Source organism: Nyctereutes procyonoides, unplaced genomic scaffold (assembly GCF_905146905.1).
Source record: "Nyctereutes procyonoides isolate TBG_1078 unplaced genomic scaffold, NYPRO_anot_genome, whole genome shotgun sequence".
Classification (NCBI taxonomy): domain Eukaryota; kingdom Metazoa; phylum Chordata; class Mammalia; order Carnivora; family Canidae; genus Nyctereutes; species Nyctereutes procyonoides.
In genome coordinates, this window is record NW_026575140.1 from 7,577,414 (window position 1) to 8,149,051 (window position 571,638).

The 571,638-nt window shown below is 45.4% G+C and overlaps 11 protein-coding genes and 2 pseudogenes across 28 annotated transcripts; 8 read left to right on the forward strand and 5 right to left on the reverse strand.

Annotated features, from left to right (window-relative positions):
* The first annotated feature begins 643 nt into the window (after nucleotides 1-643).
* Nucleotides 644-139,867, forward strand: NFATC3 (nuclear factor of activated T cells 3). 3 transcript variants are annotated; one of them, XM_055307215.1, is made up of 11 exons: nucleotides 644-1,025; nucleotides 50,041-51,175; nucleotides 54,117-54,279; nucleotides 73,127-73,326; nucleotides 81,757-81,929; nucleotides 84,948-85,088; nucleotides 92,587-92,642; nucleotides 93,816-93,942; nucleotides 105,632-106,636; nucleotides 128,836-128,939; nucleotides 138,037-138,149. In XM_055307215.1, the coding sequence occupies exons 1-10, from the start codon at nucleotides 923-925 to the stop codon at nucleotides 128,934-128,936; spliced, it is 3,204 nt and encodes a 1,067-aa protein (XP_055163190.1). In that variant the 5' UTR covers nucleotides 644-922; the 3' UTR covers nucleotides 128,937-128,939; nucleotides 138,037-138,149. The 3 variants fall into 3 exon arrangements, with proteins under 3 accessions (XP_055163190.1, XP_055163191.1, XP_055163189.1); XM_055307216.1 differs by lacking the exons at nucleotides 128,836-128,939; nucleotides 138,037-138,149 and adding an exon at nucleotides 106,943-110,384; XM_055307214.1 differs by lacking the exon at nucleotides 128,836-128,939 and having other exon boundaries at nucleotides 645-1,025; nucleotides 138,037-139,867.
* On the reverse strand, nucleotides 137,405-147,660 carry ESRP2 (epithelial splicing regulatory protein 2). 6 transcript variants are annotated; one of them, XM_055307221.1, is made up of 16 exons: nucleotides 147,291-147,659; nucleotides 147,076-147,204; nucleotides 145,514-145,627; nucleotides 145,291-145,405; nucleotides 144,855-144,953; nucleotides 144,578-144,632; nucleotides 144,393-144,503; nucleotides 144,185-144,317; nucleotides 144,057-144,099; nucleotides 143,593-143,894; nucleotides 143,267-143,479; nucleotides 142,952-143,150; nucleotides 142,620-142,806; nucleotides 142,169-142,334; nucleotides 141,987-142,092; nucleotides 137,405-138,273 (listed from the first exon to the last, which is right to left on the reverse strand). In XM_055307221.1, exons 1-15 carry the CDS (start codon nucleotides 147,486-147,488, stop codon nucleotides 142,003-142,005), a joined length of 2,154 nt encoding a protein of 717 aa, XP_055163196.1. In that variant the 5' UTR covers nucleotides 147,489-147,659; the 3' UTR covers nucleotides 137,405-138,273; nucleotides 141,987-142,002. The 6 variants fall into 6 exon arrangements, with proteins under 6 accessions (XP_055163196.1, XP_055163194.1, XP_055163193.1 ...); XM_055307219.1 differs by having other exon boundaries at nucleotides 137,405-138,310; XM_055307218.1 differs by having other exon boundaries at nucleotides 137,405-139,790.
* A 371-nt stretch (nucleotides 147,661-148,031) lies between these two features.
* LOC129496653 (translation initiation factor IF-2-like) lies at nucleotides 148,032-149,554 on the forward strand. Its single transcript, XM_055304816.1, has 3 exons — nucleotides 148,032-148,085; nucleotides 148,140-148,407; nucleotides 148,507-149,554. The coding sequence occupies exons 1-3, from the start codon at nucleotides 148,032-148,034 to the stop codon at nucleotides 148,896-148,898; spliced, it is 714 nt and encodes a 237-aa protein (XP_055160791.1). The 3' UTR covers nucleotides 148,899-149,554.
* A 4,676-nt stretch (nucleotides 149,555-154,230) lies between these two features.
* On the forward strand, nucleotides 154,231-165,697 carry PLA2G15 (phospholipase A2 group XV). Its single transcript, XM_055307037.1, has 6 exons — nucleotides 154,231-154,411; nucleotides 157,434-157,590; nucleotides 160,099-160,217; nucleotides 160,466-160,564; nucleotides 160,967-161,191; nucleotides 163,285-165,697. The coding sequence occupies exons 1-6, from the start codon at nucleotides 154,297-154,299 to the stop codon at nucleotides 163,794-163,796; spliced, it is 1,227 nt and encodes a 408-aa protein (XP_055163012.1). The 5' UTR covers nucleotides 154,231-154,296; the 3' UTR covers nucleotides 163,797-165,697.
* A 2,486-nt stretch (nucleotides 165,698-168,183) lies between these two features.
* SLC7A6 (solute carrier family 7 member 6) lies at nucleotides 168,184-204,821 on the forward strand. 5 transcript variants are annotated; one of them, XM_055304998.1, is made up of 12 exons: nucleotides 168,459-168,848; nucleotides 170,011-170,138; nucleotides 180,422-180,595; nucleotides 182,367-182,922; nucleotides 191,949-192,074; nucleotides 194,205-194,349; nucleotides 195,207-195,330; nucleotides 195,534-195,637; nucleotides 199,563-199,659; nucleotides 201,604-201,753; nucleotides 201,864-202,047; nucleotides 202,514-204,821. In XM_055304998.1, the coding sequence occupies exons 4-12, from the start codon at nucleotides 182,403-182,405 to the stop codon at nucleotides 202,606-202,608; spliced, it is 1,545 nt and encodes a 514-aa protein (XP_055160973.1). In that variant the 5' UTR covers nucleotides 168,459-168,848; nucleotides 170,011-170,138; nucleotides 180,422-180,595; nucleotides 182,367-182,402; the 3' UTR covers nucleotides 202,609-204,821. The 5 variants fall into 5 exon arrangements, with proteins under 5 accessions (XP_055160970.1, XP_055160973.1, XP_055160971.1 ...); XM_055304996.1 differs by lacking the exon at nucleotides 180,422-180,595 and adding an exon at nucleotides 181,505-181,572; XM_055304995.1 differs by lacking the exons at nucleotides 168,459-168,848; nucleotides 180,422-180,595 and adding an exon at nucleotides 168,184-168,250.
* A 140-nt stretch (nucleotides 204,822-204,961) lies between these two features.
* SLC7A6OS (solute carrier family 7 member 6 opposite strand) lies at nucleotides 204,962-218,168 on the reverse strand. Its single transcript, XM_055305000.1, has 5 exons — nucleotides 217,893-218,168; nucleotides 217,481-217,765; nucleotides 209,923-210,126; nucleotides 208,455-208,575; nucleotides 204,962-207,481 (listed from the first exon to the last, which is right to left on the reverse strand). The coding sequence occupies exons 1-5, from the start codon at nucleotides 218,085-218,087 to the stop codon at nucleotides 207,351-207,353; spliced, it is 936 nt and encodes a 311-aa protein (XP_055160975.1). The 5' UTR covers nucleotides 218,088-218,168; the 3' UTR covers nucleotides 204,962-207,350.
* On the reverse strand, nucleotides 215,321-216,047 carry LOC129496742 (cytochrome c-like; annotated as a pseudogene).
* PRMT7 (protein arginine methyltransferase 7) lies at nucleotides 218,155-259,274 on the forward strand. 3 transcript variants are annotated; one of them, XM_055304991.1, is made up of 18 exons: nucleotides 218,155-218,263; nucleotides 219,867-220,044; nucleotides 222,251-222,287; nucleotides 230,028-230,177; nucleotides 235,754-235,862; nucleotides 237,889-238,001; nucleotides 241,175-241,416; nucleotides 241,642-241,822; nucleotides 246,778-246,905; nucleotides 247,336-247,471; nucleotides 248,397-248,516; nucleotides 248,864-248,911; nucleotides 249,551-249,640; nucleotides 254,636-254,797; nucleotides 255,898-255,972; nucleotides 256,899-257,059; nucleotides 257,761-257,857; nucleotides 258,046-259,274. In XM_055304991.1, exons 2-18 carry the CDS (start codon nucleotides 219,950-219,952, stop codon nucleotides 258,232-258,234), a joined length of 2,133 nt encoding a protein of 710 aa, XP_055160966.1. In that variant the 5' UTR covers nucleotides 218,155-218,263; nucleotides 219,867-219,949; the 3' UTR covers nucleotides 258,235-259,274. The 3 variants fall into 3 exon arrangements, 2 of the variants coding, with proteins under 2 accessions (XP_055160966.1, XP_055160967.1); XM_055304992.1 differs by having other exon boundaries at nucleotides 248,397-248,480; XR_008661831.1 differs by lacking the exon at nucleotides 258,046-259,274 and having other exon boundaries at nucleotides 256,916-257,059; nucleotides 257,761-257,852.
* SMPD3 (sphingomyelin phosphodiesterase 3) lies at nucleotides 259,191-341,855 on the reverse strand. Its single transcript, XM_055304993.1, has 9 exons — nucleotides 341,724-341,855; nucleotides 288,200-288,263; nucleotides 271,995-273,528; nucleotides 266,816-266,891; nucleotides 266,537-266,692; nucleotides 264,861-264,950; nucleotides 264,557-264,620; nucleotides 262,377-262,539; nucleotides 259,191-262,115 (listed from the first exon to the last, which is right to left on the reverse strand). The coding sequence occupies exons 3-9, from the start codon at nucleotides 273,321-273,323 to the stop codon at nucleotides 262,014-262,016; spliced, it is 1,980 nt and encodes a 659-aa protein (XP_055160968.1). The 5' UTR covers nucleotides 273,324-273,528; nucleotides 288,200-288,263; nucleotides 341,724-341,855; the 3' UTR covers nucleotides 259,191-262,013.
* A 32,681-nt stretch (nucleotides 341,856-374,536) lies between these two features.
* LOC129496661 (myelin-associated neurite-outgrowth inhibitor-like) lies at nucleotides 374,537-375,271 on the reverse strand (annotated as a pseudogene).
* Nucleotides 375,272-412,525: 37,254 nt separating this feature from the next.
* On the forward strand, nucleotides 412,526-432,510 carry LOC129496662 (translation initiation factor IF-2-like). Its single transcript, XM_055304823.1, has 4 exons — nucleotides 412,526-412,890; nucleotides 412,944-413,277; nucleotides 428,303-428,429; nucleotides 428,768-432,510. The coding sequence occupies exons 1-4, from the start codon at nucleotides 412,526-412,528 to the stop codon at nucleotides 428,869-428,871; spliced, it is 930 nt and encodes a 309-aa protein (XP_055160798.1). The 3' UTR covers nucleotides 428,872-432,510.
* On the forward strand, nucleotides 432,006-434,422 carry LOC129496667 (zinc finger protein 90 homolog). The gene is made up of 3 exons (XM_055304829.1): nucleotides 432,006-432,033; nucleotides 432,391-433,698; nucleotides 434,394-434,422. Exons 1-3 carry the CDS (start codon nucleotides 432,006-432,008, stop codon nucleotides 434,420-434,422), a joined length of 1,365 nt encoding a protein of 454 aa, XP_055160804.1.
* A 73,556-nt stretch (nucleotides 434,423-507,978) lies between these two features.
* On the forward strand, nucleotides 507,979-555,525 carry CDH3 (cadherin 3). 5 transcript variants are annotated; one of them, XM_055304872.1, is made up of 16 exons: nucleotides 507,980-508,398; nucleotides 508,586-508,727; nucleotides 532,170-532,255; nucleotides 533,588-533,713; nucleotides 533,920-534,075; nucleotides 534,168-534,312; nucleotides 535,899-536,074; nucleotides 536,762-536,890; nucleotides 538,364-538,549; nucleotides 540,579-540,820; nucleotides 541,217-541,362; nucleotides 542,122-542,346; nucleotides 546,534-546,794; nucleotides 549,390-549,520; nucleotides 549,912-550,058; nucleotides 554,248-555,522. In XM_055304872.1, exons 1-16 carry the CDS (start codon nucleotides 508,342-508,344, stop codon nucleotides 554,248-554,250), a joined length of 2,358 nt encoding a protein of 785 aa, XP_055160847.1. In that variant the 5' UTR covers nucleotides 507,980-508,341; the 3' UTR covers nucleotides 554,251-555,522. The 5 variants fall into 5 exon arrangements, with proteins under 5 accessions (XP_055160849.1, XP_055160847.1, XP_055160845.1 ...); XM_055304870.1 differs by lacking the exon at nucleotides 554,248-555,522 and adding an exon at nucleotides 552,439-553,307 and having other exon boundaries at nucleotides 508,088-508,398; XM_055304871.1 differs by lacking the exon at nucleotides 554,248-555,522 and adding an exon at nucleotides 552,439-553,307 and having other exon boundaries at nucleotides 508,096-508,398; nucleotides 546,588-546,794.
* The last annotated feature ends 16,113 nt before the right edge of the window (nucleotides 555,526-571,638 follow it).

The window sequence follows — 571,638 nt, forward strand, 5'->3', positions numbered from 1 at the left end:
GCCAGCTCGGAGGGGCAGACAAAGGCGCAGCCTGCGGGCGCGGGCCCCGCCCCGAGGGGGTGGGTCTGCATTGTTGAGCTGAGACCCGGGACTCAACGCTGCGCAGGTCTCCTCCAGCTCCGCCCCAACCTAGCTGGAGCCTCGGCCCGGCCCTGCCTTCCCTAGACTCCGCCATTAGGGTCGGGGTGGCTGGATGGGCGAGTGAATGGCGTTGACGTAACCCTCTCCGGCCCCGACACATTCCTCCAGCCCAGCCATCAGAGTAACATTTCAGCCGCCCGTCACCGAACCCAGAACCCCACTCGACGTGAGCTCTGCCCAATAAGGAAAGGGATCTTCGATTGGCGGGCGGATTGGATTGCACTCAACCCTATAAGAGGGCCCTGGTTTAGAAGTTGAGGAGAGAATAACGGCCGAACTACAACTCCCAAGAGGTAGTGGGGCTTCTCCGGCTCTCCGTCTGCACGTGACTTCCTTCTCCCCGAGAGGGAATCACGCGGTAGGCGGGTGATGGGGGCGGAGCCATTGGGCTGGCAGGCGCACCAGTGGCCTATAGGCAGCGCGGTCCGATGGGCGCGCGGCCGGGGGCGGGGCTAGGCGTGCTACACGGCGCGGCAACGCGCTGGCGGCGGCGGCGGCTGTTGGGGGGCGGGGATTATCGGCTAAGGCGACCGTGGCGGCTTAGGCACCAGCGACAGGCTGTGGCGGCGGCTCCTGGTGCGGCTCGGCGTGCGTCCAGCTCTCGAGTTTGGAACGGAACGCTCGGTGTCACGGTCTCGCCCGGAAACTTCGCCGCGGAGCCGCGACCTCCTGGCCCGCGCGGCCCGGCATGAAGCGGCGCTGAAGAGCTGCTGCCGCCGCTGCCGCCGCCTCCGTCGCCGCCGCCGCCAGAGGAGGAGCCGCTGCACCCCGGGCCACGCCGATGACTACTGCAAACTGTGGCGCCCACGACGAGCTCGACTTCAAACTCGTCTTTGGCGAGGACGGGGCGCCGGCGCCGCCGCCCTCGGGCTCGCGGCCTGCAGGTGGGTGCCGGGCCGGGCGGGACCGAGGACCGTCCCCTGCTCTCCTGGTTGGCTCGAGCTCGCCCCTTCCCTGGTCCCTGGGTTGTCCCGGGATTGGTAACGCCGTGTGTGTGTGTGTGTGTGTGTGTGTGTGTGTGTGTGTGCGCGCGCGCGCGTGCGCGTGCGGTGAGTGAAAGCGGATTTAAATCGCTGAAGAGGTGTGTGGGTCGCAGCGACGTGGAAGTAGCCGCGGGCTTGGCTGGGAGCGGACTAGGGGAACTCGACTCCGGGACGCCTGTGCCAGTGGACGCCTGCGGTTTGGAGGCCGAGGGTCGGGGCCGTTGCCCAAGTGGCGTCTGGTTGTCGCTGCTTTGCCAGCGTGGTGCGGAGAAAGCTGTCCCTGTGAAGTATAAGCGCACTTGGCTTGTCATCTAACCCAGGTTTTAAACTTTTTTTTTTTTTTTAATTTGAAGGGGGCACATTCTTGAGGTGTAGGAGTTCTCAAAGATTCTTGCACATGTCCGCTTATATCTACTTTGTTAGGACAGTAATGCCATCGCGCTAACACTTGTGCAAGTTTATGGCCCGCATTTAATTCGAAGTGTGACTATAACGGGACTTGACTGAAAACTGGATTTCTTTTCTTGAGCAAAGTGTTTCGGAAGATTAAAAAAAAAAAAAAGGTGAGGTGCCTTGTTCATAATTCTAGAAAGTTCTGGAAGTCAATTATTATTTTAATCAAAAGCTCACCTCAGAAGATGTTTTAAAGGAGATTGTGAATTGCGAAGGTTGGGCACCATAATGCTTGGAGGTCAGACCAATCAGGAAACAGAAAACAGGATGGCTGGGGACTTCGAGCTCTCCTATGACCTGGTTTGGAATACTCTGGTTTAAGTTCAGTTTCCCTATTGCATATGCAGGCGAACTTCAAAAGAGAGATGGATAAGACTAATCCCTATTTATTCTTTCTGGGTATTAGGTGAATTACTTCATGATCACATTGGTGTTCCTCGGACGACTAATTCTGTAGCTTTGCGTTGAAAAACATCTGAAAACATAACTCAAAAATATATCTGAACGTGAAGCTAAAGGATTTCTTTGTGGACTATTTTTAGTCTATGTATGTTGTCTTTTAAACATAGTAATTTGTAATAGTTAATTTGTTGCTTGCATTTATTTCAATTCCACTGACGTTATTTGAGCTCGCATTAGGTTGAAGATACTGTTAGGTACTTTGGAGTGTTGTGTTGCATGCAGAAAAGGACTGAGGCCCCTCAAGGAGCTTGGGAAATGGGGGGGGGGCACATAACCCAAATAATTACGCTCCCAGGCAGACTGAAGGGTGGTGTTTTTGTTATAAGTAGAAATGGGAAAAGTGGCATTTGTGCAGAGAGTAGCGCTGAATTGTGTATTTAGATTATTGAGATTTAATGAGTTTTAGTGAGCATTTTTATTATAAAGAAAACCATTTGATGTCTGTAGGCTTTTATTTAGCACGGACTTGATTATAGCACGTTATATACTAAATTCATGATCAATAAAGGAGTATCCTCACGTAAGTCGGAATTCCAAAATATTGGATAACATTTAAAAGCTATGAGAACAGCATTTTAAGAAGTGATTTTTGCCGTAAAACCCCCAAAACCATTTTGGTATTAAAATGGGTTCCGAAGGAGGTAAGGTTTGAAACTTGACCTGTAACTGAAACTCCCAAATTTAAACTTGAGCAGTTGTATTTGAGAAAAAGTCAATTTTCTTAAAATGAGCAATTCAGTGGCATCTAGTGCATTGACGGTGTTGTGCAACCACTTCTATCTAGTTCCAAAACATTTTCATCACTCCAGAAGGAAACCTCAAACCTATTTAAGTAGTTGTTCCTCATTCTCCCTTGTCCCCTCCCACTCCCTGGCTGCCCAATCCCTAATCTGGGATTTGTGTGGATTTACCAATTCTGGATATTTCATGTAAATAGGATCATACAAATGTGAGCTTTTGTGTTTGGCTTCTTTCACTTAGCATAGTATGTCATGGTTCATCCATGTTGAATACATCATTACTTCATTTGTTTCTATAGCTGAATAATATTCTTGTATATATACCCCAATTTATTCATTCCTCCTCTGATGGACATTTGGCTATTTCTTCTACCTTTGGTTATTGTGAATAGCATAGCAGGTGATTTAAAAGTTCTATTGAGAAGGTTATGTTATATATTCAAAATTATTTGTTCAGAAAATTATTTTCCATAAGCATGATTATGAGTGTAGGTGAAGGAACTAAGTGGATTAACTGACATGGCTTTAGGATGGTAGTAATATGCAGTGAAATGAGCTATGAGAATAAAATAGCTTGATAGAATTAAGATCAGCATGGGATTATATCAGTGTGTTTACTTGTTTTTGGATTCTGTTTTACTGGGTTGAAGGTTCCATGAAGGCAGGGATAGTGTCTATATCTTATTCATAGTTGTATTATCAGTGTCTAGCACGGTACCTTTAACCTAAGAGGAGGACACTGTTGAATTAATGAATATATACCGCTTATGTTTTGAGTCAGTACTTATTTTTTTTTGTAGTAGAGGAAGTTGGTGAGACTTGTTTCATTTCTTTTACTTTTATTGGTCAGTCCCATAAGATAGCAGATCTTGGTAATTTGGGGCTGCAGGTTTTCCATCTCAAGAATTTGAGAGTGCTTGTATCACATGTACATTTCCATACAGAAGATTTTTGAAAGATATTTGGAGAAAGGGATAATGGATGGGAAATGGAGATAAGCTGAGAAGCTGAATTAATGTCCTAAGATCAAGCTTGTTATAGTACAAATTAGATGTTTTGATACTTGATAATGTTGGATACATTTCTGACTGGGGTTATTTATTTATTTTTTTAAGATTTTATTTATTTATTAGAGAGAGAGAGAGAGAGAGCATGAGCAGGAGCGGGGTGGGGTGAGCAGCAGAGGGATAGGGAGAAGCCTACTCATCATTGAGCAGAGAGGCCGATCTGGGGCTCAATCTCAGGATCTGGGATCATGACCTGAGCTGAAGGCAGACATTTAGGTGACTGAGCCACCTAGGTGCCTCATGACTGACTTTTTAAAAGATTATTGCTTAGCAAGGTGTTTTGAAATTTTTCCATTAAAGAAAATTTAAGATCCTGGAGTCCCTAGCTATAAGGACAGTGTTGTTCAGTTAAAACTGAATCAAACTATTTTTAAATTTTCTCTTAATACCTTGCTTCAAAATGAAGGTAAACTTCAATAGTAAATACAGTTTTAAATTGGTGTTTAATGTGTTTCACTAACACTATTTGCCATTATAAAGGGCAGCTTCTGGTGCTTTATTTGAGGGTACTGATTGTGTATCTCTAGTTTAGTTTGATGTTATAATAATCTTTTCAAATTTAAAGTTTCACTCTCAGGGTTGGTCCATTATTAAATATTGACTTTTTAATTCTGAGTGAAGTCACTGGGAGAAGTGTGTGCTATATACTGACTACATAATATCTTTTCTACTGCTGCTTTTTAAGGGGGGAGAAATAGCTTAGATACAATATGTATTTTTTTTTTAAGATTTTATTTATTTATTCATTAGAGACAGAGGGAGAAGCAGGCTCCCCGCAGGGAGCCTGATGTGGGACTTGATCCCTGGACCCCAGGATCACACCCTGAGCCAAAGGCAGATTTAACCACTGAGCCACCCAGGTGCCCCAATATGTATTTTTTTTTTTAATTTTTTAATTTATTTATGATAGTCACAGAGAGAGAGAGAGGCAGAGACACAGGCAGAGGGAGAAGCAGGCTCCATGCACCGGAAGCCCGATGTGGGATTCGATCCCGGGTTTCCAGGATCGCGCCCTGGGCCAAAGGCAGGCGCCAAACCGCTGCGCCACCCAGGGATCCCTCAATATGTATTTTTGTAAGAAATTAGCTTAAGGGTAAGATATGTGTGTTTTTGTTGGATATTACTCAAATTACATAGCATTTTCCTATGTAAAGTTGAGGAACTTTTCCTAGATGATTGTCAAAGTCCTAAATTTGTAGTGTTCTTACTTTGTTTAGTGCTTGAAAATCTGATTCATATGTTCTTTGTATTTACTGTCTCAGATAATTTTCTCACTTTTCTGTTTTATTTTTCACTTTTCTGTTTTTATTGATAATTTTTTACTCAGAGTTCTTGTTTTATCTGTGTTAAAGTGAGATAATGTATTTAAAAATGTATTTAAAGCTCTTAGCACAATTTTTGGTCCAGTAGTATTCATTAAGTGCTGATAGTTAATATTTTTATTTAAGATTTTATTTATTTATTCATGAGAGACACAGAGTGAGAGGCAGAGAAATAGGCAGAGGGAGAAGCAGGCTCCTTTACAGAGGACACAAACTGAGGGAGGGGGAGAAGGAATAACACTCCCCACTGAGCAGGGAGCCAGATGTGGGCCTCAATCCCAGGACCCCAGGATCATGACCTTAGCCAAAGGCAGACGCTCAACCACTGAGCCACCCAGGTGCCCCGATAGTTAATGTTTCTTAACACACACACTCACACTGATGTTAGGTTATTTTTTTATTTCCTCTTCTTTCCTAGACCCTTTTCCCTATGCTAAACTAAAACACAGAGTGTAGGGGTAAATAGGAGATCCAGTTATTTAAATCTTGCTTAGAGAAGTTGGAATATTTGTCTTAGACATCTTTTTTTTTTTTTATCTATTTCTATTTTTTTCAATAGAAAAAATTTCTTGTATTTTACCAAATAAAAGTACTGAAAGTCACTTGCTTTTATGTTTTTCTACTTTCTGGAATTGACCTGTTACTTGGTATGGTGTGAAAGTTGGTTGATTTGCTAACCATACTAAATATAATTGGATATTTAAATCAGTATGAAAAAAGGGAAGTTGCCTCTATGGTTTCCTGTAGAAATTTAATGGTGTATTGTACAGTGCATTAGATAGTGTATAGGCGGAGATGATTACTGCAGAGCCTTACTTTCATACCATAGGTCAGCGTTTTCTTTAGACTTGAATGCAGTGAGAGTATGTGGTGATTGAGTCCCTGATAAACATTTCAGCATTTCACTTGGAAGAATAATTTGATATTCTGTTTCTTTGACACTTCCTGATAGGGGTAGATGGTCCTGAGGGTATTAGCAGAATTTTGTGATGGAGGTTAATGAATAAATGTGTTGGGGAAAAATGGAAGAAAAATAAATTCTCAAAAATAAATAAATAAATAAACAAACAAATAAATTCTCTGTCTTATGTTGTGTTAAAACCTCATCAGTTGAAGAGCATGGCTACACCTGCGCTCTTAGGTTTTCCCATGTACCAATACAAAAGGAATATTTTGGCATATATTCTAAATTTAGTAGAGGTAATACAGTAGCAGTTATCCTACATGATATAAAAATTAAAACTTGAGTATTATATACATGGCCACGAAATTGTGGCTCTTGTAAGGCCTGTATCTGAAGCATTTTTAGGACATTTAAGGTATTAAGGTAAATCGTAGGGGATGGCTACAGTGGCTCAGTGGTTTAGCACCTGCCTTTGGCCCAGGGTGTGATCCTGGAGTCCTGGGATCAGGTCCTATATCGGGCTCCCTGCATGGAGCCTGCTTCTCCCTGCCTGTATCTCTGCCTCTCTCTCTCTGTCTCTTATGAATAAATAAATAAAATCTTTTTTTTTTTTAAGGTAAATTGTAGGATCAACTTATTATGACTTGCCTTTCTGTAAACTATGCCAGTAATTACATGTATTTATATTGAGGGCATATCCCAGGCTCTGCTTTTGAGTTCTGCTCTTTATTTTTTCAGTGAAGTGTGATCATAAGGACATTTTTGGTAAGAAAACGTGAAATTTGTTTTTCTTCAGAGAAAGTAATAAAATACTGATACATAACATGGAAGCCTGCTAAACAAAGATAAATGCAGTTGTGTTACTGAGAGTGAAGTTTATTTTTTTATTTTTAATTTTTAATTAAATTTAATTTTTTTTTAATTAAATTTAATTTTGAGAGTGAAGTTTAATACATCCTTTATTTTCCTTTTAAGTAGTTGATTCTGTAAGGTGATGTTTTATTTTAAATAAGAGGTGGAGTTGAGGAAGCCATAATACAGTGAAGTCAGTTGCATTACTCTTAAGAGATAGGAAACCTGAGTAGGTTAAGCCTCATTTGATAGTAAGCTGCAGTTTGACTGCTCACAGCAGTAACATAAATAAGGGAGGTGTTGTCTAAAGCTGTCCTGGTGGGTCAGGGGAGTAGACACAGCAGACTTGGCAAGAAGCCTGGCTTCTAAAACAAAATCCAAGTCATCAAATTTGCCCAGGCATGCCATATGAGGTTCAAGTAACAGTGGAATTTGAGGAGCGAGTTTGTTCATGGAGACTTAGAAGAGTCACAAGCAGGAGTAAGCTTTTTTAACAGCCAAAATTTTAACTCAAACATAGTATGGATCTGCATATATTTCAGGATTTCTGGTAATGTTTATATAATTATATTGCATGGCTCTCACTTGCTTGCCTGAATTCAGACTTTAGAAGAGAGGAGCAATTGGACCTGTAACATTTAAGTTCTTTTCTTTTTTTTTTAAATTTATTTATGATAGTCACAGAGAGAGAGAGAGAGAGAGAGAGAGAGAGAGAGAGAGGCAGAGACACAGGCAGAGGGAGAAGCAGGCTCCATGCACCGGGAGCCCGACCTGGGATTCGATCCCGGGTCTCCAGGATCGCACCCTGGGCCAAAGGCAGGCGCCAAACCGCTGTGCCACCCAGGGATCCCCACATTTAAGTTATGTTCTATAAATTTTCTTTGAATTGCTACCTGAAATTGAATCATTGGGACAGTTATAGTTTTGTTGATATCCTGTATGTAAGGGAACTATGTATCTCTGAAAGCCTGAAAGCCAGAAAATCCCTGGTACACTGGAGAAGTAACTCTGAAGGCTCCATTGTCCTACAAAATGTAAAGTTTGGCTATGTCTTATGCTAAAGAAGCAGGTGATAGTTTTAAAATTTTTTTTAAAGATTTTATTTATTCATGAGAGAGAGAGAGAGAGAATGGCAGACCGAGAAGCAGGCTCCATGCAGGGAGCCTGACATGGGACTCGATCCTGGGTCTCCAGGATCAGGCCCTGGGCTGCAGGCAGCTCTAAGCCGTTGAGCCACCCAGCTGCCCGATAGTTTTAATTTTTAAAAAAAAGATTTTATTTATTTATTTGAGAGAGCGAGCCAAAGAGAGCACAAGCCGAGGGGAGGGGCAGAGTCAGAAGCACCCCACTAAGCAGAGATCCCAGGACCCTGGGATCACAACCTGAGTTGAAGCCGGATGTTTAATTGGCTGAGCCACCCAGGTACCCCAACAGTTTTAATTTTTTAAAATATATTTTCAGTGTCTTAAGATAATTATGTTTCTAAATTCTGTGGTAAATTTTTATCAGCTTTCCTGTTTATTTTATTTTATTTTATTTATTTTTAAATTTTTATTTATTTATGATAGTCACACACAGAGAGAGAGAGAGAGACACACAGGCAGAGGGAGAAGCAGGCTCCATGCACCGGGAGCCTGACGTGGGATTCGATCCCGGGTCTCCAGGATCACGCCCTGGGCCAAAGGCAGGCGCTAAACCGCTGCACCACCCAGGGATCCCTCCTGTTTATTTTACTTATTTTTTTAAAATATTTTTTATTTATTTATGACAATCACACAGATAGAGAGAGAGAGGCAGAGACACAGGCAGAGGGAGAAGCAGGCTCCATGCACCGGGAGTCCGACGTGGGATTCGATCCCGGGTCTCCAGGATCGCACCCTGGGCCAAAGGCAGGCGCTAAACCGCTGCGCCACCCAGGGATCCCCCTCCTGTTTATTTTAAATAGAAAATAGGATTAAATGAGCTTTGAAATTAATATTGATAACTTTTCAGGGACACCTGGGTGGCTCAGCAGTTGAGCTTCTGCCTTCAGCCTAGGGTGTGATCTTGGGGACCCGGGATCAAGTCTCGCATAGGGCTCCCTGCCTGGAGCCTGCTTCTCTCCCTGCCTGTGTCTCTGCCTCTCTCTCTCTGCATCTCTCATGAATAAATAAATAAAATCTTAAAAAAAAAAAAAAACTTCTCAGTAATGTTAATTTGTATCATATGAAAAAACACATTTTTAAAAGATTTTATTTATTTGACGCAGAGTGAAAGAAGCCCAAGCAGGGGGAATGGGAGAGGGAGATGGAGATGCAGGTTCCCTGTCCAGCCCGGAGGCAATGCAGGGCTGGATCCCAGAAACCTGGTCCAAGCAAAAGGCAGATGCTTAACCAACTGAGCCACCCAGGCATCTCTGAAAAAATATTTCTAAAAGCATTTTTCCATCAAAGTAATCATTGGCCAGAACACTTCAATGGACAGTTTATGAGTTGTACTTACTTGTAACTATTTTTCAGTATTGTTTTAAAAATAAAAAAGGTTGGGGATCCCTGGGTGGCGCAGCAGTTTGGCGCCTGCCTTTGGCCCAGGGCACTATCCTGGAGACCCAGGATCGAGTCCCACGTCAGGCTCCTGGTGCATGGAGCCTGCTTCTCCCTCTGCCTGTGTCTCTGCCTCTCTCTCTCTCTCTCTCTGTATGACTATCGTAAATTAAAAAAAAATAAATAAATAAAAATTAAAAAGGTAGTTAAATAAGAGTGACATTCAGAAGTTGTTGAAGCTGGGCACGTGGTGGTTGCCGGTGTTTGAGCCATCTGCCTTTGGTTCAGGTCGTGATCCTGGGGTCCTAGGATTGAGTCCCACATCAGACTCCTCGCAGGGAGCCTGCTTCTCCCTCTGCCTATGTCTCTGCCTCTCTCTTTGTGTCCCTCATGAATAAATAAATAAAGACTTAAAAAAAAAAGTTGTTGAAGCTAGGGACACCTGACTGGCTCAGTTGAAAGAGCATGTGACTCTTGGGACCCTGCGTGGCTCTGGTTGATCTACTGCCTTTAGCTCAGGGAGTGATCCCAGGTTCTGGGGTAAAGTCCCACATTAGGCTCCCTGCAGGAAGCCTGCTTCTACCTCTGCCTATGTCCCTGTCTCTCTCTCTCTGTTTCTTTCATGAATAAATAAATAAAATCTTTTTAAAAAAACCCAAAAACTTGTGACTATTGATCTTGGGGTTGTGAATTCAAGCCCTACCTTGGATGTAGAGATTACTAAAAAAAATAAGTAAACTTGAAAAAAAAATTGTTGGGGTTCCCTGGGTAGCTCAGTCGGTTAAGTATCTGCTTTTTTGGCTCAGGTCATGATCTTGGGTCCTGGGATCAAGCCTGGACTCTGCCTTCCTGCTCAGTGGGGAATCTGCTTCTCCCTCTACCCCTGCCTGCCCCCTCACCCTGTACACACACTCTCTCTCAAATAAATACATAAAATCTTTGAAATAAAATGTTGAAGCTAGATAATGGGCATATGGGAATTCTTATAATATATATATATATTAAATTTATTTATTCATGAGAGACACACAGAGTGGCAGAGACACAGGCTGAGAGAGAATCAGCCCCCCCCCCCCCCCCCCCGCAGGGAGCCCAATGCAGGATCCAGGATCACGCCCTGAGCCAAAGGAGAACGTCAACTGCTGAGCCACCTAGGCATCCTGGAATTGTTATAATATTTTCTGTATTTTTGTGTATGCTTAATTATTTTATTTTTTAAGATTTTATTTTATTTTATTTTATTTTATTTTATTTTTTTTTAAACTTTCTTAGGTTTTTTTTTTTTTAATTTTTATTTATTTATGATAGTCACAGAGAGAGAGAGGGAGAGAGGCAGAGACATAGGCAGAGGGAGAAGCTGGCTCCATGCACCAGGAGCCCGACGTGGGATTCGATCCTGGGTCTCCAGGATCACGCCCTGGGCCAAAGGCAGGCGACAAACCACTGCGCCACCGAGGGATCCCAAGATTTTATTTTTTTATTCATGAGAGACAGAAAGAGAGAGAGAGAGAGAGAGGCAGAGACACAGAGAGAGAAGCAGGCTCCATGCAGGGAGCCCGATGAAGGACTTGATCCTAGGTCTCCAGGACCACACCCTGGGTTGAAGGTGGCGCTAAACCGCTGATCCACCGGGCTGCCCTTACTTACTTACTTACTTACTTACTTATTTATTTAGAATTTATTTATGAGAGAGAGAGAGGCAGAGACACAGGCAGAGGGTGAAGCAGGCTCCATGCCGGGAGCCCGACGTGGGATTCCATCCCGGGACTCCAGGATTGCGCCCTGGGCCAAAGGCAGGCGCTAAACCGCTGAGCCACCCAGGGATCCCCTATTTTTTAAAAAGCTTTTATTTATTTATTTATTTATTTATTTATTTATTTATTTATTTATTTATTCATTCATTCATTCATTCATTCATTCATTCATTCATGAGAGACACACAGAGAGAGGCAGAGACCTAGGCAGAGGGAAAAGCAGGGTCCTCGAAGGGAGCTTAATGTGGGACTTGATCTAAGATCCCAGGATCACTCCCTGAGCCAAAGGCAGATGCTCAACCACTGAGCCACACTGGTGTCCTGGTGTTTTTGCGTATGTTTTAAAATTTCCCTGATAGAACGTTTACAAAATAACATTCCAAAACTCCTCAAGTTTTTTTTTTTTTTTTTTTAAGATTTTTATTTATTTATTCATAGAGACACAGAGAGAGAATGAGAGGCAGAGACACAGGCAGAGGGAGAAGCAGACTCCATGCAGGGAGCCTGACGTGGGACTCGATCCAGGGTCTCCAGGATCATGCCCCAGGTTGCAGGCAGCACTAAACTGCTGCACCACCAGGGCTGCCCACTCCTCAAGTTTTTTAAGGTGCTACATTAGGATAGGAAAAATGTTTTATTTTTATTTTTTTAAAGATTTTATTTATTCACAAGAGACACACAGAGAGAGAAAGAGGCAGAGACACAGGCAAAGGGAGAAGTAGGCAGGGAGCCTGAAGTGGGACTTGATCCCTGATCCCGGGATCAGGCCCTGAGCCAAAGGCAGATGCTCAACCGCTGAGCCACCCAGGTGTCCCAGGAAAAATACTTTAAAATAGCATTGTGAAGGGTGCCTGGATGGCTCAATCGGTTAAGCATCTAGAACTCAGGTCTGGCTCTGGGGTCCTGAGTTCAAGTTCTGCATTGAACTCCTTGCTGGACATGGAACCTACTTAAAACAACAACAACAAAATAAAGTAGCATTATGCGGTTAATAGTATTTGCAGTTGCATGTAGTTAAGAGAAAAGTGATTTAGCTGGGCTCCTGTTTGGTTCAGGTCTTGATCTCCAATCTCTAGTGATGGGATCAGGCTCTGGGCTCAGTGGGGATTCTGCTTGTCTCCCTCTTTTTTTTCCCCTCCCCCCTTGCATGCTTGGGCTCACTCTCTCTCAAATAAAAATCTTTAAAAAATAAAACCTGGTTTAGCAAATAAACAATATGAAAATTAATTATGGTATATCTGATTTACAAAACTCATTTCTCTATTTAATTAGTATATTAAAGTGGAGGTGCCTGGGTGGCTGAGTTGGTTAAGCATCTGCCTTCAGCTCAGGTCATGATTCCAGAGTCCTGGATTGAGCTCTGCATTGGGCTCCTTGCTCAGGGAAAAGCCTGCTTCTCACTCTCCCTTATGCTCCCCCTGCTTGTGCTTGCATTCTCTCTGTGTCAAATAAATAAATCAAATCTTAAAAAAAATAGTATTAGAGTGGGATGGTGATGTGAGTTAATGTACATAAATAGAAAGTGAACTCATGATATATGCTTTTAAGTAGGTTTTTTTAGAGGTATCCGGATGGTTCAGTCTTTTAAGCATTGGGCTTTTGTTGGTTTCGGCTCAGATCATGATCTCATGGGTTGTGGGATTGAGCCCTGGAGACCTGCTTCAGACTCTGCTCAGCAGGGAGTCCACTCAAAGATTCTTTTCCTCTGCCCCTCCATACTCCCATGTTCTCTCTCAAGTAAATAAAGAAATCTTTTTTTAAAAGTAAGTATTTTAAAGATTTTTAAAAGATTTTATCCATTTATTTAGAAAGAGAGCATATGTGAGAGAGGGGAGGATGGAGGGAAAGGGGGAAGAGAGCCTCCGAGCAGACTCCCTCTCCAGTGAAGGGTGGAGCCTGAGGTGGGGCTCTGTCCCACTAGCCCCAAGATCATGACCCCAACAGAAACCGAGAGTTGTTTGGGATGCCTGAGTGGCTCAGTGGTTGATCCTGTGCCTTCCGCTCCGGGTGTGATCCTGGAGTCCTGGGATCGAGTCACACAGTGGGCTCCCTGCATAGAGCCTGCTTCTCCATCTGCCTGTATCTCTCATGAATAAATAAATAAAATCTTTTAAAAATATTTCTAACTATGGGATCAGAAAAATTCACTTATTGCTTAGTAATTTAAGGGCTTGATGTTATTATTTCTATTATTATTATTATTATTATTTTCTTATTTAGGCTCCCCACCCAATACAGAGCCCACCTTGAACTCATGACTCTGAGATCAAGACCTGAGCTGCAAAAAAAAAAAAAAAAAAAAAAAAAAGAAAGACCTGAGCTGAGATCATGAATAGGTCATAGGTCACTTAACTGACAGCCACCCAGAAGCTCTGGGCTTGAAATTATTTTTGCAAATGTTAATGCTTTATTATATTGGTTGTATCCATCAGTCTAATATTTCTTAAGTATTGTCAATTCACTTGAGCTTTTAGATTTATGATGAAATGAAGCTAGAGAACTTGGTCTTAATTTTAAGACTAGTTTTTTGTTTATTTTTTATTTTTATTTTTTAAAGATTTTATTTATTTATTCATGAGAGACAGAGAGAGAGAGAGAGGCGAAGATGTAGGCAGAGGGAGAAGCAGGCTCCCGGGAGGGAGCCCAATGCAGGACTCTGGGACCACGCCCTGAGCCGAAGGCAGATACCCAACCGCTGAGCCACCCAGGTGTTCCTTGTTTGTTTAGTTTTTGGTTTGTTTGTTTAGTTTTTAAAGTAGGCTCTGCACCCACTGTGGGGTCCAGTATGGGGCTAGAACTTGGGATCCTGAAATCAAGACCTGAGCTAAGATCAAGAGTCAGAGGCTTAACTGAGCCACCCAGGTACTCCAAGACTAAATTTTTAATTCTACTATATAATTTATAGTGATTAACTTACAAAATAATTGACATATTAAATCTTTTGATTTGTAAACATTTCAGAGTAAACAAGGTCTGAAATTTATGTCTTATATCTTTTTTTTTTTTAAGATTTTATTTATTAATGAGAGACACACAGAGAGAGGCAGAGATACAGGCAGATGGAGGAGAAGCAGGCCCCATGCAGGTACTCCAGGATCACGCCCTGGGCCAAAGGCAGGTGCCAAACCGCTCAGCTACCCAGGCGTCCCCTATGTTTTATATCTTGACATTTGTGAGAGCATATTGAGTATTAAAGGAATTTAAGTATTAAACTTGTCCTTTATAAAAGGAAAGCCTTTGGGAAAAATATAGAAAGTTTCATCTAAAAGTTACTTTTTCTTTTTTTTTTAATTGCAGAATAAGAGTTTTAAGGAAATTGGGTATTTCCTCTGCTATTAACACTTATGGTTTTCCTTTCAAGAAAAGTTCAATAAAAATGACATTTAGGAAAAAAATGATATTCAGAAAAAAAAAAGCTAATGGTTTCATAGTTCTGACATATTAAACTGTTAGGTCTTTGAGGTGTTTTTATTATTCAGGCCATATTTCGTTGTCACTAGTTCTTTTTTTTTTTTTTTTAAAGATTTTATTTATTTATTCATGAGAGAGAGAGAGAGAGGCAGAGACACAAGCAGAGGGAGAAGCAGGCTCCATGCAGGGAGTCCAATGTGAGACTCGATCCCGGGACTCTGGGACCATACGCTGAAGCCAAAGGCAGGTGCTCAACCACCGAGCCACCCAGGCATCCCAATCAGTAGTTACTCAATACATTTTTTAAAAATTATTTTTTATTTAATTACTTTATTGTTATATTTTATTGGATTACTTTGTTGCTAAGTTTTGCCACTCTTTGAAAAGGAGTTTTATCACCTCCGTTTTCTCTGCTCTGTGACCAAACTCAAATCTTGGCCATTTCTTGTTTGAATTTATGAAATTTTCTCTTCATATTTTATTCCCCCAAAATAATTTTTGAAAGTCACAGCTAAGGGCATCTTTGATTCCTGCTCCCACATCTATACCTTGCCTTCTCACTGGTCTTTCTCATCATGCCCTACCTAATTTATTCTCTCAGTCTGTATGTTAATAACAAGTTTATCATCTTTAATTTTATTCATCTCTTCAGTCTCCATGTGTGAAACCTTTTGCTCTACCCATTTATTTAAACTGTCTCTGCCAACCACATGTCGTTTCATAGTCTTTATCTTTTGTGAGTCAATTTATAAACACTATTTTGAGGTCGTACTGAGGTAGGTCTAGGTTCTAGATTTCCCATTTGTTGTGGTTGTGTTACATTGCTAAAAATCACAGGATAATTTTAGGCTAATTCAGTCCTTTTATTTTATAAGAGAGGAAATTAAGGTTCAAGTTTATTTGCCCAGAGTCACTTAACCAGTTAGTTGTAAGACGAAGACCCAGGACCTCTGACTCTTACTCTTTTTTTCTTGTCTAGAAAGTTGTTTGATTTCTTTTTGAAAATTATAGAATTGTTTTTGCATAGCTTATAATTTTGATCATTTTTGTAATTGTTTTTCATTTGTGTTTTATTAGGTAAATACTTAATTTGAGTACCTGTTATGTGCAAGATATTTTTATGTATATTATCTCTAAGTTTTATGATAATCGGAAGAGGTAGATGTTATCTCCATTTTTTAAAAAAAGATTTACATATTTTAGAGAGCACTAGCAGGAGTGGGGATGGGGAGCAGAGGCAGAGGGAAAGGGAGAGAGAGAAAATCTCAAGCAGACTCCCTGCTGAACTGGGAACATCTGGAGGCCTGATCCCATAACCTTAAGATCATTACCCCAGCCTAAACCAAGAGCCAGATGCTTACTTAACCAACTGAGCCACCCAGGTGCCCAGGTGTTAGTTCCATTTTCTACCTGAGGAAACAGATGCCAGGTTTGACCATCTATCTAGAAAGTGGAAGATACAGCATTTGAATCCTGTTTTTGTTTGTTTTGTTTTTTTTAACCAGCTTGGGGCTCAAACTTGCCAACATGAGATCAAGAGTCACATGCTCTACCTACTGAGCCAGCCAGATGCCCTGAACCCTGTTTTTTTTTTTTTTTTTTTTTTTAATTTAGGTTCTTTCTTTTATGCCTCTTGCCACTTGGACTTTTTAAGAGCTGAAATTTTCCTTTGGTGAAACCAAGATTCATGATAAGTACAAGGATTCAAATATATGTGGGCTAGGGCTTACAAGTAATGTGTGTTCTTGTGACTAGATTTCTGCTTTTGGCTCAGAATGGCTGTTTTGAGGGATGATCCCTCTACTCCAGCCTGTACTAGAAAATTTTAAATGGTAGCAGTATTACAGCCAGACCAATAGAAGGTACTGCACTGTGCTAGGCCCAAATTTAGGTGTTAGGCCTCTTTTCTTTGCTTCCTTGTGGATCTGGAGGTTAAGAGGTCATTTGTTCTAGGTTTTCAGTAATGAGGACTTGGCCTTTTTCTTTGGCAGCTCCCTCCCGAGGTGCCCTGATTAGGGTCTGATTTGTGACCTTTGCAGGCAGTTTTTCACTTACAATTTACAATTTAAAATTCAAAGCATTTTTCGATTTGTTGTCAAGATTGCTCTAAACCTAAATGAAGGAAAAGTTCAGAATTTTTTTTTTAAGATTTTATTTATTATTTTTTATTTTAATTTTGTTTAAAGATTTAGATTTTATTTATTTATTCATGAGAGACACACAGAGAGAGGCAGAGACACAGGCAGAGGGAGAAGCAGGCTCCATGCAGGGAGCCCAAATGTGGTACTTGATCCTAGCACCTTGGGTTTCATACTCTGAGCTGAAGGCGAAATGCTCAAGCTCAACCGCTGAGCCACCCAGGTGCCCCAAGTTTAGAATTTAAAAAAATGCGAAATTACTAGTTAGAGCAGTTTTTTGTTGTTGTTGTTTGTTTTAACATTTTGCTTTCACTTGTTCCAAAAGATATGTATGCCCTATTTATTTCTTTGGTTGAATTTAGATCCTAAGTAAAACTGATGTTTTGTTTAGTTTTGTTTTAGAGATTTTATTTGGGACGCCTGGGTGGCTCAGCGATTTAGCTCTGCCTTCAGCCCAGGACATGATCCTGGAGTCCCCGGATCAAGTCCCACATGGGGCCCCCTGCAGGGAGCCTGCTTCTCCCTCTGCCTGTGTCTCTGCCTCTTTCTCGGTGTCTCTCATGAATAAATAAATAAAAATTTTAAAAAAGATACTATTTAAAAATAATAAGATTTTATTTAAATATTTATTTGAGAGAGAGAGAGAGATAGACAGAGAGAGTATGAGTAAGAAGAAGAGGGAGAAGCAGACTCCCTGCTAAGCAGGGAGCCCCACATGGTACTGGATTCCATGACTTTGGGATCATGACCTGAGCCGAAGGCAGATGCTTAACCGACTGAGCCACCCAGGCACCCTCCTTGATGTACTTTCTATAGCCAACTAACACTGATTCACAGTTTTTTCCTTGATATTGTGATCAGTTTGCCATCTGTCACCTACTCTGCCTTTTGGGCTTTCCCTTTGTTTCTCTTTGTTTACTACCTATTTGTTTTAACACACACAGTTGTCTTTGAGCTTTACCAGAACTCTCCTTTTCAGTACCTTTATATTTACCTAATAAATGTTAACTGAGCACTCTTATTGAAACTTCATATCATTTGATCACTATTTGAAAGAAATAGTAATACTTTAAATTTTCTAGTTTAAACATGTGCAAAATGGCTATATTTGGGGTTGATATATTTGGTAGGGGGAGGAAAAGAGATACAAACAGGGCTACACATGGCTCTTTTTAAGGGTGCAGGACTGTTCCAGAAGCCTGTAGCAAACTTAACCACTCATTTCATTGACCAAAATTGGGTTACATTCCCTTTCCTAAATTAGTCACTCGTAAAGACTGAGGGAATTATTCTTAGCCAACCAGGCCCATCCCTTGGCCTGAGGAGGTGTTTGACTTCCCCTGAAACATGGCTGCATGAGAGAGGAGTAGATAGATACTTGTGAGAAAATATATCAGGGAGGAAGGAGAAAATTGGGGGGCAGGGAGGAGAAGTTCAACCAAAGAATCCTCTACACTTACTATTCATAGTTTGTTAGCCGTTCAGGAACTTTAAAATGTAAGTGCAACTTTTACTATGCAGTTACTTTTTCTGGCATTTGCTTTTTTCTTGCTTTGTCAAAGTCCTTGGGGTGGATGTGGGAGCTTATATAAATATGGAGAAAGAATCAAGTATGACTAATAGGTGCTTGTGGGTGGCTTGGTGTTTGGTGATTAGAATATTTGGGACAGCGAATTCATGTTCTTGTGTGGTTCAAGTGGAATTGGATGGCCATGTAGGCATACCGAAACATAAAGACAGTCATCTAGTTAAGCCAATTGTGAGTTTTCAAAATAATGTCAAGTGTTTTATTTTACTCTTTAAGGCTAATCTGAAAGGAACCTAGAATTTATTAAATGGTAAAATAGAAGGATATGCACTGGGAAGACAGAAACTAGATGGGAGCATTGTATAAGATCTTAGAATAACTGCAAGGGAGGGGAACTCAAGACCGTTAGCTGAATGTACAAAATCATTCAATCTTGTAATAAAATTTATTATATCAATATTACGTGTGAATGGTTCAGTTTATCGGAGTGGACATGTAAATAAATACAGCAATATCTATGTAATATAGGTACAGAGAAAGCCCTCTGAATGCATAAATGACAACTTTGAGAGGTCAGAAAAGTTACATGGAGCTGAATCCTGAGTGATTTTCCTAGATAGATAAAGGAAGAAGTATATTTTAGTTTCATCGATGACCACATCCAAAGACCCGACTTAGAGAGAGTCCTTTAATTTGGAAAGGTTGAATATCAGGCTATGGTATCCAGATTTGACCATAGGAGAGCCTATTATGCCATAATGAGGAATTTGGGTTTTAGAATGAAGATTGTAGGGAACCACTGAAGGATTTGTTTTGTTTTTTTTAAAGATTTTATTTTTATTTATTTATGATAGTCACACACACACACACACACACACAGAGAGAGAGAGAGAGAGAGGCAGAGACATAGGCAGAGGGAGAAGCAGGCTCCATGCACCGGGAGCCCGACGCGGGATTCGATCCCGGGTCTCCAGGATCGCGCCCTGGGCCAAAGGCAGGCGCCAAACCACTGCGCCACCCAGGGATCCCTGAAGATTTTATTTATTTATTCATGAGAGACACACAGAGAGGGGCAGAGACACAGGCAGAGGGAGGAGCAGGCTCCCTGCAGGGAGCCCTGATGTGGGACTGGATTCCCAGACTGATTCCCAGACCGGATCACGCCCTGAGCCAAAGGCAGATGCCCAACTGCTGAGCCACCCAGGTGTCTCCCATTGAAGGATTTGAATCTGGAGGAATGCCAGATCTATGGCTTAGATCACTGTGCTAGGTTGGATCATGGTTTAAGGCAGGAATTGGTGGAATAGGCCCCAGGAGATGGGGGTGGCAAATGTACCTGAGAAATGATAAGGGCAGAGGAGTAAAGATGTCAAGGTGGGAATACAGCTGAGATAGATTTAGGGAAAAGAAATCAATAGGACCTGGTATCAGTTGAGTAAAAAGAGGAAGGAGGTTAGGGTTATTTCTGCTTTTCTAATTCAGGTCAGTTGTGATAGGAGAAGAAGATTTGGAGATGGTGAGAAGGAAAGGTGATTCAGTGTAATAAAATGTTTCAGGCAGTAGGGAAAATCTGGGAGGCATATATATAATTTTACCAGAGTGATAAAGTGTGGAGAAGAGATTAACCAAGTAAAAAGGGAGTTTGGGCTTCTAGAGGGGGGAGATGACTAGGAAATGTACGATAAATAAGGGTTGTTTAGTAAGATTTGTTATGCAGATAAGAATACTTCCCTTCCTGGTACTGAAGGGAAGAACACTTACAAATGGAAATTTATGTCACTTACAAAGGAAAATTTATGCCCTGCTTTTAGGCAAAAAAGGAGAGGGTAGGGTTCTTCCTGTGTCTGCTGTTTTTTAGTTGCCTTCAGGGTCAAATTTTTATGCCAGAGTGGCATATTTTGGGATGATGTATTCTGATCTCCTTCAACAATAAATAGTACTTATTTAAAGTGTATACTCTGATAAATTGGCTTTTTAATTTAATTTCATTTATTTTTAAGAGAGACACAAACACACATGCTGGGTGTAGGTGTGGGGAGGAGCAGAGGGAGAGGGACAGATTGTGCTGAGCATGGAGGATTCCACACCCAGATATCATGACCCAAGCTGAAACTAAGAGTTAGACACTCAACTAAGCCATCAAGGTGCCCCTAGTCTGATAAGTTCTGACACAAGTGTATCTAATGAACTTTTACCCGTATTCAAGATAGTGAATATATCTATCACCTCCAGAAGTTTCCTTATGTCCCTTTAATGATCATTTCCTCCCACTCATCTCTCTTTTCACTTTCCTAGACAACCATTGAAGTCACTATAAAAATCATATAAATGAAGCCATGGAGTATATACTTAGGGGCAAGGGGTTCTCACTCTTTTATTTTAATTTTTATTTTGAGAGAGAGCGCCGAGTGCCTGGGTGGCTTAGTGGTTGAGCATCTGCCTTTGGCTCAGATCGCAATCCTGGTGTCCTAGGATCGAGTCCTCAATTACACTCCCAATGGGAGCTTTTTGTCTCTGCCTGTGTTTCTGCCTTTCTGTGTCTCTCATGAATAAATAAATAAAATCTAAACAACAACAACAACAACAACAAAACACATGAGTGGAGGTTAGGAGGGCAGAGGGAAAGGGAGAGAGAATCTCAAGCAGACTCCCTGCTGAGCAAGGATCTGGAACTGGGGTGACAGGGGCTTGATGTCAGGATCCTGAGATCATGACCTGAGTCAAAATCAAGAGTCAGATGCTTAACTAACTGAGCCACCCAGGCGCCTCTGGGTCTGACTCTTTTTTTTTTTTTTAATTCATGAGAGACAGACAGAGACCTAGGCAGAAGGAGAAGCAGGCTCCCCGCAGGGAGCCCTTTGGGGGACTTGATCCCAGAACTCTGGGATCATGCCCTGAACCTAAAGCAGATGCTCAACCACTGAGCCACCCAGGCCTCCCGGTCTGACTTCTTTTATTGGGCATTGTTACTTTTGAGATTCTTCCCTGTTTCTTTTTTTTTTTTTTTTTAAGATTTTATTTATTTATTCATGAGAGACACAGAGAGAGAGGGAGAGACACAGGCAGAGGGAGAAGCAGGCTCCATGCAGGGAGCCCAACACAGGACTCGATCCTGGGTCTCCAGGATCACACCCTGGATTGAAGGCGGCGCTAAACCGCTGAGCCACCTGGGCTGCCCAGAGATTCTTCCCTGTTAAAGAGTATATCAGTAGGGGTGCTTGGGTGGCTCAATTGGTTAAGCGTCTGCCTTTGGCTCAGGTTGTGATCCTGAGGTTCAGCACCACATCGGACTCCCTGCTCAGCGGAAAGTCTACTTGTCTCTCTGCCCCTCCCCCTGCTCATACACATTTTCTCTGCCTCTGTGTCTCTCTTTTTTGCACATGCTTTCCCTCTCCTCAAATAAATTTTTTTAAAAAAGTATATCAGTAGGTCATTTTTATTGAAAAATAGTTGCCATTGTATACATATATATGACAATTTGTTTATCCATTCACCTCTTGAAGTACGTTTGGATTGTTTCCAGGTTTGGGCTATTACAAATAAAGCTCCTAGAACATTCATGTATAAATATTTATGTGGACACATATTTCCTTAGTCTTGGATAAATACCTAGGAACAGAATGGTTGGATTATATGATAGGTATAAGTTTAACTTTATGAGAGACTGCCAAACTGTTTTCCAAAGTGGATGTATCATTTTACATTCCTCTTAGTGGAAATGTACATTTGCACATCATCACCAACATTTGATATGGTCAGTCTTTTTAATTTTGAGTATTCTAATAGGTGTATAGTAGTATCTCCTTGTGGTTTTTTTTTTTTTTTTTTTTTTTTTTTCTTTTCTTTTTTTTTTTTTTTAATTTTTATTTATTTATGATAGTCACACACACAGAGAGAGAGGCAGAGACACAGGCAGAGGGAGAAGCAGGCTCCATGCACGGGAAGCCCGACGTGAGATTCGATCCCGGATCTCCAGGATCACGCCCTGGGCCAAAGGCAGGCGCCAAACCACTGCGCTACCCAGGGATCCCTCTCCTTGTGGTTTTACTTTATAAAGAACTTGCTATTGAGCATCTTTCTGTATGTTTTTTTACCATCTGTATATCTTTTTTGGGTGAAATACCTGTTCAGGTTTTTGCCTGTTTAAAAAAACCTCAAATTTTGAAATAATTATAGATTCACAGAAAGTTGCAAAAAATAGAGAGAGAGATTCTGAGAGTCCTTCACTTAAGTTTCCCCTGGTAATAGCTTGCATTTTTATAGTATGATATTAAGACCAGGAAAATGACATTAAGACAATTGATACAATCCACCAAACTTACTCAAATGTCACCAATTTTACATGCACTCCTTTGTGTATGTGTGTGTGGTTCTCTGCAATTTTATCACGTGTAGATTCATGTAACGACCACCATAATCAAGATACAGAACTGTTCCATTACCACAAAGTTCCATCACACTAACCCTTTTATAACCACACCTACTTCCCTCCTTCCTCCCCACCCCATTATCTAATTCCTGGCAACCACTAATCTATTCTCCATCTCCATAATTTTATTTCAAGAAAATGTTATATAAATTTAGTCATATAGTATTTAACCTTTTGAGTTTGGATTTTATCACTCAGTATAATTCTCAGGTGATCATTCCAAGTTGTTGCCTGTATTAAATAGTTTGTTCCTTTTAATTCCTGAGAAGTAGTCCATGTATTTTTTTTAAATTTTTATTTATTTATGATAGTCACACACAGAGAGAGAGGGAGGCAGAGACATAGGCAGAGGGAGAAGCAGGCTCCATGCACCAGGAGCCTGACGGGGGACTCGATCCCGGGTCTCCAGGATCGCGCCCTGGGCCAAAAGCAGGCGCCAAACCGCTGCGTCACCCAGGGATCCCGAAGTAGTCCATGTATTAAAATTTGTTTAACCTTTTATCTATTGAAGAATACTTGGTTATTTCCAGTTATAGGCTATTATGAATAAAGTTGCTATGAACATTTATTACAAGTTTTTGTTTGAATGTAAGTTTTCATTTCTCTCATTTAAATACCTAAGAGTGTATGCCTCCCAATCTCAAATGCATGAGTTCAGTTTTATAAGAAATTGCCAAATTTATACATTCCCACCAGCGCGTGCTGCACAAATTACTGAGTTTCTCAGCATCTTAGACAGCGTTTGGTATCATCACTATTTCTTATTTTTAGCCTTTCAGATTGATATGTAATAGTGTTTCATTATGGTTCTAATTTATATATCCCTAATGACTAATACTATTAAATATTTTTTTTATTCTCTGTATCATGTTTGGTCATGTGTCCATTTAAGTCTTTGCCTCATTTATTTTTTATTTATTTTATTTTATTTTTTTCTTTGCCTCTTTTAAAATAGGATTGTTTTCTTATTGTTCAGTTTTTAGAGTTCGTTACTTTTTTTAGACACAAGTCCTTTATCCACTATATGCTTTCAGTTTCTCCCAATATATGCCTTGTCTTTTCAGTAACAATGGTTTGTAAAAGTTTTTAGTTTTAATAAAGTTTGATTTATCAGTTTATTAAGGATTGTGCTTTTGATGTTACATCTAAGAAATATTTGCCTAACTTAAGTTCACCAGAATTTTCTCCTAGGTTTTCTTTCAGGGGTTTTATAGTTTTGGGTTTTACATTTAGGTCTATCTATTTTGAGTTAATTTCTTGTGTGTATGGTGTGAGGTAAGGGCTCAAGTTCATTGTTTTTTTACATATGGATATCCAATTTTTCCAGCCCCATTTGTTGAAAAGGCTATTCTTTTTACCAGTGTTGCCTTTGCTCCTTTGTCAAAAATAAGTTCACCATATATATGTGAGTTTATTTTTGAACTCTGTGCCTGTCCTTTGTTGATACTACACTATCAAGATAAGTTTCTTTATAATAACTCTTGAAATCAGTATCACTTTGCAGCTTGGTTCTTTTTCAAACTGTTTTGGATATTCTAAATCCTTTTGGCCCTCCCATATAAGTTTTGAAATCAGCTTGTCTATTTCAACTTTCTGGAATTTTTTTAAAAGTTTATTTGAGAGAGTGTGTGCACACAGTGGGGGAAGGGCAGTGGGATGGAGAGAATATTAGGCAGTCTCCCTGCTGAGCATGGAGCTGGATGCAGCTAGATCCCTCAACCTTAAGATCACAGCCTGAACTGAAAATCAGGAGTTGGATGCTTATCCAACTGAGCCACCCAGGTGCCCAAAAACCTACTGGAATTTTGCCTAGGATTGTGTTGAATCTTCTTCTTCTTTTTTTTCTTTTTAAAGATTTTATTTATTTATTCATAGAGACAGAGAGAGAGAGAGGCAGAGACACAGGCAGAGGGAGAAGCAGGCATCATACAGAGAGCCTGACGTGGGACTCGATCCAGGGTCTCCAGAATCACGCCCTGGGTTGTAGGCGGCGCTAAACCGCTGCACCACCAGGGCTGCCTTTTTTTTTTTTTTTTTTTTAAATAATCTCTACATCTGTGTCCAACATGGGGCTCAAATGCATGACCCCAAGATCAAGAGTCATATTCTCCACCAGCAGAGCCAGCCAGGCACTCCAGACTATATTAAATCTATAGACCAGTTGTTTTGTGAGAACTGATACCGGTATTGAATCTTCCAACCTGTAGATAAAATGTCTCTACTTACTTTTTTTTAATTTGTTATATATCATTATTGTTGTTTTATTATATATTGCTATTATGTAATTTCTCTCAGCAATATTTTATGGTTTTCAGTGTGTAGATCTTTCTATTGTAAATGCTTCTGTAAACCTTCAAACGCTAAAAGTTTGTGTGTGGACATGTTTTCCTTCCTTTTGGGTATATACCTGAGTGGAATTGCTGGATCATATGTTAATTCTATGTTTAACTTTTTGAGGAGCTGCCAAACGGTTTTCCACACTACCCACACTATTTTATATTCTTATTAGCAGTGCACAAGAGTTCCAGTTTTTCCACATTCTCACTAATATTTGTTATTTTTTGTTTTTGGCCTCTCACTGTGGGTTTGTTTTTTTCTATAAAGATTTTATTTCTTTAATTCTGAGAGACACAGAGAGAAGGTAGAGACATAGGCAGAGGGAGAAGCAGGCTCCTCACAGGGAGCCCGATGTGGGACTCGATCCTGGAACCCCAGGATCATGCCCTGAGCTAAAGGCAGTTGCTCAACCACTGAGCCACCCAGGCGTCCCTCTCACTCTGGTTTTAATTACCATTTCCCTAATGACTTATGATGTTGAGCATCTCTACATGTGTTCACTGGCTGTTTGTATAGCTTCTTTGGAGAAATAAGTATGTAAGTCCTAAAAATAGTCCTATTTTAAAATTGAATTGTCTTTTTGTTGTTTAGTTGGAAGAATTCTTTATATATTCCAGATGCTTTTTGGAGGTTATGACCTCATAACATGTTATATACAGTACATTCTTTTTACAGTGTGTGCATTCCATCCAGGAACCCCCCTCCAAACTCCTTGATTTTTTTTTCACTGCATACATTAAAGTTTATTCTCTGCGATGAACAGTTCTGTGGGTTTTGACAAATGCATAGTGTTATGTGTTCCTTACCCCATTAACATAGAGAAAAGTTGCTCATCTTAAAAATCCTCCCATGAGTCATTCCTTTTGTGTCTAATTTATTTCACAAATGTGCAAAATGTATTTAAGATTCATCCATATTATTGTATGAATAAATAACTAGTTCCTTTTAATCCTATAAAGTATTCCATTATGAAAGTGCCAGAATTAGTTATTATTATTTTAAATATTTTATTCATTCATTTAACAGAGAGCAAGCACAAGCAGGAGGAGCAACAGGCAGAGTGTGAGGGAGAGGCAGGTGCCCCACAGAGCAGGGAGCCCCATGCAGGGCTCGATCCCAGGACCTGGAGATCATGACCTGAATCAAAGGCAGTAGCTTTTACTAACTAAGCCACCCAGGCACCCCTAGAGTTAGTTTATACATTCATATGTTGAAAGACATCTTGTTTCCTTCTGATTTAGGCAATTATGAATGAATCTGTAGAGTTACACATGGTTTTTAGGTGACCTTAAGTTTTTAGCTCACTTGATTTTCTCAGAGCATCATATTTTGGTTTCATTGATTTTTCTCTATTCTGTTTCATTTATTTTCTGCTTTCATGTCTTCACGGTTGTTTTTTCAAATAGAAGACTTTAAGAAGGAAGGGTGGTTAATATCTACTTATTCAGTGAGATGGATGAAAGTGCAGGACTGTATTAAGAGTTGTTTTGGGAAAAAAAAAAAAAGAGTTGTTTTGGTATATAGATGAGACCTGAAGCCAGATAACATTGAAAAATGAGGAAGTAGAGACAGTACAAGAATATGACTCTTTCTAAAAATTTATTTTTTATTTTCTAATTATTTTATTTTTTTTAATTTATTTTTTAGAGAGGGGGAAGGGCAGAAGGAGTTGGAGGGAATTTTTTTTAGTAATAAATTTATTTTTTATTGGTGTTCAATTTGCCAACATACAGAATAACACCCAGTGCTCATCCCATCAAGTGCCCCCCTCAGTGCCCGTCACCCATTCACCCCCACCCCCTGCCCCTAGTTCATTTCCCAGAGTTAGGAGTCTTTATGTTCTGTCTCCCTTTCTGATATTTCCCACACATTTCTTCTCCCTTCCCTTATAATCCCTTTCACTATTATTTATATTCCCCAAATGAATGAGAACATATAATGTTTGTCCTTCTCCGATTGACTTATTTCACTCAGCATAATACCCTCCAGTTCCATCCACGTTGAAGCAGATGGTGGGTATTTGTCATCTCTAATGGCTGAGTAATATTCCATTGTATACATAAACCACAGCTTCTTTATCCATCATCTGTTGATGGACACCGAGGCTCCTTCCACAGTTTGGCTACTGTGGACATTGCTGCTATAAACATCGGGGTGCAGGTGTCCTGGCGTTTCATTGCATCTGTATCTTTGGGGTAAATCCCCAACAGTGCAGTTGCTGGGTCATAGGGCAGGTCTATTTTTAACTCTTTGAGGAACCTCCACACAGTTTTCCAGAGTGGCTGCACCAGTTCCCATTCCCACCAACAGTGTAATAGGGTTCCCTTTTCTCCGCATCCTCTCCAACATTTGTGGCTTCTTGCCTTGTTAATTTTCCCCATTCTCACTGGTGTGAGGTGGTATCTCATTGTGGTTTTGATTTGTATTTCCCTGATGGCAAGTGATGCAGAGTATTTTCTCATGTGCATGTTGGCCATGTCTATGTCTTCCTCTGTGAGATTTTTCTTCATGTCTTTTGCCCATTTCATGATTGGATTGTCTGTTTCTTTGGTATTGAGTTTAATAAGTTCTTTATAGATTTTGGAAACTAGCTCTCTGATACGTCATAGGCAAATATCTTCTCCCATTCTGTAGGTTGTCTTTTAGTTTTATTGACTGTATCCTTTGCTGTGCAAAAGCTTCTTATCTTGATGAAGTCCCAATAGTTCATTTTTGCTTTTGTTTCTTTTGCCTTCGTGGATGTATCTTGCAAGAAGTTACTGTGGCTGAGTTCAAAAAGGGTGTTGTTTGTGTTCTCCTATAGGATTTTGATAGACTCTTGTCTCACATTTAGATCTTTCATCCATTTTGAGTTTATCTTTGTGTATGGTGAAAGAGAGTGGTCTAGTTTCATTCTTCTGCATGTGGATGTCCAATTTTCCCAGCACCATTTACTGAAGAGACTGTCTTTCTTCCAATGGATAGTCTTTCCTCCTTTATCGAATATTAGTTGACCATAAAGTTCAGGGACCACTTCTGGGTTCTCTATTCTGTTCCATTGATCTATGTGTCTGTTTTTGTGCCAGTACCACACTGTCTTGATGACCACAGCTTTGTAGTACAACCTGAAACTGGCATTGTGATGCCCCCAGCTATGGTTTTCTTTTTTAAAATTCCCCTGGCTACTTGGGGTCTTTTCTGATTCCACACAAATCTTAAAATAATTTGTTCTAACTCTCTGAAGAAAGTCCATGGTATTTTGATAGGGATTGCATTAAACGTGTAAATTGCCCTGGGTAACATTGACATTTTCACAGTATTAATTCTGCCAATCCATGAGCATGGAATATTTTTCCATCTCTTTGTGTCTTCCTCAATTTCTTTCAGAAGTGTTCTATAGTTTTTAGGGTATAGATCCTTTACCTCTTTGGTTAGGTTTATTCCTAGGTATCTTATGCTTTTGGGTGCAATTGTAAATGGGATTGACTCCTTAATTTCTCTTTCTTCAGTCTCATTGTTAGTGTATAGAAATGCCACTGATTTCTGGGCATTGATTTAATTTGGGGGAGAGAGAGAGAGAACAGGGAAGAGGGAGAGAGTCTCAAGCAGACTCCGTGCTGAGCTCAGCCCGATGCATGGCTCAATCCCATGATCCTGAGATCACAGCGTGAGCCAAAACCAAGTTGCTGCTCAATGGACTGTGCCATCCAGGCACCCCAGGAGAGAAAGAATCTTAAGCAGGCTCCATGCCCAGTGTAGAGTCTAAAGCCTTGTGCAGAGCCTGTCACTGGGCTCAATCTCACCACCCTGAGATCATGGTCTAAGCCAGAATCAAGAGTCAGACCCTTATCTGACTGAGCCACTAAAGTCTCCCCTAAAAACAGTTTTTAGAGCAAGGTTTCTCAGCTTTGGTACTCTTGACATTTTAGACTGGATAATTCTTTGGGGGAGCTGAGCTGTACGCAGGATCTCTGGCCCCTACTTGGTGTTTGCCAATAGTTACCCCTTCAGCTATCACAACCAAAAATGCCAGCAGAATTTTGCTGGGGATCCCCATGTATACAATGGAATATTATGGGGATCAGAATTGCCCTGGGGATCAGAATTGCCCCATCTTAAAACAGTACTTTCGATGAAGAAGAGTGAAGACCCTTCTTCATCTAAAATAGAAGATCTCATCTCAGGGAGGCTTTTTAAAGGAAGTGACAGATTGAAGGAAGTAGCGGGTGACGAGAAGGGGAAAGTTGAAGCTATGAAAGAGAAGACCAGTGATGACTCTGGGGAATGGAATTTAGAGCATAGATGGAGAAGAGTAGCTTTCTATGGGAGATGGGTCACTTTTTTTCTGAGAAAGGAAGAAATCAAAAGGGCAGTTATAGATATTTATAGAGATCATATATTTTTGAGGGTGGTATAGTGGGAGATAGTAGTTCTCTGCTGTTATTTGTGTTTATACCAGTGTAGATGGTTGTCCTTTTCCAACTGCCTCTGACTCCTCCCCCCATTCCTCCAGCAATATTTGACTGCTTTTATGTAATAGCAGAAAAACAGATGATTGGATTGATTCTGGGCTGAAATTTGCTAGGTGGAAGGTTGGAGAGTGAATGGAAATGAGCTGCCTGAAAGAAGGCAGTTGAAGTGACGGAATTTGAGATATAGTGTAGATAAGGTACTAAGTAAAGCCAGGAGATGAAAGATAGAGAGAAAGGGGAAGGGTTAAGAAACTGTGAATCTAAACGAGATAACACAGTGGGTCTAATGGAGTAAGAGAAAGAGTGATGAATAGGTAGGGGTAGTAGTCAAAGATGGGAATTTTAAAAATTTAAAATTATAGGAATCAGATGGGCCCAAGCAATATCAAAGTCCAAGTTCCTGGAAATTGGATACTGAAGTGGGAATTGGATGTTGAAGGTGCCTAGGGTCAAGTAGAGTTGAGTTATAGAGGAAGCCTGTTACAGATGCCAGTGACCCAGAGGACGTTAGATAATGGTAATAACAGATAGAAGGTGATGTAGCTGGATGGTATGGGCCTTCCAAAGACATGGTAAGAAATGTTGAAAAAGCTGGGAGAGATGTGTGGGAGTAGATGAGAGTGCTAGCTCTGGGATCAGGTCCTGCTTCGGGCTCCCTGCAGGGACCCTGCTTCTTCCTCTGCCTCTGTCTCTGCCTCTCTCTCTGTGTCTCTCATGAATAAATAAATAAAATCTTAAAAAAAAAAGTTTGAGATATGAGGATGGAGAATCTCTTAAGAAATTGAGAACAGAGAGGAGTCTGGTGGGAGGTGCCATCCTTAGTAGCCTGATAGTAGTAAGGGATTAAGAAGAAATGGTATCTGAAAGAGAATGCTGGTTTGGGAAGAAATCGGAAGTCTATAGTGCAAGACATTGCTTTCTGAAATCATGGATTTCTTGTACACTCATTGGAAGCATAAGCGTTGGCATTCATATCACTGTGGTAAAGGACTTATCCATATCACTGTGGTAAAGGACTTATCCATGTGGTTTATTAGATGACTACTTTGAAAGTTCTTATGCTTTTGTTATTCTCTGATAATAGGCATTTTAAATAATGGATATCTATTGTTGACTTAAAAATTATAGTCAATAGTAACAGATTATTGAGAACCAGATTTGCTTCTGTTCTATTAAATATTATATACATAATATATGTATAAATGTGTATGTATATATACATATATATAATCATTTATTTGGTATATTATCCGATATGATACTAGATATTGATACAGATTATCTAGAATCCTCACAACATTTCAGTGTCGATAATATCCTCAATTTACTTGATGAGGTAATTGAAACTTGATAAGGTAATTAACGTGATGAAGGTAAGACATCTATTAAGTAGTCTATTTGACTCCAAAGTCAGTGTTCTCCATTGTGTTTTTTCCTTTGATCACTGCCCACCTCCACCTTGGCATTATTCTGCACTACTTTCTAAATATAATACACAATCCATTATTTGTCTAGTGTGGTCTTAGTGTAGTCTCTGTTAATGTTGGATCATAATTCAACCACTTTTGTTATTTTCTCTCTGCCTTTTATTTTTTATTTTTATTTATTTTTTATTTTTTATTTTTAATATTTTATTTATTTTTCATGAGAGACACAGAAAGAGAGAGGGAGAGACACATGCAGGGAGCCCGATGCGGGACTCAATCCCAGGACTCCAGGATCATGCCCTGGACAGAAGGCAGGTGCTCAACCGCTGAGCCACCCAGGGAACCCCCCCCTTTTTATTATTATTATTATTATTTTTTCCCATGGCTAGTTCATATTTTATTGGACTGTTGATTTCAGCACTTCTGTGATGTCAGGCTAAGTAGGACTAAAAGTTTAGTTGAGGGGATGAAGCCACCCACAAATTTGAGCAAACTTGAAAGGTAGTTGGAATCAGGGAAAAGTCTGTTGAAGGGAAGTCCTTGGTTCCTAACAGTTCTAAAGATTTAATGATCCTTTAAGGATCAGTTTTATGGAAAAATTCGAAGTGTCCAGATGTCCTTTAGGCAGGAGCAACAGGCAGGACTGGAGGACGTGGGCCGTAGGGACAGACGGTCTGCAGCACAGGAGGCTGGGCTGGAGAAGCAGCTTTCTTCAGACAAGGTATCTCTGCCTTTTTAAAAAAAAGATTTAGGGATCCCTGGGTGGCGCAGCAGTTTAGCACCTGCCTTTGGCCCAGGGCGCGATCCTGGAGACCCAGGTCCCATGTCGGGCTCCCGGTGCATGGAGCCTGCTTCTCCCTCTGCCTGTGTCTCTGCCTCTCTCTCTCTCTCTCTCTCTCTCTCTGTGTGACTGTCATAAATAAATAAAAATTTTAAAAAATTTATTTATTTATTTTAGAGAATGAGGGAGGGGCAGAGGGAGAGGGAGAGAATCCCAGGCCGACTCCATGCTGAAGCTCAGAGCTTGGAGCCTGGTGCCCCATTTCGCCACACTGAGGTCATGACCTGAGCCAAAACCTGAAGTCCGATGGTTAGCCAGTTGAGCCATCCAGGCGCCCCTGTTTTCTCTCTCCTTTAAGTGGTTTTCAACAGCTTCTCATGGTAATTTAGAATTTTGTCCTCCATAGTAGTTGCCATTGCCATTATGTATTTAATACAAGTATTATACAAGGACTAATAATACTAATCCAATATAATATTTGGAAACATGAATATATATTTAATATTGTTATATTGTTTATTCATAAGTAACTTGAAAAGGATAAGCTCTAAATGTTGATATCTATGGGTCACTGTTTACAAAACAATAGTTTGTATACCTAATTGCTACCATGATTTCTTGCCCCATTGGTGAGAATGTCACATGCAGTGGATTCAAACAAAGGCTTCTTATTATAATCTAGGTAGATTTGATTTTCTAATTGTTTTCTCCTTGTAGGCCACTATAATGGCAATTGTAGGAAAAAATTAAATTGTTCTGACTTTTTTTTTTTAACAAAATCATATTAGTATATGTTCTGTGTTCTCTTTGATGACTGTGAATTGACCTTACTTATTTTTTCCTACATTTGGATGTTAAGCTGTGGTGGCAGTACCATTTCTTCACTATTGACTTCGTCCCTATAATCAAGCATAATAGTGCTAAGTCAGTGGTTGCCCAATGATTCTCCTGCTTCTTTTTTTTCGTATGAAAATTCCTTTGAACAATTTTTCATTATTATTAGATAGAACCTAAAGGTAGGGAATCCTTTACTTTTTTAAACTCTTAGGAGGACGCCTGGCTGGCTCAGGGGTTGAGCGTCTGCTTTCGGTTCAGGGCGTTGGTCCTGGAGTTCCAGGATTGAGTCCCACGTCGGGCTCCCTGTGAGGAGTCTGCTTCTCCCTCTGCCTGTGTCTCTGCCTTCTCTCTGTGTGTCTCATGAATAAATAAAATAATAAAATCTTTGTCACTTGTGTTCAGAAATTTCATATGATGTGCATTAGTGTGGATCTGTTTTCATCCATTGTGCTTATTAATAGACCCTCAGTGATCCTTTATTTCTTCCTCTTCATTTTCTGTTCTCTTCTTCCGGAACTGAAAGTTTCAACTCTGAGACTCCTCGACAGATTCTAATATTCTTTCTCATTTCCTGTTTTTCTCTTTGCTTAACTCTTTAGATAATTTTTTCAACTTGATATTTCAGTTTTTCTTTGAGCCTCTCATTCGTTATTTTAATTTCTAGGGGCTCTTATTTTATCTTTTTAACTTTTTTTTTAGAGCATGTTGCACATGGGGTGGGGGGAGGGGCAGAGGGAGAGAAGAGAAGGAATCCATGCAGGAATCAATCTCACCACCTGAGATTGTGACCTGAGCTGAAATCAAGAGTTCAGCACTCAACTGATTGAGCTACCCAGGCACCCCTCATCTTTTTAAATGAGCGCATGTTCTTGTTTTTTCCTCTGAGGTTATTGAGGGCAACTTTTGTTTTTATTTTTGAGGTTTTCATCTTGCTGCATAGCCTTTTCCCTCTACTTCTCTTTTTGCTTCTTTCTATTTATTTTTTTAAAAAGATTTTATTTATTAATGAGAGAGAGAGAGAGAGAGACAGGCAGAGACACATGCAGGGAGCCTGACATGGGACTCAATCCAGGGTCTCCAGGATCACACCCTGGGCTGAAGGTGACACTAAACCGCTGAGCCACCGGGGCTGCCCTTGCTTCTTTCTTTAATGGTGAAGCTTTTCTCAGATGTTTGATGATCTGTGGCTAACTGCTTATTTTTAAAAATGAGGCACCAAAATCTTAATGGTAGTTACGTGATCACAAGTGGCACTTGCTGGATGCCTGGGTGGCTCAGCGGTTGGGCGCCTGCCTTCTGCTCGGGTCGTTATCCCGGGATCCGGGATCGAGTCCCACATCGGGCTCCCTGCGGGGACCCTGCTTTTCCCTTTGCCGGTGTCTCTGCCTCTCTCTCTCTCTCTCTCTCTCTCTCTCTCTCTCTCTGTGTGTGTGTGTGTGTGTGTCATGAACAACAACAACAACAACAAAAAAAAACAAGTGGCACTTGCTAACTTGTAGGCCTTGTTATAGGAGTTTACTGGGTTACCTTATGATGTCATTAACTGTAGGTCTTTTCTCTTTGGCTAATCAGATTCCCAAAAGAAGAATCTCTTCTATTGCCTGCAGAGTATAAGCACATATTACTGTGAACTAAAGGAGAGAAGAGTATTGGGGGTTTTAATAATTTAGAGAGACTTTAATATCGTCCACTCTGTTTTCAGTGTGGTTACCCTGGTTCTCACTTATCCTGTTTTACCTCTTGAGAAAATTTCCAGTGTTCTACCTAGAGAGATGGTCATCCAGTAGTGCAAAGTGAGGCAGTGTGGGAAATTGGGAAGGTTAGTGACTCATTAAATTTTGTGCCGTCTTGTTTTCATTTTTGCCTTCACCAAAAGTACCTGGTGGTTCATTTCTTGAGTGTTTGGAGTTCTTTACTGAAAAATTAGTTTTCAGTTTTCAGATGCTAAATCAGTTGCCATATGTTCTATATTGCACATTCTAAAAGTTTTGTTGCCATAGCTTTACCTTCTGTTCTTTTTGTTCTTGTGAGTTTACACCCTTAAAAAATATCTTTTACTATCATTTAGTGGAGTTTCAGTAGGGAATGGGCAAACATCTGTCTTCAGTCCTCTTTCTGGAAATTCTTTCAATTTGTTTTTGTTTTGATTGGAGTAAGATTTACATAACATGCCATTAATCATTTTAAAGTATACAATTAACTATTTTAAAATATATAATTCAGTGGTATTTAGTGTATTTATAATGTGTGCAACCACCAACTCACTTTAATTTCAAAACTTTTTCATCACCCCTTAAAAACACCTCATACTCAATTAAGAAATCACTCCCTATTTCCTTCTCTCTGCATCCTCTGGTCACCTCTAGTCTGCTTTCTGTCTCTATTATTTGCCTATTCCAGATATATTGTATCAAAGGCATCATATACTTTGTGATTTTTTTTTTCTTTCCCTTACTGTAATGTTTTCTAGGCTAATCCAGATTTCAGCATCTTTGAATACTTCATACTTCGCTTCTTTTTATGGCTTCCATTGTTTCTATGCACCATAATTTCTTCTCCATTCGTCTACTGATGGACATTTGGATTGTTTCTACCTTTTGGCTATTAATGAATAATGTTGCTGTAAACATTTGTGTGCAAGTTTCTATGAAGACAGTATATTTGCATTCTCTTGTGTATGTATATATATACCTAGAGGTGGGTTAGCTGGGTCTTAGCTAATTCTGTTTAACTTTTTGAGACATTGTCAAATTGTTTTTCCACAATGACTACACCATTTTACATTGCCATCACTAATATGTGAGAATTCCCATTTCTCCACATCCTCGTCAGTACTTGATTTTGTTGTTGTTGTTTGTTTGTTTTAAAGCCATCCTGGGATGCCTGGGTGGTTTAGCCAATTATACACCCAACTCATTGATTTTGGCTTATTAGGTCATGATCTCAGGGTTGTGAGATACAGCCGCGTGTCAGGTGATGCACTTATTAGAGATTCTCTCCCTTTGCCTGCCCCCCTCCCCAGTACATAAATAAAATCTTGGGGGGAAAATTAAAGCCATTTTAGTGGGTATGAAGTGGTATTTCACTGTGGTTCTGATTTACATTTCTTTAATGATCAATATTGAACATCTTCTTTTTCTCTTTTTTAGTTTTCTTTATTTTATTTTATTTTTTTTTTAAAGATGTATTTATCTATTCATTCAGAAAGAGGGAAGAGAGAGGCAGAGACACAGGCAGAGGGAGAAGTAGGCTCCATGCAGGAAGCCCGATGTGGGACTTGATCCTGGGTCTCCAGGATCACACCCCGGGCTGCAGGCGGCGCTAAACCGCTGCGCCACCGGGGCTGCCCAGTTTTCTTTATATTTTATTTAAAAATTTATTTTTAGGGGCACGTGGATGGCTCAATCTGTTAAATGTCTGCCTTCAGCTCAAGTCATGATCCCAGGATCAAGCCCTATATTGGGCCTGCCCCGTGGAGAATCTGCTTCTCCCTCTCCCTCTGTTACTCCCCCTGCTTGTGCTCTCTGCCATAAGAGAGAATAAAATCTTTAAAAATAAATGAAATAAATAAAATCTTAAAATTTTTAAATAAAATTTTATATCTATCTATCTATCTATCTATCTATCTATATCTATCTATCTATTTTTAAAGTAGGCTCTATGCCCAGTGTGTGTCCTGACACAGGGCCTGAACCCATGACCCTGAGATCAAGGCCTAAGCCAAGATCAACAGTCAGTTGCTTAACCAACTGAGCTACCTAAGTGCTCCTTAAAAATCTTTTCTTGTGCTTGTTGGCAATTAGGATATCTTCTTTGAAGAAATGTCCATCAGATCTTTTGCCCATTTTAAAAATTGGGTTGTGTTTTTGTTTTTGAACTCTAAGGATTCTTTATATATCTAGATACTCAAACTTTTATCAGATACATTATTTGTAAATATTTTTTTCCATTCTCTGGGTTGTCTTTTTTTCCTCTCTCAATTTTTATTTTTATTTTTATTTTTTTCCTCTCAATTTTTAGATTGCTTTATTTTTTTTTCTTAAGATTTTATTTATTTTAAAAAAGATTTTATTTTTTTATTCATGAGAGACAGAGAGAGAGAGAGGCAGAGGAGAAACAGGCGGAGGGAGAAGCAGGCTCCATGCAGAGAACCTGACGTGGGACTCAATCCTGGGTCTCCAGGATCACGTCCTAGGCTGAAGGCGGTGCTAAACCAATGAGCCACCTGGGCTAGCTACCGAAGATTTTATTTATTTATTCATGAGAGACACAGAAAGAGGGGGTGGGGGCAGAGACACAGGCAGAGGGAGAAGCAGACTCTCTGCCTGGAGTCTGATGCGGGACTAGATCCCAGAACCCCAGGATCATGACCTGAGCCAAAGGCAGATGCTCAAACACTGAGCCACCCAGGTGTCCCTGATTGTTTTCTTTTTTAATATACGGGGGAAATTAACTCTCTGAAGGGAAAATGTCATTATTACAGGCAATCAGAGGGGCTTGTTGAGTGGCATTTTTCAAGAACTATTTTTGAATATTTTAAAATTTTTATTATTGAAGTATAGTTGACATACAATTTTATATTTATTTCAGGTGTACAACATAGTGATTCCACACTTCTTTGCATTACCTAATGTTCACCACTTAAGTGTAGTTACCATCTGTCACTAAACAGCATTATTATAGTATTATTCACTGTTTCCTGTGTTGTACTTTTCATCCCTGTGACCTATTTTTTTTATTACTGGAAGTTTGTGCCTCTTAAACCCCTGCATCTATTTTGCCTATCCTCCCACTCTCTCCCTTCTGGCAATCACCAGTTTGTTTTCTGTATTCATGAGTCTGTTTCTTTTTTGTTGTTGTTGTTTTGCTTTCTAGATTTCACATATGACTGAAATCATAGTATTTGTCTTTCTCTTTTTTTTTTAATTTTTTATTTATTTATGATAGTCACAGAGAGAGAGAGAGAAAGAGAGGCAGAGACACAGGCAGAGGGAGAAGCAGGCTCCATGCACTGGGAGCCCGACGTGGGATTCGATCCTTGGTCTCCAGGATCACGCCCTGGGCCAAAGGCAGGCGCCAAACCGCTGCGCCACCCAGGGATCCCTGTCTTTCTCTTTTTTCACCGAGCATAATGCTCTCTAGGTCCATGCATGTTGATGCAAGTGGCAAGACTTCTTTCTTTCTTTCTTTCTTTCTTTCTTTCTTTCTTTCTTTCTTTCTTTCTTTCTTTCTTTCTTTCTTCTTTTCTTTTCTTTTCTTCTTTCTTTCTTTCTTTCTTTCTTTCTTTCTTTCTTTCTTTCTTTCTTTCTTTCTTTCTCTTTCTTTTCTTTCTTTCTTTCTTTCTTTCTTTCTTTCAGATTTTATTCATATGAGAGAGAGAGAGAGAGGCAGAGACACAGGCAGAGGGAGAAGCAGGCTCCATGCAGGGAGCCCGATACGGAACTTGATTCCAGGACTCCGGGATCACACCCTGGGCCAAAGGCAGGTGCCAAACTGTGGGCCACCCAGGGATCCCCGATACCATTCTTTTTTATGGCTGAGTAAGAATTGTCCTTATTTTCTTTATAGTATCTTTTGATGCACAAAAGTTAATTTTTATGAAGTCTGTTTCATCCGGTTTTTCTTCTTTTGTTCCTGCTTTAAATATCAAATCTAAGAATCTTACTGCCAAATCCAAGGTCATGAAGGTATACACCTATGTGTTCTTCTAATAGTTTTGTGGTGTTAGCTCTTATATTGAAGTCATTGATCTAGTTTGAGTTAATTTGTGTATGTAGTGTGAGGTGGGGTTCAACTTCATTCTTTATCTTTTTTTAAAAGATTTTATTTATTTGATAGAAGGACATCACAAGCATAGGGAGCAGTAGGCAGAGGGAGAGGGAGAAGCAAGCTTCTCACTGAGTGGGGAGCCCAATATGTGGGACTTGATCCCAGGACTTGAGCTGAAGGCAAGATGCTTAACCAGCTGAGCCACCCAGGTGCCCCTCAGCTTCATTCTTTTGTATGTGGTTATCCTATTCTCCCAGCACCATTTGTTGAAGGAACTGCTATTTTCCTACTTAATCATTTTCGCATCTTTTTAAAAAATTGTCTTTTTAAATTATTATAATTTAATAATTATTTTTGGAGTCACTAATGTTGCATTAGTCTGTATGTTTATCCTTACACCAATATCACACTGTTTTGGGAGTCTTCTTGCTTTTTCATTTTTATTGTTGTTCTGGCTGTTCTAGACCCCTTTCAATTCCATATAAATTTGATGATTGGTCTCATTTCTGCAGAAAAAATCATTGAAATTTTGGTACAGATTGCATTGGCTAGATTGTTTTGTGGAATATTTCAGTGTTAACCGTATTAAATCCTCCAATCCATGAACGAGGGAATTCTTATCACTTACTTAGTTCTTTAATTTCTTTCAGCAATATTTTTTAGTTTTTAGGATGTAAGTCTTCTACCTCTTTGGTTAAATTTATTTCTAAGTATTCTTTTGGAGGCTATTGTAAATAGAATTATTTTCTTAATTTTTGTATTTTTCCTTTTGGTGTATAGAAGCACAACTGAATTTTATGTGTTGAAGTTCTACCTTCCACCTTTCCTTAATTTGTTTATTAGTTCTAATTGTGTTTTGTGCATTCTGTGGCATTTTCTATATATAGAATCATGCCATCTGCAAAGAGATAGTTTTACTTCTTCATTTCCAATTTGGATGCCTTTTATTTCTTTTTATTGCCTAATTGCTCTGGCTAGGACTTCCAGTACAATGCTGAATAGCTGTGGTGAAAGTGGCGTCTTTGTCTTGTTTTTGATCTCAGGGAGAAAGCTTTCAATTTTTCATCATTGAAAGTATGATGTTAGTTATACTGATGTTAGTTAAGTATGATGTTAGTTACTGTGTTTTTATAAATCCCTGATCGTTTTAAGGAAGTTCCCTTCTATTCCTGGTTTGCTGATTTTTTTTTTCTATCATGAGAGTATTGAATTCTGTCAAATGTTTTTCTCTGTCACTTCAGATCCTCCATTCTAGTACTATGGTAATTAATTTTCATATGTTGAATCGCCCTTGCATTCCTGCCCTAAATTCCATTTGTTTATTTATTTTTTTAATATGCTGTTAAATTTGGTTTGCTAGTATTTTGTTGAGAATTTTTATGTCTGTAATCCTAAGGGATATAGTCTATAGTATTCTTGTATCTTTGTCTTGCTTTGGCATCAGGGTAATACAGGCCTCTTGGAATGTTCTCTAAATGGTAGAATTTACCAGTGAAGCCATTTCGTTTTAGACTTTTTTAGTTGAGAGACTTTTTGGGTACTGGTTGGATCTCTTTATTTGATATTGATCTGTTGAGATTTTCTCACTTCTTCTGAGTCATTTTTGGTAATTGGTGTGTTTGTAAGAATTTGCTTATTTCTTATAGATTGTCTAATTTGGTGGATGACAGTTGTTCACAGCATTATTATCATTGTATTCTCGTACATATTTTTAGCAACACCAGTTATAATACATCCTAAGAGTCCATTTACATTGTACTCAAGTAGGGACACCTGGGTGGCTCAGCGGTTGAGCGTCTGCCTTTGGCTCAGGATGTGAACCTGGAGTTGCAGGATCGAGACCCACATTGGACTCCTGCATGGAGCCTGCTTCTCCCTCTGCCTGTGTCTCTGCCTCTCTCTTTCTGTCTCTCATGAATAAATAAATAAAATCTTAAAAAAAGAAAAGTTTGTACTCGACTATTGTATTCTCAACTTTTTCAAAAATATTCTTACCTGACATTGTTCCATGCAGACTATTCATAGAGGCTAAATTCTTAGTCACTTTAAATTTCCCATTGAGGGACGCCTGGGTGGCCCAGTGGTTGAGTATTTGCCTTTGGCTCTGGTTGTGATCCTGGGGTCCTGGGATCAAGTTCCGCAATTAGGCTCCCCATGGGGAGCCTGCTCCTCCCTCTGCCTATGTCTCTGCTTCTCTGTGTGTGTGTCTCATAAATAAATAAATAAAATCTTTAAAAATAAATACATTTCACATTGACTCTTCAAATAAATAGTAATTGAACATAATCTGTAACATCTTGTTACACATCAGGAACCAAGGAAAACCACTTGAAACTGTTTGCCTTGTTTTGTAATTGCCTATTGATGTTGTTAACAGTGTCCTCAATTTTTCCTCAATTTTTCAACCATGCTTGCTGAAAAGCTAATACAGTTTATTTTTCTCTGAGCAAGTTTCTTCCCTTGCTGCAATCAAACAATTTAAATAAATCACCATTAGAAGATAGTTTTCTGTGCTTGGCTAACAAATGAACCACTCAAAAACTTTCTTTGGTTGCAGCCTCATTTTTTATTCTTTTTTTTGTGAAGAAATCTTGCTATAAGGTATTGTTTTTTCTAATTTTTCCTTTGTTTTCTTGTGAGTTGGGCTATTGTGATGAATTTACTGTGGAATTGCTGATGTATAGGGTATTCTTATAGCACAGCCATAATGTCATTGCATGGTAAACATGATACTTTGCCATGTAATTTGATAACAAAATTATCAGTGTGCCTTGGAAGTGTGACTTAGATTTGAAATCCACCTTTCTCTGGCCTGTTTTGACAGGTATGTACTTGTAAGCTTAAAACAATGTTGCAATATGTCAATATGCACTGCACTGGGAATGCTGTCCAGTAGTGCAACTTGTTAGGTAGCAGTGGGAAGCACTTACCTCTCAAAGCTGCTCAGCTCTACCCTTGTATGAGAATAATCATAGACCATACATAAAAGAATGAGCATGGATATGTTCCAATAAAACTTTATCTGTGGACACCAGAATTTGAATTTCACATCATTTTGTGTCATGTAACAGTATTATCTGATTCTTTTTTTTCCAACCATTTGAATGGTTGGAATTCTTAGCTTGTAGGCTATACAGAAACAAGTGGAGGCCAGGTTTGGCCCATGAGCTATATTTTGCCAACCCTTGTTCTACAGTTACAGATTACTGTATACCTGTGTGGAACCTCTTAGTGGCTGAATGAACACAGAGCAAATAAGTCTTGATCAAGTTTCTGAAGCACCATGAATTTGAGAATTGTAGAGTTGGAAATACCGATCTAGAATTATTTATCATAGAGAGGTTATAGTAGCCATTCACATCATTTCCAGAGCTTGGACTTTGGTGACACTTGGGAAGAAGATGTAGCAGCATTCTCCCAAATTTTGTATTCAGATCTCTGCAGTGCTTTAAGACATTTGAGACAACCTTAACAAATACATTACTATAGACTTACTAAGCATTAGGGACTTACTAGATACTAGATATGTAGTAGTCAAAGTTACTCTCAAATATAATCGAGATCATGTCACTCTCCTTTTATTTATTTTTAAAGATTTTATTTATTCATGAGACACACAGAGAGAGGCAGAGACATAGGCAGAGGGAGAAGCAGGCTCCATGCAGGAAGCCTATTGCGGGACTTGATCCCAGGACTCTGGGACCATTCCCTGAGCCAAAGGCAGATGCTCAACTGCTGAGCCACCCAGGCGGTCCCTATCACTCTCCCTTTAAAACTCGTATAGTTTCCATTATCCTTAGAATAAAAGTCATGCTTCTTACCATTATCCTTTTAGTTTTTGCTTTTCAGTTCTCCTGTTGTGTTGTTGGCTTTAGCCACACATTAGGCTTTTCACTTCCTCAACGAAGCGAAGGTCTTATCTGACTCAGTGTTTAGTTGTATCATCCCCTTGTGTTGGAGCTGTCATCTTCTCTACCTGTGCCTGCCCATACTCACCCCCTTTTCATTGCTTGCTGGTTCTTATTCATCTTTCAGGTTTTAGCTTATATGCCACCTTCTCAAAAAGGCTATCCCTGTACTCTATAAAGTAGGTTTCTTTTTTAGTCTCTGAAATTTCTACCACTTAGTAGTAGTTACAGTGTCTAATTTGTATTTTTGTCAATCTCCCCTGAGACTGTACATTTCATGAGGGCAGGGCCCATGCATGTATATTTACTTATTTGCTATTTATATACGTAGCATCTGGAACAGTTGTAGAAAATAGCAGTGAAATTATAAATGCTGAATAAATGAGCTCTTGGTTTCTGGGATGCCACGTTCTTTTTTTTTTCCCCTCATTTCAATGACTGACCCTTCTTCCATTTCCTGTCTCCCTGATCCCTAAACTTTGAAATCTCCTATGCCTTGTTTGCCTGCTCTCTTCTCCATCTGCACTCCCTAGTCCTCTGTTCTGGTCTTTTTTTTTTTTTTTTTAAAGATTTTATTTATTTATTTGACAGCACAAGCAGAGTGAACTGGAGAAGGAGAAACAGACTCCCCGCTGACCAGGGAGCCTGATGTGGGGCTTGATCCTAGGACCCTGGGATCACGACCCTCACGACCTGAGCAGAAGGCAGACATCCAACCAACTAAGCCACCCAGGTGCCCCTGTTCTGGTCTTAATACCCTTAAGTATTATCTGTACATTAATGACTCCCAAATCTATGTGGTAAACCTGAGACTTTATAGAGCTATCTACTTGATATCTCCACTTGGAAAGCTTACTGGCATCTCACATTCTATATGGATTTTTGATTTCCTATCTCCCAAATTTCTCTTTCTTCTTCATTTCAGTAATTAGAAATATTGTTCTTACAGTAGTCCAGGCCCCAAACCTTGGTATCATCCTGGACTCACCTCTGTTTCTTAAATCCAGTCCAAGTTCTGTGAGCTTTACCTTATCAAAAAAAAAAACCAAAGCAAAAAAACCCACCTCATTTCTTACTGCTTTTTCTACTTCTGTAACCTATCACGACCCAGGTCCTATACCTAGATTATTACAATAGTCTCTCTCTTTTCTTAAGATTTTATTTATTTGAGAGAGTGAGCAAGAGACAGCAGGAGCAGGCACAGAGGGAGAGGGAGAAGCTGACTGCCAGCTGAGCATAGAGCTCCACACGGGGCCTACCCCAGGACCCTGGGATCATGACCTGAGCTAAAGGCAGATGTTTAACCAACTGAGCCACCCAAGTACCCCTTACAATACTTTTTAAAATATATATCAGGTTATAATGTGTCAGATTATGACACTTCTTTGCTTAGAACCTTCCAGCGATTCTCATCTCATAATAAAAATCAGTTGTTCTAATGGTCTATGAGGCCTTACTTTTACTAGCCAGTGTCCCTCCACCCCTAGTTCTCCACACCCTCACTCAGTTCTTTTCCCATTGGCCTTCTTTCTTTTTCTCATAAAATCTAGAAATTCTCTGTCTTCAGGACTTTGCACTCACTATTTCCTCCACCTGCAGTGTTTTCCCCAAATATTTCTGTATCGCTCAGTTTCTCATATGCTTTTGGGAGCTCCTCATGTATTAGAGAAAATCCTTCCCTGACCCCCTTATCTAATTTAACTTTGCTCCTCCCCTCACATCTCTTCTCCTTACCCTATTTTATTTTTCTTTATGGCAGATATTACTGCCAATTACATATTATTGGTGGTGTTAATCTTAAAAATAAAACTGCCGGGGGATCCCTGGGTGGCGCAGCGGTTTGGCGCCTGCCTTTGGCCCAGGGCGCGATCCTGGAGACCCGGGATCGAGTCCCACGTCGGGCTCCCGGTGCGTGGAGCCTGCTTCTCCCTCTGCCTGTGTCTCTGCCTCTGCCTCTCTCTCTCTCTGTGACTATCATAAATAAAAAAAAAAAAAAATTAAAAAAATAAAACTGCCAGTTATTTTACTAGCAAATGTTTATTTGGAATAGGGAATTGTGATTTGAGACAAGCAAGCTATGGCAAAACAATAGGCAAATCCGAGAACAAAGGAGAGGAAAGCTCTTTTATGTAGGAAAGTGAGGGAGTTGGGTTGTTTTAATCAGAAAGACCATTGGTGAGGCACCTGAGTGGCTCAGTGGTTGAGCGTCTGCCTTTTGCTTAGGGCATGATCCTGGAGTCCTGGGATCTATTCCCACATCGGGTTCCCCATAGGGAGCCTGCTTCTCCCTCTGCCTCTGTCTCTGCCCCTCTCTCTGTGTCTTTCATGAATAAGTAAATAAAATCTTAAAAAAAAAAAAGCCCATTGGCAATAATTGGAACTCAAAGTGTGATGACTTTTCATTGGCTAAGTTGTGACAGTCTCTCATTGGCTGGGCTGTTGCCTGGGGGAGGAGAAAAACTTCTTCCTCCTCCTTGGGGTGGTAAACTGCTGTTCGCCTCCGGTTTCATTTCTTCCTCTTTGTTCAGCAATTGAGGAAGACTTGGAGGATGTGAGAGCTCCCCCTGCTGGCCTCCAGACTCCATTTAAAATGAAATTTCCTTTTATTAATTTTCACAGTAGAATGGAAGCTATATGAGGATGGGGATTTTGTTTTGTCTACTCTTGTGTTTTCAGTGTCTAGAACATGTCTGTTACATAGCAGCTACTCAAAAAATATTTTTAAACAAATGATCACAATGCTTCTGGTTTAGGACAAAATACATATTTGTGGTTGAAAAGTGAACACCATGGGGATCCCTGGGTGGTTCAGCGGTTTAGCACCTGCCTTTGGCCCAGGGCGCGATCCTGGAGTCCCGGGATTGAGTTCTATGTCGGGCTCCCGGCATGGAGCCTGCTTCTCCCTCCTCCTGTATCTCTCCCCCCTCTGTCATAAATAAATAAATCTTTAAAAAAAAGAAAAGAAAAGAAAAGAAAAGTGAACACCACAAAGTGCTAATAACTTTTGCCACCCCAAAAGTGGCAAAATGGGAAAAACAGAAAGAAATGGATTTATCAGTGACTTTGTTGAATTGATGAAATAACCAGTTCTGGAACTGTCCTACCTTTAGACCTCTTGTTATGTTAGAAAATACCCTCCCTTCTTCAGCTACTTTCATTTGGATTTTCTCTTTTTTGCAGCCTAGAAACATTGTATATTTTACAGAACCATTTTACTCCTAAATTATATTAAAATTGAAAATAACATCCTTGTTGGAGAAACTAAAGTAAAACTGATACTCATGCCCTTCCCATGTTGCATATTAAAACAAGTCTTTTGAAACAAATGTCTCTACATAGTAGAAGTGTTAAAAATGGATGCCCTATGATCTAGTAACTCCACCTTTAGGAATTTATTCTTGGAGAGGGATTCAAAAGAAGAGAAAAAGATGTATGTATAGAGATGTTCAGTGCTACATTATTTATAAAAACAACAAGTATGAGATGGTTGGGTGGCTCAGCGGTTGAGCATCGTCTGCCTTTGGCCCAGGGCATGATCCCGGGATCTGGGATTGAGTCCCACATCAGGCTCCTTGCAGGGAGCCTGCTTCTCCCTTGGCCTGTGTCTCTGCCTCTCTCTTTCTCTGTGTCTTTCATGAATAAATAAAATCTTTAAAAAAAAAAAAGTAGGAAATAGCTATGATCACTGATCCTTGATGTTTTATGTGGCCCTAAAATTGCTTAGGAACTTTTTTTAAGCCTCAATAAAATACAAAAAAACATTGAAAGACAGGTTTTATTTTATATACGTAAAACAAACCTAGGCCATTAGAAGTCAGTATAGTGGTTACTCTTGGTGGAGAGGTAATGACTTGAAAGCAAGCCAAAGGCGGGCTTTTGGCATTTGTTTTTCTTAAAGGATGCTTTTACAGGGGTGCCTGGGTAGCTCAGTTGGTTGAGCGTCTGCCTTTGTCTCAGGTTATGCTCTTAGGATCCTGGTATTGAGCCCTGTTTTGGACTCCCTGCTGAGCAGGGAGTTGCTTCTCACTCTCCCTTTGCCCCTCTACCCATTCTCTCTCTCTGTCTCTCAAATAAATAAACAAATAAAATCTTTTTTTTTTTTTTTTAAGGATACCATACAGAATATGTCTATTTGTGACAGTTTATCAAGCTGTATATAATGTCTGCTTTTGGGATCCCTGGGTGGCTCAGCGGTTGAGGGTCTGCCTTCAGCCCAGGGTGTGATCCTGGAGTCCTGGGATTGAGTCCCACATCAGGCTCCCTGCATGGAGCCTGCTTCTCCCTCTGCCTGTCTCTGCCCCTCTCTCTCTGTGTCTCTCATGAATAAATAAAATCTTTAAAAAATTTTTAAAATAATGTCTGCGCTTTTATGATGTATCTTGTACTTCAATAAAAGGTTAGGAAAAAACCTCCAAAATATTATGATCCGTAGCTATTTAAAAAATATACTGGGATCCCTGGGTGGCGCAGAGGTTTGGCGCCTGCCTTTGGCCCAGGGCGCGATCCTGGAGACCCGGGATCGAATCCCACATCGGGCTCCCGGTGCATGGAGCCTGCTTCTCCCTCTGCCTGTGTCTCTGCCTCTCTCTCTCTCTCTCTCTCTGACTATCATAAATAAATAAAAATTTAAAAAAAAAATATACTACTGTAGACCAAGACATATGTGAAAATGTTAAACATTAGTTAAGTGTTAGGTGATAACATTTGTTTATGATTTTCGTAGATAAGAAACAAATGTTTTTAACTTTTAAAAAACATTTGTGATAAACTATAGGTAATATTGTTTTCTTTTTATATTTTCATAACTACTTTATTGGGACATAATTCATATGCCATATAATTCACCCATTTAAAGCATACCATTCATTGGTTTTTAGTATATTTACAGAGTAGAGTAACCATCACTACAGTCAATATTAGAACATTTTCATCACTCCAGAAAGAAACCCAATACCCATTAGAAGTGACTCACCATTTTCCCCAAACCTCTTCTTTTTGCTTTTCAATTAATTTTTATTTGAGTATAGTTGACACACAATGTTAAATTAATTTCAGGTGTATAACATAGTGATTCAGTATCTCTGTACGTTATGCTGTGCTTACCACAAGTTCTTTATTTTTCTTAAGATTTTATTTATTTGAGAGAGAGAGAGAGAATGCGAGAGTATGAGCAAGGGTGATGGGCTGAGCAGAGAGCCTGATGTGGGGGCTTGATCTCAGGACCGTGAGATAGTGACCTGAGCCGAAGGATGAAACTTAACTGACTGAGCCACCCAGGCACCCCCACAAGGTGTTTATTTTTATTTTTTATTTTATTTTATTTTTAATATTTTATTTTATTTTATTTATTTTTTTTTTTTTTACAATTTTTATTTATTTATGATAGTCACAGAGAGAGAGAGAGAGAGAGGCAGAGACACAGGCAGAGGGAGAAGCAGGCTCCATGCACCGGGAGCCCGACGTGGGATTCGATCCCGGGTCTCCAGGATCGCGCCTTGGGCCAAAGGCAGGCGCCAAACTGCTGCGCCACCCAGGGATCCCCAAGGTGTTTATTTTTAAAAGCTTTTTTCTCCAGCTTCTGTCACTGTTAAGTACAGGTATTCTTCTTTGGATCTCTGACCTTCCTACTTGATTCAGTAAGTGATGTGAGGGGTGTACTTTTTATTTTATTTTATTTTTTATTTTTTTTAAGATTTTATTTATTTATTCATGAGAGACACAGATTGAGAGAGAGAGAGACAGAGACATAAGCAGAAGGAGAAGCAGGCTCCACGCAGGGAGCCCAATGCGGGACTCAATCCTGGGACTCCTGGATCACACCCTGGGCCGAAGGCAGACGCTAAAATAAACCACCGACCTACCCAGGCGTCTCAGGGGTGTACTTTTTAAAAAGCTGTTTCAGTTTATAAATACTTAAGAGTAAAAAAAAAAAAATTATAATATAACATATCCACTTTAAAATTTTTAAATGGAAAGACCGGGTAATTAACATGTGATGAGTTCTTGCTGAATACTAGTCATAATATTAGGTTGCTTACTTTAGAATGGTCCTGTGTGTTTCAGTTGATACTTTGGTCACCTTCTGACAGTTTTATAGAAAAAAAAACTGCCTCAGAAAACAGGTTCAAGCCGGTTAAATAACTTGTCTGTTTGCACCGCTACACAGAGCCAGGGTTTAAACATGGGGGGAGGAGGTTGTTTTAATACATGTAAAAACTTTACTGAATGTGTTCACTAACTACAGAGCATCTTTGAAGTTTCAAAATCTAGGACTTAAGGAGATAGTGAAATTATGGATGCTGGTTAATGGCAGCAGCATTAGGAGTCTGAAGATATGTTATTTTCCAAGATTACTAATGTAATGAAATAATGTGATCTCCTTGAGTACTTTTGAGAAGAGGCTAAAGGTTTGTGCTTTTTTCTGTTCTACCTATGAACAGTTTTTGTCTTTGGTTTCCCAATGATGATCTCTTTGAAGAAAGTGAAGGTGTTAACCAGCACCTCGTGCTAATGCTTTGAACTTCTTTTTCTGTGCAAAGGGTAATAATCATTCCATTCTAAAAGTGAAGTTGCAAAGTACCCTTATTGCTGCAGTTGCGCTCAAGTCATTTGGCAGGACAAACAAGTGTTAGATATTCCATCCAGCAAGGGTTGCATTTTAAAAGCTCTGCCCCTAAAAGGTTTACCTTAACAGTCAATCATAGGTTAAAAGCTCTAATGAGTTTTTTTCTGGTTGAGGTAAAGGATCCAGTGGGGTCATGTGGCTCTTGTAACCTGGACTGCTGTGTCCAAAGATATGAATTCTTGATAGTATGATGTTGAGGGAAGAAGCAGCTACTGTTAATCATACAAATTTCTTGGAGTACCTGGGTGGCTCAGTTGGTTGAGCATCTGACTTTGACTTAGGTTTTGATCTTAGGGTCCTGGGATCAAGCCCTGCAGGTTCTGTGCTCGGTGGGGGCTTAAGATTCTCCCTCTCCTTCTCTCCCTCACCCCCTCCCCTGCCCCCATCCCCAGTCATGTGCACACAAGCTCTCTCTCTCCCTAAAAAAAATCCTTTAATGAAAAGATCTGGTACTGCTACACAGAAACTGAGGCCTTGGAGAGGCTAAATAATATGGCTAAGAGCTCACAGTTAATGGCAGAAGTGGACTAGAGTCTAGGTCTCCTGAGTTGAGTCTATAATCGTTTTCATTAATAAATTAGTATGTATGCATATAACTAAAAATGTTTCAGATTCTCTTCTATCCTTTATTCTGTTTTAACTTGCAGACCCCAGATGAGGCTGAATTTATAGGATTATATCATTTTATAATTCAATAAATGTTTTTTAGAATTGGGGATATGATTCTTTTATAGAAGCATTTATTTTCAGATGTTTTCTGATTTTCATTTTAGAAAATGTGGAAATGAGAAAATTACATATATAGTTACAAATATAAATATGTAATAATTATGTATACTTGAAGAAATAATTAGATACACTTTTTAGAAAACACACGTTGAGGTGCCTGGCTGGCTCAGTCAGTAGAGCATGCAACTCAGGGTTGTGAGTTCAAGCCCCATGTTGGGTATAGAGAGTACTTAAAAAAAACTTTTTTTTTTTTTTAAACCCACACTATTGGTGTAGGCAGAGAAGTGATTTGAATATAAACAAAACACACATACCACTCTTTAGTGGAGCTATAATGATATACATTTTATGTCCTTTTTTCTCTCAAGATTATTATTTACTTTCTCATCTAATAATTTATACATCTAAATTTTCTAATTTCTTGTTTTGTTGATTTTTTTTCTTTTCTTTTTTTTTCTTTCCCTCCATAGATCTTGAGCCAGATGATTGTGCATCCATTTACATCTTTAATGTAGATCCACCTCCATCTACCTTAAACTCACCACTTTGCTTACCACATCATGGATTACCGTCTCACTCTTCTGTTTTGTCATCATCGTTTCAGCTGCAGGGTCACAAAAACTATGAAGGAACTTGTGAGATTCCTGAATCTAAATACAGCCCATTAGGTGGTCCCAAACCCTTTGAGTGCCCAAGTATTCAAATTACATCCATCTCTCCTAACTGTCATCAAGAAATAGATGCTCATGAAGATGACCTACACATAAATGACCCAGAAAGGGAGTATTTGGAAAGGCCTTCTAGAGATCATCTCTATCTTCCTCTTGAGCCATCCTACCGGGAGTCTTCCCTTAGTCCTAGTCCTGCCAGCAGCATATCTTCTAGGAGCTGGTTCTCAGATGCATCTTCTTGTGAATCTCTTTCACACATTTATGATGATGTGGATTCAGAGTTGAATGAAGCTGCCGCCCGATTTACTCTCGGATCCCCTCTGACTTCTCCTGGTGGCTCGCCAGGAGGCTGCCCTGGAGAAGAGTCCTGGCATCAACAGTATGGACTTGGACATTCCTTGTCACCCAGACAATCTCCTTGCCACTCTCCTAGATCTAGTGTCACTGATGAGAATTGGCTGAGCCCCAGGCCAGCCTCAGGACCATCATCAAGGCCTACTTCCCCCTGTGGGAAACGAAGGCACTCCAGTGCTGAGGTTTGTTATGCTGGGTCCCTTTCACCCCATCACTCACCTGTTCCTTCTCCTGGTCACTCCCCCAGGGGAAGTGTCACAGAAGATACCTGGCTTAATGCTTCTGTCCAGGGTGGATCAGGCCTTGGCCCTGCGCTTTTTCCATTTCAGTGCTGTGTAGAGACTGATATCCCTCTGAAAACAAGGAAGACTTCTGAAGACCAAGCTGCTGTACTACCAGGAAAATTAGAATTCTGTTCAGATGACCAAGGGAATTTATCACCATCCCGGGAGACTTCAATAGATGATGGCCTTGGATCTCAATATCCTTTAAAGAAAGATTCATCTGGTGACCAATTTCTTTCAGTTCCTTCACCTTTTACCTGGAGCAAACCAAAGCCTGGCCACACTCCAATATTTCGGTGAGTTGATGGAAATGTCTGCTGGTCATTTTTCATGCTTATGGGTTATTGGCGGTGGCATGTGACTACACTATCTATATGGAATGGTTTGACCGTTCCCTTCCCCTCCTTTTTCCCCAGTGTCTTTTGGATAAATCAATTAAAGTAAACATGTATTTTCCTTTGATTCTTAAAAGGGCCTTGGATAGACTGGGCTTAGCATTTTTTTTTAAAGATTTTATTTATTTATTTATTTATTTATTCATTCATTCATTCATTCATTCATTCATTCATGAGAGACACAGAGGGAGAAGCAGGCTCCATGCAGGGTGCCCGATGTGGGACTCGATCCTGGAACTCCAGGATCACACCCTGCAGTTGCTCAACCACTGAGCCACCCAGGCTTCCCTGGATTTAGCATTTTAAAAACATATGGATAATGAGTTGTAGATAATAATAAGTTACATTTAAGAATCCCTAGAAAGAATTTTCCTACCTAAAAAAGCTTCTTGTAAAAGATTGATTATAGTATGGGTTAAATTACTAATAAAATTAATTGCGAACAGGCTTTTTATATTTTTAAGAGTTTATTGTACAAATGAAATTTGTATACTGTGGCAAGTTTTTTTTTCATAATTTGCTTTTTATCTATATTTTGGCTTTATAAATTTGACTTTTTTATTAGTGTAGAGGAATTTTAACATTTTACATATTCAAATTTGTTGTCTGCTCTGTGGCTTTTGGATTTTGTGTTATATTTGAAAGCCTTACCCCAATCTAAACTAATTAAAAATAAACAAAAATCTAACTTGCAAACTTCTAGTAAATTTAATGTACATACTAGTTTTATGATCTATGTATATAATGTTTTATATATATATTTGAATTTTGAGTCTAGCTGAGGACTGGAGTAGAGAACAGTGTAACAACTTTATTTTCCAAATGACGGATCACTTCCCACAATTCTATTTTATAGAATCAATCTAGTCTAATTGATTAGAAAAGACAGCTTTTATTATGTATTAAAGTGACACATGGTAGAGTTGAGTTTATTTCATTTTTTTTTAAGCCTTTTCATTGGTATTTAGGAAGATACAATGTGGAATTATGGTATTGAAGGTGCCTTTGAGCCTATCACACTGCTTCTGAAAATTGTCTTAATCTTTTTGGGGTTTTCTTTAGTCTGGGGAACAAGTGTAGAAACTAGCTGAGAGTTGAAATTGAGTTGTTTCAGACTAATAAAAATTAATACCTGTGAGGTTCACAGTAGTTAGTAAAGCTAGGCTGAGGACATTCAAAGAAGTGATGAGGTAATTTAGAAATTTACACTAAGAATGATAGCATTTCAGAGATGGAGGAGACCTTAAAAGACCAATTTCCCCAGTCACTAAGAAGATTTTTTTTTTAAGTTTTTGTTTATTTTTTTTTCATGAGAGACAGAGAGAGAGAGAGAGAGAGAGGCAGAGACATAGGCAGAGGGAGAAGCAGGCTCCCTGCAGGAAGCCTGAGGTGGCACTTGATCCCGGAACTCTGGGATCATGCCCTAAGTCAAAGGCAGGTACTCAACTGCTGAGCCACCCAGGCATCTCAAGAAGAGATTTTTAATATAAATCATTGTAGCCTTAGGTCTTTTGATATTAGACCTGTAGACATGTTACTTTTTTTTTTTTTAAGATTGTTATTTATTCATGAGAGACACAGAGAGAGAGGCAGAGGGAGAAGCAGGCTCCATGCAGGAAGTCCGACGCTAAATCACTGAGCCACCCAGGCGTCCCAAGTTATTTCTTTTTTAAATTCCATATTTTCAGTATTAATATCTGAATGAATCTGTGTCCCTTTAAGCAGTTTAAATTATCTTACTGATCAACTGATGTTTTCTCTGAAATAGACATTTAGAGTGCTGCATTGATAGGCCTTATAATTTTCAGCTGAGTATGTAGTGGAATTAAATTTGTGCCTTTGACTTAAGCAGTATTTCACAGAGACAGGGAAAAGAGCAATAGGGAGGAAGCAGGGAAGCAACATGTACAATAGATTAACTGCTATAGCTACACACCAGGGAGGGAGACATTTGTACTGGGAAATACAGGGATGTTTGTTCGGTTCCTTAGAGAGACACTGGTATATGTTCATGCAGGTTGATATCTTTGCCTTAAAAATGACATTATTTGGAACATTATAAGTGCCTGCCTTCAGCTCAGGTCATGATCCTGGAATCCCAGAATTGAGTCCCACATCGGGCTCCTGGCATGGAGCCTGCTTCTCCCTCTGCCTGTGTCTCTGCCTCTCTCTCTGTGTCTCTCATGAATAAATAAATAAAATCCTTTTTTTTATAAATTTTTTTTTAAAGATTTTATTTATTTATTTAAAGATTTTATTTTGGGCCGTCCAAATAAATAAAATCTTTAAAAAAATGACATTATTCTTTTGATTCTTTTTATAATTATGTATACATAGTTGAGAATCAGTTATAGTTTTACAGAATGTTAGAATATGTCCTTTTATTTATTTATTTAAAAGATTTTATTTGTTTATTCATGAGAGACACAGAGAAAGAGAGAGAAAGAGGCAGAGACACAGGCAGAGGGAGAAGCAGGCTCCACGCAGGGAGTCCGATGCGGGACTCCATCCCGGGACCCTGGGGTCATGGCCTGAGCCAAAGGCAGATGCTGAACTGCTGAGCCACCCAGGCATCCCAGAATTTGTCCTTTAAAAAAAAAAAAATAAATAAAGGAAACAAAAAAGTAAATGAAATTGATTTTATTCTTCAGATTAAAGAATTATTTCTTATGTACCTGTCAAATCCAATGTTATAACTTACTAACTGAAGTTTTATTTTGCAATATTTAGCTTCAGAGATCACAAGAAGAAAATGTTGGTCGCTGGCAAAGAAGTGATTTGAATCATTGCTTGGCAATAATAGTATGATGAAATGTCTTTTTTGTGTGTGTTTTGTTTATAGCACATCTTCATTACCTCCACTAGACTGGCCTTTACCAACTCATTTTGGACAATGTGAACTGAAAATAGAAGTGCAACCTAAAACTCATCATCGAGCCCATTATGAAACTGAAGGTAGCCGAGGAGCAGTTAAAGCATCTACTGGAGGACATCCTGTTGTAAAGGTATGAGTTGGGATATGAGTTGGCTTTTGGAGACGTCCTACATCTGTTGATGATAAAGTCTATTCTTTTAGGCACTACTATGCCCAAAAAGAGAAAGTTCAAAGCTTGCAAAAACCTCTGTTGAGGTTTTGTGTTCTTGATGGCAGCACTTCTATCTACATTGAAGGTTTTTTGTTGTTTTTGTTGTTGTTATATGCTATGCTGAAAGCCAGTCTTTTTTTTTTTTTAAAGATTTATTTACTTATTCATGAGAGGCACAGGCAGAAGGAGAAGCAGGCTCCATTCAGGGAGCCTGATGTGGGATTTGATCCCGGGTCCCCAGGATCAGGCCCTGGGCTGAAGGCAGCGCTAAACCGCTGAGCTACCCAGGCTGCCCCGAAAACCAGTCTTTTGATTGTGGACTGACTCTCCAGCTATGGAACTCTGAGTCAAGATTATAGTGGTCAAACAGTTCTTTTTCTCATTAAAACAACACAAAACACAACCGTTTTATAATACATGCTCATTTAAAATCTAAATAATGCCAAAAAGTAGAGAGAATAAAGCAATAAATTACCCCAAATCTAAACCCCTCAGAAATAAGCAGCTAATATTTGATTAATATTCCAAATAATTCTCTGTGTATATTTAGTGAAAGACTGAGTGGATGACTAGAAAATAGAATGAAGTTTTTAAGGATAAAATTATATTGAGCATCTTTGTGATTAAAATATTGTTTATCGGACAGCTCGGGTGGCTCAGTGGTTTAGCGCTGCCTTCAGCCCAGGGCCTAATCCTGGGGCCCCAGGATCAAGTCCCGCATCGGGCTCCCTGCATGGAGCCTGCTTCTCCCTCTGCCGTGTCTCTGCCTCTCTCTGTGTTTCTCATGAATAAATAGAAAAAAATATTTAAAAAAATAAAATAAAATAAAATATTGTTTATCTGAGTTTATTAGCAGAAAATAAAACTAATGTGAAATCATAAAAATTGTGATAGTTGAGTGTGTGAAATATATTTAATATGTAAGTTTTGAATCATAATAGTTGAATATTAACTTTAATTTTATTTGAATAAAACATTTTAAAAAATGAAACAAGTAAAACTAAGAACTACTGAATCTTAGATATTGTTCTTCACTTTCACGAGTCCTAAGAAGATCTAAGGTCAGAGATACTAAATAATTGAGAAATTAATCATTGTTTAAAAGATTTAGATGGTTTGAATTGACGCCCTTCTTTAAAATGAGATAATGTTTTTTTAAAAACTCCTTTTGCTCTCCCCTCTGCTGTTTAAATTTTGTTGCTTATTTTTCCCTACTGATGTACCGCCATCTCCCCACCCTTGTACCTTACCACCCCCATTGTTTAGCTTTAGTCCTATATCTAGTTGAATTCAATGATTACTACTAATTTTTACTTACTTTAATTACTTACTACTAATTTTTACTTACTTAAGTGTTTTTGTTTGTGGATGGTGGGATCAAGCCCTATATTGGACTCTGTGCTGAGTATAGAATCTACTTGTCCTTGTCCCTTTGCTCTTCCCCCTACTCATATACTCTCTCTCTTTTTCTCTGTTTTTTTCTCTAAAATAAATATTTTAGGGGTGCCTGGTGGCTCAGTGGTTGAGCATCTGCCTTGGGCCCAGGTCGTGATACCAGGTTCCTGGGATCGAGTCCCCCACATGGCTCCCCACCGGGAGCCTGCCTCTCCCTCTGCCTATGTCTTTGCCTCTCTCTCTGTCTCATGAATAAATAAAATATTTAAAATAAATAAAATTAAAATAAATATTTTTAAAAATAACAAAAAGTAAAAGCTGATTCTTTGTTGGAGCTCTTCCCTAGCTCAGTAGAACACGTGACTCTTAGTCTCGTGGTCATGAGTTCAAGCCCCCATGGGTATAGAGATTACTAAAAATTAAGAAACCCCACAACTCCCCCCAAAATAAACTAGTTCTCTGCTTAAGGGGAGATTAACACTTTGAGTATCATCAGTGCTTTATATTTTCCTTGTTAGTGACTTTTTTTTTTTTTGTAACTTCTTCCTCGAAGAATTATATCCGTATACTTGAAATTACTGACTTAACTAGAGTATGTCTGGATATTGATGGTTCTTTATCAGTCTGTCCCTAGTACCTGTAATGCTTCTTTCAATCTGAGATTCTTTTCTTCCTTCATGCAAGAAAACCTTTTTATATTATGTATCTGTATACATTTCTTCTTCATTTGTTTTGTCCTTTACTTTAGGGACTCCAATTACTATTCAGATGTTTACTTGTTTTTATCTCCCATGTCTTTATGTTCTCTTCTTTGATTCCTTCAATGTCTTTTCTTATCATTTATTGTGATTTTTTTTAAAGCCCTGCCCTGATGTTTGCACTGATGTTTTTGATATATTTGTCACTCACGGTTTCTAATCTAGCTTTTTAAAATAATTAATTAATTAATTAATTAATTAATTTTAAAGATTTTATTTATTTGACAGAGAGTGAGTGAGCACAAACGGGGAGTGGCAGACAGAGGGTGAGGAAGAAACAGGCTCTCTGCTGAGCAGAAAGCCTGACATGGGGCTCGATCCCAGGATCCTGGGATCAGGGCCTGAGCCAAAGGCAGACAGACGCTCAACTGACTGAGCCACCCAGGTGCCCCTTAATTTAGTTTTTAGATCTCCAGTTGTGTTTTGTACTTTAGTTTGCTTCTTTAGCTACATTTTCCACTTATTTCATATTTTATCATTATATTTGATTTCATGGTTTATTGAACTTCTTAAATTTTGTAGTGTGGAACTTTCACTGGCAATTAGTTTCTCGGTTGTGTGTGTGTGTGTGTGTGTGTGTTGAGGGGGAGATTTTGTTTTCACTTTTTTTGTAAGGTGGGAGGGGCAGAAGGAGAGGGGCAGAAGAAGAGAGAATCTTAGGCAGGCTCCATGCCCACCTCAGAGCCCAATGCAGGCCTCGATCTCACAAATAGGATCACCAAAAATAGGAATCTTACAACCCTGAGATCATGACCTGAGTCAAAATCAAGAGTTAGACACTTAACTGACTGAGCCACCCGGGTACCCCTTCACTTTATTAAATTATTCAAATGTCTTGTATAGTTTGTTCCTTTTTTTATTAAATAAAAATAAAAAATGTATACTGTAATTGCCTAATTGCCATGCCTTTTATCCCCCATTTTGTTTGAGAACTTTGGTCTATAGCCTGAGGAAATTGGGTGGAAGAGGTACAGAATTAGCTTAAGATAGGCCTTGTTGAGTTTGGCTCAAGAGAGTAAACAGTATCACGTATGTATTATGGCCCACTCCCATTACTCTAGTATGTATCATATTTTCATGAGCTGTACTTGTTCCCTTAGTACAGCACAGAGTCCTGGAAGATGGTAAGCACTCCTGACCTTTTCTGCTTCTGCCAAAGGCCCTGGAGCAGAATGTGGTATCTTTTATTCTTTTTTTTTTTTTTTTTTGGTATCTTTTATTCTTGAGGGAAAGTTTTTCCTTGACTTTTTTCAGAGCTGACTACTTACACTTATGATTTACTTTGCTGTAAATTAGTTAGCATTATATCAATATTTTATTTTCTCAATTTATTACTTTTATTCCATTAATTTACTTAGTAATGTTATTTGTTATTACTCTTCCTAGTGGATAAAGGTACGAACTAGTTAGCAGTTCTGCCACACAAATCAAAATCTTAATCTTCTGTTTTGCATTTCTCATACTGCCCCTGCTACCACCACACATGCATATATTTAATTTTGTTAGGTATTGGGGGAAGATGATTGTGATACTACTTCATTCCATTGTTTTTATCCAAAAGTTTTCTCTCTTTCTAATAATCAGAGTAAAACAAGCATTGCACGATAAGAAGAGGTCATCTCAAATTGGAAATAAAATGTGACTGATTCTGTGTACTGTACCACACTTGTATGGTACACTCTTCAGTTGTGTATGCCTACTTCTGAGACCTCATTTTTCCCACTAACAAAAGCAGCCCTTTCCCAGCAGCTAAGAAGACTATTTGTAGATTTCTCTGCTGTTCTGAGAATTTTGTAATACTCAGGAAAGGAAGGCATGATTTGCCATTCCAGACTGGTCTGACCCATCACACATTAGAGTGGCATGCTTGGTTCTCAGAAAAAGCCCTGATTCTGCTCTCTTTGTACTGTTTTTGTTTTGTTTTAAACATTTTATTGCTCTGTAAGAATACATCACTAAAGTACACAAGTCTTAACATGTACAGCACAGTGAATTTTTAGCACATGTGGACACACATAAAACTACCACAAAGGTTAAGATACAGAATATTTTTAAAAGATTTATTTAATTATTTATTTTAGTGTGGGAAGGGGCAGATGGAACCATAAAGAGTCTTAAGAGGACTTGTGCTGAACCTGGAGCCTGATACAAGGCTTGATTCTATGACTCTGAGATCATGACCTGAGCCGAAACCAAAAATAGGATACCCCACCAACTGTGCCACCTAGGCACCCCAACTTACAGATTTTAAGCACCTAGAAGACTTCCTTGTACCCTTCCTAATTTGTATCTCCCAACCAAAGGTAATCATGCTTCTGACCGCTTATCATCATAGATTCATCTTTTTATTCTTGAATTTCATATGTATAGAATCATACAGTATGTTTTATTTTCTGTCTGGCTTCTTTTATTCAACATTACGACTGTGAGATTCATCCACTTTGGGGGGATAGTTTTTCTTTTTCTTTGCAGTATAGTATTCCATTGCATGAATTAGCTGTGATTTCTTCATCTGTCTCCCTGTTCATAGACACTTGGTTTGTGATCACTTTCGGACTATTTTGAATAAAGATAGTATGTTCTTCTCTCTCTCTCTCTCTCTCTCTTTTTTTTTTTTACATATCTTTTTACTTTTAATTCCAGTATAGTTAACATACAGTATTACATTAGTTTCAGATGTACTACACTTATATTTTGATAGACAAAAGCATTCACTTTTTTGGTTATATATCCGAGTAGAATCGCTGGTATTTCAAAGTACCTATACCAATTTCTACTCCTAACCAGCCATATATGAAGGTTTCAGTTACTTCACATCCTCATCAACACCAAAACTTTGGTTCCTGGTATTTTTTAAGCATTTCAGTAGTGTTGTAGAGGAATCATACTGGTTTTGATTTGTGGTTTCCTGATGGCTAGTGATGTTGAACATCTTTTCATGTTTGTCAAACATTTGTCGTCTTTTGTCCAGTGCCTGTTCATGTCTCTTGACTAGTTTTTAAATTGTCTCTTTTTCTTACTGATTTGTAGGAGTTTTTAATATTTTGCATGTAAGCTTTTTGTCAGAACAATGTGTTGCAAATAAAATTTCTTCTCGTCTTTTGCTTCCTTTTCCACTTTCTAATTGTGGAAGTTTTTAATTTTAATGAAGTCCAAGTTATTAGTCTTTTTTTATGGATAGTGCTTTTGTTTATTTTTTAACATTTTATTTGACAGTGCGCACACATGCACATGTGAGAGTAAGAACAAATGAACCGGGGGGGGAGGCATGAGGAGGCAGAGCAGGATAAGCAGGCTCCCCCGCTAGCAGGGAGCCCCACATGGGGCTTACTCCCAGGGCCCTGGGATCATGACCGAAGCTGAAGGCAGGTGCTTAACCAACTGAGGTGCCGACATGTGGCTGGGTGGTGCTTTTCTTTTTTTTTTTTTTTTAAGATTTTATTTATTTATTCATGAGAGACACAGAGAGAGAGGCAGAGACATAGGCAGAGGGAGAAGCAGGCTCCATGCAGGGAGCCTGACATGGGACTCGATCCTGGGACTCCAGGATCATGCCCTGGGCCAAAGACAGGCACTCAACCGCTAAGCCACCCAGGGATCCCTGGGTGGTGCTTTTATATCCTGTTCAAAAATCTTTGTTTAGAGATGCCTGAGTGGCTCAGTCATTAAGTGACTTCTCAATAATATTATTGCCTCCAGTCCATGAAAATGGTCTATTCCTCCATTTATTTGGGTATTATTTAATTCCTCTTGGCAGTGTTTTGTAGTTTTCAAAGTAGACATTTTTTATATCTTTTGTTATTTCCAGTGTTCACTGTTTTTTACACTATTATTTTTTATTCCATTTAATGTTTTGTTTATAGAATACAGAAATGCAGTTTATTTTTTTATGTTGACTTTATATTTCTTGACCTAATAGTTTATTTTAGCTTCTTTTGGGTTTTCTAAATAGTCAACTCATCTTTGAATAATGAGTTTTACTTCTTCTAATTTTTATACCTTTTCCCCCAAAATTTTTGTGGTAAAATACACATAACATAAAATTTACCATCTTAATTATTTTTACATATACAGTTTAGTGGTATTAAATACAAGGGGATCCCTGGGTGGTGCAGCGGTTTAGCACCTGCCTTTGGCCCGGGGCGCGGCCCTGGAGACCCGGGATCGAATCCCACGTCGGGCTCCCGGTGCATGGAGCCTGCTTCACCCTCTGCCCCTTTCTCATAATGTACAACTTTGACCACCATCCATCTCTATAGCTCTTTTTATCTTGTACAACTGCAATTTTTATTTTATTTATTCATGAGAGACACACAGAGAGAGAGAGAGAGAGAGGCAGAGACAGAAGCAGAGGGAGAACAGGCTCCATGCAGGGAGCCTGATGTGGAACTCAATCCCAGGACTCCAGGATCACTCCTGAGCCAAAGCAGACCCTCAACTACTGAGCCACCCAGGCATCCCTATTTGTGCTGCTTCTAATCAGAAAAATTCACTTTTTTGTGGTGCTTTTTAGTTTATAAAATGTTTTCTCGTAGTTTATATTTAATATTCACAAAAGTTCTTTGAAAAGGGCAAGGCAAGTACATTGTGCCAGAGATTTGAGATTATACGTGATATAATTGATGGAGATCTTAAACTTAGGCCTTTGGACTCTGCTGTTCTGGTTTCTGTTGTACCATATTGCCTCTTGTATTACAGATAACTTATAATTTCATAGTGCTTTTCATTTTATTAACTATTTTCACATTGTCTCATTTAATTCTCCAGATAAGCCTTTTTAGAAACACTGAATTAAAGTCACGTGCTGTTTCTACTACCATTATAATCCCTAGTAAAAATCTTAGACCTATTATGGCCATAGTACTTTACACAGAGTTAATACTCCGTAAACGTTGATCACTGTTCTGAACCCTCATGAAAAGTAGCAGAATAAGAGCAAGAGAGAGTGCATGAGTTGGGGGAAGAGGGAAAGGGAGACAATCTTAAGCAGACTCTGTGCTGAATGCAGACACTGACACAGGGCTCAATCTCACAACCCTGAGGTCACTACTGAGCTGAAACCAAGATTTGGTTGCTTAACCGACTGTGCACCACCAGGTGCCCCTGAAGTAAATAATCTTATTCGTTAATATGATCTGCAGGTATTTAATAGATTGAAGCCAGTCTGCTGCTATAGCTGGGAATTTGGTGGGGGGGGGAGGGGGGAAAATCAGACATGTTTCCTTCTTCCATGAGGTTTACAGTTTGGTGAAGCTTGCAAATGAGGTAATAACGATAAAGTAGGATGAAGGAAATTCATATCCTTAAGAAAGCAAATAGGTGAATGGGTTGAAATGGCATTACTTATTTGAGGAATGTTGATAGCTCACTAATAAACAATCATTAGCCAGAAAAAAGATAGATATTAAGAAAGGAAAAATATTAAGCAGAGGGAAGAGTTTAGAACTGCACTATCCAATCCAGTAGTCACTAGCCGCATTTAAATTTAAATTAATCAAAATTAGGGACGCCTGGGTTGCTCAGTGGTTGAGCGTCTGCCTTTGGCTCAGGGCGTGATCCCGGGGTTCGGATTCGAGTCCCACATTGGGCTCCCTGCATGGAGCCTGCTTCTCTCTCTCTGTGTCTCTCATGAATAAATAAATAAAATCTTTAAAAAAATTAATCAAAATTAGAAATTCACTTCTTTAGATGCATTAACAGCATTTCAAGACTTGGTAGAAGTGTGGCTAATGACTACATTGTCTTTTTTTTTTTTAAGATAGATTCTCTCCCTCTCCGTCTGCTTCTTATGCTTGTGCTCTCTTTCTCTCCGTCAAATAAATAAAATCTTTTAAAAACAACAAATGAAAAAAAACTACATGTACATCTTATTGTACTGTGATCATTTTATTAAGGCATAGATATTTTGCATTTTAAAAATGAAGAGAGCGAGCGAAAAAAAAAAAAGTGAGCGAGTGTGCATTGGTGGGGGGCAGAGGGGAAAGGAGAAGCAGACTTCCTATACTGAGCAGGGAGCCTGACACAGGCCAATCCCAGGACCTAGAGATCATGACCTGAGCTGAAGGCAGATGCTTAACAGACTGAGTCACCCAGGCGCCCCAAGGCATGGACATTTTGAATGTTACCTCAAAAATTACTGAAATTTTAAAAATGGGGATTGTTGAGGCACCTGGATAGCTCATTCATTTGGCATCTGACTCTTGATTTTGGCTTGGGTCATGATCTCAGGCTTGTGGGATCAAGACCTGAGCCTCCATGCTCAGAGCAGAATCTGGTTGAAGTTCTCACTTTTCCCGTCCTTCTGCCCCTCTCCCTGCTTGCTCTCTCTCTCTCTCTCTCTCTCTCTCTCTCTCTCTCTCTCTGAAATAAATAAATAAATCTTTAAAAAATGGAGATTATAGAAATTTTTCATATTTAGATTCTATTTCCTCATGCACCAAGATCCTTTTCCAGGTGATGATTGTTTATATGTTGTTACATGCACATTTTCAGTTTGAAGCAGTTTACTTACGGAAATTTAATTTTGTGTTTTTAGTATCTCTATAATGTGTTCTCATGTTTCTAATATATTCAGATTCCCTACCCCCAAGTAATTTAGCAGAACTGATAATAGAATTCCTCTTATTGAAGCTACTCTAGTTTGTCCTATAGTGACCTTCGGGCTTTAACACTCCAGCTTTAGTTAAATTAAGCAGGCACAGACCTTTGCTATGGAAACGATACAGAAACATAACAAACAACTTGGCTTACTTTCTTCTCCAAAGCACAGGGTGGCCTGAAGAGAGGTATACTGATCCTAGATGAAAATTTTTTGAGAGTAGTAGTAGCAGCAATAATTTGTTTATGGCCTACAACATAATGCTTATCTGAAAATGAAATGGGAAGACAATCTAATTTATTTGACTCCTTAAAATCCCTAAGATACATAGGAGAAACTGTACTTTTCATATGCTATATAGTATACATATGCTTGGAGCAGATGCTGACTGAAGTACGTGTTATGAAATATATTCCCTTTGAAATCTTATATGCATGATTACCTTCCCCCATCACTGGTTTATTTTACTATCGAAGTATAAAGGACAGGTGGCTTATGCCTTTGCCAAGCGGGTATTAATGTGAGTCATCTAATATGACTAGGATACTTTGGTATATAGTACTTACTGGTACGTTATGTGATATTTGGGTAGCTTATTAGATGGCAATAAAATTTTTTACTTGTATTTTCTATTTTAGACTTAACTACTTTTTGAACAGTCTACTTTAGTGGCTATTCTAATTTAAGTAATTCTGTTGACTAACCTCATGAGTTCTTTTGCTCCACCAAATTGAAATCTTTATTCCAAAATTCATTCATTCAACAATGATCGAACAAGCATCTGTAATGTGCTAAGTACTGTACTATGCTCTGGAGATAACTAGATGGACCCCTGTCCCTATCACAGTACTTAGAGGAGAGTGGCAAAATTGTTGCTATTTCTTCCTCTATGTAGATGAACAGTTGGTTCCATGGAACAATTTGTTCAATTGGATTAAACATGAAAGAGCAACAAGTATAGCAGAAAGGAATAGCTAATCACTTATTAGCCATACGTTTCCAATTTTTTTCTTTAGTTAATTTACTTAGGTTTTTTTTAAAATTCTGATTGTGTTGGCATTTTATTTTTCATGGATTTTTTTTTAAGATTTTATTTATTTATTCATGAGACACACACACAGAGGCAGAGACATAGGCAGAGGGAGGAGAAGGCTCCCAGAAGGAGCCCAATACGGGACTCAATCCTGGATCCCCCAGGATCAGGACCTGAACCGAAGGCAGACACTCAACTGCTGAGCCATCCAGGCGTCCCTCATGGATTATTTTCAATTAAATTAAAGCTATATAAAATTTATCAACTTATTCTATGAAAATATATAAAAGGAAATCACACCTGAAAATATTGAGGGGTGCCTGGCTGGCTTGGTCAACTCTTTGTTCGTTTTAAGATTTATGTATTTTAGGGAGACAGAGTGTGCACAGGAGGGAGGGGCAGAGGGAGATGGAGAGATAGAATCTCAAGGAGAAACCCTGCTGAGCCCAGAGCCTGATGCAGGTCTCAGTCCTACGACCTTGAGATCATGACCTGAGCCAAAATCAAGAGTTGGACACTTAACCAACTGAGCTACACAGGTGCCCTAGAGTGTGCAATGCTTGACCATGGGGTTATAGGTTTGAGCCCCACATTAGGTGTAGAGATTACTTAAAAGTAAAATCTTAAAAAAAAAAGAATATTGATAGATTTCTTGACTATATAAGTATTTGCAGAGAACTGCAACTTCCAGCTTAATATAGTAAATTGAACACATGTGTTTTACTTTCATTAGACTTTAGACAGCTGCAACTTAAGCCTGTTGGATAGAAAGAATCCATAAAAAATCATTTTACAGCAAAAAATCCTGGAAAGTCTCAGAAATTTGAGGCAATGAATATCTCTGAAAGTGGATGTGAGATGGATCTGGAAACAAAAGGATTGGTTGAAAGTCTACAAAAGAAGTAGTTAGACTTCCCAGATTTTTCTCTTATGTGGCATAGCCACATGATAAACACTGTCTTACCCTGTGAGAATATTGCAGATTTACTTTTCAGAGGGAATGAAGTAGAGGTTCTAGGTTCTAGAATTACTGAAGGCAGAGCTTGAGAATCTGTACAGAAAATGGAGCGGGTTAAGAGGGGTGGCATAATGAAAGTCTACATACTGAATAGGGAGACTGCTCACCCCTTTTCTCAGTTCCTCAAATGCTTATAATGAGTTTATTCTTCAGAGACAGGCGATTGAAAGATTTGATTTTAGACAGACTGGTCAAGAGAAAATACCTGTGTGCCTCTTGACTTGGCAAATCTTCCAGACTAATGATCATATTCAACCCCACTCTTTAAAAAAACAAAACAAAACAAACATTTTTAATACTACTTTATTAACCTGAAATGGAAATGCAAAGATTATATAATCAACTTGCATGGATAAATTTAAGAATATCGAAACCATGCTATGATAGTATGAGAAAATAAATTTAAAAACTAAATTATAACAGAATAATTGTGTTTCAAAATGAAAAGGCTTGATATTGCCTGTAGAAGACAATGAAATAGTTAGATATTTGTGCCTGCGGTATCACTGCAGGTGTTGCAGATATGAAGGCAGATACATGTTAATCAGCAACCTAAATTCCATTAGGGAGTAGCATTACTGACAATGACATGATTTTCTGAAATGATGAACTCTTGTTAAAATTTTCTTCAATTTATATGGTCGTCACATTCATTAAATGTATTAAAACTGCATTTTTTATATATACCGAGGAGTTGGATTCTAAATTCATAAACTTTGCTATATATATATAGGATATATATATATATAGAATATATATATATAGGATATATATATATAATATATATAGGACATTCTGAAGTTCTATGCAACATAGGCTAGTTCTGTACTTGGAAGAACTAATTCTCTCATGCATTGGCAGGAATTTCAGTCTCTGGCCCCTTGTCATAAAATGCTTGAAATGTACCTCACTTATGTTGCCAAGCTCATTCATTTATATATTGACTATGGCTGTTTTTGTGCAAAGATGGCAGAGTAGTTAAGATAGAGAACATAGGTGGGGGACGCCTGGGTGGCTCAGTGGTTGAGCATTTGCCTTTGGCTCAGGGCATGATCCTGGAGTCCCGGAATCTAGTTCCACATCGGGCTTCCTGCATGGAGCCTGCTTCTCCCTCTGCCTATGTCTCTGCCTTATTCTCTCTCTCTCTCTCTCTCTCTCTCTCTCTCTCTCTGTGTCTCTCATGAATAAATAAAATCTTTATTTTTTTAAAAACATTTTATTTATTTATTCATAGAGACACACAGAGACAGAGAGAGAGAGAGAGGCAGAGGCACAGGCGGAGGGAGAAGCAGGCTCCATGCAGGGAGCCCGACGTGGGACTCGATCCCGGGTCTCCAGGATCACATCCCAGGCTGAAGGCAGGCGCCAAACCGCCGAGCCACCTGGGCTGCCCTAAATAAAATCTTTAAAAAAGAAAAAGAACATAGGTGATACATCACTTCACACTTTGCTTAGGACACTGCAAATCACAGTGTTGCAGTTAAAACTCGGTGTATTTCAAGTCCTCAGAGTATTGCTATACTGGAACTTTTATAGTGCATACTTAGGTCAAAACAAAAGAAAAATAGATTTCAAACGTCATCCTTTTAAGGCACAATAGATTGTATTATTTTGTTATCAAAATAGATAGCAAAGCATTGTGTTTATTGTTCAGTAACGTGGCTGGCTAAAAGAATAGACATCTTATATAGCCTCACATTTCCAACTAGCTGTATCACTGTTATTTTGAATATACCAAGACTAACAGTGAAAACATTACCCTCCCCAAACTTGTTCTAAATCATTGACTTGTTTACTTTTTTTGCTAGTGATACCACCATTCTGTTGGATACTGAATCTCAGAACTTTTGTTTTTAAGAGGTTATTTATTTGAGAGAGAAAACATTAGTGACTAGGTGGGGGAGGGGCAGAGGGAGAGAGCCAAGGAGAAGCAGACTCCCCACTGAGCAGGGAGGCCAATGGGGGGCTCCATCCTAAGACCCTGGGATCATGACCTGACCTGAAGGCAGACACTTAACTGAGCCGCCCAGGTGCCCCTGAATCTCAGAACTTATAGCTTCTTTTTTCCTTTCTCTTTATTATTCTATATATAGTCAGTTAAAAAAAATCTTTTTATAAAGGGAGAGATTTATTGTATTCATCCCTTTCCATTTCTATTCTCTATTATGTTCTTACTTCCACTCTAAACTTTCAGTACACATGATGTTAGTACTTAGTGCTTCTGCCTCTTAGCTGATTTTCTTGATTCCATCTTTTCCCTCCTTCATAGAGCCTTCTTTGATTTTTTATCATATGCATCCCAACATTCTTTTTTGTAGTGCCCTTTAAAGTCTTTACTAATTTCTTAAAGTTTAATACATGCCACTTTGTTCTTTATTTTTTGTCATCTATATAGTATTGGCTAAAGCAGTATCACTGCTATTCAATATGGATATTTCCCTAATAGATCCTCAGGTAAAAGAAGAAAGGGTAGAGGAGTGAACAAGACAGAGTTTCTGCCTTTTTGGAACTTTACGCTACTGAGGAAACAGATAATAAATGTATAACACAGGGCAGCCCCGGTGGCTCAGCGGTTTAGTGCTGCGTTCAGCCCAGAGTGTGATCCTGGAGACCCAGGATCGAGTCCCACGTCGGGCTCCCTGCATGGAGCCTGCTTCTCCCTCTGCCTGTGTCCCTGCCTCTCTCTATGTCTCTCATGCATAAATAAATAAAATATTTTTTTAAAAAAATAAATAAATGTATAACACAGGGGATCCCTGGGTGGCTCAGCGGTTTAGCGCCTGCCTTTGGCCCAGGGCCAGATCCTGGAGTCCCGGGATTAAGTCCCACGTCGGGCTCCCAGCATGGAGCCTGCTTCTCCCTCCTCCTGTGTCTCTGCCTCTCTCTCTCTCTCTCTCTCTCTCTCTCTCTCTCTCTGTCATAAATCAATCAGTCAATCTTAAAATAAATGTATAATACATTTTTTAAAAAAGATTTTATTTATTCATGAGAGACACACAGAGAGAGGCAGAGACATAGAGGGAGAAGCAGGCTCCTCCCAGGCTCCTCGCAGGAAGCCCGATGTGGGCCTCGATCCCAGGACCCCGGGATCATGACCTGAGTCAAAGGCAGAAACTCAATCACTGAGCCACCAAGTGCCCCTATAACACATTTTTTAAAAATTATTTATTTCTCGAGAGAGATTGTGCATACACGCATGAGTTGGGTGAGGAGCAAAGGGAGAGGGAGGGAAAGAATCTCAAACAGACTCCCTGCTGAGCACAGAGCCTGACATGGGGCTTGATCTCAAAACCCTGAGATCATGTCCTGAGCAGAAATCAATAATAGCACACTTAACCAACTGAGCCACTTAGGTGACCCTGTGACACACTTTTCATGGTGATCCATACTATAAAAAATAATGAAACAGGATAAGGGGATAGTGATAAGGTATTTTAGGTAAGGTGATCTTTTCTGAGGAGCTGACATTTGAGTATGGAACTGGAGTGAGGCAATATGAAAATCAGAGGGAAGAATATTCCAGAGTGCTAAAGTATTAAACATGAACGCCTTGAGGTTAGGAACGAGCTTAGGTGGTTCAGGCAACAAGGCCAGAATAATCAGAGCAGATTGGGGAAGGGAAAGGAGTAAGATATGGTAAGACAACAAGTTAGCTAGAGCTCAAATCACTTAGGCCTTATAAATCATCACAGGGCATTTGGATTTAGTTGAATGTTGCAAGGAAGGCATTAGAGTTCTGAGCAGGAGGTGAAATTATCTAGTTAAAGTTTGTTCTGGCTCCCAGACAGTGAATAGGCTGTAAGGGAGCAGGAGTGAGAAGAGTTATAAGGCCATTGCAGTGGTCCAGGCTTTAACTGCTTTTCTGTAAATGTTACAGTACTGATAACCATCCTAAGTAAATTATATTACCCAATAATAGGCAGAAATCTTCATGTTGTTTGCTGGGGAGAGGATAATCAATGATGATGTTGCTTGGTTATAAATTCCACTATAAATCTGGGAATGGGCAAGCAGGAGTGTAAAGTGTTCACCTGAAAGACCGCATAGTGGACTAAAACTCCTTCTACCACATTTGAACTCAGACTACATTACATACCTAGAATCATGGATGCAGACTAATAGCTAATATTTGTTTATCGCTGCCTACATGATAGCACTGTACTAGACACTTTATATTTGATATCATGTGTTAGGCTAATTTATAAGCCATATAGTACAGAAACAGAATTTTTTTAAAGAGTATTATAAAATCTGAGGCTTGGAAGTTTCGTGGTTTGGAGCATTGTCCAGCCATCCAGCCCAATACTGCCACTGTGACTCATGTCCACAACTTGTTCTGACAGTGCTTAAGAGTGCCAGAAACTCCACTACTGCCTCGAAGAGCTGGATACCTCCACTATGTATACTTAAAAAATAGACTTTATGCAACCTCCAATATTTTGTCGCTCCCTTGCTGGTTTAATGGATTTCAACAGCTGTGGAACAAATCTTTCTCCCACTTGGTGGCTAAAAGTAGGAGTGGAGATTACCGAGAGAGATCTTTCTGAAGCTTGTGAAACAACCAAGTACAAGGATGCCACTATCTCAAAGCAGAGGTATCAGACTAAAGCTGTAACAAAACCCAGACATAGGGACGCCTGGGTGGCTAAATGTTTAAGCGTCTGCCTTCAGCCCAGGGAGTGATCCTGGAGGCCTGGGATCGAGTCCCACGTCAGGCTCTCTGCATGGAGCCTGCTTCTCCCTCTGCCTGTGTCTCTGCCTCTCTGTGTCTCTCATGAATAAAAAAAAAAAAAAAAAAAAAAAAAAACTAACAAAGCATATCCAGCAGCACGTTAAAACAGTTATACAGCATTGCCTAGAGGAATTTATCCCCATAATGCAAAAGGTGCCCCAACATAGGAAAATCAGTTGAGATAATACACCACATTAATAGAAGGGATAAAAAACCATGTGATCGTCTCAGTTGACACAGAAAAGGCATGTGACAAAATTTAACAGCCTTTCATTTAAACACACACACATACACAATCTAGGAAAGGGGGAAAATTCCTTACCATGAAAGGTCATTTAGGGAAAGCCTACAGCTAACATCATACTTAAATAATGGTAAAAGACTAAAAGTTTTCTTCTCAAGATTAGGAACAAGGATGCTCAGTTTCACCACTGCTGTTCAAATTTGTGCTTGAAGTTCTAGTCAGAACTATTAGACAATAAAAAGAAATAAAATAAAAGGCATTTGAATTGGAAAGGAAGAGGAAAAACTGTATTCATAGATGTTCTTGTACATAGAAAATCTCAAATCATCCACAAGAAAGCTACTAGAGCTAATAAACAAATAGAGTATTTCAGGGTGGAAGATCAACACATACAGTCAATATTTGTGTTTCTGTATACCACTGTTGAGCAACCTGAAGAGGAAATTTTAAAAGGCAGTTCCATTTACAGTAGTATCTAAAGGAATTAGGAATAAATTGAGCGAAGGAAGTGTCAAGATTTGTATGCTGAAAACGATAAAATATTGCTGAAAGAAAAATATAGATGGAAACATAAGATAAAAAATAAAATATAAGTATATGGAGAATAAAAATAGATACCCATTTTTATAGATAGGAAAACTTAACATTGTTTAGCCATCAGTAGTATTCCAAAGCAATCTGTAGAGTCAGTGCTATACCTACCAAAATTCCAGCAGCCTTTTTTGCTGAATGGGACAGTGTATTTTCAGATTTTTTTTTTAAGATTTTATTTATTTTTTCATGACAGACAGAGAGAGAGAGAGAGGAGCAGAGACACAGGCAGAGAGAGAAGTAGGCTCCGTGCAGGGAGCCCGACGTGGGACTTGATCCCGGGTCTCCAGGATCACACCCCTATACCGTTGGGCCACCAGGGCTGCCCATATTTTCAGATTTGTATGTAATTGCAGTAGGCCTCAAATAGGCAAAACAGTCCTGAAAAAGAAGAAGAAATTTGGAAGACTTACTCATCCTGACCTGTAACTTACTACAAAGCTACAGTATTTAAAACGCTGTGGTACTGGCATAAAAACAAACCAGTGAAATAGAATTGAAAGCCCCAAAATAAACTCTTATGTATATGGTCAATTCATTTTCTGTAGGGGGCCAAGACTATTCAGTAGGGGAAAAGGACAGTCCTTTTCAACAAATAGTGCTGGGGAATTGGATATCTACATGCAAAATAATGTAGTTGGACTCTTACCTTACATCATAAACAAAAATAAACTAAAAATAGGGAATCCCTGGGTGGCTCGGCAGTTTAGCACCTGCCTTCGGCTCAGGTCGTGATCCTGGAGTCCCGGGATCGAGTCCCACATCGGCCTCCCTGCATGGAGCCTGCTTCTCCCTCTGCCTGTGTCTCTGCCTGTCTCTCTCTCTCTCTCTCTCTATCTATCTCTATCTCTATCTCTATCTCTATCTCTATCTCTCATCAATAAAGAAATAAAATCTTTTTTAAAAAATAAACTAAAAATAGATTAAGGTCCTAAATTTAAGACCTAAGAGTATAAAACTCTTAGAAGAAAGCATCAAGGAAAGTCTTCTTGACTTTGGATTTGGAAATGGGTTTCTCAAGTATGATACCAAAAGTACAGGCAACAAAAGACAAAATAGATAAATTGGATTCCATAAAAATTAAAAGCTTTTGTGCACAATACCAAGAAAGTGAAAAAACCTATAGAATGAGAGAGAATATTTGCAAATCATTTATTTGTAAGAGATTAATAGTTCAGATTATATAAAGAACTCCCAACTCAAAAGCAAAACAGATACACATGTACACCCAAATGTACCCCCAAAAAATGCTGATTTTTTTTTTTTTTTTTTTGCTTACTAAGCAGTCACTTAACTTGGTTGGAGTCAACCTGCAAAACCTTTCTCTTTCTGGTTGGTGGCAGTTTATAATTTCATTTCAGTTATGTTAACCTTACACTTCTTGGGATCTGACCTATTCGTGGATGGTTCCCAGGTCAACCAAAGGATCTGGCAAAGCTTACATGTATATTTTGGAGCTTCCCTTCTCTGGCCGTCCCCTTTCTTAGATTTCCCTCTTGGTTGTCCTATATTTTTCCCTCTTGGTTTGTCCTATATTTTCTCCTTAATTCTTCAGACCCTTCAGACCATAGATTTTCTTTAGGAGTTTAAGCATGGTCTGTGGCCTTCTCTTAGGTAAAAAGCCTTAATGAGAAACACATTTTTCCTTACTCTCTTCATAAATGTGTCAATTTGCTTCCAGTAAATGCTTTCTTTGGTTACTCTCCATGCTTTCAAGTCACTCTTTATGTTTCTTCCAGTTTGTAATTGTTATCTGCATGATAATAGGTCAGACAGGTGCTACTCTGCCATCAGATTGGGCAGGTGGAGTCTCCCTAAGTGCCAAGCTCTGTTTCTTTTATTTTCCTCCTTTTTTGTGGTTGCTGTTTTTACCTCCAACACTTTCTTCAGCAATAATGAAGAATACCAGAGAAAGTCAAATAGCTCAGCCTGTTAAGTCAGTTGAAATTTTAAGTTGGTAACATACATAATAGGGTTTTGAGATTTTTCTTTTCTGCTAAAACAAACTGTCTGATTTTAAGCGCTTTAGAGGAGCTTTCTGTAACCAGTCTTTTAAGTCTGGTCTGGATAGTTAATGTTGCATGGAGTACAGAATCAGCATTCATTTTGGTTTTTCACAGCATTCTACAAAGAAGGCTTTGCAAAATTGTTATTGTTCTAGCTATTTATACAAAAAACAACCAAATCCTCATCCCTTTGTAACATATCCCAACATTTTATAATTCATAAACTAAAATTTGGAAGATTGTTCACTTATTACTTTTTCTTATTATCTTTTTGAAATAACATTTTGTGTATCAATAATATATGTTATAGATATAATAGACTTACCATTGTAAGTTTATTGTAAGTACGTGAATAATAAGTTGTATTTTTCCATTTTTTCTTCCTCCTTAGCTCCTGGGCTATAGTGAAAAGCCGATAAATCTACAGATGTTTATTGGAACAGCAGATGATCGATATTTACGACCTCACGCATTTTACCAGGTCCATCGAATCACTGGGAAGACTGTTGCTACTGCAAGTCAAGAGATAATAATTGCCAGCACAAAGGTTCTGGAAATTCCCCTTCTTCCTGAAAACAATATGTCAGCCAGGTATCTTGAAAAATACCTTCAAATGGATAGTTCTTTTTTTTTTTCCTATAAAGCAACTTTCAGAAAAAATATATTTCTTTTTTTTTATTTCTTTTTTAGTACAGAAATGAAAGATTCATTGTTCTAAATTAACTAATACTATGTAAGTAATCATAGTATATTTGCTAATAAGGTTAGGAGGAAATTTCCAGAAAAGAAATTCAATTTACCAAAAGTTTATGAACCATGTAATACCAGACAAGCATTATGTTAAATGATAGAGAAAAATATATATGGGCTTCTTGAAGTTGCTTGCAGTCTAGTAGAATAGACAATAAAGTAATAATTGCAGTACAATTATTATAATGTTAAATTTCCTTAAAGGACACTTTGACTCTATCTTCAGGTATACTGTTTGACTCGTTTCCAAACAAAATGAGGTAGCTAGCTTCGGAATGAGAATCCTTTAGAGTTTTGTTCAAGTTAGGATTATATGCAGGATATTATATGTTAGATTTTATGTTAGAAAATGCAGTTGCTTAAACATTAGATGCTTCGTTTGTTATTCCATAAAAAATGGTACAGAGATAGGCATTTTAGGGCTAACACAACGGCTTCATAAGTCATTGGGGGGGCCCTCTCTCTGTTTTTTCTTCCCTGCTATTTTAACACGCAACTTCTAGCCCCAAGATACAAAGTGGCTGCAGGAACTCTAGCCATCACAACTGTAGTCCTAAAAGGAATAAGGAAGAAGGGATAAGAGGAAGGGTAAATGAAAACTTCCATCTGAGTTAGCCTCTTTATTGTTTAATTTAATTTTACTTATATATATTTTTAAGTAAGTTTGTGCCCTATGTGGGGCTTAAAATCACAACCCTGAGGTCAAGTGTTGCATGCTCTACCATCTGAGCCAGCCAGGCACCCCCTGAGTTAGCCACTTTATTATTTTTTTTAAAGATTGATTGATTGATTGATTTATGATAGACACACACACACACACACAGAGAGAGAGAGAGAGAGGCCGAGACACAGGCAGAGGGAGAAGCAGGCTCCATGCAGGCCTGACATGAGACTCGATCTCGGGTCTCCAGGATCACACCCCATGCTGAAGGCGGCGCTAAACCGTTGAACCACCAGGGCTGCCCGGAAAAGGAAATTTAATTTTAATTTGTCACAACTAGGTATTTGAAACTTACAGTCAGGTTTGTCATGATTGTTTCAAACTACGTTATGGACCTTTCTTAAAATGGCAGTAACATCTGTCCCAGGCTATTATTGTAATAACAGTTATATAAAATAAGATTTTGGTCTCTAGCTCTCTTCCTTTAAATTCATATTTAAATAACTTTTTGAGTAAACCGAATACACTCTTGAAGGCATAGCAATTTGTGATATAATTCTTTTTTTTTTTTTTTTTTTAATTTTTTTTTTTGTTTTATTTATTTATGATAGGCACACAGTGAGAGAGAGAGAGGCAGAGACACAGGCAGAGGGAGAAGCAGGCTCCATGCACCGGGAGCCCGACGTGGGATTCGATCCCGGGTCTCCAGGATCGCGCCCTGGGCCAAAGGCAGGCACTAAACCGCTGCGCCACCCAGGGATCCCTGTGATATAATTCTATCATTATAAAATAAGAATTGCCTTAAGAAATAACTTATCTTGTGGTGCCTGGGTGGCTCATTCAGTTTAGTGTCCAGTTCTTGATTTCAGCTTTGGTCATGGGATCGAGCCCCACATTGGGCTCCACACACAATGCAGAGTTTGCTTGTCCTTTTTCCTCTGCACCTCCCCATGTACACATGCTTTCTCTAAAATTAATAAAATCTTTTTAAAAAGGGGAAGAGGAAAAGAAAGAATTTATCTGGTTACCTACTTCTTTTTTCTTATTATCTACTTCTTACCAGAAAAGACCAGTTAATATAAATTGAGATAAAACCTTATTTTTATCTGCTTTGTTCACATAGACAGTACGCAAGAACCCAACTCAGTTCTCTGCCTCCAGACATCCTATTTGACACATTTTCAAATAAGGTGTGGTGGTCAATGAGAACTGAATGAGAATGCATGCTTGTAGACTTCTTCCCTTTTATTCTGGAATCTTACTTTTTTTCATTTGGCATCAAAAGCGTATGACTATAACAGTTGCAGTAGCTGCCAGGGTGAATTTAAAACAGTTTTGAATAGAGAATCTAGAAATGACCCCTCAACTCTATGGTCAACTAATACATTCGACAAAGCAGGAAAGACTACCCACTGGAAAAAAAGACAGTCTCTTCAATAAATGGTGCTGGGAAAATTGGACAGCCACATGCGAAAGAACGAAACTAGACCATTCTCTTACACCATACACAAAGATAAACTCAAAATGGATGAAAGATCTAAATGTGAGACAAGAATCCATCAAACTCCTAGAGGAGAACACAGGCAACACTCTTTTTGAACTCAGCCACAGCAACTTCTTGCAAGATACATCTATGAAGGCAAGGGAAACAAAAGCAAAAATGAATTATGGAACTTAATCAGGATAAAAAGCTTCTGCACAGCAAAAGAAACAGTCAACAAAACTAAAAGACAGCCTACAGAATGGGAGAAGATATTTGCAAATGACCTATCAGATGAAGGGCTAGTATCCAAGATCTATAAAGAACTTATTAAACTCAACAGCAAAGAAACAAACAATCCAATCATGAAATGGGCAAAAGACATGAAGAGAAATCTCACAGAGGAAGACATAGACATGGCCAACAAGCACATGGGAAAATGCTCCTCATCACTAGCCATCAGGGAAATACAAATCAAAACCACAATGAGATACCACCTCACACCAGTGAGAATGGGGAAAATTAACAAGGCAGGAAACCACAAATGTTGGAGGGGATGCGGAGAAAAGGGAACCCTCTTACACTGTTGATGGGAATGTGAAGTGGTGCAGCCACTCTGGAAAACTGTGTGGAGGTTCCTCAGAGTTAAAAATAGACCTGCCCTAAGACCCAGCAATTGCATTGCTGGGGATTTACCTCAAAGATACAGATGCAGTGAAACGCCAGGACATCTGCACCCCGATGTTTATAGCAGCAACGTCCCCAATAGCCAAACTGTGGAAGGAGCCTCAGTGTCCACCGACAGATGAATGGATAAAGAAGCTGTGGTCTATGTATACAATGGAATATTACTCAGCCATTAGAGATGACAAATACCCACCATTTGCTTCAACGTGGATGGAACTGGAGGGTATTATGCTGAGTGAAATAAGTCAATCGGAGAAGGACAAACATTATATGGTCTCATTCATTTGGGGAATATAAAAAATAGTGAAAGGGAATAAAGGGGAAAGGAGTGAAAATATCAGTGAGGATGACAGAACATGAGAGACTCCTAACTCTGGGAAATGAACAAGGGGTAGTGGAAAGTGAGGTGGGTGGGGGGGGCGGGGGGACTGGGTGACGGGCACTGAGGGGGGCACTTGACAGGATGAGCACCTGGGTATGCTATATGTTGGGAAATTGAACTCCAATTAAAAAAAAAAAAAACAACAGGTGTCTAATAAAAGTATCTTGAATCTAAAAATAAAAATAAAACAGTTTTGAACCATCTTTTTCTAAGAACTCATAAAACTGATCCCTACAAGATAGTTTACAGGCCATGTTTCCACATTCATTCTTCTGGATATTACACACTAGACTTGAATCTAGTTAAATAGAAAGTTACCAGAAGCTTCTTATGCCTTTTAACTTTGAAGGATTAAGAAATATATGAATAACTTTACACCAAAAAAAAGAAAAAAGAAAAAAAGAAATATATGAATAAAAAAAAAAGAAAAAAAAAGAAATATATGAATAACTTCATAATCTGAAAAAACAGTATTAAAGTACTGTCTCTTAGGTTAGTCACATATACATACCCACAGAAACTTTTCAAGTTAAAGGGGAAAAGCTGGGGCAGCCCAGGTGGCTCAGCAGTTTAGCACCTGCCTTTGGCCCAGGGTGTGATCCTGGAGTCCCGGAATTGAGTCCCTTCTTGGGCTCCCTGCAATGGAGCCTGCTTCTCCCTCTGCCTGTGTCTGCCTCTCTCTCTCTGTGTGTCTCTCATGAATAAATAAATAAAATCTTAAAAATAAATAAATAAATAAAGGGGAAAAACCGGTATTTCCTGATAACATTATAGATTTTGCTTTACCTGACAAGGAGAGACCTATAAAAACTTTATCACATTTATTTTTTTGCCTTGGCTTCCAGAAGTTCACAGTCAAGTTTAGTTATAGTAATTCTAGTAATTTGTATAACCCTAGATTTGGAATATATTTCCTGTTCCTTCTATTTAAAATTTTTTCTATTTTTCCTTGACCTTATTTGTATTTATATTGTAAAATCCCTCATCCTTTCTAAAAATAATGTATAAATTAATAAATTAAAGAAGAAAGTGTGGTCCCCTGGGTGATTGAGTCGGCTGAGCATTTGCCTTGGGCTTGGGTCATGATCCCAAGGCCCTGGGATGGAGTCCCATATCAGCCTCCCTGCTTAGCAGGGTGTCTGCTTCTCCTTCTGCCCTTCCCCCCGCTCATGATCTCTTTCTCAAATAAAATTTTTTTAAAAATTAAAAGAGTATAGAAGTTTCTAAAATTTTCAAGAAATTGGGAAAGCTTCACATATCAAATAAGTAGCTAGGAGGGGTGCCTTGGTGACTCAGATGGTTAAGCATCTAACTCTTGTTTTCGCTCAGTTCATGTTCTTGGTTGTGAGATTGAGGCCTGCGTCAGGCTCCATGCTCAATGGGGTGTCTGCTTGAGATTCTCTTTCCCTCTCCCTCTGCCCCGCTTCTCCTCTTATGTGCTTGCAGGCTCTTTCCCTCTTTCTGTCAAATAAATAAATCTTAAAAACAAAATAAAACAGAAGAACCAACTTGGAAGCTACCCAAACCTAAGGAAACTCTTCCATGTATCTTAGATAATAGAGTAGCTAATGATGAATGAGCCTTTTTTATGTAACAACTAATTATAAGGATAAGCTACAGTTAATGAATGTAGTGTAGTGTCACATAATGGTAGATAAAAAATTTGTGAATGATAGATAAGACCATTGTTCAAAATAATTTAGGCATAAGTGAGTTATAGGTATGTATTCAATGACTCTGTTCTCTAAAAGCAGTAAGATGGGAGAAGGTTGGTAGATAGTCCTCTTTGTTTTGCCTATTGTGTCACAGGCATGGTCTTGTCAATACTATCTTGGATGTATAAGACCCTTTATTTAAGACCATTATACTAACCCATTGCTGTAAGCCATCCTACAAGGTACTTTAAATATAGGATGCCAGTATTCATTGCCTTATCCTATTTGTAACTCCTTGTTTTTAAACTAGATGCATATGGATATGACAGCTTTGTACTCTGATCTAAAATATAGTTATACTTGGGAGGTGCCTCGGTAGCTCAGATAGTTAAGCCTCCAACTTTTGATTTCTGCTCAGGTGATCTCAGGGTGGGGAGATCAGACCCCATGTCGGGCTACACCCTAAGCAGAGTCTTCTTTCATCAGTCTCCCTCTACACCCTCTCCCTGCTTGTGCTGCTCTCTCTCAAAAGAAAAAAAGAAAAAAACTTAATAAAAACCCCGATATAAATAAAATACAGTCATACTTTTAAACAGAATTAATAGTTTTTATTTCTCTGTATATTTCTTACCCAAAGTTTTAAGATTGTCATTTTTCATATTCTTATTCCAAACTTATGAACCTTCTTCTAGATACTTAGGTCTCTGATAAACTACCTTCCCAGGGGTCATGAGTGGCTCAGTCAGTAAGAGCATGTGACTCTTGATCTCTTGATTTCAGGGTTCTGAGTTTGAGCCCTGTGATGAGGATAGAGTTTACAATGAATGAATGAACAAATAAATAAAACCTCCCTCAAAACTCAATACAATGGATGATCTCTGGTATTTCCCCTTAAAGACTCATGTTGGCATATTAACATGAATAATCACTACCTGATATAATTTGATCAGTTCTGCTTTGATCTAAAGTACAAGGTTTGGGTGCCTGGGTGGCTCAGTAGTTGAATCTCTGCCTTTGGCTCAGATAGTGATCCCAGGGTCCTGGGATCGAGTTCCACATCAGGCTACTCACAGGGAGCCTGCTTCTCCCTCTGCCTATTTCTCTGCTTTTCTCTCTGTGTCTCTCATGAATAAATAAATAAAACCTTTAAGAAGAAATAAAATGCAGATGTTTAATATTAAATATAATTCATTATCCATAAATGGCAAATACTTTCAAAAGTGTTTCCTTTTTTGGAAATTTCTTCTCCTTTGTCTTTCTGAAAATGAAAATATTCATCCTTTTGGAATTCTTTCTTGTGCTTTACTGGTTTTTACCTTGATTACCTAGTTCTATAACACATACTGTCCTCATAGCAACTGGTGCAGTCTCCAGGCAGTGAACACTAGAGTTGGGACTGTTGGTAGATAAAGCAAAAGAATGAAAAGGAATACCGTAAGAGAGAGTAAACTTTAACTAGAATGTTGATTATTGGGATGCCTGCGTGGCTCAGCGGTTGAGGGTCTGCCTTTGGCTCAGGGCATGATCCTGGAGTCCAGGGATCAAGTTCCACATTGGGCCTCTGTGTAGAGTCTGCTTCTCCCTGTGCCTGTGTCTCTGCCTCTCTCTCTTTGCGTCTCTCATGAATAAATAAAATCTTAAAAAAAATGTTTATTTATCCTTTTTCATTCTTTCAATATGTAACTACAAACATATATTGTAGATATGTTGTTTCTTACCTTGTGTGTGTCAAGCAGCCAGCCATACAAGTCATAAATTTGGAAGATAATGAAATATTAGATCTTAAATGTCAAAAGTTTAATTTTTTTTTTAAGATTTTATTTATTTATTCATGAGAGACACTCACACACACAGAGGCAGAGACACAGGCAGAGGGAGAAGCAGGCTCCGTGCAGGGAGCCTGATGTGGGACTCGATCCCGGACTCCAGGATCATGCCCTGAGCCAAAGGAAGCCACCAAACTGCTGAGCCACCCAGGGATCCCCTCAAAACTTTAATCTTATATGTGCATACTTTAGAAATGAAAGAATCTTAATCTGATGGATTGTTTTGACTAACTAACGTCTCCAGAAAAGTCTAAATATCCTATTAAGTGACTGATTTGTAGTCCTACAAATGAATCTTTTCTGCCCTGGTTACTTATATAAAATTAAACGGTCTTTAAAAAAAAAACAACACCACAAAAAAAACGGTCTTTTTAGTGGTGCCTGGGTGGCTCCGTCAATTAAGTGTCTGTCTTCTGCTTAGGTCATGATCCCAGGGTCCTGAGATTGAGCCCCATATTGGGCTCCCTGCTCAGTAGGGAGTCTGCTTTTCCCTTTCCCTTTGCCTTTGTACCTGTCCCCCCTACCTGGTGCTCTTGTGCTCCTTTTCTCTCAAATAAGTAAAAATTTAAAAAAACAAACAGCCTTTTTACTTTGTATTTCACTTAACCTAGTTCTGTAAAGCAAGCCAGTCTAATATCTAATGGCCCAACATAATAACTGTTCTGGGCACCAGGGTGGCTGAGTCAGTTAAGTGTCTGCCTTTAGCTTTGGCCATGATCCTGAGGTCCTAGAATTGAGCCCTACATCGGGCTTCTTGTTTGGCGGGGAGCTTGTTTCTCCCTCTGCCTGCTGCTCCCTCTGCTTGTACTCTCTCTCTTTCTGTCAAAGTCTTTTAAAAATAAACAAATGAGGTTTACTTTATTAAAAAAAAAAACCCCACAAAGTAATAACTGTTCAATGTTTTCCTGATTCTTACGGTTGGCTGGACTCAGTTGGTCCATTCATGTGGTGTCGGCTGGGATTACTCCTGCTCCCGAATCCAGCTTGCTAGTTGGGACTTCATGGTGGCTCAGGGCTCCAAGAGAGCAAAAGTGGAAGTTGTGAGGCTTAAGTGTTGGCCTCATAATCTACATTGCATCAGTTAGTTAGTTACATTGTTTGTCAAAGCAAATCATAAGGCCAGCTTTCAAGGAGAAGGTACATAGGTACTCCACCTCTTAATAAGAGAAGCAGTATTCAGGTACAGGAATGAGGAGGAATTATTAACATCCATCTTTTTGGACAGTCTACCACACTTACTATTAAACATTTGTCATTCAAAACACTTATAATCTAAAAAAAAACAAAAACAAAAAAACTTTTAATCTCAAAATAGGAGAAAATGCAATCATGTCTTTTTTTTTTTTTAAATGGTCTCCATGCCCAACACAGGGCTTAAACTCATGACCCAGAGTGTAAGACCTGAGCTAAGATCAAGAGTTGGATGCTTAACCAACTGAGCCACCCAGACCCCATACATCTTTCTTTTTTGACCTGATTTTAGGTAGTGATAGTTCTTCTATGCCAAGTTGACCTGAGTTGTTGAGGACCACTAAATATCAGTAAGCAAGCAAATAAAATTTGTATATTTTTCTCCCTAGTATTGATTGTGCAGGTATTTTGAAACTCCGCAATTCAGATATAGAACTTCGAAAAGGAGAAACTGATATTGGCAGAAAGAATACAAGAGTACGTCTCGTGTTTCGTGTGCACATCCCACAGCCCAATGGAAAAGTCCTTTCTCTGCAGACAGCTTCGATACCTGTTGAGTGCTGTAAGTGAGCTTGTGGTGATGTTTTCAGATTTTGTTTATAATAGGCCATTTTCTGTTTTGTATATAATGTAATATTTGGATCACAAGTATAAACTGAGGCACAGAGACTAGATAGCTGATGTGATTTTCTTATATGAAAATAAGCTATGTGTTTAGGTGGGAGGAGTACTGATCTTGGATTTATAAAATGGGTTCTCATGACAATTTGACCATAGGTAGCTGTGGGACTATAAACAACTTCTCTTGACCACAGTTTTCTTATCTGTAAATATCTGTAAATGAGGTAGTTGGGCTTGATGACAACTAAGGACCAACTGAAACTATAGTTCTTGGGCAGCCAGGGTAGCTCAGTGGTTTAGCCCTGCCTTCAGTCCGGAGTGTGATCCTGGAGACCCGGGATCAAGTCCCACATCGGGCTCCCTGTATGGAGGCTGCTTCTCCCTCTGCCTGTGTCTCTGCCTCTCTCTGTGTGTCTCTCATGAATAAATAAAGTCTTAAAAAAAAGAAACTATAGTTCTCATATTAAGTATCCTTTGGTCACCTTTGTTTCGTTAAAATGTGAGCCTTCCTGTTAGAATATGCCTATCTCTGTAAACTGACTCCTCAGCTAAAGACTTAAAGGATTTTATTTTTTGGTTGGTTGGTTGGTTTTATCATTAATCTACTCAAAACATCAGATTGAGAAAGTGAATGCTTTTCCCCCTGATTTACAAAGGCAGGAAATGAGAACAGGCCCTAGAACCTGGTCCCTGCTCAAGCCCTGGAGAACTATGGACCTCTGGCAGGTTAGCTGTTAGGACTGAAATTTTGAGACTGCTGTTCAGATGTTTAGGGCATAGTCTTAGAAGTGTTCTAATCTCATGTCTTAATTTTGTGTAGGAGGAAACAGGCACAAGTATCTGACGTACTCATTCAATCTTATTTGCTTCTTGGTGACAGAGCTGTGCCTAGAACATAGGTTTTCTTAGTGCTCTTTCAGTTATATCATTTTATTTCTGTCAAACACATGTATTAATATGAGGTCAAACCTACTATATTACCTTTCTGTGCTCCTTTTGCTGTTTGTTGAATTGGACTATTACTTTATTATTTCCCACTTGACCGTGGGTATCACTGAGCAAATCCATGGTAATAGAATTAACTGTAAAAGCAGTTTTGTATTAATTTTTAATAAACAATACAGACACGTGCTACAAAATTCAAAAAGAATATAGAGTGGAAAGCAAATTACCAATTTAACTATTTCCCCTTCTTGGAAGCAGCTGTCATTACCAATGTTTTTATTATCATGCCAGACTATTCTATGCCTACATAAACATATATGTCTCTTTTTTAGCAAAGTTAATTTAAATAATTTAAGTTCATAGAGTAATTTGAATTTTTGAGATGAAGTTATTCTAAAATTATTTTCTTTTTTCTTTTAGTTTATTAAATTAATATGTGACTGTTGAGAATATAAAAATGCAGAGTGGTACAAAGTAGTATGAAAATCTTTTTGTAATATCACTAATCTCACAGAGTCACTATTAACCTTTCTTTGGACTTTCTTTTTTTGTCTTTACATATATATGTGTATATATATATGTGTGTGTGTGTGTGTATATATATGAATATATATATATAATATATAAAATTTAGTTGAGCTTACCTGCTTTTTATGACTGCCATTTGTTGAACACATTTTTGCTGTTACTTTGCTGTCATGGTGGCTAGTTTCCATCATAAATATCTAAAATTTGAATTAGTCTGCTTCTTAGGCCAGTCAGTGCTTGTTTTCATGCCCCTTCTCTGTGAGCCATTTTCTGAGATCTAGATTAGTGCTCAGTACTTTCTAAGTGGTAGTTGATCCTAAGTCCCAGACCTATATCTCCTAAGAAAAGGGTCTGTTTTAACATTCTCTTTGAATGGGGCAGTGATCCCAATTCACATACATTTTGTGGCTTGGTATAAATATTTGGGACAGGGAAGAGCCATAGTGAACTGCGAATGTGTGCTTCCCAAAGGCATTCAAGTTTAAATTTCTTTAAAATATGTTCTAGCCAAACAAAACATAAGCTGACCTTCAAAGCCACCAATTTTCCACCCACGAAGTAGAACTAAAAGTAGACCTGTTTTCCAGCTGTGAAGAAGAGTGCATAATCCACACTTTGTTTTGTTTGTTTTGATCCAGAGAGAAACCTAATTAGGCATTGGGCAAGAAGAAACCCTTAGTGAGAACCTAAGCAATCATAAGAAGTATAATCTGTAGCTTAAAGCTCAGTTAAAAAAAAAAAAAAAGAAAACCCAGAAATAGGATCTCCACAAAATATAACAACTTGAAATCAGTCAATATGAGAGAAAGGTAAAAAAATATGTATATATGAGAGAAAGGTGATCAAGGTCACTTTATAAAAGTTGAAACTTAAAGAATGACCCTAAGGCATTAAGAAAAATTATGTTCTCATACTTTGGGAAGGAAGAGTGTAGTACACTGTAGAAACATTTACTTCCATTTTTAAAAATTCAGGATGTACTTCAGTTACTTAGCAAATTGCCCAAAATGGAATCCTGTTGTCTCACGGTGGTGATGTAGATATTTTCTTGATGAAAGAGCTAATTCGCATTTGTCCTTTAGAAACTTGTCTTCTTTTAATTGTATGAAATATAATTATATGTTTGAATTAATTTGCTTTAGATTTATTGATTTTAACAGTTGTAGGAAAGAAATGTATTGAAGATATAAGCTAAAGGGAGAAAAGTGGATGAAATTAGTGTTTTGGAGTCAATATGAAGTTGCAGGCATTGATTAATTTTTCTCTTTTGGTTTCTTTACAGTTGTGAGAAAATTATTTAGAAATCACACAAGTCTAATCTGTTTTGTTTTCTAAATAATAGTGGATATTGCTACCATTCTCTCAAACATTTAAAGCCCAAAGTTTGCTTCTCTTTATTTTTATTGTATAGTTTGAATTTGTCATTCATGTATGGAAGATTGTAAACTAATATTTTATCTCTTCTCAACTCTTAAAAAAAAAACAGCTCAGCGATCTGCTCAAGAACTTCCTCATATTGAGAAGTACAGTATCAACAGTTGTTCTGTAAATGGAGGTCATGAAATGATTGTGACTGGATCTAATTTTCTTCCAGAATCCAAAATCATTTTTCTTGAAAAAGGACAAGGTAAATAAGATTTGAGTTGATTGACTTCAAAATAAGGGGCAGAGGGGATAAAATGAATTACTCAGTTGTTTCACTAACATTAATCACAAAATAGTTTTCCTAAAGCAACAGACATCATTTACACAGATTTTTTTTTGTAAGCCATACATTTCTTAAATTTTTATCTAAATGTTGAATTCTCATTAAAGATGTCTCAAAACTAGACGAACCCCCCAGTATTTCTACTCCTATATATACATATATTCAAGAGAATTGCCAATATGTTGCATAGAAACTTAAATATAAATACTTAGAATAACGTTAGTCATCATAGCCAAAATAGATGAACAACCCAAATAATCATCAACTGTTACATGGATAAACAAATTGGGATCTATCCATACAGTGGGATTTTTAGCCATAAAAAAACAATAAAGTACTGATACATAACACAACATGAATGAACCTTGAGAACATGGTAAGTGAAAGGGATCAGCATACAGTGTCCAAAATCAGCATTCTATAGAGGCAGAAAGTGTATTAGCGGTTGCCTCAAGTTGGAGGGAGGTGTCAGTGGGGGGTGACTGCTAATTGGCATGGGGTTTCTGGAATTAGTGATGGTGATTGTACAGCTCTGTGAACATACTAAAGAACTTCTCAATTGTTTACTTTAAAAGGGTGAATTTTATGTATTTTATGCATAACTATATAAATTATTATATCTTCAATTTTGGAAATGTAGAAGAATCCTGTGACTATCAGGATGTTTGATTTAGCCCTTTTGAACATATTTAAAACATTTTTCTATCAAGCTCCTGGAGGACAAAAAGTAAAAAATAAAAAAAACAGTGCTTCCCCCATTTCACACAGTGTCCTAGGACCCTGTAGGGTGTTGGAGGTGTACCAACAAAACAAAACATTTTTCCATCAATTATTCCTTCTCAGTTTTTTAAGCATTTTTTATTTTGCATTTTAAAAATTTAAATTCAGTGAATTAACATGTAATGTATTATTTATTTCAAAGGTAGAGCTCAGTGATTCATCAGTCTTATTTAACACCCAGTGCTCATTACATCACGTGTTCTCAATGCCCTTCACCCAGGTACTCCATCTGCCCTCCCGTCTCCCCCCACCATTGAGCCTCAGTTTGTTTCCTATGATTAAAAGTCTCTTATGTTTTGTTTCCCTCTCTCACTTTCTTTGTCTTGTTTTATTTTTTCCTCTCTTCCTCTGTTTTAAAATTGTGAAATACCTTTTTATAAGAAGAAGATAACAGATATTACACCAGTTTAAGAAGTAGGACATTTATCTCTGAAGTTCCTCTTGAAACCCCTTTCCAGATGGATCCTATTCCTAAATCAGTTCATGCATTTCTTTATATAAAGTTTTATGTGTTTTCTCTGGTTTTGGACATGTTATAACATTGCATGTATTCTCCTGAAAATTGCTTTTTTCAGAGGTCAACAGTAATGTCTTAAGTTTGATCCATGTATGGCACCCCTGGGTGGCTCAGCTGTTGAGCGTCTGCCTTTGGCTCATGGTGTGATCCTGGAGTCCTGGGATCGAGTCCCACATCGGGCTCCCTGCATGGAGCCTGCTTCTCCCTCTGCCTATGTCTCTGCCTCTCTATCTCTCATGAATAAGTAAAATCTTTAAAAAAAAAAAAAATCCATGTAACAAAAGATCTTTCATTTTTACTTCTATGTAGTTTCACTGTATAAACGTGCCACAGTTTATTAACTATTTTCTCACTGGATATTTGGGCTGTGTCCAGTTTTTGGCACTACCAAACAATAACAGAGCTGCTATAGTTCTTATCACCTGGTGGACATAGATAAGAATGTTGTAATTCTTAAATTTTGTTAATTTGGTAGATGTAAAATGGTATCTTGGACTTTGGATTTGAATTTGCCTGATATTTATTGAGGATATTACAGGTCATTCACATATCCTTTTTTGTGTAGTATCTTCATGTTTTTGCCCATTTTTTTTTCCATTGAGTCAGTTTTCGTTTTCTTATTGCCTTATAGGATTCTTTCTGTGTTCTGGATATCAAAGTGATTTGGGGAAGTGCCTCATTTTTTCCTATTCCCCAAGTGTGTGTCGTATAATTTCACCTTTCTTTGAACATGTAGCTGAGTTCATTTCTGAGACCTTCTGGGCAGAGGTTTTGTGGGACTCTTAATTTCTGCTATAATCCTATTTATGGGTACAGGGACCATTTAAGTTTATTTCTTCTTGAGGTAATTTTCTTGATTTATGTTTTTCCAGGTAAAAAGAAAAGCCCTCAGTCTGTTTCTCCTTCACTCTCACAATGTTAACCACTGTCAAAACACTTTTTACACCACATGTGTGAGTTTCCCATATATCCACCAACTCGTTGACATGAACTGGGTGTTCTTAATTAAATTCAGTTCTGACAGTAACTGGAGTTAGCGTAGACCCTATATGTTAAAGGCTCAGTCCCATAATACTGCCCCCCACTTCAAATGCTAATTGAAAGTAGGAGGTGCTTAGGAGTCCACAACTTCTGCCTGACTTGGCTACAAATCAGAAGTTCCCATGACCCCTATCTTGGATTTGATCATTTGATAGAGCAGAACTCAGAGAAACACTCAACTTACGTTTACTAGTTGATAATATAACAACGGATATCATAAAGGATACAGATGAACATCCAAGTGGAAGAGATACATGGAGTAAGGTATATATAGTGAGGGATGTGGAGCTTCTGTGTCCTCTGTGGACTTGCCCCTGTCCCAGCTCCTTTGATGTGTTTGGCGACCCAGAAGCTACCCAAACCCTTCAGTATTTGGAATTTTTATGGAGGCTTCACCACACAGGCTTGATTGATTATTCCATTTCCAGCCCCTCACCCCTGTCTGGGGAATGGAAGTGGGACTGAAAATTTCAAGCTTCTAATCATGGCTTGGTCTTTTTGGACCAGCCTCTATCCACGAGCCACCAGGAGTCCCTTCCTTAGAATAAGAGATAGTCCTATCACCCAGGAAATTCCAAGGGTTTTAAGACTTCTGTGTCAGAAACTGGAGTCAGAGATCAAATACAAGAACAAAAAGTACTCCTTGTGAGCTTCTTACCACTTTTTTAGGAGTTTTATGCCAGGAACCAGAGGTAGAGACCAATATATATTTTCCCTATTATTTCACAGTAGGATTTTATTTATTTCACCCAAGTTTTCAAATTTGTTGACATTATAATACCGTGTTTCTGCATCTGGAATTCTATCCCTTTTAAAAAAATGTATTCCCACTTTTATTTATTTGTACATCTCTGGTGTTTTAGTCAGTATTCCCAGAGTAGTTTGGCTTTATTGATCTTTTCAGTTGTGTATTTGTTTCCTGTTTCCCTAGTTTCTGTATTTTTTTTTCCCTTTTTGGGGGCTTAATATGTTTTTCTTTTTTTTTTTTTTAAGATTTTATTCATGAGAGACCCAGAGAGAGAGAGAGAGAGGGAGAGGGAGAGAGAGGCAGAGACACAGGTAAAGGGAGAAGCAGGCTCCACACAGGGAGCCCGATGTGGGACTTGATCCTGGGTCTCCAGGATCAGGCCCTGGGCCGAAGGCGGTACTAAACTGATGAGCCACCTGGGCTGCCCATATTTCTTTTTCTTAATATCAGTAGTAATCTCATTCATTTTTCATCCTTTCATCTTTGTAAAAGTTAAGTACTTAAGGCTATATATTACCTTCATTGCCTATCTTTTGTGATTTCAGTACCTCTTTTTCCACTGAGTATTTTTCTTGGAGTTTAAAATAAGTTTAAATTTTTTCATACTAAACTATTCCCTTTCCCTTGACTGTCATCCTCATAATGTATTTTATTTCTCTTTCATTTATCATCCTCAAAAAAATTATCTTTCCCTACCTTCATTTCCTTACCTCCTACTTATCTTTTGTATTCTACTATATTGAAATCATAACCTAAAATTTGGACAGTCAGCTATCCACTCTCCTTGATACTGTTTTCTTTCTTGGCCTGTGTGATTGTATTTACCTGATTCTCGGCACATTTTTTAACTGTCCTCATTCATCTTTTTTTATTATTATTATTATTAATTTTTCTGGCCCTTAAATATAGATGTTTCCCAAGGTTCTGTGGTTCAGCTTTCTTTTCATTATATTCCTTCATTCTAGGAAATCTCATCAACTATCATATTTCTATCCATAGGCGCATTATTTTAAACTTCTAACATGTGCTTTAAAGTACCCACTAGGGGATCCCTGGGTGGCGCAGCGGTTTGGCGCCTGCCTTTGGCCCAGGGCGCGATCCTGGAGACCTGGGATCGAATCCCACATCGGGCTCCCGGTGCATGGAGCCTGCTTCTCCCTCTGCCTGTGTCTCTGCCTCTCTCTCTCTCTCTCTCTATCATAAATAAATAAAAATTAAAAAAAAATTATTTAAAAAAAAAATAAAAAATAAAGTACCCACTAAATAGTGCATTAATGTCCCACTGATACTTAAAATATAAAAACATGTCAGACTTAACAAACCAGTTTATCTCACTGGGTCCCCCAACTTGATTTAATAATGTCACATCTTCCTCTTCTTAGGCTGGAAACCATGTGTCTTTCTCCTTTAAAATACAGTTCCTTGAGCAGCCCCGGTGGCTCCGCAGTTTAGCGCTGCCTTCAGCCTGGGGCATGATCCTGGAGACCTGGGATCAAGTCCCACATTGGGCTTCCTGCATGGAGCCTGCTTCTCCCTCTATCTGTGTTTCTGCCTCTCTCTATCTGTGTCTCTCATGAATAAATAAATAAAATCTTAAAAAATAAAATAAAATAAAACAAAACAAAATAAAATACAATTCCTTCCAGCTCCTTTGATCCTGACCCATGCCTCCCTGTCTGCAAGGAGTATCAGTTCTGTTTCACAGTTTGTTTTTTCTTAAGATTTTATTTATTTATTCATGAGAGACACAGAAAGAGGCTGAGACATAGGCAGAGGGAGAAGCAGGTTCCTCACAGGGAGCCTGATGTGGCACTCATTCCCGAACTGGGATCTCATCCTGAGCCAAAGAGATGCCCAACTGCTACCCAGGCATCTCAGCACAGTTTATTATTATTTTAAACATTTTATTTATTTATTCATGAGAGACAGAGAGAGAGCTGGAGACATAGGGAGAGGGAGAAGCAGGCTCCCTGCATGCAGGGAGCCTGATGTGGGACTCAATCCCAGGACCCTAGGATCACGCCCTGAGCCAAAGGCAGACGCTCAGCAACTGAGCCACTCAGGCATCCCTGTTTCACAATTTATTAATTCATCAATTATTTGTGAAACAACTGTTAAATGACAGACACTTATCTAGGCATTGGGAATATAATGGTGAATACAATCTTCAAGTTGCTTGCTTTAATGGTCTACATTCTAGTGGAAGCAGACAATAAACATATAAACAAATCAGTGAACAAAATAATTCCATATAAAAGTACTATGAAGTAAGAGTGATATGATAGTAACTGTATATTGAACTATTTATATCAGCTGGTCGAGGAACGTCCTCAGCAATCATATTATAAGCAAAACAAAAAATATGAGGAAGACTTAGTATCTCAAAGCTATCCCTTTCTATTATAAAAATTCATTTGTGCCTGAATATAATAAGTATGTATGTATGTATGGCAGTTTGATTATAGAATTCATTTAACCCAGAGCTTTATTTTTGAGACCTTTGATTTAAATGGAATCATGTTAAATGGTAGCAGTTATTGTTTCAGATGAGACTGCAGCTGCGAATATTTAAAGCCCATTCTGAAAGCACCATCAGTAATCCCAGTTTAGGCCCCTTAACATGGCTTTTAGGTCACAGTCTATTGCCTTTCTTTCCAGCCTCGTTTTTTACTGCTCCCTGCCCACCAACACAGCTGCTTATGGTTCCCTGTATCGTGTAATTTCTTTTCATCTTGGTTTTGCTCGTGCTGTCTCTTCTGCCTAGACCACCCTTCCCTCGTCACATCACTTAAATTCTCCCTTATTTTTAAGCCTCAGTTCAAGAACCCAGGAAAGCTTCTTGTCTCATACCCTCACACTAAGACTAGGGTAAGGACCCTGACTTCTGTTCTCTTGGCACCTCCAGAGTTCACCTTTTTTAGTTATTGTAACCGCCACATTTTATTATAATGAACTGTTTATATTTGCCTTCATCCACAGACTGAAGGTAAGAGTATCCTATCTTCATTATCTCAGTAACCCAAAGTGCCTGGCACGTCAGGAATCAGCAAATGATTGTTGAACTGAGCTGTATTTCTGTGTAGGCATAGCATTTGAGTGTAGTATCTCTTTTGCGCTAGGGTAACCATTATCTAGTTATTTATTGGACTGGAAAATGATAGTCACAAGTCAGAAGATGTTTGATTGAGTCTTTTTTGATATCTTCACAGACCAGATGAAGTCATGCTAGCTGTGAAGATACATGTATGGGTTAGTCAGTGGGTGAATACCTGTGACTTACAAAAAGAATGCCTTAGAATACTCACATCAGACTGGAATGAGAGCTTTAGCAGTTGGGGTTCTCCCCAGATGAACAGTTCACTTAGGATGAAGAGACAGATAATGTGCTGGCCAGATCTTTGACACAAATCTGGAAAGCCTAGCAAATATATTCAAAGACATCAGTGTCTAAAAAGATCTTAGCAAGCCAGGCAATCCAAGGCTACTAGGGCGAAATTAACCTAATAAGGGTTGGGGGGAAAACACGTAAGTGCAGTGTAGAAGTTTGAACTTGGCAGTAGGAAATATAATGGATTGAGGGAAATTTGCCGACTATACACTGAGTGTAGGTCAGTATGGTGCACTCACCATTCAGATGCAGCATCTTGACATAAGATGGCAGGAGCCTTCATCATTGTCTACCATCTCTTCATTTCCCACCTGAGCTGTTCAGTTCTGGGCTTGGTACATTTGGAGAGATATGGTCACACTGGAGGACTGTTCAAAGAGTGGGCCGGAAGGCTAAAATACTGTGTAGTAGTTAGATGCAGAACTGAGGATACTAGCCAGTAGAAGAGGAGACACATGTAAGCATAGCTGTTTATAAACATCTGGACTACTGTCCTGGAGAGAACCACTCAAGATGTTTTGGATTGGGGGGCTGCAAGGAGTAGTTCTTAAACCAGTGATGGGATACTATAAGGAGGCAGATTTTATCTATCATGAAGAGTTTTCCAGCAGCAATCACTGTCCAAAGATAAAATGGGTTACTTGGTGAGGAAATGAGTTTCCTTTTACCTAAGGTAGACAGATGGAAGTTGACTACCACTTGGTGAAGGTGCTCTCAAAAGGTTTTCAGACATCACTTAATAGAATAAACTGTGGGGTCTACTAACTCAGACAGCCCAAGATATTTCTCCCCATTTTTTCTCATGGGTACTTATTTTCATAATGGAGGTCAGTGAGAAAAAGATTCCCTTTGCCAATAAGCTTGTGATACTAAATACATTAGATTTTGTTTATATATTTTCTGACTTAAATTATTTTTAACTGTAAATTGTTTCTTTCAATAGATGGACGACCTCAGTGGGAAGTAGAAGGGAAAATAATCAGGGAAAAATGTCAAGGGGTAAGAAATTTACTTTATTTTTTTAGAAATATTTAAGACGCTTAATGAGAAAATTGGATAATGCTACCTGTTGTTGTAGATGAAGAGTCTTTTATCTATTGAGTGAAAGAAAAGTAAATTCAAACTTTAAGAAGTTTGCATATGAGATAGGTACTTTCCTGGCACTAAAATTAAAGTTTAGGATAGATAAGCAATTGGTGTCTTTCCCTTTTATTAGAAGGTTCTTACTGATGTTATTATTTACATATTTCTCTGAATTCAGTGATGAAATAAAATAAATTCAATAAAGAACATTTAATGGGCAAAAATAAGGGGGAGAACAAACCCTCATGAGTTTGTGTATTTAGCATGATATTTGCATCTTTTCAGCATTAAGCCTTCCAGGATTCAACACTAAATGGTGCGGTCCCTTCATCCTGGTTGGAATGGAGATAGAATCTTCTGTGGGGTAGAGAATAACACTTTGCACAGTGCTCTCTCAAATATCTGGAGACATTAGATTAAGAATTGCAGGGACGCCTAGGTGGCTCAGTGGTTGAGCACCTGCCTTTCCCATATCGGGCTCCCTGCATGGAGCCTGCTTCTCCCTCTGCCTCTGTCTCTGCCTCTCTCTCTGTCTCTCATGAATAAGTAAAATCTTTTTTTAAAAATGATTAAGGATTAGAATTGGTTTAGGACAATTTTTCATTCTGCTTGTGTAAAATTATTTCTTATGTGGGAACAGATTATATATAATGCCAGTTTAGAACACTTTGAATATGAAATTTAAGATAAGAAGTCTAAACTATAATACAACTCAGGAAATATGAAAACTGATAGAAAACCAGAATAGACTTCCACTTAAGATCAATAGTAACATGTATTCAGTAGTGCAGAGTATCTCACCACAAAGTATATATATGACTGTTTTTATTTCTGCTACAACTAGAAACCCAATTGGATGACAAAAAGGCAATTTCTCCTTACTGGTTTACTTTAAAGACTTTATCTCTGTTGAGATTAGAATTCTATAGAGTAAATCTCCAGATGACTTACATGACTAATTGATGTGCATAATGATCTATGATGGTAGATTTTGAATAGTTAAGACTCATGAGTTGTGCTGAGTTTAGCAGGTGCGTGTTTCATTTGTAGTTCTGAGTGTAACACAGTCTTGCTTTCTATGCTCCTTAGGCTCACATTGTCCTTGAAGTTCCTCCATATCATAACCCAGCAGTTACAGCTGCAGTGCAGGTGCACTTTTATCTTTGCAATGGCAAAAGGAAGAAAAGCCAGTCTCAACGTTTTACTTACACGCCAGGTATGGGAAGTTGTGATGATTTACTATAGAGATTGTTTTCATAATGAATAGAAACATAATGAATTCAGTGAAACCTGTATGGAAATATTTAGGGTGGAGTGCTTGTAACCAGTAAAAATCCCAACATATGCCTAATCTCTCAAGTTTGTGTTGACTTTAAATATTAGATGTGATATTAGTTGTTATTTTTTAGTTATTTATTACAAGGAAATTAAAAGATTGAATGTAGATTTTAAGTTTATTTTTCAGTAGCTGCCAGAAATCACCAGTAATACAGTTAAGGGCAGGTGTTTGTGAATATATGTGAACTCTGCTTATGTCCTTAGCACTGCAAGAAGGCAATGTGTTCATCTCAGCCATTTCCAACCATATGAAAAATCTCCCATGAGGTTTTCATTTGGCAAGTAGTGACTGTAGCATACTAAGGGCTGTGGGGGATATAAAATTGTTACTAGAGCTTCTGGTTTTATGGATGTACCCTAACAAAGGAGGCTTCCATACTGCTTTCTGCAGTAGTTCAAATGCTGTAAATTTCCAGGTCTTGGTTGTGACACATAAATATTACATGCAGTAATCATGCTGATGTTTACATACTTGGAGAACAAATCTTTATAGAGGCCTTCTCTTTATTAAGCACTGTATTAATCACCAGAGCATAAGATAATAAAAAAATACACAGTGAACTTTATTCTCCAAAACTTAATTCTTGCAAAAAGTTTTATTTTTAAATTTTTTAGGATTTTTTTTATAGATGTTATTTATTTATTTTACAGAGAGAGAAAGCACAAGCAGGAGGAGAAGAGGGAGAAGCAGGCTCCCCACTGAGCAGGGAGACTGATGTAGGGCTTGATCCCAGAGCTCAGGATCATGACCTGAGCTGAAGGCACAAACTGAGCCACCAAGGTGCCTCAAAACTTTTACTTTTTTTTTTTTTTTTTTAAGATTTATTCATTTATTTCAGGGAGAGAGAGAGAGACACTCTCAAGCAGACTCCCCATTGAGCTCAGAGCTTGATGCGGCGCTTGATCCCACAACCCTGAGATCATGACTTGACCCAAAATCAGGAGTCGAATGCCCAACCGACTAAGGTACCCAGGCACACCCCTTCTTACAAAAACTTTTAAATGGTTTATAATAAATGAAAAAAATAAACACTTAAATGTGAGAAGGTACTGGTTATTAATGGTCATTCGTCATTCATATTCTTTGAAGCCTGACTGGATTTCACTTTTTGCCTCTAAAGGCCATTTATATTCCCGAATCTGAAAATTAATATTATTTGATCATGTTAATACATTACTTGGTAATAAAATATTTCAGACCATTTTCAAATAGGAAGATTTTGGTTAGCCATTTCAATATTAATTCAGTTAAGTATTTGAGGATGCCTACCAAGTGGGCAAAACCTATCTCAGTTCTTTCATCATGGAAGTTTATCTAGTGGGATAAACAGAAGCTAATGAAATCATTAAATAAATTACTAACAAATTTATAATTAGAAACAAGGTGAGAACAACACAGGAACCCTTGCGTAGGCTAATTGGTTGAGAAAAGGCTTTTATGTGAAAGTATATTATTTCTTTTTTTTTAAGATTTATTTATTTATTTATGATAGACATAGAGGCAGAGACACAGGCAGAGGGAGAAGAAGGCTCCATGCCGGGAGCCCGACGTGGGACTCGATCCTGGGACTCCAGGATCGCGCCCTGGGCCAGAGGCAGGCGCTAAACCGCTGAGCCACCCAGGAATCCCCCCTTTTTTTAAAATATTATTTCTTTCTTTTTTTTTTTTTTTTTTAAGATTTTATGTGAAAGTAATACTGGAGTTGATAACTTGAAAATAATAGTTTATGGACATATATATATATATCCATAGTGCCTATATATGTGTGTGTGTACATACATACATACGGTACAATTGTAAGCCCTTTCTGTATATATTCTTTTAATCCTCATAATAGACCTATAAGGTAGGTTATTATCTTGTTTTATAGATGAAGAAACGGAGTAGCTAAGTAATATGCCCAGGGTCTCACAGCATTTAAATCTGAGCCAAACGTCATGCATAGGCAATCTGGTTCCAGAGTCTAGGCTCCTAACTGTTATGCTAGACTACATCTCAGGTTTGTTCATTTATTTAGCAAACATGTAGAACATTTAGTGTGTTCTAGGTGGTATTCTCAGCAATTTATACATAATAACTAATTTATCTTCTCATAGTACTATAAGATAGATAATATTGCCTTCCCTATTTTGCAAACAAGTGAATCCATGTCACACAGCTAATAAGTGACAGAAATAAGAGAACTTATTTCTGGCAGTCTGGCTGTAGAGTCTATATTGTTAATAACTGTCTTAGAGAAAGTGAGGAAGAACATTCCAGATAAAGGCAGCAGCATATGCAAAGGTCTTATGGTTGTTTGGATAATGGAGTATTAAAAGAATCTTGTCAACTAAGTGTCCAACTCTTGATTTTGGCTCAGGTCATGATCTCAGGGTCATAGGATCAAGCCCTTCATTGGGCTCTGTACTCATGGTGGAATCTGCTTATCCCTCTTGCTCTGCTCCTCCTCTGACTCTCTCACTGTCTCTCAAATAAATAAAATCTTGGGGGGAAAAAAGAAGAAGAAGGGCACATTGGTGGCTCGGTCAGTTAAGTGTCTGACTTTTGGATTTTGGCTCAAGTCATGATCTCAGGATTTTGAGATCAAGCCTTGTGTTGGGGTCTGTGCTGGGCATGGACTCTGCTTAAGATCCTCTCTCTCCCCTTCTCCCCCTTGCTCCTCTCTTAAAAAAAAAAAAAGAGTTGTAAGAAATGAGCTTTAACAGAGAAGTAGCGTGATCAAATTTGTATTTTTTTTTTAAGACTTTATTTGAGAGAGAAAGAGCACAAGTGAGGTGGGGGAGAGGGAGGATCAGAGGGAAAAGGAAGCAGACTCCTTGCTGAGCAGGGAGCCTGATGTGGGGCTGGATCCCAAGATCCTAGGATCATGACCTTGCTGAAGGTAGGTGCTTCATCACTGAACCATCCAGGCACCCATCAAATTTGTATCTCAAAAACCATTTTCAGGGGTGCCTAGGTGACTCAGTCAAGCATGTGGCTCTTGATTTGGGGTCGTGAGTTCTGTCCCCACATTGGGCATGGAGCCTGCTTTTAAAAAAATAATTTTCCCTACAATATATGAATGTATCAAATTAACATATTGTACACATTAAATTTTAGAGTTATATGTCAAATATATTCAATTAAAAGAAAGTTTAAAAACCATTTCCCCCCTATTTCTTCTGTCTTATAAGGTTTCAATGACCAGTTCAGTCTTTTCTCAAATTACTAACTGTGGAGAGTAAGATTTATATGGCAGAGACCCAAGAAGGTTAAAAAGGTGATTCACAGCATTAATGATAATAAAATTGAATGGGCTTTAGTTGGGAGAAGGAACAGGAGTGAAGGTATGGATGAACACGATGGATGTATATTAGGCAGGTTTGTACATTTAGTAGTGAAGAGTTTAGGGAGTTTTCCATATGATAGGATCAACTTTTTTTCTTTAAAGAATAGCATGCAGGGACACCTGGGTAGCTCAACGGTTGAGCAACTGCCTTTGGCTTGGGGCATGATCCTGGGATACGGGTTCGAGTCCCACATATGGCTCCCTGCAGGGAGCCTACTTCTCCCTCTGCCTATGCCTCTGTGTCTGTCTCTGTGTTTCTCATGAATAAATAAGTCTTCAAAAGATAAAGAATAGCATGCAGTCTTCTGTCTGAGCAGAGTGGGAGTGTGGGTGCTTTGGCAGTTTGAATAATGTGGATAAGTTTGAAATAGTTGAAAGGCGAGAATAGGGATGCCTGCAGTTGAATGTTTGCCTTCGGCCCAGGGCGTGGTCCCGGAGTTCCCGGATTGAGTCCCACATCAGGTTTCTGGCATGGAGCCTGCTTCTCCCTCTACCTGTGTCTCTGCCTCTCTCTCTCTGTGTCTCTCATGATTAATAAATAAAATCTTTAAAAAAGAAAGAAAGAAGGGGAGAGTAAGTTACCACAGAAACATAATAGGATTCTAAGCATGACCAAAGGGCACCTTTGATGTTGATACTCATGAATTTATCAATATTAATTTGCTGTATAACTTTCTTAAGCAGCACTAAGATTCTTTAGGGTAGATAATAGGATAGTAGGGTTCCTTTAGGGTGATACTTACTAAAAACACACAGTCTAAGAACGTTATCAAATGCTATGAAGATGTGAGAGTGTAGAATCTAACCTTAATAAGAAGGGAGAGGGCTTCTGGGATTGTTTAAAAATAAAAAAGCAGGGATCCCTGGGTGGCGCAGCAGTTTAGCGCCTGCCTTTGGCCCAGGGCGTGATCCTGGAGACTTGGGATCAAATCCCACGTCAGGCTCCCGGTGCATGGAGCCTGCTTCTCCCTCTGCCTATGTCTCTGCCTCTCTCTCTCTCTGTGTGTGACTATCATAAATAAATAAAAATTAAAAAAAAATAAAAAATAAAAAAATAAAAAAGCAATAGAAGAGGATCAGCAGATTAGAGGTTTTCATTGTTACCATCATAGCGGTAGTAATTGAACAGGCAAACAGAAAGGAGAGAATATAATGCCTCTACATTATCAGCTCATGAGTTGGGCAGACAATATAAAGGCAGAACCCCAGAGGGCATTATATAGGAGAATGGAAATCAGTGAGGCCCCAGAGTGCAGAAAAAATACTGCATTCAACTACCGTCATCACTGGCCTTATGATTGACAATACAAATCAGGTGGGATACATAGAATAATAGATTCAAGAAGTATTTGGGGGCACCTGGATGGCTCAGTCAGTTAGGCATCTGCCTTAGGCTCAGATCATGATCCTGGGATCCTGGGTTCCCCATGTTGGGCTCCTTGCTCATTGGGTATCCTGCTTCTTCCTCTTCTTCTGCCCACTGCTCATGCTCTCACTATCTCTAATAAATAAATGAAATCTTAAAAAAAAAAAAAAAAGGAAGTCTTTGGGTAGTCCTTATTTTGGTTGATTACTATCTTTTTTTCTGTAGTATTTGGCTTTTTTTGTTTTGTTCTAAATGAAATTTTAAATAAAATTTTTATAAAAGTGAATACGTTACTATGAATTTATTTTTTTAAAAAGATAAGTTGAGGGCAGCCTGAGTGGCTCAGCGGTTTAGTGCCACCTTCAGCCCAGGGCACGTGATTCTGGAGACCCAGGATCAAGTCCACATTGGCTTCTGTATGGAGCCTGCTCTCCTCTGCTGTGTCTCTGCCCCTCTCTCTTTCTGTGTGTGTCAAATAAATAAACAAACAAACAAGTTGAGGGACGCCTGGGTGTCTGCCTTAGGTTCAGGGCATGGTCCTGTGGTCCCAAGATGGAGTTTCACATGGGGCTCCCTGCAGGGAGCCCGCTTCTCCCTCTACCTGTGTCTCTGCCTCTCTCTGTGTCTCTCATGAATAAATAAATAAAATCTTAAAAAAAAAAAAGTTGAGGGGTGCCTCAGTTGGTTAGGTGTCCAACTCTTGGTTTCTTTTTTTTTTATTTATTTATGATAGTCACACAGAGAGAGAGAGAGAGGCAGAGACACAGGCAGAGGGAGAAGCAGGCTCCATGCACCGGGAGCCCGATGTGGGATTCGATCCCAGGTCTCCAGGATCGCGCCCTGGGCCAAAGGCAGGCACTAAACCGCTGCACCACCCAGGGTTCCCCAACTCTTGGTTTCAACTAAGGTCATGATCTCAAGGTTCTGGGATTAGGACCTGCATTGGTTCTGCGCTCAGTGCAGAGTCTGCTTGTCCCTATCCCTCTGTACCTCCTCAGCTCATGTGCTTGCTCTCTCTCAAATAAAAAAATAAAATCTTTGGAGGAAAAAAAGAGGAAAAGAGACAACTTGAAAAAATATTTTCAAGTACCCTACTTGTCCTCTGCTCTGAAACTCTCATTCTATCCTTCTAGATCCTTTTGTGATCCATTTATAATGTAACATTTTAAAATAAAAATAAGACCACAATATATATAGTATACTAGTTTTGTAACCTTAACATTTTTATTTTTTACTCATGAGCAGATAGAGTTTTACAGAATTTAAGTAGCTTCTTGTATTCTAGTGTGTGATACTTATATTAGAGTTTTGTTTGATTAATTTGTATGAATTATTTATATTAAAGATTTTCGCCTTTTATTTGTTGCGACAATTCTTTTTTAAATTTTAGTTATAAAAATCTTAGATATTCAGGGGTGTCTGGGTGGCTCAGTTGGTTAAGTGTCTACTAAGTTGCTTGTTTTTTATTAAAGGGTTTGATAATTTGTTACCTTTTTGACAACCCTCCAGCAATAGGAATCTGATCAATATCAATATCCAATCAAAGAATAATCAGTTGCAAATGGCTGTTTTGAGGTTTTTTTTGTTTTAATTTTTATTATTGAAGTATAGTTGATATACAATGCTATGTTAGCTTCAGGTGTAATAACTTTTTTTAAATTAGAAATTATATTTAGCCTTCTTTGTCCCATAGTTAGTTTATTTTATAAATTGAAGAACATTCCCAGTATAAGTGTATGATTCACAAATTACCTAATCAGGAGCCCTTCCCAGTGGTGTTGCCTGAATATCTACTCAGCCTCTAGCTTCAAAACTTCTGATGTGGGGGCGCCTGGGTGGCTTGGTGGTTGAGTGTTTGCCTTTGGAAGCTCAGTCCATGATGCCAGAGTCCTGGGATGGAGTCCCACATCAGGCTCCATGGGAAACCTGATGTCTCTGTCTGTCTCTGCCTATGTCTCTACCTCTCTCTGTGTATCTCTCATGAATAAATAAAATATTTACTTAAAAAAAAAAAAAACTTGTGATGTGGGAACCCTTTCTTCCATCCCAGTATACCTGAAGCTTTTGAAGGAATATACCTCCCTTTGAAGCCTAGCAGTAGTTATTTGTACTGGAGGTACCATCTGAGCTCTGGTTTTGGAATAGTGGGGCTTTGGGGGACAACATTAGAATCAAACTTTCATGTATACTATATTATCTATGGGAAAGTATATTCTATGCTCTAAGTAGTTGACTGGACAGGCTTTTGGATTGTGGTTTTCCAGTCTCCCGTTGAGAGAGAGAGCCTGCCTTACAGTCAGGAGATCAGGTCTCAGTTCTGCCACAGAATGTACCCACTTATTAATCTCTATACAAGGAGGATATAAGTCTAAAAAGGCAATGGTTTTCAAGTTATTTAAATTGTTTTACTCTTCAGATAAAGTCTTAGGCAAAAAGCCAATATATAAAAAGGGTGAAATCTAGTTTGGGTATTCTGGTTATACTGGAAGAGGAATCCAGAGAGCTTCTATTCTATGGATGCTACTCTTCCACATCCATTACTTGAAGAAGAGAAGAGAGGTTTCTTACGATTTGAAAACCAGTAGACCAGTAGATTTTTCCCCCCTGGATCCCTTTATCCATAACATTCTAAACTTGAGAATGACCATATTTAACACAAAAGGTAGAGTTAATCTGTTTCTAAATCTAAAATTAGGTAATCTAATATTCAACTCATTCTAGATATTATAAGGTCTCTTTAACTGTATCTCCCTCTAAGTAAAAACAAACAATCATAGACCAGCAAAGAGGGCTTCTTAGTTTTGATCAGGTTGGATTCTTAATCCCTATAGACAAAAAAAATGATAGTTTATTTGGCAAAGTGGAAATATACTCAATTTAACAAAGCAGAACTCTCAATCTGAGTGCACATAAAAAACAGGGATTTGATCATGCAAAAAAGGTGGATATGCTGTAGTTCTCAGTCCCTCTGTCTCCTTTTTAGATAACCAGCCACTTATGTAACCAGGGGCCTCACCTCCTCCATTCAGGACTAATTGAGAGATGAGAGGCTTTCTTAATATTCTCCCTCCTTTACATGAAAATGTCATTCTGGGTATAGCATTTACTGTGCCTTGGGACCAGAATAGAAGCTAAAGTAGAAGAGGGAAATAGAATCCAGTAGTAGTACAGGTAGAAAGTTCTAATTGTGCCAGAGTCAAAAGAAAATTAAGTACATTAAGACATAAGAGAGGTCAGAGTTGTTGGGCACAGTGAACCATATTTGAAATACCTGGGCAATGGGTGACGGGCACTAAGGGCACTTGATGGGATGAGCACTGGGTATTATACTATATGTTGGTAAATTGAATCTAAATTTTAAAAAAGGAAAAAACAAACAAAGGAATACCTGGGCAAGAATGAGAAACTGGAGACAGGCCTGGTTTAGGAATGTTAGCATTGGGGCAGAAGCAGTAAGAAGACTGGTGATATGCTTTCTCTCTGTTTTAAGGGTTGTCTTGTTAATTAAGGGTGTACTCATGTGTCACTTGGCAGATTTAGAGACTAACACAGGTGAATAATGAGCTCATTCTGTTCTTGAGAAAAGTGTTGGGATTCCTGGGTTGCTCAGCGGTTTGGCTCCTGCCTTTGGCCCAGGGTGTGATCCTGGAGTCCCGGGATCCAGTCCTGCATCGGGCTCCTTGGATGGCGCCTGCTTCTCCCTCTGCCTGTGTCTCTGTCTCTCTCTGTATGTGTGCCTCTCATGAATAAATAAATAAAATCTTTAAAAAAAAAAAAAAGTAAGGAGTAAAATTTGACTTGGTCACATAAGTAGGTAGTAGTGTTTAAAAAAAAAGTGTCAAGTTCAGATGCACTCCCACACAAGTGCTCTGTTAATTACCTACTCTATAATAAATATACTATTAGGGGGCTATTTTAATTTTTACATACTTTCATATCCTCTAATTGAGACCATGCTTATGTGAAGAGACTTGTACTTGGCAAGGTTTCAGTAGATGATCTGATGAGAGGGTGCCTTGGTGTCTCAGGTTAAGTGGCTCAGGTCATGATCCTGGAGTCCTGGGATGGAGCTCCACTTCCAGCTCCCTACTTATCAGAGAGTCTGCTTGTCCCTCTGCCCTTCACCCTTGCTTGTGCTCTCTCTTTCTCTCTCAAATAATACCTTTAAAGAAAAATAGAAAATAAATAGTCAGATGAGGTTTCACTATGCTTTGGTTCTCATTGTTATTTTGACCTAGAATGAAGTACTTACATTTTAGTGAAGATCTTGAAATTTTTAATGTTAGTTTAAGGTAGTGTAAACGTGGAAGGAACAAAGAGATACAATTTCAAGAAAATTATTTTTATTTTTAAGATTTGATTTTAGAGAAATCGAGCAAGAGCAGGGGGGAGGGAGAGGGAGAGGGACAAGCAGACTGCACTGAGCGTGGGGCTCGATCCCAGGACCCTGAGATCACAACCTGAACTGAAACCAAATTTTAGGATGGGTCTATTTCTGCAAAAAGAAAACATTGCTGGGGGCACCTGGGTGGCTCAGTGATTAAGCGTCTGCCTTTGGCTCAGGTCATGACCCTGGGGTCCAGGGAACGAGCTCCTCATCGAATTCCCTTTAGGGAACCTGCTTCTCTCTCTGCCTTTGTCTCTGCCTCTATCTCTGTGCCTTTCAAGAATAAATAAATAAAATACTTTAAAAAAAAATGGAATCAAGAGTCAGGATGTTCAGCCCAGGAAAATTATTTTTAGAGGAACTTTACCACTTTAATAGGAGGATAAAGTAGATAATTTTTAGAGAAGTGGACTGAAGTATTTCCCAAGAGAAATGAAATCTGTTGTTTTGACACACAAAAAATTAACTGATGGTTTAGTTTTGATAAACATTAAAATAAGCAAAATACATTCATTTCTACAAATTTGTTCTTTAGTATTATTTTTTGATTCTATTGTAAATGAAATCATTTCCTCAGTTTCCTTTTCAGATTGTTTATTGCTAGTTTATTGGAAGATAACTGATTTCTACATGCTGATTTTGTGTCCTACAGCTTTGTTGAATTAGTTTATTAGCTCAAACAGGTTTTTTGTACATTCCAGTACTTTTATTGATCCTTCATATTCCTCATGCAATTTGTATCTGTTGGTGATTGAAGATCAGATGAGGTACATGTGAAGATCATTGTAAACTAGAAGCTCTATGAAGATTAGATTAGATCTCTGGTATATGGTACAACATGAAAAATAGGTGACTGGTAGGTTACTGCTAGGGTACCACCAGAGGTCTCAAATTCAAGGTTTTTGGTCTTGTTTTTGTTTTTAAGATTTCATTTATTTATTTGAGAGAGAGAGAGCACGCAAGCAAGAGAGCACAAATGGGGAGCAGCAGAGAGAAGCGAAGAACTAGATTCCCACTGAGCAGGGAGTCCAATCTAGGACTGATCTTAGGACTCTGAGATCATGTCCTGATCCAAAGGCAGCCACTTGGGATGTCTGGGTGACTCAGCGATTAAACGTTTGCCTTCCAGCTCAGGGCATGATCCTGGAGTCTCAGGATTGAGTCCCACATTGGGCTCCCTGAATGGAGCCTGCTTCTCCCTCTGCCTATGTCTCTGCCTCTCTCGTGTCTCTCATGAATAAATAAATAATCAAAAAAAAAAGGGGGGGGGGCAGCAACTTAACTGAGCCACCCAGGTGCTCCTTAAAATTCAAGGCTTTTACTAGGCCATAGAGTTTTGGAGGGTTTTATAAAATCATTTATTTTTAAAAAAATCATTTATTTTTGAATATATAATATATATACCAGGTTGAAAACACTAAAAAAAATATAAAAACTTTCATAGAATAGAAAGTAAATCCATGGGGAATCCCTGGGTGTCTCAGCCGTTTGGCGCCTGATTTTAGCGCAGAGTGTGATCCTGGAGTCCCGGGATCAAGTCCCTCATCGGGCTCCCTTCATGAGCCTACTTCTCCCTCTACCTGTGTCTCTGCCTCTCTCTCTGTGTGTCTTTCATGAATGAATGAATGAATGAATGAATGAATAAATAAATAAATAAATAAATAAATAAATAAATAAATAAATAAATAGTAAATCCGGGGCACCTGGGTGACTCAGTTAAGCCTTTGGTTAACCTGAGCCTTTGGTTCAGGTTGTGTTCCTGGGATCCAGGGATCAAGTCCCACATTGCGCTCCCTACAGGAAGCCTGCTTCTCCCTCTGCCTATGTCCCCCTCTCTCGTGTCTCTTATGAATAAATAAATGAAATCTTAAAAAAAAAAAAAAGAAGAAGTAAATCTGGCTCCTGCTGTTATTCCCTAGTCACCTAGTTTCCATTTCCAGCAGTTACCAGTTTCATGACATCTTTCTGGAGATATCAGTACCTATATAAGCAAAAACATGTGTACATGTATTATGCATTAGTATATATACACACATGATACTTTTATTTATTTTAAGATTTTATTTATTCAGGAGAGACACAGAGAGAGAGACAGGCAGAGACACAGGCAGAGGGAGAAGCAGGCTCCATGCAGGGAGCCCGACATGATAACTTTATAAGAATTTTGATATGTGTACATTGTTCTGCAACTCACTTTTTTTGTTATTTAGGAATGTTTTAGAGATCTTTCCACTTCACTTCATAAAGCTCTATGAAGTATTATTGTTTTTTTAACTTGAATACTTCTAGAGCAAGAACTCTACTCCCTGTTGTCTTTTGCTTATTGACTTCACATATTTTATAGTATTTGACTTCTCTGAAGGCATTTGAACTTTTAACCCCTGGCTTGGATGCATCCTTATAGTTATGTAGCCTAGAATGAAGGCCTTTCATAATCATTGTATATATTATGTAATAATATTTGTTTTAATCATTTTCTTTTTAGTTTTGATGAAGCAAGAACACAAAGAAGAGGTTGACTTGTCTTCAGTTCCAGCATTGTCTGTGCCTCATCCTGCCCAAACCCAGAGGCCTTCCTCAGACACAGGACACCCACGTGATAGTGTACTGTCAACACAGAGAAGCTTGGTTTGTCCCGTCCAGCAAACATATGCATCCATGGTAACTTCATGTCATCTGCCACAGTTGCAGTGTAGGGATGAAAGTGCTGGTAAAGAACAGCAAATGATACCTTCTTCAATCATGCACCAGCCTTTTCAAGTCACACCAACACCTCCTGTGGGGTCTTCCTATCAGCCTATGCAAACTAATGTGTACAACGGACCAACTTGTCTTCCAGTTAATGCTGCCTCTAGTCAAGAATTTGATCCGGTTTTGTTTCCACAGGATGCAGCTCTTCCTACTTTAATAAATCTTGGCTGTCAACCGCCATCATCCATACCTTTTCATTCTTCAAATTCAGGCCCAACAGGACATCTTTTAGCTCACACACCTCACTCGGTGCAGACCCTGACTCACCTGCAGTCATTGGGATACCATTGTTCGAACACAGGACAAAGATCTCTTTCTTCTCCAGGGACTGACCAGGTCACAGGCCAGCCTTCCCCTCAGTTACAACCCATTACATATGGTCCTTCACATTCAGGGTCTGCTACAACAGCTTCCCCAGCAGCCTCTCATCCCCTGGCTAGTTCACCACTTTCTGGGCCACCATCTCCTCAGCTACAGCCTATGCCTTACCAATCTCCTAGCTCAGGAACTGCCTCATCACCGTCTCTAACCACCAGAATGCATTCTGGACAGCACTCAACGCAAGCACAAAGTACAGGCCAGGGAGGTCTTTCTGCACCTTCATCCTTAATATGTCACAATTTGTGTGATCCAGCTTCATTTCCACCTGATGAGGCAACTGTGAATATTAAGCCTGAACCTGAAGAGCAGGAACCTAACTTTTCAACAATTGGTCTACAGGACATCACTTTAGATGATGGTAAGTTTATCTTTATATTCTTGAAGCAATGAAGATTCGGAAACTTCCTTCTCTGATAGTCCTAAAAAGGTCACCATGGATTGCTTACTGGTATATGGCATGTGATTGGGCTTTTTTTTTTTTTTTAAATGGTTGTTGTTAACTAGAAATATATTAATATAGTTTCAAGCAGACATGAAAATCTATGCTTTAAAGTCTGTTTTACCACTAATACCTGTTACAAAGGATGAGACCTTGAATGATAACCTATTACCCATTTGTAATGGAACTAAGGACATGAAATTGATTGGGCATCTTTTCTTTCAGAATGTATGATGAAGTCACAGTGCCTGGAGAATGGAATTCAATAAATATTGCTGAATGGCATCTGTTTGGAAGGCACAGAGTTTAGATGCTGGGAATACCAGGAATGTGTTTAGATAGAATTCCTGTCCTTGAGGAGACTCACACAAGTAAAGAAAGAACTTGTTCCTCTGTGGCCCTGCCAGCTTGCTGAGTCAGATAGTGGTAATGGTACAAGACCAGACTGGTTGACTGTAGCTGGCACAGCTGTCGGCACCAAGATAAAAAGCTATTTATATAAATGTAGTAAGTTGGCAGATGGATCGCTGTTTTTAAATTAGAGAACAAACTCTGGAATATTAGTTATTTCAGTAATTGAAAATTCCCCAAGAAAGTATTTTCAGGTAATAATTTTAGAGTTTGTTCTTGGCTTTATCTTTTTATATGGTAGTGAAATTTTGTCTAAATAGAAATTCAGTGAAAACAACCTGTAAGTGTTCAATATGAAAGTTGTAAAGACTCTAAAAACATGGATATAGAATTTTAATTCTCTCTCTGATTCTGTTTTTTCTGTAGAGAATAGTGATTCTAAGTCAGCCATCTCTTTTACACATCTGGAGAAGCTGAATTTACTACTTAGTTGCAAAGCTGGTATTAAATCCCAAATACCAAGCATAAGGGGAAGGAAGTAAATAAAATAAGGCATCCCCACTGCCCAGGGCTTCCACCAGATCAGTACATGACTGACTACACAGTATAGTAGGCCTGAGTCATTTACAGTCAAGTTCTAAAAGAAGCACATTAGGAGATCATCAGAGAGATGGGACAGATTCCATTAGAAAGATTCAGTAGTGGGGCAACTGGCTGGCTTAGCTGGTAGAGCTTAGGACTCCTGACCTCAGGGTCATGAGTTTGAGCTCCACAGTGAACCTAGAACTTACTTTAAAAAAAAAAAAAAAAAAAAGATTCTTCAAAACTTCCTTGAGGAGATGGTATTTGAGCCAGATCTTAGAGTATGAGTATGTGTTTTCAGTAAATGAGTATCAGAGGGCAAATCAGGCAACATAAGTAGAAACAGAGCTGTGTCTGGGAAAGCACGATTCACCTTAATGGCTGGAGGGCAAATGGCATAGTAAAAGATGGCTCTCAAAGCCACGATGGGATGTGCCAAGTCATTTCTATGTAAACAGAAAGTACAGTTAGCCCTTGAACACCTTGGGAGTTAGGTACACCCACCCTCACTCAGTCAAAAAATTGACTTAAAACTGTCAGTTCCCCAAAAACTTAACTATTAATAGTCTACTGTTGGTTAGAAGCCTTACTGATAACAATCAATTAACACATTTTATATGTTATATGTATTTTATACTATATACTTACAGTAAAGTAAGCTAGAGAAAAGAAAATGGTTATTAAGAAAATCATAAGGAAGGGACACCTGAGTGGCTCAGTCCATTAAGCATCTGCTTTCAGCTCAGGTCATGATCTCAGGGTCCTGGAATTGAACCCAGCGTTGGGCTCCCTGCTCAGTGGGGAATCTGCTTGTCCCTCTGTCTCTTCCTCACCCACCCATCGTGTTCCTTCTCTCTCACAAATAAATAAAATTTAAAAAGATTTGAGAGAGAGTGTGTGTGTGTGTATGAGGTAGAAGGAGAGAATCTTTGTGTGGAGCCTGACAGAGGGCTCCATCCCACAGCCCATGAGATCATGACCTGAGCCAAAACCAAGAGTCAGGTGCTCAGCCAACTGACCCATCCTGGTGCCCCAAAACCCATGTTATTCAGGAGTCAATTGTGTATGTGTAAACTGAAGCAACACCTACAATTTGCGTAGTATTTTCCTATTCATTATTTCTTTTAATCCTTATTAATCCGCTGTCTCTGAGATAGTGATCATTTAGAGAATTGGACTTTCTGAAGGTCACACAACTGGTAAGGAGCAGAGTTGAGACTGGAATCAGATCTTTTTAGTCTAAGCTTTTTTCATGCAGTACTATATAGTTGCCTCCAGCAACAGCAGGCCATGGTGGTTAGAACTCTGTGCTAAAGGAGATTCCTTGAACTTTTTATTTTTTTCTTTAATTCATAGAGGAACATGTGTGCAGAACTTCACTGCATGAACACATGTTCACAACTCTATCTGATCTATCAAAATTGTGTTGGGAGTACTTGAGGGCTCTGGTATTGTGTCTTGCTGTTCTCTTTTTGTACAGCTGGCATAAGTGTCACTGCCTACTTAATAATGGTGTACAACAGGTAAAGAGGAGACTTCTATTATACAAAACAAATTTAAAATAAGGCTTTTCCAAATATACATACTTTTAAAATGTTCCTTATTCATTCTTTTAGCAGTTTTAGACTATTCACCATGCTTTTAAGGTTTATAATTAGAATTTTAATCCTGAGACAAAGAGCAAGACCTTGAGTGATAGATAACCTGCCACCCATTTGTGATGGAACTAAAGACACGAGATTTATTGAGCACACCTCAAAGTGTATTCCAGCTCACTTTCTTTCCAAATGAAGATTTCTTTCCTCCTAAAAAGGGACCAAAGGTAGTGGAACTGCTTTTTCCAATTTATCAGAGTTTGATATTTTGGAGGCAACAAATTGGAACTTCTGGAAAGATTTTATGAAAATTTTATTTTACCTTTTGAATATGTGAAAATATGTTGCCAAAACAAAGAATCTGGAAATATGAGGCCTATGAGGGCAGGTATAAAATTTTTTTCATATTTGTTCCATTCATTATAGAGGCCACACAGTCAAGAAAAGTTCCCAGATTGTAGCCCTACAGAAGATCTGTTGAGTCCTCTCATTGCCATTGGTTCTAGCAGTATTTAAAGGGGGAGGAACTAAAATGCACTCCTGGGCATCTTGGATTATTAGATGTATAATATTTGCCAGCTGACTCATTGATGATGTTATTTTGATTTGCCTTTGAAGGTAAAGTTCTAGGTACTTAATCCTACAATTTTGCAAAGTTTTAATACAAATTCACTAAAAAACAACAACATCTGAAACTTCATAGCACTTGAATGTTCCCTTTTGGTTAGCTTTAAAAGGAAGCCATAGGGACACCTGGGTGGCTCAGTCCGTTAACCATCTGCCTCCGGCTCAGGTCATAATTTCAGGGTCCTAGGATCAAGCCCCATATCGGGCTCCCAGCTCAGTGGGGAGTCTGCTTCTCCCTCTTCCTCTGCCCCTCCCCACCCCTCATGCTCTTTCTCTCAGATAAATAAAATCTTTAAAAATAAAAATAAATGAAAGGAAGCCATAAAATACACCATAAATGATTAGAAGCACTTAGGTGAACTTTGCAGTTAGCTTAAGCTCAGGTTTTATATTAACTTTTCTATATTGTGTTAAATATTAAGTACAAAGTAATTTCCACTCTACAACTGGAGGACACAATTATTTTTTTGTGTGTTATACTAGTTAAATATATTTACCATCGGGGATCCCTGGGTGGCTCAGCGGTTTAGCGCCTGCCTTTGGCCCAGGGCGTGATCCTGGAGTCCCGGGATCGAGTCCCACATTGGGCTCCCGGCATGAGCCTGCTTCTCCCTCCTCCTGTGTCTCTGCCTCTCTTTCTCTCTCTATCATAAATAAATAAATAAATAAATAAATAAATAAATAAATAAATAAATAAATAAATCTTTAAAATATATATATATATATATATTTACCATCTAGTCTTAAGAAATTTTGTTAATCATATTTCTGTTTTAGGGCACCTGGGTGGCTCAGTTAAGTGTCCAACTCTTGATTTCAGCTCAGGTCATGATCTCAGGCTCACGATATCAAGGCTGTGTCGTGCATCACGGTGGGTGTAGAGCCTGCTTAAGGATCTCTCTCTCTCTCCCCCCCTTCTCCCCCTCCTGTACTTGTGTTTTCTCTCTCTCTCACCTCCCTCTAGAAAAAATAATAAAATAAAAAAAATAAATTTTAAAATAAAAATAAGATCACATTAAAGATTTTAAAAGATTAAAGATAAAATATTCTTTTTATTTTGCATTTTTAAATAGATGGAGTCAGTAATCATCCAATTATTACTTGACTCTTATTTTTAGAAATGTGGACATTAACACAGTTCAATGACATTTAACAGAGAAGATATTAGTGTACCTCACCTCAGAAATTGAAGACTTGGGACACCTAGGTGGCTCAGTGGTTGAGCATCTGCCTTGGCTCAGGTTGTGATCCCAGGGTCCTGGGACTAAGTCCTACATCAGATTTCCCTCGGGAAGCCTGCTTCTCCCTCTGTCTGCATCTCTGCCTCTCTCTGTGTGTCTCTCATGAATAAATAAATAAAACCTTTTTTTTAATTTTATTTTTATGATAGGCACACAGTGAGAGAGAGAGAGGCAGAGACACAGGCAGAGGGAGAAGCAGGCTCCATGCACCGGGAGCCCAACGTGGGATTCGATCCCGGGTCTCCAGGATCGCGCCCTGGGCCAAAGGCAGGCGCTAAACCGCTGCGCCACCCAGGGATCCCAAATAAAACCTTTAAAAAAAAAAAGAAGTTGAAGACTTAACAGATGTTAGAAATACCTCTAATACAACTCCCTCAGGACACCTAGGTGGCTCAGAGGTTGAGCATCTGCCTTCGGGTCAGGATGTGATCCCAGATTTCCAGGATTGAGTCCCACATCAGGCTCCCTGCGAGGAGCCTGCTTCTCCCTCTGCCTGGGTCTCTGCCTTCTCTCTGTGTGTCTCATGAATAAATAAAATCTTTAAAAAATAATAATAATACAACTCTCATTTTATAGTTGAATAATCTGAGTTTTACAGAGTCTGTGGTGTTCATCCAGTTAATAGCATATAAGGACTAAAACCCGTCTCTTGGCTCCTAATTCAGTATTTCAGGTATTTTTCCTGTATCTGCAGTCATGTTTCTCATTGGTCTATGAAATGAGACTGCAGATGTAGAGCAATCAGAATATGTTGAAAAAAACTGCCATTTTCTCTGTAGAGCCTCTTTTGTCAGAGGGGCCAGGACAACCTTAAGATTATAGATTCCCAGGGATGCCTTGGATGACTGAGTCAGTTATGCCTGACTGTTGATTTCAGCTCAAGTCCTGATCTCAGAATCATGAGATCAAGCCCCACGTTGGGCTTCCCGCTCAGTGGGGAGTCTGCTTCCTCTCTTCCTCTCCTCCTCCACTCTTACTCTGTGTCTCAAAAAAAAAAAAAAAAAAAAAAAGATTCTCAGAAGTGTTTTTTTTTTTTAATTTTGTTGTTATTAACACACGTTTCCAACTTATTTTTTTTTAAGATTTTTTAAATTTATTTATTCATGAGAGACAAGAGAGAGAGAGAGAGAGAGGCAGAGGGAGAAGCAGGCTCTATGCAGGAAGCCTGATGTGGGACTCAATCCCAGGTATCCAGGATCACATGCGAGGCTGAAGGCGACACTAAACAGCTGAGCCACCAGGGCTGCCCAATTCTCAGAAGTTTTAAAGGCTCTCTGGTCCATTCTCTTTCACCCTGGAGTTCATACTCTGGTATCCTTATTCCTCTGTGTGTCTTCCTCTTCACCTTCTTTGCAACATCTCAGGGCCTTTTGAGTTCTCGTTGCCCATATTTTATGTGGGCTCTGATGCCTCTGGAATCATGTAGAACAAACCTAATCCTTCTTGTAATAGACCTTCACATTTATGAATTCTTGATCTCTTTCCCTTTCTTAAAAACACTCTAGCGACTTCATCTGTTCCTCTCCCTCACCCACCTCTGCTCGACCTTGATGTTTTAGTTCCTTTTTGTAGTGCAATATCTAGAAGGGCATACTCTTAGCCAGCTCAGAGTGGATTGGGACTGTTACCTTCCTTGTTCAGAAGGCTTTATTTTATCAATATGGTCTGAGGTCAGTGGATTTTCTTAGCTCCATCTTAATGTTAATTTAGTGAGTCATAAGTACTGCTAAATCACATCCTTTCTCTCCCCACTCCCTACCCCCTTGTTTTTTGTGTATGTTGTTTTTGGAATCCAACACTAAACTTTAAAATTTTTTTAAATTATCCTTGTTCAGTCTCCTTGGGGTGATTTTGGCCCCTCATATCAACCTTCCAAGCTAAGAACAGTCTGTTTCAGTGTAGTGTGGGTCTCTTCCCAAGGTGTATTCTTTGGGGGAATAACAACAGCAGAATACTGATTTTTACCAAGGGATGTTTTCTTTCAAGAAGTCCTCTTGGAAGGCTGTAATATCTCTTATCCAAATAGGGCATTATTCAAAGTTCTTTTGATACTTCTTATTTCTTTGCTATCTAGGTGTACCATTGCCCCCGCTTGAAAATTGTGCTCTCTACATCCATAAAATTATCGATAAGTTTTTACTTGTTACACTTCGTATTCCTGGAATTGTAATTTTCCTAAACATTTCCATTCATTATAGTGTGTATGTCCCAGTCTTTGGACCAAACGATATACATTAAAACAGTACAGAAATATAGAAATTGTCACTGCTGTGTTTTAAGCATTTAATTAAGATTATAATATTGTTAAACTAGACTGCCTTTGACCTTTAAATACAGGCCATTTAATTTGTGACTGAGCTGAATCCATTTACAGCTTTCCATTAGAATCCCTCAATTCCCACTTGTCCTCTTGTTCACAAACTAACAGAGCTGCAGCTGCAGCCTTTCAACAGAGAAGAGGGTACATGTTAAATATAGCCTGACCTGCTGCTATGGTGAAAACTGAAACTGCCACTTGCAGGCTCTGCGCAGTAACATGCCGATCCTGAATGTAGGGCAGTTACAAATTTGACTGTAAACAGGGACTCTAGACATGACCTCAGACGCTGAAGTGTCTACTTTCAAGTAGCATGGGGATGATAAAAGACAAGATTCAGAATGGGGAAAGTAGGAGGCTGGTATGCAGGAGCAGAGGTAAATATTATTGTCAGTGTTCTGTTCTACCTGTTTGAATATTAGTTTTTCACTAGTGATTATTGTATTTAAATAAAACTAAATAAAGCCACATATAGTCAGTACTGAGAGTGGGTCACAAACGAAGTATTTAATGACTTTAGGGAAATGAGGTGGAGGGAGACAGATAGTAGTAAACCTCCTTTAACCAGGACTCTAGGTAGCTCATGAATGCTTTTCTGGAAAGCATCATGTAATATCCAGCATCAAACATTTATGAGAATAACTCCAGAAGCGGGAAATCCCCGTAAATAATGCCCATGTAAGGCTTTGGATAGTGGCTTATGCAGAACAGACCATGATGGGGATTCAGGACCTTAGACATAGTGTCTCTTGGGTATATGATAAGAAAGCTAAATTTTTAGACCCAGTGAAGCAACTGCAAGCATTTGAGAGAATTTTTTATTTCTTACATCAAATGTATCTTTTATCACACAACTTAATTGTACTCCATTCAAACAAAAAAATTTTTTTGAATCAACTTGACAGTGAAATTTGTACATAAACTTGGGACGCCTGGGTGTCTCAGTGGTTGGGCATCTGCCTTTGGCTCAGGTAGGGATCCTGGGGTCCTGGGATCAAGTGCCGCATCAGGCTCCCCGCTCTGCCTATGTCTCTGCCTCTCTCTCTCTCTGTGTGTCTCTTATAAATATTTTTTTTTGTTTTAAAAAATTTGTACATAAACTTAGAAAAGCCTAAGAGAGGCTACGACTAATTAACTGGCATATGTCACAGCATATCAAAAGTCTTCAAAAGAGGGATCCCTGGGTGGCTCAGTGGTTTAGCGCCTGCCTTTGGCCCAGGGCACGATCCTGGAGTCCCGGGATCGAGTCCCACATCAGGCTCCCAGCATGGAGCCTGCTTCTCCCTCTGCCTGTGTCACTCTGCCTCTCTCTCTTTCTCTCTCTCTCTCTCTCTCTCTCTATCATAAATAAATAAATAAATCTTAAAAAAAAAAGTCTTCAAAAGAAATTCACTTCAAAATATATTTAAAAATAATTAATGAGGGATACCTGGGGTGGCTCATCGGTTGAGCATCTCCCGTCAGCTCGGGGTGTGATTCCGGGATTCACAGGCTGTTTGAGTGGAGCCTGCTTCTCCCTCTGCCTCTGCCTCTGCCTTTCTCTCTCTGTGTCTCTCATGAATAAATAAATAGAAATCTTGTCTTAAAAAAGTTTAATTTTGGGCAGCCCCAGTGGCGCAGCGGTTTAGTGCTGTCTGCAGCCCAGGGCGTGATCCTGGAGACCCTGGATCGAGTCCCATGTCAGGCTCTCTGCATGGAGCCTGCTTCTCCCTCTGCCTGTGTCTCTGCCTCTCTCTCTCTCTCTCTCTGCACCTCTATGAATAAATAAATAAAATCTTTAAAAAAAAAAGTTTAATTTTTTAGAGATGTGGCTCAGAAAGCTTAACTGTTTTACCAGTTACTACATGACCACAAACGCTGGGACTGGCTTTTGAATCCAAGCTGCATGAAATTTAGATTATCTTAGGTATTTAGTGGTTTCTGAAATAGCTATAATATTTTATATAATCTTATTTACCTCTATAAATACAACAAACATAGTAACGTTCCCATGTCTCCATGTGTAAGGTACAAAGCCAATGTCTAAAGATGGATTTTATTTTATTTTATTTTTTGATGTATTTGATTTTAAAATTTATATCTTGCTTTTGAGTTCCTTTGGAGATGAATCATTGACAAAGACAAAAATGTTTTAAGTGAGATAGAAATAATTTTAGGCTCACCAGTTCAGCTTTTATGGTTTGGTGGTAATTGGTAATTATCTGGGTTTGTGTGACAAGGTTACTTCTAGCCATGGATCTTAGCTTTTGATAAATGTTGATTGAATATACTCAAACAGTTCTCTGTTTGAAGAGGTCTGTTTTGTTTTGTTTTGTTTTTGGACATTACCTGCCATTAACCTGTCTGAGTAGGAGGAAAAGTATCAAACTCTTCAGTTCTGGTGGAAAATAGGATATAGTTGAGAGTGATGGGTACAGGCATTCTAGTTTTACATCTAAAAGAATTGGAGCGGGATCCCTGGGTGGTGCAGCGGTTTGACGCCTGCCTTCGGCCCAGGGCGCGATCCTGGAGACCCAGGATCGAATCCCACGTCGGGCTCCCGGTGCATGGAGCTTGCTTCTCCCTCTGCCTGTGTCTCTGCCTCTCTCTCTCTCTCTCTCTCTCTCTCTCTCTCTCTGTGACTATCATAAATAAAATAAAATAAAATAAATTAAAAAAAAAACCTTTAAAAAAAATAAAAATAAATAAAAGAATTGGAGCAGGGCAGCCCCGGTGGCTCAGCGGTTTGACACCGCCTGCAGCCTGGGGTGTGATGCTGGAGACTGGAGATCGAGTTCCATGTCGGGCTCCCTGAATGGAGCCTGCTTCTCCCTCTGCCTGTGTCTCTGCCTCTCTCTCTCTGTGTGTGTGTGTCTCTTATGAATAAATAAATAAAATCTTTTTAAAAAATAAATAAAAAATAAAAGAATTGGAGCAAATTAAGTCCCTTATAAACATATTGTGTATTTAAAAGCATCTGTAAATGGTTTTATATAGAATGGGAGTTTTTTTTTTTAAGATTTATTTATTTATTCATTCAGAGAGAGCGAGAGAGAGGCAGAGACACAGGCAGAAGGAGAAGCAGGCTCCATGCAGGAAGCCCAATGTGGGACTCGATCCCGGGTCTCCAGGATCACACCCCGGGCCGCAGGCAGCGCTAAACCGCTGCGCCACCAGGGCTGCCCTAGAATGGGAGTTTTTAAAATTCGATTATATTTGTGTTTTTAAAGGTAAAAATTGGGGATCCCTGGGTGGCGCAGCGGTTTGGCGCCTGCCTTTGGCCCAGGGCGCGATCCTGGAGACCCGGGATCGAATCCCACGTCGGGCTCTCGGTGCATGGAGCCTGCTTCTCCCTCTGCCTATGTCTCTGCCTCTCTCTCTCTCTCTCTCTCTCTCTCTCTCTCTCTCTCTCTCTCACTGTGTGCCTATCATAAATAAATAAAATTTAAAAAAAATAAAGGTAAAAATTGGTTTTTGGAAAAGCCATACATTCATATTTTAAAACTATTAAAGGTACCACACAGTACGTAGTGAAAATTCTCTCTCCTACGGAGTTACTAGGTTCTTGGCTATCACCTCCAGGGTATTTTATGTATTTATAAGCAATTGTGTGCATTATTTCCTTGTTTTTACTAGCATAGTATATGTACTGTTATGCATTTTGCTTTTCCCATATATTGAATCTTAGAAGTTTTTCAATACCGTAACATAACTTAATTGGAAGGTGTTTCTTAATAAGTACAATAAATAACTTTTTACAAATGTTATTTCTATTCTTTTTTTTAAGCACAAGTGAGTTTTATTTTTCTATAAAAATATATATGTATAATATACGTTTTAATTTTCTTTCTTTTTTGGAGAGGCAAGAGTATTTCATAGCTCAGTGAGACAGGTGTTGTAAAAAGATGTTTGCAGTGAATTTTGGTGGGGAGGCCTGACCCTGGAGGAAGCTCTCAGGGGCTCCTGGCATGAAAGCTGAGCTGGAGGAAGCCAGCTGCACCAGAGCCATAAAGTGCAGGGGGTGAATGGGAATTCAATGATGTATTTTAAGAAGTGTCTTTATGGTACTTGGCTAGACGGTGTTCAGAAAGGTGAGGACAGGCTGGCACGGAGGGAGGCTCCTCTTCTGGAGAAGGCCACGTGAACAGGGCTGACAACGGCGGGGCCGTTTTGCCTCCTTCCAGTCGGTGGAGGTGCTCAGGTCCACCTTCGCCGCCATGGCCAGGAGGCCCAGGTGCACCCCCCCAGCTCTCCTCTCCACCCCACCTCCGGGGCCGTCCGCACCCAGGGTCGTGGGGAGGAACCGCACGCACTGCTGTGGGTCCACGTGGCACCCGCTGAGGGGCCGGGCCAGGGGCGCAGGACGCGGAGCACCTGCTCCTCCGCGCACAGCTGTGCCAGGCGGCCGGACACTTGGCTCCGCAGGGACAGGAGCGGGCAGCGTGGGGAGGTTCCCCGCCCACTTGGACTCTGTTTACGGTGCTGGGAGTCTCGCCCCGAACCGCTCGGGACCGAGCAGTGTGTGCTAGCAGCGACTGGCCTATTTCCATTCTTTTTATAGACACCCATGTATGTACGTATATATGATAAATTCTTAGAAGTGAGGTTGCTAGACTAGTATTTTAAGAAAGATTGCCAGATATGTTTCATAAAAGTTGTACCAATTTATATTGCCATTGGCATTGTAAGAGAATATCTATTTCTCTCCTACCTTCACCAGTACATTCTACTATCAAACATCTTATTTGCCAGTGGAACAAGTGGAAAACAGCTTCTCACTATAAGTTTAGTTGACATTTCACCAAGGAGTAGGGTTGTGTACCTTTTATAAAACTGCTTAAGAAAATCTTTGTCACATCTGTCATCTCTATTGGTATTTACTTATTTTTCTATTAGATTATTGATCCTTTTCTTACCGATTTATGGAATATAGAAGCCTAACACATATAGAATATATGTGTTAAAGTTCCTTAACTCAGCAATGAGTTAAAAATTTTCACCAATCTAACATGAATTCATTCCATGAAGAATTTTTTACTTTTATATAACTTTTTTTTAAGATTTATTAATTTATTACAGAGAGCATGTGCATGAATAAAGCAGGGAGTAGGGGCAGAGGAAGAGGGAGAGAATCCCAAGCAGACTCTCTACTGAGCACAGAGCTTGACAGAGGGCTCCATCTCAAGACCCCAAGATCATGACCTGAGCTGAAACAGAGTTGGACACCTAACCAACTGAGCCACCCAGGTGGCCCCTACATTTATAACTTCTGAAACATTTGTTTTGTCTCCCATAGAGAACTTCTATGATTTTTTAAGTCTTTATTTGATCAGGAATGTACTTTGGTGGAATGTATGAAGAACTGATCCAATTTTACTTTTTTCAGATGCCTACCCAGTTGTCCAAACATTATTTATTAGGAAATCATTTTTCTACTTGATTTAAAATGCCAGCTTTATCTTATACTTAACTTCCCTGTATATTTGGATCTCTCTCTCTGGACTTCTCACAAGAGGAAATTTTTAATTTTAAATCTTTAACCCAACTGTACTCATTGGTTTATTCAAACAGCATTTATCAAATGCCTGTTATATGCTAAGTACCATTATTGTAGGCCCTCAGTGGATTAAACAGATTCTTACCATCACAGAGCTTACATTCTAGTTGGGTGGCTCAGCGGTTGAGCATCTGCCTTCAGCTCAGGGCGTGATCCCTTGGTCCAGGGATTGTGTCCCACATCAGCTCACTGCATGGAGCCTGCTTCTCCCTCTGCCTCTGTCTCTGCCTCTCTCTCATGAATAAATAAAATCTTTGGGAAAAAAAGAAGAGACAGTAAACAATAAATACAATAAGTAAGTAAATTATAAAATGTTGGAAGTGCTTTGAAACAGAAAAAGAGCAAGCAAGGTAGAGAATATTTGGAGTGTTGTGAAGGGTAAAGTGGGGAGCAAATTGCAGTTTTGAGTAGAGCAATCTAAGTTTTGTTGATGAGGTAACATTTGATCAAAAACTTGAGGATGAAGGGCACCTGGGTGGCTTAGTCAGTTGAGCGTCTGACTCTTGATTTCAGCTCAAGTCATGATCTTAGGGGTGGTGAGATCAAGCCACATGTCAGGCTCCACACTCCACAGGGAGTCTGATTGTGCTTCACTCTCTCCCTCTGCCCTCTAGGTGCTCTCTCTCCAAAATAAATAAATTAATAAATCTTTAAAAAACAAAAAACATCTTGAAGATGAAACTACCAGCGTGAATACCTGTGGGAAGAGTATTGCAGGCAAAAGTGACAACCAGAGGAAAGACCCTAAGGTGGAAGCATGCCTGGTTTTATGTAAGAGGAACAGCAGTGAGGGTAATGTGCCTGGAACAAAAGGGATCTAGGGGGAAAGTAGTAGGAGATGAGGTCAAGGAAATAACAGGGAACCGTAACATTTAGGGCAACAGTTCTCAAATTTTTTGGTTCCAAGACTCCTTTATAATCTTGAGTTAATTGAAGATCACCAAGAACTTATATTTATGTGGCACATATCCATTTTTTAAAAACAAGACACAGGCACACATTCCATTATAGCACTGAAGTCACCATCATGTAGCTCCACTAGAAAACTCCACCATAGGGCAGTCCAGGTGGCTCAGCGGTTTAGCACCCCCTTCAGTCCAGGGCGTGATCCTAGAGACCAGATATCACATCCCTGTCAGGCTCCCTGCATGGAGCCTCCTTCTCCGTCTGCCTGTGTTTCTGCCTGCCTCTCTCTCTCTCTCTCTCTCTCTCTCATAAATAAAATCTTAAAAAAAAATTCCACTATAGATTAATGAGAGAATGATAGTGACAAAAGAAAAAAAAAAGCATTTTAGGATTATTCTTTTGACAGTCGTAGGCACTCTTAAAGGTTCTCTGGACAAAACCTCGTGTCCCTGATCATACTTTAAGAACTGCTATGTAGAGTTGTATAGCCACTGTAAGGTTTGAACAGATGAGTCATGATCTGATTTAAGTTTTAGCTGGGCTGCACTGGCTCCTGGTTATTAGAAAAAAGACTGTAGGGAAGTAAGGGCAGAAACAAGGAGACCAGGTAAGATGCAATTGTAGTAATCCAGGCCAGAAATGATTTAGACGAGGTAGTAGTGTATAGGAGCTTTGAAATGGTCTGATTTTGGATGTATTTTAGAGGTTGAGCCAATAGCATTTCCCGGCAGATTTCATATAAGGTGTGAGAGAAAGAATTTAAAATTGGCACTAAGGTTTTTTTTGGTTTCTTTCCTGAGAAACTAGAAAGATGAAATTGCCATCAGCTAGGATGGGGAAGGCTGTGGATAGAGTAGGTTTTGGAGAAAGATCAGGTGTTCAGTTTTGGATGTGTTGCATTTAAGATATTTGTTGAACACTGAAGTAGAGATATCAAGTAGTCATTTGGATGAATGAGTCTAGAGTTTGGAAGTGAGTTATAGACTGAAGATACAAATTTGAGAGTTGTTGGCTTGCATATGCTATTTAGTCATGAGACTAGATGAGGGCACTAAGTGATCAATTCATGTCCTGCTTTTATCAACTTAAATAATAATAATTGCATGTCTATAAAATGTTGCAGAGTGCCTGCACATACATTTCAGGAGACTCTACCTTCTTTGAGTAAGTAAGTAAACAGATTCACACAGATTAAGTGACTTCCCTTGGGTTACCAGTACTGTAAGTGATGAAACTAGGGATTCAAAGCTTTATTTTCATCTACCCACCAGGTCATTGCCTTGTTTGTATAAACCAGAAATGTCTATATATATTGACTAGGTGGCTAAAGAAAGCAGCTTGGTCAAGTGGGGAAATTTTGCTTTCCTTTCCACAAACATATTTCAGGATCTGTAAATATTTAATTTGTTAAAACTTTAATATAAAAGGAACAGATTTTGTATTACAGATTTTTTATTTTTATTTTTTTTAAGATTTATTTATCTATTCATGAGAGAGAGAGAGAGAGAGAGAGAGAGAGAGAGAGAGAGAGAGAGAGAGAGACAGGCAGAGGGAGAAGTAGGCTCCATGCCGGGAGCCCGACATGGGACTCAATCCTGGGACTCCAGGATCGTGCCCTTGGCCAAAGGCAGGCGCCAAACCGCTGAGCCACCCAGGGATCCCCTATTACAGATTTTTTAAATTTTAAGATGGATTTACAAGGATCTGTCACGTCTTGCTTTAATGGTTAGCTGTAAAAACCTAATTCAGTCATTTCATACAGGTATGAGAAAACCCAAAGTTTGTTTTTGGAATTTGTTTAATGTGGTAAAATGTACATACATAAAATATAGCATTTTAACCATTTTAAGTGTACAGGTCAGTGGCATTAAGCACATTCACAACATTATGTAACTGTCCCCACTATTTTGAGAACTTTTTCCTCAACCCAAATAATTTTGTATCCATTAAGCAGTAATTCTCCATTCTCTCTCCCTCCAGCCAGTAGTAATCTCTATTCTACTTTATGTATCTATGACTTTCCCTACTCAAGATATCTCATATAAATGGAATGATACAACTTTTGTCCTTTTTTGTCTGACTTTATCTCACTTAACATAATGTTTTATCCAGGGTTCAGCCATTGCAAGCATGTATCAGAATTTCTTTCCTTTTTATGGATGAATAATACTACATTATGTATATAATCACATTTTGCTTACCCATTCATCTGGTGAAAAACACTTATTTGTTTCTGCCTTTTGACTTGTGAATAATGCTGCAGTGACATTGGTGTGCAGGTATCAGAATCTGTTTTTCAGTTCTGTTAGGTATCCTAGGAGTAGAATTGTTGGGTTATATGGAAATTCCTTGTTCAACTTTTTGAGAGACTGCCAGATTGGTATTTTTCCCATAGTGGCTGCACCATTTTACATTTACAATGCATGAGGGTTCTAATTTCTCTGCTTCTTTGCCAACACTTGTTATTAATAATAGCCATCCTGAATGGATATGAAGTAGTATCTCATTGTGATGCTAATTTGCATTTCCCTGAGAACTAACGATGTTGTGCACCTTTTCATGAGGTTATTGGTCATTTCTTTTTCTTCTCTTGAAAAAGTCTAGTTAGATCTTTAGCCATTTTTTCATTATTTTTGTTGTTGAGTTGTAGGAGTTCTTTATATATTTTGAGTATTAATCTTTTATCAGACATTATTCATTATTCATAAATATTTTTTCCAATTCTCTACAGTCTCGTTTCACTATCTTGATAGTGTCCTATAATGTTTTAAATTTTGATGAGACCCTGTTAATCTGTTTTCTTGTATTGCTATTTGTTTGTTTTTTAAAGATTTATTTATTTATGAGAGACACAGAGAGAGGCAGAGATAACAGGCAGAGGGAGAACCAGGCTCCTCACAGAGAGCCCAATGGAGGGCTCTGTCCCGGATCCTGAGATCACACCCTGAGCTAAAGGGAGATGCTGAACCACTGAGCGACCCAGTCATCCCTTAGTGTTATATTTAAATCATCGCCTAATCCAAGGTCATGAAGATTTGCCCTATGTTTTCTTCTAAGAGTTTTGTAATTTTAGCTCTTCTGTTTAAGTCTCTGATCCATTTTGAGTTAACTTTGTATATGGTGTGAAGTAGGAGTCCAGCTTCCATTCTATTGCATATAGATATTCAGTTTTCCCTGTATTGTTGTTTAAGACTGCCTTTCCCCATTTAATGGTCTTAGAACCCTTGTTTGAAAGTGAATTGGCCATATATTTTGAGGGTTTGTTTCTGGGCTCTTTGTTCTGTTCCTTTGGTTTGTGTGTGTCTTTATACCTGTTCACACTGTAGCTTTGTGTAGTGAGTTTTGAAATCAGGAAATGTGACTCTTCTATCTTTGTTCTTGTTTTCAAAACTGTTTTTTTTTTTTAGTATGAAATTAGTTTTTATTTTTACCTCAAAATAAATGCTTAACATTTTTCCAAAACTGAAACTAAACGTGAACACTTAGAAGGGTGGAAGGAATACCTCCCAGAAAGCCAGTGAGTAAGGCAGACGTCGTGCCATGTGGTTCTTCCCACAGGACTAGTCTAGAACCCCCTTCCTCTTCTACTGTCAGTTGTCCTCACCAGGGTGCTGGCTGCAGGGGGATTCCCCCCCAGACCCGCACAAACAAGGGATTTGAAAAGTGGGGGAAATCTCGCTTAACACATGAGATTCCATATGAGTTTCAGAATTGGTTTTAATGTATCAGTAAAAATCCAGTTGGGATTTTGCTAGGAATTACATTGAATCTGTACCTTGCGGGATCCCTGGGTGGCGCAGTGGTTTGGCGCCTGCCTTTGGCCCAGGGCGTGATCCTGGAGACCCGGGAAAGAATCCCACGTCGGGCTCCCGGTACATGGAGCCTGCTTCTCCCTCTGCCTGTGTCTCTGCCTCTCTCTCTCTCTCTCTCTCTCTCTCTCTCTCTCTCTGACTATCATAAATAAATAAATTTTAAAAAAAAGAATCTGTACATTGCTTTGGATAGTATTGTCATCTTAACAATATTAAGTCTCCTGGGCACCTGGGTGGCTCAGGTCATGATCCCAGGGTCCTGGGATCAAGCCCCACGTTGGGCTCCCTGTTCAGTATGGAGCCTCTTCCTCCTGCTTGTGTGCATGCATGTTTGCATGCTTTCTCTCTCTATTCCAAATAAATAAAATCTTTAAAAAAATAATAAGTCTCCCAGTCCATGAACAGGGGATGTTTTCCATTTATTTAGAAACCTTAATTTCTGGGATCCCTGGGTGGCGCAGCGGTTTGGCGCCTGTCTTTGGCCCGGGGCGCGATCCTGGAGACCCAGGATCGAATCCCACATCGGGCTCCCGGTGTATGGAGCCTGCTTCTCCCTCTGCCTGTGTCTCTGCCTCTCTCTCTGTGACTATCATAAGTAAATAAATTAAAAAAAAAAAGAAACCTTAATTTCTTTCAACAATGTTTAGTTTTCAACATTCAAATCTTAAGCTTCCTTGGTAATTCCTAAATATTTTTATTCTTTTTGATGCTATTGTAAATGGTATTGATTTTTAAATTTCCTTCTTGGGGGGATCCCTGGGTGGCTCAGCGGTTTAGCATCTGCCTTCAGCAGAGGGCGTGATCCTAGAGTCCTGGGATTGAGTCCCACATCAGGCTCCCTGCATGGAGCCTGCTTCTCCCTCTGCCTGTGTCTCTGCCTCTTTCTGTGTCTCTCTCTGTGTCTCTCATGAGTAAATAAATAAAATATTTTTTTAAAAAATTTCCTTCTAGGGGATCCCTGGGTGGCTCAGCGGTTTAGCGCCGCCTTCAGCCCAGGGCGTGACCCTGGAGTCCCGGGATGGAGTCCTGCGTTGGGCTCCCTGCGTGGAGCCTGCTTCTCCCTCTGCCTGCGTCTCCTCTCTCTCTCTCTCTCTCTCTCTCTCTCTCTCTCTCTCTCTCTCTTATAAATAAATAAAATCTTTAAAAAAAATCTCCTTCTTGGGTTGTTGATTGAAAGTATGTAGAATACAACTGGGGGCACCTGGGTGGCACAATCACTTGGACATCAGACTCTTGGTTTCAGCTAATGTTCTGATCTCAGGGTTGTGGGATCAATCTCTGATTCAGGCTCTGTGCTTAGCACATAGTCTGCTTGGGACTCTCCCTCTCCTACCCCTTCCCACCATTCTCTCTTTCTCTCTCAAATAAATAAATAAATGCTTTTTAAAAAAAAGAATACAGGGGCAGCCCGAGTGGCTCAGTGGTTTAGCGCCAACTTCGGCCCAGGGCGTGATCCTGGAGACCCGGGATCGGGTCCCACGTCGGGTTCCCTGCATGGAACCTGCTTCTCCTTCTGCCTGTGTCTCAGCCTCTCTCTCTGTGTGTGTCTTTCATGAATAAATGAGTAAAATTAAGAAATAATAATAATATAAAAAATTAAAAAAATAAAGGAATACAACTGAATATTGTGTGTTTATTTTTTTTTAATTTTTATTTATTTACGATAGTCACAGAGAGTCAGAGAGAGAGAGGCAGAGAGAGAAGCAGGCTCCATGCACCGGGAGCCCGACATGGGATTCGATCCTGGGTCTCCAGGATCGCGCCCTGGGCCAAAGGCAGGCGCTAAACCGCTGCGCCACCCAGAGATCCCTGTGTGTTTATTTTTAAAAATTATTTATTTGAGGAAGAGCACAAGTGGGGAGAGGAGGAGAGAGGGACAAACAAGACTCCACACTGAGCACAGAGTTTGATACCACGACCCCAAGATCAAAACCTGAGCACAAAGAGTCCGATGCTCAACCCACCCAGCCACCAAGGTGCCCCTGTGTATTGATATTTTATAACTGCTGACTTAATTTATTACTGCTAACATTTTTTGTTATGTCAGTTTTTTTTAAGGTTTTATTTATTCATGAGAGACAGAGAGAGAGAAAGAGGCAGAGACATAGGCAGAGGGAGAAGCAGACTCCCCACACAAGGAGCCCGATGTGGGACTCAATTCCGGATCCCAGGATCAGGCCCTGAACCAAAAGCAGATGCTCAACCAGGATGCCACCCAGGCATCCCTGTATGTCAGTTCTTTCAAGCTTTCTGTAAAAAAAAAACAAAACAAAAAACAAACAGAAAAGAGATGATTTTTGAACAGAGAAAATTTTACCTCTACCTTTACAATTTGGATGCCTTTTATTTCTTTTTTTTTTAAGATTTATTTATTTATTCATGATAGATACAGAGAGAGAGAGAGAGAGAGAGGCAGAAACACAGGCAGAGGGAGAAGCAGGCTCCATGCCGGGAGCCCGACGCAGGACTCGATCCCAGGACTCCAGGATCATGCCCTGGACCAAAGGCAGGTGCCAAACCGCTGAGCCACCCAGGGATCCCCTGCCTTTTATTTCTTTAGCCTAATTGCTCTGGCTAGAAATTTCAGGACCATGTTGAATTGAAGTGGTAAGAATGGACATCCTTATCATGTTCTTGATCTTAGTAGGAAAGCTTTCAGTCTTTCACCATTGAGTGTAATGTGGGTTTTTCATATATGGCCTTTATCATGTTAAGGAAATTCCCTTCTATTCCTAGTTTATTAGGTGCTTATGAAAGTGAATTGAATTTTGTCATATGCTGCTTCTGCATCATTGATCATGTAGTATTTTAATCTTTCATTCTAATCATTTCAGTTACATTCATTGCTTTTCATATGCTGAACCATCTTGGCATTCTGGGAATAAATCTCACTTGGCCATGATATATAATACTTTTAGTGTACTGCAGAATTTAGTTTTCTAGTATTTTTTGAGGATTTTTGCATCTGTCTTTACAGGGAATATTGTGTAGTTTTCTTGTAATGCCTTTGTCTGGCTTTGGTATCAGTAATGCTGGACCTAGGATGGGTTAAGAAATATTCCCTCCTCTCTAATCTTTTGGATGACTTTAAGAAAAGATTGATATTGGGGCTCCTGGGTGGCTCATTTGGTTAAGCTTCTAACTCTTTATCTCAGCTCAGGTCTTAATTACAGGGTTGTGATATGCCCCACACTGGGGCTCTGAGAGGAGTCAGCTTGGGATTCTCTCCCTCTTCCCTTCCCTCCTGAATATTCTCATTCTCTCTCTCTCTCTCTCTCTCTCTCTCTCAAATAAATAAATCTTAAAGAAAGAATTGGTGTTGATTCTTCAGGTGTTTTGTCAAAGTTTTTGTGACAGAAAGAAATGAATCAGGTATTTTTTGAAGCTGTCAACAATGTTTCAAGGAACTAGAAAGATGTCTTGGGGACTGCACATTTCCATAGCATAATATGAAATTACCATTGCATAAAAGCCACTTGTAAAAGCCACTAGGGTCTGCTGGCCTCTTAGCTTTGTTCCTGGACTTCTTTCTTTTTACTTATGAATCACATGATCTATACTTTCGTGTCTGTTTTGGAGGATTCTGTTATGGAGATTGGGCATCCTCAAAAAGGAGACTTTTGACTGTATATTTAGTCTTTAAAATACTTCATATATACTGTAGTCCTTAAATCCTCTTTGAAAACTTGGTGATCTAGGGGATCCCTGGGTGGCACAGCGGTTTGGCACCTGCCTTTGGCCCAGGGCGCGATCCTGGAGACCCGGGATCGAGTCCCACATCGGGCTCCTGCTGCATGGAGTCTGCTTCTCCCTCTGCCTGTGTCTCTGCCTCTCTCTCTCTCCCTGTGACTATCATAAATAAATAAAAATTAAAAAAAAATTAAAAAAAAAAGAAAACTTGGTGATCTCAAATTTGTTATAAAAAAGCTTAGGGCAGAAAAATTTTTTCTGTAAGCACAAAGGATTTCTGGCTTTTGTGTTTTGTTTTGTTTGTTTTGATCCCTTAATGGAGGTTGCATTTTGCACAGATTGGCTCCTCCTTTGTTTTACCTCCTTTATCAGCCTAAGACAAGGGTATTAATTATTGTTCACAGAGACTATATACAGATTCTTCTGTGCTAAGATAAAATAAGCATTCTTCTAGAATCTAAAAGGTTAAGTCCTTTTGTTTGAGGTTGAACAAGCACAGGCCAAAAATAATTCCTTTTAGGCTAAAGGAGGAGGCTTTGCATCATTGTGTTTGGGCTCTCTAATTAGGCATCTGAATGTGTTAGCCGTTATCACAAAACTGACCAATGATAACTCTTGAATACAGCGACTTTCAAACATTTTTGATAGCTCCCCACAATAAGCAAGTTTTATAGAATAACTTAGTATATAACAAATGAAAATATATATGCAACTAACATGAAGGTCTCAGAGGCCAATTTTTAACCTTTATTAAAGAAAATGCAGCCTGCTATCTTGTATTTTGTTCTATTTCTTTTTAAAAAGATGCTGTTCCCAAGTTCCTAATTGATTTCATAACCTGCTAATAAATGTAGGCTTTAGTTTAAAAAGTATTCCTCCAATGACCCTCAAATTTACCTGTGCATATAGTTTTTTTTTTTGGCTCCTCCCCTTTAGACATTTTGATTCCGTGGTCTGAAGTAGAACCCAGGAGTTCTGTTTTTATTAAGTATCCAGATAATTCTAAGGTAGCCATAGCTAGCATTTGGGAACGACTAATAGATCCAATCTAATAGAAACTATTTTGTTTAAAACTAAATCTGTCATATAAATTGCTGAAATCAGGGCACTTGGCTGGCTTAGTCAGTAGAGCACATGACTCTTGATCTTGGAGTCATGAGTTCCAGCCCCACATTAGGGGTAGAGTTTACTTTACTTAAAAAAGTAAATAAAAATAAAATTGCTGAAGCCATCATTGTGACTTTAAAATTATTGTCCTTTTAATTTTTGGAAATAAATAAACTCTGGACTCCAGTATTTGTATTATTTAATAAAGTGTGGGGAGCCATTTTATGTAGTGATTGACAGATGAAGGATGATTAAATTCCTCTTGATAATAGAAAAAACAGGCTGGGCATGTAGTAGATTAAGTTACTCTCTGGTTTGTTCCATTCAGTAGTGATGTTGTCTTCTTTGACACAGACCAGTTTATGTCTGACTTGGAACACCAGCCATCAGGTTCAGCAGAGAAATGGCCTAACCACAGTGAGCTCTCATGTCCAGCTCCTTTCTGGAGAATCTAGAGGGTGAGTGTTGACTGAAATATGTCATTGTTTTTATACCCAAGTCTGGTATTGCATGCAGTGGCTGGATTTGCATGTGCTACAGAGGATGGGGCATACACGGGCAATCTTCTTGATAGGTCCACTCATTTTTTTTTTGGAGCTACACTCTGACTACAAGACTCTGCTTTTTAAATCTAACCACATTCAGGTTCGTAACCTTATAAAGTGCTTATAAATTTAATCTGGGTTTGAATAGAAGGGAAGTGTCTAACTGAATTTATTAAATCAAAACAGAGAAGCCCATCTATAAGAATTCTGTGACTTAGGGGAAAAAGAATTCTATGCGTTGGTGGCTGAGTAAACCTGGTTGCCAATCAGGTGTATAAAGCCTACTGATTTCTGGTCATGTACTCTATAAAGTTTTGATGTGAGGCAATATGAAATGGAAATAAAGCAGGAGGGGATCCCTGGGTGGCGCAGCGGTTTAGCGCTTGCCTTTGGCCCAGGGCGCAGTCCTGGAGACCCGGGATCGAATCCCACATCAGGCTCCCGGTGCATGGAGCCTGCTTCTCCCTCTGCCTGTGTCTCTGCCTCTCTCTCTCTCTGTGTGTGTGTGTGTGTGTGTGTGACTATCATAAATAAATAAAAATAAAAAAAAAAGGAAATAAAGCAGGAAATTTTATCCATTTGTTAGAGGCAACCTGGATTATTTACCCTTGAGCCTGCCTGCCTTGTAGGCCCATGTTTGCACTCTAGATAGTTCTTCAGAGACTCCATTTGGAAAGAATTCATAGAAATGAAGTCTGTGTGAGGGAGAGCCTGGGCCTCAGGCTTCTATACCTTAGTAACCCGCCAGGAACACTTCTGTCCCTCACGGTCATGCAGCTCCTTTTTTCAGAGACTCTGAAAGCCTTTTATGAACGTATGTGATAGAAATTGTAAATATACAAATTATAATTCTCAAAATGCCATTTGAATTTAGTTTTAATGAATTTAGATTTGGAAAAGGCTACCCAAATCTTTATATTTAGGATCCTAAAGCCTCCTCTTTAGACAAGGCACCAAAACACTGGCTTCTCCCAGAAGCTGAGCCTACCCTGGTCTCACTTAATTGTCTCCAGTCATGAGAGGAATAAAAAGAGAAACTAAATTCCTGCATCTCTTTAAGGAGAATCATAACCTGGAGGGGTTTTTTTTTTTTTTTAGGTTTTTTTTTTTTAATTGAAGTATAATTGACATACAATTTCCTTTCAGATGTGCATCACAGTAATTTGTTGTTTTTATATATTACAAAACGATCCCCATGATAAGGCTAGTTACCATCTAGGACACTTGGTGGCTCAAGCCGTTGAGCGTCTGCCTTTGGCTTAGGGCGTGATCCCCATCCCGGGATTGAGGGATTGAGTCCCACTTCAGGCTCCCTGCAGAGAGTCTGCTTTTCCCTCTGCCTGTGTCTCTGCCTCTTTCTCTCTCTCTCATGAATAAATAAATCTTAAAAAAAAAAAAGTTGGTTACCATCTGTCACCATATAAAGTTATTACAATATTATTGACCATATTTCCTCTGCTTACATTACAACCCCATGACTTATCTATTTTACAGCTGCAAAGTTTTTTCTCTTAGTTCCCTTTTACCTATTTTGACCACTTCCCAACCTTCCTCCCTATAACCAGAAAGATTTAAATGAATTTCCTCATATTACGATGGAGCAGATCAGTTGAAGAAAGATTAATTAAGTAAATCACCCTAATTATGTCACAACTGACCCAAAATGAAAGTTTTATCTCTTCTAGAGTTTACCCCATAGCTCTTCCTATGTATGTAGCAACAAGTAAGTTGGTCACTAGTGATCTTGGTAAGAAGTGTTTTTGTGGAATGAAGGGATCAATATATGACTAAGGAGTGAACAAGAGGTAAGAACAGAAACATGAACATAGAAACATGAAAGAGCAAGCAGTGTAGATAACTCCTTTAAGATGTTAAGCAATGAAAGAAAAAATTAGACATAGGGAGCTATGTGGGGTCTAGGATTTTTATTTGTTCGCTTGCTTGTTTGAGGTAGAAAGCCTTACCATACTTAGTAATGATAAGAAGGACCTCCGGGTAGATTGATTGAAGAGCTGAAAGAATGAAGAAAATTTTTGAAGCATGTCTTGAAGAGGCAAGTATATACAAGGTCCATAGCACAGGTGGTGAAATGAAACATGTGGGTTTATGGTTCTGGAGCTCAGGTTGGGTCCCCGGAGGTCAAATTTGGGAATGAGCATATATAGAAATGGACAAGATAATCCAGAGAATATGTACAGTGTGCAAAAAAACAAAAAGGGAAAAAGAAGGAATCTTATAATCTTAAAATCCTTATGAATCCAACATCTTCACACAAATTAAAAAGAAGTGGGTTCTGGTTTTTATTTTTTCATATTTTAGTTTTTGCTGATTTAAAATAAGGATACGGGATCCCTGGGTGGCGCAGCAGTTTGGCGCCTGCCTTTGGCCCAGGGCGCGATCCTGGAGACCCGGGATCGAATCCCACGTCGGGCTTCCGGTGCATGGAGCCTGCTTCTCCCTCTGCCTGTGTCTCTGCCTCTCTCTCTCTGTGACTATCATAAATAAATAAATAAATAAATAAATAAATAAATAAATAAATAAATAAATAAATAAATAAATAAATAAATAAATAAATAAATAAAATATAAAATAAAATAAGGATACATGCTGATACTCAAATACACTTTTAGGTACCTGTGTACTGTTTACTCAGCTACAGATTTAATGTTTGTCTTTGAAGAATGTTTTGATTTACAACCTTTTTTAGAGGAAATATCTATATGACACTGACTATGGTATCATACATATAAGAGATTTCTTAAGAAGAAAGAACACGTAATAACAAGACTGATTCCCTTGTTTTTACGTGTGTGGTAAAAAAAAAACTATCATAATTTTCCTTTACGAGTAATAAAGCTAGTGTTAAAAAGTGAAGGATATCTTCTAATTTTTGTGCATACATTTTCACTTTGTTCTGTGGTTGAAAGCTGTGTAACATTTAGGGTAAAATTTAAAATGACTTAATTAGGGCAGCCCAGGTGGCTCAGCAGTTTGGCGCCGCCTTTGGCCCAGGTCGTGATCCTGGAGACCTGGGATTGAGTCCCGCGCGGGCTCCCTACATGGGGCCTGCTTCTCCCTCTGCCGGTGTCTCTGCCTCTCTCTGTCTGTCTGTCTCTCATGAATAAATAAATAAAATCTTAAAAAAATAATAAAATGATTTAATTAAAAACTTGGCATGGTAGAGCTCAAGCTATCTTGGTTCTTGCTTAAAATACTTAAATATTCTTTCTGTGTTATCTTTATGGTGATGAGTATTTATTTATTTATTTATTTATTTATTATTTATTTATTATTTATGATAGTCACACAGAGAGAGAGACAGAGAGACAGAGATATAGGCAGAGGGAGAAGCAGGCTCCATGCACCGGGAGCCCGACGTGGGATTCGATCCCGGGTCTCCAGGATCGCGCCCTGGGCCAAAGGCAGGCGCTAAACCGCTGCGCCACCCAGGGATCCCTATGGTGATGAGTTTTATTCTCGTTAATAATATAAGCTAGGTTACTCTAATGGAGATTCTAAAATACAGTGACTTAACCACATTGGAAGTTTCTCTCACACTTCATAGTAATTCAGAGATCAGGATTCCTTTTATTTCACTGTTTTCTCTGTTTCTTTAGTTATTGTCAAAGCAAGAGTCACCACTTTGATTTGAGACTTAGCCCAAAGCAAGAGGTAGGGGGGAAAGAAGGGAAGAGGTTATTGAGCTGGGTATGAGGAAGATGCACACATCACTTTTGTTCACATTTCATTGGAAAAAAACAAATTTATATGGTCATAGCTAACTACAAAAGGGAAGATGGGAAATGTAGTTTATAGCTGAGTGGCCATGTGAATAGCTAAATTCAGTTACTAAGAATGAATTGGAAAATGGGACACCTGAGTGGCTCAGTGGTTGAGCACGCCTGCCTTTGGCTCAGGGCATGATTCCGGATTCCTGGGTTCAAGTCCCACAAAGTCCCACATCGGGCTCCCTGCATGGAGCCTGCTTCTCCCTCTGCCTGTGTCTCTGCCTCTCTCTCTCTGTCTGATTCTCTCATGAATGAATAAATAAAATCTTTGAAAAAAAAAAAGAACTAAAAGTGTATCTTAGCAGATCAGTGTTATAGAATAATAAACCCATAAATATTAGATTTCTCGGGATGCCTAGGTGGCCCAGCAGTTAAGCGTCTGCCTTTGGCTCAGGGCATAATCCTGGAGTCCTGGGATCGAGTCCGAAGTCAGGCTCCCTGCAGGACCTTGCCTCTCCCTCTGCCTGGGTCTCTGCCTCTCTCTGTGTCTCTCATGAATAAATAAATAAAATCTTTTAAAAAATTAGATTTCTCATCCATTTAAAATCATTCCTTCTAAATGTCTTGTGTTTTTTTTTCATTTCAAGTGGAATTCAGAAAATAATTGCACCCTTCGTTTATAAAAAAATAACATTTCCATAAAATTGCTCACCAAAGAATGGATTATACCTTTAAGCTTTAGGTAGAGAGAAGGGAAGGAGAAATGGATTTGCCAAACCTGGATGAATGATCATTGCAGCTTCAAAATGAAATAATATATATAAATAGTCTAATTATACCCAGAAATCATTTACAAAAATTCTCAAGATGCTCAGATGCTAGTTAGAAAGGCCCTTTGGGCTTTTGTGCATATGACTGTGTGCCTACCCCAGAGGCAGTGTCCTGGGTTACTCTGCCCCTCTCCACCTGGTGGTGAGATTTCATAACACACCAGGATTGTCACTTCTAGCTCTGAAACCTTTAAGCATTGGAAATAGCTCTAAATAAGAGACCTGTTGTTACAACGCCTCATTCTTGTGTATAGAAATAGCATTCCAGTAAACTGTTAATTTGGATAGCAATTTCTGGATAAAGAACTTGTTCTTATAGCAAATACTGCTGATGGCTCTGACTACTTCTGTTGTGGTGGCACAGGAGACCCAGGTGTTGGAGTAACTGGCAGCTGTCACAAGTGGGCCAAATGCTGTGACCTACATAACCTATTAACATCGGTTTTGAGGGCTGTTGACTCTTGTTTTAGGCTTTTAATTCACTTTACTCTTTTTAAGGGGGAATGATAAAATTGCATAATAGGGCTGTAAACTCTTTCTGCTCTTAATTAAATTGATGAAAAAACATAAAGCCACCTCAAACACCTTCTGGACTAGGGTTTAAATAAATGAATAAATTCAGTCATATATATTCAAAAGAAAGTAGAAAATGAAATTTGGTTTCCAAATTTACCAAGCTGTTGGTATTTTTAAGAAATAACAATGTCAAATCATTAAGATTTTTTAATCACTAAGTTGTACACCTGAAACTAATGTAAATATGTATCAATTATACTTAAAAAAAGAAATACTGTGTTTATCCATATTGTTAATAATTTACATCATAGATTTGTTTACCAGTAATAATTTTGACTTGCTTAAGTTGACACTCAAATTTTGGCCAATTATAACAGAAAGCTATTCCAGGAATCCAGAGGTAGGAGTCTGAGCCCAAAGCTCCCAGCCTCAGGGAGAAGTGAGAGGCAGAGAAGAACAGCGGATTCTGTGCAATACTGTGCTCAAGTCATTGCTAAAGGGCGACAAAAGGACTACTTTGTTCTAGTTCTGACTCCTTGTCCTAAAATTCATATTCAGCATTCACCTGTAGCAATTATTTGAGCATAATTTTTGTTGTTTTTCCAAGTACCCAAATTAAAATATTCACTTGGCTAATTATTGTATTCAGCATGCAGTAGGTACCAAGCATTAAGGGTTCAGTGGAAAACAAGATAGATAAGGTCCTTGCTCTACTGGAATTTAAATCTACTAATTTTTATGTATTTATGTAAATATGTATGTAAATCTACTAATTTTATGTACTAATATTCTGTATCAAAGTATATTTGAGTACAGTCAGATTAAATGCTTCTTTGTGGAAAATCTTCTTGGCTTTATCATAGTCTGAAAATCCCAGTCAAGAACCTTCCAGCTTGCTGGAGCTAAGTGAGGTAGGTTAAGCCACAGGCAAAAGAACAACAGAACTTTGATAAGGGGGATCCCTGGGTGGCGCAGCGGTTTGGTGCCTGCCTTTGGCCCAGGGCGCAATCCTGGAGACTCGGGATCGAATCCCACGTCGGGCTCCCGGTGCATGGAGCCTGCTTCTCCCTCTGCCTATGTCTCTGCCTCTCTCTCTCTCTCTGTAACTATCATAAACAAATTAAAAAAAAAAAAGAACTTTGATAAGGGGGAACAGAAACAAAATAGCTTTGATCAAGCTTTTCTGTAAACATCACCTGGCTACCTCAGAAAATGATGTGTTTGTCCTTATCATCAAAGTGTACTTGTTAAGTGGGTGGATAGTGCTGGATATATACCCTCATCCTCAAGAAAACGTAAGACACAGGGAAAAAATACTCATGTGACTTTTGATGATGATAAAGCACCATTTCTCATCACTGTGTAGATGTAAAACTTGAAAATTGAGATAATTTAAGAAGGTGTGTTAAATGGCAGCTTGGAACATCTCCGAAGTTAACTGTCCTTGGAAGGGATAAGCACTGGGAAAAGAGGACTGACAGCTGGTACTCCCTTCTATATTTGGCTTGTTGCCACTGCTGGGAGACCTGTCTAAAATAAACACTGGGGATCCCTGGGTAGCGCAGTGGTTTGGCGCCTGCCTTTGGCCCAGGGCGCGATCCTGGAGACCCGGGATCGAATCCCACGTCAGGCTCCCGGTGCATGGAGCCTGCTTCTCCCTCTGCCTGTGTCTCTCTCTCTCTCTCTGTGTGTGTGTGACTATCATAAATAAATAAAAAATAAATAAATAAATAAATAAAAAGAGCTCACAAACTGTTTGAGAGACAGATGATGATGACCTGTACCAGTAATTCAATGTGGTGAGTTATGTGAGAGTTCACACACACAGATCATGGGCCATACTTGTGCTCCATCTTGGCATAAGACTAGCCCATAGACTATACATGGTGTCCACACTGAAAACTCTGTTCCTTGCTTGTTATGGGGCTTGGAATAACAGGTGCCAACGGCTGCCTTTTCTATTTCTGTCCCCTTTATACGTTCTCCCTGTCTCCCTTTCCTCACTCTCAACATACTCCCTCTCCCTCCCCAAGCATCACATTTGTCCAGGTCTTTCATATTTTGTCTGAAAGATTTCTTTGTTTCTCTACTCTTGGCCTCCAAGAAATGATGGGTGTTTGGAAATTAATTCCACCATTTACTAAGCAAATGATGTGAACTGCCAAAGCCTCAGTTAACTGATGTATAAAGTGGGTTAGTAGTTACCTTAACATGTTTTGAAGATGAAATGTTATAAAATTTCAGTTGTAAACTCTCATAGATGCTCAATAAATATTTGTGAATGTTAGTTCCTTCCTCTAGCCATCAGTATATGAATTCGAAGAATTTTTTTTGATTACCTAAACCCTAAAGAGATGTTAATTTAATACTTGAAGATTTTTTTTAAGTGAGTGATAGTGTCTCCTTTGCTCTGTGATCACATCACATTTCTAAGTTGTTGTTGTTTTGTCTTGGCCTATTTTCATTTATAACAGCTATATTGAGATATAATTCATTACTGTAAAATTCATCCTTGAAAATGTATCATTCAGTGGTTTTAGTATATTCACAGAGTTGTGCAACTATGACCATTATCTAATTTTATAAAACTTTGATCCCTCCAAAAAAAGAAAGAAAGAAAGAAAGAAAGAAAGAAAGAAAGAAAGAAAGAAAGAAAGAAACCCATACCTGTTATCAGTCACTCCCACCATACTCCTGGTAATGAGGTGGGTGGTTAACCTGTTTGTGCTGTTTTATACAAATGGAATCAAACCGTATATGATCTTTTGTGTCTGTTTTTTTTTTCCCTTAGCATCATCTTTTCAAGGTTCATCCATGTTGTAGCATGTATTAGAACTTCATTCCTTCTTGTGGCTGAATAGTGTTCCACTGTATGGATAGCCTATATTTTGTTTATCCATTCATCACTTGGTAGACATCTGGGTTGTTTCCACTTTGGGACTGTTATGAATAGTGCTGCTGTGACCTTGTATTCGAGTACAAGTTTACGTGTGTTTTTCAATTCTTTTGAGAATATGCCTAGGAGTATAATCTTTAGTTGATAAAGAATTTTCAGTTCAAAGCAAAGAATTCTCATGATGAGAGAACTTAAGATTCTTACTGGGAGAATTTCTATACTGGTTACTTAAGACTGAAGTTTTTTGCATTGGACTTCACAGAGCATTATATGTTTACTGCTTGGCTTGTCATAGAAACCAACAAAAAAGCAAGAATCTTTTCTGAAAGGATGAGAAACAGTATAAATGCCCCCAACATAATAAAGGATACTTGTATTAGCATAAAGTAACAGAACAATTCCCAAATATTCTTTTATTCTCACCAAAGCATTTATTTTCACTCACTTTACATACAAAGTACTCTCCAGGAATCAGAAGGGGAAGACCCTCCTAAAGGGATGCAAATTAAGGAAAAGTTAGATTAATGTAAACACATTTAAGAAGTATGCTATCTTCAGTTCTAGAGCATGAGCTTTTTATTTTTAATTTTTATTTATTTATGATAGTCACAGAGAGAGAGAGAGAGATTGAGAGGCAGACATAGACAGAGGGAGAAGCAGGCTCCATGCACCGGGAGCCCGACGTGGGATTCGATCCCGGGTCTCCAGGATCACACCCTGGGCCAAAGGCAGGCGCCAAACCGCTGTGCCACCCAGGGATCCCTAGCATGAGCTTTTTAGAGTGAGGGTAAGAATGTTTCCTGTTCCCTGAGCCATCTCCCTTCCCAACCCAAACTGAACTGAAAGGGAAAAGCAGGGGCTGGAATAGCTTCTAGACTTAGGTCTCCATTCAGTTTAGGAGTAGGCTTTAAACACTGCATTTACCTTTATAGAAAACTTCAGAAAGCGAAAAAATGTGTTTGAAATGGAACTTGCCTTTGAGCATCCTATGGTCAGTCACACAGAGGTCACTAATCATTTTCCCTTTTCTTGTTTTTCAGTGAACGAGATAATTGGGAGAGACATGTCCCAGATTTCTGTTTCCCAAGGAACAGGGGCAAGCAGGGAGGCTCCCCTCCCAGGTCCCAATTCCCTGGATAGAGGAAGATCCGATGGGCTCTAACAGTGCTCACTGCAGCCATGTGTCCACCACCATGGACTTCTCAGCATTTTTCTCTCCTTGGACCTTGGGTTTCCAATTCTGTGGCTTTCAGGACTGGCGCCAGGAGTTGGGATCACTGTATGTGGGGAAAGCAGCATTCCTCCACCTCAGGCCTTGGGTAGATTTTTGTAAAAGAACAGGAGCAGCATAGACTGAGCTTTGGGGAAATGAGCTTTGCTTTTTATATTTAAATAGGATACTTTTATATGATGGGTGCTTTGAGTGTGAATGCAGCAGGCTCTCCATTTCAGAGGTGCTGCTTTTGCAAGTGACCTGGTTGCTTAGCTGTGATTGGTGATTTGTACTCCTTTATGGTCATTTGAAGGACTCTTTAGCTTTGATGATATTTTTAAAGTAGTAACTTTTGATAAAACCTTCCAGAGGTAAACATGAAAAAAAAAATTCTCCCAAGCCCACACCTATGCCTCAGAAACTCAGCATGCCCTAAAGCCTTTCATAGATTTATAGGAAATAAAGCCAAATGTAGCTCATACCTCTTATAAAAGTAAACTGTTAACGTGAGGAGACCATTCCAATCATTGAAGTGTTGGAATATAAAACGACATTCCAGAGCATAGCCTTTTTATAACTTTTTAGGTAATCTTCCTGCAGTCTCTCCATAATGACTCCATGTTGAAATTGCTTTTTTCCCTCAGGGCCTTGGATAAGATAGCGACATGTAAGGTAACTTTGAAAGGTGGGTTTTTTAGCTTGGTAGCTTTAATACCCTGCCATCCTGCAAACAAGTACGCTGTGGAGTGCTTTTCTTGTGTCCTCTGGTCCCAGACCTTTTCCGAATGATAGTTTATCTGCATTTGGCTGCTCTATATCCTTTGAAGCCATAGCCTTATGACGGTTTAGGCAAATTTGCTGGTTCTAGCTCATCTCTAGAGGCCAGGCTGTGTCAGAAGCTAAACGCAAATAAGCTATGCTTCAAAAGAGGAGCAGAAAAAAAAAAAAAAAAAAAAAGGAGCAGAGATAAAACAGGACTCCAGATGGGAAGCTTTTAAGATTCACAGTGGCATGGAAGGCTTATCCCTCATTCTGTTTACAACCTAAAATGATTCTGGCCTACCTTGTCCCTCTGCATGGCCTAAAAACCAGCCTTTTCCCCAAAAGGCTTTGAGGCAAACCCAAACATGAGGTAGCATCATAGACCTAACCCTCCACACCAAAGATGCCCTGGTGCTGCTGCTGGTGAGGCTGGTGCCCAACGCAGGGGCCAGTAAGAAACTCCAGCCTGCTGTCTACCAAAGGAGGTGCCCGAGTTGGGTGCTTTTTCCAAACTCTGCCCTTACCCATCCCATTAATGGGATTAGTATCTATTCCAAGGCTGGGGCCATTTCAAAGCACCTGAAGTTTGTAGAATGTTTGCACACAAAATCATGTAATTTCATTTATTCAAGAAGGAAATTCTTTTGAGTGCCTATATGTGCGACAGTGTGCTGAGCTGGTCAAAGGCTTGATGTTGTTACTCCAGGGGATAATGAGTCCTAGATGCCAGGACTCTATTGAGGTCAGCTGAGGCCTGGGCAGAGGGAGCCGGGTCACTGGCCACCACCTCTAGTCAGCCAGGTAGGAACTGTTCACCTCCTACAGGATGAAGTATGGTCTTTTTATTTTTATGCCCCCTTCAAACCATGATGATTTAATTTTCCCCCTAAAACTAGTTAGAGAAAAATGTATATCCTTCAGCAAATCACTCTAGTCCCTCTTGGAGCTGGGTGTTTTCATATTTTCTTTAAGTTTTGTGTCAGAGTGTGGATAGTGAGATTTGCTTCAGGGCCTGTAGTTGGCAGCCTACAGCTTCCTTTGGAGGGGTTGTGAGAGGCGGCCCCTGACAGGAAGCTCCAGACAGCTGGCCGGACTTGCCTCTACCCTCTTGCCCCTGGGGTAGCTGCCTCACATGGGGTTTTTGGAAGACCCTTTGGGGGTTGCTCTGCTGCCTTCAGGAATAAAAGCCTCTATGATCCAGAGTTGCTATGCACCAAATTTCGATGCCTTTTAAATACCTTGATGCCTGTAGCACTAGAAATGCTTTCCTATTTAAAATAAAAGTTAAATTTTAAAATAGAGCTTTGTATACTATATGGGCAGTCTTGTATCATTTTGTAAAATCTTTGGTTTAAGAATCAATATTTTTTGGCTTTGTAGGTAAAGACTTTAAACTTTGTGCAACAGGAGTGGTGTTAAAGCACATATCCATTGGACTGTGTAAACTGACTTCTAGTAGCAACATTGAGCAACTCAGCATGCCCTGGCCCCTACCCCTACCCCAGCCAACCTGTGCTGATTCTGGGTTGAGGAATGAGATAAGCAGCCTTTTGCTTACTAGAGATTCTGAGAGAAACATGGCTGAAAACAGCTTGAAAGGGACCAGATGTCTTGTCTTCAGGTTTATGTTTGGTGCTGCTGCCTGTGCAACCCACCCCTGCCTGAGGCTAACCATTATAAAGCTCTGCTGGATCTGGCAGTGCAGCCCTGGGGTGGTGGTTCTTACTTGTTTGAAGACTTACTTATTTTACAGGGGGAGGGGCAAAGGGAGCCCCACAAGATCACCACCTGAGCTGAAACCAAGTGTAGGATGCTCAACCTACTGTGCCAACCAGGGGCCCTCTGGCCTTGAAGCCCTGTTTTTAATATTCAGTAGATGGTTATCTTTAACACTCAGATGGGCTCAAGTTGAAACCTTATGTTTTTTAAAATGGGTGATGTTCAGTTAAGGAATTGGTTCTGAGTTATGTTTACAGCACTTGGAATTGTGTTTTCTTAGACATTTTGTATTTTAAAACCTTTTCTAGGAGTATAGTGCTCCTTACACAAATAACAAAGGGAAGAGCCAGCAATTCAAGTTCCTCAGTTACAGTGCTGAAATAATAAATGATGACAGGTTAACAGTGAGTGTCCTTGAAATCTGCCTGAGTTTTCCTCTGCCTGGGGCAAGCGTGGAGCCCCACACTCTGGGATCCAAAGCTAAGGGCACTTTGGCTTTTAAAAAGTCCACCTGGTTAGGAACCTTTATTTTACGAAGTAAGCAGAATTCCAAATTCTTTCCAAAGCTTCAATTATGTACCCTCTTAATGGGTGCAAAGGGCATTCCACGAAGTCTGCTGAGTTCAAGACAACTGGCCCGCCCAAGGTGTGCATGAAAAGTAGGCAGAAAGTCCCCTTTAAAATTCAAGTCTGAGTTTTTATGTGAGGGCTTCCTGCCCTCTAGTGTCCTCTGGGGATACTGCAGTACAGTCCATCAAAACCAACTGTGATTTTGCCACCTGATATTCCTTGTGCCAAGCGGAGAGTTAGCATCCTCAGACCCGTGGCACAATGTGGCCACTAAGGTCCAAGTATCCTGGGGGCCGGGGCCAGCATTCTCTGTCTCCCTGCCCCCTACCAGAAGGGACAGGGGAAGGTAGAACATTGGGATCTTTACTCAGAAGCTCCCAGGAGTCATACACTGAAGGCACCAGGGCTTACATTTTAAAAAGAAAACCAAGCCTGCTGTGGACATCAGCCCCACAGCCAAAACCAACCAAAGGCTCTCTTGCTGCTACTCAGGAGGCCTAGATCAGGCCATTGGGAGTAGGGTAACACCATTCCACCCCCAGCCCTGCATGCAGGGGTCCAGCCATCATCTTTGGGGTGAACAGACAGCAACAAGTGGGAGATGGACCTGGGGCTTGAGCTCCTCTAGGTGCTTTCTGAGACCTTTGACAAGCCAGAAGCCACCTGATTGAGGATACTGATTCTCTGGACGCAAGAGAGACATGTTAGACATCAGCCAGCTCTTACCTCCTGGCTCCCTCACCTACAAACACACCCACTCTTTGGGGGCCTGTAGCACAGTGCGAGGCGGGTCACCAACAGGCACCAAACTGGTGTAGTCATCAGGGGCTAACTGCAGGAGGGAAAGAGGTTTAGGGGAGGGAGCCCCTGGCTCAGCCACGTTCCCATGCCCTCCAGCCACACCTCACCTGATAGGCTTGGAAGACACTGAGCAGATCCTTCATACCGGCTGTATATGGGACACCCTGCATACGGACCAGGGCTCCTGGCTGGGACAACACTGAGGTGGAAGCAGAGGCCAGGGCAGCAGGAGGTGTGGTGAGGTAGCCCACCGTGGTGGGGGACACTGGGGGGCTAGGATGGGAGAGGCAGGGATTTTAGGAGTGCAGTCCCACCTGCCTCTCTCCTACCCTGGTCTCTGCCTTGTGCTTAGTTCAACTCCTCCTCCCTAAAACCTCAGTCTCTAGAGTCCTCTCCATTCCAATCTATAGATGGTATCCACCAGGCCATACCTTGACCACCTGAGAATAAGTCTCAGCTCTAACAGACCTTAGACTGTCTGGCCCAGAAAGGGGATCATGAACCTCCCCCAAACCAGAACTGGGGCAAGACTGTGGAGTTTTCTTAAGCAGCTGGTACCTGGGGTAGTAAGCAGTATAGTTCATGTAGAGTTGAGTGGCTGGCCCTGGGTAGTAGGCAACAGGGGTGGGGGCAGCAGGCACCCTGGCAGCCGGGAGCAGTGCTGAAGAGGGATACAGAGCTGCCGTCTCAGCGGGAATGAGTGTTGGGGTGGCCTGGAAGGTGGCGTAGGTGGGTGGTGAGAGGCCTGGAGGCAGAAGTAGAGAGCGCATCTGCAGGGAGCCCAGCACTGCCCTGGGTGAGGCAGCCAATAAAGTGTCTCCCTGTAGAAAGTGAAAGTTGTAACAGCTCGGCCTCCACACACCTCCTTCCCCAGCCCCTGGGACACTCACAGGGCAGCTTGCAGGGTGGAGGGGACATGCCACTGCGGCCCAAGGTGCCCCCCATTAGCACGCGACTCATCTCCTCTGTGGAGCAGGGGACCACTTCCACATAGCGTTCCTTCATCACTTTCTTATGGCAACGCTGAGCAGCAGCTAGGGCCCGCTCTGCTGACGTCATCTGGATGAAAGCATCGCCAGATGGCCGGCCCTGCGCACATGGTGGTCTTGTAAAGGGTCTGTGATCTGTCACTTGCTAGAGCACCTGACCCGCAACCACAAACCCCTCTCTCACTATGGAGGTCTCCCCACTGGCACCAGCCTCACCTGCTGGTTGAGCACCATGTGCACACCGTGGGGCCGGATGTCGGCCGCTGCCTCCCCCAGAAAGCTCAGGATGTCTTCGATGGTGGCGGTGTAGGGCAGGCCCCGAAGGCGTACACAGTCTCTCCCAGTCCCAGCTGCCAGTGGGAAGGGGATGGGGAGCAGTGGAGCCGTGAGTGCGGGAAGGAGTGGGCTGGATGCGTAGCGGTTCAGGACCTGGTAAAGAAGGCAGCGACAGGCCGGTCACGCCACATAGGGCAGGGGTCCAAGGCATGGAAGGGGTACCCTGGAGAAGCACACGGTGGGTAGGGGGAGCCCTGGGTGCTCACCTGCTGCACCTCAGCTGCAGTGCTCCGGAAGAGTTCAATGTATCGCTTACCCAGTATGCCCTTGTGCCTGCGCAGGGCAGCCTGTGCCAGCTCCTCACAGGCAAAGAGGGCAAAGGCATCACCAGTGGGCCGGCCGTCAGGGTGGCGCACAAAGAGCAGCCCATCAGCACCCCCAGTCACCGGGCACTCTGGCCCCAGAAAGCCCAGCACGTCCGCTGGCCCGGCTGAGAAGGGCAGTCCCCGTAGCCGCAGTATCACTTGGTCTTCCCGTGACAGGAAACGAGCCACCTCTAGTGATGTGCCTTGGTGAGAGGCATGGGAGTCACCCACTGACCTCATCCGTGCCCTTCCAAACACCCACCTACACCCGGCACATAGGGGAGCAGAAAGGCAGGGGGCGGTGGGCCAGTGGGACATGGACGGAGAACCAGGGGAGCCACCGCTGCTGCTGGGAGCACACTCACCCCCCGCGATCTTGACAAACTCCTCTCCTGTTGCTTTATATACCTGTGGGGACAGCAGGGACAGCCCGTGTGTCTCCAGCCTGGCCGGCCTCGGCTCTGCCCTGCTGCTCCCCCGGCCCAAAGCCCACCTCAATATAGCGGACACCCATGTGGTGCTTGTGTCTCTGCAGCGCTAGGTCCCGCTGCTCGCTGTCCACAAAGCGGATGAGGGCCTCGCCGTTTCTGCGGCCCTGGGCATTGAGGCAGAGTGCGACGCCGCCCCTGCCGAGCCAGGGCTGCGTTAGTGCCTCCCGGGCAGGCCTGCCCGCCGGAGCCCACCCATCCTGCCGTACCTACCTGGCAATGTTGAGCCCTTTGAAGAATCGAGCCACATCCTGGTCTGATGACTGCCAGGGCAACCCGCGGGCCCGCACCACGGTCTCACTGTCCACCACGTCGGCCTTGCTGCTGTGGGGGTGGGGCACAGAGTCAGAGCTGCGTCCCCCACACACGTCACCGCCCACCCCGGCCCCCACACTCACCAAGGACCTGTCTCATACTTCTGCTTTACCACCTCTGCCTTCGAAAACAATTGACCTGAGAGGATATGGCATGGGGGTCAGCAGGGTCTGGTGGAGGGGGTCTCCCCACCAAGCTCTGCAAAGAGAGGACAGTTGAGGGGGATAAGGCAGTGACAAAGGAGCTCTTACCTATGGTCTCTCACAGAAGGTAACAAGTGGGGATGGGGACTTTGAGGGAGTAAGAGGCAGATGCTCGCCTAGTCCTAGAGCAGGTGACTGGTGCTGAGGCGAACCTTACCACTGGGCCCTTCGAGCAGGTGGAGGATGACCGCTACCATTGTCTTCACTTCCCAGACCCCAAAGTCATCCTCTGTGGCATCTGTCTCTAGCCCCAAGTCTATGAGCAGAGAAAGAACCGTGAGGAAATCCCAGCATGAGCACCAATCTTGGTCCTACCCAGGCCCAAGTCCCTTTGGGGGACACATGCAGAATCCCAGCAAACACGTTGGTTCTGATCCAGCTCCTGTATGTCCTTACAAGTCTCCAGCCCAGACCTATGCGGACACACGTCCGTATTCCAAACACACCCCAGTGCAGACACAGAAGCGTGTGTCCTCAGGACTTGGCAGATAGTGTAAACCCACGTGTGTTTATATAACCCCCCCCCAGGACGCACATACTCAAAAACAGCCTGCAGCCTCCCCTCCACCCTAACCCCGCCAGGTCACAGATACCCTGTGCCATGGTGGCCACGGTGAGCTCCCTGGCAGGGCGGGCGCTTGGGTGCTGCACGTGGAACTCTCTGCGGAGGTCGTAGAAGGAGAAGAAGGTGTCGGGGAGCACCAGGTTCTGGGGGCACATGGGAGTGGGCATGAATAGGGGGAACTGAGCTGCCCTGCCCACCCCCATGACAGGGGGTCCTGGGCACCCTACCCCGTTGTGCCCTCGGTGGCATACCTTCCTGGAGGCCTCAGGGTGCAGGACCTGTCGCAGCAGCTGCTGCCCATCAGTGCATAGCATGTAGGGGCCCCCGCCCAGCAGAGCCACATCCCCGCTCACCAGCTGTGAGAACTGGGGACAGAGAGTGGGGAGAGAGACAGACACAGACTCACAGCTGGGCGGGCAAGAGGAAGGAGGAGGGAGGACACAGGCTACCAAGCTGGTTCAGCTAGATGTTCAGCCCTGCCCTGCCTGGGGAGGAGTTGGCCACAGTCCTTGGGCCTGGTCCTGTGTCCCTTTTCTCCCCCAGTCCACTGTCAGCTTCTCCAGGCCAAATGGGGGCAGTCACATTATCACCCAAGCCCCCATCACACACACTCCCAAGAGTCTGGAGTGGGGCCAGAGCAAACACCTGGTGGAGTGGGACAAGCAGGTGGGAAGGGGCGGGGCAAAGCAGGTTAAACCTGTCCCCGACCAGGCACCACCCTCAGACAGGTGGGGGAGGCCCAATCCTGCCTGAGGCCCAGCTGGCTCATGGTCAATGGCAGCCCCGCCTCTAGGTCTGACCAACCCACGGGCAGAGAAAATCCAAGGACAGAGCTCCACACCTGGACGCCAGGGGCAGTGCGAGCTTTGACCCACACCCTATCGACCGGCTGGCACTGAGTTGTTTGCTCACAGAGGGGGTGGCACTCCCCAAGCTGCCCAGCCCCCGCCCCCCACCCGGCCTTCCCAGCCAGAGGAGAGGGAGAAGCACTAAGCGCAGGCCCAGGGCAAGCCAACGCAGTTCTCCTTCGGCACACTCTCGAGGTACGGTGTAGCCTGGGAGCCCCTGGAACAGGATCAGGTTCAGCACCTCACCAGCGGAGAACCAGCGGCGTTGTTGGAAAAGGAAAGAATTTGTGCACGTAAAGCACTTAAAGCCCCTACACTCGAGACCAGGCACAGGGTGAGTGCAGTTAGTGAAGATCAGAGAAAGAAAACAGCAGTGGGAACCGCCTCCCGCTGGAGCCAGGCCTGGGAGGCACCGGGCCTCTGCGCTCGGGAGGCAGGTAGCCTCCAGGCGGGGTCCGGACAGCGCCCACGCCTGGCCAGCCGGCCGGGGCAGGCCTAGACCAGCCGCTTACACCTGGCGGCGTCTGCCTCCCAGGCAGACCCCGCCCTACGCCCCCGCTCCCGCGTCTCCCAGGCCGGTGGGTGGGCCGAGGTCGCAGGCGGCGGGGACCGTGACCTATGGCCAAGGCTGGGCCCCTCCGGCCCTTTTAGCTTCCGACTGCTGGGCTGGGAGACCCGGCCAGGCGGGTTCCCAAAGGCGTCTCGGCCTCCCAGCCCCGCCGGCCCTGGGAGGGGTCTCGCGGCTTCCGTCCCACCGCGTAAGTAGCAGTGGATCCCCGGAAAGGCTGAGAAGCAGGGCGCCCCCAGGAAGGGCCGGCACACGCGGGAACCTCTGAAACTTTTAAACGGCAGGAACCCGTCCTACCACCCAGGCCGATTGGTCGCAGCACACCAGGCCTCGCCCCCCGCCGCCGGTCCCGGTCCCGCCGGGCAATGTCCCCGCTCGGCCGGGCCCCGACGCTCACCTGCTGCAACACCTTGTCCAGCGGCTCGGCCCGCGCCAAGCTGTCGGCGCTCAGGCCGCTCGCCTCGCGGCACTGCGGACTCAGCGCCGCCGCCTCGGCGCGAACCAGTGACTTGTGCAACGTCCCCACCTACGAGCGGCGGGGGGAGCCGATCAGCCACTGCTCCCCTCGGACCCTGCAGCCCGCGGGAGCCCCACCGCCCCTCCTCGCCGTACCTGCCGGCTCTGCGGCTCCACCACTTGCCAGACCAGGAGGATTAAGTCGGTCTCGTCGGAGCCCAGGTCCGGCCCCAGCGCACCGGCCGTGGCCCCGAACAGCACGACCAGGGGTCCAGGCGCGGGGCGGGGGTCGGCGACCGAGTCCGAGGCGGGGTCCGGGCCGGGGGGCGGTGGCTGGGGAGGCGGCGGAGTCATGGCCGCAGAGGAAGGGGGCGCTCGGCCAGACACGCGCGGACCGACGAGGCGCACGCACGCACCGGCCGACGGCAGACACCAATCAGCTTGGGCGGGACCCGGTGTGTCGGGGGCGGCACCTGCGGCCCGGCCGGCGCAGTGGGCGCCGCTGAGACCCGCCCGCGGCGCCCCGTGGGGCGGGGCGGGGCGGGGCGGCTGCTGGCCCCCGCCCTCTCCCGGCGAGTTACCTGGCGGCCCCGCCGGCCACGTGACCCAGGCGGCCCCGGGAGCGCGGCGAAGGCGGCCGGCGCCCAGCGCCCAGCGCCCAGCCCGGAGCGCGCGCGCTCCCTCGCCGGCCCGGGTGCGCGCTCGCGGCCCAGACTCCCCCTCGGGCCGTGGGCCGTGCCTGCCTCCTGGGGCGATCCGGTGCCCCTCTGCCCCTCCCCACCGCGAGGCCTGCGCCCAGGGGCCTTCTGCAGGGCGTAGGGGTCACATGGCATTTGTGAAAATCACCAGGAGCCATTCCAGGGGCAGCGGGGGCCCTGACGGCCGGTGTGGGGGCTGATGAAAGTCACCAAAGAGGGCGGCGAATTACCCGCTGTCCCCCACGGGCCGAGGGTGAGCAGAGGCTCTTACAGCCTTGGGATCGGGGGACCGAGGGGACGGCCTTAGCCCGGCTCTGGGGTGCGCAGGTGGGAGCGCCGTGCTCCAGCCCCGGGAGCCACTCGAGGCGGGGCGGCGCCGGACGGCCGGGCCCGGGGGCTCACCTCTGCCCCAGGTGGAGACGGCTGCCCGTTTCCGTCGCCCTCCCCGCCCGACGACGGGCCTGCTGCCCGGAGACCGAGCGCCCGGGGGTGGGGGCCAGCGACGAGGCTGTGGCGTGCGCGCACGGGCCGCGGGTCCCCGTCGCTGCTCCCTCCGAGGCCGGCGACCCGATCAGGTCCGTCCCGACACCCTCTTGCCCCGTGGTGCTTGGGGAGCCTCCCTTCCGGCGCGTCTCCAGGCCGCCCCGGACTTCTCTAAGTTCCCGCATTTATAGGATTGAGAAACGGAAGGATCTGGCGGGAGAAGGGACGTGGGGCTGCCAGGCCCGCGCGGACGCCGAGGCGGGAGCCGCACCTCGCGCTTTCGGAGGAGATGGGCGCCCTGGGGTGGAGGGGGCGCTTCCGAGGCCTTGCCCAGGGAGCTCACACTTCAGCGCGTCCCTACTCAACGGATAGAGACCGAGGTGCCCAGGACGGAAGCGGCTCGCTGCGGTCCGCCGGGAGCGAGGAGCAGACCTCCCAGCGGCGCGGGGCCCCGGCGCCTCCTCCGCCCCTCTCGGGGCCGCCCACCCCGGCGCCCGCCCGCTGGTCCCCACCCGCCGGAGCGCTAGGCCAATCGGGCGGGCGGGAGCCGGAACGTCGCTCCTCGGGTCCAGCCCCGCTCTAGATAAGCCTGGAATGTCAAATATTTGTTCGGGGGGCGGGGCCCGCCGGGGAGCGAGGCTGCCCCCTGGCGGCCGGGAGCGCGCGTGCGCCTGGCGGAGTCGGCCTTGGGTCCTCGGCCGCAAGCGCCTTGGCCCCGGCGGCTCTCCCGAGCCCCTCGGCCTGCATCGCTCCCTGTCGGGCTCCCGTCGGGGCTCCAGCTTCCAGGGGACAGTCCTGGCGGCACCGCCTTGCCGGCGGAGCGCTCGATCTCGACCTCAGCCTTCCCGGAGCCCCCGTCCATTAAACCGTTAGGGCTTCACGCCAGGCCCTTCCCTAGGCTTCCTTCAGCGTGGGTCTCGAGGCCAGGGCCTCAGGGAAGCCACCTTCTTGAGGCGACCTCTCCGGTGTGGCACCTCTGGCCGTCCTGGCAGCGTGGGCAACTCCCTTGAACCTCCTGCGCGCCTGTCTGCCTGCCCCCAGCCCGCATCACAATTCCCGATACTTAAAAAAAAAAAAAAAAAAAAAAGATTTTAGGGATCCCTGGGTGGCGCAGCGGTTTGGCGCCTGCCTTTGGCCCGGGGCGCGATCCTGGAGACCCGGGATCGAATCCCACGTCGGGCTCCCGGTGCATGGAGCCTGCTTCTCCCTCTGTCTGTGTCTCTGCCTCTCTCTCTCTCTCTCTCTCTCTGTGTGACTATCATAAATAAATAAAAAAAAATTAAAAAAAAAGATTTTATTTATTTATTCATGAGAGACACGCAGAGAGAGGCAGGGACACAGGCAGAGGGAGAAGCAGGCTCCATGCGGGGAGCCCGACGCAGGACTCGATCCTGGGTCTCCAGGATCACGCTCTGGGCCAAAGGCAGGCGCTAAACCACTGCGCCGCCCAGGGATCCCAGTTTCCCATACTTGGACTCTTCTTGAAAGAATAAATTTTTAAAAATAAGGTTAGAAAAAAAATAATAATAAGGTTAGAGCCCCTGCTTTGCTGACCTCCTTTACTCATCTTTAGATGAATCCTCCCGGATCACACCATGAATGCCAAACAATCCTCATTCCTTTTCCCCAAAAACTAAAGTAACTTCTACCACAGCAAATCATTGTCTCCGTTCACCACTCACACCGGGAACTCAGTTCCTGGAGGACAGGCTCATCCCCAGTGCCCTTCATGGTGCCTGCCATGTAGTGCTTGATCCAGACTTCATGAACAAGTAGTTGTCTAAGCGCCTTGCTTTGCTTTGCGTTGTCAGCCTTCGGATATTTCAGCACTAGTAACCTTCCCTGGGGCTAAGGATCTTTCCTCTACTGAGCTTCCCTCCACCTGTCCCCTGCCCCAGTTAATCCCTGCTCTTCCAGATTTTCTCGCAAGGCACCTTCCTCTGTAGCAGGGATCCTTAATGGAGTTTGAGATTTCTGTATTTCATTGGGAAACAGCCCTCATCCCAACCCAGCTACTAGGGTTCACAAACTGTCAATAAATGAATTGGAAATAATAACATACATGAAAGGGGTGAGCAAGATTCCAAAGGTCCAGCCGGTAGCGTCCCCCAAAATGTAATCCAGGTACTTGAGGGAAAGGAACTTGGTTATGTGAGCCAGGCCACACACTCACAGAATCCCATCCTTACCTCAGCCCTTCGAGGCATTTCCACGAAGGCAACTGGCCCTCCAGCCGCGTACATGAAGGTTGGGGCAGACACAGGGTGGGGATCCTCACGTGGGGCCGGGAGTGTGTGTCTTGACCTACCCGGTGTGATGAGTGGTGTGAAAGCCCCCTCCTGTCTCCCTCCCAGGCCAGAACATATCCCACTGCGGGAGAGGATTCTACTTTGGGTGCCTTGTGGGATCCACTGCGGCGATCTACACTCGCCGGCTCTGGCCCATCCACGCCCTCTGCGGCCCGGTGGCCCGGTGGGTGGCCCGCAAGTGATCTGCTGCTCCCCTTGCTGAACTCCTGGGCCTCGGGGTAGACAGCGCTCTGCTCCCCCCCCCCCCAGGTTCCCAGCTACGCGCCGTTGCCGAATTTCCACTGAGCACCCACCAGAGGGCGCACCGACCCTGTCGCCAGAACCAGGTGATGGGGGCTGGGGAGGAAACTTGCAGGGGAGAGTGCAAAGAGTGCAACCCGGGGCCAAGCTCCGGGACAGAAGTGAAAAGGGAAAGCCCTTGACACGCCTTCCTCTGGTTTGAGCATCCCGGCTTCCTGAACCTAGGCCCAGTTCTTAAGCTTGGTTTTCAAGACCCTCAACCTCTCTTCCACTCCCACCCACAGTGTGTCCCAGACACACTTACTGTGACCAGGTCTGCAGGCTGCTGCACGTACTTAGCACGTACCCTACCTGGAGCACCCACCCACCTACTCATCCTTTTGTTTTCCTGGCAAATTCCTATTTATTCTTCAAGACCCATCTCTAATAATTCTTCCACCACGTAACATTTGTTGATGCCTAAGCCTGTTCTGGGCCCTTTTTCTGTCATGATTTGGTCAGTGTTTGGCCTCTCGTGACCCCAGGGAGGCTCCAACAGCAGAGGAATAGGAGCCTGATGAGCTGTGAGCTTTAGGGAGAATCATTTGGCCTCCAAATGGGTTCAGCTCTGGCTACCAAACCAGCTCAGAAGCCATGGTCTTGATTAGGTTGCCCTAAACCCAGGCACCCACCTGGTCCAGACAGGGTAGCTTGGAACTTGTGTGAGCAAGAGGGAATGAATGCAAAGGGCCCAGAGAAAGGGCAAAGGCTGTTGGCTGGATTCTCACCTGAGGAAGGTAGCACAACTGGCCTGGCTCCCTGGTCTCTGGACTTATTCCTACATCTGGTCTTTGCCCAGCATATTCTCCTCCACATGAATATTATCCCTCTTTGCCCAGTGTTTTCCAGAATTCACAACCAGCCCTGTGAACCTCTCAGTCCTTTATCTCCTCCAGGCCTGACAGGCATCAGGACCATGTCCTAGAAATGGGAAGTGTTGGAGAATGGGGTATATGACTCAATCACTCAATATATGTTAAGCACCTGCTGTGTGCCTAGGACTGTGCTGATGGGAGCCAGTAACCAAGAAGGCAGTTGCAACAGTAACATGCAGGTGAAGGGCTTGCTCTTCCATTGATTATATTCTAATGGGAGCCAGGTAGGGGCTGCTTCAGAGTCAATGGTCATGTCTGGGCTGAGGCCTAAAGGCAGAGCTCAGCTGAGTCCCCAAAAATGGGGGCTGCAAAATGATTCCAGTGCAACAAGTGCTGAAGTCCAGAGTGAGAATGAGGTTGTCCTGTTTTAGGCAGTGAGGAAGCTGCAGAAGCTGGAGACCTGTGAGCTGAGGAAGAGGAGAAGTGAAAGTTGTGGGAAAAGGCCAGAGTCCCCTGCAGGGTCTTCATTCACTATGAGTGAGATGTATATGATGCATGCAATAGAAGGGTTGTGAGTGGGGGTAGGTGGACAGTGATGTGCCCAGTTTAATGTCTAATGGGTCAGCCTGACACATGGAGAGCAACCCATAGGAATAAGGAAATAAATTGAGACATTAGCAAAGAGGCTACTATGGGGATGAAAGTAATTTGGCTTTGGGAAGGTAGAGCTGGCAAGACTTGGTGACCACTTGGTTGTAGGTCTGAGAATCAGGATAGTATCTAGAGTCCAGGATGAGACCAGGCCAGCAGTCAGTAGGGGGTGGGGGTGTGTGTGGGGGAATCATGTGGATGGCAAGGTCATTGTGAGAAGGGGGCATCTTTGCCTTCTGATTCCTCCCCTCTCCACAGTGTCAGCACATATCATTGCTGCTAGGTCTTGACATCCTCTCCCTGAAATCACTATGGTTCCTATCTGCAGGGCCTGGGGGGCTGGGGCACCCTATGAAGGGCCCATGGTCACCTGAGGTTACTTAGTTGATAAGACATTTAGTCTGGCCACAGTCCAAGGTAGCCCAGGCCATCCTGATGCCTACCCTCTTTCCACTTAACCCTTGACTGTGGCCCTGCCTATCCCTAGTACTGGCAAAAGGATCTCTGTGGTTTCCCACTGTGGGCCTGCACTAGATTGGTCTTCAGCACCCCCTCTCTGGGGCCCAGGTTGGAGATGAGGGAGAGGGGTTTTGGGCCCTTGCCAGGGCCAGAGGGAGATAGTTGGACCTTAGGAGAGTAGTGTACACCAACCACCAGTGTGTTTCACTATAAGAACACAGGAGGGGCAGGCCAAGATGGTGAGTTGATTCATCCAGGAGTACTCTGAAAGGCTAGAGAGGGTCAGCCATTGAGGAAGAGGAAGGAAGGGAGGGAAGGAGGGAGGGAGGGAGGGAGGGAGGGAGGGAGGGAGGAAGGAAAGAAGGGGCTGGCTAGTGGTCTTAAGACCAGCCAGAGGATGATCAGGGTGTTGTCTGACCCTCTGGAGGAGGTGTGTGGAGGATCAAGACTTCCAGTCTCCAAACATACTGGTCTCCGTATCCTAGAGCGACCCACGGTGCTGGTCCCATTGCCAGCTGTCAATACTGCCCATTCTGTTTGCTAATGATTCCTCCAGCAGAGAGTCTACGTGTCTTCTCTGGATCCCCAGTTTGAGTGGGGTGGGGATGGGAGGTGGACTCCAAGGTCACGACGCCTGTCCTGCTCTGCTGGGCAATTTGCCTATGGGCCATGGCCGCTGGGTGGAGGTTCAAGCCCACCTCTCCGGGGCACCAGAACTGCTCGGTCTGGCGCGGGGGACTCCAACTACAACTTTGGGCCCGGAAGCCCTCTCACACGTTGACCTGGCCTCCAGGCGTCCCACGCGCATTCCTAATTCCTGAACAAACAGACGCACGGGGCCCCTGGACACGCTGCTTGAGCCCACGTGCCATCAGGGGCAGGGCGTGAAGAATCGGTGTGGGGATTGCACAAAGGTACAAAGGTCCGGGTCAGCTCCCGGTCCCCTAAGGCCAAATGACTCTCCAGGACTCACTTCTCCCCTCCCTCCCCTTGCCGTGGCCACGGTTCTCCAGCAGCGGCCCGCACTGGACTGAATCCGCGCTCGGCCCGACCGGTTCCAGACCCCAGGTCAGGGGCGAGCCAGGATTCGGACGTGAGGGCTGCGCAGCGTGGGGTCCGGGTGCACAGGGCTGGGCTGCGCACCCGGCAGCAGCGACCCGGCTCTGGCCGCTCGGGGACCGCGCCGAGAAGCGCGGCTGAGCCCCGATCAATCGATGCGCTCGGCGCGCGGCGCGGTCCGAGCGGCGGGCCGGGGACCCGCAGGGGCGGGGCGGCGAGCTCCGACGGGGAGGGGCGGACCGGGCGGCGACTCCCTATTGGCCGGCCTGCCGGGGAGGCGGGCCCTGATTGGCTCGGCCGCGTGGCCGAGTGCGGGCGGCGGGGTTAAGCGCGTCGCCGCCGCCCGGGCCTAGGCGCGAGCACGGAGCGCTGAATCCGCACCCGGGACCTGGGGCGGCGGCCTCCCGCCATGGGCCTTCGCCGGCGTCCCTGCCCAGCGGCGCTGCTCCCGGGGGGCTTCCTGTTCCTCCTGCTGCTGGCAGACCCGGCGCTCCTCGCTGGACGCCGCCCTCCGGTGGTGCTAGGTGAGCGCGCCCAGGCGGCGGGTCCGTTTGTTGGTGCGTCGGTCTGGACGGGATGCGGGCGGGGCTGCCTTCCAGGTCTGCATCTGCCCCCAGCGTGGGGTGAGGGAGCGTATGACTGTCAGTCTTGTCACCTGGGTCTGTCCGTCCACCTCCACCTCGGCCATGCTGGGCGCGGGTGTGGCCCGCCGCTGCCCGCTCGCCTTCCCTTGTGGATCGTGGGGTAGGTGCGAGGGCTGGGGGCGACTCTCCCGCTGTCCGCCTGTGCGCGTCGGCCCCAAGCTTTGCCTCGCCTTCTGCCCATTTTTTTAGCTGGAGAACCCGAGGGCCTTTGGCCCCACTCCCGAGGGCCGGTGCCTGGCTGTGGGTGGGGGTGTTCTCGGAGTTGATCCCCAGGGTCCTCATTGTTGATTTGGGCATGGCTAGGAGACTCTCTCTCTCGACCCTTCCAGCCCGTATGTTTCAAGAGACATTACCGAAAGGAAGCTTTTTGGGAAAAGAATGGCTCCCTTATCCCACCCTCAAACTTAGCCAGTGAGTGACCTTAGGCCTGAGGCAGGAGCGTAAGGGAACCTGAGGATGACTAAAGACAGAGGTTAGGGTTGGAACAATCGCTATGAACAGACGTCCAGAAACCTGCCTGTACTCATCCCTGCCACACCAATTTGGACTGGGCTATGTTGAGACTAAGTGACCTCCCCTGCCTATCCTCCCCTTGGTCCTGGCCCCTGCAACTATACAGGAGCCACACTATTTCCTTGTGGCGGTGGACAGGGATGAGACTTCTGTCTTGGGGGGCCTTGGATGCCTCATTCAAGCATTGAGTTGGTGGCCAACCAGGATTCCCAAGGGCAGAGACATTTTAAGGTATATGTTACATACTGAATCTGCTACAGCATGACCCCTATGTTCGTTCGTTCTTTCTTTTTTAAAGATTTTATTTATTTATTCATGAGACAGAGAGAGAGAGAGAGAGAGAGAGAGAGAGAGAGAGGCAGAGACAAAGGCACAGAGAGAAGCCGACTCCATTCAGGGAGCCCGATGTGGGACTTGATCCCGGGACTCCAGGATCACGCCCTGGGCCGAAGGCAGGCTCTTAACTGCTGAGCCACTCAGGCGTGCCCCCTGTGTTCTTTCTAATGGGAGTTTTTAAATGGAGATGATGCAGGTCATAGAAGGATAGGGTTGGTAGGCTGTGGGGTCTTAGGTGGGCCCCCACCAGGAGCTCTAAGCCAGGAAATACTCCAGGTTCAACATGGAATTTGGGCAGACATGGCCATGTGTTCCCTAAGCTTGCAGGGTTCCCCAGAGATGAAGTCTGTGTTGGGCAAGCACAGAGAGTCCACCAACCCAGTCAGGGAAGGCTTCCTGGAGTATGTGGTTAGAGCTGAGGCCAGGAGAGAGTTTCATGCAGAGGAAACTACATATGAGAGGGAAGGAAGTAAGCAGTCCAGGCTGTTTGGAATGGAGTTGGGGGAGGAGTGGATTGTGCAGAGCCCGTGACAGGTTGGGTCATCTAGACTTTATCCTGCAGGCCCACAGGAAGCCATGGGTAGGCCTAAGGAGTCTTTGAGTATGAAGGGTGTGTCATTGGGAAATGTATGGTTCCTGATGCAGGTAGCCAACTGCACTCATTAACTCATTCAGTTCTTGGTTATCCTAGGTCACGGTGGAGGAGCCTCAAGCTCCACCCAGAGTCACAGAATCCTGATCTGCCTAGCTTCTCAGAGAGCGAAGCTGTTGGCATTAATCCTGAGAAACCCCATGGTGGGCGATGGAAGAGTTGTTGTTTCTGGGCCCAAAGCATAGACCTGACCTTGGCCATCAGAGGATCAGCATCCAGGGGTGACCAGCCTCTATGAGTGAGGCCCAAATTGGTGGTAGAGGAAGCAGAGACCAGAGAAGCAGAGACAGAAGAAGACCTTGGGCAGGAGGAGACTGTAGCAAGCCATTTCTACCCCTCTCAGCCTCAGTTTCCTCATCTGTAAAGTGGGCATAGTAAAGATATTCTCTCCTAGTGTTATTTGAGGTGAAAGGTACATAGATGTCCTAATTATAAGCAAAAAAAGGGGCTTAGGAAGTGACCACTGCTATTTTTAGAGGTCACACAGCCTGTCCAGGACTAAGGGCATTTAAGCACAGCAAATCTGGTGACTTCCTCCTTTAGCCATTTCCTCTTTGGTGGAGATAATGACCCAGGTCTCTGCACCATCGTGCTGAGGACTCCTCACTTCTGCATCTGTATTGTTAAGGGAGGTGAAGGTAGGTGCATACCTGCCTCCCATGGTTGCCCTGAGGACTTTGTGAAATGATGTACAGGGAGGGCATGCCCTCTTTAGATCTGGGTTCATAGAGCCCAGGCCGTGACCAGGAGAGCCAAGATCTGGATGTTCACTCAGTGGTCATGGATTCTAAATGGAAATGTGCTTGGAAGGTGTCAAGAGCATGGCATGTGGAAGCAGGTGAGGCCTGGAAGGTCAATGGGAGTAAATACTCTGGGAAGGGACTTAATGTGGGGCTGTGAAACCATGGGGATGGGTTTAGGTGTCACAAGGTTCCCAGTGTTCTGTGCAGACCAGGCTCGGTGTAGCTGGTCTCTTAACCAGCTTGAACAGAGAGAAGGCGTCCTTGGGGCCTGGTCACACCCACCCCTACTGGGCTGTGGCTGGAATGGTGTGATGTTTCAGGGTAGCTGTCTGACACAGGGTCCAGGTGTGCCGAGAGGCGAGGGCCCTCCAGATGACCTGCTCTCTGGAATCTTACTGGGCTCTCATGAGGCTGGCAGGTGCTTCTGTTCATTGCCCCCATCCACAAGCCTGTCCTTGAGTGCCTTCCCTGGATTCAGTTTTGGCTAGTTAAGTGGCCCAGTGCTTTGTCCTGTCTCCCATTCCTTCTTTGAGTGAACAAGGCCCTATCTACTCTGTAACCTGGGATGGCAGTGGGTAGAAGGCCTTTGGGTTCAAGCCTCAGAGGTCCCCAGCCTGTTAGATCCAGTGCCTCATGCATGCTCTGTGTCCGCCTGCAGTGCCTGGTGATTTGGGCAACCAGCTGGAGGCAAAGCTAGACAAGCCAACGGTTGTGCACTACCTCTGCTCCAAGAGGACGGAAAGCTACTTCACACTCTGGCTGAATCTCGAACTGCTGCTGCCTGTCATCATTGATTGCTGGATTGACAATATCAGGTGGGGGCTGGGGCACAGATGGGTGCTGCGCACCGACACAGCCTAAAAAATTCTCTAGAACTCATTTCTGTCTCATTCCTGCTTCACCAGGCCCCGAGGTCACTGACCTTGCCTTTCTCATTTCCTCAGTCTGGCCTGTCCCACCTCTGCACTCTCCCAGATAGAACTTTCTTCCCTTTCCTGCAACTTTTGTCCCACCCTCTACAATGTATGCCTTCTGCTTCACACCCTCTGCATGAATTCCTTTTTTTTTTTTTTTTTTTAATTTTATCTTTAAGTAATCTCTTCACCTAATGTGGGACTCAAACTCACAACCTCGTGATAAGAGTCTTGTGCTCTCTGGACTGAGCCAGCCAGGCACCACCTTCCCTGTAGATTGTATGCTCTGGGCCTTATTCATATCCTCAACATAGCCTCCACCTCTTCCCTGCCTCTGAGTTGGCCACTGGCCCCTGAGCTTCTTGTTCCTCCTGGGACATACCAGGTCTGCATATCTTTGTACATGCAGTTCTTTCAACCTGGAATCTATGTCTACACCCTTTGCCTGGTAAATTCCTTCCATTCACCCTTTAAAACCTGAGCCTGGGGGCACCTGGGTGGCTCATTGGTTGAGTGTCTGCCTTTGGCTCAGGTTGTGATCTGGGGTCCTGGGATCAAATCCCACATTGGGCTCCCCACAAGGAGCCTGCTTCTCCCTCTGCCTGTGTCTCTGCCTCTCATGAATCGATAAATAAAATCTTAAAAAACAAACAAACAGAAAACCCTGAGCCTGATCCTTCTGTCAAGTTTCCCTTTCCACTCCACAGAGCTCTTAACCTTCCCCTCCTCCAGACCTGTTTCCTTTCATCCTTATCAGGTGCCAAACTTTGTTTCCAAGAATATTTCCCTGGTAAGACAATAATGTGTTGGGAATTACTGCTTATTTAATATAGGCACTGTCCATATCACATACTCTTTTTCATTTAGTCTTAGAGCAACCCTATGAAGGTGCTGTTTTCAACCCTGTTTACAGATGGGGACATCTGGAAGCTCAAAAAGGTTACAGAGTTGCCTATGGCCACTCAGCTAGTAAGCAGCAGAACCAAGATTTAAGCCCAGAATTGTGTGACCCTGAGCTAAGACCCAGCTCCCTGAAGGCGGAGGTTGTATCTCTTTTATCTTTAGAGCAGTAGAACCAGGAACACAATTGGTGCACAGTATATGTTTGAGCTGAACGGAGTATCACAAATCTTTTTTTTTCCGGAGACATACTAGCTGCTTCTCCAGGTGCCTTGCCTTTCTATGTTGTTGATGACACCTGCTTTGCTGCCTTTTTCTTCTTCTGTATGTGATCAGAGTTATTTCTGGGCTGTTGATCTGCAATTCTATTTTTATACCAGAGACATGGTCTCAGGTACTGCCAATAGAAGGGTCAGGCGATACTGAGAGGGGCTTGTCTACCTTCACTGGACATCTGACCTGTTTAGAGCTGCTTTGGCTTTCTAGAAAGTTTTCTATAATTTGCTGAGTGGCCATTGAGTTAATCTACAGATTGCCCTAGAGAAAATGGGCCCCCAGACCTAGTATATAGGTCAATGTTGGGTATCTTGCCAGCTTTCTTTCGCTGATATTAGGGGGGTAGGACTCAGGACCACCAGGGATGGCAGGTAGCCTGTGTTTTCTTGGGCACATTTTCCTCCTTGGTATCAGGGAGACCAGAACAGAATTCCTGGTCTACCACAAAGCTTTCCTCCTGTCTCCCACCACCCTGTCCCATTGTTTTTCCAGGCCTCGTCCCCATCCATCCACATAGCAGCCACAGGTGTTTAGGCCCTAAGGTGGGGGTTTCTCTGTTTGATTACGTGGCATGCTGCACGTATCCCCTCCTTTGCCCTGCGATGTGTTGTGGGTAGCAGGAGCTGAATCTATGGAGACAGGGCAACGGGAGCCTGCAAGATTAGGCTGACTGCCTTTTGGGTCAAGTGATATGTTGATGGCAGAGCCAGGCCTGACACTTCCCTTTCACAATCCAAGACCTCAATTCTTTTTTTTTTTTAATTTTTATTTATTTTATGATAGTCACACAGAGAGAGAGAGAGAGAAAGAGGCAGAGACATAGGCAGAGGGAGAAGCAGGCTCCATGCACCGGGAGCCCGATGTGGGACTCGATCCGGGGTCTCCAGAATCGCGCCCTGGGCCAAAGGCAGGCGCCAAACCGCTGCGCCACCCAGGGATCCCCAAGACCTCAATTCTGAGGTGGATGACATGGAAAAGGAAATACTGCCTTGATGGGGGTTATTGGGTTAACTTTGAATGAGTCTTGGTTGGGGTTCTCAGACGGATATGGTTACTCTGATCTGTTCTTTATAAACTTGCTTTGTTACTTTTTAGTCTCCTCTATACTTCTTACCAAATATAAGGGTAGTAAGGGAATATGACTCAGGACACAGTGCAGTATTAGGACACACCAGGTTCAGTGTCACCTCTGGACCACCAGCTCAATATCCCCCCCACACCCACACCTGACAGGCTGGTCTACAACAGAACATCCCGGGCCACCCAGTCCCCAGATGGTGTGGATGTACGCGTGCCTGGCTTTGGAAAGACTTTCTCACTGGAGTTCCTGGACCCCAGCAAAAGTAGCGTGGGTATGTAGCCCTTCCTCATGCCCTCCAAGGGAATGGAGATGCAAGTTCTGCTATATTCCTGGAGTGGGAGGAATGCTGTTAGTTTGGAAGGATAGCCTGTAAACTGTCTCTAAGCAGTGTAGGCGCAGAGCCTTATAGCACTCCTTAGGATTTTTCTACAGTAGATGTCACAGTCTCCTTGTTGGGTGTGGTGTGGGTGGCTGGCACTAGCTGTACTCTCTCTAATTCTCAGACATTTCTGTCTACAGGTTCCTATTTCCATACCATGGTAGAGAGCCTTGTGGACTGGGGCTATATACGGGGTGAGGATGTCCGGGGTGCCCCCTACGACTGGCGCCGAGCCCCAAGTAAGTGGTCACTCCTGCTTCCTCCCTGACGCCTTGGAGGTTGGGATGAGGAAGTCACAGCCACCATGGGCCCTGGGGGCATGTGTCCCCTCCCCCCAGGGCCCTTCTGTCCAGCTCAGCAGTCACAGCTGTCACCCCTGGTCAATCTGTCCGGTCTTTCCCCAGTCTTCACCCTAGGATTCCTGGGCCTCTGAGCCCTGGGGAGAGATAATGAGGCTGAGGAGGGGAAGAGGAGCTTCTAGGTTTCCTCCCTTCTTGGAAAAGGAGGGGAAACCAGACCATTTCCACCTGGGTTTTAGCATTTTCCCCACCCACTTAGTCCTGGAACTGACCTAAAGAACATTTAGTGGTTCAGGCCCTAGGACCCTTCTTTCCTGACTGCTGCCTTGCTCTGGCCTACAGATGAAAACGGGCCCTACTTCCTGGCCCTCCGGGAGATGATCGAGGAGATGTACCAGCTGTATGGGGGACCTGTGGTGCTGGTTGCCCACAGCATGGGCAACATGTATACACTCTACTTTCTGCAGCGGCAGCCACAGGCCTGGAAGAACAAGTATATCCAAGCATTTGTGGCACTGGGTGCGCCCTGGGGGGGCGTGGCCAAGACTTTGCGTGTCCTGGCCTCAGGTAAGACCCTGCCTGAGCCAGTGTGGGGGACTGATGTCAGGGATGGTGCCCTCTTTCCTTCAGCAGTGCCCTCCTGGGCCCCCTTGTATCTCTTCTCTTGGATGAGGATCCTTCTTTCTCCAGAGTGGTACACTTTTCCAAACATCTCTTCTTCCAAAAGAGAATACTACTTAATTTCATCTCTCTAGCTGATGGTCTTGGTTATCTGTGTAAATTGTTTTACAGCGAGTACATGCAGTGGCACAACTGCTGGCCACACAGGTACTTGCATATGTGTGCACACATACACTGTGCTCCGGCCTGGCTGGCCTAACTTGGTTTGATCCAGAGTTCTTTGGGGGAGCCTTCTCCTTTTTTCTTTTCCTTTTTCTTTTTCTTGTTCTTTTTCTTCTTTTCTTTTTTTAAAGATTTTCTTTATTCATGAGAGACAGAGGCAGAGACATAGGCAGAGGGAGAAGCAGGCTCCCTACAGGGAGCCCGATGTGGGACTTGATCCCAGGATCACGCCCTGAGCTGAAGGCAGATGCTCAACTGCTGAGCCACCCACGCGTCCTGCCTTCTCCCTTTCTTCATGCCCACCTTAGCCCCATAGAAGGAAGGTTGGGCTACAGTTTCCTGTTTATGAGTTATACCTCCATCTGTGGCAGTGGGGAGCCTTTGTGGGTAATGCAGGGAGGAAGCAGGTGCAGATTTCTTTGGGCCTGCTTGCTTGGCATTGGGGAAAGCCATCTCCTTCCCCACTCCTCCCCAGTTCACCTGCCTCTTTATGACTGTGAGAGCCTGCCAGCTGTAGCCGTGGGGCTTTCCTTCCTCTGCTAGTCCTGGGGGTGAGCCCATGGCCCCTTACTTTAGGAGCCTGGAGCCACGGCTATGCCAAGCATCTGAAGAGCTTCCTTCCTCCTATCATTAGCATTGCCTCACCTACTTGTTGGTCAACTGATAATCGCAGTCAGGTCAGACCTAGTGCCTCTCCCAGTAGTGACCCTGGATTGGCTGGACAGTGAATCCAGATCTAATGAGGACTCATTACAGCCACCTGGACCTAAAAAGACAGATGTAGGCACAACTGCATTTGGGACAGGAGCTGTGGTGGGGTTCAGAGCCTTCCTATAAGTCCCCTTAGAGCTTTGCCTCAGATTCTGGGAAACTGTTCTGTTAGGCCCTGACAGGGGAGTGGTAGACTAGCAACGGGCTTCCCTTTCCTCAGGGGTCCTACCACCAGACCCCACAAGGCAGAGCTGAAGGTGTGTAAGTCAGTCAGAGCGGGGGCGGGGAGATGGGAGGCTGTGTCCTGAAGAGATCACAGGGCCCCTGTTTCCAAGTTCCAGCTCACTCCCCAGAGGCCTCACTGGCTGTGATGTTGGCATTCCTGTGTGAGAAGGACTGTCGTTCCGCCTGCAGCCTCCCCTCCTGCCTTGTCTCCTGCAGGCCTGGCCGTCTGGGTCAGTGACAGGCAGATGAGTAGAGTATGACCGGGGGTGACTGGCTGCAGGTCTGAGCCTAGGAAAAGAAAAACATTTTCAGGGACGCCTGGGTGGCTCAGTGGTTGAGTGTTTGCCTTGGGCTCAGGGCGTGATCCCGGGGTCCCAGGATCGAGTCCCACATCAGGCTCCCTGTGACGAGCCTGCTTCTCCCTCTGCCTATGTCTCTGCCTCTCTTTCTCTGTGTCTCTAATGAATAAATAAATAAATCTTAAAAAACAAAACAAAACATTTTCATAACTTAGTGTAAGAAAAGAGAAAGAAGAATGTGTCTCTGGGCTGCCAACCTGCTGATTCACCTTCACGAAGGTCTGTGCCCACAAGCCTGGTGACGAGTGCTCAGAGGGTACCGTTTACACATGAATCACCTGTGGGTACGTGCTGCCCAAATCCCTGGTAACAAAATGCAGAAGGAAAGAAACCAGTCATGGTCGTGTGTTTCCCAGTTATAGCAAACGTAAAGGGAACCATGGAAGTTACAGGATGATGAGTGTAGCGGTGCGGGAGTGCTGACTGGGCCCCTGACTGGGGCCCAGCAGAGGGCCTGGCAGGACTGTGCTGCCCAGAGGCTTGCGTTCCTGAGCACAGACTGAGCCAGCCCTCTCCCTGCAGGAGACAACAATCGGATCCCGGTCATTAGGCCCCTGAAGATCCGGGAGCAGCAGCGCTCAGCCGTCTCCACCAGCTGGCTGCTGCCTTATAACTACACCTGGTCACCTGAAAAGATCTTCGTGCATACGCCCACAGCCAACTACACACTGCGGGACTATCACCAGTTCTTCCAGGATATTGGCTTCAAAGATGGATGGCTCATGCGGCAGGACACGGAGGGGCTGGTGGAAGCCATGGTGCCGCCCGGCGTGCCGCTGCACTGCCTCTATGGCACTGGTGTCCCCACGCCAGACTCCTTCTACTATGAGAGCTTCCCAGACCGTGATCCCAAAATCTGCTTTGGCGACGGTGACGGCACCGTGAACTTGCAGAGTGCCCTGCAGTGCCAGGCCTGGCGTGGCCACCAGGAGCACCAAGTGTCTTTGCAGGCACTGCCAGGCAGCGAGCACATAGAGATGCTGGCCAATGCCACTACCTTGGCCTATCTGAAACATGTGCTCCTTGGGCCCTGATTCCTGTGCCAGCGGGACCAGGGGATGGCCTGGCCACCGCTGTTTCTCTTGTCCTCTGGGGCTATCATGGCCCACGAGTTTAGCAGTTTGTGACTGACTGCCTAAGGTCCTCAGTCTTGGGTTGTGAAATGTCTGCCATTGGGAGGTACTGTTTCTTACCCTTCCTTTGTGGGAGTGAGGAAGGAAGAAATAGTCTGGACTCACTTGAGGGATCCCTGCTGGGAAGAATGCTGCTGCTGCTGCTGCTGGAATTGCTGTGACCTCAGGACTGGCTCCACAGGCAAGGATTGGCTAGCATCTGGCCCCAATCCTGAACTCAGGGGCCTCTTTGTTCCTCACACCCCTGTGGCCTTTTCACACTCACCCACCAGGCCCTGGCCCCTCAGCCTTCCTGTGAGGGATATTACTGAGCTGTGTTCCCTGTCCCTAAAGGTCCCAGGGATGGGCTGGTCCCTATGGTGATCTTCCCATAAACTGGCCCTAAACAGGTAGGCTTGCTACTGGCTGTGGGTGGCTGGAGCTGCTGGCTTCCCTAGGGCCTAGTTGCTGTGAGCCTGACTGTGGCTTTCTGGAGGCAGCCTGGTTCCTCCTGCAGGCAGGGGCGAGTTGTGTTCTCCATGGTTCCCAGGTCCTGGGGCATTCACTCCTACCTCCCTCACCTCTAAGAACAGCCTAGCTCAGGATTGAGCAGCAGATGGCCCTCCAGTTCTTAGGGACTCTGTCCCAGGAGCCTCAATTCCCTTGGACTCCTACCCACAGTATTGATGCTGGTTCCCTTTGCCCTGGGACTGTGGTTCAAGGATGAGAGCAGGGCCCAGTCCCATAGCCTTTTAGGGACTCATGAAGAAAACTAAGGATGCAGCTGAGGCCATTCAGAACTACCCTGAATCCCACCACCACATTACCACCCTAGGGCTTTTCTAGCATCCGGGTGGGCTGGCACAGGGCTGAGAGGAGATGGGGCTCTTGTCCATCCTGCACAGCACCTACTCCCTCCAGGCAGCTCAGTGGTGTTTAGTCTGCAGACACTAGCCCAGAACCTTGAGTGGGCCCCTGAGAGAGCAGGGTGGCTTGGGGCTCCCCTGGTAGTTTTCTGTCTGTTCCAGAGGTGCTTCCCTGATCTTCCTATAATAGCAGGGATGGAGAGTCTGGATTTGCCTTGGTGGCAGTCATCTCCAAGTGGGCAACAGCTATAGGCCAAGACTTGAGTCTAGCCTATAGGATGGGACCCCAGAGCCAGAGTCTGGGGTTGTGCTGCTGGACTGGACTGTGCTGCTCTCCCACAGGGTTTCTGTGGAGCTGGATTTTCTCTGTTATGAACACACCCAGCATCTCTCCTTTCATTCCTGGATGGTGGGCTCCTCGTGGAGCCCTAAGCAGGCTGTACCTTGATTCTGGCAATAAAAATGTTCTGGATGCTGTAAAGTGCCCTGGCTGAGGGTCTGTTCTGAGCATAAGAGGAGGGAGGTAGCAGAGGGGCAAAGGGGCTAGAGAGGCAGGCAATCAGGGGCTAGACCGTTCCTAGGGCCATGACAGGTCCTCCCAGCACCAAAGCATGGCTCCTGTGCACGTATTTGGGCTTCATCCTCCTGCCTGTTCTCCTGGAATCTATTTCCCCTCCGGGGACTAAGAACAAGGACCTGAAACATTTCCATTGGAACGTGACTTCTGCGTGGCTGGCAGATTCCACAAGCTGCCGCAGAGCTGGGGCAGAGGACAATGTGCAGGTTACCCTGGCTGGACTCTCCTTCCCAGCTTGTTTGTTTGCTTGCTTGCTTGCTTTATTATTTATATATATATTTTTCCTTCCCATCCTTTTTGTCCTCTCTCAGCTTTCAGGTGTCAGCATCTTTTGATCCTAGAGTTTTTTTTGTTTGTCTTTTTAGATTTTTAAAAATTTATTTATTTGTGAGAGACAGGCAGAGAGGCAGAGACACAGGCAGAAAGAAAGAAAGAAAAGAAAAGAAAGAAGAAAGAAAGAAAAGAAAGAGCCTAAGAAAAAAAAAAAAAAAAAAGAAAGAAAGAAAGAAAGAGCCTAAGAGGGACGCCTGGGTGGCTCAGCGATTGAGCATTTGACCTTTGGCTAATGGCATGATCTCCCGGGCCAGGATCGAGTCCCATATCGGGCTCCTTGCAGGGAGCCCCTGCCTCTCTCTGCCTGTGTCTTTCATGAAGAAATAAATAAAATCTTTAAAAAAAGGGATCCCTGGGTGGCGCAGCGGTTTAGCGCCTGCCTTTGGCCCAGGGCGCGATCCTGGAGACCCGGGATCGAATCCCACGTCGGGCTCCCGGTGCATGGAGCCTGCTTCTCCCTCTGCCTGTGTCTCTGCCTCTCTCTCTCTCTCTCTGTGACTGTCATAAAAAAAAAAAAAAAAAAAAAAAGTTCTGAGACAGGGAAGAGGTATAGGGATGGGGTTCATTCAGTTCAGCCTCCACAGAGCCAGGCCAGCCGGGGCTCTAGGCCTCAGTGCATCCTCGACCACAAGAGGGCGCTCCGATCCCTCTCACGATCCCTCTCACTGCACTAGTTGTTGGCCCAACCTGGAGGAAGGGTGACCCAGAGAGGGTGAGGATGCCTAGCCATACAAAGGTCCAGTTGCAATTGCTGGTCTTGGTAAAAGGATAACAACACAAAAGAGTGCAAATCCTTACCTCCAGGTCCTGCCCAGCCTGAGTCTCAGCACTGCCCTGCCACCCACCGTCCATGCCACTCCTTGTGGTGGCCTTACAGCTACCTACTCCTCCCTAGCCTATTTCAGCCCCACTGCCACCCTCAGTTTCATAGCTGCAGAGAGAGGGCAAGGAGTCACAGCAGGCTTTACCCCCAGCTGACTGGGGTTCAAATCTCAGCTCTACCAGTGGCCTGGGAGTCTCCTGACCTCCCTGAGCCTCAGCTTGCTCATCTAAGGAATGGAGCTGAATAAAGGTGCCCTGCAGAGTGGCCCTGAGGAACACAGATGTTATTGGAGAACATGTGATTCGGTGCTTGGTGCATAGTGGGCTTCCATGGTAGGTTGTTGCAACAGGTAGGAGACCGCAAAGCCAGAGATCTGGATGCTGGCAAGTCGTATATGCATTTGTGGGAAGGGTAGGTGGACCAGGTACCATTGAGTGACACAAGGGACTGCCTGGCCAGGGAGACAGAAGGAACTGATCCGGGGGCAAAGGGTCAGATTCTTTTTTTCTTTTTTTTAATTTTTTAAAGAAAGATTTTATAAAAAAAATAAATAAAAAATAAAAAAAGATTTTACTTCCTCATGAGAGACACACACACACACACACACAGAGGCAGAGACACAGCCCAACGTGGGACTCAGTCCCGGGTCTCCAGGATCAGGCCCTGGGCTGAAGGTGGTGCTAAACCGCTGCGCCCCCCGGGCTGCCCCAAAGGGTCAGATTCTAAGGACTCCTAACATTCACACTTCGGGAAGGTATTCCAAGCAGAGAGCCCAAGGAGGGGAGTGCGGATGAGGGCTCTTCAAGGATCATGGTCTCAGGTCTATAGGTAGGAGAATGGAAGGGTTTGAGGCAGAGGAGATAAAAAGTCGTTCCCCTGTGGGGATGGGTTCGAAGGAAGAGGGTGGGGACTGGGAGTTAGCAGAGCTGGGGAGGAGAAAACCATGAGAAAACCTGCAGGACTGTGGGGGGCAGGAGGAGGAAGCTCCGGGGTGCTGCTGTCTCTGGCTGGTGTACTGGTGATGGGGAGCAGGGGGTGGTATGGTCTGCCTGGAATTAAAGACGCCTGTCTGGGAAATGACTCCAGGTCTCAGGAGAGAGTCATGGTTGAGGTTGTAGACAGGAAGCCGCGAGGTGAGGGGACTAGGAGAGCCCCAGAGCTACCAGAGGAAAAGGCCCCTAGAAGGAAAGGAGGGGGGCAGCGGCAGGTACAGGAAGAGGGCGGACGGGAGGTTTCAGCTCCCCAGAGGATGTCAGTGGGCCAGGCAAGAGGAGGACCGGAAAACGTCCTCAGGCCTGAGCCCCGGGGTGCGGGGGTTGCCTACAGGAGCGCAACAGCGTCCGTGGGCCTGAGGAGGCCTCAGTGGCCGCGAGCTGGGCCGGGGCTGCGGGGCCCAGGTCCCGGGTCTGAGTCTTCCTAAGGCCGCGGCGGAGGGGCACGAGGCTGTGGAGCGCTCCGGGGGCCGCTCTAGGGCCCGGCCCGACCCACGGCGCTGTGCCGGCCACGCAGAGCCAGGGCGGCCGGGCCCGGTCGCCGGCACCAAGCGCACGCAGAGGCGGGGACCGCACTCCCGGGCCGGGCCGGGCCGGGCCGGGCGCTCCCCGAGGCCTCGGCGGCCCCGGGGGTCAGAAGCGCCGCCGCGAGGCGTCCTGTCCCGACGCGGGGCGCGCTGTCGCGATCCGGCGGCGCGTGACGTGGCGGGGGCGGGGCCTGAGCGGCTGCGGCGGCCGCGGCGCTCGCGCGGCGGAGCATCCTGTGGGCGCCCGGCGACTGCGAGGTAACGGGCCGCGGGCGGGCGCGCGGGGGCCGCGGAGCGGGCCGGGCCGGGCCGGGGCCGCGTGCTGGGGGCCGCGCTCTCCGCGCCGCCGCCGCCGCCGCCGCCGCCGCCCCCGAGGGCGGGTTGCGGGCCCGCCAAGCGGGGCGCGGGGCGCGGGGCGGGCGGGCCGGGGGCACGTGAGGGACGCCGCGGCGAGGACGTGCGGAGGGTGACGCTGTGCGTGTAAGACGGAGCGCGAGCGTGAGCGTGGCCCCGGGAGCGTGGGGAGCCCTGAGCGTGGGACTGAGCGTGGGGGAGAGACTACGTGTGTGAGCGTGAGAGACCCCCTGAGCCTGAGGGTGGCCCTGTGAGTGAGTGTGCAAGAATCACCGTGAGGGAGGTGACCCTGACTGTGCGGGAGAGACCTTGGTGTGAGGGAGACTCGGTGTGTGTGAAAGACAGCTGAAGGAGAGCGCCAGCCCCAGTCTGCGGGTGATTCCCCTGAGGGTGTGAGGGTGACTCCAGAAGTGGGGGAGAGGGCAAGTGTGAAGGACACCGCAGTGATAGAGGCCCGGAGCGGAGTGCGAAGCGGACCGTGTGCGAGGCTGAAATACGGACGGTGAGTGTGGTAAGAAAGAGGACCTGGGCCGTGACCACTCGGCAAGTGAGGAAGACCGCGTGCAAGGCTGTGCACCAGGGTCGCAGCTTCCTAGGATGCTGCAGATGGTGGGCCGAGCCGCCGGCCTGCTGTGTTGGCACCAGGCCACCATGTGCTCCCGCCCGGATGGCTCTTTCTCGCGTCTTCGTGTCCTGTCATGTTGTTTGATCATCTCGTGTTATAAATGGAAGGAGAGATTTGTAAAACAGTCTGAGAATTCTTGACTAAGCGCTAAGCAAACAGTCCGGGTACCACATTGTGTAATGGGCAGTATAAATAGAAATCAATATTTAACAGATATTTTCGAGCACCTCTTATGCGCCCTGGGCTGTGTGCTTGGTGACACAGTTCAAAAGAATTCAGTCTCTGCCCTTGATGGGGGGAAAAAAAGCACTGCCAGCAAATCTAGCTTGTGGTAGCAGAGCGCTCAGCCATCTGGTGCCTCTGCGAGAGCTGCTCCCTGATTTGAAGATCGGGGAGGAGCAGACTCTCTGAAAGTCTGAGGGCTTCCTGAGCTCCGTGAAGCCCTTTAGGAGGAAACCGCCCAGGCTGCCTCCCTTACTCAGGTGCCTTGGCGTGCTAATGACTTTTGCCCCCTAACTTCGGTCTCAGCCTGCCACTAAGTTCTTCTATTTGATTTCTCTCTCCTGACAAATATGCAGAAAACCACAAACCTGATTTTTTATCTTCCTTCTTCCCTGTCTGGCTGTGAACATATTTTTATTGCAGCCCAAGAGTAAATACCAGTTATGTGACTGATCTCCATGGCCCTTCTCGGTACAGGAAATTTCCTGACCTCTGTCCTGTGTGCTTCCTGCTGTAACCTCCAGGATGTGGATACATTTCTACAAAAGTGACGCAAATAGGGCTCAGAGGACCCGGGTCTCAGGGAGTAGCAGCTGTCTGGACATGCATGATTTGAGATGACTGGGCCGGGCTAGTTCTCTGACATGTGTGGGCTTTTTGCTTCAGTTACTCTCCACCGTGACAGTGACGGAACTTCTCAGTAACTGAGTGCTGCCCCTGCAAGGCCTGTGCAACTTAAAATTTTCCAAAGGGAAATCTCATCCTGCTGCTTACTAGGTTCATTTTTTGATAAGCTGCCTCTTACTCTTTGTTGCAGAGGTTAAATGGCCAAGACAGACAAGTGGAATTAGGCCTTGCTGTGGAGACTTCCATTTTCTTCTCAGTACCTGACCATTTATGATGAGGCAGCTTATGAAAGTGTGATGTTTGCTTATTTCCTCACAGGTGAATATTATTGCTCTGTTCTCTATTAGATTTTGGATCTTTGCGATTTGTAAAGTTTCAGTTATTTGTGCACAGTATGAACAGGATACTAGTAATCAGACTGGCTCACATATAATGAACAATTACATAACACTATTTTGGTGTATTTATTAAATTATTTCTTTTTCTAAAGAGTAATTGTGGCTTATAATTAAAGATACTTCCAATGAGGTTATTAAAAGGAAATTAACCAAAACAATAGAAAAGACTACGCATCACATACTGTTGAAAGTGTGGGTATTTATTCACTGTGATTGGGTACTGAATTTGATATTGAATTTCCTGGTATCTTAGGTAAAAAGATAAATGTAGAATTACATAAATTTTTCATTTGATAGGAATACTGTGTGTGTGTGTGTATATATATATATAGAGAGAGAGGTGGGGGGGAGAGTTAAGCATTAAAAAAATCGATGCCTATTAATTCTGGAAAATATATAAAACTCAGAGAGATATAGAAAAGAAAGAATCCTCTAGGTTTTCACCATAATAAAGATTTTAGTATTTTTCTCAACAGCATTTTCCCTCATAGTCATCAATTTTAAAAGAGTTTTTAGGGACACCTGGGTGGCTCAGTGGTTGAGCATCTGCCTTCTGCTCAGGGTGTGATCCCAGGTCTGGGGATCGAGTCCCACATTGGGCTGCCAGCATGGAGCCTGCTTGTCCCTCTGCCTATGTCTTTGTCTCTCTCTCTATGTCTCTCATGAAAAAATAAATAAAATATTTTTAAAATAAATGAATAAAATAAAAGATTTTTTAAATCCAGCTTGTAAAATAAATAAATAAATAAATAAATAAATCCAGTTTGTAAAACATTTTTTTGTAATTGAACTTTGAAAGATTCTTCTTTTCCCCTGAAAATTGCATATGATAGTTTTATGGTTGAATTTTCATGAGGCAGGATGCCTGGGTGGCTCAGCACGTGATCCCAGGATCAAGTTCCGCATCGGGCTCCCTGCATAGAGCCTGCTTCTCCCTCTGCCTAGTCTCTGCTTCTCTCTGTGTATTTCTCATGAGTAAATAAATAAAATATTTTAAAAAAATTTTTGTGAGGCAATTTTAGTAGTCTGATGAATTCCTTTACTATCTGTTGCAGGAGCCTGTAAAATAGGTTGAAAACTGCATTGTGTCCTTACAGGCAGAGTTTAACACTAGTCTTTTGTTTTTGGGTTGTTTTTTTTTTTTTCTAATATTTTATTTGTGTGTGTGTGTGTGTGTGTGAGAGAGAGAGAGAGAGAGAGAGAGCGAGCATGCATGCATAAGCAGGGGGAGAGGGAGAAGCTGGCTCTCCACTGAGCAGAGACCCAACTTGATGCTCCCTCCCAGGACCCTGGGATCACAATCTGAGCTGACGGCAGATGCTCAGTGGACTGAGCCGCCCAGGCATCCCTAACACTAGTTTTTCAAGACAGGAACTTATAGGGTACGCTGAATGATTTAATGGAAATTGTCTTCAACATGATTTTAAAGACTATGTGTGAGAAAGAGAGACTGAGAATGTGATACTGTGTGTGATCTTCACATACCAATTTCTCTTATCCAATGGATAAAATTTGAAGGCAGAAGGATAGCGAGTTCGGAGAGGGTGATTTGGTAAGATTTTGTTGCATACTCTTTCACCCAAATACCGGGCTACTGAGCTGGAGTTAGTGGCTTAGTTATGAGTTCCTTGATTTTCATCCCATTGTTGCAGAAGGTTTGCAAATCTACTCTGTGGGGATAGGATAAACAGTGCATCTTATACAGATATGGACTGCCCTTCTGAGAATGTATGTAGATACTGTGGTGATTAATTAAATACAAATTAATTCAAAAGCATTTTTGGAGTCATAGTTGCTTTTTCTCATCCCCCCCCCCCTTATTATCTGTTACCTAAAGAACAAGTGCTTTGACAAAATGATAGGAACCACTATCTCAGACTGAATTTTTTAAATGATCACTTACCTTCACTTAAGCCTTGTTTTGCTTATTGTGCTGGCGAGCAGGTGGCTCAAGGTGTTAGACTTTCAGTAGGGTTTGTTGTATATTTTCTCTCACAGATATTTTCTGCCATTGCTATAATTTTATTCATTGATCACTGACTGAGTACTGAGCCTGTGTTAGGCCTTGTACTGGGTGCTGTTAAAATAGATAAGCAATTCACAAACTAGTTGGGAGACTGAAGGTAAGTAAATGCAACCAAATGAGGTGGCTGCTAAGGCAGAAATACGTATTAGAAATCTTATGGGCACAAGGAGATATATGGAGAAAGATGGCAGCCAAGCTTTTAGGGACAAGGTGATAGCAGAAGAGCTTTAGAAGCAGAGGGCTCAGTATGAACAAAGATGAGTTTGTCTGATGGACTCTGGAAACCCAGAGTTTCCAGCTGGGTTCTGGAAGCTGCAAGTATTCAGTGGCACGGGACCTTGGGTTGGGACTGTGGGGGTGGGAATATGGGGGTGGGGGTGGGACTGTGAGGGTAGGAGTGGGGTGGGAATATGGGGGAGGCGGTGGGGATGGGACTTGGGGGTAGGAGTGGGATGGGGGGTGGGGTGGGAGACCTAGTGATAGAGCCCTGTTAAGAAGATTGGAATTGGTCTTAAAGGCCTTAGGCAGCACTTGAGGGAGGGTTCCTAACAGTGCTTGGATACCAACTGAGGAGATAATAGGGTTGATACTCTGTTGTGAAACTCAAGGAGCCAAAATAGTGTTTTTTTCTGCTAGAAGCCTGTCTCCCACCCGTGCCTGTCCAGCATCTCCTGTATGGAGACAAACCCTATTGCAGATGTCGGGGTTTTTTTTTTTCCACACTTGGAATTTTCACAGTTACTTAGGTAAGAGCTATGTTGGGACATTCCATTTTCAGGTCTTCTAGATCTTGTTTTTTAAATTTTTTTTTCACACCCTACATGGGGCTTGAACTATGACTCTGAGATTGAGAGTCTTATGTTCTACCAACTGAGCCAGTCAAGTCCCCCTAGATCTTGATGACTTTATGTCTACGTAATCTATTGATGACTGAGAGAGGTACTTTGAAGTCTCCAACTATAATTGTGGATTTGTCTATTTCTCTCTTCAGATCTATGGTACTGCTTTATGTATTTTGAACCTATATTGTTGGAGGAAATACACATTTAGAATCATCTTCTTGGTGATTTGACCTCTTTATCATTATATAATGTCCCTCTTTATCTCTAGCAGTCTTTGTTATTCTGGAGTCTATTTTCTCTGATGTTAATATAGCTACTCCAACTTTAGATTAGTTTTGCATGGTTTATTTATTTTTTCCTATCTTTTATCTCTCTTTTATTTCTTTTATCTCTTACCTATAACTTATGTATGTTTATTTACTTATTTGTTTATTGGGTGTGGAGCCTAACATGGGGCTTGATCTCTCTCATGAATAAATAAATAAAATCTTTAAGATAAATAAATACATAAATAAAACCTTTATTTTTAAACATTTTTTATTTTTTTATTTTTAAAGATTTTATTTATTCATGAGACACACACACACACACACACACACACACAGAGGCAGAGACATAGGCAGAGGGAGAAGCAGGCTCCTCACAGGGAGTCCGATGTGGAACTCGATCCTGGGACCCTGGGATCACCCCTGAGCCAAAGGCAGACAGACACTTAACCTCTGAGCCACCCAGGCGTCCCTCTATGCTGTGCTTTTTAAATTTATTTTTTATTTTTAAAATTTTTTATGCTGTACTTTTTTTAAAAAAGATTTTTTAAAAATTTATTTATTTGAGAGAGAGAGAGAGAAGAGAGATAGGGGTGTATGAGAAGCAGAGGAGCAGAGGGAGAAGGACAGGTGACTCCTGCTGAACATGAACCCTACTCCTCTACTCAGGGCTCAGTCCCACGACTCTGAGATCCTGACCTGAGCAGAAATCAAGAGTCAGACATTTATCTGACTGTACCACCCAGTGCCCCATGTTGTGCTTTCTATCTCTATGACTTACTTATTTTATGGTTAGAGTTTGTACATCTGAATCCTCTTTTACTTCTTTTGCTCATCCCTTCACCCCTCCCCCTCTGGCAACCATCCGTTTTATTTATTTATTTATTTATTTATTTATTTATGATTTTATGATTTTATGATTTTATTTATTTTTTCATGAGAATACACAGAGAGGAGAGAGAGAGACAGAGACACAGGCAGAGGGAGAAGCAGGCTCCATGCACCGGGAGCCTGATGTGGGATTCGATCCCAGGTCTCCAGGATCGCGTCCTGGGCCAAAGGCAGGCGCTAAACTGCTGCGCCACCTAGGGTTCCCCAAGATTTTATTTATTCATGTTAAGAGACAGAGAGATGGGAGATGCCTGGGTGGCTCAGCAGTTAAGCGTCTGCCTTTGAAAATGAATGAATGAATGAATGAATGAATGAATGAACACCTGGGTGTCTCAGCAGTTGAGTGCCTGCAGTAGGCCCAGGGTGTGATCCTGGAGTCCTGGGATCTAGTCCCGCATACGGCTCCCTGTGAGGAGCCTGCTTCGCCCTCTCTGTCTCTGCCTCTTTCTGTGTGTCTCTTGTGAATAAATAAATAAAATCTTAAAAAAACAAAAAACAAAAACAGAGATAGTAGCATGGGGTGGGAGGCAGAGGCAGAGGGAGAGGGAGAAGCAGGTTCCCCACTGAGCAGGGTGCCCAATGTGGGGCTTGATCTAAGGACCCTGGGATCATGACCTGAGCCAAAGGCAGATGTTTAACCTACTGAGCCACCCAGGCACCCCAAGTTCATTTCTTTTTTGTTGTTCATTTGTTTCATTTTTTAGATAAGTGAAATTATGTGATACTTGTTTTTCTTTTCTTTCTTTTTTTTTTTTGATACTTGTTTTTTCTTAACCGACTTTTCATTTAATGTAATACCTTCTAAGTCCAGCCATGTTGCTGCCTACTTTTGGTTTGAGCATTTTTTTATGATGTTTTATTTCCACTGTTGGTTTATTATTTATAACCCTTCTTTTTTTTAAGATTTTATTTATTTATTCATGAGAGACACAGAGAGAGATAGAGAGAGGCAGAGAGACACAGGCAGAGGGAGAAGCAGGATCCACGCAGGTAGCCCAACTTGGGACTCGATCCTGGGTCTCTGGGTCCACACACCCTGGGCTGAAGGCAATGCTAAACCGCTGAACCACCCGGGCTCCCCTATAACCCTTCTTTTAATCTTTTTAGTTTAGTGGTTTTTTTAAGTAACACTACATTTTTTCACATATAAGAAACTTACAACTGTATAACTCCCAGTTCTTCCTTGTTTGTGCTGTTGTAATACATTTTACTTTTTTTTTTTTTTAAGATTTTATTTATTTATTTGAGAGGGAGAGAGAAGGAGCATGAGCATGGAGAGGGTGAAGCAGATTCCCCACTGAATAGAGAGCCTGATGCAGGCAATCCCAGCACCCTGGGTTGATGATCCTAGGCAGACACTTTACTGACTGAGCCACCCAGGCACCCCTCATACATTTTACTTTGATATATGCTACAAATCCACAATTCATTGCTACAATATTTACTTGAGGCAGTCAATTATATTCTAAAGCATGTAAAAAAAAGTTTTTTTTTTTTCCCAAAAAGTATTTTTTTAAATATTTACTTCAGACCATTTGATATTATTCTATAACTCTTGGGGGCGCCGTTCTATTTTTTTTTTTTTTCACTTTTTCCCCACTTTGACTCTTAGGGTTTTCATCTCTCTGCTGAAATTTGACGTTTCTACTTGCTGTTCAACTTTTCTACTAGAGCATTTAATTTATTAATAATAGTTATTTTAAATTCCTTATCTGGTAGTTCCAATATCTGGGTCATCTCCATGTCTTATCCTGTTGATTACTTTGCTTCTTTCTTTTTTCTTTAAAGATTTTGTTTATTTGAGAGAGAGCAAGAGAGTACATGGGCAGGAGGAGAGACAGAGGGAGAGGAGAGAGAATCCTGAGCAGACTCCTTAACTGAGAGCAGAGCCTGACTCTGGGCTTGATCTCACAAGTCTGAGATCACAACCCGAGCTGAAATCATGCATTGGTTGCTTAACTGAGCCAAGCAGGTGCCCCTGATTACTTTGTTTCTGGATAATGGGTTTTCTTGCTTTTTTATGTGTTGCTTGTAATTTGTTACTGATTGCAAGATACAGAATTTAAAACAGTAGAGACTTAAGTACATAGTATTTATTCTGGATACATCTCTTCTTTTGTTAGGCTATTAGTGTGGGAGTTCCAGTTGGAAGATGAGTTAGGTTTGGGTTTTATTGTTGCCTTAGGTGCACACAGGGCTTCAAATTCTTCCAGTTTAGGATTGGTTTGCTGGAGGGAGGGTTTTTCTTCAGTGTTTACGCTTCACACTCAGCTCTAGGTCTTTGTTTTATTGCTGGGTGCTGGCTTACCTGGTGGTGGGAGCAGGGATTCTCTGTTATCTTGGTTTACCTCAGGGTTCAGCCCCTGTTTTTCTGGGTCTTGGGGGAGAGGGGTGTAGATCTTTCTGGTGATCTTGCCCTTGCCCCAGAGGTAGGACGCCTCTAATGGCCCAGATCAGAATTTCCTCTTTCCCCCAGGCATAAAGGGTTGTTTTATTTTTCTTTTACTCTGCCCCAGCTGCCTTGGGAGTGAGAGAATTTGCCACCCTAACCCTGGTGGTGTACGATTTTTATTCTTTAGAGAAGGGACCAAGTGGACCTTTGCATTTTTCCCAGAGTAGTGATTGCTTTCCTTCTCCAGATTAGCACTACTGAGAGGCTCTGGCCTCGTGTCTAGTATTTTTTTTCCTTTAAGATTTTATTTATTCATTCATAGAGACAGAGAGAGAGAGAGAGAGGCAGAGACACAGGCAGAGGGAGAAGCAGGCTCCATGCAGGGAGCCCGGCGTGGGCCTCCATCCCAGGTCTCCCAGATCATGCCCTGGGCTGCAGGCGGCGCTAAACCGCTGCGCCACCAGGGCTGCCCTTGTCTAGTATTTTTTATGAACATCCAATCCACTGAAGTCTGTGGAGAAAAATCTCTGAATGTTTAGGCTCTTGCTAACCCACACGAGACATTTAGTAATTCATTAAAAATTGTACCTGAGTTCTTCTTACTTACTTTTTTTTTTTTTTAAGATTTTATTTATTCATTCATGAGACACACAGAGAGAGGCAGAGGCAGAGACACAGGTAGAGGGAGAAGCAGGCTCCATGAAGGGAGCCCGACATGGGACTCGATCCCGGGTCTCCAGGATCAGGCCCTGGGCTGAAGGCAGGGGCTAAACTACTGAGCCACCGGGGCTGCCCCTGTTCTTACTTACTTGCTCATATCTTGGTCCCATCATTCTCCTTTTGCCACAGGTGAGCCAGAGCTTGCATCTCTCCACAGAGGTGCCTGTTTTTCCTTAAATTTCAGTCTAGTAGGTTGCCTCAGCTCTCTGATGGCTTCAAGAAAAGTTGTGGTTTTGTAGATTATTTGTTTTTTTCTTGTTATTGGAGTTGTAGTGATGCTCTTCCCAGCTTTCCACATCCTAAATGGAAGTTAGAAATCAAGGCAATTCCATTTTTTTTTAAATTTTATTTTATTTTATTTATTTATGATAGGCACACAGTGAGAGAGAGAGAGAGTCAGAGACACAGGCAGAGGGAGAAGCAGGCTCCATGCACCGGGAGCCCGATGTGGGATTCGATCCCGGGTCTCCAGGATCACGCCCTGGGCCAAAGGCAGGCGCTAAACCGCTGCGCCACCCAGGGATCCCAAGGCAATTCCATTTTATATGAATTTTATTTTCCAGTGAAATTAATTTACCTTCTCTTTCTTTCCCTGTGATACTGTGATTAAAATACATATATTTGGTCTGCATCCACTGTTTCTAGACACAACTCCTATAATTTTCTGTTTTAAGAGCTATAAGGGCATTTTTTTGTTATAATATTTGCTTTTGTTCTCAATACCTGAGATAGCTCCAGGGCAATGAAAGTGAAATGGATTTCTCTTGTTATTTATATAACAAGCCCCTTTCCACCCACCTCTGAGTTTATGTTACTGAGGTGATTTTGGGGAAGTATCCAGATCTTCTAAGGATGGGGGCTCATTGCTAGAGGAACCAACCCTGTGATTAGGAGATTGGGACTTTCAGTCACAATCAGTTGTGCCTTTGTAATGAGGCCTTCATAAAAACCCCAAAAAGACAGAGTTTGGAGAGCTTTCAGGTTGGTGAACAAGTGGAGGTGCTGGGCAAGTGGCTTGGCAGGAGAAAGCATGGAAACCACACCCCTTCCTGAATACCTTGAACCCAAGGAGGGGGTAGTGGGACCCTCCAATTCCTAGCCAGTCAGTTGGAAGCATTTGGCATCTGAAGAGATGGCAGGTTTTTTTTTTAATTCTTTTTTTTTTTTTTTTTTTCCGAGATGGCAGTTTTGTGGGACTGAGCCCTTACCCTGGAGGATCTCCAGGTAGATAGTGTCAGTGATGACATTTTGGAATATAGGTGAGATTTGGTGGGGTGAGGTCCGGAGACCACAACCAAGAAAGAAGTTTTTTTTTTTAAAGATTTTATTTATTTATTCATGACACACACAGAGAGAGAGAGGCAGAGACACAGACAGAGGGAGAGAAGCAGGCTTCATGCAGGGATCCTGACATGGGACTCGATCCTGGGTCTCCAGGATCACACCCCAGGCCGAAGGCGGCACCAAACCACTGGGCCACCGGGGCTGCCCAAGAAAGAATTTTTGAGACATCTTTGGTACAAAATGCTGGTTTTGTTAAAGCTCAGGGGACAGGACCCATGGACAGAAAGAGCTGCCCTGGAGTTTTGAAGAGCAGTTGATTATATACTTGGAGTTGGGGGAAGTAAGGAAAAGGGAAGTTTTCAAAATAAATTTTTTTTAAAGATTTTATTTGTTTATTCATGAGTGACACAGAGAGAGGCAGAAACAGGCAGAGGGAGAAGCAGGCTTCCCCCCATGGGGAGCCTGATTCAGGACTCCTGATCCCAGGACCCTAGGGCCGGGGATCACGACCTGAGCCAAAGGCAGAAGCTCCTGAGCCAAAGGCAGATGGTCAACCATTGAGCCACCCAGGTGTCCCTCAAAAGAACTTTCATATGCTAAAGAGGACCTGAGATACTGGGGGCCTTGCCATTGTTAAGGTTGTTTTTTCCTCTAGTAAAGCATTAAGGTGAAGACAATTGGGAGCTTCCTTATGCCAGCCTAAAGTATTTGTCAATAGGCTGCAGATTATAAGGACATTTAATTTTATCTACACTTCCTTGTGGAAGTTAGGTTATTGATAAGAATGCTTTTTTTCTGTAAACCACTAAGACATTTATAAATTGAGGGAGACCCAGGTCATGCAGGGCTATAATCTTTATAAGTTAACCATTTGTTTTTTCTTCCCTCAGCTTTAGGGCAGCCAGGAGTGCTGAGCAATGTCACGCATATCCCACTTTGGGGGATGGTTTGGGATGTCAGCTTGTGCTTTGTCCTCAGCTTGCCTTCTGCATCTTCTTTTTTTTTTTTTTTTTTTAAGATTTATTTATTTATTTATGAGAGAGAGAGAGAGAGAGAGAGAGAGAGAGAGAAGGAGAGGCAGAGACACAGGAGGAGGGAGAAGCAGGCTCCATGTCGGGAGCCCGACGCGGGACTCGATCCCCGGGACTCCAGGATCGCGCCCTGGGCCAAAGGCAGGTGCTAAACCGCTGAGCCACCCAGGGATCCTCCTGCCTTCTGCATCTTCATCGTCAGAATTAAGTTAAATTGTCTGGTGTTGCAGAATTGCTTGATGTGTAGAAAACCCATACATCTGGGGATCCCTGGGTGGCGCAGCGGTTTGGCGCCTGCCTTTGGCCCAGGGCGCGATCCTGGAGACCCGGGATCGAATCCCACGTCAGGCTCCTGGTGCATGGAGCCTGCTTCTCCCTCTGCCTGTGTCTCTGCCTCTCTCTCTCTCTCTCTCTGTATGACTATTGTAAATAAATAAAAAAAAATATTGTTATAAAAAAAAAAAGAAAACCCATACATCTGGTGTCAGAAGTCCAAAAAAAATATATGGGACTATATATAGCTAGGGTCTGATAGAATAGAGGGGAGGTTAAAGTGGTCGCTGCGGGGACCAGGTCTCTCTGCTTGCCTCTGTGTTGAGCTGGGTGGAAAAATGTAGTCTAGGTCTCTGCACCTGACTTATGTGAGAATATAGGTTCCTCTGCTATTTCCAAGTGTGTTTTCATAGTTGCTTTGGCTCACCTGACAGACACGTGAAAACAAGTATGTACCCACATGCCTGTGCTTGCCTAGGGAAACCTACCTGGCTTGGTGCCAGGAGGGAAAGGAAGAATGGTGCTGCCTTGAAGCCAGGTCTCATCTAAGCAGAGGTAGGCTGGCTCAACTCTGGGAGTAAGAAGGCCTAGTGCCCCAGAGGAGTTTTCTTAATTGATCTCCAGTTCGGACCCTGGCAGGGCACCGTGACAGGTAAGGCGGGAGTTTTGGATGGAACCATGGAGACTGAAGTTTTCCTTGAGAACTACTTACTCTTGAGTGGCTATGGTTCCCTTGCTCTGAGCTCCATGGGGTAAGGTTCTGGCACCTCTGTCTTTGTTGAGTACATGAGAGGCTTCTGGGAATGTACTGATATCATGCTTATCTCTGGAAGGTATCTCTGTGACCTTAAAAGACTGATTCCTGGGTGGGAATCATATGGCTTACAGGATTCCTTTATCCAGAAGATGAGGTGGGAGTAAGTAAGTGATCTGAATTCCTGATTATTGGGGCACAGGAATTGAGAGAGAGGACAAGCTCATGCTGAATGCAAGATCAGAAAGGTGTTTGTCTTCTTCTGACAGACTCTGGGTTCTTCATGTATGTAGAAGTTGGTGTGGAATCCAACTTCTTTTAGTTCTCTGGACTGGCCTAACTCCAGACCAAAAGTAGTAGTGTGTGCCATCTCCCTACAGAATGCCTTCTAGGGATCCCTGGGTGGCGCAGCGGTTTGGTGCCTGCCTTTGGCCCAGGGCGCGATCCTGGAGACCCGGGATCGAATCCCACGTCAGGCTCCCGGTGCATGGAGCCTGCTTCTCCCTCTGCCTGTGTCTCTGCCTCTCTCTCTCTCTGTATGACTATCATAAAAAAAAAAAAAAAAAAGAATGCCTTCTAATGCCAGGTGTGCGGATAAGAGAAGCTATGTAGCTCTGATGAGGTGTCAAAATTTCTGGGTCCTATTCTGGGAGAATCTCTTTGCAACACTAAATGATAGTGAGGGGCATGCTGAGGAAGTAAACAAACTAATAGCAGTCAAGCCCCAGCTTAGGTTGTCCTCTGGATGTTCTTTCTCCATTAGGTCTTAATTATGTTCTTTCTCTTTTCTGGGTACTTTGGAAAAAGAGATGTGTTGAATGGGCAAGTAGCAATGTGGGAAGTAAGATTGATGTTGTAGATGCAACAATACACAGGTATGTATTTTCATGAAAACCCTTTACTTGTCTAGTCTTAGCATCTTCCTAGCCCTTTCTACCACCTGCTCATTTCTTTGCTGGACTGAGAGTAGCTACAGATTTCTCTGCATGTTGCTGGATACTGCAGAAGTTCCTGTTTAGGTGCTCCTGGGTGGCTTAGCAATTAAGCAACTGCCTTCGGCTCAGGGCGTGATTCTGGAGTCCCAGGATCGAGTCCCATGTCGGGCTCCCTGCATGGAACTTTGTTCACCCTCTGCCTATGTCTCTGCCTCTCTCTCTCTCTCTGTGTCTCTCATGAATAAATAAATAAAATCTTAAAAAAAAAAAAGAAGTTCCTGTTTATGTTTGGGTAGAGGTAAGTGTTTGTGGGCAATGAGAGGCATATCAAGCTAGCTAGGGCTGTGAATCTGCTACTGGGAGTCTGGTCTTTGTAGGGCAGGTTTGTAGATTTTAAAATGGTAAGACCAGACCAAAACCTATACCTCAGGAAGAATCTGTGCTATAATAAATCTAATGACAGCCTACTCTGGGTGTCAAGCCAGGTATCTCTTGTTGGAAGTTGCCATCAGCTAAACACTAACAATTATCTTTCTTGGGAGTACTAGGTGTCTGCCTGCCTCCATTTATTTCTCTATATCCTGTGGTGGAAATGGATATGAGCTCATTTTATTTAGGTCTGTGTGTAAGGCTTGCTGTTCATACATAAGAGGTTGGCTTTGGCTTTGCATTTCAAAACCAGAGACTCACCAGCTCCTGCACTAGACTAACATACTTATTATATTCTTTGCCAGGCCACAGTAAGCACAAGTGTGGAGGAAACATTTGCCATGGAAGCCAGGGAGCTGGAGAATCCCACACCAGCCTACCATCTCATTCCTGAGGCCAGCCAGCCCAGGGAGGAAGATGTCAGTGTGCAACCTCAACGGACTGCAGAAACTATGCAGCTAAAGAAGGAGATCTCTCTGTTGAATGGGGTCAGCCTGGTGGTGGGCAACATGATTGGCTCAGGAATCTTTGTCTCACCTAAGGGTGTGCTGGTATACACTGCCTCCTACGGGTTGTCGTTGGTCATATGGGCCATTGGTGGGCTTTTCTCCGTGTTTGGTGCCCTTTGCTATGCGGAGCTGGGAACCACCATTACCAAGTCTGGGGCCAGCTATGCTTATATTCTAGAGGCCTTCGGAGGCTTCATTGCATTCATCCGTCTATGGGCCTCCTTGCTAATTGTTGAGCCTACCAGTCAGGCCATCATTGCCATCACTTTCGCCAACTACATCATCCAGCCCTCGTTCCCGACCTGTGATCCCCCATACGTGGCCTGCCGTCTCCTCGCTGCTGCTTGCATATGTAAGTCTGGGGTTTAGTGGGGGCATATGTTTGAAGGTGTGGGTTCTTTTAATAATGCTAATGGTACCTGATATTTGAACACCATATTTTGCTGTTTTGGGGGAAAAGGGGCATCTTACCTTTTGAAGAAGTAATTTCACCAAAGTCATTTAACCCTGAGAGATAAGTCAGGAATGAGAGAACTTTGAATCCCTTGTAGGGCTTTTGGTGCATGACATTCCTTTGACTCTTGACTGTTCCCAGAGTTCTGTTCCTGTCTATGTGACAGGTTGGTGCATGTCTTAAATTTGTCTTATCAGATGTTTTTTTTTTTTTATCAGATGTTTTGATTGGAGTCAACAACACTAGTTGTAACTTAACCCAGAAAAAAACGTCAGTGGTAAAGACTTTATTCTACTTCTCAAAAATAAATTATGTTGCCTCCTAGCTTTTTATTTTAAACCAGTTTAGAGGCTGAGGAAAGAGGCGTCTCTAGATTGTTGAGGTCCCAAGGTGTTATCCCTCAGCCCACAGGACTACAGTTTTCTGCCACTGCCACTCTTTGCAGCCTATTCTAAGCAGCAGGCACCACACCAAAATGGCTTTTTCTCATTGGTGTTTCAGATTTCTTTATACTGACTTTGTAAACAAGCTCTGCCTGTGGCCAGTGACAGGAAGGTGGCTTCTACCCCGTATTTGGGTTTCTGAGGACAGAACCAGAGAGATCCCAGTTGATCTTTCTTTATTTTCCTTTTTCTCTCATGAGGTGGTAAGGAGGGATTCTGTGTGAAATCGCTGAAAAGGAGAGAAGATTACTGTGAATTTACCTAGTCTCATAGAGCTAGTGTTTTAGCTGAGAAGTAGCCCAGAATTCCCTGTGTTCCTTACCACTGTGCTGCCAGAGGCACTTAATTATACTCTGTTCTTTCCATATCTCTGCTTGCAAAAGCTTTGGCAGTATATGTAGTTTATCCACAGTGTTAAAAATAGACCGAGAGTACCTTGGAGTTAGCAAAAAAGGATTGTACGGTAAACTGTGCCTCCTGACTTTAAGGAATTTGTTAAAAACAAATGTTAAAGGGGACTCCTCCACATAGAGCCCCAGGAGGAGGAAAGGTGGGTAGTTATTCAGTGGTATGTGTGGCAGGGTCTGGCCAGGGGACCTCTGGCTTGACTGAGTTCTCTAAAAAAAGAATTTTCTGATTATAAAATGTGTCATTAGGGAGAAAATTATCCTCATAACACCCATAATCCACCACCAAAAGATGAGCACTTTTATAATTAAGTCGTGTCTTTATCTCTTTCTTTTATGGAATTGGTATTGTACTTTGCATATAATTTCATATTCTGCTTTTTAAATTTGGTATCTCATTTTTTTCCTTCTTTTTGTGGAATGTTCTTTAAAAGAAACATTTTTTAAAGTAGTATCGTTTTATTATTATTATTATTATTATTATTATTATTATTACTTAAAGATAATACAGACATTACAGGCACTTTGAAAATGAAAAAAAAATAGAAAAAAGAAAAATCACCCATAATTTTACTCCACAGAACTACTGCTGCTGTTTGTGTGAAATACCTTCTAGTATTTTTTTCGGTGCTTATCTCAGTTTTTAAAGGTACTCTTGAGATCATTCTCTCTGTGATTTGTATAATGCTTAAAAATTTTAATATTTAATCCCTTTCATCAGATATTCTTAGAAAACATGGTTTAGGAACATATAAGTAGTTTTCTTTGTATATAAAATTCAGAGTTTTTGCATCTTTTTTTTTAGGGTAGAATTAATTATACAGGAGAAATACCTATGTCTAAAGAAATAAACTGTTTGAAGATTCTTCATCTATTACCCAGTTTCCTTCTAGAAGGTTTTGTGACTTTGTGCTCTTATCAGAGCACCAGGGAGTGCCTATGTGTATGGCCTTAGGGTGAATTCCAAGGGTAACCCAGTGAAAGGACACCTCTATATATAATTTTCCATGTACAGAAGACTTTTATTGGTAAATATTTTTTCCTTTATGATTTTCCTCATTGTTTTTGTGCTTAGGAATCCCATTCCCAGGAACTGTTTGTTTTATTTATTTATTTGTTTATTTATTTGCTAGGAACTGCTCTTTTGATTGGAGGAGAGATCTTGCCTCTTAAAAGTACAGTCATGATATCTGTAGCTTCTTTTATTCAAGTGTACTTTTACCCAGATCACTCACTATCAGAATTCCTTCAGGCCCCTATCCCAGAAGCCCAGGCTTTCCCCTAACGTGTACCTTCAGGTAGGAACTTGTCAGAGATGAGCTTAAGTCATAAAATGATGTCCCGTCCTAATGGACAAGACTTTGGGGTTCAGCTTACCTTCTTCTTGGAACTTAGGGTGTAGAATTGTGTTGATGCATCATCAGACAAAGCTGGGATGTGCCAAAGGGAGTCTCTCTGGGCAGGGGTGGCAGTGAGAGCAGCTTGGTCTTTTTTTTTTTTTTTTTTTGAAGATTTTATTTATTTATTCATGACAGACACATAGAGAGGCAGAGACACAGGCAGAGGGAGAAGCAGGCTCCACACAGGTAGCCTGTCATGAGACTCAATCCCAGGTCTCCAGGATTACGCCCTGGGCTAAAGGCAGCGCTAAACCGCTGAGCCACCCGGGCTGCCCGCAGCTTGGTCTTAAGAGAAAAAAATTGGAAATGACCACATAGATCATAATTAGGGGGAAAAATACAAAAATCTGCGCTGATTCCATGCTGAAATTTAGGTAGGATAGGAGAATTAAGTTAGTCTTGAAATTAAGACATAAGAGGGGTCCAGGTTGTTATTTGGGAAACTGTCTACAGAAATTATAGTCATGCAAGCTAGGCAGTTAAAGTTCCATTCTAGAAGAAAGGGCACGACATTCTCCATATAACAACTCTAGGTCGGAGCTGCAAGCTGGTGGCTCATGGGCCAGACTTGACCCACAGATATATTTGTTTGGCCTAGTGTTGTAAGCAATTTTGAATTATTTGGCAACATTTGAAAATCAGGACCAGCATTTTCTGTTGTAAAATCAAAAGTTTGGCAACCTTGGACCCAAATTCCTTCCTGACACAATCAGCTGCCTTTGCGTAGTGGTTGCTCCCTTTAAAGGAACATGCATTCTTTAGTCAATCACAGCCCTCTACTTCCTCTTGTGGGCTTTTTTTTTTTTTTTTTTAATATGTAAAGCTATAGTCTTTTTGTTTTTTTTTAAGATTTTATTTATTTGAGAGCAAGAGTGAGAGAGAGGGAGCACAAGTAGGGGGAGGCAGAGGGAGAGCAAGAAGCAGACTCCCCACTGAGCAGGAAGCCTGGTGTGGGGCTCCATCCCAGGAACTTGAGATCATGACCTGAGCTGAAGGCAGAAGCTTAACTGACTGAGCCACCCAGGCACTCCTCCCTCTTGTTTTATACCCAGTTGCTCACTCGCATTGCCTTTTTGGCCCTTGAAGGTATTGCTGTTTCAGATCCTGGCTTTTCAGCTGCCCCCCACCCTATTCCCAGGTTACACTGGCAGAGAGAGCCTAGCAACTTTCTTAGATTTCAGACTATCTTAGCTACTCATTTTCTGAGAGCGTGGTTTTCAACTGGAGGTGAGTTTGCCCACCAGGAGACTTTTGGCAAAAGTCTGGAGACATTTTTGGTTGTCACACCTGCTGGGAAGGGGTGCTACTGGCATACAGTGGGTAGAAAGCAGGGGTGCTATTGAGCATCTTATAAAGTACAGGACAGCTTCACACAATGAATGTCAATATTGCTGAAGTTGAGAAGCTCTATCCTAAAGGAGCATTTTATTCATATATGTTCGGGAGCTTGGTTCTATGGCGGGTGGGGCGTCTGGCTGCCTACTGGGCTCAGTGTGCTTAGAGGCTTTGATGGGACTGTCAGGGAAAATGACAGTTCTTGAGGTTCATAGGTCCCTTCTCTGGCCTGGTGACCAACAGTATTCTTGGTAACTCAGGTGAGCAGGAGTAGTAGATTTGATTGTGGAAGGGTGATTTTTCTGTCTTACGTTGTTTATCTTTGTGGAGTCCGGCCTGTTGTGTAGGCTTACACACGTCATTAGAGAATATTTGCTGTGAAGGTGTCCATATAGAAGTCATTCAGCATTGACATGGTATCAAAGCAGAGGCTTGCTGAGTCTCCATTTCCCTCACCCCCCAGGATTTGTTTGGGAAGGCTGACAGTGATGAGGAGCAGGAAGAGGAGGAATAGGAGCAGGAACAGGAAGAGATGGGGGAGGGAGACTTCTGAGCGGGAGACTGAAGTGAAGAAACACTGATAGTGCCTGAATAGTTTTCTGTTGTCTCTTACTGTCTTGGACTCTGGCCTGGGCAGAGTTCTGAGAAGTAAACATATGCTCCCCTATTTTGGTCAGTTGTTATGGATCAACAGCTTTCGTGTTCTGAAAGTGACATGCCTCAGAAGGACTGGGTCTTTACCATAGCCTCAAAGACCCGGGAGTCTACCCATGTATAGAGCTGGAATTGTTTGATAATAAGACTAAATGTATATATTTGTGTAATTAAAAACAAGGAGGATTCTTAAAAAGGCATATACCTGACATATTCATATGCATCCCAAGAGGTAGCTCCAGATTCTAGGATTTCCATTTGGAAGGGTTTGCCTTTCCTGGACAGTTATAGAACAATTTTCTCCTAATAGACTTGTAGATATCTCTCCCGTTTTTTTTTTTTTTTTTCCTCCCACCATGTTGCTGCTGTTGTTAAGGATTGCATTCCTCTGTCCTTGAGTGCCTCTTAGTAACATCCAGCTTGTTTTTGGGAGAAATTGGAAGGGTTCCTTCTTCTCGTTGCTGTGAAAAAGGGAGCTGTGACTGTCAGCATAACTGGGACTGTAGCTGCAGATTGCCAAACGAGCTCCTCCTCATCAGAAAGAGAATATGAGGGGCATAGTTCTGTCTTAGGGTGCATGTATTACCCAGGATTAATTTGGATTTTAAACACCTGAAAACCAAAATCAGCATCACTCAAATATACTGAAGTTTATTTCTTTCCATATTTAAGGTAGGCAGTGTGAGCTGGTAGGATCACTTCAGAATTTTTCAGGGAGACAGGTTCCTTCCTTCTGCCTTACTGCTCTGCCATCCTCAGCGTGTGACTTTTAGCTAGTCGGTCCAAGGTGGCTACTCAAGCCCCAGCTGTCAAGTCTGTACTGTGGCTGACAGGCAAGACAAAGAAAGGCAGGCTCTGTCCTTCAAAGAGACTTCCCGAGGCCTTTTTTATATGAAACTTTGCTTATATGCTGGGGCAAGAACTTACTTGGCCATACCTGCCTGCAAGAAAGCCTGGTAAATGTCAGCTTAATTTTGGGCAATCCTGGGACGCCTGGATGGCTCAGTTGTTGGGCACCTGCCTTTGGCTCAGGTCGTGATCCCAGGATCCAAGATCTAGTCCTGAATCAGGCTTCCTGCGAGGAGACCTCTGCCTATGCCTTTGCCTCTCTCTCTCTCAATCTGTGTTTCTCATGAATAAATAAATACATCTTTAAAAAAAGTTTTGGGCAACCTAGACCCTAGCTAGTTTCTATTAGTAAGGAAAAATGAAAGAACAGATATTAAAAAATAATTAGCAGTTTTTGCCACAAAGGGCATTTGTTTCTGCTTTAGGTGTGGATCTGCTATTTGAGTACTCCTTTCCCAGCAACAAGCCCCCAGAGCTTGAAGACCCTCACACAAACCCCACACTCATTGGTGCAGGCTTTCCAGCAAGGAGATGAGATCTAGAGAGGAGGGAAGGCTTGGATGTTGTCTTTGTGGTAGTTTTATCTGAGCACCTGGCCTCCAGGCCCAGTCTTGTGCTTGGGCTCTGATGGACTCTATGGCACTAGATGGGGATGGGAATTTTGGGATGTTTGGAGGGGTGGGGATCAGATGGTGAAATGTTTCTTAATTAGAATCAGGAAAACATTCAGGGGACTTGGCTTCTGTTTGGTAGACTGTTCTCAGAGCTCTCTGTTCTCTGGCAGAGCTGAGAGTACAGTGAAGCAAGCAAGACTCCTGTGGCCAGCATTTAAGGGTGTATTCAACCTCAGGTTCTCCAAGTGGTTCTGAAAGTGAGTGCCTCCTTAAATTATGTGCCTTCCTTGCCTCACCCTGCTCCTGGCCTTGCTCCTTTGCACATTGTTTTAGATTAAGTAGTTTAATTTTTACTGAGGAAGAAGCATATGTGCATAGTAAAAAAAGTCAGAGTATAAAGTAGTATACAATGGAAAAAGTCTCTCTCCCTCTCCAGTGCTTTGGTCTTTTTCCCCAGAGGCAACCACTATGACAGGCTCTTTTGTATCTTTCTGACTGTCCTTCAGAATGGGCTCTGCAGGGAGTTCCTTGAGGAGCTGCCTTCTTTCACTTATTGGCAGTAGTCATTGAATTGCGCGCAATATTTACTCCTGTGCTGAGAGGAGCAAGTGTGTGTGTGTGTTTGGGGGGTGGGGGGGAGGTTGTAGCAGGATGGAGGGAAGGAGGGGTAGAAGTGAGAGGGAGAGGGAGTGCCTGTCAGTGGGGCTGAGGAGTGAGTCTGCTCCTCTTCTCCATCTCGCATCCACATCTTGGTGCTACAAGGCAGAAGCATAGTGAGCATAGCCAGGGCATGGTGAGATAATCTCTTTCTTCATGTGTATGTCCATCTTTTTGTCCCTCTCTCTTTTTGTCCCTTATGTCTCTTTATCTCTGTCTCTTGTCTCTTTGTCCTCTGTCTTCCGTGTATTTATCTTTCTGTTAGTCTTTTTCTCGCAAGCTGCACGCCCTCTCACTTCTGCTTCTTTGCATAGTCCTGCTTCCTTCCCCTGTTTTCTTGTGGTTTTTGTTCCTCTGTTACAAGGGTCTGAATATGACTTTGACTTGCTATATTTTCCAACTCTGCTACTGTTAGGTAGGTTCAGTCTTTTGGTACCCCAAACTATGTTCCTGGGAAAGGCAATTGAATAGGCTCAGCTTGGGTAATCAGCCATGATAGGCGAGGGGGAGCAATTTGAGGCAGATACCTCAAAATATCCTTACTGTATTGCACTGGGGTCTATGGATTACTGGGCTATTAATCAGGTAATCCTTATGCTAGCTGTTCTAGGCTTAGCCCCACATAGCGAACTTTGATTTGCAGGGCAGCACCATGCATGTATTCCTCTGGCCTTTCCTCCCATATGACGTTTGCCTCCCACTCCCCATGACTGACTAGTGCGCATTTGTGTTACTTGCTACCGTATTACAGAGTGAAATTTCTTAAAGTGCCATGGAGGTGTTTAGCCACCATGTTTATTTCCGTAGGCTCTAGGCTCTCCTGCCATTTGAGTAGAGGAATGTCAATTTTCTGATAGTTGCCTTGCTCTAGGGAATCGGTGATTAAGTGAAAAGTCATCACCATCTTGATTCCAACCAGAGTTTATCATTTCCCCTTTTTTTCTTGGCAATAAGCTTAAGAAAACAATATGCTTGGGACACCTGGGTGGCTCAGTGGTTGAGTGTCTGCCTTTGGCTCAGGGTGCAATCCCAGGATCCAGGATCAAGTCCCACATCGGGCTCCTTGCGGGGAGCCTGCTTCTCTCTCTGTCTGTGTCTCTGCCTCTCTCTGTGTGTGTGTGTCTCTTGTGAATAAATAAATAAAATCTTTTTTATTTTAGAGACCTAGGCAGAGGGAGAAGCAGGCTCCAGTGCAAGGAGCCTGATGTGGGACTCAATCCCTGGAATCTGGGATCACACCCTGAGCCAAAGGCAAATGCTCAACTGCTGAGCCACCCAGATGTCCCAATAAGTAAGATCTTAAAAAAAAAAGAAAAGAAAGGAAAAGAAAACAATATGATTTTTTCCCCCCTCCCCAATAATTTGTGACCATGCAAATGCCCAAGGGAGAGACCTTCTTGAGACAGGTGTCTACATGATCATAGCATGAGATACTAAGCTGTGCTGTGAAGTGGGAGTGCTATAGGGTTCTCTATAGGGAGAGCTCAGTGAGGGACTGGCTGGTATATTTGAAGAAGATTTTACAGAGGAAGTGGTGAGTGAGCTAGACCTTGAAAGCGAGAGTTGCTGTTGGCTGTGGCAGCTGGAAGAGTAAAGGACACTTCTTCTAAGTGTATATATGGCACCAGTAAGGAGAGAGTTTCTGGCTGAAGGAGAGAGCGCAAAATGGGTAGGGGTAGGTAGAGGTGGCTTGGAAGATCAGCCCCAAGGATTTGGTAATAATGTTTGGGGATCACATAAAAGTTCTATTTTTGGAGGCTTGTGACAGTACTTAGCCATATCACTGTAGAACCCCTTGAGAACCCCTATTCTGTTCTTGTGTCCTCCTGGTAGGTCAGAGAAGTCCCTGTTTAGCAGGGTAAGATGCTGGGACCCTCAGCACAGGGCTTGGATATCATTGAGGCCCACAAGGAGCTGGGCCCTAAAGCCGGCAGCACAGACAGGAGCCTAGGGAATGCCCAGGCAAGCTTACTTCTCCATGGACCTCAGTGAGAATTGGGAGGTTTGGATAGAAATGCAGAGGATGGTGGGGGAGGTTGGCCTCTCTCAACCAGTTTCCTCATCTAAAAACAGGAATAGGGTTGTCTATATTTTGGGGTTGTGGGAATTAATTGAGAGGATGTATATGAAATTGTCAGGTACTTACATGTAAAACATTGTAATTCCTAGGTGACTTGCCACCTGCATTCAAATTCACCTCATTTGTTGATGGGCCTCTCTTGTGGCCATGGAAATGTTTTATGCTTTGGATGGTTTTGAACATTGGGAGTCTGAGTGAGAAAAAGTGGGTGAAGTCCATTATTCCTGGGCCTGGGGACAATTTCCAAAAAATGATTCTGGCTGTTAGAATTTAAGAATGTGTTAATGCATGCGTTTGTATCTTTATTGTCCACAGTGATGAGCGGATGGTGGATGTCCCTCCATTGCTTATTCTTCTGGTTCTGACTGGTCTATTGGCTCCTTTGCTTTAGGCAGATAGGGCAGATGTGATGCTTTCTACAAGGTGAGATTGGGTCACATGCCCTCAGCTCAAGCCTGTCAGTGATGTTATGTTTTTCCTTCTAGGTCTGCTGACATTTGTGAACTGTGCTTATGTCAAGTGGGGCACACGTGTTCAGGACACGTTCACTTATGCCAAGGTCCTAGCGCTCATTGCCATCATTGTCATGGGTCTCGTTAAACTGTGCCAGGGTAAGATGGGCCTGGGCTGGGAAGGAGGGTGGGTGACTCTGGGAGTTTGCATGGATTTCCTAAGGAGGACATAGGAAATCTTGGCTTTACTGATTAGCTCTTTTTATGTGTATCCTGGACTATCAGTGAGAGTGAGACATCTGTTCCTGAGCTTCTTGGGCCAGGCTGGCTTGGCCAACTGAACAGTCCCTCCCTAGGGCTGCTTTCCCTTTGTGGAGGCTGGGAACATTGCAAGAAGGCAGCTGGAAGCCTAGGAGTTTTTGAAACCTGGATCATGTATAATTAGGTCATAAATGTAGTTGATGGGGATAGAGTGAGCCCTGCTCTGGCCCTGTTTTTGGTCTGTGACTGCCATGCAGTGAGTAGGAAGACCTGGCCATCCTTGAGAGGAATGGGAAGGAAGGTATGGAATGTAGAAATGAGTGGTTATTTTGCAGCCTTTACGTTTCATCTGAATTTGCTTCTACTTAACATTCGGTCTCAAAGTCAACTCTCAGGAAAATATTAAAATAGTATGAAGTTGGCACTGACTTTCCTGCATGTTGGCCTTAGGAAGCTTTCCATTCCTGAATCAAAGTAGACTGGCAATGAGGGTAGACAAGATTTCCTGAGCTCTTAGGGAAGTCTTGAGGTATTTTTGGCTAAGGAGATCTCAATCACTTACTTAACAACCTAGTTTTGTAGATTGTCTCTAAACTCAGCTGTGTTTATATTTACTGGAGAGGGGGGCTGAGGCCCCCCCATCTCAGATCTATTGGATTAAACACTGATTGGTTTGGGAGTTCAGAAAGCTCTGTTTTTAAGTGCCTTGAGTGATTCTTAGGCAGCTGGTCCAATACCTTTGTGCACATGTACCAAGTTACTATAGCCAGCCACCTTGATGTCCATGAGTCTCAGGAACATTTTGGGGTCAAATTGGGTAGGTAAGTTATCCTTCTATCAAGATCTATGCCTGAGGAAACCACTCCTGTATATGATGACTGACACGGGGCATAAAAACCTCTATTTTCCCTTCTCTTGCTGCATATCCAGCCCTTTTTGACACATTGAAGGACTAGGTCTACTTTTTGCAGGGGGTGACAGCAGGCTTCCTTAGAAGTCTGGATCTTGTTAAAAACCTCCAGTGTGTCCAAAAGGTCCCTCTGCTGGGCCAGGCAGGTGCTGCCTCCTCAGCTTTCAAGTGTGTGGTCTCCAGAGGCCTCCAAGGAGAATGACTGGTGCCTAGGCTGTCTCCCTAAGGGTGGAAGTGGCCCAGGCCTACCCCTGGCCTAATGAGAGATAAGAAGACCCCAGTTCGTACATAGCCTGTGATTTCCTGCCACATGTAACCACAGCTCCTGCAAGTAGAGCAACAGAGTTCTTTTCATGAGAATGAGAAAACTGTTTGACCCAAATTGTGCATTGGTTTTGGCCACAAGAGATAGTTCCACAGGAAGGTCTAATTGTTAATTTAAAATGCCTCCTTTGGGATCCCTGGGTGGCGCAGCGGTTTAGCGCCTGCCTTTGGCCCAGGGTGCGATCCTGGAGACCAGGGATCAAATCCCACATCAGGCTCCCGGTGCATGGAGCCTGCTTCTCCCTCTGCCTGTGTCTCTGCCTCTCTCTCTCTCTCTCTCTCTCTCTCTCTGACTATCATAAATAAATAAAAATAAAAAAAAATAATAAAATTTTAAAAAATGCCTCCTTTATGTGAAACAGGGTTCTTTCTAAAAATAGGAGGAAGATCTCTGGCCTACTGTGAGGACACTTGCAAATTAATTAGAGCTTTTCTGGAAATGGTATTATCACTTCAGAAGGCAACCAGGAATGCCTTTGTTTTTCTAAGATTGCGTAGGTTTGTTTGATTGCCTAGGTTTGTTAGAGGAATGTGCACTTTCTTGACGGAGTGGGTGGGGTGATAAAGTATAGAGATGGCTGATGGTTGTTCTTTTGATGTTAAATTATGTTTTTTTTTTCTTCCCTCTTCCTTTTCCCCTTTTTTCTTGACCCTCCTTTCTTTCCCCATCTTCACTTCCTTTTTCTTACTGCCTCTCCCTGTTCTTCCTCTTCTCCTTATACCTTCTATGTCTCTTTTCTTCTTCCTCTTTCTTCTCCCTGAACTCCTTCCCCTACTTACCTTTGTCCCCACAGGACACTCTGAGCACTTTCAAGACGCCTTTGAGGGTTCCTCCTGGGACATGGGAGACCTCTCTCTCGCCCTCTACTCTGCCCTCTTCTCTTACTCAGGTTGGGACACCCTTAATTTTGTAACAGAAGAAATCAAAAACCCAGAAAGGTAACGGTGGGATCACACTCTCACTTCCCAACTTGGCTGGAACTCCTCCTGCTCATAGTGGGCACACTTGCCTTCTTTCTTCCCCTTTCTCTTATCCTTTCTTCTCCCTATTCCTCCTTCTCTAGCTCGAGGGATAAGGGGCTAGGTTGGGAATGAGTGAAGGAGGGAAAGCCCCTTGCTATTCACGCTCAGGTTTACACTGGAGGATTCCAAGGATTCCAAGGCTCAAGAAGAGGTCTTCCAGGACAGCCCCGGTGGCGGTGGCGCAGCCTGCAGCCTGGGGTGTGATCCTGGAGACCCAGGATCGAGTCCCACATCGGGCTCCTGCATGGAGCCTGCTTCTCCCTCTGCCTGTGTCTCTGCCTTTCTCTCTGTGTGTCTATGAATAAATAAAATCTTAAAAAAAAAGAAAAGAAAAGAAGAGGTCTTCCATTTAGCAGTGGCTGATCCAGCTGGGCCTAAAGTGTTAGAACCTCATACTCTGGTGCTGACACTGAAGCCTGGGAAGTCAGAAGCTTATTTTGGGCAGCCAGGTCCCCAGCCTGGCTTCCAGTCCCTGGAGGACATTGCTTCTCCTTCAGCGGGACTCATGAGTCCTATTGTGGCAAGGATCAAATATTGATCCCCAGCTATCTTCACAGAGAAGGGTCTCTCTCTCTCTCTCTCTCTTTCTCTCTCTCTCGGTTCTTAGCAGAAGGGGGCATGGGATTCATACCCACCTTAGACCATGTGGGAAAGAGGAGCCTGCCTCAAAGACTTAGAGTCAGGGAACTGCTAAATTTCAGAAAAGTCCCTGGGTGAACTCTGACTCCAAAAAGAGTTGATTCTAGGTAGTCCTGTCTCACTTGTCCTGACAGAAATTTGCCCCTGGCCATTGGGATTTCTATGCCAATTGTGACGCTCATCTACATCCTGACCAATGTGGCCTATTACACAGTGCTGAGCATTTCAGATGTCCTTGACAGTGATGCTGTGGCTGTGGTGAGTCCCCATTTGCTTGTCATCTTATGATACTGTATGGCTCAGTCTCTTTCTGCAGCCACTCCAGCTCTGAAGGGTGAGATGATGGGTCTAGGCCAGAGAGTGGGCTGCTCAGTAGTGATGGTGTTTGTCCTGAAAGCATAGGTATAGGAGGCTTATGAAATCCTGGTCTGTGCTGAGTGACTTCTGTGCTCTTTCCCTAGACATTTGCTGACCAGACATTTGGCATGTTCAGCTGGACCATTCCCATTGCCGTTGCCCTGTCCTGCTTTGGGGGCCTCAATGCATCTATCTTTGCTTCCTCAAGGTAATGTATTTCTGCTTTACCAATAACAGACTGCAATATTTAATCTTCTGAGGATATAGGTGAGCCCATAAGAGCCCTTCTTACCTCTTTTGGATGTATAGGGTGTGTATGTGTGTGTGTGTACACTTGTGTACATGGGTATTTCGGCCTTTGTGCTGACATTTGTGTGCTTGAAGCTCACACTTCCATCTGAGGTGAGAACAGATTGGTTAGAAGTGGAGGGGAGGAAGGTTATAGCCTGGAGTAGAGACCCTGTCAGGGACCATACTCTAGGCTCCTTGTGGATTATACTATAGGCTCAGGACTCCTTCCTTTAAAAGATTATTAGTGATCACTTGCTATATACCAGGTATTGGTACAGGGTGACCCTGCCCTTCACTTCACAGATATCACTGAAGCTGATAGGTAGGCTCTGCTCTCCTCTCTGTGTAGAGACTTATCTGTAAAGAGCATTTTTCCTTCCTGTTGTTTCAGAGAAAGGAGTAGTTCCGCTTTTCCAGGCTGACCCTGCTAGCTGGTTGGTCTCAGGGCTCCAGCACCATCCCTCTTCTTAGCACTTTGCTTCATCATTTGGCCCTTCTCTTTGGTGGATGTTCATTTGGGAGGCAGCTCTGCACAAGCTTCATCTCTGCTCAGTGAAGTCACAAAACAGCTTTTCTCATCTCTCTTCTTCCTTACTGGATACACTTCTTGAGGGAATGGTCTGCATTTTGACTGCCACTCATTGTTCTAGCCATTATACTTTGACTTCTGCTACCTAAAAAATATTCTTCAGTGTATTGGTGACCTCCTTCTTAGCCTGCTTTTAGTTCTTATCCTTATGGACTCCTACAGCAAGTGATGCTTACTACCCTCTACTTCTGAAACTACTCCTGTGACTCTGTGACACTCTGGTATTTGAAAGGAAGCCTTCTTTCCGGATTTCTCTTCCACTCACCCTATACACTTTGCTGTCCCTAAGGCTGGGAGTATAACAGGCATTCAGTAAATATTTTCTACATGAGGAACACCTGATGGCTCAGCGGTTGAGCGTCTGCCTTTGGCTCAGGGAGTGATCCTGGAGTCCCGGGATTGAGTCCCACATTGGGCTTCCTACATGGAGCCTGCTTCTCCCTTTGCCTGTGTCTCTACCTCTCTTTCTCTCTCTTGAATAAATAGATAAAATCTTGAAAAAAAAATTTTCTGCATGAACAGGTAGAGGATGAATTAGTAAAAGAAATAATATTTTGTCCTATTTCTTTTCTTACTGGTTTTGACACCCCAGTCCAGGTACTTGGGGCCTCCCTATGGAGAGCAATAGAGCAATCAAAGTCCTGGAAAATAGTATGGTGTCCTCTTCCTTTACTTCAACCTGATGTGGCCAAGGTTGCACTGAGTGTGACTCTTCACAAGTTACCCCACCCAAAGATGGTGTTTCCCATAGCCTCACCCTTACTGATGCCCAAGATATTCTATTTTTTTTTTGAGATTTTATTTATTTATTTGACAGAGAGAGAGAGAGAGTGTGCACACAAGCAGGGGGTATGGGTAGGCAGAGGGAAAGGGAGAGTAGGCTCCTTGCTGAGTAAGGATTTTGACATAGGGCTCGATCCCCAGACCCTGGGATCATGAGCTGAGCCAAAGGCAGATGCTTAACTAACTTAGCCACCCAGGCGCTGTGCCCAAGACATTCTAATTGGCTCTGCCAAACTTAAAATACTTACACAGTAGGTGCCTTTTAACTCACTCAGCTATACTGTGGGATTGACAGTTTGGCACCCCAAACTGGGTTTTGGGGGTGGGGATAGAGGATTCAGAGAGTAAGAGTCTGGACATGAAGGGGACTGCAGTGATGTTGAGGTAATGTACAATTGTTTCTGTGTTAACTTCTCACTTTTTCTTTGTTGCCTATATAGTTGTCTTTGGTTTTGTACTAGACACGTTTTTTTAAATTTTTTTTTAAATTTATTTATTTATGATAGTCACAGAGAGAGAGAGAGAGAGAGAGGAAGAGACATAGGCAGAGGGAGAAGCAGGCTCCATGCACCGGGAGCCCGATATGGGATTCGATCCCGGGTCTCCAGGATCGTGCCCTGGGCCAAAGGCAGGCGCCAAACCGCTATGCCACCCAGGGATCCCTGTACTAGACACTTTTGTTGTACCTGCATAGTATCTCCTTCCAGCATCCCCTCTACCCTATTTCTTCTCTACCTAGTACAGATTATTAACCTGTGTGAGCCAACTCCCACCATCTTGCCCTGTGACCTTTCCCGATGCTATCATCAACTCCTGTGGCTCCACCTAGATGGCTCACAAGTATCTAAATGCACTCCACTTATGCTTTGTCTTTAGTTGTGATATTATGTGCTGCCAGTTCTCCTTCCTTGACCTCTTAGTTTTTCCCTTGGTGTTCACCCTCTTCTCCCAGCTCAAACATGTACACGTATGCACACACATATACACACACTCAAAGGATCACCAAAAATTTTTTTTAAGAATGTATTTATTTATTCATGAGAGACATGGAGAGACAGAGGCAGAGACACAGGCAGAGGGAGAAGCAGGCTCCATGCAGGGAGCCTAATGTGGGACTTGATCCCGGGACTCCAGGATCACGACCTGGGCCGAAGGAAGGTGCTCAACTGCTGAGCCACCCAGGTGTCCCAGGATCACCAAATTTGATTGAGGTGGTCACATCTCTCTTGTTCTCTCTTCAGCTAGGGTGTCTACCCTCATTCAGGTCTCCTCTCTGATGGGATAGTTATTGCAAATTACTTTCTTTTTAGATTTATTTATTTGACCAGTGGGGGAGGAGCAAAGGAAGAGGGAGAGTCCCAAGCTGACTCTGCTGAGCATGGAGCATGACGTGGGGCTTGACCCCATGACCCTAAGATCATGACCTGAGCCCAAATCAAGAGTTGGAGGCTTAACCAACTGTGTTACTCAGGCACCCCACAGACTACTTTCTTATCTGGCCTTCTTTCTATACCCTAGCCTCTCCCTGCTTTAGTTGGCCTCCATGATGCCACCAGAGTCTCTGTCAAGTCCTGTGAGGCCTTTACTTCAAAGCCACAACAAGCTGTTAGTGTTTGTTCAGACTCCATAGCATGGCCTCATGTGTAGGTTATTCTCACCTGTCTCCTCATGTACCTTATCCTGGGACTGTAGGCATTCTGGTACTGACCTCAGGAAGGCCACCCTCTTTCATTCCTTCAAGCCTCTTTTGCCTTTGCCAATGGTGGTTTCCACCCACCTGCTCACCTTCTGGCAAACTCCAGTTCTTCTTCCCAGCCCAGATGTGGTCATCTCTTGTGAAGTTTTTTGTTCTCTCAGCCCACTGCCAAGCCTATTGAGTGCTTTGTGCTTCATGATGCTGCTGACTACCCTAGATGGTAGTTCATTTCTCTCTTGCTCTGCTTCTCAATCAGTTGGGCTCTTTAGGGACAGAGAGGAAACCTGGGTTATCTCTAAGCCCCTGGGCTTATCCTGGCCTATCATATATCAGGAGCTCAGGGAAGATATATAGAGAGCACAACAGAAGGCTGACTGCCCTTCTTTAAAAAACCATTGTGTTAAGTATGAAATCTGTGGGGTGTTAGAGTGGAGGTACCTCTGATGGAGTGGATTGGGGTGGCAGTGAGTGATGGCCGGGTGAGGCATCCATTGGGTGATGGTGGGTTTCATAGCTGAGGGGCTGGGGGGTGTCTATGGCCAATAGTAGGGTAGGGCATTCCTGGATAATGTTGAAGTACAAATGGTTGGAAATTGGAGACATCTATGGGTAAAGTTGAGGGGTGAAGGTGGGGGTTAGGCATGTATAGAGAATATGGGATGGTCCTGAGAGACTGCCTCCTAGCTCTAGAGCTCTGAGCGTAGTTTGTCCAAGTGAGGAGTGTGGCTACATGGCCAAATGAAAGGATCATCCTGACACTTCTTATCTTTCTAGGTTGTTCTTCGTGGGCTCCCGTGAGGGCCACCTCCCAGACCTTCTGTCCATGATCCACATTGAGCGTTTTACACCCATTCCTGCTTTACTGTTCAATGTAAGCTCTGCTGGGGGAGTGTGGAGAATTGTAGAACCTCTCCTGGCTTTATGAGAAGACTGTGGGTGGGGAGGTATACTAGGTTTTGAAGCTACTTCCCATCCTCTCAGTGTTTCTTAAATTTTTAAAAAATATAAAACAGTTATATGAGGGAGGGCAAATGGTACAAAAAAATATAAAATTATAAAATTTGTGGGATTATTTTTATTTTTGAAAGATTTTATTTACGTATTTATTTATTGTATGACTGGAGGAGGGGAAGAAGGAGAGAGAATCTTAAGCCGACTCTGCGCTGAGCACAGAGCTGGATGCAGGGCCCAGTCTCATGTCCCTGAGATCAAGACTGAGCCAAAATCAAGAATTGGATGCTTAACTGACTGAGCCATGTAGGCACCCCTAAATTTTTTTTAAGTAGGCTCTAAGCCTAATGTGGGGCCAGAACTTATGATCCTGATATTAAGAGTCACACATTCCACCATCTGAGCCAGCCAGGTGCTCCTCCTTTTTTTTAAATTTTAATTAAATCATATTTAGAAAAGCCAGGGCAGTTGTATACAAACTACCTAGGGACTTCTATTCATGTTATACACTTTATAGATTTTTTTTAAAGATTTTATTTTAAAGTAATCTCTATACCTAACATGGGGCTTGAACTTACAACCCTGATATCAAGAGTTGCACACTCCACTAGGTGAGCAGCCAGGTGCCCCTAGCCTAGTTTTATATATAGTAGATGGTGCTTCATGTTCCAAGTGAATGATACATACCCCTTATAGTATCAGCAGCTCAACTCTTCCCATCAGCATCAAGCTTCATTATTTAGCTCTGTACTGAATTTCTTTGGATTTTTAAAGATTTTATTTATTCATGAGAGACAGAGAGAGGCAGAGACACAGGCAGAGGGGAAGCAGGCTCCATGCGGGGAGCCCGATATGGGACTCGATCCCAGGTCTCCAGGATCATGCCCGGGGCTGAAGGCAGACCCTCAACCGAGCCACTCAGCCACCCCCCCCCCTTTTCTTTTAAAGATTTTCTTTTGAGGATACTTTTTTTTTTTTTTTTGAGTATACTTTAGTTTCTTCTTACCCCTGAAATTTTCCTGGCAATTATCACATTTGTATTTTTGTATTTGTTTTTGTGAACTTTGTTATTTTGTCAAAATAACAAGAATCCTTTCAGTATATTGATTGGGATACCATTGAATTTGTAAATTTAGGGGAGATGTGACATCTTTTTTTTTTTTTTTTTGATGTGACATCTTTTAATCATCTACTGCCCCAGTTTCCCCGATACAGTCCCCCATCTCTCCCCAGAATGGGCCCTTTTAAAGTCCTTTGTTGATGATCTGGGTGAGAGGATGAGGTGGGGGAACTCCATATTCTGAAGTGAGTAAGTCTGATCACTGTCATGGCACTCTAGTCCCTTTGTCCCCTAGGACTCTGGTCCCACTGGACAAACTCTGCCATGTTTCTTAACAAGTATGGATCCATTTGGTCAGTCTGCATTTCTAAGACCTCAGGACAGTGAGGTGTTTCTGGAGGCATTTACTGTTTGTATGCCAGGTAGTTGGGACTCAGGAGTAATGGTCTCCAGAGGGTGGTGTGATTCATGTTGAGGTTGGTGCATCGAAGTGAGGAGGGCCTCACTCTCTGCTATCAGAAGGGGAAAGGAGTCTGGCTTGTTATTGCAGTGCTTGCAAGAAGATGGGAGGCACTGTGTGTAGGAAGGGACCCCAACAGGAGAGGGAGAGATGCCACCTTGAAGGTTAATGCAGAGGACAGGCATATCTGATGCCAAGGGGTCACTGAAAAGAACTGGAGGTAACCTGGTAAGCTAACTCAGCAGTGAGTGACAGATCTGGTGCTGATGGCTGGGTTGTTGGTCTCTTGGGATGGCCGGGTGGTGACAGTGCCCACTCCTCCTTCCCATCCTTTCCCCCTCCAGTGTACCATGACACTCATCTACCTCACTGTGGAAGATGTTTTCCTGCTCATCAACTACTTCAGCTTCAGCTACTGGTTCTTCGTGGGCCTGTCTGTTGCTGGACAGCTCTATCTTCGCTGGAAGGAGCCCGAGCGGCCCCGGCCTCTCAAGGTCAGTGACTCTGGACAGAGTAGGAGGGGTGGGCCATCTCCCCAAGGTGACTCTCTGTACCTTGTTCCCCAATAGCACTTTACCTAATAACTCATCTCCTTCCATTTCAGCTGAGCCTATTTTTCCCCATCATGTTCTGCATATGCTCCTTGTTTCTGGTGATTGTGCCTCTGTTTGGTGACACCATTAATTCCCTTATTGGCATCGCGATTGCCCTCTCTGGGGTTCCTGTCTACTTCGTGGGTGTTTACCTACCTGAGTCCCAGAGGCCAGCCCTTATTCGGAATGTCCTGGGTAAGCTTCTTTGCCCATTACTCATGGGCTGTGTGGATATGTGTGTATGTGTACAGATGTGTGCAGAGGTGGGAGTGGTGGTTAATGGCTTCCCCTATACTAGTGATGTGCTGGAGACCATGAGACTTGGTTGCTCCACATGACTTCTCCCCTTTCGATCTTGACGTGAGCATTTTAGTTCTAACTTTAGAGTCCTATTTTAACCCCAAAGGGGTTAAAACACTCCCTTTGGAAAGTGCAATTCATATGGGAAGATGAGGAGTCATGCATCCTTTTCTGATTGGGCACAAAATGAAGGACAGTGAGGCTTGCTGGGGGCTGGAGGGCGGTAAGAGGCAAAACCTGGCATAGGATGCCCAAGGGACAGATGGGAGGGAGTCACAGATATGCTTTAATCAACTTTGGGGTATTCATACTGAGGTTGTAGCTGTCAGCTTGCTGACTTCTGTTCTCTATTTTCATTTAGCTGCTGTCACCAAAGTCACCCAGCAGCTTTGCTTTTGTGTCCTGACTGAGCTTGATGTAGCTGAAGAGAAAAAGGTTGAGAGGAAAGCTGACTAGAGGCCAGAGGTGATGTCCCTTGAGGCCTGGAAGGCCAGCCAGAGCCACCAAAGTCCAGATGACAAGACTGTGCAGGTCCAACCCTCTTATTCTAAAGGAGCCTGTTGGCCCATATTATATAAGGGGGGCTCAGGGCTGATGGCCTGCTCTGATGGTTACTCTCACTGGTAAGCTATGGGAGGAGACTCAGGGTCTGAGACCAACCTGAAGGTGAGAACTTTATAGAGGGTGGTGGTGGGGAGGGCTTGAAGTCAGGGGAATAGTTGTTTAGTTTTGTTCTTGGTGAACTGGTATAGCTTACCAAACACTCAGCAAACTGCACTGCGGGAGGAGAAAGTGCTAGGTCAATAGCTGTGGCTGGTGGTTCTGAATTTGATATTTGAATCAGGAGCCTCTACAAAGGGGCTGCTTTATGGGAGCCCCTCTGATCAGGTCCAAGCACCTGCCTTTAGAGGCCGGAAATGCTACCATTTCCTTCTCTGACTCAAAATCTTTCCCTGGGAAGACAGTGGTATTTCATTATTTATTGATATTATTTAATCCAGAATACCAGTTCTAACAGAGCATTGGTGTTCATTCATCTACAGGCTGCAATAGGCTGATTGTGTTTAAAAACTCAAAGTACCCCAAACTGAGTCCCTCTGCTCTTAGGAGGTGTCTCTGTGTGGTGGTGGGCCAGCCTCTGACCACAAATTTTTTTGCTTGGTTTTAGCACAATCTTCTATTGAGTCTTAGCTGCAAAGGTGAACTTCAAACATATATATATTTTTTTAAACTCATGTATTGGTTACACTTTAGTTAGTAAGTCACAGATTACACGTACCTGGCTCAAATCAGCAAGGACAAATGAAAAAATTCATGAGTCAGAAGTCTGGTAATACTATTTTGAAGGATAATCCTTTGTTTTACTTGAGACCTTAGGTCTTTGTCTTAGATGACAGAAGGTAGATCTCTGGTTTCTGGTATGAACTTTAAGAGGACATAAACTGTTTTAGAGTTCAAGTGTATTACCTGAATTCTCAGCTGTCAATGGCTTAGAGAACATCTCATGGACCCAAGCAACCAAATAGCTTGTTTCTCTCTGTAAGGGCTGGTTTGAGGGACTGCTGTGCAGACCCACACAAGCCCACTTTGGTGCTAGAAGTGGTCATTTTCCTTTTCCCAAAACCTCACACGAGACTGCATCCTCCTCTTCTGTCCCTGACACTGGGCTTTGTTTATACTCTGAACTGTCTTGGTGTGGATCATCAGGATAATGCATTCCTGTCCTGTCTGCCTCCCCTTGCGGGAGGTCTGGTGGGCCTGCAGTCTCAGGAAGAGCTTGGTACTTATGTGGACTTCTATTTTCTCTCTGTGGAGATCAGAGAAGACCTTGGGGGAAAAACTACTTCAACCTCAATCTGGCTCCTCAGCAGACTGCATGAGTGGAAGCAACTAATTCTGGTGCTCAGGGTGTGCTTTAGCATCCAGGTCAGGCCAGAGCAGGTTTGGCCTAATGGATGTTCCCTCATGGGCAGCTATGGTTGCAGGGGACTGTACAGCTGTCCTGTGAAGCCTCCAGACATTGTCATCCTGGATCCAGAAGAACCTGCTGACTTGGCTAATCCCATGCCTGGACTTCTTATCCTTTCGTTTGAGAACTGGTCAGTGGTAAAGACAGAACTATGAGGCAAGCTGCCTTTCTGATCATCTTTTCCATCAAATGGCCTCCGTCGAAGCCTGGGGAGTAACTTTGGTCATACTTGCTCAATGAAGACAATTTAGGGAAGCATGATCACAGCTGCCTCCAGTTCAGGATACACATGGATGAGAAAATGGGGGGACATTCCTACTGTCACGGGTTGGGGATTTGTACAGCAAATTCCTTCCTGGCAATAGGGAGTCTTGTGCAAAGGCTGACTTGCCTAAACTATGTAAACATGACTCTTGTCTGAGCCAAAATGGCATCTATCCCAGGGATCCTCTGGAGCTAATCCTTTAAGCAGAGTATGCTTGTCTTGAGGATTCCTGACCCAGGTTTTAGCTATCTCCACTGAAGTAAATGACCAGCTAATCCCAGGAACTTGCTGCCCCCCAGTGGCTCCTGGGGGGAAGCATGGGCCTCACACCCTAAGTGCCCCAATGCAAGCTTAGTGAGCCATGTCATCCCCCTCTCATTACTGGATGGCAACCGCATTCTTCCCCTCTGTGCTGGATAGTCTTTACCCAGGAACCGGTTTGTCGGAAGGAAGCCAGAGACGCCCTACAGCACTCAAGCTTCATGGTGGAATTAAATTTCTGCAAGGTCTTTGTTGTTTGTCTCCTTCAATCCTTCTCCTGGTGTGTTAATCCCCTTTTCAGTAGGTACAGTATGTGAAGTTTTCAGTCCTTTAATGTTTGCAAACCTTAATGAGTACATAAACAGCAGTGAGCACATTAAAATGGCATGGAGTGGTTTTTAATCCTTTGTTTCTATGCCTACAGGAGACTAAGATGACTAGTATTAGACATATAAGTTGCTGCCTGTTACTTGCAATACTAAATTGTACCTTTGTGGATAGTCTGTTGGTTTTCTAGCCACAAGAGTAGAGCCTAAGTATGTGTACATACAGAACTTAAACTACTCAAGTAGGTTTAACATGTAGATAGGAACTAATATAGGTGAAGACCTACAAAATGAACACAAAGTGAAAGGAAGAGTAGGGGCAGGATAGAAAAAGAGATACTTATAAGATGTGGGGAGAAGACTTATCCCTGTGGATGTGATAGTGAGTCTGTGCCACACAGCAAGAAGGCACATTTTGAATCACAGGTTCAGTGTATTGTTTTTGTAGACTTGTGCTGCCCAGTATAGTAGCTACTAGCCACATGTAGCTAATAAAAATTTTGATTCTTCAGGTGCATTAATCATAGTTCAAGAGCTGAGACCCATGTGGCTAGTGCCTACCTCTGCACAGTGTAGATATAGAACATATTCATCTTTGAACAGAGTTCTTTGGGACAATATTACATTAGAAGAATAAATGCCAACTCTAAGACATTTGTGGTATGAAAAGAAGTAGGGTCAGGGTTTGCTTATAGGGAATTGAGGTTCTGGTAACAAAATTGGTCACTATTTTCAGTGAATGCTGTGAAGAGTTAACATTTCTCATTGGAAAGCTAAGCTTAGGATATGTTTTCCTTAGTGCAGCCCTGGTGGCGCAGCGGTTTAGCGCCACCTGCAGCCCAGGGCGTGATATGGAGACCCTGGATCGAGTCCCACGTCGGGCTCTCTGCATGGAGCCTGCCTGCTTCTCCCTCTGCCTGTGTCTCTGCCTCTCTCTCTCTCTCTCTCTCTTTCTGCATCTCTATGAATAAATAAATAAAATCTTAAAAAAAAAGGATTTGTTTTCCTTTACCTCACTTTCCTTAAGTCCTTTGTGTCTAAGAGTAATTCTGAAACTTCTGTCTCAGCCTCTCATTTTTGGTGGAGAGTGGAGACAGGAGAGAGGGAGTACAGTGGGAAAACATGTAAAGACATTCAGATTTGGGGTGCCTGGGTGGCTAAGTTGGTTAGGCATCTGACTTTGGCTTGGGTCATGATCCTGGAGTCAAGTCCCGTATCCAGCTCCCAGCTTAGTGGAGAACCTGCTTCTCCCTCTGACCCTACTCCCTCCTCATGCTCTTATTCATTCATAAATACATACATAGAATCTTGAAAAAAAAAAAGGCATTCAGATTTGTTATTATTATTATTTATGATAGTCACAGAGAGAGAGAGAGAGAGAGGCAGAGACATAGGCAGAGGGAGAAGCAGGCCCCATGCACCGAGAGCCCGACGTGGGATTCGATCCCGGGTCTCCAGGATCGCGCCCTGGGCCAAAGGCAGGCGCCAAACCACTGCGCCACCCAGGGATCCTGGCATTCAGATTTAAAGTTTTTAAGTAGGGGTGCTGGGTGGTTCAGTCGGTTAGGTGGCTGACTCCTGACTTCAGCTAAGGTCATGGTTTCAGGGTCCTGGGATCCCCCTGCATTGGGCTGTGCTCAGTGGGGGGGTCTGCTTGAGGCTCTCTTGCTTCTCTCCCTATGGGCCTTCCTCGTACTTATGTTCTAATAAATCTTAAAAAAAAAAAAAGTTTTCCAGGAATTTCTTGCTCCCATATTTAAGTTTTACTAAACACATAGTATCACACTCATACATCCTGTTCTCCCTGGCACTAGTGCCAAAGGAAGACAGCAGTCTTTACAAGCATTATCAGTCAGGAAGCAGGGAGGTAGAGAACCTATTAACTTAAAACCTCTCTCTCAGCGCTCAGGCAGATCCTACTTCCCTCTCCAACGGCCCCCACTATCCAGTCTGTGCTGCTATAAAGGACCCATTGTAGTCCTTCTGGATTCCACCAAAAAAAAAAACAGACTTTTAGTGGAGGCAGTGGCCTGGTGGTATGGGAAAGCTAAATCTTAGTGCTGAGGGAAAGAGGAGCTTCTCTTCTACATATTGGCTTTAGGACAGGAAGAGAATGGGAAAATCCCCAGACTAGGAAGCTTCTTTTTTATGGCATTTCCCCCGATCAGACTGTAGAGTCTTGAAGCAAAGGGGCCGTACTCTTACTGAAAAAGACAATCCTTTAGGGCACGTTTTCACTGGTAGGATGCTGCTATTGGACATGCTTTTTCCTTTTATATGTTAAGCTAGAAAACCCAAGGATGTTACCAGGGTGGATGAAACTACAGTCAGAGCCCTCAAGGGCACATGATTGAACTTCACAGATACCATAGGATCATCAGTCTGAATCCAGGTCATGGGGGCTGTCATAGCCAAACTCCTTCTGCACATCCAAAGGGTATTTGCTCCACATTTGTGGTCTGCTGTTGCCTCTTTCCTCTTCAGTGAAGCTGTCATATTCATCAGAGCCTAGAATGATAACAGGAATGGGTTCTAGATGTTTTGAGTTTCTAGGTGACCACAGTAACCATTTCCCATCTCAAGAAGGTCTGGTTTTTTGTTCTCTATTCTAAAATGCTTGATCAGTAAAGAGAATTTAGAATTTAAAAAAAAAAAAAATCCTTTTTCTACCACCTAAACCAAATCCCTCAACAATACTGGGAGTACTTTTTCATTTCTTTACTACATATAGGATTTCTTTTTGTATAATAGTTGTAGTCATACTGTAAATATAATTTCATATCTGCCCCTATCCTTTTATCATATATATGTATATGTGTATATATATGTATGTATATAACATATATCATAGGTACTTCCCTAATAGAATATTCCATAGTTTAATTAATTGTCCCTCCATTAACCAACAATAAATCCTTTTCGTTGGCACAAAGAACATAATCACTGAAGGAACTGTTTCACCAGAATATCTTTCCTTCCTTTCCCCCAGGTACCATGTCTGTGTTGCATCTTTCCCAAAACATTGTAAACCGATCAACTTCTTTAGAAGTTAGGTAAATGACATGTCAAAATCCTAGCCCCGTTCCTACTGGCAGACCTCTCCAACACCTTGACTGAAGCAGAAGAGACAATGAGTTATGATGTTTCCCTTAATCCCAACCACTGATGTTTTAGTGCAATATTCTCTTGTTTTCTGGAGACAGGATAAGGCTCGATGAGGTAAAGTAACTTACCTAAGACCCACAGATAGGCAATGACAGAACTAAGGATTGGAACCTAGGCCTGACTGACATTAAAACCTCACCAGGGTCCTCTGGAAACACTAGTTCTTGGGGATCCTATAGCTCCAATGGCTTGTGGTTGAGCTGTTGGGAATTCAATGGCAGAGAAGGAAAGCCAGTAAAGATGTACATGTTAACTGTGCACACCTCAGTCTTGGATCTCAACAGTCCCCTCCCATCTAAGGCTGCTACTCATGTACCTCTGGACTCTTCATCTTCATCACTGTTCTCCTCCTCTGGGTACTCGTTACGCCAGTTATTCTCACTGTTCTCATCATCATCATCTTCATAAATATCTTCTGGCTGCTGGTCATCATTCACCTGCACATCTCAACACAAACATAAGCATAAGACAACACCTCTAAGGTTGTGCTGTAGGGGAGGCTATTAGCAGACCAATTTGGAGAAGTCACTTAAGAGCACAGTGTGGATAGGATGCCTGGGTGGCTCAGCGGTTGAGCATCTGCCTTTGGCTCAAGGCGTGATCCTGTGGTCATAAGATCGAGTCCCACTTTGGGCTCCCTACATGGAGCCTTCTTCTCCCTCTACCTCTGTCTGTCTCTCTCCATTTCTCCTGAATAAATCTTTAGAATTATTGTAAGAATAATGATGTTGGGGATCCCTGGGTGGCTGAGCGGTTGAGCGGTCTGCCTTCAGCCCACGGCATGATCCTGGAATCCAGGAATCAAGTCCCACATCACGGTCCCTGCATGGAGCCTGCGTCTCCCTCTGCCTGTGTCTCTGCCTCCCTCTCTCTCTCTCTGTGTCTCTCATGAATAAATAAAATCTTTAAAAAAAAAAAATGATGTTAGGAGGTGTCTGGCTGGCTCAGTCTATAGAGCTGCAACTCTTGATCTTAGGGTTGTGAGTTCAAGCCCCACATTAGGTGTAGAGATTACTTAAAAAGTAAAGGGACGCCTGGGTGGCTCAGCCTTTGGCTCAGGGCATGATCCCAGGATCTGGGACCGAGTCCTGCATTGCACTCCTTGTGGGGAGCCTGCTTGTCCCTCTGCTTGTGTCTCTGCCTTTCTCTCTCTGTTTCTCATGAATAAAGAAATCTTAAAAAAAAAAAGTAAATAAAATTTAAAAACCCTAAACTAATGATATAGGATATTAGCTTTCTTTTTCTTCTTCTTCTTTTTTTTTTAAAGATTATTTATTTATTTATTCCTGTTGCCTGATGCCGGACTCGATCCAAGGTCTCCAGGACCACACCCTGGGCTGAAGATGGCGCCAAACCGCTGAGCCACCCAGTTTGCCCAAGGATGTTCGCTTTCTTAACCCAAGGTTTCCCCCCCTTAAAATAGTTTAAAAAAAAAAAAATCTTTTATTCCCATTTATGTTAAGAATTTTTGGTTTACTGTCCTTATTATAAGCCCCTATATGATTTCCCCCAAAAGTGGGTGTTATAAATGATAAAAATTATATTGCAAACTTTATAAAAGATCTATTAAAAGCAAAAATTATCAATGTAGACTGTCATTTCCAAAATTCCCTGCACTAAATCCAGTTCCTAGAAGGTATTTAGAATAAGTTTTTCCATTTAAGCAAGGACAAAAAGAGCCAAGAACAATCTTGAACACACTGGAGGCAATGTGGAACACAGGGAAGCAAGGCACCCTGACTAGAGAATTGCTTAGGCTACCTCATCCTCATGGGTCTCCTTACCAGGTCCCACTCCTGGCTATAGGGCTGCACAGAGAGGATGTTCTCAATCCATCCTGGAGTAGCCATCTCCAAATAGTAAATGTCATACACATAGTCATCCTTCTGTTCCTCCTGATGCCCGATTCTTGGTCCATCCTCAGATACAGTCAACCGCTCACGGATCAACTCTATGGAATTGCAGAGGATCACATCTGGGTCAGATGTCTGTAAAGAAATCAAAAGATAATATATACATGATCTGAACATTGGTGTTTCAAAAGGAGAAATCTAAGATTTGAGTGAGATTTTAAGTCTCTCTACAGTTGTCTATGTTAGATTCAAGATTCTTCTTTTAAAAAGATATTCTATTTGTTTGAGAGAGAGATAGAGACAGTGACAGAGATAGTGAGCGAGCACAAGCAGGGAGGAGAGGGAAAAGCAGGCTCCCTGCTGAGCAGGGAGCATGCCTTAGGGGTTGATCCCAGGACCTTGAGACCATCACCTGACAGGAAGGCAGATATTTAACTGACTGAGCCATCTGGGTGCCCCTAGATTCAAAATTCTTATCCCTATTTCCTACTAATCTCTTAATTAGCTATGAAATAAAAAAATCAATTATCTCTAAAATAATTGTATAGTTTTTTTTTGTGATAGATAGCTCCCTGCTCTCTTGTGCTTGAACAACATAAGAGAGCACATGGAAAAACTGGCCTGAGAAGATCTCCATTAGGGATCTAGAAGCCCCCAGCAGCACCTCCATGGCTGATCTCTATATGGGTCTGCATTTGTGTGATATAAGGGTCTAAAAGCGATTCCTGGACTCTGATGACTACCACCACCTGGTTTGCCCACAATGATGTCTTTTCTTTAAAAAAGTATTTTATTTATTTATTAGAGAGAGAGAGAAAAAGCATGAACAAGGAGGAGGGGCAGAGGGACAGAAGAAACAGATTCCTTGCTGAGCAGGGAACCCAACACAGGGTTTGATCCCAGGACCCTGATCACAACCTAAGCTGAAGACAGATACTCAATGTCTCTCATGAATAAATAAAATCTTTTTTAAACTTTTGTAATTTTTTAATTAATTAATTAATTATGATAGTCACACACAGAGAGAGAGAGAGAGGCAGAGACATAGGCAGAGGGAGAAGCAGGAGCTTCTCCCGGAGCTGTACCGGGAGCCCGACGTGGGATCTGATCCCGGGTCTCCAGGATCGCGCCCTTGGCCAAAGGCAGGCGCTAAACTGCTGCGCCACCCAGGGATCCCAAAATCTTTTTTTTTTTTTAAGATTTTATTTATTTATTCATAAAGACACACACACAGAGAGAGAGGCAAAGGCACAGGCAGAGGGAGAAGCAGGCTCCATGCAGGGAGCCTGACGTGGGACTCGATCCAGGGTCCCCAGGATCAAACCCCGGGCTGTAGGCGGCGCTAAACCACTGTGCCATGGGGGCTGCCCATAAATAAAATCTTAAAACAAAACAAAACAAAACAACCCTCAAATTTTGAGTCAAGATGCATTAAAAAAAAAAAAAAAGATTTAATCAAGAGAGCCAGCAAGTGCATGTGTGAGCAGGCAAGAGCTGGAGGGAGAGGAAGAGAATATCAAGCAGACTCCTCCTCCAAACATGAAGGCCAGGGTGGGGGTGGGGGACTCAATCCCATGACACTGAGATCATGACCTGAGCCAAAAACAAGGGTCAGACACTCAACCGAGCCACCCAGGCGCCCAATGATGTCCTACTTTTTTTTTTTTTTAAAGGAAAGCTTTTTTTTTTTTAATTTTTATTTATTTATGATAGTCACACAGAGAGAGAGAGAGAGAGAGAGAGAGGCAGAGACACAGGCAGAGGGAGAAGCAGGCTCCATGCACCGGGAGCCCGACGTGGGATTCGATCCTGGGTCTCCAGGATCGCGCCCTGGGCCAAAGACCGGCGCTAAACCACTGCGCCACCCAGGGATCCCTGATGTCCTACTTTTAATCACAAACCAGGAGTGGACTCTCCTATAATCCTCCTGTTAGAACAGCTCAAGATAGATTGACCCAGAATAGAATTGGCCCAGGGAAGATGTACTCCAGTGCCACAGGCTGTGTCATCCAGAGCAGCGCAGGTCAGTTTGGAAACCCGAGGGACATGCTGCAAATGACCCCTCTCAACAGGTTCATCAGAGGAGGTTATGTGGCTCAAACCAGACACCATACTGGGGGGGGGGTGGAAGGGGTGTCCATAGCTAAGGGAGGAAGAAGGAATTAATTCTTCCTTGCTCCAAAGTTAAAAGGAACAAGAGATGTCAATTTTTGTGCATTCTTGACGAACTTCAAAGCTGTTCACAAGCAAAGTTCAACTGGCAAACAGAAAAATGCCAGATATAGAATTTTATACTCAGAAGACAACAAATTAATTTTATTCCAATTACCTTTGTGATGGGGGTAAAATGAGTGATTCCACCCCTGGTTACTTTCCCATATGTTTTCAAATTTTCTATAATGAATATTTTTATAAAAGAAAAATTATTCTTTAGTCTATGTGTGCCTACCCATATTTTCAAGTATACAACGTACAGCACAGTATAAACATATTTAATGTCTCGCCAGTCTTCATGGTTATCACTTTCATGGTGCAGGCAGTTGTGTATGTCAATTTCTCAGACATAATTTTTAGCCTCCATAAAGAATGTTGCAATGAACATGTTTCCTGCATTCGAAAAATGGAGATGAAATACCTACCTCAAAGGGTTTTTGTAAGGATCACATGAGTTAGATTAAAAGAAAACATAACAAATACTTAGCATAGTACTTAATGTACAGCAATTACTCAGTAAACCAACAATAAGCTTTTGTTAATACCATAGCTGTTTGCTTCTGCTGAATTATTTTGCTAGCATAAATCCTGGGGGTAATAAGATCACTAGATAAAAATAAACTGAACTTTTTCACTTCTTAAGATTTTCTATAAAATTGTACTTTACTTGCTTAAAATTTAAATGGTATCAAATTAATGAGAAATATATGTGGCAAAAATGCTGTCACTATTTTAAAATTTCTGTAGATACTTGTTTGGATGGCTTTACGATCCAAACAATAAAAATAAATTTAAGTAGTTTTAGAATAGGCCTCAAGCTATTTTTAGGATTCCCGGTATGTAAAACCATGCTGTTTTCCAAAAGCCTTGCATCAATTTTAAGCACGACAATTGTGTACCATTTTGATCATGGCCTTGCCAGCAGTGCTATCAACAACTTTTACCCTGAGAGTCTAGTAGGCATAAAACCCCAAATTTTCTTTCAGCTTAAACCCATTTTTAAAAAAATAACTACTGAGGGCAAACATTTTTTAAAAATCTGTGATTAATTCTACAGTTGTGGGGACTGTATAGCTCAGTGGTTGAGCATCTGCCTTTGGCTCAGGGCGTGATCTAGAAGTCCCCAGATCAAGTCCCGCACTGGGCTCCCCAAGGGAAGCCTGCTTCTCCCTCTGCCTATGTCTCTGCCTCTCTCTCTCTGCATCTCTCATGAATAAATAAACTTTTTTTTTTTTAATGATAGTCACACACACAGAGAGAGAGAGAGGGGCAGAGACATAGGCAGAGGGAGAAGCAGGCTCCACGCACCGGGAGCCCAATGTGGGATTCGATCCTGGGTCTCCAGGATCGCACCCTGGGCCAAAGGCAGGCGCCAAACCGCTGCGCCACCCAGGGATCCCCCTAAATAAACTCTTTAAAAAAAATTCTACAGTTGTGTTTTTGAACAGCTGTTTGAAAAGATAATCCTGAAAAAAAGGACAATAACTTAGTCTGGCTTACTTTTAATCACAAGCAATGTAAAGAATTCACAAGCAAAATTTGCTACTATACTTTGCCACACTGAATTTTAAAAACATCTGACCTTAGAGATTATCTATAAAATATGAGAAGCATTAAGTATTCTTTAATATTACACATAAGCCACATTAAAATACCTCCCATTAAGCAAAGAGCAACATTTTAGATGCAGGGAATTTTAATTGAATTGGCATAGTTAAGACCAAAAAGATAAAAGTGGACACTGCCAGCTTATCTTCAACCCAGGACTTTTAACAAGTTAACACAACTTGAAACACAGCTGAGTCTTGTTCTATGAAACAGTGAAGGGATTTCCTCATTATTTACATATATGTTAATATGACAAGTTATATGAATTTAAATACGAAACCAATTGAAACCAATCTCCTACAGGTTTAGAGATGGCATTTACCAACTCTGTGAAATGCTGAACATTACTGGGGTGCCTGGTTGGCTCAGTGAGTGGAGCATATGACTCTTGATCTCTGAGTTGTGAGTTCAAGCCCATGTTGGGTGTAGAGATTACTTTAAAAAACTTTTAAAAAGCTGAACATTACTAATTAATTTTTTTAAAGATTTATTTATTCCTGAGAGAAGCAGACATAGGTACAGGGAGAAGCAGGCTCCCTGTGGGGAGCTTTGGACCCAGGACCCTGGGATCATGATCTGAGCCAAAGGCAGACACTCAACCACTTAGCCACCCAGGTGCCCCTAGTCAATTCTAATAAAATCTTTGGAGGGGAAAAACAGTTTAGCGCTTACTGAACAAGAATTACTATCAAAGTTCAAAAAACTGATCCTATTCATTTTTTTTAAAGACTATTTATTTATTTATTCATGAGAGACACACACAGAGAGAGGGAGAGACATAGGCAGAGAGAGAAGCAGGCTCCATGAAGGGAGCCTGATGAGGGACTGGATCCCAGGACTCCAGGATCACATACCCTGGGCTGAAGGCAGATACTCAACGACTGAGCCACCCAGATATCCCATGATCCTATTCATTTTTTTTTAAGACTTTATTTATTTATTCATGATAGTTACAGAGAGAGAGAGAGAGAGAGAGAGAGAGAGAGAGAGAGAGAGAGAGAGAGAGGCAGAGACATAGGCAGAGGGAGAAGCAGGCTCCATGCAGGGAGCCCGACATGGGATTCGATCCCAGGTCTCCAGGATCGCACCCTGGGCCAAAGGCAGGCGCCAAACCGCTGCGCCACCCAGGGATCCCTCATTTTTTAAAAAAGATTTTAATTTATTTGACACCGAGAGAGAACACAAGCAGGGGGAACAGGAGGCAGAGGGAGAGAGAAAAGCAGGCTCTCTGCTGAGCAGGGAGTCTGACGTGGGGCTCGATCCCAGGACCCTCTGATCATAACCTGAGCAGAAGGCAGATGCTTTAATTCACGGAGGCACCCAGCCACTCCAATCCTATTCATTTAACCACAAGCCAATCTTATTTAAATCCGGATTGTGCAAAAGGAATATTCTATTACCCATTCATGGTCTGAATTCTCGTGTATGAGATCAACTTAAATATGGTACACATAAAAAAAGACACTTTTGTTTTGTAATAAATAAGTGGTAGCCAATTAATTACTAACTAGCTTTTTCTGAGATAAGCTATCAAGTCTGCCCTTTCTCTCTTTTTTTTTTTTAAAGATCCCATCCATTTATTCATGTGAGAGAGAGAGAGAGAGAGAGAGAGAGAGAGAGAGGCAGAGACACAGGCAGAGGGAAAAGCAGGCTCCCCATGGGGAGCTCAATACGGGACTCGATCCCAGGACCCTGGGATCACGACCTGAGCCAAAAGCAGACGCTCAACCACAGAGCCACCCAGGAATCCCTCCCGTCTTCTTAAAGTCAGCAAAAATCATTTTTGTTCCAGGGATGTACGTCTTGGGATCATCCAAATACTCCATCAATGTCTTCTCTCCCCAGGTAATGCCTTTGTTCTATTTATTTATTATGTACTTATTTGAGAGAGAGGGAGAGAGCGAGAGCGCTCATGCACAAGCTGGCGGAGAGGCAGAGGGAGAGGAACAAGCAGACTCCCCACTGATCATGATCCAAGCAGGGCTGGATCCCAGGACCCCGTCCATGATCCTGACCTGAGCCAGATGCTCAACTGGCCGAGCCACCTAGTGGCCCTGATATCTTCGTCCTTGTTGGCGTCCTTGTAAGAAAATCCAGGGGCCTGACCTATCTTTTTGCTCAAATAGATCATGGAGATTTGGCCCAGTCTTGTGCTTGCCTTGCCTCTTTTCGACAGTATGGTAAAACTGGGCACACTTCTGAACAAAAATCTTGCCCTTCTCAACATTGCCCATTTTTTTTTTTTTAAAGATTTTATTTATTTATTCATGAGAGACAGAGAGGCAGAGGGAGAAGCAGGCTCCATTGCTGGGAGCCTGATGCAGGACTCCATCCCAGGTCTCCAGGGCCACGCCCTCAGCTGAAGACAGGCGCTAAACCGTTGAGCCACCCAGGGATCCCAACATTGCCCATTTTTAAATTGCTCTTCTGTTGCATGCAAAATGAAGGTGCCCGCTGGCAAGCCAGATGTCCCACTCTCATGTGCAAACATTTTTTTTATGTATTTACAGTTTATATTCCATTTTTGGGAAAAATTTGTGTACACATGCTTCATCAGTTTATATATTAGTTTTTGTTATAAAATTAAACTAGTTATTTGATTCCACTGAAGGCTGATTTACTTTTAAAAGGTATTTTACTTGTAACTCATGAATCAGTCTTCCATTCATTTTGGTAGAAGATGTGGCTATAGTCATCATGCCCAAATTGTTATCCAAGTATACTACCACCATGATTAAATATTTTTTGCTTGATATATTTTCAATCAAAATCAGTTTTTAAACTTCAAGAACTATTGAAAGAAGTGAAGGGTGATGTTAAAAAAATGCTTATTAAGAGAAGACAAACCTTAGGTTGAGAATTTTCTATTTCTATAGTCTTAATACAACGTAGTAGAGTTTGTTTTTTTTTTTTTTTTTTTTGGAACTGAGGTACAAAACAAATTTAGTAAATGTAACAACGGAAAGAACATTGGATTAAATGTGACAAGACTTGCATTCTACACTCGAATCTGCCTCAAACTTGATTCACTACCCAATACTAGTCCTTAACATCCCTTTGGTGAGTTTTTCCATCTGTTCTATCTTTACTGCTCAAAACCCTCCAGTAATTCCCCATCTCAGAGTGAAAGGCAGTATGTTCTTACAAGTGCCTTCAGAGTCTAGCAGGAATCCTCTCCCAAATTCCTTATTATTCTTCCTCAGTTCACTGGGCTCCAGGCACACTGATCTTGAAAACACCAAACTGCTTTTCTCTCAGATATCCACAGTGCCTTGCCATTCACCTCCTCCAAGTTCTCACTCTGTCATTTTCTGAGACCTTTTCTGAAATGGAACCATTCTTTCCCTGCTCTCCTCACCCTCATACAGCCCCTATCACCACCTGACATTGAAGTTAACAGTGTTCTTTCTTCTACCTGAATGTTAAGTCCTCAAAGCTATATCCACAGAACCTAAGAACGTATGTGCCTGGCACATAGTGCGAATTCAGTAAATATTTGTTGAATAAATAACCTAATCTGTTAAACGAGGTTACCAAGGCCGAGAGATCATCCATCAGTAAGGCGAAGCCGTGTGCCTCCTCTTACGTGTGCAGACTTAACGCCCAGACTCTGGGCACTATTGTCCGGGGAAGCCCAGCCCTCCCTCTCTTCCGGGCCGGTACTCACTTTGGAGGAGCCTGCGGTGGCGACGGCTTCTGGGTCGTCTTCTTCCTCGTGGACCAGGTCGAACAGCTGAAAGCTCGCGTCCTCGGCGGCTTCTGGGTTTCCCGGTGGGTCTTCGGACTCCAGGCCACCTGAGGGAATCCCTGAGGATCTGCGGCTAGAAATCACCCGGTAGCGACCCTCCTGCCGGTTCTCCCGAGCCGAAGCGCGGAGGTCGCGGCGGATACGCTGCTGGCTGCCCCGGGAAGGGCGCAGGGCGGCTCGAACGAGCGCCTGGACTGGCTCCTCCTGTAGGAGAGGTCGTAGGGGAGGGAAGCCGGCGTGAGCAGGAGGTTCGTGCAGAGATCAGAGATACAACTTCGCCCCGGCAGCGCCCTAAGATCCCTTCAAACACTGGCTCCATCCCGCCCAATACCTGGGAGCGCACGGTGGCCACCAATTGGAAGACATTATTCTCCGGCCCTCTCTCGGGATCCTCGGGGACTGTCTTTTGGGCCGCCGACTCGACTGCGCTGCTCCGAAGGCGTTTGCAGGAGAGAACAAGGGCTTCGGCCGGCTCTGCGCTGCGCTTCCGCTTCACGCGAAGAACCGCTGTCCTGCCGGCCTCCATAGCGGCATTCGCGGAGCACTGTGGGAACGCGCGGGGTGCGACGGGAGAGCCTTCAAGTTCCGCTTCCGGGACTCGCTGCCGGCACGCTCGGCGGGCGCTGGGCGGTCCCGCCCCTTTTGCCAGCCGCGTCCAGGTGGAGGTGGCCGCGGAAGTGAACGCGACGGTTCCCGCGGAGGGTGAGGTCCTGGGCGTGTTGGGAAGGTGGGGTAGCAGAGTCCCGGGGGCAGCCATCATCTATTTTGAGCCCACGGGCTCTGGCTGACGAACCTGGCGTGGACGTACAGGGCCGCCGGGGATGTGCGTCTCCTCCGGACTCTCCCGCACGGCTCAGAGTTCCTGGGCTGGCAAGAGAACTGGGATACGGTTGGGCCCCGACTCTGCCATTCTGTCGGGTGACCCCCACGGGGACCTTGATTATAGTACTTGGCACCTCCTCTCAGCGAGAGACTCGAACCGCAATCATACGGCGCTCCAACCATCCCACGCTTAGCTGGGCCACGTTTCTTTATTCAGGGAACTGCTAATGGGCTCGCTTTTCCCAGGCACAGAGTTCTGAGTATTTGGGAACCAGTCCATTCACCACACCCTAGCCAGAGCGGCCTTGTAGAAGCATGTACCTGACGACATTTTTGTTCTTAAAACTCTTGAGTGGCTCCCAGGGCATGTAAAACAAAATCCAAACTCCTTTCCGAAGCCCGTATGGCCCAGTGTGATTTGCAGAAGCCCACCCATACTCGATTACTACTTGTGCTTAAAGTGCTTCAGTCACTTTTTTTTAAAGAATGTTTTTAAAATTAAATATTGACTAGGTAAGAAGTAATCATTATTAAAAATGGTGAGGCATAGGGACACCTGGGTGGGTCAGTGGTTGAGTGCCTGCCTTCAGCATGGGGCGTGATCATGGAGTCCCAGGATCGAGTCCCATATCAACCTCCCTGCATGGAGCCTGTTTCTCCCTCTGCCTGTGTCTCTGCCTCTCTCTCTCTCTGTGTGCCTCTCATGAATAAATAAAATCTTTTTTAAAAATGGTAAGGCATAAGGAATGACAGTATCATAAACATCTTTAATCCCACCATCCATTTATAGAATGATGCTATTTTGAAGTCCCCTGTGTGGCCCTCCTTGAATCCAGCCTTTTCCCTTACCTCTTAAGGATAACCACTGTCCTCATTCCCTCATATACTTTTTAGTGTGATTCCTGAAGAATATATTGTTTTTGTTTTGTATAATTATAAATTAATGTCCTATTGTATATATTCTATGATTTGCTTGTTTTTTGGCTTAATATTTCTGGGATTATCCATGTTTGCTTAGAGCAATGATATGTTTGTTTAGATGAAGGTCTTCGTAGTTTGTTTGAATGCTCTTTGTATTTTTCCTTAAATTAAACATTTAATATCCTGAGGCAGTATTGGCGGCACTCTTACCACAACCTCAGTCTGTTTCTCCTTTCCTTTTAGCCTCTGGTTTCCTCTGCTTTATTTCTCTTCTCACCTGCCTTTACCTTGAGGCTGCACCCAGATGCACCTGTGGGGCTCATTTGATTTCCCCCACCCCTTGGAATCACTGAGGACTGCTGCAGTTTCCTGATAGCTTCATGAACTTACATATTACGGTTTTTGATGTTCTATGCTGAATGTAAAATCAAAACTCTTGCTGGAAAGATTAAAATACTGATTAATATTTTCAGTGGCTTTGACACAAGTGTCTATTTCTTGATTTTTTTTTTGTCTTAAAAATTTTTTTTTCTCTACAATTTGGGCAACATGGTGTGAATAGATTTCTGACGATTAGATCTGTCCACAAGAAGTAATCTGGCAAGGCTGCTTTTCTGTGCTAAAACTGAAGAGCTGACTGGCATCATGAAAGTCTTCTGCGGGCGGGCCAATCCGACCACGGGATCTGTGGAGTGGCTGGAGGAGGATGAGCACTATGATTACCACCAGGAGATTGCAAGGTAACAGGGCTGTGTTCACAGTTGGCTGCAGCTGGGTGGGGGCACTCAATCTCCAAGCGGGAGCCCTGGAATCCGATGGGAATGTGGAATAGGCATTACCCAGTGTTTCGGATTGGGGCAGATGTTGGTCACGAGCAGGTCTGCTTAGAGGTTTGTTTGGGAGTTAAGCAAAGTCATTTCAATGTGAAGAGTCAGATGTCATGTAACAGCTCGATATATGTAAAAATGTTATGTTTCCTCATATAATATCCTTAATTTAGAGTTGTTTGATGGGTGAGTGAAATACAATGTGTGGGGCAGAATATAAGGGCTCAAAAACATTACCTTTCTAAAGATTTTGGTCATTATTTTCAGAGTGATTGAGATGTTAAGCAGGGATAAAACAGATTAGGTTGCATTTTGGAACATTTACTGAGAACAGTGTGGAAAGTAGGTTGGAGGGAGCAGAAACCATGTGAGTGATATACAACCGCACAGGTGGGGCAGTAGAGGTGGGGAGAGGAAGAGAGAGCTTTGAAGGAGCTTGAGTTTGGTAACTTATTGGATACAGTGAAGAAAGAAAAAATTCAAGAAGCACCCTGGATTTCTGGTTAGAGTGACAAGGTAAATGGAGCTGTTTTTCCCAAGAGGGAGAACACAGTGGATATGGATACTGCTGGGAAGAGGAAGGTGATGGAGAATAGGTGTCTGGGTTTGGACATCCAGGCTGAAGAGACCAGGGTCAGAGAGGGTGTGGTATGAGAAAGGTCTCCACCTGAAGAAGGAATCCTGGAATAGAGGAGGCAGGAGAACCAGGAGGAAATGGCTGGAAAGTGGAAAAGAGGAGAGTGTTTAAGGAAAAGGGAGTGTCCAGCTGGGACAGAAATCCTGGATGTTAGTGGTGGAGTGGTCTGGTAGTGCTTAGAGAGAGTATCTGTGGAGTAGTGGGGGAGATTGGGTGATGAGGTTGGGAAGATGGGGACCAGAAACATCTCTTGAAAGGCAGAACCAGATTTCAACTAAGCAATTGTAGGTGGGTTCGCATGTAAAAGCCTTGTTCTGCCACTTTAAAAAAGAACAGTGTTCTTTTAGTACAGTGCTCTGCAAAGTGTAGAGTATGAACTGCCTGTGTCGCAGTTGGCTGAGGCACCAGTTCAAGTGTGTAGTTCTGGACTCCAGCCCAATTTTCTTGATCAGGATCTATTTCCTTGTATCATGGGAATCTGCATTTAAAATAAGTTCTCCAGGGGCACCTGTGTGGCTCAGTCGGTTAAACATCTGCTTTTGGCTCAGGTCATGATCCCGAGGTCCTGGGCTTGAGCCTCGCATAGTCACTGGGCTCCCTGCTCAGCGGGGAGTCTGCTGCTCCTTCTTCCTCTGCCCCTTGCCCAGCTTATGCTCTAGCTGGCGCTCTCGCTCTCAACTGAACAAATAAAAAATCTTTAATAAAATAAAATAAGCCCTCGAAGCTACTTGGCTGGCTCAGTCAGTAGAGCAATGATGTGACTCTTGATTTCAGGGTCATGAGTTCAAGCCCCATTTTGGGCATGGGGCCTACTTTTATAAAAACAAATAAAAAAACCTCTCTAGTGATTAACGTTGACCTGAAGCTGGAAATCCTCTGTTTAGTGAGAGCCACTTAGCTTTTACCTGGAACTCAGCAAGCATCTTTGGACTGGGATTGCTGAGTTCTGGAGGTTTATCCTGACCCTGCCAGAAATTTTTCCAAGTTTGTGAATTAATGTGACAGAAAATATGGAAAAGCAACTCTCTTCCCTTTAAAAGCCTCTAGTTTGGTAAGCTGTTTGTTCTCCCTGATGACATAAGGGAAAGTGCTGGGCTTTAATAAATAAAGTTATTTATTCTCTCATGAATAAATAAATGAAATCTTTAAAAAACATGTGTGATGTATAACATCAATATCTTGGTGGCTATGGAATTACTGTGAGGGCTAACTACCAGAGCATTTTTTTTTTTTTTTTAATCTATGAGAGACACACAGAGAGAGGCAGAGACATAGGCAGAGGGAGAAGCAGGCCCCATGCAGGGAGCCTGATGTGGGACTCGATCCTAGTATCCAGGCATCATACACCGAGCCAAAGGCAGACGCTCAACTGTAGAGTCACCCCAGGTGTCCCAGGAATGCATTATATTATATATGTGATTGTTCTCATAAGTTGATGGATATCATTAGCAGAGATTTCTGACCTGTTTGGTTTTTTTTTAGATCATCCTATGCTGATATGCTGCATGACAAAGACAGAGTAAGTATAAAAGGAAACCATTATCTTGCTGTGCTGTTTGAAACCTTTAGTTACAAGGTTAAACATTTCCTCCAGAGGCATGTTGTTAGGATAATGCAGGGAGCCATTATGGTGTAGTGGTTGGGATATCTGTCAGGAGGCTGGGTCCTACTTCCAGCTCTACTATTTACCTGAGTGTGACCTTGGAAAGGACACGAGACCTCTGCAGATCTTATTTATAGGATTTGAAAGGAATGGGATATATTAGCTAATCTCCATGGTCCCTTCTAGATAAAACTTCTCTTAATTACAGTTTGACCTTGTATAGTCCATTAGTAATTTTAAAATAAGATCTCTAGGGGCCACTGCAGACTACTTAGTAAAGCACATTTGACTTCCATTGCACAGTGATATTTCATTTTTATTTTCCCTTTTCCCATTTTTGTTTCATCTCTGTTTTCTTTTCCTGTTTGGACTATGTTGTAGTTCTGGTTATGACAGCTAGCAACGCAAGTTTTTCTGGTCTACAAAGAATGCTTGACTAGTCATTCTCATGTGGATGGCTTAGAAATGGGGAGGCTTGAAGGCCAAGAATGCAGGACGAACTGAGCAGTGCAGAGCAGAAGGATCAAGGCAAGTGGTAGGGTTGGTTGTGAGGCTGTGTTGGTGGTAGTGTCTACCCTGGTTAACTGCTCAGGCTGCATACTTCTTGGCAACATCATGACAGAACAATCTCTTTAAGCATCATTAGTTTGTAGGCTACATCAAGGGGGGCTGGATGCCTCCCTGATTTTCATCAAATATCCGAGTGCCTTTGCCGAGCTGTTGGAGAATTATAGAATGTGGAACAAACATTGTTCCTGGTTTTGACTCATTTTCTCTAGCTTAATGGTCTTGGCCGCTGCTGCCTTTTTTTTTTTTTTTTTAAGATTTTATTTATTTGAGAAAGAGAGCATGCACACAAGCAGGGGGAAGGGGCAGAGGAGGAGAAGGAGAAGCAGACTCCCTGTGGGGCAGGGAGCTTGATGCGGGGCTTGATCCCAGGATTCTGATACCATGACCTGAGCCAAAGGCAGGCGCTTAACCCACTGGGCCATCCAGGCGCCCTAATGGTCTTGGCTTCTTAATGGATTCTTGTGAGCCTCTCTGATTTTAGTGTCATCTGCAAAGAGGATCCTTTTTACCTCAGCTTCCAGGGTGTTTGGACAAATGGCATTACCATCCATTCATTCGGCAGGCCAGAAAGATGGCACCCTTTTCCTCATCTGAGCCTGCAATCTGTCATCAAATCCTATGGGTCTTTCAACTCCACTGCCTGCTCAGACCTCGTTTATTAGTGTTGGCCTCTGTTTTTTTTTTTTTCTCTGCATAGCAGCCCAAGAGATCTTTCTGAAACGCCAATCTGTGTGTTTCCTCTACTTAAAACCCTGAGAGGGACACCTGGGTGGCTCAGCGGTTTAGTGCCTGCCTTCGGCCCAGGGCGTGATCCTGGAGTTCCAGGATCGATTCCCACATCGGCCTCCCTGCATGGAGCCTGCTTCTCCCTCTGCTTGTGTCTCTGCCTCTCTCTGTGTGTGCCTCTCATGAATAAATAAATAAAATCTTTAAAAACAAAAACCCTGAGAACTCGGTTTAGCACTGTCCTCAGTGGTCTCTTTCTGCTTTCAAAGTAAAATCCAAATTCCTTGGAGGAATGTTCGTTATTTACCACTTTAACTTCTGCTTCCCCTCCTCACCATTCTCTCCATGAGGAAATGGAGTCAGAATTTGCTGGTTAGTGGCACAACCAAGATAAACTAATTTCTCTGTACTTTTGCATGGTGCCTTACTTTTGTCGTTATTTAGAACACTTCTATTACCTCATAAAATTAGCTCCTGCCTGTTTGCAGTCCCTCCCAGTGCTAGCTCTCAGCCCTAGGCAATCACCAACCAGCTTTCTGTCACTGCAGTTTTGCCTTTCCTGGAAATTTCATGTAAATGAAATCATGTGAGAGATAGTCTTATGTGTTCTTCACATAAGAACACATAATGTTCTTCATCATGTTTTTGAGGTTCACTCATGTTGAATATGTCTTAGTATTCATCCCTTCCTATTGCTAAGTCATATTCAATTATATAGATTTTTCCATTATTTTATCCATTTATCAGCTGATGTATGTTTGTATTGTTTCCAGTTTGGGCTGTTGTAGCAGTCCTGTGTATGAAAACTCACATGCAAGTCTGTGTGGACACATTTTCATCTCTTTTGGGTATATATCTATATGTGGAATTGCTGGGCCCATATGTTAAACATACATTTAATCCTGGTTTTAATTTCCATTTTTTTCTAATGACTAATGATGTCAAACATGCAGTTACTTGTCATTGGAATATCTCCTTTGGTGTAGTCTAGGGTTTTGAATGTAGATATGATTCTTGTTAGACACTGCCAAATTGCGTTTTAAGAGGGCTTCAGTTTCACTGGAGTAGCTTCAAAATTGGGTAATTAAAAAGCCTTAGCTAATTTAATGGGTGTCATTAATTGGAGGGTATGCCGACCCTGGTTTACTGTTGAGGATGGTGCTAACCAGGTTTCTCAGGTGATCAGCTCGTGGCTGTACTGAAACTCCCAGGCCAGGTCCCAGTTCTATTCTCCCTCTGTTAGCCCACAGCCATACACAGAAAGCCACACACCCCCTGCTTAGGAGGGATGTACTTGTGTTTGGAAGGCAGCTGTGCTCCCCACTATACCACCAACTTCCTATAATATATTTCTTTGTTTTAAGGTTTTAGATTCATTAGAGATTTTTAGATTTTAAGATTCATTAGAGGCACACAGAGAGGTAGAGACACAGAGAGAGGGAGAGAGAAAGAGAGAAAGACATAGGCAGAGACACAGGCAGAGGGAGAAGCAGGCTCAGTGCAGGGAGCCCGATGCGGGACTCGATCCCGGGACTCCAGGCCCACGCCCTGGGCCGTGATTTTTCCTTAAAAAAAAAAAAAAAAAAAAAAAAAAAAGAGAGTTAAGTTGAATATGGATTCTAGTTTGGAAATCACTTCCCATCAGAATTTTGACAATATCCATTTTTAAAAACTTTTTAATTTTTGACCTTTTTAAAAATGATTTAATTTTTAAGTAATTTCTACAACCAGCATGGAGATTGAACTCAGAGCCCCGAGATCAAGAGTTGCATGCTCCACTGACTAAACCAGCAAGGTACCCCTATCCATTTTTTCTTTTCTTTTTTTTTTTTTTTTTAAGATTTAATTTATTTACTCATGAGAGACACAGAGAGAGGCAGAGACACAGGCAGAGAGAGAAGTAGGCTCCATGCAAGGAGCCCAACATGGGACTCCATCCTTGTTCTCCAGGACCACACCCCTGGCCAAAGCCGGGGCGCCAAACTGCTGGGCCACTGAGGCTGCCCTCCATTTTCTTTCTTTCTTTTTTTTTCTTTTTTTTTTTTTTAAAGATTTATTTATTTATTCATTCAGAGAGAGAGAGACAGGCAGAGAGAGAAGCAGGCTCCATGCAGGGAGCCCGACACAGGACTCGATCCGGGGTCTCCAGGATCACGCCCCGGGCTGCAGGTGGTGCCAAACCGATGCGCCACCGGGGCTGCCCTCCATTTTCTTTTAGAGTTCAGTGCTACTATTTTGAGGTCTGGTACCATTCTTGTTTGTTTGTTTAAGATTTTATTCATGAGAGAGACACAGAAAGAAAGAGAGAAGCAGAGACACAGGCAGAGGGAGAAGCAGGCTCCATGCAGGGAGCCCGATGTGGGACTCGATCCCGGGTCTCCAGGATCAGGCCCTGGGCTGATGGTGGCGCTAAACCGCTGGGCCACCCGGGCTGCCCAAGATCTGGTACCATTCTTATTCTTTCAAATCTATTTTATTGTGACAGACATACAGAAGAGTATAATATGTGTACGTATGGTTTAAAAATAGTAGTGGTACCTGGGTGGCTCAGTCAGTTCAAGCATCTGCCTTTGGCTCAGGTCATGATCCCAGAGCCCTGGATTGAGCCCTGCATTGAGCTCCTGCTCAGCGTGGGGTCTACTTCTCCCTCTCCTTCTGCCTCTGCCCCTTCTGCTCATGCATACTTTGTCTCTCTGAAGTAAATAAAATCTTTAAAAAATAAAAATGAATAATAAAATAGATGCTCATAGACTTAGCACTCAGCTTAAGAAATAGAACACTATTCAGAATTCCCTCTGTGCTCTTGCATGATATTCCTTTCCCTCCCCCCACAGGCTTCCACTCTCTTGAATTTTATATCAACCACTCTCTTGCTTTTCTTTATAGTTTTACCACCTACTGTGTATTAAAAAGTAAATTCTTAGTTTTGCTTGTTTTTGAACTTTATATAATGGAGTCATACTGTGTTTATACTTTATGACTTGCCTCTTTGCTTACTATTATTTTTGAGATTCCATTTTGCATGTACCTGTAGTTCATTCATTTTCACTGCTATATAGATTCCATTGTATGACTGTATCATTACTTAGGTATTCTGTTGGTAGACCTTGCTTGTAAGTAGTGCTGCTGTTGTAAGTAGTGCTGCTAAAACATTCCAGTACCTGTACTCTGGTGCATGTGCATACTTTTCTCTAGGTTGTGTATACCTAAGAACGGAGTTGCTGCTAGTGAGGTTTGTTCAGCTTTAGTAGATAATGTCAAATTCTTTCTCAAAGTGGTCATGCCACTTTATATTCTCATACTTGTGCATGATAGTTCTTATTGTTTCACACCCTTGCTAGTATTTGGTTTTAACCAGTTTTTACATTTTTGTCATTCTGGTAGGTATGAATTAATACTACTGAATATGAGCTCTTTTTGTTTGTTCATTGGCTTTTCATATTTCCTCTTTTATGAATTGGTAATTTACAGGAGTTCTTTACATATTTTGGGTGCTAATCATTTGTCAGTTACATGTATTGTAGGTGTCTTAGTTTTGGGTTGTTTTTTTACCTGATAAGTGCAAGTTCTTAAATTTAATGTCATTTATTTTATATGTCCTTTATTGGATGGTACGCTTTCATATCTTTTTTTTAAGATTTTATTTATTCATGAGAGACAGAAGAGAGAGAGAGGCAGAGACACAGGTAGAGGGAGAAGCAGGCTCCACTCAGGGAGCCCGACGTGGGACTCGATCCCAGGACTCCAGGATCACGCCCTGGGCTGAAGGTGGTGCTAAACCACTGAGCCACCCAGGCTGCCCCTTTTATCTCTTGTTTAAGAAATCTTTCCCTTTGCCCATTTTTTTTTTTTTTAAGTTTTTATCTATTTATGAGAGACTCACAGAGAGAGAGATGCAGAGACACAGGCAGAGGGAGAAACAGGCTTCATGCAGGGAGCCCGACGTAGGACTCGATCCCGGGTCTCCAGGATCACACCCCAGGCTGAAGGCGGCGCTAAACCACTGAGCCACCCAGGCTGCCCCTTTGCCAATGTTTTAAAGGCTGTTGCTGATACATAAAATTTCATTTGGTTTTTATTAATTGTTTTTTTTTAAGTTTACTTAGTGGCAGTAGTTGTCTGTAGGTATTTTGGGTTTTCATAGACATTCATGTGTGAATAACAACAATTTTCTTTCTTTCTAGACCTTATTTCACTTTTTCTTGCTCTAGGGTGTTGCATTGAATTTCCAGTATAAAGTCTACTTCGTCTGATTTTTTAAAAATTTGTTTACTGGGATGCCTAGGTGGCTCAGTGGTTGAGTGTCTGCCTTTCGCTCAGGGCATGATCCCGGGTCATGGGATCAAGTCCTGCATCTGGCTCCCCACAGGGAGCCTGCTTCTCCCTCTGCCCATGTCTCTGCCTCTCTCTCTCTGTGTCTCATGAGTAAATAAATAGAATCTTTAAAAAAAAAAAAGGGGGGAGTTTTATTTGCTAAGAAGTTGTTCATAGCCTTTTTTTAAAAAAGATTTTATTTGACACAGAGAGTGAGAGAGCACAAGCAGGGGGAGTAGCAGAGGGAGAAGCCGACTCCCCACTGAGCAGGGAGCCCAATGCAGGCCAATCCCAGAACTCTGGGAGCCTAAGGCAGATGCTTAACCAACTGAGCCACCCAGGCACCCTTGTTCATAATCTTTAATTTCTAATACCTGCCACATATATACCGATACCATGTTCCAGCTCCCCATTTCCAGTTTTTGGTCACTTCTTTTTCTCCCCCACTTTTTTTTTTTGGACTTAGCAGAGGTTTGTTAATTTTATTAGATTTTTGAAATAATTTTTATTAAAAAGTCCTATAAAATCTCTATATTCCCTAGTTAGCTAATTTTTGTGTTTTATTATTTTTATTCATCTGCTGGTCTGGAGGTTATGTTGTAGTCCTCTTTAATTTTTTTGAGGTGGATGATTACTTTTTTTTGTCTTTTCTAATATATTTCTCTCCAAATATTGCTTTTAGCTATCCCCCGAATTTTGATATGTAATTTTAAAAAATTCAGTTACAGATAGTTTCTAATTCTTTTGATTTAGTCTTTTATCTGTGATTTTAGAATTTCTCAATGTTCAAAAATCTTTTTCTTTAGAATATTTATATTTTTGTTACTGAGATTTGTAACTTGATTGCACTTAGATCAGAGAATATTGTCCTTTTGTTACCAGTCCTATATTAGTTATGTATTGTTGCATAACAAATTATCCCAAAATTTAATGGCTGGGGAGAGTTACTATCTCCATATTTCTGCGAGTTCGAAATCTGGCTCAGCTTCACTATGCACCTGGGCTGTGGGTCCCTGGCAGGCTGTGATCAAGGTGTCAGCCCGTTGGGCCATCATTTTAAGGCTTAGTTGGGGGGCTGGGAATCGACTTCCAGGTGTTTTGGCCTCTTAATGTTTCTTACTAACTTGCTAGCTCATTAGTGCGCTAAAAGAGATTTGCAAGTATTTTCCCCATCATTATTAGTTATTTTTGACAGAAGAGTCAGGATACCTATTGAGCCAAACTGTTACCGTCGGAAAATGTATCTGTTTAAGCTACTAAGTACCTGAACAAAAAACAAATGATTTACTGAGGAGGGGATTATTTTGTAGACAAGGAACCTGTGTGAATTAGAGTCCAGTAAGGAAGCTCTAGGCCAGGTTACTCTTTCAGCAGAGGGAATTGGTAACAGATGTGGGAGGCCTGGGAAGCTAGCGGGAAGGTTACCTCGTGGTAGTAATTGCGGGAAGCAGCCACGTTGCCTAGGGCTGAGGAAACCCGAGAGAAGAGTGACATTCTTAAGCCCTGAAGTGTGGAGAAGAGGTCCTGTGGCTGGTGCTCAGCTCTCAGAGGGGCAGCTGCTTGAGTGCTGCTGCTGCTGTCCAAGGGGCCCAAGGCGGCTGGTAAGGAAGGAGATGAGTTGGCACTGGAGCCAGCCCCCACTTCAGGAGGACCCTGATGAAAGCAGCAACCATTTGGGAAGGAACAAATTTTCTCCCCACTGCTGGTTGCCACCCTCTAGTTTCCTTGTTGTTCATACCGAATAGCTGGAAAAGGAGAATGTGGTTGGCAGAGCCCCAGCCCCTCTAAGCAGAGTACTGAAGAGAATTGGGTGTGGAGGGGAGGGACAGTCGCCAAATAAAGGGCAAGAGGCTGACCCCATGCTCTTGGAGTCTCGCAGGACCTGCCTGACTCAGCTCCCAGTGCTGTTCGTTGAGGGGCCAGAAAGCCGTGGGATCATGACTTAACACTGTTGCTGCTAGCCATGACTCCCAGACTAAACAAAGAACTTTCCATTTATTTATAGTAACTGGCATGAAGTGACAGCGGTTTCTCTGTTTCTCTTAGAATTTAAAATATTATCAAGGTATCCGGGCTGCCGTGAGCAGGATGAAGGCCAGAGGACAGAAGGCCTTGGTTCTTGACATTGGCACTGGCACAGGACTCTTGTCAATGATGGCGGTCACGGCAGGGGCTGACTTCTGCTATGCCATTGAGGTGAGCTATGCTCTTCACTGTGTGTCCTGTGTCTTATTTGGGAAGTTCCTCATGCACCTTGTCTATCCGTTTGTTCGCAGACATTCAAGGAGTGTTCATTGTGCCCAAGCACAGGGCCAGGTTCTGGGATATGGAGATGAATCAGACACAGTTCCTTCCTTCGGGGACTTGTTTTCTCCTTGGAAAACAGCAGTTCTCAGTTTTGGCTGCATATCAGAATCACTAAGTAGCTTCAAAAAATACTGATGCCTAATTGCATCCTTCCCCTTTGTTTTAATTTAGTTGTTCTGGGATGGGACCTGGGCATTGGGAGTTTTGACTCTGCACTGAGGTTGAGATCTGCTAGCTTAAATGTCCCCACAGAGCCAGCTATCTTAGTTGTTTGTCAAGAATTGGGTGTTTAGGGATCCTTGGGTGGCGCAGCGGTTTGGCGCCTGCCTTTGGCCCAGGGCGTGATCCTGGAGACCCGGGGTCGAGTCCCATGTCGGGCTCCCGGTGCATGGAGCCTGCTTCTCCCTCTGCCTATGTCTCTGCCTCTCTCTCTCTCTCTCTCTGTGACTATCATAAAAAAAAAAAAAAAAAAAAGAATTGGGTGTTTAATAAAACATTAAACATATGTTGTTTTTCTGATTAATGTAAATAATGCATTCCAGTCTAGGAAATATCATAAATGTAAAATAGTGTGTTAACTTAGTTAACCATTGTTAAAACTGTATGTTTTTAACATACATGTATGTTCTTCCCAGCTTTTGGGAAGAGGCTTTCTTTCTTTCTTGCTTGCTTTCTTTCTTTTCTTTCTTTTCTTTCTTTCTTTCTTTCTTTCTTTCTTTCTTTCTTTCTTTCTTTCTTTCTTTTCTTTCTTTTCTTTCTTTTCTTTCTTTCTTTCTTTCGATAGAGAGAGGCAGAGACACAGGAGGAAGGAGAAGCAGGCTCCATGGTGGGAGCCTGACGTGGGACTCGATCCCAGGACTCCAGGATCGCGCCCTGGGCCAAAGGCAGGTGCTAAACCGCTGGGCCACCCAGGGATCCCCAAGGTGTCATGTATTTAAACACTTTTCCTACAAAATTTGGTTTGTGTGGTGATTGAGTTGCAAATAACAAAGTCTCAAAATAACAGTGGCTTAAACAAGATAGAAGTGTTTTGCTTTCTCACGTAAGGTCTGAAGGTAGCACCCTGGAGTATTCATTCTATTCAGACTCTTTCCAGCTCCCTACCCACCATTCCTACAATGTGATGCTCATGATCTAGGAAGGTGGACATTTTAGGCTGAAGGAATACCATGTTATGTTGTCTAGACTCAGGGCTAACGGTGTCATGGTAGAAATCCAGAAAGATAGGTTGTAGCCGGACTATGGAGGACCCGAGTGCTACAATAAAGACTCCAAACTCCCATATCCTGAGTTAGTTCTTTTTTTTTTTTTTTTTTTTTTTTTTTTTTTTTTATTTACTTATGATAGTCACAGAGAGAGAGAGAGAGGCAGAGACACAGGCAGAGGGAGAAGCAGGCTCCATGCACCGGGAGCCCGACGTGGGATTCGATCCCGGGTCTCCAGGATCGCGCCCTGGGCCAAAGACAGGCGCCAAACCGCTGCGCCACCCAGGGATCCCCCTGAGTTAGTTCTTAACCTAAAGTAGGAATAGTGGGTTTCAGGTTTCTATGGAAGTCCTGAGAGTGAGGTGTGTGTGTGTGTATATGACTGTGCACTTGCCTGAGAACTTCATAAAAACATTGAGTCACTTCTTGGCCTTTTTGGGTGTCATGAAGATTTTAAAGCAGATGTGAAGACATCTGTTTTAGTATGATTGCCTTAGTTAGCCTTAAGTAAATTCTATTCTTACTTTACAGATGAAGAAACTAGGATCCACAGAGGTTAAAGACTTAATCTCACAATTAATAAATAGAACTAGGCCTGATCCCAGGTTGGCTTAGATGGTTAAGCATTTGGCTGCTTCTCGGGTCATGATCCCCAGGTCCTGGGGATCGAGTCCCACACTGAGCAACTTGCTCAGTGGGGATCCTGCTTTTTCTCTCTCTACCTGCCGTCCCCCTGCTTGTGTTCTCTCTTTCTCTGACAAATAAATAGAATCTTAAAAAAAAAAAAAAAAAAAAAGAGCTAGACCTGGAGACTTGGTCTACGGTTTCTAATTGTGCTCACTCTACAATGGTAGCTTTGATGGGAGAATGTGTGATTGTCAAAGGAAAGAGTAGAATAAGGTGGGTAAACCTGAGAACCCATATCTCTGAGAGAAGAAGAGTGGCCAGTAAAGTCAAGTTCAGACAGACATAAAGAGATCCCAGAGGGCAGAAGTGGAAGCCAAGAGGGGACAGATTGCATGGAAATCACAGAAAAGAGGGAGTGGTCAGCAAGTGTGGATGTTCTAGAGCAGCAAAGTCCAATCACTTTCTGTGATGCTGAATATCTTTTATAGCTATGCTGACCAATACCGTGGTCCCTAGCCACATATGGCTGCTTAGCACTTGTGGTGCGACTTGTAAGACTGGGGAACTGAGTTTTTAAATTTCATTCGGTTTTAATCAACTTAGATTTAAGTGTGTGTTGTCCCTTATATTAGTGTGGGTAAGGAAGCTGACTGAGCTGGATGAGGACTGAGAGGAGGCTGTTGGGTTGATAGTAAGGAGGTGGCCTCCTTTAGATGGTATTTTCAGGGTAGTAGGATTGAGGAGTGGATGGAATATAAGAAATCATAGACATTGACTATAAACTTCTCTCTCTCTCTCTCTTTTTTAAAGATTTTATTTATTTAAGTGAAAGACACAGAGAAACAGAGACATAGGCAGAGGGAGGAGCAGGCTCCATGCAGAAGCCCTATGTGGGAATCAATCCCAGAACTCTGGGATCACGATCTGAACCAAAGTTGGATGCTCAACCACTGAGCTACCCAGGTGCCCCTAAACTTCTCTGTTAATACATTTGAAAAGTAAGGAATATTTTGGGAAGGTATATTAGGTGCAGTAATTTCTGTGGCAGATGCTTTGAAAATGAAGCATGGTCCTGCTTTTCTCACTTTTTTCCCCCTCCTTTTTAAGAGCAAGAATAACTTTCTCAGGAATCTTCAGCACACCTCTCCTTGTGTTATCATTGGCCAGAATAAGGTTAAATACTGTTTAACTTACCTCATTGACCTGACCTGAAAGATTCAGTTACCCATAGACCAGTTAGGTGCACATACCATTTGGAAGAAGGTCAGTCCCCCAAACTGACTGGAGGGGCAGGAGAATACACAGAATGATGTTGGGAAGTCAACTTCAGGGACCATTCCAGAAAGAAATGTTCTGGGTGAGATCTTGAGTTCTTGGTGACTGAGGAGGAGACTGCGAATGTCAGAGCCTGAAGGGTCAGCAGAGGAGATGAGTGACAACGTCAAGAGGCAAGAGGGCCAAGGAGGTGACATGAACTTGTGATACTTTGAGATGGAGGCAAAGTGATGGGTGAGAACTGAGGGTGTGAGGCCCCCAAACTGCATCTAAAAACATCGAGATAGATCCTAGAAATAATTTGAAACAGATTGTGAAGATTTCTTTTCCTAGCTAATACATATGTATTATAATACATATATAATACACATGTATTCTTTACAGAAAAATATAGCATTTCCCCTTGATTATAATAAAACTAATATGTGTTCATGGTAGAAAATATAGACAATGCAGAAAAGGACTTAGAAAAAATGGCAGTGTTGTTGTGACCAGTTTATCAGTTTGTTCTATTTCCACTCTGTGGGTGTGGCTGCATGTATATCTGTAGTGTTTTATGTGCTGTTGTGGTTGGAGCTTTGCAGTCTAAATTGGGCAGGCTAGGGGCGCCTGGGTGGCTCAGTCAGTTAAGCATCTGCCTTTAGCTCAGGTCATGATCCCAGGGTCCTGGGATCAAGCCCCACATCGGGCTCCCTGCTGGGGGGAGTCTGCCTCTACCCTGCTCATGCTCTTGCTCGCTTACACTCAAATAGATAAAATCTTAAAAAAATAAATTGGGGAATGCCTGGGTGGCTCAGTGGTTAAGCATCTGCCTTTGGCTCAGGGCGTGATCCTGGAGTCCTGGGATCGAGTCCCACATCGGGCTCCCTGCTTAGAGCTTGCTTCTTCCTCTATGACTCTGCCCCCCGCCCCCACTCTCTCTCATGAATAAATAAATAAAATCTTAAAAAAATAAATAAATTAGGCAGGCTAGGAAGTAAGAATTGGAGGGACTTGTGTTTAGGGACATGTGAGAGGTTTAGGAAGACTTCTGGAGAAGAGGGGATATGTGCTGCCTTGGAAGGTAGGGTTTGCTTTGGCAGGTAGAGGTAGAGCAGAGAAGGCTCAGGCTTGCCTAGTGCACAGTGAGATCAGTGTGGCTGCAGCATCAGTCATGGGTGAGGGTAGGGTGGGAGGGGAATAAGGCTGGAGGAAGTAGGGGTTTGTATTATGGAGGGCCTCGAATACCATAAAAGACTAGCTGTATTCTGTCTGCTAGCAGCGGGGATTTGAGAGTTTTGAACTGATGCCTGTCCAACTTAACGACTAATACCATAACAGTCTCACTTTTCCTCTGGCAAGGACAGGACGTGTTCTGCCCTGGGTCCCAGGTTCATGGTTTTGTGAGGCACGTCCCCTTTCGAGCTTCCTCTAATGTGGTGCACTGCCACCTGCCGTCCTTGTCGGGTAGTGCAGCCTCCTTGGGAAGCCCTGCCTCTCCAGTGTGCCTGGCATGTAAGGTTTTTTTTTTTTTTTTTTTTTTAATATTTTATTTATTTATGCATGAGAGACATATATATAGAGAGAGGCAGAGACACAGGCAGAGGGAGAAGCAGGCTCCATGCACCGGAAGCCCGACGTGGGATTCGATCCCGGGTCTCCAGGATCGCGCCCTGGGCCAAAGGCAGGCGCCAAACCGCTGTGCCACCCAGGGATCCCAGGCATGTAAGGTTTAATTCCTGCAAGGTAAACCCAGCAGAATGTCTTCCATTTGTATTCATTTTCATAACACATATTTGGAGAATAAAATATTTAAGTTCCAAAGTTCGTTTATTTAGATCAGATCAGCCCAAAGGTATATTTTGCTGTATCATATACTAATAGAGGTACATTTTATATATATATTTTAAAGATTTCGTTTACTTATTCATAGAGACACACAGAGAGAGGGTCAGAGACACAGACAGAGGGAGAAGCAGGCTCCATGCAGGAAGCCTGAAGTGGGACTCAGTCCTGGGTCTCCAGGATCACACTCCAGGCTGCAGGCGGCGCTAAACCGCTGTGCCACTGGGGCTGCCCTTATTTTTAAGATTAAAATCTTAATAAATTCATGAGAGGCACAGGGAGAGGGGAGAGGCATAGGCAGAGGAAGAAGCAGGCTCCCCATGGGACTCGATCCCAAGACCCTGGGATCACGACCTGAGCCAAAGGCAGATGCTCAACCACTGAGCCACCGAGGGATCCCAACATTTTATATATTTAGGAGAAAATTCTGTAATGGAGACTTCTTTTAGCAAGACATATCTTGCTGGTCTTTTGTGTCAGGATGTTATTCAATTTATTGTTCATTTTTACTTGGGCTTTGGCTCTCATTTCTAGGTTTTTAAGCCTATGGCTGATGCTGCTGTGAAGATTGTAGAGAAAAATGGCTTCAGTGATAAAATTAAGATTATCAACAAGCATTCCACTGAGGTGACCGTAGGACCAGGTAAGATTAACACGTAATGTTTTTGAAAGCTTTACTTATTCTCGAAGGAGAGAAGAAAAGGTTTATTCTGATTACCTGGAATAAATGTTTTCAGGTAATCTCAGAAAAATGGAGTCTCTCTATGTGGTCCTAAGATAAGCAGTTTGCTTCTTTGCTAGTTAAATCAGCAGTGAGTAAATCAGAGCTAATTATGTTCAACAGTGGTAGTACAAATGAAACTTCCTTTTGCTTTAAGCACGTTCGAATTCTTATGTGACCTAGCTCTCTGAGTTTTCAATTTCATCAGACGGAAATGAAACTAAGTAGATGACAGAAAGAGATTTGCTTAGTGCTGACATCCTACTATAGCATCCAACATGATATTTGCCTGTATAGCACAGTCCCTCCAGGTTTTGAGAATATTTTTTATAGTCTAGGCGTTTGAATCAGACTTCTAAAATGTTCACATGCCACTGATACCTGGGGAGCACAGTGGAAAGATTTGCAAAAGAAACTTCTGGAATGTGGATATCATCACAGTTTTTTAAAATGCAGTATTTTAGAAGGAAGCATGTATATAAGGTCAACATTTTTGTTCCACTTAATTAAAAAAATGCTTTTAATGGAGAAACTGAAACATGCACAAAAAAGGGATTAGTATCCCCTTTATTTTTGAAACATAATGCAAAAGAGTATAAAAATTATTATCCCACTTTCTAAACAGTGCTATTCAGATAAATTTTCATAAAATTTAAAAAGTGCATCTGGGGTTGCCTGGCTGGCTCAGTTGGTTAAGTGTCTGCCTTCAACTCGGGTCCTGATCCCAGGGTCCTGGGATCGAGCCCCCCAAGTCTGGTTCCCTGTTTGTGGAGAACTGTTTCTCCCTCCCCTCCATGCTCATGCTCTCTGGCTATCTCTCTCTCTCTCTCTCTCTCTCTCTCTCTTTTTTTTTTTTTTTTTAAGATTTTATTTACTTATTCATGAGAGACACAGAGGCAGAGACAGAGGCAGAGGGAGAAGCAGGTTCCATACAGGGAGCCCGATGCAGGATTTGATCCTGGGACCCCAGGATCATGCCCCAGGCGGCAGTCAGGTGCTCAACCACTGAGCCACTAGGCGTCCTGGCTCATTAAAAATTGTAATTGTAGAAGTAATATTACATTGCAGAAGTTCAGGAAACAGAGTCAGCCAAAAGACCTGCTCTCTTCTTACTATCCCAAAACAACTGTTATTTGGGAGGGTTGTTTGGTAGCAAGAAACTAGCTTAATTAGGGGGGTTTAAGGAACTAGTGATGCTGAATCCTGGGTTTCATGGTATCACTGGAATTCTGCAGCCTCTCTTGCTTTGGTTTTCTCTCCCTTTGTGCAGCCTAGAATTATTTGAAGTACTGGAGTTCAGTTTTTGCATTTTTTAAAGGATTTTATTTATTTATTCATGAGAGGCAGAGACATAGGCAGACGCTCCCATGGGGAACCTGATGCAGGACTCAATCCCAGGACCCTGGGATCACAACCTGAGCCAAAGGCACTTGTTCAACCGCTGAACCACCCAGGCATCCCCAGTTTTTGCTTTTAAAATAATTTTTGGTAATACGTTAGTAGTTGAATTGTTAATTTGTAGCTCTCCAGTTGCTAATAAGAATGAAACATTTTCCAGATATTTGATTGATTAATTTTTCTGTTTTGAATTGTCTATTTGTATTTTTGTCTGGTTTTCTTCTTGAATGCTTTAGTTTTCTTATCAGTTCTGTGAGCCCCTTGCAATATCAAACATACAGAAAAATTGAAAGAGAGATGTAGCAAATACCTGCATTCTCTTAACCAAGATTTACCAGTTGCTAGTATTTTGATGTGTTATATGTATATCAAAATGGGTTTTTTGGTGAGCCATTAGAAAGTTAATTGCATGACATTTCTAGTTACTTGGATATATCTGTATGTGCTTTCAGTGTAATATTCTGTTAACCTTTTATCTTCCACGTATTTGCTGTAAATATTTTTTCTTATTGATTGTTTGCTTCTGGCTCTGTTTCCTTGTATTTCTCAGATGGTGACATGCCATGCCGTGCCAATATCCTGATCACGGAGCTGTTTGACACAGAACTGATTGGAGAGGGAGCACTGCCCTCCTATGAGCATGCTCACAGACACCTTGTGCAGGTAACCAGGGCCTCCCCTAGGTACATTGTTGTGATCTCAGCTGGCTCACACAGGTCTGTTTGGTGCCCCATGCTCTGCACAACCTGAACCCTCCGTCCTTCTCTGTATACCCTAGGCTATGCTTGATTCCTGTGAGACTCTGGTTCTCCTTAATTAGGAATTCTGGGTCTCTTATCAAGTCTTTGTAGGCTAGAGCTGAAAGGCAAGAAACTGTCTTCAGATTCAGTTCTCTTCAGCAAAGATTCTTTGAATGTCACCTGTGTATAAAGTGTTCTAGCATCCAGGGAGAATTATAAGACAACCTTCTTGTTTCTTAGACCCATACTGGTCAGTGATGGTGTGGACCTGATGGGCCAATTAGAGAGGCAGACAGAAGCACCACTCACATATGTTTTCTGACTGGCAGATGAGGTCAGGGATCAGGAGACGAGGGTGTATGTAGAGAGGCTGGAACTTGGAGAGGCACCGAGGAGAGGGAAAGGTATCCCAGGTAGTGGACCTGTTTTTTTGGTATGTCGTGGGAACATGCCCCAGGTCGGTTTCTGAGGTAATGGTGGAAAGTAGGGGAGAGGGTGGAAGGCCTTGAATGCCAAGCCATTCTAGGCAAAAGAATTTGGGTACTGATAATCTTTGACCGTTTTTTTAGGAAGGGAGAGGCATGCTGACAGTGTTTTTTAGGAGATGTTGGTCTTGCTTTTTTATGGACGTAAACATCCCCAGAGGCAAAGGCCAGCGGGGAGATAGGAGTGTCTGTTTCTTTTGCTGCCACCTGTCCTGTGGGCACCATCTAGGTGAGCCTGCAACTGTCCCAGACTAAGACCCTTTTTTTGGAGATTTTTGGTGTGCCCGGAGTGAAGAATGTGGCTCATTCCAGAGCAATTGGGGCCACTTTCCATGTTACACGGTAAGCCTGAGATGGTGATTATTCCACAGATCCTCATACTGTGTGAGATGTCTCTTAGCCTCTAAAATGTAAAATCTTCTTCTAGTAACTTGGGTAGTAATTATTTCTGTTTCTCCACATTAAAACCATCAACTAGATGAATCCCTGAAATAGAGAACAAGGATATTTAAAATTACATTAGTGTTGGCTAATTGGTCTTTCTCTAATTCATCTAATAGTTAAGAAGGTGTGCAGGCAGCTGTCCACAGTTTCCTTTCTCAGCTGGTCTGAGTAGCCATGTGTCCCTTGTCTGTTCTAATCATTGCCCCCATCTGCCCACCTTGTGTCTGAGCTTGGAAGAGTTATGGCTTTACACAAAAGCTTCCATTGCCCTGTCCCCTCTTCCTGCCTTATTGGAGGTCATGTAAACAGGATGCTGGCATGTCTGACAGGTAGTCCATGTAGTGATGATTGGTCTGAGAAGATAAATTTATTGAGCACCTTCATTTTGCCAGGCCCTTTTTTGAGTGCCAGGAATATGAAGGTGAGCTCCCACACAGGCAGGTAGGTGAGCAAGTTATCACAGTATAATTGGAGGTTATGCCCAGATGGTGGTCAGTGGGGTGAGAACCTGCCCGTTGTGGGAGGGGAAAATGGGGAGCATCAAGGAAGATGAAGCTTGAGCTAAGTGTCTTGAGGAATAATCAAGTGTTGGCCTGGCACGTGAGGGTGTTCTCAATAGAGGAGATCAGCACAAAGATGGGAGGATGAGCTGGTATGGTGTGAGTTGTTGGCATTGTGGGTGGTGTGGGAGATGGGGTTAGGGCTCAGGTTGGGGAGCTGGGCAGGACTAGACTGAGATGGGTCACTGTGTTGCAGAAGGCAGTATAGTACCACAGGGAAGGTTTTAAGCAGGGGATTGACATTGGATTCACTTAGGCATGTGGAGAGCATTTGGGGTGCAAGATCAGGGACAGGAAGACTGGTGAGAAGGTGGTAGGAGTCATCCAGGCTCTGGAGTTGAGATGGGTCTCAGCTGAGACCAGAGAAATGGTCATGGAGAGGTAGACTTGCCGGGGAGGAAGGTGCTCAAGGACTTGGTAATTCCTTAGATGTGGAGGCATTGAGGATGATGCCAGGGTTTGGGGCTTGGGTGACTGGATTGGATGGTGGTGCTCCCTATTGAATGAGAAGGTGGGAGGAAGACCAGGCTTGGGAAGGAAGAGGAGAGGTAAAGATGATTTGTTTGGTTTAGACAGAGTTTGAGCTATCTGAGGGTCAGACAAATAGGACCAAGAGGCTTTTGGCTCCATGGTATTTGGTAAATGAAGATGGACTGAGGTCTGTCAGGGGAGAGTGTATGGAAAGAGAGAAAGGTGGGCCGGACCAGGACTCTGGGGGAGTCCTCTCTGTGAAGGGTGGGTAGCGGAAGCACAGCCTTGTGAAGCAGCCAGAGGGAGAGAACCATAACTTCTCATCCAGAGCCATGCCTGGAGACATTTTTTGGGTCATAACTGAGAGGGGGATGCTATTGGCATATTGTGGATAGAGGCCAGGGACATTAATGAACAAAGTATGATGTACAAAACAGCCCCACAGCAAAGGATCATCTGACCCAAGATGTCTCTAGTACTGAGGCATGGAAACCCCGTGCCTGTCATTTCCCTGCAGGAGTAGCTGTGAGTATCCTCTTCATGGCTGGGACCAGGTGCCTGGTGTGCAGAGGCTGTTGGGTGAAAGGATGAGGTAGGAGGGAAACTGGATGAGGCCCTGCGGCCAGAACCAAATGAGGACAGTGGTTGGCAGTGCCCTGTGAGGCCAAGATGTCAGGTTACCTGAGGGTGGACATTTATCCATCGGGCTGTGGATAAATAAAAAGATTCTGGTGTCTCGGTGAGAGTTGTGCTGAAGAGAAGCTCAGAGCCCAGTGCCAGAATCACTGCTTAGCAAGACTTGGACTCTTTCTTCAAAGCTGGTGTGGGAGTTAAGCAGCATGATGATAATTAAGGATTATTTTTGGAGTATTTAAGAGTGTCAGGTAGTTAGGAACTTATCTGACATAAATCATTTTAGGCATCATGTGTATTTTTGAAACCTGGTCCTTTTTTTTCTTCCTCAAGCACATTAGGCCAAAAACAGTTCACTGTCCTGACAGTGGTAAGGCATTAGATGCTACTAAGCCAACCTGATATTAAGGAACAAGCCTCTTTTGATCACTGAGAATTGCTGTGGGTTTATTTTATATATACTGGTTTATTTTTCTATTCTTTTTTTTTTTTTTTTAACATAGGAAAACTGTGAAGCAGTGCCTCACAGAGCAACTGTCTACGCTCAGCTGGTGGAGTCCAGGAGGATGTGGTCATGGAATAGACTCTTTCCTGTCCATGTCCAGACCATCCATGGAGAGCAGGTCATAGTTCCCCCCTTGGAGCTGGAGAGGTGCCCTGGTGCACCCTCTGTCTATGACATTCAACTGAACCAGGTGTCATCCACTGACTTCACCGTCCTCAGTGATGTGCTTCCTATGTTCAGGTACCAAAGAGCCGCCCCAGGCCATGGTGCTTTGAGATATTTGGTGGAATTGGGGTCTTTAGAAGTTCTTTATGAGTGAAAAGGAAATCTAGCTGATGTCACCTGCTTCTGAAGGCAGGAGTCTGTTGCAAACAAGTCTCATTGCTGGTGATATCACCTTAAAAGCTAAGAAAACGGAGTGCATGAGCTTGAAATATGTTTAAGTTGCTGCATCTTCTTCCACAGTGTGGACTTTAGCAAGCAAGTCAGTAGCTCTGCAGCCTGCCACAGCCGGCAGTTTGAACCCCTGGCATCTGGCCGAGCTCAGGTGGTTCTCTCCTGGTGGGATATTGAAATGGACCCCGAGGGGAAGATCAAGTGCACTATGGCCCCCTTCTGGGCACACTCAGACCCAGAGGAGCTCCAGGTAAGAGGCAGGAGTTGAGCATGTTTTTATGTAAATCAGGAAACTTGTCCACTTTAGGTTGTGGAAAAGTAGCATGTTGAACCCTAAATTCACAGGAGTTTAGAGACAGAAGGACTGTGTCAGGATTAATGTCAGAGAAGGGGTTTTTTTGTTTTTTTGTTTTTTAATTTACTTTAGAGAGAATAGGGAAAAAGGGGCAGAGAGAGGAGGAGAGCAGACTCCACACTGAGTGTGGAGCCTGACACAGGCAGTCTCACAACCCCAAGATCATGCTCTGAGCCGAAATCAAGAGTCGGATGCTCAGCTGACTGAACTACCGAGGTGCCCCTGTCAGAGAAGAGTTACAAAACAAGAACAACAAAAAGACAAGACTACCTATCCTAAGATACAAGACAGACCTCTCCGCTGAGTTCAGGCGCAGACATGGGGTCACAGGAAAGCTTTGGTGTGCTGGCTCTCCCTTGCACAGCCAATCTCAGAGCCCCTACACCTTGCCCCCAGGTAATCCCAGGAGGCTTCAGATCAGCCTGGAATGGAGGACTACAGTTTGTCTACAGCTTCATTTTCCATGACTTCAAAATTTTTCCAGCTTAATAGTGGGTGGAGGATATGAACTAGGAAAAGATGACTGTTTTAACATGTGAACAGTTGTTCGGCCTCACTTATAAGAGCACTGCAATTGTAAACTACAGTGAGACATTATTTTCCACCTGTTAGTGATAAAGTTCAGAAAGTTTGGTGATGTGCTCTGGGTGAAGCTGTGGGGAAAAGTAGGCCAACGAGCATCAGATCTTCCATGGAATGCAGGGAGGCTCAATCCATCACCATGGGAAGGGACACCACTTCTAGACATTTAGGCTCTGGGTAGATTGGCATATGCATATAATAGTGTGTCAGGATATTCACTGCAGCCCTGACTTAGTTAAAAAAAAATAATAATAATAAAGCCTAGATTAACCTAGAGGCCACCAGTAGGGGACTAACTAAGTCTCTTGTGCTATATCCATTCAGAGGGTGAGGCAGATCCCTTAGCACTGATAGAGAGCAATCTCCAGGATGGTCATTAAATGAAACAAAAGCAGCGGTGCTGAACAGTGTGTGGCATGAAAACATTAGTATTTGTAAAGATGAGAATATATGCGTTCCCGAGTTTACGTGTGTGGTAGGTGTGTTTAAGAATATCTTTGGAAGGGGATCCCTGGGTGGCGCAGCGGTTTAGCGCCTGTCTTTGGCCCAGGGCGTGATCCTGGAGACCCAGGATCGAATCCCACGTTGGGCTCCCGGTGCATGGAGCCTGTTTCTCCCTCTGCTTCTCCCTCTACCTGTGTCTCTGCCTCTCTCTCTCTCTCTCTCTCTCTCTCTCTCTCTGACTATCATAAATAAAAAAAAATTTAAAAAAATATCTTTGGAAGAAGTCACAGAAATTGGTAAAAGTGGTTGCTTCTGGGAAAGGGGCTGAAGGTTAGGGGTGGAAAGGAAACTTATTTTTCACTCCACCACCCTTTTATATCTTTTGAATTTTAACTCATGTGCATGTGTTGTCTCCTTCCTCTACACACACTCAAAGGAGAGAAATTGGGAAAGGTACTTCAGGGCTGAGGAGTCAAACTTTCCTTCTAATGCGGGAGCAGAAGGCAGACTGAGAACAAAACACAAGCTGACACTTCACAATCCCTCCCACCGCCCACCCCCAGGTGGGATATATGTGACATTCCTCAGCACTCCTGGCTACCCTAAAGCTGAGGGAAGGAAAAATAAGTGGTTAACTAATAGAGATCACGGTCCTGCAGGATGAGAGTCTCCCTCTCATCCCTCTCCCACAAAGCGTCTTCGTGATTTGCAAGAGGAAAGCATTCTTTTTTTTTTTTTTTTGAGGAAAGCATTCTTATCAATAAAAACATTTTTATCACTAACCTAAATTCCAGAAAGAAACTCCCAGCTGTCTAATGTTAATGCTTTACTAGAGGGAAAAACAACCTCAACTTGGCAATGGTGAGGCCCCCAGTATCTTGTAGGCCCTTGTTAGCATATAGTTCTTTTGATTTTTTTTTTAATTTTTTTTTATTTTTATTTTTTTTTTATTTATGATAGTCACAGAGAGAGAAAGAGAGAGAGGCAGAGACATAGGCAGAGGGAGAAGCAGGCTCCATGCACCGGGAGCCCGATGTGGGATTCGATCCAGGGTCTCCAGGATCGCGCCCTGGGCCAAAGGCAGGCGCCAAACCGCTGCGCCACCCAGGGATCCCTAGAAGTTCTTTTGAAACCTCTCTTTTTCCTTACCTCCCCCAACTCCCAAGTTTATAATCAGCCACCCCTCACATCCCTAGTGCAGCAGCTCTTTCTGCCCACAGGTCCTGTCACTGTGCTCTAATAAAACCACCATTTCACACCGAGGATGTCTCAAGAATTCTTTCTTGGCCATTGGCCTTGGACCTCACCAACGTCACCAACATTTCCAAAAAAAAAAAAAAAAAAAAGGCATCACTTCTCTATGTGGGAGGCCTTGGGCATCATTCTCTCTGTATTCTGTTGTCCTGTTACTTGTTTGGGCCCTGGGTTTATCTTGATTGCTGGCCTGCTGATTCTAGGTGTACACAGGATGACATCAGTGGGATGGCCTTCGCTGCTCCCCTGCTCTCCAAGTTACTGCTTAGGCCAAAGAGTCATGACTGCTGCAGGATTGCAGTTGGTTTCCCCCACCCCTGGGCATGTGAGGTCCCCCCATCTCCCCTCTACTCTCCAGTTGCCTGGCCCTCTTCAGGCTATGTGAGTATTTGGGGGCCAGAAGGGGTGATCAGAATTCACCCACAGAATTGAGATAGACACTGGGCTGCTTTCTTCCTCTGTGTGATGGACACAAAATTAGCATAAGAATATAGAATGCTAATACTTCATTTACATATCTTCACTGTGCTACTCTATATTTTCTCCTCCAATCTTCTTACAAGAGGTGCTGGGTAACCACATAATGCCCAAACTGAGACTGAGGCCAGACCCAGTGATTGGAGCAGGGCCCATGTCCAAGCAGCAGTGCTGGATATTTGTCCCAGGTCTCCTGTGAGGTGTGTATCCTTCGTTTACCAGCAGTGACATGGATTGTTAGAAATTTGAAGAGCTACTAATGGATCTCCCTCATGACTTCACTAAACTGCTCGTGGGCTGAAATACATTCAGTCTCTCACCTTGGCCAGTAGGTTCCGTCAACAGCCCTTTAGGGTCAGGACCTAGGAGGACACAATGGTCAGGGAGTGTTATGGGAGCCCTGGAGGGGTTGGGGAAGACTTCTCTTGTCTTTGGGTCAATTTGCATAGTAAGGAATGAACAACAGGTTTCAGAGAGCCTATTTTTCCCTCCTTGTTAGTGTTTACTTTTTCTTTTTTTTTTTAAGATTTTATTTATTTATTCATGACAGACACAGAGAGAGATACAGAGACACAAGCAGAGGGAGAAGCAGGCTCCCTGCAGGGAGCCCGATGTGGGACTCGATCCTGGGTCTCCAGGATCACACCCCGGGCTGAAGGCAGCACTAAACCACTGGGCCACTGGGGATGCCCAGTGTTTACTTTTTCTACTGTGTCTAGTTATACCATTTTCTAGCTTTTATGTTCAAGTAGACATTTTAGATACCTGGGAATGTCATTCACCTGCCTTTCAGTTAAATTCAAATCTGGGTAGGGCAGAATGTGTTCCTGAGAAGCGGGTTGGTGTCCGCTCTGTTTGCATCTGCACCCAGTGGTGCTCTGGAGTCTCCCAGAGACCAAGTTTTTCTTAGTTCCTGCCAACGACAGAGAATGAGCGAGCACACACTTAATCAGAATTGAGCCAGGCACCTACTTTTCAGGATAGTTCTTTCTTTTTTAAAGAGAGGCTTAAAAAATGGAAAAATAACAAGAGGCTTAAGGATGATGCTCTAGAGTAATAAACCTTATGTAAAACAAAAATTAATCCAAAGTTACTCGGGATCCTATCACTACAGAGAACGTCTTTCTTTTGATCTCTTTCCATATGCACAAGTATTGTCGGTGTCAATTCCTGTGTTTTTGTGCTGCATCGGTCTTCAGTTACCATTTTTAGTGCTGCTGATACTCTGTATAAAGGCCTGTAGGTCCATTTGTGAGCTGCCTGACATTTGGGTTGGTGCTGGTTTTAGTAAGGCTGTTCATATGTAGCTTTTTTTCTTTGTTTTTCCATAGCAAAGTATCCTGTGTGTGGGGTTTATAGTGTTGAAAAGGAACAACACAGCTTATTAAAGGTTGATTCTGTATCATCATAAAGTATGTTTCACAATTTAGAGTATTCCAGGCCTTCTAAAAACTATATTGTTTTAAACATGGGGCTTGAACTCACGACTCTGAGATCAGGACTGGACCTGAGATCAAGAGTTAGAGGCTTAACGGACTGAGCCACCTAGGTGCCTCTAAAAACTATTTAATTCAAAAGAATAAACAGAACAAAACCTTTCTGTACTATTTTCCCCACTTTTTATTTTGAAAATTCTAAATCCAGAATAAATGAAAATAAACACTGATATATGCCCTTTACCTAGAATTACCAGTTGTTAACATTTGCTTTCTCTCTCTGCCTCCATTTTCCCTCTCTTCTTCCCTTCATTGCATGTGTACACACACACACACACACACACACACACACACGTGAGGTAGAGGCGTGCACATGAACACATGCACATGGGACAGAGACTGGAGTCCCCTCTCCTGAGCCCCTCTTGAATATTGCTGTCTTGGGCTACATTTATCCTTCTAAAGCCAGCAGTGTTCCAGCAAGCTTTCTGGCCATTAGCCTCTCTGACTTGAGAATTTTATTTCTTTGACAAGAGTAGGCATCTGTAGTACATGGCCTGGTCTCCCTGCAAGTGGATTTTTTGGCTTGGATTTTGACTCTTGGTTTAGAAATGTTGCTTTTTTGGGGGACAGCTGATTCTTTCTTCCCTTTTTCAGTGGCGGGACCACTGGATGCAGTGTGTGTACTTCCTGCCACAAGAAGAGCCCGTTGTCCAAGGCTCAAGCCTCTTCCTGGTAGCCCACCACGATGACTATTGTGTATGGTACAGCCTCCAGAGGACCAGGTATGCCCTGAATCTTAGTGTGGGTAGCGTGCGCTGGGCTGGTGTCATTGTGCACTTATATAAGTTTACCTTAGAAACCCTGTAGAGGCTCAAGTGGGCAGGTTTGCGTCTGAACAGAATAAAATAAGAGCAAAAGTTTGTGACTGAATGTGTTAGCATCCACTGTCCTGTACTCAGAAGAGGCTGCCCCAGGTGTAGGGCCCCCATTTGGAAGAGACATAAATGAGAAATCTTGAATTGGGGGGGCCCTCCAACCTGTAATGCCCATCTAAAGCCAGTTCCTAGACTCATGCCCTCTAGAGGATGTGCATATGCTCACGATGGCCCATCTGTTTTACCTGGGAAGACCCCTGTGCCATGCCTTCATGCCTGCCAGTTCCTAAAAGATCATGCTCATGATATGTGTCTATCTGTTCATTTCCTGGCCCAGTCCTGAAAAGAATGGGGGTGTCTACCCAGCACGCCCTGTGTGCGACTGCCAAGCTCACCTGCTCTGGAACCGGCCTCGGTTTGGAGAGATCAATGATCAGGACAGAACTGATCAGTATGTCCAGGCCCTGAGAACAGTAAGTGTCCAGCCTCTCAGGTGGTTGTAGGTAAGAAGGAGTTTGTCCCACGGACCCCAGCTCATTGCTTGCTTATAGTTTGTTGGTTTTGATTACTGTGCTCCCTAGTCTTCAGATGGCTTCTAGGTGGGCCCTCAGGTGATGAGGCAGGGAGGATGTTACTGGACTTTGTGAGGGCTTGTTCTCTGCTCTCCTGTGAGAGCCTCTGCCTGAGATCCTTACCCTGGCCCCTGCCTTTTGTTCTTCTAAACACTTGGCTTTTGTGGTCACTAGCAATTCCTTGAGTGATCCCAGTAGACTCAGCCACCTGTTCTTCCTTTCATCTGCTGCCTCCTAAAACTCTCAAAAATATATATCTGGTTTTTTAACTCTCCTGCCTGAAAACCTGTGTTCCCTGCTGCCTGTAGCAGGGGTCTCTCAGGCCAGGACAACACAGGGTTTGGAGGGGTGTCTCTTGGGCCTCTTGGAGTTGTATGCAGAAACGTACATATGTGAATCGATGCATTTTTGCAGGAAGGAGAGCCCAACTGTCTTAAGTTTCTCTCAGAGGGATCTGGGACATAAAAAATAATTCCTGTCTTTGGCGAGTCACTCGACAGACCCACAGCTGTCTGTGCTGTGACCAGAGAGAAGAGGCTTATAGACGGGGAGATGGCCTCCAGCAAGTGGGGCAGATCTTCAGTAGGGCCTTCTAGGACAGCTTGAGGAGAGCTTTCTCTGACAGTGAGGTCTGGGTGGAGAGAGGTGGATGAGTGGATACATTGGAGAGAAGATCCAGCTGGGTGTTGAGTGGTTAGAATTGGATTAAAGGATCACAGAGTGAGTTGGTGGGGTCCGGGGAAGGGAAGCATTTCTGTTAGTTTGCCAACAAGTATTTTTTGACCTATTATAAGAAAACAGGAGTTGGGTGGTTCTTTTCCTGCAGATGCTGAAGCCAGACAGTGTGTGCCTGTGCGTCAGTGATGGCAGCCTGCTCTCCTTGCTGGCCCATCACCTTGGGGCAGAGCAGGTACTGGACATGCACCATTCTGTCAGCTTCCTGAAGGTGGCTCCTGAGTTTGACTGTTTCATGGTCTGGGTACACAGTTCTGTGACTCAAGCTCTTTGTAAGCACAGCTGCCACGGGTGCGGGGGCTTTGGGGCTTATTGCTCTGTGTGCAGGCAGGAGCCAGGCTGTAGCTATCCCCATGTAGCTGCAGCTCTGGTGACGGAGTCTGTACCTTGCTAGGGTCAGTGCTGAAAGAGGGGGTGCTGTCCCTGTGGGTCATGAATACCGGTAGACCTGGTTGGGTGGTACCTTCTGCCCTGGGATGGTCTTGTTGGTGTTTAATCTTTAATTTCTTTTTCTATCAGTTGAATCTCCTACCACTAAAAGCATGGTATTCTCTTTAGGTGTTTACAATAGAGAGCTCAGCAGCTTCGCACAGACTGATGAAAAAAGTAAGTGGTGATTTTTGTTACCGAAATAACGAGGGGACCAGGCGAGCCTGCCTTCCCGAGTCTGGGATTGATTGCTGTGTGCTGTGTTGGCACTAAGGGAGCAAGTGAGAACTCCCACCTTGAGAGCTGGCTCAGAAGTGTTCCTGGGCTGTCAGTGGATAGCAGCAAACATTCAGACTCTGCTTTGTTTTTTATGGCTTTTCTCCTCACTTCACATAAAGCTAACAAAACTAAAATCTTTGCAGTGATACAACTGAATTTATGATTTGTTTCTGGGACCCAGCGCCCAGGGAGTCACTGCTCACAAGCTGGCCTGACTGGTTAGTTCTGTGATGGTGTTTCTCCCCTGGCCAGTGATTGGTTTTGATTTCTTCCTCTTTGAAGGAAACTCCCAGAACTACAGTCCTATTGCTGAGTCCTGCTGTTATACCTGCGGGAGAAATTTCTTTTGCTGTTACAGCATTTTGTTAGTGCTCTCATCCTTGGTGCACAGGAAGCCCCTGGAGGAGAGAATTTTCACAAAGCAGATAAAAGTGGTGCTCTAGAACTATTTGACAGAAAACTTCAAACAGACAAGGCAACTTTGAGATGTTTTTTTCTGGACAAAAACAATACTTTCTATTTTTTTTTCTTGTTAAGATTTTCAAGGCTAACCACCTGGAAGATAAAATTAACATAATAGAGAAACGGCCTGAGTTGTTAACATCTGCAGACTTGGAAGGTAAAAAGGTGAGTGGCGAGGGGCTGTGTATCTGCATGGACAGCATAGCACTGACCTGGCCTGAGCGCCCCCTCTTCTCTTCTCCCAGCTAGCCCCACACCTCACCTGGCCACCGTGAGGGTGTGGTGAGGCGTGGTGTAGATGCCTGCTGTGCAGATTCTTGCATTGCTCTGAACTCCAGCTGATCTCTGCTCCTTCCGAGTGAGGGCACAATGGCTGTGGTGGGATGAATAGCAGCGTCCTGTCGCCTCTCTACCCTCCCCTTGCACAGCGCTCCAGCTCCATCTGCTCCCGTGTTTTCGTTCACCTTTGGCATTTCTGCTGCTTTCCTGCCACCGCTGAGGTTGATCTGTGTCTCACAGCTGGTCTTCTGACCCCATCTCCCCTGGCCCTGTGTGCCTCTGAAACTACTTCTTAGTGACCCAAGAAACTAACTACAGTATTCCCACACATTTCCTCTCACCAGCCTCCTGGACCCTTATGACCCAGAGGCCTTCTTAACACATTTCTTTCTTTCTTCTTCTTTCTTTCTTTCTTTCTTTTCCTTTCTTTCTTCTTTCTTTCTTTCTTTTCTTTCTTTCTTTCTTCTCTTTCTTTCTCTTCTCTCTTCTTCTCTCTCTTCTCTCTCTCTCTCTCTCTCTTCTCTCTCTCTCTCTCTCTCTCTCTCTCTCTCTCTTTCTTTCTTTCTATTTCTTTTTAGGTCCTTAAGAGACTGCTTTTTTTTAGGGGCACCTGGTGGCTTTTTTTTTTTTTTTAATATTTTTTTTTAATTTTTTTTATTTATGATAGTCACAGAGAGAGAGAGGCAGAGACACAGGCAGAGGGAGAAGCAGGCTCCATGCACCGGGAGCCCGATGTGGGATTTGATCCCGGGTCTCCAGGATCCGCCCTGGGCCAAAGGCAGGCGCCAAACCGCTGCGCCACCCAGGGATCCCGGCACCTGGTGGCTTAGTTGGTTAAGCCTCTAACTCTTGGTTTCGGCTCAGGTTGTGATCTCAGGGTTGTGGGATCAAGCCCTGTGGAGCCCCGCCCTCAGCAGAGAATCTCCTTAAGGTTCTCTCTCACCCCCGACACTCCCCCTGTATGTATTTGCTCTCACTCTCTCTCTCTCTCAAATCTTAAAAAAAAAGAGAGACTAGTTTTCCAGGTTTTTGTCTTTCTAGCTGCTCCTCAGGTTCTCATGGGTTTCTATTCCTTCGTTTGATCCTCCTGTGGCAATGTTCCTTGATGCTTTCTCCTTGGCTCTTCTCTCCTCTCCCTCTGTGGCCCCTCTCTGGGTGGTCACATCCTTTCCTATAAGGGAACCTTTGGCTGCCAAAGCCGGGTCTGCAAATCTCTTATGTCCGAGTACTGGATAGCTTTCCTTGCATATCCTGCAGGCCCTTCAAGCTGGAACTGATCATCTTTCTTTGCCAACTTTTTTTTTTTTTAAACAGTTTTACTGAGATGTAATTGACATACCATAAAGTTAACCCGTGTCAAGTGTCTAACTCAATGATTTTTAGTAATTTTTTTTTTTTAAGATTTTATTCAGGGATGCCTGGTGGCTCAGCAGTTGAGCCTCCCAGGTGCCCCTGATTTTTAGTAAATTTATAGAGTTGTACAACTATTTTACGTTTTTAGTTTTAGAACATTTCCATCCCTAACCCCTAGCCCCAGGCAAGCACTGATTTGGTTTCTGTCTATAAATTTGTTTTTCTTGGGCATTTTATGTAAGTGAAATAAAACAATAAGTGGTCTTTAGTGTTGGGCTTCTTTCACTAGTCACACCTTTGAGGTTCACCCATGTTGTAGAATGTGCCGGTATTTTGTTCATTTTTAATGCTGAATGGTATGCTGTGCCACATTTTGTTTATCCATTCACCTGTTGATGGAATTTGGATTGTTCCAAAAACTATTTTTGGCTATTATATACTGCTGCTATGAACATTTTCTTTTTTTAGTTTTTTTTTGTTTTTGTTTTTTAATTTATGATAGAGAGAGAGAGAGAGAGAGGCAGAGACATAGGCAGAGGGAGAAGCAAGCTCCATGCACCGGGAGCCCGATGTGGGATTTGATCCTGGGTCTCCAGGATCACGCCCTGGGCCAAAGGCGCCAAACTGCTGCGCCACCCAGGGATCCCTTTTTTTAGTTTTAGAAGGAAACTGATACAGTTAGATTTTTAAAATTTAGATTACTTTAAAAGCTTTATTTATTTAAGTAATCTTTGAGTCTGTCTGATGTGGGGCTCAAACTTACAGCCCCGAGATCAAGAGTCCCATGCTCTTCTGACTGAGCCAGCCAGGCGTGCTGCCATTGCTGCTTTGAGCATGGATATATAAGTCTTTGTGAGGATATATGTTTTTAATTTTCTTAGATGCTTAGACTTGGGATTGTTTAGTTGTGTGGTGTTTTTTAACTTTTTAAGATACTGGTAAACTGTTGTCCAAAGCAACTATACTATTTACATTCTCACCAGTAACATGTATGAAAGTTCCAGTTTTTCTTATCTTTATCAACACTTGGTATTGTCTATCATTTTTATTAGAGTCATTTTAGCAGGTGTGCGATAATATCTCATAGTTTTGATTTGTATTTGCCTAATGACTAATGATGTTGAACACCTTTCTTTTTTTTTTAACACCTTTCTATGTGTTCATTAGCTGTTCCATGTCCAGTTTGATGAAATAGCTAGTCTAGATATTCTTTTGCCCGTTTTATTCCCCCATGCCTTTTTTTTTTTTTTTTTTTTTAAGAAAGGGTGTTTTTGAGATGTAATTCATGTGCCATACAATTCACCCATTTACTTTGTGGAATTTAGTGATTTAGTACATTCATAAGGCTATACAGTCATCACTATAATCAGTTTTAGAACATTTTCATTGTCCAAAAAGAAAGCCTGTGCCCATTAGCAGTCACTTCCCATTTGTCTCCAATCCTCCCAGCCTCTGGGCAACCCCTGATGTACTTTTTGTTGAAGGATTTATTGATTCTGAACATTTCACATAAATGGAATCATATGAAGTGTGAGGTCTGTTTGTGACTGGCTTCTTTCAAGGTTCATCCATGTTGTAGCGTAAGTTGGTACTACATTTCTGCTTACTACTTAATATTCCATTGCATGGATAGACCACATTTTGTTTATCTGTTGAGCAGTTGCTGGACACTTGGGTTGTTTCCACTTTTTGGTTTTGACTGCCTGCTATCTAAATACTCAGTATAAGTTGAATTCTTTTTTCCTTCTCACAGATGAGAATTAAAAAGATACTCCAGTTTTAGGGGCACCTGGGTGGCTCACTGGTTGAGTGTCTGCCTTTGGCTCAGGTCGTGATCCTGGGGTCCTGGGATTGAGTAACACATCAGGTTCCCCACAGGTAGCCTGCTTCTCCCTCCGCCTGTGTCTCTGCATCTCTCATGAATAAATAAAATCTTTTTTTAAAAAAGATTTTATTTATTTATGATAGACATAGAGAGAGAGGCAGAGACACAGGCGGAGGGAGAAGCAGGCTCCATGCTGGGAGCCCGACGCGGCACTCGATCCCGGGACTCCAGGATTGTGCCCTGGGCCAAAGGCAGGCGCTAAACCGCTGAGCCACCCAGGGATCCCCAATAAATAAAATCTTAAAAAAGAAAAAACATATTCTAGTTTTATAAGCCACTGATAATGGTGTACCAGCTAGACTCCAGGTCACTAGAGTGGTGACTAGAAGGGTGAGACCAGGCATTCTTGCCTTGTTCTGATGTTGCAGGGTAGGGGGTACTCAGGGCCAACCTTTTCTATCTTCAGTGTTTCCTTCTGCATCTTCCTTACCTCAGCCAGACACCTAGGTATCATTTGAGACTGGCCCCTCCCTTGATGCCCATCTGCTTGGGCCTAGCCCTGGGTCCCCTATCTCCTCAGCCTCTGCTGCATCTCCCAGTTCTTCCTTCTGTACACTCTCTACTCCTTGCTTGGACCATTGCTGTACTCACCCAAGTCCTAAGTCCTCTCCTGTGCCCACGCTCCTTGCAGATGGTGTCTCCACATGCTTCATGGTTTCAGAGGGCCCTTTCTAAAACACACTCCTCATTTTGAGCCCCTGATTAAGGCATTTAGAGATCCCATCTTACCTCCAGGAAAGAGTCCAGTCCCTTTGGCCTGTCATCAGCTGCCTTTGGGTGACCTGGCTTCTCTCTACTTTTCTGGCCTTACTCTTTACCGACCCTGACCCATTTGCTCATGTAACAAGCTCCCGAAGGGCCTTGCTCTCACACCTGTACTTTTGTCCCTGCATCCCTCTGCTCAATTCCTAGTCCTTTGCTTTTCTGACTCCTATTCATGCATTAGTTAATTTACTCAGCAGACATTTGCTGAGCATCTGCTCTAGGCCAAGCACTTGGCAGGGTGCTGGGGATACTGTGCTGCCAATGTCCCCACTTTTGTGGTACGCAGAACCTAGTGGGGAAGACTGCTAGAGGAGTACTGATGACAGTTTGTCATGATAAAGCTTTGAGTGGGGATCTACCTACAGGATGCCATTCAGGAAGCTGTTCCCTCTAGGGTCCTTCCACATGTCCCTTCTTCACCTCTGTCTGCAGAGCTTACTGCGCTGCCAGCCTTTTCTGTTCCCTCTTCCACTCTACGCTCCTGTGGGCATGGCTTGTGTCTACTTCTCATCTTTGTGTCCTTTAGGGCAGGTGTAGACCTGGCATACCCGTTGGTTGACTGAGTGAGTGAATGAATGCCTTTTTATTTCCTGTTTCCCATGAAACTTTTTTTTTTTTAGATTTTATTTATTTATTTGAAAGAGCACTTGAGAGCATGAGCATGGGGAGGGGCAGAGGGAGAAGCAGACTGCCCTCTGAGCAGGGAGCCCGACAAAGGGGCTCAATCCCAGGACCCTGGGATCATGACCTGAGCTGAAGACAACATTTCACTAACTGAGCCACCCAGACGCCCCCTTCCCATGAAACTTGTAACTTGTCCTTCACTCTTAGCTGAATCATTCTGATACCTTGGTCCTGCTTCTTGTTCTGATTGCCAGGTATCTCTTCTCCTGGGCGAGCCGTTCTTCACCACTAGCCTGCTGCCATGGCACAACCTGTACTTCTGGTATGTGCGGACTGCTGTGGACCAGCATCTGGGACCTGGTGCAGTGGTGATGCCCCAGGCTGCTTCGCTGTATGCTGTGGTTGTGGAGTTCAGGGTAGGCCACCCAGAAGTTGTAGAAGGGGTGGGAGGCGGAGGTCCTTGTTTTCTTGCAGAGACCTCGAGTGCAGATAGAGCAATGTGAGTCTTAATGATATGAGCCTCTGCTTTTCTGTATCAGCTCACTGCAGGGTTGAATGGAAGAGGCTTGCCTTTGTACAAATGCAGTAATTCGGCATACGAAATGGAAATGGCTGTGCGTTGTCATTTTATAATTATCCCTTATCAGAATAGTTAAAAAACATAAATGAGTTTCAGAAGACATGCTGCGCAGCTCACTCTGCTCTTACTAAGAACTGGCACTCTAGTTGTTAAAAGCATTTTGAGATGGAGAGTCAGCTTCTTTATGTAAGAAAAAATTGAAAAGCTTCATTTTAATTTTCTCATCAAAGCAGAACCAGTCACAAAGTCGTTTTGGGAAAGGCATTTCTTCTTAAAAGGATTTTGAAGTGCTTTCAGCCTGAGAAGTAGAGTGAACCTCCTTTGATATTTCTTTGATAAGAGCTACTTTATCCATGGTAGCTCAGTGGCTCCATAGCTTATTTTCTGGGCATTTCTTCTGTATTGTTTATTTACTTAATGAGATTTCCACAGGACTTCTGGCTTTCGTGGCCCAGGAGGGAATGTGGGAATGAGGCTCATTCCCAGGCATATATCCTGGAAACAGGACATAAAATTGGCTGACCAGAATGCTCTTCTGGTCCTCTTCCTCCCATTGCCCTCATGCTCTGTTCATGGGTGCAGAGCCTCAGGAACTGGTTTACAGATTTCCCAAAGAAACCCCATCCCAGTGGCTCTGGCCAATTGTCCCCTGTGGGAGAGGACTTGGGGTCATGTGAGACTTTGCAGATTTGAGTGACCATCCCGGATCCTTGATACTTCTGAGCACCTTAGGATCTCTTCCAGGTGTGCAGGAAAAGCAACGTGTGCCTCAGATTTGGGACTGGGGTACTCCCAGCCTGACTTCAGTGGCCCTTCTTGCTCTTGTCACCACTCTTCCATGTCTCTGGGTGGGTGTGGATGTCTGTGTGCTGTCCTACAGAACCTGTGATGTCCATCCCCAGCTGGGTGTCGACAAGGGCTGTGCCTTCCTCATAGGACCTGTGGCGGATCCGGAGTCCCTGTGGTGACTGCGAAGGCTTTGATGTGCACATCATGGATGACATGATTAAGGTGCGTGGGGTCATAGTTCCTACCTGCAGTGTCCCACCCACCCATTCCATGGTCCTTCTACTTGTCCTTTTCACAGTAGATGAACATGTAGATTCTGAGTCTGGCCCTATTTCTTATCCCACCCATCACTTCTGCCACGTGGGCCACACCCTGCACCCTCTCATTGCTTGGCTTTATACGCTTTCCGGCCCCTCTTGTGTCACCTTCAGTCAGCGGTCCAGAGATCACCTGTGGGGCAGCCTTCCTGCCCAGCCCCCTTCTCAGCTAGAGGCTAGTGTCCCCAGGCACTGAGATTCCTTGTCTCCCTCTAGACTGGGAGCGTTGTGTAGGGGTAATCTGGCTGCTATAGTGCTCAGTAGGAGTCACTGAATGGCTGAGTGTCCAAGTGTCAAGATTTTTTTTTTAAGATTTTATGTATTTATTCATGAGAGACACACAGAGAGAGGCAGAGACACAAGCAGAGGGAGAAGCAGGCTCCATGCGGGGAGCCCGATGTGGGACTTGATCCCGGGACTCCAGGATCATGCCCTGGGCCGAAGGCAGGTGCTCAACCGCTGAGCCACCCAGGTGTCCCAGATGTTTTGTTTTTTAACCAGTGTAGACATTTGGTCCTCAGAATATCTCATGAGACAGGCAGTGTCATCCCATTTTAAAAGGGAGAAGATGAGGCTTAGGTGTAGTGATTCTCTGAGGAGATTGTGCATGGCTGCAGGGAGTGGAGAAAGCAGCTGGTCTGATCCAGGTGCCTGTGGTTTTTCTGTGAGGACCCACTACCCCATGTAACTATGGGGTTACTCTGAGGGACCAGAGCCAAGTAGGTGAAGGACCATTGGCCTGGACCTTGGAGACTGGACATGAGCCCCTTATCCCCTAAGCCATCGGCTCTGTCTCTGTTTCTGCCCACCCCCACCTCCCTTTAACCTTAGCGTGCCCTGGACTTCAGGGAGAGCAAGGAGGCCGAGCCCCACCCGCTGTGGGAGTACCCCTGCCGCAGCTTGTCTGAGCCTCAACACATCCTGACCTTCGATTTCCGGCAACTGGTCCCCCCGCACCCGCTCCGTGCTGAGGGCTCCATCAACCTGAGGAGGTGAGAACAGGTTCTGGGGTGCAGCAGGTGGGGGAAGGGTGGGTGGGGCCTGCTTTCTGTCTAGTTACCGCCCCAGTGGCTAAGCACTTACTTCAGCTTCTTACACGTGGATGGGATGGCCTCCATGTCTGGGCCTTGCTCATCGTGGTCCAAAGTGGCCCTGAGTCTGTAGCAGGTCCCCACAGCCCTGGGTATGTGCAGGTGGAGAGAGCGAGCCAGAGTGGGCTTGGCGTATCCACCCATATCTGCAGCTCGCTTGGAGCTAAGCATCATGAGGATCATAGCTGTAGAGAAACCTGATTTTTTGGTTGCTATGGTTACCATTAGGCCATTTTCCCTGAACTCTGCTGGGAATTAAAGCAGGTTGGGAATTGGTGAGGGCTGCTCGTTTTGAGGCACAGTTGGTCCATCCAGCTCCAGCATCCTTCACAGGGAGGAGCTGCTGCTTTCCTGAGGAAACACCTCTGTCCCCTGGCTCTTCTGAGTGCTTGGCCAGGCTGCAGGGAGCAAGTGGGCCTTTGGGTTGTGGTTCTTTTGCCCAGCATTTTGCTAAGTGGCCTTTAGTCAGGTGATATTAGCAGCCTCCTGACTGGGCAGGAAGGAAAGATGGGAGGTTTCTGGCAAGCAGAGGGAAGCTGTGGCTATGCCTGCCCATCTCTTGTGTGGCTGTTTCTATTTGGCCCCACGTCCCCCACCCCCAGGCCTGGGAGGAGCCATGGGGCCGTCCTGTGGATGGAATACCACCTGACTCCGGACAGCACTGTCAGCACCGGCCTCCTGAAGCCTGCCGAAGACAAGGTAGGGCTGTGTACGTGAGTCCCAGAGCAGGTATTCCTGGCCTGTGCAGGTAGGTCGCAGCTCCTCCATGGCCTCTGCTCACCTGGCCGTGAGCAGCAGCTTCTCACTGCGAGTTTCCCAGGCTAGAGGCTGAGCAGGAGGGGGCTTGGGTGCCAGGAGCCCTCACTGCCTTCTTGTTCCTTTTACAGGGGGACTACTGTTGCTGGAACCCCCACTGCAAGCAGGCTGTGTACTTCTTCACCACACCAGACTGCAGAGTGTCGCTGGGTGGCTCCCGGACTGTCGGCTACACCGTGGAGTTCCACCCCCACACCGGAGACATCACCATGGATTTCACCCTGGCTGATGGGTGCCGACCCTCACCTGTTGAAAAATAAAGTGGCCCCAGGGCTCTGGGCTCTGAATGGCGTGGCTTTCTGGGAAGCAAGGTGAAGGCACCTCTCTTTTCAGGGCCGTTTGACCTCTGGGCCCTGAGGAACCTTCCCTTTTTGCATTTTTGCACCACCAGCTCCTTGCTTCAGGTGTGATGGGCAGCATGAGCTGCTGACTGAATTGGGAGCTGAGCGGGGGCCAGGGAGCCACCCTGCCATGGTTCTGAAGTGATCAGAAAACTTAATGTGTCAGCGTCCCTCTGCTGTCCTGGAGTTGGCTGGGATGGGCAGGTTGTGTGCTGCTCTCAGCCTCTCAGTGCTGTGGTGGGTTTGCTTCCCCTGTTGGAGCCAGCCCCGCCTATCCTAAGGAACCTCTGGATCCCTCCTGCTTGGCTCCAGCTAGAGGCAGAGATGCAGATTGTGGCTAGGCCCTGGGCTTGAAAGACCCTAGCAGGCACATCCATAAGCATCTGGCTTCGGTGTGCAGCCTCAGCAGATGACCAAGACTTGACACCTGCACATCAGGCTGTTGCTCAGGGGATAGGGAGGAGGTTGTCTCAGCATTTCCTGAGATGCAGACCCAGGAAACCAGCCATCAGGAGGAGGAGCCAGGAGGTAAAGCCTTTTCCAGTGTGCCCCTATTCTAGCAGAGGGACCTTCTGCCACCTTGAAGTGTGAGGCAGATGGGTGCGGTCGGTGTAGCCACCCCACCCTAGCCTTGCTTGTGCCAGGGGGAAGGCTAGAGTCCTGAGGAGGCCCAGCCTTCTCCCACTGAAGATGCCCTTTGCTCTTTATTTCTGCTTCCCCAGAGAACAGGAGGTAGTAGGATCCCAGGTGGCCTGGTTTTCTGGTGGTTTGGGGCAGACTTGGCCTGTTCCCATGTGGGTGGGGGGCGAGGTGGGAAATACGGGCCCCCCCGCAGCCTAGCCCCAGCTTGCCACTCAAATAAGAGAACACCAGCCTTGAGCCTCACAGTTTTATTTTCTTGTTATCCATCCTTCTGTTCAGCACCAATAAAGGGAAAAAACACCTCTCTTTTCAAAATATTTTATCAGGTGTAAAGATTGTTTTTCTTCTAGGGAAGAATCGTCTGGATATATATTTGATAATATTTTTACCAAAACCTTAGATGTGCTTAACCATATAAAACCCCTAATGTCCCATGAGGATACAATACAGAAAAAAATACAGAAATTAAAAAATTGTTTTTTTTTCTTTTTTAAAACAGTATTTCTAAATCTCAGCAAGTTAATACAATAGTTAAAAAGCATCAAGGTTAATATCCATACTTAAAACTCAAGGTGGTTTGGACAAATGGAAATGACCGTTTCCTTCCGAAGCTGACCCCTGCCTCCTGGCTCCTCTGGAGGAAGCTGGGCCTGGGGCAGGTGTGGGGCCTCAGGTGGGGATTTGCATGACCCCTGTGTCCACCCCTCCTAGGCCTAGATGCCATAGAATCTGAGATCCTGGTAGTGTTTTCTTTCTTTTTTAAAAATCAAAATGTAAAAGTCTGGCTTGTGCATGGTCCTAGGAGTCCACAGCCTTGAAACGTATGGTTGGGCAGTGATGGCCTCAGTGCTGAGGCTGCGCCAGAGGGAAGTGCGAGGGGAGCTGGGATGCAGGCTGGCCTGGCTCAGTTGCCAGAGCCAGGCTGGGCAGAGGCGACCTTGTTAGGACCGAGGCACAGGGAGGTATGACTTGCCTAAGGCCACCCTGTGAGTAGGGAGAGAAGCATGCGCCCCCTGTGCCGTGGCTCCCATAGCGCTGCCCTGGGAGGGAGGTGGCTCCTTGGTGGGTTGCAGGCTGTGCTGGAGTTGCTCTGCTTCAGGAACCCTGGCCTCTGTCTCCGCTGTTCTCCTGGACATAGCTTACTTGAAGCCTGGGGGCCTTGGCTCAGTCCCAGCCCTCCAGGCATCGAGTGTGTTCAGTTGGGCCCTGCCTGTGAGCAGATTCCTGGCTGCTCCTCTGACCCCACAAAGCCTAGCCAAAGCCCTGAAGGCCAGGCCCTTGGTGGAGAGGCACAGCAGAGAGCCCAAGTGGGATTGTGTGCTCAATGGTAAGCAGCTCGTCCTGGCTCTGGATGCAGGGTGGGGCTGGGGGCTTGGCCAGTGAAGCCCTCAACCCAGACACTGCCCTGGACAAACCAAGGCTCCCGTGTATCTGGTTCTCAGGAGTGTCCTCCCCCAGCACTGGGCCTGCCTCTGGCTGGCTGCTGGGCCCCTTCTTGCAGCTCAAGTGAGTGACAAGGCACAGTGTCAGCAAACCGGCACCAGGATGCCTCTGGCAGGAGGGTCCTGGTACACTGCCCAGCTGAGCTGGCCTGAACCAGGTGGGCACAAGGTCAGGGCGCCACAAGGAGGGGAGACCAGTGGGGGTTGTCAAGGACAGTCTTCCAAGTTGGAGGGTCCTTGCACTGGGAAACAAAACCCTCCGTTGCATGACTAGTGAGGGGGAGCATCCCCGGATGTGTTTAAAAAGGTGGACAGAGCAGTGCTGCCGTGGAGTGGGGAGCTGTGGACCTCACCTGTAGGCTCCGCTGTGTACTGCCCAGGTAGCTAGTTTTGGCCCTGGTCACATGGTGGCAGAGTGGGCGTCTATGGGCCTGGCTGCCAGCCAGTACCACTGGCTGCCCCAGGCAAGCAGTGGCCCCTGGCCTTCACCCCCGTCCTCCACACTGGTGAGGGTGAGGGGACAGGCCGATCTGCACCTTGGCTTCCTGCCCCTTCATCCAGGGCCCCTGGGCTGCATTTCAGGATCGGGGGAGGACCGAGCTATAGCCTCACCCAGAGGCAGGCAGACAGTTCCTGAGCTCAGCCAGGGAAAGCTTGGTCCCAAACCAGAGAGGTGTCCAGAAGCGAAATGGAATCAGGTGGAAGAGGATGCGTTGGTTTTGACAGAAGAGAAGCTATAAATCATTTGGAAAACCTGAAGCCCCCCCGCCCCTTTATGCCATGAGTTCCCCTTCTTCCTGTGAAAAAGTGATGCTCTCTCCTCAGATTCCCTTTGCCCACTTTGAAGTCTCTTGGGGGAATCTCTGGGGCCCTGGTTCGCTGGGAGAGGGGAGCCTGAACAGCGTTCTCCCTCATGGTTGGCAGACCCTCTAAAGTGAAGGGTGGTAACTTTTTCTGTTTTTCTTTTTAAAATGTGATCGCCCTTGAATGCAAGACCCTGGGAAGAGCCCGGGCTTGCTGGTATCTGGACACAGCCCTCACGGTCCCTGCTCGCTAGCCGTCGGGGCTGGAGGTGGGAACGGGCGGCTCTGTGCCCAGGAATGCTTCTTTGGCTGGTTCTGATTGTGTTTGGAGTTTGGCCTTGGGTGAGGCCCAAGTGAGGGGTCTGTGTGGCTACGGTGTGGCACGTGACATGCGGGCAGCGTGCATGCGAGGGTGCAGGCATGCGAGACAACATGGCAGCAGACGAAAATAATGAACCCTGGACGAAGCTTGAGAAGAGATACAAAGAGTACAGAAACCCGGTTCTCATACTAACCCCCGGGTTACAAACTAGGTTGTGCTGTAGATTTGTAGAAAATCACGTTTTGAAAGAATGGCACTGTTGGGCAGCTGCGGCTCCCAAGGCCGTCCTGACTCCTCTGTCCACGGTGAGTGCCCAGAGGTGCAGGGCAGCGCTGGTTCCAGCTCACCTGGGACTGACCGAGGCTCCCCCCCGGGTCCCTGCCCTCCTCCCCGGGCACCAGGGGTGCTCGCTGGAGGGGACATGGCCAGAGAGGTGCTGCGGCTCAGAGGGCTGGCAGAGGGCCCCCTGCTTGGAATGACGTGGCTGGTCTATGCCTCCTCCTCCCCTGCAGACACCATCAGCCGCATGGCCACTGGAAGGTGGTCGGTCAGGCCAGACAGCTGGGTGATAAAACTGAACTCTTCCACCTCCTGTAGGGGAGAAGCATCCCTATTAGGTCCAGGGTATATCCTACAAAGGGGGGGCCTGGAGGTCAGGGGTGGGGCTGCGGGGTGGGGCCCGGAGCTGGCCAGGATCTTCCTGGACAGGGGCGGGGGCATCACATGGCCCCCAAGTTCTCCGGGATGGACTGATCTCGTTTTCAGAGGAGAGCTCAGTGCTGTTGAGGGGTGCAGAGCAAGGGTCCCCTATCTACAGGCATGGCCTGGGTCCCCAGCCCGCCCCAGACTCACGGCCTTCCAGTCCGGCCACAGCCCCTCCTCCGCGTACAGTATGTAGTCGATGCGCCTGCCGTTGCCTTTCAGCAGGTCCTTGCGTCCCTTCTGGCCTGCCCCAGGGCTCTTGCTGGTGGGGAAGGCCAGGTACTCCCTGCGGCCTTCCTCGCTCTCCAAGACCCTGCTCAACACAGGAAGCAAGGTGAGCCCCTTGCCCCATTCCCCGGTCCCCAGATCCTAAGTATGTAGCTATGTTCTCATCCTCAGTGAGACAGGCAGTTCAGACCAAACCCTTGTGTTTAAGATCTATTCGCTGTGGACCCAGCAAGGGACTGGGGTGGAGGGAAACTCAGTCTGAGCCTGTGAGTTCCTGGCTGAGCTATGCGACTCCAGAGTCTGTCCAGGAGTATCCCCTGTCCACCTCGGGCTTGGCTGTGGCTGAAACTTGGACACAGAATTGTCCAGAACCTGGAGCCGAGTTGGGGACAGAAGTGCTAAACGGGGCTTTACTTGGAGCCATTGGAGGGGCCTGTTTTGGGAAAGGGTCTTTGCAGGGACCCACTCCTGTGCCTTGTTTCAGGTCATCAGTGGGCTGGGGTTGCCAGGAGAGTACCCAGGCCCTAGACCAGGACTGGACTCTTGGGTCAGTCTATTTCTGAGCAGCTATGCCACCAAACCCTGGGTTTGCCTCTGATACAAGGATGATTGCTGTGGGCCCCAGGACTTGGAGACCAGGCATCCCGAGAAAGGAACCTGGAAGGCACCTGTAGAAAGAGCATGTGACTCTTGGTCTTGATGTTGTGAGTTTGGGTCCCACATTGGGTGTAGAGATTATATAAATAAATAAAACTTGGGGTGCTTGGGTGACTCAGTTAAGTGCCTTTGGCTCAGGTCATGATCTCAGGGTCTTGGGATTGAGCCCCACGTTGGGCTCCCTGCTCAGTGAGTAGGAGTCTTTTTCTTCCTCTCCCTCTGCCCCTCCCCCCATTTGTGCACATGAGCACACGTGCCATCTCTCTCAAAGTCTTAAAAAAAATAAATAAAACTTAAAACAATGTGGGATATGACTGCCATCCCATTTCTTGGGGGAAGGAAAGTGATGTGGGTCAAGGTTCTACAGGGTGCGCAAGGCGCTCAAGTGGGGCGTTAACACCCTGAATTCAGGTCTTTTGACTTCCTGTCTGCTGTTCCCTTCCTGCCAGGTTTCCTCTGGAGCTGGAGCACCCATTGTGGAGAGCCTTCATGGGAGACTTGCAGAGGGCAGGCGCAGTCACCAATAGACACCGCACAGGCCTGCCAGGTCGGCTAATGCCTGGACAAATGGAAGGGGCGCCTGGACACACACAGCCAGCAAACATAGGTTTCTACAAGGTCTTTATCAGCCCTGAAATAAATACACTAATGACATGCAGAACATCATTACATCTCAGAAATATAATCCATTACTGTCCTTTGCCTTTGATAATTAATTCCAGCATCAATGATCTAAGAGTTACTGATAGTCATTTTTAAATCATCATCTCATAAAAAGATAATTTTCTCGGCATAGGATGATGTTTCAAATTTAGTCTATAATCTAATTAATTGGCTCAAATTAGCTGTGAGGAGCCACTGCCATGACTCTGTGCAGTCTCAGGCTGTGAGTTATAAATTGGTTCTGCTGCTGGCCTCTCAAATGTGCCCTTTATGGAAGTCTCATCAGATTCCAGTATGAAGTTTGGCTGGGATGGAACTGTCTCTACTTTGAAAACAACTGGTTTGTGTTAGCTCTGCTTATATTTTAATTTGCCTAATTGGTAGCTACCAGCTGCCAGGCAGATGCCATACCCACGGCTCTTCCACAGGGGTCCTGACAGCCCTCGGCCTCACCCTGGGAGCTGCTGGTCCCTTTCCTGTTCCCAGAAGGATCTCCACAGGATGGGGCTCAGGGCAGGCCAGGCTCTTCTAAAGTGAGCCTGGACTCTGGTGCCAAAGTAGGAAATGCCACTCAGGCCCCTTGTCCTGGTTGGAGGCTTCTCCTTGGTCAGACCAGCCCCTGGGGTGGAAAGGTGGTCCCGTCTCCAGCCACCCCAGCTTCAGTCCCTTGTGTTCCCTTGTCTGCCCAGCACAGCCCAGCTCTCCACAGGGCTCAGTGCTCATCGCAGCCCCAAGAACCACCCTCCCCTGCACCAGTGGGAGCATGGCTGCTGGCTGCTTACTTCTGCAGATTGTCAGGGGTGCACACTTCCTCGTCGTAGAGGTTGTCTGTGTCCAGCAGGGTACCTGGGAACAGGGAGGTGAGAGTGGTTGCTGTGGGCAGGGCCCAGCCAGCCTCCAGGAGCCCACCGCCCAAGGGCAGGAGGCACGAGCGAGGGCTTCCTGCCCCTTCCCTTTGCCGTGGGACCTTGGGGCCAGGTCCTCAAATCTCTCTGGGATAGTGTTGGGTCTCAGCGTGCTGGGCTCAGGCCACAGTAGTGCCCCCCACCCCCAGCCCCATCAACCATGCCCCCAGCCCCAGCTCACCGATGGCCCAAGACTTCTCCTCTCCGGGCCCCAGGCGGCAGGGGTCCTTGTAATGTGTAAACAGGGAGTGCTGCTGCTCCAGCTTGTCGTCTGTGCACGGAAGGAGAGTGGGAATGCTGTGGGACTCAGAGCGTCTGCGGTGGAGGGCTGCCTGCCTCTGGTTCTAGTCAGTTACTCCCACTACGTACCACCAAGTCCCTGAGACCTGCCTCTGGGTGGGCTCTGTGGTCCCAGAGGAACCTGTGGTTCTTTTGTCACTGGCTTTCTGTGTCCTTGAGAATGCCTCCCCACAACCCTGGGGTGAGCTATTCTCCCGAAGACAGTGGTCATGGTCCCTCTTGGGCTCCAGGGTACAGTGATCTTGAGCCTTCCCAGATCTGATAGCAAACCCTACAGGGCGGTGGGCTGATGCTACCCCTACAGGCACTCCTGCCTTCACAGACTTGGGTGCCCAGGTTCAGTGAGGGGTGACTTGCCCTGGATTCCAGTTCGTCCTGCCAACTCGTGGAGCCAGAGACACCCCCCGCCCCGCCCCAGAGGAAGGACAGGCATCAAGTGGGGCCTGCCTGGGTGGAACACCCTCTGGCAGCCTCCTCCTTGGTGTGCCGCCTCCCCACCCTGACTCAGCAGATCCCCAGAGCACTAGCATTTGGAGCTGGTACCAGGTATATGACTTTGAGGGGACTGCAGGGCTCCAGTCGGGGCTGTGTGTTCCACAGTAGGCACTGTTCTCCCCACCCCCATGGAGCTGCCATCATTGTCAAAGGGTGATTTCCTGGTTGTGAACTCAGAGAAACAGCTGCCACCAGGTGAGGGCACCTCCTGTGCTCCAGGTGGGCCCTTCGGGTCTCCTGCCTTCACTGAGGGCTAAGCCTTAGCTCATAGACCCCATGTCCCACACTCATCTTTGGTTTTTCCTGGGGCTGGGACTAGTGTGGAAGGAGCCCAGGAGCCAGTGGACGGGTGGGGGGGCTGGAAGTGGGGGTTCCTCACATTAGCTTCTTGGGCCAAGGGAAGCTCAGAGCTGCCCAAACTCCCACGAGGTCCCTGGGACCGGCATGATCATCAAATTAGTTATTTAAGTCAATTATTTTAAAGTTGACCCATGATGGATTTTTAGTCTTTTAGACTAATGGTTAAAGTCTTTTAGACTAATGGTTAAAGGCATAATTGCCAGGGTTCAAATCCCAGTTCAACCACTTCCTGCCTGTGTGACCTTGGCCTAATTACAGGCCTGTCTGGGTCTCTGCTTCCTCTCCCCCCCTGTAGATCAACACCCTGCTCACTCTCAGGGTTGTTCTGAGATTTAAATGAAACAGCCGGCCCACAAACAGCCTTTAGAATCATGCCTGGTGCAAAGCAAGAGATGACTGAGGGCTTGGTGGGTAGAGCTAGCTGACTCGCCCATTGTCTGAGTTGCAGAGGCCCTGAGCCTTCTCTGTCAGAAGTTCATTTTTAGGGCATCTCTTTGTCTCCAGTCAGGAGGCCTCTGAGCTTTCTAGGCAGAGCGTGGGCTCTTCTCATTTTAGGATTTCTGGGGGGCAGAGAAATCATAGTCTTGCTAATATCTCACCCACATGCTCACGAGGAGCAGGAAGCTCTTCCAGCTGCATAACCCAAGCCTTTCCAGTTGTGACTGGAGCCCAGGCCCCGAGTGGGGAGGACCACCACTTCACCTGAGGAGCAGTTGTCAAAGTTAAGATCTCCGCAGATGACATCAAACGCCACCAGCTCCTCGGGGTTGGCTGTGCTGGACGAGGAGGTAGATTTTCGGAAATCAGCCAGCCAGTCCTGAAGCAGGTCCAGCTGCTCACACCGGATGGCACTGTCTTCTGTGGGGCAGAAGCATAGAGACCAGGTGGTGGAGCTGCCATCAGACCCCGCCCCGGCACCTGTCCCAGCGCACAGGAGGCAGATCGCCCTCCCCATGGAAAGCACGGGCCACCAGATCCTACCTGGCAGGGCATGCAGGTGTGTGCAGGAGATGTACCCGACAATTCTTTGGTCCTGAGGTGTGCTTCCCACCTGCACCTGTTGTGGGGGAGGGGAGGTGTTGATGATGAAATCATTATTGCTCTGAGTACAAGCTCATCTCTGTCAGCTCCTGGCTAGCCTGGGCCCAGGAAGGAACAGCACATGTCCTGCTTCTAGGACCTTCTGGTGCAGTGTGGGAGGCAGATGTATAAAGAAATACCAGCCTATGGTATGGTAAGTGCCACTAGCAATTCATGCAAGGCTTTATGGGAGGAAAGATGAAGTCACTGCTGATTTCCTCCCTGTAACCCTGCCATCTCCTGGTTACCAGAGTGTCCGTGTGGACGGCCCTCACGTGCCAGCTCCTTAGTTCCTTGTCCACTCCTGTCTGATAGTTCTTTTCCCCTTCCCTCAGTCACAGCCTAGACCTGATCCCACCCCTCCAAAGTCCAAGTCAGGCTCCCCTCTGGGAGCAGCCCCGCTGCAGAGCCTTGATACCCTTCCCGACACTGTGAGAGGACCCTGCCCTCTGTTCTTTCCCCAGTCTCTGCCCCTGTGGCTTCATGAGAAGCCCCTTCATCTGCTTTTTTTGGCAGTGGTTCCTGTTGGTTCCCCGATCTGGGATGATAGCTGTGGCCTGTGTCTCTACGGCACCCAAGTCATGGGCCTCTACCCAGAGCCCAGTCCTCCTATCTCCGCAGCAGCCTCTGCAGGCCTTCATGCTGCACTGGCCCCGACCTCCGTCTTTGCCTGCTGCTCATCTCCTTCACTGGAGATAGACTCTGGGGGAGGGGTGGAGTAGGGCGGGATGGCTCCCCTGAGACTCCCTGCCCAAGTGTAGATGATCCTGGGGGCTGTCTCCACAGGCTGGTGTAACGACATCACAGACAACTCAAAACAGCACCCAGTGGTGACCCTGATGCCAGCCTGAGCCCTTGTCAAGGCTATGGTCATAGAGGTAAGGGAGGGCTGCCCAGCTGGCCACTCTCCCAGGCCCTCTGGTCATGGCGCAGCTGCTAGAGGCCACAGTGGGAGAGTCCCCTCTCCCTGCCAGGCATTCTCCCTTGGATCATCGGTGGGTGCCTTTCCTCAGAGGTCTCTGGTTGGTTCCTTCTCTTTCTCTCTGGGCTTCCCTCCCACCTGATTCTCAGTAGTCTTCCTCGAACTTCTTTAATCCATTCCAGAATGGGTTTTCTGTAATGATGATATCCAGGACCCTGGGAACCCCCCAGGGAAGGTAACTGTAGAAGCCAGTTCTTGGCTGAGGGATGTATATCTGCTGAACATGACCCTGCCCATCATCCAACTAAGAGTGGCCTGGACTTGCCACTCTGCCACATCATGGGCCCACCACCCTGGGATCTTTGGGAGGCTTCCGGCTTTCTTTGTGCTGCCAAAGTCAGGTTGGCATTATTCTCCTCCATACGGGTTTCCGCATCATTAGGTATTCTTAGCTTTCTATAGCTCTTCATCTCCTTTCCTGACCTGGATGGATGCACATCTCTCCCTTCCCAGTCCCCGGTGGAATGAACATCTGGTTACTTGATAATGGGCAGGGCAGCCTGGATTTAGGGCTGTTTATCAACTCCCATGTTTACCATTCACCTCTTGCCCACAATCCAGACCCCAGCCTCTCGGCCTTTCAGTACCGCCAGCCCCTGGAATGTCTCGGGAAGTCACATACTATTGATGTGCTCTGTTGCAAAAACACACTTTTAAAAACCAACAATGCCCCTCAAAGGCCACACGATGGCGCTCTTGCGCCCTGCATTCATGGGCAATGCGACGGTTCCCCCTCAATAATAAGACACTGAGCACTAGTGCTTGGTGCTTCATGGACACCGCCTTGCTAGAGCCTTACAACAGGCCGGAAGGCTATACTAAAATTATACCAGAATTGACTTGAAGTTACGAGGCTTGGTTGGCTGAGGCAGGTTCATGTCTGATATTTGCTGCCCCTAGTCCAGCTCCTCACCCTACTGTCTGCTTCCTCAACTCCTGGTGACTTGGCAGGCTTTTCACCCATTTGAGGGTCTTACTGTGTCAGTCAGCCCCTCACTCACTCAGCACTTGGGGTCCCTGCCCTCACGGAGGAGGTACTGCTCGGCCCTCCCTCTGCTCCGCAGGGGAACTGCCCGGAGGGAGGGAAGACACAGCAGCATGGCCCTGGCTGCCGGTCCCTCAGCCCCTTGCAGCAAGTACCTCCGCCCCTCCCTCAACAGCCCAGCTCTCCAAGAGCCCCGTCAGCTGCCAGGATCCACTTCACTACTGCGTGCTTAGACGGATTGATTCTGCTCCGGCTTGAGTCCTCGGAGCTCCAGAGATTTGTGTTTCTATTGCAAAAACAATCACACCGAGAGGTGGTGCCTTTGCATCTTGGCGGGCGAAGGCTGTCAACAGAGAAGGGGCCCAGACCCAGAATCAGGCTCTCCCACACGTGAGGCAGCAGCAATTCCAGTCCCTTCCTTCTCAGGATGCGACAAGCGCAGGAAAGCACATTTTCCTCAGGCATAGATGTGCCACAGAGTAAGTGGTGGGGGGAGGAGGGATGTAGATGGAGGGAGCATGGGCCTCCACCTGCAGTCACAACCCACAGCTGCTGTCTTCCAGGCCCCAGCCCCTTGGGGACTGGCCTGTCTCCCAAAACCTCATTTATTTCACTCCTCCAGGCAGGAGAAACAGGCACGCTTTCACCAACAGGTGAGCTGGGTCTGCTGTGTATATGGGGCCCAAATGGCCCATTTTAATTTCTGTCTGACCAGAGAGATAGGCAGCGAGATGCTGGGGACAAGGGCTGAGGAACCTATGGAGGGAAAGCTGGCTTGTGCCAGCTGTGCTCTAAAAGCTCCACAAGGGTGGTGTGGCCAAACCAGGGTGGGACCAGGACAAGGGGAGTGGGGCATGGATGCCCCTGGGGGGTGGGGTGTTGGAGCAGAGCCCAGGGCAGGTGGAGTGGCCCAGGGGAAGGCTGGGCCTCTCCGTGGGGCAGCACAACATGAACAGCAGGAGTCCGACCTGGGACCTGAGGCGGATGGGGTGGGAAGGAGAAGGACAGCCCAAAACACAGGCGGATGGGGAGGAATGGCATCCTGGGCCATGATCATGCAGCTGGGGATGTGGAGTGGACCCAGACATATTTGAAAAGTGAAATTAGAGGCAACCCCAGGTGGCTCAGCGGTTTAGCGCCACCTTCAGCCTGGGGTGTGATCCTGGAGACCCGGGATCGAGTCCCACGTTGGGCTCCCTGCATGGAGCCTGCTTCTCCCTCTGCCTATCTCTGTCTCTCTCTATGTCTCTCATGAATAAATGAATAAGATCTTTTTAAAAAGAAAGAAGAAAGAAAGAAAGAAAGAAAAGAAAGAAAGAAAGAAAGAAAGAAAGAAAGAAAGAAAGAAAGAAAGAAAGAAAAGTGAAATTAGGAGCCTGGATAGAGGGGAGGGGCTCAGGGCACAGGCAGGAGTCAAGGTGGGGATGGTGGAACCTGGCTGATGGGGATGGGCAGACAAGTGAACGAGGACTGTGTCCAGGAGGCAGCGGGACACAGAGCTGGGGGCTCAGGAGAGAGATGCGGGCTGGGACAAATGTGAGAACCGTCAGCATGTATGGAAATGGAATCTGTGGAGTGACTTCCCCCGGGCGGTGTGTGGGGCTGGCTGTGGTGACCACTTGGAAATGAAGAGGCCTACCTACGTGGGGTCAGGTCGTCCTGCTATCAGGGCTGCCACCCCTTAGCTTGGGCTGAGAGCTGGGCAGAAGGCAGGAGGCCTGCCACGTGCTGCGAGATCTGAGAGGTGGGAAAGAAGTTGCAAACTGGGTTTTATGTGGAATATCTTGATTTTTTAAATGTTGGCTAACACAGGAAACGTTTTACTGATGTGGACCAAATTAAACAAATCTGCAGACCAGTTTTAGGCTAAGGAGCTGAAGGAACATCAGCAGTTAAAGGCTGGGTAGGTGACCAGGACCCTGGAAGGAATGACCAGAGAGGTGAGAAGAAAGTCCACAGCAGAGGGACCCTCCCAAGAGACTATTGTGATCCTGGTGGGCATGGTGGTCAGGGTGCCAGACCCAGGAGGGAGATGAGGGTGTGGGCTGGGGGCAGGGCCAAGGGGGGGTCCCCAGCCATGAACCATCTGTGGTAAAGTGGGTGGAAGGAAGAAGGTACGTTCTCATCCTGAGCTTGACAACATATCCCCTCCTTCCCCAGAAAGTCACTCCAGCTGCTGAGACAAAAATATATCCGTGGAACAGAACATTGATGAACCATATGCCAAAATGAGAAGGTAAGAGGAGTTCATTCGATTTCAGCCTCTCAGGCTAAGAATGGAGAGTCAAAGACCCCCAGCTCTGGGCCCGCAGAGTCACACATGAACCACTGAGCACTTGGAAGTGGAGTCTGGGTCCTGTAGCAATGGGCCAAACGTTGCTTCCCGAAACTCTGGAGACACTAAGAGTGGCTTTTGCTTAGGGAACAAAAAGCCAACACTCGGAGGGTGTCAGGCTCAGTAGAAGATAACGGGTAATGACCAAATTACCATGGTCTAAAAACTCCTCCAATTGCATCCAAATTAGCAGAAATAATTATGATTCACTTTAATTAGTGACTATGGAAGTGAAGCCTTGGGCTGTTGGGCAGAGTGCCTGGCACAGCAGCTGCATGACAGCCAGCAGGGAGGGGGCAGCTGGCCAAAGAGGCTGCGGGCCTATGTGAGCTGGCGTTTGCCCCTTAACGGACTGGGGGCCCCTGCCTCCTCCTCTTCCCTTTATCTCTGCCACCACTGCTGGCCACCTTCACCACCGGCCAGGCACCACAAGAACCCTCCGGCCTCAAGCTTGCTCCCTACCCCATGAGGGTGTGCACAGCCCTGATAGCAGGACGGAGTGTGATCTGCTATCATGTTGCCCCCACTTCCAAATGAGGAGATAAAGGCTCAGAGATCTGAGGAACTTGCTCCCTTAAGAGCACCTGGCCAGGTTGGTCTGAGCCTGGACCCTCCACCCTTGTCTCTGAGCTGGGCGCCCACCGGTTCAGCTCCACGAAAGGCCTCGCCTGCCCCCCAGCCCTCCAAGAGCGTAAGGACCCCTGGCTGCAGCCCTCATCCCCCGGTGCCTCTACAACAGGCTGATGTGAGCCCCAAGGTCAGGGCCACGGCCTCCTACCTTGAGAAACAGCGCTCCTTTGGAGGCCAGGCCGTCGGAGCGCCGCCCGTTGGGGTAACAGTGATAGGCCACGTCCATGATTGGGTAGCGGCTGGCGAAGAAGAGGCCACTGTTGAGAAACTTGAAGCTGCAGCAGCCTTGGCAGCCGTACACCCCGACGTCGTACAGAATGTACTCGAAGTAGCCGTGCAGCTGGTCTTTCAACTTGGCGGCTGCCCGCTTGTCAAACACCTCCTGCAGGCACAGGAAGTCCAGGTTGGCGGGGAAGAAAGCGGAGACCTCGTGGTCAAAGGCCTCGTCCGGGTGCCGCCTCCTGCGCGCGGCCGCCTTCTTCACCCCGGAGGCCTTGTAGGGGAACTTGCTGTTGGTGGCGCCAGGCTCCCCGCTGCCACCGCCGTCCGCCGCGGCCCGCGTCTTCACCAGGGACTCCCTGGAGGCCGAGGGGCTGCCCAGGCTCCCCGAGTCCCCGTCCCGCTGGCTGTGGTTGGGCGTCTGGCCCTGTGGGCTCCCGCCAGCCCCGTTCCTGGTCTGGCCCCCGGCAGCGGCAGGGTCATCAGCTTCGGGGGGCCGGCCCCCCTCTTCGCCTCCGATGCGCACAATGCAGGCGTCCTCAAGGCCAACCCCCTCGGCCAGGTCCCCGGAGGCCGGGCCGTTGGCAGCCTCTTCACTGGGGTGACGCCCGCCGTCCCCCTTGTATTCCACAGAGGCCGTCCTCTTAATGCTCCCAGGGACGGCCCGGGCCACGCCATCACTGCCCTGTGGTGACACCAGGCTGCTGAAGCTGGCCGCGCTGATGGAGGTGTTGGTGGGCGAGTCGATGTAGATTTTTATCTGGGGCCGACTGGCCCCGTTTCGGATTCTCTGTCCGATCTCTCTGGCCCGCGCTTGGGTGTTAAAAACGTTGTTGAGCCTGGCCAGCGAGTCAGGGAGCAGGCAGAGGTTGGCAGTGGCGAAGCAGAAGCTTTTGCCAGGGCCTGTACCCTTCCATTCACTGAGCAGCGCCGCCCCACTAGCCGAGCCCTGGTCCTCCAGCCGGGAGTAGATGTAGGGTCGGCGGGCAGACTGCAGTGGGGACCAGAGGAGGAACCCAACAAAGGCGAAGGGCAGCGAGGCAACCAGAAGGGCCAGGTAGATGGGCGTGAAGAGCACGGTGCAGAGCAGCTGGAGGTAGCACGGGTCGTCCGCCCGCTGGCGCTTCTCATAGGTAGTGGGTATGAAGGAGGCCACGAGCCGGTCCGCCAGCCAGTAGCATGGGAAGAGGAGAGCCCAGGACACGGCGTGCAGGGCGGACAGACAGCTATTGGGAAAGGGAGCCGTGTACAAAACCATCGCAGCTCACTGGGCGCCGCAGCCGGCCCTACTACATGGTGTCCGTGGCAGCGCGGGCACTTTCCTGTGAGGGGTGGGCGAGTGGGGGGGGCAGGTGCAGGAGGGGTCACCTCCTGGTGAGATGCGTCTCTGGGTGGTCAGTGGTGAGTGTTGGCCAGCCAGTCATGGTTCACCTCAGTGGGCCATACTGGGCCTGCAGGGGAACCTGGAAGATAGAAAGTAAGGGGCTTGACTCATCCTTAATGGAGCAGGTGGGATGTTGGGGCCACTCCCTCCCTTCACCCTGTTCCTGGCTCCCCCATCAGAAGTAGGAGTATTCTGCCTGTGTGTATTTGCTTTTCTTCTCTTTTTTTTCCTATTTTATTTTATTTTTAAAGAATTTATTTATTTATTCATGAGGTATACACAGAGAGAGGCAGAGACATAGGCAGAGGGAGAAGCAGGCTCCCTGCGGGGAACCTGAATAGAACTCCATCCCAGGACCCCAGGGATCATGACCTGAGCCAAAGGCAGATGCTCAACCACTGAGCCACCCAGGTGCCCTGTGTGTTTGGTTTTCTTGCAGTAACCAACTTGGTGACGTGACCCTCTCTAGCTGTCCATCTTGATCTTGTGACCTAATTGCTCAAAAACAGACCCAGGATTTTGGGAGCAGCCTAGCTTTGTGGGCATTTGGGAGGCAGCCTGGGGGATCCTGGAGGATGCCTGGGCCTAACACTGGCCTGAAGCAGCCAGAAGTGTTTTTGGAACAGGTAAGGGGTGACCCTGGTTCAGAAGAGCCACAAACAGAGCTGCTTGTCACTGAGTATCCTTCAGGTCAGAACAGAGGGAGCAAATGGTGAGAAAAGGGGCCAGAGAGTCCCAGGGTGGGGGGCAATACAGCTGGCAAGACCCCGGAGAGAGGGGCTTTAGCCACAACCAGCTCTCACTGCACCCCATCCTCCATCATGAGACTACTCTTACACTCCCACTCCTGCTGTCCCCCCCCAGAAATCCCCGACCAACCAGGATCTAGGTACTGCGGGGGCCTTACCAACTTTCTGGAATGATGGTCCCTGTGACTTTTGGAGAAGTGTCCTGGGGCTGTGAGGATCTGGCCCAAGCTTCTCCCCTAAGCCTGAGATCCAGCCCCAGAGCCCAGCTGAGGCCCATTGCTGGAGGACTGAGTCCACCCCAGGTTCCTGTCCCAGCCGGTGCCTGAGCCTCATTCCAGGCCCCAGGGCCCTGCCTAGCAGAGGCCCCCAGCTGCAGTTACAGCGCTGAATGTAGAATTGATAAAAACAAGAGTTTGGAGTGTTTGCCCAACCTCCAGAGACCGTCGTGATCATTCTGCAGTGAAGCTAGTATAAGCATAATCTAGAGTCTTTGTTACCAGATCTGCGGGGGGTTCATTTCCTGCTCACTGTCCCACTGACCCAGTCCAGCTTCTGCCCTGGCGCCATGGGGGTCTGTGCCCATGTTCCAGCCATCCTAGCCCCACCGCCTGTCTTCCTCCTGCCTCCCTGGTCCCTCCAGCCGGGACCCAGGTGCCACGTGGGTTCAGCCCCTGTGCTGGCCCATGACTGCATCATGCTTCACCCACTTTCTCGGCTTTCTCTCCATCAGGCCATCTTCCACACAGGGGCTGGAGGGATTTTGTCTAATCTGACTGTCCGTCAGATACCCCAAACCCTCTAAAGCCTCTCTTGGCCCTTTCTGGGGTGTTTAGTCTCCTAGCCAGGCCAGCCGTGTCTGCAACCCCATCTCCACCTGTGCCCTCTCCCACTCGGGGGGGATGTGGCTTCCTGCCTGTGCCCTGCCCCTGCCCTAGCTCACCCCTTCGCTTCTAAGACTCAGCTCACAAATCATCTCCTCAGAATGGCCTTTTGCCCCCCCTTGGCCCCTCTTTGCCGGGTGGCTTAGGTATAGCCACTGGGGGCTCCTGGTCCCCATTGTACACAGTCTGGTCTCTGCAGCTCTAGGTCATAAATGCTCATGGAACACGGCCACCTCCCCAGCAGACCAGGAACTTCCCAAAAGAAGGGGTTGCACTGAGAGCTTGGTGGGTCCTGGGGCTGCAGCAACGGAGCTCAAGAAATGGGCGGGTGAATGGAGGTTGCTGTCTCCAGGCCTGAGGCGCACCTGTCACCTAAGGGCACCTCCATGGCTGTGTTTCCAGGGCTGATTTAGTGGGAATGGGGTGCTCGTTCCAGACCAGAGCTTAATGTCTAAGATGAACCTTAGCTGGTGTTGGTGTCTGGTTCTGGAGGATACATTTCACAAGGATTTTTCTTTCTTCGGGGGGAAATCCCTTTGAAGGAAACACCGGAAGGTTGGAGTTTGGGGAAGCAGGTGTGTCTACTCAGACCACAGCTGTCTGGCCAGGAGCCACGGGAAACAGTTCCTTGCAGACAGCTCTGCACTGCACCTCGGCTTAATCTGGGAAATGCCATGCCATCCGCCTGGGGGCACAGGGACCATGTGGCTTTGTCTGGTGCTGTAGTAGAAAGGCCTCTCACTGAGGTGTGGGCAATGAGGCTCACTGTCAAGGACGTTGGTGAGGCCAGAGGGCCAGCCACTGGGTCCCTCTCCCCTTCCCCATGGGGCAGGGGTTGAGGAAGCTGTTTCAGAGAGGATGGGAGGAGACCCCTGACATCTGCCTTGGAGTCCCAAACCAGACAGTGACCTTCACCACCTGCTCCACACCCAGCCCAGGTCCTGGTCTCTCTCTGAAGGCCAGGCTCTGTGTGAGGGCTGTCCTAACCTCAATGGCTTTGACTTTGGGGTCTGCTGATTCAGAGGTCTATGAACTTAGGCAAGGCTCTGGGTCTGGGGCCCTGAGACCAATTTTATAATGACAGTGGCTGAAATTGGAGGGTTTGTTGCAGGCTTGCTGACCCTCTGTGCACATGATTTTTAACCCCCCAGCAGAGCTGTGTCACCTCTGTGGCCCAGAGCTCATGGCTAAGTACTTAGAGGGACTAGTGGCTGTCCAGAGTCCTCCCATGCCTGCCATTTGACAGGCTTACTTATTCTTTCTTTAAAATCCCAGCCATTTCATTTGAATTTAACCTGAAGTTGGGGTAACAGCCTACTGGTTCCATCTGTGCCGGTGGGTTTGGCTGCCTTCGGCACAGCGGGCCTGCTCATGGCAGTGTGTGGAGGGCCAGCTTCAGACTGGCTGGAGTGAAAGCTATGGGAGAGGGCGCAGAGCTGCCTGCCTCAACCAGAACTAGAGGAAGGAGTGGCAGGTCCTGGCCCTGCAGGTGGGGACAGTGGCTTGGGATAGTTTCTCCCAAGGCTCCAGCAGCCACTACAGCTGGCACCAAGGTGCTGGGGGTAGGGGTGTAGGCCAGACTTCTGGGGACCTCCAGACACCACCCCCAAGTGCATGGAGGGGGCCCACACCTAGGTCTTCTTAGCTCTTCCCTCCTCTCCCAGTGGCCCAAGATCACCGGCCCAGCCTGGCCAACACCATCTTCACCTGAGTGCCTATCCCACCCCACCACTGTCCCTCAGTCCTCCATCTCAGGCCAGAATGTGCCTGGTGCTCAGAAGAGCTGATTACACCTTCCTTTGGTGGTCCCATTATCTTGGAGGAGGAGACAACCCTAAGACAACCCCAACTCTTTGCCCAGCCCCACCCCCAAGGGGTCCCTCTCACCCTCGAGGTGGATGCAAACTCTCTTCATCACAGGGCCCCTGAGAGAAATTCCCAAACCTTCTGTTCTCCCTGTGGCTCATCCCTCACACTGGCCGGGCAGGGCAGGGATCCCTCTTCAGCTGCCCTGTGTCCACCTCCCCTCTGTGGTGGCTCCAGAGACCCTTCTGGGCAAGCTTCCTCCCAGCCCCGCCTGCAGTGGCAGTGAGTGGCCAGGCCTGACCTTTCTGCCTCTCCTGGGCTGGCCATAGGAATGGTTTTGGTCTCCATTCAGGCCTCAGTGGGTGCGAGGCGGCTGGCAGCGCCGGGGCCACCACAGCGTTCCTCCAGGGTGTAGCAGAGCTGAGCATCCCAGCTCTTCGTGGCTGCCGGGCCCTCGTGCCCACCCCGCACCCGCCCGCCATCCCCAGGGCCCTGGTCAGAAGGCCCCCCAGCTGCTGCCCGCCCGCCCGCCCGCCCGCTCCTGCGCGATCCCTGCATCTGTGCACAGAGGCTGCTGACGCACTTGACACAGAGGGGATTGCTACCAATGGAGCCAGTTCCTAAAGCTCTGTGGTTAATTATTTTGTCTCAGTGAAATGAAAGGAGGATAAACAAACAACAACACATTAATTAGTCTGATCTGCACTTTCCCCTTGAGAGAGGGGAGTGGGGGCGAAACTCCAGAGGCTGGGAACTTCCCAGAGAGCTTTACAGTCCTTGGGGGGCACCCAGTCTGCACCTGTGGGCCCTTTGTCTTGTCTGTCCGCCCTCGGTGGGGCAGGACAGTGTGGGTGGCCTGGCCCAGGCTCAGCCTCCTGGCGAGGAACACCCCACACCCCGCTCTCCATCTTTACCAAGCAGAGTCCACCATGGGCGTCTCTGATGGGGGTGACAGGTCCCTCAAAGCCACATGAGCTGTAGCCACTCGATCCCACACACTGGATTGCCCTTTCAGTTTCTTTTTTAAAGTAATAGTCACTCCTGGGTTTCTCCCCAATATGAGTCCTGGCATTGGCTTCCTGGTTGCTCAGGATGTCCCCTCCTCCCCCGCTTGCCCCAGTGCCCCAGTCTCCAGAGCTGAGCTTGGGTCCCAGACACCCTCAGGTCCTCGTGGTCACTCCGGAGCCCTAGGATTAGTGTTGGAGGCTACCTAGTGCCCCAAGAGGGGGCTCCTGGGAGTCAAGCTGTCCTAGAAGTGGAGACCTCAGGCTGGCCCCCTCACTCCCTGCTGCACGGTTGCTCAGCTTGCACTCAGGGGTCAGGCTCACTGAGCCTATCTCATGATCTCCGACAACGTGGGGTCAGCATTACCTGCCTCCAGGGCTAATCAGGAGGACTTATCCTTCCCTACCTCCCCTCCTCTTCCTTGGGGGCCTCCTCAGCTGAGCTTGGCTCCTCTGTGTTCTGGCTGCTTACACCCTAATCTGTGGATTCAGTGGATTTTGAAGATGGGACAAGCTGGTTCTGCGCACTGTGCTGGGGGCAGCCTGAGCCCACCCACCAGTCTTCTAGGCTCCTAACTGCCCTTCAGATCCACAGAGACCCATTCACCCTGTTGAGGCTCAAGCTGCCGGCCTTCATGGACATGTTCCTTTCCCCACAGTGAGGACCGGACTGGGCCTGACTGTGACGAGCAGCCCCGGCTGCAGGCCACGCTGGATAGAGGGAGCAGATTGGTTCACAGGCTGATCTACCTGGGAGGGCAACTTGCCCGGGGCAGTTCGGGACCCAGACAACTGTAAGTCCAGATGGGAGAGGAAGAGGTGGTCACAGGCTGGCCCGGGAGCTCATATACTGGCGACGCCTGGCCAGGCATGGGGCAATGACAGAGAGAAGCTCCATACCAAAGTTTCTCCTGTGGGTTACTGGTATCTGTAGTGACTCGACCTGCAGCCACCACAGCACGGGGGAGGGGAGACTTGGACTGCTGCTCACAGGCCTAAGCCAAAGGTCCTCCCTCACACACCTCCCTGAGGGCTGGTTGCTATCTCTTGGGGAGGGTGTCCACAGGACACCTTGGTCAGGCCTGTCCTATTTGATGTTGAAGATGGCGGGGAGGTCCCCAACAGCCTGCTTGGGTAAGCTGCAGTGGACAGGCCCTCTGCTACTGGATACCACGTGGGCCTGGCACCAGGACAGCCATCTCATGTCCCATCTCCCTGGGAAATGGACCTGGCGGGCATGCTGGTACATAAGACCTGCTGCACAGAGGATCAAAGGGTCCTAGGTGAGTGCTGACTTTGACTCTGAATTTCTCCTGCAGTGGGAAAGTGAGCAAGCCAGACCAGTTCTGCTGGCCAAGGCAAGCCCTGGCTCCTGTAAGGAAGCCTGAACCATCTTGAGAGATGTCTGAGCTTTGGAGAACTTTTGGGAAGTTGATGAGGGTCGGGAGTTGCCCCAGGCTGGGCAGAGGATGGGACCTGTCCCTCCTTCATAGCCCATCCCTCTGTCCTCATGCCTGCTGAGCCTTCTCTTCCCAGCAGCTGGGCTGGGAATCCTGGAGCAGAGGGACCTCCTCCCATCCTCCCTGTGTCCACAGGCTCATGTCTAAACAGGCGCTGGCCCAAGCCCCAGGTTTCTGCAGGAAAGACTGAGAGGATTGCTCCAATCCAATTACCCAAATGTGCTTGTATCCGCTGGTGGCGCCGGGATTGGGCCAGCCCATTTCTGCCTGGATGCCTGCCGCCTGGGGGTTGGCATAGCAACAGGAGCTCTGAGCTGCTGAAACTTGGAAGTCAACTGGTCACTGGGAGGACAGAAAGACTGAAGAGGATGCCTTTCTAATCCTTGAAAGTCACAGGAATGGAGTCTGGGGTCTGGCATGAACATGTGTGCTGTAGCAGCAGCTCCCAATGACCTAGGCATGCCAGGTAAATGCCCACTGACCCTTCTAGATCCAAAGCATCTGTTCCCTTGTCTCTGAAGCCCTCCCCAACTTCTCCATCCCATCCATACCCTCCCTGCCCTGCACACCCACCAGCTGTCCCTCTAATCGGGCCCGTGTCTATTTGCACGTCAGGCCCCCACCAGCAGCCCAGCAGTGCCTGATAGAGTCTCTGGCACCAGCACAGGCCCAAGTCCTAGCCTGCTCCACCCCTCTGGCGGTGGCAGACCCACTTTTGTCTGCCCCACTCCATCCCAAGGAGAGGGCAGTGAGCCACACTAGGTCCACTGGCACCACCGCCCCCCGGCCCCAAGGTAGAATGGTCATATCACCTAAACTTTCACTGGTGTTGTTACTGAACCCCACAGGAAAGAGGCCTGCATTTTCTCTGAGATGGAAGCATTAAGAGCCTGAAGCTTCTGGAGTCTTCCCTGAGAGTGAATCTAATTCAGAGGAAAACAGACCTTGGGGCTGGAAGGAAAGAGTCCTGGGGGCACTTGAGCTCCAGTTCTCCTGTGCCTGAAGACAACAACCCTAAGAGTTTCTAATCAGTGAGTTTGCACATTACTCTTTTCTTTGCTCTAGTCAAAGTTGCATTTCTGTCACTTGCCACCAAAGGGATTCCACCGAATATATACCAGTGGCCCAATCTTTCTGAAACTCAGGACTCATCAGTTTGTCTCCTGGGCAAACTCCCCCATCCCGGCCTGTACACTGGACAAAGGGGGGCCTTTCTCCTGAGTCCCTGAAGGCCCTGTGAGACCTGATGGCAGGAGTCCGTGCCTATATGGCTTGAGCATCCCTCAGGAGATAGCAGTGCAGGTGTTACAAGCACAGAGTTGGTGTCAGATGTGCCAGGTTCAGGTCCTCCTGCTGGATATTGGGCAAGTTGTTTCACTGACTCTGAGCTGTAGTTTGCTCATCTGTTCTGCATACATGTCTGTGTCTCATGCATATACGCTATCTCAGGGTATGAACAACACTTAGAGCAGCACCTGCCACATCGCTAGTAATATTTTTGTTACTGTTGCTATTGTTAATTCCCTTGCTGCAGAGGCCCTCAGGATGGACCTGGAGTCCTCAAAGTTTCCTCCTTGTGTGAGTGGTTGCTGGACAAAGAGGGTGCCCTGCTCTCCCAAACAAGGGGAAAGGATGGTGCAGGGGAGGCAGGGGGCTCCGTCTCCTGGCAGGACTGTCTGTTGGGGGCTGCTTATGCAAGCCCAAGTCACAGGCTTCTGCAGAAACCAGATGCAGGCAAAGGGGCCATAAAATTTTCAAAAAGATACTTTCTATGGGAGCTATTAATGCATCATGTGGTTTCTGAGAATAGGAACAGGCTGCAAGCAGCTCTGTGGCACTCCTTCAATCAGCCAGCCTCGGCATTTCCATGTCAGAACTCAGAAAGCCCAGATGAAGCTGATTCTTGCATGACTGGAAAGCAAATCTCAAGCCACATTGGAGGTATATGTGCCAGGAGTGCTTGAATCAATTTAATATTTAAAACAGCAGTACTAAAAATAAATAAATAAATAAATAAATAAATAAATAAATAAATAAATAAATAAATAAATAAATAAATAAATAAATAAAATAAAACAGCAGTACTCCTGGGCTTAAGACCTCATGTTGCAGTGATATGGGGCAGTTGCCCTGAGGCCATGGGCTCCATCATAGGATGGGGCTGTTTGGGGATCTGGCCACCCTACCCTTTCCTGTCTGCCATTCCAGAATCATCCATTGGTGACCACAAAGGGGGCCATTGAGGAGAAGGCTGGATGGTGGCTGGCACCTAAATCCCCACCTGAGCTGTCCTGAGTGGCATCTTCTCTCATTCCCACATACCCCTGTATTACACTCAAGAACCTGCCTTCAGCCTATGTTTGCCTAGGTCTGCTGGAAGCTGAATCCCACAGGGCTCCTTGGCAGTCCTGTGCCCTGATGGAGGCTGAGCCCAGGGTAGGGGGAGCCTGGGGGCAGGGCTTCCTCCTTGATGAAAATCGGGTCTAACGTCACTAACATCATTCTAGGCTCTCATCCATATGGGCACTGACAGGGCAGCTCCAGGAAAGGACTGGAGCAGGAAGTCGTAACTACCAAAGGGGAGGCTTTAAAACATCCTTAAGTGAGGTCCAGGTCAGGAGGCCACATGCCAACCACTGAACATCTAGAACAGCACGGGCTTCCTGCCCCCAGTCGTCTGAACCTGCCCAGTGCTGAGGTCTGTGCCTGAGCTGGTCCTCACACACGGACAGGAGCAGGGGGTCCTGGAACTCCCCAGCAGGTCACGTCGCCTGCCTCAGCTCTGTGGAGCTCTCTGGTGCCCACTGCGTGCCTGGTTGAGTGCCAGCATGCACACGCTTTCAGCTGGCCAGCCCCACCTCCACCCCGAGGAGAGGCCCTCCCCGGGCATGGAGGCCAGGAGGGATCTCACTCTTCTCGGGCTCTGCTACTGGGGCTGCTGTCCCCGCAAAGTCCCTGCTTCCCTGCTGATGTTAATGGTTCATGAGCTGAACAAGGCTTGGAACATCCTTTGCTTAAGAAGAAATGACAACATACTTTCTGTGGGAGTAGAACTTTAAATACAAGTCCACACAAATGGTAGGATTTCTGCAGACCCAGCATTCAGCTGCATTTCAAGTACAGCATTTCCTCCTGGAATGGATTGGCCGACTGAGCGGTGTGTAGGCATTTCAAGGCACCAAAGAACACAGAGGAAGACAACAAACCTTCCTAAAACAGAACAGACTTGCTAAAATTCTTCTGAAGGGAATCATTTCACATTCAGCCTAAAGTTTTCTGTGCAAAGAACATTTAACAAACCCAAGTCCTAGAGGAGAATTTATGCAGAGATTAAAAAGCAAATCGGTGTGAATGAGTAAATAAAATGAGGCGTCAGCATCTCACCAGGCCTCTCTGCAGCCCTGGGCAGCTGGGCCCAAGGGCGGGGCTTCCTGGGCAGAGGTTGGGTCTCATTCACCAGCCAGCGCTCAGGCCCCTGTCCCGGGCCCTCTCAGAGGCTATGCTCCAGTCCTTCCTCGCACGCAGTACCACTGGAGCCCTTGGCTCTGACAGCACCAGCAAGAACTCCCTCCCCCTAAGAGAGGAAACCCCACTCAGGCTAAACCAAGGACTGCCTGCTTCAAGAGGGCTCCGACCTGCCTGTGGGATTTCAGAGCCTGCTCCAGAATGTATAACTGGGAGGGACTGGGGGCAGCCGGAGCCTGCTTCCCCCAAGAGTGAGATGTTGAGCTTCATTTGCCTCAGACTGAATCAGTCATTTGTCCACAGCAAAGGCTAGTGGATCCCCAGGGGTTCCCTCTAGTTGCTGCCACCAAACTTGCCTTCCAAGGGTCTTCTGCAGGTCTGGGTTCCCACTAGCTCCAGCCCCTCTGGTAGTGGTAGCTGTCCCTACACCTGTTCTTGCCTGTTGAAGCCTGCACTTCTGAAAAGGGAAATGAGAACCCTTGGCTCTGGATATGGATTGCTGATGTAGACATGCTAGTATAGCCAGGGACACGTCTCCATCCAAGAATGACTACTTAAAAGATAAGCACGCTTGATCTTTGTGAACATCTGGGTAGATGTTTCCCTTTTCGTCTCTACCTCTGCCTCCCAGTCTAGGATAGGACTCTTGCTTCCCTTCCTCTGGGCCCCCAAGGGCTGGATCCTGCTCTCCAGGCATGAGGCAGGATTGCTCTTCCAGGTCCTCTTGTGGTTGGGTGGAATCATGTGACCAGCTCTGTCTGACCAACTAGCTGTGACTGCAAGTGATCTATGTCACTGCTGGGCCAGAGTACTTAACAGCAGGTGTGAGACCTTCCAGAGTTCTCTCCTTTTGCCACATCTACCTGTAGTGTTCATGATGGTGGGTGCTCCAGCAGCCTGCATCCCAAGGTGAGGACACATGGGGCAGGGCCCCCACTAATCCACATGTCGTAGGAGCAAGACAAAAAACTTTGATTATGGGCAGCTGGGTGGCTTCTTTTTTTTTAAGATTTTATTTATTCATGAGAGATGAGAGAGAGAGAGAGAGAGAGAGAGGCAGAGACACAGGCAGGGAGAAGCAGCTTCCATGCAGGGAGCCCGACATGGGACTTGATCCTGGGTCTCCAGAATCACACCCTGGGCTGTAGGCTGTGCCAAACCACTGAGCCACCAGGGCTGCCCTAGAGGAAGGCTTCTGATTTCTTTCTTTCTTTTTCCTTCCTTCCTTCCTTCCTTTCTTTCTTTCTTTCTTTCTTTCTTTCTTTCTTTCTTTCTTTCTTTCTTTCTTCTTTTTCTTTTCTTTTTTTTAAAGATGTTATTTATTTATTCATGGGGGTGGGGGGGAGAGAGGCAGAGACACGGGCAGAGGGAGAAGCAGGCTCCATGCAGGGAACCCAACGTGGGACCGGATCCCAGGTCTCCAGGATCACGCCCTGGGCTGAAGGTGGCGCTAAACCGCTGAGCCACCAGGGCGTCCCTCTTTCTTTCTTTTTCATGAGAGACACGGAGAGAGGCAGAGACACTGGCAGGGGGAGAAGCCCGCTCCCCACAGGAAGCCCGATGGGGGGACTCAATCCTAGGACCCTGGGATCACAAACTGAGCCAAAGGCCGACTCTCAGCCACTGAGCCACTGAGGCACCCCCTTCCTCCTTTCTTATTAAGATTTATATTTAGTTAGTTAGTTGTTAGTTAGTTAGTTATTTGAAAGAAAGGGAGTGTGCATGAGTGGGAGGGGCAGAGGGAGATGGAGGGAGAGACAATCCCAAGCAGACTCCGAGCCGAGAGTGGAACTCAATGTGGGGCTCGATCTCAGGATCCAAGCCAAAACCAAGAGACAGATGCTTACCCGACTATGCCACCCAGGGACCCCAGGCTTCTGATTTCTTTAATCCATTTACCAAAAACAAGTCTTACTGATCAACAGCCTTCAGTTTCTTTCTTTCTTTTTTTTTTTTTTTAGCCTTCAGTTTCTTAGGTACATAGCTAGATTGACCCTCCAGACCTGACTCTTTTCAAGAAAGATCTCCATTTTAAATGGCAATAATGATGTTCCTCTGCCCCAAATCCAGACCAAGTTGGGGACTCACTCCTTCCCATCCCCTCAGTGTATGTTCTGAACAGTTGATTCCTGCTTAGGACCATGAGGCATCAGGGGAGCTAAGCCTGAATCTTTTAATTTCTAGTGGAAACTGGGTGCCTGGGTGGCTCAGTCAGTTAAACGTCTGCCTTCGGCTCAGGTCATCATCCTGAGGTCCTGGGATTGAGTCCCACATTGGGCTCCCTGCTCAGCAAGGAGTCTGCTTCTCCCTTTACCCCTCTCCCCTGCTCATACTCTCTCAAATAAATAAAATCTTAAAAAAAAGTTTTTTTACTGGAAACCATTTCTGCTCAGAGAAGAGGCCACTGCTAGTGATATAAGTAGCAGAGTAAGTCCACACACATGGGGAAGTAGGTCCACTGGAAACTTCTGCCAAGGATCAGTGTTGGTTCCAGGGGCCAATCAAGGCCCACAGGCTTAGGAGGAGGGAGTGTCAAGACTCCATTGAGGTTGTACAGATTGAGATGGATGCAACAGCCTCTGATTAATGGTTGGGGGTCAGACACGGCCAGGCTGTGCTGGCTGAGGGGTGCATGCCCAGGCTGTGAGGGGGGCGACTCGGGGGCTGAGGGCGCCTGGCATCCGGCTCCTATGAGTCAGACGCAGCACTCTGACTGCTCAGGGTATTTCACAGAGAGGTCCCAGGGATTTCTGGGGGCAGAACATTTGCTTTCTAGGTGTGTATATTTTAGTGTGGGGGTGTCCTCCTAGAGGGCATGGAGACAGAAAGGGGGTAAGTGGTGGGTGGAGCAAGCTGCTGAGCAGCGAGCAAGGGAGGGAGATAAAGCACAGAGTCTGGGAGAGCTGAGAGCAGGCCTGTGGGAGGCAGAGCCACTCAAGAGGTCTTGCCGCTCGGCCACGCCATGACCAAAACGACCCACCAGGTCCCAGGAGGTGGGTGAGGAGCCACCCGGCAGGAGCAGCTGTGGAAAATGGGCCTGAAAGGAGGATCCAGCACATTCATTGACAGTTGGTCTTGAGTTGGGCTTGTTTAACTTAAATGCTTAGAACGTCTGAGTAGCTTTTCCCTACAGCACACAGATCAGGCTGGCCTCGATAATCCTTGGGCTCGGGGCAGGGGGAGCCTTGCCTCACTGGCCGGGCCTGTGTCCTGCACTCTGGGAGGCCTGAGCGACCCCCTGGCTGGTTGAGGGTCCTAGCAGCGCTCCCCCCACCCCTTTGAGGCTTCCTGCACTCCCCTCACCGCTAGACAGAAGGTGGACAGGGTGTCTCACGAGGCTTTCTGGGAGAGTTGTGGAAAGAAAATAGCCAGAACAGAGGTCAGCACCAATGAGAAAACAGTCTATGCAGTTTCAACCTGATTGACTTTTAAAAATAAGCCCAACAGGAGGCTTAAACTGCATGATCCTCATCTATCCTTTGGCTCTCTGCCCTTGCTCCTTGGGCCACCATCTCTCTTCCCTTCCTGGCCCTGGGGCTGCTTCTCCGAACCCGTTGCTGTCCGGTCCTCCCCTGCCCACCCTGAGGAGCTAGACCTTCCTCTGCCCCTTCTCTCCTTTTTTTTTTCTTTAAAGATTTTATTTACTTATTCATGAGAGAGAGAGAGAGAGAGAGAGAGAGAGGCAGAGACACAGGCAGAAGGAGAAGCAGGCTCCATGTAGGGAGCCTGATGCGGAACTCGATCCCAGGACTCTGGGATCACGCCCTGAGCGGGAGGCAGACGCTCAACCGCTGAGCCCCCCAGGCGCCCGTGCCCCTTCTCTCCTCTCATGCCTGATCCCTCAGGGTCACCTGTTCCCAGGTGTCTCTCCTGATAGCTGACTTCTTCATCCACTGCCGCCCCACCAGCTCTGTCCCCTGAGTAGTCCCTGAAGCTCTGGACATCCTCCATGCCCTGCTTCTTCCCATCAGCACCAGTTCTGCCTCCCTTACCCCTCCTATCGGTTCCCACGGTTATGGCCAGATCAGGCCCCGCCCTGTCCCACTGAGACGCTGCACAGCCACCACCTGTCTCCTGGCAGCTGGCCTCCCCTCCTCTGGTCCACATGGCAGCTACTGGGATCTTTTTAAACTTTTCAACTACACAGTAGACCACACACTCCCCTGTTAAACTTTTCAGTGGCCCCTGCTGACCCCAGGAAGATGCCCAAGCACCTGGCAGGGAAGGGCAGCATCCCGATCGCTCTGCATTGCCTCAGACTTCTGAATTCCCAGGGCCCCTGTGTGGTTCTCCACCACAGCCTTCTAGACCTCCCTGTCTTTGCTGGGGCTGTTCCCTCCTGAGCCCTCCTCTGTGTGCTGGGATGTAGGCCCCAGCAGGGGGCTCGGGGTTTGAAAGTCACAGTGCCCACCTCTTACTAAGCCCCAGCCAATCCCCTACTCTATGGCCCCAAAGATAATGAGAGGACCTTTGACCTGGCTGAAACAGGTCATTTCTCTCGACAGCTGGTGGTTTCTGTGCATTTATTGCTCATGTTTGCTGTCTGCACACCAGAAGGGGCACCAGCCCCCCACATCTTGAGATGTACCAAGCTAGAAACAGAACTGAGAGAGGAACCTGAGCAATGGTGACACATTCTATTCCTCAAAGCAAAGGGAGGAAGAATCAGAGGTGGCCTTATGGATTGTCTCTGCAGACCAGGGACTCTGCTCTTGTGATGGACAAGAGCAGCCCTGGAGCTGCTCACCGCCCCCCCTCCACCTCCAGTCTCAGAGAATGCAGGTTTTGTTTTCTAACTCCGAGGCCTGTGTCCTCCTGCAAGTACTTAGTATTTTATCCCATCACCAGACTCTAGCTGTGTTGGGGACATAGTAGGCAGATAATAGGAACCCCTGATGCCTGACAAGTGTCAGCACCCCCCTCTTCCACCCCACCTCCCACCCAAATCTCTTTCCACCAGTTGTTTGACAGTGCTTGTTTCATAGCATCTTTACCAGCTCTTGGTTTTAAGCAATTAAAAGAACATTTTTTTTTTTCAAAATAGTTTGGTGGGTAATGATGATATCTGGTTACATTTCCCAAGATCTTTAAATTGTATTCCTTCACTTTGGAGAAGTGCTGCCTCAAGTGTTCCCCATGTATTGAAGGAGTTTGTGTCTTCTAGGGTGGGTGAGACACACCCCTCCACGGGCGTTGTACTCGGCTGGGGAGCTCCGGGTAGGAGGGGGGCCAGCCCCGACGGCTTACCCCAGCTGTGTTCCCAGACTTTTTAACCAAACAGCAGAACCTTTTCTTAGGCAATTCCACACAGCCCCTCTTTATACACAACACGGCCTGAGGGGCGGCCCGCACGGGCACTCGCCCCTCCAGAAGCCCCTGTCTTACCTGAGGAGGGGCCGCTGGGACCCTCTCTCTTCGTCTGAAGAGGGGGCGCCCCCGCAGTCAGGACCTGAAAGGAGAAGAGCGGTTCACCGAGGTGCCGGGAACTCAACCGACAGCTACCCAGCAGCCCAGAGCAGGTGAGCCAGGTGCAAAGACCAAGGGGCCCCACCTGCGCCCGAGGCTGCGCCACACCCTCCACGTCGCCAAGGAGAGGGTGTGGACGCGGCTGTCCCCGCGAAGTGCAGCCGGAGGGGGTGGGGCGGGGGTTCGTGCGACAGACCTACACGGGCCTGGGGGGACGAGGGCTGACAGGTGAGGAGGACTCCGCCTGACGGTGGGAGGGAGGGGATCTCCACGTGGACAGCTGGCCGGGCCAGGCGGGGACGTGCGGGGTGGCGGCGGCGAGGGGCTAACTCAGAGCCCAGCCCGGCCTCGGTTGGATCTGATAGGGGGAAGCCAGAACAATCGGAGCCTCCCCCAGGAGCTGTGTGTAATCTCGCAGAGATACGTGGGGGTGGAGGAGAGCCGAACCCAGGCCGTAGAGGAGGGACAGCGGGGTGGGGGAGGCAGGAGGAAGCCGCATTGGGGGAGAAAGAGGGGAGGGGAGGCTGGCCCGGGGGAGCTCCGCAAACACCCGGCCACCTCAGCGGGTCTCCTTAGGGGACGGTGGGGAGCACACTCGTGCGAGTGGAGGCTGGGGACACGATGCCGCCGGTTCCCTGCATCCCCGACAGCAGCAGCTCCAGACAGGCGCCCCGGCGGGGTTGGTGGGCGGGGCCTCGCGCTCTGGCCCCGCCCCCGCCCGGGGCTGGCCCCGCCCCCTTCTCCCAGGCCCCGCCCCCACCCGGCCGCTCTCGGACCGCGCCCCCGGGCTTCAGGCGCACCTCTGGCTCCTTAGTCCCGCCTTCCAGGCCCAAGTCCGCCCTCGACTTCCCAGCCTCATCCTCCGCTGGAGGCCCGGCCTCCTGGCCTCAGGCCTCAGAAGTTCAGACCCGCGCCCCGCCGGGCTCCGTGCGCTGCTCCTTGCTTGGCCCTCCACCTTTTGAGGCCAGTTCTGCTGCCAGACTCTCTTTACTACCGTCACATCTCCGAGGCAACCGTTGCTCCCCAGCGCTCCCCTGGACCAGCTCCCGTCATTTATATACACTTATTTTGCTCATCACTCAAACTGTGTTTCAGAAGAATCTGAAAATTTAAGTCCCAGTCCCTCGGTCCACAAGCCAAAGATGTTGCAGAAGGGCTGGCAAGAGTGTTTCTTCACTTGGCAAATATCTGGCTCTCTCTTGCTTAGAAATCTATAGGGAGAAGCTCCAGGGAGACCTGAATTCTAGGGCTGGGTCTGCTACCTGTCTGAGCATCAGGTGCCCCCTTCCCTGTAACGCAGGGGGTCACTCCACGGTCCTGGACAGCCACAAGCATGGGTACCTGATGTTGCCACATTAGAGTGGCAAGAAGGAAGCCACAGCCCCTAGGTCTTCTGTTCCCCTAGGGGCCCTTTCTCCCCTGTGGACACCCTAACTTGTTTCCTCTGAGTTTCCACCTGGTAGGCATCCTTCCCCACCCAGAGCCTGGGGTGTCCAGATGGGGCCTGCTGTTCTGGCCTCCAGGAGAGGTCCCATCCCCTGTACCTGGCACATCTGTCTCTTCACCCTCCATAGGCTGATGACCTACCTGCATGCACCTCTGTCCTTATACTCTCTGTGGGCTGACCTGACCCTAGGCCACAGACTGGCAAACATCTAGAAGAGAACACGAAGGAGGCAGCCCTCTCCTGAGCCATCCCAGCCTCCGAGACTCTCAGGCCCCACTACCCTGGAGTGGGGGAGGAGCTCACTCTTCATCCATCTCTCTGTGAGAAGCTTCTCGAGGAGACCCTTTGTGGTCTAGACCTTCCCCAAACTGTCTCCCTCCAGCTACACAACCTCCCTCCCTCACCAAACTCTTCTTAAAAAATTCTCTGCACATTTTTTCAAAATAGAATTAAATGACAGCAACTGGCTATTTAGGGAGGGGCTCCCAAGGGGCAAATGGGATCTCTACAACCTTGAAATTACAGGACTTCTGTTTCCTCAAAAGAAAAGAAAAACACCTCAGATCATTGATATTCTCAGCCAGACTGTGTTTTGAAATATGCTCTCCTCTGTCCTTTCACCAACTATGGGCTTTCTGCCTCTTTGAAAATAAGATCACATCAAGTCAGGGATTAGAAATAGGAAAAATTCAATCAGAGCCTCCCTCGGGCCCGCTACACATCTCAATACACTCCCAGGCCAGCAGAATCAGCTCCCGCTACAACCCAGCTCAGCAGCATCATTCAAAACGCACCGGTAGGATATGGTGAAACAGAAGGACCTTTCATCCCCGAGTGAGCGAGGCCTGCAGGGCTGCTCTCCTAGCTCCGGAAGCTGGCGGTGCCTGGGCCAGTGGAGTCAGGGCCTCTTGCTTAAATAGGCAGTGGGGCAGGGCGGGCCTGGGGGGTGGGTGTGGAAAGTGGGCTGTTTACCCAGCACAGTGCGGCAGTGTCTAGGGATCCAGTAGTGGTCCTGAGCACGCGCCTGCCTGCTTGTCACCAGGAGCCTCAAGGCCGCAGGACCCTGGACCACAGACCAGCACCTGGGGTGACCTCTGATGGACGTGCAGCCCCAAGTGAAACCATGTCCCTAGATGCTTGGTCCAGGTTCCAGGATGCCTCTACGTCCCCTGAGACACAGCCCAGTTAGCAGAACCAGCTGTGGAGCTGGATGGATCTGCTCCCTAGACCAGTAAGTGCTGGCCTCAGGGCATCTCTCCAAGCCTCAGTTTCTACCTTATTTCTTTCTTTAATATTTTATTTATTCTTGAGAGACACACAGAGAGAGGCAGAGACACAGGCAGAAGGAGAAACAGGCTCCCTGTGGGGAGCCCCATGTGGGACTTGATCCCAGGGCCCCGGGATCACAACCTGAGCCAAAGGTAGATGCTCAACCACTGAGCCACCCAGATGCCTCAGTTTCTACCTTTTTCTGCAGTTTCTCCTTTCTTTCTGACTTCTTAGATCCAGAAATCATGTGTGCAAAGGGCCCAGCACCTCGGAGGTTGATTTAGTTATCCACATGCTAATGCTGGGGCCAGGTACTGTCAATAAGGTTCAAACCCAGAGATATTTGGAAACGTATGTAAAGTGACACAGTCCTCCAGCTGAGTGTCAGGGTCAGGTGTCATGCAGAGCTGTGACTAGGTTGGGTTGGCAGAAATCCCTTGGGCTGAGGGTGAGAAGCAGTTGCTGGGTTTGGGAAGGATCTTGACTGTACTCTGGTGAAGGAGTTACCCCTACACCTCCAATACCAACGCAAGGGGAGAAGCATGGTTGGACAGGCTTGTCTGTGCATTGGTGGAGACCTTATTGGCTGGGTGCAGAAGAACCCCAGAGTCACTGCTAGGGATGGCTGGTGAGAATGGGATAATCATACCCACAACTCAGCAGAGAAGTCTGCTAGAGCAGGATTTGGGAATTATTAAAGTGTAGGTTAAATCTTAGGAGTGGCTGAATTTTTGTCAGACCACTTATTTTTTCTTTTTCAACTGGTCCATTCTATATATTTTTAAAAGATTTTATTTCCTTATTTGTCATAGAGAAAGAGAGAACATAAGCAGGGGGAGAGGAAGGCAGAGAGAGAAGCAGGCTCCCCGCTGAGCAAGGACTCCATCCCAGGACTCCGGGATCAAGGCCTGAGCTGAAGGCAGACACTTAACCAACTGAGCCAACCCAGGCGTCCCTTCAGCCAGTCCATTCTAATTCCAATGTCTTGTTATATCAGCTTTTGTCTTTCATATTTTTGTAAAAAGTCAGACATTCCCTCTCTCTTTCTAAGTATAATTATGCATAAATCCTCCCCCATTTTTCAAATGAGTCTGTTTTCTTCTTACACAGAGTGAGTCTTACTTAGGACTGCCATGTGGTTAGGGCACTCATGTGTGGTTCAAATGGCACATTTCTTCCTGAGAGTCATCTTGTCTTCACTATTTGTGATGTCAGTTCTCTTGTCATTCTTATCTGATTTCAAACGAACATATCTCCCTTCAGCTTGCCAGATCATTTATCATTCCGAATTGTAACTAGCAAATACTGATTTCTTTCTCTCAGGCTAACCTTGAAAGGCACGGTGTGCGTTCTTTATTTCTAGGCTGAGCTGTTTTTTCATCTCTCGAAACTTTTCTTGTATTGTTTCTTTTCTGACATTTCCTTCATCGTGTGCCTCACCCCGTTTATCTTTCTGTCACCTGCTGTAGGGCTGTGACACCATTTCTCATTTCCCAGTGGGCTATTTGTACCTCTGATTGTCTTCTTTGTCTGCATTTCTGGTTTGACATGTTACTTTATAGCCTGGACATCACTGCTTTCTTTCTTTGCTCTTTTGTTTCAGTTATCCCGACTTCTACTGACAGACATGTTTCTTTTCTAGTGTTCACCATGGAATTACAGCTTTTTTGAGGGGCTTTGTGGTGGGGGTTCTGATCTATTCTGTTAGTAATATTTTTTGGTCACATTTCTTTCACAGCAGCTATTACTCAGTCCATCTCATTTGTTCCTGAAGCCTTTCAGATTCCACCATTTAATAAACAAACTGATGGACATTTATTGAGGGCCCACTGTGTGCTGCTGCTGCTTTGTGTTTAGCACTTGTAGGAGCCTGCTGCTCTTCTAGGTTTGGTACAGCAGAATTCTGCAGGTAGAGCTGCTTTGAAGCAGGTTCTGTTAACTAAGATTTATTCCATCTTGTTCCAAAAAAGACTTAAAATGTGTTCTATGTACAAGATAATAAGATTTTTTTTTTTTTAAGCAGTGAGGGAATTAGAGCTAAGAGAAAATAAAGGTAGAAAAAGTAAGTAGAGGGATCCCTGGGTGGCGCAGTGGTTTGGCGCCTGCCTTTGGCCCAGGGCGCGATCCTGGAGACCCGGGATCGAATCCCACATCGGGCTCCCGGTGCATGGAGCCTGCTTCTCCCTCTGCCTGTGTCTCTGCCTCTCTCTCTCTGTGACTATCATAAATAAATAAATAAAAAATTAAAAAAAAAAAAAAAGAAAAAGCAAGTAGAAACCGAGCACAGATCCAAAAGTAGTGTGCAGGGGGTGAGTGTCTCTGTTTTCTGATGGCAGCCTTGGTGGGCACAGACAGGCCATATCTTATGACCAAGGCTTCTCCTTTTGATCTGTGTTGGTGGTGTTGACCCTGTTTAAGTCCCTTGAAAGTCTGCAGCACAGAAGAAGCCCCCTAGGTGGGGAATACTTACTTAAAATTTTTTTCCCAATAGGGATGGAATTGGACAGAGACAGAGGCAAGATATACCCGTGATGGTGTGGGCTGGCTCTATGTAGACAGTAGGACAGCCACCTCCTGCTCTCTTTCAAAAGTTGGTATTGATTGAACAACCAATCAGCTGTGTATTCCCTATGCTCTGAATCAGGTAGCTTCCCTGTTTTGGGGTGCCAAGTATAATCTGGGAGTGGAAGGCTTCTCGGGGTCTCTCTGTTCCCACAGAACTCCAGAGTGGCCTCATTTCACACCTCTCAGGAAACAGTTTTCCAAGTGACAGATTGATTGGTGTATGGGTGGTTACCAAAAAAGAATCTATTTTATTAGCTATTTGTCTTGCAAAGTGAAATCCTTTTGCAAAACTGGATCTTGGGGGTGTCTGGGTGGCTCAGGTCGTGGTCTCAGCTTTCTGGGATCCAGCCCCACTCCGCGGGGAGTCCACTTCTCCCTTCCTCTCTGTCCCTATCCTCAGCCCCACTCTCAAATAAATAAACAAAACCTTTTAAATAAATAAATAAATAAATAAATAAATAAATAAATAAATAAATAAATAAAACTTGATCCAAATGTCAACATCCTGGGGTTTAAGAAGGTGCCCTCTGGCTTGGAGAAAAGATCTGCAGACCCTACAGGGGAAGAGCTCCATGTCAAGCCCTTGGGTGATGAGCCTGGGTTGTGCCGCCCAGCCTCAGGCTCTCTGGGGAGGGCGGGGTGGTACGAGGGGCAGCTGGGCACCAAAGGGGTGTTGTAAAAGCTCGTCCTGATGCCTGAAATGATTTTTTTTAAATATACCAAGGAAAAATGAAAATCTAGACATTTACACAGATGAGAGACCATGTACAGGAAATTTTGCTTCAACTTACTCATTTTTTAGATTAAAAACAAGGAACTATATCAGACGATTAAAAAGTATTTGGGGGACACCTGGGTGGCTCAGCAGTTGGGCGCCTGCCTTTGGCCCGGGGTGTGATCCTGGAGACCCGGGATCAAGTCCCACATCGGGCTCCCTGCACGGAGCCTGCTTCTCCCTGCCTGTGTCTCTGCCTCTCTGTGTGTGTCTCTCATGAATAAATAAATAAAATCTTAAAAAAAAAAAAAGCATTTGGTTTTTCTGTTGGTGGCAGTTAAAGATGAGAGAAAGACAGAGGGGGAGTGAAAGCCATGGAGGAAAGGCGGAGGGGAGTTCTGCCCCTGGAAGCCTTGGGGGGCCCAGTCCCCATTAGCCGGGCAGCAGGCAGCAGGCAGAGGCTCTGCTCCCGGCCTTCCCTCTGCCCCCCTGTCCCATCCAGAGTCGAGGCCAGTCGCTTCCAGCCTGTGGTCCATTTCCGGTCCCTGCTGCTCCTCTGCCCTCCATCCCTGGGCTGCCTCACTTCTCTGCACAACTCCAGGCTCGCCTTCGGGCTGGCCCCCGGCTCATGTCCAAGCTCGGGTCCCCAGCACAAGCCACTCTGAGGTCATCTGCCCCTTCATCTATCCAGCACTGGAGCTCCCTCCGTGCAACGAACAGATCCCTCTACCCAGCCTGGTCTGGGGGGACCTTTGGTGCCGGGCCCAGCCTCGCTCTGCCTCATTCCTGCCGCTCCTCCCCTCCCACTGGTTGGTTCTGACGACTCCCACCTCTAGCTCTCGTCTTACCTGGAACACACCACGCTCTTTCACGCCTGCGTGCCTTTGAACATGCTGTCCCCAGTGTCCGCGACACCCTCCCCATTGGTCCACCTGGCACCCATCTTCTGCGGCTCAACTCTGCCGCTGCCAGCCCCCGTGCTTCAGTCACACCCCCACCGGGCATCGGACTCATAAGCCTAGGACCCCCTGAACCCCGAGCCCTGAGCCTGATCCCCGAAAGGCACTCGGGGAACCAAGGTTGGATTAACACCATGGCTTCTGGCCAGGCCAGAGTGTCAGGCATCAGAACGTTCGATTCCCTCTGTATGTACCAGGTGGCACAGCAAGGGCTGTGAGAAAACTTCACAGGTGTTTGAAGTAGGGCATCAGGTAGGCTGCTTTGTATAAAGGAAGATTCTGGAACCACATAGCGAGAGTGGCAGAGCCTAGACTCTGAGTAAGACTTGTCCATGGCCCCATCCTGGCTAGTGTTTTGAGCCCACAGGGCTCCCTAATGCTCAGAAGGCACCCACAGGCAGGGGAGGAACCCCCCAGGGGTCTGGGAAGGCTGGTGGCCACCGCCTTTCCCTCTTTGCTGCCACCCTCTTGTGTCCCAGAGGGATTTGAGATGGATGGTGCCACTATTTGCCCTTAACGTCTGAGTGTGACTCGGTCTGTGGGTTGTTCTGTCTGGGCAGAGCTGGGGCGGCCGGGAAGGGTAAGCCAGCAGGAGCCAGGCAGCTACTGTTGGGGGGTCCCTGGGTGTCAGAGGGCCATCCTGGCCAAGCCTTATCATCTCTCATCGGGTCCTTCAGCCTGATCTCCACCCTTCATCCTCCACACAGAAGCCAGCGTCCTCTTTCTCCTTGCAAACCCGAGCACCTCCCAGCTGGAAACACCCCCAGGATGAAACCCATGTCCTAGGTCCACCACACCCTGCTGTGTCACTGCTCACCAGTCTTATCCTTCCTCCTCACGCCTCCACAGCTCTCCTGCTCCCTCCTGCAGTCCCTGGTCTCTTTCAGGGCGGATGATCTTTCCTCACCCTGTCCCCCCAACCCCGCACTGGAAACCCTGCTGGCCTGGCTGGCTGCTCCTCTGCTTCAGGCCTGAGGGAGGCCTCCCCAGTCTCCCCTCACGTTTACTATCAGGGAATCTCGTAAGGGAGCACCCTCTGCTCCAGTCCCTGCCTCTGAAGGTGTCACCTGTCAGACAGTCCTGGCCACCAGCATACAGACAAGGCTCTGGGGGGAGGAGTATGCCCCAGATGTGACCCTCCAAAGGGAGACATCAGACCTGGTTCTGGGCAGTTGGGGGCCTTATCGAAGGAGGGGGACTATCCAAGAGGCAGGCGGTTGTGTGGAACGTGCCTGAGCTCTGGCCACGTGGACGCTGCACTGAAGGCTCCCTTGCGGACGAGGGCCGGGGAGGGACAGAATGGGGTCAAGGACAGAACCATGGGACGCATCCCATTTTAGCTTTGGTGAGGAAAGAGGAGCCAAAATGAACACTTGGGAGAAGGCGGAAGAACGCAGAAAACGTGGCTAAAATAGAGCTCTGTGTTTTTTTGTTTTTAATGTAGTTCTCGGATAATCTTACTTCTTTTCTTTTTCACTTAGAATAGCTGGAAAAGGAGGGCCCTATGTGGCAGGCCCTGGATGAGAAAACCATGTGTCAAAGCTGTTGCCGGCTCCCTCATTCTATTTTTGCCTTCCTGACACTACCTCTTTGAGCCCCGACCAGGGATCCTGGTCTGAGGTGGCCAGCCCTCACTTCGTTCTCCAGAAACCACCAAAAAGCCAGCTATTCACTTCTCTTGACCAGAAATAAATAAATGCGTTAGACAAATGTTCTCAGGCAACCTTGAGGGATGTGAACACAAAATTATCCCATGAATTATTTTTGTTTCCTTTCCTCAGTTGAAAGTTGGGTGGTTTTTTTGTTCCCATTAGTACATTGAAGTTGGACAGTAATTAATGTTCTTAAAATAGGACGCCCGTATTCCCAAGTTTAGAAAGAAAAACCACCGAGGAATGAAAGGACGTGGACATATGTGAAATGCCATTTCTATCAGCCACAGAATCTTTTATGAGCCTCGGTGGGGAGCGCCTGGCGAGTGGGATTTGTGGCGGAACACACCGTGGCAGACCGTGTCTGTGGTTGCTTTTCATTCTGTTCCCAGCTCCAGGTCAAGGGAGCCTTTGACATCGTGGCCAGGAGCCGTGGGGGTTCACCAACCTCTAATTACAGTCCTTTTTTAAAAATATTGATGAACGGTCCCTCTGTTGATTCAATCGTTTTTAAACACCGAGGCTGTAGCGGTTGGCTCTGCGCAAGGGGAACAGACTCTCCGGGCCTCCTCGGGCCACAGGGCCTCTTCCTGCACCTTGAGGCTCTGGGACTCTTCAAACACTGAAGTAGGAAAACTGTCGCTCCGGGTAGGGATGGGGGAGGTCACTTCAGGATTCAAAATCAGGCTTGGCTAGGCTGCAGGGGGAGGCCCCGCTTTCCCCAGATGGGGGCTTTTGGCCTCTGCTGCTTCTAGACTGAGTTCAGGGTGGAGGTACGGAGTTTGGCAGGAGGGGCCACCATCCTACTCCCACTGCCCCACGGCCTGATGCCCCACTGCACATTTGGTCACCCTGTCCCTGACATGTCTGCCACCTGAGTTGGAGGGAATCAGTTCTAGTCCCACAGGGTCCAGAAGAGCTAAGTGCCATCCATCCCATCTTGGGCACACCCACACAGAAGGACCTTGCAGACCCAGCTCCCCCAGAGGCAACTGACTACAGTGTGAGGGTGGGTGGTGGTCCCCATTCTCCTGGGGGCTTGGAGCCCAATCAGCTACTTCATGCCCGCACTACCAGCTTTTCATAGCCTGTCCACGATCAGGTATTGACATGGCTTCAGTAGTAACCTTGTCTAGAGAAGAGCACCTCATTATAAATGGGGAACCACCGAGATATCCCAAAGCTCCTGACTCTGTGGGGCTGAGGCCTAGATTCTGAGGTCATCATACTTCCCCACATTACAGCATAGCAGAGTGGCTACTATTGTCACCATTTTACAGATGAGGTGGCCAGGGCTCCGAGAGGAGTGAATGCTCCCCAAGATCACCATGGAGGAGGTGGGATTTGAATCCAGCTCCGCCTTACTCTGAAACCAGAGCTCTTCTCAATCCACTCTGCCACAGAGCCTCCTGGTCCTACTTCCTGCCTTTGGCAAGTGGCCTCTGGAAGGGACACCCTCAAATACATGCCACGTGGCCCTGGGTGAGGGTGTCATGAGCTCTGCAGAGGTGCCCACCCACAGCCATGGTACTTCTTGTCAAATGCTTCCCAGCTCTGCTGGGGTACCCCCTTAATAGGGGGTTGTTGTTGACATGACCCATTTGGACTACAATTTTAAGAGGTAATTATGGATCAGCTTGGTGACCATAAGGCCCTTCTGCTACATCCTAGGAAATGGACCTAACCCTGTTACAGGGTAAATCAGATATAATCAGCTCCTAATTCAATATGGTGGCTCTAAAGCAACATTTATCAAGATTCAGAAGCTGGTCCAATGAGTTAGACAACAGTGGTGGTTGGATTAGACTCAGACAAGAGGAACCCATTTGCTGATACTTTTAAAAAGATTAGAAAGACAAAATTTTTCCAGTATTGCCCATTATTAGAGACACACATTCATGCATTCTAGACACAGACAAGGGCATCTTTCAGACTGGCCATGTGCACACCTTGGCCTCATCCTGCCATGGTTCATCCTTCAAGTCCTGACAAAAGTGCCCAGACACCTGGGACACCTTCCTGTTCAAAACTGAACCTGGGCGAAAAGCCAGCAGGCGAGGCTGGCCATTCCTGCCCCTTCCGTGCCCGAGAATCCTAAAGCTCTCAGCTACAGAGCACAAGTATGTGGCAAACTTCTGACCGGCTCTGACTGGGATAGAATCTCTCTTCTAACTGGTGGTTAGGGAGTCACATAGGCCAAAGAATAATCAGATTATTGGATGACTGATTGGATCTGTTACTTTTGCATTGGATGGAACTTTACATCCCTACCTCCTTCCCGAATGCCAGCCAAGCTGACCGACCACAATCCCAGGCCCACACCGGGTACTTCTCTGCAAACTTACGGAGGCAGTAGCCCCCAAGAGCCAACAACGGTCCATAGCTCCTACCCTGGCCTCCCTTAGCTCTGTGGGCCTGCCTCCCAGACCTCTGTGCAGGGCTTGACCCCCTTCACCCACACTAGGGCTGGCTAGTGACCTTCCCCTGACCCATCAAGTCCCCTCTTGGGCTCTTGCTCCCCCAGCTCCTCTCACAATCGCTAAGGCCTAAGCCTTATAATAAATTCCTTATTCCACCACATTTACGGTGATTCTGCCTTGATTGAACCCTGAGTGATAGGGCACCCACCTCTCCGGGTAGACCTCATTTCTCTCTCCTGGAAAACGGGGATGGTGTGAGACATGCCAGTTCCAGGAGCGGGGCTGAATCCAGGCACGGGGCCCGAGCCTGGGACAGACTCTGGAGTGTACATTTGTCATAATCTGCGGGCAAGCTTTGGGCCAGAATCATGACTTGGTTGGGCTTTTCATCTTGACACCGGCCACAGGGGCCCCACACACCAGGACCCTCATGAGCTCAGTGGACACGTTTATGCTGGTGGCAGGTGATGTGGGGTGTCCTGCCAGTGGTCTGATCTGCTCCGTGGCACTGTGGATGCCATGACGGCGTGTTTAAGGCATTGCTGCTCCGGGCCTCTCCTGACGGGACACTGCCGTCTGGGGCGGGAATGCAACCCCGCCTGGGACATCATTCTCCCGGGAAGTCAGTGTGTGCTGAGTTAGGAGGCTTCCAGGAGGCCGCTGAAAAGGCGAGAATGGCTCTTGGGACAGAGAAGCGCTCTGCTGACTTGCTAGTGAGGAGGCTTTTCTCCCGTAATGACGACGAGCTGGAGCGTGGATGTGTAGACGCTGGATCAGGGTGCCGCACACGCAGTGCCTTGCCTCCTCTGGGCCCAGGTCTGGGCTCCCACTGTAATACCCTGTCCCCAGATGTCCACACGGCCCTTCCTTCACTGCATTCAGCTCCCTGCTCAGATGCCACCCCCTCGGAATAGTCTGTGCCACCCTGCATGAACTAATGCCCCCTTCCGTCACCCTCTCTGCCCTCACCTTCTCCATTTTTCTTGCCAAAATATCACCACTTAACACATGATGCATTTCCATTTGTCTTTCTTCCTCTCCTAGAAGGTAGAGCTCCATGGAGGCAGTGCTCCTGTCTGTCCACTGCTGGACACCGGATCCGCGACACCGAGGGCAGCACCGGGCTCATAGGAGACACCACTGCAATCTGCGGCGGATCAGAACTGATCTTTGCCCACAGAAGCGTCCTGATCTCACCTCTACCTCCGTCTTCATTTGTGCTGGAAAACACCAAAGACGGCACCCCCAGCCTGGAGGAAGACTGCTTCCTGGTGTCAGGAAGGCCCGTGTGATCAGTGAAGTACCAAACGTGAGTTCTCAACGCCAGGGGTTTAGTCTTTTCTTCGTATCATTACTCTTGATCGTAGGATCTGTATCCATTTTGGAAGTGGATTTGGTGTGATTAAATTCTTTTCTAACCTAATCCTTTATGGAAAACAAAAGTTTTAAATGGAGTGAATTAGAATGGATTTGCTGATGTCTGATTGCTTGCATGATGATTCACCCCGGCTCATTTCAGAACCGGGGCTGGGCATCAGGCCTTGAAGAATATTCCACTGGATCTTGTAATGGAGGAGAGACTAGAAAAGCTGTGCAGGAGTCAGAGGGCCCACGGCCTCTGAGGAGCAGAGCTGTTGGAAAGCCCATGCACTTTATTTTGCAGGGAGCACCATCCCTCCTGGCAGGGCTGCAGCATGGCTAGGATGGGGGGCAGCGTTACAACCCTGGCCTGGGTTCTCTGTTTTCTCCTGGAGTCCTCAGGACCGCAGCTTGCAAGGATGGGTGTGCAGGGGGTGGCGCCGGAGGAGGGGCCGGCAGAGGACTTTCCCTAGCAAGACTGAGGGTCAAGCCGAGGTCTCTCAAGGAGGAGGATGAGGGGAGTCACCTGTGTCCCAAGCCCACCAGCCACTGAGGCACGAGCTCCCAGAGGCTGGTGTGTTTCCAGCTCAGCCCAGTACAGAACCTGGGGGTATCATGACAGCAGGAAACAACGTTTCCAAGAATATAAGATAGAAAAGAAAGCGGTCCACCCAAATTGGAAACAAAAAGGCACCAGTACTTGATGGGATGACTCGTGACCCAGAACCTGGTGGGAGACCCTGTTCGTGGCAACACTAGGAGTGGGGAAGCCGGGAGTTTCCTCTCTGTAACCCCAGGCTCCCGTGTGCAGGCTTGCCAGGCCCTGTGGGCCGAGCTGGGCTAGAACCTGGCTTTTACCTGGATATTTGGTAACTCTCAGAAAAAGAGATTTTGCTCTTCTGCTGATTTGATCTTTTAACTTTGGGGATTTATCACTTCTTAATCTCTAGCTTTTGGATGTAGACAGCAGGGTTTCTTCCCCCAAGACAGGTGTTTTGATGAGGGCTTGGGGTCAGGTCATAGCCTTGGGATTCATGGCTGCGTCTTCCGTCCTGCTGGCCCAGCCGGTGACGTTCCCACTCCTCTCTAGACCGCCTGGCCAGTCTTCACGGGAGGAGACACCCAGGATCATTCTGTCTGAGAGGTCTTAGGATCCATTCCCATCGTGAACCCAGCTACACTCAGATGAATGTGGCGGCTTGGGGTAAAACGCTGTGCCAGACATAGTGCCACGAGGCTCATCTCACTCAATCCTCGACCCAGGCCTAGTCTGAGAAGCCCTCAGAGGTCACAGCTTTTGCCCTTGGTCACAGCAAGACTGAGATCTGAAGCCCCATGGGTGTGTCGATAGAGCCTATGCTCTTAGCCAGCCTGTCACTCTTCCCATGGGGCCCATTTGATGATTCATTTCTTATTCTATACCCAGAGACAATGAGGCGGAAACCAGAAGAAAAGGGGGCTATTATGATATCACTATTTGCCGTTTACCTAAATTAGATCATAAATCACGGAGCTACTTGAAAAATATACATGTCAACCTCCTGAACATCTAGTTATCACTTAGTGCCATTTGATGGTACGCATGGTGTAATTAACGCTTTCGTATAGAAAATAAGATATTTTCTGTGAAATGGGAAAAGGAATGAGAAAGTGAGTTTCACCTGACCCTCCTCTTCCTTGGAGACAGAACGACGGACCGTGGTGGTGGGCGGCTAGGGGCTTGGGCAGGCAGGTGGGGGGTAAGCATTCCCAGCCCCCTCCAGCCCCCTCCAGCCCCCTCCAGCCCGCGGGGTGCACTGGAGGGGGAAGCCTCTCACCTAAGTAGCAGCGGGCCCAGCTGAGTGATGCTGCCGAGCCCCAAATAACTCCGTGCCCATTCATCAGCCTCAGCATAATTGGGCATCTGCCACTGGCATCTCCAGATGTTTGCCTTGATCAGACATCGATGCAGTTCAGTGTTTTCATTGAGAGCCTCATAAAAACTCTAGCTGGTTGGGGACGCTTATTGTTCATTTTATTTGAGTTCCTTATCATGTGCAAAATGTTCCAGGCACCATTAGGAGACACAAAAGACTCAGAAAACACAGTTTCAGGGGGTGGAAGCTCAGCCTTGCGTGGAGGAGACACGGCCACTGAAATTTACAAACATTTGCTGAACACAATCAGCTGGTAGGATTGAAAGTGCTCGCTAGCTCGCAGCAGCACAAGGGGCGGGGCGGGGTGTGCGTGTGCGTGCGTGTGCGTGTGTGTGTGTGTGTGTGTGTGGCCGAGGCTGAGGATTTAATGCTCGCCTGAGGGAATCTTCTAAAATCAGATGGGTATTCCAGGCTGTTTGCTCATTAATGTGGTCTTCAAATGACTTTTCAGCGAATCGTGGAGTGTGGGGACCCGACCTGGGGCAGAATGGGGCAGAAACCCAGCAGGGGATTAAAGGGGACACAAATCTTGCTTGAGGTGAAAGGTTTGAGGTGCAGGTCTAGGCACATTATAATGATTGCTTACCCATAAATGTATCTTGGCAAGATACATTGATTTGCACATAGGTTGCTAAGGGCCTTTAATGCAAAACAGACCATAGGCAATGAGAACTGTCCCCATCAATTTACCAAATTCATGTCTGAGCATCATGGAAGCTCGGAGAACTCTGCTCATAGGCATAAATGAAGTCCATCTTCCTTGGAAAAGGATAATTTAAGTGATCAATACCCTCTTTTGCAAGAATACTTTGAGACCATTCCTTCTAAAAAATTGTCTTCATTTTATTCTCTTCTCTAATCAAAAAAGGATTTGTAGAGGTTTATAACAAAAGGTACGACAGTGAGGTTATTAAAATTGAAATGGGAAATCAGAACCCAGTCAGCAAAGAGAATACAAGTTCTCTAACTGTAATGGCCAACCTGACTTCTGTGACCAAGGTCTAAATTAAGCTCTGAGCTTCCTGGAATCCAAGGTGAGAAGGGCAACATAATTAATTAATTACATGGGTTGGACTACTGAAGTGGATAAACTATGTCAAATCTTGACGAATTATTCGTAAATTTATAAAAAAGCGAGAGGCAGAGGAGACTTTTAGGGAAATGGGGGAATATTTTTTAAATATTTGGAAGGGAAAAGATGGGTTTTGACTTTTTTTTTTTTTTTTTTTGAGAGGCAAAGCTTGGGCAACAATGACAGACATGCCCACTAAGATCTGGGTGAAACTAGAATAAGTTCTCGTTCGATCAATTCGTTGCTGAATGAATCTCTTCGGACCAGGACCCAGGCAGGCAGCTTGTCCGGCCTGTCCTCAGGAAGAGGCTGTGTTCCATTTCTCGGCTCTGCCTAGACAGGGCCTGGTTCATTTTGCACCAAAGAGCTCAAACATCACTTTGTCTCCCCTGGATTGAGAACTCCAGGGGGGCAAGGACACATTCCCCGCACCCCCGGGGTATCTGCCTGCTACAAGTAGCCACTAGACATTGGATAATAGCTCACTAACTAAAAATGGGAAAAGCATTCATAAAAGGACAAACGCCTTTGGCAACATAGTGGGAGCATTTTCATAGCTCTCAGGGACAGCAATTGAATCTTCCAGTTGTCGGCCTTTGCCGTGGAGAACTTCTGGATGAACCTGCTCAGAGGCAGATGGGCCGTTACGAAGCATTAGAGGTGTCGGTACAGTTGAGTTTCTGGACTTCATTTTAGAAGGATCTGCTGTGGCCCTGGTGATGGGGTGCTCGCTGGAGGGCTCTGCTTAGGCAGACTCGTGCAGATCTCACAAGGGCCTATCGGTAGGAAGGTGGGGGATTTGGGGGGGGACCCTCGGTAACAATGCTGACCTGTCTCCAGCCGCACTCCCAGCAGGCTTTAGGGTGGGATTCCAGCAGGCACTGCATTTCACAGTTGGTTTGCAGTCACCTTTCATCCTCAATCACTCAGTGCAGATTCCTGTGCTGCTCTAAAGAGCCTTTGTGTTTCATCATTTTGTTTGAAAAATCCCTAGAGGGTTCATTTGGGTCCCAGCAGGGAATGCCTTTCCTGGGAAATGGAGTCCTGGGCCTGGCAGGCGGGGCCTCCGGAGGTTCCCGAGGTCTGAGATGCAGGCCGAGGGGAAGGGCACTGGGCAGGGAGGGCAGAAGGCCGCGGCCTGGACATCAGGCCCTCAGGAGGACGGATGCATCTGCTAGCAAGACATCGCTTGTGGCGAAGGCAGGGTGTTTGGGTCCCTCGTGTCTGGGGGGCGGTAGTAGCCTCAAGAGCAGTGCTCTGAGGAGGGGCGCGGCTCCGGCATAGCAGCCGGTCTCCTGCCTGGCTGGGAGGCTGTGGGTAGGTCAGGTTTCCCCTCCAGGCCTTGCTTTTCTTCATCTCTGAAGTGGAGACTTTTTTTTTTTTTTAAAGATTTATTTATTTATTTATTCATGAGAGAGAGAGAGAGAGAGAGAGAGAGGCAGAGACACAGGCAGAGGGAGAAGCAGGCCCCCTGTAGGGAGCCCGACGCGGGACTCGATCCCGGGACCCCAGGGTCACGCCCTGGGCCAAAGGCTGGCGCCAAACCGCCGAGCCACCCAGGGATCCCCTGAAGTGGAGACTTAAATAGTACATCAGTCACAGCGCAGCAAGGTGTCCCCAAGATAACGTGCAACCCCAAGTCCTGTCGCAGTGTATGGCTCAGAGCCCGTGCTGGCGGGGATTGTGGCTCCTGTGCTCATTACCCGCCAGCTCTCCGTGGCATCTCGTGCCCCTGACATAGGCTTGACACCCCGGGAGAGGAGGCTGACCTGCTACCCACTCAGGTGCGCCTTGTGGCCTCCCTGACCCACTGGCGGAGATGGGGCATCCAGGAGTCCCACCTGCCCCCTGAGTGCTGTGGGAAGGGAGCCCCAGAAGGCCCTGGAGAGGGTCCCCCGCCCCCCAACCCCAGGTCAGGAGGCCTGGAGACAGCACTCAGGAGAGCTGCAGCTCAATGCCGCACACACGTGCCCAAGTGCCCACGGGGGCTTTACAAACTGCCTACGCTGTGGGTATTATTTGGGGAAGCACAGGGCTCAGGGGGCAGAAGCTCCTAGGGGAGGCCTGGGGGGGGAGGGCCTTGTCCTCCATAGACCTGGGACAGCCCCACCAACCTGAACACTGCTGGTGTGGTCACTGCAGATGCCACCCTGAGTCAGGCACAAATGAGGCTCGAATTCCCCTCCCCGCCCCACCACTGCCACCCCCAGCCTCAGCGGTAGGATTGTCCTTTATTTATTTTTTTAGGATTATCCTTTATTTTTACTTAATCTGGCACCTGTAAGCGAAGGGGTTAAGAATAAACAGTGGAGAAGCTACTGGATTTAAATCAGCCTGACTTTGGATACCTAAGTCTCCTAGAAAGCTGTGAGTGCCCGAGTAGTCCTGGCTGCAAATCCTCACTTCGCAGCAGGGTTCAATGGAGAGTCATTTTACCTGTTTCTCTGCCACCATGGATGGGTATCCTAGAGTAGATCTTGGTGGTTGTTGTTGTTGTTTAAAGATTTTATTTATTTATTATTTATTGATGGAAGGAGAGAGAGAGAGAGAGCGCACGTGCACACAAGAGCACAAGCAGGGGGAGCGGGAGAGGGAGAAGCAGGCTCCCCACTGAGCAGGGGACCTGATGATACCAGCCCATCCCAGCACCCTGGGATCATGACCTGAGCTGAAGGCAGATGCTTCACCCACTGAGCCACGCAGGCACCCTGGGATTTTTGGTTTTTAATTCAGAAGTTTCCCAGACATTGAGAGGGACTTGTAAGCCAGAGGAAGGCTCCAACACTCCTGTTACAAGTAGTGTAGGTAAAATAGAGGGATAGAGGTACCTGGAGCTGGACAGGTCCTGGCCCCTGTCCATGGAGAATTGAGGCAGAGTGAGGACTGCTAAGGGCAGGAGCATGGCACCCGAATGTCAGGCCGAAATTGGACTTTGCAGCAGGTGCCAGCAATTTCTAAGTGGGGAATCGGCTGGGCATCACTGTCCACCGTGGCAGAATGGGAGGTGGCTGCTGTTTGGCATGAAGGTGTGATGTTGGAGAAGCCAGCAGGACGAGATCGTGTGGCTGTATCGCTCGGAGGCCAGAATGCCCCTGTGGGCACAGAAGAGGGCAGCATCCAGGCAGAGCAGGCCTGCGTGCAGCCCCTCGGGTGGTCAGACCAGGCGAGGCTCAGCCTGGTCCCGCCTTCCCGGGCCTAGGCCTGTCTTCCAGCCTGGACCACTTCAGTCCAGTGACAGAGACACACAAACTCCTTGGGGACCTTCAGGTGCCGCTGCAGGGTCGGAGTGGGGAGCTCCAGGTATTCGGGTCACACTACCTGGCCAGACAGGGGCTCAGAGCTGGGGCCGACACCCTCTACCATCCGCTGCCAAAGTGACCACTACGGTTCAGACTGGAAGCCTGGGTTTGTGGGACCCAGCCTGGCCCTTGTCTCTGTCAGGCATGAGTGGAGGAGTGGGGAGTAAGGGGTAGAAATGGGGAAGTGGGGAGTGGGGAAGGGATAGGGGACACAGGCTGGGCTGTCCAGAGTTGAGGTTGGGCAGGTGGAAATGATGATGGATAATGAGCAAAGAAAATGGGGCCCATGCCCAGCAATGGAGGAACACAGCCAACACATGCCGCACCCTCAAAACTAGCAAGCCCAGTGCTTTATCTTGGCTTTTGACCCTGTGAACGGAATTCCTAATGCTCTCCCAGGGGAAGTGGCTGTGAGGCCCTGGGGATCTCGGGCAGTGGGGCAGCCATCAGGGAGTGCTGAGGGTGGGAGTTGGGCTAGGAATGGAAATCCAGGAGTCTGGATCATCGGGTTTGGAGACTGGGTGGCCAGGAGGCCAGGGTGCCTTGTGCAGAAATGAGGGTGTGGGGAAAGTAAGGTGTTTGGGGACATGATGCGTCTGAGAAGGTGGCAGGCAGCTGGGAACGTGGGCCTGGACCCGGGGGAGCCGCAGAGGCCAAAGGTAGGTAAGGGTCACTGGCATCAGGAGGTTTGTACGCAGCCAAGGTGCATTTGCTGAGGAGAGAAGCCAAAGACCGTCTCGTGGGGGAGGGCGGGCACCTAGAACCAGCAAGGAGGCAAGAAGGAGGAAAGAGGATGTTGGGAAAATGCAGCACATGCAGGCTAGGGAGGCAGAGGCAGTTGGCCCTGGGCACACCTGTGCCGTCCGCCTTCCTGGGAAGCAGTAGGAGGGGGGGGCACGGAGTGCAGAGTATGAGCAGCGGGTGGGCGGCGCGGACGCGGCAGGTTTACCACCACGTTAGCCCCAGCAGCCCGCTGAGAACCCTGAGTGCCCAGGGGCCCCGGGCCTGGTGCCAGGATCCACGGCCATTCCTGGCTGCCAGCGACCGGGGCGCCGCCCGCAGCCACCAGGAGCCCCCGGCCCACAAGAGATCAAACCACTTAACACCAAATATATGTGAAAGGTCAAGATCAGGAAGTTCGACAGATTTCCAGCCACATCTCCCTCCCCAAACGTAGCTGTGGATCTGGAAGTAAACAAAAAACATTTCTGCGCAAAATGGCCAGCAGAGCGCCCCCGGTACCGGCCTCTGTTACGCCAGGAGGCAGCCGAAGCCCTCACTCATGGCCAGCCCGCTCTTACTTAGCACACAGTTCTGATAAGCATCGTTACCTGGTTTTAACCCCCCCCCCCAAAAAAAAAATCAAAATCAAGAGAAAAGGTACAACCTAAGTGGCTCAGAAAATCTCAGCTGTGTGAGCTCATCACGTGAGGATCAGCCGGGACAGCATCCCCGTTCCCACTCAGGACTGATATTCTGTCATTCATTCATTCATTCATTCATTCATTCATTTATAAAGATTTTATTTATTTATTCATGAGAGAAAGAAAAAGAGGCAGAGACACAGGCAGAGGAGAAGCAGGCTCCCCACAAGGAGCCTGATGTGGGACTTGATCCCGGATTCGGGATCACACCCTGAGTCAAAGGCAGATGCTCAACCGCTGGGCCACCCAGGCGTCCCTGTAGTTCTCATATTTAGTGAAGAGGATCCTCAAGTTATGAAGACATTGTGAAATAATGTTCTGTCTCCATTGCTCAAGAAGGCAGGGTAGGGATCCCTGGGTGGTGCAGCGGTTTGGCGCCTGCCTTTGGCCCAGGGCGCTATCCTGGAGACCCGGGATCGAATCCCACGTCAGGCTCCCGGTGCATGGAGCCTGCTTCTCCCTCTGCCTATGTCTCTGCCTCTCTCTCTCTCTCTCTCTGTGACTATCATAAAAAAAAAAAAAGTTTTAAGAAGGCAGGGTAGTGTATGGGGCAGGAAGTTGTTCTTTAAAAAACTTTGGCTTGGGCAGCCCTGGTGGCGCAGCGGTTTAGCGCCGCCTGCAGCCCAGGGCGTGATCCTGGGGACCCTGGATCGAGTCCCACATCAGGCTCTCTGCATGGTGTCTGCTTCTCCCTCTGCCTGTGTCTCTGCCCGCCCCCCGCCCCCATCTCTCATGGATAAATAAAATCCTAAAAAAAAAAAAAAAAGCTTTGGCTCTTGAAGAGGAAATGGAGCCACATTTATTGAGCATCTACTACAGACTGGCCAGCTTAAATCTGTTAACTTCCTAACAATCCTACAAGTAACTACAATCTTTATTATTTTATGGAAAAGAAAGTAGACTTAGCGGGCTGAAGTGATTTGCCCCCGCTCACGCCATGAACGCTTTTCTCGCTGCCCTCTACTTCCCTCCAGGTCCCCGCGAGCGCCTGTGGGGACCACCTGCTCTCTGGCAACAGGCAGCCTCCTGGGCCTGAGCTCCAGGATGCCCTCGGCGGAGCTGGTGATGCTCTGCTCTCCATCTGGCCTGTGTTCCTGGCCTGGCCTCCATAGCTTCGGCTACTCTGGGGGCTGGGGGTGGGGGCCTAGCCCTCCTCCTACCCCTGAATCCAGGACAAAGAGCCCTTCTCCTCAGGTGTAGACCATGAGTGGTGAAGTCCTTGCAGCTGGAAGATAAATGGCTGCGGGAGCCCCATCACAAACGGGTAGTTTTGTGAGCCCTGTCCTGCAGGGGAAATTACTCCTGAAGGACTTTGGTGGTGACAGGCCCTGTTTTTCATTCTGTAATCATTCAGAAAATACATCCATTTCAGTTTATTCAAAACAGTGGAAAATCATTGAGGTTTTTCCTGCGTAAAGGTCAAACTATAAAAAGATAAGTGGCCTCAGAGAAATCCAGGCTAGTCAGGAAAACGTGGCAATGTATTAAAATGGATCCAAAAGAGGATTTAATCCTCCTCTGGAAACAGCTCATTATAATCCCCCCCTACTCTTCCCTATGTGTATTAAATTCCTGTTTTCAGGTTCCAGAACATGAAGTAAGTGACTTCCAATGGGTAGAACATGGACTGTACAGACCACGGTCCTGAATCAGAACCCCTGACCAGCTGCGACATGCCAAGTGTGAGAGTTGGAGCAGGAAACTCCTGGGCTGGGCCTCGGGTCCCTCACCTGCAGATTCGGGAAGCTCCCCCACTTCCACGCTCTCCTAGAGGTCTAGCGTGCTGCCTGGCAGGGTCCAGGTGGGTGGATATTGAGAACCTTCCACCGTCCTGTCCATGACTTCCACCTGAGGGGACAGATGAGGCCTGGCTTGGCCTGCTGGCAATGGGGACCCTGAGCAGGGTCCTGCTGGACCTCGGCCTGGGGACAGATCCCTTGAGCTGGCCTCCTTCCCTGCCTCTGGCCACCGGATGTCCCCAGACTCTAATGGGGCTCTACCGAATGTGGACTTCGGTGACCTGGGAAGTCCTTGCAGCTGGGGAATAAACAAGTGTCTGTGAGATCTCCATCACGAAGACATTTTTATTTTATTTTTATTTATTTGATAGAGTGCACATGCACAAGCTGGGAAATAGCAGAGGGAGGGAGAAGCAGGCTCCCCGCTGAGCAGGGTGCCCGACACAGGCTCAATCCCAGTACCCTGGGATCATGACCTGAGCTGAAGTCAGACGCTCAACCAGCTGAGCCACCAGGTGGCCTGAGAATGACAGTTTTAAAAACACAGCCTGGACAGTAAAATCCTCACTTTCCTCTTTACTAATGAGGAACGTTGAGGTCTTTAGGAGTCCCTTTGGGAAGACAAGGAGCAGCTGTGTCTCCTCTTCTTTATTGAATGAGGCTCCGTCTATGCTCAGTTGTGTGCAGCCCTGCCTGCAGGGTAGGTCCAGCCTGGTCTCCCACGTCAGCCCACCCACTGGAGAGGAGGGGATTTGGGAGACGGAGTCAGGGTTCCTGGGGGTAGTCCCTGGGCCTGGGAAGACTCCCAGCCCCACAAATGGGAGCTGGCTTTTGTTTCCTGATATGTGTCCAAGTAGAACAGAAGGAAAGACATGGGCGAAAATCTACAGGGGGGAGTGTCGGCTCCTGGGTCTGGCCCGCAGGACGTGGCAGGAGATGGAGGGGGCCGGCAGCAGCCAGATCCCGCAGACATCAGATCCAGTGAGTGACATGTCTCATTTGTGTTCTACAAAGGTCACCCCGGCTGCAGGAGTGGAAGGGCTCAGAGGCAGCACAGCCGGGCAGGGGGTGGCCTCGGCCAACCAGAGACGTGGTGGTGGGATACAGGAGACGTCGGATCTAGAAGATGGACTGGTGTGACAGAGAGGGCGGGGGGGAAAGGGGATCCTGGGAGGAGGTGTCTCCTGCCTGTGGCCTGGGCACTTGGGGGGATGGTGATGCCTCAGTAGATGAGCTGGGGTTGGGGTGGCATGGATTTGGGCATCTGTGAGGAGTCCGAGTTGGGCAGGTAGCCCCTGAGCTGATGGAGGGACGTCCAGGTGGCCCTGTCCATTGGAGCATGGGACACAAAAGTGCAGCTGAGGAGAGAGTCAAGTGTGAGAGGTGGATGAGGCCAGCACACTGGGAGCTGAGGGCAGAGAGTGGACGAGGTCCCACGGGGCGAGCGCAGGGTGAGGCCCAGAGGGCGCCAGGAAGGGAAGTTCCAGGCATCACTGGCATTCCAGTTCGAGGAAGCGGACCCCGTAGAGAAGCCTAAGGGGCCTCCGGGGGGCGTCTGGGAGGGCAGGGACCCAGGGGGACCCCGGGAGGGTTGCTGCAGAGCTGTGTGAACCCGTGCACGCCCAGGGGTGCCCAGCCTGGTCAGCAGTGCTGAGGTTCTGCTGTGACTTCAGCCAGCGCGGCAGGTGTGAGCGAGGCTTGTTTTCCTGGATAGAAGGTTCAGGGCGGGCTTGGGGATTTCCAAGAGATCTGTCAGCGGAAACTTTATCCCACATCTTAACTTTACCCCCTGCTAGGACCTTTTAACTGTAGGTAACCTGAAAAGGGTAACCACGGCTACTGTGTATCTAGTATTTTAATCTCGCCTAGAAACAATATTTCTAGCAGACACTTGTTTTAAACGGCAAGAAGAGGTTCTATTTTACTATCCTGTATCCTCTTTAAATGAAGAGCCTCCTTTGAAAAGATCTACAAATTACCTGTACAGATCTTGGAGAGTCTACTTCTTCAGCTTTTTTTCCCTTTTTAGGTAACAAGAGACCCGTCTCAGACAGTCAGGGATTTAATGTGACGTGTTCTGCTTTGCAAAGTAAAAGAGAGAGGGAAGCTTTTGGCTCAGAGACAGCAGCTGTGCCCCAAAATGTGCCCAACGGCCCGATTTAGTATCAGAGCTCTGGAGGAATTGATTAGCCATTAAGTTGGCTGTTTAGAGAGTTCATCGCATCACGTCCAAACCGACAATGTTGGTGCTGCCAGGGCAGCTCGGGGAGGCCCGGGAGAACCAAAGGGAGTCTGAACGGAGCCTGGGACGCTGTGCGACCTGGCCTCCGTTAAGGGAAGTGACAGGTTGCTGTCACCACTGTGGCTGGTGAGCAGGCCTCTGCTGGGGCTGCTGCAATCTCGTGCCCTCCTCCCCGCCGTCCCTGCCACTTGTCCCCTGCCCGCCCGAGCTGTCCCAGGCCCGCGTTGCCCCCCGCCAGCCGCGGCGGCCTCCCCTGCAGGCCATATCCCGGCCTCCCAACCTCCCCTCCAGCGGGGCACTGGCAAACCCGCAGTCTGGGTCTGAGGCCACTGCTGTTTGCTCCGAACCCTGCAGGCCTCCTCTTGCCGGCGCCACCCAACTGGTTCCCTGGGTCTGCGTCCTCCGTGTGTGCTTAGCAAACAGTTTACCTTGGCAGGTTCACCAGGAAGCAATAATGGTGCTAAAGCCAGGCGCCTGATGGACCTTTTACTCCTGAAGTTGTGTGTGTGCAGGTGGGTGTGCCCTAGGCGGCTGTTGAAGTTTCCAGGCCGAAGTTACCCTGCTGCCCTTGATCACAGGGGCTCCCTCTGGCCAGCCGTTGCCCTGTCGGCCTGGCTGTCAGAGCCCCCCCAGGGCTACCTTCCAAGGCCATGTTAGCCGGTCCTAGTGCTTGACTTGTCTAAGCCTCGATGGGAGGCCCGTATCCTTGGAGGGTGCCTCAGCCCCCACGAGGGCTCTGGGGCTGGAGGGGCTCCTGGGTGGCTCAGTCCGTTAAACGTGTGACTTGTGATTTTTGGCTCAGGTCAGGGTCTCATGGGGTGTGAGTTTGAGCCCAGTGTCGGCTCCACGCTCACTGGGGAGTGTGCCTGAGATTTCCTCCCTCTGCCCCTCTTCCACTTGCTCACGTGCACACATTCTCTTTCATTTTCTCTCTCTCAAAAAAGGAGCTGTGTGGCTGGAAATCTCCCCACGGATTGCTAGGGCTCTCCGTCACAGAGGCTGCCCCCACAGGCTCTTTGTCGTGGGTGCTGTGGGTCCTGGCTAGACCCCATCTTTGGGGCCACCACGTCCATCCGCTAGATGTTCTCAGAGCTGCGTCCCTCCCTGGGAATCGCCTCGTGCCGAGGGGCGCTGCCTCACTCAGGTTGAGGCCCCCTCCTGGAGGCTGGCCTATGGTCAAAGATTGGTCGATGGAGAGAAGCACTGAGGCTGGACCCTTGGCCTCCACCTGGGGCATCTGAGGGGCCATCTCAGCTCCTGAGTTCCTTGTAGAAATGCTGAGGCCTCATGCAACCACGGGCCCGGGTCACTTGCTCTCTGTGCTTGATCGTGCCCTCTTCCTTTCCTTGAACTGACCATCGAATCTGCACACAGCTTTGGTTCCCCAGTCTAAGACAGCTGCCGTGGCTTAGAGGGGAGGTGGGGGGGTTGGGGAGAGAGGCTGGGTTGGCTCATGGCCCCTCCCTTCCCTCCTCCCCCCTCCGCCCCCACCCCCATGCCACCCTGGCCACCTGGGCTGCCAAGATGCCTCAGTTGTTACACTCAAGTCTCCATAAGAGGTCACTTGGGAGGCATTTGTTTTTTGGACTTGAACTTAGGAAAAGCTGGGTCTTTGGTCTGTTTGATTCGTGATTATGCTACCAGCACCAGTAACTGGGGAAGAGGTTGGGCTTTCTTTGCTTTGGCTGCTAGGAAGCTCGGAGCCTGGTATAAGGTTCATGTGTTAGATGACACCCTGTTGCCTCTGAGTCCCCTTGAAGCACCTGTCTCACCGTTGCTATTTGTGTTGTTTTGCTGTATCACCCAGCTCCCTCTGAGTTGCCTCAAAGTGTTTGGGATGAGGTGGGCTCTAAATGAGTAAACACAGGCAGCCAGCCATAGGGGTGTGTTGTCAGAGAGACCCGGCTGCCAGTTACCAGCTCTGGGACATTTGCCAAGTCACAACTTCCCTAAACCATAGTTTTTTTTTTCAGCCAGGGAGTGGGCCTGATGCCTGCACCACAGAATTATTTTGAAGATACATACAGTAAGCACGTGGCTGGTTCATATCAAGTACTCAATAAATGGTACACACTAATAACAATATTTTTATAAAATCACATAGCTCTCATGAATCTGCCCTACCATGTGGTGGGTCGGAACTTCTTCCTTCCTGGCACAGGCTGGCTGTCAGCCAAGATGCATTTCTGGCCTGTTGGGTTTTATTTTCTTATGGGAAGAAGCTGCCCACCCAGAACCCTACACCTCACAGGAGACCGTACGGACCAGCAGAAGGACCAGTGGGGATGTTTGTTGATTGTTAATCCAGGCCGGTGGAGACACAATGAAAATGCCCATGACATAAACGAACACATACTTGGCTAGAGAAAAACGAAAACTAAAACTCTTTATGCAAATCAAGCCTTCAGAAAATAAAAAAAGGTTGTAGACGAGGGATCGGTGATGAGTAATTTAACCAAGACGATGTAAATCTAGGCCTTTGGCTACTTTAAATATAACCATCTGATATAAAAAGAATTGCACTAAATTTTTTAAAGCTGAGATCTTGCCTAGAGTGAGAGACTCACTTTCCCGATAGGGCCATGTTCCCCAAAAGACAAGTGGGGAAGGCACAGAATAACATCCATGTTAGCCTCCCATCCCCCTCCAGGCAGCCTGGGAGGTGTTTATGCATTTCAGTGTGCAATAGCTCCTCATAGGCTATATGTTACCTTGCAAACCAGATTAGAACCCATATTGGGACAGAAAAGCCCATTTCAAGTGGCAGGTGGCTTAGAAAAGCCTTTCTTTTGTCCATTTCTGAGGAGTGCATGCTCTTCTTGGGGAAGGACAGTCTGGAAGCAGCGTGGAGGGAAGGTGGCCTGGGGGCCAGCCTGGGCATGGAGCAGAGCAGGCCCCGTGTGGTCTGTAGGCGTGGGCCTCAGGAAAGGGGGCGAGGGACGCAGGAGTGAAGGGAGGCGAAGGGGCAAGAGTGAGTGTCTGGCCCGGCTGTGTAGTCCTGCAGGGGTGAGGGGTCCTAGGCCGCACCCTCAGGCTGCTTTAGGAGGGACCAGGTGGGTCTCGGAGGAAGTGGCCTCAGAGCCCCTGTGGTGCCAGAGAGGCAGGAGGAGGCTTTCAGGTGGAGGCTCTTGCGCCCCTTGCAAGGATTTGCTGAGCACATTCATCAGCCTCAGGAGCCTTCCGCTGGGGGATCAGCTGGTGTACGGAGGGCATTCAGTGCTGGGGACAGAGACCTCCTGCTCTGCCCGCCACGGGTGGGCAGCCCCTCGTCTGTCCTGTTGCAAGTGGAGACAAAGACTGAGCCCGTGTCTTTGCCTCCTTTCTGGGCAGCTGTCGACCCTTCTCCCTGCAAATCTGTTGCCTACACATTTCCTCACGTGTCCAGAGTGTTGATGGGTGAGAAACCCCACACACCTCACCTCTAGCTCCGTAACAGTTTCCTCCTTTCCTATGGAAGACAAAGGACCAGAGAAGACCAGAGACTGCCGCACCCCTTGCCTGACAGGGCACAGAAGTCTCTGGGTCATGTTCCCAAGCACAGGCTGGCCCATTTACCCTAGTTGGTGATGATGGTGATGGTGATGGCAATCATAATTAGGCACACAGTCTTGTTCCTAAAACGAGTATGACGGCTACACTGATAAAGGCGGTGTCTGAGAGTGGACGACAGACTAGATCTTGCCGCCAGGAGGCCCTGGGCCCCTATCCTGGCTCCGTTTTTCACTAGCTATGGGAAACCCGAGGTCACTTCTTTATGCTGCTGCTTCTCGCTTGTCTAGAATACGGGGCTCAGGGTAGCTAATTAGGAGAAAGCCTGCCATGGGGTAGTGTCCTTACAGCTATTTCTATTGTTATTACTATTCTTACTCTTGATCTCATTACCCTAGGCATGAGGCCTATTCACGTGCTGTCATTTGAATCTGGCCATCCTGTAAGGCAGGGGGTGCGATTATTACCATCCCACTGTGCAGATGAGGAAACTGAGGCTCAGAGAGGTTGATGGGCTTGCCCAAAGACACCCTGCCTGATACAGAGTCCGCACGCCCTTCCACCTGCCTCACCTTGGCAAGGCTGAACAGCCTCGGCACCAGGGATTAAAAAAGACTTGCCCATTACCTGACAGTCGTCCCATTAGCCCTGCTCAGTGGGGTGGGAGTTTTATCACCTCTCCTTAATGCACGGAGATAACAGCCAGGTGAGTTAAGTGGCTCCTGCACAGGCCTGCCTCCTCCAGCTAAGCTGCTTTTGAGCCGGCTGATCAGGACGCTCTTCAAAATCGCAATTTAACTGCTCGCCTGCGTCCATTGTTCTACGCATGGAGGCAGCTGCCCACAGGCCACCCCACTTGGTGCTGTGGCAGTGATTAATAAGGACAGTCTGCGTTCATGTGAGGCCTCTCAGCTGAGGCCTCAAAGCACTTTGCAAGCATTAATTAAGCTTCATGGTGGTGGCTCAGGTAGGTGGGGGCCCTGGAGCCACTTTACATGTCTTTAGCTGATGCAGACCAAATCATTCCCCCAGCAAGCCATGGCCTTCAGGTCTGCGGGGCCCCGGTGGGCATTCCTCATCTCTGGAGTTTGGCCAAAATCACTTGCGGAGAAAAGACTTCTTCACTTGTCTTTCCAGACCCCAAAATACGAACTGGCCCTCAGAAGCCATTTCCCATTCAAGTTAGGACCAGGCCAATAGCTCCGTGGCTGGGCCCTACCCAGGGGCCAGCGATGGGGTCGCCTAGGTTAACTAGGACCTAATGTGGCTCGGGTCAGCACATCAGAGCTGACCACACCTGTATGTGGGGCTTGTGGGATGAGGCCTGTCCCTGCCCTACCATCTGGACAGTACTCCTGTCCGCTATCACTTATCTAATTCACTCCCATCCCTGGCTCTGCCCTCACACATCTGCCACCTGCCTCCTGGGGTTCTGACATCCTGGAGCTTATTGGGACTTGGGGAGAGACCGTATAACTGAGGGTAAAGAGCTTGGAGGTCCCCCCAGGGATGAGAGGGAATCACACAAGGGAAGACATGGTCAAATTTGTGTTCTGTGATTAAAATTCAGGGAGCTATGTTATGTGAGGTGAGGGGCAGGGAGGCTGGAGGAGGCAAGGAGCCAGGGGAGCACGGAAGGAGCTCCACTTGGCCAGGGCAGTGGGGTAGAGAGAAAGGACTTGAGGGGCACTTAGAAGGGAGATGGCCAGGGCAGGGTGACTACCTGGAGGTGAGGATGAGGGAGAAGGAGGAAATCTAGACAAAGCTTCTGGCCAGCAGACCCACTCCACTGGGCGGGCATTTGTGCTCTCTGTGTCCGGCACTGGGCTTAGTGAGCTTGTGACCTACTTGGCAGTGTTAGTGCCAACCAGCTGCCCCAGAGACACCATGTCAGGTGGAATAACTGAGCCCAAACCCTAATTGCTTCCCTATAATTTCCCAAGCACTATCCTGTCTAGCTTGGCCAGGGGGTGAGGCCTCCTTTGCTGGGCCATGGACATTTCAAGGCACCACTGAGTTTGACCCACACAAGGGTCTGGAGGGTGGGGATTTGGTCCCCACTTGGCCAATGATACCAAGCCTCTGGGGTTAAGTGACCTGCCAGCGGTAGGCTGAATAGAGGCCCCTGACAAAGGTCCATGCCCGAATCCCTAGAACCTGGGAAGAAAGGAAGTCTGCAGATTTGATTAAGTTAAGCGTTCTGAACTGGGGAGATTATCTTGGGTTATCCAGGTGGGCCCAGTGTGATCCCAGTAGCCCTTATAAGAGGGAGGCCGGAGCACCGGAGGCCAAAGGGGTGGGGGATGGTGCAAGATAGAAGTGATATACTTGGAACATGGAGGAATGACCACCAGCCCAGGACTTCAGACAACCCCCGGAGGTTAGAAAAAGTGAGAGGAAATGGAGCTTCCGGAGGACACCACCTGGTGACCCTTTCATTTTAGCTCAGTAAAGTTGAACCCGGACTTCTGACATCCCGAACTGTAAGGTTACTACAGTTGAGTAGCTGTAAGATAATCCTGGGCACCCTCCAGCTACAGCAGAACTTGTCGGTAGGAGATACAGTGTGTTCTGGGCGAAGGAAAAGGTTTATTCTGATTCCGCAGAGGCCTCAGGGGTTTAGAATCAACCTTTCTTTGGCCCAGGCTGGGGAAGCCGTCCACCCTGGGCCTGATCACCCTTGGAGCTGTGATTGGGGTACGCGCTTGGGCAAGACGGAGGGAGGGCCCCCTGAAAGGGGCTGGAAGGGTGTGGGAGGCAGAGGGCAGCAAGGTGCCCGGAGGCGGGAAAGCCGCCTGTTGCTGTTGTCCCTGAAGTGTGAGCCCGGCCCGGCGCTAGGGGTCTGCGGTGAGGGGACCACCAAGGGTGAGGCGTCCCCGTCCTGAGGGAACCTCTCTCCTTAGCCACAGAGCTGAGGTGGCTGCAAATTGCCCCTGTGTGGTCTCAGCTTAATCCCCAGGGAGGAGGGGGGAGGGCCTACCTCCTGGGGTGGGGGGGCGCCCTGGCTCATTCCAGTGAAACCCCTTTCAGCTTAAAATGTCAGAAAAGAAACTGTTCCCTGAAAAGCCATTGTACGTATATACAGTCCTGCCTTGGTTTACGGGATTTTAGTTGTGATTGTTGACATTCACACAGCCTTCAGGGGGCTTTTGGGTCATTTTCAAATTAGCCCGTGGATCTTCACAACAACCTCTGAGGCGGATACTGGTGTCCTCCCACTTTGCATTTGAGGAAACTGAGGTTCAGAGAGATGATATGTTTAGTTAGTTGTCAGCCAGGATTTTGACCCAGCTTTTCCCACCTCCTCCTGGCCTTCCTTATGACCCAAAGATCATCCTGTTCACCCCGGTTCTGTGACCTTGCTCGGTGAGGCCGAGGGCCTTTCCTGGCATACCACAGGGAGCCCACCCGCAAATTCGGGTAGGCCTTTCTTCTGAGGGGTCTTTTTCCTGCACCCCAGACCTCTGCTTCAGGCCGGGATGTGGGGCCTTGGCCCACCGCATTGTTCACCCACTAGCCAGTATTTCCCAAACTTGATGCTCTTGCCGGCTCTGGGGGCGGCTCTGAGTATGGAAGAACAGACTGACACAGAAAGAGCAAGTCATGGAGGCTGATGTGGGTGGCTCTGGAGCCCAGCAGTGCCTCTGGGGGTGCTGCAGGAGCCATCGGGGTGATGCCAACCAGCAGACCCATGCTGGGACAGGGAGCATCTAGAGGCCTTAGGAGGGTGGGCAGTCCACACTGAGGGTGGACATGGCCCAAAGTGAGCAGGTAAGAGGTTGAGGAGACCAAGGACCAAGGTGATGAGGGAGGACCTCTCCTATTCAAAAGAAGTAGGCTGCTTGGGATAGAGGTAGCATGGACAGGAGCCCTGTATGTCAAGAAGGTCTTCTCTGGCCAGAAGGTTAGAAGATACCATGTGAAGTCGGTGGCCTGGTTTACCCCAGGGGAAAGGGAACAGGCCCAGCTTCCCCATATCCCCAAAATTGTCTTTGGCTCCTGAAGCATATGGCATGAGTAGGGCAGCAAACTCCACTGGATGCCATAGGAAGCAGAGAGGTCCCTAGATAGGATCCAGAGTGGCTCTGCTGGCCTCTGGAGCAGATCTGGGATGGGGAGAAAGAAGGACAGAGGCAGAAAGGTAGAGGCCCCACAGGAAGCATTCAGTCCTAAATTCTTTGGACTATTATTAGAGCTGCAAGAAGCTGAAGATGGGTGAACCTAGAGCCTGGGAGGCTGGTGGACACTCAGGTCTGGCTAAGGCCTGGCCCGGGCTTATGCTGAGTCATGGGGATCTGGGGAATAAGGAGCTCTGCTGAGAGCGAGGGAGTTCTACACCACCCCGAAGGGAGGCACCTGGGTTTCCCAGTCCTCCTCTCCTGTGCTGTGCTGCAGGGAAGCTGGTCACACATGCTTCCCTGAGGTCAATGACATACTGTTGGCACAGAGCCTGGTATGTGAAGTGTGCTCAGAGGGGTGCCGAGTGAGGGAGATGGACCAAAAAGGGAACAGGGACCCCCGGTACTGACCATGGGCCAGGTTTTCCTCAAGGAAAGTAAACTTCAGAGAGTAGAACAAAGGGGAAACCAGAGTAAAGGCTCTATTCTAGACTATCTTATCTACTGCACTATTAATAATCCTGCCCCAGTTTTGCAAACTACGTAGCATAATTCTAAATAGGATCTTTATATGATCAGCCATCCAGTCAACATGTTTGCTTAGCGTCTACTAAGGTTTCATGCAGAACCAGGCCCCATGAGTGCCAGACACAGGTGCACCCACAAGGAAATGAATGTTGATTCAATAACCTCATTTGATCTTTGACAACCCCATTCATTATGTCATTATGGGGATGGGGCCCTGGAAGAAGAAGAAACAAAGGGTGGTAAGCCGGCTGGCCAAGGTCGTGCTAACAACGAGTTCATGACCATACAAAGCAGTTCCTCTGGGTCTCCTGATGGTGACCTCGAGCTGACCCTGACTGGCCTAGCAGCTCCCCACTTACTGTTTGGATCTTATAGAAGTGACTCATTGACAGGGGTTTCCAGTGGTAGCTACTAATAAATATCTGAGAGAGAGACAGAGAGACAGAGAGACATGCTTCATGAAACTGTTAAGCAATGAAAAGCCCTTAACAATTGATTTAAAATCCATTTGGCAAGGCACTAGCACTAAAAATAGAAATATCCCCAAGAGGCCAAGGGGCTCGATCTCCACTCCTCGTTGCTATTTCTGTCACTGTACTCATTTCCCAATCCTGACCATGTATGTGCATTTAATCTATCCCACGGATCCAGGCCTCAATCCTGTGCTGTTCGACAGGGGATTATCAATAACAATAACAAAACAATGACTTTTTTTTTATCCATAACAAAAATAATAACTACATTTATGGGCTGCTGCTCTGCCAGGAACTTTACATTTGCCCCTTGAATCCTGGTATCAATCTACTTAGGTTGATAAGATTATCCCATCTTACAGATGAGGAGGCTGGAACATCCTAGGGACACTCAGCTCCTTGGTTTCAATCAGAGATTTAAGCTCAGGCCTTCGGATCTAAACAAAATGGTCTTCTTACAGCTCTATGGTCATCAAACTTGTAGGTGACAGAGAAGAGCCTAGAAAAGCAGTAAATTGGAATGCTTGCGTGGCTCAGTGCTTGAGTGTCTGCTTGTGATCCCAGTCCTGGGATGGAGTCCCACATCGGGCTCCTTGCGAGGAACCTGCTTCTCCCTCTGCCTGTGTCTCTGCCTCTCTCTGTGTGTCTCTCATGAATAAATAAAATCTTTAAAAGAGAGAGAGTGAGAGAGAGAGAGAAACGGTAAATGAGTTCAAGGAAGGAATCAGGACCCTGAAATATCTTGCAGCCCAGGGCAACACTGTTCACGAGAACTCTCTGCCACGATGGAAATGTTCTTTATCTGTGTCCGATATGGTAACCACTAGTCACACGTGACTATAGAGAACTTGACTATAGAGAACATGTGGCTAGCGTGACTGAGAAATGAGATTTTAAATTTTACTTAAATGACTTAGCCACATGTGGCTGGTGGCTACTGTGCTGGACCATACCAGACCTAGGGCTATGGGCAGAAGCCAACAGGATGACTCTGGGTCAGGATATGTACAACTCTTGCCTTTGAGTCATAGGAACAGGACAGGGAGCCAGAAATAACTGGGGGACCCTGATACACCATGCGCTCGGGCCTCAGTGCGTGACGCCTTGGCAGTCACCTCTAAATGTGGGAGCTGAGATGTTAAATCAGACAAAGAGGGGCACCCAGGTGGCTCAGCGGTTGAGCATCTGCCTTTGGCTCAGGGTGTGATCCGGGGTCCTGGGATTGAGTCCTGCATCAGGCTCCCCGCAGGAAACCTGCTTCTCCTTCTGCCTATGCTCTGCCTCTCTCTCTGTGTGAGTCTCTCATCCATAAATAAATAAAATCTTTTTTAAAAATCAGACGAAGGAGAGAAGGCGTGGGTAGGGCAGAGGGGAGAGATGGGGCTTGGAGAGTGGGGACGGGTACAAGAGGGCTTCACTTGAGGACCCTGTCCCTAGTTCCCTCTGCAAAAAACCCCAGAAATGCAAAGGAAAGAGGTCTTCGTAGAAAGACCAGCTAGTGGGCCGGCCCCAGAGGGAAGCACCTTCCTGTCCCCCTGCTGGATGTCCTTGACTTCCTGTCGGCTTATGACCACTTTGGTCTGCTTCCTACTTCTTGTTTGCCTTGGAGCATCCAAACAGCCTATGCCTCATCCTGGGAGCAGGGAAACAAACGTCACCGTGGAGACAAAATCACTTGACTCCACTTACAGTGGCTAACGGCCCATGATTTTCCAGCCTGAAGGCCCTTTTGCTTCTGTGAGCATTGCCCGAGAAGATTTGGCTGGTGGAAAAAGACTTTAGGAAGCTAAGGGCAATAAACTGTGATCAGAAAGACTACGGACAGATCCCCGAATAGGACAGCCGCACAGATGCTTCAAACAGCTACTCTCCCTCTGCGGATTGAAAGCTCCCTGCAGCCAACTCCCACCCACCCTGCAGACGCAGGTGCAGCGGCACAAGGGCTGAGACAGCTTGCTCCAGAGGGGGCTTCTTGCCTTGGGCTCTCAAAGGAGAGGGTGGGCTTACCCTCTTGTCCTCATACTGTCTTGAGTCTAGACTTCAAAGGGCAGGAGGTGGATAGCAGAACTGGTCACAGGGAGAAAGGGCCTTTCCAGGAAGTCATGCTGTGAAGTAGGAGAGCTAATCCCTTCTTTTCTGTTCTGATTATGGACAGAGAAGAAAGGTAAGCTTGGGAGGTTGCAAGAGGCCATTCCTGTGGTCCTCACATCATTGAGCACCTGAGCCTCCATCTGCACCTGAGCCTGGACTTGGGAGAAGAGGGGGTCAGATGTGGTCCCTGCCTAGAGGAGAAAGACAGACATGGCCACAGCATGGAGTGTGGACACAGCCCAGAGGAGGTTCTTGATTCTGGGAACTACTGTACATCAAAAGTCCCAGCACCACCTCGGTGGCTATGGCTGGAGCAGGCCAACCTGGCTGAGCCAGGGAGGAATCTCAGTGGTATAACAAAACCTGGCTGCCCTGCAGGAGATGAGCCCTCTGTGAAGGCTGCGTATCAGGTGAGGCAGACGTGGGTGAGGGTCTCGGTCATTGCAGCAGGGTTATTAACCTGGAGTCGGTCTTGGCCTACCAGGAACTCGGAGGTAGGGCACGTGGAAACCCTAAGGCTAGATTTCTGGTGACCTGGATTCAAATGTGGACAAAGTCAAGGCCTATCTGCTTTCCTGTCAGACACAGTGGGCTCAGCCCAGGCAATCTTGCCTGCCAGGTCCCACACTCGGAGCAGGCCTCATTATAATAGGGGCTTCCAGAGTCAGGTGCCAGGCAGAGTGGTATGAGGGCTGGTCAGTGCTCTGTGCTCGAGCGGTGTCGTTCTGGAAAACAAGGAGGCCTCTGTGGCTGGTGACTGGGGAGCTTTGACTCCTCTGGCAACACTGGTGTAAGGCTGGGCCTCCTGAGAAGGACCTGGGGAGGTTGAAGGGGAACAGTGGTTTCTGCTCTCAACATGAGCTCAGGGCAGGGCAAAGGCGCTTGAGGTACACGTGCTGGCCACAACAGGCTCTCCTTCCCTGGCCTGGAAGGGCAGGAGTGGGGCCCTGTGGCCCAGGGCTGCCACCAGCCTGCCTGCTCATCCTGGTCAGCAGCGAGTCTCTGTGAGCCTTCTGGGCTCTTTTCCAAATAAGGGACTTGAGGACCAACGCGGGGAAACTGTTCTCTGGACTGAGCAGTGGGCCCTGTCTTAGGAGAGAGGAATGATGCAGTGAGGAAAGGAACTGAAAGTGGGGCCAGGCTCCCAGTTTGGGTGTAGAGGAGGTGACTCTCAAGGTCAACTTTGGAGAGCAGCAAAAGCTGCCTAGCTCCTTCTCCCTGACCTGTTCCTCTCCCTTTCTCCTCTCTCATTCTTCCCAGGAATGCCTGAGAACATTTTCCAGAGAGAACACATACGTCTCCACAGAGCCCACCCCGGGGCCCTCTGTGAATATTTGGTACAGATGCTTTCTACTGCCTCCCCCGTCATGCTTTTTATCAACTGCAATGCCAGGGCCACGGGTTGCGATTCTGTGGTGAGAATCAATTTCATAGATGTCAATAAACTAAGAAGATGATTAATTCAGACTCTGAGGCTGAGCATGACAGCTATTTTGGGTCAAGTCCACATTTTGTTCCTGAATGGACTCAGGCTTCCGCATTCTTTCCTTAGTCCAGCTCCTCCGCCTTTGTTTTGAGTTCAGCGCACTGAGTTTGGCCATGTGCCCATGAGGAAGCCCTGGACTAATTTCCAGTTTTGGGGGCCTTTTCCCAACATCTCTTGCTCTTCATTGTAAAAGCCAAGCAACACAGAGAATTTAGAAACACATTGGGCAGAGTCCCTCCCCTCTTGTAGCAACAGATACTCTTCGGCTTTCCCCTTCGATCTGGGTCCGTGTGTGTGATGGCTGGACAAGGACACTCGCTTTATGGTCTATTTATTCAGTTAATGTTAGATGTGTCTCCGTGTGGCCTTTGAGGCTGTGAGCGCATCATTTCCAGTGGCTGCAAAATGTCGTGTCAAGTGGATAGACATGCATTATTTAATCATTTGCCTTCTGTGTACATCATTGCTGGAAGTCAGGTCACCTGACCTGATTTTTGGCTCATAATGCACATTTGCTAGTCCCAGTGCAGGGAGGTGCAAAAGTAGGGCCAGAATTCAGACACATTTATTTATGAAACATTTATTAACTGTCCACTAAAGGCCAGGAACTATACCAGAGAGATGGTGGGGTTTTGAGGGGGGAGGAGGAGGTAAGAAAATGAGGCCCTAGGTACCCAATTGCTTGAGAGTCTGACTGGGGCCAGGAGACAGGTCTTTAGGTCTTGTGAGCCCCAGGGAAGTTATGATATGCCTGGTTCTGAGAACCTAGGTTCTCAGATAATTGGGATGTGTCTTTTAGACACTGGTGAGTTCCCCTTTATTTGTCACTGATGATAAAGTAGTCAAGTTTGGGACTAACTTGCCTTATAAAACCAAAAAAGCAAAGATGCTAGGGGCTTTTCCTATTATCACTTCAATTTTAGTTATTTGCCTTCAGATGTTCCTTGAGTGAGAGGAGAAAGGATATGGAAATAAAGCTGTATGGCTGGAAACTATGGGAAATGCAGGAGCTTTTCCAGAATGACTTGTGTCCATCATGTGTAGGACCAGGGGTCACAGAGGCTAAGAACCACTACTTGATAGGAGAATAACTGCTATGCTTACTGAGCTCCTGCTGCAAGACACACCGGACTAGGCACTTTATGTAGGGAACCGTGAGTTTCTTTACAACAATATTTTAAGGTAGGTATGACTGTCTTTCACTTTATTTATGGAGTTTGAAAATTAGGATAGTTAAGTGACTTGCTAGAGGCGACTTAGCACTACCTCTTCTCTAGAGCCAGGTGGCTGCGTAGTATCTTATGAAACCCTGTTTCCAAAGACCGGTCCCAGGCATGTTTGCCTTTCAAAACAAAATGGTAACTGGATAGCAACGCAGACCTAGGAACGCAAGAGAAATTATATGTAATACTTTTAGAAAGCTCTCTTAAAGTAATTTACTTCCCATTGAGAGTATATACTTAGAGCTGAGATTGATAAGAATATATGTTTAGAGTTAGTAGTTAAGTTTATTTTTGTCATTTTCAAAAGAAATTGTACCTTAAAATTAACATACCACATCAGTGGTATAAGAAACTGATCTCATCCTCAATCTTTTTGCTGGTAGATTAAAGACTTTGGGGTATTTACAGACTTTCTGTCCTGCCCTGAAAAGTCAGGAGGCCAGACCAGAAACTACTGCCCAGTAAATTTTAGTGGTAGAGCCAGGTCTGTCCGCGGAACCAGTAGCTGGATATGTGTGATGGGCAGAAGAGATTTGAGGGATCCCATGTGAGCATTCCAAGGGACAGGACAGTCTGGGCCTGCTTTTTGTTTTTGTTTTGTTTTTAAAGATTTTATTTATTTATTTATGAGAGACACAGAGAGAAGGTAGACACAGGCAGAGGGAGGAGCAGGTTCCACGCAGGGAGCCCGATGTGGGACTCGATCCCAAGACCCCAGGATCACGCCCTGAGCCGAAGTCAGACCCTCAACTGCTGAGCCACTCAGGCGTCCCTGGGCCTGGTTTTTAAATTTGACTTTGTTGTTTTTCTTGATTACAGCCACAATCCTAATTCATAGCCCTGTACACCAGAGCTGTAGGTTCTGCTTTCAAATGGCATACGGGGCACTGTGCTCAAGATGATGATTTATCTAATTCTTTCATGGAAACCTTCTTTTACCTCTGACTGTGGATGCCTTACATGCTCTCATCACTACCCCTTGGCATCCTTGCTTCCCATTCAATCCCTGTGCCCTATGTCACGTGCTCAGAGGGGCTTTACTGACAATTTCCTCTGCTGGCAGGTCTATCATGCCTGCCCCACATTTATCCATTGACATCCAGTCTGCGGGCTGATGTACACCCTTGAAACTCTGTGGTGAATTTGGGGCTGGAGACGCATTCTTGAGTCCTTGGCATATAGAGGGGGCTGCATCCCTCTCCAAGAATAGGTATGGTCATGAGAGGGATGGGTGGAGGGGAAAAGCAAGGAGACCAGGGTCTGTCTTGGGGGAAACCACAGTTGAACTGTCAGTGCAGGTTGGAAGGGTCATAAAGGCAAAGTAGACGAGATGGGAGCAGAGCTGGGAAAACACAGGTGCCCCAGGGTTTTGAGGAGGGAGTGAGTGACCAGATGGATATAGAGGGGCCAAGATCCCCAGGCTGTGTGGGACCTGCTGGGATTCCTATCTGCTGTTCTTATTAATTTTACCCAAATCTTAAAAATCGTAAACCCTATGCAATGGGGATGAGTCTAAAACTATTTTTTTTTCAGTTCACCTTTTTAAACTCATAGAATATTATATGATCATTAAAGAACGTTTGGAGGAAAAAGTGGAAAGAAATTTTAAATACCTAAATTCAAACCTTTCTAAACACACCACATGCCAACCTTTTGGTATATTTTCTTTCAGTGGCTTTTCAGTGGCATAGGGTTTTTAAAGTTGTGATTATATATAAAGCTGTACTCAATTTAACATTTATATCCCAAGTACGCATTTATGATGGTCTTTTAGAAACATCATTCACACTGGTACAGAGTTCAGCACTTGCCTTCAATCTTCAGAATATTACTCCTTTCTGTTGTTATGTATGTTTTGGCTACTAGATGTCAGATACTGAACGTAGTATGTAAATTTATGTGCACGATTGTCTTCATCTCATATTTCCAACAGCAATGGGTTTTCCCTCAAGTGTCCTGATACTAAAATCGAGAGTGTACAAATGTTCAGGACAGTTATGCTTGCACAATTGCTCCTATGAATATAAAATTGCCCTTTTATCCTGCTTGGTGCTACTTATTACCTTAAGTTGTGCTTTGTCTGATACAGCCACTCACGCTTTTGCTTTTGTTTGCATTTATCTGGTATAGCTTGGCCTACCCTGGCGTTGTTTAATTTTAGTTGAGTCTCTAGTATTTATTTAATCTGGGAGCCTTTGTCTTGTAACAAGGGAATATTAACTACTTAAATTTATTGTCAGATTCATTTTGGGTAGCCTCCTGTCATCTTGTTTTATGTTTTCTGCATTTCCTTTCTTTTCTGACTTTTGCACCAGAGTAGATGATTTCTTTTATCTTCTGCTGTGATTTAGGCAGGGAGACATCTTGCTTCTCACTCCACTGATCTGCATTCTATTGCCTCCAATGAATGTTTTGATTTGTCTCTATGTTCAGTTTCCAAGCAGCTCTGCTTATCTCAGCCTGGCCCCTTCTCATCTCTTTTGGTGGAGGCGACATCCTCTGCAGAATGGTTTTAAAGGCCCTCTGTAGTTTTTTCTTTGCTCACTCTGGGAAGGGAGTCCTGCATAGGTACTCAGTGGTGCTTCCTGCAAGATGAAGGGACCATCCAGGCCCCAGTCAAGGGGGAAGTGTGGTGGGTGATGGTGAGGGGGAGGGGCAGGAAGTGTCCTCCCCACTGCAGAAGCCCCAGGAAGAGGTGCCTGCTGACCCTTAGTGGTGAAAAGCAGCCTGAGCGCATGTAGCCCCAGCTGACAGGGATGAGCTCTCTGCAGAGAGAGGGTCCCAGGGTTAAGGGACCAGAGTGAGAGGGGATAGAGGACCGGAGTTGCCTGGGTCTTGGCTCTGGCCTGGGAAGGTGTTTCAGAGCCTGTCAGTCTTATGCATGCAATTTCCTGGGCACTTGAATTATTTGGAAGAAAAAAAAAAGGATTTTTATACTTGTAAAAGGAATTTCAGCAAGGGCTTTTTCAGTGCTTCCATTTGTCTACTCTCTTAACTAGGTATTGCTCTAATGTACTGTATATTAAAACTCTCTCTATGGGGCAATTAAAACCTTTAAAACATTTGCTTAAATTTAACACTCTGGCATTTTTTTTTCATTTATGCAAGATAGTTGCTCCTCTGTATCCCCAACACAGAGGGGCCAGTTCTGGGGAGGGCATTGCCACACCTATAGACAGGGCAGTAGTGGGGTATGGGAAATGGAGTGTGGGGTTGGCTGGGGAGGACAGCCTGCCAGGGTCGAAGAAGTCTCCAGAGGGAGACACAGGCCAAGCAAAGCTTTGCTTTGCTTTCTTTTTTTTCCTGGCTTTATTGAAATATTATTGCCATATAACATCTAAGTTTTTTTTAAGGATTTTATTTATTTATTCATTTCTGCTGGATGCTAAAGGCTGACCCCTTACAATGTCAAGTTCCTCTAGGGCTGGCATCTCAGCTGATCCTCCGGAATCCCTTGGAACATTTCAGCCAGAATCAAGCGGGTCCAGACAAGCAGGTTCCCAGGAGGCCTTGGGGCTGGGACCAGTCCAGGCCTTGGCCACTGAGATCAAGGTCATCACCCTAATCTCCATGCTACTCCAGGCCCACATGGTCAGGAGAGCCACTACGAAGCCTTTGGAGGACCAGATGGGGAAACTGAGCTCTAGAGGTGTAGATGATACATCCAAGGTCACTCTACAGGCCAATCCCAATTCCCTTCAGTGTCCTGAAATATCACACTTCTATGTGTGCTGGTGTAAACCCTCTGACTTAGGCCTTAACATCTGGGTCAAGCTTAGGCACGTGTGTGTATTATCACCCCCTCACTGCCCCCCGTCAGTCAGTCACTCCTCTGTGCCTCTAGTATGCTCTGTTCATCCCCCCATCATACCACTTATTTTGCTGCACAACAATTATCTGTGTTTGTCCTCCTTGCAGGAGGCAGTACCTAACGATGGAGACTTTGTGTTGCTCTTTGTATATAGTAGACCTACACGAATTTTGTTAAATGAATGTTGATGAATTCATAATTCCACTCACATAGGTTACAGTGGTTTGGTCCAATTAAATGTGCAGTCCTTTTATGATCCATTAATGCAAGATTATGTTCTTCTGAAGGTTGACAAGTGAAGAACTATTTTGCTCAGCATATCATGCCCATGAGGAGGCTGCTTGGACCAACTGCTTCGTGATTGCTCCCTGTGGCCACATGCTCTAATTGCAGGCAAAAGTTCTCAAGAGTGGGTCTTTCTTTTTTTTTTTTTTAAATTTTTATTTATTTATGATAGTCACACACAGAGAGAGAGAGGCAGAGACATAGGCAGAGGGAGAAGCAGGCTCCATGCACTGGGAGCCCGACGTGGGATTCGATTCCGGGTCTCCAGGATCGTGCCCTGGGCCAAAGGCAGGCGCCAAACCGCTGTGCCACCCAGGGATCCCAAGAGTGGGTCTTTCAAATGAAGCATTTTCACTAGGTGTACCCAGCAAGTTTCTGCAATATACGAGCCTCTGCCTCCTTTACCTTCATGCTGCTACCTCAGATGCCACAGCTGGACCTGCTCAGATTTGAGGTAAGATGAAATTGGCAGTAAAAGATCCCAGTTTGGCTCATCTGCTGGGGTACCTTATTCCAGAGGTATGAGGAAGCATCTAGAAGGGAACATCATGGGTGACCACATTCACTTGTACAATTCCTACAGTGCACTCCTTGTTCTGCTTTGGAATTGACTAACCCCATAAGGACAGGCACTAAGCCTCATTCACTTCCATCTCTCCGATGCCTGGCACAAGGCTTAGCACACAGTATGTCAAGCGCGTGAGCAAACTATGAACACTTGGTGAGCACCTACTGTTCTAGGCCCCAAGCTGGGGGCCGATCACAGGAACATCTAAAAACTGGGGTCAGAATGATCAGGTAAATGGTAAATGATCAGGTAAATGGTAAATTCTAAATATTTTTTTTATTTTTTATTTATGATAGTCAGAGAGAGAGAGAGAGAGAGAGAGAGAGAGAGGCAGAGGGAGAAGCAGGCTCCATGCACTGGGAGCCCGACATGGGATTCGATCCCGGGTCTCCAGGATCGTGCCCTGGGCCAAAGGCAGGCGCCAAACCGCTGCGCCACCCAGGGATCCTGGTAAAGATATTCTAAAGTAAGCACAGCTGTACTTTCCGATGCCCACCCACTCTAAACATCCATACCTTCATTATTATGATTTCCCAATTTGATTTTATCCTTCAAAAGTCACCATTCCACCCTGTTGCATCCAGTGTTTGACACATCAATTGTTACTGGGGTCAGTGGCCACAGGAGCCCTTAACATTCTATTACCAAGTGTTTGTCATTTCTTTTTAAATTTATTTTTATTTATTTAAGATTTTATTTATTTATTCATGAGAGACACACACACAGAGAAAGAAGCAGAGACACAGGCAGAGGGAGAAGCAGGCTTCATGCAGGGAACCTGACTTGGGACTCGATCCCGGGTCTCCAGGATCACGGCCTGGGCCAAAGGCAGGCGCTAAACCGCTGAGCCACCTGGGCTGCCGGTGTTTGTCATTTCTTATTAATGATATATTTAAAATCCCTAGGGACTTGTTCCTGGCTAACTTGTCAAGACCCCTGTGGCCTTGCTGACCTGTTTATTTATCCTTCCAGAACTGTGGAGGGCATCACTTTCTAGAGAAAACATAGTATGGCATCATGATCTCTTTCATTTTCTATCATCTTGCACATCAAAACTCCTTTACTTATCAAGGCGCTCTCTCATGACTGTGGAAGTTCCCTCCCCAAGGCCTCACACCCTTCACAGAACTGCAGGGGCCTCTAGGAAGAAATGCCACATCTGGGCCCCTCTCCCTTCCTGTCTTTGTTTTCCATTGTTATTAGAAACATAGTCCCAGAGAGAAATCAGGTGGTCAGCAGCTACTGCAGCCATTAGAAAGGACAGACTTTTCTTCTAACCCCCTCTAAGGAGAATGGGGTTTGGTCTCTAATCTCTGCAGTTTGCAGAGAAATAAGCACAGCGAATTTACAATGGCAAATTCAGAAACACTTCATTTTGTGAAACAGCTCTCTACAAAGGAGGCGCGGGGGGGGGGGGGCACTGGCTGACAGGTGCTGCATCCAAAAGGGACTACGGGATTTGCAATGACCCTGACACAGGCCCTCACAGCAGCCACCCTGGGAGGCTGCTACTCAGGCAGGGGTGTCACTGGGAAATCAGACCAAAGGATAACACTGCCTGCTTCCCAGAGCACAGAGAAAAGGACTCAGCCCAGTGGGCAAGGCTTCTGCCTCCCCCCTACAAAAAGGCCTCCAAAGCTTTTTGCCTGAGTTTGAGCACTGCAGCTGTGCTTGGCATCTGTGTTCCTGGCAGCCCGTGCTGCCTGCCACTCGACACAGGCAGCAATGCTGGTAGCAGACCTCCCACCCTTTTACTGCCTAGGGCTTTTGTGAAGATCAAGTGAAAGAAAAGGCTAGGCACATGGTTCGGAAAGCAGAGAGCAATGGTAGGAATGCTGGATTGTGGTGGTGTCTGGCCGCCCTCTCCGCAAACTGGCTTTGGGCATGCATGGTCACCTGCTCCGCACGGCAACCATATGCCCAAGTTCAGTGAGCTGCCTCCAACTGGTGCCTTCAGATTTCACATCCCTTCTTTTGCCTATGAACTTTTTTGGTTTTCTAGCTTGTTAACTTGACATCCAAGACTTTCCAAACCTCTATTTCGTATTGAAAACCTCTTCTCCATTTCAGGGCCCCCAGCACACCTCATTGGTGTTCCCAGCCCTATTCATTTGATCATAGCTTTTCCCTGTCTTCCCTCTTCACTGTACTCACCCTTCAGAGCCTCTCCATATTGTACCCCTTCTTGAAGACCAAGCAGAAGACCTCTATACAGGCTAATCAATGAATCATCTTGCCCTCTTTCAAAATAACAGTTATTGGGTTCCTGCTGACATTGAATCAGAGAGGACATTGATCACAGCGGTCAAGAGAAGGTTTTACAGTCAAATTGCCTGGGTTGGGGTCCTGGTTCCACATCTTACTGCTTGTGTGACCTTGAGCAAGTTAAAGTATCTGAGCATTGCTTTCCTCAGCTATAACGTAGAATAATAGTGGTATCTCTTTTTATACATATAAAGTGCTGAGCACATTGCCTGATGCACTGTAAACATTCAATAAAAGAAAGTTAGTATTACCTTAAGAATTTTCTTATAAGTTGTCATATAATGGCCATAGCAACCCAGGGAAAGTAGGTTTTATTGCCCCAGATGAGAAAAATGAGGCTCAGAAAGGTTAAAACTTGCCCACCACATTGGTGGTGAAGCTGAGATTCAGATTCAGGTCTGTCTGACTGGGATCCATTGCTTTAGCCAAATGCCATAGCCAACCCGCCTTCATCAGGCCTCTTGGGCTTACTTTAGCCCTTGTTCCTTGGTTCACTCTGTACATTAACATCTCTCTTCTCCTCAGCCAGACCCTGGGCTCTTCCAGAACAAGGTTTTCCAAAATGTACCATTCTGCATTTGTTGAGTGAACAAGAGGGAATGGAAGGGGGAAAATGCATTTTAAGATCAGAACTTATCCCAAGAGAACTTAGTACTGGTATTTAGGTCTCTGGAAGTCATGGGTCTCTCAACAGAACCAGGGGTGAGCCTGCCTACAGGCTCTTCCCCACCTCAATCCGCCCATCATACTTTAACCCCAGACATCTGTCTATGTTGTTCTCATCTGCCAAAATACTTTCAGGGATCTCCACACTTGCTGTATAACTAGTCTGAGTGTTTTCTCTAGAGTCCGATCTGCTTTGTCAACAGAAGTCCTCATTCAGCTTAACATACATTTCTTTGGTCCAGAAAGCAAACTTTTGGAAGAAGAATAGATATTCCAGGATAGCAGTAATGTGCTGCCTCAGAGCTGTGCAGTGGGTGGACCCATGGCCTGCTCTAAGAGCCTAGAGAACATGGTTCTCTGGGGGCTATGGTTTCTAGATTTATGTCCCATTTATTTTTAAAGCAAAGCTGCGTGTAAAGTGCTCTAAACACTAAGGTCAGAATTTGAGAAGAAATATGATGGAGAACAATGCCCATTTTGCTACTTGCTTTACCATCCCAGGAAAGAAACTTCACATGTGTTAATAGGACAGAGAGAAGAGCATGAAAGATTGTGTAGGGTCCCCAAAGTTACTGAGAACCTACATTTTGGTGCAGACACACTTATCAGATGAAACTGTCCTTTCAACCTCCTGTTAAAGAATATCTGAAATTTCATTTCATGAAAGCTACCATTTTTGAGCACTTACTATGTACAGGGTGTTTTATTTGCATTATCTAATACAGTCCTTACCACAACCTGCAAGAGAGGTGGTGCTAGCTCCATTTTATAGAGAAAACTGATACTTTTTAAAAAAATATTTTAAGTAATCTTTACACCCCATGTGGGGCTTGAGCCCACAACCCTGAGATCAAAAGTCATTTACTCCACCAACTGAGCCAATCCATGTGCCCCTACAGTATCTTGGTCAAGGCCAATGGGGAAAAAAAAAGACCAATGGGTAGCAGAGTGGCTTTGACCTCACATGTGTCTGACTCCACCAAGGATCTTTCTCCTAGAGCATAAGGCTTATATTTCCCTAGGAATCTTGGAGTCAAAGAGACTTAGAGCTCTTGGGTCATCTGCTCTTAGTATACTTTGATCATCTTCTTCCTCAACTCATTTAGCAGAGGTCAAGACCTGGGCATAATGCAATTAGCTAATTTGTTTATCCATTGTATGCTTATGTAAATGGCTTGAAATCTTTCCTCAGTATCATTATCTGCCAGAAAATTGGGGCCACATCAAGGTAGTTCATGAGCTTATACTGAGCAAATATTTCCAGTCCTGTTTTAAGTAGTAGTAAATCTTTTCCTTTATTTATCTGAAAATTGCTTGTTCTTTCTGTTGCCTCTGCCTTGTAAGATTCTCTAAGCCCCTTCTGATAATAACAATAGTTAATATTAATTGAGTACACACTATGTACTAGCCACTGTTCTAAGGGATTTGACTCAACCAAAGAGGTAGGCTCTGTTATCCTCATTTTACAGGTGAGGAAATAGAAGCACAGAGAGATCAATCAACTTGTTCAGGGTCACACAGCCCAAGTGGGAAAGCTACTATTCATCTCAGGTTGACTGATTATAGAACCTCCTTTGCTAAATGCCTTAGTTTGTAAAGAACATTTCCTCTTGAGTGGAAGCACTCTAGAAGAGCATTATTCAGTAGAAATATGAGCTATAAATGCAAGCCACATATATAATTATAAATTTCCTAGTATACACATTAAGAAAGTAAACAAATGAAATTAATTTTAATATATTTTATTTAAACCCAATATATCAAAAATATTACTTCAATCTACATTAACATTATTAATGATATACTTTATATTCTTTTTTCATACTAATTTTTCAAAATCTAGTGTATATTTTATACTTACAGTGCATCTCCGTTTGGACTAGCCACATTTCAAGTGCTCAATAGCCGCATGTGGTTACTATCTTGGACAACAGGATATAAACAGGCATTCTTCTTTTTGTATTTCATTTATGATTTGTTTCTCTTATAACTTTAAGTTTTGCATTAAGATTAGATCAAAGAAGGCTATGTTAATGAAAATGTGCCCTTTGGATAATTTGGTGAGCAGAACAGTTTACTTTGTACAACGGAGAGAAGAAGCTTTAGGAATTACTAAAACCTGGGTTCTAATCTCCATCTTCGCTACCCCAGGGGCTGTGTGTGGCCAGTGGCAACCCCAATTTCCCTCAGCCTCTTCATATTAAAAAAGAGATGATGGTTTATGATTATTAAGGTTCTTTCCATTTCTAAAAACTCTATTTACAGCACACACCCTTGTCAGGGGTTCTGCCTCTGTTTCCACTTTCCATTCAAGATTCCTATATGACAGAGCTTGTCCTAAGTTGGACTGTGTGTTCACTATGACCAGCTCTGTGCTTGGCACATTGCAGATACAGGAATATTCATTGGATGAATAAAGTCTTGAGACCCCTGGGTTTCCCAGTTTTTGCCAGAATAACTCTAGCAGTCTTGTCAATTAATTACACTTTTATTTCCTTTCTCATATTGGCATAAAATCTTGATCTAAGTTTTCTGAAGGGTCATAACCAGAATTAAAAACCATTTCCTGATCCTGTTAGCAAAGGAGATGGTGCTCAGCTGTAGGCATAGCTTCCTAGAGACCCCCACAAATAGCTTTCCTCTTAATACATGCTGTTCTGATGTTGAGGAGAGTTAATTAATGACTCTAAATAAGAAAACAATCAAATCTGTCTGCGGTCATATGAGTCAGAGCAGACCCAGATGGGGAGCCAGGTCCTTGGCCTCCAAGTGCCCTCGGGAACAGCAATAGCAGCCTTGCTCCATGCATCAGAGTCTTGCAAGGCCCTAACCTAGAAGGGGAAAGAATTACTGAAAATGGATTGGAGACCCAGCCTGATTTGAGGCATTTTCTTAAAAGGTGAGGCCCCCTATCTGTGTGTTGTGTAGACTGAGATAGAGAGAGGAGAAAAAGCAGAAGTCTGTTCCTCTCTATTCTCTTCAGACGCCTAAACAACAGCTACTGAATGGGGAGTTCTCAGGCACAGGCCCCTTGTGCATGTGGCAAGATTGGGGCAGTTGGCACTGCCACCCTGGGAGGACCAGAGGACATGTAGCTTGAAGCATATCAAACCCCAAACCTGCCTACCTTCAGGCATCCTGCAGCCACATATGAAGACAGAAAAATGGTTATGATGACATAAAGGCAGAAATGTGATGCTTCCCTGAGATTAGCTAATCTCAGGCTTACAACAATGAAAACTTTTATTTTGGAGTTAGAGACTTTGCTGTAAATATCTGAGAATAGGAATATGGGGAAGGAACCCCTTAACAATATCCAAGTGTCCTCATCATTGGAACTGGACAGTGGCAAATGAAGATAAGCCCTATTTCTTTGGTTCTGCATGTATTCTGTGAAATAATATCAGCCTCCTCATTTTCCCACTATTCTTGCAGATTATTAAAAATACATTTTGATGCCATCTAGTCTTGGCTTCTTGTGAAATTGTTCCATTCTGGAAAGAAAACTCTGAAACACTGGCCATGAGGATCATTATACTTCCCTTTCTCTTCCTTGGTAATCAAGTACAAGTATCCTTTTCGCAGGATAATATGTAAAGTATTGTGGTAATATCCTTGATGCATTTGAAAGGACTCTTTATAGCTTATGTCTGAATCTTCGTTGGCCCCCAATCCATTCCTCTAAAATTTGGTTAGAATCTCATAGAGGACAGTTCAAAATTTCAACTTTGCTTCTCCAATAGCAGTAGGAAAAAATAGTGGTAAGAGCAACCTCTGCAGTTTAAGAGATCCAGATTGGAATCTAAACTCTTTTTCTTCTGATCTGTATAATCATGGGCAAGCCCCTTTCCTCTCAAAGCTTCATTTCCTCATCTTGAAAGTGGAAACTACCACTACCATCTACCTCATAGGACTGTGAGGATTAAATACATTCTTACATTTGAAAAGCCTGACTCAGAAATGTTTCCTCTTATTAGCTTGGAATTCTTTAAATAGGGTTTGCCAATGGGTTCATTTGAAGCGATGCAAGAAAAGTCTTTATAGCTCTGTTGCTTCCTATTTCTTTCTATGATGATGAGCTTTAGGGAAATCCTCACAGAGGCCATGCTCGTCAGAGCTTGCTTCTACTCCATGCCCTAAATCCTGCCTTGCCACTAGTGGGTTGGAAGCCAGTGCTCCAGAACCTCGGACAGCTCCACTCCTTTGTGACTGCTGGCAGCCCAAAGGAACTGGAGAGATTTGGGGGATTTTCCCAGAAAGGCTGCATTAGTGTTTGGAATTAGGAATCCCAAGGGCTTCATTCTCATTCGCAGCATGCATGCTATTTGCTTGCATCCTCAGATTCTTAACATGACCAGTTCTCCTGGAGAAATTCTGAGGAGCCTCTCCTCTTCAGAAACCCGTTAACTACACTCATAAGATTTACTAAATCTTCACCCCCTTTCCTTCTCTCCTGTGAACTCCAGGGATTTTTTTGAGCCCAAGAACAGAAACACCACCCACATCTTCCTGTATCTGCTGATATTTAATTTGTTTGGCTTCTGTACAAGGATTAAACATTCTTGATTAACTTCAAGTGAAAGTAATAATGTATGAGCATGAAGAAAGGCTTTACAAGACAAAGAGATTCAGGTATGAATTAAAAGAAACATAAAATAATATTGCCTGTAGGTGATGTTAAGCGCCATTCTCTAATCAGAACAAGCAGGTGGTTCAATTTATGAGATAATTTAGCTTTTCACTCTTCTAATGCAGAACACAACACACATATGCAGTCACCTTCTGAACAGGCAAGGAAGAGATTAAGTCCTATTTTTACTTTATGATACTGAGTCACATAGTTCAATGCAAATCACATGGATGCCAAAGTAAGAACAATACCAGGTATTTAAATACCTCCTTTCCTTTGAGGAGCTCTAAAGATTTTGTGTCTATGTGAAATCCCTTCAGAGTAATTCTGGGAGAAGAGACACACATCACCAGATGAGGATTTAAGACAGCATGTTTCATCCATCTCTCCTACTGCCATGATTTCACGATTAAGTCTGGAAGAGCCAGTGTTTGCCAGTTCTTTGCACTTAGTAATAGCCTCTTGATTTCTACATTTTCTGGGCCATATTGTCAACTAGTGAAAGAAAGCTTATCTTTGAAAATATGTTATTGACTAATTTAATGATGAGGAAGAGAGAAGGATAAAATGGAATAAGAAGGGGAGGTGGGAATCATAGTGGGTGAGGAAGAGATAAATAAGATACCTAAAACATCCTGAGCTTGATAAGATTTTTCCACGCATTTTCCTCATAAGCAGATTTGATGCCCACCCCCAACTGGACAGAAATGTGGACAAAGGCATTTTGGCCCTCTTCAAATACTTCTTCCATTTAAAAAAAAAGATTTTATTTATTTATTTGACAGAGAGTGAGTGAGAAAGCACAAGCAGGGGGAGTTAGCAGAGGGAGAAAAAGGATCCCTGCTGAGCAGCGATCCAGATACACGTGGGGCTCACTCCCAGGACCCTGGGATCATGATCTGGGCTGAAGGCCGACCTTTAACTAAGCCACCCAGGTGCCCCTTCTATATGGGCAAGGACAGTGGCAGTTCCACTGCTTGAACTAGTTTGAAGGAAATGCTATTAAAAACATCAACCTAGGACTCAAAGGCAGACAAGGAGCCCCCAAATAGAAGGGTTTGTGGTTTTTACCTAACAGGGCCCACACCCACCCGGAATCTCCACCCTACGGGAGAGTGTTAGTTGCAAAATTACTACTTTTCCCAGTAGAGGTCGCTGTGGGTACCGGCAGTGGATACTTGTTGAGACTGGACCAGGCAGGGCTGGGCTGGATGGTGGCTCCACTGCCTGGTAACTGCTCTTCCTATGGTTCCACTGACAGCAGTCTAGCCCCTCATCCTACGGGAAGGAGGTCTGTGGTGGGGATTATCTCAAAGCTATACAACGCCTTTGCTGTAAAAGCACAATGAAACTGAGGTCACTTGCTGGAAATGGGCATGTCTGTGGGAGAGCTGTCATCCTCAGAGGTGTCCACTCACAGTAGTATCTCTGTCTCACTAGTGCCCTCTCTGTAGTATACCTGGTATTACTGAGACGCTACCTGCCAATAACCAGCAACCTAGACTATGGCCCTTTGGGACATGAAAGCCAGACTGAAAAAATTTGCCTTGCCACAAAATCTTACACCCACATCATAAGAGACTGTGCTGATGAGCGCCTCAAGCCCCACCTGGAAGCCCACATGGAGGGGTAGGGCGGAATTCTGGGCCTCAGGGGAGCCCATTACAGCAAGATAAGGTTTCTCGGAGATGGGAAAGGCAGGACAATGGTAAGGAATGTTAGGGTCAGACCTGAGACCCCAGAAAGGCTGTAGAGGGCTCCACATACTTGTAAGGTCCTATCTTCTAGGCCACACCCCTGCATGCAGGCTAGGCCGAAGGCAGCCTGAAGCTACCTTCACCCTGAGGACACACACTGAGACCTTAGGTTATTACGGTGGCTTTAGAGTGGAAGGGGCTCCTACCCTGCCTCCACTCCTAGCATCTAAGGTCAGCAGTAAGTGGCTCCTCTTCTCACAACCACACACAGCCAGATTCACAAGCTCACCATGACACACACAGGAACACTGGAGCACACACTGGCACATTCACCCAGTCATACATGTTCACGCTCTGATCCATGCAAACACCTTCGGAACCTGGAATCAAACTTGACCTAACGTGGTTGATGGGGCACAGGGGCGTCCAGTCAGGATGGCCCTCCAGACACTGGCCCACTTAGGTCTCCTGTATCCTGGGACCCTCCCCTCCAGGCGGAGCCCCCCCCCCCGCCCCCGCCTGTCCGCGTCCTCGTGGTCACAGGTCTTGAATGTCTCCCAGAAGGGACCCTGATTACCATCGCACACACGGCATCCTGGGGTACCGGGCCGGCGTAGGGGGGGATGTGCCGGAAAGAAGGGTGCGGGGCATAGTACCCAGCCAGGGCGCAGCCGCCTCCTCCCTCGGGATTTTCCATCCCGGCTCGCGCAGGCCCGAGAGGAGCGAGCGCGCTTTGTCTCCCGCCCGGCTCCTGGCATGTTTCCGCGGAAGCTCTCTCCGCGCCGCGCCCGGAGCCCCCCCTTCCCTGGCCGCGCCCCCCGCCCAGCGGGTGGCGCAGGCCCGCCAGTGCAACGACCGCCGCTTTGTCCTACGGAGGATGCTTGGGCCGAGCGCAAAAGCCGGGTTCCCGAAGCGGCCGCCGCGCGCCCTAGAAGCAGGTAGCCAGATCTAGGGCGCGCCTTGCATTTAGCCGAGCAGCCCCAAAGGTCTGGGGGCGCAGGGGGAGTCTCCCCCGAGCTTCGGAGTGCTAGAAAGGGGACCCGCCCCGTCCCGCCCGCACGTGCCCATCCTCGTCGGGCTCCCTGCAGCGGTGCAGAAGCCGGGTCGCGGGCGAGGCGGGACGGGGCGGGGCTGGGAGGGTCGTCTCGACTTTTGGCCCTTGGCCTGGATCCAGGTAGAGAGGGCCTAGGAGGTAAGGCTCAGGTAGGGAGAGGTAGGGAGGACTCCCTCCACGCCTCTTACTTTCCCCCACCGCACATCCACACCCAGCCCACTCGGACCTTAGGCGAGGGGCCCTGAGCATGAGCATCGAGAACCCCGAGAATCCGCCAGTGCTCTCCGGTGCCGGCCACTTCAAGCACAGTGGAGAAGGTCTCCCAGCCTTAGCTCCTCACATCCCAACCCCCTCCCCCCAATAACCTAGGCGGGTCCAAGTGGGAGGAGGAAGAGTCCCCTGTCTCCATCCCCATCCCGTTTCTCCTCTTCACAAAAACCTAGGCTTCAGGAAAGGGGTGGCATGGAAAGGATCTATCTGACATCCCAACAGCCCCTCCCCAATAAGCCCAGGAAGGTCTGAGCAGAGGAGGAAGAGCCCCTCGTTCTCATCCATCGTACCCAGACCCCCTTTGTAACCTCAAGCAGTACAGGTGTTGTGGGGAAGGGTCCGCCTGCCTCAGAACCTTTCATCCCGTAACACTCCCTCCCATCGTCAATAATCCAAGCAGCCTCGTTTTCAAGCACGGGGGTGGGGGAAGGCTCCAAGCTCCCCAACGCCCTCTCGGTAGAGATGGGGGGGGTCCCTCCAGCCCTTGCCCCTCACACTCTCACACTGCGCCTCCACCATAAAACAAAAACTAACCCAAGCAGCTCCGACTTCAGGCGCCGGGCCACAGGGAGGCCCTCGAGTCAATCAGCAGCTCTTCGGGACAGATGGTCTTGGGGGCGGTGAGGAGAGGTCCCATGAACTCCCCAGGCCCCCTCATATCTCAGTTCATTCCCTCCCCAATGAAACAAAAGCGAACCCAGCAGCACCGACCTCAAAGAGGAGGGAGGGCTGTCAGCGCTCGGCAGCGCAACCAGCTCCTCTGGGCTCCTCACTGCCCGGCTTTCCCGCGGTGGCTCTCGCGGCGGCGGCGGCGGCGGCGGCGGCGGCGGCGGCGGCGGCGGCGGCGGCGGCGGCGGCGGCGGCGGCGGCGGCGGCGGCGGCGGCGGCGGCGGCGGCGGCGGCGGCCACCGCAGCTCTCGCGTCCGGAACCTCCCTCGGACTCAGCACCTGGAGCTGCGAACAGCTCCGCGCCTCATTCCGCTGACTCCGCCTCCCCTGCGCCGCCGTAGCCAATGGCGATCTTGGCCCCGCCCACGAGGCCGCCCATTGGGGGCGCCTACTCCGTTCTCTTCTGTCCAGCCTGCTGGTTTCTCGGGCTCTCCATCAAGACCGCATCCCCCAGAGGCTGCCGGAGTTTTTGCACAGCCTTCTGGAACTTGTAGTCCTTTAAGGACGCGGAGGGGGCTTATGCCGCAGGCAGGTAACCGAAGGTGGACTTCATTTCCCAGGGTGCATGGAGCAACCGAGGCGCTGAGGAGGGCGGGAGGAACTGTTTCCATAGCAAAGGCGGCTGGTTGGGGACTGCTGACGGAGAAATGGGGCAGGCCGCGGGACCATCGGATTGTGCGTGACTTCGGGCAGCCCCTTGGGAGGGCGTTTCGATTTTTTTTTTCTTTTTTCTTCTCGATACCCATCACTGGACTTTGGGCCTCAGTTTTCCTATCTGAGAAGAAGGGCTTGGATCCGATCCGTCCTCCTGCCCGCGGTCCGCGGGCATGGGGCAAACCGAGGTCGAGCCCTTTGGTTTGCCGAGCAAAGGTGAGAGAGGACGGAGGAGACCTGTGGCTTCAGAGTGTGGCATTCTGAAGTTTATCCCTTTATTTTTGTCTCGATTTATCATGGAAGAGCGCTTTACTTCTAGTCATATCCCTTGAAGCAGGCCTTCTCCCCCGGTCTATCCCCTCCCAGACTGGCCTCCCTACACCACCCCCGATACCGCATTTCCCCCGGGGTCGCCAGAGGGCGCTACTCACGCTTCCGATTGCCTATGGAATTAAGCCCACACTCCTCTCAACGTTGCTCTAAAAGCCCTTCTGAATGTGGTGACCACCTCGTTCTTGCACCACTCCGAACTTCTTGGTAGCTGGGAAGCCTTAGCCACCCGTGTTCTCTCGCTACGGTGGTTCCCTCCACCCTTGCACTCGACTAACCGCTCGCCCTCTTCAAGCCCCAGCCTAGGCGTTGTCTCATCCGTGAAGCCTTCCTAGATGCCTGGCTGCATATTAGGTACCCCACCTTGTGTGTGTGAACCGCGCCCTCTACTTCCCCTATCTACTTGCGTGTTTGTGTATGTATCCATTTTCCACATTAGTTTGTAAGATTCACGGAACAGGGGCCATGTCTATATTATTAATACTTACAGTCCAGTGCCTATCGTGTCTGGCACGTAGCAGGTACTTCCTAGATATTTGTTGAGTTGAAAATGAATCGAACAGTAATTGAATTTTATTCACACCTCCATGCTCTTCCATTTCTTAAGGTTGCATATTTCCCATTGCTGGAAGCATTCAACCAGAAGGATGCCACGGCAGTGAGGAAATGTTTATGTCATTCATACAGTGGATTGGAATTTTGCCTGAATGCTTTGGGAGCCCTTACAATCCTATGACGCTAGGGATTGATAGATTCATGCCAATCATTCCTTGGAAGTCTTGTCAATTCTCCCCTAAATGTCATCAGTTCTTCATGTTCCTCTATTTCTAGCTGTTTGCCCTTCTCCTTTTTTGTGCCTAAATTCCCTGCCTCCCACTCCCTTTCTGGGAAAGATCTTCTGCCCCTGTCAGTTATGAAGTAATGACAGTCTGAGATCCCTGCCCTTCTTCAGTTCTCTGCTCAGCATCATAAGGCTCTGGTGCTGATGTCCCATCTTGATAGCTAATTTTTTTTTTCTGAATCTTTTCCACTCAGGGCTCTGGTGTTGGCCAGATGGTCCAATTAATCCCACACATGCTTCATATGTCACCCCATCCAGACTTTTGGGTGTATTTCAGCTAAAGCATTCTTGGGAGAATGCCTTAATATATGGGTATAATTAATTCATGGCCGAAGAAATAACCAGGGGACTATTACCCTGAGCCTGATTCAAAGCAAAAAGACAGATCCTGAGAAAAAGAAACTGTCATCCTTGAGCTGATGACATCCATGAGGGAAGACTAGGATTGTTGAAGGAGTAAAATGGGTTGCATTGGGGGAAGCACTAACGGGACCTCTAAGAGGCATGGCAAAAGGGCTTTGATCCAGGCTAAACCCTGAGGGAAGATCACTAGAGTTAGGTAAACAGATGAGGCCTCATTACTGAAGATGAGAGAACTATAAGGAGGCGGGGGAAATGGGATTTGTGCTGACACAGAGTGTCTAATTCTGTAGAAGCAGTGAGAGTAGAGGTTGTCAGAAAAGCAGGTGGGGGAAGACTAGGCCACAGAGTGGGCATCAACAGAGCATTGGCAGAATATCAACAGAAGGCTAGCAAAGAACTGCCTGTAGCCACAGCTGAAACTCTGAAGGTCAGCTTAGCACTTAAGGAGTAATGCTAGTTTTCAGGAAATTGTTGCAAATAGTGAAAAAGCCAGGGTACCATGATTCTCCCAGAAAGCAGAGATTAAAATAGCATTGGTCCAGCCAAGTAGGGTAAGGAAAGCCGAGTTCTAATTCTGACTTTGCCTCTGATTAGATGTGTGACCTAGGCTGGACCTGATTCTTCAGTTGTAAAATGCTATATTGGTATTAGGGAGCAGCTAATAAGATGGAGGTAGGGAATCCAAACCCATTTACTAGCTATGTGACCTTGAACAAACTACATTATCAGATCTGTAGTTTGCTTATTTGACAATGTTGTAATAGATAAGTGAGGTAGTTTATGTAAAGCACTTCACAAATATTAAGCACTTAACATATGCTATTCATCTTCGATTATCAGAAATTGTTTTGACTATGAATAAACAGGCATGAGGTAATGTCCTGAGTAGCCTGAGTTCAAATTTCCGTTCTCTCTCTTATTAGTTGTATGGTTTTGCTTAGGCATATACTCAATACCTTTGTTTTATCTTTTTTTTTTAAAGGGTGGCCTTAGAGCAGAGAATGGAATTCTAGATGCTTGGAAGCTAGAGTTATAAAGGATTCCAGGGGAACATTAAGCTAGCCTCCTACCTTGTTAAAGGGGAAGTAAAGGTCTCAGTGAAATTCCATACGTCTTCTAATTAAGTAATGAGGGGATTAACCAGAATGTTGCAGGGTTGAAGTGATTAACCAGGGCTGGGTGTTGAAGTGCCTAGTATACGAGGCTGAGGAATATAGCTTTATTCTAAAGATAATGAAGGTTTTTACGGAGACATGCATTTTGTTTTTTTGGTTTTTTGGGGTTCTTTTTGAGACCTGCATTTTGAACAGTTCTAGGGCCTGTGTGGAGAATGGACAGGAGAAGATGAGGCTAGGATGTAGGTCAGAAGCTGCTGTAGTGATCCAGCACAGCATCTATGAAGATAGAAAAGAGGGGGCAGATCTGAGATGTCTTACAAAGGTAAATATTCAAAGGACTTTGTGAGTGATGAGCTGAGTGCACAGAGGAGAGTGGTGAGTCAAGGATGATATCCAGGTGTCTGCCTTGGGAAATTTGGTGAATGGATGGTGCAACTTTCCCCTGAGGTGAGGAAAAGTTAAGGAGCAGGTGGGTTTGAGGTGAGTAGGAGACATCCAGGTAAGATGTCCACTAAGTGACTTGGAGTTTGGCTTAGGAGAATGACTTAATATTTAGGGATTCATGGCCAAAAAAAAAAAAAAAAACAACCAGAGGGACTATTACCTTAAAACTAATTCAGACCAAAAAAAGCAGGTCCTGAGAACCTTTCATCTTTGAGAGATGAGAGATGTGATCCAGAAAAAGAATCTTAAGCTATCAAGTTATGAGCATATACTTCATAATTGAAGCCATGGGAATAGATGAAATTCTTTACTAGAGAAGATCAAAGAGAAAACCAAAATCCCTTGGGAAATACCAATATAGATAACACTTGGGAATGGTTTTGAAGAGGAAGAGGGAGAAAACCAGAAAGAATGTAGAATTGAGAGACAATTTTGTTTTAAGTTGGGAGAGATTAGGACATTCAAAAATGCTGATGGGGGAAAAGTCAGTAGAGGTATAGTTGAGGATAAAGGAAAGAGAAGGGTTGACAGGTGAACTGAGATCAGTTAGAGGGTAGGAGGTGGTAGGGTTCAGAGTGAGTCTCAGGTAAGAGGAGGGCCCACTTTTCCTTTGATGGGGAAGGGAAAAAAGGAAGGAGGAGTTGGAGATGCAAGTAGGTTGATAGTCAATAGGTAGGTGGTTGGGAGGTGGGCTCAGGAAATGGAGGCACTTTATACCTAATGGCCATTACTTCTCATGGGATATCAGAGGCAAGGGAATCTGCTCAGCATGAGGAAATGAGTTGGAATGGAAAGCTTGGAAAAAAAAAACAGTGAAAATGTTCAAGATAGCTGCTGTGGAAAATAGGAGAGAAAGCTAATAGCAACCGACAGGCACTGCAGAGCAGTGGTAAAGACCTGCTGAGCTTAGAGGTGATGGATTTGTAGGGGCAGTAATTTGCGGGGTTATAGGTTTTCTTCAGCATCCTATTTGTCCTGAGATATGCATGGAGGAGGCCCCTTGTGAGACTGATCCAGGTCTTGGCTTTGCTGGACAAGGAGATAAGAAAGCAAGGAAGTTGGAAATGTTGACAAGAGAGTTAGAAATACTAGTCCACCAAGAGGAAGGAGGTGAAACCAGGATAGCGTGGGCAGATGAAAGGAATGGGGTTCTCAGTGTAGCAGAAGATAGATATGATGGGTGGGAGGGCAGGGAGTGCAGTGCTGATCGGAGGTAGAGGAACTCTGGTCAAGGGCACTGGCTGGAATGGACAAAGAAGATCATGGGAAGAAGGTATTGAAGGCAATTTTGTAGGTCACTGGCAGGGCTTCCAGAAAGATGGAGAGAGGAACCCCAGTAGCCCTTGTCAAACTGTTTAGTGAGTGGGAAGTTAACAGATGGTAAGGAAAATAGATAGGGTGCAAGATCTCTGACATGAGTGTCACAGAAACCAAGATGCTGGAGAGCTAAGAAGCCCTCTTACCCTCATAAAAGCCATGAGCTTTCTTAGCAGTATCATTTGAACATCATCTACACATGATCAGTTTTATACATACCTAAAACGCAGAATGTCTAGGAATAAACTTAACAAAACAAAAACCAATTCTAGATTTCATGGTGAAGTTGTATCAACCAAGTTCAATGTAGTGATTCCTGCAATTTATATTTTGGTATAGTTTGTAGATTTGAGTATGTGCATATCAACTAGAAAATGTGTTTAAGAATTTTGCAAATTTCATTTCTTAGCAACGATTTGTTTTCTCATTTTAGAACATAAATTAGAGAACTTGTGTTGATTTTTTTTAAATGTAGAGTTTAGAGCTTAATTCATGCCTTTGAAATGCCATGAATTTGAAATGCAGCCATTTTCCTTTCTGCATCCTTGAAAAGGATTACAAGGATTTTATTAGTTTTTCAGATAATCTTGCCAGCACATACAGCCTTCCCACAAGGGTCTCCTATCAGTAATGTTGGGTTGTGATTGACGTGGTAGGAGTGTTGTATGTGAGCTTTTTAGACAAGTCAAATAAGCAGCCTACTTCAGGATTTTCCAAACAGCAACTCAGTATACAATTATGGGAGTTGGCATAGAATATGAAATGTGCATCTAAATGTTTATTGAGAAAAATGATCTTCCTAATTTTTAAAGAAAAATGACAAAATCAGTTAATTGCATTGAGCAATCTTTGTCTTTAAAAAAAGCAAAGTTACTTAAAAATATTTTTGTATGGTTGATATGTCTTTGTAATGTTGGAGTAGGTTTGCTATTCCAGCCCCTGGAAACAGTGGGTGCTTAGAAAATATTTTGTAAATCAATTCATGAATGTTATGATAATCTGTTCATTGTTCAAAATTCTTCCTTTTATCTTAAACTCTCTCCTAAAATATACTTGTAAAAGAATGATTCTTGGGGATCCCTGGGTGGCACAGCTCTTTGGCGCCTGCCTTTGGCCCAGGGCGCGGTCCTGGAGACCCAGGATCGAGTCCCACATCGGGCTCCCGGTGAATGGAGCCTGCTTCTCCCTCTGCCTGTGTCTCTGCCTCTCTCTCTCTCTCCTCTCTCTCTCTGTGACTATCATAAATAAATAAAAATTTAAAAAAAAAAGAATGATTCTTTTTAAACATGAGTCAAATCATATCACACCTCTGCTCAAACTTCTGGCTTGACACTTGACACTTGACAAAGTGGCTTCTTTGTCTTGAGAGCCAACGCTGAAGTTCTTATGGTGGCCCACAGGACCGTGTATACTCTGACTCCTGTAGCATCCATCTCTGCCTTGTCCCGTAGGCACCCCGTGCTTCAGCACATAGACCTCCTTGCTGTTCCTGAGTATACCACCTATACTCTGGCCTCAGGGCCTTTGCACTTGCTATTCCCTCTACTTGGAAGCTCTTTCCCTAAATATCCTTATGGGCATCCCATCTGCAATGGCAGTCTTTCCTCTTCTGGCACTCTCTATTCCCCCTTTCTGTTTTGTTTTCTTTTTCCAATAGCACTTATCACTATCTGACATATTATACATTCTCATATGTGTTTATTTTCTGTCTCTCTCCCATCCTCACTCCTCCAGTAACCCACTATAATAAACTATCCATTAAGGTATAGACTGTCTACTTTTTTTTTTTTTACTGCTTATTCACAGCATATGGCACAGCACCTGACACATAATAGGTACTCAGTGAAACATGTTAAATGGATAAGAATAACACATCATCCCTAGTATATAATCCTAACATCTTTTTATTTTTCCACATTACAGTCTACATGTAGGACACACACACACACACACACACACACACACACACGTCTTTCATCTAGAAATCATAGTTTAGATATAATTTTGAGTGCTGCTTTTTTTTAACATAAAATGTAATAAGGATTTTCTCTTGCTAAGATTAAATTCATTTGTTCAGTTGTTCATTCACTCATTCATTCAACAAATATCTAATGAACTGTTTTGTGTTCCAGGCAGAACTGGATCTGTAGTGGTAAACAGGATGCAGGACTTGCCCTCAAGGAGCAAAGCTTCTTTATAAACACCATCTGTAATGATTGCCTAATATTCCATCAAAACCATACTATACTTAATTTCTTCCCTATTTAAGGCTTACTGCTTATTATTAATAATGGTGTAATGAATATTTCCAAGTTTATAGCACTTATCCTTTTAAATTGTTCCTTAAGGTAAATTCCTAAGTGAACAGTTACTGAATGAAAATATTAAAAATAATTTTGGTTTTTGGTACTATTTCCCACATTGATTTCCAAAAAAGTGGTCTTCATTTTTTACCCAATCACCGTCATGAATGTTCCAGTTTTATCACAACCTCTCCAGCATTAGGTATCTTTCTGTTTTAGCTAGTGTAAAGTATAAAATTCTTCTTTTTATTTTTACATGTAATTTGTATCTAATAAAAGTGCCTCTTTTTTTTTTGGTCATTGATTAATTCAGTGGGTCCCTAGAGGCTCTTGGAGGGCCATTGTCTATCTTATGGATCATAACTGATGTTTAGCACACATTGGAGGATTATAGCATCTTAGAGTTGGAAGGTATTGCATTCATCATCTAATTCAACTAAAATTTTTGGTAGATGATTCTCTAGTCTGTTTGCGTATCCCTGGTGATGGAGACTTCACAACCTCATGGGAAAGTCTGTCTTCTTTTTGCCAGGCCTTTCAGGTGTTGAAGTGGCAATGGGTCCCAATGGCTCCCACGTGGCCCCAGTTCTATCCCGTGAAGCAGCAGAGCCCACTTGCCAGATGTTACGGAACCTCTCTACCTTTGCTGTCCCTCTCTGCAAATGTGGCCAGACTAGAATGTTTAATCCAAGGTAAGTCTGGCAGGCCCAGAGGCCAAGACACTGTCCTGCCCATAAGTCTTTGCAGTGGTATGTCAGCAGCTTCTTCAGCTGGTTCTTATGAAATTTAAGATTAACTGAGATTCTAAGACTATCTTTAAGTGACCTGTTGCCAAACTTAGTTCCTTATCTCATGCTTCTGTAGTTGAATTTTTAACCTGAAAACATGACTTTGCTTTTCTCTCTATTTTATATCAATACATTGATAGAGAAGCTGCACTGGTCACATTCCTGCAGTCTAAAATTGTGATAATAAGAGTCATTCTGGCAACTTCATGTATTGGTGTGATGATTGAGTTGGACATTTGTCAGTCATTTTGGTTGCCTGGCAGCTAAGCCTCCTTCCTGTGCTTGAGGAATCCTATGCCTCATCAGGTGGAATCATCTTCCTTTACAACTAGGGCGTGGGCATAAGCTTGAGGCTCTGGCTCCTCTGGTCAGACAAGCCCCCTCCTCATGCCACACCTCACCAATTTTGTGTGTGTGTGTGTGTGTGTGTGTATTTTTTTATTGGAGTTCGATTTGCCCACATATAGTATAACACCCAATGCTCATCCGTCAAGTGCCCCCCTCGGTGCCCGTCCTCACCAATTTTGAATTGGAATCCAGGAACAGCAAAGGAGTAGGGTCTGCTTTGTAACCCTTTTAGTGATTTGATGGGTACAATCTCAGTTTCCAGTGACAGCAATTTTATGGGCAGCACCCAGTATGAGGGTGTCTGTGGTGTAGGTGGCAGGAATGGTAGCCCAGATTCAGTGGTTACAATGATGTCTTCTTAGACCACTGTTGAGTTGAGGTTTAAGGCATTGTTTCTGACTGTGTGCTTCCAAGCCTGATTTTCTACCTTCTTGGAGATTTTGTGAGCTATTCACTCTTTTAATTTATGTCCTTTGCTGCGCATGTCAGCCAAAGTTAGTAATTTTTGCTTACGACTCAAAATCCTAACCAATACATTTAGGATATGAAAAGTGTATTGGAAGTGCTAAGCGCCACACACATACAATATATTGTTGTTTGGGACTTTGATTCTTAACTAGTAGGTTTGAGGGGTGTTAGGGGAGGTAGGCCTGAACTCTGTACCTGCTGAGAGTTCAGACAGGTCTAGGCATGCCTGAAAAGCTGGCCAGTGGGAGGGTATAATGGCAGGAACTTGTGGGCTGAACACTGGCTCAACAGCTAAAGGCTGACCTCTGACTCAAAGGCAGCTGTTATGAGGATGGAAGCTGCCAGAGGGCCTGCTGGACACACATAAGTAGATTGGCTGCTTTCTCTCTCCTACCCTTGGATAGTTACCAACAGCCAAGGCCAGGAGATGGGGCTAGATTGTTAAGCAGGTCTCTTGAGGTTGTGTAGCTGCCCTTGGGTGTCCTCATTGGGGTAGAAGAAGAAACCTGTCTGGATATGCTCCCCACCCCTGGAATCACAAGAGGAATATGAGTGGGTTGGTGTTCTATCCCATGCTGCCTTTAGGCTGCCATTCATCCCACTGAGCTATAGCTTGGCTTTCCAGCCCAGCCTAGCTGTGGCTTTCCAGAGTCCTGCCTTGCATACTGCCATCTGAACCTATCAGTCCTGGTGTCCCAGTGTGGGGCTGAGGCTGGCACTTCTCTTGTGGTCAGTAACAGACCCTTGGGAGCTTTGTGACATTGAAATTAACCTACCTGGGGACTTTCTGCTGTGAACTCCAGAGGACCCCCAAATCAGCTCTGTTGGGTGTGTGTATGGGGGGTGGCACTCCTGCCTTAGGGCATTCCCTGATCTGAGTATACAGTGAGCACTCATGCTGGCCTGATCTCTGCCATTGCCCATACCCTGGTGCACCTCCAGGGAAGACAAAGATCATGATGTCAAGGGTCATGTATTGGACCCGGACTATGGTCATATCTGAAATGTGGTAGCACTGAGCATTGTTCAGAGAAATCCTCATAGGAAGCTGTAGGTCCCTCCTATAGCATCTGATTTTGTGATGTTAAAATCATAACCACCAATTTTAATCCTCTTGCCAAATATGACTATATATAATATTTTCAAATCAAAATAAAAAAATAAAATCCACTATAAAAACAGCATAGAAAATAAGTTCTTAAACTTTATCATTTGATTTAGGTTGGCTTTCAATGCCAAAGTTACTCTGTGTCAAGTAGTACCCTGGCACTTTCCGTGCTTTCTTTTGCTAATCTTCACCATAATTTCATGAACAAGGTACCATTTTAATTCCTATTTTACAGACAAGGAAGCTGAGGCCCATAGAGATTAGAGGATTAGCCCATGGTCACACAGCCAGTAAGTGGAAGAGCTGGGTTAGCCATCTTCTGTCAGAGCCTGAGAACCGCCCTTCCCTCAGCTCATTCCGTTGTGGAACATCTATGGCTATTGAAATTTTTCCCCTCACATGGAGCTAAAAATCTGCTTCTTCCTAAGTTAGTACCACTTCTGTTTCTGCTTATGTCAGTAGCCCACCATGGCAACCCCTCATCTCCCAATCTTTTAGCTCAGTTCTCTTAGTCTAGTAATACCTGAGGGGATGTCAGCTTCTTCTGGGAACATCTGAACTAGTTTGTATTAGCCAAATCCTTAAGACAGTCACTTAGTAAGGTTATTATGGCTGGGAAGCTCTCTAATTTTCTGATTACTTTGACTCCAAAGATACTGGCATGCAGTCTTTCCCACTACTGGCAAGGTCATGGCAAGAAGGGGCAGCCCGGGTGGCTCAGTGGTTTGGCACCTGCTTTCGGCCCGGGTTATGATCCTGGAGACCCGGAATCGCGTCCCATGTCAGGCTCCCTGCATGGGGCCTGCTTCTTCCTCTGCTTGTGTCTCTGCCTCTTTCTCTGCATCTCTCTATGTCTCTCATGGATAAATAAATAAAATCTTTAAAAAAAAAAAAGGTTATGGCAAGAAATAGTGAACCTAGCCACAAGTCTTAAAAAAGGACTTGGGGGGCAGCCCCGGTGGCTCAGTGGTTTGGCGCCGCCTGCAGCCTGGGGTGTGATCCTGGAGACCTGGGATTGAGTCCCACGTCAGGCTCCCTGCATGGAGCCTGCTTCTCCTTCTGCCTGTGTCTCTGCCTCTCTCTCTGTGTCTATGAATAAATAAATAAAATCTTAAAAAAAAAGGACTTGGTAGAAAGTTCTTCTCTAAGAAAAATGTTAGGAAAACAGTCTGAACAGTAGAAATAATATCAATATAGTGTTAAGGATTGTACTGCTGAATGGGAATCATCTGTCCCCCTGCCTGGAAGCCAGGCTTCATGAGGGTGGCAATTTTTGCTAGTTTTGTTTTCTGTTTGTATCTCCAGGTGCCTAGAATTGTGCCTGGAGCATAGTAAATATTCAAATATTTGTTAAATGAATTAGTACAGTTCTACCTCTGGTGTCACTTCCTCGGGTTACTAAGTTGTTTTGGAGAATAATGTGATCTCCCAAGTGCATGGGTTTGAATTTCTTTTTCCATTACCTCACCGGCAATTTTTCTAGTTTTGTTGTGATCTTGATTCATAAGAAGGTAACCTTAGCCATATGTAAAGTACGTTGGATAAATAACTCTGCTTCAAAAACAATTTGGTTTCTTCTTGTAAACGTAAGTATAAATTGGAAATTGGTTCAGCCTGGTAAAGGGCAATATGTAGGAATGATTGGATTTCTACTTTCCTGTCTTTTGGAAAAACATTCCGTGGCTTTTTGTCTTGAATGTTGAGCTTGAATTCAGAATGTGAATTCATTAAGAAAAAGCTAAGTGAGAGGATTGTTAGTCCTTATGTTTTTCTCTTTGTTTACATACAATAAATGTTCATTGTTAAAAATGAAAACATGGATAATAAAAATGATGAATATAGAAACTATTTATAGTTCTATCACTTAGAGGTGATCACTGTTACCATTTCTCTGTTTATATCAAATACTGAGGGGTGCCTGGGTGGCTCAGTCAGTTCAGTGTCTGCTTTATGGCTTAGGTCATGACCCCAGGATCGAGCCCCGTGTCGGGCTCTCTGCTCAGCAGGCAGCCTGCTTCTCCCTCTCCCTCTGCTTCTTCCCTCTGTTCGTGCTTTCTCTCTCAATCTCTTTCTCTCTCTCTTTCTCAAATAAATAAATCTTAAATAATTTTTTTTAAAAAATAGTGAAATTAGTTAACATGGTTATTGGTTCAGGTAAGGAGCCCCATTTTTCTGATGAGAAAGTGAATGTAGGAGATCTGGTTCCGGCCCAGGTCCACCTGTGCTAAGAGCAGCAACAGATGTGAGCCTCCAACAAGACACAGTTGACAAATGGATAGGGTCACCCCTGGTTCACATCCCAGAATCTGACCTTAGAAGATGACCCAAGAAGTAGCAGAAGGCCAGACTGGGAGGGTGTAAGGAAAACAACTTTGACCTGGCTGAACATCCCAGATGCGACAAATTTCACCAAGTTTTCCTAGAAACGGGAGTGTCTTTTCCTCAGAATTGAATGTAATCTTGGGAGAGTCTGCCTGGGGATAGCTCGAAAGTCAGAAACACAGACGGTGCAAGCAAGGCTCTGGGGACAATGAGGGTGGTAAGCACAAGGACTCACTGGGTAATTGCCTGGTTTGTCTTCGACACCAGTTTTCTTCTACATGGATTTTCTAGGGAGAGGCCTTGTCACTTCTGGTTTATGACTCACAGCAGGAAAAGGTGGACATGTGTGTGAAGTGGACCTGAGGTCATGTCCTTGGTATCTTCAAGCCGTCCTGTATGGGATTCCTGGGAGGTCTGGAGCATGGCCCTAATGACTTAGGATTTTCTTTAAAATTTTATGCAAATTTTATATTTTCTTCCATATTTGTCTTACTATTAAAATAATATATATATATATTTAAAGATTTTATTTATTTGAGAGAGAGAGAGAAAGAGAAGGGGAGAGGACAGATGGAGAGGGAGAGAGGGAGAAGCAGGCCTCCTGCTGATCAGAGAGCCCAATGTGGAACTTGATCCCAGGACCTCGAGATCATGACCTGAGCCAAAGGCAGATGCTTAACTGACTGAGCCACCCATATGCCAATAAAATAATATTTTAAAAATCCTTAAATGAAATTGATGTTCCAGAGTGTTAGGTATACAAGCACTTTATGTAAATGTTGGCTGAATGAATAAATGTTGTTCACCTCAATATCCATAATATTCTTGCTCAGGTCGTAGCAAGTCTGAAAAGACATGATGGGACCACTGGGCTGGGAGGTAAAGAAATGAATACTCAGACACCTGGGTGGCTCAGTTGGTCAAGTGTCTGCCTTTGGCACAGGTCATAATCCCAGGGTCCTGGGATTGAGCTCCACATCGGGTTCCCTGCTTAGTAGGGAGTCTGCTTCTCCCTCTATTGCTGCAGCTCCACCTGCTTGTGCTTTCTCTCTCTCTCTCTCTGTCAAAAAAATAAAATCTTTAAAATAAAAAATTAAAAATAAAAGAAATTAATACTCTACTGGGTACCACCTATATGCCAGCTAAGGTGCCAGGTTTTTTACCTACATAGTCTCAGTTTAATCCTCATGACCTTACAAAAATCCCTATATTATAGGCAAGTAAGTGGAGAATCAGAGAAGTTAGATAATTTCTCAAGGTCTGGAATGGGTCAGAGCCAAAATGAAAATCCTGGTCTGTCTGGGCTTCTGCTGTCTCCATATACCATGTAGCCCCCTGAGGCCCATCAATTTCTTAGAAATTTCATGGGGAATGTGGCCCATTGCTGTGTCCTGGGGGCATTAAAGAAACTCCCCCTGCTCTGTCTTCTTGTACTGAAGGCCGAAAGTACAGGGCTCCCAGGACTTAACTATGGGCAGAAGAAGGCAGCACCTCTGGGGGCCTGGGGCACATCTCCTCATTCCTGAACAGGACAAATGGGAGTACCCTGGGATGCTCCATGCAGACAAGGGCCCACTTGCTATGTTATTTCAGGATAACAACCATTCAGGGTGGTGGTTGGCATTTTTAGCTTGTTCAATCTTTTGAACTCTGTTCCTACTGTGTTATGGCTCAGGCTCAAGTTTCACTGTCTCCACTCATCCATGTGTTGAGTATCCCTGGTTGAGGGGCCCACCACGGCTTTGTGGAACTCTCCAAAAGCACAAATTACAAGGTTGTAGATTATTCACAGATGTCCAGGGGGGTTGTTAACATGATTGTTCAGTGAGGGCATTGTGGTCCCTGGAGCAGATGTGGCCATTTCACCTTCCAGGGAGAGCCCATGGTGTCTTTCTTCTCCTTAGGTTAAGCTCAAGGCACCCTCTACTCTTTCTTCCAAAACTCTTTCCCTGAGGTACAGGGCAGGCAGGTGGATAGGGCACTTGAGCCCTGAGAGCTGGATTCCTTAAGGCAATTCTAGGTGGTTGAAAAAAAAGTAAATATGGTGTGAACCCACTGTATATAGGTTAGAGAAGGAGCTGGAAGACATGTTCTTACATATTCACTAGCTTCCAGTTCTCCTTTTACCTACCTGTAGTTTTACATTTTTCCAGCATGAATGTACATTGTTTTTCTCATAAGAAAAAAGGGAACTAAAAACAAATCCTATTGTTGAATATTTAAGTAATTCTGATTTGTATGAGTATAAACAGTGCAGAGTAAGAGTAACCAGCTGAAAATGAGTTAAAAATTATAAAGCACAAAAAGTCTATCTCTAAATTCTGAAAAATGGATAAAGTTGCTTGAAGATGTTTAAGAGACTGATAAAACTGCTGCAGTCTTCAGCAGCATGATTTCTATCCAAAAAGCAATGACTAGACATAACAGGGCTCATCCTGCTTATCCAATAATAGTTCATCAAGTTGACCAAATTACTGCATTTTAGGAAATTGTAAACTTATCTTTCTAAGCACTTTCAGCACCAGTCACCTGCACAGGGGTGGGAAGTAAAGGTAAGAATCTCAGCCTGTTGTCACCTCTGAGTTTGTGGGGTGGACATAAGGCCAAGTGATGTGGCATGTGCCCGTAGAGGCATTTGACTCTGGTCACTGATGCAAAAGCAAGGTGGGGTGTGTGTTGCTACTTTGATGTTGAAAACATCAACTCCAGTCATTTGAATGGCTTTTCTAATTACTATCTTTTAAGTTACAACAGATTATTTTCTCTTCTATAAAACAAAACTGGAGGGCCGCCTGGCTGGCTCAGTCGATAGAGCATGCAATTCTTGATCTTAGGGTTATGAGTTCGAGCCCCATGTTGGGTGTAGAGATTACTTAAAAATAAAATATTTAAAGAAAAAAATAAAAGAAAGAAAGAAAACTGGAAAAGTCTCTATTATCTGCCAATTCCAGCTGTTCCCAGAGCTGCTATCATCTACCCAGCATTCTCCATGGCCTTAAGCCCCATGTCTAGCTGTACCCTCCCTGTCTACCCCAGCCTGGAATAATCCAGTCTCCCATCTTGTCTGAAGGACTTCAGAGCTGTTAAATTCTACTGGAACAAAAGAAAATTTGCACCACCGCAGAGATGTGGTTTCCAATTCAGCTAGCTCTTTGCCACTCCTTTTATTCATACCTGGCCAGACACTAATTCCACTCCCCTATGGTGGCTGTTTCCTGTTTGTCCAGCTCTCCTCAAATTGTCCACCCCACCACTGTCTTTATCACCAATGACCTCAACTTCTACTGCTTCAGGACAGTGAAGCCTATCAGGTTCTCAATTCCTCTCTTCCCTGCTTCTAAAAGGATCCACATGGCATTTCCAAGACAAATCCTTCTAGGTGCCCCCCTCCTCTCCTCTCTTGCCTCTTCCAAAATCCAGTACAATAAATCACCCTCTTTCTCAGATTGTCTAATCCTTCCTCTGTGTCTGTTTCCTTTCCTTCACCTTGCAAGCATAATTCTTTCTCATTCTAGACATGTGTTCTTACCTTTACTTTCTCTTCCCAGGCAGTTTCCACCCCACCCTTTATAAATAAACTTCTTGAAAGTAGCCAACATTTTGTGCCTCCATTTCCCCATCTTCTTTCATCCAAGTTGGGTTCTACCCCCATCATCTTACCAAAATTGCCCTTGCTAAAGTCACCAGCAGCTTTTTAATTGTCGAGTTATTAAATGACATCTTTTCACCAGAACTGACCTTACCCCTGTGATATGTGATCAGTTTCTATAACTCCCCCTTAACACTCTTGTTTCTTTGGCATTTCTTGTCCCCTAATGCTTTCTACCTGCTTCCACTGACCTCTCTTCATCTAACCAATCCTTCAATACTGCTATACCCTGAAATTCTGTCCTTGACTCCGCTTCTCAACCTTTCTACCTCAGCTTCCTTCCACGAGCTTTTTAATGATAAGGGATTTGGGCTGTGGCCAGTGGCTACCCAGCAGAGTTCTGTATATCTGGAAACCATTGGGTCTCTTTGATCTCTAACACAGCACATAGCCTTGACACCAAGGAGTAAATTTCTAATGATGGAAATTTGCCATTGAACCCTTGGTGGATTGGATGAAGTAGGTTTTAGAGGTAACTGATATTCAACTATAAGAAGCCATTCCATTCCCTCATCCAGGATTTAGCCAACATGGGGGACATAGAGCTGACACACATGAAGGTTTTATGCCCAAAGAAGGTAATTTATTGTACTGCTTCATGTTATAGTCCAGAGTTTTCTTTGTTGACACATGTAGCTCTAATTATTCATCTTCGTTGTTCCAAAGTATTCCATCATGTGGATATACTACTGTATCTACTCTCCTGATAAACATTTTTTTTAGAAATGTATTTTATTTTTATTTATTTATGATAGTCACAGAGAGAGAGAGAGGGAGAGAGAGAGGCAGAGACACAGGCAGAGGGAGAAGCAGGCTCCATGCACCGGGAGCCCGATGTGGGATTCGATCCCGGGTCTCCAGGATTGCGCCCTGGGCCAAAGGCAGGTGCCAAACCGCTGCACCACCCAGGGATCCCTCTCCTGATAAACATTAAGCTTATTCCTATTTTTAAAAAATATTTCCCACAATGATGTGTAGCACTCTCATACTGGTCCCCTGTGCATACGTGCAGAATTTCTCTAGAGTGTGTGTGCATCTGGGACTTTACAGTGGATGTGAAGTTGCTTCCCAAAGGTTGTGTCAATGTGTACTCCCACTGGCTTGCATAATAGTCCCCAACATTTGATACCAAAAGTAAAAAATGAAAACCCCATCTGCCCCAATCTAGCCATTGACTTTTCTTTGCTCCCAGGCAGCTACCTGCTGCTGGAACACCCTACATGGCCATGTGGATATGATACCAGACCCCAGTGTCTGCTTTCTAGCTTTGCCTGGGCTCTCTGTGCTTTTTGGCAGACTTCTTGCTTAAGCCCTACTGGGAGAAGTCCCCGTGCTCCACATTGAAGCTATTTCCACCTTTTCCAGGATTGGAACTTACTCCTATAAAGTGCCTGTTGCCAAGCTAGTTACATAATTTGTGGGAAGTGGGGTCCCTTGTTCAAAAAGCAGGAAAAAGCTTTTTTGTTTTATTTTGTTTTGCAGTTTCTCTCTCCCTTGTCTGTAGTGGTGTTTCTAATTCAGTGCTTAATGTTGCTCTTCCTCAGGCACAAGAGTTGTTCACAGTGCCTGGGGCCCTGTGGTATAGTGTGGCACACACACCCAACATGACCTTCCAGGGCTGATGCGGCCACTGGAGGAGGATGGTGGGCAGAGCAGAGAACCTGTCCCAGGGGCGGTGGCACTGGGAGAATCCAAGGTGCCTAGCCCTTGGTGTGTATTCTGTTGTCCCATCAGACTTTGTTTACAAAATATCAACTCAAAGATAAAATTATTGGGGACTTTGAGGTGGCCACAATCGAGCATTAAATCCTGAGTACAGGACCCAGTACAACTATACTGGTTGCTTGTCCATGGAGCCAGCCCCTCAGGCCACACCCCTCAGACCCAGATGCCAACTTCTCCTTGCCTGCTATACTCTTGATTAGCTGGAGAACCCACTGTGACTCTATTGGGTTTTATTGACATGGGTGTCATGTTTTTGCAGAGAAATCCCCAAATTGTTAAGTTTGTGTCTGTTTGGAGCTTGCATTCTTCCTTTTGTCCTCAATGGCTTTAGCCACTTAACCTAATTCTTCTCTTGGTTCTCTTTGCTTTAATAATGTAAGAGTATTTTTTGTTCACTATGGTTAAGCCTTTAGGTACCAAAATAATATCTAAAACTATTTGATGGAAAAGGATGGAAACTCCTTCTAGAGACTAAGCCAGCTATAGCTCTATTTGGTTAATCCATTGTGTGGTTCTTTGTATAATCTTGTGAAATACAAAATCACCATGATAATCACCAGAAAAATAAGGGAATTTTGACTAACAAAACTATACTCCAACCGTAATAATGGTAAGGCATGATAAGAAATAGTGTAAAAGGTAGTTTTGAAATATTTCTGAACAAAATTGTTTTTAAAATTGTAAGACTAAAAAAAATTGTAAGACTATTTTCTTAACAAATATTGAGAATAAAAAATAATTTCATATTTTGTTCAATACGAGTAGAAGGCACTTTCAAAGTGAACTAAAATTGGATTTGAGTCAGAATGGAAAATTTGAAGTTCTAGGATTTCCTGAGATTGCGTAGCTAAAGACTTTGTAGGAAAAATCCTGTGTGTGTGTGAATATTCTTGCTGTTTTAAAATATTGGCCCCCAAAAAGGCATTTCTAAAAATAAATTCCATGTCAATTTTGTTTCTTCTTTTTCTTCTCCTTCTTTTTATAAAAGATTTTATCTATTTGAGAGAGAGAGAGAGAGAGAGAGAGAGAGAGAGAAAGAGCACATGGTGCACAATGTACAAGCAGGGAGAGGGGTGAGGGAGAGAGAATCTCAAGCAGCATCTGTATTGAGCATGGAGCCCAATTCCAGGCTTGATCTCAAGACCCTGAGATCATGATCTGAGCTGAAATCAAGAGTTGGACACTTAACTGACTGAGCCACACAGGAGCCCCTCTTCTTTTTATTTTAATTAATTAATTAATTAATTAATTAAAATATCTCTCTTCTTCTTTTTAAAAGTTATTTGGGCTAACATAATTTTTTGCTATTCCTAGCCACTGTAATTTTCTAAAATACTGGGGTCTGTACAGCTACTAGTAAAGTTTTCTTAAAAAAACAACAACAAAGGAAGCAGTAGGGAACACCCACATTCTTGTTTATTTATAATGTAGCTACACATTTTTGCAGTCATTTATTAACTGATTCACTCAGAGCCTGGGGGGGCAGATTCTGAATTTGTCTTATGATAAACAAAGAGCAGAGCAGCTGCTTGCCCTGCTTGAGGGGACATGGTGGTATGGTTACAAGGAAAGCAAGTTACATTTGTAGGGTGTTTGTTATGTGACAATTATTTAACACATATGCTTATTGAATCCTCACAACCCAGACACTTGCAAGTGGGGAAACTGAGGCACAGAGTAGGGCAGTCCCTTGGCCAGAAGCCACAGAGACTATCTGGTTCAAACTCCTCTCTCCCTCTCAAGAACAGCAGGGAGCCTGGTGGTACTGAGCCCTGTGGTCTGGGGGAAGAAACTGAATGTTCTCTGAGGGCACACATGTCTCTGGTCTGGGTTTCCTTTATCTGTTCTCTTCCCAGCTAGCTGGCCTTGGTCACTCAGGGCCACATGGATAAAATAGGCTGCTTTCAAAGGAAGACTCTGAGTGCCCTGTGTTGGCTGAGTCTTCCATGAGCCACAGAGGCCTCGAGGGAGTTCAGTTTCTCTGATGGGAGAAGATGAATGGCCTAGACAACCTTTACCCAGAGCTCAGCCCATGCAGGAAGAGCCACGCTCCACAGGCAGGACTCCCCCAGGTAGTCTGACACAGGGCAGAAGGGTTTTACAGATCCAGAACTGAGACCAGAGAGAAGTGGTCTGTCTAGGATCTTGCAGCAAACTGTGGCAGAGCCTGACTCAGTGCTGGGCTCCCCTCTGCCTTCGCCCTGGTTAGCATGTGCCATAAAGCTACAGATGGCTGTAGACGGCACTTGTGGGACTAGCGGGTGTTGGCATTGTGGTGCCATTCTCATTCATTTGGAACCTCTGGCCCAAGGCTGGTGCAGGAGCTGCACTGCTAAGGCCAAGAGCAATGCATCAGGCCTTCAGGAGAGGCCCTGGTGTGGCCCATGAATTTCTTTAGACCTTCTTGGTGCTCAGCCAGCCTTGGCCACTCGCCAAACCTGGCCAGGATTCACAAACACACACACACACACACACACACACACACACACACACACCATATATACCCCCTCCACCCCCCATATCTATTTCCTTTTGGCTGAGGTGTCAGCTCTTGCTTCCTGTATCTGGCCCTATCCTATCCTGTCCTGAATGCTTTCTCCCTTCACTCAGGGATGGAGTTCTGAGCTGCTTCTGGCATCCCACCTGGTCAGCCCTGTTCTTGCTTCATGACCTCTCAGGGCTAATGCTACAGGGCTGAGACTGTGAGAACCTTGAGGCCAGAGGCCTCATCTATCTGAATGAGGCTGAATCCATAGTGCCAACATATAGTAAGTGCCTGATAAATATTTGAACAAGGACCTGAGTTCCTAATAGAAACATAGGTGACCTCAGGGTCAGGGCCCTGATGCCTGCTCCACCCCCCCACCCCGCACCCTGTGCTGCACTGATGTACGTCTCTGTGTTGTACATGTTAAACACCAGGTATTGGGGTACTGAGCTAGATAGCAAAACCCCATGTCCTTCTCCACATGACTCTGCAGTTGGTCTTTTTCACACCCTCATTTCCCTGTATGCCAGCAAGGGATAAAATATCTGTTATAACACAAGTGGGAAATGTGCTGTGCCAGTGTGAGCCCTGTGCAAGTGCTTGGTAAGGAGGGAGGTCTTGCAGTTTTGCCTTGCCAACTGGGGTGGCCATTCTGGGCACTTGATTTCAATGAAGATTCATCAGGAGAATTCGCTTGGTTACCTGGCCAGGTGGTGAGTTGTTTTCTGGAGTCTCCTGGTGAAATATCTAGAAAGCAAGCTTTTCCCACTGTTTGGATGGCTGAGCTCAGTCAAAAATGTATGGGAGGCTGAGGAGTGCTCCCTAGTTCTGAGCCTAGAGAGACACTGGGCTGAGGGGAAAACACGGATGTGGGCCCGAGCCAGAGAACAGAGCAAGGCCTGTGGCATCCACGAAGGTCAGTGGGGGCATCGGTGGTGACCTAGAAAGTTCAGACTGTCTGCCATGCACAACCCTTTGTCCCTGCAGCCTGGCCCCTCTCAGCGTTGAGGTGAACTTTCTGAGGAAATGGAGCCACAGAAAAACCCGGAGGAGAGGACGACTCTCACTGGAAGAGTTGCCCTGCTTCTCAGGCATGCCTGAAAATCCACCTGCAGGCAGCTTCTGCAAACCAGATCATTTTATGAATGCCTGTGAGAGAATGTGTGATTTAAAGGAACACCCGGAACACCTGTCCATCAGGTGTCTAATTCCTTTGTCATTGTAATGTTGTGATATAATAAGAAATAAAAAAAAAAGAAAAAGAAGAAAGAAAGAAAAGAAGTACATATTTGGTCTTTGTCACCGGTTCCTGGCACAGAGCTTCTCAAATCCTTGTAGCTTCCTGAGTGATAAAGGGAGGGGTATTTTTTGTTATTCATATAACAAAGGCTTATATAGCCCCTTGAAACCACATGTGAATTTATGCTGGTGAGGTGGCTTGAGGTGGTGGGATGAGCTGGTTTCTCATGTGATGAGAACCTTGGAACTTTCAGTACCCACTCTGGCCCCCACACCCAATCTCTGAGGAGGGGAAAGGGGTTGGGGGTTGACCTTAACACCAGTGACCAATGATTTAATCAGTTGTGCCTGTTCCTGCATAAAATGTGTAAATAAAAGGGTTCAGAGAGCCTCTGGGTTGATGAACACATTGAGGTGCTAGGAAAGTGGTGCACCCAAAGAGGGCTTGGAAGCTCTGTACCCTTTCCCCATACCTTGCTCTGCGCCTCTCTTCCATTTGGTTATTCCCAAGTTGTAACCTTTACAGGACACTGGAAACAGTACAAAGTGTTTCCCTGAGTTCTGAGAGCCATAGAGCAAATGATTGAACGTGAAGAAGGACTCTTGGGAACCCTTGATTTCCAGCCAAGTTGGACAGAAGTGTGGGTTACCTGGGCACCCACTACTTTTAGTTGGTGTCTGAAGTGGGGAAAATCTTGTGGACCTGAGCCCTCAACCTGTGGCATCTGCACTAACCCTGGGTAGTGTCAGAATCGCCTAATGTGACACTTTGGCATCCAAAGTATTATGAGTAGAGAAAACAGTTTTTCTTTTAGTCATGTGAGTAATAACCCCAACACATATGCCCATTTTATGGTTGGATTTTTTTTTTTTGAATCCAGCTTTCCTTTAGTGAGGCTAATGCTACCAAGGAAAGGCCACAGGGAGTAAGGGCAGGTCCCACATGTGGGCAGGCCTGACAGCAGAGTGGAAGATTGCATTCTTAGCCTAGCTGAATGCCACAGAAATGAACTCCTTCATGTAGAGTCAAGTGTTTGGCTCTCAGGAGTCCGGCCCTCAAGAAACTTCAGTCAGGCCAGCATGGTAAAGATTGGAATCTGGGTTTAGCCAATTGGAGGAGTGCCTTGCACATAGCTTTAGCTTCCTGACTCCAGAATTTCACGATCATTGTAGGTTATGTAATGACCATCTTGTCTGACAGCTTTGACCTGAATGGTGAGCCCTGGTAGTTCACTTCCTTCACGAGCCCCGCGTGTGGTTCAGCATCTCACCTCTGCCTTATCCAGTTCTGCAGCCACGTTGGGAGAATTCCCAGAGCAAGTTGATGCACATTTCACAAATGAGGCAGGAATGACAGTGGCCCACACGCTCCATGGTTGGGTGAATTCTTCCAGGAGCCCAATGTGATCACCACTGGCCTCCTGCTGCTGTCCAAGGAGCCTGGTCCATCATTGTCATCCTCCTTCTCGACAGAAGACTTGACACAGAAGACACAGTTGAGAAACCTGGAACAAGTGAGGGACCTGGATGGCAGAGGAGACATAGATTTTGTGGACAAACTATACCCACACCCCACCAGGAGAGCAGAGGAGTGACTGGTCTTTACCAAGGGGCCAAGGGCTGACATCTTCTCCTGTCTCCTTTGAACAGCTTTATTGCAGTAAAACTGACGTAAACTGCATATATTGAATGCATACAATTTAATGAGTTTGACACATATCTCTCCTGTGAAACCGTCACCACAGCCAAGACAAGGAATGTATTACTCATTCATTTCCCTGTGCCCCTTTGAAATCCTTCCTCCCTGCCCTTCCTGCCCTACTTGGCCAACCACTGATCAGCTACCGGCAACTGTAGATCAGATTACATCTTCTAGAATTGTATATATGTGGAATCGTACAGTATGTGCACTTTTTTGGTCTGCCTTTCATAACATCATCATTTTAGGCTCCTTCCGTGTCATTGCATGCATAAATTGTTCCTATTTACTGCTGAGTAGTAGTCCATTGTGTGGATATATTGGGACTACTACACATATAGCTCCTATGAATGTTCATGTGCAAGTATTTGAGTAAATATATATATTTTTAATCTCTCTTGGGTAATTACCTAGGAGTGGAATGGCTGGCTCATATGGCAGATGTATGTTTTAACTTTAAAAAACTGCCAAACTATTTTCCGAAGTGGTTGAATCATTTTACATTGCTATCAGAAATTTCTGAGAGTTATAGTTGCTCCATATCCTTGACAATACTTGGTATGATCAGTCTTTCTAATTTTAGCCATTCTGGTGGGTGTGTAGTGGTATCTCATTATGGTATTAATTTACATATCCATAATAACTACTGATGTCGAGCATCTTTCCATGTGTTTACTTGCTATTTATATACTTTCTTGGATAAAGTATTTCTTCAAATGTTTTGTCCACCTTTAAAACTGGGTTGCTCATATTAATATACAAAATAATTATAATTTAAATTATGTTATACATTAAAATAGTATATGTTATATATTATAATTTATTACATATTATCTAAAAATTATATATTATATATAAATATAAACTATCCACCAAAAGGCTTATATTTCAAATATATATCCAAATATGTTCTATTCCCCTTTGGAATTTATTGACAAGTTCTTTGATGAATTGGCTGAAGGTAACGCCATGTTGAAATATCAAGGAAGAGACTAAAGTTTATAGTTTGCTTATTGGTGGATATATAGTTTGCAAATATTTTCTCCTAATCTGTGACTTACCTTTCCATTTTTGTAGCAGTGTATTTTGAAGTACTAAATCACAAGATTTTTAGGCCAATATATTGATTTTTATCCTTTGGAGCCTGTGCTTTTGTGTACAATGTAGGAAGTCTTTGCCAAATCCGAGGCCACAAAGAATTTCTCCTATATTTTCTTCTGGTCGTTTTATAGTTTCAGTTCTTACATTTAAGTCATTGATCCACTTTGCTTTTTGTATCTGATGTGATTGAAGAGTCTAGGTTCATTTTCTTTCAGGATTCCTGGTGCTCTGGGTCAGTATTGTCTTCTCCCCACTACATTTCCATCTCCACGTCTTCATAAAGCCACCATCCTGTTCTCATCTCTGATGTCTCATAAGCTATTCAGCCTCTGACTTCTTGCTGTACACTCAAGCATTTGGTGGGTATAGTGTTCTGGATGCCCTGGAGTTTCCAACTGGCATTGATCAGGGAGGCAAAGAGCAGACACTATCCTTTTGAGGTCATTCCACTCTGATGGTTGTTTAGTTCTGGTGACAATTTGCCTTCCCTTACATCTGTCTCCTGCAGTGACAGCCAAAGGATCTGGAACTCCCCAGTGGGAGAGATAACTGCTCTTAGGGTTCTAAAAACCAACTGGAATCTCAACTAGCCTGACATCCTTGTTGGCACTTGGCAGCAACCCTTGTGTGTGGAAGGGAGGCAGCCTTGCTGAATGGGGCCAGCTGTTGCTGTTGTCTTCATACCACGAGTAGGCGAAGTGAAGTTTCATAACATTCAGTGACCTGCCCAAGGTCACCCAACTGGCTCACCACAGAGTGCCTTAACCCCTGGGTCCAGAAAGGACCCAGACTCTCAGGCCAACAATTTCCACTCTCTCAAATGCTGCAGGTTACATGTGGAAGTTTCCTGCCAGGAAGACAAACTGCAGCCCTGTATTCTTTTATGGTTTCAAAGCAAAGCAACTTCAGTGAATGAAAGTTTTCAAAGGCATATTTAAGGTCTTGGGTGCAAGTGAAAGAACTAGGTGTGGGAGAAGCTGGTTTTCCCTTTGTCACATGGATCTGGGCTTTATTTTTTCTTCTTTTATTGGGTCCAGAGGGAAGTGCTGCTGTAGGGTTCACATCACTGAGACTGTGGAGGAAAGAAAGTAAGCTGCCTGATGTGCATTCCCTCCCGTCCTGTATGCAGCAGGCCCTCCACAGTCTTACTGTCCACATCAAGACCCAAGTTTCTCAGCCTGGTGTCTTCAGCCTGTCCCACCTCCAGCCTCAGCCCTTTTTACCTGACCCTTTCATCTGGCCTCTGTCCATCCAGCCAGGCTGGCGGCCTCAGGGATATACACACCCTTTACCCGGTGTACGCTCTTCTCCTCATCCCTCAGTTTTATGTACATGAGTACCCCTGCACTTGGTCCCCCAAACACCAGCTTACATTTCAGTTTCTGTCAGCTTGATGGGCCTGCTCTTGCCCCGGCACCCTCAGAGTACTAAGCCTGTCTTTAAGGCTCAGTTTTGCAGAACCTCTTCCCCCATGGCCTGAAACTGGTAATTAGGCCTCATTCCACTCTGCATAGCTTTCCTATGTAACTTATCTCCTTACCCAGATTGTAAGCTTTTGGACATGGACAGGCCTGAACCTTCCTCATTCTATTCTCTTCCTCAGCACCTGGCATCATTCCCACAGTACAAAATCTATACAGATTGCTTCAGTTTGATTTTCCTGGATCTGAGTCTTGGCAGGAAGGTGGTAGGTTTGCCGGCTGCAGCTTATAGTTTTCCTATGAATTCTGGGAAGAAATGGTGGCACAAAGATGCATACCACTGTCAAGGCCCAGCAAAAAGACTTCTGTCTTTTGACCTAACAAAAGCAGCTTGAGCTTCATAGAAGCTGGTGTTCACTTCTGAAGGTGAGAGGAGTAAGAGGGTCCACTGAAGAGAAGTCCTAAACTCAGAACCCGCCCTTAAACCACCCAAGAGTATGCCTGCCCATAGAAACTTCTCTGTTGCTTCACACAGGGAGAGAACATGTGGCTGGGATAATACACAGCATCGGTATGAATGCTCTATATGACAAGCTCCAGGAGAATGTGCCCCATCCTCCGAGCTGTGCTGGTTGGGAAAGGATCTACTTGGGTGCAACTTCTACCTGTCTACTTGAGCTGAATTTAAAAAATTCAAAAAATGTGCCCGCCATGCACCATAGAGGATACTTCTGGGGATGACCAAGCATGGTCCCAGCCCCCAGTAAACTCACATCCTGGCAGGCAGGTGACACATGAGCACACTGAGCATGATACAAGTCCTTGACAATCACTAAAGGCAGGAGTTCTTTCCTGAGGAGGAGACATTTAGGATGAAATTTCCAAAAGGATGGGGTTGGAGAAGGAAATTTCAGGAGGAGGTATTGGTGTGAGCAAAGGCAAGAGTTTGGATCATGCAGAGCATGTTCAGAGAACAGAACAGTGAGCATTGACTGAGTAGAGGCTGGGATGGGAGCTTGGGAACAGTCTGTATAAATCCTTGAAAACCAAGAGTCAGAAAATAGAATGGTGGTTGCCAGGGACTTGGGGAAGGGGGCAGTTGTCTTTTAACATACAGTTTCAGCTTTGTAAGATGAACAGGGTTTGGGAGATGAATGGTGGTGATAGTTATCCAACAATGTGAATCTACTTTAATGCCACAGTACTAAACACTTTTTTTAAAATTTTTATTTATTTATGATAGTCACAGAGAGAGAGAGAGAGGCAGAGACACAGGCAGAGGGAGAAGCAGGCTCCATGCACCGGGAGCCCGATGTGGGACTCGATCCCGGATCTCCAGGATCGTGCCCTGGGCCAAAGGCAGGCGCCAAACCGCTGCGCCACCCAGGGATCCCCACAGTACTAAACACTTAAAAATGATAAGATCATATATTTTATGTGTATTTTACCACAATTGAAAAAAAAGAAAAACCTTGAAAGCCATCTTAATGCTTAAGGCCATGGGATCTCTGAGTCAGACAAGCAAACCCAGGTTTGTTGCTTTATAGTTAGGCAATCTGGGCAAGTTAGTTCATTTCTCAAAGCCTGTTTCCTCATCAATGAAACTGGGGTGATGTTAAGACCAGCTTGTGGAGTAGCTGTGAGGAACAATAAATGAAGGTATTGCTGTGCCATGAAGTTGTTAATGCAGTATCTGAGTCTCTTGCCTCCGGGATCCTAGCACTGCTGTGGTTGCCCGGGAGGCCACCAGAAGGGGCAGGCTGTGAGGCCTGGTAGTGTTCAGACATCTAAAGTGGGATCTGTGTCGAGAAGTAGTGAGGATGCCCTGGGGATGGAGGGCGACTTTCCATAGCCATGTGGAGCGCTGAACAAGACCCAGGTCCATTACACACACACACACACACACACACACACACACACAGGTGTGTGCACAATATGATGTTAAATCCAGGCAACCAGGACACCTGGGTGGCTCAGAGGTTGGGTATCTGCCTTCGGCTCAGGGTGTGATCCTGGAGTCCGGGGATCGGGTCCCGCGTCGGGCTCCCTGCAGGGAGCCTGCTTCTCCCTCTGCCTAGGTCTCTGCCTCTCTCTCTCTCTGTCTCTCATGAATAAATAAATAAAATCTTAAAAAAAAAAAATCCGGGCAGCCCGGATGGCTCAGCCATTTGGCACCACTTTCAGCCCAGGGCATGATCCTGGAGACCCAGGATTGGTCCCACATTGGGCTCCCTGCATGGAGCCTGCTTCTCCCTCTGCCTGTGTCTCTGCCTCTCTCTCTCTCTGTCTCTCATGAATAAATAAATAAAATCTTTAAAAAATATATGATGTTAAATCCATTATCCTATTTGGTGGTTTCTGTTTTTCTCATCTTTTTTCGTGTTTCTCTTTTGGACTGATTTTTTTTTTTTTTACTATTGTCTTTTTTCTCCTCTACCACTTAGAAGTTATATACTGTGTTTCTTTTTCTTTTTCCTGTTAGTGGTTACCTAGAAATTACTGTACGCATACTTATCAAGGTCTAAAGTTAGTTACCTTACCTTCCTCTTTGGTAGTGCAGAATCTTAAAACATCCTAACTCTATCCCCCCCATTATTGTTTTGTGCTTTAATTCTGCTTTGTTTTGCTATAACCTCCCAAGACCTTATCATCATTATTATTATAGTAAAGCCAACGTTTGTTTGGCTTTATGTACATATTTACCACTTTTTTTGACTCTTCATATGCTCTTATATCTTAGATCTTCCATCTGGGATCATTTTCTCTCTGCACAACATACCTTCTTTACAATATTCTTTAATGAGAATTCCCCCATTGCATATTCTCTCAGTTTTTGTTTGTCTGAAAATATGTTTGCTTTGTGCTCCCTCATGGAAGATGTTTTCACTGGATGAAGAATTCTGAGTTGTCAGGTCCCTTCCACCCCCAGCTTCTAACTGTTGCCATTACTAAATCAGCTGTTAGTGGAAGATATACTACTTTTTCTTTGCTTTTCTCTTGCTCTCTCTTCCTCTGTGTCCCTGTCTCTGCCATTTACTCTATGTGTTTCAGCATATGTTTCTTTATTATCTTCTTCCTTTTTAAAATCTTGTTGAGGAGAGCCTGGGTGGTGCAGCTGGTTAAGCGTTGGGCTCTTAGTTTCAACTCTGGCCATGATCTCAGGGTCCTGGGATCCAGCCCCACATCGGGCTCTGTGCTCAGTGAGGAGTCAGTCTGCTTAAGAATCTCTCTCCCTCTCCTTCTGTCCCCCACTTCCCCACACTCCTTCTCGCTCTCTCTCAAATAAATAAATAAATCTTTAAAAAAATAAATAAAATCCTGCTTGAAATTCCTTGAGATTCTTAACGTCTGTGATTGGCATCTCTTATCAATTCTGGAAAATTCTCACCAGTATTTCTTCAAGAATTCCCTGTCTCCATTTTCTTTTCTCTTCCTAGAACTCCCACTAATCATAGGCCACTCTTCTCCATGTCTCTGAACTCTTCCTCTATATTTTCTATCTTTTTAAAAATACATATGTTTATAGCAGCATGCTTCTAAGTAGGCAAAAAGGTGGCAATGACCCAAATGCCCATCAAGAGATGTATGGACAAATAAAAGTAGTAGTGTCGTGTCCACACAATGCAATATTACCCAGCCATTGTAAGAGTGATGTACTGACACATGTTGTAACATGGATCAACTCTGAAAACTTTTATGCCAAATGAAAGAAACCAGATACAAAGGCCACATATTGTTTGACTTCATTTATATGAAACATCCAGAATAGTCAGATCCATAGTGAAAGTAGAGAGAGCAGGGAGTGACTACTAATGGGTATGGAGTTTCTTTTTGAGGTAGTGAAAATGTTCTTAAATTAGGTAGTGCTGATGGTTGCACAAGTCTGTTAATACGCTAAAACCTACTAAATTGGACACTTTAAAAGGATGAATTTTGCAGTATGCAGTACGTGGATTCCATATTTTCCATCTTTTGGTCTCCCTCTGCTCATTCCTCTTGCCTTCTTTTAATCCATCTGTCAGTTTGCAAATGGTCCCTTTAGTTAAGTCTAATCTTGCACTGCGTTTTAAAATTCCAATCATGCTATTTTTCATTTCTGGGAGTTCTGTTTGCTTCTTTCTCAGATCTGTTAGGTCGTTCTTTATAGTTTCCTTTTTTCTTTTTTTTTTTTTGCAGATATTTCCAAGCTCGTCTTCTATTTCATTAAACATATTAAGTAGGGTTGCTTTATAATCTGTGCTTGGTAATTCCATCATCTGAAGGTGTAGGGTCATGCTTGCTGTTTGTTGTCTCTTCTGGTTCTTGTTTGTTGTTTCCTTGTGTGATTGGTTATTTCTGGGTTGTACCACTCAGTATCCTGGAGAATTTGGTAATGGGTATTTGTTGAGGCCTGGGATGAAGATGCCTTCCCCCAGAGAAGATTTATACATCCTTCGGCCAGGTGTCTCAGTATATTAGCAGTGCAGAAGTACTTTGAACTAAGTCCATGATTTGAGGTGTCTTGAAGCACCCCAATGATGTGAATTTGGCTTGCTCCTCTGCATGAAGATCAGCTTGTGGCCTAACTTCAAGACAGCCCCACCCCCTTCTTTTGCATTCCCTGGATAGAAGGCCTTTTAGGGTGCCAGCTTAATCTGGGAAGATCTTCTGGTAGATTCCCCACCTGGGACAGGTCCTGAGTTTTGACATTTGTCCACATTGCCGCTCAAGGCCATTGAAATGGAGGTTCATATGTGCCTGTATCAGCAGACGCCTAGAGAACCAGAAGAACTCTGGTATTCTTTCCTTCTCTAGATTTTTGCCTCTCCTTCCATTTTGACCTTATTCCTTTCTGCCTTGCCAGTTCATCAGGGTTCTCAGGAAGGCATTTTTCATGTTTCATCCAGGATTTTTGGTTGTTTTCAGCAACTGTATTCCCCCAAACAGAAATTGGCAGATCTTCTTATGCTATTTGACTTTGAATAGGTCACTTCCCTTCCCAGGAGAGGCACTGACCACCAGCTCCAGTGCTGGGGATCATGAATTCTCTTGGGGAGTCTGGACTGCGACCTCAGTAGTATCTCCCAAAGTGCCACCACCAGGCCTGTGAGGGTATTAGACTACAGTTGTTTGGGGTGACTTGGTTTACAAGCTGAACCTCTGAGAAAAACTCCCCCCCTGGGTCTAGGAGGCCACTGGTGAGTGTCCATTCCCAGAGGAACTGGTTTCCTGGGGGCAAGGTGCCAGGAGTGTCCATATCTACCCTGGGAAGCTGGAATAAGGGATTCCCCTGGGGGCTATACAGGCTCTTCCTAAAGTTAATTCTGACCTTTCTTCCCTATTCCATTACAGTCCCCCCACCTGGCCAGCCCAGCCAGTCCAGGTTACAGTAGCTCTCCCTTACACCAGAGAGTTTTAATGTGTTTCCAAGGTCATTGGCACTGTTTTCTGTGGATAACATTTTCTCTTTAATAAGAATTCCCAAAACTCAGAGGACACTGCAGTATCCTGTCCCCTTAGCCCTTTTGGTGTTGGTTAGGGAATCCCCTGTCCTTTCCTGAGCTTAACTCAGTCATTCCTATCCTTATGGCCCTTATACCAATTCCCTGGGAGGTAAGGTCAGGCCCAGCAGGCTGGACACATTCACTCTGACAGTGTGCATTACATAGTCCCTGCCCAGAGATACCTTTCTACATTTCAATTAGGTAGGGTGGACACCAGGTTGGAAATCATTGCATTGGCTATGGAGCAGCCCCGGTCTGGAAGAAAGAAAAGTTCTGTGACCCTAAATCATTATAGACTACATTATAGAATGCAACCACACCCTTATCAAATGTACTTTTTGCCATTCTGCCCATATATGTGTATAAAATAGCCCTTTAAATAAGCTCAAACAGCTAAAAAGAAAAGGTGCAGGCCCTTACAAAATGGAAAATGAGATTCAAATGCAGATAAAATGTATCAATTAAGGAGCCCTAGTCAGTCCCTGGGCTGCCACAGTTTATACCTTTAGAGAAAACAACCATCCTCCAAAGATTAGGCTACATCCTAATTATCCAGTGGGGATTTGGTGTGTCTTTGGAGAAATACATTTCTAAGGGCTTTTAGCATGAGCTATCTCCAAGAAATTCCCTGCAGAGGCAGAAGGAAGAGAATTAGACCAGGGCCAAACAGGCACACATTCTTATATCAAAAGGCAAGCATCACTGCATTTTTTTTTAATCTGGGAATTTCTCTGGAATTCTTTGAATAGCAAAGTTTGTACTTCTTTTAAGCCACTTCTTATCTCATCATAAGATATTTCTCTGAGATTTGCTCATGTTTTCTTGGCCTGGGCTGTCCTTATGCCCTTTATCTGCCTGGCAAACTTGTTTATTACTCAGAGACTGTTCAAGCAGCCCCTGCCCACAAAGCCTTCCCTGACCCTTAATACTCCCAGTAGAAAGACCAGATCATCTAATTCTGCTGGAGAGTGAGATGTGAATGAGAATGACATGAACCATGTGCTGTTCCCACTTTGCTCCCGGTACACCTGTTTTGGAACATTCTTTGATCAGTTCATAGAGCACTCTGAATTGTGTTGTGCGGCATCTGTGCTGTGAGACCTTTACCCTCCCCTCACTTTCCACATCCCCAAGCACCCTCACTGGACCTGGCTTTCAAGCTTTGAGGGTCAGTGAGTGTCTGAAAGCTGACTTCGAGCCTCCATCTGGTAAGTATTTCATTTCTCTTCCTTGAGATATCTAGTACAGGGCCCCACATGCAGCAGGTACCCTAGAAATATTTGTGAAATGAAAGACAGGAAGTGAATTACAGACCCTTTGCAATGGAAGATACTGAGGTGCCGAGAGTCTTCGTAACTTTTCTAAGCTAGAGTGTGTGGGCTTTTTTTTTTTTTTTTAGATTAATACTCCCTTTTTATCAGCTAAAAAATTGCCAGGCAGCCCACAAAACAGGATTTGATTTAAGACTAACCCACAGAGTTAGTTAATGGTGCTGGGACCTGCTGGACCAGGCCATCATAGTATTTTTTAACCAAATGTCAAGAGCATTAAGAAGGTCTGGGCTGGAGGTGCAAGGTGTGAAGCAACAGCTGTGGAACCTCCATGATGTGACTGCACATCTCCATCCTCAAACATTTGCAGAGTGATCACAACTGAGAGGGGACATAGCTATAGATGGGCATTCCCAGGGCTCCAATATGTACGCACAGTGACTGGGTGGGGGGGCAACAGGAGTTGGGGAGTGGATGGTCAACAGGATACCTGTTGACATGGCCATAGTGGTCCCAGATACCATGCTCATGGTGATGCCATTGCCTCTAAGTGGAGGGATGAGAGCAGGGTATACCATCGCCAGCATGCGGTTGGGCTGCAACACTGTGATATGGTGGATGGTGTGACTAGGCGGGGCATACTGGTGTGTGTCGTACTTGCCTTGTGCATAGGGGCTCTGCTGGGGGTAGGCACTTCGCATAGGGTACATAGCAGTCTGGGAAGGGTTGGGGGAAGAGGAATATGGTGGCACTGCCCTGCTGGTGGGGGAACAGGATACTTTGTTGTTGTTTTAAGATTTTATTTATTTATTCATGAGAGACATACAGAGAGAGGCAAAGACATAGGCAGAGGGAGAAGCAGGCTCCCTGCAGGGAGCCTGATATGGGTCTCGATCCTAGGACCCCAGAATTACGCCCTGAGCTGAAGGCAGACACTCAACCACTGAGCCACCAGGCGTCTCAGACAGAACACTTTGTAAGGTATGCCAGGAGTGTAACCTGTTTGGGAGCTGCAGCTTCGTAGCCTATGGGGAACTCAGTTGGATAACTAATTCCTTTGGCATTTGCATAGGGAACCCCGGAAGAACCAGGGCTCTAAATAGGATTCATGATTTCAAAAACTGTCCACATGCTCCAGTCTGCACCCAGCTCTGCTTCCCTTGGGCCTCCAGTGGCTGGTCTGGGCCAAGTAAAGCACAGCCAGAGTTCCTCTGCCATACACCTGCCCTGGCACCAAGCGACCCTGAGCTGTATGTCTGACCTTGGCACCACCTCTAAAGTATGTGGGCCTAAGAATGAGTTTGTAGGATCTTTCTTTGGGATGCCACCTTGAGAAACTTTCAAGTGATGTGACATTAGAAGGCCCATCTCCAAGGGAAGTGCCATGGGATACCTTCTAGGAGAGGCTGATCTTGCGTAAGCCCTTTGGTGGGAAACCTGTTACTAAACCAGCTTGGATGAAATCCAAGACCAATGGGCTCATGGCTAGTTCAGCTCAAGAGTAAATAATGGGATCAGCCCCAGTGGTATCACTTGCATTTTTGAAAGAAGTGTTTCATTTATGATCACCTGCCTGTGGCATCAGAAAATAGTTTGATGGTCATTGAACAAATGATGCATTTCTGCCTTGGGCCCAGGCTTGTTACCCTCTGGGCAGTGCCTCTGGCTCTTGGCTGTCCTTCCTCCCCAGTGTGCTTTCAGCCCCTGGCACACACATGTGTCTCTAGTTACCAACCTAGAAGCTTGTGGGGGCATCATTTCTGGTTATTTATCCTCCCAGGTTTGATCCCTGAAGAATGATCTCCCTTGGTGGCCTTAGCCTTGGCACTGTTCCCTGATTAACCAGGAAAAGTGGGAGCTCTTTTCCATCTGTGTGGCCCAGCTCCCAATATAAAGACCAGTTCATTCTTAGGCTACAGCTGAATGGGAACACCAAGGCTACAAGGCTAGGTGGAGAAAGGGTCACCCTTATACAGTCATCCAGCCAGAGGCCTACTTAGGACCCCTGAAGCCATGGAAGAGGGGTAGGCCTGGACGGCTGGGCAGTTACCCAAGGCATCATGAGCTCAGAGGGTTCCCTTTGCAATAGTTCTTTCTCACTGTGTTCAGGAATCACTGAGGGGTCTGCTGTCCATTCCACTATCCAAGCTGCTGACTGTAGGTATAGTCTCTGAAGCCATTTTTCAGCAGATGAGGAGAATGGAGACAAACAGATGAGTATTGGAGCAGAGGCCTCAGTCCCCAACCCCATCCCTGTGCCAAAGCTCCTCACATGGGGAAGCAGGGAGCCTACTTTACCGAACCCTACCTAGCTAAGGCTCTAGCTGAATCCTGATCAGTGCAGTTTCTTCTCTTCTCAGGGGAGCAACCTGCCTCTCCTTGAAGGCTATGCCTTCTGCCCTTCCTGACTCTTCCCAACTCTCAGATCCTGTTCTGGATCTCTCATACCCCACCCCATGCTAATCCACCCCATCTTCTTGGGCATATTGAATTCACTGAATAAAGCTTCATGGATGCCCATGGGCCTGACACAGACAAGACAGGGATGGATGTGACACTGTCCCTAGCCTCAAGGAGCCCCCCAGTCTGCCCAGACAAACAGATCCTAACAGCAAATTGGGCACTTGGCTGTGGAGCATAGAGAAGAGAGCTGTTCATAGTGACCTGCTAGTGTTGGGACGGCTTCTGTGGAGAGGGCAGTTCTGAGCATGGCCTTGATACAGTAGGAATTCTCTGGGTGGTTGAGGCAGGAGATGGACCTACTGGTGGAGGGGACAGCATGCACAAGTGTAAAATAGCGTGGCACATTCAGGGAGCCACAGCTGATTGATTACCCCCCAGGAGAGATGTGAGAGATGAGGCAGGAGAGGGTGACCAGGCTGCTGGAAAGGCCTCATGGACCAAGTTGGGTGCTCATTGTAGCCTGAAGGCAACAGAAGACTGCAGTGAGAGTATGAGGGCACTCTGTTCTTTCTTTCCTTCTTCTTCCTCTTTTTTTTAAAAATAGCTTTATTAAGTTATCATTAATATATATATATAAATTTTACTAAGTTGTATATAGTATTTATTAAGTTATATATAATATATATAAACTGAATGTACCTAAAGTGTACAATATGGTGAGTTTTAACATACGTATACACCTGTGATACCACCACCATAATCCAGATAATGAATATACACCACTCTCAAAAGTTTCCTTGTGTCCCTTTATCATCTGTCCCTCCCACCCCCACTATCTGTAGGCAACCACCCATCTGCTGCTCTGTCACTATAGATTAGTTTTGCATTATCTGAATTTTTCATAAATGAACTCATTCAGTATGGAATATTTTTATATTTATTTATATTTTATCACTCAGCATACTTGTTTTGAGATTCATCCATGTTGTTGTATATATTAACAGTTAATTCCTTTTCATTGCTAAGTATTATTCTCTTGTATGGATAGACAATTTGTCTGCCTCTTCAGCTATTGAGGGCCGTTTGGGTTGTTTCCAGTTTTGGCCTACTACAAATTAAGCTGCCATGGGTATTTGTATGCAAGTGTTTGTGTGGATATGTGCTTTTATTTCTCTTGGGTAAGTATCTAGGAATAAAATGGTCATGTCATATGACAGATGTATGTTTAACTTTTAAAGAAATTGCTAGACTTGCCAAGTGTCTGCTTCATTTTATAATCCTATTGCGTTTTACATTTCCATACATACCTTTTTCTGACTGGCTACAAACTGTAGATGAACCTTCAGAACTGAGTCTCTGTTTGGATTTGCCCAGCTAGTTACTACAACTGAAGCCCTGAGACATGGACTTCTTGGGACCAGGAAAGGGAAGGAGGTGATCCTGGAAATCTTTCCCAAAGATGATGTCAGAAGCTTGGCATCACTTTGAGAGGCTTGTTTGTCATCGATACTGCCTCAGGAGCTCCAGGAATTGAGTAGCACCGAAGGATATGAACTAAGGGCATCTCTAGCTCAGAACTCGTGAAAATCCCTTTAGACCTAACAAGGCCACAGTCCCACAGATTAAAGCCCAAATTCCACAGAAATGAATTTTTGTATAAATAAATGATTTCAGCATCTGGGGGGGGCCCCAACCAGTTGTGGGAATGGCTGTGGTCTCTGGTTTAGAGCCTGTTCCAGAGAGGTGGCATCCCAGATAGATAGAAGGAACTGTAAAACTGAGGGTTCCAGAGCCCTGGGGACATCTCAGGTGAAAGTTGCTAATCTAAGTACATTCCCCAGAAGTGGGAGCTGTGGAGCAGCATCTAGGACTAGAAGGCAAGACCAATGGCCATGTCTTTCTGGCCACTGCTGGGGCCTGGCCTTTCTGGATGCTGAGATCTGTAGGGTGTGAGCCCCACCAGAGTTTTGAGTATGCTATTTATTCTTTCATATTCATTAGTGTATCTTTGGAACCAGAGATGACTCAGGCTAATTGGGGTCAGGTTGTGAAATCCTCCAGTCTCTGCCAGGTCTTTGGATGGATTTTATGGAAGGGGCACAAAATGGTGATTAGATCAGGCTTGTGATTTAGATAGGGGCCCTGGCAGCCAGTGTAGAGGATAGGCTCAAGTGTGGACAGGCTGTGGGCATGGAAGTCAAGCAGGCAGGGAGGTCATTAGAAATAGGCAAGGGAAGATCTGACTAGCCAGCAGCAGTGGGAGGACAAGGGACCTGGGACAGATGTGTAGTTGAGAAAGAGAAGACTCAGCACTGCACCACGGCTGCTAGCTCTCTTCTTTCATGGCGCTAGTGACATCTCCTAGTTCCCACCAACCACTGATGGCATAAATAATAAATACACAGAGGGATGTTTGGAGGGATAGAAGGATGGCTGTGTGGCTCAGGAGTGAGCCAAGGTGTGCATCTCTGAACCCATACTTCCATCACCTGCCTAAATTGCCATCCTTCACTGAGGTCAACATGGGGACTGCAGGTGTCCTCCTGGCTCAACAGAATGTCACTGACTCACATGTGACAGCTCTCAGCAGAAACTGACTCCAAGAGGCTCAGTTAGTCACCTGGGAACCAAGGGCACTGTGGTCCCTTCTTGCCCTGGATTCCTAAAGCAGCGGAGGATACCCCAAGACTAATGCTTTAAACCTCTAAGAAGGAAAGGCCTCAATTTCTCATGAAGACCTCCTCCTCAGGGGCAGGAGGAGAGGAGAAGAGAAGCTAGAGCCTGGTAGGGAGGTCAAAGGTCTCAGCTTGATGCCTGTGAAGGAATTGGGTCTCAACTGTAATCACTAAGTGTTGATATCATGTGAGCTTTGTCTGGTTAAGCACAGTGAGTATAGCACTGTTCTGGTACGTTTGTGATTTTTACTGACCTGCTAAAAGCTCCATCCGCAGGGGCCTCAGAATGGTGTTCACCATAATCAGAGTTCACCCTCAAAATAGTATGCAGGGGTAGAGGAGGGGGATGGAGGGGTTCGGGACAGGGGTCACTGGATTTGTGTGATGTGGAGGAAAGAGAGCTGGTGACATGTGGGAAAAGCCTGGAGTCCTGGATTCCAGTCCCCTGTGCCACCTCTCCTAAGCGACCACAAGAAAGAATCACTTCACCTGTCTGAGCCGATCTGGACTCTGATCACAGGTGCTGCAAGTCAGCATCTATGTCTGTGTTCTGTTGTCTTCAGTCTGGGCTCCAAGAGGGTCAAGGCACTGGGCATAGACCCTCTGAACTGGGTTTGGAAAGGTAGATCAAAGATGTTCACTCCTGCTTCTGCTCAGGCTGCAACTTGTTGGCAGTTGATGCCAAGTGTCGAAAGTGAGGGAAGGGCTAGGGGATCCCTGGGTGGCTCAGCGGTTTAGCACCTGCCTTTGGCCCAGGGCGTGGTCCTAGAGTCCCGGGATTGAGTCCCACATCAGGAACCCTGCATGGAGCCCGCTTCTGTCTCTGCCTCTCTCTCTCTCTTTCTCTGTCCCTCATGAATGAATAAATAAATAAAATCTTAAAAAAAAAGAAAGGGAGGGGCTAAAGTTCTAAGTTTGGGGCCCAGTCCTTTGCGGGAAGCCCAAATTCCACAGAATTTGACAAATTGCAGAGGTTTGATTTGGTCACAAGGAACATGATTGTGTGAGGTCATTTGCTCCTGGCCTAGGGGCTGCTCACAAGTCTTTTGAGTCACCTGGAGTTTCAGTCTTAGTGTTTCAGAGCTGAGAAAGCACTGAGTGACTTCCTCTCGACCCTTTGTTTGATGTAAGAGGAGCCAGAGGCCCAGAGAGGGTAGAGGAGCAGCTGAGGCCCTGGCCAGAAATGACCAAGCTTGTCCACATGGGCTCTGAGGGCTCCTGAGGGACCTCAGTGCTTGGTGTTCTGGGCCACTGTACAGGAGGCACTCAGTGGTCACTGACTCGGAACAGCCTTGGCCTTGTTCCCTGCCCTGTGGCACTGCCAGCAGGGCCCTCCTGCCCTTGTCCGTTGAGAAAAGAAGAAAGCCTGCCTGGTCATGCCTACTTGGTGAATGGCCCTCCAGTCTGCCAGGCCACTGCAACAATAGCAGCAGCAGGAGTGGGGAAAGTGGTTCAGGCACAGACAGTGGTGGTGAGGAGCCAAAGGGTGAGGAGGAGACAGCAGAGGCCTAGTACTAGAAAATAAGGTTTATAATGAGCGGGGCAGTGCCTGACACACAGAGAAGTTAGCCCAGTTTTTGTTATTCTCAGTCCAGGGCACTGGCCTGGATTTGATGATAAAAACCAGAGCCAAGCCCCAAGTGGTGGTGCCAGCCTGAGAAATCCTGGGAAGGAGGCCTGGCAATGAGGTGTTTGGCCCCAGGCCAGATGGAACAGCTGGGCATCCCTAGACCCAGGGCATGAATTCCTGCCAATGACTAGGGAACTTTGAAGCAGAGGGCACCCCGTAAATCTCCACAGCTCTGCCAGGAGTCCTACCCGGGGTGACTGCCTCAGGTGAGTGAGGAGGAATGCGGAAGATCTGGGTAGGGCATGGCCAGAGGAGGGAGGCTGTGATCTGTGTGCTGTATTTGTGCAGCAAACCCTCCCCCAGGCCTCCTGGTGCCACCTGGGAGCTGCAGGTGTGGCGTGTACAGTCCAGAGTGGCATGAGTCACCTATACTCTGTATCCTCTATGCCTTACCTTCTCAAGGGAGAAAAGATGCCCCTGGCTGCTTGCTCCATGATTGATGGAAAGGGAGGAACAAGTGGCCACAAATGGGAGCCCTTGGCTCCCAGGCCTCCAACCCACAAGCATGGGAGGAAAGGTGACCTAGAGCTCATACATGGCTGGGTTGGGGGATGGTGGGGGAAATGAGTGGGCTGGATGAGCCCCTGACCCTGGCATTCTGATGGTCCCTGAGCACTTCCAAAGTTAAACCTCAGATCCTTCAGATGTGAGCAGACATTCCCCCCTCCCTCCCCTTATGCCCTTATATCGCAGCAGTGCCCTTACACCTGGCTCTTTGACCATATTTTCTTCCCTCTTCCAAACCTTCCCTGCTCCCTGACCCAGCTCAGTCCTCTGACTCCTGCCAGAAGCCTTTCCTGCTGTACCAGGCCTTGCCTTTATCTGTTCCCATCTCTATACCAGTCTCAAGTAGAGCAGGTAGCTGAGGTAGGAAGCATCCAGAGAAGGAGGGTAAGAGGAGAGCAAGACCCAGTGAGCTTATCTGTAACTGAGTAGGGGCCTGGAGTAGAGAACTACTGAGAAGGCCTGAGGAAGTGGTCCTCTCTCTGGAATCTGTACCAGCAGGGATAGACAAACAATGGGAGCCCTGGTCAGAGGGCCAGGCTGATAGGGACAGGCAAGTGTTTCACTGGGGGTAGTAGCTGGGGCTGTGATCAGTGGAAGAGATAGCAAAATAGAGGAAAGGCCAGAGAGGTCTGGGCCTTTCTGGATGGTAAGGCAAAGGCTGAGGCCCTACCACAGATAACCTCCCTTGAGATTCTTGGTAGCAGGAGCCGGGTAGTAGGCAGGGTGACAAGATCTGATCATGAGTCACTGGAGAGCCCATTTTGGGTGTAGAAGCAGACACCCCAACTCCCCTTGTGGAGCTCTCCTTATTAAATGGGGTAGTACTTCTTTGTGGCAGTTCTGGAGTGGCACTCATTGGAGGCAACCATAGGGCCTTTAGCCTAGGCAGCTCCGCCCCATCCTTTACTCTCCTTCCTGGTACCACAAGTACACCTACACCTAGGAAGGGCCATTGTGGGTGGCTAGAGGTATTCTCAGCACCAGTTGTCACAGCCTGGCCCAAGTCATTACCTAGCCAACCAGCCTGTCACAGATGAGGAACTCAGCATGGTGGGATAGCAGACACCCATTCATTTTGAGCAAAATGGGACTTCCAGCATAGCTCTGAGCATATGAGCCTGAGCCTGCTCATATGAGCCTGCCTTGGTCCTGAAAAGTCCTCATGCTATCCTGGGTTCTCCTAGCACTTCAGGGGAGCAGTGTCTCGATCTGAAGCCCTGGCTAGGCACAGGCCACGTGCCGTAGGATTGACTGGCAATAAAATACACCAATTTAAAATCATATGTGAATTGCAGATTAAGACCACAAGGAGATACCACTACATAGAATTAGAATGGTCAAAAGAAAAAAAAAACGAATAAAATCAACTCCTGGTCAGGATGGAAAGCAATTGGAACTGTTAGACATGGTTGGAAGGAATGCAAAATAGTGCAGCCACTTTGGAAAACCCTTTGGCATCTTCTTATAAAGTTAAGCATTCAGTGATGCCTGGGCGGCTCAGTGGTTAAGCATCTGCCTTTGGCTCAGAACGTGATCCTGGAATCCCAGGATTGAGTCCCACATCAAGCTCCCTGCGTGGAGCCTGCTTCTCCCTCTGCTTGTGTCTCTTCCTCTCTCATGAATAAAATCTTAAAAAAAAAAAAGTTAAGCATTCATTTACCATATGACCCAGAAATCCCAATCCTACATATTTACCCAAGAGAAATAAACTTAGGGGATCCCTGGGTGGCGCAGCGGTTTGGCGCCTGCCTTTGGCCCAGGGCGTGATCCTGGAGACCCGGGATCGAATCCCACGTCAGGCTCCTGGTGCATGGAGCCTGCTTCTGCCTCTGCCTGTGTCTCTGCCTCTCTCTCTCTCTCTGTGACTATCATAAATAATAAATAAAAAATTAAAAAAAAGAGAAATGAACTTACCTTTACACAAAAACCTGTATGCAACCACTTATAATAGCCTTATTCATATTTGTCCCAAACTGGAGGTAACGTACTGTGTGCCACTGAACTGGACACCTAAAAATGTTACAGTGGTAAATTTTATGTATATTTTATCACAATAAAAATAAAATAAGCCCAAATAGGCAAATCTATATGGAGAGAAAGTAGATTAGTGGTTGCCTAGCATTGGAGAGGATGCCAGGAAAAATGGGGATCATGGGTAAGGAGGGCAGGGTTTCTGTTTGTGGTAATGAAATGTGATAATGAAATGTTCTGAAATTGATTGTGATCATGGATGCGCAACTCTGCAAATATACTAGAAGCCATTAAATTGAATGCTTTCAATTAGTGAAGTCTGTATCTCAATTAATATACTTAAAAAAAAAAGCTAACAGGTACCTGGGTGGCTCAGTCGATTAAGTGTCTAACTCTTGATTTTAGCTCAGGTCATAATCTCAGGGTCGTGGAATCAAGCCCCGCAATCAGGCTCCATGCTCAGCAAGGAGTCTGCTTGGAAATATCTCTCTCCCTTGCCCTCTGCCTCTCCCCCTGTACTCATGTATCCCCTTCTCTCCTCAAATCAATCAATCAATCAATCAATCAATCAATCTTAAAAAAAAAGTAAAAAAGCCAAAAGAAGGGAAATCCTTCCTGTGTGAGTTACTCTAGTAGAAGCCAAGGTCTTTCTGGTCTGAACCTGGCTCTGACACAGGTTTCTTGGAGTCATCAGGAACCTCCAAGTCTCCCCCAACCTGTATGACATAAGGAGGGAACCCTGTCAGCCTGGCTCCTGGGGCTGGAGCCATTGCTACATCCATGGGGTTCTAGGAAGGAAGCAGAGTCATAGCCTCTGCAGAATGAGGTTAATGAGAATCTACTCCAGACTCCAGGGGTTTTGAGCCTTAATTAATACTTGTGAGGCTCTCAGTGATTGTGAAATCAGAGGTTTTATAAATCTGTACAGCAGTGGCCTTATTAGTATCGGCTCATTACTCCAGAGAAGGAAGCCAACCTTCTTATCACTGACTTAGTTCCTTGGAAAGACTGGGCTCCGGGTATCCAAGCCACACTGAAGCTCCTCCTGCCCGCCCCCTTGTCTTTCTTTGTAGGCCACCCCTGGGGGCTGACTGGTCTGGATCAGTCTGGGGCTTCAGGGTGCCCCCCTCCCTGTCCAGAGCACTGTGGCCAGGCTCCTGATAGACAAAGACCTTCGCTGCCTGGGGGTCCGAGGAGGGAAACTAGACATTCCCCCCACAGCAGTCTTGGTGACTTTCGCTCTGGGCCTAAAGAAAGTGGAGCATTTCCTTTTCTATAAGTCTCAGGACTCTGATGAGAGCACCTGACACCTTCCCAGGTGGTCATCCTTTCTGTATTTGATGTGCCTCCTAGGTAGGATTGATCACAGTCAGGCTCTGTGGGTCCCTGAGGGGAGGATTGACTCTGCTCTCCACCCAGAGCAGTCTAGGGGCATGGAACCATCCCATTTTGCCTTCGCTTGTGTCTTTTCTGCCTACTGGCTCCTTCCTGGTCCCCTCAGACACCCTCCCCCAGCAGGACTCTGTGGCAGAGTGTCTTTCCTCCTTTGTTCTGGCACTGGATAGATCCTCAGATCACATCACCTCACACCAAACTCAGAGGCCCCTATTTATGCTAGGCATCATGATGCCATGCAGAACCACCCCTACCTGGCAGAGCCTTGTTGCTCTTGGACTTTATATGGACTCATTTGTAACCACTGGGATGGTTCTCTGGCCAGAGAGGTGGTGATAAACAGAGGCACAGGCTGAGAGCCAGGATCTATGACCCCAGGTGCCCTCAGCTCTGGGGCTGGTGACACTTGACTTTAGGGACCCTGTAAATCTATGAATTTGATGATCTGTAGTCCAGGTTACCTCCTTCAACCCAGGGACCCATAGCCCCCAGTGCCTGTTGACCCTGGGGCTGTGACCCTGGGCCGGCCAGTGGCATGTAGGCCTCTCTAACCAACCCCTTTGATGAGCTCTGTTAAGACCTGGCACATGGGGTGCCCGGCTGGCTCAATCGGTAGAGCTTGTACATCTTGATCTTGGGGTGATGTGTTCGAGCCCCATGTTGGGCATAGAGTTTAATATTTAAAAAAATAAAAATAAACAAATAAAAATAAATTTGGGGATCCCTGGGTGGGGCAGCGGTTTGGCGCCTGCCTTTGGCCCAGGGCGCGATCCTGGAGACCCGGGATCGAATCCCACATTGGGCTCCCGGTGCATGGAGCCTGCTTCTCCCTCTGCCTGTGTCTCTGCCTCTCTCTCTCTCTGTGTGTGACTATCATAAATAAATAAAAAAATTTAAAAAAATAAAAATAAAAATAAATTTGTTAATGACAACAAAAAAAGACCTGGCACAGCTTTCCCCTACATTCAATCTTGTTTCTGAGGACTAATCCCTGCCCTCCACATTCACCTAGATATGTTACATCCTGAAGGTGCAACTTGTCACTCCTGCTGGATAGCTCTGAGAATTGTGAACATCATGTTCCATGTCAGCAGCCCCTCCCTTCCACTTGCCCTCTTGGCTTCCCGATGTACTCCAACATTGCCAGCCCTTAGCCAGGGCTGGTAGAGGTCTCTTCCACAGCATTCTCACAGGATCAGTGTAGTATCATGGTTAGACCTATAGGCACTAGAGACACTTCTTGGGTTCAAACCCTGTCTCTACCTTTTACCTGCATGTGACCCTGGGCAAGTTGCCTAACCTCTCTGTGCATCATGTGTAAAATAAGGGCAACCATACTACTACTGCACAGGATTGTTGAGAGAATTAAATGAGATCATTGATGGGTAGTGCTGGGCCTGGCATACAGTAAATACCCAAGGAAGGTCAGTTGTCAATGATGCTGAACTTGCTGTGTCTGAATCTCCTTGAACCTCCATGGTCCTTATTTAAGAATATGTACTGTGTGTGTGTTTGGGGGCTAGAATATGTAGTGAGAGGGCACTGGGCATCTTGCTTAAGCCAACGTGACCCCCGTCTACAACCTGCCCCCAGGCCTGTCCCCAGCCTCTACCCCAGCCAAGGGAGCACTACCCACAATAGTTGGATGCTGAAACTCCCTCCCCAAAAGCTTTTCTGTGCAGCACACTCAGTAAGTGCCTCCCCGACACTGCTGAGCACCTCACACTCCACCCAGCTGACTCTGAGGGTCCAAGGGAGGACAGTGAGGCTGCTTAATGAGAGAGTACAGGCTTTTGCCTAATTGGACCATCCCGGAGAGCTTGGAGAGGCCAGCTTATATTTATAGTTAAACTTCTCTGCCATTATGGGGCATCTCTAGTTTCGAGCTCTTTTATTATGTTTTTTTTTTAATGCCTTCTTCATGTGGATGAGCGGAAAAATAAATGAAAGGGAAAATCACAGTTTTGTGGTTAGGAAAAACTGCCGGGGCTGGGGCGGGTAGTGGTGGCAGGCTTTATGTTCATTGCCTTGATGGCACATCTAGGGTGTCCTGGGGCGTCAGCACAAGACATGACCTTTCCTGGGCGTGGTTATGAGGTGCTCATGAGGCAGGGTGCCCTTGGTTATGGGAACAGACTGGAGCTTGAATCCTGGCTTTGCCATTTCCTCCTTGGAAGCCCTTGGGTAGGTCCTACCTCTTCAGGCCTCACCTGCCATACTTTTAAAATGGGATAACAGGCTGGCTCAACTTCCTGGTGGGCTGGAATGCACAGTCCCCTTGGAGATAACAAAGGGCAGCTTAGCAGCAAGAGCAGGAAAGGCTGGAGGCCCAATTCTGGCCTGTCCTAAGTGCGCAAGATCCCTGTCCGCATGCCTTTTGGGATGCATAGAACTGCTACCCCTTCCCACTTTTGTGTTGTGACCACTCTGCTGGGAGCAGGGGAGTCCAGGGTGACCAGACCAGGATGAAAAGAGCAATCCTTTCTGGAATGGGGACTGTCCTGCAGCCCCTCATGGAGATGCAAGAGTTAACATGGTCATAGTGGGTCACCAAGTTGCAGTCACAGATCTCCTTGGCGCATAAATTCATTTTAGGAGAGTGGCCTGGCACTTCTAACTACGGAGCAAGGCCTGGCTTATTTTAAGCTGGGTGGAACAAAGGGCTCGGTGTCTCTATGGTTTGTGGTCTGTGCACATGGCAAGGCTGTGGTGGGAGGGACACCAGGAGGCCCAGCTTTCAGCCCTCATCTGACCTACTGTGGGTCAGCATGCCTGCTGGGATGCCTATTCTCCACTCCAAAGGCCCAGCTTGACTCCCCTCAGGCTGAGTGGACAGGGAAGGTCCACCCATAGCTCCTACCTGAGGCACTGGAGCAGAGCAGGGCAGATACTAGGGATTGACTGGATAGCCAAAGTCATGTCCAGAGCCTGTGGCTGGGTCAAAGTTACTCAGCCATGGTCTCTTCTGATCTTCAGTGGAGGGACTGGGACCATTTTGTGAGGTGGGAGAGCTGGGGCAGGGAGCAGGCAGGGGAGGGCTAAGGAGGGGCAGGAGGAGTGGGTGGGTATAGCACACAGCTGTTATACTTGAGCCAGACCACCTGGCTTTAAGCCCCAGCTCAGCCACTTACCAGATATCCAATGACCTTGGAAAATTACTGAACCTCTTTGTTCCTCCATTTACCCATTTATAAAATGGGATAATGACAGTGACTTATACCAACAGCCACTGAGAGGGTTAAATGAGCGCAGTGTAAATCACTTAGAAATAAGCCTGGAACTTGACCAGTCCTCTGTGGCTGGTCCCTGCCCTGACCCTGCTCTGTCCCTTTGTGAGTAGATGACCAGACAGTCAGTCACCTGCGACCCTCTCCTCTCATAAGGGAGGAAGGGAAGGACTCTGGCCCCTAGGCCGACAGTAAGGCCAGGGCAGGCTGCCAGCTGCTGTGGCTCCACCTGGTTAGGGCAGTGAGCATGTGTAGGATTTGAGCCCATCTCTCCCCATAACTTCTTGGCCCACATTCTGCTGCTCAGGAAGGGACCTCGGGCCAGGTTCTCAGCTTTCCTCCACAACCCTTGTCCTTGTTGTTCTTGTCAGTCTGCACCGTGTCTGGTGCCCTGCCGTGTTGTTCAGGACCCTCAGTGACTCTCTGACACTTTGACTTTTCCTCTCAATGGCCCCTGGTGAGGGTGTATGCGGCTGCCCATTAACACACCCTATGTCGGGATCCCTGGGTGGCGCAGTGGTTTAGCGCCTGCCTTTGACCCAGGGCGTGATCCTGGAGATCCTGGATCGAATCCCACGTCGGGCTTCTGGTGCATGGAGCCTGCTTCTCCCTCTGCCTGTGTCTCTGCCTCTCTCTCTGTGTGTGTGACTATCATAAATAAATAAAAATTAAAATTAAAATAAAAAAAAAACACACCCGATGTCCTTCATGGGAGCTGCTGCCCTCGCCATCAGCAGCTATGTCTGTCAGTGGACTCAGGTATGTCTAGGCTAGTGCCCCCACCCCCAAAACACACCTGATTCCAGGCCAGGCTGTTTCACTACCCAGATGTGTGGCCTCCAACCAATCACTGGGCTTCTCTGAGCCAGGCTTCTCCCTGGCTATGTAGGGATGATGATTTCTATCTCAAGAGTCATTTGAGGATTGGGCGAGAGAACAAATGGAAATACCCTGCCTGGGGCCTGGCATGCAGTAGCTGCTCAGCTCCTCCCACAGACCTCAGTGACTCATTGGGTTGCAGGGGACCCTAGGACCAATATAGCATGCCTTGCCAGTTTCATTTCCTTCATTTCTTCACAAATACACACACACACACACACACACACACACACACACACACACTTACCAGCTCTACCAACTTTGTCCTTGTTCTGGCCTCTTTACACCTCTTTTCTGACCACTCAGCCATTCTCCACACTCAGAATGAACTTTAGGATACGTGAATCAGATTGTGATGCTCCCTGCCTACAACCATCTATGGCTTCCCACTGTCTTCAGGGCAAGGTTCAGGTTACTTGACCAGACCCATGAGACTAGCATGATCCATCCCTGCCAGTTACTCATCATTGTTCCCACAACTGCCCCCAGAGTATTCCATATTCCACAATTTGCTTGGAGTGACCTGTCCCTTGGACATGCCTTGCACTCTATATCTCCAACTTTCATGTCGGCAGTTTATGGAATGAGCTGGGTTTGGCTTCTGCAAACCTCCTCTCCCTCAACTCTCTGTAATGGAAAAACTCAGGTAGGCATGAAATCTTTTCCTGCCACCACTGCATAATCAAATATATGTCCTACTCACACCTCTCCCTACCTCACCATGGGAAGCCTCCAGGGGGCACCGCAGGTTTCAGTGTGGCTATTTTCTTTCTTGCTCCAGCTCATCTTCCATTTGCTAGCCACTTTGTTGCCCCTGTCTTTGAGGTTGGTTAAGGTTGGAAAGTGAGGTGGAGAGAGAAACAAGAGGTCCCAGAAGGGCTTCTTTTCCCTGGAGCTAGGATCTGACATTCTGGTTTTCCCTGTGGCACATAGATAACTTCTAGATTTTTCCCAACTGGGCACTTTCATGAGTGCCTCAGAGATCCTTCTCCCCTCTTCTCACTAGGAACCCCCAATCACAGTTCTCTGGCATGGGGTTCCTCTTCCAAGTGGCTACCTACCGATGGCCCAACCCAACCTCTTTCCTTGCCTTCTCACCTGGAAGGATGCTCTCTTGGGCAGGATTCCTTTTTAATGACGTCTGTTGGTGGTTTGGGAGTGAGTGTGGAGCCCATGTATCTGTAAGCCGCTGTGAGAAGTTTGGATGTTAACATTCTAAAAATGTGGAGGATCCCCCAGATGGATTGTGAAGCAAGGAAGTGATATGATTGGTGTCTCCTGTGACAAGAGTCTTTTGTCTCCTGGCAAAAGACTATGGTGTTTTCTCTGGGATGGGAACTGCAGAAAACAGAGGAGCTGGCTGAAATGGTGGTGGGGCTGATGGACTGGCTACTGTTTTAGATGTAAAGAGAACTGAAAGGAGAGGAGTCCAATGTTTTTGGATTCAGTAACTGGATAAACAGAGGTGCCAACATCGAGAGGGGGAAGTCTGGGGTGAAGCTGCCTGAGAGGACCAGAAATCAAGGTTCATTCTTAGTCATGCAGTGTTTGAGATGCTTGTGAGATACCAAGTATAGCTATCCAGGGGGCAGATAGATAAATGTAAGGCTTCCACCAATCCATATGGTGCCTTTGTGCAAATGAGAGAAGGACATCCTTTCCTTTAGGCAAATGTAGCCACCTACCAGGGCACATGGCGTGGTGAGCAGAGCACAGCTGGACTTCAGCCCTGTGAGTCACCTTGGCCATGCACCCTTGTGGCCCCAACAAACTATACAATTCTGCATGGTAGCCCTGGATGTGCAAGTCTGGAGCTCAGGGGGGCATCCAGGACTGGGGAAGAGCCTTTAGCTTGTAGGGTGCTTATTTGGACGCAGGGTAGGTTAGTGGCTCACCAGCCAAAGTAGAGAGGAAGGACCAGGGATGCGCCCAGGTAAGTGAAGAGACCTTCCTTGTCAGGGCCAAAGTTCTCCTTCACTTCCTGCAGATGAAAACCTCTTCCTTCCCTGCAGGGCTAAGTAGCTTTAGTTTTGCTTTCTCTGGATTCATCCTGAGGAGTGACACAAAGGTGGGGCTTCATTCTCTTTCCCCTTGCACTTTGCATCCTAAATGCAGGGATGTTAACCTCTGTCACTATGCTGATGGTTGCAGTGCCCCCAGATGGGTTCTAAAGACAGGGTGAGCACCAGGTGGGGGAGGGACATTCAGAGTGTCCCTTGGCATCTCACAGGAGAGGAGCAGGAGTAGTCAGCCAGGCCACAAGGCTGAAGAAGCAAGCAACCCCAAGTGTTCAATTGAGGGGTGATTGGCTCAGGCTGCTTTGGTTCAAAACCCAGGGCCAATTCTTATCACCTGGGTGACCTCAGCTATTAATACAGCATCTATCTCATAGGGCTATGATGAGAAATGATTGAGTTTTCTAATGTCAAGCACTTAGTACAGTACTTCAAATCGTAAGCACCCAGTATTAGCTTATATGGTGTGTATGAGGAAGGCCCTTCCTGAAGCCCCTGCTAGTTGCTGACCAAAGCAGGCAGCAGAGGAAATGGCCTTGCTGAGCTGGTAAAGCTGGAGATGCTTTCTGCCTTCTCAAATTGGGTCCTTAAGAGGTCATATCCCCAAAGCCTTATGATAGTTGAGCTTGAGTCATGGCAGCTGAACAGGGCCTCTCCCCTTTGCAAACACTTTCAGGGAAAGTTGTTTCACAACTCATCAGACCTGGTCCAGCACTTCTTAGCTCCCACCCTCTCTATTTTTTTTCCTGGGATTGTGCCTGAGTCCTGATCTCATGGTTGAGCACTTTTTAATCTTCAGAGTAATAGGGAAGTAAACTCAGTGTGGGTCCCTTTGTTGCACCACCCTACACCTTCTCTTCAGCTTGCATGGGTCCTGATGAGTGCCTTAGACTCTCTGAGAAAATGTCTCCCAAATACAAAATACAAAATTAGTAAGATTCCTCATCTTTTAGGAAAGATCTGTTATAATTTAGAAAGATCTGTTATAATAATAAAGTGGTTAAATGATCTCTGGAGTTGAATTTCCTGTCTCAGTGCTGCTTCTACTACGTACTGACTATGAGAACTTAAGTTACATGGCATCTCTAAACCTCAGTTTTCTTATCTTTAAAATGGAAGCAACAATGGTGGCTCTTCCATGAGGTTTTGAGAGGATTAAATGTGGGGTAACCAATTCGTCCCTGTTTGGGACTCTCCCATTTTCACATCGAAAGTGCTACTTCCAGGGAAACCCCTCAGTGGTTGACAAACTAGGACAATTGGGCACCCCAGTAATGACATAATGCCCAGAAAGCAATTGGCTCAGTGCAGGAGGTTCATCTGGTTTCCATTGCTGTTGGCTGATACTATTGGTCTTTTCCCTAATTAATCTATCTGATTGGAATGTTTCCTGGGGGATATGGAGTCCAAGACTCTGTTCACTGTTCTGTCCTCCTCCACTCTAATGGCTTCCTGGGCACCCCTCCATCCTCCCTGGGGCCTCAGTTTGTTCACCCATCAAATAAAGGATATGAACCTGAGAATCACTGGGGATTCCTCCCACTAAAGCCTATGAGATTTATTCAGGGATGCCCTCCCAATGCCTGGTAAGGAAGCCTTGAATATAGATGGTACCAGGCATGCATTTGTCTGCTTGACATGTCATTGAGCAAAGCCCACGCACATTCTAACAACACAGTCTGCCTCAGGAGAAATCTGAATTGGAAGTTTCATTTGCACCTTGACGTTTTACCTACAGCTAGGGCTTATTTGACTCTTGGAAATCTTGACCTACGTGTTGGGGGGAAATGACAAGATAATTGATGTTCTTGTGTTTTCATGAGTTAGCAGTCATCCCCAGGAATGAGTATGCCATCAAGAAGTGGAAATTTTCCCCCAGGAAAGCCTTTTCCTTGAGGGGATGCAAAGAGTTGCTTCTTCTCCTAGGCAGGTGGAAAAGGTTTTAACCCTTCTTGGCGGGACCCACCTCAATAACCAGATCTCAAGTCAAGCCAAATGTCCCAGTTTACGGGACAGTTATGGGTATTTACGGGGTCCCCCAAGATCTGGGGTTGGTGAGTCTTGAGAGCATAAGTCCTAGATTATCAACCTCCCTTAGTTGTATATCCTAGTATAGTACTGGACTCACAGAAGGTGCCAGTAATAGAGCTGCTTTACTTTATCATTCCTGGGCACTTTCCTGTTTGGGGCCTCTGCATATATCCTGTCGAGATGCCTGCAACAAGCTCAGATGAGAAGGAGAGCTGTTTTATTTTAGCTCTAACAAGGAGGGTACTGCCCAGGTTGAACAGAGCTCCCCGGACTTTGGGATGTGTGCCCCTCTCAGATAATTTGATGATTGTCTAGTTAGGTCCTGGAGGATGAGGAGCAGTTGCCCCTGAAGAGAATAATTGGCTTAGGTAACTATCCTGGAAATGATTAATTTTGAGGCCAGAAATGAAGCTAGTCTCAGTACTGGAGGAGAGAGTGACTTCTTTTCTCTCTGGGGCTGCTTGAGAGGCCTCCAGATTCTGAGATACAGAGATGGGAGTTAATCATTCTGGTTTGCCTGGGACAGTCCCAATCTTAACACTGAAAGTTCTGCATCCCAGGAAACTCCTCAGTACCAGATTAAGTGAGACAGTTGGTCACCCTTCATGGAGATGTCTGGGTGGTTCCAGAGGGGACCAACTGCCCACATTGAGGCAAGAAATAGTAGGGGAGCTGATAATAGAGGCCCTACCAGACAGCTGCTATGGGTGGCACTTGTGGCAGCACTAACAAGTGCTCACAGTGGAGTCCATAGCAGTGGCCAAAGACAAACCATTTCTGAAGCAAATGATTTTAGAAGACCTGACATCTGGCAAAGAAGCTTTTCAGGATTGATCTCTTGGCTCCAAGAAAAAGAAGAAGCCAAGTGGGACCTTAGAGGTGCCCAAGGAGGCCAGCAGTGTTCAATGAGTGGCCATCTCAGGGTCACTGGCAACAAATAGCCTCATAGCCAAAGAGCTGCCATATGTGTCTAGAGCACAAGTAAGTTACCAGGAAACTCACAGATTTTCAGAAGGGTTCACTTAGATAGGGTGCTAAACCCAGCCAGAGGCTCGCAGGAGTTCATGCTCTGACATGAGGCATGGGAGAGAAGTTTCACCCTAACTTTGTTCTGAGCTGGTACAGTAGACTGAATAATGGCCTTCCCCTTTCCCCCAAAGGCATCCCTATCTTAATTCCAGAACCCGTGAATGTTAGCTTATATGGCAAAGGAGATTTTGAAAATGTGATTAAGTTAATGATCTTGAGATGGGCCGATTATCCTGGGTTATCTGGGTGGGTCCTAAAAGTAATCACAAGTGTCTTTAGAAGAGGATGGGGAGGTCACAGAAGGAAGTTGGAAAGGTGATGTGATGTCAGAAGCAGAGGTTGGAATGATATGCTTTGTAGCTGAGGAAGGGGCCACAAGCCAAGGAATACAGGTGGCCACTGGAAGCTGAGAAGGCAAGGATTTTTCCCTCAGGGCCTCTTAAAGGAACTAGCCATGCTGACACCTTGACCTGAACCCAGTGAAACTGATTTTGGACTTCTGACCTCCACATCCATAAGAGAATACATTTGTTTTAACCCCGAAGTTTGTGTTCATTTGTTATAGCAGCAATGTGAAGCAAATACTGCTGATGAGTTAGGAGTCACAGCATGGCCATGTGCTATTTCTCACACTTGTCTTCATAGTGCACCTCCTCACAGGGCTGAGAGAAGTGAGAGAACACAGAGATCCTTTTCAAGATTGACCCTCCTGAGGAATAGACTGCTCAGAGTTTTAAAAGACCAGCACCTAGAACAGAACTTGAAAGATGATAGTTGCCAGAAAAAATTTGCAAAGTCAATAAATACTTTCAGTCTGGTAATTGAATTGGAATAGCTCCTGAAAGGAGAAGAAATGCCCACCAGGCATGACCAACGTGGACTCTCATTGGAAACCATGGGTCCTAACCCTAAGAGTGCTCCTCTTCAGTCAAGGGCTTCAGGGAGTCTCACTGAATGAGTCAACTAGGGAAGGATTGCCAGGTAGTTTCAACCAAAACTTTGAACACACTTGAAAATTTCTGAACCAAGACATACTCTGTAACATGAGAAGATTACTAAAAGTCCCCATTGCATCTCATATTTCACATGGTGCCATGTGACTTTTATTTATTTATATTTTTTAAGTTTATTTTTTTAGTAATCTGTATGTCCCACATATGGCTCAAACTCATGACCCCAAGGTCAAGAGTTGCATACTCTTCTAACCGAGTCAGCCAGCACCCCTGTTTCTGGGAAAATGGGAACTGACTTTAGGAAGCCATAGGAGGGGCAGCCTGGGTGGCTCAACGGTTTAGCACCCCCTTCGGCCTGGGGCATGATCCTGGAGACCCGAGTTCGAGTCCCGTGTTGGGTCCCCTGCGTGGGGCCTGCTTCTCCCTCTGCCTGTGTCTCTGCCTCTCTCTTGTGTCTCTCATGAATAAATAAATAAAATATTTTTAAAAATAAAATAAATAAATAAATAAATAAATAAATAAATAAATAAATAAATAAAATCTTTTTAAAAATTGCTTTTAAAAAAAATAGGAAGCATTAGGACCCCTTCTTGGTGCCCTGACACCTGACTTGGGGCATCTGCTGGCTCTTGACATTGAACACACAACCACTCTGGAACTGAGCATAGAGATTAAAACGGTTTTCAAAAACTTGGTGGAACAGATTATTTGGCTGAAGATAAAAAAGTTATTCTTCCAGGCAGCCCAGGTGGCTCAGCGGTTTAGCACTGCCTTCAGCCCAGGCCTTGATCCTGGAGTCCCAGGATCAAGTCCTGCATCAGGCTCCCTGCGTGGCACCTGCTTCTCCCTCTGCCTGTGTCTCTGCCTCTCTCTCTCTCTCTCTCTCTCTCTTTCTCTCTCTCTCTGTCTCTATGAATAAATAAATAAAATCTTTTTTTAAAGTTATTCTTCTTACTAAGAAGAGTTTTGAGGTAAACAACATTGTGTCCAAGGTACCAATTTCTTCATAAGGAAAATTAGGGAGGCACCCTTTCCTCTGAGCCTTAGCAGCTAAGGTGACAACATGCAGGTTTGGATTGGTTTGTCACACATCTCTAAAAGGAGTGTCCAGAATACCCAGCTGCTATGTGAGGGCACCTAGGGGCTCATTTTGGCTGTTGAGAGAGAGGTCTGTGGTGATGCAGAGAGGGCAGCAAGGGGGCTCCTCCAGCCTCTGGTGATGAAGTTCCCACTATTTTTGTTCTGGCTCTGTTGTGACCCTTGCCCACCAGGCTGGGTACCCACAGAGCTCAGACTAGCTGTGCCTTATCCACTATTGAGCTCTGCAGTGCCCATTCCTGGATTTGGCAAAAGTAGATGTTCCATAAATGCTTCCAGAATTTCATTGAATTATTCCTGCAGCTTGGGTAGTGGATACTTACATGATAAGCCACATGGTTCTGCTGGGAAAAGCTCTTCTTTCTCCTGGCCTCCTCTGTTGGAGGACGGCATATATCACTCTGGGCCCCAGGCCCCAACCAGCCAGCACCATTGATCCCAGAGGTGTCCTGGTCCATTGACTCACCCAGAGCCCCAGAGCCACCTATGCCAAGCAAATGGGAATTTGGCTTTCCTGTTTCTTCCTCTCTTTGCTCCCTTCTTTCCACTCATACTGGTGGATCATAGGGTTGACCAGCCAGTGTTCTAGGTGCTAGAGATATAAAACAGGCAAGGACCTTGCTTGGAAAGCTCTTTATTGAAATGCACAGAGAAAGAAGTTTATCTTTGCCTCCCAAAGAGATAAGCTGAGGAGACTTTTTTTTTTAAAGATTTTATTTATTTATTTATGCATGAGAAACCAGAGAGAGAGAGAGGCAGAGACACAGGCAGAGGGAAAAGCAGGCTCCATGCACCGGGATGGAGCATGGAGTGGGAGCCCGACATGGGACTCGATCCCGGGTCTCCGGGATCGCGCCCTGGGTCAAAGGCAGGCGCCAAACCGCTGCGCCACCCAGGGATCCCCAGCTGAGGAGACTTTATTATAAATTACCCAGAGAAGTGGATGTTCACCATTTTGAGCCATCTGGCATCCATTTCTTCTTCCCTTTGTTTGTTTTTTTCTTCTTCCCTTTGATGGTGTACTCCATATTTTCTTTGAATGTCCATCCTTCCCCCATGCAGCCCCTGGACTTCCCACCCTCCACAGCTGCACAGGCGGGCCTTGATAGAATGAAGCCAGTCAGCATATCCCATCCACCTGGCCCTAGCGATTGGCTAATGGTTGGACACCAGACACAATCCGGAACAACTGGACCAGAGGGATTTTTGATGGGTCCCTGGGAAGATGTTTTCTTGATCATCTGGAAAAAGACCCACTGACTCTTCAGGATGGTCAGAGTATGGACATAGTTTTGAAACAGCTTTGACCTCTTTATGGCCTTAAGGGTGGTTAGGCTGGGGATTAAGCCTGTATCCCGAGGCAGTAAGGCCTGAGAGAATCCCAGAGCAGTGGAGTCATTGCCCTGCCAGAACCTCCGTTGGAGCTTCAGCCACCCCAGGACTCTGAGGTTATGTGAGCCAATCCACACTCTCTTTCTTGTTTGCATTAGTTTGGATTGGGGTTCTGTGTCCTGCAGCTGAGAACATACTAGCTGATCTTACTAATGAGGAATTTCAAATCTGGCTGCAAGGTCAAGACCAAGGCAGTCTAAGTATAGGGGAAAGAGGGCCAGGCACTGGTTAGTGATCCATTCAAGGATCAACAGCCTTGTACCCCCAGCTCAGGAGAAGTGGGAAGGAGGCCTGAATAAGGACAGAGGAGCCTAGGCAGGTGGGTGAGGAGAGGGCTAATTGTCCCTAGAGAGTCCCTTGCCTCAGCCTTGGCTGGCAGCTCCCTTAGTTTTAACTCCACCTGACTAGTAAATGCAGAGTGCAGTCCACTTAAAGAAATCAGAGCAGCTGCCACTTCAAAGCAGGAAAGATGTGTGTAGGTGGGTGGGGAGGAGGCGGATAATTATGCAGGGAAAATAGTTTTCTTGATATTCTTCTGGAAATGTACATGAAGCACAGGGAGCAGCAGGAGAGATGACAGGAAAGGGAAAATGTATTAGTAGAGGATGTGCACTGTGCCTCTCCAAAGGCGCATAGGATGGAGTGTGTAGCACACTGCATGCTTATTTGACCACAGCACCCTTTTCTGGGGAGCATCCCCCATATATGGGACTTCATCCATGGGTGACTAAAGGATTTGTTGCGAGGGATTGAGTCCTTTTGTGTGTGTGTTTGTACAACACACTCACTTCCTAAGGACCAGTGGGTCTGGGTGCCATTTGCATTTCACACCTGAACTTTTCATGTTCTAGGAAAGGTAAAGGGAACTTATGCCTAGCAAGAGAGAAAATTGCAGCGTTCTAGGGAGAGCTAGGAGCTCTATGTGCCATCTCTTTGCCTTCTTGGGGGTCTGCCCACAGATTCCATGTCCCCTGCATGCTTTGAGTGGCAGAGGGATAGCACCAAACTTTGAGAAGCAGCTCTGAATCTGTGAACGTTGGATGCCAGTAATTATCCAGCTGTGAGTAAGCTGAACATTTCTTAGGGCTATTTCTGTGTAATTATAAATATTTGAGGATATTAAACTCCCAGGTTACACATTGAGGGTGTTATTTGAGCAATGGCTGGCTGCAGAGTTGAAAATGCAAACATCCTTTCATTCTCCCCCCTGGAGCACTTAGAATATTTTATGGGATTCAAGGGAAAAAAAGTTTCAGTTGAGAAAAAACAAAAACAAAAACAAAAAACCCAACAACCTGGAAGCAAAGTCAGTTGCTAATATTTCTAAATAGCTCTAAATCAAAAAAGAGGAATGTGACCACTTTACTTAATTGTGGTGGGTTTTTGATGCATTTTCTCAATGGGTTAGGAAAGCAATTACCATCAAACAACCTACTTGTGCTTCCGTTGTGATAAAATGTTCCCTCTAATGGGGCTGACATGCCAAGCAGAGGGCCTTTTAAAGCACTTAATTCTCCCGAAGTGCTCACACGTGTGTGGCTCCTTGGCGTGCACTGACTGGCTCCCTCTAAGGACTCTAAGGACTGTTGGGGTGCAGGGGGTTCTCAATAGGAGATAGGTCCTTTGAAGCAGCTGCTGAGGTCCGGGGCACGAGCAAGGTCTGTGTTGCCCCGGCTCTATCCAGTGCCCACATGAAGCCTTGGGAGCTGTCCAGCCTCCTACCCTCATACCCTTGGGCAACCTATCCTGTCCGTCCATCCCTTGACGTCTCCCATCTCCTCACCTGCTCCTCATCTGCATCCCACCCTCCCCTGGAAAACAGGGGACATGTGCCATAGACACATGCACAACCTGTCCTCCCATCGTCTGCTTTGAACCTGTCCTTTCTTGCCACAGCTTCCCCCACAGTCCCTGGGGGTTGCCACTCATCTCCAGACCCCCAGGGCTCCCGGAGACCATGGCTCCTGTGCCCTTGAACAAACCCTCCAGCTTTTGAGGCTCCTGCTTGCTGTTCCCCTCTTCTCGGCCCTTGTTCTGGGCCCTGGCTCACCCTTTCCCCCCTCAAAGAACTGCCTTCATCTTGGGTAACTTTAACATGGTGTGAATGGCCCACGGCCCGGGGCCAGGTCACAACCTTTCTTGATGCCCTTCCACTTCCTGTCACTTCCAGGTTGCCATGTCCAGACCTGACAGTCTTGGCCACTAGGTGACACCGTGGCCACACGGAGCACCCTGTGTCTCCCTCACCCTCGGCTCCTGCAGAGGCCTCTGTTCCCCAGCCCGGAGGATTCTGTGGCCTCATTGCTGGCAGGGACTCTGTGGCCATTCCCCTGCCTCCCTCTCAGGCCCCTGAACCCCATCATCTCCGTCGCTCAGCCCCCGTGCCGACACCCAAGGCCCCTTAGCCAGCCCGGGAGAGAATCCTGACCTAGCAGCCTCCCTCGCCCCTACCCTGCCTTGCCTCCCGTCCCTAAGGTCGCAGCGAGATGCCGAGATGCCGGTGAAGACCTGTTAACGGTGAAAGTTCTTTAAAGTGAAATAAGCAGACACCCCCCCCCCATGCGGGCAGCCGGCAGGGGCCGTCTTCTGAGACACCAGGGCAGCACCCCCGCTTGCTTCCCAGGGGCGCGGGCGAGGCGGGCAGAGACCAAATTCAGAATCGGTTTGAAAGCTGGAGGTCCTCACACAAAGGGGGGGGGGGGGTGCGCGGGTCCGATGCGATCGGGAGGCAGCGCTCCCCAGACGGCGCCCCAGCCGCCCGCGCGGGGCCCTTTTCCAGCTCACCATCCTTGGATGAGGGAGCAGGAATAGGACCAGGTGGACCCAGGTCGTGGCTCCCGCCAGAGTTGTCTGCCTAGACGTTCGCGGGCCACCTGGTCCCCGCAGCGCGGGCCCCGGACGCCCCCTGGAGGCTGTGCGGGCTGCGGGCGCGAGGCCCGGACCCGGGAGGCTTGCTCCCACGTGGAACTTCCTGCTCTTCAGCTGGAAAAATTACCCCCATAAAAGTGGACAAAGGACAGGAACAGAAACATTTGAAATGAAATATAAATGCCCAATAAAAGTTTAATCTGACGTTTACATAGACAGGATCTGTTGCAAGCCATTACATGCATTGACTCCTTTAAATCTCTCAACAGCACTACTAGGGAGAGACAGAGTACTCCCATTCTGTGAATGAGCAAACTGAGGCACAGGACTTGCTCAAGCCCACACATAACGTGTCAGGGCTAGGATCTGACCCAGCAGCCTAACACCAGACTCTATGGCCTTACTTGCTCACTACGTGAAACTGAGTCTCAACATATGAAAAATATACACTCTGGCTAAAAAATAAAGTGTAAATTAAGACATTTCATTCAATAAATTTATTCTTCAAGTATTTACTGGATGGCTACTGTGAGCCAGGCCCTATTCAGGGTGCAGGGGAATGGATACCGAAACATGCAAAACATTAAACTTCTATTTCAGAGGGGAGAGACAGACAATAAATAAATATGAAACTAAAATGTACAGCAAGTAGGATAAGTGCTTGGGGAAAGATAGCAGGGTAAGGGGGAAAAGGAGAGCTATTTAAATCAGATGCTCAGATCCTTTTTTTTGAGATGGTGACACTTGAGCAGAGACCTAAAGGAAGTGAGGGAGGGAGCCTTTTGACTATCTGTGGGGAGATTATTCAAGGGAGAGCAAGGTCCCTGAGGCCAGTACTGAATGCACTGTCTGCATAGTCATCAGGAGGTGGTGGGCTCCTATCCAGCTACTGCGGTCCATTGCCTGTGCCCAGGGCTGTGCTAGGTGTTTGAGGAGGAAATCTTGCTTGCTAACCATTCAGCAGGGGTGTTCACTCACTTCCCTGCTACTTGGCCCCATGTGACAATTGTCCCTTATGAGTCTCTGCAGAAGGTGGGATGATGTGGAAGTGGAAGGGAGTGCCCCTACTAATGTTTGGGTGAGACTAACTGACCTAGATTTCAGGTCTTTGGGCTGAGACAGCAGCAAAATTTAGCCCTTTTAATGTGTTGAGAGAAGTTTCATTACTGGGGGGACCATCTAACCCTCCCCCAGACTCTGAGAGGGCAGCTTGCACAGAGGCCTGAGGCAATCTGGATAAGTACACCTGCACCTCCCAGTGAGCCCAGCAGGGTCCACATGTTCTTGCATGCTCTTCTATGTTCCCTTCCCAGGTCTTTCTGGTCTTTCTTCCTGACTAGCTCTTGGAGGCACCTGAAACTTTCAGTGAGTGTCCCTTCAGTGAGCATCCTGTTGGCCCAGGGTAGGAGGGCCAGGCTATGACTATAATCTGCATGGTCTCCTTTCCTCCAGAGACAAAAGCCCAAGAGTAAGGGTAGAGGGAGACCAGGTAGTCCCAGAAGAGGCAAACCTGATTCTTTCCCAGTGCCTGCTACCTGCTTCTTGCTATGGCCAAAAGGTCATGCTTTTCCCTACTGGTTTGATCTAATTTCGTCCATTTGAGATTAGATAAATTACTCTCTAAAAATTGCTTATGGAGCACCTGGGTGCCACAGTTGGTTGAGCACCCAACTCTTGGTTTCGGCTCAAGTCATGATCTCAGACTCCTGAAATCCATCCCTGAGTTGGGCTTCATGCCCAGCTCAGAGTCTGCTTGAGATTCTCTTTCCCTCTCCCTCTGTCCCACCCCGCTGCATGTGCACGCACGCTCTCTCTATAACAGTAAATACATCTTAAAAAAAAACCCTATAAAATTGCTTATGTTTTATATAGTGAACTGCTCTGTAGTTCAGTGTTGAAAAGCTTTTATTGATTCTTATGTCCACCTGGGCTCTTTCTGAGTCCTGCTGGGACCACCTTAAGAAGGTGTGAACTTGTTTTCAGAATGAGCACAAACCGAGGCAGAACCTGGAGCAGAAGGAGCTGAGAGTAAGGGCTGCTGTGGGGGCTGGCCAGTATCGCCATCTCCCTCCCAGAGTCACACAGTGTCTCTCTGAGCTCGCTCTCTTTTCTTCTCAACCAACGGCGGCGACTCTGTCCTCCCTCCTTTCACTCTGAGTTCCCTTTCCCTGTCTCCTAATCTCTGTTTCCTGAGTTTCTGCTTTCTCATATCTGAACACGCCACTGAGCTGAACATCTCCTGACCTCTCTGTCTCCCCCTTCCAGCAACTGCACCAGCTACCAACCCCCTCATCCCTGGAGTTCTTCATTCATGTTCCCAAGACAGCTCATCTATTTTATGCCAGGGCACGTCGTATATCTCTGGACAGTCCCATCTGGGTTCAATCACTGGGGGCAAATAGGGAGGGCATCAAGGGAGCCAGCACGGGGCTGTCCCTTCAGCCGGTGCTCAGGCTGATGCAGGCACCACTATTAGACTGTCTGCTACAGTTCCATTTCATTTTTAAATTCAGTTTACCTGTGCTTGTGTTTCAATTTTTCAATTTTGTTGCTGTCTAGAGGTCTTTTAAGAGTCCTTAAAAATTCCGCAGGCACCCAGCCTGGTTCACTGCAGATGGTCCTACCCAGATGCTTGGCGGGGGGGAGGGTCATTCATAGCTAAACAGGAAGTCCCTTCTTCCTCCCACTTCAGTCTCACCTTTCATCAAAAAAGGGAGGGGAGATCATATTTAATAAACACCATCCATTAGATTAGATTGACGGTCTCCAAATACTGCATTTCTTCCAGAAACAGTATCTCTTGCCCTCACAGAAGAGCATGTGGTCAAGAGGAAATTGAATAAAGTCCTTTAATCAGCCGCAGTAGTATTTGAATCATTTAATTTAGGATCTGACAACCACAAATTACTTTATTCCAGGCCAATTTTAGCTGACCAGGAGAGCTGGCCTAGTCCGACTCATACTTTAATAAATCACTCCCTTGCCTGAACGTGAGAAGTTTGGGGAAGAGATTTTTCTGAGGCTTTTCAAACATAATCAAAAACAATTTCCCATGCTGTGTGTGCCTGACATGAGTCCTTGGCCATGCTCCCTTTGCATGGCTTTGTGGCTGTCGAGTGAACCCTCCAGCTGAGAGAGCCAGGGACATGAAGCGAGGAGCTGTCACCTCTGCAGCCTGTGCTTTTTATTCCTGGCTCCAGGTTTTCATGGCTAGGAAAACAAGTCAAATCAAATTAGATGCCAGACACAAGCTGCTTATTGCAGCTCACCCTCTGCTGCTCAGACTTTTCAACACCTGCCCAAACCCCTTCACTTGAAAAAATGAAAGAGGAGCTTCTGACTTGAATAACACCAGTGGGACACCCCAGATGTGGCCTCTTCCAGAGTCACGTAAAATCACCTGTGAAGTCCCAGTGATTTCTCCTTCAGAACTAATCTAGCCAGACGCCTCCTCTGGCCCCCCGGCAGATGTAGCTGGGCTGAGAAAAACCCCTGGGGCTTCATTCTGTCCCTACTGCAAGCTACAGCCATGTGTCTGTATGAAGGTCTCCCTTTTAGGCCACTCTGCTTATGTTACTCATTTTTCTCCATTGATTCCAAGGAAACAAAGTAGCAAGTAGGAGGCTGGGGGGACAAGACAGGATGACTGGCATTCTTGGGGACATGTTGCATTCCTGGAGTTGTACGGATAAGTAAGTGGGATTAAGAGAGGAAGAATCTTGTGTGGGCCAGTGCATGCAGGGAATTTTAAATTTTAATGAAATTCAGTTAGGGTTTTTTTTTGTTTTGGTTTTGGTTTTTTGTTTTAGAGTTTCTGTCTTAGTCAAGGATATGTTGATGTGAAAATAGAACCATCAACAGCCAAGGTTACAAGTCAGGGGGCATGTGCCTGCAGAGACCCAGGGAAATCCTGGGATGGGGCCAAATGTGAGAGCCCTCCAGGCCTCCTGGGAACTGTATGGTCACAGGCAGCATCTCCCTGGCAAAGACCCGGGACTGCTCACCAATCTCCTGGCTCTGGGCACCCCTCTCTTTGTAGATGGGCCATCGGTTCCTACTCTGCCTGTCCCATCAAAACTTCAAATCACACAAACATGGCTCTAGGTTCATCTGGTCATGACACTTAACCCAGTAGTTGGAGAGCCAGTATCAACCAAGGAAACTCCCTCTGGCCTCTTTGTAGGGGGTTTCCAAGGACAGAGTGCCATGCGCCCTTGTCAAAGTCCTGGGCAGCCTTAGGGCCACTGTGCTATATAGGTGTTTGTCAAGAGGCCCACCTGATGCCTGTCTAAACAGCAGCTGACCATACTTAAGAATAGGAGCAGAGATGGAGCTTTGGGGGAGGGCTGCTGAAGCCCCTAATGCCTCCCATTGTTACCACCACTGCCTGAACCCCCACCGACTTATCTAAAGAAACCTTGACTCTGCCGTTCACTCTTGTGTAACTTTGAAGCCCTTTCTTAATTTCTGATGCTCAAAAGTAAACAGGGATAAATAACAAGAGCACTGCCCTTCCAGGGTTGCTAAGAAAGTTAAACGAGATAAGAGTTCAGAAGCATAAACTATTTGGGAAATAATAAAGATAATAGATCTTTGCAACGTAGATGCAACTGGAGATCCTGGAAAATGTAGATGAGTGTAGACCGGAAATATGATCTTGTTCTAGAAAGATGAATATGTTTCAAATCGACACAAGAGTGAAATACATTTCATTGAAGAAAAAAAATTTAAGTAATTTATGTGTAGCCCTATAAACATGACTCATAAAATTTAACTGGAAAATAGTTGGTCTTGCCCTTGGATGAAATTTAAGCTAAATCCCCATATGACCCCTTTTTTACCCTTGGTCTGGCAGTAATTTTCTTTCTTCCTCCCACAGGCTTTCTTGATCAAGCTCTAAAATGACCCTGTGCTCATTGTCTCATGTCAGCAGCCACCTCTGGTCTACTGGAAACATTCACTCATCTCTTGCTCTCATGATCTCTGGGCTTATAGGCAGATTCCAATGTGGCTACCCTCCTAGCTGTACTGCAAAGACATCTGGCCAGCTTGTCTCCTGCCATTAAGATTTCTCTGACATAAATTGCCCATATCCCTGAAGCTCCAATGACATGTATTGAGCCTTCTGAGTGATCCCACAGAATCCCCTTTCCCAAAGCTTGAGGTGAAGAACAAGCATCCTTCACAGCCCCAACTCCCCAAATATGTCCACAGAGCCCAGCACACTCCAAATGCTCCAATAATGGCAGCCATCCCAGCCTTCTGACCCTGCCTCCCAGGGCCCCACCTCTCAGTGGCCACCTGGGCTTGACTGCCCCTTTCCTGAGCAGCTCTAAGCCCTAAGTCCCAAGGGCAAGCCCAAGTCCCTAAGTGACACAGTTATTGAGAGGACAAACTGATTCCACTCCGAGCCAAAATATTCCTTTCAGGTCTTTACCAACTGCCTCCAGGGGGAACAATCTCTCTACCTCTACATTATGAGGCTGGATGGGCAGGTGAGGAAGAGGAAGGTGTCCAGCCAATCACAGTAATGTGATGGCTATGGCAGTCTCTGAGGCAAGCATCACATAACTCCCACATTGACTGCTGGATATTTTGTCTCATTATGGACTTTCTCAGAGAACTCAGGAGAGAAAAATTATAAGGCCCCTTGCTCAGTGTGACTAAAGGGACCTCAGGAAGTATGAGGCTAAGGCAAGATAAAAACCATGCCCCAGGAAACAGAAAGGAGGAGGCTGGAGAGAGGAAGATAATGAGTATGGGGAGAAGGGGAGGACCCTGAAGTCAGGGATTGCCTGGGGAGAAATCTTGGGTCTTAGGATCAGCCCAGAAGCCCTGATGGAGGGCTCCATGCCCTCTTCTCGGAGTGGCCCAGGAGACAGATGGTCTGGAAGGCCAGGAACATCCACACCAGTAAGCCTATCTCAGATGATTAAAAATGGCAGCAGATAAATTTAACTAAACATGAGTAATGGGGACACAAAGGGGAAGTGAAGAGAAATAGAATATTTTAGCAACATAAGGAAATGAGAAGAAAATGACTTTGCAATGAAATGTCAAACTTCTGTGCCTGGAGGAGATGTAATCTGGTCATTGCAGGCTCAGGGGAGCGGGGGAGTCTGTGGTTATTTCAAGCCAATTTTAATTCACTTTAATTTAATAACATATGGCCAAATTCCTTTGTGGCAGTGTCAGGGGATAGAAACGGGAGTCAGAGAGTTACCTGGGGTGTTTATTTTTGTTGTTTTACAAGGAGCTCTGTGTGTATTCATCCATCCATCCATCTGCCCATCCATGCATTCAGAGAGTAAATGTTAAAGTCTGAGGATTAGAAAAACAAAAGACAGCCCTGTCAGCTCCCACCCCCAGGATATCCTGGTCAGTTGGTGAACAGAAAGTTATAGTATAGGGCCACATTCTGGGTCTAACACTTGGTGTTCATTAGAAGTTTGTGAATTGAATGCATGATTGAAAGGGTGGTTCTGGGAAGGCACCAGAAAGGAGTGAACATCAAGCTGGGTTTTTTTTGGATTTTTAAAAAGATTTTATTCATTTATCCGAGAGAGAAAGAGAGAATGATGGTGGGGGGGGGGGATTTAGGGCAGAGGGAGAAGCAGACTTCCCACTGAGGACAGCATGATGTAGGGCTCAATTCCAGGAACCCAAGATCATGACCTGAGCTGAAGGCAGACACTTAACCGACCAAGCCACCCAAGCACTCCTCAAGCTGGGTTTTGAAGAATAAGTAAGTCTGGGTCCTGGGTGGCTCAATGGTTGAGTGTCTGCCTTTGGTTCAGGTCATGATCTCAGAGTCCTAAGATCAAATCCCACATCGGGCTCCCTACATGGAGCCTGCTTCTCCCTCTGCCTATGTCTCTGCCTGTGTCTCTCATAAATAAGTAAATTAAAATCTTAAAAAAAAAATAAGAGTCCACCAGGTAGACAAGTAAGTTGTAAGCAACTCAGGAAGAAGAGACCACATGTAGCAAAGGAGTGCTGGTTACAGTCCTGGGGCTGGAGGAGATAGCCCAGGGAAAGGAGACAGAATAAGAAGAGGGTAAGGACAAGGAGGAGACACAGGACCAGTGGACTTCAGATGGAGAATAACTCTCTCAGAAAGGCAGCTTCTGAAGACCTCAAGCCTACCTTCCCTGAAATCTCTACTCCAGCCTAGATACCTACTCATCCTTCCAGCCTCAACTCAACATCATGTCCCCCAAGAAACATTTCTTTCTGATTCAGGTCGAGGTGAGTCCCTCTTCCCCATGCATGCTCCCAGAACACCCTGTGCCACCAACCCTGTCACTGCCATCCCACTCCCATATGGGGTTAGCTTGTCTATATGCCTGCCCATCTCCCAACTGAGGCTGCGATGCCCAGCTCTGGTGATACTCACCCACCCCCAATACTAGTGCCTCCCTAGAGTCTAGCCAGGCTGTCCCATCCATTCCATCCCAAGGATTGTCCATCCAGAGAAGTGGCCCTAGAAGCTAGGGTTGCTGGGAGGTGTGCCCGAGAGAAGGGTGTTTTAATTCACATCGTGTTGGACTTTTCTGCTCTTCTAGAGGCATTCTGGAGTGTCCTGAGTAAGAACCCTTTTTAAGCCCCCAGGAACCTGGCCTGAAGGGGTGGGTGGTTAGGACTACTGGACCTGAGAGACAAAGCCAGCCATACAAGCCTGGCCCCAGGGCAGAGAAGCTGGAATGGCTGAAAAAGTCAGATCAGGGCCTAGCAGTAGAGATACCCATAGGGAGCCATCTCCCTAAACAGAGCTGCCCCCAATTCATTGCCAGAGGGAGATGACAAAACTGTAGGTGCCCTGGACGTCCTGGTTGCTAGGCGGCAATGGAGGCTACGCCAGCCTGCGGGTCACCATGGTAAGTAACCGCAGAGCCCCATTGAGCTGTTAGCCCCCTACACCACCATGGGGTGGGGGGCAGGAAACGCCCAAAGTGTCATCTGGAAAGCTAGTGGATGGGTGGCAGTCGGGTCTAGGCAAAGGCCCAGGCCAGGAGAAAAGACCCAGCTGACTTTCACTTCCATGTTTTCTTGCCTCCCTGCAAGTCACACCTGCATGTTTGAGCCAGGCATAACAGTTGTAGGAGAAAAATAAAATGGAGCTTTGGATCAGCCAAACCAGATCTTTCATTTTACAGATGAAATAGAACCCAGAGAGGGAATGACACTTGTTGGGTGACCACACAACTTCAGTCCTGCAAATAGGGCTGAAGAGAAAATGGAAAAGAAGAAAATGATGCAAATGACCAAAGACCAAATCTAGAATGTGTTCTATTGTTTAAATTATCATTTTTAAATTTAAATTGTTTTAAACCCCAGGATTCATCTGATAAGTTAAAAAAAAAAAACCACAATGCCACATGTAACCTATGAATCTCCTTTAGCTGATCATATGAATATATTTCTTCTTGTACCATTTTCTTTTTTTCTCCAACTAACGTCTTTCCCTCTTTGGGTTTCTATTTCATCCTTAAAGTGAAGGAGCTGGCTTAGTTGACCTCAAAGGGCATTACTCTTTATAATAAAGCAAAGCCTTCATTTCATAAACTCAGCCAGGTTAAGGGGGCACACGTTTACTGGGCATGCAAGTGGGTAAGATTCTCTTGGGGCTACAGTCCACTTAGCAGTCAGATGTCTCTGTAACTGGGCCCCCGGCAGGCTCAGTCTAAGGACAGCCTAGCCTGGGCCCTTGGATTCATGTATCTGGTTGTAATGTTAGAGAACATTAGCCATGAATAAAAATTACCTTGTTGAGAATAATTGCAAGTTAATTAACTTGCAAGTTTATTTTAAAAACAAAAACTCATGGGTACCTGGGTGGTTCGGTCAGTTGGACCCTCACGTCATGATCTCAGGGTCCTGGGAACAAGCCCCGCATCAGGTTCCCTGCTCAGCAGGCAGACTGCTTCTCCCTCTCCCTCTGTCATTCCTCCACATGTGCCCTCTGATTCTATCTTTCTGTCAAATAAATAAAATCTCAAAAACCAAACAAACAAACTCAGAGGTGTCCCTGGGTAGCTCAGTTGGTGAAGTGTCCGACTCTTGATTTCAGCTCAGGCTATGATCTCAGGGTCATGAGATCTGGCTTGGTGACTGGCTCCATGCTGGGCATGGAGCCTGCTTAAAATTCTTTCTCTCCCTCTCCCATTGCCCCTCCTCTACCCCCCAACAAAAAATAATAATAAAATAAAAGGAAAGACACAGTTCATCAAAAAGTATGATGTGAGAACAATCTTGTTTTAATTTCTAATCCCTCATCTTTTCTCTGCCCTCCTTCCATATTCTGTCTTTGGATCATTTTAGAACCACTTCTTGGTTTCTAAGCAGAGTCCCCTGTGTTTGACTGGGAAAGCCCTCAGATGCCATTCATATCTTGGAGTGCCTGGGCTTCCCACACTCAGGGGATCCTGAAGACTCAGGATCGGTCTTCCTACACAACTAACCACATCCCAGTCATTGAACACCCTTGTCTCAGATAACAGAGGTATCTATCTGGGGGAAAGCCTTTCCTTGAATAAACTTTTTCATTACGCCATGCCCATGAGGATAGGGTGGGACCAGGCCACAGTGCCAGGCCAAAGGTGGGATGCTAGCATGCACCTGGGGCTCCACAGAGAAACAAGAGACTTGATAAACAAGGGGGCAAGTGACTGGGAGAGCAAGATGGCTAAGCCAGAAGCTAAAGTGAGGTCTTTTGGCACCTGGCCCTTGTGACCTTTGCAGGGACTACATTGCCCTTGAGGTGTCACTACTTGGATCCAGCCTGAGTCAATGCAGCTGGGATGGAGCAAGGGTCTGTGGGTCGCTTCAGCTCAGTCCAGGGTAGCAGGAGACCACCAGGGCGGTTTGGTGAGGAAATCAGGGTAGTAGGGCTCAGAAAACGTGGGCCACATAAGTGTTAGGTGAAATTTTGTCGAAGTGAGAAGTATTCAAGAAGTGAGAGGCTTCAAGCTTGACGTGAGGGTAGTCGGCAGGGTCAATAAAGGTCCGGAAGCTGTCAAATTAATGTTCGTATTGTTAGGCAGCGAACTTTGCCAGAGTAGAGGGTCCCAGTGGCCAGCAGGTGGCGCTAGAGCCCAGCGCTCCGGGGACTGATGTCTGGACGTTCCAAACTGTAGCCGGGGTAGGTCTGATGTGAGAGGACCCGGCGCTGAGAACTGGCTTCCCCTCCTGTCTGACTCGGAGCTCGGCCTCAAATCTGGCAGTGGATGACTGAAGCTACGCAGCTTCCACTCGGCGTCTCAGTCGTGTCCTCCTGGCCTCAGAGTGCATGGAAGACAGGGGACCCGAAGCCCGTTGGTCCAGATCGCTGGTTCTCTGGCTGAACAGAGTCGGATCTGGGCGAGCTACCTGCGTCAGGTCCCATTTTTTTCTCACGAATTCTCATGGGAACCAGGAGGTGGAACATTTTATGAACTGGAACTTGGATATTCTTGTGTTGTGGGGTAGGCCCCAGGAAGAAGGCTTGAACCCACAGCGGGCCAAGTGAGGAATTGAAGGAAGGCCAAATCCAGGTGGATATTAAAGACAGAGCAGGTAACGTGGAAGGCATTTGGCATTAACGACGGGCCTTTTCTCCTCTGCCCTGGCTGGCACGAATCCCGCTGAAGAGTGCACCATCCGCTTCCCCAACAGAGGGGAGGACTCCTGCCCCCGGTGTCGCGGGGTGTGAAGAGGCTTTGGAGCTCCCCTCGGGCACCCGGGGGCCCCTGCCAATCTTCCTGGGCAGGACCTCAACTGGACCTGTGAGGTGGTCTTTTCAGCCACAGTTCTCCAAGTCCGGACCAGACGCCGAGACGGTTGTCATGGAGACCGGAGCGCGGGGGGGGGGGGCGGGGAGAAAGTCGCTCCTGGTTGGCTGCGAGGCTGGTTAGCACCACGCCGGCCGCACAGCCTCAAAGGTGTGGACTGGTCTCGGGGAAACTGGCCGCTCAGCCGTCTTCGCCCCGTGGCCGGATGACATCAGCCTACCAGGACACCTGACCTTCCGCCGCAGAGCCGCAGAGCCCGCAGGGTAGGGCCGCGCTTCTCCGGAGAGGAGGCTGCCGCTCCCCTCTCGGTGCCCTTGGCCTTCCCGGCCACAGCGCAGTCCCTGAACGGAAAGAAGGGGACCATGAAAAACGAAGCTCAACTTTGCCTCGTTTGGCAAAATCTCGCCGCTGAAAGCTGGCTTTCAGTGCTCCACCCACCACTCTTAACTTGTCAGTTTTGCTCTCTGTGTATTCCTTACCAATTTTCCAGTGCATCAGTGCAATTAAAAACGTTTTAAAACGATTCCACCCTGGGTTCAAGTTGCTTAGCCACAGCGGCAGATACGCGAGTGCAGTTGTGAGTTCCCTGGAGGAAACCCACCACCAATACCTGATTGAGAGATCTGGCTCCGGTTCAACCACTTCCAACCTCCTCAGATCCTTCTCACATCCAGTTAGTTCCGCACCCTTGTTAGTATTGTGAGCTACACCCCCCTCCCCCCTTCCCCTCCCAACCCGGAGCCTAAAGCCCCATTGTTTTCCCAGCCATCTACTCACTACACAATGAGAATTCAGGTTGCTCTCATTACACACAGCCGGTTCTCTAACCCCCTTTCCCTTTCTCTGGAAGGCATTGGGGGTAATTTATGTGACCTCCCTTTTCCTGGGTGTTCTTGACGTTTGAGACCTTTTCTTTGGGAGTGGAGGTAGAACATTGCAATACCCCCTAGGCGGAGGCCTTGCATTCTGAGGAATTCTTTTCTTTCCCGTTTCTAGTTTCCTTAGAGGGCTTGCGAAAGGGGTAGTGTCGAGGCAACGGTTAATAGCAACAGGGCAAATTCAGCACCCGGATCCCTTTTGTAAGACCTGAGGGTGTCTAGCTCCAAATGGCTTTGTCTTTCTTCAGAATGCGGAAGAACTAAATCCTCAGCTGAGTCGCGGTTACCAATTCTGGGACAAGATTCTCCTATCCACTTGGAGTAATAAGTGACTCAAGTATCTTAGTCGTAGTAGGTGCGGTGTGGGGAATCACAAACCCTGGGATTTGTGTCCAAACCTTCAGTGGTGAGCCACAGGTGAATATGGCATAGGAGAGGCAACGGAAATAGCATCTTGTGATGAAGACGCAACGCTGCCCTACTCCCTTCCCCGTCCTACTCCTGGAGCTGAAGTCAGTACTTGAAACATACCTTGTGGATATGTTTACGGTTTTATTGTTGGCCTCGTCCGCAGCAGTGCACACCGGCTCCCCGAGAGTGGAGTCTTTCCTTCCCCATCTACCGCTGAATCCGCCCCTAGCAACATGCCCCTAGCACAGAAGAGATGCTCAGTGCCTATTATTGGAGATAATGGACACACGCGTGCCAACGCCACACGGCGGACCCCACCGCAGCCGCCGGAGCGTGGTGCAACGACCCCCCGAGGCCGCCTTCGCGGGACCCACCCGCGGGGGCCTCTGGGAAGTGTAGTCCGTCACGGCCCGGGAGTTGCGGGGCCGAGGCTCCGCGTGCGCAGGCGCACTTCCGGCTCTGCCCCGCCGCTGCGGCCATTGTCCGGCCCCGGTGCGGCTCAGGCCGCGGTGGGCCGTCCTTCCGCGCATCAGCATTGGAGGGGACTGAACCTGCAGCGGGCGCAGGAGGAGCTGGCGGGAGCCCCGGCGGGGCCGAGGCCGCGAAATCCGGGGTCCCCAGGAGGCGGTAACTCCGCGTGCGCGGGTCGAGGCGGCACCTCCCACGGGTCTGGCTTGGATCCGCCGGGCCGCGCCCACCCTCCGCGGGCGGCCCTGGGCGTGGCCAGACGACGGGGTCCGGGGCGCGGCGAGCCCTTCCCCGCGGCGGGCGGGACGGCAGGCCCACGCGCGGCCCGCGCAGCTCGCAGCCCTGGCCCGGAGAAGCGGCTGAGGGGAGGAGGCGGGCGGGCGCGGCGGGAGGCGCGGCGGGTGCAGCCGGCGAGCGGGCCCTGTCCTCTCTCCCCAGCCCCAGCCCCAGCCCCAGCCCGGGAGCCGGCCCCGGCGAGGCAGGAATGGCCCCGAGGCCTCCGACGGCCGCGCCCCAGGTGAGCAGCGCGTTCCTCACTCCCCGGGGCGCGCTTACAGCAGTCATTGTTCTCCGCCGGTGCGACTGCCTTTCCTGGCTTGGTCATCCCTTCAGAGCCGCCCAGCTGCGCGAACCCCAGCAGGTCCGAGCTGGGGGGAGGGGCCGCCCTGGGGGAGGGGGCACGCGGCGGTGAGGTTCTGCGGGAAGAGTTGAGTCGGCGTGTTGGGAAGTGTCACTGTTGAGAGTCCTGAGTGCCAGGCCAACTCCTTGAACTCCGTCAAGGACTGGAGAGGGTAGGGTGTCAGGATAGAGAACTCTAGAGGAGGTGGTTAACTGTTAGTAAGGGAGATAGGGACCCCAGCCTCTGACGCAGGGGCCAGAAGACCGTAAGGAGCCGAAAAAGTTTGGTCGGGATTTGGCTTGGGAGAGGCTGGAGATGGGCTTTCTTGGGCCAGGAGGGAAACAAACAAACAAAACCCATACGAAAGAGGAATGACCTCTCCCATAGCTTTTCGTGTTCTTTTTTGCTTTGATAAAAGTATAATAGTGCACACCCCCAGATGTCCAACCTTCAGCTTCATTAAGATGAAGCTGATTTTTATTTTTTTTAATTTTTTTTTATTTATTTATGACAGTCACAGAGAGAGAAGGAGAGAGAGGCAGAAACATAGGTAGATGGAGAAGCAGGCTCCATGCACCGGGAGCCCGATGTGGGATTCGATCCCGGGTCTCCAGGATCGCGCCCTGGGCCAAAGGCAGGCGCCAAACCGCTGCGCCACCCAGGGATCCCTGAAGCTGATTTTTAAACTCATTTATTCTTGTGAGGGAGGAGGCATTTTCTAGAAGCATCACAACTCTGAGGTTATGCATTGATTTACGTAGAGTATATTGGTGAAAATAAAACAAGGTTCAGATGGTATTTTAATCCACACTCTCCTTAGAATGAAGGAAAGTCACAGATTCTAGTTGCTAACTGCGTGAGACTATCAAAACCAACCCAGGGGCACCTGCCTGGCACAGTTGGTCGAGCATGTGACTCTTGACCTCAGGGTTGTGAGTTTGAGCCCCACAGTGGATATAGAGATTACTTAAAAGTAAAATCTAAACAAACAAAAACAAAAATACTGGCTAGTAATGTCCTATAAAAGCAGTTCACAGGGAATTAGGGGTGCCTGGATGGCCAAGGTGGTTAAGCATGGGACTCTTGATTTTGGCTCAGGTCATGATATCAGGGTCATGATATGGAGCAGGAGCCCCCCACCCCCTCCTGTCCTCCGAGCTCAGTGGGAGTTTACTTGAGATTCTCTCTTGCTTTCCCTCTGCCCTTCCCCCTGCTCGTCCACGCACGCACACACGCGCGGTCTCTCTCAAATCTTTTTTAAAAAGCAACTTCTAGTAAGTTAAACACAGTATGTGTAATGCCTTTATATCTTTTACTTGTTGAATGTTTTTGTTTTATAAGCATAGGGAGTAAAACAAGTGACAATAATAGAACAAGACAGTTTGGTTTGAGGTGAGCCAGGGCAAATCACTGGTCATCAATGCCTGTCCATATAAAGTGCTTCCTCAGCAGGCTGTGAGAATCAGGGTCGCTTAACACACTTAACATCTCTTGGAGGTGATGATCCTGGGCGGGGGCAGGGGGGGGCGGTAATAATCCTTTCCATTGGGGTCGCCTTTTTAATGGTGAAGTGGGTTTGTGTTCTGAGCAGTGAATTTTAGGCTGCTTTAAACTACACTTTCAAAGCTTTGTTGTCCCAGAACTCTAGTTCAGTTATATTCTCATGGAATGTCTTGACAGTCCACCTGGGTTACCTAACCCAGACTGCAGGTAATGACCCTGGAGGAAGGACAGAACAACTGACTCTACAGAGGGGGCTTTTTAGGCAGAAATTTCCCTTTGTAGGCGGTTCCCTATCTCTGAGTGTGGCCCTCTGGGGAATGCAAGAGATGAGTAATTGAGTCATGTGACTGCTTATCCTGGAGGTTAACAGTGAGGGAAGCCTCCTGCACAAGCATATAGCACAAGAGAGGTAGTGTTAGGTGTTGTTTCAGAGGTTCAGAGGCTGCTATGAAGACAGAGAGGAGAGAGGAAATTCTGCCCGTGGGAAAAAGTCAGTGGAGATGTACTTTTGAATAGGAGCAGAGTCCAACAAGCGAAAATGAAGGGAGTGGAGATAGAGCTGATTGACTTTGTGGGTTAGGGGCATGTTCATGAAACTGTTGTCCTGTGTGACAGTGGGTGTGGACAGCAGGCAGTGTTTAGAGGAAAATAGAAAGGAGTTTGGACTTTTTTCATTTTGGCCCTGGTAACCCTTTCATTCATTTACCAGCCTGTAGCCATTGAACCCCTGTGATTTGCAAAGACACTTTTCTAAGTGGTTGGGATACACTAGTGAACAAAATTTATAATCGTTTCTGCTTTCATGGGACTTACATCCTATAAGGAGGAGACAGAAAAATGCAGTCAGTAACTTTTTTTTTTTTTTTTTTTTAAGATTTTATTTAGGGCAGCCCGGGTGGTTCAGCAGTTTAGCTCCGCCTTCAGCCCAGGACCTGATCCTGGAGACCCGGGATGGTGTCCCACATCGGGCTCCCTGCGTGGAGCCTGCTTCTCCCTCTGCCTGTGTCTCTGCCTCTCTCTGTCTCTCATGAATAAATAAATAACATCTTTATTTTTTTATTTTTTAAAAAATATTTTATTCATTTATTCATGAGAGACAGAGGCAGAGACACAGGCAGAGGGAGAAGCAGGCTCCACGCAGGGAGCCCGATGTGGGACTCAATCCCAGGACTCCGGGATCATGCCCTGGGCCAAAGGCAGGCGCTAAACCGCTGAGCCACCCAGGGGTCCCCAACTTTTATACTATTCTAGAAGCTGACACTACAGGGGTGGGGGAGAAGGTAGAGAAAAGTAAAGGGGGATTGAGTGGGGAAGAGGGTGGGCTGTGGTAAGGATACAGCTTTTAAATAGCCTTCTTCTTAGTGAGATGGTGACATCTGGACAGACCAGAAGGCGGTTAGGGAGCCAGTGATGCAGAGGTCTAGAGAAGAGTGCTCTGAGCAGCAGGATGTGTGTGTCTGATGTGTTCAGGGAGCTGCAAGTGTTTGGTGTAGCTTGAGTCACTGTGGTTGCACAGGAAACTAAGATGGTTGCTTCTTAGTTTTAAAGATTGCTGTGAGTGACAAAGTGTAGGAGCAAGAGTCTGAAAGTCAGAGCTTCCGAGAAGAGGTGATTGGCTAGCGGTACCTTCCTCCAGCGTTTGGCTAACAAATACCTACCTGAAATGGCTCCAAGCTGGAGGGGAATGGGAGCAGAGGGGTTACCTCGAAAATACTTAAGATCAGGGATCCCTGGGTGGCGCAGCAGTTTAGCGCCTGCCTTTGGCCCAGGGCGTGATCCTGGAGACCCAGGATCGAATCCCACGTCGGGCTCCCGGTGCATGGAGCCTGCTTCTCCCTCTGCCTATGTCTCTGCCCCTCTCTCTCTCTCTCTCTCTCTCTCTCTCTCTCTCTCTCACTGTGTGCCTATCATAAATAAAATATATATATATATATCTTTAAAAAAATAAATAAAAAAAAGAAAATACTTAAGATCATAAATAGCTATATTTGTTTAAACCTTATGTATCTTTTTCTTCATTGTATGGGCACTGCATTTTTAGTTAGGAATTTTTTTTATTTTTTTTTTAGTTTTTTTTTTTTTTTTTTTTTTTTTTTTTAGTTAGGAATTTTAAAAGGTGAAACCACCATAACAGTAAGAAATGGGGAAAGTTTTGTAAGAAAAAAGCTGCATATGGAGACCAGGTTTACCTTGAAGGGAAGGAAATAGGAACCCGGACCTGGTCTCCACTGACTCCAGATCCCAAGAGCTCTGTGGTTAGACCAGCATAGTGAACAGGCTCAACCAAAGCTAGCTCAGGTCTCCCCAACTCAGACAGGATGCTTCTGGACCCCCCAGGGGCAGCCAGGCTACTTGTTGGACCAGGTCAGGATGTTTGCAGCCAGGAATGTTCAAGCTCCTTCTGTCCAGAGACACCCTTTCTTAGCCTCTGCTGAGCTGACTGGCGTTGAGCTTTAAGCCTTAGCCCATTCTTTACCCCGGGTCAGGTTAGGTGCCTCGCTCATGCATCCTCACAGCTGTTTTGCACTACCTTTATTAAAATATATCTTATGAGGGGCAGGTGGTCCAAAATTAGGCCCCTTTGATTTTCTGTTCCTTCTCTTGCTCTTTTCTCTCACAGTTTGCTGGCTTTCTCTCTTTTAAATAAATAAATAAAATCTTTAAAATATATATATATTATCAAAGCATGTGAGTTCTATATAATATACTTTTTTTTAAAGATTATTTATTTATTTATTCATGAGAGACAGAGAGGCAGAGCGGAGACAGAGGGAGAAGCAGGCTCCATGTGGGAGCTCAATGTGGGACTCGATCCCAGAACTCCAGGATCTCACCCTGGGCCACAGGCAGGCAGCCGCCCAACCACTGAGCCACACAGGCGTCCCTACTTTCTTTCTTTTTTAATAGGAAAAAGTAATTTGTGATCCCACTTTAGCATCTCTGCATGTGTTGTGATGAATTGTCTTCTCTTCCTCCCTATGCATGTTTTCCCTTAAGTATTTCAAATTTCATATAATTTTTATGAGGATTTTTCTTTTGTTTAAAAAAATACTTTTAATGGCTGTTTTATATTGGTTTGCATGAACAATCCAAAATTTACTTCTCATAGGTTTCTAAAATTTTTATGATTAAATAATATTAGGATAAGATTCTCTTGGTTAGGGATCCCTGGGTGGCGCAGCGGTTTAGCGCTTGCCTTTGGCCCAGGGCGCGATCCTGGAGACCCGGGATCGAATCCCACGTTGGGTTCCCGGTGCATGGAGCCTGCTTCTCCCTCTGCCTGTGTCTCTGCCTCTCTCTCTCTCTCTCTCTCTCTCTGTGTGTGTGACTATGATAAATAAATTTTAAAAATTAAAAAAGAAAGATTCTCTTGGTTACAAATGATCTTTTTTTGAAAATACAATTTCAAAAAATTATTTACATCTGTGTTCTTAAGTGAAATAACCCTTAGAGTGAGAAAGAAAGATCTTTCAGTGGTTTGATGGCATGTTTATCCTTAACTTAGAGAAGTATTCAGATTGCTTTTCATTTTTTTCTGCCTTTTGAAAGAATTTGCCTATAAAACATTTAGATCTAGGATTTTTAATTAATTTTTAAAAGATTTTATTTATTTATTCATGAGAGACACACAGAGAGGCAGAGTCATAGGTAGGTAGAGGGAGAAGCAGGTGCCCGGCAAGGAGCCTGATATGTACTCAATTCCAGGACCCCAGGATCACTGAGCCACCAGGCATCCCTAGATCTAGGATTTTTATAGAGAGGATGATTTGGGGACAATTTGCTTTATTTCTTCCTCAGTTATTAAGGTTTTTACTTTTTTGCATCAACACTGGTAATTTAAAATTTAAAAATTATCCATTTCATTAAGATTTTCTACATTTCTTAATACCTGCTATATATTTTACTGGTTTATTCCCTTTAAAGTCACTTATTTTGTTGTTGTTTCTTTTTAAGATTTTATTTTTAAACAATATCTACACCCAGCATGGAGCTCCAACTCAGAACCCTGATGAGACCAAGATCGAGAGCTGCACACTGCACTGACTGAGCCAGCCAGGGACCCTAGTTGTTTCTTTTCGTATGCTAGATTCGTCAAAGTTTTTTCTGTTTGGCTGGTATTCAAGAGGAACTAGCTTTTGAATTTGGCTCTTAACAACATTATTTTTCTGTTTGCCCCTGCTTTTTATTTTCCAAAAATTTAATTCCTTTAATTTTTTTTTTTTTTTGATCCTCAAAACGACTCCTCATTTTCCTTCACTTAGAATGACCCAGACTCTGTATTCGTTCACTCAGCAGACATTTTTGGGATACTTTCTCTATGCCAGGCTGTGGTTCTTATTAACAAGGGTCACACTTCATAAGTAGTCAGGTTCCGGAAGGCAGTAGAGCTTCAGTGAGGAAATTTAGTGAGAAGATGCACATAAATGACCAAGCTTGGTGCCTGGCCTATGGTGAGTGTTCACTGAATGTTAGCTGTTGCCCTTTTATAATGAATCACCTGAGGAGTTTTAAAAAGTTGTTTGTCAGGGCCCTCCCTGCATGGGCAAGCTTTCTAAGTTGCTCCAATGATTCTGGACAATTCCAACATGCTTGGTTTTGGAGATACTGAAATGAAAAGTTTGAGAAGGTGTTGAGAGAGAAAATGTGAATAAACAGCTGCAGTTCTAGGGACACTTGGCTGCCTCAGTCGGTAGAGCATGCAAGTCTTGCTCTCAGGGTCATGAGTTCAAGCCCACATTTGGGGGTAAAGATTACTTTAAAAAAAATAAAATCTTAAGAAGTGCATATAGAGTTAAAAAAACAAAGCTACAGCTTTGAAATGGAGATGTGGGCCGGATGCTGAAGGGGAGGCAGGGCAATGCAGGATCTGGAAAAGCTTCAGAAGGGAAGGGACCATTGATTTGCTTCTAGAAAGGTGACTAGGAATTTTTCCTGTTGAGCTGAGGGGAAAAACGTACATGATGGTCAGAATAAGATGTACAAAGGAAAGGAGCCTTGAAAGAGAATGATGTAATAAGGGCAAAAAGTCCATGTGGTAGACATACAAGGGCGTATGGCAGAGGCAAAATTTGAGAGAAGGATGTAGGTCTGTATTACTATAAACTTCCCTTTAGAACTGCTTTTGCTGTATCCCAAAGATTTTGGACTGTTGTGTTTTCTTTGTTTTTTTTTTAATTTTTATATTTATTTATTTATTTGAGAGAGAGAGAGCATGAGCAGTGGGGAGAGGAAGAAGCAGACTCCCCGCTGGAACTGGGAGCCTGACATGGGGCTCAATCCCAGGACCCTGGGACCATGACTTGAGCCGAAGGCAGACACTCAACCAAATGAGCCACCCAGATGCCCCGGACTATTGTGTTCATTTTCATTTGTCTCGTGTATTTTCTTATTTCCTCTTTGATTTCTTGGCTGACCCACTCACTGTTTCTTAGCATGTTATTTAACCTCCATGTGTTTGTTTCTTCCAGATTTTTTCTTGTGGTTGATTTCTAGTTTCATTGCATTGTGATTGAAAAGGATGCATGGTATGCCTTCATTCTTTTTGAATTTGTTCAGACTTGTTCTGTGGCCTAACATATGACTATCCTGGAGAATGTTCCATGTGCACTTGAAAAGAGTGTGTATTCTGCTGTTTTAGAATGGAATGTTCTGAATGTATCTGTTAGATCCATCTGGTCCAATGTCTCATTCAAAGCCACTGTTTCCTCGTTGATTTTCTGTTTGGATAATCTATCCATTGATGTAAGTGAAGTGTTAAAGTCCCTTAGTATTGTATTACTCTTGATTACTTCCTTTATGTTTTTTATGAGCTGCTTTTTGTATTTGGGTGTTCCCATTTTGGGTACATAAATATTTATAATTGTTGTATCTTCTTGTTGGATTGTCTCCTTTATGATTATATAGTGTCCTTTTTGGCCCTTTTTACAGTCTTTTGTTTTAAAGTCTATTTTGTCAAGTGTAAGTATTGCTACCCCAGCATTTTTTTCACTTCTATTTGCATGATAAGTGCTTTCCTATCTTTCCACTTTTAGACTGCATGTCTTTAGGTCTGGAATGAGTCTCTTGTAGGCAGCATATAGATGGGTCTTGATTTTTTTCCTCCATTCTGTCATCCAATGTCTTTTGATTGGAACATTTTGACAATTTACAATCAAAGTAATTATTGATAAGTATGTACTTAATTGCCATTTTGTTACTAATTTTGTGGTCCTTTTTGTAGTTCTTTTCTGTTCCTTTCTTTTCTTGCTCTCTTCTCTCACAATTTGCTGGCTTTTTTTAGATTACTTTCTCTCCACCCGCCACCCCCCCCACCTCTTTGCATATCTGTCACTGGTTTTTGATTTGTGGTTACCATTAGGTTTGTATATAGAATCTTACGGATGTAGCAGTCCATATTAAGTTGATAGTCACCAGAGTTTGAACCCATTCTTTACTCCTCTTCCCTCACATTTTAAGTATATGGTATCATTCTTTGCATCCTTTTATTTTGTGACTCCCTTGACTGATTTTTTTGCACATATACTAATTTTTTTTCGCATACTGCCAGGTTTGTGGCACTGCTTTGGATGAACTCCCACCAAGGATATATAGGAGGGAGCAGGTCTGCGGGAGAACTAGAGGGTGGGGCACATAGTTACAGTAAGGTTCCTTGCTGGTCTGCTGTGGGAGGGAGACTGCAGCATCCTGGGAAAACTCCTGCTCAGGCTGGGATGTAGGGGGTGAGGCCACAGAAGAGCACTGGAGCAGGGTGTACTGTTAGCAAGCTAAGTGGAGAGTGTTGGCACTGCATTGGTTCCCACAGGTGTCCATGTATTGAGGATGAGGAGTGGGAGAGGGAGTTGGTGCCTGCCAGCTCTTTTGTTCTTGAAGAAGTCTCCGAAAGATCCCTGCCCCTCCAGCACATGCTCTGAGATTAGTAAATATATCTCCTACCCCTGTACCCCAGGTGTTTTTCAAACTGCTCCTTCTGTGATCTGCCTCTCTGGGGCTCTTTGTTGTGCCGTCTCTTTAAGGGCAGGAAGTCAGTTTCCTATCACCCCTGTCTGGCTCTTTCAGAGCTGAACCCTCTGGGTTTTTTTTTTAAAGTTCCATGTGTTAAGTCCCACTTATTGTAGGAACTCTGAGAGTTAGCCCCCTCTGATTTTCAAAGCTGAATGTTACAAGGATTCATCTTCCTAATTCAGGTCCCATGTGCCTGGGGTGCCTGGTGTGGGAGTCTACTTCTCTTCTCTCTCTGTACCCACATTGTTCCTCCCTCCTGTGTACAGTCCCACAGATCAGTTTGGCTCACCAGTCTTCACCCTTTCTACTCTCTTCATTGTGGCCTCTTCTCTACATTTCACTGTGGAGAATCTGTTTGCCAGCCTTCAAGTCATGTCCTAGGTTACTTGCATGGATGCAGGTGCTATCTAGGTGTATCAATAGGGTGAGGTGAGCCTAGGATATTCCTATCCCATCACCTTACCCAAGAAAGAAAGATGATTCAATAGGAGAGTGGCTGAGGTGGAGATCTAGGACAATCTAGAATATTGTCCAAGAGAAATATAAACTACATATATAATTTAAAATTTTCTGGTAGTACAATGTAGAAAGAAATAGGTGAAATTAGGGACCCCTGGGTGGCGCAGCGGTTTGGCGCCTGCCTTTGGCCCAGGGCACGATCCTGGAGACCCCGGATCGAATCCCACGTCGGGCTCCCGGTGCATGGAGCCTGCTTCTCCCTCTGCCTGTGTCTCTGCCTCTCTCTCTCTCTCTCTCACTGTGTGCCTATCATAAATAAATAAAAAATTAAAAAAAAAGAAATAGGTGAAATTAATCTTAGTAATACATATTATTTAACCCAATATAATTGAAATATTTCTACATGAATCAGTATTTAATTTATTTTTTTAAATGTTTTTTTTTAAGATTTTATTTATTTATTCATGATAGAGAGAGAGAGGCAGAGACACAGGCAGAGGGAGAAGCAGGCTCCATGCCGGGAGCCCGATGCGGGACTCGATCCCAGGACCTCAGAATCACGCCCTGGGCCAAAGGCAGGCGCTGAACCGCTGAGCCACTCAGGGATCCCCTGAATCAGTATTTTAAAATTATGAATGAGCTGTTTTATTTATTTCTTTATTTTGGTGCTAAGTCTTTGAAATCCATTGTGGGGATCCCTGGGTGGCGCAGCAGTTTAGCACCTGCCTTTGGCCCAGGGCGCGATCCTGGAGACCCGGGATCGAATCCCACGTCGGGCTCCTGGTGCATGGAGTCTGCTTCTCCCTCTGCCTATGTCTCTGCCTCTCTCTCTCTCTCTCTCTCTGTGTGTGTGACTATCATAAATAAATTAAAATTAAAATTAAAAAAAATGAAATCCAGTGTGTATTTTATACTTGCCACACATCCCATTTTGAATTAGCCCCATTATAAGTGCTCATGTAGCATGAGCATGAGCACATGTAGTGACATGTTTCTGGTGGCTACCATATTAGCATAAATCTAGAAAGTTATTGCGTGGCTTAATGGTTTCGTTGACAGGGGAGGATTTGAGCAGGATTTGAGAGATGAAGGGTCTCTATGTGGGAGACGTTTTTTGAGGGTCTTGGTGATTCCAGGGCACAAAAGAAAAATGAAGAGGCAAGGTTTCCAGGTAGGATGCTATGGATAATAATGTCCTTAGCCTAAGTTGGGTGTGTGTGTGTGTGTGTGTGTGTGTGTGTGTGCACGTGTGTGTGTATGTGTGTAAAGGCTAACAGTAAGAGTGTCTTCTCTCTGTACTTTATCATTAGATATGCTGTTAACCCAGTTTGCCAAGCTATTATTGGTCTGGTGTCAGGGAGCACTGACTACTTGAGTGAAAACCCCATACTGTGTCCTAATTGGGCAAACTAACTTTGGTCTTGGAGTAGTTTTTATAAATTTGATTGTTTTAACTTATAAGCTACCGTTCTCTGGTTTTCAGCTTTGTAAAGATTCTAAGTTACAAAGTTTTCTGAGTTAGAATTTGAGTGGATTTCTCCTCTAGAGTTGGCACATGTTAGAGTTGGAGGGGTATCTCTTTATATTTACAAGTGTGGTCCTGTAGAGTTGGAAGTGTCCTTTGACCTTTCTGCTCTTAAAAAGCCTACATTTCAGTTCAGGGAACCCAGATACAGATGTTATAGATGAGAAGATTGGACCAAGAGTCTGTGATTTATCCAAGGGATATTGCACATGATTAGTGTACCACTCTTTATGGGCCCAAGGAATTGAGTCTTCTCAACTTAGTATATGCTCTTTCTAGTTCTTTGGACTTTTTATGTCAACATGAAGAAGGTGAAATGATACTTGATACTTCATGATAACTTTGTTAATTTTTAAAAGGGATTGATAATGAGGTCCAGTTTTATCTGGAAGGAGGGTGAATGCTGTAGAGTTGAGCCCACTCAGAGTGGCTCACTCACACCAGGAGTCTCAGTACATTTTACCTATTTAATCTTGCAAGATCTTGATTGTCTTTTGTGTACCAAACTGGTTCTGACCTCTGGAGATTCAGAGGTGCCTGAGACAAGGTCTTAACACTTTCCGAGTACAGTGAATAATAGGTAACAGACACTATAAGGTAGTGAGTGTCTTATGAGCATGCTGGAGAGGGCCCCAAGGAGGGGGTGGGGGGCAGGGGGTTGGGACGAGGCACTTGGCCCATACCTAATATTAGGGGAGGAGCTCCAGAGGAGAGAACTTTTTACCAAGTCCTGGTGAGAGAATAAGTGTTACCTAGGCAGAGGAGGGAATTCCAAGCATTTTTACAGAGACAAAAGAAATGTTTAGTTTCAAAGAGTTGTAACTCTTCTGCAAGCTGAATTACGGTGTCCAAGGGAAGGAGAAACCAGAGCTGAGGCTGTGGAAGGTAAGGTGGGCACCAGGCTATAAAGTTCTCTGAAGGTTGCATGAAGGAATCTAATTCTTAATTTCAAGAAAAACATTTTATTGAATATTTCTCAAACACCCACTATGTGCCAGGCCTGTTCTAGGCAATGAAGAGTCATAAAGAAAATAAATAATAGTCCCCGTTTCCTGGAGTTTATATTGTACTCTGCAAAACAGACTATAAACAAATGAAAATATGTGTCAGCTGCTAAGGACTATGAAAAAGAGAAGAGGGCAGCCCTGGTGGCTCAGCGGTTTAGTGCCGCCTTCAGTCCAGGGTCTGGTGCTTGAGACCCTGGAGAGAGTCTCACGTCGGGCTCCCTGCATGGAACCTGCTTCTCCCTCTGCCTGTGTCTCTGCCTCTATCTCTCTGTGTCTCTCATGAATAAAATATTTATTTATTTTTTTTAAAGATTTTTATTTATTCATAGAGACAGAAAGGCAGAGACACAGGCAGAGGGAGAAGCAGGCTCCATACAGGAAGCCTGACGTGGAACTCGATCCCAGGTCTCCAGATCACACCCCAGGCTGCAGTTGGCACTAAAGCGCTTCGCCACTGGGGCTGCTGAATAAAATCTTGAAAAAAAGAAAAAGAAAGAAAAAAGAGAAGAAATCAGAGTGACAGTGCAGGGTGGGTGTGCTGTTTAATGCTGGGTAGCCAGGGAAGTTTGCCCTGATGAGGTAACGTTTGAACAAAGAACTGAAGCAAGTGAATGTGGAGCCACATGCCCATCTGCAAGAAGAGGCTTCCAGGTCAAGGGAACAGTCAAAGCAAAGGCTCCAGAGCAGAAACATGCTTAGTGTGTTCCAGGAACCTGAAGGAGGGGCAGGGTAAGTGAAGGGGAGAGAGCAGTGGGTTAGAGATGAGGTTCAAGATGAAGTTAGGGAAATAGCTGGGGACCAGACTGGGGGAGGGGATGTGTAGGCCACTGTAAAGACTTTGGCTTTTACTTGGAATGAAGTGACATCCTGTTGGAGATTTTTAAGCAAAGGAGTGACTTGATCTGACAGGTTTTAACAGGATCACTCTGGTTCATATATGGAAGACAGACTTGGGAGCAAGATATGAGTGGATAAGGAGAGAGACAAGTTAGAAGTTGTAGCAATGGTCTGGGTAAGAGGTGTTGGTGGTCTGGCTATAACATGATCAAATAATTGCATCTTAGAAAACTGACTCTGATAGTGAGTAGGAAAGAGGGTTGGTGGGACAAAGAGTAGAACAGAAACCAGTTGTCCTGTTGAGGCAAGAAATATTTGTTGACCTTGGACTAGATATTTGTTTACTGGTTAGGACATTCTTTACCACATGTGCAATCTATTTGAGGAAGCAGAAGAAAACCAGAAGACCATGTTTTAAACTGGGGACGCCTGGGTAGCTCAGTCAGAAGAGCATATGACTCTTGATCTCGGGGTCATGAGTTAAAAGCCCACACTGGGTGTAGAGATTACTTAGTTAATTAAAAATAATAGGGGTACCTGGCTGGCTCATTTGGAGGAGCCTGTGACTCTTGATCCCAGGCTTGTGAGTTCAAGCCCCATGTTGGGTGTAAAGATTATTTAAATAAATATTTTAAAATAATAATAATAATAAATAAGAGGGACCAGTTAAGCAAAGGAATCCAGGTTGGCTGACAACCAAAGGGGCTGTATGTGTTTACCTGATAGAGTAGGCAATGGGGAGAAAGTGTTACTTCTTACAACCTAACTTAAAATGCCTGCCTTGACAACCCCTTTTTCCCTGCTGGCCATGCCCAGCCCAATCTCAGCCTCTCTTTTCAAGCTTGGTAATCCCTGGATTGGATTCCCACTTTTCTTCTCCCATTCAGGTGGTACCACTGAATTACCACTTCAGGCCCAGTGCATAGCCTGCCTCAAGCTTCTCTCCCTTCTCTCATTTTCCCTGGTCTGAATGCCTGGGCACCTTGCTTTACTATGGATCATCTCATTATCATCCCAGAACCCTGAGATCATGACCTGAGCTGGAGGTAGTCACTTAACCGACTGAGCCACCCAAATTTATTTTGCTGAAAATTTTCTTCTGGTGTGATTTTCTTCTGGTTGGATGTGTCTGGCCCCAGATATCTTTTCCAGTTTTCCTGGTGCCTCTCTAACTGGCTAGTAACATCCCAAGTGTTTTCGAATGTGGCATGTGAATCTGTGCTACGGGATCCTTCAGCTATGCTCTGTTGCAGATGTGATGATTTGACTTCAGGCCTGGTCTTCCAGTCTGAAAAAAATCCAAAGTGCAAAAGTCCCCTATTCCCTCCTACTGAAATTAACTGCTATAGTAGGAATGGGAAAATGAAAGAGATATAAACTGTGCATGATTTGTTTTTGAAATTGGTCCTATAGTTGGGAGAGAAGACCCAAAATGAAGGAAAGGAAGAGTAAAAAGAAATGACAGTACAGACTGCAGAGCCAGAGTGTATGGCAAGTCTAGAATGAAGAAGCCACCAAATATTTTTTAAGCATCCACTCTGTGCTGGGCATATAACCCATCAGCATAGATAAAATCCCTGTTCTTGTGGAGCTCATGTTAGGGAGAAGAGAGAAGCTAACAAGTCAGCTAATCTCAGATTATTGTTAGAAGTACGGTGTCCTTTTTACCTGAATTTGTTTGGTTCCTAAATTCAAGTGGTAGGAATTTAGGTGAGAGAGATTACCATGGTAATGTGATGGAGGGTCAATCTGAGGGAGGTGCCAAGACAATTTTTCCTAGGGGGTGTGCTCGAGATGAGGCCTGGACAACTAGAAACTTTGTTTTCAACCATGTGGATGGAGATCCTAGGGGAAGAGGGAGTAACAAGTATAAAGGCCTCAGGGTAGGAGGAAGCTAGATGTATTCAGGGATGAGCAAGAACAGCCTGGCTAGAGTCCAGTAAATGGTGGGGGATGTCTGAATCTTATCCTCAGTACAATGGAGTACTGTTAGTTTTAGGCAATGAATGTGTTAAGATATAGCTGTATATGGAGTACTATGAAGCAGTTCAAAGGGATAAGGTGAAATCATATGTACCCCTATGGGAAGATCTCCAAGATACAGAGTTAAATGCAAAAAGCAAGTTGTAGAACAATATGTAAGGTATTTCACAAAACAAGACTGTGTATGTGTGAATGAAACCTTGGAGAAGGGACTCTTGCATGTATCTGCCAAACTGTTAACAGTGTTGATGTCTAGGGAGCATAGTGGTATTGGGGGGAGGGGTGAAGGAAGGCTGCTATTTTTATTCCCTGCTATGTTGGGGTTTTGTAACAAAGGAGGTACATGGGCAGTGTGGAATTGCTGATTGTGTGACAAGGCTTGGCTTTATAGGAAAGCAAGATAGCTAAGTAGGAATATGAGATTAGAGAATATATTGCCCCTCCTGACTTTCCTGCCTGCCATACTGGATTCTTTGCAAAAACAGTGCCCCCTCAGGATGTCAAACATGTTCTCACTGTTTCTGATGACCCTACAGTATGTTCCCAGTATTGCCATGGGCACATTTGTGGTATTGATCCCTAGTTGAACAAGAATGTGATCCTCCAGGAATCAGTGACATTCAAAGATGTGGCTGTGGACTTCACCCAAGAAGAATGGCACCATGTGGATGCTGCTCAGAGGCTCTTGTACAGGGATGTGATGCTGGAGAACTATAGCCACCTGGTTTCTCTTGGTAAGGACCAATTCAGTATCTTGCCTACTGGCAAGTTTTTCCTTTCTCAGGTGCTATGGTGGTGGGGCTTGTAGATCATGTGGCAGTGAGCAGGGTGTTCATGGTTAGTGCTTGTTCTTCTCTTTGGGACTCAGCTTTATGGTTTTCTGAGCCTGCTCTTTAGGTAAAGTTCTTTCTTTTGCAGAACTGGAAATTAGGTCATTTGATTTCATGACTCCTCAAGTTGCACCTTTTTTTCCCTTCAGAGTTCCTGAAGATCAAGGACTAGTACTGACTTGTAGGAGGGGTCTTTGTCTACTTGTACAAACAACCAATCTTGTGTATTTACCCATGAGCAGGATATCAAGTTTCCAAGCCAGAGGTGATCTTCAAATTGGAACAAGGAGAAGAGCCATGGATATCAGAGGGAGAAATCCAAAGACCTTGCTGTCCAGGTAAATGAGGGGGGAGACAGGCATGCAGGAATCAATGTAGACATTACCACAGCTGAGGGAGAGGGGAGCACCTTCATGTTGGTGCCTTGGGAGCTCCTAGACCTGCAGAAGAGACTGAGCCATCTCCAGGTAACATCTCTATCTGCCTTCTCCAGCAGGGCATTCCTGCTGCTGACCAGTCTTAGAGGAAACCCAGCTGGGTTTTCTCCTCTGGTGTCCTCTGGTGTTCATGATTAGAAATCCCTTTTCTGGGATCCCTGGGTGGCGCAGCGGTTTAGCGCCTGCCTTTGGCCCAGGGCGCGATCCTGGAGACCCGGGATCGAATCCCACGTCGGGCTCCCGGTGCATGGAGCCTGCTTCTCCCTCTGCCTATGTCTCTGCCTCTCTCTCTCTCTCTCTCTCAATGTGTAACTATCATAAATAAAATTAAAAAAAATTAAAAAAAAAAAAAAAAGAAATCCCTTTTCTTACTCATTCAGACATTAATTGAACTCCAGGGTCTTCTTGTCTTGTCTTGCTGCTTTTTATTGGCCCCAGACTTGTAGGAAGTACCATGGCTTTGATTCTCTGCCTTTTCATAACTTTCCTTCAGACTTCTTTCCCTGACCCTACAACACCTGTCTGGGGAGGAGTTACATCTTCCTTCCATTCTGTTTTCATGCCAGTTTGCTTCATTGCCTCTCCGTGGTTCCTGGAGTTTCATCCTTGCCTGGTTTCCTGGCTTACTAAGTACCTCTTGGCTTTAGGTCTCTGACTTTGCTGGGTTTCCCCCCTAAGCGAATCTGCCTAAGGAGTCTGCTCTTCAGCTTCTTCCCCCTCTTTCTTTCGGTATTACCACCTTAAAAGGGTACCTGCCCTCTGGTAGTTATAGCTCTTTATTCTATGCTTTTGACTCATAAATCATCCATACTTGTACCCTGGTCACTTTCGTCTCTTCTCACAAAACCCCTCCTTGTGGAAGTCCCATGCAATTAAATACCTAAAATCCAAATTAATCATTTTTCATCCCCACCCAGCACATTTTACTATGTTACTCATTACCCATTTCTCCCCTACCCATTAGAAACCACTGGATCCCTAATCCCTCGGGACAAACACCCCAGTCAGTTTAGACTTTTTCTTATAATTCAGATTATTTTCCTTCTACACTAGGCCCCATGTGGAGATTACTGTAGTTCTCAGTTGAAGTTGCTCACTCTGTCTTTTCTTTTGTAACCCACATTGGATTTTTAAAATCATACCTTTTTTTTGAGATATAATTTACGTACCACAAAATTCACCATTTTAAAATGTACAATTTAGTAGTTTTTCAAATATTTACTGAGTTGTGCAACCATCACCAATATCTAACTACAGAACATTTCAACATTCAAAAAGAAACCCCATACCCATTAGCAGTCGTTTTCCATTCCCCACTACCCCTGCACCCATTAATCTTTTTATCTCAGTGGATTACCATTTCTGGGTATTTTATGTAAATAGAATCATATAAATATATAGCCTTTTGTGACCAGCTTCTTTCACTTAGCATATTATTTTCAAGGTTCATTAATGTTGTAGCATGCAGTAGTACCTCCTTAGTTTTATTGCTGAATAATATTCCATTGTATGGACATACCACCCACATTCTGTTTATTATTTACTCATTGCTTGGTGGACCATATTGGGTCTTAATGCTTTATCTTCATAAACCACCTACCTCTGACAAAACCTTGCTGTTACTCCTTGTACCTCATGATAGGAAACAGAAACTCCCCCTTGATTTAAAAGTCCCCTATCACACCTTCCAGTATTCTCTTTCTTTTCCCACTAAAACAAGCTCCACTTGAGTAGAAATTCTTTTTAATGTTTTCTGTAAGTAGTGTATACTTTCCCTAATTAGATAATGCTTTCTACCTATCCAAAGTTCTCTATTCCTTAAGTTCAAGGTGTCTATTCAATCTCTGAATATAATATGTATTAATATATTTATTTTTTCCTTCCTTGATCACAAATACACCGTTTATATCATCTTTGCTACACAAACTGAGATTTTAAAATATACCATCTGATGGTTTTCCTTTTTTATCAAAAGATTAAGTCTTGTTTCTAAGACTTCAGGCTCTTAGAGAAAGAGTCTGTTGTATATCTATATATTCTATGTGTTGTAGAGCACATAGAAATCAGTAAGGAATTACCTGATTGTTTTGGAATGTGATTGAGGAGAGAACTTTCTTACTCATTCGTATCAACAAGCAATTCTTAAATATCCCTCTGGGAAGTATCCTAAAAGAAATACAAAGCATTTTCTGTCATTGGGAAATTGGAATGGAGTCTTGTTCCAGAATAAGGAATTTTGAGACAGACTTAGGGTCCCCTGGTTGTTGGTTTTTTTCCTCTCCTAATATTTTATTATGAATATTTTCAAATGTATGGAAAGTCGAAAAAATTATACTGTGAACACCATATACCTATCACCAAGATTCTGTAGTTGTCAAAATTTTATTGTACTTGCTTTATCACATATTCTTCATCTATCCATTTATCAGTCTTTTTTAAAAATCTGTCTTTTTGATGCATTTCCAACTAAGTTGCCAACACAAATACATTTCCCCCCTTCATACTTCAGCTTACATATCATTAACCAGAGTTCAATATTTATGGTTTTTTTTAAAGAAAAATATACATACAGTAAGATACACAGTTCTTCTAAGTACCACCAAATTGGTTTTGACAGATGCATTCACCCATCTAATCCAAATTCATTTCAGTATGGAACATCTCTATTACCCCAGATCCCTCCTTCCTCTTATTTTTTAAGTTACCATTTCTAGGACCTAGAAACTAATTAATTCTCTGCTATTAGTATTATAAGGTTAAACAGGGGTTTAGAGATCAATTTACTAGGCTGAGTAAAATCCTTTTTGGTTGAGAGAAGTGATTAGTTTAGAACCAGAACTCAAATAGGCTAAAACGACAGCCCTAATTGTAAAGGCAAGGATGATTTGCCTCCTGAAATACTACTTTATGTCAGCTTGTGAAGTATAGCCATTGGTCTCCAAGTTTGTCAAAGAATAATTTCAGTTACATCAGTGGCTATGGATTTTCTCTGTCAGATTTGAAGAATTTGGAGCCTCAAAAGGGACTTTAAAGAAATTGTGAAATGGCTGTATTAGGAAAACGGATGGTTTGTAAAATGGACAGGAAGCATGGGAAGCAGATAGGATCTTGCAAGACAGACCATGATTTTATTTCATTTGTATCTGTGCCTAACCTTCTCATGCTCATTTATGCCCTTACTTCCTAACCAGCCCTCCTAGGTGGGCTTCTTCATTCTAGACTTGCCATACACTCTGGCTCTGCAGTCTGTACTGTCATTTCTTTTTACTCTTCCTTTCCTTCATTTTGGGTCTTCTCTCCCAACTATAGGACCAATTTCAAAAACAAATCATGCACAGTTTATATCTCTTTCATTTTCCCATTCCTACTATAGCAGTTAATTTCAGTAGGAGGGAATAGGGGACTTTTGCACTTTGGATTTTTTTCAGACTGGAAGACCAGGCCTGAAGTCAAATCATCACATCTGCAACAGAGCATAGCTGAAGGATCCCGTAGCACAGATTCACATGCCACATTCGAAAACACTTGGGATGTTACTAGCCAGTTAGAGAGGCACCAGGAAAACTGGAAAAGATATCTGGGGCCAGACACATCCAACCAGAAGAAAATCACACCAGAAGAAAATTTTCAGCAAAATAAATTTGGTGAAAACTCTAGATTGAACACAGTCCTGGTTACACAACTGAACATTCCTTCAAGGCCTACTGAATGTGATGCACTTGGAAGCAACTTGGGACATAATCCAGACATACTTAATCAGAATAATATCCTTGCAAAAAAGAAACCTTATAAATGTGATAAATGTAGAAAAGCCTTTATTCATAGATCATCACTTACTAAACATGAGAAAACTCATAAAGGAGAGGGAGCTTTCCCTAATGGTACAGATCAGGGGATTTATCCTGGAAAGAAACACCATGAATGTAGTGACTGTGGGAAAACCTTCCTCTGGAAGACACAGCTTACTGAGCATCAGAGAATTCACACTGGGGAGAAGCCCTTTGAATGTAATGTTTGTGGGAAGGCCTTCAGGCATAGCTCATCACTTGGTCAGCATGAGAATGCTCATACGGGAGAGAAACCTTACCAGTGCAGTCTCTGTGGAAAAGCCTTCCAGCGCAGCTCCTCCCTTGTTCAACACCAGAGAATTCACACTGGAGAAAAACCCTATCGATGCAATTTATGTGGAAGATCTTTTAGGCATGGCACGTCCCTCACTCAGCATGAGGTCACACATAGTGGAGAGAAGCCTTTCCAGTGTAAGGAATGTGGGAAAGCCTTCAGTCGGTGTTCTTCCCTCGTCCAGCATGAACGGACTCATACAGGAGAGAAACCTTTTGAATGTAGCATATGTGGGCGGGCTTTTGGACAGAGTCCATCCCTTTACAAACATATGAGGATTCATAAGAGAGGCAAACCTTACCAAAGCAACACCTACAGCATAGATTTCAAGCACAGCTCATCTCTTACTCAAGATGAAAGCACTGTCACTGAAGTGAAATCCTATCATTGTAATGACTGTGGGGAAGACTTCAGTCACATTACTGACTTTACTGACCATCAGAGGATCCATGCCGGACAGAATCCCTATGAATGTGAGCAGAACTTTAATCAACAACCTATCTCTCATCCTGGAGAGAAACCCTATCAGTGTAATGTATGTGGGAAAGCTTTCAAAAGGAGTACAAGCTTTATAGAGCATCACAGAATCCACACTGGAGAGAAACCCTATGAATGTAATGAATGTGGAGAAGCCTTCAGTCGACGCTCATCACTTACTCAACATGAGAGGACCCACACTGGAGAGAAACCCTATGAATGTATTGACTGTGGGAAAGCCTTCAGTCAGAGTTCATCCCTCATTCAGCATGAGAGAACTCATACTGGGGAAAAACCCTATGAATGTAATGAATGTGGGCGAGCCTTTCGAAAGAAAACCAATCTGCATGATCATCAGAGAATTCATACTGGAGAAAAACCCTATGCTTGTAAGGAATGTGGGAAAAACTTCAGTAGAAGTTCAGCGCTAACTAAACACCAGAGAATTCATACACGAAATAAACTGTAGGAGCCCTGAAATTAAGGAATGTGCAGAAAACTTTAGTTCAAATATTGTTTATTCAGTGTCAGAGAATTCTTACCTGAGAGGAAGTTTAAGAATGTAATGGGGTGTGTGTGTGTGTGTGTGTGTGTGCACGTTGTGTGTGAAGAAAGCCCTGTGCTAGTAGACAATGTTTTGTTTGTTTGTTTTTTAATAAATAGAAGCCACATTCTCAAATTGATTACAGACATTTGTAAAAACAACTATAAACATATATATAACCAATTGGAAATGATATGCCTATGTATTGGACTTTATAAAGCTTTTGGATATGTATATGCAGGAGATCATCAACTTGGAACAGTTTGACTTGTAACTCTGTGTTTACAGCCTTTTTTAATAAACTCCTGCAGCAGTGACCAAAACTTAACTTTTTAGACTGACAACAGCATTCAAGTGCAGCTCTTAACATTAAATTCACCATGGAAACCAATTCCACCTCCCGGAATTCACCATTCAAAGAATGAGATCAACTGGTCCAACCACTTCATTGTACAGATGAAGAAACCAAAACCAAAGATGTGAAGTGGTTTGCACAGTGTGATACAGCTTATAATGGCAAAGCTGGGTGGAGAATAGGTCTCCTGGATCTTTGGCCCTATGATCTAGCCACTCAAAAGGTATCTTAGAATTCAGAGGGCTTTAAAGTAAATTTTAAAATAAATTAGATACAAAAATTAATGAGCACTCGAGTTGGATACTCTGGGAATTCATAAAAGCAGAAGAGGCAGCAAAATACAGATTTGTCACAGACTTATTTAAAACAACTGGTTGGAAGCTTACGTACCAAAATGTTAACAAAAACTGAGTAGCTCAACTGCTGGTAACTTGTTTTCCTTTTCCCAAGTGTAATATTTATACTTTGAATTAACATATCAGTTTCATAAACCTATTAGGTCCTCTTATTGTACTTTATATGACACTCCTATGAGAAAGCACAGCCCCAAGCTTCCCTAAATGGCTCAAAGGGAAAATAGCACAAAACTAAAGAGGAAAACTTTTCCCCAAATTAATTTTACTGTGGAGAAGTAGAAATGTAATTACCCATTGTCATAAAGTCTAGTCTGTCTTTAAGTCATTAGAGAACCCATGTACTGATCCATTTTGTGTGCCAAGGACATAAACTTCATCATAAGAAATTTAACTTTTTAAATTCTATGCTGCTCTTCCATCAGTAAAGCATGAGATAAGCATCAGTAGCCCACTCCCATCCCTAAAGTTCTTTCATGCCTCCCGTGGGCTTTCCTAAAGAAAGCTCAAAGGTGCCAACAGTGGAGATAAATTTGGAAGCAACTGTGGACCTTGGCCCCTTTCACACAGGAGCCTCTCCTCTTAAGTAAATTTTCCCACCCTAACAAACCATGATAGGGATGATATGGGTGATGTTGATGGTAAACCTTTCCTATTGTCTTCTTTGCATGCCAGGTATCAGGATCCATCATCCTTGTCTCATCCTGGACAACAGGAGGAGGCTCCCAAATATTCTTCATAGAATATTTGCATAGAATATTTATTTGCATATTCTGCATAGAATTTTTCTTTGCAGAAAAAATGTGCATGGGGACTGAAATGTGTGATGTCTAGCCCGATGAGTCCATCACAAATGGAACAAGATGGGGACCTGCCCTTCTAAGACCTTAACCATTCAAAAATACCTTGTTTGTGATGTTTTATGCTTAACATACACACACAGTGCCAAGACCATGTTGTTGTCTGATTCATAGTTTGACAATGGGTAACTCTACACAAACCACCCCACACACACACATTGAGTGGCTTCCATGCTTATCAGGAACTTATTTGCTGCTGATTACTTGGGGATCCCCATAGTGGACTATTTCTAAGAATGACATATTGTAACCAGTTGAGTGCTATCCTACTTTTATAGAAGTCTGTAAAGACTTAATTCAGAAGACTCAAAACCACTGGTTTGTGTGTGGAACTTGGCCTAGATCCAACCAAGTTGATTCAACCAGTGAATCTCAACAAATGCACTGACAGAAGGAGCCCAAAATGTACATGGTATGTGTGGTTGTTTGAGGAGAGGATTCTGTAGTTCCAGCAACCAGGTACCACGCACTTATGAACACCCAGCTTTCTAGGCCACATGAAATGCATCCTTGTAACATCATTGTATTATTTCAATAAATAGCCTTCTTAGTTGAATGGGAGTCATTTTGTCTTTTTCAGTTTTCAGAACTTGGCTAAGATTAAAATATGGTGCGTCAAGGAAGAGGGATTAACTGCTAAACTCAGCATGGTCAGGTGAGTTAATACGAGCTACCATTTATTGAATGTGTACTACTAGAAAGAGATCATGTGAAATATGTCATAGCCATCATTTCATTTAATCCTTACAACTCCTAGTTCTAGGTCTTATGGTAGCTCTTGTCTCTGCCCAGCATTTTTTCTCCCTTTCTCTTGTAACATTTCTGTTACAACACAGGAACACAAGTCAACAGCCCTGGGGCTCAGTGATAGTTTTAGGAGCAAGCTTGTGACCTAGTTGAGCCAGAGTCCTTTGCCAGTTAATGTTCAAAATAGATTTGGCAGGGATATTTTAATTTTGTGTTGCTAGGCTGGAAAAGTGAAGGTCTAGAACTGCTTAAAGTCCAGTTCCTTATCAGAGGGGGGAGGTCTGTTTTAGAGGGGGATGCAGCTGACACGATGGTGTTCTCCATTCTAATCCTGGGGTCCTTGGACCTGACTCAGTTTCTGAAACCCTTCCTGGGATTCAGTGGACTCCACACTGTCAGTCCAATTTACCCCTTTTTGATTAAGCTAATCTGTCAGATTTCTGTTGTTTGCATTAAAGAAACCTAATACATGTATCCTTGTTTTCTAATGGGGGTTGGGGTGGCCAGAGAGGTAAGTTAATTCCCTTAAGGTAGTATTTCCCATGCAAATTCAGGTTTTGAACCCAGGACTGGCTACAAAGACATAGCTTTTTTTTTTTTAAAGATTTATCTATTTATTCATGAGAAACAGAGAGAGAGAGAGAGAGGCAGAGACACAGGCAGAGGGAGAAGCAGGCAGAGACACAGGCAGAGGGAGAAGCAGGCTCCGTTCAGGGAGCCCGATGCGGGGCTGAAGGCGGCACTAAACCGCTGAGCCACCGGGGCTTCCCAAAGGCATAGCTTTTTACCTCTAACTCTTGTCTCCAGAGCCCTATTATGTTCAAGGAGCTGCATATAATGCAGCATTGTTTGGGGGAGGAGTAGATGAAAGGATACGGTGATAGGTTAGGTTGGAGACCAAGCAAAGACAAAATGGTAAAGGGCTTTGGAACACTTTCCCTGACTAGTAAATTAAATGACCTAAAATCACCCATAACCCTCATACCTTAATATATCAAGTTATTATTTATATTTGCCCATACTATGAGTAAGTCTTGTAGTTTTTTGAAAAGCACCATTTTTCATAAATATTTTTCATGTTACTATACAGTCTCAAGAGCTCCATAAGTCCCTTACTGTAGGGTCACATTTGGATTGGTTTTGGTATTGGTTTTTATAATAACATTGCTTTTATCTTTTGAAGATACAGATCTCAACTAAATTGATCACCCTCTTTTAAATTTTCATAGATTACTATTAATGTGCTTTATGTTACCACAGTTTGTATTTGTATTATTTGGTTTTTCCCCCATCCCCACCTCACACTAGGTTGTGAGTTACAGGAAAGCAGGGTCTATGTTTTGGTAACTTTTTTGTTCCCCTACTAATCACAATGCAGACACCTAGTAAGTACGTAATATAATCTTGCTAAGTGAGCAATGGAATGGAGATCTGTGGTTAGACAAAGGCTGGCTTATAAATGAAAAGGTGCTCAATCTTGAAATCAGAATTTTGCAAAAGAAGGCAATAAAATACTATTTCATACCCATTAGGCTGGCACAAATTTAGAAGTCTGGCAGGGGGAAAATGAGAACCTGTGTCCACTGCTGACGAGAGGATAAAATGGTATAGTCATTTGTAAGAGTAATTTGGCAATATCCAGTAATAGTGAAGCTAGGCATACCTCATGGCCCAGCAATTCCACTTCTAGATATATATCCTAGATTAGAAATTCTCCTGTGTGAGCACAAAAACATGAGCAAGGATTGCCACATTGTCTCAAATAGTAAAGACATGGACACAGCATAGATGTCTATCAGTAAGTGAAAGGGTTAATAAATTATTAATATATTGTGGCATATTCTTATAATTTAATGCAAATTAAGATGAAGGAACCAGAGCATCATGCCAAAAATAAAAATAAAAACATTCTAGTACTGCCTATACCACTCCTGTCCTCCACATGGCTAGATGTGGCTGCAGAAAAACAGCCACAGTGACTGGTCCCATTTTAAATTCCTGACTTCCAGCCTCAAGCATTTGTTTCCCTAGTCCAGTCATTGTCCCAGTCTACTAAGTTCCTAGCCTCCTGAACTATATAATTCTACAGCTTCTCTCTTCTCAAGCTCCAGCATTTCCCCAGGCCTCACTCAGCTGGTGGCCTGGTTTCCTAGGTAACTGAGAAATGAAAGCAATCAGAAGATAACTACTATCACCTGTGTGCATCTTGTCTCTGTGTTCTTCCTTTCCTTCCTCTTCCTACGGGTGACACTTGGTTCTCTTATCTAAGGCCAACTTCTCTCCTCTTGTATTAGATCCTATCCTTAAACTAGGACATCGTTCTTAGAAGTATCCTCAGCATCTTTTTTCCCCCAGTCTACTGAATCTTTCCCAATGGCGTAATAATGTGTAGTTTTCTCATCTTAAATATATGTATTTGTAAATATATGTACTGCATCCCTCTCCACTTGCCACTCCCATTTCTTGTTTCACTTAAGAGGAATATTCCTAATCAGGTCTTTGTTTCTCTTCTGGCTGAAGGGCACTGGTCTTTTTCCAGTCCTTTTATTTGACCTTTCAGCATTATTTGGTACAGTTCATCACTTCCTCACCCTTGACATTTTTTTTCACTTGGCTTCTGGGTTATCACACTTTTCCTCGTACTTTATTGGTAGCTACTTCTTCCAGTTTTTTGTTTGTTTCTCCAGACATGAGAATTCTTCTAGGGCTCAATCTTTAGACTTCTCTTTTTCTATAGTCACTCTCATTGTGACTTTCATCCTGTCTCATGGCTTTAAATATCTACTTGCTGGCAACCTCAAAGTTTGTATGTCTAGCCCAGGATTCCAGACTTACATAATTGACTGCTATGTGACATCTCTGCTTGGATATCTAACATACTTTGAATTTAATGTGTCCAAAGATGAACTAATTCATAATCTGTCCCTCCCAGCCCTATCATAATCATGTTCTTTCCTCAGCCTTTCCTTTTGGGAAAAGATCCTACTTTTCCTGTTGTGCAGGTCCCGAACTGGGAAACCGTTCTTGATTCTTTTCTTTTGCACCCCACATCCAAGCTTCAGTAAGTCCCATCTGCTAACTATCAGTATGGATGCGGATGACCATTTCTTGTTCACTTTCCCACGCTAGCTCAAGTCGTCATCATCAACCATCTCTGGCCCAAATATTTGCAACAGCCTCCTGATTGGTTTCTATCCTTCCATCCTTGCCTCCCTGTGGTTGCAGTTTAGCAGCTAGAATGATGCTATAATAATCTAAGATCGTGTCATTCATCTGCTCAAAGTCCTCAAATAGGTTTCCATGTCACTGAATAAAAATGAAAGTAAAAGCTCTATGTAGTATTACTACCACCTACCACCTGGTATTATCTCTCTGACTCACCATATCTGTCTTCTCACTGCTCTGGACCCACTGACCTCCCTTGCAGTAACATACAACAAGCTTCCATCTCAGAGCCTGTACTTTTTCTGTTCCCTTTTCTGGAGTCCATTTGCCCTACATGTCACATAATTTAGTCCATCATCTCCTGAAAATCTTTGCCCAAGATTTTTCTTAACACCCCTTTTTTGACTACCCTGCCAAAATAGCATGCCTCTTCCTTGGCACACCCCATCTCCCTTCTCAGCTTCATTTTTTTTCCATAGTACTTCAAGCACCACCTAAATATTTTACTTTATTATTAAATGTCCTCCTCTAGAAGGTAAACTGAGAGTAGGGATTTGGAGGGGAGGAGGGAGGGTAAATTTCACTGAAGCATAACCTACAGAAAAGTGCACAATGGAGCCTGCTTCTCCCTCTGCCTGTGTCTCTGCCTCTCTCTCTCTCTCTCTCTCTCTCTATCATAAATAAATTTTAAAAAATTTAGAAAAGTGCACAAATAGTAAATGAACAGTTTGGTGATACAGGGCAGCAACATTTGTATCTTAGTGTTGTGTCCTCAGCACAGGAGATACTCAAATATGTAATAAATGGTTGCACTGGCTCTATCTGTATTACTAAGGCTAACGTTGAAAATAAGGGATACATAAAGTGTGATGTTATTTATAACTTTAAAAATATTAAAACCTATTTTTAATAAACTCATATGAAGTAAAAGTAGGAAAGTATTAAAATACAGCTTCAGAGTGGTTTCCTCTGGAGCTACAGGGGAAAAGGGTAGGATGGAATAAAAGGAAGCTTAAACTGTCATTTTAAAAGCAAACATGGCAAAATATTAACATGTTAAAAGAGGATGTTGCATACATATTTGTCCTACATGCATCTCTGAATGTTTAAACTCTTTTACAGTTAAAATCTGTCTCCTTGCACTTATTGGGTCCCTCAACCCACAAAGCCACCTGTTTGGTTCCTCAGGGAAGGAGCCTGTTTGACCAGTACATCCAGCATGCCTGAAGGATTTAGGAGAAGGAAAATGGGCATTCATTTTCTCAAGGGTGAGAAGTTGATCTAAGCCTAAGAACAAAGAAAAGGGTCTTGGCACTGTCAAGACCAAGCAAAGTCATTGCCAGTCCCTATAAATGTCTCCTTAGGGACCAGTTAGAAAGGGGGGAGAGCAAGGGAGCAGAGCAGAAGACTTCCTGTAGTACAAATAGAACCCAAGTGATTATTTGCTGTAGTTGGTGGAAGAAGAAAACTGATTTTTCCTAATAAATTTCAGTAAAAACCCTGTAACTTTGGAAAAGCACTTTTTAAAAAAGATTTATTTATTTATTTATGAGAGCGAGAAAGAGGCAGAGAAATAGGCAGAGATAGAAGCAGGTTCCACTCAGGAAGCCTGATGTGGGACTCGATCCTAGGACCCAGGATCACGCCCTGAGCCAAAGGCAGACACTCAACCGCTGAACCACCCAGGCGTTCCTGAAAAACACTTTTGGACAAACAGTTTAATGGATAAAGGAACTGAGAAATTTGGACCTAAAATATACATGGTATTTTATTGTGCTATGAACAGATAAGTATTAATTGTAATAATTATTGGGGTTTTTGTTTTACTGTATGTATTAAGAAACGCAATTAGCAATTGTTCTTGATGGGTAATGCTTGTTTTCAGAAGAGTTATCACAGGTACTTTGACAGGAACTTTTCTATTGGCTTGGAGTTGCTGATAAAGCCCCAAAAGTAAAATCTCATGTTTTCCTGCATTTTAAAGGGTACCACAAGGCCTGGATGCCCTGTCCCACAGGAGTCTCTAGAAGGTGTAAGATTTACAGAATCTCTTGTTCTTGGGCCGCCACTGACATGTTAGCATATAACAAAGTTCAGATCCAGAGAGGAGGGGCCTTGTCCTGAGATGAGGCCTCTGCCCTCTTCACAGGAACTAGGAGACTCCGGCACCAAGAGAATAGTAACGAGATATTAGGGGCATCTGAAATCACTAGAGCTTGGTGTGTCCATTCCAGCAAACAGACCCCCTTCTTGGGAGAGCTTGCCATGTACCCCTGAAGAGTGTATAAATGCTTAGTAAGAGGGTGGGAAGGAACCAAACACAGGCAGGGGCCTGAAAAGATCACAAGACGAGATTTCAGTAGATCTGAAGAGGGCGACCATATAATTGATGGTTGAAACCCAAACCAAGACCCTCGAGAATGAATGGAGAGCTAACCAAACCAGAAGCGGGGGGGGGGGGGGTCCCGAAAACCGGGACAAACCTTTACTCGAGGCTCCCAGAAAAAGGGAGTTAGAGTGGGAGGAGCCACACCTAGGGCTGCGTCCCAGGGACTGCTAGGCCAGGACCCACCTGGAGAGGGCTTAAAGGCGAGAACTGCACAGGGCCCCAGAGAAAGGAGAGCGCCCCACTGTGAATGGACGCCGGGCACTGGGGTGAAGCCGAAGGCCGCTGCCACACAGCCGCGCATCTCTCCGGGTTGGGGCGGGGGGACGGGGGCTCCCGGCGGACCCGCGCGTCGGAGCGAGCAGGGCCCGCGGCACCTGTCAGTAACGTAGGAGTTTGGAGTTTTACGGCGGTCTAGAGTAAGTTTTATATCCGTAAGGAAGCGCAAACTTGCTTTCCCTGGGGTTCAGGGATCCCGATGGGGGGATCCGAGAGCGTCGCGGGGTCAGAAGGCCTCTTAATGGTGACACCACGCCGGTTAGAAGGGTTTGCACCACCAAATTTCGAATTAATAACAGGAAGAGCTGGGCGTGCCCTCTAAAGCTGTGTCAAAGGCAGCCCACTTGCATCCCCCCACTTCACACGGCGCTGGGCGGGAAGGGCAGTCCGCTCGGGCGCGAACCTCGGGCCTCGGAGCGCCCGGGAGGCGTGGCGCGGCCGGAGACTACATTCCCCGAAGGCCTCCGCGGCGGCGCACTTCCGCTTCCGTAGCTGACGTCTTCCGGCGCTGACCCGGCGCTGACCCGGCGCTCGGGGAGGGATTGCCTAGGTAAGTGGGGAAACTTCGGGTAACCATATCTGATCTCTCTGAGAAAGTGTGGCTTTCCTTGAGGACGTGTGTTTGTACGCCACTGAAACAAGGTCGTAAAAACGGGCAGCGTCTCCCCTTCCTCTCCTCCCTTCTACTCCCCCATTCTGGATAGGAACGGTCGTGCGCAGGCAGGCCAGAGGGAAGATGAAGAAGCCTCGAGTGAAGGCCACGCTCCCAATAGTGGTGGTCCAGGTAATTGGGCCAACTCGCCCACAGAATATAACCTGAGCTGGTTGAGATGTTGAGAAACGGCAGCCTTGCGGAGAGCTAACAAGAGCGTGGAGAACTAGGACTCAAACTCTAGGGGAAGCAAGAGACTGAGTGCATACACCCATCACTTAGGCTGCTCTTGCCTGAAGAGACACCTGAGAATCCCAGCTTTAATGTTGGCGGACTTGAAGTATAAGGGGTGCAAGTGTAGGGACACCTGGGTGGCTCAGTCGGTTAAGCCTCCGACTCCGGTCATGTCCTTAGGGTTGTGCGATCAAGCCTCACATTAGGCTCTGTGCTGGGCATGGAGCCTGCTTAAGATTCTCTCTCATTCTCCCCCTGCCCCCTTCCTGCTCTCACTGCCTCTCTCACAACAAAAGTATAAAAGTGCTGAAAACTTGGGGGTCCGAATAATCACCCCACATTTGAGCAGAGAACCACAAATGAAGGTACCCTCAAGAAAATATTGAACTGGCATAGGCATTTCTCCCAAATTCAGGTTTTCTTGGAGGTGTAAGGAGCCTTAACCTTCAGGATGGACCAGACTCGTGGTGTGCCCAGGCCTTGACAGAAGCAAATGAAAATACAATACCTTATAGAAATACTTTAAAGAAAGCTGTTGTCATCTCAAACATCCAAGTATTCACACACACACACACCTTTTCTTAGTAACTTCCAGCACATTCTCAAAGATAACCAAATATTCAGGGAAGTAAGACATCATGAAACATATGCAGAAATAGCAGAAAACAAATACACAAAAGTTCCAGATTTGTCAGAGAAAGAGTATAAAATTGCAATCTTTTGTATTTTTAAAGAGAGAAAATAAGCTAAAAATGTCTACAAAACCAAGAAAGCTTAAGAAATTGACATATCAGATTTGGAAAAGTGACCAAACATTTAAAAATAGGTAATTAAAAAACTGTCTAACAGCAAATTACACTAAAGAATTAATCAGCTCTAATATAAGTAAGAAGAAATTGTCCAGAAACTGGTGGGCAGAGACAGTGAGATGAAGAGACAAGAGACAGAAGAGGCAGAAATAAGGCTAGAACACATGAAACCATTGGGCAGGAAAGCCCAACATAAGTTTAATCAGATTCCCAGGGGAAATAAAGAAAAACTGTAAGAAATATTTGAAGAGTTAATGGCTAAAAGTTTTCCAGAACTGATGAAAGGACGTACCAAGCTACAGATTGAAGAAGCCCAATGAAACTCAAAGAGGATAAATAAAAATAAGTCCACAACTATATACATCATGGTGAAATAATAGAATGTAGAAGGTAAATAAAAATCTCAAAAGCAATTAGACAAAAAGGTCAATTAACTTCAGAGAAGTAACACCTGACTTCCCAATAGCATTAATGAAAGCTAAATAAATGAGGAATGATATCTTCATTGTTTTTAAAATATGTGCCTATCTAGAACTCTGTATAGCAAAAATCTTTCAGGAATGGAGACACAAGTCCCTTTTATACTACTAAAACCAGGAATTTCATCATGAGCAGACCCTAAGGAAAGGAAATTCTAACCGTTGTATTTCACACAAAAGGAAAATAATTCCAGATGGATGGTTGGAGACACAAGAATAAAGCCCAAGGAAAGTGGTCAAATGTGAATAAGCTAAATGATTAACTGTATAAAACAGTAGTGTTATTTATGTCTTTAACATACAGAATTAAATCCAAGACAGTGATGCTTCCATTGCTAGCTATAACAGAATAGCTTGTTGTAAACTCTTTCTACTAGAAATAGCTAGAAGAGCTGTATAAAATACAAATATATTTACTTGAAAGCACTGGAGAGCTCCCAAAGCAGCCAGGAATTGAGGATCCAAGATACCAAAGAGAAAGGAAGCTCACTGAGATAAGCCCACCATACTTCATGCCTCCTCTCCCAGAGGGACAGTTGACGGTACTTAGTCACATCGTTGTAAAATGATTGAAAAACAAAAGACTAGAAAGCATTCAAAGCAGCAAAAGAGAAAAAGGCATTGTACCTTTGCAGAGAAAATACTGGAAGAATGGTCCCAACAAAATGCCACAGGTATCTAACAAGCTAATGGAGAGAACAAAATAAAAAATATTAATTCAGACAGTGAGAACATGTCAAAGGCCTCCTGAACACTCAAATGCCCCAAATCCAGGAATCACAGTGGGTAATTTGACTCTTATGGGAGGAGTGGTGGTGTCAGTAGAGGGATGAAGTTTCATCTTTGACCAGATGGTCAAAGGTTCTGGCTTGAACCAGAGGGTAATGGGCTGGATGCCAACCCTGGCCCAGAGAAATCCCAGGATGTTACAGCCACAGACACCATGCCTCACCACCCCCAACCTAACCTAGAAGCAGTTCTACAGCTTCTGGAAAGGCATGGCTTTCACCTACCATGCTCCTGCCCAGAAATGGTCCCTGTGTTTACCCAGAGGTTGCCAGGTCAGTGGCATTTCCTGATTCATGGACCCAATTCAGAGGTGAGGGTAACTTCACTGACTCAAAGAGCCAGCAGAACAGCGGTGGTGAATCTGCCAAGAAGTTTGTGGCATTGAGGCCCTTCCGTGGGACAAAAATAGCTTCCATGTTGGGGAGTTTTATGAACTACCTGCAGGCCCTGCAGGATTCTGCACACCCTCCTCCACCTGCACAGTCTCTGTCCTCTGCCACTGAGGCCCTTGAAGAGACCTGTAGGGCTCAGAAGGAGGTGGTGACCTCTGTACTGCTGAGTCAGCAATGAGAGACCCAGGAGCTTGTGTAGGGGATGCTGTGCAGGGAAAGATGAGGAGTAAAAAGCTGGAGCTGGATAGAAGGGTTTAGGGGGGTCAGAAGGAGAACAGAAAGGGATGGGGAGGGCAGCCTGAGTGGCTTAGTGGTTTAGCGCCACCTTCAGCCCAGGGTGTGATCCTGGAGACCCAGGATCGAGTCCCACGTTGGGCTCCCTACATGGAGCCTGCTTCTCCCTCTGCCTGTGTCTCTGCCTCTCTCTCTCTCTCTCTCTCTCTCTCTCTCTCTCTGTGTCTCTCATGAATAAATAAATAAAATCTTAAAAAAAAGGGATGCGGAGAGGAGGACAAGGGACAGAGGGATGGGAGCCAGAAAAATACCCCCAGGGAACCCTTGCTGGGAGCTCTAGGTTGCTCAGTTAGGTGGGATCTTGCACAAGCTACAGGAATCCTTTCCTCCATGGCCACCCACCCCTACCTTTAGCCAGGCCAAATCAGCTGTTGGGAAGGGTATTCTGGGTCTTTTCCCCCTTTCAATTTATCTTCCAGTTTCACAACACAAACACTTTGATGGGTAGAGATTAAGGAATCACACCCCTGACATTGCCCAACCCACCTGGATGCCTCGACTTTATACTACATGTTACTTAAAGGAGAGATAATGGGTGGGAAGACTCTGTCCCCACACCAGGCATTTTACAGGCTCCTCTTTCTACTATGCCTCAAATACAAGTCAATGTTGTTACAGCTAGGGAAATAGAATTTATTTTTTAAATACCACTGAATTCACAGGAGATTTGGTCATTGTGTAGTACAGTGGTTTTCAAATTTGAACATACATAAGAATCTCTTAGAGCACTGGTTGAAACAGATTTCTGGGCCCCAGGCTATTTTCTCATTCAGCAGGTTGGTTCCAAAGCATTAGCAGTTCTAAAAAGTTCCCAGATAATGCTGACGCTGCTTCCAAGGACTGCACTTTGAGTACTGCTAATCTGAGTTATCAGAAATACAGCTGCTTTTAGGGATGTTCTGTTTGTTTTGTTTTTGTTTTTTTTTTTTTCAAACTCTCTCCTCTAGCTTATTCAAGACTCTTAGCCATTTTTTTCTAGCCTTATCCCTTCCTCAAATATGTCCAAACAACATTTCATGGAGAATATAAACCAGAATAGTAACAAGAATAGCAAGAATGAAAATGAAACTCCAGATTCTTTTTTTTTAAGATTTTATTTATTTATTCATGAGAGAGGCAGAGACATAGGCAGAGAGAGAAGCAAGCTCCATGCAAGGAGCCTGATGCAGGACTGGATCCCAAGATTGTGGGATCACGCCCAGAGCCAAAGGCAGATGCTCAACTGCTGAGCCACCTAGGTGCCCCAAAATCCCAGATTCTTAAATACAGAGAACAAAAACTGGTGGTTGCCAGAGGGGAGGTGGTGGTGGGGATAGGCAAAATAGATGAAGAGGATTAAGAGGTACAAAGTTCCAGTTATAAAAATAAGTCAGGGAAATGATAAGTACAGCAAAAGGAATATAGTCTATAATATTGTCATAACGTCAAATGGTGACTACAGTAATCTCTGTGAGCACTGAATCAATATTGTGTACACCTGAAACTAATAAAACATTGTAACATTGTCAATTATTTTTCAATAAAAAAAAATGATACTCAAAGTGTATACATTATGTACAGCTAAAGTGTATCAGTTATACCTTAATAAAGAGATGCGGGGGGGGGTTGCTTTTTTAAAAAAAAATGAAAATAAAACCTTGTGCTCTTCATTTTTCTGCAGAATTTCTACAAGTATCTTGTTTGACCAGGTAAGCTGAAAAGAAATAGAAGTGTGTTGTTGGCAGAGGGGGCAGTCCTGGGCTGGTCCTGAGAATATGCTCCAGCCCCAGCGGCAGTGACAGTACAGTGCAGGCGCCCTCCTGGCGGGTGCTAGGCCTGGCTTCCCTTTTTTTTTTTTTTTTTTTAAGATAGTCACACACACACACACACACACAGAGAGGCAGGCTCCATGCACCGGGAGCCCGATGTGGAATTCGATCCTGGGTCTCCAGGATCGCGCCCTGGGCCAAAGGCAGGCGCTAAACCGCTGCGCCACCCAGGGATCCCTAGGCCTGGCTTCCTGAGATGGCCCCTTTGCCGGGGTCTCACCCATGTAAGAAAGGGGTGTATCTCTCACAACAAAGCAGCAGGCCTAAGTCTAGAACCTTCCTAAGAAGTCCTGTGTGGCAGCAGACTTGGGAAGCACCAGAAGGAGGGAGACGGTGAGGACCAGGCAGGGGGGCAGTGGGCTTTCCTAGGACTGGAGAAGGGAGCCTGAAAGCCCCACGTGGCAGCTGCTCCACACAGGCCCAGGCTTGGCGGCAAGGAGTTAGTTGTACTTGTGGTCAAATGGCATTCTCTAAAAATCAGATTGAATCCCCAGATAATTTTATTAATTAAGAGTATGAATTTTGGGATCCCTTGGGTGGCTCAGTGGTTTAGCACCTGCCTTCAGCCCAGGGCATGAAGATTGCAGGGTCCTGAGCTTGAGCCCCAACATGGGGCTCTGTGCTCAATGCAGAGTCCGCTTGAGATTCTCTCCATCTACCCCTCACCCCACCACTAAAAAAATAAGTCTTAAAAAAAAAAAAGATAAAATGCTACCCTTTTCTGAATTTCTCAGGGGAATGGCAGTGCCCTCTTTTTACTTTTCTTCAAAGCAGATGTTCAGCTAAACCTTAAATTAGGGCTTACCAGTGTGTTACCTCTGCTGGCAGGTTGCAGTGACCCTGTTTGTATTTACTTAAGCTATCCTCTTCTCCCCTACAGGTGGTCAGTCGTTCAAGTATTTTTTTTTTCTGACTAATTTAAACCATTTTCCTTGTTGAGGATCTCATTTTCAGTAATATATTTCTTGGAAATAGATTTCTTCTTTGCAATTTTTTCAGTTTCGAGGTAATAGCATCATTTTGTCCTCCTCCACGCTGCACACTCAAGATCTTAACTCAGGGCCCTCCACCTAGTATGTGCTCGGTAAAAATTTATGGACAGAGGTAATGACAATTGTAAATCTCCCTGATGCCTTCCTAGTCAATACTTTGCTCTCTTGAGTGACCTGGGACAAATTTCTTAATACTTTGTGTACCTCAATTTCCTCAACTGTAAAATGGGCACATTACTAGAACCTACCCCCTAGGGTTGTTGTTGACTAAATGAGTTAACACGTTGGACAGTGTGTGGCTCAAAGCACTGTAGATGTGTCTTGCCACTATTTTGTTGTAATTATCACATCATCATCATTAGAAGCAACTGTGTTGTAATGGGCACAGCGTTGGACCTGAGTTAGAAAATGTGACAGTAGCTGTATAGTCTTTGTGCACTTCACCTCCCCTCCCTGCCACTCATTTTGTCCTTAAAATGGGGACTGCCATAGTCCCACATATAAGGAAGAGCTGATGCTGTGAGGATTTAGTGAGTTAACATCTGTAAAGCACTTTGCACCAGGCTCGACTCCTAGTTGGTGTTCTTTAAGATGTCTGGTCCTGGAGGCCCTGGGTGCTGTGGTGGGTTGAGCTTCTGACCCTTGGTTTTGGATCAGGTGATGATCCTCGGATGGTGAGACCCAGCCCCACATGGGGCTCTGAGCTCCGGGAGGAGTCTGCTAAAGTTTCTCTCTCCCTCTCCCACTGCCACTCCCCACTCTCTCATTAAAGTGAATAAATAAATCTGTTTTAAAAAATGTGCAGTCCTAGGGCAAACAGGCTGGGATTGTTGGAGCGCTGGCCTTCGGCAGGGGGAGCTCTCCCCAGGAGTGCCCTGGTAGGGGCGAAGGCCGCAGGGCCCTGCTCACCTTCCCGCGTGGGTGCCGCATACATTCGGGCGACCACCAGGGGGCGGTGCCAGACTGCAGAGGGTGCCAGGGGTGAGGCAGCGCCTAGACCAAGCCAGCCTCGGTTGCCAGCCATCCTCTCCTTTTCTTCCTTCTCCAGTGTTTGGAATTTCATAGCGTGGAAGGAGGTACCGGCCCTTGAGGCCTCTAACCCTGGCTCCTGCAACGGGAGTACTTGACAAGAAGGGAGATTGGCGTTGATGTCAGCTATGGTAAGACCTGCTAATCTAAGGTGCCCCTGTTGTAATAATGTAACTAAAGGGTGCCCAGCAACTCTGAGAGCAAAGGGTGTTTTATTTTTTCACAACTTCTTCTTTTGAAAGATTCCAAGCCAATAGAAATGTTTTTGGGGCACCTGGGTGGCTCAGTTGTTGAGCTTCTGGCTTTGGGCTGGAGTTGTCTGGGTCCTGGGATCCATTCCTGCATCACGCTCCCCGCAGGGAACCTGCTTCTCCCTTTACCTATGTCTCAGCTTTTCTCTGTGTCTCTTATGAATAAATAAATAAAATCTTTAAAATTGTGCAACAAACATCCTTGCAACTTTCATCTGTATTCATCAATTGTCAATATGCTTTACCAAATTATCTATACACACCCATATATTTTATTCTTGGCTAAATTGTGTGAGAGTTACTTGCAGACATTCTGATACTTTACCCCTAAATACTTAAGCCTGCATCTCCTAAGAACAAGGACATTCTCCCACACAGCCACAATGCTATTATCACACCTAAGAAACTCCACATTGATATATTTAAATATATATGGTTCCATATTTAAACTTCCCTAATTGGTCCATTTATATTTTGTATAGCTGTAGTTTTGTTTTGTTTGTGATCCAGGATCCTGTCAGTGTTCAACTCATTTTTTCTTTCATGACATTTTTGAAGAGTCTAGAGAACTTGCAGAAGATTTCACAATCTGAATTTGTCCTATTTATTCTTCAGGGTTAGATTCAGGTGCATCACTTTTGTTAAAATACTACAGAGGCCTCTTTATCTATTTCCCATTACATCCTTATCAAGAAGCCTGTCTCTTTAAAAAAAAAAAAAAAAGGGGATCCCTGGGTGGCGCAGCGGTTTGGCGCCTGCCTTTGGCCCAGGGCGCGATCCTGGAGACCCGGGATCGGATCGAGTCCCACTTCGGGCTCCCGGTGCATGGAGCCTGCTTCTCCCTCCACCTGTGTCTCTGCCTCTCTCTCTCTCTCTCTCTGTATGACTATCGAAAATAAATTTAAAAAAAAATAAAAAAAAATAGCCTGTCTTGTAGACTTGTACCATATTGGTGACACTAAGCTGGGTCACTGGGCTACATATGAATTTCCTATCCTTGCTTTTATCTCCCCACCAAAAGACAACCAGATCAACACACTATCAGAAGCAACAAACTAAATTCAGGATGTAAGACAAGTATCACAGTTTCTCTAACCATCTATGGAATGGAATGGGTGGGGAAGAGAAGGAAGGGCTGATTTATTTATTTATTTATCTATCTATCTATCTATCTATCTATCTTTAAAGATTTTGTCTATTTATTTGACAGAGCACAAGGAAGGGGGAATGACAGGCAGAGGGAGGGGGAGAAGCAGACACCCTACTGACTGAGCCACCCAGGTTCCCCCAAAAGGCTGTTTTAGAATAAAAGATTTAAGAGTCATATATATGGCTACAAACACTGAATAGATCTTGTTTGAATCCTTTTTTAATTTACTTATTTGACAGTGGGAGACAGACAAGAGACAGAGACAGAGAGAGCACAAGCAGGTGGAATGGCAGGCAGAGGGAGGAGAAGCAGACTCCCTGCTGAGCAGGGAGTCCAACTCAGGACTTGATTCCAGGCCCTGAGGTCATGGCCTGAGTCAAAGGCAGATACCAAATCAACTGAGCCACCCAGGTACCCCAAAACACTTTTTTTTTAAAGATTTTGTTTATTTATTCATGAGAGAGAGAGAGAGAGAGGCAGAGACACAGAGACACAGGCAGAGGGAGAAGCAGGCTCCATGCAGGGAGCCCAACATGGGACTGGATCCTGGGACTCCAGGGTCAGGCCCTGGGCTGAAGGCAATGCTAAACCATTGAGCCACCCAGGCTACCTGGCCCCAAAACACTTTAAATTGTAATATATTCACGCGATGGATTATACAGCAGCAAAAAATAGTGAAAAAAGATTTATCATGCTGGAAAAATCTCAGAAATAATGAGTGAAAAAAGTAAATTTAGAGTGATACAATTGATATACCAAAGATAACATCACATATATATATATCATATATATATGATATGATACATATATGATATATGATACATATATATGATATACTAGATTTCCTTTCTTCTCTTTTATTGTGTTAAAATACATATACAACTTGCCATCTTAACACTTTTTAAGCATATAGTTCAGTGGTATTAAATACATCCATTGTTGTATAGCCATTACCACTATTCACCCCATCACCCATCCCCTAGCTTCATAACTCTTTTCATCTTATAAATCTGAAACTCTATACCTATTAAGGAATAATTCCCTGTTTTCCCCTCTCCCCAGCCCCTGGTAACCACCATTATATTTTCTTTATGTTGACTACTCTAAATACTTCATACAAGTAGAATTATTCAGTATTTGTCTTTTTGTGACTGGCTTGTTTCACCTAACATAATGCTTTCGGAATTCATCCACATTGTAGCATGTTACAGAATCTCCTTCATTTTTAAGGTCAAATAATATTCTATGGCATGTATATACCACATTTTGGAAATGGTTCATTGGTTGATGGACACTTGGCTTGCTTCCATGTTTTAACTATTGTAAATAATACTGCTATGAACACGGGGCTCTTCAAGACCCTGCTTTTCCCTTCTTTAGGCATATACCCAGAAGTAGAATTGCTGGTCATATGCTAATTCTATTTTTTAATTTTTTGAGGAAACTCTATACTGTTTTTCACAGAGGCTATATACCATTTTACGTTCTCACCAACAGTTTACAAGTGTTCCAAGTGCTCCATACCCTCACTAATACTTGTTGTTTTCTTTTCTTTTTTTTTTTTTTAAAGATTTATTTATTCAAGGAAGAGAGCAGGAGGAGGGGCAGTGGGAATGGGAGAAAGAATCCTCAAGAGACTCCCCACTGAGTCTGGAGCCTGATTCAGAGCTCAATCCCAGGGTCCTGGGATCATGAACTGAACCGAAATCAAGAGCTCCCCACTTAACCAAACTGAGCCACCCAAGCTCCCCAACACCTATTGTTTTCTGTCTTTTAATAGTAGCTATCCAAATGTATATGAAGTGGGGTCTCTTTGTAGTTTTGATTTGAATTTCCATAATGGTTAGTGATGTTAAACATCTTATCATGTGCTTCTTGGCTGTTCACGTATCTTCTTTGGAAAAATGTTCAGATTCTTTGCCCATTTTGAGGCTGTTTGTTTTTTTGTTGTTGAGTTTTAGGAGTTTTCTATATATTCTGGATATTCATCTCTTATCAGAATTACTTATTTATTTCCTGAGAAACAGTGCTAGAGACTGTTTATGGATACATGCATATAGAGTAAAAATATAAAGCCACGTATAGGAAAGACCAAAACTATTCAGTGAAGGTTAGGATAGGGAAAGGCACATAGGAAGCTTCCGTCATAGCTATTGAGTTTTATCTCTCTTTTTTTGAAAGATTGTATTTATTTATTTATTCATAAGAGACATGAAGAGAGAGGCAGAGACACAGACAGAGGGGACAGGTGTCCTGAGTTTTATTTCTTAGAGTCGATCATAAATGAGTGCTCATTATGTTATTATCTTTCCTTTCTTGTGTTCTCCTGAGATTATTTAACATATTAAAAAAAATAAAGCATATAACAGGTCCCTTGGCTGGCATGCAACACTTGATCTCAGGGTTGTGAGTTCAAGCCCAGTGTTGGGTGTAGAGATTGCTTTAGAAAATACATAAAATAGGGGATCCCTGGGTGGCTCAGCAGTTTGGCGCCTGCCTTTGGCCCAGGGCGCAATCCTGGAGTCCCGGGATGGAGTCCCACGTCAGGCTCCGGGCATGGAGCCTGCTTCTCCCTCTGCCTGTGTCTCTGCCTCTCTATCTCTGTGTCTCTCATAAATAAATAAATAAAATCTTAAAAAAAACCCAAAACTTAACCTACATTATCTACTTTAATCCTCCCCTCGTTTCTCACATCATCTGTCACCACTCTGTCCGTGCACACTGCAGTCGTACTGACCTCCTTACTGCCTTTTTAAAGAGCTTGGCATTGTCCTGCCACAAGACCTTTGCACTTGCTGTCCCTTCTACCTGGAATACTCTTCCCCATGAAAAGCATGGTTTCCTCCTCACCTCCTTCAGGTCTTTGCTCAAAGAACACTTTTCCAGCAAAGCCTTCCTTGACTAGCCCATCTCCCTTACCCTGCTCTACTTTTTCCTCACAGCAATTGTCAGCTTCTGACAGATCATATAATTTACTGACTTACTATCTTTACTGTCTGTCTCCCCTTACTAGTATGTAAACTCTGTAAGAGCAGGGATTTTTCTCTGCTTTATTCACTGTTGTATTCCCAACACCTCAAACAGCTCAGCACATAGTATAGCACTTAATAAAGATGTGCTGAATCAGTGATTGAATGTATTTGTTACCTATTACTGCATTACAAAAGACCCCCAAAATTTAGCAGCTTAAGCCACATTCTCTCACATGGTTTCTGAGGGTCATGCATCTAGGAGCTGCTTAGCTGGGTGGTTCAAGCTCAAATGCCCCATGAGACTGCAGTCAAGCTGTTGGCCAGAGCTGTAGCAGTAGCAAGGCCTGCCTGGGGCCGTAGAACCTACTTCCAAGCTCACAAACATGGTTGTTGGCAAACCTCATTCCTCTCTGGCCGTTGGCTGGAGTTTCTGTTCCTAACCCTGTGGACCTCTCCCACTCTTTCTGCCTCTTTCATGGCAGCTGGCTTCCCCCAAAGGGGTGAGAGAGGGAAAAGAAAGAAAAGAGGAAGGTAGAGAGAGTGAAAATGAGGCAGGGAAGAGAAAGAAAGAAAAAGACAAAAGAGGAAGGGAGGGGATGGAAGCACTTGAGACAAAAGACACAGTCTTTTATTACCTGATCACAAAAGTGACATACTATCCATGGCAGAGAAAATAATGGTCCCCAAAGATGTCCAAGTCCTAATCCCTAGAACCTGTGAATATGTTACCTGATGTGGGGAAGGGATTTAGCAGATTAAGTTAAGGATTTAGTTGAAGTGGGGGAGATTATCCTGCATTGGCCACATGGGCCCAATATAATCACAGGGTCCTTATCAGGGAAAGAGGGAGGCAGGACAGTTGGTGACAAAAAGGTGACAGTGGGAACAGTGGTTGGAGTGATGTACTATGAGGATGGAAGGAGGGACCACGAGCCAGGGAACTCAGGCCTCCTTCACAGGCTGGAAAAGATAAGGAAATAGATTCCCCCTGGGAACTTCCAGAAGGAACACAGCCCTGCTGACAACTTGGTTTTAGCCCAGTAAGACCCATGGCGATGTCTGACCTCCAGAATTGCAAGGCAGTAGCTTTGTGCTGTTTTAAACCACTAAGCTTGTGGTGATTTTTTCCAGCAAGAAGAGGAAATGATTATAGCACCACTCCCGCCATATTGTACTGGTTAGAAGTGAATCAGCCCACATTCACAGAGTGTGAACACCAGGATGCACGATTGTTGGGGGGCACTTTAGAGGCTGCTTACTATAAGGAATGAATTCTTTTTTTTTTAAGATTTATTTATTTATTTATGATAGACATAGAAAGAGAGAGAGAGAGAGAGAGAGGCAGAGACACAGGAGGAGGAAGAAGCAGGCTCCATGCCGGGAGCCCAACGCAGGACTCGATCCAGACTCCAGATCGCACCTGGCCAAAGGCAGGCGCCAAACTGCTGAGCCACCCAGGGATCCCCAAAGGAATGAATTCTTATTAACCCTACTTTACAGATAAGTAAACTGAGGCTCAGAGGAGTGAAATAACTTGCCTGAGGTCGTATAACTAATGATGGTGGAGTGGGTTCATCTGATGCTCAGAATAAATTCCAAATCCTTTTGACAAATAGCTATGAGGGCCTATCCCATCTGGGCCCTGCCGGCCTCCCCAGTCTCCACAAACACAGTTCCTTGATTCCCACCAGAGGGGATTTTACACCTGCTGTTTCTTCTCCAAAATTGCTCTTCAGTGAGCTGGCTCTTTCTCACCTTCAGGTCTCAGTTCAAATACAAGTCTTCCCTGATAACAAAATAATTTTTCTCACCTCTTTTTACTTTATCTTTACTTCTTTTGTTTGTTTACTGTCTAACACCTGTTTGCATTATTCCCAGCCCTCATGAGGACAGGGGTTTTGCCTACTTTGTCCATTGCTGTTTCCCCAGCACTGGAAGGTAGTAGGTCCTCAGTAAGTCTTTGCTGAACGAATGAATGAGTGACTCCACAGGGAGGTGAAACAGATAATCTATTCAACTCACTTCTCAAGGCATCTTGAAATAACAGTTCTTACCTGGCGAGCTTATAAAGATTAAAAGATAGAAATAAAAGAAGTCACAAGCCCTAGAGCCACAGGATATATATATTTTTTTAAATGAGAGTTTCAGTTCTCTGACCACCAACAGGCTGGACCTGGGGGTGTTCACGGGGCTCTGGGCTATGAGAGTCCTTTGTCTCCAGAGAAGGCAGATCCTGGCAGGAGGGGCAAGCAATCCACCAGCACCACTATTTGGGTAATAACTAAGCCTTTTCTTCCCAGGCTGGTTCTGCTGGTCCCCACACCCATTCCCACAGGCTAAAATCTTCCCTACTTAGCCAGGAACTGGAGCTCTCTGAAGACTCTGCAGGTCAACTCTGGATTGAATGAGGCTTGTCAGAGAGAATTGATTAGGGAGGATGGGTCCTTAAGATCTTGGACAAAGAACCTGTTTTCTCAATCGCTCTCCCTCTTTTTGGAGGGATAGGGGGACTTGAGTAAAGAGAGTTGAATTATCTCCGTTCACTCCCATAGTTGGTTTATGCAAGACTCCCCACCTCCTCTGTTTAATAAATATCTTTTAATTTGTATGTCCTCTCTCTGCCCCCTACTCACTCTCTCAAAAAAAAATTTTTTAAGATTTTATTTATTCATGAGAGACACAGAGAGGCAGAGACATAGGCAGAGGGAGAAGCAGGTTCCCTGTGGGGAGCCCTATGTGGGACTCGATCCCAGGATCCTAGGATTATGTCCTGAGCCAAAGGCAGACACAACCACTGAGCCACCCAGGTGCCCCTCAAAAAAATTTTTTAGTTATATCATTTGTGGATTCACCCAAGTTTCTTTGAATTTATCTAGTTCAGGAGTCAGTAAAGTATTTTCTGTGAAGAGCTAGGTGTATATGTTCAAGGCTTTGTAAAACTCAGCTCTGCTGTGGTAGTGCAAGAGCAGTCACAGACCATAGATAAATGAACAAGCATGGCTGTCTTCTAATAAAACTTTGTGGATGCTGAAATTTGAATTTCATACAATTTTTATATGTCACAAAATATTATTTTTTTAAAATATTTTATTCATGAAAGATGCAGAGAGAGAGGCAGAGATACAGGCAGAGGAAGAAGCAGGATCCCCGTGGAGCAGGGAGCCCAATGTGGGACTCAATCCCAGGACCCCAGGATCACTACCTGAGCCAAAGGCAGATGCTCAACCACTGAGCCATCCAGGCATCCACAAAATATTCTTTTGATTTTTTCCCCCACCATTTAAAAATGTAATAATCATTCTTAGCTCTTGAGCCAAGCTGCACAAAAATAGATAAGTCAAAAAAAAAAAAATAGATGACAAGTCAAATTTGGGCCAGAGGCCTCTGTGCATTGACCCCTGGTCTATATCATTGTTTTGAATGCTGCATAATTATCTCATAGTTTCCCAAATATTTCATACTTTATATATCTATTCCCTTCAAGGGGCATTTGTTTACCTCCTACTCCCAGCTACCATAAACAACAGCTATAAGGAACATTCTTGGTCATATGGGAAGATCCCTGGGCTATTTACCTGGAATTGCTGGGTTTCAGGGTATTAGGCTACACTCTGCAGTAGTGCATGAGAGACCCATTTCCTCCACATCCTACTGACATGTGGTGTTTTCCAATTTTCTAATGTTTGTCAGTCCGAATTGGTATGTCCTCCTTGTTTTGGCTTGGATTTCCCTACTAGCTAATGAATGTGAACATTCCTTTGTATACTAGCATCCATTCAAGTTATCTCTCTAAATTATCTATCCATGTTCTTTACCCATTTTACTATTAGATGTTTCTGACTTTTTCTTATTGGGAAGACTTCCTTTTCCTGGGCCTGTTTCCCCCTTTGCACCACAGTTCCCTACAGGGCTCTTCTGAAATGCAGTTTCCAGAACAGGCTCTTCATCCCTGTTTCTGAAATTTCATGTTTCAAATAATGAGAAATGGGCCTTGGGTTGAGTTTTTATGTGTATCATCTGATTTTAAATCTTTTTTTTAATTTTTATTTATTTATGATAGTCACACACACACAGAGAGAGAGAGAGAGAGGCAGAGACACAGGCAGAGGGAGAAGCAGGCTCCATGCACTGGGAGCCCGACATGGGACTCGATCCCGGGTCTCCAGGATCGCGCCCTGGGCCAAAGGCAGGCGCTAAACCGCTGCGCCACCCAGGGATCCCCTGATTTTAGAAATCGAATACTCAGGACTATATCTGAGACTTCTGGGTTCAGGGAGGTTGATTACTAACCCAGGGCCACCCACAGGGATCCTGGGGTTGAGCAGATGCTGAAGCTGAGCCCCATTAGGAAGAGCTTAGACCACAAATCAGAATAAGATAGCAAACAGCACTTCTGGGTCAAATTGGAAATGTTTCTAAATGATAGGAGGCAAGACACTGGAGAGAATGAAGTTTTCTTTTTCTAGCTGGTGCAAGTGAAACTAGTTCTAAACCTTTCTGAAGGGCAGGTTGACAATTATGTGCCAGAAGCCTTCAACACCTGCATACCATTTGACTCAGCAAACTTCCTAGGAATTTGTCCTGAAGCAATAACTGGTGAAAGGCAAGGAGAAAATTGTTTAGTGGTTGGGGGGGGGGGAATCACTCCTAAAAATATCCCACTTTAGGAGATGGAATACTACATATGCTATCATAAGAAAAATATTCTCTCTCTCTTTTTTTTTTTTTTAAGATTTTATTTATTTGAGAGAGAGAGAGAGAGAGAGAGAGAGAGAGCAAGTGACCAAAAGCAGGTATAGCTGCAGAGGGAGAAAGAGAAGCAGACTTGCTGATCAGGGAGCCCAATGCAGGGCTCAATCCCAAGACCCTGGGATCATGAACTGAGCTGAAAGGGGATACTCAACCAACTGAGCCACACAGGCACCCCATTAAGAAAGATATTTTATAGGGGATGCCTGGGGGGCTCAGCCGTTGAGTGTCTGCCTTTGGCTCAGGGTGTGATCCTGGAATCCCAGGATCGAGTCCCACATCAGGCTCCCTGCATGGAGCCCGCTTCTCCTTCTGTCTGTGTCTTTGCCTCTCTCTCTGTGTGTGTCTCTCGTGAATAAATAAATAAAATCTTTATTTAAAAAAAGATATTCTATAGGATTTCTAATGCTATGGAAAAATTTTAATAATTCACTTAAGATGGGGGAAAAGATCCACATTATAAAATAGTGGATCCCGCATGATCTCCTTTTTGTAAGGAAAATACATATGTGAGTGAAAAATGCTGGGAAAATGCATTAATGTACTGGGGCCACGTACTATTTTTAGTAATTTACAGCTTCACACTTAATTCTCACACAATTTGGGTAGGTGCTGTTGTTATTCCCATTAGTTAGTTTTCCAGGTGAAGAAACTGAGGTCAACAGAATGCCTAGGTGGCTCAGTTGGTGAAGTGTCCGCCTTCAGCTCAAGTCATGATCTCAGGGTCCTGAGATTGAGCCCCACATCGGGCTCTCCACTCAGCAGCGAGTCTGCTTCTCCCTCTCCCTCTGTGATCTTTCTCGCTTTCATGCTCTAATAAGTCAAAGAAATCTTAAAAAAAGAAAGAAAAAGAAAGAAAGAAAAGAAAAGTAAAGAAAAGGAATAGTTCAAGAGAGGTGAAATGAACTGCCCAGAGTTACACAGATGATAAGTGATGAACCCAGGATTTGAACCCAGGCAGCTGGCTCCAGAGCCACTACAAAATATCCCCAAGGTTACCAGCATATTTGCTCCTGGGGAGTGAGACCAAAATGATCCCTATTTATCTTTGTTTCCTGATTTTTCTACAATTAATTTTTTAATTCTCTACCCTACCCTCCTTGTAGTGGTTGAGGCCTTTGGAAATAACGCCAGGAGATGTTGGGGTAGGGAGCATTGTGGGGAAGAGAATCGGGAATAGGATGGAGCTTTGTTTACCTCAGATCCTACCCTAGCCCGAAACCCTCTCTCTTTTCATTCATATCAAGGAAATCAGAGGTCAGATATCAGCTCTACAAAGTCAGACCCGTTCCTCACCCCTCCTGAGCCCTAGATATGTCATAGGGACCCAGATTTCTGGAGAAGCCTGCCTGTTCCCCCTCCCTTCCCAGCCCCTGAGTGAGGCATAAGGAGGAGAGCTCTGCTCAGTAGTGCTGGGAAGGGAAGGAATGAGAGCAGGGAGGGTGAGGTCCTGGGAGGAGTCTGCTCCCTATCATCTCCTCTCCCCTGGGGCTTGGAGGGATGACTACCTAGGCTCTGAACGTAACTGTTCAGGAAGGTCTGTGCTGCAGTGAGCGCTGCAGAGGGAGTTTAAAGACCTGTGTTCTGGGATCCCTGGGTGGCGCAGCGGTTTGGCGCCTGCCTTTGGCCCAGGGCGCGATCCTGGAGACCCGGGATCGAATCCCACGTCGGGCTCCCGGTGCGTGGAGCCTGCTTCTCCCTCTGCCTGTGTCTCTGCCTCTCTCTCTCTCTCTGTGACTATCATAAATAAAAATTAAAAAAAAAAAAAAAAAAAGACCTGCGTTCTGCTCACACATCACCTGTCAACAAGTCACTCCCTTCTTGAGCTTTGGCTTTCTCCAAGGTTGAAGCTATTAATGCCTGGCTGTTTGTGACAGTGCGAGGAAAGGTGCTTTGTGAGAGGATAAACAAACACGGGCCGCCCATGTCAGGTCAGCACACCACAGTGCACCTTTTTCACAGCCTTATCACGATCTAATCCCCTACCCACACAGTTCACCCATTTAAAACGTACACTTCAGTGGATTTTAGTATATTCACAGAGTTGTGGTACCATCCCCACAGTTTTAGAACATTCTATCACCCCAAAGGAGAGCCTGTGCTGTCACCCCCAGGCCCCTCACCCCCTCAGCCCTAGGCAACAGCTCCTATGCTGTCACTACAGGCATTTCCTCTCTGTGTAATCATACAGTGTGCCCTTTGTCCTTCACTTAGCATGTTTTCAAGGCTCATCCATGTCGTAGCATATATAAAACTTATTCCTTTTTACAGTTGAACAATATTCCATTGCATGAATAGACCATATTTTGTTTCTCTGCTCATTGGTTGATGGACAAGTGTATTTTTCTCCTACTTTTTGGCTGTTGCTAGTGGTGCAGTTTTACACCTTGATGTACACAATTTCTATGGACGTTATTTCATTTCTTTGGAGATAGGAATGGAGTTGCTCAAATAGTAATTATATCACATTTTGGAGATAGGAGTGACATTGATCAAATAGTAATTATATGTCACACTTTGAGACAACACCTGTTTTATACAGTCCAGGAACTAAGAAGGGTTCTTATATTTTTAAATGGCTGGGGGGAAATCAAAAGGAGAACTATACTTTGTAGCATGTGAAAATTACATAGACATCAAATTTCAATGACCACTAATAAAGTTTCATTGGACAGCCGCATCATTTCTTTGTGTGTCATCTGTGGTGCTTTTGAGCTACAATGGTAGAATTGAGTAAAGTGACAGGCTTGCAAAGCCTAAAATATTTACCATCTGGCCTTTTATAGAAAATATTTGCCAACCCCTAAACTATGGATTTGTGTTGTTATTATTAATTATTTATTGTTTGGTGGAGACAGCTGGGGTATGTACTCCTTGATGGGAGCGGGACTCAGGTCGGCAGCCCTGCTCTGCCAGGAAAGGAATGAGAGCTCACGGCCCCATTTTCTGGACTGAGAAACCAAGTCCTGCAGGAGGGCTCAGACTCATGCAAGATGAGGAGGCAGTGAGGGCACCTTGTTCCTCCCCGCCAGTTAAGAAGACCAGCTGTGAATAATTCATGGTTGGCGTTTGCAGAGCACTCCATCTTTTCAGAGTACTTTGTTCGTCATTAATTAGTCAGAACCTGGCTCCAGCTGTCACCTATTAAAACAAACAGAAGTGGCTTTGATGGCTCCATCTCTATTCCAAGGCTTTGCACCACAGATTATTTCTCTCTGCCCATTACCCATCACCTCTTAGAGACCTAGAACCCACTGAATTGGCCCCAAAATCTGGCTTCTTAAAGGAAAAATGGCAGTGCCAGGGTTGGAGCCCACCCCTCCTAGATGGTGTCTTCTGAGAAGTCACATCTTCTCTCTGTCCCTCAGTGTCTTCATCAGGAAGATACAAGTAAAGATGCCTATCTCTGGGGTTGTTGTGGGGATTAACCAAGTTTGTACTTATAAAAGTGTTCTGAAAGGATCTCTCATACACTGCCAGTAGAAAGGTAAAATGGCACAGCCACTTTGGAAAATATTCTGAGGGTTCCTCAGATGATTAAATGTAGAGTCACTGAATGACCCAGCAATTCCACTCCTAGGTGTGTATTTGGGAGAAATGAAAAACCTGTACACAGATGTTTGAAGCAGCATTACTCAAAATAGCCAAAGAGTAAAAATGGCCCAAACGTCCATCAACTAAAGACAAATAAAATGTAATATATCCATAAAATGGAGTATTACTCAGCCATAAAAAGTAATGAAGTTCAAGCAATAGATATGTGCCTCAAGGATGACAAACCCAAAAACAATGTTAAGTGAAAGAAGCCACGCATAAAAAGGCCATGTATGGTATGACTGCATTTATATGAAATTCCAGAATAGGCAAATCCATGAAGGAAATAGATTAGTGATTGTCAGGGGCTGGAGAGGAAATGAGAGTAACTGTAAATGAACGTGAGATTTCTGTTTGGGATGATGGAAATGTTCCAAAATTGATCATGGTCATGGTCACCCAACTAAGTGAATATATTAAGAACCAGCATGCTTCACATGGACAAATTTTATATGTAAAATATGTCTTTTTTTAAAAAAGATTTTATTTATTTATTTATTTATTTGTTTGTTTATTTATTTATTTGTTTATGAGAGACACAGAGAGAGGCAGAGACAGAGGCAGAGGGAAAAGCAGGCTCCATGCAGGGAGCCCGATGTGGGACTCGATCCCAGGACCCAGAGATCACTACCTGAGCTGAAGGCAGATGCTCAATCACTGAGCCACCCAGGTGCCCCTATATGTAAAGTATATCGTAATTAATCTGTGGGTTTTTATTTTTTTTTTATTTTTTTTTAAAGAATTTATTTTTTTTTAATTTTTTATTTTATTTATGATAGTCACAGAGAGAGAGAGGCAGAGACACAGGCAGAGGGAGAAGCAGGCTTCATGCACCGGAAGCCCGATGTGGGACTCGATCCCGGGTCTCCAGGATCGCGCCCTGGGCCAAAGGCAGGCACCAAACCGCTGCGCCACCCAGGGATCCCAATCTGTGGGTTTTTAAAAAGATTTTATTTATTTATCTGAGAGAGAGCATGAGAAAGATCACAAGTGAGGGGGAGGGGCAGAGAGAGAAGCCGACTTCCAACTGAGCAGGGAGCCTGATGCAAGACCCCATCCCAGGACCCTGAGATCATCATGAATTAGTCAGAACCTGTCCAGCCGAAGGCAGGCAGATGCTTAACTGACTGAGCCACCGAGACACCCCTAAAACTGTGTTTTAAGAGGGCTCTGAAAACTGTAAAGCAATGAGCACAGTGATAGTCACCTGCCTCGTGGAGGATCTCGCCTAATGGATGGAGGTGAGTGTTCTGACCAGTCAGTTTAAGGCAGTTCTGAAGACTTTAGAAATCAGAGATGCCTGGATATCTTGCTATCTATGACCTCAGGCAAGTCACTTAACTCTCTGATCTTCAGGTTGCCCATCTGTAAAACTGAGACAATAATCTCTGCTTCGGGGATGGCAGGGTGTCAGTTAAGCATCCGACTCTTGATTAAAGCTCAGGTCTTGATCTCAGGGTCCTGAGTTCAAGCCCTATGTTGAACTCCACCCTAGGCATGGAGCTTACTTTAAAGAACAAAAAAAAAAAAAAAAAAGAAGAATCTCTATCTCTTAGGACTTTTGTAACAATTAATATTGTAGGAACATGCTGAGCTTGGTAAATGCTGATTTGCACGTGGAGTTACCTGACACTCCCAGCTGCTTCAGGGAGCAAGTCCACACTCTTTCCGTCCCCTCAGAACCTGCTGTTTCCCAAACTTGGCTGATCATAAAAGTTGTTTGTGGCATCTGTTAAAAATACAGATTCCAGGGCAGCCCCGGTGGCTCAGCGGTTTAGCACTGCCTTCAGCTTAGGGCCTGATCCTGGGGACCCGGGATCCAGTCCCACGTCGGGCTCCCTGCATGGAGCCTGCTTCTCCCTCTGCCTGTGTCTCTGCCTCTCTCTGTGTCTCTCATGAATAAATAAATAAAATCTTTAAAAATAAATAAGTAAATAAATAGTTGTGAACACTTTTTCTACATCATTGAAAGTTCTGCCCCAGCATTATATTTAATGATTTCAGAGTATTGCACTCAAAAAAAAGTACACCATAATTTATCTGTCAGCACTCTGTTGGACACATAGCTTGTTTTCCATTTTTCCGTATGATAAATCATACTGCATGAACATCCTCTGAAGCAAGAAGCAGCACAGAGTAGCAGTTAAAGCACGAGCCTCAAAGCTACCTTACTGGATATGAATCCAGAATCTAACACCTGCTATGTGACTTTAAGCAAACTGCTTCATGGCCTGGTGCCTCAGTTTCCCCATATATAAAATGAAGGTGATGATAGTCATGATAATGGCACCCATGTTATTTTTTGTTCTAAGGATCCAAATGTGTTAATAGAAATATAGTGCTTAAAACATTACTTGGCACAAAGCAAATGCTCAGTAAGTGTTAGCCACTGTTAGGAGTCATTGGGAATATTTCCTAGAAGTAAAAAAAAAAAAAAAAATTTAAGTTGACCCTAAAAGGCATTCAATTATTCCCTTTCTGTATGGTATCTGTTGGTAAAGTCACTGAGTGGGATTCGTGTCACAGTAGGATGAAGTTAGAAAGGCCCAGACTGGAGGGCACAGAAGTCTGCGCCCCACCCTTGGCTTGTTAGTGAAAGAGCTGCTGTGTGATCTTTGAAAAGTCCTTTGATGTCTCTGAGCTCTCATTTCCTCATATCTTTGAAGAACTGGGACTAACTTCAGCCTACAGTATAGTATAAAGTTAATTAGGCTGGCTTTGGGGGTCATGCAGAACTGAGTTTCTTTTTTTAAAATTTTTATTTATTTTATTTATGATAGTCACACACAGAGAGAGAGAGAGGCAGAGACATAGGCAGAGGGAGAAGCAGGCTCCATGCACTGGGAGCCTGACGTGGGATTCCATCCCGGGTCTCCAGGATCGCGCCCTGGGCCAAAGGCAGGTGCTAAACCACTGCGCCACCCAGGGATCCCCAGAACTGAGTTTCAATTCTTACTCTGCCACGTACTCTCCTAAAACCCTTGGGTAAGTTATTCCATTTACTTAAACATAGCACTACTATATAATACTAATTTTTAAAGTATTTCTATATATGTTTTCATAGAAAAAGAATGGAAGGAACCTAAATTGAGGCACATTTTATAAAATAACTGGACTGTATAATAAGAAATGTCAAGGTCAAGATAGAAAAAGTCTGAGACACTATTCTCCTTTATTTTTTTTTTAAATTTTTTTTTTATTTATTTATGATAGTCACACAGAGGGCGAGAGAGAGAGAGAGAGAGAGAGAGAGAGAGGCAGAGACACAGGCAGAGGGAGAAGCAGGCTCCATGCACCGGGAGCCCGACGTGGGATTCGATCCGGGGTCTCCAGGATCGCGCCCTGGGCCAAAGGCAGGTGCCAAACCGCTGCGCCACCCAGGGATCCCCACTATTCTCCTTTAAAGGACTTTAAAATGATATGACAACTAAAAAAATAATAAAATAAAATAAAATGATATGACAACTACATGCAAATTAAGATCACAGTTTAGATACTGGCCTGGGGAAAAATTATATATATATATATATATATATATATATATATATATATATATATATAGCTGATTGATTTAAATAAGGACTATAGATTATTACCGTTAATAATAGTACTGTTGCAATACTAAATGCCCTAAGTTTACTAATTGGTCTGTGGTTATGGATGGGAATCTCTTAGGAAATTCACACTGAGGTATTTAGGGGTTAAAGGGCATGATGTCTCCTATTTAATCTCATATTGTTCAGAAAAATGCACACACCCATATGAATATTTATACAGAAGGAGAAAATGATTAATGCATATGGTAAACAACTGGTTAGTACAGATAGACGAGTTTCTGGGAGTTTATTGTGCTATTCTTGCAACTTTTCTGTAAGTTTGAAATTATACCAAATTTACAAATTACTAAAGATGGCAGAGAGGGGAGGACAGGCACATAAACTAATACTTCTGGGAATAGAACTAAAGGGATCCCTGGGTGGTGCAGCAGTTTGGCGCCTGCCTTTGGCCCAGGGCGTGATCCTGGAGACCCGGGATCGAATCCCATGTCTGGCTCCCGGTGCATGGAGCCTGCTTCTCCCTCTGCCTGTGTCTCTGCCCCCCTCTCTCTCTCTCTGTGACTATCATAAATAAATAAAAAAAAAATTTTAGGGATCCCTGGGTGGCGCAGTGGTTTGGCGCCTGCCTTTGGCCCAGGGCGCAATCCTGGTGACCCGGGATCGAGTCCCACGTCGGGCTCCCGATGCATGGAGCCTGCTTCTCCCTCTGCCTGTGTCTCTGCCTCTCTCTCTCTCACTGTGACTATCATAAATAAATAAATTAATTAATTAAAAAAAATTTTAAAAAAAGAACTAAAAAACAAAATTGGAGAAAGACAAGTTTTTTCAAATAGCCTTCTTAAAGTAATAAAATAGTGGCATGCTTTCCTGAAAGGAACAGAAAATGGAGGGCAGTATACCAAGCATGAACTGTGTCCAGGTGGTAATATGACCCAGCGGTGACATGCACAACCTCTGGCCCTAGGTAGCTTGGATTGAATCCACACTCTGCTATTTACTAGACGTGACACCCTGGGTGAGTTACATTCTCTGTGTCCCTTTTCCGCCCCTCCCCTGTGCTGTGGGGATAGCCTACTCACGGGGGAGTCACATGAGTCACTGGAGTATAAAGCATTTGTGACAGTGTGGGCTCATGCCCTGAGATTTATGTAAATCTCAGCCACTATGTCTGATTGGTGGGATTAGGGGTGAAATAGTCAATATCTTTTTTTATTGGGATATAATTGACATATAACATTATATTAGTTTCAGGTGTGCAACAAATGCAATATTTGTACATAGTGTGCAGTGATCACCAAAATAAGACCAGTTCACATCCATCACCATACGTAGTTACAATTTTTTCCTTGTGATGAGCACTTTTAAGATGTACTCCCTTAGCACCTTTCAAATATACAATACAGTATTAACCATAGTTATCATGATGTACATTACAGCCAAGACTTACCTACCTTATAACTGAAAGCCTGTATCTTTTGACTCTCTTCACTCATTTTGCCTGCCCCATCTCTGACTGCCACCTGTGTTCCCCATATGTACGAGTTCGGTTTTGTCTTCATTTTTGTTTTTAGATTCCACGTATAAGTGAGATCACATGGTATTTGTCCTTCCCTGACTTATTTGACTTAGCATCATGCCCTCAGTGCATTTTTTAAACTCCTTAAAGTGAGCACACACTAATTTTGTAACCAGAGCAACAAAACATGAAATAAAAATATCATAAATAGGGACCCCCGGGTGGCTCAATGGTTTGGCCTGTGCCTTTGGCCCAGGGCATGATCCTGGAGACCTGGGATCGAGTCCCACATCGAGCTCCCTGCATGGAGCCTGCTTTTCCCTCTGCCTGTGTCTCTGCCTCTCTCTCTCTCTGTCTCTCATGAATAAATAAATAAAATCTTTTAAAAAAAATCATGAATATTTTTTTAGAGGATGAAGGGAGATGCCTTCCCAATGGCTCTGCTTTTCCTTTTAGTCTTCCTTCTCTCTCTCACCCCCACTCTGATTGCCTTTCCCTCCCAATCCCCTTCCCTCTGCCCACCAGATTGCATTCCTCACTTTTTTTCCCCAAAGAACTATAATTAAGCTCTTACTCCGTAATTGCCATGTCATGGTTCCCCATCTGAAATCACAGTCTTGCTTAGCCTGGTTTCCATCTCCTCAGCCTTGGGAAGCAGAGGTAGGATATGACCCCTGTTTGTTGAATATTTGCTCTGCATGCACTGGGAACACTGCGTGTGATCAGCTCCTTCCCTGCATAACTTTGTTTAAACTTTGAGGAAACCGAAGCTCGAGGACATAGAGCAAATCACCCAAAGACCAGTAGTTAATGGAGCTGGCATTCAAACCCAGTTTGATCTGGCCTCAAAACTAGGAAGTGAGATTCCTGCTACTTCAAGTAATGTGCATATTCTGAACTCCCCACATGAGACACCAATGTCATAATGGTAGTTGGATCTCAAAACTGACCATCCTGACCCTTCCCTGTGTCCTCACCCTTCATAATATGACTTTGCAGGCCTCCATCTAAAATAAAAGGTGGAGTCTATTCTGCAGCCCTTGAATCTAGACCAGACTTGGAGTGCAGTGGAAGTGACGGTGTACCACATCTAGGCCCCAGGAAACCTTGCCTACTTCTGCTCTTTCTCTTGGCATACTGTCCCTTCCATGGAAACAGGCCCAGGCTAGGCTGTTGGAGCATCATGACCCAGTCACCCCTGCCACGTACCCAAAAGCCAGACGTGTGAATGAGGCCATCCTAGACCTACCAGCCACCAGCAGCCTGCTGGCTGCCTGTAGATACATGAATGGGCCCGGTAGAGATTAAGTGAGCCTGCTCAGCTCAGCAGAATTACCCTGCTGACCCATAGAGTCATGAGCAATTGTTTCAAGTCATTGAGTTTTGGGGTGGTTTATTATACAGTAATAGCTAACCAATACAACACTATTGGTAAATGGCAGGCATTCAGTCGATTAACAAAATGTAGAAAGTATAAAGTAGAGTCCAGAAATCTACCTTGTGAATCTACTGGAGGCAGAAGTTGGACTTTCAGAAGCCTGACGATGGAGGGATACCTGAGGGCCTCAGTCGGTCAGGTGTCTGACTCTTGATCTCAGCTCAAGTCTTGACCTCAGGGTCATGAGTTCAAGCCCCACATTGGGCTCCACTCTGGGTGGGTAGCTACTTAAAAAAAAAGAAAAGAAAAGAAAGAGACCTGATGATGGAGGTACTTCCCCACCCAGGGAAATGGGTTCTTTATTTTTTTTTAATTTTTATTTATTTATTTATGATAGGCACACAGTGAGAGAGAGAGAGGCAGAGACACAGGCAAAGGGAGAAGCAGGCTCCATGCACCGGGAGCCCGACGTGGGATTCGATCCCAAGTCTCCAGGATCGCACCCTGGGCCAAAGGCAGGCGCTAAACCACTGCGCCACCCAGGGATCCCGAAATGGGTTCTTTAAAGAGAGAATAATAATTCAATTTATAAATATTGTGTATTTATTAAACCTTATTTGTATTTATTAAGTAAATCAAAATCGCCTCAGAGGCTAGTGAATGAGGAGCAGATGAGGGGGTGCAGAGTTAGATACTGTGTTAGTCAAGGTTCTTCAGAGAAATTAAACCAATAGGATGTGAATATACATAGAAAGAGATTTCTCTTAAGGAATTGGCTCACACAATAGCAAAGCCTTGGTGAGTCCAAAGTCTGGTGGAGGAACCAGTTGGCTGGAGACACAGAAAAGATTTTCAATTCAAGTCCAAAGGCAGTCTGCTGCAAACCAGGAGGAGCCAGTGTTGTGCATGAAATCCAAAGGTGGTCTGATAGCAGAATTTCCTCTTGCTCAGAGGAGATCAGCCATTTGTTTTATTCAGGCCTTTAACTGATGCGATGGGGCCCATCTAAATTATGGACAGCAATCTGCTTTACTCAAAGTCCACTGATTTAAATGCAAAGCTCATCCAAAAATACTCTCACAGAAACACACAGAATTATGTTTGGCCAAATATCCGGGCACCATTGGCCTAGCCAAGTTAACTCATAAAATTAACCATCACAGATACCAAGAGAGGCTAATGACACTGGGAAGCAAAGTCAAAGCTAGCAGAGCAGTGACCTCTGGATTGGCAACATGGAGGTTGTTGTTTGCTAGAATGGATTCAATGCAACAGATAAGCCAAAGTTAGCCAGTGCGGAATGAAGAAAGGAGGAGAGAGGGAGTGATCTGTGGGCAGAAGCTCTTTTGTGAAGGGGAAGCATGCTAGAAGGCAGGAACTCAAGGGAAAAGTGGGGTTGAAGGAGGACTACTTAGTTGGCCTTTTCTTTTTTTTTTTAAGATTTTATTTATTTGGGATCCCTGGGTGGCGCAGTGGTTTAGAGCTTGCCTTTGGCCCAGGGCGTGATCCTGGAGACCCGGGATCGAATCCCACGTCAGGCTCCCAGTGCATGGAACCTGCTTCAACCTCTGCCTATATCTCTGCCTCTCTCTATCTCTCTGTGACTATCATAAATAAATAAAAATTAAAAAAAAGATTTTATTTATTTATTCATGAGAGACACACATGGAGAGAGAGGCAGAGGCAGGGGTCTCCAGGATCAGGCCCTGGGCTGAAGGCGGCGCTAAACCGCTGAGCCACCCGGGCTGCCCTTAGTTGGCCTTTTCTAATGGAGATAAAAGAGTAGTGGGTGCTTCAAATTGTGGGTTTTGATCCTTTATCAGGTCAGTTCAGTGGGTGATGACCAGCACCTAAAAACGAAAGAGGGATGCCTAGGTGGCTCAGCCCTTGAGCTCGGCCCTCGCCTCAGGGCGTGATCCTGGGATCCGGGATCCGGGATTGAGTCCCACATCGGGTTCCCTATGGGGAGCCTGCTTCTCCCTCTGCCTGTGTCTCTGTCTCTCTATCTCTGTCTTTCATGAATAAGTAAATAAATCTTAAAAAAAATAAAAGGAATAGAACAAAAAGAAACAATAGAACACATCACACACAAGAGGAAGCACTGTTTCGTGAGGCCTTTGTATCCTGACTTCTAACACCAGAGACTAGTTTTGCCTATACTTAGATTTATGTAAATGGAGTCATAATGCTATGTACCCTTCTGTGTCTGGATTCTCTCACTCAGCATTAGGTCTGTGAGACTTACTCATGTTACTGCACGTCCTTGTAGCCCATTCATCTCATTGCTGTGCACAGTTCCACTGAGTGACTATATCAATTGATTTATCCATTCTACTGTTGATGCTCTTGAAGAGAATGCAGTCTTAGCAGTGGCCCAACAAATGAATGGAATAATGTGTGGCGGGTGCCCTTATCTGAGTCACTAGGCCCTGTTCACCTGAGGGTAAAGATAGAGTTGCCAGGATATGTGTGATACAGAATAGGGAGGATTTGGATGAGAGGGAACTGAGGACATGACCAGAAAGGTGGATGCTTCCGGAAGATGCTGTAGCTCCCTGGGATTACCTTTATCCTATCATTTACCATGTATTATAGAAAATGTCTGTTCATCTGTTTGACTTCCCACTAGGATGATGAAGACTAAGTCTTATTCATTGCTAAATCCCCATCCCTGAGCCACACCTCAGGCTGGCACACAGTGGGCTCTGGGTTTGGGCCAAATTAGGAGAGCCTTCATTGCCAGGAGTTGGACTCAATACTCAAAGACAATAGGAGCCATAGAAAGTTTTTGAATGTGAAGAGATCACAATCTGAAGAGGATTTTAGAAAAATTAGCCTGAGCAGCAACAGTGAGGAACTGGATGTCTTGGAGAGGGGGAAATTGCAAGTGGGCTGGAAGGCAGGGGAGCTGGTTAAGAAGTTAAGAAGCTGTCACAGAAATGAATAAGGACCTGAATTAGGGTTGTGGAGGAGAGAAAAGAAAGGAAAGGGCCACATTGCTTTTTTCAAAATATGGAATACCATCTCATTTTTATAAAACCATGTATTATTTGTGTGTGCCTTTTAAAATATAATATATACTAAGAATCTTATAAATCTCTAAGCTTGATAATAGTCAAAGAGGCTTCTGGGGGGAAATGGTGTTCTATGTGGGTGTATTTTTTTTTTAAATAACCATGTATTATTTTTATCCTTACAAAAAACCCTGTGAGGGAGGATGTTGTCAGTTTCACTTTACAGGTAAAGAAACTAAGGCTCAGAGAGAGTTTGAATCACTAGCTCAAGGTCACACAACTAGTACTCTTACTACTCCAGTAAGCCTTCCCCAAAGATATTCAGAAGGAATAATCAAGGACCCTTCATGATTAATTGGATGAGGGAGAAGAGGAAGGGAAGAAGACATGAAGGGATTAAGAATAACTAGGACACTTTGAGCCTGACCAAGTGGAAAATAATGAGTAAGTCAGAAGGGAGAACTGGGTTACTGGGGGAAGGTTTAAGCCAAAGGAATGAATATCTAATTATAGGATTTTGTTTAAAAAAAAAAGAAAAGAAAAGATGGGATGCCTGGATGGCACAGTGGTTGAACATCTGCCTTCGGCTCAGGTCCTGGTCCTGGGATCTGGGATTGAGTTCCTCTCAGGCTCCTTGTGGGGAGCCTGCTTCTCCCTCTGTCTCTCTCTGTCTGTCTGTCTCTCTCTCTTTCTCTCTCTCATGAATAAGTAAATAAAATCTTTAAATTAAAAAAAAAAGATGGAATTTCTCTAAGTTCAGAACTTAGAGAAAAACCCTAAGTATACTTCTTACTAGCTGGCCCTGCCACTGAGCACCTGAAGCCCCCTGGCAACTGGGCATTTTCAAGAGAAAATAAAAAATTTCCACCCCACACTTCCAGGCAAGTGGTGAGTTCCTCTGAGTACTTAGATCCTTCTGCATCAGCAGCTTGTACTTTCTGTGGCTCTATGTGGCCTGATTAATTGACCAGGCTTAAAAAGCTTGCTGTTGAATTTAAGATCTCAGACTTCCAGCCTCTATAGGCCATCAGCAAAGACCTAAAGGCCTGGCATGAACTCGAGGTTATTATTCACCCTAGAAGACATTATAAACCACAAGAACACAAACCCAGCAGGCAGGAATGGCTGCCCAGCTCACTGGGCACACTGTGTTCTCATCCATCCATCTAGCATGATTCATAATTAAATCTGCAGCAGCCAGGAAGCAAACTAGAATTTTGCGTAAACTGGTGCTGGGAAAGCACTTTGACTACAATTTAACTTCAGAGTTCTAGAGCTCCAGAACTTGAAATGCTTGTGACATTCTGAGGTGAGGCTATCCTTCCCTACCCTTCCCTGGGACCACGCCTTGTGGGGGGAGATGACCCAGAGGGGAAAAAAAAGTTGGGTCACTGGGCATATTAGCTAGAATTCTCTAGAGAAACATAACCAATAGAACAAGGTTTCTCTCTCTCTCTCTCTCTCTCTCTCTCTCTCTCTCTTTAAGTAAACTCCATGCTGGGCATGGAGCCCAATGCACGGCTTGAATTCAAGATCCTGAAATCAAGACCTGAGCTGAGCTCAAGAGTCAGATGTTTAACTGACTGAGTCACTCAAGTGGCCCTAGAACGAGATTTATTATGAGGGATTGGCTCATGCATTTATGGAGCTAAGAAGCCCCACAGTCAGCTCTCTGTGAACTGCGACCCAGGCAAGCTGGTGATGTGGTTCCAGTTCTAACCCAATGGCCTGGGAAGTGTGAGAGAGGCAATGGTATAAGTCCCAGTTTGAGTCCAGAGGCCTGAGAACCAGGAGGGCAGATATCTGAAAGCAGGAGAAGATGGATGTCTCCAGCTTAAGCAGAAAGCAAATTCACCCTTTCTCTGTGTTTTGTTCTATTCAGGCTCTCAATGAATTCAATAATGTCCACCATTGGTGAGGACAGTCTTCTTTACTCAGTCTACTGATATAAATACTAGTCTCTTCCAGAAACACACTCAGAGACACATCTAGAAGTAATATTTGACCAGCTATGTGAGGGCTCAAGTTGACACAAAATTAACCATCATACTAGTAAGGTCTAGGTTTGGAAAATTGTGGTACTGAAATGCCACATGCTCAGGCCCCATGTGTTTCTGGTTAAATATATTATGAAAAAAGAAAACCAGGGATCCCTGGGTGGCGCAGCGGTTTGGCGCCTGCCTTTGGCCCAGGGCGCGATCCTGGAGACCCGGGATCGAATCCCACGTCGGGCTCCCGGTGCATGGAGCCTGCTTCTCCCTCTGCCTGTGTCTCTGCCTCTCTCTCTCTCTCTCTCTCTCTCACTGTGTGCCTATCATAAATAAATAAAATTAAAAAAAAAAAAGAAAACCAGTATGTGGGCAAAGTACATGGAGAATTCACAAAAGGAAATCCAAAAGGTATGTAGCCATATTACACAACTCCAGGGGGGGCAGCATTCGCATTGGATTCTATTCACCGAGATGCACATTGTGATGGTTTATCAGAAAGGACACTCAACCTCTCCCATAATGAGGTAAATGCCCATTGAAACAATAAGGTACTGTTCTTCATGTGTTAGATTGGTAAAGTTCAAAGAGTTGCTACATTCTGTACTGCTGGGAGTGTAATATGATGTCACCTCTGGAGGGCGTAGTACATTGGCTTTCTCCAACTGGCTCATTCCACCCTCTTCTAGTTGGAAATGTAGGAAAGCTAAATGCTACACTTCCCATGCTCCCTTGCAGTTAGCGTTCCATCCACATGAATGAGACTTCCTTCTGTGACTCCACATCCTTTTCAGCATTTGATATTATCAGCATTCTGCCTTCCTGCCATTCTCATGGGTGTGTAGTGTTATCTTGTTGTTTTAATTTGCATTTCTGGGACGTGTGTGCGGTTCAGTCCATTAGGCATCTGCCTTGGTTGGGCTCAGGGCTTGATCATCAGGGAGTCTACTTCTCCATCTCCCTCTGCTCCTCCCCCCACTTTCTCTCTCTCTCTCTCTCTCTCTCTCTCTCTCTCTCACACACACACACACACACTCTCTCTCTCTCTCAAATAAATAAAATCTTTACAAAAATTTTTGCATTTTCCTGATGGCAGGATGTGAAGCATCTTTTAATATGCTTATTTCCCATCAGTATATCTTCTCAGGTCTTTTCTTGTTGAATTTTTGTATATTTTGGGTAAACAGTTCTTTATCAGATATGCCTTTTGCAAATACAGTCTGTGACTTGTCTTTTCATTTTCTTCAAGGACTTTTTCACAGAGCACAACTTTTTAATTTTAATGAAGTCTAGTTTATCAACTCTTTCTTTCATGGATCATGGCTTTGGTGTTCTATCTAAAAAGTCATTGCCAAACCCAAGGTCATTCAGATTTCCTCCTGTGTTATCTTCTATGAGGGTCTTACAGTTTGACATTTTACCCTTAGGTCTGTGATGCATTTTTAATTAATTCTGGTGAAAGGTATAAATAAAGCCTGTGTTTATATCCATTTTTATTTTTATTTTTTTACATGTGGAGGTCCAATTGTCCCAGCATCAGTTGTTGCCTTTCCTTCTTTGGCAAAGATCAATGGACTATATTTATGTGGGTCTGTTTCTGGGCTCTGTATTCTGTTCTATTGCTTTATTTGTCCATGCTTTTGCTGATATCACACTGTCTTGATTACTGTATATGAATATTAAGTCTTAAAATCAGATAGTATCAATTCTCCAACTTTGGTCTTCTTCTTAAATATTGTCTTGACTCTTCTGGGTCTTTTTGATGCAGGTTGGTTGGGTCTGAAACCCAGAGGGGCTCTTCCAGGACCAGCCAAAAGTTCTTGACTTCACCCAGAATAGAAATCTAATCCAAGCCAAGAGGAAGTGAGAGCAGAAATTATTAAAGATATATAGAGAGGCCAGATAGGGCCAGAGTGTCCAGAAGACTCAGAAAGGAAAGAGCCTTGTCTTTGCTCTGGATCTGGAGTTTTTATTGAGGATTGTGGTCCAGTGATGTATCTTCTCAGGTATCTAGGAATGGTTAAATCAAAGTGTTTAGGTCTCCTCCATAAGCCACTTAGGCCCTGGAGCTGGGGGTCTTGTGAGTATGTGGTCTTGGAAAATGAGGACCTTGACCAGTCACTCCTTAAATGTTATCTCTTGTGCTGGAAGACTCCAAAGAAATCATTAGCTCCTTGACCTCTACAAGGAGGACATGCATTATTTCTACCAACAGGCATGTGTAGAGCAGGGGTGTAGGTCCTAGCAAGAATAGAGGCACCAAAAAAGCAGTCTTTGATGGGGCTCCTTCAGTTTCTCTGTCTCATTTTGCTCCTCCATATAAGCTTTAGAATCAGTTTGTCAGTATCCACAAGTATAACTTGCTGGGATTTTGACTGGGACTGCATCGAATCTATAGATCAAGTTGGGAAAAACTGACACCTTTGACAATATTGAGTTTTCCTATCCAGGAACATGGAATATCTCTTCTTTTATTTAGTTCTTTGATTTCTTTTATCAAAATGTTGTAGTTTTCTTTATACAGATCTTGTACATATTTTGCTAGATTTGTATCTAAGTATTTTATTTTGGGGAGTGCTAACTTAAATAGTATTATGTATTTAATTTCAAATTTTACCTGTTCATTGCCAATACATAGGAAAGCAAATATTATATATATATCTTCTCTATATTTTACATTATATATATATATATATATATATATATATATATATATATATATATATATATATCAACCTTATATCCTGCAGCCTTGCTATTAATCATGTAGTTCCAGGATGTTTTTTGTTGATTCTTTCTGATTTTCTGCTTAATCATGTCCTCTGTGAAGAAACACAGTTTTATTTCTCTCTTCCCAATCTGTACCCTTTTTATTTCCCTTTCTCATCTTATTGCATTAGTTAGGACTTCCAGTATGATGTTGAAAAGAAATAGTAGGAGGGGACATCTTGCCTTATTCATGATCTTAACGGTGAAGCTTTAAGTTTCTTACCACTAAGATGTTAGCTACAGGTGTCATTTTTTAAAAAAGATTTATTTATTCATGAGAGACAGACTGAGAGAGAAAGGCAGAGACATAGGCAGAGGGAGAAGCAGGCTCCTTGCAGGAAGCCCAATTCAGGACTTGATCTCAGGATCCCAGGATCACGCCCTGAGCCAAAGGCAGGTGCCCAACCACTGAGCACCCAGATGTCCCGCCGCAGGTGTTTTGTAGATACTATTTATGCAGTTGAGGAAGTTCACCCCTATTTCTAGTTTACTGAGAATTTTTGTCATTAATGGATGTTGAATTTTGTCAAGTGCTTTTTATGCATTTATTTATTATTATTTTAAAGATTTTATTTATTTATTCATGAGAGACACACAGAGAGAGACAGAGACACAGGCAGAGGGAAAAGCAGGCTCCATGCAGGGAGCCCGACGTGGGACTCGATCCCGAGACTCCAGGATCACGCCCTGGGCCAAAGGCAGGTGCTAAACTGCTGAGCCACCCAGGGATCCCCCCTCTCTCTTTTTCTTAGTTAACCTGGCTATAGGCTTATTGATTTTATTGATCTTAAAAAAAAACAAAAACAAAAACAAAAACAAAAAAAAACAGCTTTTGCTTTTATTGATTTTCTTTTTAATTTCCTGTTTGCAATGTCATGATTTCTGCTCTCATTTTTATTGTTTCTTTTCTTCTCTTTATTTTTTTAAAGATTTTATTTGTTTATTCATGAGAGACACAGAGAGAGAGAGAGGCAGAGACACAGGCAGAGGGAGAAGCAGGCTCCCCTCAGGGAGCCTGATGTGGAGCTCCATCCCCAAACTCCAGGATCACACCCAGAGCAGAAAGCAGAGCCCAACCACTGAGCCATCCAGGCGTCCCTCTTCTCCTTATATTAGATTTAAAATTATCTCTTATTTTTCTAGTTTTTTTTTTAAGATTTTATTTATTCATTCATGAGAGACACAGAGAGAGAGAGAGAGAGACAGAGACACAAGCAGAGGGAGAAGCAGGCTCCCCGTGGAGAGCCTGATGTGGAACTCGATCCTGGATCCCAGGATCAGGACCTGAGCCAAAGGCAGACACTAAACTGCTGAGCCATCCAGGTGTACCTATTTTTCTAGTTTCTTAGGATGGAAGCTTATATGATTGTTTTTTTTAATGATTAGTTTTAAATCTTTCTTCTTTTGTAATATTCTTTATTCTAATATATCATCTTTCTTCTTTTCTAATATATCATTCAACACCATAAATTTCCCTGTAAGCATTACTTTTGCTCCATCCCACAAATTTTGATAAGTTGTGTTTTCATTTAGTCAAAATATTTTAAATTTATCTTGAGATTTCTTCTTTGACTTCTCTTCTTCTTTGTTCTCTAGAAGTATGTTGTTTAATCCCCAAGTCTTGGAGACTTTTTCAGCTATCTCTTTGTTGCTGATATCTCATTTTAATTCCATGTGGTCTAAAAGCAGACATAGTATGATTTCTATGCTTTTACATTTGTTAAGGTGTGTTTTACAGTCCAGAATGTAGCCCACTTTGATGAATGTTTCATGTGAGCTTAATAATGCTATAGACATTGGATAGAGTGGTCTATAGATGTCCATTATACCAGTTGATGGATGGTGATGTTGAGTTCAGTTGTGTACTGACTGATTTTCTGACTGTTGGGTCTGTCCACTTCTGTTAGAGGAGTGTTGAAGTCCTCAACTATAATATTGGGTTCATCTATTTCTCCCTGAAGTTTTATGAGTTATTGCCTCACATATTTTGATGCTATTGTTAGACATCTATATGATAAGGATTGTTCTTTCTTCTTGAGGAAGTAACCCCTTTATCATTATGCAGTGCCTCTCTTTATACTTGAAAACTTTTAAAAAAAAGAAAACTTTTTTAACAGTTATATTACTTTTATTATGCCAGTGTTGTGCACACATGTGTGCACATACACACACGCAACACATACATCACATGATTTAATCTTCACAACCACCCTTTAAGTTAGATTCCATCATTATCTGCAACTTATGAGAAAAATGAAACATAAAGTTGTTACTTGCCCAAAGTCACACAGTTAGAGAGTAATGGAGTCTGTCCCCAGATTCTCCAGTCTTAATCAATATATTAATGTTGCTTGTTCATAAAACCATAAATTTTTTTCTAAAATATATTCTTTAACATTTCTTGTAGTTCAGGTTTACTAGTGATGAATTCATTCTTCGTATATCTCAATATCTTCATATATTTTTATTTTGCCTTCATTTTTTTCAGGAATATTCAGTAGGTATAGAATTCTAGAATGCCAGCTTTTCTTGTGTGTTTGTTTTCTCCAATACTTTTGTTTTGTTGTAGTATTTCTTTCCTTCCAATATTTTATTTAAATTTACACTTGATCTTAGCCAAAAGGCCGAGAAGCGATATATTTTATTTAAATTTAAGTTAGTGAACATATAGTATAGTATTGGTTTTAGGAGTAGAATTTAGTGATCATGGAGCACCTGGTTGGCTCAGTTGCCTGGGCATCTGACTCTTTTTTTTATTATTAATAAATTTATTTTTTATTGGTGTTCAATTTACCAACATACAGAATAACACCCAGTGCTCATCCCGTCAAGTGCCCCCCTCAGTGCCCGTCACCCATTCACCCCCATCCCCCGCCCTCCTCCCCTTCCACCACCCCTAGTTCGTTTCCCAGAGTTAGGAGTCTTTTTTTTTTAATTTTTTTAATTTTTATTTATTTATGATAGTCACAGAGAGAGAGAGAGAGAGAGAGAGAGGCAGAGACATAGGCAGAGGGAAAAGCAGGCTCCATGCACCGGGAGCCTGACGTGGGACTCGGTCCCGGGTCTCCAGGATCGTGCCCTGGGCCAAAGGCAGGCGCCAAACCGCCACGCCACCCAGGGATCCCCAGAGTTAGGAGTCTTTATGTTCTGTCTCCCTTTCTGATATTTCCCACACATTTCTTCTCCCTTCCCTTATATTCCCTTTCACTATTATTTATATTCCCCAAATGAATGAGAACATACAATGTTTGTCCTTCTCTGATTGACTTACTTCACTCAGCATAATACCCTCCAGTTCCATCCACATTGAAGCAAATGGTGGGTATTTGTCATTTCTAATGGCTGAGGAATATTCCATTGTATACATAAACCACATCTTCTTTATCCATTCATCTTTCGATGGACACCGAGGCTCATTCCACAGTTTGGCTATTGTGGACATTGCTGCTAGAAACATCGGGGTGCAGGTGTCCCAGCGTTTCATTGCATCTGAATCTTTGGGGTAAATCCCCAGCAGTGCAATTGCTGGGTTGTAGGGCAGCTCTATTTTTAACTCTTTGAGGAACCTCCACACAGTTTTCCAGAGTGGCTGCACCAGTTCACATTCCCACCAACAGTGCAGGAGGGTTCCCTTTTCTCCGCATCCTCTCCAACATTTGTGGTTTCCTGCCTTGTTAATTTTCCCCATTCTCACTGGTGTGAGGTGGTATCTCATTGTGGTTTCGATTTGTATTTCCCTGATGGCCAGTGATGCAGAGCATTTTCTCATGTGCATGTTGGCCATGTCTATGTCTTCCTCTGTGAGATTTCTGTTCATGTCTTTTGCCCATTTCATGATTGGATTGTTTGTTTCTTTGGTGTTGAGTTTAATAAGTTCTTTTAGATCTTGGAAACTAGCCCTTTATCTGAAACGTCATTTGCAAATATCTTCTCCCATTCTGTAGGTTGTCTTGTAGTTTTGTTGACTGTATCCTTTGCTGTGCAAAAGCTTCTTATCTTGTGAAGTCCCAATAGTTCATTTTTGCTTTTGTTTCTTTTGCCTTCGTGGATGTATCTTGCAAGAAGTTACTGTGGTTGAGTTCAAAAAGGGTGTTGCCTGTGTTCTCCTCTAGGATTTTGATGGAATCTTGTCTCACATTTAGATCTTTCATCCATTTTGAGTTTATCTTTGTGTATGGTGAAAGAGAGTGGTCTAGTTTCATTCTTCTGCATGTGGATGTCCAATTTTCCCAGCGCGATTTATTGAAGAGACTTTCTTCCAATGGATAGTCTTTCCTCCTTTATCGAATATTAGTTGACCATAAAGTTCATCTGACTCTTAATTTTGGCTTAGGTCATGTTATCAAGGTCATGGGATTGAGCCCTGCATTGGGCTCCATGCTCAGTGTGGAGTCTGCTAAGATTCTCCTCCTTCCTCACCCTCCCCTCACTCATGCTCATGCACACTCTGTAAATAAATAAATAAAATCTTAAAAATTTAGTGACTTATCACTTACTTATAACACCCAGTGCTCATCACAAAACATACCTCCTTAGTGCCTGTCACCCATTTAGTCCTTCCTCCCCACTCTCCTCCCCCCCAGCAACCCTCAGTGTGTTCTCTATAGTTAACAGTCTCCTATGGTTTGCCTCCCTCTCAGTTTTTATCTTGTTTTCTTTTTCCTTCTCTTCTACTGTGTTCATCTGTTTTGTTTCTTAAATTTCACATATGAGTGAAATCATACGGTATTTGTCTTGATTGATTTATTTCACTTAGCATAATACATTCCAGTTCCATTCACATCATTGCAAATGGCAAGATTTCATTCTTTTGATGGCTGAGTAATATTCTGCTGTGTATATATACCACTTCTTTTTCCATTCATCAGTCGATGGACATTTGGGCTCTTTCCATAATTTGGCTATTGTTGATAGTGCTGCTATAAACATTGGGGTGCACATGCCCCTTTGAATGAGTATTTTTTGTATCCTTTGGATAAATACCTAGTAGTATAATTGCTGGGTCATAAAGTAGTTCTATTTTAACTTTTTTACAAATCTCCATACTGTCTTCCAGAGTGGATACACCATCCCTGAATACTTTTTTTTTGCTCTGAAGTCTACTCTGTCTTAAGTTAATATAGCTACTCTTTATTTTAATTAGTATTAGCATAATACATATTTCCCCATCCATGTACTTTTTTTTAATGTTTTTTTTAAAAAAAGATTTTATTTATTTGAGAAAGAGAGTGAGTGAGAGAGAGGAGGAGCAGGAGGAGGGGGCAGAGGGAGAAGCAGATTTTCCACTGAGCAGGGAGCCTGACAGTGTGGGGCTCAATCCCTCAGATTATGACCTAAGCTGAAGACAGATGCTTAATGGACTGAGCCACCCAGGCACCCCAGTCATCCATTTACTTTTAATTTATATATGTCTTTATATTTAAAGGAGGGTTCCCATAGATGATATATATAGTTGGATCTTGCTTTATGATACTCTCCAACAATCTGACTTTTAATTGGTATATTTAGCCCATTGATGTTCCAAGTAATTATTGATATAGTTGGAGTAATATCTGCCATATTTGCTACTGTTTTGTATTTGCTCTCTTTGTTCTTTTTTTTTAAAGATTTTATTTATTTATTCATGATAGACACAGAGAGAGAGAGGCAGAGACACAGGCAGAGGGAGAAGCAGGCTCCATGTAGGGAGCCTGACATGGGACTCGATCCCGGGATCTCGGGATCACACCTTGGGCCAAAGGCAGCGCCAAACCGTTGGGCCACTGGAGCTACCCGCTCTCTTTGTTCTTTGTTCTTATTTTTGTCTTCCACTCTTTTTCGGTCTTTGTGGATTTTATTGAGCATTTTATATAATTTCATTTTCTCCCATTTCTTGGCATATTATTTTTTTAAAAGATTTAATTTATTTATTCATGAGAAACACAGAAAGAGAGAGAGAGAGAGACAGAGACAGAGACAGAGGCAGAGGGAGAAGCAGGCTCCATGCACGGAGCCGCATGTGGGACTCAATCCCCGGACTCTAAGATCACCCCCTGGGCCGAAGGCAGGCGCCAAACCGCTGAGCCACCCAGGGATCCCCTTTTCTTGGCAATTAGTTTACTTTTTTTTAGTAGTTGCCCTTGAGTTTGTAATACACATTATACCTAATCCAAGTTGACCTTCAAATAACACCATACTGCTTTACAGGTTGTACAAATACCTTATAATAGTGACAATATTTTTTAAAAAATCACTAATCTTATTTTTTACTAAATTTTAGGTAGTTGATATACAATGTATTGGGTTTTATTTTATTTAATTTTATTTATATATTGGTATTGGGTTTTTTTTTAAATTTTATTTATATATTTGACTGAGAAAGAGAGCACAAGCAGAGGGAGCAGCAGGCAGAGGGAGAGAGAGAAGCAGGATCCCTGCTGAGTAAGGACCCCAATGCAGAGTTCTATCCCAGGACCCTGGGATCATGACCTGAGCCGAAGGCAGACATTTAACTGACTAAACCACTCAGGTGCCCTGCAATATTGGTTTCCAGAGTAGAATTCAGTGATTCATCACTTACATACAACATACAGTGCTCATCATAACAAGTGCCCTCTTTTTTTTTTTTTTTAAAGATTTTATTTATTTGTTCACGAGAGACACAGAGAGAGAGGCAGAGACACAGGCAGAGGGAGAAGCAGACTCCATGCAGGGAGCCCGATGTAAGACTCAATCTCAGGACTCAAGGATCATGCCCTGGGCGAAACAGAGACTCTCAACCTCTGAGCCACCCAGGTGTCCCAAGTGCCCTCCTTAATACCCATCATCCATTTAGCCCAGCCCCCATAACAAAATAATCTTAATTCTCCCTCTTGTTCCTTGTATCATTGATGTTATTTATTTGGCATATACATAAACATACACAAATAGGGCAGGCCTGGTGGCTCAGCGGTTTATCACCGCCTTCAGCCCAGGGCATGATCCTGGAGACCTGGGGTCGAGTCCCATGTCGGGCTCCTGCATGGAGCCTGCCTCTCCCTCTACCTCTCTCTCTGTGTCTCTCATGAATAAATAAATAAATTCTTAAAACACACACACACAAATACATTGTTGCTATTTATTATTTTGAACAAACTCTCATCTGTAGATCAATTAAGAATAAGAAAAAGAGGGGCACCTGGGTGGCTCAGTGGTTGAGCATCTGTCTGCCTTTGGCTCAGGTCGTGATCCTGGGGTCCAGGGATTGAGTCCTGCATCAGGCTCCCTGCAGAGAGCCTGCTTCTCTTTGTGCCTAAGTCTCTTCCTCTCTTTGTGTGTCTCTCATGAATAAATAAAATCTTAAAAAAAAAAAAAGAATAGGAAAAAGAAACTGATGTAAATAGGCTGTAATATGGCAGGTAGGTGTTGGGAGAGAAGTGTTCTATATTTTACATTCACTTATTCCTTCTTTGATGCTCTTTCTTTATGTAGATCTGGGCTTCTAATCTATATAATTTTCCTTCTTTTAAAATGTATTTTCCTAATAGAATTTATTTATTTATTTATTTATTTATTTATTTATTTGACAGAGAGCACATGAGCTGGATGGAAGGGGAGGGTAGAGGAGGAGAGAGTGGGAGAGAGAAAATCCCAAGTAGACTCTGCTGAGCACAGAGCCCAACACAGGGCTCAGCCTCATGATCCCAAGATCATGACCCAGTCTAAAACCAAGAGTCAAATGCTTAACTGACTGAGGCACCCAGGCACCCTTATGTTTTCTTTTAGATTTAGAAGTTTCTACTGAAATATCTTCAAGCTCAGAGAGTCTTTTTTTTAATTATTTTTATTTATTTATGATAGTCAAACGCAGAGAGAGAGAGGCAGAGACACAGGCAGAGGGAGAAGCAGGCTCCACGCACCGGGAGCCCGACGTGGGATTCAATCCCGGGTCTCCAGGATCACGCCCTGGGCCAAAGGCAGGCGCTAAACCACTGCGCCACCCAGGGATCCCCAAGCTCAGAGAGTCTTTTCTCAGCTGTGTCCAGTCTACTAATAAGCCATCAAAAGCATTCCTCATTTCTTCATTTCTGCTACAGTGTTTTTGATCTCTAACATTTCTTTTTGGTTCTTTCTTAGAATTTCTAGTTCTCTGCTTATGTCTTCTCTTTTTGCATGCTGTCTACTTTTCCATTAAAGTTGTTAGCATATTAATTTTAGTTGTGACAATTTCCTGGTCTGATACTTCCAACATCCATGCCATATCTGAATCTGGTTCTTTTTCTTTAAGACTTTATTATTATTTATTTATTTATTTATTTATTTATTTATTTATTTATGATAGAGAAAGCAAGAAAGAGAGCACAAACAGGGGAGCAGCAGAGAGAGGGAGAAGGAGGCTCCCTGCTCAGCTTTTCGCAATGTGGGGCTTGATCCCAGGGCCCGGGACCCTGACCTGAACCAAAGGCAGATATCTAACCAACTGAGCCATCCAGGCACCCCTTTGAGTCTGGTTCTGATGCTTGCTCTGTCTCTTCAACTTATATTTTTGCCTTTTAGTGTAATTTTTTTTTTTTTTGTAGCCGGACATGTTCTCTGGCAAAGCTGAGGACTTTGTAAAAAGAACTGACGTAAAAATAGGCTGTAATATGGCAGGTGGGTGTTGAGAGAGAAGTGTTCTATAGTTCTATGATTAGATCTTAGTCTTTTTGTGAACCTGTGCCTCTGGACTACAAACTTCACACATCTCAGTTGCTTCCGTCCTATAGTTGGGACATGATGGCTAGGGTGGACTGAAGTTGGCTATTTCCCTTCTTCTACATGGAAAGCTAGATCAGCTGGAGTTGTATATTTTTTATCATAATACTTTCTAAAAAAAATAAAATTATGCTCATGCCCCCCTTAATTCCAAGAGTCCTGGAGACTCCTTTTCTTTGCTCTTATTTTCCTCTCTTTCTGTCTTCACCATGAGAATTAACTCAGGAGCTTTAGTAGGCTTGTGGTGGGAGCTGACCTATTTTGACAAAATTTCTCTCTCCTGGAAATTTTGGTGAAATGAGAAAGAGGTCTCAACAAATTCCCTGGCACTGGTTTGTGAAAGGAGAGTATATTAGTTAGGCTTTTTTGGACAGCAAGGAAGAATCCTGCCTGCCCAGATGTCCTTGTGGGATCGATGAGGGTTTATTACCAGGACAGATGGGGAGGTGTGGAATAGCCAGAAACTACTCCCTTGGCTGGGGCAATCCACAGGCAGCATGGAGAACTGAGGTCCACCTCAGCTTTGCCAGCTTCCCTGAGCACAGCTGCCCTGCTTCCTTTTTCAGTATTTGTGCTTCCTGGGGGAGCCAGTGAGGCTGCCCCTTTTCTCTTCAGCCACATCTAGTTCTGAGAGGATCTCAGCCCACTGTCTCAGCTGTTGTTGTGTCTCATGACTCCACCACTTAGGTCATGGCTGATTGAAGGGAAGGTAGACAACAGATGCAAGGAGACACCAACTCTCAGGCCAGGCTGAACCAATCAAGCTCCCTGTCCTAAAAATTTAGGACCCAGAGATGAAGTCAGTTAGTGTGCACGAAAGGAAAGGCCAAGTAGTGTTGGAGCTATGGAGGCCATGTTGGGTCAGGTGAGGTCAAGGGAAGGGACACCAAGAGGAGAGACAGAAATGATAGTGCCTGGTGACTCTGACAGCACAACCTTAGTTCCTGACTTTCTGGTTCTGTTTCCTAATAGCCAGCCTTATCATCTTCTTTCCCTGGATGCCCCAGAGTAAAACTCTCTTTATTTGAGCTGACTTTGACTCTCATTTCATTAGATCATACAGCTTCTTCCCCTCTTTATGACAGATACCTACAAACACAGGGTCACTCCTCATTCCCTGAAGGTTTTAATTTCTGGATCACTGGCCTGCTCTCTGATACCAAGAATCATAATTTTTAGGCATTCTATTGTCAACAAAGAGGATGACCTTTGAAAATATGCTCAATGAAAGGAGCCAGTCCGAAAACACCACATATTATAAGATTCCATTGATATGAAATACCAAGAGATAAATCCATAGAGACAGAAATCGGATTACCGTTTGCCTAGGGCTGGGGATGTGGATAAATAGGGACTGATGGTAAAGGGGTATGGGTTTCTTTTAAGAGCAATGAAATTTTTAAAATTGATTTTAGTGATGAATGTACAACTCTGTAAATATACTAAAAGCCAGTAGATTATATACTTTCAGCAGGTGAATAATATGGTGTGTGAAGTATATCTCAATAAAGCTGTTTAGAAAAATCTTTTGGTTTCTTAATCTCTCTTCTCTCAATAAACTTGTCCTTTACCTCAGCTCAGCCATGGTTTCCTTCCATCTTCAAAGCCAACAATGGTTGATTGAGTCTTCTTCAAACGGCATCACATCTCCTTCTCTTTTTTAAAAAAATTTTTAAAGGATTTTATTTATTTGACAGAGAGAGAAAGAGAGCACAAGCAGGGGGAGTGGCAGGCAGAGGGAGAGGGAGAAGCAGGCTTCCCCTTGAGCAGAGGGCCTGATGTGGGGCTCGATCCCAGGACCCCAAGATCATGGCCTGAGCTGAAGGCAGACATTTAACCAACCGAGTCACCCAGGTGCCCCATCTTCTTCTCTATCTCTGCTCCTTACTCTTCCACAAATAAGGACCCTTGTGATTACGTTAGGCAGACCAGATAATTCGGGATAATCTTACCTTCTCAATATCCTCAATTTAATCACATCTACAAAGTCTCTTTTGCCTTGAAAGGTAACATACTGTGTTCACAGGTTCCAGGGATTAGAATGTGAAAATTTGGGGGGCAGGGGAGAGCTACTATCCCATCTACCACAAGTGTTTGCCAAAAAACTAATGAAACTTGAGTTCAGGCCCACTAACACAAACTTCTCCTAAGACCTAGGCAAGGGCCTTAGCAGTATGTTCATGTGGTCATATGTTTTAAAAAATTTACAAAGATAAGATATTTTAACTGTAATTGGTGATTATCCAATTTATCTATCACTTTTTTTTTAAGATTTATTTATTTATTTATGATAGACACAGAGAGAGAGAGACAGAGACACAGGCAGAGGGAGAAGCAGGCTCCCTGCCGGGAGCCTGATGTGGGACTTGATACCGGGACTCCAGGATCGCGCCCTGGGCCAAAGGCAGGCGCCAAACCGCTGAGCCACCCAGGGATCCCCTATATCACTTTCCATTCTGATTTTCCTTCACTTATACTTTCCCTTCTGTAGAGTAGCATTGGCAAAGACCTGGGCATTTTTGGAATTTAGTCAGTAAGAGGAAGTTGAATTAGGGATACATTTAGTTTGAATTTAGTGAGATATATTTATGTGGTTTGTAGTAACTTCCATGTATACTTAAATTATTGCTAGCTTTCCTGGTGTAGTAATGGTTTCAGAAATACCATTGCTACCCAATGTTGTGCGCTGAAGTTGCAAGCCCAAAGATCCTATTGCAACGTGAACAAATCCTATGGCACCCACATCAAAAGTGTATGGTGGTGGAGAGACAAGATTTCAAATGTAGAAAAGCAGAAATTAGTCTACGGAAAATTCTTCCATTAATCAGATATATAAAATGGTAAGCAGACAATTCAGTTTTCATCACTGTGTAGCCAAAATAGAAGTGCTTTCCTATCAAGAATATAGTCTGTAAAAAAAAAAAAAAAAAAATATATATATATATATATATATATATATATAGTCTGTAATGCATTACATAGTAGATCATTTGCAAAGATGTTCACAATAATTCTTCACATCATTTCACAAACGCCTATTACAATATGACATTGTTGCTCTTCCCAATTAAGCTGTGGAGCCTGTCCCCACCTCTTGAATCTCGGGTGGCCATGTGACTTGCTTTGACCAACAGAATGTAGGAGAAGTGGAGCAGGAGTTTCAAGTCCAGACTTCAAGGAGCCATGCTGCTTCTGTTCTTGGCCTTTGCTATATAAAGAAGCTCTTTCAGGGCTCCTGGGTGGCACAGTCAGTTAAGTGACCAGCTCTTGGTTTTGGCTTAGGTCGTGATCTCAGGGTTGTGAGATCGATAGCCAAAAAGTAGAAACAACCCAAATGTCCATCAACTGATGAATGGAAAAACAAAATGTGGTATATCGATACAATGGAATATTACTTGAAAATAAAAAGGGGGGATCCCTGGGTGGCTCAGCGATTTGGCACCTGCCTTCGGCCCAGGGCGTGATCCTGGAGTCCTGGGATCAAGTCCCACATTGGGCTTCCTGCATGGAGCCTGCTTCTCTTCTGTGTCTCTGCCTCTCTCTCTGTGTGTGTGCCTTTCATGAATAAATAAATAAAATCTTAAAAAAAAAGAAAAGAAAAAGGAATAAGAAAGTCCTGGTATATGCTACAACATGGATAAGTTGATCATACATAAAGTATGATTCCATTTAGATGAAATATCCAGAAAAGGCAAATCCATATTCTGCAGATCGGTTGCCTGGTGGTGAGAAGTTTGGGAGGAAGTGAAGACTACTAATGGATAAAGAGCTTCTGGGTGTATTTTTGGAGGTGATGAACATATTCTAAAATTGATTATGGTGATGGTTGTTCAAGTCTGTGAATATACAGAAAATTGTGCACTTTAAATTGGGAAATTTTATGGTAGATTAATTGCATCACAAATAAAGCTATTATTTCTTAAAAGCTGAAAAAGAAAAGCACACCACAGTTTCCCTAAGGGTCTGTTACTGCAGAACACCTCATGTGAGCATGTATCACGGCCTGACACTGAGACCAATCAGACCACAAATGACCCCAGCCAATCACGCTTGGCAATGCTCGGTCACGCTCTGGTCACACGGAGCTGTCGGTACTTAATACTGGTCATGGGAGCTTGGGCTGACAAAGTTAATTATGCATAGCATGTATAGCAGTGGCTAAGGGCATAGGCTCTGCAATGAGACAAACCTGAATTTGAACCTTGAATCTGTCTTACGACTACTGGCGAGTTAGCCTCTCTTGGCCTTAGTTTCATCTTCTGTAAATTAGAGATGATAATACCTACCCCACAGGGAGGATAAGGGGATTAAATGAAATACTGCTAGAACAATTAGCACAGTGCCTACACCTGGCTAAAGGATCAGTCAATGATAGCTAACATCATTTTTAATAATGTATATAATAAATCATGGAGCACAGTGCCTGGCTTATAGGAAGTGTTCAGGACATGAAATGATAAAAGTTATACTTTTCGCCAGAAAAAATGTTTATGAGACAGAATAAACTTTACAGACAAGGACAGAGAATTTGAATCTGCTGCTTAAAGACCAAAGTAGGTGACTTTGGAAAGCTGTTACGTGCTCTGCACCTGACTTTCATCAGGCTCCTCTGTGACAAATACACAGCCCAAAGCACTGGGCTCTGCCCTGGAGCCTCTTGGCCACCCCCACCACATCACTAATGAGCAAATCCAAGCTTCCGGAAGCCTCTAAGAGAACATTCCAACTAAGAAACTGGAGTTTTTGATGAGGACCCAGAACAGGAAATGACATTGACCCTCCAAAGCATAATCTAAGACAGGGAGCTAGAAAAGGAACTCAGAATAGAAAATAATTGCAATTGGTTGTCCCAGGAATGAAGAGGCATTTCAACAACAGAAAATCTATAAATGTAATACACCACATGGTATGGTTAAAGGAGAAAAATGTGATCATCTCAATAACTGCAGGAAAAAGTAGGCGATAAATTTCAATAATCATTTATGATTAAACATTAGTAAAACCGAATTAAAGAGAAATTTTTGTTTCTGATAATACACATATCAAACAGCATACATAAAGGTGAAATGATAGAACTATTTCCAAACTAGGAACAAGGCAAGGATGCTGGCTATTATTCTTATTATTTGATATTATCATGGTACCCAATTAATTTTCAACAGTGATCCCAAGACTACCCACTAGGGAAAGAACAGTTTTTTTCAGCAAACTGTATTGGATATCCAAAGGAATGATGTTGGACATTCCTTTGGATATCCATATTTAAAAATGAATTAAACTGTATCACCATACCTCACACCATATTTAAGAATTAACGAGAACTGTGTCAAAGACCTTCATGTAGGGACGCCTGGGTGGTTCAGCAGTTGAGTGTCTGCCTTTGGCTCAGGGCGTGATCTTGGAGTCCAGAGATCGAGTCCCACATTGAGCTCCCTGCATAGAGCCTGCTTCTCCCTCTGCCTGTGTCTCTGCCTCTCTTTCTGTGTGTCTGTCATGAATAAATAAAATCTTAAAAAAAAAAGACTTTCATATAAATGCTAAAATATAAAACTTACATATTTTTAAAGATTTTATTTATTTGAAACAGAGAGAGAGAGCACAAGCAGGGAAGAGGGAAAAGCGGGCTCCCCACCAAGAAGGGAGTCTGACATGGGGCTCCATCCCAGGACCCTGGGATCATGCCCTAAGCTGAAGGCAGATTCCCAACCAACTGAGCTGCCCAGGCACCCCTAAAACTATAAAACTTTTAGAAGAAAACATAGGTGTAAATTTTCATAACCTGGGATTAGGTAATGATTTCTTGGATATGACACTAAAAGCATGAGCAATCAAAGAAAAAGTAGATATATTGGACATTATCAAAATAAAAACGTGTTTTATTTTTTAAAGGTTTTATTTATTTATTCATGAGAGACCGAGAGAGAGAGAGAGAGAGAGAGAGAGAGAGAGAGAGGCAGAGACAGGCAGAGGGAGAAGCAGGCTCCATGCAGGAAGCCGGATGTGGGACTTGATCCCGGAACTCTGGGATCACGCCCCAAGCCAAAGGCAGACACTGAACCTCTGAGCCACCCAGGAGTCCCAAAACTTGTGTGTTTTAAAGGACGCTATTGAGAAAGTGAAAAGACAACCCACAGAATGGGACAAAAATATTTGGACATCATATATTTGACTAGTCTACTATCTGGAATATATAAAGAACTCTTACAACTCAACAATAAGAAGACAACCCATTTTAAAAGTGGACAAAGGATTTCAGTATACTTTTCTCCAAGGAAGGCATGCAAATAGCCAATAAGAACACTAAAAAATTCTCGACATCATTAGGCATTAGAGAAATGCAAATCAAAATCAATGATGAAATAGCACTTTACACCCACTAGAATGGCTATACTTTTTTAAAATGGAAAGAAGCAAGTGTTGGCAAAGATTTGGAGAAATTAGAAACCACATGAATTTGTTGGTAGAAATGTAAAATGGTTCAGCCACTGTGGAAACTAGTATGGTACTTCCTTGAAAAGTTAAACATAGAATTACCATATGACCCAACTCTAAAATATATATACCAGAGAACTGAGAATGTGTGTTTGTACAAAAAGTTGTGCGTGAATGTTCATAGCAGTATTATTCATAGGAGCTGAAAAGTAGAAACAACATAAATATCCATCAGCTGATGAATGGATAAACAAAAAGTGGGGGATCCCTGGGTGGCGCAGCAGGGATCCCTGGGTGGCGCAGCAGTTTAGTGCCTGCCTTTGGCCCGGGGCGTGATCCTGGAGATCCGGGATCGAATCCCACGTCGGGCTCCCGGTGCATGGAGCCTGCTTCTCCCTCTGCCTGTGTCTCTGCCTCTCTGTGTGTGTGTGTGTGTGTGTGACTATCATAAATAAATAAAAATTAAAAAAAAAACAAAAAGTGGTTAGTACAGTGGAATATTATTCAGCCATTAAAAAGGAATGAGGTACTGATACATACCACCACGTGCATGAACCTTGAAAACATTATGCTAAGTTTAAAAGCCAGATACAAAACACTATGTATTGATGTATTGTATGATTCCATTTATATGAAATGTTCAAAATAGTTAAATCTGGGCAGCCCTGGTGGCTCAGCGGTTTGGCGCTGCCTTCAGCCCAGGGCCTGATTCTGGAGACCCAGGATCAAGTCCCACATCAGGCTCCCTGCAGGGAGCCTGCTTCTCCCTCTGCCTGTGTCTCTGCCTCGCTCTCTCTTATGAGTGAATAAATAAAATCTTTAAAAACAAAACAAAAAAAAAGTTAAATCTACAGGTGTTTGCCAGGGGCTGAGGAGGAGAGAAATGGAGATTGATTACTGAGTTAGGGGGTTCTTTTTGGGTTAATGAAAATGTTCTGGAGTTAAATAAGAATGATGGTTGCACAGCCTAAAAGCTCTTGAATTCACCCCTTTAAGATGATTAATTTTATGGCATGTGAATTATATTGCAATAAAAAAAACCTGAGTAATTAAAAAACCCAAGTTGGAAAATTCAGTTCCAGCAATTCTACTTCTTGGTACACACTTTAGAGACACACACTTCCTTTACACCAGAGGTGTATACAAGAATGAGTACTTTAGTAGATTTAAGATGGCCACAAATTCTTTGCATTCCCTCTCATCAAAGATGGGGTCTATTTTCCCGCCCTTTGAATCAGAGCTGGCCTTGTGATTTTCTTGAACAGAAAGAATGCAGCAGAAGTGGCTGTTGCCAAGAACTTACAGCTTCTGCTCTCACTCTCTTGGAACATTTCCAACACCTTCTGAAGAAGTCCAGCTGGAAAGAGAAGGCCAAAAATCCCAACTGAAGCTCCAGATTGAGGCCATCATAGGCCAATTAGCCAAGCTGCCTGCTGACCACAGCTACTGAGCGAGTCCAGGTAAGATCAGAAGATGCATTTGTCAACCCACAGAATCATGAGAAATAGCCAACTGTTATTGTTTTAACCCACTATGTTTTGGGGATGGTTTGTTACCCAGCAATAGCTAATTGATACAATACTGGGGCCACTTGCCTGAAAGATCAAAACTTGGGAAGCAACCCAAAGGCAGGCTGGATGGTACAGTGGGTAAGAGCCTGAACTTTCATCCTAGAATTGGGCCCCAAACCACACCCTACCACTTACCAGCTGTGTTAATGATGAGAAATTTTATTTATCTTTATTTCGTCCTAGGTGAAGAATTCAAGGGGTTGATATACAGAGTGGACTTGAGATCCTTTCTGGTAGAGAGGAACGCTATTAAGTTTTGGCCACCAACAAAATGTGGTCCATGTATGTGCTGGAGGTGGTAAAGGAGTAAATCATATATATCAAATTGGACAGTTCTTAACAATAAGATTGTACAGAAAAAGCAAGTTGTCAGGCTATTATGATTATGTAAAAGTATTTTTTAAATGTAAGGAGGAGCACGTAAACCACCTCAGAGTGTTTGCCTCTTTGAAGGTAAAGATGGGAATGGATTTCTAAGTAGAAATCAAGTATTTTTGCTTTAATCACAATATTATTATTTCTTATTATACAAAAAGGACACTGGTTGCATCATTTTGGAAGAAAACGAACACTGAAACTCCAGCATTGGTTAATTTGGTTTGGTGGGAATGTTTTCATCTTCCTCCTCCCTCAAATTCCTGTAATTAATTTAATTACAATGGTTCCAAATTCTTCCTTCCTGCATGTAGCCGTGGGGGGCTAGACTTCTCCAGCCAGCCCTGACACCTGTCTCATCACAGGCAGGCTCAGCACGGTATGCACAGCACCTGGTACTGCTCTCCAGGGCCCCCAGCTTGGGCCCACCCATGCCCACAGCTGGTTGTATTCTTGCCAGAGTTTCAGATCTCAGGCTTTGATCCTCAACGTGCTTGAAGAATATCAATTCATTAGTTTCACCTGACTGAATATAAGGGGTTTCTCAATCCTCCAACTCCTCTGCAGAGGGCCCTGACACCTCCTAAAAGCAGCTGAGGGTAAACCATGGGGAGGAGTGTTTGTACAGAAGGTGTCTGGAAAAGGCAACACAACAGAGGCACATGCCAGAGGCGATATCCTTCCGTGGCAGGTGCCAAATGGAGGATTTTATCAGGCTCTTTAAATTTTTAAAGACTTATTGGTGATGTTTTGTCTTGCTGTCCCTGTTTTAGTGAATTGGTTCTGGCGTCCTTAACTATTGTGTATAAGGGTGTGAGAGCAAAGACCTACAAAATGCAGATTAGCAGGTGGGGGCCTGGGCTCTGGGACTCAGGAGACCTGCTCCTGGATTCTCCTGTTTGGACCCTTCTCACTTCTCAGGCCAGGGTGTTACACCCAAAGGGAGATCCTGAAGTTGTTCTTTCTGATTTTCATTGATAAGTTCTGGTTTAGACACTCCGGAAAATTGGAGTTTGGATAAGACTGGTTTTTGTTCTTGTTTTTTTAAGATTTTATTTTTAAGTAATCTCTACACCCAATGTGGGACTCAAACTCACAAGCCCGGGATCAAGTGTCACATGCTCTACCAACTGAGCCAGCCAGGAGCGCAGGATAAGACGGCTTTTTAACTCACAAATAACACATGCTCTGTGTAGAAAACTAAAAAAAAAAAAAAAATTAAAAATAAATAAAAATAAATAAATAAATAAATAAATAAATAAATAAATAAACCAAAAAAGAAGAGACAGAGTACCTATCATGTACTAGCACTGTGCTAGGACCAGGGATATCATGAGCAGCAAACTGTTAATTCCATGAGGACACACCCTTTGTTATGTTTAAAGGCTGACACTGGACTCCCAGGGTGTGATCCTGGAGGCCTGGGATCGAGTCCCACATCGGGCTCCCTGCATGGAGCCTGCTTCTCTCTCTGCCTGTGTCTCTGCCTCTCTCTGTGTGTCTCTCATGAATAAATAAAATCTTTTTTAAAAAATTTATTTCTCAATTTTTTGATATAATACAATCTATTTCTCAATTTTAAAAAAAGAAATGTTCTAAGAAGTATTTCTCAGAGTATAGTCCTGGTATTAGGTGGTTTTAAATCACATAGACCGGGACTCCTGGGTGGCTCGGTGGTTGAGTGTCTGCCTTCAGCTCAGGGCATGATCCTGGTCTGGGGATCAAGTCCTGCATCAGGCTCCCTGCGAGAAGCCTGCTTCTCCCTCTGCCTGTGTCTCTGCCTCTCTCTCTGCATCTCTCATAAATAAATAAACAAACAAACAAATAAAATCTTTAAAAAAAATTGAGGAACCCTATCACCCAGCAATTGCACTACGAAGGATTTACCCCAAGATACAAATGATCTGTGATCTGAAGGGGCACTGGCACCCCAATGTTTATAGCAGCAATGTCCACAATAGCTAAACTATGGAAAGAGCCCATATGTCCATCAACAGATGAATGGATAAATAAGATCTGGTATACACACACACACACACACACACACACACACACAGTGGAATGCTACTCAGCCATCAAAAATGCAATCTTGCCATTTGCAATGACATGGATGGAACTAGACGATATTACCTAAGGGAAATAAGTCAACCAGAGAAAGACAATTATCATATGATTTCACTCATATGTGGAATTTAAGAAATAAAACAGAGTATCACGGGGGAAAGAGGAAAAAAAATAAAACAAGATTAAATCAGAGAGGGAAACAAACCATAACAGACTCTTAACCATAGGATGCAAACTGAGGGTCGCTGGAGGGGTGGGGGTGACCAGGTGATGTAATGAGCACTACGTGTTAGATAAGACTGACGAATCACTGCCTTCTGAAACCAATAATATATTATATGTTAATTAATTTAAGTTTAAAAAAGATTATTTTAGAGGTTGAGGGAGATGCCGAAGAAAAGGGAGAGGGAGAAGGAGGAAGCAGACTCCCTGATGAGCACAGAGCCTGATGCAGGGCTCAATCTCACTATCCTGAGATCATGACCTGAGCTGAAATCAAGTGTCAGATGCTTAACTGACTGAGCCACGCAGGTGCCCCCAAGACTTGGCAGTTTTAAATGATCAGTCTGACAGTAGTGCAGGAAACACGTTGGAGTGAGACTACGGAAGGCTATTGCATTCATCCCGGAGAGAGATGATAGAATAAGGTGCACAAAGCATTCAGCATTTAATGATATGGAATAAGGGTGAGTTACTACCCCCAATGAAGCAGGCAAGTAAGGGATGCTTGAACTAATGAGTAGGTAAAGTTCAGAGTCCAGAGATAGATTTGTGTATCCTCTAGAATTTTTGAGCTTCCTCCAGTGAATGCTAGAATTTCTTACCCATATCAAGTTATTTGAGCTGAAGTCTGATAGTTTATCCTCCATTCATATTTGCATCCTCCTACTTGTGTTCCTCCTCATTGCCATGAGCTGGGAGGGAGAATTTCAAGGAGCGAGCTCTAACACTTCTCATTAGCTGTGTGACCTGGTAAGTCACCCAGTCTCTCTGAACTCAGTTTCTTCTTTTCTTCTTCTTCTCCTTCTCCTCCTCCTCCTCCTCCTCCTCCTTCTCCTTCTTCTTCTTCTAATTCTTTCTTCTAGATTTTGTTTATTTATTCATGAGAGACACAAAGAGAGAGGCAGAGACACAGGCGGAGGGAGAAGCAGGCTCCCTGTAGGGAGCTCAGTGCGGAACTCAATCCCAGGACCCCAGGATCACAACCTGAGCCAAAGGCAGACTTTCCACCACTGAGCCACCCAGGTGCCCCTCAGTTTCATCTTCTGTAAAATGAGGATGCTGATATCTATTCTGTCCATTGCAGGGATCAGGAAATAACTGTACAAAAAAATGTTTTCAAAATGCAAGAAAAAGTATTACTATAATCTCATTCAATAAATATTTATTAAGCAGCTCCTGAGTGCCAGCCAGGAGCTGTTGGTGCTGGGAGTATAGCAATAGAGTGCAGGGCGGAGACAAAAAATCGAGCTCTTATGAGGTTGGTTTTTTAGAGTTCCATTTAGATTCTGGGATTTTTGGATTTTGATCATAGTTTCCAAATTGTCAGATAACCTTAGACCCCTGTTAAAAAGTATAGACTCTTGGTCTAACCACAGTCTTGGTCAGAATGGGGAAGGTAGAATGGAGGAAGGATTCATGAACTCTTCAAAATTATTCAGAAAGGACTGATGATAAGAGATTAAGTGGATTAAACTGCCTCTTTTTTTTCTTTTCCAAATTCTGATCAGCTGTTCAGCAATCCTGCACATATGTCTGTTCATACACTGAGTTTTCCAAAACATTCCTAATAATAAGTGGCTTCAGATGGCTCCTAGGGAAAACAAGTCCAAACATTAGAACCAGCCATGTGACCTTGAAGGAGCAGAGAGCAGAGGTGCTGTCCTCGGCGGTGTTTTTGTCTGCCATGGAGCTTGCTGTGCAACCGTGGGCAGGTCACTTTCCTGTTCTGGATCTAGGTGTCCTCATCACCAAAACAAGGTCACGGTTTCCTGACTACCAGTTCACAGAGGAGTGCTGGGTTTACTGCTTCAAAATCACCTGGGAAGCTTTTAAATATCCAGATTCCTGGGCCCTGTGGACCGGCGAATATGATTCAGTAGAGCTAGGATGGCATCCATCACCTTCTCTATTTTTAATTAGCTTTCTGGGCAATTTTTGATATGCATCCAGATTTGGGATGTTACTTAGAGTAGGTCAAACTCTCTGTGCCTCAGTTTTGTAAAATGTAAATGTAAAATGTAATCTGTCAAATGTGATCCTCAGATGGTGGATTTGAGTAAGTTAATTTCTATAATGAGCTGAGAACACTGGCCCATACTGGGTACCATGGAAGTTTTAACTCTTCCATCCAATCGAGAAGGCAAAACCATCGTGAGTCTTTAAAGCAGAGGGAACTGAATGCAGACATGATGGAGAGGCTGAGAAGTCAAATAGGGGACAGGGATGCAACCTATAGATTAGGCAGAAAGATGTCATCCACTACCTAGCAGGAAACGAGAGGGAAAAGGTGGTGTTACTGGAGCCCAGATTCTGGATCCACAGAATGGACCCACAGCTGGAGCTATAGACAAGACACAGCCATTGCCAAGACACTGCTGCAGGAGAATGAACACCCTGGCTGGTTGTCCCACCCTCCAGTCTCCCACTAGTGCTTCCTACTGGCTGACCCCAGCAGGAAGTCCTCTCTCAAGTGAGCTGGGGAAACCTCATCTGCAGGTCACCCATGCCCCTCAGGGGAAGGATGAAGAATGGCTTTGAGAACAGATTATTATTATTTTGTCATTGTTATTGTTACTATTATTATTTTCTTTAAGTCTCTTTTGGCCATACAAGTCTCAAAGTTTCTAGACTTTAGCCAACCACTCGGATCTTCGGGGCTTTGTGAGTGCTTATTGATTAATTGATTCTATGCACTCAGTGTACACACATACATAAATGCTTGGCCTCTGATCTCTGGAAACTGACAGCTCAGGCCTTGGCAAAAATTTACTGATGCTGAAGTCCGCACAGCCCCTCCCAAGACTTAAGGAAAGGGAAGGTATATGAATCCGGTTTCCTGCTGGGGATCAGTAGCCTCAGCACTTTGCAGGCTTCAGAAGTGATACATGGGAGGAGCTGGCCAGTGACATCACCAGACCAAAAGGAAGGTCCCAGAAAAATCAAGAACAAATATAAAGAAGCAAGACCATGGAATCATTTGTGCAGAGCACTGGGCAGTGGAGGAGAGGGACAGGAAATAGGGCCTCACCTAGTTTTAAGACTACTTCCTAGAAAAATCTGCAAAACACCAACTTGTCTTTGGGACACATCCCCCTAAGTGTGCTGTGTGGGAGTGGAGATGTGGGACGTTTGCTACCAAAAATGGGCAGAAAAGCTCTTCCTAAATGTTTCCAGGAGGACCCAAAATTTAACCTTGAACCAGGGGCAAATATGTTTATCTTAAGAGTTTTTTTTTTTTTAAGAGAAAGGATTGGATATTGTGGAATTCTTCCTAATATACCAAAGACCTGCTTCACAGATTCATTCTTTCAGCAAATATTGATGGATAACGGTTTGGCAGCTAGTTCAGTGAGCTTCGGAGTGAGGCAAAACTGGGTTATACCATGGTTTTGCCTCTGCCTTAGCTCTGGGGTCTTGGGCAAGGGACTTTACCCCAATTTCCTCATCCGTGAAAGGGAGTAATATGAACTACTGTGTAGAGTTGTGAGGATTGGAATGAGTTCATGCATGAAAGTAATTAGTACAGAGTCTGAATCCAGTGTGTACTCAGGAAATGGTAGTAGTTCATTTTATTATGACTCCTATTATTTGTAGGATACTTCTCAAAACACTTAACCCTATATTAGCTCATTGGATCTCACCTCACTCAGCTCTGTGAGGTGGGTCAGGCAACCCACACTGGTTTTGCTTCTACTATGCATCTAGCACCCTGTCAGATGTTTATCAGTTACATCCTGTTGATTTCATCCATTCAGTATGTATTTGATATTTTATGCTAGGCTGTTCTGTGCATTTAGGCTACAACAGTGAAGAAAGACAAAAACACTTATCTTTCATAGAGGATACATTCCATGAGGGAAGAGGGACAAAAAACACAGTTTAACAAACATTTAGGTTTATCATGTTCTAAGGTGTTTTATAGGGATGCCTAGGTGGCTCAGCGGTTGAGTATCCGCCTTTGGCCCAGGGTGTGATCCTGGAGACCCGGGATCAAGTCCCATGTAAGGCTCCCTGCGAGGAGCCTGCTTCTCCCTCTGCCTGTGTCTCTGTCTCTCATGAATAAATAAAATCTTTAAAAAAAATAGTGTTTTATAAGTAGTGGCTCATAATCTATGAGGAAGGTGTTATTTTGCTTATCCCATTCTATAGATCAGCATACTGGAGCACAAGGGAGTTGGAAGTCACTTGCCTAAGATCTCATAGATAAGGAGAGCTGGATTCAGGATTTAAAGCCAGACAGTATGACTTTGGAGTCCTTGCTTTTTTTTTTTTTTTTTTAAGATTTTAAATTTATTTACTTGTGAGAGAAGTGGAGCAAGAACGAGCAGGGGGAGGAGCAGAGGGAGAAGGAGAAGCAAATTCCCCACTGAGCAGGGAGCCCAACACGGCGTCCATCCCAGGACCCTGAGATCATGACCTGAGACAAAGTCAGTTGCTTAATCAACTGAGCCACCCAGGTGCCCCCTGCCCTTTTTTAAAGTAGGCTCCACACCAAGCATGGAGTCTAATGCGGGGCATGAACTCATGATCCTGAGATCAAGATCTGAGCTGAGGGGCACTTGGGTGGCTCAGTCAGTTAAGTGTTTGCCTTTGGCTCAGGTCATGATCTCAGGGATGGGCTCCCTGCTCAGTGGGGAGTCTGCTTCTCCCTCTCCCTCTGCCACTCCCCCTGCTTGTGTTCCGTCTCTCTCTCAAATAAATAAATAAATAAATAAATAAATAAATAAATAAATAAATAAATAAAATCTGAGCTGAGATCAAGAGTCGGATGCTTAACTGATTGAGCCCCCCAGGCACCCCTGGAGTCCTTGCTCTTAATTATTACTGTGTGTTGCCTCTCAGAGGAAAGAATATATATGTACTAGTAAATCAGGGTATGATAAGTGCTATGAAAAAATAAAGCAAGGTAAAGGGCAAAAAAAGGCAAATACTCTCTAAGGAGTGACACCTGAGCAGAGACCTGAAGGCATGAGGAAGAGAAGCAGGTGGACATCTTTGGGAAGGATGACCCAATAGAGGGAAGCACAGCTGCAAAGGCTGGAGACAGGCCACACCTGGTGTGTTCTGAGAAGCACAAGGGAGGTGAGTGCTGGAAAAGCAGAGTGAGCATGTATAAGATGGGTCAGGGAACGAAAGACACCTCAGGTGGGAAGGATGCTATTGCCTTTTGCTGAGATGGACAAATTGTAAGAGGAGCAGGTTTGTAGGAGCAGGTCAGGAGTTCAGTTTGGGATAACAGGAACAACTAGCTGCAGAGGGCTTTGAGGGATTAAATAACTCACCCTAGGTCATCCGGGCAGTCGTCTTTAGAAGCAAGCTTCAGACCCTTGTCTGCCAACCCTAACTTCAGTACCACACAGGCCTTTTCCTGGGTGGGTGCCGTGGGGAATCTGCAGAAGTTATAATCTGACAGTCCCAATCCCTGATCCCAAGGAGCTTCCAAGGAGGGAGAAAAGAGGTGCTGGAGAGTAAGGGAGAAAGACAGAGTAACAATGCCACAGATTCCACACCACCGTAAAGAGCATGAGTTTATTTTTTTAAGAGATTTTATTTATTTACTTGGGAGACTGAGTGAGAGAGCATGAGTTGAGGTGGGGGCAGAGGAAGAGGGAGAAGCAGACTCTCAGCTGAGCAGGGTGCCCGATGCCGGGCTCGATCCTGGGACCCCAGGATCATGACCTGAACAGAAGGCAGATGCTTAACTGACTGAGCCACCCAGGCACCCCAGGAACATGAGTGTAAATGGGAAGTGCAGACAAGAAGCACAGAAAAAGTGCTTCTGTTTTTTTAATCAGGGAAAAGTTTCCTTTCCTTGCATTTCTTTTTCTTTGCTCTCTCATTTTGTGCACTTCTTTTTGAAAAAGCAAAGAGTGAGGGTGCCTGGGTGGCTCAGTCAGTTCAGCATCTGACTCTTGGTTTCAGCTTGGGTCGTGGGGTCAAGCCCTTTGTTGGGCTTCACACTTGATGTGAAGTCTGCTTGGGTTTCTCTCTCCCTCTGCCCCTCCCCTTCACCCATACTCTCTAAATAAATAAATAATATCTTAAAGAAAAAAAGAAAGAGCGAGCAGAGTGAAAGACTCTTGGCTCTGTGTGGAGGGTGTCAGGGACAGTACAAACATCTCAGTGTTGACGGCCCAGCTCTGTCTGACATGGGAAAGCCCCAGAGGCTCAGGGTGCTACGTAGGCAAGTTTCCCCACAGATTGCCCCCAGTATTGATGCTTTCCCATCATGACAAACGCATATTCCCAGGCCAGACCTCTCTCCTGAACTGACGTCTCCAACTACAGCTTCCTCAATATGCTGCTACCAGGCATCTCTAAATACAACCCAATTTGAAGTCCTGATCTTCCCCCAATCCCAAACTTGTTCTACCTGCAATGAGATGCCAAGAAGCTCACCCTGCGGCAAGGATTCATGTGACTTACTAAGGAAGGGTTCCCAGGAGGAACAGGGAAAGAAGTGGGAGAAATGGGATCCCTGGGTGGTGCAGCGGTTTGGCGCCTGCCTTTGGCCCAGGGCGCGATCCTGGAGACCCGGGATCGAATCCCACATCGGGCTCCCGGTGCATGGAGCCTGCTTCTCCCTCTGCCTGTGTCTCTGCCTCTCTCTCTCTCTCTGTATGACTATCGTAAATAAATAAAAAAAAAATTAAAAAAAAAGAAATGAAAAACTTAAGTTAAAAAAAAAAAAGAAGTGGGAGAAATAAGATAGAGAAGACAAGAAGCGGAACACCTGGTTGGCTCAGTCGGAAGAGCATGCAAGTCTTGATCTCATGATTGGGGGTAGAGATTACTAAAAAGAATAAAAAATAAAAAACAGATAATTTAAAAATAATAATAATAAAAAAGAAGGGGCACCTGGGTGGCTCAATCGATAAAGCATCTGACTCTGGATCTCAGTTCAGGTCTTGATCTTAGGGTCTTGAGGTCAAGTCCCGAGTTGGGCTCCATGTCCATTTTAAAAGAGCAAGGGTAAAAAAAATAAGTAAAAAAAAAATAAGATTAAAATAAAATAATAAAATAAAATAAAATAAAATAAATAAAATAAAATAAAATAAAATAAAATAAATAAAATAAATAAAATAAAATAAAATAGCAAGGGTGTTATTTTGGGCCGAGTCTCCGCAGGGTAGTTTCAGCCTGACCCCCAGAGGAATGCTGGATGTAATTACCTCTGGGAAATTGGCAGGTGAAAAGGGGGCTGGGCTTCCCTATTACAGTATCAGTTGGTCACTGGCTAAGGGCTGGGAAGTGAGCCCCTGGGCACTTCCTTGCAAGGCCAAAGGGACTCCAATAGCAGATGAGCAGATCTCTGAAGAGAGTCACGTGCAGGCTACTAGAAGCATCAGCACACAGAAGCCAAGAAGGGGAGCTCAGAAACCATCAAAGGGACCCCAGGGAGTATCTGAGCAGTACCCTGACAGTGTCTACCATACACACCTTCCCAAACTCAAGAAATGGCACTACTCTCCTCCTGGTTGCTCAGGCTCCAAACACTGGAGTCATCCTGGACCTGCTCTTTCTCTCATGCCCATATCCAATCTTTTGGTCAATCTTACTGTTGGCAATATCTTTATTTAAAAAAAATTTTTTTAAGTAATCTTTATGCCCAACTTGGGACTCTGTCTCTCAACCCCTGAATCAAGAGTCTCATGTTCTACTGACTGAGCCAGCCAGGCACACTCTGGCAATTGCTTTAAAATAAACCCAGAATATAATCACTTTTTTAAAGTAACTTTAAAAATCGTGGTAAAATTCATATGACATACAGTTCAGTGGCATTAAGTATATTCACATTGCTGTTCAACCATCACCACCATCCATCCACAGAATTCTTTTCATCATACAAAACTGAAACTCTGTACCTGATGAACATTTTGTTTATTCACTTACCTATGGATGGACACTTGGACTGCTCCTGCCTCTTGGTTATTGCAAATAATGCTGCTATGAACATGGATGTTCAAATATCTGTTTGAGCCCCTTCTCTCAATTCTTTTGAGTATGTACCCAGAAGTGGAATTGCTAAATTATATGGAAATTCTATTTTTAATTTTTTTTAGTAACTGCCATGTTGTTTTCCAAAGTGGCTGCACCATTTTTCATTCCCAGCAGTGCACAACTGTTCCAATTTCTCAACATCCTTGCCAACACATTATTTTCTGCTTTTTTAAAAAATATTTGTTTATTTGAGATAGAGAGAACATGAGGGGGGTGAGAAGGGAGAAGGAGAGGGAGAAGCAGAGTCTCCACTGAGCAAGGAACCTACCTGCCTCAACTCTGACTCCATCCCAGGACCCAGAGATCATGACCTGAGCTGAAGGCAGACAGGCAGACATGTAATCAACTGAGCCACCCAGGCACCCCTCTGGGTTCTTTTTAATTTGATAATTTTTATCCCTTCTATGATCTCCACCCTAAACCAAGCTGTTTAAATTTCTGCCTGTTGTTTGCAGTAGGATCCCAGTTGACCTCCCTGCCTCTACTTCCATTCCCTGTGGTCTCAATGCCACTCCTCTGCTCACAATCTCCAATGTCTTCCTTCCCTTCCACTCAGCAGAAGTCCAAGTTCTTACAATGGCCTATGATGCTCTGCAAGATTCGTTCCTCAACCTCCCAGCTCTGACTCATTTCCTACTTGTCACTCTACCCCAGCCATTCTGGCTTTTTTTTTTTTTTTTTTTTTCTGTTCCAAGTAATCTACTGCCTCAGGGCCTTTGCCTGGGTTTGTCTGCCTGGAATGCTCTTCCTTCATATCCTGGGTGTAACTTGCTTCTTCATTTCTTTCAGGTATTGTTCAAATGCCCATTTCTCAGAGAGGCCTCTTGGCATCACCCATTGTGCACCCACCCCTCATCCGTTTTCTGCCTTTCTCCTCCTGCCTCATGACTGGAGAGAATGACCCCTCGACACTGTGCCAACTGAGCTTTCTTGCCCTCAGGCTTCTGGGTGGGTTTGGCCCACCAAGAGATGAATGGCAAAAGGAGGAAGATGCTGAAGATTTCCTGCATCTTACCTGCTCTTGGCATTGAGTGAGTGGCAGGACATTGACTGCATTTGGGAGAGGTAGTCCTTCCTCCACTCTCCAGCTGCCTGCCAACTCCCAAGTATCAATGACATCATTTCCTCCCTTGGCTCTTCATTCCTCAAAGTTCTAAGGCCCCTCTCTCATTGGTCCCTGGAGCCTCAACATCCCTTTTGATTCTCTGAACCCTGCCCATTCCTTTAGTCCCTTCACTGAGACTTGAACCACCCAATCTGGAGTCTGTCTCTTGTTGGCCCCAACTGAAACACCTTCCAGATCACTTTCTGTATAGTCTCCAACCCTACCTTCTGTCTCACGTGTTTTTTTTCTTCCTTCCTTCTTTCCTTCCTTCCTTCCTTCTTTTTCTTTCCCTCCTTCCTCTCTCTCTTTCTTTCTGTCTCTTTGCCCATTGCAGGGCTTGAACTCACAGCCCTGAGATAGAGTCCCAGGCTCCACCAACTGAGCTAGCCAGGCGCCCCTACCTTCCATCTCAGGAATTGGCACTTCCCATTTCACCCTTCTTCATCTACACAGCACATATGGTCTTTAAAAAAAAAAAAAAAAAAGATCATTCATTCGAGACAGAGAGAGAGGCAGAGACATAGGCAGAGGGAGAAGCAGGCTCCCTGCGGGGAGCCCGATGGGGGATTCCATCCCAGGAGCCCGGGATCACGCTCTGAGCCCAAGGCAGATGCTCGACTGAGCCACCCAGGTGCCCCATAGCAGGTATTATCTAACACACATTTACTTCTTTGGTTATTTTCCTCACCCCCCCACCCCCAACTCTCCAGGCTGCAGATTTGTAACAGTTTGTTCAGTGTCGCATCTCCAGTGCTCGGCAGATAGCAGGCTACCGGCGAGGATTTGTTGGGTGAATGAGCCGAATGGCCCAGGGGCCAGGGGGAGGAGCGGAGAAGCCGGCAGCGCGGCCCCAGTCGCAGCCGCAGCGCTGACTCTCGACTTCTCCGCCCGCCCCCGCCCGCGAGGCTGAGGGCCCGGGAAGCAGGCGGAAATGAGCGCGCGGAGCGGCCCTCCCGCCGGTGTTTACTTAACGGGGGCCTGCGTCCCGGGGCTCGGCTGCGGTTAACGGTCCGCTTAATGGCTTCATCTGGTTCCGGGCGGGCGCAGCGGCATCTGCGGGCCGAGGAGAGGCGGAGCCGCTGGTGCCACCCGGGGCCTCCACGCCGCGGCGCGCCCCGCGGGTACCCACCGCGCCCTCCCGCCGGGAAGGCGACCCCCGCGGCGGCCCGGGCCGGCGAGGCGGAGCTCAGCGAGCTGCCAGGCTTTTGCAGCGCGGCGTCCGCGCCCGCCCCAGCCGCTGGGCCCACGCGCGGAGCCCGGGCTCTCCCGGATACTGGATGCCAACGGCTTGCTTTCCCATCAGCTGCGAAATTCAAGGGTCACATTTCTTAGTGTGGGGAATGTGACGGTGCTAAGGACAGAAACCACTCCCCGGGCGGGGGACAAATTAGACCCCAAAGCAATAGTACCAAGCAATGTTTGGCCACTGGCTCTGTGCTGGGTACTGAAGTTAGCGTTTTAAATGTATTAATTCCTGTTTCTATGTATTGATTCGTTTAATCCTAACGTAGGGACACCTGGGTGGCTCAGTGGTTGAGCCTCTGCCTTCGGCTCAGGTCATGATCCCCGGGGTCCTGGGATCGAGTCCCCCATCAGGCCCCTGGCAGGGAGCCTGCTTCTCCCCTGTCTCTGTCTCTACCTCTCTCTGTGTGTCTCTTATGAATAAATAAAATAAATCCTAATGTATCAAAACTTTAGAGGGCAGATGTCCCATTCATTTAATGTATGTAGAACTGAGCCTCAAAGAAGTTATTTCACTTGCCTGAGGCCCTAGTACTAATCATGGTGCAACACAGGTTCAAACACTGGCATTAGGGCACCAGAGCCAAAGCTTGGCTGGAGAGAGGACTTTCACAGTCACAGCACAACCTTCCTCCTAGCCATAGGGCCTAGTGGTTGGAAAGACAGCAGGCCACTGGTTAGTCCTTGAGGGCCAAGGAATCTATAGTTGCAATCTTCAAACCCCTGAATCTGAGCTGGGGAGGAGGAAGGAGAGGGAAGAGGAGGTGTTAGCCTGGGTTGTCAGGGAAGCTGGGGAAAGTGGAGAGACCTCAGGGAGCACAACTTTGGGAAAGCTCAGCGAGCTGGGGAGACAGTGCAGCAGGGTGGAGGGATTGAGTCTCAGGAGGGTTTCTGTGTCCGGGCTCCACTTGTGTGTCCCGAAGAGGAAAGCACTTCAGGTCTAAAGTAGAGGGATGAACTCCAGCTCATCCACGTTTCTTTCAAGAAGGGGGGGCGGCAGGGTTAGGAGCGCTGCTTATGTGGGAGGCTCCCTGGAAGGCCGCTTGCATCGCAAGTGCAGTTTTCACTTAGATTCTATTCAAAATTTCAGACGAATGAAACAGCCGAGGTTTTTTAAATGTCTATTTTTTTTAAGTGTTTGCCTTTTACATGAAATTGAGAAAGTGTCATTTATATTTAGTGGGGAAGGGGGTCCCTGGAGATACTGGGGCTGATAACCGCCCCTCTATCTCGCCCCCTTTGGCGCCAGGACAGCCTCAGAACTCCGGGGCCTCCTCTCCTAGCCTCCATTTATTGAGCTGTGCAATGGAGGTAACGAGTGTTCCGCAAGTTGCCGCAGAGTCTGTAACGCGACCTCTCTGCGCCTCACCGCCAGGTTTAAACCCTACTTAGTGTCTTCAGGGCGGGCTGGCGTGGGAGGCGGAGAAAGAGGCAGGGGGCACCCCCCCCCCGTAGCCGGTTGTGGGGCGGACACACCCGGCCTCCATCAAAGCTTTGGACAACGGAATGCCTCGGGGGAGTACGAATGGGGCGCCTCTTGTTTGCAGTCGGGTTCAAATGCGTCTCCATTTTTTCCCCCCACTGCAGCCTCAAGGCACAAAAACATTTTTCTTTGCGTGCTGCGGAGGCTGAGAAGCGGGGTGGTGTTTTGTTTGTTTTTTTGTCTTGCGTTTTTCCCCTAGAACCCAGAGTCTGTGAGACAGAGCCTGGGCTCCCGCCGGGAGCAGCTCCAGGCAAGTCGAGAGGCCACAGCGCCTGCCGCACCGCGCGGGCTGCGGCCCCACCTGCGAGGGGGCGGGACCGGGCGGCGTCGGGCCAATCAGCGCCCACCTGCGCTCACCTGGCCCCCGCCCGCTGCCTCCCGCGGCCCGCGCGCTCAGAGGGACCCCGAAGGCTCCGCGAAGCACCGGCCGGCCGTCGCGGCAGCTCCTTCGTCCTTCATCCCGCAGCCATGGGGCTCCCCAAGGGGCTCCTCGCGTCCCTGCTGCGCCTCGCCCTGCTGCTCCAGGTACGCGGCGCCGGGCCCTGGCCGGCCCGGGCGTTCCGGCTGGGCGGGGTCCGCACGCGGCGGCGGCGGCGGCGGCGGCGTCGAGCCGAGCGGGGCGCGGGGCTGCTCGCGGCCGGGGCGGCACCTGGCGACGGGCGTGCGGAGCGGGGCACGCCTGCGAGCCACCCCCCTCTGCCCCTTCCCTCAGGCGCAGGTCTGCTGGCTGCCCTGCGTGGCCTCCGGGCCCGGCGGCGCGGGCGGCGGGAAGGCTGACGTGACGCTGGAGGCGCGAGGCGCGGAGCTGCAGGCGCGAGGCGCGGAGCCGGGGCCCGGCCAGGCCCGGAGGAAAGGTAGGACCTTCCCGGGGGTGCCTGGAGCTCCGGCGGGCCGGGGGCTCACGTGGTCGCGCGAGGGGCGCCTCGGGTCGGGGCTCGAGTGCGGCGGATGGAGAGCGGCGCCCCCCGACCTACGGCTGCCCCCGGCCCGGCCGGGGCGGCTCACCTAGACCTCCCCCGGGTGCGGGGCGGGGCGCTCGGCCAGCCCGGACCTGGGCAGCTGGCCCCCGCCCGCCCCGCCAGGGAATGCGGCGGCCGCGTTCCTCCCCCAGCCCCCGCGCAGGTGTGCGGGTGAGCCGTGCCCCGGGCAGCCCCCGCGCCCCTCTCGGGCCCCCTTTGTGCACCGCGCTTTGTGTCTCCGACCGACAGACCGGGTCTGTTTCTCTTCTCCGCGCTCCCCTCCCCCGCCCCCCTTCTTCCCCGGCAGCTGGAATGCACTCTTAACCCTGCCCTCCCCGGAGGGCCTGCGCCCCTCCGCCTGCCTGGAAACTGGGTCTGGCACACCTGGGCCGGGGCCATCGCGCTCGTGCATACTCCTGCCCCCCGCCCCGCCCGCAGTCTTGGACTGGAATGTTGGGGGAGGGGGGCCCCCAAGCCCGAGGTCTTCAGCTGAGGCCAGAGTGGGTGGGAGATCAAAGCGCATTTTTGATCACCCAATTTACTTGGCCCTACCCCACCCCCCACAAGTTCAAAAACTTGAGAACTGGGAGTCACTTTGGTGCGGACAACCAGGGTGTTGTGAGACCCAGGCAGCTGCCGGCTGGTGGGAGCCTCTTTCCCTCCGGCCAAGACAGGACAGAGTGTGTGTGTGTGTGTGTGTGTGTGTGTGTCTGTGTGTGTCTGTGTGTGGTGGGGGGAGGGCTGGGATACTCCACCGATCAAACCAAGTTCTTAAACAGAGGTGTAACTCAGGATCCTTGGGTGGGGTTCAGGGGATCCCTAACCCATGAAAGTGTTTAAGAACTTGCATGTGCATCTTCCTGGGAAGGGGGATCTACAGTTTACCTGGCCTTCAAAACAATTAAGAACCTTTGCCACTTAGCATTTTTCTAATGCCTTCATCAGCATACCTCTCACCCCAGGTACAAATTACCTGTTTGAATGGAGAAGTGCCAATGCCTAGGGGACAGAATGGCTCTCCTTTGTTTCTCTAAAAGAGGACTGAGGTCTGGAGTCCATAGGAGCCTCCCCCCCCCCTTCTTTTCCCGAATAACCCTGCAGATTGACAAAACAATTAACACCCAGGCTAGGCCAGGCTCCTTCAACTCTTGGCTGTAGGGAGCCAAGCAGAGGCATTAAGAGGCCATGCCTCATAAACTTTAAATTCTTGCACATGGGTTTATTACTGACTGGCTAACAAACTGCAGCTCAGCCAACCTGTAAAAATGTTAACTTGGGCAGGGCCCCAAATCCAATTCCGGCTCCCTGAGGAAGCTTTATTGCTAACCAGACCTCTGCCAAATCTGTACTCCCTCCCCGTCATTGTCAAGTTCTCTGACTACAATCTCAAGGCTTTTGAGTGTTGACTGTGCCTTATCTTTCTTACTGAAGCAAGAAATACCAGATTAACTGTCACTTCACTAAACTCCAGGTTGTTGAGGGGAAGCCGTGATCAGGTTTTCGATTTCATGGTCCAGTTGGCGAGTGTTTCCTGGTGACGTCAGGCATTTTAAAGCTTTTGAGAAAATTCTGCTTTCTTGGATGTCTGGTTTATGATTGTGAAACCGGTGGGTTCATGCCAGGAGCACACCTGGGTTATAAAACAAAGGGTAGGTTAACGTGCTTAGCTAACTCCGAGCCTCCCTGCAACATGACTGGTTCTTAGAGTAGTTTTCCTGTGAAATAAATAGGCTGCTGCCGCCTTTTTTTTAAGCAAGATTCTGGGGCGAGTTGGTCCCAATAAATTGAAACACTCCCCACAAAAAATATTGGTATTTTTCTCCTTAACTCTAAGCTGCTGACATCTTTCTCTACCTCCCCAGTTTTCTGTTTTCAGTGCATAGGATGGATCCAGCCACGTTGAAAGGGTTATCCTGAGGGTACATACAAACGCTCAAGTTTGGCCAAGCAGACAAGTTTCTTTATTGCTAAGGAACAATTGCCCCTGTTGTTCGCCCCTGGGTTATGAATATCATAGGTGTCTATGAAGTTGAGCTCAAAGAAATGATCTGATATAATTAATACCTTGTTTGCATGTGCACTTTACTCTTCAAAGCACTTCCACAACTCTGAGCTTGCTTTGTCCTCCTGACACCCTCTTGAAGCTGGTAAGGTAACTATTAAACAGCTTGAGTTCTTAATCTCAGAGTTGGAACTTCAGAGAGCCTGTAACCCCAGCCCTGCTGGAGGTTTCAAAAGTGGAGACACAGAAGCAGCTTAATGGGTTCAATTTGCTAGCCTGAACATTTCAGGAGCGTCCTTGAGGGTCACAAACATGATTTTTACCTTTAGGTTTAGTCCCAGGCAGGACCTGATACTTCAAAGGATGCCCAGTAGGTATCTGCATGAATCATGACCATCTCATGAAGGTCTGCCTGCTTTGCAGATGAAACCTGAGCGGTAGTGGCTTCACCAAAGTCATTACTACGGTGACCAGCTGAGACTTGAATGAAATTTGTGACTCCTAAGTTCCGTGGCAATTTTTACTACCAGTAAGTGGGAGGTTGAGGGGCGTCTGGGTGGCTCTGTTGGTTAAGCATCTGCCTTCATTCCCCTCAGGTCATGATCCCGGAGTCCCTAGATCCAACCCTGTGTGGGCTCTCTGCTCATCCTTCTCATCAGGGAGCCTGCTTCTCCCTCTGCCCCTCCCCCTGCTTGTACTCTCTCTGCTTTCTCACTCTTTCTCAAATAAATAAAAATAAAATCTTTAAAAAAAAAAAAAAGTGGGAGGTGGAGGAAATGAAGTGGAGTGTTGGAGCACCAGATCCCACAGATACCAATAACAACCTCTGCCCTAAGAGCAATTAGTCATTTGTTCGTTCTTATCAGAAGGTTTTCCAGAAACATTCCTGTAGGGAAACTGGCTTAGATACAGTCTCTCTGTGTCCTAGTGATGAGGCTTGGGTCAAGTGAAGCTGGGCTTGCCTGGACCAAGAGCAAGAGGTTAATCTGGAGGGAGGCACTGCTGGAATGTCTCCCCCCTACCCCAACCCCACAGTCTGAGAGGGTGCCTTCAAGTGTGGTCTGGAAGCAAAGACAAAGGAGAGGTGGGAGGAAGGAATTTGCGTGGTATTAGTTAGTACAGTGATTAAAAGCAATTGACCTAACTTGGTCTATACATCCTAAAGGACAGTTGAGAGAAGCACCTTAATTGCACTAAAAGAAATCCAGTACTTCATTATGGCTCCTCAGGTTCAGCTCACCCTTAGTCAGTGTTTGAGTAAGATTAAAGGTAACCCACATTAGCTTTGGTAGGAAACTGCAAAGTTCAGTCATGAATCTGACTGAGCATGAATTAACTTCAAGATGATCTTGCTTATTTCAACTTGTGTAAAAATTACCTTTTGTATTAGAGCCTCCATTCTGGGCCATGCCCTCTATTTATATTTTATTCTTTCAAGATACATACATTTAACATCTGTATGTGTCAGGCAGTGTTCTAGAACTGCAGCTAAAGTAATGGACAAAAAGTTCCTGCCTTTGGGGAGCTTATAGTCTAATATTTTTTTATGCTTATGATCACCTTGTGAAGCAGGTGGTAGTAACTCTTTTTTGCTGTAAAAGGAGGTAAGCAACTTGGCATAAGGTCAAGGCAATCAGCAGTGAGGCCAGGATTTTATTTTATTTTATTTTTAAAATTTTTATTTATTTTTAAGTAATCTCTACACCTAACATGGGGCTTGAACCTATGACCTCAAGATCAGGAGCCCTATGCTTTACTCACTGAGCCTCCCAGTAACCCCAAGGTTTTAAATCTGGGGGGATTCCATAGTAAATCTGCCTCAGTAATGAATATTTGGGAACTGGGGCCTTGAGCCTGGCTGGCTGCCTTCCTCGCTCAGCAGCTGGCTAAGGTTGGTTGCTGAAGCCTGTTGCACATCACTGTTAGCTTGTGCCTGGGGAGCAGGTCCCAAACCTCTAGTCTCTCTTCCCACCTCCTCACATGGCACTCTGTTCCTAGGTTACCCAGTGCAGGGTGCCCTCAACCTCCCTGCTGTGGGGTAAGGAAGGCATTGCTCACGATGAGCAGTGAATTTCTAGGGCTGCAAACTATAGCTCTGCACAGCATTTGAAAGATGATGGAGGAGAATGAGGGAGAGGAGGGCCTCCCCTGCCCAGATCAGTTGAGGCTTTGGTTCTGAGGCTGAACTGTCTCCATTCAGAGAACCACTGTATTGAAGAATAACAAATGTAGAGGAAAGTGCCCAAATGATAAGTGTACAGCCCAGTGAACATCACAGATGTAATACACTCACGTATCTGTACGAAGATCAAGAACCAGCATTACCAGGGCACCTATGTGGCTCAGTCAGTAAGCATCTGACTCTTTTTTTTTTTTTTTTTAGCATCTGACTCTTGATCTCAGCTCAGGTCTTGCTCTCAGGATTATGAGTTCAAGCCCCATGTTGGGCTCCACGCTGAGTGTGAAACCTACATGAAAAGGGAAATGGGTAGCAGGGTGGCTCAGTTGGTTGGGCATCTGCCTTTGGCTCAGGTCTTGATCCTAGGGCCCTGGGATCAAGCCCCACATCAGGCTCTCTGCTCAGCCCTTCTGCTTCTCCCTCTGCCCCTCACCCCATTTGTACACTGTCTCACTCTCACTCTCTTGCACTCTCAAATAAATAAATAAAATCTTAAAATAGCATTAGCAGCACCTCAGATGCCCCTTCCTTCCCATTCTCTACCCTCTCCAGCTGGAGAAGCACTATCTTGACTTCTAATACCATAGATTAATTTGCCTGTATTTGAATTTTATATAAAAGAATCATACAGGAGCAGCTTGGTGGCTCAGTGGTTGAGTGGCTGCCTTGGCTCTGGTCATGATCCCAGGTTCCTGGCATTGAGTCCCACATCAGACTCCCCTGCAGGGAACCTGCTTCTCTCTCTGCCTGTGTCTTTTCCTCTCTCTGTGTGTCCCTCATGAAGAAATAAAATCTTAAAAAAAAAAAAAGAATCCTATGAAATATTCTCTTGGGTTGCTGTGCCACGTTAGATTCTTCTATAGTTCTAGAGATACTTGCAGGTGATTATTAGTGTCCTATCGTATCCCATTTTGTGATGATTGGTGCTTCTACTGTTGATAGGTATTTGACGAGTTTCAGGTTTTTGGCTATTAAGACTAGTGCTGCTGTGAACGTGATTGTTCCAGTCTTTTGATGAAAAGTCTTGGTGTACATTATCTGTTAGGTACGTACCTGGGAGCAAAGCTGCTGGGTTAACTGAGGATTGCCTGAGGATCTCAGTACTGTGACTGTGTACTGAGACCACAGCTTTTCTCTGCCTTGAAGTCACCAAGTCTCTTGTAGGTTCTCTTATCCCCTTCCTCCAACAGTGTCCTCGCTGGACCCATCCATTCTGGATTCTTCATTTTTCCCTTGGTCCTATCCTAAGAGGCAGCAAGTCTTTATTTGTTTTTGGTCACATCCTTTGCATTGGGGGAGAAATCCTTCCCTTTATTTGTCCTTAGCCGATGCTTGTTATTCTCCCCCAAAATAGAAAGGGAATCTGGAAGTGGACCTGAATTTCTTAGGTGAGGTTTTCTTCCCGGGTAAATTTAATCCTGGACAGTACAGTGTATGAGTGGGGAGCAGCAGCCTCGAATGGGCAAGGTGGTCAAGTCCAGCTCCTCCCTCATTATGGAGACAATGAGGTATCTGAGACCCAAGGACAAGTTGGTCATTCAGCCAACAAATGTCTGAGTACCTACTGGGTGTTAGACATTCAGAGATGACAAAGACTCATTAATGTCCCTGAACTCCGCGATTAGAGGAGGAAGCAATCAGCCACTAGGCAATTTTAATTATGAATCTGACATTCGGGATCCCTGGGTGGCTCAGCAGTTTAGCACCTGCCTTCGGCCCAGGGCATGATACTGGGGACCTGGGATCGAGTCCCACATCAGGCTCCCTGCATGGAGCCTGCTTCTCCCTCTGCCTGTGTCTCTGCCTCTCTCTCTCTCTCTCTCTGTCGCCATGAATAAATAAATAAATCTTTAACAACAACAAAAAGAATCTGAGTTTCAACAAATATTTATTCAGTTACCTACTAAGTGCCAGATACTACTGTTCTAGGTGTATGGTTACATTAGTGAGCAAAACATGCCTAAAACACAGGCTTCATGGGCCATTTACCTGCTAGTGGAGGAAGACAGAAAAATAAGCCCTATATATAATAAGTGTATATATACTATGCAGTATATATGGTATAATATATATTATGTTTTATATGTACATACAGTAGATAACATATGTTGTATATACATATGATCCAGCAGGAGGTGGGGAAGATAAATATGGAGGCATGTAGGAAGGGCTGCTGACCTGTTCTCAGGGGGACTTGAAGGAAGTGATGTCCAAGTGGAAGGCTGTGGAAGATTATGCAAGGGAGTTGGGGCAGGAGAGTTCCTGGCAAGGGAACAGTATGGGGGCCAGGCCCTTCAACATATTTAGTCTGGCTGGACCATGGAGTGTAAGGTGGGAAGAGGCAAGAGGAGGAGTAGGGAGGGTCCAGTCCAGCTGGAGTTTGTCCCACCCCATCAGAGAGGCAGGAAGGTGTTTGGGAGAGGCAGGTGTGGCTGAGGTCCCAGTTATGCCTCCTGGAGACCAGCGTCTCTGAAGTCTCCTCTGGAACAGGACCCTGGGCCCCAGCTCTAGCATCCCTTCTTGCCTCCCCTTCCCGGCTTTCCCCAGACCCAAACCCTCATTCCATTTAGTTACCTGTCATTGCCAGGCAGCGGGGCTAGCCATCAAGGAAGGCCTTCCAAACAAAACAAAACAAACAACAAAAAAAAGCAACCTAAATACCATTTACTGAGAGCTTACTGAGTTCTAGAGACTACAGTATGTACTTTATGTAATAAGCCCTTTTAATCCTCCTCAAAGCCCAGGGGGGCCGGGGTGGGGGGTGCTTGGTGGTGTGGAATTGGCTTCATTTAACCTAGGAAACCTAGGCTTGCAACTGTGTAACCTCTCCAAGATCACCCCGCTAGTAAATTGTGGAGTTAGGATTTGAACCCAGGTTGGTCTTCCTAAGGGTGAGATACTCCGCACTCTCCTAAGCGTGGGAGAGGGCGGAGGCTGCGAGCCCTCTGGCCACAGCCAAGCTAGAAGAAGATCGGAAATAGTTAATTCCTGACCCAAGGGCTTGGAATTCCTGTTCCCTCCACAGGCCTCTCTGGTAATCACCAGGAGCTGGAGCTGGGGGGAGGGGGCACCGCTCTCCAGGACCCCTGGCCCCCTCTTGAGGGCGTGGGGGGTCTAGGGCTGCCTCAGATACCAGGCCCGATAGCTCCACGGACAGCCCTCAGCGGGAGGCTGCCCCCGGCTCCCCCGGCTCGCTAGCTCGCCTCCCCGCTTCCCTCCCCTTGCCCCGGCCCACCCCGGGTACCCTCGCCGTGGTGGGTCACCGGAAGGGCAGTGGTCGGCAAGTCCCTCAAGCTGATGGAGTCCCTCGAGGCCTATGGGAGCTGTGATGGTGCTGAACTTCCGGGGTGCTGGGATGCTGTGGCTCTCAGGAAACCAGAATGCCTTACCCTGGACAGAGAGCCAGACACCTTCCTTTCCCCTTACCCCACCTTTGAACTCACAACTCTGACTCTTTGGCTGTCTGACGTCTGAGGAGAGGGCTCAGAGCCAGGGCCCCGAGCCAGGAGGTGGGCCAGCTTCTTCCCCCTCCTGAGAGCGTCCTAAGCCACACAGAACCCCAGGGAGGGGGAGGTCTGTCCTCCACAGGACCCCAAGGCCTCTCAAGGGCTGGGTGGGGAGAGCGGGCCAAGGAGGCACAATCCTTTTCCCTCACAATCTCAAGACCCCAGTTTTTGCTTGACACACGAGTAAGATTAAAGATTAGTTCAGTGTTCCAGCTCTCTTACCAAGAAACTTAAACCTTGGGATCCCTGGGTGGCGCAGCGGTTTGGCGCCTGCCTTTGGCCCAGGGCGCGATCCTGGAGACCCGGGATCGAATCCCACGTCGGGCTCCCGGTGCGTGGAGCCTGCTTCTCCCTCTGCCTGTGTCTCTGCCTCTCTCTCCCTCTCTCTCTGTGTGACTATCATAAATAAATAAAAATTTAAAAAAAAAAAAAAAAAGAAACTTAAACCTTTGTTGGAGGCTACAAGTAGGTTGATTGGCCCAGAGTTCTGATCTCAGGGTCTCACGTCCGCTTTAGGGGGTCTTGGCTCCCCTGGAATTCACTGTGTATGAGTGCATACATCCTTTTCTGAGAAGATTCCTCCTCCTGATTTGGAAAACCTAGCATATTCCTCACCGTCTCCCCAAGCCCCCCAGCTCGGACGCATTCAGTTCCTCGGAGTCTTGTCAGATTCAGCAGACAGCCCGAGCCTGACAGTAGGTATCTGTGCCCGGGAAATGGGGTCCTCGGCCCGGTTCCTCATCCCGAACGATGTGGCCTGAGACAGGCTACTCCGCTCCCAGCTCCTCGGCCTTGAGCCCTAACTGTCCTGTGTGTGAGAAGTGGCTTTGTGTCCCTGGAGCTAGGAGAGGGTGGATCGTTGGCTGGTCACAAACAGGGCAGGCCCGGAGCGCTCGGCTACCATGCTGGGTGTCTAGCTTAAGGCTGGCTGCCTCCTCTCCGCGAGTCCCATCTTGTCGTAGCTGCAGGCAGAGAGAAGAGCTGCTTGTGGGCTCTTCGTACACAAGCCAGAACAAGAAGCCAGGCCCACACCCTGCCCTCTCCTCGTGGAGTCCGCCTCAGCCGGGGCTTCCCATCAGGACTGCGTGACCTGCTATCTTCTTGTCTTTTATGGTCTTTTTCCGCTTCCAGAATGCTCTTGCATTCCCCAGCTGGGACTCAGCCACACTCCCAACTGGTTTACTGGTCTTTTTCTCCTTGACTCAGTAGTTTGCAGATTTAGCTGAATATCAGAATTGCTTAGGGAGGTGTGCCTGACTGGCTCAGGTAGTGAAGGGTCCGTCTCTTGGTTTTGGCTCACGTCATGACCTCACGGTCCTTAGATTGAGCCCCATGTCAGGTTCCACACTCAGCAGGAAATCTGCTTTAAGATTCTCTCTCCCTCTGCCCCTCCCCTTGCCCCCCCCATATGCACTCACGCTCAGCGCTCTCTCTTTCTCTCTATTCTCCCCTCTAAAATAGCAGGCGCTAACCGCTGAGCCACCCAGGGATCCCCTAAAATAAATAAATCTTTTAAAAAAATTGCTAGGGTGCTTTTGATTTTTATCACATGCCCCTCCATATGTACTATTTATATTGTTTTTATAGAGTTGGGCTTGTTGGAATTTTACATTAATACGTGAATATATGTTTACTGTTAAGAGCATGTTTTTCTTTTTTTTAATTTTATTTATTTAAAAAAGACACAGAGCATGCGCAAGAGAGGCAGAGACACAGGCAGAGGGAGAAGCAGGCTCCATGCAGAGAGCCTGACGTGGGACTTGATCCCGCATCTCCAGGATCACAGCCTAGGCTGAGGCGGCGCTAAACCACTGAGACACCCAGGCTGCCCAAGAGCATGTTTTTCAATAAAATATGCATCACTTGGTATGTTATAGGTACAGCTCTTAGCATTTTATGTGTATTCGCATGTGTAATCACCATAACATCCCTTGGAGTAGGTAGTATTATTATCCCCATTTTACATATGAGGAAACTGAGACCAGAGGGGTTAAGTAACTTGCCGAAGATCACACAACTGGTAAACAGCAGAACTTGGATTCAAATCTTAGCAGCCTAAGCTTTAACCACTGAACTCTGCTGCCTCTCAATAGAAATAAATCAGAAATAAACAGAGGAAAGTTCTTCTCTTCCTCAGTTTTCCTGCCTAAGGATAAGCACATCCAGTGGTTTAATGTGAATCCTTGTGGACTTTTTTTTCTTTATGAGAAGCTTATGTGTGCATTCAGGGATTTTTATTTATTTTTAAGATTTCATTTATTTATCCATGAGAGATAGAGGCAGAGGGAGAAGCAGGCTCCCCTCAGGAAGCCCGATGTGGGACTCAATCCCAGGACCCTGGGATCATGCCTTGAGCCAAAGGCAGCTGCTCAACTGACGGGCTACTCAGGCATCTCTATTCAGGAATTTTTAAAACAAGAATTGGGCTCTATCAAGCCTATAAACACTGTAACTTGATTTTTTAACTCTTGAATCACAGGCATCTTCCTGCATATTGTTAAATAGACATCTATCTTGTCTTTAACAGCTCCGTAGTCTTCTCTGTGGAGGATATACCATGATTTATGTAGCTAACCTCTTGTTTTTATCTTTTACAGATGTCGAAGTGGGGAGGAGTTTAACATAAAAATTGTAAAGTGTTTGGATTTTCAAGAAACCTAACTATCAGAAATCACCTTATTAGGAAAGACTGTTGTAGAAGGATGATCACATGAATTGTTCATTTTAACCGAATTCAGATAAATTAAGCTTTTATATTTGAATAATACCTTTAAGATGACAGGCTTTGCAATAAGCTTAATAAGGGTACTATGCCATTTAAAGCCATTAGTAAAAAAATAATAATAAATAAAATAAAAGCCATTAGTTTTGGGGCACCTGGGTGGCTCAGTCGACTAAGTGCCAGACTCTTGGTTTCAGCTCATGATCTCAGAGTTGTGAATACTGGCCCCTTGTGGACTCCCCGCTCAGTGGAGTATCTGCTTCCCTTCCCCTATGTGCAATGCTCTCTCTCTGTCTCTCTCTTTCAAATAAATAAATCTTAAAAAGAATAATAAAAACCATTAGTTTTCACACTAACCATTGTTTGAGGACTTAATTATTTGAATGTTCCAGAAGCATTTGAAGTCATCAAAATTTTTAAAATGTAAACTGCTTAACAGAAGCTGTCAAGTCTCTTAGCACTTGCATTATTTTCTTTGGATGTTGAAAATTTGAAAGAATTTGCTTATGTCAAAGCAAAAAATGAAATTTTTCTCATTTTTCTTTAGATTTCAGATTGTTAGCAAAATTTGATTTGTTAGCAAAATTTGATTGTTAGCAAAATTTGATTTATTTATTTATTTATTCATGAAACACACACAGAGAGAGAGACAGAGACACAGAGACACAGGCAGAGGGAGAAGCAGGCTCCATACAGGGAACCTGACGTGGGACTTGATCCCGGGACCCAAGGATCGCACCCTGGGCTGAAGGCGGTGCTAAACCGCTGAGCCACCAGGGCTGCCCTGATTTCTGTTCTTAAAGAAAATACTTACTCATGATCTTATTTTCTCCCAAGAGGTGCTATGGGCTTTTTCTTAAACCTAAATATTGCTGTAAATTATGTTGTATAGGGCAGTAGCATGATGTAAAAGATGCATTCTTGAAAATCTCAAATAATTCATAACTTCCATGATTGAAGACTTAGGTTCTCTTGTGATGTATGTGAAGAGTATGTGTGTGGGGCAGAGAATCTAGAGGGGTAATTGCAATTCACTAGTGTCTCTGATTGTGAAATTATGTGACTTTATACTATTTGGGAGATTTGCAGTTCTTCAGACTTTGCAATACAAAGTGTGGCTCGAATATTTACGGTACCGTTTCAGATTTCTACAATTGAAATCATAAAGTACAGCTATGTTGTAACGTGTAGAATTCCTGAGCCAGAGTTCCATAGTGCCTGGGTTAAATCTATTTGTCCATTTAACTAGCTGTGAAAACTTGGGTAAGGTGCTTCACCTGTATGCCTCAGTTTCCTTATCTGTAAAATAGGGATAATTATGGGGGTCACACAAGCCTCTAGTGTGGATTAAATGAATTAGTACACGAAAAAGCATTTAGTAAATAAATAAGTGTTTAGGTGTTAGCAGTGGTAATAATTAGCCTTATTGTCACAACTGGAATAGTTTACATATTTCTTTAGAATGCATTCCTAGAAGCAAAATTGCTGGGTCAAAGAACTTTCCTAGTTCACTCAATGTTATTGAACACCTACTTTGTATCAGCCACTGAGCTAAGTGTTGAGATACGGTGATAAGCAAATTCTAACATAGTGTTTGCCTATGGGCATTATTGAAAGTTGTAAAGAAGATAGGCAATTAGATAACAGCAAGTAAACATATAATTACACTTGTAATGAATTATATGGCAGGAAGTTACATAGAGCTTCCCTGAGAAACTTGCTTTGGGATCTGAAAGATGTTAGGAGTTAACTGGGTAAGCTGGAGTATAAATGTAGGGAGACCCTGTTCTAGATGGGGTGGGAGGGCAGCACATGCAAAGGTCCTGTGGTGAGGGGGTTATACTGCATTTAAGAGTAGCTAGACAGTGGAGACAGGGAATTGAACACATTTAAGATTTTTTTTGTTTTTTTTAATAAGATTTTGTTTTTTGTTTTTGTTTAATAAGATTTTTTAATAAGAATTAATAATAACAGTGGCACACCATTGATGAGTTTCAAATAAGAAATTAATCTCATTTCACTTTCTCAGATGTATCATCTGTAGCATTTTAAAAGATCCTTTTTTAAGTGGAGATTTTTGCACTCTTTTAAACTAAATATGTTGTATTTACTAGAGCAATGTCGGTAGAGATGAAGAGGCATGAATCTTGGTGATTGGGAAGGGGTTTCTGAAAGAGAAATGGTCATGGAAGATGATGATGCTACCTCACCATTGCCAAACACTGTGCAAAGTATTAACTCATTTAACTGGTAGATAATATTAATATCATTCCATTTTATAGGTGAGGAAACAAACTTGCCCAAAGTTGGAGGTGGAGCCAAAATTTGAGCCCAGGTACTCTAGACTCAGACTCTGAGACCCAGATTTTGGGTTTGAGTAGCTGAGTACATGATATATCATTCTCTGGGAGACCATGGGAAAGGACCATATTTGAGCAAAGAGTAAAGATCATGGATTTGGGACAGCCCCCGTGGTGCAGCGGTTTAGTGCCGCCTGCAGCCCGGGGTTTGATCCTGGGGACCGTGGATCGAGTCCCACGTTGGGCTCCCTGCATGGAGCCTGCTTCTCCCTCTGCCTGTGCCTCTGCATCTCTCTCTCTCTCTCTCTCTCTCTCTGTGTGTCTCAATGAATAAATAAATAAAATCTTAAAAAAAAAAAGATCATGGATTTGCTTTTTTACATATTGATTTCAAGATGCCCTTAAAAAACATCCAGGGAGAAATACTGAATAAACAGATATATGTGCTGTTGAGAGGAAGGATCTGGACATTTGAAATCTTGATAATGTCTTTTGAAGTACCTTCAAAAAGCCTTTCCAATTTACGTACTTGGAGAAATAAATGAGACAATTAGAAACTTTTCAAAACCAGTAAACTGCCTCCCTGAGATTATCTCCAGAAACTGATTCAGAAAAAGTGATGGGTGGGCTGGAGATAGGGAATATGGATTTTTTTTTTTTTTTTTTTGAGTCCTCCAGGTGAATCATTCAGCTTTGTTTGGGAACCAGTGCTTTTACCTACCAGACCATTCACTGCTATTCCAGATAACCCAGGGTGGTCACTAGGATCTCTGTTCTGGTACGGGACTGGAGGGTGGGAATCAGTAAGCCAGGCAGCACACCCCATGATAAACCTTGAGTCAGCTCTTTTCCAAACTCCCAGGGTGCTGTGCAGTAGAGCCAGGCGTGGGTTTTTCTCTGAGGTCAGTGAGGAAGAGCCCTGCTCCCAAGGGTAAGGAGGAACCTGAATAATGCAGCTCTTTGTCAAGAGTTTTCAACAGAGAGACAACAAGAAATTCCCAAGAAAGAATTGCTTTCTCCTCAACAACATGGGGTTATCATACAACTTTTCTAGTAAGGGGAGGAGGGGACCTCAACGTCTCATTCTGATAGCAAATCAAATCATGTTTAACTGCAGAAAAACTGGAAAATAAGCAAAATGGAAGCCCACCATCTATAAAGTAAGTTTGTCGTTTCATTTCTGTATTTTTTAAAGATTTTATTTATTGTAGCACCTGGGTGGCTCAGTTAGTTAAGCATCTGCCTTTGTCTCAGATCATGATCCTGAAGTCCCAGGATCTGGCTGGCTCCCTGCTCCGTGGGGAGTCTGCTTCTTTCTCTGCCTCTGCCCCTCCCCCACTAATTCTCTCCTCTCTCAAATACATTAATTTTTGTTTAAAAAAAGATTTTATGGGGCACCTGCGTGGCTCAGTGGTTGAGTGTCTGTCTTTGGCTCAGGTCGTGATCCCGAGATCCTGGGATCGAGTCCCACTCTAGGCTCCCCGCAGGAAGCCTGCTTCTCCCTCTGCCTGTGTCTCTGCCTCTCTCTGTGTCTCTCCTGATTAAATAAAGATTTTATTTATCTGTGGGAGAGAGCAGGAGCAGGAAGGAGGGGCAGAGGGAGAGGGAGCAGTAGACTCCTCCCTAAGCAGGGAGCCCATGGGGGAACTCAGTCCCAGGATCATGACTGGAGCTGAAGTCAGCTGCTTAACTGACTGAGCCACCCAGGCGCCCACCTTTATCGTTTCAAATGAACATTTTCAATGGGTCTTTCAGGGCCATTTCTCTAACCAAGTGTGCTGGTTAGTGTGCTCTGATCTGAGGGAGAAGGCCAGAGTTCCACGGCTTCACTGCCCTACAGCTCACTCTCCAGTCCTGCTCTTCTGACAATCCAGCTTCATCTTCTACTTTGGGGGGTAGGAGAAGAGTTCCATGCCGAAGGCCTCTAAAGCTTCCGTGGACCCCCTCTGTTGGAAGATCCAGGTCCAGGGTGAGTGGTGCTTTGAGGGGGACCATCTGTCAGGTGTAGCGACATTCTGCCAGGGTCATGCTGTCATCCAGGAGCTGGTTGTCTGTGTAAAGCCACTGCTGCACCAATGGCCACTTTAGAATGCCTTCCACCAAGCGCCTCACCTCCAGCCCAGTGCCTAACCCCTCGGCGCACCCGAAAATGGTGATCGTGTGGTGATGAACCACCACGAACACCTCCATGGCAGTGAGTCGGCTAGCTCTACTCTCAGCTTTTGGAAGAGTCTGGGTCCTCTGAGGACAGCTATGGAGCTGCCTCAAGCACTTTATCTTCTGGCAAGGCACTGGGTGCCTTCCAGGTCAGTGAAGCCCTTGGCTTCTCAGCATGCCTTGCGGACTCTACCCGGCCCCAGCATCCTTCGCCCCCATTCCCTCACCCTGTTGAGTGCCTTAGACTAGTCTTGCTCCCCCTCCACCATCTCAGGTTTCTTTTGCTTCTGGGATCATTGGTTCTAGGGAAAGCTAGGCTACCTATCCTGGTGTCAAGGCTCAGCCCCAGTCTCTTTCTGTCTTTTCTCTCCACATCCCCCCCTCTTTTACAAGTATAAAAGTATTAATAATTTATGTTTTAATTGTCTATATATGACTATTTTGTGGGATACCTGACTGGCTCAGTCAGAGGAGGATGCAACTCTTGATCTTGGGGTTGTGAGTTCAGCCCCTTGCTGGCTGTAGAGATTACTAAAAATAAATAAACTCTTATAAATAAGTGGCTGTTTTGTGACCTGGGGTTTTTTTTTTTTTTATTCCCCTTCAGCAGAACACTGTTTTTTGTTTTGTTTTGTTTTTTAATTCATTTAAGTAATCTTTACACACAAGGGTTGGGCTCATACTCATGACCCTGAGATCAAGAGTTGCATGCTCTTCCAACTGAGCTAGCCAGGCACTCCTATAGGTTTCTTTTATGACATTTAATGCAGTAGATGAGACATTTGAGTGACAGTAGCACACATCATTATTCTGTTGAAAGTTAAGTTATTCTGACTTTTTTTTTTTTTAACAATTTCAGCAGTTATGAATATCCTTCCAGTTACGTTTTTGTCCTGTCTGGAATGATTTTCTAGCACAATTCCTGGGTCAAAGGGCTTGTTTAAAGGTTCTCGATTTTCAGAAAGGTGCTGATTTACCCTCCCCCAAAACCTGTTTCCAAAGTATTCCACAGCACTCATTCTTTTAATTTGTATTTTAGTGAACTTTTTTCCTATATGTAGTTTTACTCAGGAAAATGCCAGAATCTTCTTTTAAGGTAGTCCTGCATACTTAGCCAATGCATCTTGTTATCCCAGCCCCTTAACAGAGGCTGTGATAGCTATGAGCACACATTTGTTTGCTTTATGAGCTAGATGTATCCCTAAGCCAAGCCAGGATGGAGACTTGACGATCTCTAATACTTTATAAGTGATCATACTCTTCCTTTCTATTTTAAATGCCCAAAGATCAGCTGGGAAACTGGCCAACGTTGGTCACTTGAAGGACATTTTATTCCCAGAGAGATGGGTGGTTTTATTTCGTCAGAACATCCAGTAAAGTTGGACATTGAGACAATATAGCATCTTTATGTTGTGGCTGAGAAGACAAGCTTCTGACCTTCAAGAGTGTTCCCTTGGCAGTCTGGAGGTGTATAGGCAATTCCAACCTTAAGAGCAGGACTGGAATGAATTCTCAGCTCAGTATCGATCAGGTCTTATAAGTCTACTTAAAAAGCGTTCTTTTTTTCAATAGCTCTTGTACCCCAGGGACTTCACTCTTTCCACCCAACTGTTCTAGCAGTGCCAGTTCACAATCTGAGGCCGGGCTTGGCAGGATGATTTTTAGAAAGGAGCTTTGAGCACAGGCCAGGGACTCCTGGTTCCATAGGATGTCTTTCTATCTAGTGCAGATACACAGAGCTCTGATTGTTATTTCTCTAGGGGGGAGTCTCAAGTTACTAACTGCCTTCCCCAGCAATATTCTAGGAATCATGTGCTAGGCTCAGTGCTGAAAGCTATCAATTCATATTGATACTAATACCTAACTCTCCATCAGGTTCATTGGCTTTATGATTCAGAATCTCTTGAGTCTAAAGTAGTTAAGTGACTTTAAGGCCCCAGGTAGATGCAAAAGAACTATGTTCAGGTGTTTTCCAGTCTTAAGAGCTGAACTATTAACCCATGTGTTCATCAGTGCTCATCAACATACCCCAGAAAAAGGTTGATTCAAGCCCATTCATGCCCTCATGATTTGGCCATGATGTGTGGCTTTGTGGAGCTAGGCTACAGTCAGGAATGGGAATCAGCTTGCTTCACTAGCTGTTAGAAGGTGGGGTAGAAGGGGATGAATGATGGTGAGACCTGGTTTCAGATCAATTTCATTTTGAAACCAGTAGTACAAGCCAGTGGTGCCAGGAAGTATCGGGGAGGAAGTTATAATGATGTGCCCCAGGGCTTACCATTTGCCAGCCTCTCTGTGACTCATGGCTTGCAGGAAGAACTCATGTTCCTACTGGTGCCTCAGCAAGTTTCCCTGGGCAATAACTTGTCTGTGAGGTTGCCATCCTCTGCCTCCCCCAGTAAACCATGGGGCACCCCTACAAAACTGTCGTCTCCAAATGCAGACTGAGCCAGATCCCTAGTAAGCTCTTTGGGCCTATGTATGTCTTTCTTGCTTCAGGGCTTCATCCCTCAGGTAAAACATTTGGCTGCGGCTAATCCCTTACCCACTTTAAGAAATGGTTTCTCTTTGGTGTAGGGAGAGACCCAGAGTTAGAATCAGAAACCAGGGCAGCCCGGGTGGCTCAGCAGTTTAGCACCGCCTTCAGCCCAGGACTGAAGACTTGGGCTGTAATCCTGGAGACTTGGGATCGAATCCCACGTCGGGTTCCCTGCATGGAGCCTGCTTCTCCCTCTGCCTGTCTCCCTCTCTCTCTCTCTCTCTCTCTCTCTCTCTCTCTCTCTCTCTTTCTCTCTCTCATGAATAAGTAAATAAAATTTTTTAAAAAAAATCAGAAACCTTAAATTCGTTGTGAATAGATGAGAGGAGCCTTTTACTGAAGGCTTGCTGTGAGCTAGACATAGTACTCAGTGCACACAAGCGTTGTCTTATTTAATCCTCCAAATAATCTTATAAGTAGTAGTATTTCCGTTTTCAGATGCAGAAACAGCTTCCATATGCTCACACATGGATTTGAGCCCAGGTCTTGTGGGCTTTAAATCCTATGCTCTTCATCATTTATGGGACTTTAGGATTGAAATCTGGTCCTACTGCTTCCTACTTGTGGGGCCTCACCTACTTTACTTACCTCTCTGAAGCTGCTTCCTGAGGCACTTCAATTCCAGGCAGCCTCTTGTTTTCTGAATTGTCAGAATGGGGGCAGTAATATTCACCTTACAGGTTGTTTTCTAAGGATTTGGATAGCAAAACACTTAGCTGGGTGTCTCAGGCAGAGTGGGTTGAAGCTTGTTCCTGCCTGCCTGACTCCTGCCCCTTGGTTGTGCTCTGTATCCAACTGAATGCTGATTAGAGCTGATGGGGCCAGGCCCTCTGATGCAATGGGAGTATGCAACCTGAGTGTGAGGCACGTACACTTGGGGTACATGACTGTTGACTTCTCCTTGATTGTTGGCACTGTCCTAACAATAGATGGGTAGCCCAACTACAAATATTTGGAGCCATATGATAATGGGAATGGACCAGCAACAGGACACTTAAGTGTACTGTACATTTGCGAGGTGGGGCAGATTTTGTAGAAAACAGAGGGTTCCTGACATCTTTTAGAGTTTGGAGGATTAAGGCTTCTGGTGGAGGTGGGGGTGGGGGAAATGTCAATCCATTAGCATCTAGCTGGATAACCTGATAGAAGAGGATGGGAGAGCTCATAGTCTCTTGTTAAGGGAAACAGCTAACAGGCTTACCTGGCCACCCCTCTGCTAGCTGAAGATCTTCCCTTAGGAAGAAGGCTGTTTTGAGAATGGGAAACGAGACTGATGATTTTTTTTTTTTTTAAGATTTATTTATTTTAGAGAGCACAAGTGGGAAAGGTGGAGGGAGAAGGAATAAGACTCTCAAGCAGATTCCCTGCTGGGTGTGGAGCCCCAAGAGAGACTTGATCTCACAACCCTGAGATCACTGCCTGAGCTGAAACCAAGAATCAGACAGTTAACTAACTGCGCCACCCAGGAGCCCCATGACTGTTCATTTTTTTAATCAGTATTTGAAAAGCTAATGCATTCATGCAGGTCAGAATTTAGAAGGGTATTGGGATGCCTGGGTGGCTCAGCAGTTGAGCATCTGCCTTCAGCTCAATCTTTAAAAAAAAAAAAAAAATTTAGAAGGGTATTCAGAAAAAAATCTCATCCCTGTTCCCTACCTGTTGGTTTTTCTGCCTGTAAGCCCATTTTGGGGGGGTCACCTTCCAGAGGTATTTTTCAAATACAGTTAAAAATGCAAATGTATTTTTGCCTGGGTGGCTCAGTGGTTGAGCATTTGCCTTCAGCTCAGGCGTGATCCCAGGGTCCTGGGATCAAGTCCCACATCAGGCTCCCCACAGGGAACTTGCTTCTCCCTCTGCCTCTCTCTGTGTGTCTCTCATGAATAAATAAATAAATAAAATCTTTAAAAAAAAACCTAAATTGTTGTTTCCATCTAATGTTGAGGGATCTTTGTATGCATCCTTAACATACCTTTAAGGAATGCTGAATCACCTAAGGAGTTTTAGGTATTCCCTTTAAGCTTTTCTTAACTCTTATTACATTAAGGAACAAGTGTGTTTGGTCCTTCCACTCTTCAATAATTCTTAATAGCATGTGTCTCTCCTTTCAAACCAAGGGAAAGCAGGCCTCAGGCACAAAAGTTCAACAAACAATAGATGGTGGGGCCCAGAGAATAAGGCACTTGAATGCCTTACACCAGATCCCCTGAGCAAGTTAATGTCATTGCCTACAGCTGTCTCTGTGTCCACTAACTGCATCCAAGGCAGACCCTGACATTACACATTCTCTTAGTCCTTTACTTATATCCTCATTTAATCCTCACATCAACCCTGTAAGAGTGATACTGGTATTTTCCCCACTCTAGTGCTTTCCCCTAAACATCACACTGCCTCACCGGGCATCTAAAAATCAGACTCCATTATTTTAACTGATGGAGAAGGAGAACAGGTAGTGGGAGGTGGGGAAGAGATAAGGAAAGAAACTCTCAGGTGTATCTGAAAGACACTCAAGAAGGATAACAGTTAAGAAAATGACTCAGGCCGTTCTAGCTCCTATGTAACTTCAGTGAATTCATTTAACCTCTGGTTCACATACTAGAAAATGGACTTTAAATCTACTCCATAGGGTGCTTGGTGAAGATTAAGTAAGAAGGCATTTAAATGTCGGCTGTTAGTATTAATTCAGGAGGGGAAGAATTCCTGACTCCTGAGAATGGAGCAGGCTGTATTAGTTTGCCGGGCTGCTATCACAAAGTTACCCAGACTTAGGAGTTTAAACAATGAAAAGTAATGTGTGGGTAAGGTTGGTTTTGTGTGAGGCCTCTCACCTTGGCTCGTGGATGGCTGTCCTCTCTTCCCTCTGTAACTGTGTCCAGACTCCCTCCTCTTACACGACCACTAGTCATGTTGGCTTGAGCCCTACCCTAATGACATCATTTTAGCTTTGGCACATCTCCAAAGGCTCTGTCTCTATGTACAGTCCTGGGGGTTAGAACTCCAACATATGAGTTTGGTGGGGAGAATGAGGCAATTCATGTGAAGAGAAGAATCCGACAGAAAATTCAAAAAAATAAGTTGTTGGTATCACCAGTCATTGGAAAGGTTCATTTCCTTTCAGTCTTTTGAAATGTGCATAGTTGCATATCTTATATAGGCCTTTCTACATTCCGCTGACTTTCACTTCATAGCATAAGAACTTCCCTAGATAACTTAAAAACTCTACTATAAATATCATTTTGCATAGTTGGATAAATAATCCATGGAGTAAGCATTCCATAGATTATTTAACTGTTGCCCTATATTAAGGTGATGTAACCGTTGTCATATATCATTCTTGGTCCTTTTAGCTCTAGGCCAAAGCAAGATGCCTGAGAAGATGAGACTCTAGGGCACCTGGGTGGCTCAGTCGGTTAAGCTTCTGCCTTTGGCTCAGGTCATGATCCCAGAGTCCTGGGATCGAGCCCCACATTCGGGTTCCTTGCTTGGTGGGGAACCTGCTTCTCTCTCTCCCTCTGCCTGTTGCCCTTGCCTGTGCACACGTGCACGCGCTCTCTCTCTCAAATTAAATAAATAAATTAGATAGATAGATAAATAAATAAATAAAATCCTAAAAGAAGAGGAGACCCTAAAGCTCTGTGCAGGAGGCAAAGGGCAGGGTCACCCTGGGAGTCTTGCTTACTCCAGGACCCTCTGGAGCTGACTCAGACCTAGATTCCTCTCTTCCCTCCTACTGGCCAAGCATGTCACAGCCCTCCACTCTTTAGTAGGGACCTTGGCAAGGGGGCAGCCTGGTTTCTAAGTATCTTCTCTTTGTCACAGGCACATTTCCAGGCTTCTGCTACTGGATTCTGCCTCTCTGTGAGCTCTTGGGTTCTAGGGAGCTGGCACCAGGCTCTGTGGAGCTGAGGGCAGCTCTGCTGTACGCCTTTCAGCCTCCCTTCCTTGCCACTTCCATTCACTGAGCCCTCTCCCCAAAGATGACCAGCATCTTAACTTCATTCACCTTGGTTAGCAGTGCCTGTTCTTGAACCTCACGTCGATGCACTCACACCTGTGTCCTCTTAGATCTGGCTTCTGTCATTCAGCAGGTTTGTAAGATTCATCCATGTCATCTGTCCTTGTGGTTGATTCATTTCATTATGTGAATATACCGTGGTGTTTCTGTCCTTTCTGCCCTGATGGGCCTTTTGGCAGTTTCCAGCTTTTCACCATTAGGAACGGTGCTGCTGTGAACATTATAACACATGCCTTCGGGGGAGTGTGTATGTGCTTGTTGGGTCTCTACTGCAAAGTGGAATTGCTGGGTCCTGGGGAATGTGTATATTTAGCTTTGGTAAATACTACCCAACAGTTTTCCAAAATGACTATTCTGTTTTGCACTCCCACATCAGACTTCTGCTGTTTTTTCTTAGTGAAGTAAAATATATGCATAACATAAAGTTGACCATTTTAACCATTTTAAAGTAAATAATTCAGTGGCGTTTTTTAGATTTAATTTTATTTATTCATTAGAGTCACACAGAGAGAGGTAGAGACACAGGCAGAGGGAGAAGCAGGCTCCTCACAGGAAGCCTGATGTGGACTTGACCCCGGGGCCCCGGGATCATGCCCTGAACCAAAGGCAGATGCTCAGCCTGAGCCACCCAGGCATCCCTTTAATTCAGTGGTGTTAAAGCACATTCATGGTGTGATACAACCAGCATCATAATCCATCTCCAGAACTTTTCATCATCCCAAACAGAAGCTTTGTACCCATTGGACAGTAGCGCCCCACTTGCCCCTGTCTAGAGCCCCTGGTAACCTCAAATCTACTTCCTGTGTGTCTCATGAATAAATAAATAAAATTTAAAAAAAAAAGATTTTTAAAATTTATTCATGAGAGACACAGAGTGAGAGGCAGAGACACAGGCAGAGGGAGAAGCAGGGTCCAAGCAGGGAACCCGATGTGGGAATCTACCCCGGCACCCCAGGATCACGCCCTGGGCCAAAGGCAGATGCTCAACTGCTGAGCCACCCAGGCATCCCCCAGTAATGATTTTTTTAAACAATCGTCATCATAGAGGAAGAAGGGAGTGGTGACAGCAGGGAGAAGAAAAAATTAACCAATCATCATCTGAGACTAAAGGATAAATTTTTCAAAAAAGGACAGTTTTTTTTTTCTGTGGCACTGTCCCTATGGGCCAGGTTGTGCTAGAACCTAGTGAAACAGTGTACACCAGTGTCTGGGCCAGCATTAGGGAACCACACGGACAGAGCATGGTGCTGAGGGGCCCAGGTGGGCCCTCAGGTCCCCTCTTTTCATGCTTTGGCCACAAGAAAGGGTGGCCAAAAGAAAGGGTGGATAAGAACATGCTCTAGAGTAAGGCCCATCTGGCTTCTGAACCTCAGTTTTCTTATCTTTCCAAAGGAGCTAATTACCTACCTTGGTTGTTAAGGTAGTTGTAAGAATGAAATGGGCATGGTCTCTAGCTTCCTGAATGGTAGTTATCACTTCAGAGTGCTTCTTTAAAGGGTGGCTAAGCAAGGGGGGGATTCAGAGGAACAGCTAGAGGTTGTCCAGAATGATCTGTGTCGGCAGCCAAGTAGCAGGATGCATATTGCATGTAGGTAGACTCCTAGTCTTCTGAAATGGTGACAGTCTCCTTCCTCCAAGTATGACTTTGGGTTAACCTGTGTCTCATGAGACCACCTGGGGCCGATGTGCTGAATGACTATGATCTTGATTCTTTGGTGTCAGGAGCAGATAAGGGCTTGGCCCACAAATCACAAACCTTTGGCCTTCCTCTTGAGACCAAAGTTGGAAGCCCCATCTGAAACTCCTATTTGATCACAATGGAGACCAAAGCTGTTGGGGCTGTTGTCAGGTGTTGCTTCCCCTGATGTAACTTCCAGAAGCCCCCTCCTTCCTAATACCGTCTTTCTTCCTTCCCCACAGTGATTTGCATGGACTGCCCTGGGCAAGAGTCAGCCCTGCTTAGCACTGATAGTGATTTCGCTGTGCTGAATGATAGAACAGTCCAGGTAAGATACCACGTGCACTGGCAAGGTGGAAGAAACATGTTCTCCATGCATGCTCAGCTTGCTGCTGGCTGGGACGTCCTGGTTGCTGTGGCCATGGCGAACCACGTTGCCTCTTCAGAGGAGGCCATGCTAGCCCTCAGCTGCCCACAGCTTGCAACACCCCGATAGAGGCGCCAGAGAGTCAGGCCTGTGGCGCAAGGAACTGCCTTGGGTGCAATCACCCAGTGCCCTTGGCCCCTCGGATTCCCTTCCCACCTCCGTTTCCTTCTTTTCTTTATCATCTGGCTAAACCCAGGGGGGAAGTGATTCCAACGCGGGGCTGCCAATCCCATGAGCCTCTGGGAAGACAGACCTGAGGCATTTTGTTCTTTTAATTTTTTGAATAACTAATATAGCCACGTGGTTCAAAAATTTGAAAATATTAAAAAGTTACACAATGAGGAGTGCCCGGGTGGCTCAGTCAGTTGAGCACCTGCCTTGGACTCTGGTCATGATCTCGAGGTCCTGAGATTGAGACCCGCGTGGGGCTCACTGCTCAGCGAAGGGTCTGCTTCTCCTTCTCCCTCTTCCCCCTCCACCCTCCCCAGTCCATACTCTCTCTCCAAAAAAGAAAAAGAAAAAAAAATTGAAAAAACGTACACAGCAAATAACCTCCCTTTGTTTCTCTGCATTTACCTAATGCCCTGTGCTAGACACAGATAACCACTGTTCCCAGGTTTTTTTCCTCCTAAAGTTTATTTATATATTCTATATTTATATTAAACATATTATATATTTTTATGTATTTATACATAAAGAGATACACAATTACTCTTTTTCCTCCTGTCTTTTATGCAAAAGCTAGTGTACTATTCACGTGTCTGCACCTTCTTTCTGCACTTAAAAATAGATGAGCATACTGTCTCCTTCTGACAGATAACCCTACCTTTAATTTCTTTTTTATATCTCCCCACATTTTGTTTATATATGAGCCACTGTGAATACATGGTCTTATTTTCCTACCCTTTCACACCAAAGATGGTACATACTGGCTCCGTTAATTTGTTAAATAAAATACCTTGTTCTTTTTCATTTAATAGCATATATCCAAGATCTTTCCGTACCAGCACATAGACTTCCTCATTCCTCATTTTTAGTGCTGTATGGCACTTCCACTAGATGGAAGTATTAGGATGTATTTGATTGGTTCTCTATAAATGAACACTTAGGATTATTTTCAATTTGTCTTTTGCAGTAAACCCATTTAGGTCTCTCTCCTCACTCTTAACTTCTGTAAGTGAGAGGATGTCAGGTGTCTGCATGTCTGGGTTAAGCGGTCCCCTCTCCTTGCAGGAAAGGAAAGCATTGAAGATCTTTCCATTCGACCGTGTCTTGCGAAGACAAAAGAGAGAATGGGTGGTTCCACCGATCTCTGTCTCTGAGAATGGCAAGGGCCCCTTCCCCCAGAGGCTGAATCAGGTACAATTGCGCCTTCTCCTGTGGAGTCCTTGCTGGCCGCAGGGACCTTCATCGAAAAGCCCGCTGATGGGGTTTCTTGCTCCTTAGAGCCTCTGCCATGGGAGCGGATTCGGATAAGGCAGTGCCTCTCCACCACCCCTCTCCATCTCTGTCACCATCGTGAGATAGTTGAGACTTTGTCAGCTGACATTTTCTTTTGCTTCTAGCTCAAATCTAATAAGGACAGAGGCACCAAGATTTTCTACAGCATCACAGGGCCCGGTGCAGACAGCCCCCCTGAGGGTATCTTCACCATAGAGAAGGAAACAGGCTGGTTGCTGTTGAATAAGCCACTGGACCGGGAGAAGATTGCAAAGTATGAGGCAAGTAACCTGCAGCGTCTGCCAAGAAGCAGGGCCCCATGGCCAGGTGGGGAGGGCGGGGCCAGGCTGACCCCACACCTGTGCACCCACAGCTCTATGGCCACGCCGTATCAGAGAACGGTGCCTCAGTGGAAGACCCCATGAACATCTCCATCATTGTCACAGACCAGAACGACCACAAGCCCAAGTTCACCCAGGATATTTTCAGAGGGAGCGTCTTGGAAGGGGTACTGCCTGGTAAGAGGATGGGGGAGGGGACAGCTGGAGAGAGAGGTTCCCTGGGCCCAGACAGCCTTGGGTCAACTTCTGGAACCATCTAGAGGTCTGACCAGACCCCTAAAGGCTGGAAGAACCCTCCATACCTGATTTCCTCGGCTCTGTATTAGATCACCTGGGATCATCTTAAATATTCAGAGTCTCCCACTCCATCCCAAGATCCCTGAATAAGAATGATCCTAGAGTATGGCCTGGAATCTGTGTATTTAAAAATTTCCCAGAAGCTTCAGATGATCAGCCATGTTTGAGAACCACTAGCTTTGGAGCTACAAAGATCTAGATTTGAATCTTGATTTGCCTCTTTACTTGTGACCTCTTTTGCTGTAACCCTGGGCAAGTTCTTTACTTCTGAGCCTCAATCTTCACATCTGAAAATGGGAACAATGGGGGTACCTGGGTGGCAGTTGAGTGTCCAACCCTTGGTTTCAGCTCAGGTCATGATCTGAGGGTCCTGGGATCGGGCCCTGCATCAGGCTCTGCACTCAGCATGGAGTCTGCTTATCCCTCTCCCTCCCTCTGCTCCTCCCCCCACTTGCGCTCGCTCGCTCTCTCTCTCTCTCTCTCTCTCTCTCAAATAAATAAATAAATAAAACCATTTTTTTAAAAAAGAAAGAAAATGGAAACAATGTGACCTGTAAAGAATTGTCAAGATTAAGATATAATACATAATGACCTCAAAGACAGATGCTACTGGGGAGGAGTTCTCTTCCTTCCTTTCTGAGTTGTGGAGAATTCAAGAAGTGTGAGTTGGCTAGATTGCCAATATAGAAATCCCCCAAAGAAAAACAGCACCTTAAATGAGATGGAACCTCATTTTATCCTTATAATAGGAAGCCTACAGGTGGACAATCAAGGCTTGAATGGTGCTTCAATCTAGGCCCCTTCTCTCTAGTTGCTCTGCTATTTGGGCTTTATTTTTTTTTTTTTTTTTATTTTTTGCATTTTTTTTAAGATTTTATTTATTTATTCATGAGAGACACACAGAGAGAGAGAGAGGCAGAGACACAGGCAGAGGGAGAAGCAGGCTCCATACCAGGAGCCTGATGTGGGACTCGATCCCTGGTCTCCAGGCTTATGCCCTGGGCCGAAGGCAGGCACCAAACCACCGAGCCACCCAAGGATCCCCTATTTGGGCTTTATTTCCAAGATTACCTCGTGGTTGCTGCTAGAGCTCCAGCGGTTACACCTGGAAGTGGTGGGTGAGGAGAATAAGCCCCATCCTCAAAAAAGCACATTCCCCAAAGTTGTATATACCATTTGTCAGAATTTAGTCTCAAAGACATAGCTAACTAACTGCAAGAAGGGATGGGAAATAGTCTTCGTTCCAGACAGGACTGTGCTCAGCTTAAAATGGTTATGAGGATTTTGTTTCCAAGAAAGACGTGAAGAATGGAAAATGAACACCAAGTATCAATCTGCCACAAAGTGGAATAAGGGTCCAAGCTAATGGGCAGGGTGGAGCCTCTCAGAGTTCTGAAAAGTGGGCGAGGCTGGAATTGGAGCTAAGAGGGAAGGGTGCTCGTTCATTCATTCCTTCTCCCCTCTAGGCACTTCTGTGATGCAGGTGACAGCCACAGATGAGGACGATGCCATCAACACCTATAATGGGGTGGTTGCTTACTCTATCCATAGCCAGGAGCCAAAGGACCCACATGACCTCATGTTCACTGTCCATCGGAGCACGGGCACCATCAGTGTCATCTCCAGTGGCCTGGACCGGGAGGTGAGTGGCTCTCAGGGAAAGTGCTGCCTACCCAGGCTTGCTCAGGCTGGAGCCTGACGCTCGAGAGTAGAGCCCCCATCCGTGCCCCAAAGCCCAAGGCAGAGCAGTGAGTATCCAGGTCAACTGGGAATGGCTGCTGCTTGCTGTGTTCCCATGTTGACGTCCCACAGCTCTCTAGAGCCAATGGCGTGGTGCCAAATGATCTCGTTAAGGCTGAGGAGCCAGCTGTAAAATGCAGGCATTTGATATTTTCTGTAGGTTTTCTCATTTCCTCTCGGAATGGCTCACTTAGCATGCACATTTCCCATATTTGTCCCTTGTGTGCTACAAAGTAGAATTAGCTCCATGGATATTGGATTTGCCTACTGTTTCCTAATTAATACTGTTGCCCAAATCCCCACTCAAAGCTCCCATTCTGCATCACCCCAGGGCCAGGGGGCAATGCCCAGACCGGACTCCACCCCCGGTTGGCCCAGGAGAACTATTTGGGTCTGTATTCCTGCCGCCCCCCGCCCCGCCCCTGCCTCTGTTCTTTCCTGCAGTGGGTAAGCAGTGGGCCAGGGATTTAAGAGAACACTGGGAGGTGGGGGACATACTCCCCTTCCCTCCACAGCCATCCATCCAGGGCTATGCCTCTGGGAGCCCAGGCTCAGGGACCCCTCAACTTGAACCTCCTTTCGTCCCCAGAGAGTCCCTGAGTACACTCTGACCATCCAGGCGACAGACATGGACGGGGATGGTTCTACTACCACTGCAGTGGCCATAGTGGAAATTCTCGATGCTAATGACAATGCTCCCGTGTTTGATCCTCAGAAGGTAAATGCACTTTCAATCCTTCTTCCCTCAGCAGGTGATAGAGGACTGAAGTTTTCCTTTTTTTTTTTTTCTGTCCAAGGTTTTCCTTTCTAATGAAATTCTGAAAGCAGCTCACATTGCTTGCTATCCCGTCCCACCACTTCCTAGTGTGTGACCAGAGGCAAACAACTTAACCTCTTTGTGCCCCGATTTCCTAATCTGTGAGGTGGAAACCATATTACCTACTGCATTGTTCTGAGTTTTCTTTTTTTTTTTTTTAAGATTTTATTTATTTATTTGAGAGAGAGGCATGAGAGAGCACAAAAAGAGAGTAGCAGGCAGAGGGAGAGGGAGAAACAGGCTCCCCACTGAGCTGGGAGCCCGAGGTAGGGCTCACTCCCAGGAAGTCGGGATCATCTGAGCAGAAGGCAGACGCTTAACCAGCTGAGCCGCCCGGGTGCCCCTCTTCTGAGTTTTAAATGGAATAATCTCTGTACAGTTCATAACAATCCCTGGTACATAAGAGCTCAATATGAAAATCCTTGTCGAGGGGCGCCTGGCTAGCCAAGCTTAATCATTGGAGCACATGACTCTTGATCTTGGTGTCATGAGTTCAAGCCTCACACTGGGAGTAGACTTTACTGAAAGAGAGAGACAAAGAAAGAAAATCCTTGTCGAGGGGGATCCCTGGGTGGCTCAGCGGTTTGGCGGCTGCCTTCGGACCAGGGCATGATCCTGGAGTCTCGGGATCGAGTCCCACATTGGGCTCCCTGCATGGAGCCTACTTCTCCCTCTGCCCCTCTGCCCCTCTCTCTTTCTGTGTCTCTTATGAATAAATAAATAAAATCTTTAAAAAAAAAAAAAAAAAGAAAATCCTTGTCGATATGAAAACTTAAAATTTGCCTCACCATACTTGCCCACCTTCACCTAGTGAATGCCTTGTATACCTCCAGTGACAGAGGACTCTGTGCCAATCGGGATGACACCCACCCCCCTTCCATCTTTAGATAACTTTGGCTACTAAATATTATTTAGGCTTGATTAAAAATTTGTTCTGAGCAACTGAAATCCCATTGTTTGCCACCTGTTCCAGAACTTCCAAAAAAGTTCCTAATCAGTGCCACATGGCAGTCAGGCACCTAGTCTTTCTCACCACCTTCTTCATACCTTTCTGACCTCAGCTGGATGGGTGGGCTATGCATGGCAGGGTTTAGGGCACCCAGACCAGTGAGATGACTGGGGTATTTTGCCCCTGGATGTAGGGAAGGTAGGTTCAAGATCCCTGTGGTCTGTCCCAGCAGCTGATACTTGGGACTATGTGCATGTGTGTGCCCTGAAACCCTGATATATGGGTTGGGCGGTCCCAGAAAGAGTGAGTGGCATGGAGCTCCCCTGGAATTGCATGGAGGATCCATAGCTGGTGAAGAGTGGAACAGTCTCAGGGTGGGTAGAGAGCCCTCTGCTCTGACTACGCTGTGCTTCCCACACCAACAGTACGAGGCCCGTGTACCCGAGAACATGGTGGGCCATGAGGTGCAGAGGCTGACAGTGAGTGACCTGGATGCCCCCAACTCACCGGCCTGGCACGCCACCTACCACATCTTGGAAGGTGATGACGGGAACCATTTTAGCATCACCACCCACCCAGAGACCAACCAGGGCATCCTGACGACCAGAAAGGTGAGTCAGTTTGGGCTTTAGACAAGGGCCACCCCTGGGTTAGTCAGGTCTTCAGCCTCCAGTACAAGGATGTATACCACCTGCCTTGTGACACCTGCTCTGGAACATTCACCATAATTCACAGGGAGTGTACCAGGCTTCTGACACTTTCCCATCCCTCTTGTGTTAGGGAATGAATTTGTTCAAAGTAAGTCTTACCAAGGGACTCAATTCATAAAAGAGGTCAGAATCCCAGATGTGATTGAGGCACATTAGTGGAGCCTCTCCTCCCAAATCCTGGTGTCCATGGCTGCCCCCAGTTGGTCTTCTCACACAGAAAGTCTCTGTTTTAGTGGAATTCTTACTAGTTTTACATTTTATCCATAATACATATGTAGGTTTTTGCACAGTAAAATGTTTTAAGTTACTTAATAGTGAGATATGGTTGCCTCTTAAAAAGTCATTCAATAAAACTGATGCTTTAAGAAAATGGGCTTGATCTTTCTTTGATTTCTTTTACCTCCTGGTTTATTTTGAAGAATGGCCTAGTTTGAGAAGCAGGGTCTTATATAATACTTTTTTTATTTTAAGGATTTCATTTATTTATTTGAGAGATGAAGAGAGAAAGCAAGAGAGATCCGGAGAAGGGGGAGGGGCCGAGGGAGAGGGAGAAGCAGACTCTGTGCTGAGCAGGGAGCCTGACATGGGGCTCATCCCAGGACCCTGAGATCATGACATCATGACCTGAGCTGAAGGCAGATGCTTAACCCGCTGAGCCACCCAGGCGCCCCTTATATAATACGTTTATGACTATCCCCTTCTTGCACCCAAAACTTTGTACTGCCCTTTTTATATTGTGAAATAAATTTCATTTATAATATAACTTATCCAATTTACACAATTTCTAGAAATGTAGAATTCTCTGTGAAATAAAGGAGGCTTTTACAGGAAAAGTTACTGATAATAAGATAGTTCTATATGTAAACTTGGGTGCATACGAGAAAACATAATGACGTGGTCAATTACTTGCATCTCTCTGTAGAATCGTCCAAATGCAGTGGATGCTGCGTGTCACTCGGGTGGCTCATGCATACCACAAGTCATACTGATGTCTTTACAGAATAGCAAAAAAAAAAAAAACAGCTTTCAGGGAAAAGCCTGAACAAATCAAATGACAAGCTCCCCTCAGAAGTTGCACTCCTAGAAAGGTCACTATATATTAAAACCACACCAAAAACTTAGTTTATATGTAAAACATTTAACTATAAACAGATGTTTCACACCCATGCATATGTGAATGTCCGAGGGGATATTGGCAAGTCCCGTGGCCTGTGGGGACAGTTCTTTGTGTCCCTGCCCTAGCCTAGAAATGCCAACAGCGTCCCCAGTCATTATGACAACCGGAAAGGCCTCCGAAAGTTTCTACAACAACCCCTACAAGGCCACCACCCCATTGGAAAGCAGTTCTAGGGCTTCCTGGTCTAGGTTTGGTCTGAGAGGCCCCATCAGCCACTCAGAAAGTGCAGGAGGCTGGGGTGCCCAGGAGGCTCAGACAGTTAAGCATCTGACTCTTGGTTTCAGCTCAGGCCACGATCTCAAGGTCGGGAGACCAAGCCCTGCATCGGGCTCGGCCCTGGAGCCTGCTTAAGATTCTTTCTCTCCCTCCCTCTGCCCCTGTACTCCCTCAAAAAAAAAAAAAAAAGTTCAGGAGGCTTTACGCAAAGGACAGCATTTCTATTTGAAAGATTTATCTATTTTAGAGAGGGTGGGGAGGGGCAGAGGGAAAGGGAGAAAGAGAGAAACTGAAGCACGCTCAACCCCAGCCTGGAGCATGATGCGGGCCTCTGCGTGGGGCTCGGTCACAACTCCTGAAACCAAGAGTCAAACGCTTAACTGACTGCACCCCCCAGACGCCCCAGAAAGGACAGCATTGTTGATGTTGGGAGCCTCGAACCCCTCCCTGTTGGTCCTTTCTTTCTGCCATCACAGCACTGCAATGGGTCCTCCTCACAAATTGGCAACTCAGGTCCTCCCTCTTCTTCTCTCTCAGGGCTTGGACTTCGAGGCCAAAAACCAGCACATTCTGTACATCGAAGTGACCAATGAGGCACCTTTTGTGGTGAAACTCCCGACCTCCACGGCCACCGTGGTAGTCCATGTGGAGGATGTGAATGAGGCACCTGTGTTCGTCCCACCCTCCAGAGTCGTCGAGGTCCAGGAGGGCATCGCTATCGGGGAGACTGTCTGCACCTACATTGCGCAGGATCCCGACAAGGGGGGTCAGAAGATCAGGTACACGGGAGCTGGGCTCGAATGCATCCAAAAGCAGTAGTAGTATTGGATGGGCTATATAGTATGGTCTGCATTTGTTCTAATTACCATAAAGATTGCTAAATATACTGAACATCGCCCCTACACAGGGCCTTCCCTTCCTACACTCCCCAGGGCTGAAGACTCTGAACAGAGATCCAGGGGGGCAGGTATACCCCCTCCCCCTCATGTGTCCCTGCTGGGCCATCTCCCTGCTGCTCAGGCTCCCATTTAGGGTTGAGGTTCATTTTTCATGTGATCCCGCTTAGGAGCCCTGAGTCCCATGACACCATCTGCCAGTTGGAATGAGTAGGCTTTGAATGACAACCAGAATTCTAAGTATTCTAGGTATGACTCTTCTCAACTTTTCCATTCCAGCTACCACATCCTGAGAGACCCAGCCGGGTGGCTAGCAATGGACCCAGACAGTGGGCAGGTCACAGCCACAGGGGTCTTAGACCGTGAGGATGAACGGTTCGTGAAGAACAATGTCTACGAAGTCATGGTCTTGGCCACAGATGATGGTGAGAACTTCCTCCAAAAGCCTCCACTTGGGTACCTTTGGAACCCATGACATAACACATCCCCTCCACAGACATAGCATGGGTACCAGCAAACCTATCTGAAGGGTCAAGGAAGACTTTCAGAGGAGATTTCTAAAGACTAGGATTGGCTGGCTATGGTTTCCCTAAGATCCAGGTGTTAGGAGAAGGATTTCTTTCGGCCCACGTGTGTAGTTCACTGAGCCCTGAATTGGCCTGTCAGTTTCCTAAACCTTGTGATTTGATTGAAAGGGGCTGCCGGGAAAGGGCCATGATTGATTAGTGATGTCACACTGTGACAGAGTTGGGAGTTGTGATGTGATTTGACATCTCTGCTTGACACAGTGAAGCAAGGCCTGGAAACAGGTGAGAAGTCCCAGCAGGACTGTGAAGGGTGACATCCTTAAAGCTCATCAGCAAACATTGCATCAGTCCTGGGGTGGCCAATAGGTTTCCCTTTGTGATAGATTGGTAGTGGCCATATGGATGAAGTGGCTGTAACTGTCCTATGATCAGTTAGGAATGTCTGCTATCAGAATGATGGCATGATTGCCATGGACTTGCCATCACTGGTTTGACCGATGATGAGACTAGAGCGGGGCATGGAGGGTCTTGAAAAGTTACAGCTGGGCAGTGAACAGGAACCTCCCTGAGGCTGACTGGGTAGGTCATAGAGCTCAAAATTCATCACCCCCACCATGGGCATATGCTGAAAAGGGATCTATGTTTCATTATGAACAGGGAGCCCTCCCACCACTGGCACTGGGACCCTCCTGCTAACACTTATGGACGTCAATGACCATGGCCCAGTCCCTGAGCCCCGTTGGATCACCATCTGCAACCAAAGTCCTGTGCCCCAAATGCTGAACATCACGGACAAGGACCTGTCCCCCCACACCTCCCCTTTCCAGGCCCAGCTCACACACGACTCGGACATCTACTGGACTGCAGAGGTCAATGAGAAAGGTAACTGCGTGGTGGTGGTAGGTGGGCGTGTGCCCCATATGAGGACCCTGTCCACGTTATGGTCTGCATTTGAAAGTCAACCAAATGCTAGTTATTAACTTAGTTTAAGCCTTCAAGAATGCTCTAGCCCAACCACCTTTCTGTACAGTTCGAAAAACTGAGGTGGGGGGTGGGGAATATGGACCAGGATGTGTGAGGTATCACATAATGAAGGAGCCAGGACTCCTGCAGTGATAATAGCTCACATGCCATGAGCATGCTTATTATGTGCTAGACAGCACTTCGGACGCTTCATAGATGAGGTTACTCAATTCTCACAGAAACCCACATCTATGTGCGTATGCCCCATTTACAGGTGAGAAACCAGGCTTACAGAAAGTTCAGAAGGTGAAAGATCTTGGCAGAGGCATTACAGCTAGAAAGTGATGCCACCAGATTTTGAATCCAGGCAGTCTGACTTACCGTTGGTGTGCTGCTGCCTACCATTTATTGATCCCTGGTATTACACAAGATGCTCGCCCTTCCTTCCTTCCTTCCTTCCTTCCTTCCTTCCTTCCTTCCTTCCTTCCTTCCTTCCTTCCTTCCTTCCTTCCCTCCTTCCTTCCTTCCTTATTTTATTTATTTTAAAGATGTTATTTTTTTATTCATGAGAGAGAGAGAGAGGCAGAGACACAGGCAGGGAGAAGCAGGCTCCATGCAGGGAGCCCGACGTGGGACTTGATCCCGGGCTTCCGGGATCAGGCCCTGGGCCGAAGGCAGGTGCTAAACCGCTGAGCCACCCAGGGATCCCCTCTTTCTTTAATATTTCTACCACCCTCTGTGGTCAATGTTTTCATCCACATTTACAGATGACAATGAGGCTCAGAGGGGTTAAGTAGCATGCCCAAGGGCACAGAGTGTGTGAGTATGGAGCAGAAGTTGAAGCCACAGTCCCAGGCCGTTACACACCTGCTTCCATCTACTACCCTATCCTTTCTCTTTCCCATCCTGCCCTGGCAAGGGGTCTAATGGCGTCAAGTGAATGAGGACCTAGGATATGTGAAAAATCCAGCCCCAAATGCCAGTAAGGCCCCTGGAGTGAGTGACAGTGTTGACTTTGGTTTGAAATGTCCCCCCCACTTCCTCTTGGGGTTGGGGTGCACCAGGAGGAAAATAGGGAACCAGTGCACACAGATTCTGCCCAGAAGGAACCAAATGCCCAATGTCTAGTACTGCACTCAGCACAGCCCACAAAGGACTCAGGAGACATGCTGCAGACACCCAGATTGTGTCAATTTTATGATTATTGTGATTTGAGTATATAATGTCGGGCACCTTGTCTTTAACAAGCCCAAGTTGGTCTCCTGTCACCCCCTTGTGGCCTAGAAGCCATTTTTTCTCCTCCCTGATCTTAGCGTTTACAGACAATGGACTCTGGAACCGGGATGCCTTGGTTCCAGACCCAGTTCCTCTGTTTACTAGCTCTGTGATTATGGGCAAATAACTGAACTGCACTGATCATCAGTTATCCCGGTCTATAGAATGGTGCCAGTAATTGTACCTACTTCCATCTAGTTCCTGTGAAGATAAAGTAGGTGATTATGTGAGAGGCTTCTTGTCTGGTACATCAGTGCTCAATAGATGTGAGCAGCCACCTTTACTAGCACTCTTCCCCAGCGGCAATCACAGATCTGGCTCGGTCAGGTGTGAACATTATGGCCAAAGCCTAGTACCAACACCTGGTTATAGTATTGATACCTGGTTCTTGGGGAGTTCTTTGCTTGTTTTGTTTTTTTAAGATTTATTTGAGAGGGAGGGAGGGGGAGAGAGAGGGAATATGAACCGGGGAGGGGCAAGGGAGAGGAACAAGCAGACACCCTGCTAAGTTGGGGGACCCAATGTGGGGCTCAATCCCAGGACCCCATGATCATGACCTGAGCTGAAGGCAGACACTTAACCAACTGAGCCACTCAGGTGCTCCTGGTTCTTGTGGGCGGGTGGTTATTTTTTTTTAACTTTTTGTATTTGAGAGAGCGAGCAAGCCAGAGAGCACAAGCAGGGGGAAGGGCAAAGGGAGAGGGAGAAGGAGGCTCCTGTCTGAGCAGGGAACTTGATTCAGGGCTTGAACCCAGGACCCAGGGATAATGACCCGAGAGCCAAAGGCAGACACTTAAGATGTCTGCTAAGCCACCCAGATGCCCCTGGTTCTTGTTTTAATTAACATGACCATGTCCTTGTTGTCAGGGGAGTTAATCCAAATTCTACTCCTGTGTGACCTCAGTCTGGTTACTTAGCCTCCCTAAGCTTCAATTTCTGCATTTGTAAAATGAGGCTAATAGTGCCTCCTCTTAAAGTGTCAGTGAAGATAGAGTAGAGCCTTGTACCCAGTTAGTGTCCCCTTAGTTACCAGCACCACCATCATCACAGTCACCTGAGAAATCCTCCCTCCAGCATGGGGACATGATGGTGGTAGAGATGTTTTGATGAAGTACCCCACATTGACCTCCATGACTTTGGTGGACTAAATATTCAGCCTGCAGAGCTCCCTGTCTACCTTCCGTTACTGTACAGGAACATAGCAAATTCTCCCTTCTGGCTTTTTTGCTAAGAGGAGCCCAATGTATATGCAGGATCTCTGAACAAAAAGTTGCTTAAAGTCCATGCTGAAGGGACAGCTGGGTGGCTTAGCAGTTGAGCGTCTGCCTTTGGCTTAGGGCATGATCCTGGTCCCGGGATCGGGTCCCACATCTGGTTACCTGTGAGGAGCCTGCTACTCTCTCTGCCTGTGTCTGTGCCTCTCTCTGTGTATCTCTCATGAATAAATAAATCTTTTAAAAAAAAAAAGAGTCCATGCTGAAATACGCTGGCAACCCTGAGGGTGGGTGAGCTAGAAAGGTGGGATGGTTTTTGGTTGCCCCAATGACTGGGGACACTCCTGGCATTTAATGACAAGAATCTGTAATGCTTGGGAGAGTCCTGCATGATGAGAAATCACACTGCACAGGCTAATAGCTCCTTCCGTGAGAAGTCTAAACTGAAGGCCTTTCTTCTGAGAGACCCCTGACCCTATATTTCTCACCCACAAACATAGCCCTCTTCCCCATTCTAGGATGGCCACACCTTGTGCAGGACTTGGCTTCTGCTTTGTGTCCAACCTGCCACGCGCCCAAAGCCTTTGAAGGCCAGTTAGCACCATGTCCACTGCAGCCTCGTAGCCAGCACCCCTGAACTTGTGTGCATCATGAATGCTGTGACAGCACAGTTTGGAAGCCTCTCTGATCTGCCGGACAATGCCAGTTATATCAACAAGTCCTGTGAATTTGGATTTGTTCATAATTGATGTTCTCAGGGTGCCTGGGTGGTGTAGTCGGTTGAGCATCCAACCCCAGGTCATGTTCCTGGGGCCATGGGATCGGGCACTGTGTCAGGTTCTGCGGTCAGCGTGGAGCCTGCTGGAGACCCTCACCCTCTGCCCCTCCCTCGTGCACTCACACATGCGCTCTCTCGTGCTCTCTCTCAAATAAATAAATCTTTTTTAAAAATTGATAATTTCACAGAAATACCAGTGTTTCAAATAATGAAGTTCCATCAGACAGTTGAGACATAAACATATTTACTATTACTATAAATGCTGTAATAATAAATGGTAGTGAACTTTCAAATAGGAAAACAAGTGGTCAGTTACTGTGAATATTAAAAGATGGGGTTAGTTATCTTAGGAAGGATATATTTCAATGTGTTCTTTTTGAGAACAGCCAAGCAGCTAAAGTTGCTGAGAACTCTTGGCCCTGCCTGCCATGACTTTTTTAAAAACTTCATTATCTTAAAAATGCTGTGAATATTGATTTGATTTTAAGTAAATAAAATGATGGGGCAATCCAGGTGGCTCAGCGATTAGCGCCGCCTTCGGCCCAAGGCGTGATCCTGGGGTCCCAGGGTTGAGTCCCACCATTGGGCTCCCTACATGGAGCCTGCTTCTCCCTCTGCCTATGTCTCTGCTTCTCTCTGTGTGTCTCTCATGAATAAATAAATAAAATATGGAAAAAAAAAGAAAATGATGAATTTATTTTGTTATCCCAATAATCCTTTCCATGATAGTGAACTTGGCTTTGGCCAAACATTAATCTTTAACACTTGGCGTAAGTGTGCTTTTGGGGCATTTCTCACTAATTGCCCAGATGGAGAGGCAGTCTCCTTAACTCCGACAGGATATGCTCAGTTCCACTGTGGCCTCCCGGGTAAATGTCATCTGTCTGCTCCAGAAAGCACAGTTGCTTTGTCCCTGAAGAAGTTCCTGAAGCAAGACACATATGATGTGCATCTTTCCCTGGCTGACCATGGCAACAAGGAACAGCTGACAGTAATCAAAGCCACCGTGTGTGACTGCCACGGCCACGTGGAGACCTGCCCCCACCGCTGGAAGTGGGGCTTCCTCCTCCCGCTCCTGGGGGCTGTCCTGGCTCTGCTGCGTGAGTACCGGTGCCCTCCCCCCTGTAAGGATGGGGTAGTTAGAAGATCCAATTCTACCCTGACCTGCTGGGGTAGTTAGAAGATCCAATTCTACCCTGACCTGCATCCCCAACATCACCCATCAGTTCCTGGTGTCATTCAGGTGATGGATGTTTATGGAGCTTCTGGAATGTGCCAGGCTTTGGGGATACAGTGGTGAACCAACAGACTCAGCCCTGCTGTCATGTCATCTAGAGGCTGGCGCAGTAATTCTGAAAGTGTGGTCTCCAGACCAACAAACAGCATCAGCAGGATCAGGAACTTGTTAGAAAGGCCAGTTCTCAGGCCCATTCCTGACCCATTGATTCAGAAACTTAGGGGTAAGACCCAGGAATCTGTGTTTTTTTGGTTTTTTTGTTTTTTTTTTGTTTTTTTTGGTTTTTTGGTGAGGAATCTGTGTTTTAAGAAGCCCTCCAGAGTTCTGATTCATGCTAGAGTTTGAGAGTCCTTGGTCTAGTGGGCAGAAGTGTTTAGTTACAAACCGAGTTCTTTACTCTAAAGATAGAACCTGTCACATTTACTTTTTTCCACTCTCTGAATTGGTCCTTACACAGAAACATATTTAATCAAATATGAATTCAGGACACCTGGGTGGCTCAGCAGTTGAGCATCTGCCTTCGGCCTAGGGTGGGATCCTCAAGTCCCAGGATCAAGTCCCACGTTGGGCTCCTGCATGGAGCCTGCTTCTCCCTCTGCCTGTGTCTCTGCCTCTCTCTCTCTCTCTCTGTGTCTCTCAGAATAAATAAATAAAATTAAAAAAAAAAAAAAAGACCGGAAAGAGGTGAGGAAGCAAATCATGCAGATATCTCAGGAACAGCAAGTACAAAGGCCCTGAGGCAGCACTGCGCTTGGTGTGCAGAAGTGACAAATGGCTGGAGTGGAAAAAACACAAGGGACAAAAGTAGGAAATGAAGTCAGAAAGGTGATGGCTGTGGTGGGGCATCATGTTGGGCCTTGTAGGCTATTGCAAGGATCTGGAGAAATGAGAAGTCATCAGAGGGTTTAGAGCAAACCAGTGATGTGATCTGACTTGATTTTTTATAGGATTCTACTAAACAGACTGGTAAGGGTGGAGACAGGGAGACTGTTAAGGAGCTATTGCCATAATCTAGGGATAAGATGGTGAGAGATGGTCATATTTCAAGGCAGAATCAGTTCGGGTTCATATGTGGTATGAGGAAAAGAACCATCAATTTTTTTTAAGACGTGAACAAGTAGAAACTGGAGTTTCCATTAACCAGTTTGGAAAAGATCATGGGAAGAGAATTGCCAGGCAGTCCGAATGGAGATACCAGTAGGCAGATATATAAGCTTTGTTGCAGGTGAAAAGTCCAGTTCACCTCCCCCCTTTCCCCCAGATTCAGTGGGGAGGAAAAGAGGAGAAAAAGATTGCAGCAAAGCCTCCATAGGCTGTGCATTCTGACAACCCGTAGACTCCCCAAGAAGGCTAGGTCTGTTTTCTCTGGCCAGTGATAAACATCAGTTCTATAAACAGGCCAAAAAAGTGGTAAAGGTAAATAGTGGTTGTATTCTCTCCTACTGAACAGCCACAGAGAGAGCCCTGGAGTCCCTTCTTTATATGGGATTAACTGAAGGTGGTTCTGGCATTAGGGAGAACAGCCAGGCATCAGTTGTCCACTACCCCCATGTCCAAATAGGCTGTCAGCCTTTCAAACCATAGCACTAAAGGCCAGTCCTCTTGAAATACCAAAACCTATATTCAAATTACTACACCTTATCAGACTTGCACGGTCTTGCTTTCCACTGAAAGTCTGTGGTTAATTTAGGTGTCACTTAGGGACTGAAAAAGCAGACGTGAAAAGTAACATCTGCTAGGAGATTCCCATCCCCCAGAGAATTTCCTTGAGGACCTTTATCACCGATGAGAGAAGACTGGCAATAAATGATACAGAATTACTGGAGGGAACGAAGTCAGGTTGCTGCTAGGAGGAGGCGATAGTAGGCCAAGGCGTGAAGGGGGAGAGCCATGTGTGTGTGTGTATGTGTGTATGCGTGTGTGCGCAGTGTTCCAGGTGAGGAAAGCCCAAATGAAGATCCTGAAGCAGGGTGTATTTGAGGGACTCCAAGGAGGCCAGTGTGACTGACCCCATGCAGGCATGTGCATATGTGTGTGGAGACAGGCAGAGGCCAATCCCATACACTTGGATAAGGATTAGGGGTTTTCCTAGGTGCAGGGGAGCCATTGAAAGTATTTTAAGGGATCCCTGGGTGGCTGGGATCCCTGGGTGGCTCAGTGGTTTGGCGCCTGCCTTTGGCCCAGGGCGTGATCCTGGAGACCCGGGATCGAGTCCCGCATCAGGCTCCTGGCATGGAGCCTGCTTCTCCCTCTGCCTGTGTCTCTGCCTCTCACTATGTCTATCGTGAATAAATAAATAAAATCTTTAAAAAAAAAAAAAAAAAAGAAAAGTATTTTAAGCCCTGGCTACTGAGTAGGGGGGTCTAAACTTGGGTGAGGCTCTGAGGGTTTGGGGGTACTGGCCAGCTGTGTGTGTGTGAAGGGTGAACATTTAATTTACCCTCCCTGACTCTTCCAGTCCTCCTGCTGGTGCTCCTCTTGTTGGTGAGGAGGAAGAGGAAGGTGAAGGAGCCCCTTCTGCTCCCGGAAGACGATACCCGTGACAATGTTTTCTACTACGGCGAAGAGGGAGGTGGTGAGGAGGACCAGGTAAGGTATAAGGAGGTCTAGGGGTCGGGAGATGGGTGCCCCTAAGGCCACTGGTGAAGGTGGCTGAGTCAACCAACTAACCACACCAGCTACTTTGACCAGACTCTGGCCTAAGGTGTCAATTTTCATGTAGGATTGACTACCAACTCTCCTCTTCTGAGAGGGTATCTGCTCCAGTGCTATAGTCCCTTTGACCCCAGCCAAGATGGCCTTGAGGCTATGCTTGATTTCTGAGGAGGGGCTGTGGAAATGAGGGCTTTCGAAAATGTCTGGCAAAGATTGTCTTCTAAGACCTACCCGTGAACCAGAAACCCACGTGGCAGGGGAGTGGGCTGCCTAAACTGGGGGGGGCTGCCTTCTCAGTCCCATGCTCTACTTCACCTCCATGAAGGACTATGACATCACCCAACTCCACCGGGGTCTGGAGGCCCGGCCTGAGGTGGTTCTCCGCAACGATGTGGCACCAACCTTCATCCCCACACCCATGTACCGTCCACGTCCAGCCAACCCAGATGAGATTGGGAACTTCATCATTGAGGTGAGGCCTAGGGGGCCAGCCTGGCACAGCCCTTTATTCAAGCACCAGCAGCATGGGATAAAGAGCAAGGGCTTGGAGTCTGGGCATGGGAGGGAGTCTGGGCTCCTTCCACCAGCTGTATGACTTCTGGCATATTTGAGTAACTTCTGGGTTTCTGTTTTCTCCTCCATAAAATCCTAAGGGGCAGAATGGTTAGCAATATGTTAGGAATAATTTATTCATTTATTCAACAAATAGAACAATTGTTAGAAAAATGTGCAGCCAGACTAAGTTTGAATTTTTATTATTTTTTATTTTTTTAATTTTTTTTAAATATTTATTTATTCAGAGAGAGAGAGAGGCAGAGACACAGGCAGAGGAAGAAGCAGGCTCCATGCAGGAAGCCCGATGTGGGACTCGATCCCAGGTCTCCAGGATCACACCCCAGGCTGCAGGCGGTGCTAAACCGCTGTGCCACCAGGGCTGCCCTTTTTTTTTTTTTTAATTTTTATTTATTTATGATAGTCAGAGAGAGAGAGAGAGAGAGAGAGGCAGAGACACAGGCAGAGGGAGAAGCAGGCTCCATGCACCAGGAGCCCGATGTGGGATTCGATCCCCGGTCTCCAGGATCGCGCCCTGGGCCAAAGGCAGGCGCTAAACCGCTGCGCCACCCAGGGATCCCCTAGTTTGAATTTTTAAAGGTCCCAGGTGACCCCCAATGCGGAGCAGAGTTGGGGAACCTCTGTTATAGATTGCCTTTTTTTTTTTTTTTAATTTGAGAAAGATCATGAGCTGGGGTGGGGTGGGGGTGGCACGGGGTTGGCAGAGGAAGGAGAAGCAGATTCCCCACTGAGCACACAGCTCTACGAGGCCTCATCCCAGGACCTCAAAATCATGGCCTGAACTGAAGTCAGATGCTTAACTGACTGAGCCACCCGGGCGCCCTGTTATATGTTACTTTTAGGATTGCATCAGTAAGCACCTGGAGCTGCAGTTCCCAAACATTGGAATCTCCTGTGGAACTTTACAAATTACTGATGTCTATGACTCCCTGCAGAGATTGTAATTTAATTGATCAGATGTGGCCAGGGCTTCGGAATTTTTTAAAAATTCCCAAGTAGGAATCCCTAGGTGGCTCAGCGGTTTAGTGCCTGCCTTCAGGCACTCTCCCTCTCTCTCTCTCTCTCTCTCTCATGAATAAATAAATTAATTAAATATTCCCAAGTAATTTAAGTCTAGGAACCACTGGCCTGGCATGTAGCATTTATTAGGTAATGATAGTGATTTTCTTTTTTAGGATTTTATTTATTTCTTCATAAGACACACAGAGAGAGGCAGAGACACAGACAGAGGGAGAAGCAGGCTCTTCGAGGGGAGCCTGATGCGGGACTCGATCCTAGGATCCCAGGATCACAACTTGAGCCGAAGGCAGACGCTCAACCACTGAGCCACCCAGGCATCCGATGATAGTGATTATTGATAATAGCTGAGTGTTTCCAGTGTTTTTAACTCCGATCATATGTTTGATTTATCTGAGATATTTTGCCTGGAATCCAGGGATTCATTTGTTTTTTAAGCTCTGATTTTTTGTTTGTTTGTTTGTTTCAAACCTCTCCAAGCTTAAAATCAAATATTCAGCCAGGGTTGTGAGAACAACTGAACTAGGTATATAGCAGGTATATGATAGAAGTCTATCACAGGCTGATATCTCATTAGCAATAAATGGAGATTTTCTCTTCTCTTTTTTCTTAAGACTCAACATGGGCCTTGAACACAGACCCCGAGATCAAGAGTCATATGCTCTACAGACTGAGCCAGCCAGACACCCCATAAATGGAGGTTCTTAATACAAGGAAGGATAGACTGATGGAATTTTTTTTTAATAGATTTCATTTATCTATTCATGAAAGACACAGAGAGAGAGAGAGGCAGACACAGGCAGAGGGAGAAGCAGGCCTCATTAGGGAGCCCAACGTGGGACTCGATCCCGGGTCTCCAGGATCACACCCTGGTCTGAAGGCAGGCGCTAAACCGCTGAGCCACCTGGGCTGCCCAGTCTCCCATTTTAAAGACAAGACCAAAACAACACATAGAGGTTAAGGCGTTTGCCCAACTTCACAAACCTCGGGTGTGAAGTCCAAGTTCTGACTCCAGCTGTCTGATTTCAGAGTCCCTGCTCTTGACCCCTGGCCCGGTGCACAGAGCCCTTACTGTACGCTGGGCTCAGGGCTCAGTGGTTTTGTGTGTAATTTCATTTCACCTTTCAAAACTGTAATGGAGGGAAGAGGTATCTTCACAGATGAGGAAACAGAGGCTCAGCAGGGCGAACTCCCTCGCCCGAGCTCTCGCAGCTGCTGAGCGTCTGAGCGCTGCTCCTAACCACCTGCTCTTGTCACCACAGAACCTGAAGGCGGCCAACACGGACCCCACGGCCCCGCCCTATGACTCCCTATTGGTGTTTGATTATGAGGGGAGCGGCTCCGACGCTGCCTCCCTGAGCTCCCTCACCTCCTCGGCCTCTGACCAGGACCAAGACTATGACTATCTGAACGAGTGGGGCAGCCGCTTCAAGAAGCTGGCGGACATGTACGGGGGTGGCCAGGATGACTAGGCAGGACCAGGGGCTAACGGTCAGCTGCGGTGGCATCTCCAAGGAGCCTGAGTCCTCCCCTCAGCCGGGGACTTGGGAGCTTGTCAAGAAGTGGCCTTAGCAACTTGGAGAGAGGCCCTCAAATCTCACATTAAGGGTTGGTTTCTAAGCCTTTCAGAATGGAGGCACATGTGCGCTTTGATTTCACCTCTGGAAACCTCTCCGCCTGGGCCAGGCTTGCCTCCAAGGCCAAATTTCTGGGAGTCTATCACCTGCCATAAAATGCCCGGACCGACTCTGACCACCCCACGCCCCCCAGTGATGATGTTCTTTCTGGAATGGACCCTTCTCCTTCTCCTTAGAATGAGACCTCTTATTGCAACCTGGATTTTTTTTTTTTTTTTAATGCTGTCTTCAAAACATTAGAGGCGGGTCCTCAGCCGTCCCCTGGATTGCTCAGAAACCCAGGCCTGAGCTCCTCGGCTCACACGCCTTCATGCATTTCTCTCTCCTCTCCAGACAACAGGCCTCCTGTCAGAATGAATTCCTGCGTTTTTATACTAAGCGCGACTATGTTGTCCTTTATTTTTTATTTTCCCTGTTGAGTGCTGTAGATAAAAGAGTGATGACAATTGTGTAAATGTACTACGACTTTTTTTAATAAAGGAATTTTTCCCAGAGGTGTGTGGGGAGTGAACTACTTTTTTTATCGTAGTTTTATTGCCCTGAGAATCATCACATACTACACCATTCACCCACGTCACTCTCCACTTCAATGGCTTTTTTTCTTAAAGAATTTATTTATTAATCATGAGAGACAGAGGCAGAGACACAGAGGGAGAAGCAGGCTCCATGCAGGGAGCCCAACGTGGGACTTGATCCCGAGTCTCCAGCATCAGGCCCTGGGCCGAAGGCACCCCTGAGCCACCTGGGCTGCCCCAAGGGAATACTTTTTAACTCTGCTGGCTTAACCCGGCTTCTTCTCGATGGTAGAGGAAACTCAGGAGTCATACGCTTGCCCAGGTGGGCCTGATGACGGTAAACCTACCCTCCTCTCTACAAATTTTTTTTTTAACGTAATCTCTACACTCAATGTGGTGCTCAGACTCACAACGCTGACTTCGAGTCAGGCTCTTCCAACTGAGCCAGCCAATGCCCCTCTCTCTGCAAATTCTGAGCTCCCCTTCTGCATGGGAGAACCATTAACCCTCTTCTCCCTGGGCTGAGCCCCACCAGAGCTACAGGCACCGTCTTTTCTGGAACATAGTGCATAGTTTCTTGCATAGTGCAGCATGGAAAGATTTCCTCTCCTGTGTGGTAGGCTCTATATGGAAAGGCAGGGAGGGGTCTGATTCTGCTCTTCCTGGCAAGTTAAATTTAACCTCTACTTGCCTCTCATTTTTCATTATGAAATGGGGAGTTTTTATGGAGATCAAATGACTTAATATCTGGCACACTCTAAGTTCTATTTGTGTTCACTGGTAACAGCTACCACTTATTTAATACTTTCTAGGGCCAAATAACTTTAATTTATTTCCTTCAAACAAATCCTCACAACCACTCTCGGAGGGGATTTTCCTCCTTTAAAGAATGGCCTCATTGTATTTCTTTTTTTTTAAGTGACACCTGATCATCATCAAAATCAAGCCAGACAGAAAATGAGAGAAGTCACCCAGGATGTCCGTGAAATTGGAACGGTCCTAACAACACACAGACGCAGGGATGAGGATGAAGAGACAGCAGGGAAAGAACAATAATTCCATGTATGCCTTTGTTAAAATGAAGTGGAACATTTTCTTTGCAATGAACCAAGAGAAAAGAATGTGAAGCGAAGCCAAAGGGTTTGCTGAACTTGAAATAAAAGTCTTCTTCCCGCAAGAGTGACTAACACTCTAAAGCATTGCTACCCCAATGCAGCTCCTAGCCGGGCAGCATCAGCATTAGCGGCCGAATCAGAGAGTCTGCAGGTGGGACCCTGAAATGTGCTTTCATAGGCCTCCAGGCAATTCTAACACACTGTCAAGTTCTGAAGGAGGAGGCAGAGGGTGTCCTGAAATCAAAGGGGAACTAAGTTGGGTGAGAAACCCTTCCCACCTCTCCTTGGTCCACAGAGCTCCACAGCACCTTAGCCTGCAGGTCAAGGCCATCTCCCGCCTCACCCTCCAGCTGCAGCTTCTGGCTCCAGGGGCCTCTGATTTCCCTCCACCAGAGTCCTGCTGCTCTTCCCGATAAGGTGAGAGGATTAGGTGTCTCAGCCAGCAAACACCTGCTGCCTCTTATCTTCAACTCCTCTCTGAAAAGCCTGAATAAAGCCTGAAACCCTATCTTCAGCCAAGACTAATAATAAAACCAAACAGCCCCTGTGCAGGCTGGCCTTCCTCCCCTGAGATTTTTGGAGGGCATTGAGGAGGAAAAGTGGCTTCTTCCAGCCAAGCCTGGGCTCTGTGGAGGGATCTAGATTCCCCTGGCAATGGAACGAGGCACCAGACTCTGAGTGATTTGGGGGGAAAAAAAATCTGGGCTCTGTGATGGGGATGGATGTTACTCTGGTCCTGCTTCTCCTCTGCAAAATGGGATTTTAGGACTGTGGTCTTTAGGACCTATAATAAGTCAGCACATGGTCAGTTACCCATGCTAACCACTCCAGAGTTTAGCCCCCATAAATAACCAGCATGGCTGGCCATACCAGGGGGGACTGGGTGAATGAGTTTATATACCTGGAATGTTAATCTTTGATATTTTGTGGTGTGAAAATTTGGTATATATCCTTCCGATCTATACACATACACGTTGCAGTATACGTTTCATAACAAGGCCTCGGAGGCTGCCTCACCGTCTGCGACATACCCAGTTGGGATGTGCTCACCACCATCCATGGACATTGAGGATTCTAATCTTTTGACCTTAACCATGTTGAAAAAAAAAAAAAAGAAAAAAAAAAAAAAAAACCATGTTGAAATAAACTCCCTGGAGCATCCAGCTCTGCAAATGCTTTAAAGCCAGTCCTCCAATGACCAGGGATGGGTGAGAGGGGTCCTCATGGCCTTGTTTGGGATCAAGGCTGCCCACTTCCAAGTGGAGGGGTCAGTCAAGCTGACAGCTTCCTGCTGGAAGGACCCCTCATGCTCATTCTGTTAAATGACCCCCCCCCAGACTTAACAGCCAAAGTCACAGGTCCCTAGTCCAATAAAAAAAAAAAAAAATAGAAATTGTGAGGGACCCTGGCTGGCTCAGTCATTGGGGCTTAAGATTCTTGATCTTGGGATCATGAGTTTGAGCCCATGTTTGGCATATTGATCACTAAAAGAAATAAACTTAAAAATTTTTTTATCAAATTGCTGGAAGAAGGGGTCAGGTGGCCGAGAGACCTGGCTCTTTGGCTTCGTCTTCTTAGTGTTTCTCCTTAAGCCCCAAACCACAGCACTTTGAAAATTGCCTTCAATTCACCCCTGTCGTTTTTCAGATGGGTAGATAGTTTGCAAAGCAGGCACTCCCCAACATCCGCTCAGGAGGGCTGAGATGGGCAGAGCCCGAGCCTCCCTTCACACATTTTCCCTTGCTGCTGACCTGAGCTGGGGGGCTGCAGATAGGACCCACTTCCCCCGGTGAACTTTGTCTAGGCCCTTGGGGAGCCTGAGGGAAACGACTGTCATCCTTGGAAGGTGGGCAAGTAACTGAGGTCTCAATGCACAGCCTCTTGTGCTTAACCCTAGGCCCACACAGGGACGCTGCAAGATCCAGTCAGGGAAATGCTGAGGGATGGCCAGTCAGGAGGGGGTCCCGAGGTCGGCTGGCCTGCCACTAAACGGGTGGGGACAGTTACTAAGGAAAGCCCCTTTACAGTCCGTACCCCGTATGTCCAGTTCCAAACTCACTGGGGAACTCCACAGAGCCAACTCCTTTTAAGCTAAAGGTAGAGCTACTTTCCACCAAGAAGGCATTGGTTCAGGGCACAGGTTCAAATCCTAGCACTTCCAGTGTATGATCACCTTAACTCACTTAACCTTTCTGTGCCTCACTTTTCTCATCTGCAAAATGGAGGAGAAAATGAGTTAATATGTTTTTTAAAGATTTTATTCATTCATTCATGAGAGACAGAGGCAGAGGGAGAAGCAGGCTCCCTGGGAAGGAGCCTGATGCAGCTCGATCCCAGGACCGGGGTATCCCCCAAACCGAAGGCCGACCCTCAACCTCTGAGCCACCCAGGTGCCCCAAGTTTAATGTGTGCAGAGTGTTGAGCAAGAGGGCCTGGCGTGAGGAGCTGCCGAAGTACGCTCTGCTGCGTGATGGCTGGCGGGCTGGGCCGAGACCGCCCCTGGGTCTCCGCTGCTCGCGCTGCCTGCAGGAAGCGGCTCCCGGGCCTTCCCCAGGCGCCCGGCAGAGGGCGCTACCGGCCGGCGGGCGGGGCGGGGCGCGGGGGCGAGGGCCTGCAGGCGTGGCCGCCGCCCGCGGCTCCGGAGCAAGCTTTGGTGCTTCCCCTTTTACTTTTTTTTTTTTTTTTTAAGATTATTTATTAGTGAGGGACACAGAGAGAGGCAGGCTCCATGCAGGGAGCCCGACGTGGGACTCGATCCCTGGTCTCCAGGATCACGCCCTGGGCCGAATGCAGCCGCTCCACCGCTGGGCCACCCAGGGATCCCGATGCTTCCCCTTTTAAAAGGAAATTGAAAAAAAATAAAAAATAAAAATAAAAGGAAATTGAGGGCACCTGGGGGGGGGGGGGTGGCTCAGCGGTGGAGCCACTGCCTTTGGCTCAGGCCCTGATCCCCGGGTCCTGGGATCGAATCCAGCATCGGGCTCGTGGGGGGGCGGGGAACCTACTTCACCCTCTGCCCGTTTCTCTGCCTCTCTATGTCTCTCATGAGTAAAGAAATACAATCCTTAAAATAAATCAATAAATATAAATAAATAAGTAATTAATAAATAAGGAAAGGGAGGGTAAAGAAAGTAAAGGCCGTGCACAGACCAGAAGTAACTCAGACATTTTGCTGTACGGGTCTCCTTGATGCCCAAGTACGAGCTCTGGTCGTTCCGTGGGGCCTGCAAGTCTTGATCTTGGGGTGGTGACGTTGATCCCTACCTTGAGTATAGAGATTATGAAATATAAAATCTTTAAAAAAGAAAAATTGCAGCTATAATAGGGGTGTGGGGGCAGGCAGGTGGTGGGAGAGGGTCTTCACACATGGCCTAGCCCCTCACACAAGGCAGAGTTAACCCCGTCTGACCCTGAGACTCAGGCTCTGACACAAAAAAAGCACAACACTCCCAGCCACTTCTGGGGTCCCCTAGAGTATGTGGGGGCATCACCCCAGGGCTTTTTTATTCATTTAACAAATTAGCAAGCATGTGTGTGTGCCAGGCACTGTTCTAGGTGCCAGAGATACAGAAATGCAGAAAATAATCAAAATCTCAGTCCTGATATATTGGAAGCTCTGGGCAAAATTGTGTGGAGGGCCAACATAGCATATGAGTTGAGCAAACTGTTAAATGAAAGATATTCTATCTTCCTACTAGAACAAGCCTGTCTTCACAGCAATCTGGAAGGCCAGGTTTTAATCTGGATATTCAGATATCTAGTGTACTGGGCCAGAATGTGACTGCATGGCCAGAGTTAGCCCTCAGCCCAGGAGCAATGGTCAATCCATTTTTCTACCCACCCCAGGCTCAATTCCACGCCGTGAAGGTCCTGTGGGTACAACCCAGCCCATGCACCCAAACTTCGTCCACTGATACCCATAGGCAGCCTTCCATCCCCTGGGCCTAGGAATATACACCTGGATTATGCTGGCTGCCCTCCGCACAGCCCTGGGGTGGCCTGGGACCATTTGAGCAGGGAATGATCTAGAGACCAAGGAGGGAGATCCAGGTTCTAGCAGTCACAAATCCTTGGCTTCAGGGGAAAGGCAGCGGGGCCAGAGCTCTGGCTTTCGAAAGCACAGAGCAGAGGCCCTTCTTGCCCAGTCTAAGGGTGATCCTGCTAACATTCAGTGGGAGACAGGCCATAAACAAGACAAATCAGTAAAATACATGGTACAGTGAGATGTGAAGCTACAGAAGAAGATGAAGCTGGGAGAGGGTGCAGGAAGGACAGGGCTGGGTGCGGGGCTCAGCTCTAGTAGTCAGAGAAGGCCTCCCTGAGAAGGTGACATCTGAGCAAAGCCTGGAGGATACTAGAGAGCGAGCGTGCGGGTGCTTTTATCCTTGGATAAAAGGAATAAGTGCAAAGGCCCTGAGGCAGGAGCGTGCTTGGTGCAACTCAGCAGGGAGACCAGTGTGACTCAGAGCAGAGGAAGAGCAAGAGTACAATGGGAGATGAGGTCAGATGGGTAAGAAGGGGGGGCCGAGTCCAGGAAGCCCTGGGAAAAGGCCTGACACAGCAACCTGGGTTCTGTTCCGAAGCTGGCGAAACCTGATTCCCCCTGCTGCATCCTCAGCCACCGAGGAGGTACGGCCGGGACCTGTCCAGGCCTGCGGGCAGCTGCAGAGCTGGCGGGTAGGAGCTGAGCTGCAGGATTCCTCTCCTTCGGCGGGGGCGGGGAGCCTGGTGGGAAAGGGCCCCCAGAGTCGCTGGGCCGCAGTCCTGGTGAAGAGGGCAGCCCCTAGGCCCCAGGCTGAGTGTGACTCACCTTCGCGCCTCCCCAACCCCAGTTTGCCGAGGCGCCCCTCTCTCGAAGGGCTGGGAGGAGACCGGGGGCGGGGGGGGGGGGGGGACACTCGGAAAGGCCGAGTCCCCACCCCGTGCCCGGGCCCAGCAGGCAGCCAGTGGGGCTCCGGGGCGCTGGAGCTGGGCCCCACCCACCGCACCCGGCGCCCCAGGCAGGACCAGTCTGCCAGGCGGTGTGTGTCACCACGTGTCACCCCTGCCCTGACGGCTGAGGCACTGTTGGAAGACCACATAAAGATGACAGGAAGCATGACCATGGGAGCTCCTCTGAATGAGGCCCCTCCCGTGTTCTGGGCAATATGCTAGATTTCTTTCTTTTTTTTTTTTTTTTTAAGATTTTATTTATTCATGAGAGAGCGGGAGCGAGACAGAGACACAGGCAGAGGGAGAAGCAGGCCCCATGCAGGGAGCCCATGCGGGACTCCATCCCGGGACCCCGGGGTCATGCCCTGGGCCGAAGGCAGACGCTCCACTGCTGAGCCACCCAGGCACCCCAATATGCGAGATTTCACTCCAAAAGCGGAGTTATAAAACGTCCGCAGGACCCAGTCCCTTTGCCTCTGGGACCTCATCTCCTGCTGCTCCGGTTCTTCACTCACTGGTGTTCCACCTGTATCGGCCTCCTGCTCGGCTTGAAGCCCTAGAAGCCCTAGGCCCGCTCCCACCTCGGGCTCTGAGTTTGCTGCGCCCTCCGGCTGACTGCGTTCCTCCAGGCATCTCAGGGCTCCCTCACCTCCTCCAGCGTCCCCCAAATGTCAACCAGGGGGCACCCGGGTGGCTCAATCAGTGAAGTGGCTGCCTTCGCCTGAGGCCCTGATTCCAGGGTCCTGGGAGGGAGCCCAGATCGGGCTCCTGCTCAGCTGCCTCTCCCTCTGCCCCTGCCTGCTGCTCCTCCTGCTTGCACGCTCACAATCTCTCCCTGTCAGATAAATAAATAAAATCTTAAAAAACAGAAACTAAGAACTCCTAACCAAAAAACCAAAAACAAAAAACAAAAAAAAAAAAAAAAAAACAACTAACACAGCAGATATTGGATCCCCTTTAAAAAAAAAAAAAGAAAAAATGAAAATAAAAATAAAATACAAAAGAAAAGTCAACCTGTCAGCAATCCTATCCCTGGATAGAACTGGCAACCCTGCCCCCCACCCCATGCCTCATTTTTCTGTAACATTTATCCTTTCGCACCATACTTCAGCTTTTACCTATTGCCCCATTTAGTTTTTCTCCTCCTCCCACCCTTTGAAGATTAGCTCGGACTTGGACTTAGGAAGGGACTTAGTCCCTCCTCTGCTGCTGCATCCTCAACCCACAGAACAGTGACAGGATTACAGTGGGTACGCAGTAAATATTTGTTAAATAAAAGAACATTACAACTCTCCAAGGCAGGGGCGCCTGGCTGGCTCAGCGGTTGAGCGCCTGCTTTCAGCCCAGGGCCTGATCCCAGGGCCCCGAGATCGAGTCCCACGTCAGGCTCCCTGCATGGAGCCTGCTTCTCCAAGGCAGGTTTTATAAACTCCTCTCTGGGAATGGAGAAGCCGAGGCCCGGGGAGGCCGCAGGTCCCCCGTGGTCAGGTGCAGGCGGAAAGCCCCGGAGTTGAGGGGGTCCAGGCCGGCAGGCGGGCGGCACCTGCTCCACCCGCGACGGCGCTCCAGGGAGGCTGTGATCACACCCAGGCGGAGAGCCGCACGGATGGGAGAGAAAGCTGCTCTGTCCCTTCTGACCACGCTGCTGTTTCCCAGGAGCTGGGCTTCCTGCCTGCGCAGGGCTGCGGGGTGACTTCAGGCCGAACGAAGCAGGGACTGAAGCGTGAGATGACCCTAAGTCACCAGAAAGAAAGGCATTCCGTTTTCAGTGCTCCTGCTTGCATCAAGGACAGTCCTCCTGTTGGTGCGTGGCAAGTCCAACAACTTAAGACGTACATTTCTCTCTCTCTTTTTTTAAGATTTTATTTATTTATTCATGAGACACACAGAGAGAGGGAGGCAGAGACACAGGCAGAGGGAGAAGCAGGTTCCACGCAGGGAGCCCGACGTGGGACTCGATCCCAGGACCCCAGGATCACGCCCTGAGCCCAGCCGCTGAGCCCCTCAGGAGTCCCGAATCTCTCTGTTCCTTAAGAAGAGGATGATGTGAGTACATTCCTTGCCCCGTTACTGCAACAATCAAATAAGTTAATGGAGGTAACACACTTAGAACAGCAAGCACTTGGCTCATAGCAAATACTCAATAAATGTCAATCCTCATAGTTTTTGTTAACTCTAGGGTGGGCTGGAAACAAAAGGAGAGGTTGGAATCAAGGATGCTGATTAAAAGGCTGTCACCCCTGTGCCTCAGTTTCTTATCTGAAGCCCCTGCTCCCTGGGCGTCCTCCTTTCCGGCTCCGTGAGGTGTGGGAGCCCACGGAGTACTGGAAAGATCAACCACTAGAACTTGGTGCCTGCCTCATCATTCAGCAGATATTTATTGAGCCTCTACTGAGTGCCAGGCCCTGGGGATATGTGGAAAAACAACCCCACCCCACGTCTCTTACATAAATAAGCTCTAGCCTGAGCGGGAGGAGATGAGGAGGAACCAGGCAGTCACAATGTGGGCTGATCTTAGCCTGACCTGGTGTGGAGTCAGGGAGGGCTTCCCGGAAGAGGCAGTACCCAGGCTGATACTCGAGGGCTGTGTAGAAGTTTGTCAGGGGCTGGAGGAGATCGAGAGGAGCAGCATGTGCTCAGCAGGGGCAGGGGCATGACCAAACTGGTGTTCTGGAATGATCCCTCTAGGGACACATGGGTGGCTCAGCAGTCGGGCACCTGCCTTCAGCCCAGGGTGTGGTCCTGGGGTCCCGGGATCGAGTCCCACGTCAAGCTCCCCACAGAGAGCCTGCTTCTCCCTCTGCCTGTGTCTCTGCCTCTTTCTCTGTGTCTCTCTTGAATAAATAAATAAAATAAAAAAAAATAAATAGGTAGAATGATCCCTCTAACATGTGACCTAGGTAGACTTGCATATATGCAAAATTCCAGATGGATGAGGCCACTTACTGTTGTTCCATTGTCTGTAAGAGCAAAAGATTGGTAATAACCCTTCGTCTGTCCGTGGTAGTGGCGGGGCGGCCACTTAAATAAACTCTGCCACACACAGCACGGGATGGATATTCTGCAACTTAAGCAAAGAAGGAGGAAGCTCTTTTTGCACTAACGTGGAAAGATTTCTAAGGTTTCTTGCCAAGTGAAAAAGCAAGTTGGGGGACGCCCGGCTGGGTCAGAGGTTGAGCGTCTGCCTTTGGCCCAGGGCGTGATCCTGGAGACCCAGGATCGAGTCCCGCATCGGGCTCATGGAGCCTGCTTCTCCCTCTGCCTGTGTCTCTGTCTCTCTCTCTGTGTGTCTGTCATAAATAACTGAATACAATCTTAAAAAAAAAAAAAAAAGCAAGCTGGAGAACAATGTGGAAAGTGTACTACTTTTTGTGTAAAAAAAAAAAAAGGAAAATGAGACTGAGAAATTCTGTGATACAATAGCATAGCCACCCAATAGAATGATCTGTGATGATGGAAATGTTCTATATTTGTGCTGACCAACGCTGAAGCCACTCACCACATGTGGCATTTAAAATGTCGCTAGTGTGACTGAGGAACTGAAATTTTTTCCATTTAATTAACTTAATTTTAAGTTTGAATCTAAATAGCCATGGGTAGAGGTGCGCCTGGCTAGCTCAGCCAGAAGAGCATGCAACTCTTGATCTTGGGATCGTGAGTTCCATGTTTGTGGTCGCCTCATGTTTGTGGGGGTAGAGATTACTTAAAAATAAACAAACAAACAAACAAACTTTAAAAAGCCACATGTGGAAAGGGGAATTTACCAGCTCAGAAGACAGTGCTGTCACCCAAGTAGGGGTAATGGTGGGTAGAACAAGGGTGTAGACAGAAGTGAGTAGATTCAGGGGTATTTGGGAGGATTGGATGGCTGACCGGATGTGGGTTGATCAGTGAGTGAAAGGATAGAGTTATAAGGGCACATAGTTGGTTCAGTCTTTAGAGCACGTGACTCTCGATTTTGAGGTTGTCAATTCAAGACCCACATTGGGGGTAGATTTTACTCAAAAAAAAAAAAAAAAGGAGAAAAGAAGTTACAGACTAGATGTTCAATTTCTGTCCTGGGTGGCTGTTCGATAATGGTGCCACTTTCTGAAATGAAGACAGAAAGAGCACAGGTTGGAGAAGAGCAGTGATGGGTTTGGTTTTGGACATGCCTGCATTTTGAACATTTTGAGGTGCCTCTGGGACATGGGAATGCAGATGCTCAGGTACAGTAAAGTTCCAGCCTCGTGTTTGCACAGCTCTACCTGTGGCTATTTAGATTTCATGAATAAATAAGTAAAATCTTTAAAAATTAATGAATGAATGAATGAATGAATGAATGAATAAGAAATAAAAATAAAATGGGAATAAGAAAGATAGGCAAACACCTGAATTTTGAACTCAGGACTTCCTAAACCTGAGGTCCTTATGCTGCCCACTTCTGGGCCCAATGCAGCATTTTCCCTCCCCTGGCATTTCTCACTCCCTCTGCTGTTGGCCCTTGGCCAGTGTCCCCTCCTTCTCTCCTCCGGATACCTCTCCACCCTTCCATCCCTACTTTCCTTCCATCCCCATGTCTCAATGGAAATGAAGTCAAGATTGTTTTTGGGTTTTTTTTTTTAAGATTTTATTTATTTATTCATGAGAGACACAGAGAAAGGGAGGCAGAGAAGCAGGCTCCATGCAGGGAGCCCGACGTGGGACTCGATACCGGGTCTCCAGGATCAGGCCCTGGGCTAAAGGCGGCGCTAAACCGCTGAGCCACCCAGCTGCCCTCAAGATTGTTTTTGATGAAAAAAAAAAAAAAAAGATTGTTTTTGATGGAATGTACTTTATGATCCTTGAAAAATATTTTAAATGTAGAATCTCATGTATCGTTTCCATTAAGGAAAAAACAATAAAATCAAGTCATTTCATTTTTAGAGGTCACTTTTTTTTTATTTCCCCTAGTAATTCAGTTGACCCTCAATTAAAGAAGAAAAGTTCCCCTAATCCTAATCAACAAGTATATCAGGTTGCACTTGCTCCTGCTGGCTGGGGTCAGAAGCAAGTTTATTTTTCCCGGGGTATTAGACATCTTGACTCATGAATCACCAGGGAATAGCTTCAGGTTTTTAATTTCAAGTGTTTCAAATGGCTGCTTACAGACACTCTTCCGTCTTCTCTGTGCCCACCAGATTTCTTGCTGAGACAATTTGGGGTTTTGCTGCCTCTGAAGGACTACCCCTCCCCCCATTTGTGCCAGAGTGACCTTTCCAGAACATAGATCTCGTCTTGTCCCTTCTCTGCTTAAGCACTTCTGTTCCGTTCCCATGACCTACAGATGAAGTCCAAGTAGCATGTCATGTGAAGCCCTCCAAAAACCCTGGCCTACATTGACCTTACAGCTTTAATTCCTGCCCACTCATAACTTCTCCCCAGGTACAAGCCCCATAAGCCACACTGAACAGTTCACCCTTCCGGAACATAGCCTTTCCTAGTGCCTCTCCTTTGCTTGTGCTGTTCTCCTACCTGGGTGTCTTCCCTTCTCACCCCATTGCTCCCTGAATCTGATAAACTCTTGCAAGCATTTCCCCCTGCAAAGCCTTCCTTATTACCCTAGTACAGTCAGAATTAGCTGCTCCCTTGACTTTCTACTCTTTATTCTAGCAGAGCTCATGAGACTCTCTCTCTTTTTTTTTTTTTTTTAAGATTTTATTTATTTATTCATGAGAGACACAGAGAGAGGCAGAGACACAGGCAGAGGGAGAAGCAGGCCCCATGCAGGGAGCCCGACGGAGGACTCGATCCCAGGACTCCAGGATCAGGCCCTGGGCTGAAGGCAGACGTTCAACCGCTGAGCCACCCAGGCGTCCCGAGACTCGAACTCTTAAGCATTTTGTGTCCATCTCCCTATTTTGGTCTTAGGCTCACAGAGCGCCTCTGCCTTAACATCCCCAGGCCACACTTTTTTTTTTTTTAGATTTTTTTTTTTTTTTTAGGTAATCTCTACACCCACCGTGGGGCTCAGATTTACACCCCCAAGATCAGGAGTCACAGGAAGTCTCCCTCCTTACGAGTGTTTCCTTAGCGTCTGCATTAATGACTCATCACCCTAGATTATAAATGCTTCTTTACGTGTCTATCTCCTCCACCTGTCCAAGGACACCTGAGGGCGGGGACTGTGGGTCTAGCCCAGGGCAGGTACCTGGTGATAGCTAATAATTAGAGAGCACTTTCAGCATGCCACTGTGTTTTGAGCACTTTACATATAGTCACACATTTAAGGAACAGTTTTTTTTAAGTAAACTCTACCCCCAACATGGGGCTCAAACCCATGACCCAGAGATCAAGAGTACATGCTCTACTGTCCAAGCCAGCCAGGCGCCCCTGTATACCAATTCACTTAAATGCCAGAACAACCCCATGAGGTGGGTATCATTAGCTCCATTTTCCAGAAGAGCGAACTGAAGCCAGAGAGATTCTACACTTGCCCAAAGTCACACAGCCAGGAAGCAGAGGAACAAGGATTTTAATCCAGGCCATCTGGCTCCAGGGCCATCTCCTACCCACTGCATGATACTCATTGCATAAGTGAGTGGACGGAAGTGGAGTTGATGCTGAGGAGCCCGGCACACCCTGGATTCCTGCTCCTCTTCCCCCAGGAGACCTAGACCCATGCCAGACTGCAGGGAGTTGCCCACATGCGAGGCCAAGATCTGTACTAATAAAGTGTTCTTGGTGAATAGCATTTTAATAAAGACTTGCTGTTTTCCTCTGCCAGACAGGCCACCCCGTTTCCTGCCACCCCACAGGGAGGTCCTGGGAATGGTTAACATTGCTTTGCTGTTGAATAACCCCTGGAGTAGCTTTAGTAACAAAAGACCTCGCGGCACAAGCCTCCTGCCAAACTTTTAAAGACAATCCCCTCTCTCCTTGTTGGTAGGCCCAATAGATGGCTCAAAATCCTGAAATATGCGCTTATCTTTGTCTCAGTAACTCAAGGGGAGTTACCCTTGGAGAAATTGATCGAGACCTACCATATGATTCATCAAAGGTGTGTATATGAAGAGGTTCCTCATAACATTGTTTATAAGAAGAAACACTGGAAAAAACTCTACGTAGGTCAGGGGCAGCCCCGGGGGGCTCAGCGGTTTAGGGCCTGCCATCGGCCCAGGGCGTAATCCTGGAGACCCTGGATTGAGTCCCACATTGGACTCCTTGCCTGGAGCCTGCTTCTCCCTCTGCCTGTGTCTCTGCCTCTCTCTCTCTCTCTGTCTCTCATGAATAAATAAAATCTTGAAAAAAGAAAAGTTGCCTTGGGGGTGGCGGGTAGGGAACAGAGTGGCTAGGGGATCGGAGAGGAAGAGTTATTTTTTTATTTTTATTTTTAAAGATTTTATCTATTTATTCATGAAAGGCAGAGAGAGAGGCAAAGACACAGGCAGGGAGAAGCAGGCTCCAGGCAGGGAGCCCGATATGGGACTCGATCCCGGGACCCAGGATCACGCCCTGAGCTGAAGGCAAACGCTCAACCGCTGAACTGCCCAAGCGTCCCAACTTTTTCTATTTTTAGAATTTTTTTTTTTTTATTAAGATTCATCCATTTATTTGTAAGAGACACAGAGAGAGAGAGACAAGCAGAGACATAGGCAGAGAGAAAAGCAGGCTCCCCACAGGGAGCCCCATGCGGACTTGATTCTAAAACCTGGGATCACAACCTGAGCTGTAGGCAGGCCCCCAATCACTGGGCCACCCAGGCATCCCTAGATTTGTTTTTGTTTGTTTGTTTGTTTGTTTTTGTTTTTTTTTAGAGAGTTACTTATTTATTTATGATAGACACACACAGAGAGAGAGAGAGATAGAGGGAGAGACACAGGCAGAGGGAGAAGCAGGCTCCATGCCGGGAGCCCTACGCGGGACTCGATCCCGGGACTCCAGGATTGTGCCCTGGGCCAAAGGCAGGCACCAAACGGCTGAGCCACCCAGGGATCCCCCTAGATTTGTTTTTTTAAGTAATCTCTATACCCAACATAGGGCTTGAACTCACAACCCCAGGAGCCACAGTCACATACTCCACCAACTGGACTCAGGCATCCCAGGAACAGTTACTTTTTAATTTTCATTATTAGTATTTTCTAAAGTTTATTTATTTATTTGCTTATTTTAGGAATCTCTATGCCCACTGTGGGGCTCAGACTAATAACCCCAAGATCAAGAGTCCCATGCTCTGCTGACTAAGCCAGCCAGGCGCTCCTGCTCATTTATTTTTAATTCTCCATCCAGCCCAAGGAATAGAACATAAAGATACCTTATATCTACCTGTGGGAACCTTCTCCCTCCAATGTGCCCCATCCCTCCAGTGATGATCACGCTTCTGATACTTCCTTTTTTTTTTTTTTTAAAGATTTTATTTATTTATTTATTCATGAGAGACACACACAGAGAGAGGCAGAGACACAGGCAGAGGGAGAAGCAGGCTCCACGCAAGGAGCCCAATGTGGGATTCGATCCCAGATCCTGGGATCACGACCTAAGTCAAAGGCAGCCATCCAACCACTGAGCCACCCAGGCCCAAAAATAAAATCTTTAAAAAAGAAAAAGAAAAGGACCTTGCCTTTTACTTAGTTCACTTGTATTGTTTTTTTGTTTTTCCCTGATCTTAATTCAAACCTGCCGTGGCTCCTCCCTGCTCTGAGGACCCAGTCTGTGCTGCTGCACCCAGGGTTCTCCTTTCCTGCCTGTTGGGTCTAGCCTCCTGCCTCCGCCTCCTCCAGCCAGACTGAACTACTTGAAAATGCTGAGCCTTCTTTTCTGGGCTTCTGCCCAGGTGGTGACTTCTGACACTGGCTACTCAATTTAGACATCACTTCCCCCAGGAAGCCTTCCCTGAGCCACTTGTGCCCTCGCATCATGGGACTTGTTAATCTTGAATCATTATCACCACAGCTGGTCTCCAACGGATATGGCTATTCTAGTTGCTAAGATACTATATTGAAATGTTTCCATATCAGGGCATCCGGGTGGCTGAGTCGGTTGAGTGTCTGCCTTGGGCACAGGTCATGATCCCAGGGTCCTAGGATGGAGCCCCAGGTCAGGCTCCCTACTCAGCTGGGGAGCCTGCTTCTCCTCTCCCTCTGCTGTTCCCCTTGCTTGTGCTGGCTCTCTCTCTTGTCAAAGAAATACATAAAATCTTAAAAAAAAAATGTTTCCATATCATTGGTCCCTGAGTTCTTCAAATACTCCCACACCCAGGTGCTCCCCACACTCAAGTACTCTCCCATTCCCCCCCCTCCCCCCGACTTCCCTGCTGTCCAGTAATCAAAAGGGTAAATAAAGGGCCTGGGGACCCTGCTCTGGTGTTAAGAGATGGTGTTGATTTCGAGGGGCCTGGTGCCCAGGTTCTACCAGTTGTTGAATATTATTAATGTCATATATTTTTTTAAGATTTTATTTATTTATTCATGAGAGACACAGAGAGAGAGGGGCAGAGACACAGGCAGAGAGAAGCAGGCTCCCCGCAGGGAGCCCAACATGGGGCTGGATCCACGCCCTGGGCTGAAGGGAGGTGCTCAACCGCTGAGCCACCCAGGTGTTCCCTATTAATGTCATTCTTGACTATTGCCCTGGGTTATAAATGCCTGGTTCCCTTGTCTATTTATCCCATCAGAGTGAAAACTCCTTGAGGGCAGGAAGGCACTCCTCTCACCAGCAAAGCATTTGGCACATGCATGGCGCCCAGTGAGTGGTTACCAAATGAATGAGTGGACATTCATTTGGTAAATTTGAAAAGTTGCAGAGTCACCCTGGAAAATTATGGGCCCCTCACTCTCAGTCTGGACTCTGGAGTTCCTTCCTGCCATGGAGACTTTGCTCTTTGCCCAGGTTTTATCACTCTGCTTGTCTCTACCCCTGCAGGAGCTTCCTTCCACCTGCCCCCACCTGGCTCGGCTTCACCTTCCCTTCCTACAGAGCTTGGACTACTTGCTGAGAAGTGCTGACCCTGGCAGACGAAGACGATCCCTTTCTTTCATGAACCCATGAATACACAAGCACACATGTGCACACACACACAAGCAAACACATGCATGCACAGAAGTGCACAGTCAACGTGCTCTCTGGCTGCGGTAAGGTGCCTAACCCAGCCTGGTGTAGCCCGGACTTCTCTGGTTTTAACCCTGAGGCTCTGATACTCCAGGAATCCCCTCTATCTGGGGCAGAGATGGCCTCTCTCGCACTCGGTTGGTTGGGTCATTCGTCATGTACAGTGGAGGGGTGATGGTCTTCAGGAGGGACTTCCTTGTTGCTGGTGCTGAGCCCAGGCCCTGGCCCATGGTGGGTCTTCCTCAGCTCTGCCACTTGCTAGCCATGGAAAATCACCTCACCTCTTGGAGTCCTCAAGAGGCGACAGGATAGGATCTTCCTCTCAGAGGAGCATGAGTCAGTAACAGTAAAAGTGCCTGGTAGGGGGATCCCTGGGTGGCTCAGTGGTTTGGCACCTGCCTTTGACCCAGGGCATGATCCTGGAGTCCCGGGATCGAGTCCCATGTCGGGCTCCCTTCATGGAGCCTGCTTCTGCCTCAGCCTGTGTCTCTGCCTCTCTCTCTCTCTCTCTGTCTCTTGTGGATAAATAAATAAAATCCTAAAAAAAAAAAAAGTGCCTGGTAGTAGCACCTGGAACACACTGAGTGTTATATAAATGAGAGCCGTTGTTGTTGTTATAATTCTATATGTGTGTATGAAAAGTTTCTAGATTTTTCCATTTGTGAAACAAACCAAAACAGTAGGAGGTATAGGACTACACAAGTCACCCCTCTGCTAAGCTTGCTTTTAGCAAAACTCTCCTCCCAACTTACGAAAGAAAACAGCTTTATCCTGATAAAATTCATAAACCACTTAGTTCACCCATTTAAAGCATTCAGTTCAGTTGGTTTTAGTGTGTTCCCAAGGTTGTATGATCACGACCACAATCTAAGTTTAGAACAGATGCCTCTCTCTCTATTTTTTTTTTTAGATTTTATTTATTTATTCATAGAGACACAGAGAGAGAGAGAAAGGCAGTGACACAGGCAGAGGGAGAAGCAGGCTCCATGCAGGGAGCCCGACGTGGGACTCGATCCCGGGACTCCAGGATCGCGCCCTGGGCCAAAGGCAGGCGCTAAACCGCTGCGCCACCCAGGGATCCCCTGCCTCTCTCTCTCTCTCTAAAAGAAGTCCCATCCCCATTAGTAGTCACTCCCAATGTCCCTCTCACCCCCCAGTCCTGCCCAGCCCTAGGCAACCACTAATCTATTCTCTGTCTCTGTGGATATGCCTATTCGGGACATTTCATAAAAATGGACTCATACACTACGTGGCCTTTTGTGTCTGGCTTCTTTTGCTCAGCATGTCATGTTCCCAAGGTTCATCCAGGCTGTTGACCGGTAGTGTGCATCAGAGCTCCATTCCTTTTCATAGTCAACCCCCCACTACCCTCCTTCAATCCATTTTAGATATATCTAAAAAGGGTTCAACACTTAGCATCACCAGAACGAGTTTGCACTTGTAGAGGCAGAGACTAAATGCTTTTTAAATTTTTCTATCTCTGTTTCTGTCTTATTCATTATGTCTCACATTTCCTCTTGCCTTTTCTTACCGCTTTTTAACTTTTTTTTTTTAATTTTTATTTATTTATGATAGTCACAGAGAGACAGAGAGAGAGAGAGAGAGAGGCAGAGAGACAGGCAGAGGGAGAAGCAGGCTCCATGCACCGGGAGCCCGACGTGGGATTCGATCCTGGGTCTCCAGGATCGCGCCCTGGGCCAAAGGCAGGCACTAAACCGCTGCACCACCCAGGGATCCCGACCGCTTTTTAACTTAAAAAAAATTTTTTTTTTCTAGATTTTATTTTTAAGTAATCTTTACACTCAGTGTGAGGCACTTACTTACAACCCTGAGATCAAGAGTCCCACACTCCCTTGGGGTATCTGGGTAGCTCATTTGATTAAGCATGTGACTTGATTTTGGCTCAGGTCATGATCTCAGGGTCATGGGATCCAGCCCCACAACTGGCTCCAAGCTCAGCAGAGAGTCTGCTTGAGATCCTTTCTCTCCTCCCTCTGCCCCACCACCCCTAAACATGCATACTCTCTCTTTCTAAAATAAATCTTTAAAAAAATAAATTTTACCTGTTTATTTGACAGAGAGAGAGAAGGCACAAACAGGGGGAGGGGCAGAGGGAGAGGGAGAAGCAGGTTCCCCACGGAGCAAGGAAGCCAACACAGGACTCCATCCCAGGGCCCTAAGATCATGACCTGAGCTGA

Excerpts from the sequence above, each read along its gene's own strand:
- LOC129496667 (XM_055304829.1), top strand. The coding sequence starts at position 432,006 with ATGGCTGTATTAGGAAAACGGATGGTTT. Across the intron at positions 432,034-432,390 it reads ATTAGGAAAACGGATGGTTT|ACTGGAAGACCAGGCCTGAA; the intron begins GTAAAATGGACA and ends GATTTTTTTCAG. Across the intron at positions 433,699-434,393 it reads TGGAGAGAAACCCTATGAAT|CCTTTTTTAATAAACTCCTG; the intron begins GTAATGAATGTG and ends CTGTGTTTACAG.
- ESRP2 (XM_055307221.1), bottom strand. The coding sequence starts at position 147,488 with ATGACTCCGCCGCCTCCCCAGCCACCGCCCCCCGGCCCGGACCCCGCC. Across the intron at positions 147,205-147,290 it reads TGGAGCCGCAGAGCCGGCAG|GTGGGGACGTTGCACAAGTC; the intron begins GTACGGCGAGGA and ends CGCCGCTCGTAG. Across the intron at positions 144,318-144,392 it reads AAAGGGCTCAACATTGCCAG|GGGCGGCGTCGCACTCTGCC; the intron begins GTAGGTACGGCA and ends CTGGCTCGGCAG.
- CDH3 (XM_055304870.1), top strand. The coding sequence starts at position 508,342 with ATGGGGCTCCCCAAGGGGCTCCTCGCGTCCCTGCTGCGCCTCGCCCTG. Across the intron at positions 538,550-540,578 it reads GCATCCTGACGACCAGAAAG|GGCTTGGACTTCGAGGCCAA; the intron begins GTGAGTCAGTTT and ends CTTCTCTCTCAG. Across the intron at positions 549,521-549,911 it reads GAGGTGGTGAGGAGGACCAG|GACTATGACATCACCCAACT; the intron begins GTAAGGTATAAG and ends ACCTCCATGAAG.
- NFATC3 (XM_055307214.1), top strand. The coding sequence starts at position 923 with ATGACTACTGCAAACTGTGGCGCCCACGACGAGCTCGACTTCAAACTC. Across the intron at positions 81,930-84,947 it reads TTCGATACCTGTTGAGTGCT|CTCAGCGATCTGCTCAAGAA; the intron begins GTAAGTGAGCTT and ends AAAAAAAAACAG. Across the intron at positions 85,089-92,586 it reads TTTTCTTGAAAAAGGACAAG|ATGGACGACCTCAGTGGGAA; the intron begins GTAAATAAGATT and ends TTCTTTCAATAG.
- PLA2G15 (XM_055307037.1), top strand. The coding sequence starts at position 154,297 with ATGGGCCTTCGCCGGCGTCCCTGCCCAGCGGCGCTGCTCCCGGGGGGC. Across the intron at positions 157,591-160,098 it reads TGCTGGATTGACAATATCAG|GCTGGTCTACAACAGAACAT; the intron begins GTGGGGGCTGGG and ends CACACCTGACAG. Across the intron at positions 161,192-163,284 it reads TTTGCGTGTCCTGGCCTCAG|GAGACAACAATCGGATCCCG; the intron begins GTAAGACCCTGC and ends CTCTCCCTGCAG.
- SMPD3 (XM_055304993.1), bottom strand. The coding sequence starts at position 273,323 with ATGGTTTTGTACACGGCTCCCTTTCCCAATAGCTGTCTGTCCGCCCTG. Across the intron at positions 266,693-266,815 it reads ACACCTGCATGCCCTGCCAG|AAGACAGTGCCATCCGGTGT; the intron begins GTAGGATCTGGT and ends TCTGCCCCACAG. Across the intron at positions 264,951-266,536 it reads CTTTGACAACTGCTCCTCAG|ACGACAAGCTGGAGCAGCAG; the intron begins GTGAAGTGGTGG and ends TTCCGTGCACAG.
- LOC129496662 (XM_055304823.1), top strand. The coding sequence starts at position 412,526 with ATGCCCCTAGCACAGAAGAGATGCTCAGTGCCTATTATTGGAGATAAT. Across the intron at positions 412,891-412,943 it reads GGAGCCCCGGCGGGGCCGAG|GCGGCACCTCCCACGGGTCT; the intron begins GCCGCGAAATCC and ends GCGCGGGTCGAG. Across the intron at positions 413,278-428,302 it reads CTCCGACGGCCGCGCCCCAG|GAATCAGTGACATTCAAAGA; the intron begins GTGAGCAGCGCG and ends GTGATCCTCCAG.
- SLC7A6OS (XM_055305000.1), bottom strand. The coding sequence starts at position 218,087 with ATGGAGGCCGGCAGGACAGCGGTTCTTCGCGTGAAGCGGAAGCGCAGC. Across the intron at positions 208,576-209,922 it reads ATAGCCAGGAGTGGGACCTG|GTGAATGATGACCAGCAGCC; the intron begins GTAAGGAGACCC and ends TGAGATGTGCAG. Across the intron at positions 207,482-208,454 it reads TGAAGATGAAGAGTCCAGAG|GCTCTGATGAATATGACAGC; the intron begins GTACATGAGTAG and ends TTATCATTCTAG.
- SLC7A6 (XM_055304995.1), top strand. The coding sequence starts at position 182,403 with ATGGAAGCCAGGGAGCTGGAGAATCCCACACCAGCCTACCATCTCATT. Across the intron at positions 182,923-191,948 it reads CCTCGCTGCTGCTTGCATAT|GTCTGCTGACATTTGTGAAC; the intron begins GTAAGTCTGGGG and ends TTTTCCTTCTAG. Across the intron at positions 195,638-199,562 it reads TCTATCTTTGCTTCCTCAAG|GTTGTTCTTCGTGGGCTCCC; the intron begins GTAATGTATTTC and ends TTATCTTTCTAG.
- LOC129496653 (XM_055304816.1), top strand. The coding sequence starts at position 148,032 with ATGAAAGTCACCAAAGAGGGCGGCGAATTACCCGCTGTCCCCCACGGG. Across the intron at positions 148,086-148,139 it reads CTGTCCCCCACGGGCCGAGG|CCCGGCTCTGGGGTGCGCAG; the intron begins GTGAGCAGAGGC and ends GGACGGCCTTAG. Across the intron at positions 148,408-148,506 it reads GAGGCCGGCGACCCGATCAG|GATTGAGAAACGGAAGGATC; the intron begins GTCCGTCCCGAC and ends CCGCATTTATAG.
- PRMT7 (XM_055304991.1), top strand. The coding sequence starts at position 219,950 with ATGAAAGTCTTCTGCGGGCGGGCCAATCCGACCACGGGATCTGTGGAG. Across the intron at positions 241,823-246,777 it reads CAGACCCAGAGGAGCTCCAG|TGGCGGGACCACTGGATGCA; the intron begins GTAAGAGGCAGG and ends TCCCTTTTTCAG. Across the intron at positions 257,858-258,045 it reads TGAAGCCTGCCGAAGACAAG|GGGGACTACTGTTGCTGGAA; the intron begins GTAGGGCTGTGT and ends TTCCTTTTACAG.